Source organism: Pinus tabuliformis, chromosome 2_2, assembly GCF_031772625.1.
Source record: "Pinus tabuliformis cultivar Carrire ecotype Pingquan chromosome 2_2, CPIR1, whole genome shotgun sequence".
NCBI classification, from domain to species: Eukaryota; Viridiplantae; Streptophyta; class Pinopsida; order Pinales; family Pinaceae; genus Pinus; species Pinus tabuliformis.
In genome coordinates, this window is record NC_142300.1 from 74,888,521 (window position 1) to 75,465,236 (window position 576,716).

Consider the following 576,716-nt stretch of genomic DNA (forward strand, 5'->3'; position numbering starts at 1 on the left):
TTCCGAGCTCGATTGAAGGACTACTGAGAGTCCAGAATAATATTAAGGGATCAACCATATGGAGCTTAGCCTCAGAAAATATAGATCTGATAAGAACTCATAGCTTCTGGGAAACAAGGGGTCGAGACAAAGCAAAATTATGGGAAGAGGCATGGCAACAAAGAGAAAAACTCAACAAAAGCCCTGAGCTAGGAGTAATATGTTAGTATACCAATAACCTTGTAGACCAAACAATAAAAAACTTTTGGAGCTTGGACCCAAGAGAATACTGGAGAAAATGGAAACAAAAACGAGATTGGCGAGATGCTCCAGAAACCACGCAATGGGAGGTTATGAGAAAGAGATGGAAACCTGTAAAATTGCAACAGTGGAAGGGCTAGACATAATAAGATGTGGGTATAAAATCAAAGGCATATTTACGATTAAAGAGGGCTATCATCTACAAGCAACGCACCACCTATAACAAGGGACACAAATATCAGACAGAATTTGGCAAGACAAGTCATGGCCGAAAATCGCTTTCTTCATGTGGATATTTCGACATGGGCGAGCACTTACTTGGGACCAACTTCAGAAAAAAGGCCTGCAAGGACCCTCGATCTGCAGTATCTGTGTCGAACAAGCAGAAACAATGGAACACCTGACCAATGCCTGTAGATACAATGAAAACCTGTGGAGAAACCATGAACAACTCTTTGGAGTCGATGACATGAACCAACTTAGTTTGAAAGCAACAATGGACAATTGGCGGAAATAGCCTTACCAAAACCCATTCTGAGTCGTGCCTGGAGAATATCCTTAGGAGGCTTCATATTATGGGCAATATGGAAGGAAAGAAATAGAAGGATCTTCAAAGAAGAAAAAATATCAGAAGTAGAACGATGGAAAATGATACTCCATAACATAAGAGAAACGATCCTTGCCGAGAAATGGTATGCAGAGGACTGGGAAACAAATCCAAAGGAAGAACGAATAATGATGGGACTAAGCTGAAGCCAAGCATGATGAGCCCCACTGCGTAGAAACAACATCCCCCCCATTGTGAGACTGCGAACGACTTCACACGACCCCAGAAAGAATTCAATAAACTCAACTTCAATGGAGCGGCGAAAGGGAATTTGGGGGAAACATGGATTGGAGGAGTGTTTAGAGATGACAAAGGGAATATGATTCGTTTGTTTTCCATGGAATGTGGCATTGCAAGCAACAATGGAGCAGAGCTCCAGGCATTGAAGCAGGGATTGGAAATCGCAGTAAGGGAAAGGTTTCAGAGGCTAGAGGTGGAAGGAGACTCGAAGCTGGCAATAGACATGATGAAAAAACTCCAGCAAGGAACATCATGGGAGAAAATCAGCCAACGCTGGTGGATGGCAAGGCTTGTCTAAGAGGTTGGTAATCTAATTCAATAGATTGGCTACATTATCTCGACACATGTTTGCAGGATAGGAAACGTGGCAGTAGATAATCTTTCCAAGTGGGGGTGTGGGCAGGCAGGTAGAAACCTGGATATAAGGGGAGAAGAGTTAAGACAAATGGATGGGATGAGATGGCTAGAGGATATTCTAGGAAACAACAAGGAAAAGGGAGAAACCCCTTATCGGGGTGTGGCATGGAAGAAGGGGAGACGACAGATGAGGCGGGCTAGAGGGGATGGGAGGTAGCGACACCGGAAGCCAGCCACCTGGGCCCAAAGACAGATGGGGTATTGGGAGGTGGGAGGATGCGACGGCAGGCGGGGCAACACGCCGGACAAGGCAAGGCAGAGGGTGGCACTGAGATAGTACAGGTGTGGCCGAGGATGGAAGAGAGCGACGGAGGTTTGGAGTCAAGCAAGAGGGCGGGCAGACCAACAACGACAAGTGGCACGAAGTCAGAAGGAAACCCACGACAGGAGCAGCTGGTGGCATGAGTGAAGTAATGGAAGGTAGTAAAGGAAGGGTCAGGGGAACCTCATTATGAGGAAATCGAATGAAAGATTGGACGACAGGAAGAGGAAGAGGGCAAGTGGGGGCCAGATGGAAGTTAGGTGGGGAAGCTGGACAAAGAAACAAGAGGCAAAGGCAGACAAGAGAGAAGGTAGCTGCATGCAAAGGGAGAAGGAGAAAGAATGTGCAGCAGAAGGTGGTGGACACAGGCTGGAGGACGTTGAGAGGATAACGGGCTTCGTTGCAAAGCATTGGTATATTTTTTCGGTTTCCTTTCTCGCTTGCATTACAGAAATGAATGTTATAGAGGAAGTCAGGGAGTGGGCTGAGGGAAAGCAAGACTCAGAATGAGTCGAGCCTTGGGTTGTCTGGGATTCTAACCCGGTCGAATGGAGAGTCTATGCCTGGAACGCTGATGGAGGGAGGGGGCTCGGGAATTCTATAGTGTATCTCTGGGTAGATGGGATTCGAGGGAATGAGGCCCGATGGTATGACCATTGGGAAGTCCACAATGGAGAGTGTAGGAAGCCTACCGCTCTGGCCAGGTGGTACTTGAGGCATGGAAAGGAAGAAAGAATTAGTAAAGGCAGGGAGCCCGAAACCATTATGGCCAATTCAGTAATGCAGTGGCTAGCTCGGTTCGATCTGAGCCCAAACCTGGCTGATGGTTGCGGGCCTTATGGGATAACCAGGGGTAAAATTCGGGCGTGGGCACCTGAGTGGAGAGAGTCCTGGACTGAAACCTCAAACGCGAACCTGAATGCTGATAAGGAAACCCAAAATTGGGACTCTTGTAGATATGCAACTGCTGACCCGCATGGTCTTGTTGGCTGGGGAGGGAATAAGTAGAGCGGAGAGGAATCAAGAGGTATGGGGGAAACAGGGGAAGAAAGAGGGCAACCCCAAGTCTTCAGACCCAAAGAGAGTGGACAAGCCCGGGGTAAAGAAAGTTAAGACCATTCTGTGTAAAAAAAAATTGACTGATAAATAAATTTCTTTTGTTAATGTTTTAGGTACTAAAAAAAACAGGGTGTAGCACCGCCTGGAGGTCCGGATACTATATCGTGCTCCAGTAAGAAAGCTAGTTCTGGTGAACTACTCGGGAAAAGCAAAACAACGCAAGAACGAAGACAATATGGAAAAAGAAGGAAAAGAGGCGGGCAAAAGAGGAACCAGAGGAACAGGGAAGGCAGGGACAAGGACAAAGGTGGGGGAAGCAACCTCTAGCAGAGGTTCTAACAAAATAGGCAGAAAGAGTGGGAAGGAGCACGTGTAGACCCTCATAAATGCGTATATGGCTGACAATGCACCGGAGGTAAGAGATCAAATTGCAGAGTGGGAGAGGGAACTGAATGACAATATAACCAATCAGGATATAGAGACAAAAGAATGAGAAGCCATGGTGAAAGATTCGGGGAACACAAAAGGGGACACACGCTGTTTAGGAAAACAATCCAGCAATAGTGGGTTGTGAAGAACATAGTGCCCCGAGCAATGACATTATACAAGGAACAAAAGGAGCAGGAGGAGGCCTAGAAAAAAGAGGAAGCCCGAACAACGGAACCCAATATGAAGGATCTTCATAGATAAATTGTTGATGTCCGGATTCAAGTGTACAGAAACAATCTCGCACTGAATAGGATAGAGCAAATCTTACAGGACATGAAGAGGAGCGAAATATCGAGGTCTAGCATGAAAGCCCCATCCCTAGTGGACTCATCTGACAAATGAAACACGTCCTGAAACAGATTTTTGTTTTATGCCAGATAGCCTTTACTTTTTAAAGCTGAAATTTATAGTAGGTAGAACTGGAAATGTTGCTTGGATGGTGTTGAAAACTTTATTCAAAATTTGGACAACATTTAACGCAAACAGGTGGCCAACAGACCTGGTTTCCTGCGGGCAAGTTGAGGCCACCTGCAAATTTTGTTAAAAGCACTTCTATGGTTTGGAAATATTAATAGAGAAAGTACTACCATGCTTACAATATATATATATATATATAAAGAATTGATAGCTAGAGGAATTGATAACTAGATCAGTCTCGTACATGTGTGACACGGGGTTGGTTCTGATCACTACCACTATAATCCCTAGGTGAACCACATTGCCCGCAACACGTGGCCACAAGTAAACACGAGGAATTTGAACTTGGAATCTTGTGATACATAACACTTCATATTCACAACAATCCCCAATTAAGGTGCCTTGAGGTATGTAAATATTCATATATTATTTGAAATTATTTCTTTTTTTTTGCAAGTTGAGTTTCTTTCATTAAGAAAAAAGATTGCATCATTGTTCTCAGTTTTCACAAAAATATACCAGCCTTATTCTAACTAAATTTATTGCCTGGTATGTTAACTACCAAGATTCAATATAGATTGCATAACTCAACATACCGTATATCCAGAGGACCAACAAGATAACATAAACATATCAAACAGACAACCATTTATGATTCAAAAGATGTCACAGGAGCACAGTTGTTTGGCCTAGTACCTAGGGGTGTCAGAAACCTGAGTTCACACTGTATGTGCATTTCCACATGCCTTGTGCGAGCTTCGAGATGATCTAGGCTATCCTACATTCTCCATTGGCTCTGTTGAAGATAATTAAGGAAGGAAATGATTTCATTTATATCATCATGCTTCTCCTTGAGGACTTGATGTTTTTAGCTGCCAATGAAGAGTGATCGTATGCATGTACCGATTTCCTCCACCCTTGGTGTACTCAAAGTCTGGAGCCATTAAGAGACTTCTTCCAAAATCTCAAAATTTGAGATGGTCTGTCTGTTTCTACGAACATTTTTTTCAAGCCTTTGAATATCAACTTGAGTGCATGGAGGGATCACAACTAGTTAAACAATGATCGCTCCCTGGGCAAGAGCCTTAGCGCAACTTGCTAGACTAGCTATGCTCCCCAACACCTTGGCGGTAATGACCATGTTGATGAGGCATGATGAACCAAATAATCCACAACACCTTGTTAACCCCGAGAAGGCCACATATGCACTTCCCCTAAAACCTAAAGCATTCACCCTTCTTAAGCATACATAAAGAATTCTTGTAATTGCAGGGGTCTAGAACCTCCATGTTTCCCCAAAACCAGATGTTAGATACAAAAATCAAAACCCCTACAGTAGAATTGTAAAAAACAAGATCAATACTAACACACAAAAACCAACGCCATGAAAGAAGGGTGAATAGGTGAAAATGGTGATAGGGATCTTTTAAAAGCCAACCAACCAGGGCACCCATTGAATCTACTAGAGAAAGTATAAAAGAGCCCAATATCACCTAGAAACTAACAAAAACGAGATAACAAGACACACAGAGCCAAGAACGCAATGTTACCTTTGCAAGCGACCAAAACCAAAGCAAGATGCCTAACTGTAAACCAACTTTAAAACATTGAGCTAAAGGAACCCTTAAAACAAAATGAATTACATAATCAAGCTTTAAAACAATATTCATTTTATGATAACTAACCACTAAACGAGAATCATTTACAAACACAACCTAAAACGGTAAGATTCTGCCTTTAAAAAAAGGTACTAACAAAATAAACATTAGTAACCCTTCTCCACTCTATACTTTCCATTGCAAACTCCCTTAGAACTAGGCTGTTACCTTCAACGAGACTAGAATTTGGGCTTGCAAAGATACCATAAACATTCTCCTACGACCCATGCTCACGTAGAATTTGGGCTTGCAAAGATTCCATAAACATTCTCCTACGACCCATGCTCACGTTTATCCACATACATGGACGGTCAAAACATTTAAAAGATTAAGAATAGCAACCTCACATGAAGTGTGCCATTATGACAATGATAGTCTCCAAACGTATAGTGGCATGGAAGTCTTCCACCCCCTCCTTAATGGTAAAGTGTGCCATTATGACAATGATAGTCTCCACACGTATCGTGGCATGGAAGACTTCCACCCCCTCCTTAATGGTCTTGGGAGTGGCTGATCCCCCTCCCCCTCGTGTGTTCCCTATCGAGGTTATTTGAAATTAATTTATATTTAAAACAAAAATATTTATATATTATTTAAAATCAATATAATCAAAATAAATTATTAAAAATTCATACATCATTTAACATAAACTACTAATTTAGTCATGACCAATACTTCTTCTTAATTATTAAAAACAATTTATTACTTAAACATAAATATTTATTCCCAAGGCAAATTCAATGAGCATATTTACAAATAAAAGACGACTCACTGTCATTCAGACAATGCTACAGTGACATGTGCGAGGGAGGTTAGGGCAAGGGACAAGTACTAGAGTCTGACACAGCGTTTTAAATTTGTGGAAGTTGATTGTTCGATAGCTTCTTGCCGTGAATATGTCGAACTCTGAATCGTATGAGTCTAAATATTTGTCCCGAACACATACAGAAAAGTCGGAATTGTGATCCAATATTAGAAGCTTTTCACCATTATTTCGGATTCAGTGCTTAGAGTTCTTACATCTCCCTTACTTGTTGGGGTGATTTTTCTTTTTCTTCAAAAAAATTATGTTACCCAATATATCGTAATTCAATTGCTTACCCAATGTAGGGGTACGCCTCATCACTCTGTTTTGATTGTACTGGGGCTATAACGTTGATATAAAATTTTAATGCAGGTCTCATTCTGATCGATGAAAGAGTATCAATTTTTTCCCAATTGATGCATATGCACATCGAGAGCACGACGATGAAAGAGGGCGCAGTGCAGTGGGTGCAGGCTGTTCCAGCCGATTTCAACGGTGTACCTCCTCAACCCCGCAGGTGGACATGACAGTATCAGTATTGATTGGTTATTTGGCTAATTACTAGCACTTAAATATTTTTTCCAGACCAAACCCACTTTGCGCACTCTTTTGATTGAGTAGCATTAATTCATTTTTCAGGTCACTGACTGATAGGATACCAAGCGAACATTTTTCGTGTTTGGTATTCTGATAAGGTTGGAATTGTGTTGTTTGCAGTGGGCATACGGCTGTCAGAGTGGGCCGATCAATGGTAGTTGTGTTCGGAGGCCTTGTAGACAAAAAATTTCTCAGTGATATTGTAGTATTTGATACTGGTATGTATCTATGTATTTACGCCTTCTCGAGGAGTTGACACTAGACACGCATAAAGTTTCTGTTCTCTTTCCTTTTCGCCACTTCATATAATTAATGTAACTCCTTTGATTTTGCTCCTGCATTTACATTTACCTTACCCCGACGACTTATTAGCTGCATGGCTCATAAGTATTTGGCCTCTTATAAAATTGGTTCGAACCTCTCTGACAACTTAACTAATCTGCATTATTTCAATCTGTTCGGAGGACACTTCAGGAAACTACAGAAAATGATGAATATTGTTCACAATTTATGCTTATTGACATAACCCTCAGCAGGATGCTCTGCAAAGCCACTTCAACTTTAATCTGTGTTAAACTCAGAACTGCCTTTGCCCACGAAGAACCGGGCTTCGGTCAGCTAAAGAACTTGATTGATCGTGGCGCCCTTTAGCTTTGGGTACTTTGTCTTAGTCAAGACACTGACTTATGGGTATAACTATTGGGGGTTAATGTTCCAGTCTTGGTTAACAGGCTTACAAGTACATTGACCGTGGCTCTCTTTAGCTTTGGGTACTTTGTCTTAGCCAAGGTACTAACTTATGGCTATAATTAGTAGGTGTTAAGGTTCCAGTTTTGGTGAACAGGCTTACAAGTACAACTCATTCACAAAGGAAATATGCAGAGTTCAGTTTGTTTCCAACAGTAGGTTTTTTATTATTATCAAAAGCTAAGATTCACATTAAGTATTTGTTAAAATTGGCAACTAGGGCCAAACTCCACATGGGTCATCTTATTCATGGTAGCTGATATTTTTCTTGGATTCCTCTCTCTGAGAGGTGTAGGATTGATCTAGAGATCATTCAATTATGACATGTACAAATGAAGTTATGAATTTATTTTGATTATGGACAAATTGTCAAGGTCGGCCAGCGAACTTATGTAGGTTCGGAAGCCCAACAGTTACGTCTATTCATCCTCAACGTTTGCCTATAAATACACGATGACTCGTCCTCATTTGGACATCATTCATCTTCACACATCTCTCTCTCCTCATCTGATTGGGTACGGATTTCTGGTCAGCTTCTCTCTCCACATGTGCGAAGGAAAGGACAGTCATTTTCTGTTTTGGCTGTTGACCAACGTTGACTGAATTTCAGGAAGTGTTTTGACCAGTGTTGACCTGTTTGACTGCATTTTTGTGAGGGTTCTTTCTGTTTGGGCAGGCCGCATTTCTGGGCACAGAAATCGAGGCAATCCGTTGACTTTGACCAGCATTGACTGTGGCTAGGGCTGACTGTAGGTTGACTGTTTGGCCAGATTTTGACTGGGCTGAGTTCAGACTGTTTTGAGGGCTGATTCATCTTGCTGTTTGGAGGCCAAAGTTGACCGAATTGTTGAGGATCAAATCTGCCTTGTTGACTTCTCTAGTTATGGCTATTTTACTACTGTTATAAATTATCAGATTTGTAAATTGTACTATCTCTCTTTGCTAAAATATTGAAGACTATAAGAATAATTGATCAAGGGTTTCCCCACATTAGAGTTTGTCCCTGGTTGGTGCCACATCTTGTGTCTTCTTGTCTTGGCTTGTCTTCCACTGTTTATGTTTATGTTCTATCTGCATTTTACTATCATGTTGATGTGATTGTTAAACTGGATATTGATATTGGGCTAATAAAGAAATTGAAGTAAAATTTCTCTTAAGCATAGAACATACCATTGTTGCCTAAGATTAACATGGTATTAGAGCTGAGGTGAAGACAAAGCCAAAGCAAGAGTGAAAGAGCAATCACCAAAGACAGTTGGACAAGGACAAAAGGTTTAATGGGTTCCTCATCTTACTTCCCGGCTGAAGACAAGCTCCATGATAAATCTGACTATCATGGATGGAAGATGTCTTTTGATTTGACCTTGGAAGAAAAAGAAGTGATGAATTATGTGCAGGGTAAAATCCTTGAACCTCCTTCAAATGCACCGGTTGCTGCGAAGACCAAGTACAATAGGGCTGATGTCTAAGCGAAGAAGATTATCAGGGATTCCATTGACAAGCATTTGGTGGCCTATATCTCCGAATTGAAGACCTCCAAGGAGATCTACGACACGTTGGTTAGCATGTTCAAGGTTAGTAATGCTAATCAAATTCTATTTCTCAAGAATAAGTTGAAGGATTAAGTATTGGGGGTTTTCGTAGTGTATTATATTAGATATCATTTTTTGGGATTCAACTGCGTTAAGTAAGTCATTCATCTATGACCATTTCCATGAGAGGTAGCCGTAACTGACTAAATTCTCATGATTTTTGAATAATCCACTTAGCACTCATTGCATCGGGTGATGCTCACAGGGGTGAAGAAGTGGGATTGAAACTAGTGAAATAAATCACATAGCGTCAATCATCACTTCCGGGGCTTGCACCCGGTAACCAGGACTTCCCGGGAAGTCACCCATCTCAGATCGCCTCTGGCTCAAGCGCGCTTAACTGTGGAGTTTTCCCCACAATCAAGCCCACTTAGTTTGCTACCCCATTTGCAAAACCTTAGCAAGTATTGTGCCTCATGAACCATTCAAGTAGAGCTCCCTTCACTCTTTTGAATTAAGTATTGGGGGTTTTCGTAGTGCATTATATTAGATATCATTTTTTGGGATTCAACTGCGTTAAGTAAGTCATTCATCTATGACCATTTCCATGGGAGGTAGTCGTAACTGACTAATTTCTCATGATTTTTGAATAGTCCATTTAGCACTCATTGCATCGGGTGATGCTCACAGGGGTGAAGAAGTGGGATTGAAACTAGTTGAAAGATATTAAGAAGGGCAAGGACGAGGACATCCAATCCTATTTCTTGAGGATTACTGAGATCAAGAATGATTTACTCTCGATTGGCGAAGTCATTCCTGGTAGGGAACTTACTCTCACCACCCTTGGAGGACTCTCGCCTCAATTGTATGTATTTAGAACCACTATACTCAACAATGATCGAATCCCAGGGTTTGAAGAATTGATGTCGAGTTGCATTCAAGAAGAAACAATAATGGTGGAATAAGAAATGCCTTCTAATAGAAGCAAACCCCCTGCATTCTCCGCTCATGCCAAGAGGAAGAACAATGCAGGTTCAAAGAAGCAGAGTCAAGGAAGATCGAGATTCAAAAATAGAAGGAAGGAAAGATGATTTGTTTGCAATAAGTTTGGCCACTATGCAAGGGTGTGTCCAAATAGAAGGGACACATCGCATGATGATGATCACAATCATTCCAGGGGCAAATTCAACAACAATGATCAAACGAATGGCAGGTCCAATGGCAAAGGAAAAAGGAATGCGGGACATCAAGGAAATGGTTGACCCTCCAAGAAATCAAGGAACTCCAGGTATGAAGAATCCAATGTTGTTAACAATAAGCAAAAAGAGTACTATCTTATATCGGCTCTCTCCACTGCCTCTCCTCCGGACACTTTGGGAAATTGGTTGATTGATAGTGGTGCCTTAAGGCACTTCACCAGATACAAGGAAACCCTCTCTAATCTAATAGAAAAAGAGACAAACTTGGAGATCATCCTTGGAGACGATGCCACCTATTCCGTGAAGGGAGTAGGGAATGTTACCCTTCAATTGAATCAAGGTAACACTATTCATTTGCAAGAAGTACTATATGTACTCGATTTCAAGAAGAACCTGGTGTCCATTTCGGCAATGGAAGATAAAGGATTCAAGGTGGATTTTATCGATGGAAAGGTACGTGTTTGGAAAAGAAATTTTAAAGATGCTTTTGCTCTTGGGTTTAGGGTTGACACTTCGTATCAAGTTGAAGGAAGTCCATTGGGAGCCATGTCTTGCGACACATCTCTACAATTTGAATTATGGCACCGGAGGTTCGCCCATCTTCGTTAGAAGGCCCTACCCGATGTGAGACAGATGGTGACAGGTATGCCGAGTTTAAAGTAGAGCATGAAGATGTACGTCTGGGATGTGCCAAAGGAAAACTTACAAGGGGACCATTCCCCTCAAGCAATAGCAAGACCACAGACATATTGCAATTGATCCACTCCGACATATCTGGTATGATGCCCGTATCCTCTTTGGGAGGATACTTATATTATCTCACCTTTGTGGATGATTATTCTCGCAAGACCTGGATCTACTTCTTGAAGAAGAAGGATGAAGTGTTCACCTGGTTCCGACACTTCAAAGCCTTGATTGAAAACCAACTCGAGAAGAAAATCAAGATATTGAGGACTGATAATGGGACTGAATACGAATGCAATGAATTCCAAGATTATTGCACAAAAGCTGGCATTAAGAGGGAGACTACAACACCGTACACTCCTGAGCAGAATGGTGTGCCTGAAAGGAAGAATCGCTCTATTGTAGACGCTGTTCGTGCCATGCTTCATGATCAAGGCCTTCCAAAGTTTCTATGGGCTGAAGCTACAAATACCGCCGTGTATGTTCAAAACCGATGCCCTCATGAAGCATTGGACTCCAAGACTCCCGAAAAAATGTTCACTAGGAAGAAACCCGATGTCTCTCATTTTAGAATTTTTGGAAGCCCCATATATTTTCATGTGCCGAAAGAGAATAGAAGCAAATTGGGTGCATCTGGGAAGAAAGGAATTTTTGTGGGCTATAGTGAAAATTCTAAGGGATATAGAATTTATGTGGCTGGTCAAAAGGAAGTTGGGATAAGTCATGATGTCACCTTCGACGAAGATATGGCCCTCAGGGAGATCAACAACCTTCCTATCCTATGGAAGGACAAAGAAGCTGACATAGGAAATCAGGGTTAAAAAGAGGACGAAACGATGCATGATGTTGATGAACCTATGGATCCTATTAATCCTCCTCCTCATGAGCCTTCCTCCTCCAAGAGGAGACACTCATGGCTTAGGGAGACCCTCGAAGATGTCGAGAGACACATTGCACCAAGGGGGACTTTTCGTGAAAGCAAGACACCAAACAGGTATCAAGGATATTTGACCGCCATGAGCACTATCATTCAAAATGAGCTTTCATCATTCGAAGAAGCCGTGAAGCAACAAGTATGGAAGGATGCTATGAATGAAGAATACGAGTCAATTATGAAGAATGATGTCTGGGATGTGGTCCCTAGACCCCAGGACAAATTGGTTGTCACCTCCAAGTGGCTCTACAAAATCAAGCATCGAGCTGATGGAAGTGGAGAAAAGTTCAAGGCTCGCTTTGTTGCTCGAAGCTTCTCTCAAAAGGAAGGTGTAGATTACGATGAGATATTTGCACCTATTGCCCAATACACCACCATCCGCCCGATCATAGCCCTTGCTCCCTCACAAGGATGGAACCTTCATTAGATAGATGTCAAGACCACCTTCTTGCATGGTTCAATCAAAGAGGAAGTCTATGTGGAACAACCCGAGGGGTTTGAGGTTCATGATCGAGAATCTGATGTTTGCAGGTTGAAGAAAGCTCTCTATGGATTGAAGCAAGCACCCCGAGCTTGGTATGAGAGGATCAATAACTATTTGATGAAGCTGGGATTCACTAGAAGTGAAGCCGATCCGAAACTTTACTTTAAGGTTGAAAATGATAAACCTCTCATTCTGGTACTTTATGTGCACAACCTCTTTCTGACAGGTGTAGACCCTCTCAATCACAAATGTAGAAGGGAGTTGGCTTCTGAATTTGAGATGAAGGACCTAAGACCGATGCACTATTTCCTAGGGTTGGAGGTCTGGCAAAAGCCAAGTGAAATTTTCCTCTCTCAAGGAAAATATGTTGTGAAGATATTGGAAAGATTTGGGATGGTGGATTGCAAGCCTGTGACTACTTGGATGGAACTTAACTTTAAGAAGTTATGTGGTAGTGCTGCTGGACTTGAATTGGGCAATGCTTCTAATTATCATCAACTCATAGGAGCACTGATGTTCTTGGTGAACTCTCGTCCGCACATATGTTTTGCAGTTAACACATTGAGCCAATACATGGTTGAGCCTCATCATATACAATGGATTGTTGCCAATAATCTTCTTAGATATCTTCAGGGCACAATCACTCATGGATTGAGATACACTGCCAGAAATGTGAGGCTGCATGGTTATTCTGACGCTGATTGGGCTGGTAGTGTGGTGGATCGCAAGAGCACTTCTAGATGCTGTTTTTCTTTGGGTTCTGCTTCGATACCCTGGATGAGCAGGAAGTAGAAATTGGTTGCCTTGAGCACTGAAGAGGCCGAATACATAAGTGCTAGTATGGCCTCTTGTGAAGTTGTCTGGTTGAGGAAGCTCTTCATTGGGCTGTTTGGACATGTGCTGGATACCACATTTCCAGAGTGGGATTCGATTATCAGAGAATCCCATGTTTCATGATCGCTCCAAGCCTATAGATATCAGGTACCACTTTATTCGGGACATGGTACAACGAGGAGCAATAAGGCTCCATCACATTGGGACTGATGAGCAGGTTGCTGATATTCTGACAAAGCCCCTGGGGAAGGTCAAATTTTTGGCCTTCCGAGAATGACTTGGAGTCGTGGAGAGACCCTCTTATAAGGGTCCTGTATGAGATGGACATTGAGTTCTGAGAGCTCCGGGGGGCTTGTGGTACTTCTTGGAGTGGTGAGCTACCATATTGTGAGTGGTTCAACCTTCCCCTAGTGGTTTGCTATGTACAGGGTGAGTGGTTCAGCCATCCCCTGTGACACCCCTTGGCGACATTTAGGCAGGATGAGTGGTTCATCCTTCTCCTGTTGAGACATCCTAGCCATGCAATTTGGGACTCATGGGAAGTACCTCTCATCTGGCCAATGAGTAGGGAAATGAGGATAGGGACCATAGTACTACACATGGACGCATCGTGTACTACTGTACTCCCTATGCTAGGATCACTGATATTGATCTGGGATCAATGGGAACTGACTTCGGGTCAGTAAGAGTGGTACAAGATACTCTCTTTTGATTGGAACTGACTTTTGGTCAGTAAGAGTGGTATGAGACACTCTCTTTTGATTGGAACTGACTTTGGGTTAGTAGAGAATGGTATGATACATTCTTGTTCACTTCTTCTTCTTCATAGTTCAACAGAGCAGAGCAGTGCATTGATGGAAGAGATAGTATAGATCGGCAGATGGATTAGTAGATGGAGTTCTCCCTAGTTGAGAGGGAGTGTTAAAATTGGCAACTAAGGCCAAACTCCACATGGGTCATTTTATTTATGGTTGCTTATATTTTTCTTGGATTCCTCTCTCCGAGAGGTGTAGGATTGATCTAGAGATTATCTGATTTTGACATGTACAAATGAAGTTATGAATTTGTTTTGATTATGGACAAATTGTAGAGGTCAGCCAACAAACTTATGTAGGCTCAGAAGCCCAACAGTCACGTATATTCATCCTCAATGTTTGCCTATAAATACATGATGCCTCATCCTCATTTGGACATCATTCATCTTCACACATCTCTCTCTCCTGATCTGATTGGGTACGGATTTCTGGGCAGCTTCTCTCTCCACATGTGCGAAGGAAAGGACAGTCATTTTCTGTTTTGGGCGTTGACCAGCTTTCAGGAAATGTTTTGACCAGCGTTGACCTGTTTGATTGCATTTTTGTGAGGGTTATTTCTGTTTGGGCAGGCCGCATTTATGGGCACAAAAATCGAGGCAATCCGTTGACTTTGACCAGCGTTCACTGTGGCTAGGGCTGACCACAGGTTGACTGTTTGACCAGATTTTGAGTAGGCTGATTTTGGACTGTTTTGCGGGCTGATTCATCTTGCTGTTTGGAGGCCGTAGTTGACTAAAGTTGACCGAATTGTTGAGGGTCAAATCTGCCCTGTTGAGCAATGTTGACTTCTCTGGTTAGGGCTCTTTTACTGCTGTTATAAATTATCAGATTTGTAAATTGTAGTATCTTTCTCTGCTGAACTATTGAAGACTATAAGAAGAATTGATCAAGGGTTTCCCCACATTGGGGTTTGTCCCTGGCTGGTGCCACATCTTGTGTCCTCTTGTCTTGGCTTGTCTTCCACTGTTTATGTTTATGTTCTATTTGCGTTTTACTATCATGTTGATGTGATTGCTACACTGGATATTGATATTGGGCTAATAAAGAAATTGAAGTAAAATTTCTCTTAAGCATAGAACATACCGTTGTTGCCTAAAATTAATAGTATTGAATGCATTACGAAACATAAATACATTATGAAAGCAAAGTCCATGTTCTGTTAACCCATGACAAATGCAGATCAGGACCATTTCTTTCTTGAAGAGAGAGTTCCTCAGGTCCTCTAGCCAATTTCACTGCTTGAATTCTATTGGACATTCTACTATTCTGTGTCAGCCTTTTTGACCTTATCACTAGGTTTAATTGTTGTCAATATCTATACAAACATATGTGAATTTCATCGTTCCTTCCACCTTTTTCCTGTCCCACTCTCACATTTCACTATGACGACTTTGACACTCTATTACCTGCTAGTAGTCCATGACAAGCGATCCAGAGTAGATTCTTTAGTGGGCATGTCACATCATTAGTATCGGCTTGTTGAAGGGAGAACTATAGAGATGCACTAGTGCCCACCATAGTATTTTTGAATGATATCTGATGAGTCCAGTCTGCACGAGTTCATTTAGTGACATTTTGCAGGTAAGCAACTCTGTTTCCTGCCAATATCGAGCAATTATGGCACACCGATCAATGTTGGTGGACAATCAGCACCTTTCTACCTAAGTCCTTTCACTGTTTACATGAATGTTTTAAAAAGGTGGGAATCAGAGTTAGAACTGGCTGAGGGTCTGACTGGACTCAGATCAGAACTGGACTGGTTTATATTTTATGAACTCGTTTACTAAAAAATACATAAAATATGAAAATTTTAATGAAAAAATATATATACATGTGCATCAATGTAAATCCAATATTCCAGACCATTAGAGACTCTTGCTCAAATTGGATTCTTTGCTTAAGTGAATTTATCTCCCAATATGGACTCTATAGCTCATGCATGAGAATTTTATGTTAGTCAACAACATTTTAAAATAATCTTCTTAACTATTCATTGATTTGAGTCCGCGTGCTATAACCAAAACAAATTATGATTTTTTCCTCACCATTTGACTGTTACTGATTGAAGATGATGCTCTGGGGTTTTCAACTTCTGGGGCTGCTGCGGGGTCAAAGGGGCAACTGCCACATTTCATGCAATTCCCACTGATTCTCTACAGTATCAGTTAATCAATCCCCACTCCACAATAAATACACTGATGGTGATGGTAACACTTGGTTTCCCCGCCTCAGCTCGATGGAGGCCATTGCATATCTCCTTTGCTCTTAATCCCCTTCTTTTGCCTTTCAAAATGAGTAAAAGTCAGATTTTATATTTTGGAATTTCCACACACCCCAGCTTTGGTCCATGCCTAAGCTTGGAATATAAACAAACTGATGATGCCCAACAACTTTAAACAATTTTTCACAGTGGAATATAATAGCAGTGAAATCAATAGCAGTACACAAGATTTATCCCTAACATATTCCTAATCAGTCCATCAATAAGAAAATAATAGGGCTCCTGTACTAGGGATCATGGCCCTTTAAAGTTTACAATCCATGTACAAATATAATACAAAATACATGTCTGTCCTTTGACTGATACAACTAGGGCTGAGACCTCTTTAGGCTCTCATCTGCCCATAAAAACAAAGAATATACAATTGTACTTGCTGTTGGTGTCTTTGGCAATCAGTCCTCTTTTGTCCACAAGGTTTGCTCCTTTAGGCCTCTGTTTAGCTTTCCTGTAGCCTTGGCCAGCTCCCTGTTGATTTTACAAGACCTTCTAATCTGATAATTACTTCAAATGATTTCTTAATTTAATCCTTCTTGTGTTCACATTTATCATTAAGCAATTGCACAGAAGATCTCGACAATAGAAACAATAATGCCAGTAGGATCATAAAGAGACAGCCAAACATTAGACACAAATATTTGCCCTGGGAAAAACCTCTTCTAGAGAAAAACCCAGCAACCTTTTCCTCGAGAAATTATTCAGTTCAACAAGAGATACAATCTGCTCTTTTCCAATCAAAACAAAGTCAAACAGACCAGCAATAAAACCCAGGTCAAGCCTGGTCAAACAGAGATAAGTAGCCTCAGAAATTCGGTTAATATGACCTCAGAATTTGGTCAACAGTGCCTCAGAAAATTTCGGTTTGTCTTAGAGAAACTTCAATCTACCTTAGAAAACTTTGATCTTTCCTCAAAAGAAACTTAAGTTTGCTTCATATAACTTTGTTCTGCCACAGAAGACTCTTCTTTACTCGCACGTGTAAATAGGAGATTAGAAGTTGTGATCTGAAATTGCTTGCCAATGGAAGAGGTCGAATGGCCTTTATATAGTGGTTGGATTGCCTTCTTGTCAATCTGCGGATCCTTTTGCCCTCCAAACCAGCCCTACAGCACTCGACCTCCTTCTCCTTTTGGCAGCGGCTCCCTTAGCTAACCAGAACATAGAAACTCGGCCTCTTTCAGCTATTCTTTGCTGCTGCGGCTCTCCTTCTTTCTTAGATCTGCGGCTGGGTCACTTTAGCCTCCTCACACAAGAGAATTGTTCTTCACTCTCTTGCCTTCTAGCCTCTCCTTTGGCCTATACTTGTATCTTTCCATTAGGTGTCTTAGGAGCCCTCTTTGTCCTTCAAGAGACCCTACTTCACCACTCAACAATTAATTATAATATAAAATTACTTTCCTTGGGTTCCAAGCCTAGCACCAAGGGCTTGTGGGAGTACCTCCCAAGCTTCCCAATTTCAACATTATAGGTAACCTGTCACAGATCCAGCGTGGCCTGTCCCAGATTGGTTCAATATGGAGCTGGTACCCAAACCAGTTCTGAGGCCTGGGTTGGTGCCTTTGGAGGTCTGGGCAGCTGAACCGGCCAGTTCCAGCTCCGGTTCGGCTAGTTTTTAAAACACTGGTTTACAGATGCCAAAACCACATACCAGCTGACATCTGAAGGACCATACCAGGTTACACTGTGCAAGAGAGATATAGTACCATTTCTACACACCATTCAAGCTCCTATTTGATCAAGCCATGCCATATCATCTAAACCGTTTATCATACTGATTCCTTAAACTTACCATACTTTCTAACACCTCATTTAGACAACTTTTGTGTCAAAACAATATCCAGAGGGTCAATGGAATCAAGTCTACTAAATGATGGAAAAGGGATGCAACAGAGTGTCAGAGGATTATACACTAACAGACAGGACAGCTACATCAGCACTGATTGGGCACTATACAAATTTTAGTTGCAAGACACTAAAGAATATTCTGCAGCAGAGAATAGATACAACAGAACATTGCTGTTGGCAACAAAGAGTCGAGAATATAGATTAGTCAAGCGGATATTTTCTCATGCTTTTGTCATTCTATTTCTGTAGCAGGAGCTTTGCTTTCATGTTAGGACTTCCAATTCTGCTTTGCATATACATTTCCTGCACTAGCTACTACTTTGTTCTGTTGTAGCATAAAGAATAGGAGCAGAATTCAGTCGAGTTGGGCCCTTCTGTACATAAATTCAAGAGTCCAATTTGGCTGTGTTACCCCTCATTTTGCATGAGGTTTATTCTAGTGAATTTTTTCACTACTCTTTTGATTTTCATGACAAAGAGCTGTGGATGGTTAGGGTGTTCACTTGGTTGGATTGTTGATGTGATGGATGGCGATATGCTAGAGGTTTTGATGATGTATTGCTTTATATACTTGCTTATCATAGAGATAGCATTACACTTGATCCTGTGATGTTCTATTCTCCACTTCTTGCTAAATGATTGGATATGAGGATGTATGGATCTCTTGGTTGAATGCCATGGCACTTTTGGGCTAAGTGGACATTGCGTTGGTGTGATCATTTAGTTGGGTTTCCTTGTGATTTAGAGCACTTGAGATACAATCACTTGCTCACACATGGTTTTTTGCTTGGATGGGATGAACATGGGCATGGTTAGTGCTCCTTTTCTTCATTTCCCTAACTCTTATGGATGATATTCACAGGTGGATGGATGACTTGTAGCATGGAGTAACCTTGAGTGCTCCTATTCCTAGGTTGACATTTGGAGGCATGTGCACATTCATCATCACTTCATGCGTACTTTGATGAGGTCGTCCCTCTTCTTGATGAGTTGGTTGCTTTCTTGGTGATGTGGCACATGGTTCATGGAATATTTGACTTACTCTTCTTACCTCTTTACAGCTTCTTATGATTTATTGGTCAACACTTGCTCTCTTGGAGATTATTTTGCACACATGTTGAGCCATATTGTTGGATTAAAGGGGGGCTGCCCCTTTTCTTTTATGGAGATGATTGAGTGTTATTGGCATTCCACATATTGAGGTCTTGTACCATGGATCTCCTTGATTGATTTGAGGATGAGATCCACTTTAAATGGGTTTGCATATTTGATGCAACTTCTCACTTGGGAGATGCCACAAATCCCTTGATGAGATTCTTCATGGTTTAATGCCCTATTTTGAGGAGGCATCCATCTTGAAGGTTGTTTGAACTCGTAGTTGAAGATGTCCCATATTGGAGAAGATCTAGGAATTTTCAAACCCTAGTTCTAGGGTTGTATTACATATTTTGAGGGGGGCCTAACTTCCAGAGCAATTATCTTTCGGTAAATTGTCCAGATTTTTGCTAGATGAATGCCATGAGATGCATAATAGTTGTGGGATTTTGAAAATGTGGTCATAACTAAATTCTGGCAAAAACTGACATAGTTATGGTGCTTTTAAACTATGCCGTAGGAAAATTTTCTCTGCATTTTGACCACACATTGGAAGACAACCCCACATTTTTTGTTTGAGCGTTTTTTGGTTATTTGGGGAGTTCAATATTGATATATGTTCGTGGTAAAATGTGTCGTAGCTCTTGAGGCCACATGGCCCATATTTTCATGTGTCTATTGGAGGCCATCCACCCTTAGGAGCTTATATTCATTGCTAGTTGGGATGTTTCATGTTGGAGAGCTACACATCCACCTTAAAGGAGATCTAGGAGGGTTCCATTGCCAACTTTGAGCAGTGGCTTATGGATCTATCCACTTGGAAGCCTTTGGAGGCTAGATGTTGCACCTTTGACTCTTCTTCTTCCTTCTCTGATGGGGGCCTCCCACACTCTTGGGCATATGCTTGTTATAGACTTGTACATGTGGCCTTGACCACTTCATTATTTTATGTATTGTTGAATAATTAGCTGGAGGAAAGAATATTTACCCATCCTTAGGCTACATTTAGGGTTTCACATGAGATATTATTATTTTATTGTAAAGGAAGTTGAGCTCGACTCTATATAAAAAGTAACCCTTCCTCAATTTTTCTCATGGTTAGATTTTTGGACCTTCCCCTTCTTGGAGCTTAATTGACATATCTTTCTTGGGGTATATGTGATGTATAAGGGCTTTTTCTTTGTGGAATGTATAACTAGTTCATGTCAATTCACGAAGCTCTTCTCCCTTAGTTGATATTTGATACATAAAATTTGACTGTGGATTTTCAAGCCTTCTACAAAGGCAACATAATCAATCCATCGAAGGGTAAAGTCTACCATTGGGAAGGAAATCATTTTGGGGTAACTCCTCTCCTACTACCTTTGTTAGTTTGGTAGATATTTAATTCCTTGCTTTGCCTATCCTTTAGGAATCTTGACAAGGTTGTTAATCACCATTATTAAGATATCATTGAGTTTGTTAGTGAAGGTGCACCTTTTAGGACTCCTCCTTTGTAGGGTCATGGTCTTCATTTTCATCTTGATTAGATAGGACACTGTTGAGTCATTGACCCTAGTCTCCCCATTTTTATCCATAGGGAAGATAGCTCATTTTGAAGAAGTGTTTCATAAGCCCCCTTAGATTCCCCTTGACTCCTCTTGTTGGATTTGGCACTAATCTCTATTTCCTACCATCACCTCTTTTTATATCCTAAAATACTAGAAAACTGTTTTACAAAGGCTACTTCATTTCACTTTATGCCTCATTACTTAGTGTTAGTAATCCTGCTAGGATATGCCCTTGAAGCTAGAGGAGAGTTGACCTAAAGTTAAGACGATAGGTTACTTAGGTGACAATGGCGACTATCCTAGTAGTTCCCTTTTGGGTTGTGTGACGTGCCTTTTTTATCATCAAGCTCAATTTGGAAGGTAATAGGATGAATTCCCCCTCAATTTTGGTTTTGATTTGTGCAAAAAGCCATAGACGACAAAAATAATAACCTTTACCATTAAAATTTAAAGATAATAGTTATAAACTAAAATGCATATGTGTTCATGACATGAAAACCTCAAAATATTAGATAATTGAAAATTATAAGATGCACTATGAGTTCTCTCTCTTGTAGAGACCACTTTAGGTCATGTTCTCCAAGAAATTGTTGACATGTTTTTTTTCCCTTTAATAAAAAACAATTATCACTTGTATTAAAATTTTGCTGCTGCTATACTCTACATGGAGTTATTACAACAATGTTTAATATATATGAAACTAGTCCTTCAAAAAGGCCCAAAATTTCAAAATTGTTGCTTATCGGCTGAGCTATTCTTGTTTTCCTAGAGATATAACTACATAGCTGTTTGGTATAATGCCCAACATATTGAGCTAGTAAAATTAATTACTTTGCAATACATTTAAAAACCCAAACTTAGGTAAAGTCATGTCAACTGAGAGCTACCTGTTTGATACCAGTGCGAAGATTGAGTTCCAACTTTGCATCTCGCATCTCAATGTTGTCTTGTGCTTGTTGAATGGTCTCCTCATCTTTCACCACAACTCGAACCATGCCAATAAACTCTTTTGGATGGGTAACTAGGGAGTGTAAGGATTCTCTATATAGGTGAGAGATCCTATCTAGCCCTAGGACCAAGTCATAGAGCATATTACAATTTGCTTCCACCTTCTTAATTTACTTGCTTTTGACAAGCCCAAATCTTTGAAATCTCTGAATCCCTTTCCCTCTGGGCTGCAATTTGATTGGCCATTTGAGTGTTGAAGTGAGAAAGGGTGTCTTGAATATCTACTACATGGTATTCATTTCCCTGCTGGGCTCTTCACAAATCCAAAGTCTTACATAGGATGCAACGTCCATAATGATAATGCCCCCCCATTCTTTTCCAACACCAATATTTGAGTTTATATAACGCCAACCTAAATCAAATCCTTTTGCAAATTCAAACCAAATCATCGGAGGATAGCAAACCCAAACTAGAGATAGGCCACAGAGCGGAAGGAAATGAAGCCAAACAACACCAAGGATAACCAACCTCTCCAGACATAACAATGTCCAAAAACTCTAGGGACGATTCTAGTGGTGTTTGTGAATTACTCCAAAAGTCACCACCCTGCCTACTTTTGCCTATACCTTGATGGGAGCCGAAACCAAACAAAACTTCCTTGTGGTAATCCCACCGTCAACTCTCCATTCCATTTCCACAAGGTTGATAAGCTCTACCTCGAGCATGATTAAATGTAGAAGTACTGGAAGTTGGAAGGGATTTAATGCCCATCCTTTTGACATAAGATTGCTTCGCCACTTGTCTTCAATTTGCACATCCCTCATGCTGAAGGTGTATATTATAATTTTTATCCATTCATGGGTTATGACATATAATTGGAACCCCCATTTCTGCTCATCAATCCAACTTGTATTGAGACTGCTTCATTTGTCTTTTGATCTGCTAAAATGTTAAGGGTCCTTAGGGCATGAAATAATTCAATATTTTTGAAGCTCTTCACCAACCCCTGAACTCTATGGATGTGCCTACCTAGACAAATGTCTTGTGGGTTCAATTGGTTTCACAAATGTTGGTTTAAGATTGTGGAGTCACAACTACAGTAAGACATTTGATCCCTCTTGACATGAGAATTTTTAACCCCTAGAACAATGCCATCATCTCTTCTTGATTGTTGGTGGTTTCTCTGAGTCGTAAAGCAAAACTTATTTCATGATTTCCTTTGGGATTGAGTGATCCCCCTTGCACCTGTCACCTCTTGCATGTTTTTTCATATCAAGGAGGGTGTTCTCTATTGTGTTGAATTTCCACGACACTAGAGAATCTAGGTTAGGGTCTTATAATCTCTTACACTACCAACTGAAAGCTGGGTACTTACATCTCTTCTCTCTTATATGATGTTCCTTCTGACATTTCTTTAGATGGGCAAATTAGTGGTACTATTCTTCTGTAGTTATGCAATATGGTTGGGATATGCCTTCCGACTCTGCTCCATTGGATGAGCACACTATTGATATTATTTTAGTAGTTGAGAAATTTAGTGGCAACATTCTTTCAATAGATGGTAGTTAAATGATCACTTTCATTTAGGGAATCACTTTCATTTAGGGAAATTTAGTGGCAACATTCTTTCAATAGATGGTAGTTAAATGATCACTTTCATTTAGTGGCAACATTCTTTCTTAAAAAGTTGTTTTTTGGATGGGCATTTTAGTATTGTACTTTCTTAGATGATGAGCAATTTGATAGCAGTGTCCTTCCAATAGATTATTGGTCCACTTTTATTTTGTGTTGGGGCATCACAAACCCAATCTCTCTTCTTTCCACTATAGATGACTCTTCATTGAGTTAGGTATGCCCACTCACTTTTATCTTCCCTCTCTTGTATTTATGCTTTCTTACAACACTTTATCAAATGATAGGTGACAGATCATATTCCCCTAGATGATGAGTGTTTAGTGGTGGCATTTCTTTAGGAGTTGAGTAGGTCTATATTGATGATGGTTTGGTATTCTTAAATCTTTCCACATTTCTATTGCCCTTCTTTCGTCCAAGTCACCCAATAATCCATGCCCAAAATACCCAATGGAAAACAAGCATAAGCACTCGATTGCACAATGAAAAACATACCGTTTGGGTTGGATTTCGCACCTTCTAACATATGCTCTTGACAAATGGGTGAGGAAATATACAACTGATGCAGGGAACGGAGATAAAGTGGTACATCACATGGGCTATGGGTGGCTCTCAAGGGTTGTTGACTGAAGAAGATGACTAGGAAGAAAAGCTCTCCTAGGGGTCCCCACTTTCAGTGGGTAACATCTAGCTCCAACTGGAACATGAGCTCACTATAGAGCGCATGATCTATGAACTCGAATGGGGAGGTCATAAGAACTTGAACAATCTCCTAAGACATAGACTTGTGTCTTGCACACCACAAAACAACTATTGGAAGCATGTGCATTGGGCATACTTTATCGCCCATGTTTTTCATCAAAATAATAAATCCATACAGAAAAGTAAATCTATACTAAGATGCAAGTCTGATATAAATGCATTCTAATCTAACACGAGAACATGATATGATGATAGTAGCTATGAAAAATCAATATTCAATGCATCCTACTCTAATATGTACAACATGTGATGTCATGTATCCAGGAAAGGGGTGATGAGACTAGCTTTGACTGGTGAGGGCCAAAGTTTACCATCAAGATTAGCAATATAAAATATCCAACATCGACCTTACCATGGATTTTGATAGGCAGAGGATGATCACCTACCAAAACATTTCTCCAACTTGGGGCTCTTTCTTAGGTTTTGTTATCCATTGCTTTTTATGCTTTGATGCCTTTGAGGATGTCCTTTTTAGGAGACATACTTCTTGAGGAGGGGGGAGATCTATAGACTTAGTAGGCTTACCTAGGTGTCTAGTCTTTGGTTGTTGGTTGGGATATGGGAAGGGATCCAAGTCCTCTACATGAATAGGGAGTTCGGGTTCCCTATATAAGATGAATGGGGCTACATCAGGTTGGGGAATGGTAGCATAAGATAAGTCCATTTACAATTGACCACCTATAGATGCGCCCAAATTTCTAGATAACAACATGCCCCATACATCAGGGATATCAATCACAACCACATCCATTAACACAGATATATCTTTATTACGAGCTAGGGTAATATTTAAATCTTTGATGAGCCCATGCACAAATAGATCTAGAGTCAAAGCCATAAATATTCTTGTAAGGTCTAGTAATTTCTAATTCTAATTGATTCATAACTCTCAATGGCATAATGTTTGCAGCAACCCCAAAATTGAGCATACAATTATGGAGAAGAAGCTTGTTTATGCATAATGTTAACAAGAATTACTCATACTCGGGATTAGTCTTAAACATGTGGATATTTTGGAGCATAATAGGAGGATCTTCATCATCATCCAGAAGCTTGTTTATGCATAATGTTAACAAGAATTACTCATACTCGGGATTAGTCTTAAACACGTGGATATTTTGGAGCATAATAGGAGGATCTTCATCATCATCCAACCCTAAAGCTTTCTTGATCTGCTTTCTTTGAGTGGGAATCTTCGCTATCTCTTTTATATTAGCATCTCCTCCATTCTTTGCAGATGGAAGTTTTACTCTTGGATGGTTGAAGAGGTCAATATGAGATAGAATAATGTTGTGATCCACTTTAAGGACAATGTTCTTAGCTTCCTCCAAAGGGCATGTTCTTTATCCCTCAACACAGGTAAAATGCGCATCGACAACTTGGGTAAATTTTTCCAAAACAATATCAACGGATGGCTTAACTTTTAAGTCTATCGAGGATTTCACTATAATTCTTGTCAAATCTTTGAATATAATATTTCATAGTTTCACTTTCTATCTTATCAATTTGGAGAAACTTAGTAAGAGCCATGCCTCCATCAAGGTGATTAGCCCACCTTTTCTTGAAGACATCTTCAAATTGGTCAAAGTTAGCGATGCTTCTTGGGGGAAGGCGAGCATACCAATCCCTAACATTCCCTTCAAAAGTTAAAGCAAATAACATCATAACATCTTCTTCATCAAGATCAATGTCCTTAGGACAAATTGTCCAAATGAAATTGTCAACATGCTTTTTGGCATTCATAACACCACTTCCATCAAACTTAGGCAACTACTCATGATATTTTTCAAGCATTTGATATGGAGCAACAAGGGAATGCATCAAAGTTTAACGGTGTGATTGAAGTAACTTGCCACTTCTTAGCCCGAGGGTTTTTGTTATTGGCATTGTTGTTATTGTTATTGCTAGGACCAACATTCGCATTGACATTAGCATTAGTGTTATGATCCATATTGTTAAATATGTTTTTCCTAATAGGGGTTGGAGTATGCGCACCTCTTCTTGTGGCAACTCTTGTTCTTGGAGCTATGTTGTCTCTGTAGAATTCGTAATCAAGTAATTTAGGAGTTGTTAGAAGAGTATCTATCTTGTTGTTTAAGGAATCACCTTTCTAAATGATTCAATTTAGAGAAGGTAGACCTGCTTCCTCCCTGGCAACGACGCCAGGAATGTTACCACAAAATATGGTAGGCATTGGAGAAGGAAACCCTACAAGACTAATATCTAAACTAAGTGCTAACAATTGAAAAATGGCCCATTGTCACCACAACTAAGGGCCCCTTCTCTTTACGGACATTCACCGATGGGAGGAGTTCTAGTAAGATAGTCACCTTTAATAGATATTCTGGGGTTTAGGGTGCAAGGTGATGGATTAAGACCTCTCAAGGAAAGCATAAGATTATAATATATTGCTTCAAAAGGTGCTTCGCTCCCTATAAGAGACCTAGAAATGACTTGTGCAAGACCTAGGGTTTTGTGAATAATCGTGGATGAAAGTACCCCCGAGATCAAGGCAATGAGGAGAAAGGGCTTCTTATGATATACTTCACCAAGTACTAAGCTCATACAACCCTCAAAGAAGTCCCCAAGTTGAGGAAGAACTAGCTAGGGTTTCCCTCTTAGGGCAATGCCTAGGGCAAGAGATTTTATGGACAAAAACCAAGTGGATGCCCACCAAACTTTGGGATCAAGTAGTGAAGACCCTAGGAGTGATGTTTAGGGTCTTGGAATCCCTTCAAACTCCTCCTATGCAATTCGTTATAAGCCCTAAATAACTGTCCTACCTTAAGAGGACTGAAATTTAGGGAGAAATTATGGAGAGAAATTGAGTTTGACCACCAAGGACTTGGATTAGTGCCTTGTCCTTTGGGCATATGGAGTCTTAGGAAGCTTAAGATGAGTTAAATTGTCTCTAAGGAGGCTTAAAATTAATGCCCTAGGTACCAATTCTAAACATTTACCCACTTCAAGAGATAATGGAGTTTCATGGAGAGTTCAAATATTTCCCTCAAGTAGGAACTTTCATTACATGCCATACATTGAATAACATATGCAATACTTAACTAGAAAAGTGTTAAAATTGGCAACTAGGGCCAAACTCCATGTGGGTCATCTTATTTATGGCAACTGATATTTTTGTTGGATTCCTCTCATCGAGAAGTGTATGATTGATCTGAAGATTATCCGATTCTGACATGTATTCATGGAGATATGAATTTATTTGTGTTATGGGACAATTCGTCAAGGTAGGCCAGCAACCAAATTGCCCCCACTTGTGCTCAACGTTTTAGTATAAAAAGAGGTGGCTTGCTAGTCATTTGCACACACACTCTTCTTGTGATCTCTTCCTCTCCACTTGTCTTTGGGTTTTGGTGGGAGGAGAGATCCTAAGAGTCTACTAAGCCCTAATAAGAAGAAGCCCTAGCTCTATGCTGTCATGGAGGAGGCTTTAATGAAGCTACAATAATGCAGCAAGGAGAGATCTAATTGTAGGTCTAGGAGATACCCTATTCGCTGTCCTCAAAGGCTTCCTAACGCTGTCCTAAAGGATGGGATCCTAGCCGAAATAAGAAAGTCCTAATCACAGAGATCTGGCCACTGCTCTAACCCTAAACGCAGTCATGAAGGCAGAAAGCCCTAGCCATAGGTCTAAAGGGAGTTTATGCAGCAGAGGAGACCTGTCCACGCAACAAGAAGATGTCACCTAACCGCAGTCACTAGAAGCCTCTACGCTGCCCTAAAATGAAGGTTCTATGCAACGTAATGTAGGATCCTTTCACGCTGGGCAGAGGAGCCCTTATCTACCCCTAAATGCAGTCAAAAGGAAGACGGTTCACGCTGCCCTAACCACAGTCTTATGAGTCACAAACTGGTGCCCTAGATGTTGTCAATTCACAGTCCATGAAGGGAACTCAATCCATAGTTAAGGAGGACAGTTAGAAGGAATGTTAGAGGACTGTTAGAGACAGTTAAGTAGAGACCTTAACGCTGTCTCTATATACCCTAACGCTGCCCTAAACGCAGTCATGGTAAAGTCCTTAATGTTGTCCATAAGGAGATCCCTAACTCGTTGTTCTAGGCCGCAATTAACAAGGGGTTCATCTACAACAAAAGGAGGATGTACATACTGCACTGTAAGGAAAGGTGACTGTGCAGTTATAAGGTTGATTGGAAGACAATGTTGTCATGATGCTGTAGATGATAAGTGTGTTAAGGACTGTCTGGGCATATTGGTGATGAGCTTGATTTGAAGGGTTGCTACAACTAGCTGCTTTGCTAGGCTGCAAGCCATAACAAGCAGCTAAGTCTGTCCCATGACAGTATTGTGGTGTACAACACAATGACGATGAACAATATATTAAGATGCAGGACAATGAATGCAACATGGTGCAACATTATAGTACAACATGATGATGATGGGCATGGATGTATGGCAGCAGCTCGATGCATTGCAACAACTTGTTGATGATGGGTACATCATGATGATGAGGTACTGCTCAATGATGGAGCAGCATAGTGATGAGAGCAGCTTAGTGATTGGGTGCAACACAGTGTCAGGTGCAGCATGATGATTGGGTGCAACACAGTGAGGTGCAGCACAATGAGATGTAGGTTGGTGATGGAGTCACCTTGGAGGTTCAGCTGAAGCAGTATGCCTTCCCCTGAGATCAGATTAGCTACCTCATTATGTTATCTTCTTGGTGAAGATCTTTGCTCTTATCTTGTCAAGTCAAAGTGTTGACTTCTGAGGTATATGTACTGTCTCTCTCTCTGCTGAACTATTGAAGAATACATAAGAAGATTTGATCAAGGGTTTCCCCACATTGGGGTTTTTCCTTGGCTAGCGCCACATCTTGTGTCCTCTTGTCTTGGCTTGTCTTCTGCGATTTATGTTTATGTTCTATCTGCATTTTACTATCATGCTAAATGTGATTGCTAATCTGGAATTTATATTGAGCTAATATGGAAAATTGAAGTAAATTTGTTATCAGCATAGAACATACCTAAAATTAACAAAAAACCTTCCAAGATTAATTTTCAATAATTAGGGCACAATTAGCACATTCTAGAAGCAACACTTCCATACATTAAACAAATTGAAGAGAGAAATTCTATCAACATTAAGCACTTACAAGATGACATGCAATATATCCATCCAAGATCCAATAAATAGCTCCAACGACAGAATCGAACTAGCTCCAAATGTCAAAATGCATAAAAAATATTCTCCAATAGCCAAAGAAACAAGTGCGAGTTCTTCTCAAGAGATCGAATCCAAGTGTGATGATGATGAGTAGCTCAAATGAGCTCTCATCTATTTATACATGATCTATCAAGTCTAATTTTAGCCTAGAAGCCCCTCTTAGTTGTCAAATTGGGACAAAACTAATTGTGGCTACAAGCCAACCACATAGCCAATGAAAAATCATAAAGATAAACCCACAAGAGGGCCGAAATGCTGACGTCATCACTATGTGGGCCTCTTGAAGGCATGTGTTGAGTTCTCTGTGTGCCAAAGTGAGTCAAGAGGGCTCCATAAATCTAGTGTTTTAAAACTAGGCTGGTCTGAATCAGATTCGGCTTGGTTGACTGAGCCAGACTCCTGCCCAGGTCGACTAGGTAGAAAAACTGGTCTGATGGCCGGCCCATTACCGAATCGGCCAAGTCAGACATCGATTCGGCTGAGCTAGTCAGCGGGGAAAAATGCAGCAACTTGGACTTCAAACTCAAATATTTTTGGTTTTTTTTTTCTTGATGCCTCTACCCCTCTCCTAAGCCTATAAAAGTGGCCCGACCCCCTCACATTTACTCACAACTATCTCATTGCATTTGTGAGGAGTTTGTGAAGAGTTGGAGTTGGTTTTTGGAGCAGTAGTCAGGAGGAGCCATGGGGTTCCCCATCTGACTTTGATTTAGAGTTTGAGTTGGATGATCTTGCCTTGTTTAGCAGTAGTGACTAATGATGTTTTGTTGTAGAGGCCATTTAGAGTCTCCTTGGTTATGTGTTTTTGTTCTGATCTCTATATATTACATATATCAGACAGTGCACTGGGTGCCATTTTGATATAATAGATATATTCATGAGCATACTTTGATCATATGTTGTCTTCTCTCTATATTCTAATGCTTTGAGTTTGGAAACATGAACGAAAATCTTTAAAAATATGTTTTTCATAAAAAATAAATATTTAATGTATTTTTTACAATGACTGAGTCACTGAAATCAACTAGGCCGAGTCGATATCGAGTCGGAGTCGGAGTCGATCCTCGGCCGGTTCCTAATCCGAGTCGGAGTTTTAACACTATGCATAAATCATCTACTAGGGGTTGGCCCCTAAACATCCCCTAAACATCCATGCAAATCATCAAGTGAACCCCAGTTTTGTGTTTGGGGCACAAAATAGGTCTCGTGGGTCTCCTGGTGATAGGATAGCTTGAATCGGCTTCATCATTGAGGGCTCAGAGCATGGTGTTAGTCCTCCCACGTCTCAAAGGGTGAGACACACCTTATTTGGGCCTCGGATCAACTGCCAAACCATGTGTACATTACTAAGTTGGTTGGGGCATGTTGGTCCAAGTGCATCATCTTGTGAACAATATGGGGCAAGGTGCAGACTACTGTGGTGTTGTAGGTGCCCATGGAGTGAAGTAATGATGCTCCGCAAGTACAAGAATCCCATGGCTCTCAACACTTCACCCGAAGGGTGCACAACCCATGATGAAACTACCTGGCAATCACATATAATGTGCAGTGCTACATCCTCACCAACAGGTACAATAATTCATTACTGCATCTAAGTGAACCAAGCTTGTTAATCAAGGGCACGTTGAGATTTCATATTGGGCTCCTCTTCCAAATTTGGGGCTTTAATCTCGTAATAATGTTACCTCCCTAGGTAGGAGTGGTTAATAAACGGTCCTATTTGGTGTTCCCAACCCCCAAGGGGAAGACATGTTCCTGGTACATCCTTCAATTTATAGGTGGCATGTGAATGATGATGAAATGGATGGGAAAGAGGTGTCTCAAGGCCAAATTCCATGGGTACAAGGATAACGATGATGAGGGATATCCACATATTGAGTATATAAATGAAGAACAGAGCAATCGAGGATACATGAATTACCCTAGCCTTTGTTCTTCAACCCCTCTGTATTTTCCTTTTGCCTTTTATGAATAGCGTAAAGAAGTTATTATCCCCATAAGGTGGGATAGTTCATTGCAGGGGTTGGGATGTGCATGGGTTCCTTTATGATTAGAGGGGCACTCATGGGCCCTAGGAACCAGGGTGATGGCCATGATAAGGGGTAGAGCTCATGTTTGGCTTTTGTCCACGTGCTATATTAAATGTCCCAACCATCTTTTGCATTTTATAATATTCTTTTTCTTTTTGTTTCTTTCTTGTGGCCATGATATGCTTTTAACTTTCTTTTAGCTGCATCAACCTCTAGGGCAACATTTCTAGGCCCGACCCAGATATGTGGACAAGGGGAGGGGGTGTGCTAGTGCCTTGTGGACCCAATGGTCATGTGGAACCAGAGAAGGAAAATGAGGAAATAGGGCTTTGTGATGCGTGGAGGGGAGCAAAAAATGTGGAACAGGAAAACAAGACCACACTACTAAAATCGGGGTTTCCCAAGTAGTGCCCTTCCTAAAGCCATAGGCCAATAGGGGAGACTTCACGAGACTAGGATTGAGAATTAACCCCCATTTAAGGTGAGGGAACAAAAGCATGGTCAAGGCCCTTCCTTCTTCCAAGTCACCCAATAATCCATGCCCAAAATGCCCAATGAAAAACAAGGATAAGCACCCGATTGCACAATGAAAAACATACCTTTTGGGTTGGATTTACAACCTTCTAACATATGCTCTTGAAAAATGGGCAAGGAAACATACAACTGATGCAAGCAACGGAGATAAAGTGGCACATCACATTGGCTATGGGTGGCTAGGAAAAAAAGCTCTCCTAGGGGTCCCCATTTTCAGTGGGTAACAAGCCCCAAAGGGAATCTATAAAAAGGAGAGAGGAGATTCATTATGATCATCATGGATTGTTATTCTTTCTGATTTTGTGATGAGGCTCTTGGAGGGTTTTAAGACCCTTTTTCTCTTATTGGTTTCGGTGGTGAAAGATTCCACCATAGCCAATCCTCCAATCTTTTTGGCTATAGGATCGGAGGACATAATTTTTTGAGAAAACAAAAAGGGTTGGGACTTATCTATTTGTGGTAGCGAATTTCTGTTCTGGGCAGCGAAGTCTTCCGGAGACTGCAAACTGCTTTTCTATTGTAGCGAAGGTCCTCCTGGAGATAATAGATTGATTTTTTGTGGCAGTAAAGGTTTTTTGAGGCGACGAGGGTTGGGATCAATCCCACTGAGGCAACGAATCATATTGTCTGAGACAATGAAGTGGGGATCAATCCCTTTGAGGCAACGAACCATGTTTCTAAGATAAACAAGGTCTGGAACCTGGTTTTGAGGCAACAAAGGCTGGAAGAAGGGTAGCGACTGGTTGTCTGTGGTAGAAAAGGGTAGCAAGTTGTCGAAAACTGAATGCTAACCTTCAATGAGCTGATATAGGGTCATATTCAAGGGAGAAATCGGGGTGCCAATTGACTAGGAATTGAGGCAGTAGGGGCAGAATAACAATGTGGGGCAACAACAAAGTCTGTTGGTGGGAATTTCATGCTAGCAAGGGGCTAGCTACAGTTTGTGAGTTTGGAGATTATATTTGTGTTTTTCAGAACTGTGGATTTTGTAAGTCTGCTAATTACTTGTGTGAAATGGCCCTACTTATAATGTTGCTAGTGAAATCAACTGTTGTTTGAGTTCTTACTACATGATGTTCAATAATCATCAATGTTTAATAGATTGAAAAATACTGCAATGCTGTTATAAAATACAATTTTGTCATGTTCTTATTGAAACCCTAACCATAAGTTTCATCCCGTGGGTAATTTCTTTAAGTGGGATGTTACAGTGGTATCATAGTTATGCATCCTACCATCTTGTAAGCAAGCGATCTTTGGATGCTCCTGGAGGATAGGGAAAACGTTACAATAAGGAAAAATAAGGGTACCCACAATTCTGTCATGGCAGACAGAGAAGAGCAGCCACCATAAACATCTTGGGGGAGCTAGCAAGAGGGAAACAACATATAGCTTAACAAATGGCACAAGGGTAGCAACAAATGGCTCAAATGATGGCACAAGGGCAACAACGGATGGCCCACTTTTTTACCCAGCTTGTGGCAAATCTAAATAATGCAGGTAACAATGCTGCTAATGGATCTAATTGAGGTAGTAGGAGTTTGGCTGAAGGAAGCAACAACCATAATCCTGGTTCCTTTAACATCTCTGCATGAACTAACACAGGTGCAACTGTTAGAAGGAACCCTAGACCTCTAGTACCCTAATGTCTAGACAGTCAAGGAGCAGTAAACCAATGACCTACAAAACAAAATGAATATTTTTCAGAAAATTTCCGAGTATGTGTCACTAGTTGAAGATGTTGGAGCAGCCATGACCTTTATAGAGTTCAGTGATATTAAGTACCGAAATAGGCCCAGGGGCCAAGGATCATAAAGAGGAGGGTTTTATATGAACACTGCTAGATTTTGCTATATTATATTTATTACATGCAATTCCTACTTGAAGAACCATAAAATCATCAACATAAATTTACTTTTAAGCATTTTTCACATAAAACCCTAGCCCTAACCCTAGGTATCTAGGAAAAAAGAAAAAGGAGAAAGTTAATTAGCAAGATAGATGATCAACAAAATTATGATTAGTGCCTTGTCTTGAATAGTCTAAATGGAGTCTTCTAGGGCAAAATTCAATGAGAAAAACTTTAATAAAGGGGGGATGACTAGGGCATCCACTTTTTAAACCTAGCAGTTTTCCTCGCGAGGTGAGAATTTAAGTTTAAGGAATGCAAACTTATAGTTTCTTTAAAGGTTTCAAAGAGAACAATTTTGGATGCTATAAAGGAGCAAGATTTCAACATAGATTTAGCATTAAATCTTGGCACAAAATATAAACCCTACTATACAAATACTATATGCAAAGTATAGAAAACAGACATTAAACTTACAAAATTCTCCAATAGAAGCACTTTATTCGATCCCATGAAAACATCTCCATGCAAAGATCCATCTCCAAGAGAATTCACACCATAAAAAGATCACATTTCATTGCAAGTAGAAGAAACTAACTAATTCACACTCTTTGAAAGAGGAGAGTAAATGAATGTGTGATGGTGCAAAGTGAAATACGGTTGCCTCAATTTATGAGGCTTAACAACCCTCGTTTTCACTAATTTTACAATCAAAGCCCTAAAAAATGTTTGAGTGTTCAACAAATGTGAGGTCACACTCCAACCTCAATATAGCTCAAAAACATAACAATAAATGCCAAAAAGCCCACATGTGTGGGGGAGTTATGTCCTCCACTATGATGTCATCCTCCATTAAGGCTCAATATGCTACAAGAAAGTGACAAATGGGTGCTCCATACTCCAAGGAAAATCTCAAATATATGGATAATGCCTCCAAATCCATGACATCATCACCAATGTGCCCTACGTCACCCTTCTAAAGGGAAAAAAGGGGTGACTTGGCACCATCATCATCAAGCGTTGGGGTCTACTAGTGACATGCAAGCCCTCCCTTGCCATCTCAAGGATAACCATCATCATCTAAGCTCTGGAACAAGCAATGCCCTTCAAATAGTGTCAAAGCCAACCTAGGGGCATCTTGTTGGAAAATGTAACTAGGTTCAGTCTTCATTAATGTATTTAAGTCATCATGTAATGTACTTGTCAAAAGAATAAAGAAAATAATTTTTATTATTGTATCAATGACATATTAAAGCATGGGTTTCATGCTTGGGTCATTAGTATATTAGTTAAAGTTCCTATTGTGGACTCCTAGGATTAATATTGAGTCAATAGAGTCATTGTACATTTAAAGAGACCCTTCTTGGGCTTTGGAATCATGTAAAATGGTTTATTATTCAGTCAAGTATAATTTATGTAACCTCCATACCAAGTCGGCCTAAAGGAGATTGAGTCGGCCTAAGTGACATCAATTCGACCTCACTTGGAGCCTATAAATAGAAGGAGATCAAATTCATTTGGAGTATCTCATCTCAAGCAAGTTTGATATCTCTAGTGAAGATGGAAAAGTGCGAAGTGGGTCAAAGAAGTCTAAAGGAAGTGCAAGTTGGGTCAAAGAAGTCTAAAGGAAGTGCGAGTTGTGTCAAGTCTAAGGAGAACGAAGAAATCGAAGTTTTGGTGCTACTCTCTCTCTCGTTCATGCCCTAGTTTGGGAAATCGAAGTCTTCCAAGTGTTGTTGCTACTTGATGTCGTAAGTTGCTGCATAGTCGAAGTTGCTGGGGTGGAAGTGCTGTTGCAAAGGGGTCGAAGATCTGGAAGGGCTGAGTTGGTGTGGAGGGAAGGTTTGGTCTATGTCTAGGTTGAAGAGTCTCAAAGAATACTATTGAAGGAAGAGAATTTTTGAATGGGTTTTGCCCTCGAAGGGGGTTTTGCCCTAGCATAGTGCCTAAATCTTGTGTCTTGTGTTTTTGTGATCTTCACACACATATATGGTAATTGCTTGATGAAAGATAAGATAATAAAGAAGTAAAATAAGCCAACATAACTCACAAGTAATTATCAAGTAAGATGAATCAAACCCTAATCTACTTGCATTAATTTCTCAACACATCTTGGGTCCCTTTGGGTACATCATCAGTAAATCCAACTCCAATCCTTCAATGGTCCAACGTTTCCGTAGTTGGGGGTACTCTTGAGAGTCAAGTACCATGTGGAATCATCTCATATCTCAATGCTCATCTCTGGGAAGACAACACTACATCATCAACGTAAAAAATGCTCTTTGGAATGGGTACAATGCCTTATGGAGTGTTGTTGAATGGGATGAGGTTCAAATCTCAAAGAGTCTCTACTGATGTGATAACAACACCTGACAAAAACCCTCTCAAGATCAAGTGAAATCATCAATCTGTTGAAGTTGTAACTAGAGTCAGTCTTCATAATATAATTTTATCATTGATATATTTATCATATGTATATTTATTATATTTTTGTCAAAGCATGTTCTTCATGCTTAGAGTAAAAAAAAGTCAAATAAAATTTATTTGAGTCATGTTCCCTTTGGACATTTGTAAGAAAAAGAATTTGAATTTTATTTGTGAGTCGTAAGCCCATAAGATGACCAAGTTAGTCCTCCTTGGATAGGTTGGCCTGGTGGCACCAGTTCGACCGTCCTGGATAGCTATATATAAGAGACAACTCGATCTCTTCGAGAGCTCATTAATCCATCACACCAACAAGTATCTTTTGCACCTATACAACAAAGAACAAGGCCAAAGTCAAAGGAGAGAGAAGGCAGTCAAAGAAGAAAGTCGAAGTTTCTACCCTACTATAGCTCACACGTGAATTTTTCTGTGGAATAGGGCTGAAAATCTAAGGTAATTGTAGGGCCGAAGTTTGTTCTCTATTGTAGGGCTGAAATTCTGATTTTTACCAGGTTTGAAGAAGTTTGACAAACATTGACTTGTCTATTGCAGGGGACTTGGATGAGTGTTTGGCTTGGTATCCTTGTGGCAGTTTGGTCTTGGATATTTCTCATTTTGATTTGATTCTATAAGAGAAGGATTGTTGGGTTTTCCCCTTGTGGGTTTTGCCCTGGCCTTTGGCCTAATTTCTGGTGTCCTTTGTCTCATTATGATCTTTATGTTTTGAACATTTGTATAATTGTTTGATGAAGAAGACATAAGAAGTAATAAGAAGACATCTAATATTCACAAGTAATTATCAAGAAGATGAATCAAGCATTAAACTACACTACACTTGGTTTCTCAACATGGTATCAGAGCTAAGGTGAAGGAAGGAAGCTTGAAGATCACAAAATTGTTGGCACTCTTGATTGAAGACATATTTGTAGTAACTCTCTCTTCCAATGGCCAAGTACATGAAGGAAGGTCTCAAGGCTCTAAGGATTCTCCTTGAATCCATCAAAGGTTATATCACCAATTTTGTTTCAAAACTATCTAAGGAAGTCAAGGATGGAAGTCTCTACTCTGCTCTCACAGGTTCAATTGAAGATGACAACACATGGGTAATCGATAGTGGAGCTTCAAGGCACATGACAGGAGAACATGGACATCTCAACACTCTATCAAAAGGAAGCTCCTCTCACAAGGTCGAACTTGGAGACAAAAATAACTATCAAGTTAAAAGCAATGGATCTACCTCTATCGAGTTGGGATTTGGTGGGAACGTTCATCTCAACAACATCCTCTATGTTCCTAGGTTTGAAAAAGAATTTACTTTCTATTTCTTGTTTAGAAGATAAAGGAGACAAAATAGCATTTATTGATGGCAAGGTGGTTGTTTGGGCTAAGGGATCTAGTATAGATAGTGCTAAAATTATTGGGATTCGTGAGGGGAGGTTGTATAGACTTCTATCCTCCTCAAGCTTTAGTACACATTGACATCAATCCATGTGAATTATGGCATAGAAGATATGGCCATCTCCATTACAAGATATTGCCATCCTTGAGTCAAATGGTTACAAGTATGCCCCAATTGAAAGAAGAACATGGAGTTTGTAAAGGGTGTGCTCTTGGCAAAAATGTGAAGAAGCCATTCCCTAGTAGTGACTCAAGATCCAAGGAAATATTGGACCTAATCCACTCTGATGTTTGTGGCCCAATGTTTGAAAAATCACTTGGTGGTCATCTATACTATGTAACATTTATTGATGATTATTCTAGAAAGACTTGGATCTATTTCTTGAAGTCTAAAGATGAAGTATTCGACAAATTCCAAGAGTTCAAAGCCGAAGTTGAGAATATGATAGAAAAGAAGATCAAGACCTTGAGATCTGATAATGGAGGTGAATATACATCTAAAGAACTTGTAACGTTTTGCAAAGAAGCTGGGATTAAGAGGGTGCTAATAGTCCCCTATAATCCTCAACAAAATGGTGTCATTGAAAGAAAGAATCGATCCATCGAATAATGGGTAAGAGCCTTGATACATGATCAAGATCTTCCTAAATTCCTATGGGGGGAAGCCTCCATGACCACATTATACATTCAAAATAGAAGTCCTCACAGAATTCTTGGTGACATAACTTCAAAAGAAGCTTTCACCGGAAAGAAGCGTAATGTTGATCACCTCAGAATATTTGGATGTCCAGTCTACATTCATATTCCTAAGGACAAGAGAAAGAAGTTGGATCTTGTAGGTATGATAGGAATTTTCGTTGGCGACAACAACTCATCCAAAGCATATCGAATCTACATTAAGGAACAACGACGTATTGAAGTAAGCAAAGATATCACTTTTGATGAAAGCGTTGCATACAAGAAGTCCAAATATATCCCCATTGACTCTAATGAAGAAGGAGGAGTTATCTTTCCTAATGAAGATAGTCCAAGACAAACCAATTCTCCAGAACTCGTAGTCGATCATCATGAAGAACCGAAAGGACCAAGCGAACCTGTCATCATTCCAAGAAATAGAAAGAGAACAGCTTGGCTTAGAACAAATTTGCAAGAAGCTAAAGGACATACAACCCCAAGAAGAACATTCCGAGAAAGCAATAGACCCAAAAGGTACTCTGGTTATGTAGCATATATGACCAAACTTACCTTCTACTTATGAAAAGGTTGTTGAACATCAAGTATGGAAGAATGCAATGATGGAAGAATACCAATCAATAATGAAGAATGATGTTTGGGAAATTGTTCCTAGACCAAAAGATAAATCTGTTGTGACTTCCAAGTGGGTTTATAAGATTAAGCATGCAACTGATGGGAGCATTGACAAATACAAGGCAAGATTTATGGCTAGAGGATTCTCTCAACAAGAGGGAGTTGACTATGATGAAACCTTTGCTCCTACAACCAGATACACAACAATTAGGAGCCTCATCTCTATTGCAACTTCTATGGGATGGAACATACATCAAATGGACGTGAAGACAACTTTTCTTAATGGCACAATTGATGAAGAAGTTTACATTGAACAACCTCAAGGATTTGAAGTCCATGGAAAGGAATCCCATGTATGTAGATTAAATAAAGCTCAATATGGGTTGAAACAAGCCCCTAGAGCATGGTATGCCCAAATGGATGCTTATCTTATAAGGCTTGGTTTCGTCAAAAGTATTGTAGATACGAATCTCTACATCAAAGTAGTAAAGAATGAACTAGTGATCATATTGCTATATGTGGATGACCTATTAACATGTGTGGAGCATCTTATTCGTCAATGCAAGAAGGAACTAGCCACATAATTCAACATGAAGGATCTTGGACTAATGCACTATTACCTGGGTCTTGAAGTTTCGCAAAAAATTGTTGAAATTTTTCTTGGTCAAGGAAAATATGCGATCAAGATTCTACAAGAATTTGGGATGATGGATTGTAAACCTATGGCAACACCAATGATCACCAATTTGAAGAAGCTAAGAAGTTTAGATTCAAATCTTGTTGATCCATCATCATAACGGAAGCTAGTTGGTTCTCTGATGTATTTAGTGAATGTTGATTTGTGTAGCATCAGATGTGTTTTACAGTTCTAGCCACGAAACTTTGTGGAGAGGCTAGAATACATGTATTCTCCAAAACCCAAAAATCGTTTCTACAAATTCCACCTAGAGACGACTTAATTAAAATAATTATCTTTTTTTTTACTAGTTTTAAAGTCTAAAACGGAAATCTGGTTAATTAAAGGGTATTAATTAAGTCATGGTGAGAATCTTCTAGAAGAAGACATGGAATGATTTCTAGTTAATCTTAGTCATCGATTATATTTTAATCTTGGCCGTTGAAGCCTCAACGAGAGATTATAAGAAGAAATTCGATGGGGGTTGGAGAACATGCTTGAGGAGCAAGGAATTTGATATTGCTGGCAAATCGAACTCTAGAGTAGCAATTGTGTGTTGGCAGAGGTGATTCAGTAGTTTCGAAGCAGTGAGAGAGGGGCAGGGATAGTAAGGCTGGAATGTTAATTTTAGGTATGTTCTATGCTTAGAGCAATTTATTTCAATTTTCACAATCAGCTCAATATCTTTTCCAGATTAGCAATCACATCAGCATTAAAGTAAATTGCGGATAGAACATAAACATAGATCACAGAAGACAAGCCAAGACAAGAGGACACAAGATGTGGTGCTAGCCAGGGACAAACCCCAATGTGGGGAAACCCTTGATCAATTCTTCTTATATGTTCTTCAATAGTTCAGCAGAGAGAGAGAGATAGTACATATACAACAGAAGTCAACACTTTGACTTATCTAGATAAGAGCATAGATCATCTCTAAGAAGATGATACATGAGATCAGTTGAAGACATGCTGCTTCAACTGATTCTCCAAGGTGACTCCTTCACCTATCATTGTGCTGCATCTCATCATCATGCTGCACCTCACTGCACTGCACCCATCATTACAATGTTGGACCTCATGCTGTACACATCATACTGCTGCACCTTATGCTGCACTGCTGTCCCATGTGCCATACCGCTGTCCCACTGTTATGCTCCAACAAGCATCATAGCCAAGTTGTCCCAATGTGTTAGCAGCACCATGCTTGCCACCATGTACTTGCTGTTGCTGCTGTCCTATTGTGCCACTGCTGCACAATGTCATAGCTGTCCTAATCATTGTGCTGTCCCAACATGCTATTGTCCCAATATGTTGCTGTCCCATCATTGTGCTGTCCAATGAGTTAGCAGCACCATGTACCTTTGTTGCCATGTCACAGTTGCTGTCCCATCATTGTGCTGTCCAATGATTTTGCAACACCATGTACCTTCGCTACCATGTCACAGTTGCTGTCCCATCATTGTGTTGTCCAATGAGTTAGCAGCACCATGTACCTTTGCTGCCATGTCACAACTGTCGTCCCATCACAGCTTGCTATGCTTGCAATGTTGTCCAGCCATGCTTGCCAAGCTGTACATGCTTACACTGATTCTTCTAGCAACACTCTCATCATCAAATTATCCTCATACTTATACTTGAATGCTGTGCACTGTTGTAGTTCAACAACTCTGGTTAGGGCATCAATAGTACCCTAACAACCACCTCTAAACTCTGCCACAATCCTTGAAAAGAGTGCATCTTACCTCCCTTGAGAAGCTGCTGTCCATACAGCCCTTCACGCTGTCCCTTTGACCCTTTATACGGCGGCTAAGACCTTGCTGTCCACACAGCCTTTCACGCTGTCTAGGGCAGCCTACACGCTGTCCCTTTGGCCCTTCATGCTGCGACTAAGACCCTCTTGTTTGACTGCGGTTAGGGCTGGATTAGATTAGCGTTTAGGGCTGGATTAGACATTCATTTAGGGGTGGATTAGACCAACATTTAGGGCAGCCTTTAGATCTGCATTAGGGCAACCTTTAGTTTGCGTCTAGGGCTGCCTTCCATTTGCGTCTAGGGTTGCCTTCCATCTGCGTCTAGGTCAGCCCCTTTTCCTCCAATGTCTAGGGCTTCCACTCCTAGATTTCTCTTCCACTAAAACCTAAGACAAGTGGAGAGAAATCAAGCTAGAAGTGTGTGTGAGAAATGACTCTCAAGTCATCTCCTTTTATACTAAAACGTTGAGCACATGTGGGGTTTATTTGGTTGATGACCAACCTTGACGAATTGACTTGTAACACAAATAAATTCATAACTCCATGAATACTAATTGGAATCGGATGATCTTTAGATCAATCCTACACCTCTCGATGAGAGAGATCCAAGAAAAATATCAGCTGCCATAAATAAGATGACCCACATGGAGTTTGGCCCTAGTTGCCAATTTTAACATGGAAGGAAGTTTTTCCAGTTTGGTGAGTGCATAGCAGAGAGACATCGTACTCCATAGAGAGACAGACGTAGTGCAGAGAGGCAACACAAAGCTTCAGAGGGAGATCCATATTTGTAGAGGAGAAGTTGAGATTCAGAAGCAAGAGTCGGAGTGGGAGCCCGGAGGCCAGAAGATCGAGTTTCCAGAGCAGAAGCTGATCAGCAGAGTGAGAGATACGCTGGTCTGAGTTGGGTGACATAGATCTGCGTAGGGTGACACAGAGGTAGCAAGGAGCAACTCATCTTGAGCTAAGGTCAGTGTCGGATTACCGGTGGAAGTGAGATTTTTCTCACTAGACTTTTGTCAGTCATTTTCTTTGTATGGAAAGCTAGATTTGGGCTTTAATAGATTTGTACTTAGATTTACTACTGCATAATAATCAAACCCTCAGCTGTTGCACTGGTTGTCCTAAGTCGGGTTTTTCCAGGGACTTTAGTCCAAAAATAACTGTGTATATGTGTGTGTGCATGTATTCTTCCAACGTTTTTATTTCTTCTGCAATATTTATTTTGTGAAGGCTGCAGTGTATGTATTTCGATATTTGCCTTAGAAAACTGCAAGTAATTTGTTTAAAGTAATTTAACAAATAGGAGAAATGTCATCAGTTGCTGTAGTAGGAATCAGGTCTCCGATTTTTCACATGGTATCGGAGCACAGACCATAGGCCGGAGAGCTCAATAGCAGAACAGGAGAAGGAGGTTCGAATTTCTGTGTAGGCAAAAATTCAAAATCCCAAGGGCAGCGCAGTCTTTGGGCTAAGAGGGTCGAGTTTTGAGGAAAGGTCTATTTCTTTGAGTGAGTCGACAAAGAAATTATATTTTCCAGATCAAAGCTTACCAGAGGCAGAAGGGAGCAACAATATTTCCCTTGCAGAGTAGATCTTTAGTTGGGACGCAGATTTTTTAGCAGTTTTCTAGTGCAAATAGTGTCAGGAGGAAGGAAGAGCACACGCTGAGGGAATTCCTTCCTTAGGGGACTTCTAGCCAAGAAGTTCGAATTTTCCTAGCAGAGAAACAATAGTTGCGTGTTGAATTTCTCACTCCATAAGGGAGTGCGAATAGTTGGGCAGCAGCTGCGCAAAGGAGAAGAGGAGGAGTTCAACATTTTTCAAAGAGATGGCATCAACAGGGTTGAGAGATCAAAATTGTTTGGAGGGAGCCTCCAACTATTATGTGATTTGGAAGGCTAGAATTTCTTGCCTTTTAGATGAACACGATCTCAAGACTTATATCGATAGTGTAATAGCTGTACGTGCAGATGCAAAGCTGCTTAATAAGTATAAGAAGGAGATGGTGAAAGCAAAGAGACTGATTCTCGATGGGGTTGGAGATCACGTAGTTTCTCACATAGCTGGCAAAGATATTGCCCGACAGATATGGGAGGCACTTGCTACGCTGTACGAAGGATCTTCTGTGCAACGAAAGATGTATCTTGAGGAGAAGCTGAGATGCACAAGGATGCAAAAAGGGGAGCGTATAAACCCCTTCCATACTAGGCTTCAGGATGTCCAGGACCAACTGTCTTCAGTAGGGTCAGTGCTCCAACCTACATAATTGGTGTGGTTAGCTCTGAACAACGTTTTCAAAGAATGGCAAGTTTTCGTCTAGAGTATCTTGGGCAGAGAAAAACTGCCAGATTGGGATCGTATGTGTGCTGATCTGCAGTAGGAGGAGATGAGGCGAGATTTGGTGAAGAGCACCATCAGTGGTAGCAATAGCAGTAGTGGGACGAAGCAAGTAAAGGAAGAGGAGAATGCAGCCCTTGCATCACAAGGGCAACAGGAGCAACGCAGGAGGAAGGACGTTTCCAAGGTGAAATGCTTCAAATGTGGTGAGCTTGGCCACTACAACACTCAATGCTCAATGTCCTCTCAGAAAGAAGGACAAAGAGGAGAAGCAAGATCAGCGCGCTGCATCCGCAGAGATCGACAGGCTATCCTCTAGATTGGAGGAAGATTTTGCCATGATCACCGAAATACCTCTAAGAGTGAGGTGGGGTGATTTAGTTTTGTAGCACCAGAGAGCTATAGGATGGGCAAGATTCTTGAGGAGGTCCGCCTCATGAATTAATACCTTGCTATGGGAGCCCATAGTATGCAGTAGCAGGATGGACCAGTGGCAGTTGGTGCAGTCAAGTGCCAGAGTGACAGATGCAATAGCTAGTAGCGGTTAGATACTGAGCAGCGCAGAGCAGAGTTGGCAGTAGTGTAGGTGGCACAAAGCAAAGTCAGCGGTAGCACAGAGGCTTCAGCGACAGTGCAAAGTCTAGCAGTCAACGAGAGATTATAAGAAGAAATTTGATGGGGGTTGGAGAACACACTTGAGGAGCAAGGATTTCGATATTGCTGGGAAATCTAACTTCAAAGTAGCAGTTGTGTGTTGCTGCAGGTGATTTAGTAGTTTCGAAGCAGCGAGAGAGGGGTAGGGATAGTAAGCCCGGAAGGAAGTTTTTCCAGCCCGGGTGAGTGCATAACAGAGAGACAACGTACTCCACAGAGAGGTTGGCGCAGAGAGGCGACATAGAGCTTCAGAGGGAGATCTGTATTCGCTGAGGAGAAGTCGAGATTCCGAGGCAGGATCTGGAGTGGGAGCCCGAAGGCCAGAAGATCAAGCTTCCAGAGCAACGATTGATCAACATAGTGAGAGAGACGCTAGTCCGAGCTGGGTAACGTAGATCTACATAGGGTGACACAGAGGCAGCAAGGAGCAGCTCAACTTGGGCTAAGGTCAGTGTCGGATCACCAGTGGAAGTGAGATTTTTCTCACTAGACTTTTCTTAGTCATTTTCTCTGTGTGAAAAACTAGATTTGAGCTTCCATAGATTTGTACTTAAATTTACTACTGCATAATAATCAAACCCTCAGCTGCTGCACCAGTTTTCCCAAGTTGGGTTTTTTTGGGGACTTTAGTCCAAAAGTAATTGTGTATATGTGTGTGTGTCCATCTATTCTTCCAGTGTTTTTATTTCTTCCACAATATTTATTTTGTGAACACTGCAGTGTATGTATTTTGATATTTGCTGTAGAAAACTGCAAGTAATTTGTTTAAAATAATTTAACAAATAGGAGAAAGATCATTAGTTGCTACAGTAGGAATTGGGTCTCCGATTTTTCACAGTGAACACCCAACCAAATATATGCTTTGATGTGAATAGTCTAAGCCAGTTTCAGATGGAGCCTAGACATGATAATTGGATAACAACGAAGCACATCCTGAGATATATTTGTGGAACCATACATCATTGTTTGAGATATGTTGCAGGAAATGAGATTCGATTATTAGGTTATATTGATTATGATTGGGCAGGTAGTACCAATGATGGGAAAAGTACTACTGGTGGTTGTTTTTGTTTGGGATCCGCTATGGTTTCTTGGATGAGTAGAAAACAAGATTTAGTTGCACTAAGTACTGTTGAAGCTGAATATATGGCAGCTAGTGAAGTTAGTTGTGAAGTAGTTTGGCTCCGAAAATTGCTTGCTGATTTGTTTGAAGGGGTATTGGATTTGACCACAATATGTTGTGACAATCAAAGCTGCATAAAGTTATCAGAGAACCCAGTCTTTTGTTCGAGGTCAAAGCACATTATAAATAAGTATCACTACATTCGAAGCATGGTGCTGGATGGCGCTGTGAAGCTACAATATATCTCCACTAGCAAACAGGTAGCCAATGTATTGACAAAGTCCCTTCCTAAGGGAAAGCATGAGTATTTTCGAGACAACCTTGGGCTTGTGGATATCTCCTCCCAAATTGAGAGGGAGTGAGGATGGACACTTTTATTCTCCATGTGTCATGTATTATGCCTAGGACTAACAGCCGTAAGTCTAGTACATGAACACGGATAGGGAGAATGGTGGATTGGATAAGTATCAGGGACTAACATTCTTGAGATCTATACTGTGACTAGGACCTACATTTCCGCGTGTCAAGTATTGTAACAATGGATTAGGAATTAGTCTTGTGAGGACCTACTTTGGTGAACCTAGGTGGAGTATGTGCCTCGAGAGGCGGTGGTGTCTTATTGAATGCCTCCCGACATTGTGCTCTGATTTAGTGGAGAGATAGAGCTTTCTTGTCAAGGCCTTGGTATTTTGACAATGTTGGTTATGATGATGTTATCATCATTGATGCTTATGAATCCAGATCCTTTCTTATATAAATATTTCAACTTGAGAATATCCTGTTGAGTCATTATGAATACCAACCTAGTTAATAGGGAGTATTGAAGTTGTAAATAGAAATTTATTATTGATGTAAATATCATATTCAATTTATTATATTTTTGTCAAAGCATGTTCTTCATGCTTTGAGAGTCAAAAAGAGTCAAAAGGAATTTATTACAAGTCAAAAGAAAATTTATTTGAGTCATATCCCATTTGGACATTTGTAAGAAAAAGAATTTGAATTTTATCTGTGAGTCATAAGCCCACAAGATGACCAAGTCGACCCTCCTTGGACAAGTCAGCCTAGTGGCACCTATTTGACCCTCCTGGGCAATTATATATAAGAGACAACTTGATCTCTTGGAGAGCTCATTCATCCATCACGTCAACAAGTATCTTCTGCACCTATACAACAAAGAAGGCTAAAGTTAAAGGGGAGAGAAGGCAGTCAAAGAAGAAAGTCAAAGTTTCTACCCTACTGTAGTAGCTCACACGTGTGAAATTTTCTGTGGAACAAGGTTGAAAATCTGAGTTAGTTGCAGGGCTGAAATTTAGTTTTTTACCAGATTTGAAGAAGTTTGACCAACATTGACTTTGACTATTGTAGGGTACTTGGAGGAGGGTTTGACTTGGTATCTTTGTGGCAGTTTGGTCTTGGTCTTGGTCTTGGATATCTCTCATTTTGATCTGATTCTATAAGAGAAGGATTGTTGGGTTTCCCCTTGTGGGTTTTGCCCTGGCCTTTGGCCTAATTTCTGGTGTCCTTTGTCTCATTGTGATCTTTATGTTTTGAACATTTGTATAATTGCTTGATGAAGAAGACATAAGAAGTAATAAGAAGACATCTAACATTCACAAGTAATTATCAAGAAGAGGAATCAAGCATTAATTAAACCAGTGTTGATAATATCGGTATTGGGAAAATATCGACGAGGGTCCAGAAAATATCTTATCGGCAATATCGGCGAAAATATCGGCAAGCATAAAAAATGCATAATATATTCATTTTTTTTCTTCAGATTTTTAAACATATAAAGCAATAACAACATGAAATAAACACATTGGCACATAAATATGAAGAAAACACTGATATATATGATGTCAAATAGAAATGATATATCAAAGGCGATACCAAATCCTGCTGATCCCTGATAATTGCCCATTTAAGGACTCAAATGTGGAGAACCAATACAAAATAACATCACATATATAAAAGTATCTCATCACCATGAGTTACATGTAGCATAACAAATAAAACTAGCAGCTATCTATCTACTGCCCTCTCCCCCTTTTACGGGAAAACATGATGGGCTGTTTGCCAGGCCTACCCCTAGTAGTAGAAGGCCCTGACCCTGCCTATGCACCTAATGTCAAATAATGAGTGCTAGGTATGGAGCTATGCTATCCTATATCTATAGCAGATGGTGTTGATGCTGATGCTCCCGCAGTGTCCTCCTCCTCCTCCTCCTCCTCCTGCTCCTCCTCTAAGTGCTGCTGCTCCTCTGACTCCGAGTCCGCCTCTTGCTGCCCCTGCTCTAATGGATCATCTGCCACTGGCTCTAACCATAAAGGTGACTCCTCCAATATGGGCTTCTCTGACTCCACCCTCCACGGAGACAATACATCAATATTGTCTAAGGAAATGGCATCTGGATCCATTGGTGATTCTATTTGCCTCACTCGAAGTCGGATGTTGTAATGCACATACACCAAATCGTTGAGGCATGCGAACTCCAACCTGTAAGAGTGTCAAAAAAAGTAATGAGTCTTGACTCTTGACTCTTGACACTTGAAGGTCATAAACTAAAAATTAAAAATTACAATAAGTGTAATTGCTCAACTGAAGGCTTGAGTTCAAAGTTATACCTGTTGCGCTTTTTGGCATGTATTTTCTCAAATACACTCCAATTGCGCTCACACCCTGAAGAGCTACATGTTTGACTCAAGATTCATATAGCCAATTTTTGCAAATTTGGTGCCCTTGCACCATAGCTTCGCCACCAAATATCTACAACAAAATAATGAAATAAAAAATTCAAAAATTTAAAAGTTAAAACATAATTAAATTTAAAATTCTAATTTCTAATGAGTGATGACTTGTCACTTACGTGGCATGAAGAGGGTCCTTTCCCTAATGGCATCATCAAAGCCAAATAGGCCAACACAATCCTGATAAGACTGTATCTCGCGATTGATTTTGCTACGAAGCTCAGGATCAGGTACCATCCTCTGAATACAGGAATGGAACCCTTCCATCACCTCGCTATCAAAATCAAAGTTGCATTTGTATGAAAATGCGGGGTTGAAGAAGAGTGCTGCTGCATGAATGGGTCGATGAAGCATCCCTGTCCACCGAATATCGATTACATCCCATAACATCATCTGCCTATCAAGGCCAGCAGAACCGTTGTCTGCATAATAGGAACGAATGACCTCCTTGGCCCTATCCATGCCCTCATACAAATAAGGCATTGCAGGCTTCTCTCCATCCACCAATCTAAGAACCTTTACTATAGGTTCGCTAACTACACATGCTTCTTCTACTCCACGCCAAAATGTCTCAGAGTACACCTTTTTTGCAATGGCTTTCCCATCAGGTCTCTTGTTGTATCTACAATTACGCCAATCATCAGACATAAACATTTGCTTCAACTCGAACTGACATCGAAGCAAAGACTGAAGAGTAATAAAGGTTGTGGCAAAACGTGTGATGGCAGGACGCCACAACTCCTTGTTTCTAGTGAACCTCCTCATAAGGCTAAGAACAAAAGCATGGTTATAAATAAACTTGGGGATGCTCCTAGCCATATCAACTGCCTCCTTAATGAAGGAGAGTTTCCCCATATCCTCAAGCAACAAATCAAGACAATGCGCTGCACATGGAGTCCAGAACAATGTGGGATGCCTCTCCATAAGCATTCTGCTGGCAGACACATAATTAGCTGCATTGTCTGTTATGACTTGCACCACATTCTGCACACCAATCTCCCGAATGAACCCATCTAACAAGTCACATATTGTTTCTGCATCTTTGATATGTTCTGATGCATCCAACGATTTAATAAACATGGTACCTTTAGGACAATGTACCAAGAAATTTAGAAGGGTCCTACCCTTCCTATCTGTCCAACCATTAGACATCATTGTGCATCCAGTGACTTCCCATGTCTTTTTCAACTCCGCCAATCTAGAGTTGATGTCCTGTTTTTCTGCTTGAAGAATTGGCCCCCGCAACTCCTCATATGTGGCACTTTTTTACCCTGGGGCCACAACAGCAATAGCATCACACATTGGCTGCCAAAATGGATTGGTTTTTGTGATGCTGAGAGGTAAGTCGCTCCAAAAAATACACCTCCCCATGACTCTATCTGCTTCTTGCTTCTCCTTCTTTTTAACAAGCGATTTTATGCCATGTTGTGCTCCAGCTCCTGGTCGTGGAACAAAAACTGATGACCTCGCACTCACACTAGCAGTAGCATGTGATGGTGTGCCAGTTGTGGAGCCCCTCCCACTAGGGCCACTAGGCCCACTACCCTCAACACCAAAATTAGGAGAAGATATCCCGAAAGATCTACCTGCACGTTCAGCTTTGTTTCTTTCCACCTCTTCCTTCTTTTTGTCCTTTTCTTCAATTGCCTCAAGAGCTTTTTGTATAAGCTCCGGACTAGAAACTGTACAAACCCCAACATCATGTCCACTGAGTCTAGCAAGATGGTATTTCAGTCGTGTAATCCCACCTGTCATCTTGGTCCCACACAATTTGCATGTAAGATATGCATGATTTGTCCCACCATTAGGGCTTCCATACTCCCAAAATGGGTCCAAGGCTTTTGGCATATTTGTATTTTGTAGTGGGCTAACTCAGAAGGAAACCTAGAGCACCAAAAAAAAATTGGAATTAGTAACTTAATAAGTAATACAAAATTACAAATAAGTTAATAACCACATCATTTTACAAAACAGTTTTAACTTTTTTTGCTACATTATTTGCAAATTTGCAATTTTGCAATGGGCATGAAAAATTTAAAAAAGAGCAGACTTAAAAGTTAGGAGGGCAGTGAGCTTGTATCATGCAATAATTGCCACTTAAACCAAAGATGCCAAGCAATGAAAGAGCCTAACAATGCAAAATTGCAAATGATATGCCAAGGAAATGAGGAAATGAGGTGACTGTTAATTAATAATTAATTATTATACCACTGCTGTAGGTGCATTATTAGACCTCGGTATTCAACGGTTTCAACCTCCTAGCAGTGACCTCTTTTGTATTTGTATTACCTTGACAGTGATATGAACCTGATGATGACTTGTCACTTGACAATGATACAGGCCTGATATAGATGTGACACATCACAGTGAGCTTGACTCTCCTGACAACAATGATCCTCTAGGCTCTAAGTAACTTGATGATGATGTATGGCCATAACAGTGGCATGGAGAGTTTCTTAAGTTAATAGTTCCAATCTGATGTGAAATAGAAATGGATTTTCAATCTGTTTTAGTGAGATGAAAATCAGCGATTTACTTCAATTATTATTCAAAATGCACTTCAGCAAGAAGGTAAAAAAACTGTCATGTGAAGGAATTGTCTAACTGTTCTATTTTTTGGACCTATTTTGGTCATGATTTTACTGATTTTGGTCATATATGGATCAAAAAATTTGAACAGGTAAACTAGTTCATTACTTAATTATCCACTGTCCAGTATTTTCATTCCATTCTAATCTACTGTGAAGCTGTTTCTTTTTCTCTAGGAATAGGATAGCCTTCCCTTCCATCACCAATTGAAGAATCTTAACAGTGGTAATAATTTGAAATTTTGACACTAACAGTGATCTATGATGGCAGCAATGAAAACATAGTGACAAACCTTGATGACTTGTGCAATCTTTTGAAACAGATGTAGCAATTAATGTTTGGAACTTTGGAATATATGTTTGCTCTGAGCAGTGAGAATCACTATGTTTTGCAAAGAGTTTCAATGCATCTCTCTCCTACACAGTGCACACTATGGTGATAAATTTAAAACCTTTGCATTTTGAAATGGAAAACAAAAACCAAGCAAAATGATTGTAGGGAAGAATGAGATGTCTCACTGTTCTTGGCACTTGCAGCTTAGAGAAATCTTCGTTCTTGGTGGCAAATTGGCAATAATGGCTATGGATTCGTTCAAACCCTCCTTGGCAGCAACCACATTCCTTCTCCAGCGCTCAAAAAAACAAAATGACATGAAAAAAACCAAAAATCGAATTTTATAGGCCGCGCGGAAAGATTTCGCTGTCACCGGGCGATATTTTACGTCGTCGCGCGATATTTTCTGAAATATCGGCGATATATCGGAAATCGCGCGATATTTTCAAAACCATAAAATATCGCGATATTTGGTCGGCGATATATCGGCTCGCCGAAAATATCGCGATATTTCCGAATATCACCGATATCTCGGCGATATTATCAACACTGCATTAAACTACACTACACTTGGTTTTTCAACACAATCATTGGGGACAATAACCATAAATGCATCATAGTGGACCATACCTAATTTTAGGGGCACAAGAATACTACACACAAAACTCACCTTCAAATGTTTGATAGGGGTCCAACATCCTAAGTGTATAAATGTAAGGAGGGAACAATCATGGCGGCATCATGATCATCATCAGGGAATAAATGTAAGATGAAGCAATTTCTTGCTCATCAGGTTTGGGACATACAAGAGTTTCTTTCTTTTAATAAAGCATTAAATGCTTGAGGAACTAGGTGATGGCTAATGGGAGGGGGGATCTCATGTTAGGATTTTTCCCACACACTAAATAAATGTCCCAACCATCTTTTGCATTTTACGATTTTCTTTCATTGTCTTTCTTTTAGCTGCATCAACCTCCAAGGCTAAGTTTCCAAGTGCAGACTCAAGGATGTGGATGAAGGGTGCCAATTTTAATGACTAATGACCACTCACCCAAAGAATGGAGATGAATAAAGGGAAAGATGGAAAGTGGTAAGTATGGATTATCTTGGACACACTACTTCAATTAGTGCTTTTCTAGTAGTGCCCTTTCGAAAACCCTAAGGCCCAAAGGAGGTATCATTGGACTAGAGTCAGACTAACCTCCTAGGTGAAGTAAGGGAACAAGAATACAATTGAGATAGGTCATTTATCCAGCTCGCTCCTTAATCCATATCATTGTTGAAACCGAAACAGTCGAGCCAGACTGAGCCAGGGCCTGGTCGGGTCGGCTCGGTGGCCGAATCGGTTCGGTCGGCCGGGTTGTTATCAAGCCAGCTGAGTCTGTCATCGACTCGGTCAACTCGGTAACAACCCGGTCGACTCAGTGGGCACGACTGAAAATCGCTGTTTTGTTGTTGTGGATTTCAGGACCCCAAAGCCCATTCTTTTCTACCTTTGGGTTCTTTGGGGTCCATTTCCCTCTCCCAAACCCTATAAAAGCTACCCAACCCCTCTCATTTCCTCATAGCTATCTCATTGCATTTGAGTGAGAATATGTGAGGAGTTAGTGAAGAGTTGTGGAGTTTGTTTTTGGAGTAGCAGTGAGGAGTCCTGGGCAAGCATTGGTGCAGGAGTGAGGAGCTTCTTAGGCAGCCATTGGAGCAACATTGAGGAGTCGCTTTGTTGGAGCAACTTTGAGGAGGTAGTTTGTGCCTAGAGATATTTTTTTTTCACTTCTAAAATATGTTTTTGCTTATTTATTTTTTGTGCAAATCTGGAAATTGAAAAGAGTGTTTTTTGTAAAAGAAATGAACATTGAAGGAATGCTAATCTTTTTGTTTTCATTTTTAGAAATTTTCCTTTCATTTCCAAGTCAAAAAATGGCTCCTGGAGTGAAAGATGCTGCTTGGGCATATGCTTAAATGGTTGATAATCAAATGCATTGCAAATTTTGCCATAGAAAAATTAAGGAGGGTCCTGGGGGCATTAATAGGCTAAAACAATACTTGGCAAGGATTAGAGGCCAAATTACTCCATGTGAATCACCACAAATTGGGGAGATTAGGAAGGAGTTGTTAAATAGCTTTGAGAAGTTTCAGGAAGAAAAAGTTAGGCAAAAAGAAATAGAGGCTGAAATTGGGAGGAAGAGGAGTATACAAAAAATGATGGCTACCAACCCCCATTTTGATTTTGAGGGTTCTTCTTCTATCCCTTGTACTGATGCGTCCAACCCCTTCCGCTATGTTCCTCCCTCTTTGGAGTCTATTCAAGAAAAGGGTAAGGGTAAAATGAAAAATAAGGGTGATATGAATATCAAAAGTTATTTCACTGTCACACCCTCCTCTCCATCAGATGCACATGGTCCTGAAGCTAGTAGAAATTTGCAGCCCACTTTAGATGACCATTGGAAGAAAGAATTGAGGGAGACTGCTTGTGATTACATATCTAGATGGTGGTATGATGCTGATATCCCCTTCAATGCTTCCCGTTCACCATATTATGAGCCTATGTTTGATGCCATATTTGTTGCTGGAAAGGGCTTCAAAGGCCCTATTATGCATGAGTTAAGGGGGTATCATTTGCAGAAAGAAATTTCCTCCATTAATGAGTATTTGAAAGATTTCAAAAACTCATGGGCAAAAATAGGATGTACCATCATGTTAGATGGATGGACTGATCAAAGGAACCGTACCATCATAAACTTTCTTATCTTTTGCCCACAGGGAACCATGTTTCTAAAATCAGTGGATGCGTCTGATATGGTGAAAGATGGACAATTGTTGTTTTAGCTATTGGATGAGATTGTTGAGGAGGTGGGGGTGGCTAATGTTGTTCAAGTCATCACAGATAATGTCTCTAACTATGTTCATGCTGGTAAACTGTTAGAGGAAAAACACAAAACCATCTTTTGGACCCCATGTGTTGCACATTGCATAGACCTCATGCTTGAGGATATTGGCAAATTAGATTGGGTCAAGTACACTGTAGATCATGCCAAAAGCATAGCAAAATTTAGCTACAACCATTCATGGATTTTGAGCATGATGAGGAGACGCACAGGGGGCAGAGATATTATTAGGCCTGCCATCACTAGATTTGCAACTCATTTTTTGACATTGCAATCTATGCTTTCACAACATAGAAACTTGCAAAAGATGTTTTCCAGTGACGATTGGAATCAAAGCCAGTGGTATCTCAAACAAGAAGGCAAAGAATTGAAAAAGAAATTTAATGAAGAAATATTTTGGAGAAAGGCAGCAAAGATTGTGAAGGTTGCTGAGCCACTGGTTAAGGTGTTGCGGTTGGTTGATGGGGAAGATTGGCTATGGGCTTCATTTATGAGGCTATGGATCAAGCAAAAGAGCAAATAAAGAGGGCATTTAAGGATAGAGTGGCTAAGTATGGGCTCATTTGGGCAATCATTGATGAAATATGGAACAATCAACTCCATCGCCCTATACATGCAACTGGGTATTTTTTGAACCCACGGTATCATTATAAAGCTTTGGAGGCAGGAACTTTGAGTGGGGAGGTTAGAGATGGATTGATTGACTGCATTGATCGCATGATCCCATTGGAGTGTGATCAGCTGGAGATACACCGACAGGTCACAACCTTCAACAAAGCCATAGGTACCTTTGGGAAGAACCTAGCAAAGATTGCAAGGGAAGCAGATGAGCCAAGTAAACAAAAATTTCAATGTTCAAATTCTTAATACTTATTTGAAAGTTGGATATAATTTGTTGAAACTTGAGCTAACTCATTACACTACTATGTTTTTTGCAGCACAATCGTGGGAGGCTTTTGGTAGCCATTGTCCTCAATTGCAGAAGTTTGCATCTCGTATTTTGACTCAAACTTGTAGTGCTACTGGGTGTGAACGCAATTGGTCTGTCTTTGAGAGGATTCACACGAAGAAGAGAAACCGTTTGGATAAAAAATGGTTAAATGATCTAGCCTATGTCCAATACAACCTCTAGCTCAGATGCAACCAATTGTTGAACAAAAGACCTGATTCATATGCCATTGTGTTGGAAGATATTGATCCAAAATCAAATTGGGTAGTGGAGAGTCATCCAACAGAGTTTGATTCTGATGAGGATCTTGATTTGGATTTACAGGTGGAGGCATCACTCGAACATAATGTTCAGTTGAATGCAAATCCACTTGTACCAGCCTCAGGCCCAGCCCCAAGTCCTCTAGTTGCAGGCGCTTCCTCTGCTCAGCCACGACGAAAGCGCATATCTTGTCTATCTCAGCGTGCAGCTGTTGCACAGCCTGCTAGTGCTACCACTACTACAGTTGCAGTTGGAGATGATGTTGAGGAGGAGCCATGGGTTTCCCCGTCTGACTCTGATTCAAAGGTTGAGCCAAATGATGTTGGCTCCTCTAGCAGTAGCCAGTAGTACTGGTAAGTGGTGACTAGTGATGTTTCACAATTTACTTTTGTTGTAGCGGCCATTTAGAGCCTCCTTGGTTATGTGTTTTTGTTTTGATCTCTATATCATGTATGTATTGGACAGTGCAATGGGTGCCATTGATATAATGGATATATTCATGAGCCTACTTTGATCATATGTTGTCTTCTCTCTATATTCTAAAGCTTTGTGTTTGGAAACATGAATGAAAATCTTTAAAATTATGTTTTTTGTTTTAATAGAAAAATAAATATTTAATGCATTTTTTACAACAACCGAGTCATTGAAATCAAACCGGCCGAGTCAATATTGAGTTGGAGCCAACCCTCGACTGTTTCCGAACCGGAGTAAGAGTTTTAAAACATTGATCCATATTAGTATGCCCATAACATCAAGTGAAAGCAAATGATTGCAAAAATGGTTAAAGTACTTGTTGAGAGATGACCCACCTTCCTTCAAGGTGGTATGCCGGATGGGAGAGAAATCTGAATAGAGCAAGAAGTGGAGGATCCTGGCATCATTTTATGTGCTGATCATATAGGGTTGCTGGCTGGCTAACTATCCAAAGAGAAGAACAATTCTCTCCTATGGGTTACCCATTTTTCTGGTGGGTAGTAGGTCACAAAAGCACTTTGCTCACTCAAGCCAAGTGGCTCTCCTATTGAGTGTTTGAGCAGCGGTTTCGTCATCTCTAGTAGAAATTAGGGAATATTTCCTCTCAGTAGGGAGGAATTGATGAGGCTTAGTCTTGTGAATATGTGTTATGTTTGTACTTTAGAAGTTTATCTTTTCGATGTTTGCTGGAGTTTGTCTAGATGAATCACTCACCTATTTTATGGTATTTTATTGGTGATTTTATCAAATTTGATGAATCTCTGATAGTTGGGTACGCCTTTTATATAAACAATACAAATCAGAGCAAAACATATGTACAATTGTGGCAATCCCTTCTCATGAAATTAGGGCATTTCAAGAGCTTCATCAATTTGGTCTTCTACCAAATGGAATCCCAGAACATAGAAACTCACTGTTGCCACCAAAAATTGATGACCAACCAACTAATAATTTGATCATCACTGTAGTTTCTTGAAGATGTTATCATCTGTGAACTGCACCCCTAGATATTGTTGTGCTCCACCTTTTTGTCAAAGATTATTCAACATTTACAACCTCAAGTATGTTAATTCTATGTCGTTCAATTTTGTGTATCCTTTTGGGCCTTTGGGGGCAGAAAATGGTTATTTTGCAGTAGGTTGCTGTCACTAATGAAGATGAGGTTTATGTATAATACCCTCATAACCATCTTTTTTTAATATCCATGTTGGGAAATCTTTGACGTTTAAAATTCTCATCAAAACAATACCTCCAATTGAAAACCTTTTACTTTGTCATTGTTTGAACATTGGATAGTCAGATACAATTTGCTTACTTGTTCATTTGATCAGGCACTTTGGGCTTACAGTTCAAGTTGAGCTAGTTCTTACTTTTGGACCATATATATACTTTTGTTACTTTTAGTCTCATACAAGCTTTGGAATGTTTGTTGTTCCAAGGATCTTATAACATAAAATAATATTTAAGGTAACACGTAGTTCTTTTAGAATTTCTAAACAAGTCATCAATAATATATTCCTTCATTCATTGTAATCTTTGATTTCCCTTCAAGAGCTAGATAACTAATGTGGATAACTGGAAATTAATGGAATGTATGAATAGAAGCTTATCCATGCAAAACCAATTTATTGCACAGAGCTAGTTTGATCTGGCCTTTGGCCATTAAGTCTTCATCAACTTTGTAGCTGTTTCAATTGAAGTGTTTCGTTACATTGGTATCAGAACAACAACAACATCGCTGCCGAATGATTGCCTGTTCTATGGCCACAACTGCTTGTTTGCATGATTCCTAGCTTCCAGTTGACTTGTCTTGCCACAACAACGACTGTCGCAGCCAAAACCGAAGTCGTCCTATCCACCACAACGACCTTCTCTACCACCGCCGCTGGGCCATCACACACAGTTCCTTGTTTGCTCCCACCATCCACCACGCGTTTGGCCCTCATTCCACTAGACCTTTTTGCTGCCATTTTCTCCTATCACTCCGAGCCAGTGTAACAAATCGTAACCTTTGGTTATCTGCACAATCCACCTAGTCTTGCTTGCAGCCGCCTGACGTCCGCCCAAACACACAGCCGCTCCCTGCCGTTGCTAACTGACTCGTGCCCCGTGGTCAAATACCCCAAGGTTGCTCCTCGTTCCCCGACTCCATACATATCTTTTCTATAATTCTTGTTCCTTGACCAACAATCTTTTTCCTCTTTCAACCCAGGATCGACTTGTCCCCTCTGCGCCATCGTGTCTAGGGCCAAATTTGATTTAATTGATGAACAATTAAGTAAAGCTAAGTTATATAGTGTTCATTTTAGGTATGTTCTATGCTTAGAGCAATTTACTTCAATTTTTCATATTAGCCCAATGACAATATTCAGATTAGCAATCACATCAGCATTATAGTAAAGTGCAGATAGAACTCAAACATAAACATCAAAAGACAAGCCAAGACAAGAGGACACAAGATGTGGCACCAGCCATGGACAAACCCCAATGTGGGGAAACCCTTGATCAATTCTTCTTATATTCTTCAATAGTTCAACAGAGAGAGATAGTACAAATACATTTGAAGTCAATACTTGACTTGCCAAAACAGGAGATCAGACATTAGATATCTTCATCATGAAGATGACACAGTGAGGTTGCAGGTCTATTGACTAGGACTGAAAATATGCAGCAGATGATAGGCCTAGAACAGCTCAACTAATTACCCCAAAATACTGAGGCTTTCCTTCACTGAGATTCTCCTTCCTTCGCTGTGTTGACCACTACTGGTCAACTACCCATGCAGTACACCCCCCTTTTCTTTGCAAAAAGGGGCAGCACCTGATCAGCGTTTCCGTGCCATCCTGCAGTCATCAGCAGCTTGATCATTTTGATTGTAAACCCAGTCTGCATGTATGAATTGTAAATAATCTTAGCAGACATGAGTCGTGTATGTGTATTGCCTAGGTGGACCTAACTTTCTAGTGGTAATCTACGTCCCGGAAGGTTTTTTGTCTCACCGATCCATGGATCGGCAGAGTTTTCCTTCAAACCTGACCCCAAAGCCGGGATGGATTTTATCATTCGAATTTTAGGAGAATCCTAGTATGTTAATCTGCTAGATTATAGTTGTGTCGCAGAACTGGGTGAGTTGTGAGGGTCTATGTTAAAGGAGTTTTCTCCCTTAAGATGTAAATTGTAAAAGTCATGATGTAATGTGTCCTGAGGGTTGAAAATGTTTTAAATCCCCTCGTGAGTCCTAAGTCCTAGGTCCTAGGTGATGTTTCCGAAGGCTTAGTTCGATGATCCATTTAAAAAAATGAATAAAAATAATAAAATAAATAAAAATTAAAAAAATGAAATAATAAAAAATTTAAAAATTTAAAAAATTAAATAAATAAAAAATAATAAAATAATAAAATAAATAAAAATTAAAAAATGAAATAATAAAATAAATAATAAAAAATTAGAAAATTTAAAAAATTAAATAAATAAAAAATAATAAAAAATTAAAAAAATTTAAAAATTTAAAAAATTAAATAAAATAATAATATTTTAAGTGAATAAATCAACGGATGAGATCAAGAGATGTCTTGATCCTCATCAAAGGTCGAGATCATTTCTACATGGATCATTCGAACTAGCCGTTGGGATCATTTCCTTTATATAGGGTCTTAGGTGGTCATTTTAGAGGATTCGATCTGTGAGTCTGATACGGAAGAAGCTCTCTTGTAAATCTGTTTCTGGTTAATAAAAGAAGACTTTGGGGTCCATATCTTGCTGGTGTTACTCTCTTAAAATGCTGTGAGATTGTTTCATTTTCTGCATATGTTATTTTCAGCCGTTAATAATAGCTTTTTGTAGAGTATTGTGAGCACAGGTATCTTGTTCACTTGCTGGGGTTTGGGTGCTGTTAGGGTTTCTGAAGTAATGGCAGGTATCTCCATTACTTCCTGAGATCTAGCAGCATTTTTGCCCTCTTTATTGACAATTTTTTTGAGCTGTGCAGAAAACATCATTGAAGGAAATTTTGTGGGCGTTCGGGGAAGTTCTCGGCTGAACCAGCCAACTCCCGCAAGCATTTTGTGTTGAGCCCAGTTGGATTTGATCCTGGGTCTATCATTCGGTTTATTTTTTAAATTTGCATGAGAGATTTTCTGAAGTTCTTCACAGTGAAAATCTGAGAATCTTTATTTCTTTAAAATATTTCTGTGCTTATTGTTGAATCTGGCTATTAAGGGGCCAAATCTGTAAATTAATTAAGCTGTTCTAGGGTTTCAAGTTTTTACTTTATACAGTTTTCATTAGGGTTTTGTTTTCGTGTACAGGGTTTTCATCAAGATCAAGATTTTCAGGAGTTCGCGGCTGCCCAGATCATAGCAATCCTCTATTTAAAATCGTGGGTCTGATCAACATGGTCTTACATGGTTGTTGAAGGCTGCAAAGTGATATTCATCCACCATCGGAAGAGAGAGCAAGTTTTATAGTGTGGGGAAAACAACGCATCTCAGGCAGCCGACTAACAGCCTCAGCATTCTCCAAAACCGTAAAAAAAAAATCCGCCATTATAGACCCTTGAGCTCGAGTTTTGGCGTAATATTTCCGCCGTCACCTGTTACGTGATCGATTTGTGATAACTGTGTTATGCACCCTCGAGATTTCCAATTTATGCGCAGTTAAAGTCGCAGAGTTTTCTCCAATCGCCTCCGTCTGGTGCTCGCACACCTGCAAACTGGTCTCAAGAGTTAAACGTTAAATCCACATGTGTGGGCACTTCGCGTGGGAGTAACAGCTTCAGAAAATCGCCTCAAATCCGTTGACCTGTGGACATAAGCACGCAGCAGTGATCAAAGCCCTGATTCAGCATTTCGATGACCATCATACGTCTGAAATTGAAGTTGCAAAAACGCTGCCGTCCGGTTGAAGCAAAATCTGTGTATCAATGAAACAACGGTGATCTCAAAACCGATTTCAAGTTCTGACAGTCGAAACGTGGTCGGGATCTCCATTTGGTTCGCCATCAGAGTTCTGGAAAGGTTACGCAGGTGATATCTTAAGTCGTTTTCCTACTTTCCTAAAGACATATGCGTGGGTAAGAAAAATCGTTTTGCTGCTACGGGCCAGGTATTTTCTCAGCGGCGTAATTTTCAGTTTTTTTTCTTTAATGGCCAGGCTTTAGTTTCGTTTTAGTCTAGGGTTTAGTCTTAGTTTCGATTTTTACTTTAGATTTTTTATTGTATTTTAAATTTAATGTGAAGAGGGTTAAGCGTAGGTTAGCGTAGTTTTTATTTCATTAGGTTTAGATAAAAAAAAAAAAATAGTTTTGTTTTATATTTAATTAGTTTTTAGATTTAAGTTTGGTTAGATTTTAATTTCTTAATAAATCGTTTTCTTTGGTTTAGATTTAAATTTTATGAAAAATAAAAAATAAAAAGATTTATTTATAATTTTTTAGATTTAGTTTTATTTTTAAAATAGTCTAGTTTTAGATAAATTTTAGATTTCATTTTTTTTTAACTTTTGCTTTATAAAAAAAAAAAAAAAAATTTGAAAAAGTATAAAAAAAAAAAAAAAATTTTGTGGAAAATTTTCTTCGTCAGATCCAGTCATTTTCGGGATTTATCATCTTTCATGCTGAGATCTAAAATTTTCAAGTCGAGATGCGAATATGATATCTGGTTAATAATTCATGATTCTCGTGGTGGTTTAAGGCTTTCATCTTTTCAAAATTTTCAGTTGCTGGATATCGTTTTGGTCATTCTAAGAACATTGTGATTTAGCTGATGATAGATGATTGCTGTTCATGGTCCATATTTTTTATATCATTTAACAAGTAATCGTTTTAACCACAATCTCTTAAGGCACTGGTCTGCTAAATTAATCAAATCCATTAAGTGCTTTTTATATCGTATCTCGTGTCTCCCAACCAACTGGTCGACAGTTGGTCTCATCATCTCACAGGGACTACCCCCCTTAGCCGCGGGAGACAGGCTTAAACGGAGGGATCGGGGATCAGAGTGACAGCCCCCGGTCTGAGCGTTGTCGTGTCAATTCGCGCGACAACACGCTGCTTCACTGATCTTGACAAGGCTGCTCATCTTTCTGAACGCAACACTTAGAGACATTCAACTGTTGGCTATGGCTTGCAGCCTAGCCCAATGGTGGACTATAGCTTTAGTCCCTCCAGAGTCCAAACAATGATCCAAACAACCCTTAAGCAGTAGTCCCTAGCTCCTCCCTATTGCGGATACTTTTGCCCAGCATATCGAGTTCAAGAACAACTTGAACATACCCAAACAATACTGAAATGGCCACGCTGTCACCTACAACAATGTGGCATTATCCATTATGACAACGGCTAGGTGACTGCAGTTAGGTTGCGTGTAAGGCCTCCTTCTGGACTGCAACTAAGCCTTCTTATGACAGCTGTTAGGACTGCCTTTGACCATCCTCCTGTAGCTGCGTATTAGGGTCTAGATGCTGCGGAATAGGATCACTCTCTAGCTGTGAATTAGGGCTCAATAGTCTACGGATTTAGGCCACCTTAGGACAGTGTATAAGGGCCTCTTTGAACAGTGAATAAGGGTCACCCTTAACTGCGGATTGAAGCCTCTAAAGACAGTGGATCAAGGTCTCCTTTATGCTGTGTTTGAGGGTCTCTTGTGACAGCGAGTTAAGGTCCCTTCATGACCTGTAGCTAGGGCATTTAGGACAGCGTATGAGGGCTTATCCTTCAGCTGTGTATAGGCCTCCTTTACTGCGGCTAGGTCTCCCTCTAGGACAAAGAATTAGGGCCTCCTTTGATCTGCATTGAAGCTTCCTTAGATAGCATATCGGAAACCTTTTCTTAACAGTGTTTAGGGCTTACACTTCATTGCTAATTAGGCCTCCTCCTTGACTGCGGCTAGGGCACGATTAACTGTGGCTAGGGCACCTCCAAGACTGCAACTGTGTCTCCTCCTTTAGGACTGCGTGTAGGGTTATCCTTTAGACCTCAACTTCCACTAAAACCCAAACGAGTGGAGAGTAAGATCACAAGAGATGTGTGACAAAATGACTTCAATGCCTCTTCTATTTATAATAAAACGTTGAGGATGGGTTGGAGTAATTTGGTTGCTGGCCGACCTTGACGAATTGTCACATAACACAAATAAATTCATATCTCTATGAATACATGTTGGAATTGGATGATCTTTAGATCAATCCTACACCTCTCGACGAGAGGAATCCAAGAACAATATCAGCTGCCATAAATAAGTAGACCCACATGGAGTTTGGCCCTAGTTGCCAATTTTAACATAGAGTTATATAAAATAATATTAATATTATATATAAATAAAAACTTATTATTACTATATATATAAATAAGTCACAAGAAGGAAAAAAAAACATCTAATAAAGTCATGGTTATATATATGTAAGGGAGTTAAAAGAAGTTAAAGAGTTTAGAAAAAAAGAAGTCAAGAAAAAGCAAAAAGATGCATGCCACAAAGGACTGTGGATTCTTTTCAAAATGTCCTTTTTGTTTAGAAGGATATCCTAATTGTCTAGAGTCACTTAGAAATCAAAATGTCATATGCACAAAATGTTACAGAACTTTTGCTTTAGTCGAATATTTAAGTGATGCACAAAAACAATCGTTAGCAAATGGTACATAACAATTAATGACAACATGCAGATTTTAATAAGGAAATGAAGAAAACGGAATCCAAATTGCAAGTTCAACGCCCATCATCACTCCTACAAAACAATGTAATTCAGTGTACCGAGAACAGATGGAAGATCAAGAGAAAGACAAAATAGCCAACTTCGGCAAAATGAGAAAGTGTTACAACAAGAATATAAGGATCTTGCAGATATGCATGATAAGGAAGTAATGGAAAAGGATGAAGAAATTTCTCGCCTCAAGAACCACGTTGAAAAATTACTTGCACAAGTGAAGAAGACTAAAGTCACAAAGAAGAAACTCAAAAAACACCTATCATAACAAAAAGAAGAAAACTTATGTTTAAAGAACCTTAATAAAAATTTATTAGAACAAATCAAAAGTTTAAAACATGAAGAGAAGGATACTAAGAATAAAGTCAACAATTCAGAAAGTGAAGAACTTTTACGTCTAAGGAATCATAATCAAAACCTCCTTTCTCAAATAAAGAAGCTTAAAAGTGACAAGAAGTCGCTAAAAGGCAAATTAGAACAATTTACTCAAGAAGAAGTGTCGATGTCTCTAGTCGTAATAGTCCAAGTTGAAGTTAAAGGATCACAACTCAAGAAGAGGATAAATGAGTCGAAGTGAAGACATACTCAGTTGCAGTTCAAAAGATAGAAATTCCAAGTGATGATTTAGTAGACAACTTAACAATATTAGTGCTTGAAGAAAATCAAGAAATTGCCACACAAATGATAACGAAAAGTCAAACTAGAAGAACTCCTTATTGACATCCAAATCACAAAAACAAACATCTCAATCAGCCTGCGTATCTGTATCACTTAGAACATAAACAACAAACTTATGTTCCAAGGAATACTGAAGTTTATGCAATCCATTCCTATGATAACAATTCATCACAAGTTTCCAGTAACCACAAGATTCCACAAAAGATCAATTTAGGATGGTCAGATCCCTTCTCCGTGCAACAATTTTGTATATCACTTGAAGGATCTTATCATCTTGTATCAACGAAGATGACAGATCGAAGAATTCCAAAAGATGCAAATAGATTACAAAGACAAAGAACAGATGATACATCTAATCAACAATAAGCTTTGAGGACAAAACTTTTTGAAGAGGAAGGCAATGTTATGAAAAAAATATATATAAATAATATTTGTAATAATGGTTAATTAATTAGTGATTAATATAGAAGAGTCATGTCTCTAAGGACATGACCAATCATGAAAGGGTACCTGCCTAGGTATATATACAGGACCCTCAGTTGTAATCACATCATCTCACTGATATTCAAATATTATATATAAATTACTTGTCCTACAATGTATGTGTTTGTCTTTGAAGTATTCTGAATATTATAGAGTACGAACTTTGTTTGTTACATTGTTGGCCATAGAAAGTTCCTTTTGGTTATTTTAATAAAAGCAGTGGCTTGTATCTTATGCTTATTGACAAAGCTATATTCTTGGTTAATTGTTTGAATTAGGTATATAAATTTCTTGCTTGGTCTTACTTTGGCAATTTCTATGTATTTGCAGAAAACAATATATGGTTTAAGCCAGAGTGCACGGGAAATGAAAATGATGGACAGGTGGGTCCATGTCCACGCGCTTTCCATGTTGCGGTTGCTATAGACTGTCACATGTTTATTTTCAGTGGACGTTTTGGCCGCAAACGGTTTGTTTGCCTTTTCCTTTTCTACAATCCTAGCCTTGCTTTTTTCCCTTATGTTTTGTATCAGAATTTAGGTCTTTGCCACTTAAGATATCCATAAGCAGTCTACTAAAGATGTGATTGTGTTTACTTTCTTTTAACAAAAGATATATTTCATGCCTCTCCATGTCAGGCTGGGAGACTTTTGGATGCTGGATACTGGTGAGATTCAAGAATTTTATTTACTCTGGCAATAGAGGTTTTATATTCACTTTTTCTTTTATTATGTATGAAGGGGCATTGCATTGTTTTTTGTCTTTTTGGAAGTTATAATAATCCTTGAGAACACTTTTCTGACTAATGAACAGAATGTGTTAAGAGATTAACTTCTAGGTTGAGGAAAATTTGAAAATAGCACAACTTACTTCATCCATTTGTGTAGACATAATTTGTGACTAATGAACAGAATGTGTTAAGAGATTAACTTCTAGGTTAAGGAAAATTTGAAAATTTTACAACTCACTTCATCCATTTGTGTATACATAATGGCTGTTAAATATACTATTCCTTCATATGGTGTTGAAATGTGTGGATTAACTCCTGTGCCTTTGGTATCTTGGTCTGTCAAATAATTTGTTGCATATGCTCTGATTGATATTTTGCTACGTGTTGGACTTAGAAAGCAGACATTTGCAGTTGATGTGACATAATCCTCTGTTATTTCTAGATATCTGGCAGTGGACAGAATTATCAGGCTATGGGGATTTACCACCACCTCGTGACTTTGCTGCTGGTGCAGCTGTGGGTAACCGAAAGATTGTTATGTGGGTAACCATAATGTTTGTCATGTAGAATACTATGAGTAATTCATTTTACAACCTTAAGTTGTCATTGTGATTGAATATTGATTGCAATGTAGGCACGGAGGATGGGATGGCACGAAATGGCTTTCTGATGTTTATATTTTGGATACAAGTAAGTCTCCTTTTCTATGCCCATGAAATTCTCAGTTGTGCATTATAAAATCCTTACATGTTTTGTTTCCCTCTGTTGTATTCAATGGCACATCAAGGAAAGATAGTGGCCTTGGAGTGTTTCATAGTACATACATAGTACATACTACTCTTTACCTAACTGCGCTTGTTTGACAGATCTTTTTTGGATTGAACTAACTGGTTGGTAAAATTTATGGGCCAGCAGTGTCACTTGAATGGACACAGTTGCCTATTACAGGGTCATCACCACCACCTCGTTGTGGCCATACAGCTACTATGGTTGAGAAGCGCCTTCTCATCTTTGGTGGTAGAGGTGAGCAATGATGCCAATTTATAGCTCTTGTAAAAGGAAGTTGTGTGAATCATTATCATGGCTGAATTGCTAATGCATCTCCTCGAAGCATTTGAAGTAAATTCGTTATATCAAATGGTTCTTTAATACTTAAACATATTTAAATATGCAAGACAGCTGTTGCATTTTTTAGAGTCAATTTTCTGTGGCATACATGGATAGTTAAAACTTTCAAAATTGCTACCATTAGTGGATATAAATGGATAGCATGATTTCTTTAAATTGCCAACGTAGCAAAAGTTGGGAATGTAAGACTAGTACAAACTGCAGCTTTACACTTTGTGGGCATTTGTATATTTTAGTCATTTAGATTGGTTCAAGAAAAACTAGGAAACCATCTAGTATTGACCTATTATATTGGGTGAAAATTTGGATATTCACAAATATTTGAATATACTACTAAGAATGAGAAGTCATTTGCTTCCTTCATGGAGTATGAATTAGTTCCTAATATCCTACTGTATTATTTTTATGTTTCATTGTGACATAGTATAAATGAATTAGCAGGTCATTTTTGTGAGAATTTCCTGGAATTTAATTATAGTTTCCTTTTATTTGAGCTTAGTTCTGTCAAACAGAGCCTCTTTATAGTTCACTACTTTACACACGTAATGTCACTTTGCCCTTTTTTCCTTTTATTAGAGCCTGCTTGTGAGAATATGAAAATGGGTCATCTTTATGAAAAGGGCTTCAACATACCACTAGACCACAGCCCAATAGACTGTATTTCTTGTGGAAATTGCTTCATATATTATTTTAGAGAACCAATAAGTAAGGGTTCAAAAGGGTTATGTCATGCAAACAACACTATGAAAGTCCTAGTCCACAAAAGGTCAGCGATTATATGAGACTGAGCCCGCATAGGCAGGGACTGAATTTCATGTTGGTGTATTTGCAGGAGTAGAAACAATTCTTTCTTGAATCTCTGCAAATCCCCAAGGGAAGGAATGGGGAACCTCATTGAATGTAATATTACAGCAGTGTTTTCACATGAAGCTAATTGCAATCAAATGAACTGAAAACCAAATTAATTTGCAGCTGTCCCAGACCATCTATATGTCCCTTAGGAGAGCCACTTTACATGAGAACAGAGTACAAACAGAGAATACTCTTCACCCTAAACCAAGCCCAAAAGATCTGGGCAGGCTGATGTTTCCAAAATATATGTTTAACTGTCTCCTCCTTACTGCAAAATACACAGCTGTAGTTAGTAATGACAACCTTGTGCAATGTGCTCTTGACAGCCAATCCTTGATGAATCTGTTGAAATGTGTAGCTTGGGAGGTATTCCCATAATCCCTGGGGTACTGGGTTTGTGAGGAGTTGACCCACAAAAGTGGTTTGTGGGCAATGTACCCAAAGTTGTGGGCGCAAGACCAAGAGGAGAAATTAATAGTTTATTCATTGAATGCATGAGAGGCACCCTTGAAGGGCTAAGGGGCACCTAATGTTGAAGTTTCTAAGTTTACTTAGTTAGAAACCCTCCATGCACTTTATCTGATTTATTCCTACCTACTTGTTCTGTTACTTAACAAGTTATTTACAATGTAAATACTGAAAATAAACACCAGTGCATGCTCAACATATTACAGATCAACAACTGAAAGAAATAGAAACAATCACACCAAATGACACCGTTATTTTTGGACCAATGTCACCGGAAAAACCCAATGTGGGAAAACCGATGTAGCTATCTGAGGGTTTTTTTATTAAGCAATATCAAAGTACAATCTGGGTGCCGAAATTGGGCTACCCAATAGAGAATTTCCTTGGCAGTAATACCTCTTAGTTTCTGACAAATTTCCCGGTTGAAACCGCGGATAGTCCTTCCGGCAGCTCCTCAGCACCAATCTGCCCCAGAAACCCCAGGGTCAACCTTTTCTAGACTATGTGAGCTCCTCTCTGCCCAGCGCTGGCCTTGCGTCATCCCGGATGGGTCTGCGTCAGCTTTAGGAGGCCCTGCATTAGCCTTCTGGCCCTCTGCGTCAGCAACGCTGGCCTCTCTGAGGCTCTGCGCAACTCCTGACTACCTCTGCATGGCCCTGTGTGAGCTCTGTTTGCTACTGCGTCATTTTCCCCGGCTATTGCGCTGCTCTCCCGACATTATCTCTGCCTCTCTGTCTCTCTGTACTCAATGCCCCTTAGCTGCAACCCCCGATCACTAATTCTATCTCTCTTAGCAAACCCCTTTCTAGAGAATAGAATGACTGATACTTCGGTGTGTTCTCCAAGTGACCCTCAAGCCTCCTCTTATACTTTTCTCGTTGACATATCAACGATCGAGATTAAGTCCCTAATCAATGGCTAAGATTAGATCTGGCTTGATCCATGTCTTTTTGACCATTCTAACACAATTTCATATTTTTTTTTTTTTTTTTTTCTATGTTAAGACTAACCTAAGTACCCACGGGGGATTTGAACCGGTGACCTATCGCAAGGAGTGTCTTAACAAGGCACCCATTCACCGTCAATCCAAAGCCCCGTGGGCCTAACACAATTTCATATTAATTCACATTAATATTTTAATTTCCCTAAGTTTAGACTTAGGGACTCCATTAAAAATATTAATTATTTTAATATCTCCTGAATTATTTAGAATCTGCCCAAACCCTTTCTGGGTATTGGAGATCTCATGTTCCCCAACCTCTCCACCAAATTCGTGGCTAGAGCACATCCGATGCTACCCCAAATCAGCACTCCCTCTTAGCGAGGAGTGTGCTCTAGTAATACTCCTCACTGAGTATCACCTTGATCATTCGACATCGGTCCCTGTGTTGATGCTAGGCCCGCTGCCCATCATCCTCTACATTGCTGCATCCTGTACTGCTACCCATGGCTCTTCCACTGCCACTGCTGCATCTGTACAACAACTCCCTCTGCATCCGTGTTGCTGCTGGTCCTTTCTTCCAACATTGCATCGGCACTGCAACTCCTCTCATCATGCTGCCCACTGTTGCACTACAACTCAGTTACTGAGAAGTAAGTAACTGATCTCCCAACTCTGACCTCTCTGTTGGGCTAGAGACACTCGTTGATGTTGAAGCTCCCTCTACTGCTGACAAGTGCTCCCTCTTTGATCTCTGCGCTGCTGCAACAACTCCCTACATCTCGCACCATTGCACACGTTTCTGTGCCATCCTGCACTGGTGCAACACTCCCGTGCCTCTCACACTGCTGCAACCTGTTAGCCTCTCGGGACTCCTGCACTGTAGCTCTCTCTGCCGCTTCATCCGTATCCATCTCTACCCACATCAGCCAGTCTTGCTACTCCTCTTTGGGGCTCCCGTAGCAATGTCTAATCCAAGAGGCTGGGTACCTCGAGGATCCTGCTCCTCATCGCTTGTAGTCCTCCTGACTACAGCTCGATGTCTCCCCACTTCCGCTCAAGTGGTGCCTGTGCACTGATGGTACTGTCATCGTTTGTCAACACCTCCTTCTCTGCCCTTGCTGGCGCTACCTTAGTCTCAGAAGACTCTCCCCTACTCTTCTTCCTTGGACACTAGGTCGCATAATGACCCAGCTCCCCACAGTGGAATCACTTGATCTTGGAGAGATCCTTCTTCTTTCGCTTTTCCTACTTTCCCTCAGATGCTAGGGCAACATCGTCCTCCTCCTGCTTGACTTTGATCCCTTTGCTGCTGCTACCTGTATTCGACTGCCATCTGATCTCTTCCTGGTGAAGAGTCGCCCACATCTCATCCCAAGGTGGGAGTGTCCCTCTTCCCAGTATACTCTGGACAAATACCTCCCAGTCTTCTGAGACAACTTTCAGGGCTGTCCTCACCATCAACTCCTGATACGACGTGGCTTCTATAGCAGTAAACTGATCTCGGATCTCATTCAGTCCTTTGAGGAAGGTGTCAATCGGTTCTCCCTTCTTCTGATTCTCAAGTAACATTCTTCTCTGCACAGAAGTATGCTGGTACAATTTCTTGAGGGCCTTCCACATCTCATATGTCGTTTCCTTCTCGGCAACGTGTGGTACTACATGGTCCTTGACCTCGTCAAGGATGATGCTCTTGGCCCTTGCCATTGCCTCCTCGTACTTGTCGTTATCATTGGGGTTGACTGGGATAGATATAACCTTCAAGGCGATGTTCTTGACACGATTTCTGTCAAGTACGGATAAGATTCTGGCCTTCCAGATTGCGAAGTTCGACGCTCCGTCTAGTCTATCCTGGTCTCTTACTCCGTGTAGTGCCATGATGCTCTTCTACTTCCCTCCTTGAAGTTCTCTGTTCGACTCCTCCGAGTCTCTACTTCCCGTTTGGAAATTCTCTTCTGGACTCCCTCGGAGTCCCGATTTCCCTCCTGGAAATCCTTTTGCCGCTGTTGAGATGCCCCCTACTCTGATTGTCTTGTGCAACTGCACCACTGATCTGGGTTCCTCTGTGACCTGCAATCATGCTCTGATACCATGTTGAAGTTTCTAAGTTTACTTAGTTAGAAACCCTCCATGCACTTTATCTGATTTATTCCTACCTAGTTGTTCCGTTACTTAACAAGTTATTTACAATGTAAATACTGAAAATAAACACCACCGCATGCTCAACATTTTACAGATCAACAACTGAAAGAAACAGAAACAATCACACCAAATGACACCGTTATTTTTGGACCAATGTCCGTGGGAAAACTCAATGTGGGAAAATCGGTGCAGTATCTGAGGGTTTTCTTATTAAGCAATATCAGAGTACAATCTGGGTGTCGAAACTGGCCTACCCAACAGAGAATTTCCTTGGTAGTAATACCTCTAAGTTTCTGACAAATTTCCCCGCTGAAACCCCGTATAATCCTTTCGGCCACTCCTCAGCACCAATCTGCTCCAGAAACCCCAACGTCAGCCTTTTCTGGACTGTGTCAGCCCCTCTCTGCCGAGCGTTGGCCTTGCGTCACCCCAGATGGGTTTGCGTCAGCCTTAGGAGGCCCTGCGTTAGCCTTCTGGCCCTCTTTGTCAGCAACGTTGGCCTCTTTGAGGCTCTGCGCAGCTCCCGGCTACCTCAACCTGGCCCTGCGTGAGCTTTGGCTGCTACTGCATCACTCTCCTCGGCTACTACGCTGCTCTTCCGACACTATCTCTGCCTCTCTGTCTCTGTGCTCAATGCCCCTCAGCTGCAACTCCCGATCACTAATTCTATCTCTCTTAGCAAATCCCGCTCTAGAGAATAGAATGACTGATCACTCTGGTGTGTTCTTCAAGTGACCTTCAAGCCTCCTCTTATACTTTTCTCATTGACATATCAACGGCCGAGATTAGGTCCCTAATCAATGGCTAAGATTAGATCTGGCTTGATCCATTTCTTTTGGACCTTTCTAACACAATTTCATATTAATTCACATTAATATTTTAATTTCCCTAAGTCTAGACTTAGGGACTCTATTAAAAATATTAATTATTTTAATATCTCATGAACTATTTAGAATCTGCCCAAACCCTTTTTGGGTATTCGAGATCTCATGTGCCCCAACCTTCCACCAAATTTCGTGGCTAGAGCACATCCAATGCTACTACCCCAAATCAACACCTGAGTCTTCGATGGGGTGGTGAAAGCTGAATGAAATGGAATTTATTTCTAATAATAATGGCTTTTTGTGGTTTGGTTCAAGTCAGCTTGATCCATGAGATATGACCCTTGGTGGAGGATGATACCACCTGAGATCACTGTAAGTATAAGAGGATTCAAATTCATTTGTCACACACCACAAGTGCATTCATCAAAGAGAAGATAAATCTGAGATAATCACAGACCTAGAGGATCTGACCTAGAGAGGAGGATGAGTTTTGTCTTGTTTCTATGTTCTGGTACAGGTCAAAGGTTAGGAGCTGCTGGATGTGACTTTGGACGAAGTTCTGGGCATATGTTTAAGGGCAGATCTCTGTGACAGGCCGAGTTTGAATCCTGTTCCTTAGTTGAGGGCTGAGACCCCTGTAAGTAGGGCCATGAGGTCTAGACTCTAAATAGTACTGAAGTGAGGGACTCATGTCTTTAAGGAACAATGCATAGGTTTAAGGGCCTAGAAGGGAGGCTTGTGCAGGGTTTTGAGGATTGTTGTGGGCCAAAGTTAGGGCATCCCTGAGGCTGTTACAGGAGCTCTAAAGAGGGCTGAAAACCTCAGTATTTTCTGTGCACAGTACCGAGATTTTCAGGACTGTGTGGAGGGCCTTGAAAAGGTTGTGGTTGGGTCTTCTATGGTGATGATTGCAGAAGTGGTTGCCTAGAAGAAGTCTGTCCTATGTGGAGGTTTGGACAGCATTGTTGTGTGCTTGTGTAAAGTGAATTGGAGGAAACAAAATCACTATGTGTTGCTGAAGTTGACAGTGATTTTGTGTGTGAATATTCACTGTGTTGTAGCAGACTTTGAAAAGCCGTAACTACAGTGATTACAGGTGGTTAATCACTGTTGTGTGGACTGATTTGTGTAAGCCCTAAGTACATTCCCTTCGTGGAGCAGGTGGACAGTTAGTGGGCAGTTTGATTGAGTGTAAGTTCAGACCAAGATTACTTGGGAGCAGGAGCGGGAGCGACATTCTCAGAAGCTCCCGGTTTGGGAGCGATTTCAGGAGCGTTTTTTATATAATATACATTTTTTTATATTTTGATGCATATATGTCCACAAAAGCATGTAGAATGATGAACTAGATATAAAAAACATAGATTGAACCACATAACAACGATCATCTAGAAGTTATAATCTTAATCAGCCATGTCCACAAGTTAGTAACATAGTAACATACAACATATTGAGTCTCATGATTCATCAATCTTAAAATTTCAAGTTTTCAAAATTCAATATATAACATTTATCATCATTGATCACCAAAGTTGAACTTGTAAGCTAAGTGTAACCATTACAACAAATAATATCTAACATGAAATGAAATGTTATAAAATGAAAATGAAATGAAACAACTTTCAACTTTCACAAAGCATCATATTCATAATTCATTACTAATGAGCTATAATTGCCAACTTCAAACTTAAATTGTCATATATTGTTTAAAAAAAATATCATAATAAATATGAAAGAGTCAATAGTTATAAAAACTACTAGAAACTAGAGAAGGCAAGTAAATCTATTATCTACTGCTAATGCTTGGGCCTCTTGCCGCCATGAGAAATGTTTAATTCTCTAGTCTTGTTGGAAAATCAGGATCTTTGTCATTAATATCACCCTCTAAGCATTAATATCCAGAGGTATCTTTGTCATTACCTCTGGATCTGTATAGGGATCTTTGTCATTAATATCACCCTCTAAGCATTAACATAAGATAGAAAAAGTATAGCATGTCAGTCAAGATTTTGTTTGAGTGATGCGTACATTTTTAGGAGGGTCATGATAGAGGAGTTCGACAACCAATGTCACTAACATCAAGGTACATAGAGGGATTGGTGCTCTTGATTAAATACAAGTTCCATATCCTAATACATGACAAAATCCAATGGAAACATTGCAATCCCCCCAATCCTGAAATCCTAAAAAACTGATAAGTCTGCTGGATTTTGAATGAAATCCAAAATTCTACTTTCTCCATATGAAATCCAATGAAGTCGGAACCACTCTCAAACATCTTGAGTCATTTCATGGTAATGTTAAAAATTTAAGTAAACTCATAGTTGCGGGGGAGCGCCTCCTCCCCCCCCTCGATCCCGCTCCCAATCTGCGCTCCGGGCGGGAGCGACTCGGGAGCGGGTCGGGAGCGCGCTCCCTAAAAACAAATCGCTCCCTGCCTTTTTGGGAGCATTTTCGGGAGCGTTTTGCCTTTTTTTCAATTTTTTTTTTGCAATGATGTTCCAAATGCAATTTTTTTTCAAAGAAACAAATAAGTTTTTAGTGGGGCAGCTTAATGATCAAGTCTGTGGCCCTAGTATTGATATGCGATTCATGGTAATGTTTAAGTGACAGTCTCTTTAATCTTCATTTTCATCCTTTTACTTAAATTTTTAACATTACCATGAAATGACTCAGGATGTTTGAGAGTGGTTCCGACCTCATTAGATTTCATATGCAAAAAGTAGAATTTTAGATTTCATTCAAAATCCAACAGACTTATCAGTTTTTCAGGATTTCAGGATTGCATTTTTTCCATTGAATTTTGTCATGTGTTAAGGTATGGAACTCGTATTTAATCAAGAACACCAATCCCTCTATGTACCTTGATGTTAGTGACATTGGTTGTCGAACTCCTCTATCATGACCCTCCTAAAAATGTACGCATCACTCAAACAAAATGTTGGCTTGACATGCTATGCTTTTTCTATCTTATGTTAATGCTTAGAGGGTGGTATTAATGACAAAGATCCCTACACAGATACAAAGGTAATGACAAAGATACCTCTGGATATTAATGCTTAGAGGGTGATATTAATGATAAAGATCCTGATTTTCCAACAAGACTAAAAAATTAAACATTTCTCGTTGTGGCAAGAGGCCTAAGCATAAGCAATAGATAATAGATTTACTTGTCTTTTCTAGTTTCTAGTAGTTTTTATAACTATTGACTCTTTCATATTTATTATGATATTTTTTTAAACATTATATGACAATTTAAGTTTGAAGTTGGCAATTATAACTCAGTAGTAATGAATTATGAATATGATGGTTTATGAAAGTTGAAAGTTGTTTCATTTCATTTTATAACATTTCATTTCATGTTAGATATTATTTGTTGTAATGGTTACACTTAGCTTACAAGTACAACTTTGGTGATCAATGATGATAAATGTTATATATTGAATTTTGAAAGCTTGAAACTTTAAGATTGATGAATCATGACTCAATATGTTGTCTGTTACTAACTTGTGGACATGGTTGATAAAGATTATAACTTCTAGATGATTGTTGTTATATGGTTCAATCTATGTTTTTTTATATCTAATTCATCATTCTACATGTTTTTGTTGACATATATGTATCAAAATATAGAAATATAAAAAAATATATATATTATATAAAAAACGCTCCGGGATTCGCTCCCAAACCGGGAGCTTCTGAACATGTTGCTCCTGCACCCGTTTTTGCTCCCGCTCCCCGCTTTCGTTCCCGCTCCCAAGTAACACTGAGTAAACTTAACATTACGATGAATCACATGTCAATACTAGGGCCATAGGCTTGATCATTAGGCTGCCCCACTCAAAACTTATTTGTTTCTTTGAAAAGATATTGCATTTGGAATATTACTGCAAATTTTGTTTTGCAAAAAAGACTAAATGCTCTTGAAAAACCAAGGAGCGTTTTTTTTGCTGGGAGCACGCTCCCGAAATCGCTCTCGAAGACTTGGTCATTAGGCTGCCCCACTCAAAACTTATTTGTTTCTTTGAAAAAATATTGCATTTGGAATATTACTGCAAATTTTGTTTTGCAAAAAAGACTAAACGCTCCTGAAAAACCAAGGAGCGTTTTTTTTGCTGGGAGCACGCTCCGGAAATCGCTCCCTCTTTGGGAGCGCACTCCCGACTAGCTCCCCCACAACCTTGGTTTAGACTTTGGAGCAACAATTCCTTTGATAGAGGCAGATTGGTCAGTTGAAGATGCAAGCAATTCTGAAGTAGCAGAACTACTTGTGAGCAGCAGTAGAAGTGGCAAAGGACCTGCCAGGTGTTCAAGGTACGTGGACTGAAAGGGGTGGTGTGAACGTTCTTTTGGCAAGTAAGTCAAGTGTGTCTTGTTCAAGGGTATATCGAGTGTCATAAGTTGTTGAAATCAAGTCCTAGTTGTTCTTGTATCAGGGCTAATTGTAAGGGCTGTGATCGCTGGTATGGGAGCCCTATGTTTGAATTTTGTTGTATTAAAGTTGTAATCAATGTTGCGAACATCGACATTGGGATAAAATCAGCAAGGTTTTGGAAAACCAAAAAATCGTAAAAATAGAGAAAATATTGGTAAAAATTGGCAAACATCGGCAAAATCAAGGTACCATCAAAATATCGGTAAAAATTGGCAAACATCAACTAAGCCAAAAAATCGTGATTTCGAGATAAAATCGGGATGTTATTGAGATGTTCGCAACATTGGTTGTAATATATTAAGTTTTGGGTTGTGTAAATTTTTTGTCTACTACATTGATTTGACTGCTGTACATTTTACGCTGTGCAAAGTGCTTGTGTTGTGGCATTTCAGTGTGTTTGTGATCATGTTTTAGACATAGACCTGATGCTGAAGTGCCGAGGAAAAATCAGAAGAAGCAATAACCATCTCCAAATTTGACGATTAAAGGAGGCATGAGCCCTCCAAATGGATTGACTCCTCAGTGAACACTCCACTAGACCCCCAACACTCCTCCATTTATTTCATTAGAGACTTGTATTAGAGGAATGCCCCAACAATTCATAAATAATTTGTCTCACATATATAAATAGGCTTCCCACTTTGCCATTCCAATCCTTCCATACAATTATGTTCCCATGCATGTGCATTTTATATAAACAACTTTCTGGAATCATATGAGAAAGCCCATCTAGAACAACCTTGTCTGCATCAGAAAGCTTTTGAGCATGGTTAAGAGTTCTCCACACGTGCCATCGCTTATCGTGTTCTGATTATGTATGTTCTTCCAAAAAAACAATAATTTCTGAGCCAACCTGCATAAGTTTCAGAAAATCCAATCTGAGCCCCTGATAATTAGAAAGTTCTAATTGCTCAAGATGCTAGATCCCAAGCATCTTGGGGACTCTCACACTACCAACAAAGAAACCCATACTGTCTACCAAGCTGCCCACACTGTCTTAAGCGAACTGAACTTTGTATCTTTGCACTACCAAAAATGTGGCAGAGCTGAAAAGGGCATTTAATCCTTCCAGTATGCTGGGGCGGCTGAATTTGGTGATGCACACATGCAAGTGGGTGGTACAAGAAATGGTTTCTTTCTTATTATTACTCATTCTTTGTCATGCTATTGGCCATTGTCATTATGTTCCTATTAAATTCTCTCTATTTTTTGATTTTGTTAACATTTAAGAAAGCAAAGACCTTGTAAAGTATCAGACCATGGTGAGTAGATTCTTCACTTTAGAGTCTAACCTAACACTATAGATCACTAAAACTGAAATGTAATGTTGAATCATAGCCTATCTAGTTCCCATAGGCTATTGACAAGGACAATAAAGGGGTCACCATAATAACATAAATAATAATTAATAAAATGGGTCACCATAATAAGATAAATAAGGGTACCGAGTTTATCCCTTTCCGATGATATTGAATTCCATTGTCTACAGGAATTAGAATCTCTGTGGCATTTGATGGTCCAGCCGAGTCGTGAGAGTTGAGCTTCTACTATAGTTCAGTCACCACTCCATGCAAGGAATTGACTGATGTGAATGTCCATTGCTTGAAATTGAATTCACAAGGATCGAAGCCATCGACCTGCTGTAATTGAGTTTCAGAGTATCTATGAGGCCAGGTCGCATTCATTCGCAGCAGACTTATTAGGGTCGAATTCACTCTATATACAGTCATTATTTCGAGAAGTTATAAAAAGAGGTCGACTTATCATATCGCTGGGCCGAGTTGACTTTCCACCTGAGAGGGTCAAATCAATTGTGGTGAGCGTAAATTATTATCCACTCTGCCTGGTCATCAGTCTTGTGGCTGATCCGCAGGACTAATCAGAAGTGCAACTGATCTAGAGTAGTGTTGGGACCAGATTATTAAGGACGCATTATCCTCAGGAGAAAGATCGCGCTGACATTCGTGGAAAGTAATTTACCAAATTCCATCTGAGCAATTTTATGTAAAATTCCTCCAAAGAATTCCTAAAAAAAATATTGATTTTTGAGTAGCTTGGAAGGTACTACAAGCCCTAGGGTTTGGGGTTTGGAGGGTGAAGCGCCACAAGAGTCACTTGTGGGCTTGGAACCCAAGGTTGGGGTTTTTCAACCATCGATTTTTGGGCCAAAACCACGATGCATTTTCTGCATGTGATTGATGGAGATGATGGAGGATGATGAGAATCCAACGCAACAAGAATCTTTGAAATCCGAGCTGTAGAAGATGAGTTATGAATTTTTGAAGTTGACAATGAATTTTTTGGGCAGTCAAGTCATAAAAGCTTGAGTCAAATTGGTCCAAAAGACATGTCTCTTCATAAATTCGTTGAGCCCTTCTTTTAGTGTATAAATAGAAGGTGAGAGGATTCATTCTAGAACATCCAAGGTGCAACATAAGGCATCGTTGAGGCAAGAAAGCAACTCGTACTTGGAAGAAGGATATCCTCAGATTGGCCGCAGGCTAGGAGGCACTCAGCGAAGGAGGAAAAGGCTTGGTTTGAAGCCTTTACGTCACTGTTTTGAGGGTTGGACTATCGCACAACAGGGCTGCGAGGAGAGGGTTGTTTTGGAGGACGGTTTGGGTGTCTTTAGGTGTGGTTTTCCTATACTAAACAGGCCGCAACCCCTGGACTACTGTGTAGAGACCGCATGTCTATTTGTGACTGGGGCAGGGGGTTGAGAGGCTGTTTTGTGGGGCAGAATAAGCCGCAGGCCTTGAATCCTTACACAGGTGGCAACGTGGGCCTATAAAGGGCTGATTTGTGCCTAGAACAGTAGCAAGTGGACAGGGAAGAAGTGTGGAGGAAGGCCGTCGCTGGAGATGGAGCTGTGAGGGTGCTTTTGTAGGGCTGACGTGGAGTTACAGGAAGCCCTAACCAGATCACAGTGACTACATCAATTTAGCACCAGACCAGAGGTATGTTTAATATGATTTTTGCCTTGTGTTGGGTCAAGTGTTGATCAGTTTGGATCAGAGTTGTTGTAGCCTATGGGAGCCATGTGTTGAGGTTGACTTGGGTGGTTGGAAACCTCAACAAGGAGCAGACCTTACAGTGATCGGATTGGGTGCCATTGGACTAGTGGAGGGCAGCACGTTGGCGACCCAAAGTAGCCCTTGACGAGCTGTCCTAAAGGAAGTGTGATATTTGAAGTTTGGGTGAAGTTAATGAGCCTAATGTGCAGTAATTGATGGACTAGTGGACTGCTAGATTCGCAGATTGGAGCTCAAGTGTTGGACAACCTAGAAGAGCAGATTGGATCAGCCTGTGTTTATTGTAGCAGAGGTGACTTGCAGAAATGATATGTGGCAACCCTCCTGGAGACTCTATGTGTTGTCTCTTGATGGACTAAGGGGCAACTAAAGAGCAAAACAAAAGCGAAGGACCGACAAGACGAGATACGACATAGACACTGCAACGAGATTGTCGGTGTATCTTATATTCTTGTACTTGTGGATAATTGAGGGTCATTATCCCTTGTATGAGAGCCCTAGACTGTTGTATTATTTAGATGGTTTAATATAATGAAGATTGGGTTGTTGTACATATTTGTACAATATTTTGTAAAAAGTTGTCTATACTTGTGCATGTTTGATTTACTACTTTATACTGTTCTGCTGTGCAAAGTAGCTTTGTTGAGATTCTTGGTTTAGTAGCGTCAGAGATTCTAAGATTCTATCCTGGACCAACCTACAATGTGACCAACCTACAATGTCAACCTAGTTGGTCTCTGATATGAGGACAGGTTGGAGGGGTTGTCCAACTATAGTCCATGGAAGGAAAGGATCAAGTTGGTCTTGCAGGTCAAAAAGATTTGGGAGTTCGCCGAGAAAGCCATCAAGAAGCCAGCTGACTCAAAGGAGCTGGAAGTGTACGAGGATTTAGATATGAGGGCGAGATTGATCATCTTAGATGGTGTGAAGGATCCCCTAATACCTCATTTGTTCGGGAAACACTGCACATGAGACGTGGATGGCTCTTCAGAATTTGTTCCAGAATGAGAGCGAGAATTGGGTGCTGGTATTGGAGGATAAGTTGAAGTCTACTAAGATGATACAGGGTGAAGGATTGACTTCATATATGACAAGATTGTCTCAGGTCAAAGATGTGCTTGCTGCCATCGGTGTGACTATTTTAGATTCTGATATGGTGAGGATTGATTTCAAAGGGTTCACCGACTAATGGAAGCCATTTAGTTTATTTTGGTGTTAGAAGGGGCCCACGCCCTTCTTCACCCCTTGAGCTGGCCGAAAAAGGAAAAAAACAATTAATTTTGCCTTTCTACCACCTGAAATGTGGCCTGTAGCGACTGAAATGGGGCTAAAACGCTGCTGGCTGTACCGTATGACGTTTAAAAATCGCAAAACGCCGTATAATATGACCAACGACATTTAAGCTCCATTTCAAGGTTGTTTCGGGCTGTCCCCAGTACTGTTATGCCACCTTTTTAGGGGTTTCCTGCAACATAGCATATAAGTATACTGTCACATTGTATTGTATCACATATTTCGTCATCTGCCTTTTTTTTCCATGAAAAAAATCCATATATTTGATATTTCAAAGTGGAAAGCAAAATACACTTTGACTTAGCTTTTCAGCTCAGAGCATAATCATGACTATCATAAGTGTCTAAACTGTCAGAAACAACAAAAGTTGTCGAACTAAGCTCTGTCTAGATCTCATATTCATACAATTCATGTTATAGTTCATTCCAAACTAAATTCATCCAATATTAAATAGCAAAATGTGCAACTAAAAGATACTTTTTACTTCCCTTGAAACAAGACTCATTCATCAAACACAAAGACCTTAAGAAACCTTAAAGTGGGTTAGTAATAACAACATTTGAACAACTTTTGTCCCTTGTGTTTTTAACATGAAGTGAACCTTCCTCCAAAGTAAGTGTGAATGATGTGCGGGGAAGAAGTCTTGGGCCAAGTCACATGACACTAGGACACAAGACACACGGGACAGGTAGATATGAGTCTTCAACATGGGACATGTTAACCCCCAAAACATGTCATGAGGGTGTTATATCTATATATATATATATATCTTAAAAAGTTTACAAATTACAAATACATAAATGAAATATAGAAACAAAGGTACAAATTTTATAAAACATTTACAGAATATTAATACAACTAGTTACTGCATCATTATTGATAAAATACACAAAAAATTAGAGATTCAATACACATAAAATAGAGGTTTAGAAATTAGAACCTTACATTGTAATTTTTTCCTTAAATCATTTGATGTTGTCAAAATCAAAATGTATTACATAGATAGTGAATCACCAATACTATAGGTGGGAATGCTAATGGCAAATACAAAAAATGCTAGATACTAGAACCCATAGATGGAAGAATCTCATAGCTCGTCAATGGTATTCCATGTCTAAATCATCAAGATCATCACCGTTGCGACTACCCTTTCCTCCATCCTCCTCCTCTATATCCAATCCAAGATCCACATCTACTGGTTTGGAAGATGACCCCTCAAGAGAATCACCATCATCAAAATTGAATAGCTCTAGTACTTGTTCATTTTGATCCATGTTGGCTAATGCAAAGTTCACATTGTTGTCCAAACCTATATCATTAGGGAATACATCCGATATCTTTGTCTTTCCCTTCAACTGCTTACCCCTTAACCTATAAATAAGATAAATGTTGGAGTGTACATACACCATTGTCTTTGCTCTAGATTGTTGAACCCTAATGTTTTTCAAACTATGCTAATTCTACTATGTGCTCTAGTTCCTGTCACAATAAGATGACGAAGTAACTTGAGAGGGGAGCCTTATGGCTAATTGTTGTATAATAGTGCATGCCATCCCAGAGTTCCCCAACAACATAAGGCTTCTTAATCTCCTTGTCTCTAGGCACATTATAGCCTCCAAATCTCTTATTGCTACTAGAAATCTCTATGAAGCCCTCCTCCACCTCATCAAGGTAAATCTATACGATACCAGCCTAGGAAGCATTGGTGTTTGACAAGTTGGAACATTGCAAGGGTGTGTGTTGGACACACATTTGACACGTGTCTTGTTTTAGGACATGTGTCAAATATGTCTCCTAGTCTGTTATGTTCTCAACATGTAGGATACAAACACAACGGCCTTGGCAACTGTCTTGTTTCCTAGGTCCCGTAGAAGCTAGAGAAGACAAAATGATTAAATAGATCAATAATGTGGGAGTCAAGGGAGTAGAGAGTGTTCTTAAGTAACATGGCTTGGAGGCCATCCTCATTGTATTCCTTGCTATGGCTAATGACATTAAATATGTTCTTGATGTCGTCAAAGGAGAAAAGATGGTGCAAGGCAGGGGGCGAGGTGATATGGGTGGGGGTTTGAATAGGAAGTGAGTTGGTGTGAGAGAATGTCTCGGGGGCCCAAATCTAGTGGAAGAGATTTGGGGAAAGGTGTTTGCCAAAAGGTTTTAAGAGAGTGGCGTAGGGCTTCACAAAGCTTAAGTCTCCTCAAATTTAGGAAGGTTTATTTTTCCAAAAAAGAAGATGATGACAATATTTATGAAGGAGGTGGGGTCGTGTGTGAAGGAAAAACAAAGGCACTTGTGAAGAATCTTGCACTGCTCATTGAATCAATGGTTCATGGGGTAGAATCAAGAGCATCATCCCAACTAGCCATGGGGATAAGCTCTTATTTGAAATAGGGGGGAAGGAGGAGGGGTTGTGTGTGAAGGAAAAACAAAGGTTCTCATGAAGAATCTTGCATCGAGAGCATCATCCCAATGGACCATGCAGATAAGCTCATATTTGGCTAACACTGTTGCAAGGGAAAATAAGCATGGGAGGGAAAAATGCAGATGATGAAGGCAGGATGTGTAAGTATTGACTAGCTCTTGATTGAAGTGGATAATAGTACAAGGGGTGCTATAGAGGGAAGAGATGGAGCATAGGGAGATGTGGAGGGGATGTTGAGAGAGAAAGAGAGGAGGGCATAATCTGCAAGTGGAAAGGGGTATACAAAGAAGTGAAGAATGTGGGGAAGGAAATCTTGGTTGGTCAAGATATAATTGACCACAATGGTTCCCCCTCCATCAGGAAAACATGGGAAACTTCCCAAGTTAGGGAAGCAAGATAGATCATTTAGGAGCACCAAATCACGAGACTCACAAAGCTATGCAAGGTGCTACTTGTAAGTTGTGAGAGGCCTGTATCATTCGTTGAAAACTTGTGCAAACACATGGCGTTCATCGCAAACTCCTAAGGGAAAAGTGTATCCTTAGTCCTATTATGGATTATAATTTGCAAGGATTTGGTATGGGCATTGAACACCCCCCACCCTCCCCCCAAGAGGATAACCTCACTTAGAGTAGAATAATGTGGGATATTTGTTTACGTTATGATAAAGGGGTCCTCATCATAGTGCAAAATGTGAGGCGACTAGTGGAAAGTAGCAAATCATAATGTAGACATCTCAAGTGAAGGAGGGGTAGCTATGGACATTGACCTTGGCATGCTCATTTGAGGCAATCATAGAAACTTATCTTAGATGGAGTCATGGACGAGGCGTGCAACCATACCAAATCCTTGAACGCTGTTGGATTAACACATTCCTTTTCTGTAGGCCATAGACTAGTTATGGCCTCCAATGGTGTATGATGTTCACTCCAAACTCATGTAGATATTCGTGAGAAAGAGGAAGTCCCTAGTTCTAGTCACATCATGAAGTGTTCCTAGAGAGTTTTGGAAAGCTCCATTGCAGTTCCAATTTGCTATGGGAATGGTGTACCTTCCACCCCCACTTTGGCTTTGTGATCATTGGGATGGCCAATGTGTTATGCAGTTGACTTGCGAGAATAACAAAGTGCTAGAAATACAAAACAATATTGCCAGAAACAAACACAGAAATATCACATGAATTGAGACAAGCTGCAAATATATCTTATTATTCAGAAGCAGATTACAATGTTCACTTGCCTCTTCGAGGGGGCAACCTCCATCAGAGCAGAGCTCAATTACAATAAGACTCGATGATCTTCCCTTCCTATCTGCAATTATTTATAGCTTTATGACATCCAAAACCCTAACTACTAGTGGTCCCTTGCATAATATGGGTTAACCATTTTATTTATTAACTATGACCCGTTTATAACTAATTGTGGTCCCTTTTCTATAATGTGGGTCAACCACTTACTATTATTATTAATGCGGATAACCATTTACGGGCTTTATTGACTCAACTAACTAATTATGACTCTGATTAGGCCCCTTCAACTTATTACATAAATAAAGGGGTTAGGGTTAGACCCTAACATGCCCTCTCCCATCAAAAGAAGTCTTGTCCTGAAGGTTGCAACTACAGAAACTACTGAAGAATAGTGGCTGGTTCCCATGTCACATCTTCTGGAGAGGTGTCTTTCCACTTGATGAGGTCTTCCTTGATCGTGCAGCCACGAAGATGTCTTTTGTGAGTATCGAGGACTTGTTTAGGTTGGAGCCAAAGTGAGCCTTCCTCATCCAATTCTGGCAGACATGTTTGAACTCGGCAATCTTTCCCCACAACTTTCTTGAGGCAAGTTTCATAGAAGACTAGGTGGATTTTTGAAGTACTTGGCAGGGCCAGTTTGTAAGCGACTGCTCCTATATGCTGAAGTACCTGATAAAGGCCATACAATTTTGGTGCTAGTTTCTAGCAACCCTTTTCTTTGAGAGAGATCTGCTTATAAGGTTGGAGCCGCATGAACACCTGGTCACCTACTTGAAATGACCGCTTGGAACGATGTTGGTCGACCTGTTGCTTCATTCTATTCTGAGCTTGATGTAGATTATCTTTGAGATGAGCAATCATGGTGGCACGATTCTGTAGGAGCTGATCAACTGCCTGTACTTTGGAAGATCTGTGGATATAGGAAGATGGTGAAGGTGGGAGTTGGCCATACACTACCTCATATGGCGTCATCTTGGTGGTTTCATGATAGTTAGTATTATAGCACCATTCAGTGAAAGGCAACCATTGTACCCATTGACGCTGCTTGCTTGAAGTGAGGCACGGTAGATAGGTCTCCAAACATTTGTAGACTGCTTCTGTTTGACCATCAATTTGGCAATGATAAGCTGTACTTAGTTGGAGTTGTGTGCCCTATAACTTAAAAAGTTCCAGCCAAAATTTGTTGGTGAAAGTGGGGTCTCGATTAGACCCAATGGAAGTCGGCATGCCATGCAGTTTGAAGATTTGGTCCATGAAAACTTGAGCCACCAATGTTGGGGTGGATGGGTGTGGCAGCTCACAACAATGAGCATATTTGGAAAGTCTATCAACAATCACCATGATGATTGATTTGTTGCTTGAATCTGGGAGACTTGTAATGAAATCCATGGAAACATCTGTCCAAACAGAAGTAGGGAGTGGCAATGGTTGTAAGGTTCCTGGTAGCTTGGTTGTTTCCCCTTTGTTGTGCTGGCATACCTCGCATTCAACTACAAAAGTAAGAATGTCGTTCTTCATGCCGGTCCAAAAGAAAGAGCGATGTGCTCGTGCATAAGTCTTCTGAAAGCCTAAATGTCCTGCGACCGGAGAGGAGTGCAACTCTTCCAAGATGTGGGTTTTGAGGGTGGAGGTCGGGGATAGCACTACTCGATCCTTATAGCGAAGAAATTCATCCTTCCAAGAGTAGTCCTTTGAGGAATTAGGATTTGCTCTTAATCTATTAATGAGTTGGGATAGAGGGGTGGGAGAACCATTCATGACAAGCCTCTTCAATCCAATCTGGTATGGGTAGAGAAAGGGATAAAAGGGTTCCCTCATCCTCAAATTGGCGTGATAAGGCATCGACCACTACATTGTCACGCCCCTTCTTATAAATTATCTCATAATCATATCCCAACATTTTGCGAGCCATTTATTTTGTTGTGGCGATTATAGACACTGCTCGAGGAAATATTTTAGGCTATGATGGTCAATGTGGATTTGGAAACGACGCCCCAATAAGTATGGTCGCCACGTGTCTACTGCATGTAAGATGGGCATCATTTCTTTCTCATATGTAGATTGACCTAGATGCTTGCCATTGAGTTGTTGACTCGTGAAAGCCAATGGTCTACCTTCCTGCATTAATACTGCACCAATTCCCGTACCTGAAGCATCACATTCAATCACAAAAGGTTTTGTAAAGTCTGGTAGGGCCAATACTGGAGTGGAGCACATGCCCTGTTTGAGAGCCAAAAAGGCCTGTCGAGTTGCGTTAGTCAAAAAAAGATTTTTTTTCTTGAGAAGATTAGTGAGGGCCCTGGCAATGTGTCCATAATTGCGGACAAATTTGCGATAGTAGCCCATGAGACCCAAGAATCCCCTCAAACTCTTCAAGATTTTTGGTTGTGGCTAGCCTTGCGTTGCCTAAATCTTTTTCGGATCAACCCTCACTCCTTCACGACCTACAATGAGTCCCAAATACTCTACTGCTTCCATGCCAGAGGAACACTTGGATAATTTGACAAATAGTTTATGATCTTGGAGTAGTTGCGATACCTAGTCAACATGCTCAAGGTGAGTGTTCTATGTTATGTTGTAGATGAGAATGTCATCAAAAAAGACAAGGACGAATTTTCTGAGATACAGTTTCAAAAGGTGGTTCATGATGCTCTAAAAAGTGGATGGGGCATTACAAAGACCAAATGGCATGACTAGGAATTCATAATGGCCTTCATGAGTTCGGAAGGTTGTCTTGGGAATGTCAACTTCCTTCATTTGTATTTGGTGATAGCCTAAGCAGAGGTCCAACTTGGTAAAAAATTTGGCACCATGCAGTTCATCAAGCAGATCATCAACTACTAGGATAGGAAATTTGTCCTTTATGGTGAGCTTGTTAAGGGCCCTAAAGTTTGGACACATGCGCCATTCACTGGCTTTCTTTAGAACCATGACCACCGAAGATGAACAAGGGTTGGTGTTGGGACAAATAACACCGGCTTCAAGGAGTTCCTTAATGATTTTTTCAATTTCATTCTTTTGGGCAAAAGGATATCGATAGGGGCATACATTTAGCGGCTAGGTACTCAGGAGCAAAGGGATGCTATGATCATGTTCACCCCTAGAGGGTGGGAGCTTCTTAGGTTTGTTGAAGTCCCGTGAGTGGCGATCTAATACCTGTTGCATATTAGGATGAATGGGAGGAGGAGTGGATTCAATGGCATGAATGGCATTAAATTGTGCTATTATCCCATGATGGCCCTTTTTTAAAAGCTTCTCCATTCGATGCGAGCTGATGATAGTAGGAGCACCTTCCTGGAGTCCCTGCAATGTATGAGTTGGGTTGTTTAGCTTAAAGCTCATATCATAACTCCTAGAAGTCCATTGTATTAGGGCCCAACGTGTGGAGCCATTCAACACCAAGGACAATGTCACAACCACCCATTTCAATGGAAAACATGTGGGTTTTGAGGTGATAATCCCCCATTTGAAGCTTAATATTTTCACAGCGGCCTTCACATTTCATGGTGCCCCCATCAACGATGAGGACTCAGAAAGTCAATACCGCCCTGATAAAACAATGAACTGCTTTTGTACTCTCTTATGGACAAAGCAGCATCGGATTTTGAGAGTTTGGTGATAAGAAATGCCAACTAGGGCATGGACTGAGATAACCGACTCATATGGCGTAGTTGGAGTATTAGTGTCCAGGTCTGTTAGGGGTTCACCCTCTTCCTCCTTAGTCACTTCAGTGGATGGAGCTTCATCGACAGAGCTGTTTTCAGTAGCGTCAATTTGAAAGAATTTTGGTTCCTTGCATTTATGTCCCGGGGAGTATTTGTCATCACAATAGTAGCAGAGCCCTTGTTTGCTTCTTTTGGCCAACTGCCGACGACACTTTTTGAACCTTAAGTGTTTGGGTGGGACTCGTAGCCAGGGTGGGACGTGCCCGTGCAACAAAATTTGGACGATTGGATTGGGCATTTAAAGCGACTTCTACCTCTAAGGCCTTGTTGCATGCTTCCAACCAAGTAGTTGGGTGATGCATTCTGACATGGGCTTGGATAACTTCCTTTAAGCCACTGATGAAACATTCCAAGTAAAAGGCATCTCCTAGTCCTTTAGTCTGGATGGCCAATTGTTCAAAGGCTACAATGTAGTCCCATATTGTACCTATTTGCCTGAGCTTAGTGAGATGACCCAGAAAGTGAGATTCCTAATCAAAGCGGTCACAAATGGATTTTGAGAACATGTTCCAAGTTGGCCTCCCTGGATAGCATTTCTGATGCCACTGCCACCACTGCCATTGCTCTTGGTCCAAGTAAAGAGCTCCCACATGTAGTTTAGTTTCATCTTCCCAAATATTGTTAAGGTGGAAATATTGTTCCATTTGTGCCACCCATACTGCTGGGTTAGAGCCATCAAATTTGTACATGTCTAGCTTGGGTGTCCAGTGGCTCGAATATTGGTGACCTCCATGGAAATGAATGTGATGGCTGGATTCTCCTTCTACGTGGGCATCAACACTATGTTCTTCCCTTATGGGTTCACGAGACATCTTCAGGGTAGTCAATGCTTCTGTGATTTTGTTAATGGATGCCTGGAAGTTATCGAGTCTCTTCTCGAAAGCTTCAACTCTCTCTATTGCCTTCTCTGTAGCCATAACTTGAGACCTCGTACTGTACATACACTAGCCCTGGTCAAATTTGGAACTTACTTAAGAGTAGTAGGGTTGGAAAGAGGGCAAGCTCAAGAGTCTAGTGATGTGCATCACTTGAAGTCGCGTCGAGAAAAATTTGGGAGCACATGAAAATTGGGGGCTTATAGGTGAATGGTACCACAACGATTAGCTCGGCGCCGTGAATTTTATGAGCTAGGTCTCTTGCAAGCATCTTGAGATGACCCCAAACTTCTTTTTTTTGTTTATACTCTGAAAGGATTTTTACTCCCAGTTGATCAATATTGCGGTGGTAGAAATCTTGAATGCTTGATACTGCCAAATATCCTGCGAAAATCGTGCCTGGACTATCATAATCGAACTTGAAAGTTTTGGCACTACAAAATGTGCTGCGACAATTTGATTTGGACTATGGCGGCCAAAACCCTCACTGCACAAAGAGTGATCTATGCTGTGAAAACCCCAACTGCTGAATCTGATATGTACTGCGACGACAGAACCCCAACTGCTGGATATGATCTGTACAACGGTGGCCAAACCCCAACTGTTGGATATGATCTGTAGAGCGGTGACCGAACCCCAACTGTTGGATCTGATCTAGATGAAAAGGTAGGGGGTGATCTTCAAACAGCTTAGAGAACTATGGTCACAAAGGAGTGTCAGGTGCTATAGATCGCGATATACATAGGGGTCCAACATTAGTACTTGGTCCGATCTTTTAGAGCGCTAATTAAGGAGGATAGATCGTACCCCTAGCCGTACTACTTGACTACCCTATTGAACGTGTGAGTAATCTCCCCGAGTGCTCTTCTCAATGTACTGTTGTAGCAAGATGACCGACAACTTATCTAAGGTTATGTTTCAAGTTACCCTAAGGGGCTTCCGATATACCCAAGGGTACGTGGAAGTGCAGTCCCTACGCGGCTCTATCTAATGCGCTACTACTCAAAGGGATACCTATAGGGGTTACAAGGGAGTCCAACAAGCATGACCACCTCTTGTAGTTCTTGCGTGCATGCCTCCCTAAATTTGTAGGTTTATGCGCTCAACGATAGATCCCGTGGTTTAAAGATTGCATAACACGTTGGAGTGTTGGGGCTCCTCTACTTGGGATATTTTGAGGTTTTCATCCTAGAAGATATTGTGTGGAGAGAAGAAATACACCTCTTTGCCGAGGGTGTTCTTAGATGGTCTTTGGTGGTTTGTGAATGGAGAAGAAGGGTCAAATTTGTCTTGATCCAAGTTGTCTCAACATTGATAATCTTTAGGTCCAAGGTGTCATGAAGGAAAGTAGCAAGTGCCTATGTGTCTGATAAGGTCAATGTTGGAAGTCCATGTACTTAGAGGTTTATTCTTTTGTCTACCAAATGCATTCCTTTGTAAGTTTGGCTTGGAACAATTTTTTGTCTTTGGTAAATGGGGAGACCTTGCCCTTCTTCTAGATCATCTGTTCCCATGAGCTTAAGGTCTCTTACTGAATTTCTATTTCTTTTTTGAAAATATTATGTCGAGATCTCATTTCCTCTTGCCTGTTCTTATAGCTAAATTTTCGTTTCCTGTCTTAAAAGAGCTTGCTATGATGTCAATTCCTCTTGCCTGTTTTTCAGGTATGAAGTTTCTGCTTGCGATGTTGAAGGATCCTTAGGTGAGTTTGGTGAACGTTTTTCACTGTTTTAACTGTTGTAAATAGATGATTCAAATTGAGGTTCTCTGATTCCAAGTCCACACCTTGCTAGTGATATTTGTAACATGTTGCATTTGTAGAGTATATTTTGCTAGTATAGTTATTGTTGGTAAGACCAACCATCCAGCTGGAAGAGAATATCCTTCGATAGCTCTTTCTTCCAGGGTTGTATCCACACAAATGTGAACATAGGAAAATTGGCTCTCTTTGGGCATGGAAAAATGAATGAATTGCACTACACTTCTCCCAATCTCCTTTAGAGTGGATTTGTCCACAAGATTAAAGGGTAATGTTGGAGGTGAACCTAAGCAAGGGTGGCTATGATTTCTTCCACTAGTTTGAAGCCTAATGACTGTCTGTGACAATATAAATTGTTGCTGTCCATGAAATAGGTGCTGAAGTGGAAAATAAGATCCCTGCCTACTTTGAGGTGGAATATGAAGGAAAAAAATCCTCTCCCATCGGGAAAAAAGGATAATTGGCCTTGCATTTTCGATAGTGATTGGCTCAAAACCCACTGGTCAATAGCTATAGGACTAGGTCAAAAATCAGTAAACTTACCCACTAAAGCTGCATTGAGAGAATGTTGGCCCTCTGACGCACATAAGGGGATTTGAGAAACCAAAAAGAGGATTACTTTCAGATTTCTTTGCGAACTGGGTTGCTGGTTGGCATTTCTTTTATTCTTCTTGCTGGTTTCTAGTATCTACTACTTGTTGAAATTTGGTACCGGAGGACAGGTGGTTCCCTTAGGCTTTGATCTTTGGCCTAGGGAAAAGTGTCCAAAAGAATTTAATTTTTTCTACTAAAGTGACTTTATAATTTTTATAAAGTTAAATCTAATTTAAAAGTGACTTTAAGTGATAAAGTTATTAAAGTCTAATTTTAAAGCGAATTTTATAAAGTCAATGAAAAATTAGAAAGGAAAAGTGACTTTGGAAATAAATGACTAAGTGGGTCTTTAATATTTATTAAAGTGGGGTGAATTAAAAAATAGAAAGTGAGATTTAAATGAGCATTTAATCTCAGCCCTAGATCTCAATCTATTTCAGCAATTGGATTTAGGGATCACCCAAAAGTCATTTAGGGTTGGATTAAGGGAGGAAAGGAGAAAAAGATCAGTCATTCTTTCATGAGCAGATTGAGAAAGAGAGAGCAAGAGAGCAAGGGAGATTTTTGGACAAGGAGGAGAAGGAGGCAACAGCTTGGCACACATACTAAGGTAGCATTTAAGCAAATCCTTACAGCTGAATGAACAAGCAATAAAAGGCAGATTTTTGTTGAGCAAACAATAAAAGGCAGATTTGTTTTTGCACAGAAATCGAGGCAGTGGATTTTTTGCACAAAAATCGAGGTCTGTACAGTCTGTCTGTACAGCCCGTCCGTACAGCCCATACAATAGTCGTACAACAGGTTTCAGTGTTTTGTTTTGTTTGGAAATTTCCAGTGGGCTGTGAAGCTCAAAAATCGAGATAAGTTGTAAAATTTGTTTGCTGATTTTTTGCTGAATATTTCTCACTGTAAAAAGGCATTTTCCAGAAATAAAGAAGAGCTCTCGAACTGGTTTTCCCCAAGAGTTGTAGGGGGTTTTTCCAGGGTCACCTTGACCAGAAATCTCTGTGTTTAAATGTGTTTTAATGGCTGTTTGTAACTGCTGAATTTTATTTCTGCATTTTCAACATTTTGTAAAATTTCCAGAATTTGTGTTTTCAACAAAAAATTATTTTTTCAGTGTTAAATGTATGGATATGGGAATGGGCATTTAACTATATGGGAGAAATAAGGTGAAACTGAAAACCAGGGTGGGAAAACAGAAATTTCTACATGGTATCATAGCTTGAGTGCTGAAGTGCAGTTTGGGACAACAAGTAGGAAAAATTACAGCTGCTGATTTTTCACTCAGAAAATTCCCTCAAGCTGATTTTTCACAAACAACAGCTTTATCTTTACTACAACAATGCTATTTTTTCAGTTTAAGGACAACAAAATGTCATTGGAATTGACGGTGGAGGATAGGCTGGATGGGCATACAAATTACAGCGTTTGGAAGGAGAGAATGCAAAGTATCTTTGAGGAGGCGGAAGTCTGGGATATCATGGTGCATACCACACAAAACCCTGTTGTTGTGCCTACTGATGCTACTCAGTTGGCTGAGTATAATAAAAAGAACAACAAGGGTAAGAGGCTGATTCTAGACGGAGTCAAAGACCATTGCATTCCTCATGTGAGAGGAAAGAGCAATGCCCATGAGATGTGGACAACATTGTCCAATCTCTACCAGAGTACCAATGAGAACCGAAAAATGGTCCTGAAGGAGAAGTTGAAGAACATTAAGATGGGTAATGATAGTGCAGCTGGATATCTCACAAAGATTACTAATGTGAGAGATGAGTTGACAGCAATTAGAGAGGCCATTCCACCCACTGAGTTGGTGCGGATTGCTGTGAATGGCCTCCCTCGTCCATGGATGAACTTTGCTGATGGGGTTTGTGCACGTGAGACCCTTCCCACATGGGAGAGGTTTTGGGATGATTGCATTCAGACAGAGATCAGGAAAGGTCAGCTTGGGGCAGCCAAGCCAGTTGAGCAGGATGAGGATGTAGCACTGTTCGCAGGAGGCAAGAAAGGCAAAGGGAAGAAGCAGGCTTCCACAAGCAATGGTGGAGGCAAAGGCAAAGGTAAAGGTAAACAGGGTAACACACAAAAGGACTATTCCAAGGTGAAGTGTTGGAATTGTCAAAAGATGGGACACTATGCAGTTGTGTGTCCAGAGAAGAAGAAGAAGAAGGGGAAGGACCAGAGCTTGGCAGCTTCGACAAAGGTTGAGGACTTTGCAGGTCGTTTTGACCGGGAGTTTGCGTTCACTACGTGTGAGTCTTCGAGTGCAGGATCACCTGCCACACAGGTTCAGAGGGAGCATGCTTTTCCCTCGATTAGCGGAGCATCTTCGGGTATCTAGTATGTGGACAGTGGGGCTTCACGTCACATGACAGGAGTCCAGGAGTACTTCTTAGAGCTTTCAGAGAGTGGCACTGATATAGAGGTAGTACTCGGTGATGACAGAGTTGTTAGAGCAGTCGGTGTGGGGACACTGACATTTCAGAGGGAGTCCAAACCTCCCTTGAAGGTGTCAGATGTTCTTTATGTGCCAGGGATGAGGAAGAACCTCATATCTGTCTCAGCTTTGGAGGACAGAGGATATGAGGTACTGTTCAGGGGAGGACAGGTGTTGATGTATCCCAGGGGCACTCCAGCTGATTCAGCTAGAGTGATAGGTGTACGCCATGCAAAGGTGTACAAGTTTGCATTCTAGCCCCTTTTGGCATTGAGCAGTAGTACTGACAGCAGAGCTAGCAGTTCTGAGCTGTGTGAGATTTGGCAACGCAGGATGGGACATATTTATCATGGAGCCTTGAGGACCTTGCGGGAGATCACTACAGGTGGGCCAGATTTCAGTACTGATCACTTTGATACTTGCAAAGGATGTGCGATGGGCAAGTTTGCCAAATCCCCTTTTCCCAGCAGTGACAGCAGAGCGACTGGGATACTTGATTTGATTCATTCCGATGTGAGCGATCGGATGTCTCATGTTTCCTTGAGTGGATATGAGTACTATGTTTTATTCATTGATGATCACTCAAGGAGGACATGGATTTATTTCTTGAAGACCAAGAGTGAGGTCTTCAAGTGGTTTCAGGAGTTTAGAGCTCTTGTGGAGACACAGCCAGGTCGGAAGATCAAGTCCCTGAGGTCGGACAATGGGGGAAAGTACACCCTTGGAGAGTTTGTTGACTATTATGCGGAGGCAGGCATTAGGAGGGAGTTCACTGTTCCTTACAACCCCCAGCACAACAGGGTTGCGGAGAGGAAGAACAAATCCATCATAGGGGCTGCCAAAGCCATGTTACATGATCAGGGGTTGCCATTGTTGTTGTGGGCAGAGGCCTGCAACACAGCTGTTTACTTGCAGAACAGGAGTCCGCATCGTGCCTTGGGGCACATGACTCCGGAGGAGGCTTTCTCTGGGAAGAAGCTTGATATTGGTCATCTTCGTATCTTTGGGTGCATTACATACTCCTACATACCCAAGGAGAAGAGGACCAAACTAGAGCCCACCGCAAAGAGGGGTATCTTTGTGGGCTATAGTGAGACTTCAAAGGCCTTTCGGATTTACATTCCTGCACAGAGGAAAGTTGTTGTTAGGCGGGATGTGAAGTTCGAGGAGGACAGGGCCTTTAGGAGATCACGGGAGTTAGAGTATCTGGATCAGCCAGACCCTCAACAGCAGTTGCGTCAGTCGCAGGGATCAGGAGGATCTGGAGGTACATCTATGAGGATGTCAGGTCCGTCAGTGAGCAGTGGCTCGCCGAGCCAGAGGGGTGGTGCTCCGGGTAGCATACAGAGCAGTTCACTAGGGAGTCCACTAATGGACAGTTCACACGGTACCTCAGCTTCTACAGGTTCAGGTGCAGGCAGGAGGACAGCAGACAGACAGTCAGGAGTTCATGCCCTTGATGATGATGATGAGGAGGAGTTTCATTCTCCAGTGGGAGAAGTGCGCTCAGGGAAGAGGAAGCCCAAGTGGCTTCAGGACACCTTGAGAGATGCCACATCTGTTGCTGAGCCGAAGAGGCCAGTCAGAGAGAGTAGACCACCTGAGAGGTTTTGTAGCTATATGGCAATGGTTACCAGCATCCTTGACTCTGAGCCTTCTAGCTATGAGGAGGCAGCTAGCCAGCAAGTCTGTAGAGAGGCCATGCAGGAGGAGTATTCTTTTATCATGAAGAATGATGTTTGGGAGGTGGTGCCGAGGCCTGAGGGCAAATCCGTGGTTACTTCCAGATGGCTTTACAAGGTAAAGCATGCTGCAGATGGCAGCATTGAGAAATTCAAAGCGAGGTTTGTGGCTAGAGGGTTCTCCCAGGTAGAGGGAGTTGATTATGAGGAGACCTTCGCTTTGTGGCTCGATATACTTCGATCCGCTCCATTATATCGATAGCAGAAGAGATGGGTTCGAAGATCCACCAGATGGATGTGAATACTGCATTTCTCAATGGCTTCATACAAGAGGAGATGTACATTGAGCAGCCATAGGGCTTTGAGGTGCATGGGAAGGAGTCCCATGTGTGCAGACTGAAGAAGGCCCTTTATGGCCTGAAGCAAGCTCCCAGAGCTTGGTACTCTAGGATAGATACATATTTGCAGGGGATGGGTTTCACAAAGAGTGAGGCAGATCCGAACCTTTACTTTATTGTGATAGGTGAGGAGCCTCTCATTCTGGTGCTGTATGTGGATGACTTAGTCATTACAGGTGCAAAGAGACTCATAGAGCACTACAAGAGAGATCTTGCGACGGAGTTTGAGATGAAGGACATTGGCTTGATGCATTACTTTTTTGGGTTTGGAGGTGTGGCAGGAGGAGGGGCATTTCTTCCTGGGGCAGGGGAAGTATATTGTGGACATCCTTGGCAGATTCCACATGGAGGATTGTAGACCCATGACGACATCGATGATTACCAACTGGAAGAAGCTTCATGCTTCAGATTCCGAGTTGGTGGATCCCACATTGTACAAGCAGCTGATTGGTTCCTTGATGTATTTGGTCAACACTAGACCAGATATTTGTTTTGCAGTCAACACGATGAGTCAGTTTATGTGTGAGCCTAGGAAGGTTCACTGGGTGGCTACAAAACACATTTTGCGGTACTTGCAGGGGACAGTGGATTATGGTCTGGACTACAGGCAGGGGGATGGAGTGAGATTGGCAGGATACACTGATTCTGATTGGGTAGGTTGTGCTTCTGATAGGAAGAGCACTTCAGGGTGCTGTTTTGGGTTGGGTTCAGTAGTAGTGTCATGGTTCAGCCGGAAGCAGCAGTCAGTAGCATTGAGTTCAGCGGAAGCAGAGTATATGGCAGCCAGTCTAGCTAGTTGTGAGGCCATCTGGCTTTGCAAGATGTTGTTTGGCTTATTTGGTCAGCCGTTGAGACCTTCAGTGATTTATTGTGACAATCAGAGTTGCATTAAACTCACAGGGAATTCAGTATTTGATGACAGGTCAAAGCATATCGGGATCAAATATCATTTCATCAGAGACTATGTTCAGAAGGGCGTTGTGAAGCCTGAGCATATTCCCACTGATGAGCAGGTTGCAGATATTCTTACCAAAGCCTTACCATGGGGCAAGCATGACTACTTCAGAGACAAGATAGGTGTGGTGAGGAACACCTTCCTTGGTAAGAGGGAGTGTTGAAATTTGGTACCAGAGGACAGGTGGTTCCCTTAGGCTTTGATCTTTGGCCTAGGGAAAAGTGTTCAAAAGAATTTAATTTTTTCTCCTAAAGTGACTTTATAAGTTTTATAAAGTTAAATCTAATTTAAAAGTGACTTTAAGTGATAAAGTTACTAAAGTCTAATTTTAAAGTGACTTTTATAAAGTCAATGAAAAATTAGAAAGGAAAAGTGACTTTGGAAATAAATGACTAAGTGGGTCTTTATTAAAGTGGGGTGAATTAAAAAATAGAAAGTGAGATTTAAATGAGCATTTAATCTTAGCCCTAGATCTCAATCTATTCCAGCCATTGGATTTAGGGATCACCCAAAAGTCATTTAGGGTTGGATTAAGGGAGGAAAAGGAGAAAAAGATCAGTCATTCTTTCATGAGCAGATTGAGAGAGAGAGCAAGAGAGCAAGGGAGATTTTTGGACAAGGAGGAGAAGGAGGCAGCAACTTGGCACACATACCAAGGCAGCATTTAAGCAAATCCTTACAGCTGAATGAGCAAGCAGTAAAAGGCAGATTTTTGCTGAGCAAACAGTAAAAGGCAGATTTGTTTTTGCACAGAAATCGAGGCAGCTGATTTTCTGCACAAAAATCGAGGTCCATACAGCCTGTCCATATCGTCCGTACAACATGTCCGTACAACAGTCAATACAGTCCGTACAACAGTCGTACAATAGGTTTCAGTGTTTTGTTTTGCTGTTTGGAAATTTCCAGTGGGCTATGAGGCTTAGAAATCGAGATAAGTTTGTAAAATTTGTTTGCTGATTTTTTGCTAAATATTTCTCACAGTAAAAAGGCATTTTCCAGAAATAAAGAAGAGTTCTCGAACGGGTTTTTCCCAAGAGTTGTAGGGGGTTTTTCCAGGGTCACCTTGACCAAAAATCTCTGTGTTTAATGGCTGTTTGTAACTGCTGAATTTTATTTCTGCATTTTCAACATTTTGTAAAATTTTCAGAATTTGTGTTTTCAGCAAAAAAATATTTTTTCAGTGTTAAATGTATGGATATAGGAATGGGCATTTAACTATATGGGAGAAATAAGGTGAAAACCAAACTATAGAAGGCAACTTCTATGAATAGGGCCTTCTTGGAATCTGAGGGGGGAGAGGCATCTCCTGTGGCTCTCTATGAAGAGTGACGACCCATGATTTAGCTCTCATGTTGTTCAATACCAATGGATCATGCCTCTGCTCTACCTATGAACAAGACGTGTGTAATGCTCCTAAGTAGGAATATGAGTGATATTTAAACAAATAAATAGTGCAACAACATAAAATTAAAAACATGCATTAGACATCCGTGAAACGCTGTAAATCTGGGACTGCTGAGCCATATATTATAAAATCAGAGAGCTAGGTACAATATAAAATGGAATGGTGCACTTGGGCTTGTCCCAATAACAAGCTTGACAAAGCCCAGGTGAGAAATAACTGAGCTGAAGGCTGCCCAGTTGCTACACCACTCAACACTGCACTGTCCTAGTAAACAACTGCCTTGCTGGAATGTGCCCAAAAACTGCCCAAAAAATTATATCCTTTCAGCCCCGGACTCCTTGGACAAAACCCAAAAAAACCCAGAAGGGAATTTCTCTAATTTTGACTTTGGATTTTCGGCCTCCTTGGAGCCTCTCCCTAACTGCTGCTGCCAAATTCGACTTGCAGGATGGTTCTTGGCCAAGATGACTGCTCTCCCAAGCACCACGAAATTGCTGCTGGAGGTCTCTGCACAATCTCCCTGCCCAAAAATTCGTACTGCTAATACACCGGTCTAGCTGGTTGTAAAACCTAGCGAAAATGCCCTCAACCAATAGCCTCCTAAGCTCCCGGAACTCCCAACAAGTTGTGGACCTCCCTGCTGGCTCTAATTCCTCCTGCGTGTTTCTGGCTACCCAGGAAATACTCAGTCCCCTTCTCTGCATAGCTGGCTGAAGTGGGTGACTATGCTGAACTCTCTGAAATCCCTGTGGAACAACCTCCCTAGGGCGGGTGCGGATGGTCCTCCGAAGAAGAGGTTGAATCTCCCACTTGGAAGATTCGTGGCTAAACAACTGGTAGATTCGCTAAGCCGCAGAACGTACAAAGGTGTGTTTGTTTGCAAATGATCAAGATGCTCAAAAATGAGAGCTCCTTCTCCTTTTATCACCTTGGGCCCCCTTAGTCTCATGTGGGCCCCTCCATCTACTAATTCAATTGCAACCAAGCTCATCGAATGGCCAAGTTCGAATTAGTCATGTGGGTGGGCCCCATATTCCACGAGCTGCAAAAATAAAGTCGAATTCCCCTATAGTTCCTAAGTCTATGTGTGGGGTCCTCCTCATAAGCCAAAAATGATGCCAAAAATGTGTAGCTGCACCCCATGACTAATGTGTTTGAGAAGGGACATGACAACGCATCTCACAAAATGGAAACCTTTGGAATGGATCTTTACTGTGAAGTTTTCTTGAATTTCTATTGTGACTTGAGCTTTGGTTCATGCAGGAGGCAACTTGCATGGCAGCATCAAGGGCAAGAGCCCTACACGCACACAGTTTGAGCGATTCTCTAACATTTCTTAGTTTTGCAGGGAATGGAGTAAGAACCAGTATTGGGGATAGTCATATTGAGAAATTCTAAGGTTATGCTATTGGAGTGGAATATGATTTTAAGCCTGTTCGACCTATAAGTTATTAATGAACACTATTTATATTTACTAATTATTATGAAGTGTTGTGTTTATTAGAATAGTTGTGTCTCTTAGGTACTATATATATGATGGCGTTCTTGACTGCAGATCATCATCTCTTGCATCTTTAACATTTATTATTTAATTAATTTTCTCCTTTTGAAAATATGGACTTGTCCCTTTTCTTGTAAATACTTATGGCATCCTGTGACTACTGCAAGGTACATCACAAATGGTATACCGTATCAGAGCAAGTTTGAACTTTGCTGGCCTGTGGCCAGGTCTTTTTTGCTTGTTGCAATAAACTTTCCATGGCCCTTGGCCACAGATCTTCATGCTGATAAACACAATCTGTGTAAGATTGGAGGAGCTACCATCTTGGGGAAAATAATTAAATAGATATACCACACTATATAACATATATTTCTCACTGTTGCTTGGAATATATTGACTCATTGAAAATGACCACAGCTGCAGAATGTAGAACTTGCAGGACAAAAATTCCTAGAGGAATAAATCACCAGAAATTTGACAGCAGACCATGGAGATGCTGTTGAAAAAGAAATTTCTATAGCATACATGCTAAGCAAGCTCCATTTCCTCATGTTAGCGCTGATTTGCTATGGCCTCTCCAATACAACATCCTAAAATAACAATTCTATCGTGTAGCTATTGAGAGTGATTCGTACCTGTCAAGAGTACTTTTGGGGGTTTGTAATAGGTGCTGGAAAACAATATTTAGGCTGCCTTGGGAACTGCTTTCAGCAAAAAGATACCCATCTGCATGAGGATATTGCTGCAAAATATAATAAGCATTACCTTAGAGGAGCAGCAGAAGCATTGAGAGTTATGAAATAATTAATTTTAAAATTTAAATATCGGCTGCCCTACCAATACACTTGTGGAAACTACCTGTTGGAACAATTGCGCTGGAACATTGTGCTTTCAGGGAACAGCTTCTGATAGTTAGTAATGATTGCAAACATTAAAGTCAAACTCATTGTGACAGTCGGATAGGGAGTTCACACAGAAAAAGATTAGTGACAAAAGATAGTGATGGTAAAAATCGAAGTCCAAATTTTGTGCATTGAAAAAGAAGAAATAGATAAGGAATATATTCCATAGGTATTATATTGTAGTATAATGTCGATATTTTATGAATTTTCAGAAATGAAATGATTAGAAATTTTTAATTAACTTACCATGTTTATGGGATATCATGTAAAGTTGCTTTTTTGGGTAACTATTGACCTTTGAAATGGATAATAGTTTAATGAGAAGTTTGTTTGTAGTTTGTACTCTAATTTTGAATTCAAAGGTCCTTTAATTAGGATATAAATTATTGCCTTCAAGTTTTTATAGGCACGGATATGTTTTGATTCCGGGATACAAAATCTAGAGGAACTCCGCAAGCTAGTGTCTATCAGTTCTGTCTAATTCATTTGTTGTTTACTATAATTGACAGGAGGAGGTGGGCCAATTATGGGTGATTTATGGGCTCTAAAGGGTCTATTTGAAGAAGGTAATAGTTTTACACATCTAAATTATGCACTTTAATCTTTTTTTGCTTTTTATTTATTTATTTATTTATGGAAAATGCATCTTATATTTCAATAGTGAACAACAGAGACTACATCATACAATCAATAGGTGCCTAGGGATAGAGATGTGTGACAAGTGAACGTGTCCAATGGGTTTATGTATCCAAATTAATCAAATTCAAGGTTTTTAAGATTGAATCTAATCAATTGAAAAAGACTAAACCTAGGGTATGTGACTAAGGAATCATTCAAGACAACTAAATTGTTTTGCATGGGCACATTTGTTAATTTACTATTGAGCAGATGTGTGGATTAACATGATGAAGGGATAATTTGCCCGATATAATTTCATCATTGGATGAAAAGGTGTGAAAATCCCATTGTGTGCTCTACATTTCTTTTTCCAACAAAAATCTTGAAAATGCTGGGCTCTTTGCCACATTTCTGGATGGTCCCAAATGAAAAGCTATTGATGTTGATTACAGTGCTTGACCCGGATGGGACATCAAGTGAGCCATGAAATAGAGGCAGAGAGCATGTGGAATTGACCTGAGAGCTCGTACTTGAAGCTCAAAGATCTCAATCAGTTGAGCTAGCCCACCAATCTCATGTGCACTACAATTTGCTGAGAATTATAGCTCAGACAAGAACTTTCGCACAGGTTTAGAGTGAACGTGCGAAAAACAATACGAGATATTTTTGAAAAATAATTCCTTTTTGTTTTGTTTTAATTCACTTTAGTAAAAAGTGAAAGTTTTATATTTAACTAAGTCTAAAATTGTACCTCATGACTTAGATTAGGAGTAATGCTAAAAATAGATTCTAGTTGCACAGTTTGTACGATAGTGAACTGCTGTTTCTGGTTTCTCCAGTAGCTGTACCTTTCAAGCATCCTGTAGAAGCTCAAGTTCAGGGTGATTTTGGTAACTGCGCAGTGCTGTTTTATTGGGAAAAATGAGGAGGATTATATATATGTTTTTTGAAGGAATTAAAAATTGATTTGATGGATTAATTACCTGTGTGCACGCAAAATTTAATTTTATGCTTCCGCTACTTAATTTCTGCCTATTGTGTGATTGGTGCTATTGTCTGAAATTGAATTTCAGCATTAATTAATTTCTGCCATCTATTTGTTTGATTGAGATCATAAGGATATTAGTCACCTAGGGCATGGAATTTGCACATGGTATCAAAGCTTATTTTTTTGATTGAGATTCCCAAGGATTTGCAGTGGTAGATTAGCTATTGAAAAAATGGATCAGCAGTTAGAGAATTTCAAACTAATTTTCAGATTGGGGAGTCTGTGCACTAGATCTTAGAGATATCATCATTTAGTCTCAGGATTGAGAACAGATTGGATTGTGCCTCAAATTTCTTAGCATTGAAGGTGAAGGTTACAATCTTATTCAAAGAGAATGATCTTTGTGATATTGTCAAGGACGTTGTGACTCCACCTACTGATCCACAAGAATTGGTAACCCACAACAAGAAGGAAGTGAATGCTGAGTGGATGATCTTGGATTCCATAAAAGATCCAATGTTATCGGAACTGAACCGGTCATCAAATAGAAAAACCTTGTGGACTGGGAACCGGTCGGAACTGGAAAAAACTGGAAAAAAAACCGGTTTACCAAAAACACATAAAATATTCATATTTTAAAGAAAAAACAGATATGTTCATGTACATCCATATGAATCCAAACCATTTATACACAAGCATGCAAAATTTCTCATTTATATAGCAAGTAATAGTGCATATAACCAAAATAGCACTTAGTGCAAAACATCGCTGAACAAATAATGTTACAAACATCAAGAAGCAGGCTCTAAAAGGCCTTTATAGTCCAAAATAACATGCTAGATCATATTATTATACTACAACCTACAATACTACAAGTTACAACTATGGAAAATCAATGATCAAATCATCAATCATCATCCTCCTCATCCTCATCTGAAGAATGAGCAGCATCCAAGTCTGCAATGGGATTGTGGCTTGATTCCCCTGGCTTTGAAGCTGCTATTGGTGCTTCTGATATATCTGCGTCTGCATCCTGTGGAGGTGGGTCCAAGTCCAACCAACAAAGGTCTTCATTGTCAAATGCTGGTGCTTGACTCTCCACAACCCATTAGGATGTTGTATCAAAGTCGCCCAAGACAATGTTGCTTGTTTCAAGAGTTTTATTCAGCAATTGATTGCGCCTCAACCTAAGGTTGTACTGAACAAAAACCATGTTATTCAACCACTTTTGCTCCAAACAGTTCCTCTTCTTAGTGTGTATACGCTCAAACACACTCCAATTCCGCTCACACCCTGAAGCACTACATGTTTGGCTCAAAATTCAAAGTGCAAATTTTTGCAATCGAGGGCATTCACTACCAAATTGTTGTTACCAATATGCTGCAAAAAGAGTGGAAGGAAAAAAAGTACTAGCAAATGAATTTGAAAGTTGAAACTTAGACTCAAGAATTGCAACAATGCAAAATTCAAATTGAAATCGAATGAGTAAACTATTAATATAAGAATTTGCAAATTTTAACAGTTTTTACCTGGGGGACTCTTTGCTCTATTTCTTATTGCCATAAAAATTCCAAAGGTACGAAGGCTCTCACTAAAATTCAAGAGCTTGTTATGAATTTGATCTTGAGTCTTGGAATCTGGGACCATGTGTTATAATTGGCAACTAGGGCCAAACTCCATGTGGGTCATCTTATTAATGGAAGCTGATTTTTTCTTGGATCTCTCTCATAGAGAGGTGTAGGATTGATCTAAAGATCATCCGATTCTGATAAGTATTCATGGAGATATGAATTTATTTGTGTTATGGGACAATTCATCAAGGTCGACCAGCAACCAAATAAACCCCACTTGTGCTCAACGTTTTAGTATAAATAGAGGTGGCCTTCAATGTTGAAATTTGGTACCGGAGGACAGGTGGTTCCCTTAGGCTTTGATCTTTGGCCTAGGAAAAAGTGTCCAAAAGAATTTAATTTTTCTCCTAAAGTGACTTTATAATTTTATAAAGTTAAATCTAATTTAAAAGTGACTTTAAGTGATAAAGTTATTAAGTCTAATTTTAAAGTGACTTTTATAAAGTCAATGAAAAATTAGAAAGGAAAAGTGACTTTGGAAATAAATGACTAAGTGGGTCTTTATTAAAGTGGGGTGAATTAAAAAATAGAAAGTGAGATTTAAATGAGCATTTAATCTCAACCATTGATCTAAATCTATTTCAGCCATTGGATTTAGAGATCACCCAAAAGTCACTTGGATCACCCAAAAGTCACTTGGAGTTATATTAAAGGAGGAAAAGGAGGAAAAGGTCATTCATTCTTTCATGAGCAGATTGGGAGAAGGAGAGCAAGAGAGCAAGAGAGATTTCTGAGCGGAAGGAGAAGGAGACAGCAGCTTGGCACACATTCCAAGGCAGCAGTTGAGCAGATTTGTACAGCTGATTCAGCACATAGTGAAAGACAGATTTTTGCACAAACATCGAGGAGCAGTTTGCTGATTTTTCTGCACACAAAACGGAGGTCGTACAGCATTTATTGCTGTCCTGTTTGCTATAATTTCTAGATTGCTGTGAGGCATGGGAAAGGAGATAAGTTGTAAATTTGCTCGCTGATTTTTGCTGAATAATTCTCACTGTAAAAAGGCAATTTTCAGAAATAAAGAAGAGCTCTCAAACTGGTTTTCCCCAAGAGTTGTAGGGGGTTTTTCCAGGGTCAAGTTGACAAAAAATATCAGTGTTTTAATGTGTTTTAATGGCTGTTTTTGATTGCTGATTTTTAATTCTGCAATTTCCAGCATTCTGAAAATTTTCCAGAATTTGTGTTTTCAACAATATTTATTTTTTTCAGTCTGTTAAATGTATGGTTATGGGAATGGGCATTTAACTGCATGGGAGAAATAAGGAGAAACTGAAAACCGGGGTGGGAAAACAGAAATTTTTACATGGTATCGGAGCTTGAGTGCTGAAGGGCAGTTTGGGACAACAAAAGGAAAAATTACAGTTGCTGATTTTTCACTCAGAAAATTCCAGCAAGCTGATTTTTTCATAAACAACAGTTTTATCTTTACTATAGCAGTGCTATTTTTCAGTTTTAGGACAGCAGGATGTCATTGGGATTGAGGGTGGAGGATAGGCTGGATGGGCATATAAATTACAGCGTTTGGAAGGAGAGAATGCAAAGTATCTTTGAGGAGGCAGAAGTCTGGGATATCATGGTGCATACCGCACAGAACCCTGTTGTTGTGCCCACTGATGTTACTCAGTTGGCTGAGTATAAAAAGAAGAACAATAAGGGTAAGAGGCTGATTCTAGACGGAATCAAAGACCATTGCATTCCTCATGTGAGAGGAAAGAGCAATGCCCATGAGATGTGGACAGCATTGTCCAATCTCTACCAGAGTACCAATGAGAACCGGAAGATGGTCCTGAAGGAGAAGCTGAAGAACATTAAGATGGGGAATGATAGTGCAGCTGGATATCTCACAAAGATTACCAATGTGAGAGATGAGTTGGCAGCGATTGGAGAGGCCATTCCATCCACTGAGTTGGTGCGTATTGCAGTGAATGACCTCCCCCGTTCATGGTTGAACTTTGCTGATGGGGTTTGTGCACGTGAGACCCTTCCCACATGGGAGAGGTTTTGGGATGATTGTATTCAGACAGAGATCAGGAAAGGACAGCTTGGGGCAGCCAAGCCAGTTGAGCAGGATGAGGACGTAGCACTGGTGGCAGGAGGCAAGAAAGGCAAAGGGAAGAAGCAGGCTTCCACAAGCAGTGGTGGGGGCAAAGGCAAAGGTAAAGGTAAACAAGATAACTCACAGAAGGACTATTCCAAGGTGAAGTGTTGGAATTGTCAAAAGATGGGACACTATGCAGTTGTGTGTCCGGAGAAGAAGAAGAAGAAGGGGAAGAACCAGGACGTGGCAGCTTCAGCAGAGATTGAGGACTTTGCTGGTCGGTTTGACCGGGAGTTTGCGTTCACTACGTGTGAGCCCTCTAGTGCAGGATCACTTGCCACACAGGTTCAGAGGGAGCATGCTTTTCCTTCGATTAGCGGAGCATCTTCAGGTATCTGGTATGTGGACAGTGGGGCTTCACGTCACATGACAGGAGTCCGGGAGTACTTCTCAGAGCTTTCAGAGAGTGGCACTGATATTGAGGTAGTACTCGGTGATGACAGAGTTGTTAGAGCAGTCGGGGTGGGGACAGTGACATTTCAGAGGGAGTCCAAACCTCCCTTGAAGGTGTCAGAGGTTCTTTATGTGCCAGGGATGAGGAAGAACCTCATATCCGTCTCAGCTTTGGAGGACAGAGGATATGAGGTACTGTTCAGGGGAGGACAGGTGTTGATGTATCCCAGGGGCACTCCAGCTGATTCAGCTAGAGTGATAGGTGTATGCCATGCAAAGGTGTACAAGTTTGCATTTCAGCCCCTTTTGGCATTGAGCAGTAGTACCGACAGCAGAGCTAGCAGTTCTGAGCTGTGTGAGATTTGGCACCGCAGGATGGGACATATGTATCATGGAGCCTTGAGGACATTGCAGGAGATCACTACAGGTGTGCCAGATTTCAGTACTGATCACTTTGATACTTGCAGAGGTTGTGCGATGGGCAAGTTTGCCAAATCCCCTTTTCCCAGCAGTGACAGCAGAGCGACGGGGATACTTGATTTGATTCATTCCGATGTGAGCGGTCGGATGTCTCATGTTTCCTTGAGTGGATATGAGTACTATGTTTTATTCATTGATGATCACTCCAGGAGGACCTGGATTTATTTTTTGAAGACCAAGAGTGAGGTCTTCAAGCGGTTTCAGGAGTTCAGAGCTCTTGTGGAGACTCAGACAGGTCGAAAGATCAAGTCCTTGAGGTCGGACAATGGAGGAGAGTACACCCTTGGAGAGTTTGTTGACTATTGTGCGGAGGCAGGCATTAGGAGGGAGTTCACTGTTCCTTACAACCCCCAACAGAACGGGGTTGCAGAGAGGAAGAACATATCCATCATAGGGGCTGCCAAAGCCATGTTACATGATCAGGGGTTGCCATTGTTCTTGTGGGCAGAGGCATGCAACACAGCTGTTTACTTGCAGAACAGGAGTTCGCATCGTGCCTTGGGGCACATGACTCCGGAGGAGGCTTTCTCTGGGAAGAAGCCTGATATTGGTCATCTTCATATCTTTGGATGCATAACATACTCCTATATACCCAAGGAGAAGAGGACCAAACTAGAGCCCACCGCAGAGAAGGGTATCTTTGTGGGCTACAGTGAGACCTCAAAGGCCTTTCGGATTTACATTCCTGCACAGAGGAGAGTTGTTGTCAGACGGGATGTGAAGTTCGAGGAGGACAGGGCCTTTAGGAGGTCACGGGAGTTAGAGTATCTGGATCAGCCAGACCCTCAGCAGCAGTTGAGTCAGTCGCAGGGATCCAGTGGGCAGGGATCAGAAGGATCAGGAGGTACATCTATGAGGATGTCAGGTCCGTCAGTGAGCAGTGGCTCATTGAGCCAGAGGGGTGGTGCTCCGGGCAGCATGCAGAGCAGTTCACAGAGCAGTTCACTAGGGAGTCCACTAATGGACAGTTCACACGGTACCTCAGCTTCTACAGGTTCAGGTGCAGGCAGGAGGACAGCAGACAGACAGTCAGGAGTTCAGGCTACTGATGATGATGAGGAGGAGGAGTTTCATTCTCCGGTGGGAGAAGTGCGCTCAGGGAAGAGGAAGCCCAAGTGGTTTCAGGACACCTTGAGAGATGCCACATCTGTTGCTGAGCCGAAGAGGCCAGTCAGAGAAAGTAGACCACCTGAGAGGTTTTGTAGCTATATGGCGATGGTTACCAGCATCCTTGACTCTGAGCCTTCTAGTTATGAGGAGGCAGCTAGCCAGCAGGTCTGGAGAGAGGCCATGCAGGAGTATTCTTCTATCATGAAGAATGATGTTTGGGAGGTGGTGCCGAGGCCTGAGGGCAAATCCGTGGTTACTTCCAGATGGCTTTACAAGGTAAAGCATGCTGCAGATGGCAGCATTGAGAAATTCAAAGCGAGGTTTGTGGCTAGAGGGTTCTCCCAGGTAGAGGGAGTTGATTATGAGGAGACCTTCGCTCCCGTGGCTCGATATACTTCGATCCGCTCCATTATATCGATAGCAGCAGAGATGGGTTGGAAGATCCACCAGATGGATGTGAAGACCGCATTTCTCAATGGCTTCATACAGGAGGAGGTGTACATTGAGCAGCCACAGGGCTTTGAGGTGCATGGGAAGGAGTCCCATGTGTGCAGATTGAAGAAGGCCCTTTATGGCCTGAAGCAAGCTCCCAGAGCTTGGTACTCCAGGATAGATGCATACTTGCAGGGGATGGGTTTCACAAAGAGTGAGGCAGATCCGAACCTTTACTTTATTGTGATTGGTGAGGAGCCTCTCATTCTGGTGCTGTATGTGGATGACTTGATCATTACAGGTGCAGAGAGACTCATAGAGCACTGCAAGAGAGATCTTGCGGCGGAGTTTGAGATGAAGGACATCGGCTTGATGCATTACTTTTTGGGTTTGGAGGTGTGGCAGGAGGAGGGGCATTTCTTCCTGGGGCAGGGGAAGTATATTGTGGACATCCTTAGCAGATTCCACATGGAGGATTGTAGACCCATGTCGACACCGATGATCACCAACTGGAAGAAGCTTCATGCTTCGGATTCCGAGTTGGTGGATCCCACATTGTACAGGCAACTGATTGGTTCCTTGATGTATTTGGTCAACACTAGACCAGATATCTGTTTTGCAGTCAACACGATGAGTCAGTTTATGTGTGAGCCTAGGAAGGTTCACTGGGTGGCTGCAAAACACATTTTGCGGTACTTGCAGGGGACAGTGGATTATGGTCTGGACTACAGGCAGGGAGATGGAGTGAGATTGGCAGGATACACTGATTCTGATTGGGCAGGTTGTGCTTCTGATAGGAAGAGCACTTCAGGGTGTTGTTTTGGGTTGGGTTCAGTAGTAGTGTCATGGTTCAGCCGGAAGCAGCAGTCAGTAGCACTGAGTTCAGCGGAAGCAGAGTATATGGCAGCCAGTCTAGCTAGTTGTGAGGCTATCTGGCTTCGCAAGATGTTGTTTGGCTTATTTGGTCAGCCGTTGAGACCTTCAGTGATTTACTGTGATAATCAGAGTTGCATTAAACTCACGGAGAATCCAGTATTTCATGACAGGTCAAAGCATATCGGGATCAGATATCATTTCATCAGAGACTATGTTCAGAAGGGAGCTGTGAAGCTTGAGTATATTTCCACTGATGAGCAGGTTGCAGATATCCTTACCAAAGCCTTACCACGGGGCAAGCATGTCTACTTCAGAGACAAGATGGGTGTGGTGAGGAACACCTTCCTCGGTAAGAGGGAGTGTTGAAATTTGGTACCGGAGGACAGGTGGTTCCCTTAGGATTTGATCTTTGGCCTAAGGAAAAGTGTCCAAAAGAATTTAATTTTTCTCCTAAAGTGACTTTATAATTTTATAAAGTTAAATCTAATTTAAAAGTGACTTTAAGTGATAAAGTTATTAAGTCTAATTTTAAAGTGACTTTTATAAAGTCAATGAAAAATTAGAAAGGAAAAGTGACTTTGGAAATAAATGACTAAGTGGGTCTTTATTAAAGTGGGGTGAATTAAAAAATAGAAAGTGAGATTTAAATGAGCATTTAAATTTTAATCTCAACCATTGATCTAAATCTATTTCAGCCATTGGATTTAGAGATCACCCAAAAGTCACTTGGATCACCCAAAAGTCACTTGGAGTTATATTAAAGGAGGAAAAGGAGGAAAAGGTCATTCATTCTTTCATGAGCAGATTGGGAGAAGGAGAGCAAGAGAGCAAGAGAGATTTCTGAGCGGAAGGAGAAGGAGACAGCAGCTTGGCACACATTCCAAGGCAGCAGTTGAGCAGATTTGTACAGCTGATTCAGCACATAGTGAAAGACAGATTTTTGCACAAACATCGAGGAGCAGTTTGCTGATTTTTCTGCACACAAAACGGAGGTCGTACAGCATTTATTGCTGTCCTGTTTGCTGTAATTTCCAGATTGCTGTGAGGCATGGGAAAGGAGATAAGTTGTAAATTTGCTTGCTGATTTTTGCTGAATAATTCTCACTGTAAAAAGGCAATTTTCAGAAATAAAGAAGAGCTCTCAAACTGGTTTTCCCCAAGAGTTGTAGGGGGTTTTTCCAGGGTCAAGTTGACCAAAAATATCAGTGTTTTAATGTGTTTTAATGGCTGTTTTTGATTGCTGATTTTTAATTCTGCAATTTCCAGCATTCTGAAAATTTTCCAGAATTTTTGTTTTCAGCAATATTTATTTTTTTCAGTCTGTTAAATGTATGGTTATGGGAATGGGCATTTAACTACATGGGAGAAATAAGGAGAAACTGAAAACCGGGGTGGGAAAACAGAAATTTTTACATTCAAGTCATTTCAACACACTTGGGATCTCTTCCTCTCTACTTGTCTTTGGGTTTTAGTAGGAGGAGAGATCCTAAGGGATAACGCTGCCCTAATCGAGAGGGAAAAGGTCGGAACTGCCGGAATTGCCGGGAATAGCCGAATTTGCCGGGAATAGCCGGAATTGTCAGGAACTGCCGGGAATAGCCAGAATTGCCGGAATTGTTCGGACATGTCAGGAAAAGCCGACACTGCTGGGAACTGTCGGAACTGCTGGGAATTGTCGGAACTGCCAGAATTGCTGAAACTGCCGGGAATAGCCGGAATTGTCGGAGTAGCCGGAATTGTCAGGAAAAGCCGGCACTGCCGGGAACAGCCGGAATTGCGGGGAAAAGCCAGAACTGCCGGGAACTGTCGGGAAAAGCCGGAACTGCCGGGAATAGCCAGAATTGCCGAGAATAGCTGGAAAAGCCAGAACCGTCAGAATTGTTGGGAACTGCTGAGAATAGGCGGGATTGCCGGAACTGCCGAGAATAGGCGGAATTGTCGGAACTGCCGGGAACAACCGAAATTGCCGAAACAACCTGAGCATTTGTCTCCGAAGGAGAGCAGCATGCAAGGGACAACTAATTAACATTGGGACAATTGTATGGTACTTAGCAGCAAATACACCAAGCATGCAATGTTACAGATAACATGCAAGGAACATCTAGCATACAACAAGAAGCATGCAAAGGACAACAAGCATGCTAGCGACAACAAGCAAGCAAGATGCAACCAACACATAGGTCAGTATGGCAACATGGTGCAGCAATGGCACATAATGCAGTACAGTGATGGGTACAGTCATGATTAATGAAGCATGATGAGATGTAGCATAATGATGATGGGCGCAACATGGTGCAGCACGGTGAGGTGCAACATGATGACGAAATGCAGCACCACGATAGGTGAAGGAGTCACCTTGGAGAATCAGTTGAAGCAGCATGTCTTCAACTGATCTCATGTATCATCTTCTTAGAGATGATCTATGCTCTTATCTATATAAGTCAAAGTGTTGTCTTCCGTTGTAAACATACTATCTCTCTCTCTCTGCTGAACTATTGGAGAACATATAAGAAGAATTGATCAAGGGTTTCCCCACATTGGGGTTTGTCCCTGGCTAGCGCCACATTGTGTGTCCTCTTGTCTTGGCTTGTCTTCTGCAATTTATGTTTATGTTCTATATGCAGTTTACTTTAATGCTGATGAGATTGCTAATCTGGAAAAGATATTGAGCTAACTGTGAAAATTGAAATAAATTTCTCTAAGCATAGAACATACCTAAAATTAACATGGTATGAGAGCTGAGGTGAAGACAATGCCCAAGCAAGAGTGAAAGAGCAATCACCGAAGACAGTTGGGAAAGGACAAAAGGATCAGTGGATTCCTCATCCTTCTTCAAATTCGCCAAGGGTGAAGTCGAAGCAGAGAATATTATCAGAATAGTGCAGCAAAAGTTTTTGATGGCTTACCTAAAGATCACTTTATTGGGAAGTCTGGATCCAAGGGTGGAAGGAAAGGCAGATGCCTTGGTTGCAATAAGTTCGGCCATTATGCGAAGGAGTGTCTGAATGGCAGAGACATATCTCTTGATGAAGATAACAAGCATTCCAGGGACATCTTCAATGATCAAAGGAATGACAGGTAATGCAGGTCATCAAGGAAATGGCCGACTCTTCAAAGAAAGCAAGGAACCCCAAGTACGAAGAATCAAATGTTGTTTTTGATAAGATAAAGAAGTGTTATCTTGTATTGGCCCTCTCCTTCCGATTCTTTGGGAATCTGGCTTATTGATTGTAGTGCTTTAAGGCACTTCATCGGATAGAAGGGTGCACTCTCTAATTTGGTAGAGATGGAAACAATCGTGGGATTATACTTGGAGCCGATGCCACCTATCTCGGAAAGGGTGTAGGGAATGTTACCCCTCAATTGAATGAGGGTAACTCGATTCATTTACAGAAAATCTCTTTTATGTACCTGATCGCAAGAAGAACCTGGTGTCCATTTCAACAATGGAAGTCAAAGGTTACGAGGTGGCACTCATCGATGGAAAGGTATGTGTTTGAAAATAGAATTTTCAAAGATGTTTTTGAGTTCAGGTTGTATCAAGTTGCAGGAAGTCCACTGGGGACTGTGTTCATTGACACATAACACCGAAGGTCTGTGAGTCAGATGGTGACAGGGATGCCTGAATTCAAAAAGCGCATGAAAGTACATGTTTGAGATGTACCGAAGGAAAATCTTACAAGGGGACCATTCCCCTCATGTAGCAGGTCCACAGGTTTGGAACAACCCGAGGGGTTTGAGATTGATGATCAGGCATCTCACATATGCAAGTGGAAGAAAGCCCTCAATGGCGTGAAGCAAAACTCCCCGGGCGTAGTATGAGAGGATTGATAACTGTCAAATGAAGCTGAGATTCACTAAGAGTGAAGTTGATCTAAACCATTGTTTGAAGGTTGTGGATGATAGACCTCTCATACCAGCACCTTATGAGGATGAGACCTATTTCTGACAAGTGCAGACCCTCTCATTTGCAGAAGTAAGAGGGAGTTGGATTCTGGATGTGGAATGATAAACTGCAAGCCTGTGACTACCTTGAGGATCTTAACTTTCATAAGTTATATGGTAGTGATGTCGAACCAGATTTGGGAAATGCCTCTTAGTTTCATAAACTCATTTGTGTTGATGTTCTTGGTGAACTTCCGTCCAGATATATGTTTTGCAGTTAGCATGGTGAGCCCATATTTGGTTGAGCCTCATTGGATTGGTGCCAAGAATCTTCTGAGATATCTTCGGGGCACAATCTCTCATGGATTGAGATACACTGCCGGAAATATGAAACTGCATGATTATTCGAATGCTGACTGGGCAGGCAGTGTGGAGGATCACTAGAGCACTTCTCAGTGCTGGTTCTCTTTGGATTCTGCTTCGATATCATGGATGAGCAGGAAGCAGAAGTCGGTTGCTATAAGCACCATCGAGACCGAATACATAGCTACGAGTATGATCTCGTGTGAAGCTGCATGGTTGCAGAAGCTCTTAAGTGAGTTGTTTGTACACATGATGAATACCACTGTGATTCTCTGTGACAACCAGAGGGGGGATTCGATTATTGAGGAATCCCGTATTCGATGATTGCTCCAGCAGATAGACATCAGATGCTGCCTTATTTGGGATATGGTAAGTCGATGAGCAAGGAGGCTCAATTGCATTGAGATTGATGTACAGGTCGTAGACATTTTGTCAAAGCCCCGGGGAAAGGTCAAATCTGTGACTTTCCTGAACGACTTGGAGTCGTTGAGAGACCTTCTTATAAGGGTCCTGCATGTTACATGCATTGAGCTCTGGGAGCTCTAGGGGGCTTGGGGTACTTACTGGAGCAACATATGACCACAGGGCAACTCACCCTCCCCTGGTGGTGCACTATGTACAAGATGACAGGTTCAACCTTCCCCTGTGATACCCCGTGGCAACTGTGGGGCAGGATGATTCGTTCTCCTGTGGACAAGATGATTAGTTCTCCTGTCGAGGCATCCTACCCATGCAGTCTGGGACTCATGGGAAGTACCTCTCATCTGATCAATGAGCAGGGAAATGGGGTTAGGGACCATAGTAGTACAATGGATGGATGCATCGATGTATCTACCATACTCCCTATGCTAGGATGACCTCCATTAACCTGGGATCAGTATGAGTGGTTTGAGACACTCTCTTGTGATATTGATCTGGGATCAATAAAACTGAATTCGGGCCAGTAAGAGTGATGTGACACACTCTCTTCAGATGAAACTGACTTCGGGTCAGTAGAGAATGGTATGAGACATTCTCGATCAATTCTTCTTCTTCATGGTTCAGCAGAGCAGAGTAGAGCAAAGCAGAGCTCAGCAGAGCAGAGCAGTGCAGGGCACTGATGGCAGAGATAGTACAATCGGACATATGGATCAGCGGATGGAGTTCTCCCTAGTTGAGAGGGAGTGTTAAAATTGGCAACTAGGGCCAAACTCCATGTGGGTCATCTTATTAATGGAAGTTGATATTTTTCTTGGATCCCTCTCATCAAGAGGTGTAGGATTGATCTAAAGATCATCCGATTCCGATAAGTATTCATGGAGGTATGAATTTATTTGTGTTATGGGACAATTCATCAAGGTCGGCCAACAACCAAATATACCCCACTTGTGCTCAACGTTTTAGTATAAATAGAGGTGGCCTTCAAGTCATTTCAACACACTTGGAATCTCTTCCTCTCTACTTGTCTTTGGGTTTTAGTTGGAGGAGAGATCCTAAGGGATAACGCTGCCCTAATCCAGAGGGCAGAGGGCGAAACTGTCGGGAATAGCCGGAATTCTTAGAATTGTCAGGAATAGCTGGAAGCCGGAACTGCCGAGAATAGTCGGAATTGCCGAAGAAGCCAGAACATCCGGGAAAAGCGGGAATTGCCGGAACTGCCGGGAATTGCTGGAATTGCCGGAACTGCTGGGAAAAGCCTGCCGGGAAAAGTCGGAACTGCCGGGATTTTTCAGAACTATCAGAACTGTCAGAAACTACCGGGAATTGCTGGAATAGCCGGAACTGTCGGGAACTATCGGGAAAAGCTAGAACTGCCGGGAACTGTCGGGAAAAGCCGGAATCGCTGGAACTGCCGGGAACTACCAAAACTACCGGGAATAGCCGGAACTGCTGGAACTCTCAGAAAAGCCAGAACTGTCGGAATTGCCGGGAATAGCCGGAATTGCCGGAACTGCCGGGAACAGCCGAAATTGCTGAAATCGCCGGAACAGCCTGAGCATCTATCTCTGAAGGAGAGCAACATGCAAGGGACAACTAACTAACATTGGACAGTTGTATGGTACTTAGCAGCAAATACACCAACCATGCAATGTTACAGCTAGCATGCAAGGGACAACTAGCATACAACAACAATCATGCAAAGGACAACATGCATGCTAGGGACAACAAGCAAGCTAGGGACAACAAGCAAGCAAGATGCAACCAACACATAGGTCAGTATGGCAACATGGTGCAACAATGGCACATAATGCAGTACAGTGATGGGTACAATCATGATTAATGAAGCATGATGAGATGTAGCATAGTGATGATGGGTGCAGCATGGGGCAGCACGATGAGGTGCAGCATGATGACGAAATGCAGCACCACGATAGGTGAAGGAGTCACCTTGGAGGATCAGTTGAAGCAGCATGTCTTCAACTGATCTCATGTATCATCTTCTTAGAGATGATCTATGCTCTTATCTAGATAAGTCAAAGTGTTGACTTTCGTTGTAAACGTACTATCTCTCTTTCTCTTTGCTGAACTATTGAAGAACATATAAGAAGAATTGAACAAGGGTTTCCCCACATTGGGGTTTGTCCCTGGTTAGCACCACATCTTGTGTCCTCTTGTCTTGGGTTGTCTTCTGCGATTTATGTTTATGTTCTATCTGCAGTTTGCTTTAATGCTGATGAGATTGCTAATCTGGAAAAGATATTGAGCTAACTGTGAAAATTGAAATAAATTGCTCTAAGCAAAGAACATACCTAAAACTAACACCTTGCGTTCAATGCATTTATATAATCCCCCTAAAACCTTCCCATCAACCTCAAAATTTGTAGTGTAATGGTACCTTCAAAATTCAGAAAACAAAAACATATTCATCAAGTCAACAAAACTAAAAGCTAAAAGCTAAAACTTAAAACTTATAACTTATGAGCAATGAGAATTGAAATTCAAAATTACATACCTTAGATTTAAGTAGTAGCCGATTGCATGTAAAGGTCTATGGAGTTGTTTGTTCCATCTTTCATCAATGATTCTCCATAGAGGAATGTACTTTTGTCTTTTATCCCCATATGCTGCCTTTATTTGTTCCTTGGCCTGATCCATGGCCTCATAAACAAAACCCATAGCAGATTTATCACTATCCACCATCTGCAAAACTCTGACAAGAGGCTCACTAAATAGCACAATCTCCTCTGCCTTTGACCAAAATCTTTTGTCAAATACTTGGTCAACCATCTGTTTCCCTTCTGCCTTTTTGCTCCATTGAGATGAATTCCATTCATCACATGAAAACATCTTCCTCAAGTTTGCTTTTTGTTGAACAAGGGATTGCAACGAAAGGAAGTTGGTTGCAAATCGTGTGATGGCTGATTGAACAAGCTCTTTACCCCCTGTGTGCTTTCTCATAAGGTTCAAAACCCATGAGTGGTTGTAGATGTACCTGGTTATGGATTTTGCATCTTCCACACACTTCTTCACCCACTCAGTTTTGCCAATAATGGGCTGCACATGCACATGGAGACCACCAAATGGTGGGGTGTTTTTCCTCCAACATCTTTACCGTTGCAACATAGTTAGAGGCATTTTCTATGATAATTTGTACAACATTTTCAGCCCTTACTTCCAGAACTACTTCATCCAAAAGACGAAATAGAAATTGTGCATCCTTCACCTGATCAGATGCATCAATAGATTTGAGAAACATAGTACCTTTTGGACAAGCAATTAAGAAATTTAGTATGGTGCGAGATCTACCATCAGTCCATCCATCAGACATAATTGTGCACCCTGTTTTGGTCCATGATTGCTTGAACTCTATAAGGTACTCTTCTATTCTTTGGACCTCATTTTGTAAAAGTGGCCCCTTGATATCATGAAAGCTAGGGCCTTTGAAGCCTGCTCCACATGAAGCTATAACATCAATCATGGGCTGATAATATGCATAATTAGTAGCATTAAAAGGTATGTCTGCATCATACCACCATCTAGCAATGCATTCATATGCAACCTCCTTCTCTATTTTCTTCCATTTAGCATCAAGGGTTACTGTCCCCTTCAATTTTAAACCACTTGAACTACAAAGAAGGAGTCAATCCTGTTACACGTTGTTGCCTTCTTCGAGTTTAAACCACTTGAAATACCCTCTCCAACTTTAGCAGGGAAACTAGAGGAATCTTCAAAACTGGCGCATATTTTTCAAAATCAGGGTCACTAAACAGAGCATCGTCCTTTTGACTTTTGGCTATATCTTTTTTAAGTCTTTTGTTTTTCTCCTTCTCTTCATTGTAGGCTTCAATTAAACTTTGCATCTTTGCTTTGAGATCATTAGAAACATTTTCATAAGGTTCTACTTGCCCTCTCCAATGTGCTAGGTGTTCTTTGATTCTATGGATCCCCCCACCCTTAACTTTTTTCTCACAATAGTTGTAGACTTTTACCCTTGTTCATTTAAATGACAGTGAACCCAAGATGGATCATTCTTGTTTTTGGGGGCCATGGGGAAGAAAAGAAAAATCTGCATAGAAAACCCTATGGTTTTTAGAATTTTATGACATATTTTTTTTAGAGAAAAATAAAAGAGGAGTAGAAACAATGAAATACCTGGAGAAGATCTGTAAATTTTGAGAAGGGAAGAAGCTCCAATCAATCTGAAAATAATCTCTTCAATCGACTCGAAAATCTCCCTAAAAAATTTGCCAACATAATCTCTCAAAATAAGCTCGCATTACAACAATTGTTGAGAAAAAAAATAGAAGAAAATAACAACCACAATTTCTTTTTTCCAACAAAAAATTACAAATTTGAAATTCTAAATTCTGCATAAAAAACCGGGGTTTTAAAATTTTAAGGGAAGAAAAAGATAGATTTTTGAAGAAAAATAAAACATTAATGGTTGAAAAAAATACCTTGAATTTCCCTCTTAATTTGCTAAAGAAAATCAGCTCCAAAATCCTCAAAAATTAGCATTGGAGCAGCCCCTACAAATCTGCATAAAAACACTAGGGTTTTTAATTTTATGAGAAAAAATAGCTGATTTTTGGAGAAAAATAGAAGAAAAAAAGGGCAAAAATTTCCTTGATTTACCCTCTAAATATTTTGGAGAAAATCAGCTCCAAAATCAGCTATGTAGCAGCCCCAACAAAATAAAAAAAATTCTTCCACTAGCTGCAAAAACCACTGAAGAAAACCCAAAGATCTCTGGGAAAAAATAAATCTTTGAAGTAGCTCAAAAATCTTCCAACCCAACAGCTCTCCAAGACTCCAATCAGCTCTTCAAATCTGCAAAAAATCTCCCTTAGAACAACCCTGCAAAAAACTCTCCAAATTCTCCTCACCGAACTCAGCTCAAGAATTGCAAGAGACTCGAATGAATAGTGTGAGTAAAATAGAGGGGGTGGGGGTGTTTAAATAGCTTTAGGGGGAGGGGGGGGGCTAGACTAGGTTTAGAAAATAGGGAAAATAATTAAAAAAATGTTTTTTTTTACTGGCCTTGTCGCGCGACCATGGGCCCCGTAGACCGGCGGAATTTGTCATCGAACAGGTCCTTTAGGGGGGGGGGCTAGATTAGGTTTAGAAAATAGGAAAATAATTAAAAAACGATTTTTTATTGGCCTTTTCACATGATTGTGGGCCCCGCAAACTAGTGGAATTGGTCATCGAACCAGTCCGGAGCGAGCTGGTCATTTCTGGTTCGGAGGGCTGGTAATTTTTGGTTCGGAGGGCTGGTTCGAACGGGTTTTGCCCCCAAACTGGTCAGACCGACTGGTTTTGCTGGAACCGGTTCGGTTTCAATAACACTGGAAGGATCACCTGATCCCTTATGCATCCGAGTAGAAGATGGTGAAGGAGATGTTCAATGCCCTTGTTAGTCTTTTGCAGAGTTAGAATATAAATAGAAAGATGATATTGGGGAACAAACTCAAATCGATAGAGATGAATGATATTGTAGAACAAACTCAAATCGATAGAGATGAATGATGTTGTGGAACAAACTCAAATTGATAGAGATGACCAAGTCAGACATAATCATTAGTTACCTTATGAAGATCATATATATTTATGATTAGTTTGCAAGAATTGGTAGAAGGTTGAAGGTGCAAAGCTAGTGAACATGGCATTGAATTGATTCCCTGCATCATGGGAACCATTTGTTAAAGGTATTTGTGCTCGGGAAAACCTTCTTGACTTGGAGAGGGTTTGGATGACTATATCTAGGAGGAGACTTGGATGGAATCAAAGGCCATAAGAAGGGTGGTGATGAGAGAACCTAGCTCTATTTGGTTAGTGAAATAAGGTTAGAGATAAAGGATCGAACAAGGGTAAGGGAAAGAGTGAGGAGTCAATCTCATAGCTAGGAAAGGACTTGAGGAGTCAACAATCGAATCCCAATTCGACAACCTGTAAATTTTTGTGTTTGCTCTACTCACACAAATGCCATACCATACACTATTAAATTGACAGGAAAATCCATGGCATAATGTCATTCTTGTATATAACTAACGCTTGTTGTCAAGTGGCCCAATAGCGGCTTTATGTATGTGACCGATACTAATTCATATGTTTACATCTCTCACATCCAATCACCGGGGCTAAATATCTTTACCACATATGCAACCACTAACTCAACATTCATTCAAACTCAAACGTCATTCCTTGTGGTCGTCTTTTCACGACCTATCTTTTGGCACAATGAACATGTCAACAAACTTTAGGACTCATGACTGTAAACCTCCAGACTTGGGAAGAACTATGTGGCTACAGAGCACCTATAAATTATGAGACTTAGAAATTTGACTACAAACCTCATTCACGAATTTTCCTAGTCAATTCTTGATCTAACAATGCATCTACATGATTTTTTGACGACTTTTAGTCGATTTACAACCTAGTTCACTAGTCAATTCATTATGCACATGTCCATCGAGTGTGGCACAACCGTAGTCGGATAAACTTTAGCCTGTCAAAAATCCTTTAATGGATCCATCGCACAACAATCACCACTTTGATCTCTGCACATTTGATGCTTCAACATGGACTATTCACTTCGATTGTTTAGGCACAATCATCTTGAATTCACGCACTCACTCTTGAATTCACGCACTCAATTGATTATTAAATTAGAGATATCACAAAAGCCCCTCACGACCAACAAACTTGGCTCTGTGTCATATTCTCAAATGTGTTGATCGATTCGTCCATGTTAATTCAACTCCCACGGAGCTCAACCAATTGCACTGGTTCATTCAATCACGATCTGTGCTAGAACAAATAAGAAACCAGAAAGGTTTTGCTCGGATCACTGGATCACCACAAACACATGCACTATATTCATCCCACTATACATTATATTTGTTTTCTTTCCACAGCCTCAAAATTCACGTGAACGGATGATGAAAGAGACATGTATTTTGAGGGCTCATTTATGTTTTATTTATACTTTTGTAATGGAGTCAAAGGGAGGTCCAAAAAGGAGGGGTCGACTTGCCCAAATTACAAGTTAATTTTCTAATAATACTCCTACTAATTTAAACTCTTTTTCAAATGGTAAATCCTTTATTTACCAATGACTTTATGATGAGAAAATGTCTCCTTGTGAGGCCAAAATGGTCAACATAATTTATCCAATATTTGTTAAATATTAATCCAAATTTTGACCAATAATAAGGCTGCCTTTCATCATTCATTTGGGTACCATAACCACACATTTGGTGCTTCATCTTTGATAATGCATATCTCCTCAACAGTGAGGAGTTATGTGGCATGCCACCTACCATTGGAAACGACATAACAAGAACTACACAATGATGATGGTCTTGCTTGAAGATTGACTATTATTTCCATTCAATTTTCTCATCAAATGTGCGGCATCATGACCACACCACAGGAGATTCTAAACTTTTGGGCTTCCTTCTCTTCTGAGGCTTCTTGTCCATTGGAACTTCCAATTAGTGCAATCCACTAATGCATATTAAAAGCGTTCAAAGACCAATATTAACATCAATGACAACGCCATTTATCAATCTCCCCCTTTGTCATTGATGGCAACACACATGCTCCCCCTGCGATTACTGCTCCCCCTGTCCCCATGCTTTTGATTGTGAAAATTCTTTTGAAATGCAGCAATTGGAATTAATTCTTCTAACTGATAAATTATGCAGTTTATTTTGTTATGGAAAAATAACAAATTAATCACATTGCAATTTCTTCATAATAAAAAAGCTACGGAAATAAACTGGAAATTGAGAAAATGCTAGCAGACACACAAAAATATGACAATTATTTTTGGACAAATAAATTGGTGCAACAAATGAGGGTTTTATTATTATGCAACAGCAAAATTATTTGAGTCCAAATTTGGATGATCAACTGGAAAATATCCAACAAAATATGCTACCAAAATATTTGGAGGAATTTCCTCGCTTTGCCACAATAGGTCAACCTCCTTCTGGCCTGCTTGCATTGCTTGTTTGGCTGCTCGCACTGCTAGAAATGGGAAAGTCGTACGACCTTTGAAACTCCTCCAACTGGGTCGTCTAGCCTTCCTCTATCACTGAAAACAAGTCACTTTGCCTTCCGGGTGATCTCTCGACCTCTGACAACTGAAACGACTCTCTTCTGACACTTTCGCTGGGGTTTCTGGCTTACTCGTTCTTCTTCGATGACTTTACTGCAAATAATTCTGTCTCCTAGCTACAACTGCTTTGCTGCTGAGAATCATTGTTGGAAATGTCTCTGCTACTCCCTCAATACTCCTTATCTGGGTCAAACCTTCTTCTTGCACTGAATCATGCACGTGATAGCTCGATTTGCCCAAGGAACTCGCTCTCCTAGCTTTCGTTGGCTCTCACAGATGTGATTCGATGCGTCTTACTCCAACCCCACCGATCTCCTCTGATAATCTCCAATTGGATCACCAACATCCATGATTGAGTCCTTATCGATGATTGAGATCATTTCTAAGTCCGTCCATGTGAGTTTCTATAGAAATCTCACCTTTCTCAATTAATTGATGTTAATTAATCATTTTTCCTAAGTTAGACTTAGGAAAAGTCTAATTACTAATTAATGAACTTAATTGAGCTGCTTTTAGGTGGATTTTCCAAAAATGATTTTTGGGCTTTGGAGTCCTAGTGTTTCTTAGCCTTTGACCAAAGTCGAGACTAGAACACCATCCGATACTACAAAAACTAACATTGATCTCCCTCTCCTGATTTCTCTCTCCCTTTGACATCAATGGCAAAAGGTAACTCTCACTGACGAAGTATCTCTCTTTGTCTTCATGCTATATTGGTTACTCCCCTTGATAGATTCTCTCCCCCTGTGTTGGTATGCCTCGCACAACATTCCATTCTGAGTTTTCCTGTCAATATGCTTCAACAAGTCCTTCTGCAATTCTTTCTGATTTCGATCTTGAAGTGCCAAAAACAAGTCCATGACTCTGCTTATCAAATGATGCTCAACTGAACACAATGCTGATTAATCTATCAATAATGTTGATCACACCTAACATCAACCATGGAGAGTTTGCCATTCCTAATCAAACTACTTGAAAGATAGATCTTCAATTTGTAGTCACTGCTACATAAACTCCCCCTTTTTAACATACAGAATACTGGGAGTCTCAAGCTGGATTGTTCATAATGATATATGAATGTGCTTTGTTGTAGGATCATTCTAAGCCTTGACATCTTCCTTGGTACATGTAGATTCATCACGTTCTTGCAACTTTACAAATTCTATGAGCATTACCTCTGGGATTTCTTCATTCACCTGATTTTCTTGCTTTTGTTTTCTTCTCCAAACCTTCTTGTATCCGATCTCCGTATTTTCCTTCATAGAAGATGCCATCATGTATCTACAATCACAAGCTATGTGTCCATAGCTATGGCATTTGTAACATTCAATGTTGAACTTGAATGATGGAGTAATTGACATATACTTTCTGCTGAAGAAGCCATTTGGATATTTGCCTTGTGATGTTGCAAACCTACTTCTAGGGTTTTGATAATGATCTTGATAATCATCCCTGTCATAAGCTTTGTAATCCCTAGCCTTATGCCCAAAGTTAGTACATGAAAAACAATACCCAAAAAATATACGTGTACCTAGATGAGATGTCTTGCCTTGATGATCTTCTGAATACATTCTTTCTTTGAGGAGGATTAGTCCTTTGTTGTTCCTTGTATTTGATTACCTCAACATTAGCAACATTTTCAATCTTCTTTTGTTATTCACTTCGATTTGGCCTTTGAAGGATCTTGCTTTCAGACTTTTCTTCAATTTATCTTTGAGGGGGCTTGGAACTTGTGCCTTCATTGCATGGAGATTCACTTGCTTCTTTTGCCTATATATTTAAGCGAGCAATTTCATGATCCTTTTCTCTAATGACATGATTCTTCTTTTCAACATAAGACATTTGCAAAATAAGCTCCTATTTCTTTTGAGTAACATCTGCCTCATACTCCAAAACAATTTCCTTCAGCTGGCTTGTTAAGATTTTGTCTCTCTTTTTTGCTTCCTCCACTTCAAGTTTGAGGAGGGCAACTTCTTCTGTTGCTTTGTTAAAATCCTGCATCTATACCTTTTGCTATTCATTTTCATTTCTGACCCTGTTTATTTATGCTAGAACTGCATAAGTTCCTTTTGCTTTTGAATAACCTCAATGTCAAGTATTTGATTTTGCTTCCGTGTTTTGTTAAGATTACTTAAGGTGCTAGTCAATTCTCTCTCCATGTCCACTTTAGCTTCTTCTTCTTCATCGCCTCTAGGAACTTTGATCTAAGTATCATCATCATCTTCATCTAGATTTGCATGCTTCTTTAAGTAGATATTTTGAAGCTTCTCCTAAAGATGTTTGGCTGATGAGCTTTGAGCTACATTGGATTTAACAAAATCTAGGAAAGCACTTAGAATGTTGTTCATTTACCTCCTTGATTCGTCGGTAGATGTGTTTCCAAAAAAAAAATTAAATACCATACATCATATCCAAGAGCTCCCAAATAGGCTTCCATTCTATCTTTCCAAAATTCATAGCTTGTTTCATTGAACAGAGGAACTAGACCAACCTGTATCTCTTCATCAGTTGTAATAGGTCCAAAAACTAGTGCAATATCGAAGACTTCCTTTGATCGTTTGGATGTGTTGTAGTATCCTAGGGAAATTTTTGCCCTATTGTTCCTTAAGTGACTAAGGTTTCAACAAAATTCTCTTTTTTCCTTGTTCAAAAGATGACACAAAAAATTCAAACAATATAGTCTTTAGTAAAAATAGTACTACTCTTGAACAATACAATAAAATATGCAATATAATGTTGTAATAAACCCAACATTACCAATATTGTCTAGATTCAATTAATCCAGCATAATCCAAACAATTCCAGGCTAATCCCAAATTCCACAGAGTTTAAACAACTATATTCTAACCAAAATCCAAATTATTCTAATATGTAGACTTGGAAAAAACCCTTTTGTGAGTTCTTTTTGGAAAGAATACATGAGTAGCCATAGGGTGTGTGATTCATACTTCGTTTCTTCCTTCGACTTCCTTTAGAAATTCTTTCAAATCCTGCTTCAATGTCTTGAATTGTCTCAGGGAAATTCTTGGGTCTGCTAAAATACTAAATCATTCCTCCGCATTACCTTAGATGGACCCTTTGAACTTTTTTATAGGAGCACGAATTTCCTTGGAAACTCGTACTTGTTCAGAACACAAGTAGTCCCTCGAGAAGCATTAGAGAGGGTTTTGAATTCTACTGAAATTTTCCTCTGTTTGATTCTTAGGGAGTTCGGATGGACACAGGATGATTTCACTCAGCCTCAGGGTCTCGTTTTTCAAAGAATTTGACAATTTGTTTGTCTTCAAAAGATACCTTGGTCTGCCTCAGATTTTTGTGTTTCTGCCTCAGGAGGAACTTGCATGGATTCAACCTTAGAGAGTTTGATCTGATTCAGGAATTCAATTCTATTTTTGCCTCAGAACAACTCGTATAGCTTGAGGAGAATTCAGATGCCTTGCCTCAACCTCTCCACCAAAACCTTGCTATTCTTTAGATAGATAAATTTCCTTGCTTGCTAGAACATAATAGAAAAGATAAAAATAGATTTACTAACTAGGGTGGAATCTTTCACCACCGAAATTAGTAGGGAGAAAACAGGTCTTAAAACCCTTAGAGCCACAACTTAAGAAAATAGATGTATTAGATCCAATTCGATGATGTCCATTTGATCTCAACTCTTCTCTATTTATAGATTTTTCCATGGGCTCCCAAATGTGAGGAGTTGTGAATGAAACCCTCAATTTTGAGTCTTTTTGCGCCAGCCAATCCAACTTTTGCATAATGTTATCCCAACAATGGAAAAATTGGGTTTTTATCCCTTTATCAAGACTATAGCCTAAGGGGCTAGTCTTCTAGAAGTATTTTATTTTATTATTTTATTATTATTCTAGAAGTTCCCCCTTGATTTCATCTAAGTCACTTTTGGCCTTTTTCCTTCAATTAATCACTTTCCCCTTCTTTTAGTTATTTTTGGGTCTTTTTGCCCCAGCCAATCCAAATTTTGCACAATGTTACCCCAACATTGGAAAAATTGGATTTTTATCCCTTTATCAAGACTATAGCCTACGGGTCTAGTCTTCTAGAAGTATTTTATTTTATTATTATTCTAGAAGTTCCCCCTTGATTTCATTTAAGTCACTTTTGGCCTTTTTCCTTCAATTAATCACTTTCCCCTTCTTTTATTTAATTGACTAATTAAAGTCTCTTTTAATCCAGGAAAATGGTAAATCGTCCACCATACTTCCTCTGGCCGCTAAAATTCACTTCTCATCATCCCATCCTGTAGATCTTCTCGTTCTGATTCCAACGAGCTATTACATTAAGGTGTTCCATCAAATAACTCCCCCGAAATGCCACCTTAAGCGTAATTAATTTAGGTCTAATAATAACCCCATTTTATGGGAATTATTAGAATGCAGCGAAACCAAAAGCAAGTTGTGCCTTGATGATGGAATAGGCCAAGCGAACGTCTTCGGACCCCATAAAACTTCTCAAAACCTCTCCAGAACCTCTGATGACGTAATCCTGCTCCTGCGACTTAGCCATCACATACTCTAGAAATCCATCCTAGCTGTTTTACAGAGGAAACTGAAAATGGGGACATTACAATTCCTCCTGCCCCAAGATTGCTTGCCCTCAAGCAACGCATATCTGTCCACTGTAAAGGTATCTGCACACTGATACCAGGATCCCATACAAACCATTAAGTCACATCATGCCTCTGTGCTAGACAAAAACGAATGGATATCTCGATACCTGGATCCCAAACAAGCCATTGGCAAAATCCACCATCAATGGATCCACCTCGATCCCAAAGCCACCATGGCCAACCATCATCACCCATAACCCCATGGCTCTCACTGTGCTCTATCTCTGGCCATAGATGTTGCTCCACCAATAGAATACCAACTCATCACTTCTCTCCAATCCAACCCCTGGCATAGACAAAGGGCAATCCCACTATGCTGATGCTAGGCTAGTGCAACTGGAATGCTAATGAATTGTTGGACTACATCCCACTGCCAACTGGAGCATGTAGTATCCCCCATGTCTTAGTCATGACCATAACTAAGAATATCGCCCCATCAATAGGATACCAACTCATTATCTCTCGCCAATCCATCCTATGGGAAGGATCAGATGCATGGGCACCTGTATATGGAACAAGTCCACTATGCTGCACCATGCTTAACTCATGCAACTTTCCCCGGTCAATCAACAAGATCCATCTAGAAAATCCTACCCCTCCCTATATAATATACCAAAGTGGGAAAACTATGTTGCAAGCCCTGTCTGTGTACTCCTGGAGAGGGCTACTATCTAGAAGTACTACAACTTTGTGGGTTATCTCTTCATATATCTGCACCTCATCAATGGGTGTGATTATATTTTTACCTAAATTTCTCGGAAAATTGCTTAAAAGTTTTTACCATAAATTTCTCCAAGCAATTGCAAAACATGCACCATGAAATTATGACAAAAACAAAATAGATTTGCAATGTGAAAACCAAAAATGCTACAAACTCATATGAAAAACTCAGCTTTATTTGATTACTGAATTTAGGATTACATGGACATAATTGAGATGAATAAACTGGCCTCTAAAAATAATTTGTCCCAATGCTAACTGGCCTCCAAATCTGAATGCAGAATCAAAGTGCACCTGTGAATTCTAGATGAATTCACTAAGTGATGAGGTGGGTTTTCATCCAATCTCACCAAATCACCCAAGGGTTTTCGTCTTGGGGCTACTGATGCAGAGAACTCGGTTCTCCTACCCTCAACAAAGACAAATGCACAAATCCAAGATGTCCTAAATGATCTCCTTCTCCTTTTAAAGGTTTAATAGATAGATCTCCAATCTTCTAGAAGTATTTTATTTTATTATTATTCTGGAAGTTCCTCCTTGACTTCATCTGAGTCACATTTGGCCTTTTGCCTTCAATTAATCACTTTCCCCTTCTTTTATTTAATTGACTAATTAAAGTCACTTTTAATTCGGAAAAATGGTAAATTGTCCACGATACTTTTTATGGTCGCCGGAAGTCACTTCTCATCATCCCATCCTGTAGATCTTCTTGTTCTGATTCCAGTGAGCTATTATACTAAGGTGTTCCATCAAATAATTCCCCCTAAATGCCACCTTAAGCGTAGTTAATTAAGTTCGGTTCAATAATAACCCCATTTTATGGGAATTATCAAAATGTAGTGAAACCAAAAGCAAGTTGTGAGGAAATTCCCCTAATGATGGAATAGGCCAAGCGAATGTCTTCAGACCCCATAAAACTCCTCAAAGCCCCTCTGGGACCTCAGATGACGTTATCCTGCTCCCGTGACTTGGCCATCACGTACTCTGGAAATCCATCCTCGCTATAGAGGAAACTGAAAATGGGGACATTACAAGTTCTCCCTCCCCAATATTGCTTGCCCTCAAGCAATGCATATTTGTCCACTGTAGAGGCATCTACACGTTGATACCAGGATCCCATGCAAACCACTAAATCACATGGTGCCTCTGCGCTAGACAAGAATGAATGGATCCCTTGATACCTGGATCCCAAACAAGCCATTGACTCAATCCACCATCAATGGATCCACTTGGATCACAAAGCCACCATGGCCAATCATCATCAACCATACCCCATGGCGCTAGCTATGCTTTGTCTCTGGCCATAGGTGCTGCTCCACCAATAGAATACCAACTCATCACTTATCTCCAATCCAACCCCTAGTATAGACCAAGGTCAATCCTACTATGTTGATGCTGGGCTAGTGCAAGTGGAATGTTGATGAACTGTTGGCCTACATCCCACTGCCAACTAGACCATTTAGTATCCCTCATGTCTAAGGGCCCCTCCTGTACTATGCCCTTGACTAAGAATATTGCCCCATCAATAGGATACCAGCACATTATCTTTTGCCAATCCATCCTGTGGGAAGGATCAGATGCATGGGCACTCGTAAATGGAACAAGTCCACTATGTTGCACCATGCTCAACTCATGCAACTCTACCCCGCCAATCAACAAGATCCATCAAGAAAACCTTGCCCCTCTCTATATAATGGACCAAAGTGGGAAAACCGTGTTGCAAGCCTTGTCTATGTACTCCGAGAGAGGGTTTCTGTTTGAAAGTACTACAAATCTGTGAGCTACCTCTTCATCGATTTGCACCTCATCGATGGGTGAATCGAAAGATGGATTCTTAACCACCTCCACCATGTCTCCAACTTGAGCCTTCAACTGGCTCTCCAAAAATGGCTCATCATGTACACTGTGCATACCATCCTCGTCTGACTCATGTTCCTCTATGTGCTCTCCATGCTAAATCATCAGTCGCTCATCTTGTGAGTCTGCTGCTCGGTCTTCTTTACTCATTGGGACAATCTGCTGCTCTCCATACTCTTCCATCAAACATGGATGCATGTCTGGGTTGCTGTCAACATCTCCATATGATTGCTCATGGACATCAGAGGTACCTTCGTGAAAACCAATGGACTCAACTATAAAAGAAGAATCCACATCCGAAATGTCAAAAGGAATCTCCTCCTGATCTACCTCTGTCATCTCCTCTGCATCACTCAAGCATGAGTGGTTAGGCCCCTAAGGTCCCTTGTAGATGAAGCAAATACCTTTCCTCCTCATTTTATTTTTGTTGCATGTTTGAGCCTTTTCATCTTGTTCTTCACATCCAATTCGCATCCTCGTCAACTCCTCCTTGGTCAACTTCCTTCTGAACAATTTTAAATTTTTCTTAACCAACCTTTCAGCGAGTTCATAAGCAACAAGTGAGACAAATTGTTCCTCCCTCCAAATGGCCAACAACCTGGACTGCAACATCTTGTATATGCCATCATGGTTACCCATAACTCCAGGCATGATTTCTAAGATCTTGAGCCTCTTCGCAATGGTAAGACCAAAGGTGTTATGTAGATCCTAAAGATTCTCTTCTATTAGCTGTAAAACTTTCCCCATAATGTCATCATTATAAGGAAGCACAGGTGAAGTTGTTCTAATAATCTCACTGAGAACAGAGGCTATTATAAGCCTGACCCCTTCACAAGCGTGCTCTATGAATCTTGGCCGAATCAAGGCAAGCATTGTTGGTTTGAGTGCCCAATTTAGAACCCTCAAATCTGATTGGCTTTCCTTAGAAAGGTGTGAATCCAACTCCTCCAGATTAAGGAAAGTTTTTGTAGTCATGTTTAGGTTCTTCAAATCTGACCCAAGTGCAAAAAGCCAATTCCCTTGCTCCATCCTTTTTTGTAAATCCCTTATTTACTCCAACTGTATGATATCATGAACCCCTTTCGAAAAGGGTTTGTTGTTTGGTTTTGCTCTTTGATCCAAAGAAGCATTGTAGCCCTTGTTGAGAAATGTAACTAGTTTCAGTTTTCATAATTGTTGTACTCCTTTCAATATATATTCCATGTAACAAACAAGAAAAAGAAGAAAGAAAAATTTGTTATTAAAGCATGGGTTTCATGCTCATTATTGATGGTCTTCTAGGTAAAAGAATGTTCTTCGTGCTTCTAGGATTTGTTAGGTCTTAGTATTTATTGTCATGAGTCAATGGAATCAACATCATGTTTATAAAACGCTTCCGGGCAATTTGTAATTGTAAAAAGAATTATTTTTGAGTCTAGAAAGCCCTGGAATCTACAAGAGTACAAGTCAGTCTAAAGGAGGGAATTCGATCCCTTGAGAAAGCTACACAAAGAGCAATTTGACTTCATTTGGAGACACACTCACTCACAAATTTGATCTACAAGAAAGAGTTCGATTTATAGCTGGGAAGCTGGGAAAAGAGAGCAAAGGACAAGGAGAAAGAAGGAAGACGACATTTCTTGGTTTTTGGGCTTTATCTCTCTCACATGTGCTAAATTCTAGGGTTTCTGTGTTGCAGAAAGACGTTGAAGTTACAGGTCTGAGTTGCAATAGGACGAAATGTAACATCTTGTAATCGGGAGGAAGGAAATTCTGTCAAGACTTCGCTGACCTTAGGAAGAGTTGTCTTGCTCTTGGAAGGTCTCAGGAGGAAGCTAAATTAGGGTTTCTTCAAGAGTTGCAAGGCCGAAATTGCAGGGTCGAAGTTGCAGGTCGAGTAGCAGTATTGTAGCTCATAGATCGAAGTTGCAGTGTGTGGCAATTTGGTGTAGATTCAAAGAGTTGAGGAAAGGACCGACTTACTACTGTGAGAAGGACTTGGCCTAGGGTTTGGGTCTTTGTATCTCATTTAATGTAGATTCTAAGAAGAGAAGAGTTTCCGAATTTTCCCCTTGGAGGAGTTTTGCCCTTGCTGAGAGCCTATATCTATGTCCTCTATTGTTGTTTCTGTTCTTGATATTGTTTGATGAAAAGATCTAACTAAAAGAACAAGAAGAAGATAATTAAGATTCACAAGCAAGTATCAAGGTTAAAGAAAATAAGATTAATAAGTTTCCCCTTTACATTTTCTAACATGGTAACAGAGCTAAGGTGAACAAAAAAGGCAACTGGAAGGACACTAGAAAGAATTACTGATCAAAATATAGGAAGCTCTCAAAGCTTGAAAGAAGAAGACTACAAGGAAAATTGTCTCTTGAAGGGATTTGGTTAAAGGCTCGTTGGTAGAAGACCCTTCTAATCTAGGGTTTCTACATTGAAGAAGATCAAGACTACATCAATCTCGCAAGGAGGGTGTTGATCTCACAAAAGAAAGTCTATTTGCAAGGCATCAATCTTGGAAGCTATCGGTGGAGGAATCCTAGGGAACATCTTTCAAGGAAATCATCAAGAACTATCCAAAGGTCTTGAAGACATCGTCAAGGAAAATCATGATCTCAAGTAAGTAACATATTATTACACTATGTCTGAATCTTCAAGTCATATGTGTTCTTTCTGCAAGGAGAGCAATAAGCTCATTGGGGCTTCGAACTATCTAGCATGGAAGAAAATAATTGACTTAATACTCACAAAACAAGAAGTAATGGGATATGTTACTAGAGAAATTACTGAACCTAAGAAAGATAAGACACGAGAATTAGCAAAGTACAAGAAAGGAGAAGTAAGAGCTTAAAAGATCATAGTTGAATCAATCAAAGATTCTCTTGTTCCATTCATTGCAAATTTAAAAACTTCCAAGGCTATGTATGACAAGCTAGTGAACTTGTACTCAGTAAGTACAACAGGACAAAAGATGTCATTGAGGAACAAATTGTATAGAATGAAGAAGTCAAAGGATGAGGATGTGGCATCCTTTCTCATGGGAGTCTCTCAACTAAGAGACCACTGCAAGGACTTGGGGAACCTATTACTGATTTAGAAGTAACCATCTATGTACAAAATGCATTGCCACTAGAATGGACCAGCTTTGCTACAAGCATCTACTGCAAGAAGGATTCAACTCCCTTTGAAGAGTTGTGGGCGCGGTGCATATTGGAAGAATCAAGGATCAAGGTCAAGGATGATATTGGATCAGATGAGCAATCTCAAGCCTTTCAAACTCGAGTCCAGAAGCTAAAGAAGGGGAAGTTTGGTAAGTCCAAGAAGAAAGATATGTCCAAAGTGCAATGTTTTGGATGAAATGAATTTGGACACTTTAAGAGGGACTGTCCAAACAAGTAGAACAATAAGAGAAAGGAAAGGAGTGAAGCTTATGTAGTTGAAGTAGTGGGAGAGCCTGAGAAGAAGGCAAAGAAGGAAGAAATGAAGGATCTTTACTAATAAAGAAGGTTCATTGACTGTCAATTCCCTTGAGAAAATTAATCTTTCTTTTAGAATAGTATGTTTTTTGCATGACATCATAGAAAGAAGCATGTGATAGTAGCATGCCTAGAATATACATGATTAAGTTGCTTTGTAGAAATCATCTAGATAGATGGATAGATAGACCATTTTGCATATTGATCATCCAAATATTGTCTAACATTATGTTAGAAGATTGTCATCCTGCTTAGTTGAATCATCATGATTAAGGAAAGACCATCATTTTGGAAGGTCTTTGGGAAAATCATCATGACAAGGTTAGTAGACATTCCATGTAATGTGGAATCATCACTGGTAAAGGGATGAAGGAATGCAATGGGTCAGTATATAGGCTCTTTGTGAGATATATGAATAGCTAGATGATTAGATGAAAGCATAGGAATCCACGCTGGATATAAACCTTTGGATAAGATTCATGTGAATAAAATCTTGTTAAGGAAATTTGGTCATAAAATATGCTTGGGTATATGGATATATGATGCTTAGGATTTGACTTACTTAAGGATGTATAAAATATTTAAGACTTCATCTAAAATATGTAAAAATGGTTAACATCCAGTATAATCTCTGGAAGAAAAGCTGTAACTTGGTAATCAAGTTCGATCCTTGGGCATTCTGATGCATGAAGGAAGTTTCAATTGGAGATGTTCGACAAGGATGTTGGTGAGAAGGTCAACATGATGAGGTAAGTCCGATTTTCATTATTGTTGGTTATTTGGTTAACATATTACTTTGCTACTTGGTAGAATGTTGCAGGGATATATGATGGCAGTTGATGTAAGTTCAATTGTATGGATGGAAGATATTGAGGGAAGCTCGATATCTAGTACCTGGCAGCTATGAAGTCAAGATGTGGACATCTTGATTAAAAGGTAGCAATGCAAGAAGATAGCTTAAAGGTCAAAGAAAGATCACTTTCAAGAAGTTATGATTAGCTTGAAGTTTGGGAAGGCTCAATGTCAAGGAAGAAAGTGATGAGCAAGAAGATTGGCCTGAAACCTATCACAAGATTGAAGAGAGAAGGTGGCTCCATGATACCTTAAAAGAAAGCTCGATAATGAAAAGGAAAGAGGGAGCCGAACAACTATGAAGAATTGGTAGCTAATACTCTTATGAAGACAAGCTGTAAGGCTTGTGATGATGACTTCCCAAATAGAAAGGAAGTCTATTTCTCCTCTGATTTTGAGGGGGAGTAAAGGAGTCTCCTTGTAGGAGGAAGGTTCTATTCTCAAGATTAAGGGAGAATAGGGATGTCCTCTCTGGTTGAGAGGGAGTGATGTTGGAGATCACATGTGCCTTCTCCTCTTCAGGTGATGAAGAGAGAATGGTGGAGGATTGGATAAACATCTGTGGTCTCCTTGAGGATATAACATCCAAGAAAGGAAAGGAACCGACACTATTTGAGGATGAGACAAGCATCCAAGAGAGGAGTGGTGGAAGAGGACCAATATTCTTTGAGGGCTCAAGATTGGAGATCCAAGATAATATTAGTCCTAAAAGGATATACCTTGTAGACATTTGGATGGGGTGTGTACCTTGTAGAGTTAGTGCGATATCACATGAAAGGCCTCCCAGCATAATGCTCTTGATTAAAGTAGAGCTTGTCCAGTTAGGCCTCAAAGACAATGCTAGTCATAATAATGATGCTTATAGTATGGCTTATCAATCCGACTCTTCTCGAGAACTCTTCAGTTTGAGATATGATGTTGTACTAGAAGTACAATTATGAATACCTCCCTAGTTAAGAGGGAGTGTTGAGAAATGTAACTTGTTTCGGTTTTCATAATTGTTGTACTCATTTCAATATGTACCCTATGTAACAATTAAGAAAAAGAAGAAAGATTTTTTTATTATTAAAGCATGGGTTTCTTGCTCATTATTGATGGTCTTCTAGGTAAAAGCATGTTCTTTGTGCTTCTAGGGTTTGTTAGTTCTTAGTATTTATTGGCATGAGTCAATGGAGTCAACATCATGTTTATAAGATGCTTCCGGGCAATTTGTAATTGTGAAAATAATTATTTTTGAGTCTAGAAAGTCCTAGAATCTCCAAGAGTACAAGTCGGCCTTGGGATCATCAAGTCGGCCTAAAGGAGGGAATTCGACCCCTTGAGAAGGCTATATAAAGAGCAGTTTGACTTCATTTGGAGACACACTCACTCACAAGTTCGATCTATAAGAAAGAGTTCGATCTGTAGCTGAGAAACTGAGAAAAGAGAGCGAAGGATAAGGAGAAAGATACGAAATTTCTTGGTTTTTGGGCTTTATCTCACACATGCAAAATTCTAGGGTTTTTGGGTTGTAGAAAGAGGCCGAGGTTGCAGGACCGAGTTGCAGTAGGACAAAATGCAACATCTTGTAGCTGGGAGGAAGGAAACTCTTTATAGACCTCGCTGACCTTAGGAAGAGCTGTCTTGCTCTTGGAAGGTCCTAAGAGGAAGCTAAATTAGGGTTTCTTCAGGAGCTGCAAGGCCGAAATTGCAGGGTCAAAGTTACAGGTCGGTAGCAGTGTTGTAGCTAGCAGATTGAAGTTGCAGTGTGTGGGAGTTTGGTGAATATTCAAGAAGGACTTGAGGAAAGGATCGACTTGGTATTGGGAGAAGGGCTTGGTCTAAGTAGATTCTAAGAAGAGAAGATTTCTGGGTTTTCTCCTTGGAGATTTTTGCCCTAACTGAGAGCCTATATCTGTGTCCTCTATTGTTGTTTCTGTTCTTGATTTTGTGTGATGAAAAGATCTAACTAAAAGAACAAGAATAAGATAATTATGATTCACACGCAAGTATCAAGGTTAAAGAAAATAAGATTAATAAGCTGCCACTCTACATTTTCTAACAACCCCAAGCACCAATTGCAAGTGATTTCTCGAATTGTTGCTAGAACCATCTTCTTTCGAAGTCGTGAAAGGTGTTTATGAGGTTTTCTAAGGTCTTCTCAATTCCCAACATTTAGTAGAAAGGTTTACAATTTTGTACAAAATCAAATTGATTCAAGACTTTGACCCATGAAAATCTCACATACCCTCTGACTATCAACTTTACTAGTAATACACTCTAATCATCAATCTCCTCACTAAAGACAATATAGGATAGTTGGCTATATGCCTTCTATTATACTGGTGACAATAATTCATACTCAAGATCTCACAATAACAACAATACATAAGATAAATTCTAACATAAAGAAGTGACAAGACCTTGGCAACATATAACTCAACAACTATACTCTGTCCTTAACCATAGAAGACACTAGCAACAATGCACATACACAAATTTACTGACCCTACTGGTTGAACTGTATACACATTAAGACTCAACACCTTACAACACACAACAATACTTTGCTTTTTAGTGGCACTATCATACCTATAACCCTAGTAGCAAAATTTATCACACTCATTTGCTTTGACTCAAACTACTGTCATTTCCTTAAGCACACAATAAACATTGACCTTTCATTCAATATTGCATTACATGGTTTTCACAGCTATACAAGGTACAAGGAAAAACACTGGTCAACTATATGGAACACAACAACCATATCACTGTCCAAAGCACACTTCCTTTTTGTCATTTACACTAGCTATGTCTCTCATCCATAATAACTCAGAAAACAAATGGTTCTAGAACCAAATCGCACACCATCATACTGCCATGATCTTTGGTTACATTGCTCCAACTTATGCACACTTGACCTCTGAAAATGTTCAGCCTGACTGATGATCACAAACTTGGTATTGGGAATGACTTCCTCCTCCAGTAATGAAATCGCTCCCTTGGCAAATTACTCTAGGCCTCGAAGGAATACGATCTTGGTAATGAGAATCTTGCTACAAGAAATAGACCCAACTGTTGGCAATTGTCCTCGACCTCGACTACAATTTGTCTTCACAACACAGTAAATTTTGCCCTTTTGGAATGTGCTCAACAAGATTTGTCTTTGCCTTCAAACCTGAATCATTGGATCAAATTTTAACGCACAAAATTGACAACGTTCCCCAATTGCTTCCTGTAATGTAGCAGTGGCCTATAGCAATGTTGCATGTGCCCACATAGTCAACTACAGATATGGACTGCCCTGTAAACAATTGCGCCTTGCGGATTTGGCTACCTCAGGAATTGTAGCTTTTGTAAACTCAAGAAACTTTGCCCAGTGAGATATCGATGCCGATTCTTGCCTTCATGAACTCCGACCAAATTATTACACAGACAGCCATTACATACGCAATTACATTGCTCATGCGTACAGGGGAATACACTGGTTCAAATTGCTCTGCTACATGAGATACACAAAGGCTCATACATCAATGGAAAATCACTCACGATCTACGTCTAACTCAAATAATGACCACTTCATACTGGCGATACACACATTTTCCTAGCAAGGGATACACACTATACCTCCCATTGTGACCCACAACACACTACAAATTGCACACTCTGTTATCAATCAATGACTACGCATATATAATGTTGATCTCGGCCCTTCACGATCTGCTTTGTAGAATGGCGGTTTTGCCTTACAATTGGAACTTGATCTAGTAAATATGAAATGTCTCAGCCCCTTAATATTACTGCGACTAGCCAAAGCAAGCCAATGCTCTGAGACTTTGCTGTTGGAAGCGACTTCTTGGTCTTGGTTGGTATTTGATCAGACTACTGGGCATACCACGACCACACACAATTACATTCCTCATGCGCTCATCTAATCGCTCTGCTGCATAGTGTCATTACTAAACACTTAGCGTTGACTTTCAATACAGAGTCAAAATGCATGGTTACTATTCCTCCATATGTTTTCAAATCATACTCTTAATGTGCAGGTATCACCCAGCTCGCACTTTACACCAAGGTGCACCAATATGGTCATATGCACCAGATCACACCGGTATAACAGATTTAATCGAATCTTTGCCATAGACCCTCTGGACCACGTGTTGTTTAAACCACTTAACACACATATATAGTTAATATAGAATTTAGACTTCTGTGATCCATAATATGTTTGTGAGAATAATTTCGGCAAAATCACATAAAAAATCATTTGTCGACGCGTTTCGAACCAACTAGTGTGGTTCATCGTCAGGACAAGTTGAAGATCCAATCTGAGCGATAAGTTAAATAGGGACAGCAGGCCAATCCAATAGCTATATTTTACTGAGTAACGGATAAACAGGACCTCTAACGGCTAGGTTTGATCAAGGCCCCAGGGGAAGGATCAAGGTATTTTATTATTATTATTTTATTATTTTTAATTTTTTATTTAATTTTTTAATTTTAATTTTAATTTTATTATTTTTTATTTTTTTTAAATTAAATTATTTATATTGTTAGTAATATTATTCATATAAATTAACAGAATAAATATAGCAATTATAACGAACTTAATCTTATGGTAAATCTCAAATTTCCAAGTGTCCATTGTCTAATAAAGATATTAAAAATATTATTATTAAATATGCATTATTTCTAAAAAGTAAGATTTAAATTTAGAATATAATTGAAATTAAGAAAATTAATAATAATAATTTATTTATTTATTTTTAATAGATAATATCAATATTATTAATACTAATAGTAAATAATATTAATATTATTAATTTATTAATACTAATATTACTATTATGATAAAGTAATAATAATATAAACTGATATCAAATTACTAATATGATATAGTAATAATAGTATTATTATTATTATTATTACTAACTTTTAGCTAATAATCCTCACTTATAATCTGAATAATTTTATTAAAAGACTAATATTATTACTAGGGCCACATTTTTGTATTAATTATAATTGTTAATGTTATAACCTTTATTATAAGGTTAATTTCCTTTTCTGGGAAAACTGGCTGAGGGTGAAAAATTCATTTATTATTAATTATATTAACGAGTAATACAATCTAAGGATGGAAATTTATCTTAAAGATTAGAAAGCTTGGCGAATCTTACTAATCCATAATTTGCAAACTATAAAATGCTTGGTGATATTTTAGTAAAAATATTCAAACTTCTAATGGTTTTATATAGTCTCTATAAAGTTTTGGCGATTTTTAAGGTAAAATATTTTTTTCTTATAAAATTTGGGCGAATCTTTTTTAGGGAAAAATGGGAATTGGTGAAGCTTTTTTGGAAAAAGCATGGAAAATTAGCCCATCAACTAATATTAGCCCCTAAAATTTTCCCTGATATATACTAGTCCTATATTACTCCATGTGCGTACAACACTTTCCAGAATTTTACTTTGCTTTCTCTGGAGACACAATGTTCAAACTTCAGATTGCTCCAATCAACAGGCTGCTATGAATTTTATCCATGAAAATAGGCCCATAAAATTCAAATCAGCTCTCCAATGTCTGTGTGATTCCATGTACTACGCTGATCTGGGTATATATGGCTTCAAAATGCGCCTCGTCTTTCAATGATAATAAATTGGGCCCGAAAATTAAATGTAATTTCTGCTTTTACAAAGGACTGATTCGACCTTCCAGGATTTGTTGAGATTTGGCCTTGTGATGGTGGTTATGCTTGGCTCCAATTAAAGAGAGCTCTCGACCCTCTAGGATAATTGCTTCTCGGCCCTAATTACAACACTCGATTTGGCAAAAGAAAAGGACCTTGCCTCTACTGATAATGAATTTTGATCCTTGAAGAACCCTGATCTTCAAAATTTAACCTGCAAATGAAAATAATAAGCCAACTAGTGTGGCTATAGAGAACCACCGAAATTGAGGAAATTCTAGCTTGGGTGATTATGGGAGATCATATGCATTGATACCACAACTGGCCAAGACCATAATCTAATACCACTGTAACATCCCCTATTATATTTTTGCTTAAATTTCTTGGAAAATTGCTTAAATTTTTTTACCATAAATTTCTCTAGGCAATTGCAGAATAGGCACCATGAAATCACTACAGAAACAAAATAGATTGCAATGTGAAAACCAGAAATGCTGCAAACTCATAAGAAAAACTTAGCTTTATTTGATTACTGAATATAAGATTACATAGACATAACTGAGATGAATAAACTGGCCTCCAAAAATAATCTGCCCCAATGCTAACCGACCTCCAAAATTAACTGTAGAATCAATAAGTGCACCTGTGAATTCTGGATGAATTCACCAAGGGATGGGGTGGGTTTTCCTCCACTCTTACCAAATCACCCAAGGGTTTCCATCTTGGGGCTACTGAAGCAGAGAATTCGGTTCTCCCACCCTCAACAAAGATAAATGCACAAATCCAAGATGTCCCGAATGATCTTCTCCTCCTTTTAGAGACACGATAGATAGATCTCCAATATTTTAGAAATATTTTATTATTATTCTAAAAGCTCCCCCTTGACTTCATCTAAGTCACTTTTGGCCTTTTTCCTTCAATTAATCACTTTACCCTTCTTTTATTTAATTGACTAATTAAAGTCACTTTTAATTCGGGAAAATGGTAAATCAACCACCATACTTTTTGTACCCGCTGGAAATCACTTCTCATCATCCCATCTTGTAGATCGATTCCAATGAGCTATTACACGAAGATGTTCCATCAAATATTCCCCTTGGGATGCCACCTTAAGCATAATTAATTTAGGTTCAATATTAACCTCGTTTTACAAGAATTATCAGAATGCTACGGAACAAAAAGCAAGTTGTGTGGAACTGGCCCTGATGATGGAATACGCTAAGCAGACACCGTCGGACCCCATAAAACACCTCAAAATCCACCCCCCGCCACAAGATCTTTGATGATGTAATCCTGCTCCTGTGAATTAGCCATCACATACTCTGGAAATCCATCCTTGCTGTTCTATAGAGGAAACTGAAAATGGGGACATTACGCCCTCAATTTCCTTTCTCATACTGCCATGATCGTTTTCGTGATTTGCTCCAGTTGTCCTTCTTTGACCAAAGGGGGGAGTTCGATGGAGGTAGTGACTTGCTCGCTGTTGTCGCCCAAAGTATACACCTAAGGCACAACGCTCAGAGTAAGGGCTATCACCTGATCCCTACTCACTCCGTTTAAGCTCTCTCCTAGGCAAGCTAAAGGGGGTAGTCGCTAAAGGATGAAACCTAAGGAAGTCTTGTTGAAACAACAAGTTGTAGGAGATCTCTCGAGATAACTTGATTTTAGGATTAATTTGCAAATAAGATTAATTATTGAGTAATATGAATGATAGAATCAATTAGATTAATGCAACACTAAATGAGATAGGAAGGAGGGAGACCAGTGCCTTAATAACAATGCTCAAAATATGGATTAAAGAGTACTTGCAAAGGAATGATATCAAGCTACAAGATTGGTAATGCTGCAAGGAAATGTTAGTACAAGAAATCAATAGATTATCAACGATTACAATTATGAGCAATAAATGATGAACTTACAAGAGAGATATAACTTGTATTTCAAGTAAGAATGATATCAAATAGATTACAAGCTTGAAAATAACAAGTGCAACAATTGTAAAACTTGCGAGTATAAAATGAGCTCACAAGTGCAATTATAGATAACCAATGATGAAATGCAAAGGATGAGATTCAAGATCTATCTATGTGAGATGCACGATCTTAGTTACTTTTATTTAAATGCCTAATCTGAGGTGGAGGCCTTCTCCTCATTTATTTTGAAACGTGTCTTAGACAAGGTTGTAGAAAAAACTGCTGGGGAAGGAGCCTAAGGCCTCATTAACGATACCTACCCAGGACTTCTAACGACCCAAGTGCCTCCGTTCCTACAAGGGATTTCCCACAAGAGAACTGTAAGGTCACTTGTTTTAAGTTTTTAACCATTGCCAAAGGGTCATGTTCCTTAAACTGAATAATGGAGAAGGTTGTCCCATGTCTCTATCAACCAAGCTTATGCTTAGGTTTTAGGATGCAATCTAGTTCTAGGATGCAAATGCAAATGCTCCAATGAGATTCAGTGACAATGATGCTTCAATAAGAAGACAAAGAGCCAATTTACTTATGATTGAGATACACTTATGAGCACAAGATGATTAGCTTACAATAATGATCAACGAAGTAAATGTTGCCCAATGGAACAATGCAATTAGATTAGATGTTGGGTAATATCTCAAATGTCTTTAATAATGAGCGCTTCTTGAGATATCTTTACTTATCTTTAGACATGTGAAACAAGCAAAGATATTATAATGAAAGTATATATCAAAGATGGAAAATGAGATTGCTAAACTAGATTAGAGAGAGGGACTACTTAAATCTCAGATTGCAAATTTTAAACCAAAACCAGAATAATTCCAAAATGCACTAGATCAAATAGTCAATGAATGCAATTAAAAGATGAGATCTAAACTAGCACTGCAAGTCCAAAGTTAGTAAACAAATCTAGGACTGATGCAGTAATGAGAGATAGATCTGAACTGACAGATGCAAAAGAAAGAAAGAGGTTGGCAGTCCCAAGAAACTCTGCTACAACAGATCCCTGCAATCACTGAATATGCAACCTGGAAATATAGATCTGAACTTTGAAGCTTTAACTCTGGAAATTCCCAATGAAAAGTCTCTGCTAGAACAGTCCTAAAATATTTATGGAACTTTTCACTTTGCTGATTTATTAGACGGAGTTTTAGAAACCCTCGTACTGGAGGTAAAATGCCAAGAAAGATGCCGCTTTTCTGGGTGAGAGGATGCAACAGGCCAGCTATCTACCATGAATTTAGACTTCAAAGGTGCTCATCCAACCTTTCTAGGGCAGTTCGCCTTCAAAAAGAATATTCACATCACCAAAAGCTCATGGCCTAGATGGAGGATGGCCTCCTAGACCCTGCGACCAGCCCAGAAATTTAATTAAAGTTTTATTTAAAATTTATCATAGTTTTTTGTGGTGATTACTTGATGGTTCAGGGCTTAAAACACTTCAAAGAATTCGGTTTCTCTATAGCAGATAAGTTTTTTGCACCAGCTGAAGAGGAAGCTCCTCTAGGAGCCTTCGACCTTGAGAGAAAAGGCCTAATACCTCTGCGGCTTCCTTCAGATTTTCTGCAAATGAAAACAAGCCACTGGAAATCACTTTTGTGCTAAAAATTTCTTAGAAAACCCTTTCAAAATTCTATGCAAACAAATCAGGGTTATTGAGTAAAATAAATGGCAAAAATTGGAGGCTTTTGAGAGATCAGATTCAATGCCAAAAATGTGTGAAGAAACCCTCCAAGAAAAATCGTTGAAACACCTTCAAGGACAAGGATTAGAAAAGAAAACTTATGGCAATAAATTCATGCCCTAAAGGGCCTGCTGCCTGAAAGAGGTAAGAGATGTCTGCAGGCCTCCACAAAGGGTCTCAAAAATGATCGAACGTGACAAAAGATATGCTCAAACCGTAGCGGATGCCATGAATAAACCCTCTAAGTCTAGCGGCTGGCCAAAAATTGAGATCTGAAGCAAATAAATAGCTAAAACTCCAAGCGGATCATTAGAAAAAGGCTTGTAAAATTTTTATGAGGCTAAATCCTTGAGGAAATTTCAGTCTTGAGGCAAACCAGCTCTCAATATCCTAGCGGCCTTCAGAAAAAAATGCTAGATGACTCAATAAAATTCTCGCTATCCTCCCAAGCCATAGCCGTGTAGACTAGGAGGCTAATCTTCCCTTGAAAAAAAAATCGATCTCCTTTGATACTTGATGGGATCAAGCCTGCAATCAAATGTTTTCAAGTAGATCTAACCTCAAATTTTGAAACCCTTATTCAGATCTGCAAAGAAAGACTTGGAAACCCCACAATATATACAAATGGATGAAATACATACAATGTTAGAGTGAAATATATACAAGATATATTACGAATTAATAATGAAAAGGATAGAAAAATTATTTACAAATATTGATAAGTAATTTACAAGTCTAATCTATGGGTATGAGGACACCTCTGCCCATAGATCAGATAATATAGCTCTAGAAATAGCAGATAGATCATTTAAAGTGCAATAGAAAAAATAGTTCATGAATAAATAGATATAGATGGAGCATTAGCCAAGAAAACTTGCAAGAAATTATTCATTAGATAAGTCTTGGAAAATCAATCAAGTAGGCTCTTCAGATCTTATGTCGTGGGAGTTCGCTGGTCGAACCGAAGACTTCCCCTCACGCCCAAGATTTGAGTATGAAATAGATCTCTACACACTTAAGATTTGTTGAAGAATCAAGGGCAATTAGGTGTAGTGTGATTCTTCTTGACTTGATAACAATTTATGGCGTCTTTTTACTTTTTCTTGTTAGCTTAATCTTCTTCTTCTTCTTAGTAATGCATGTGTGTGTACTTCATCAAATTGCCACCAAAAACAAAAGAACAAGAACACAAGATGTTGGCTTTTTGCTAGGGCCAAAACCTCTCTTCTCTTGAGAGGAAAACCCTTCGGTAAGTTTTCTCTTATTGAAGCCTCTTATTGATCAATGCCAAACCCTAGACCCTTGACAAGAATATCCTCCAAGCACAAGTCAAGTCCTTCCTCCTTTTTGCACTTTGTTTCCCGACACTTCCTTCATTCGGCACTTCGTCCTCCTTCCAACTGTTGTTAGATCTTGTTGCACTTGCTCTAGAAGAGATACCTTGAATGAGACTCTTTCCTTATGATGATCCCTTCTCTCTCTTCACCAACCAACGAACTTGTATGACTGTAATGGGAGGGCTGTTATAATAGAAGAGACAACCTCCTTCTCTTCGCACGTGTGATTGTAATAGGCTTTAGAACATCCCTATTACCTTCACTTTTATTCCTTGCTTCTTCGCTTGAGTGGGAGACCCTTTAGGCCTATGTTCTTAGCCCAAATGATGAAGTTTGTGTGACTGTGATACAGGGATGCTATGACAGCAGAGAGACCCTCTCCTTCTTTGCATCTGTGACTGTCTTTTAGCCCTAGAACAGACTTCCAAGGCTTGGTACTCCTTCCTCCTCCTTCACTGCACTTGGAGACCCTTTCTTCATCCTTCTTTTACCCTTTTCTTGACTTCCTACCTTCGTTGATTTCAGAGGTGATTGCTCGATGTTATGATGGAGTGGACAACCTCGATATATAGAGGATTGTCCCTCCTTTAGGCCGACTTGAAGGCTGACTTGTCTTATTTAATTCAGATTGCTTCTTTTGATGGTGCCACATGCTTGGAGGAGACTTGACTTTGCTTAGAGGGATATTCTTAGACTCTTATACAAACATATACATAGTGCAACATGCCCTTAAGGTCTTCAACATTTTCTTTTGACTATTTGACTCACCTATTCTACTTTAACATGTGCTAAACCTATTTCAATGAGCAATTAACTCATTGACATATATTATAAAAATACTATTTCTTTTCTTGAATAAATACAAATATCAAAAGTACATTTATGAAGACCGAACCTAGTTAGATTCCCTTCAACACTCCCTCTTAACTAGGGAGGTATTCATACAACATTACAAGGTGTTTGGCTATGTTTCAATCTTGAAGAATTCACATAAGAGAAACCGGATTGGCAATCCATCTGTTATAGCATCATAGTAACCAACATTGTTTCCTCAGCAAGGCCTTGAATGACAACTCTATCTCTCAATAGATCATAGCACAATGTTGGCGATGCCAATGACTTATAGACACCTTAGTCATTGTCTCTCAAGGTAATACCCACCCAGGTGTTCATTGAGTATGACCTTCTAGGACTATTCTTGTCTTGGGTTCACAACCCTCAAAGAGTATCGATCCTCTTGCTTACTCTTGTCTTGGATTTCCTACACATCCTCAAAAAGTATTGGATGCTAGATGATTACCCAATCCTCCCATTATTTCTTCCCAAGTGAAGACAAGAATGTTGTGTCTATCACTTCCTCTCAATTGAGGAAGACATGCCCAAGTATCCTCTAACAAGGTACTTGTCCAAGTTCCTTTGTAACTGGGAACTTGTTATAACTCCCTCTTAGCTAGGGACTTGCCCATTCATCAACAACTTCTTCTTCATGGGTCCTCCAGCTGCTTGATCTGCTTCCTTCCTTTGATGTCATGAAGTCTTTGTTTGAACTTCTTCTTGGTAGGGCACCATCCATCGATCACTTTCCTTCCTGGTTTGTCATGTCATTGCTTCCTTCGTGGAAAGTGGTGTTCTTGTCATATATCAGGTTCTCTTGTCATCTGGTTATTCCTTGTCATCTTGTCTATGCTTCAGACTAGTCTTCACATGGATGCTTCTTTGTACTTGCTTGTTCCCATGCTTTGATCTAGTAGCCCTTCATGAATTCATCTTGATATTGCTTCAACATAAATGGTGCTTTTGCTAGATGGCTTCTTCATCATGACATCTTCGTAGAGTGGAATCAGTTATCTGCACCTTTCATATCTCCAAGGCCTTCATAGGTGTCAAGGGTCGTTCGATCTTTTCCTTTCTTAGTCAAAGTTGTCCTACCTTCTTTCGGGAGATGTCTTCAATGGATCTTTGTCAGATAGTGATTCTTTATGATCATGGTGTTCTTCACATGCTTGATCTCTTTCTTCACTTGCTTCTTCTTGGATAGATTGGTCAACCACCTTATGCTCCTTGTGGGAGCACTTCTTCATTGCTTACTTCTAGTGCTAGTCAACATTTCTTCTTCACTTGCTTCTTAGTCAACAATCTTATGCTCCTTATGTGAGTATTCCCTTTTGTTGACCTTCATTGCGTTGTAGTACATGCCTTCGAGCATGTCAATGGTGAAAGAGATTCTTTCCTACTTGATCATATCATCGAACTATTCCCATGACTCAATATTATACATATAAGAACATGACTAAACTTTGATGCATACATACCTCATATTGATTCTCCTTTGATCATCTTAGCTTCATTTGGTTGTCCTTAGTGTGGCCCTTCTTGCTTCATCTTAGCTTGCCTGCATATCATCCTTTTCTTGAATCCCATGAATGAGATTCCCAATGAGACATCTGCTTTTGTTTATGAATCTTCTTTTGAAGATTCCATCATAGGATCTTGAAGACCCTTACCCTGCAAATGTTTCTTTCGCTTTGATGATGGAGGTCTTCTAAGATTCTTAATCATGATCAATTTTCTTTTATTGTGGATGAGGTCCTATTCTAGGTATGCTCCTTCTACATGAATATCTTGAGCTATATCTACCATGCTCCTATATTCTAGAAGATATTTCTAACCATGCATTTTGTTCTCATTGATAAATGCTCCTTCTACATGAGTATTTTAAACTCTATGTACATCATGCTTCTAGATTCTAGAAGATGTTTCTAGCCATGCCATTTTATTCTATTCCTACATGCTCCTATACTACTCAAAACTTTGAAAGAAGACTTTAAATAAAGAGTTTGACTTAGTCATAGTAGAGATCCGAAGGATCTTCCTTCTTTTGGTTCTATTCTTCTTCTTTCACCTCTTGAGTCATGTGAGTTTCTTCCCTTTTTCTTTTGTTGTTGTTTCCCTTCTTTAGTTTAGGAAAATTCCTTTTGTAGTGTCCATATTCTTGGCATCCATAGCATTGGATTTTGGACATATCTTTGTTGTTTGTTCTTCGTGGACCAAATTTGCCAAATTTTCCCTTTCTCTTGGCCATGGTAGCAAATGCTTGCTCTTTTGATCCCACATCTTCCTTTGCTTTAACTCTTGTTTCCTCTATCTTGCATAGAGACCACATTTCACTTAGTGGGGTGGCTTCCTTCTTTTGCATATATGCTTGATGTGAAGTTGTCCCAATCCTCAGGTAGAGCATTGAGTACTACAGTTGTCATTTCCCTGTCAGACATAACTTCCTCTAGCTCTTGAAGTTGATCCCTCATCTTAGAGATCTCCATGAAGTAGGGAGCTATTCCTTCCTTGATATCTTCATTTTGTATAATTCATTTCGAAGAGATATCACTTCTCCAGTTGTGCTTACTGAGAATAACTCTACTAGTTTATCATAGATTCCTTTTGTTGTTTGAAGTTTGGAGACATAAGGAATGAGAGAGTCTTTCATGGATTCTATTAGAATCCTTTGAGCTCGTCTCATCCTTATCGTACTTGGCTAAGGCTTGTGTTTGTTCCTTGGCAGGGATAGTGATATTCCCTTTGATGTGTTCTAGAAGTTCATTCTCCTTGAGAAGTAAACCAGTCCTCTTCTTCCATGCAAGAAAGTTATTGGTACTTACCAATTTGTTGCTTTCCTTGCAAAAAGACATTGATCTATATTCAGAAGGGGACATATACTTACTTGATATATTTTGAGATGTAGTGGACTTTCTTTCTCCTTAAAGACTTGATGGCTGGCCTTCTTTAGATCTTGATGTTCTTCAAGTTGCTTTCTCCAAGTGGACTTGCTTGATGACTTGTAGCTTGTCGTAGGTCCTTCCTTGATTTACTCTTCTTGTAGGTTCCTTTATGTAAGGCTCTTCTTCTTGCTTTGTAGTCTTTCTCGATGAATGATAGATGGTAGACCTTCTTGTCCTTGAAGTGATTAAGACTTCTTGGCTAGATGCTTCGAATTTTGTAGATGTCCTTCCTTGATAGTGTTCTTGAGATGCCCTTTCCTTGATGTGTTACCTTAGCTCCGATTCCATGTTGAAAAATCAAGGGCAATTAGTTGTAGTGTGATTCTTCTTGACTTGATAACAATTTGTGGAGTCTTTTTACTTCTTCTTGTTAGCTTAATCTTCTTCTTCTTCTTATTAATGCATGTGTGTGTACTTCATCAAACTGCTACCAAAAAGAAAAGAACAAGAACACAAGATGTTGGCTCTCTGCTAGGGCCAAAACCTTTCTTCTCTTGATAGGAAAACCCTTTGGTAAGTTTTCTCTTATTGAAGCTTCTTATTGATCAATGCCAAACCCTAGACCCTTGACAAGAATATCCTCCAAGCACAAGTCAAGTCCTTCCTCCTTTCTGCACTTTGTTTCCCGACGCTTCTTCCAGCACTTCGTTTCTCGACACTTTGTCTTCCTTCTAACTGTTGTTAGATCTTGTTGCACTCGCTCTAGAAGAGATACCTTGGATGAGACTCTTTACTTATGATGATCCCTTCTCTCTCTTCACCAACCAACGAACTTGTATGACTGTAATGGGAGGGCTGTTATAACAGCAAATACAACCTCCTTCTCTTTGCACGTGTGGCTGTAATAGGCTTTAGAACAACCCTATTACCTTCGCTCTCCTTCCTTGCTTCTTTGCTTGAGTGGGAGACCCTTTAGGCCTATGTTCTTAGCCCAAATGATGAAGTTTGTGTGACTGTGATAGAGGGATGCTATGACCCTCTCCTTCGCACTTGTGACTGTCTTTTAGCCCCGGAACATACTTCCAAGGCTCGATACTCCTTCCTCCTTCGCTGCTCTTGGAGACCCTTTCTTCATCCTTCTTTTACCCTTTTCTCGGCTTCCTACCTTCGCTTTCAGAGGTGATTGCTCGATGTTATGATGGAGTGGACAACCTCTATATATAGAGGACTATCCCTCCTTTAGGCCGACTTGAAGGCCGACTTGTAGATTGCAGGGCGACATGTCTTATTTAATTCAGATTGCTTCTTTTGATGGTGCCACATGCTTGGAGGAGACTTGACTTTGCTTGGAGGGATATTCTTGGACTCTTATACAAACATATACATGGTGCAACATGCCCTTAAGGTCTTCAACATTTTCTTTTGACTATTTGACTCACCTATTATACTTTAACATGTGGTAGACGGAGACCTATTTCAATGAGCAAGAAACTCATTTACATATATTATAAAAATAATATTTCTTTTCCTGAATAAATACAAATATCAAAAGTACATTTATGAAGACCGAACCTAGTTACATTTCCTTCAACAAGATCAAGTTGTTAGATCAATAGAGATTAGATAACAAAATAATTCTCAAGCACTAGAGATACCTGCTAGGTCAATTGAATTAAAATGCTTCTCTAAAACCAGTAACTAATGCGAGATACCTGTGCAAATAGTTACTCCACAAATGGCTAATGAAATAACAACTCTTTAAAATTTATTCAATAGAGCATTAAGAATAGTATCCAGAAAAATTTACCATAAGATATAGGAGAGAAACACCACCATCATGGAAGCCCAAAGACTTTCGCTTTATTATTCCAAAAAAAATAAAAAATAATGTATTACAGAGAGAGAGCTTCCAGAGCCAATTACACCATCCAAAGATGTTTACAATGAGGAGCCTTAGGCTCAATTTATAGAAAATGAGAGATCTAGATCCCCCTCCAAGTGGAAAACTGCTAGGTCCAAGGAAGTGCATAAATTTGACTTGATCCCAGAGAATAACGGCTAGTTGAAGCTCGCTCCATGCCAAAATTTAATCCTGTCCCTTGATCTAGAAGAAGAAATTGGAATTTGTTAAAGAAGATTTTGATCCCAATCGATTTTCCTTGAGAAATTATTTTTTTTGGTCCAAGGAATTTTTTTGTGGGATTTTTCCGTCTTGGAAATGAGTCCTTCAAATTTAATCTTGCTCAGGAAAGTCAATATTCTCCAAAAATTTGTTTTTCTAGTTGGAGAGAATTTTCTCTCATTTTAAATTTTTTGACCATTTTCTAGCTAATGTATTGCCAATTTTTTCCCGCAAAAAGAAAATAAAAATAATTTGAGGGGATAGACATTATTTTAGCCCTCATAAAGTGTTTGAATAGAAAGTTGAAGTGTAGAGTTTCTAATTATGAGTACTCTACCCCCTAAGCTATTACATTTTACAATTTATATCAAAATAATTATTAAAATTCCGACCAGTGGGAAACTTTAATAATTAAAATTAGACACATAGACTTAACCAAATTGTGCAAGACTTTAGACATGTTATAGTGTGATAGTTTACATTGACTCAATACACTATGACTCATTTAAAATATCACCATCGAGCCCCACTCTAGCTTTGAGGTATATTTGGGAGAAAAACTCTGCCAATTATAGGGGTTTATAAAACACGAATAATTGGCAAAGGGTAAAAAACTCTGTAGAGTGAAACTCTTTGCTGGAAATCTTAAGCTTACCTAGGTATTTTACACGGCTTTATAAACATACTAGAATCATTTTTACAATGGCCACACAAGGATGCAAAATTTGGATTACAATTTTGACAAAAATGCTGAAGAATAATGATGATATCTGGCTGCTTGACTGCTGTAATGTGAAGGAATGCTTTGAAAAAATGTATGCTGCTATAGGGTAGTTGACACAGAGTGGTCAACACTACCGATAGCCTTCTTGAGGCATGATACATGGAAGACATTATGAATTATGCTTTCATTTGGTAGTTCTAATTCACACCCCACTTTGGCAACTTTATGGGGAACTTTGTAAGGTCCATAAAACCTTGGCTTCACCTTTTTTGCATCGCTTTTCTTGAGTGTAGATTGTCTATATGGCTGCAATCTCAAGAAAACGATGTCTCCTACCTCAAAGCCACGTTTTGTTCGGTGTTGATCTGCGTACATCTTTTGCTGGTTTTGAGCGACCTGAATGTTTTCTTTGTGTGTCTTGAGAATATCTTGGCTTTCTTGTATCAAATATTTAGCTAATGGGGCTTTGCTATCTCCGAAGACATTGTCGATAAAGGACGGAGTGTCATAACCGTACAATGCTCTGAAAGGTGTCATCCCAATAGACAAATGATAAGTGGTGTTGTAACAAAGCTCCCCAATGTATAGCCATATGATCCATGCTTTCTGTTGACCAGTCACCTAGTTATGTAAGTATCCCTCAATCTATTTAATCCTGATCTCTTGTGTGGCCATCTGTTTGTGGATGATAGCTAGTGCTTGGCGTTAATTCTGTACCCACTAGCTTGAAGAGTTTATGCCAAAATGCTCCCATAAATCTGTTGTCTCGATCGCCAACTATATCTTTAGGCGGCCCATGGACTCTTAAAACTTCTTTGAAGAACAATTCTGCTACCTGTTTCGCTGAGTAATTAGATGGAATTGCAAAGAAGTGTGCAAAATTTGTTAATTCGTCAACAACTGTATACATGCAATCTTTGCCTTGTGCTTTGGGTAGTCCTATAAAGAAGTCCATTGAGATGCTTTCCCATTTTTGCTTTGGAATTGGTAAAGGTTGGAGTAAACCTACTGGCTACGTGTGCTCGACCTTATTTTGTTGACATGTCATGCATTCCTTAACATATTTTAATACCTCATCTTTGAGATCCTTCGATGAAAACCGCTCCCTAATCTATCAATAAGTTTTGAAGAAATCTTGATGTCCAATTGATGGTATGTCATGTGTAGCCTTCAAGATTACCAAAAATCTTGTCTTTATAGAAACTAACGTCATTGGTTATCTTGTATGAGTCCATTCGTCAGTGCAAATGAAAACTTGTTTTTGAGCATTCTATTAAGTGGTGAGACTTCCAATATTCGGTGCTCTACATGAAGGAACATGTCACTTGTTTTTGAGCATTCTATTAAGTGGTGAGACTTCCAATATTCGGTGCTCTACATGAAGGAACATGTCACTTGTTTTTTAGAGAGTGCATTGACCACAATGTTCTTTTTACCCTTTACGTATGCAATATCGAAACTTATTGAGCCTCAAACTTATGAAGGTATTCTTCCCTAATATGCCCTATTACTTCATTTGGTGCTTTACATGGCTTTACATGGTCTTTTATCCCAGCCAAGTATGGTATCAACCTATAAATATACACACCTTCAATAGATTTTTTGGCAATATTTGCAAGTCATTTTGCCATCAAACAATGAACCCATGTAGTATCCTTGGCTTTTGGAGGCATGGTGGCTATTACTCAACCCAAACTCTTTGTTGTTCCACTACTCCAACAAAAACTTAACACTCTCCAAGTTGACAATGAAGTTTAAAAAAATCCAAATGAGATATGTGAGGCAAATGAGAGGGGAGACAACCTTTTAAATGCTTGGAGGGGTTGCCTTTGGAGGGATACAACCCCTAGTTTCCGTCAAAACCGCTCCAAAACACTTAAAATCCATTTGTGCGGGGTTCGTGATTGGCTTGGCAATAAACCGATCGGTTTATGATGGAACCAACCGATTTATGGAAGAACTGATTGGTTCTATCATAAACCAACCAGTTTATGTCCAGTTAAAGGAAACCCTAGCCCATAAGCATGGAAAAACCAAATTTTCAACTGCTTAGGTCCCTCCAGGTAATGAACCGGTCGATTTGAATGGTTTACGGTTCAAACCGATTGATTTTGATTACTTGGTCTGCAACATATGTTGTGAAAATTTCATCTATCACAACAACTGGACATTATTTTCCTATTTGTTAATTTATTTAACAATTTATTTGCAGTTTGCTACGATAAATACCAAATAATTCGCACTGTGATTTCCACAAACAAATACTGCGAAAGAAAAATAGTGTTGGAATTTGAGAAAATCTAGCGCACACATAAAAATATGACACCGTTATTTTTGGACAAATGTCCTCCGAAAAACCCCACTTGGGAAAACTGGTGCAGTAGTTGAGGGTTTTATTATTATGTAGTAGTGAGAAATTCCAAGTACAATAATCTGGATGCTGAAATTTGGCTATCCTGCAGAGAAAATACTGGCAAAAATATCTAGAGGGAATTTACCCTCACTCCGGGAAATTTCGGCACTGGATTTCCTTTGAAAAGAAAGTCGTCCAACTGGGCCTGCGCAGGCTCTTCGTCAACCTGATGCTACCTGCTGCAACTGTTGCCTGAACTGAACTGACTACTAGTCTAGCTGTTCTGCCTGCTGCTGACTAAGAAAACATCTCTCCGACACTCTAGAACCTCTGCTCGGCCTCTGGAACTGAAACGTCTTCCTTCGCAGCAAATCAATCTGCCTTCTTAAGGCTTGGCGTTGCCTCTGCGCAACCTCTTGGAGAAATATTGGCCTCTCTGCAAATGCACTCACTGGATCTGGAAAACTTCCTCCAACCTCACTGTCTCTGCCCCTCACTGACTCTGCTTCCTCACTGAAGCTCGAACTCTCCGACAACTGACTGCTGCTACTCTAGAAAATCGAATTCTCCAAGTGTCTCTTGTATATTCTCCAAGTGCCTATCGACTTCTTCTTATAATCCTTTTTTGGAGCACCAACGACCAAGATTAAAACTTAATCAAGGGCTAGGATCATCTTGAAGTCAATCCGTGTGAGTTTCTAGAGTATTCTCACCTTAACTTAATTAATTATGATTAATTAACCAGTTTTCCTAAGTTTAGACTTAGGAAACATTAAAATATAGGTTAATAATGTATTAAGTCATCTCTAGTTGGAATTTCTGGAATTGATTTCTAGGTTTTGGAGATCTCATTTATTCTAGTCTCTCCACCATGTTCTGTGACTAGAACACGTCTGATGCTACAAAAAATAACACTCCCTCATAGCGAGGACTGTGTTCTTGTGTTGCTTTCCCTACCACAACACTCTCTCTCTCTCTCTGTATCATCTCCTATCACACTACTAATGTCTGGCCATTGCTGCCCACCAACCACTGCGCAACTCTGATGCTGCATCTGTACTGCCGCTAATACTGCCATGCTGCTGCCAACCCAACATCTACACTGCAACTCCCTCTCATCTGTTGCTGCTGCAACTGCAAGTACTGCAACTGAGAAGCATCCAAAATACTGAATCATTTGTGTTCAGTATGATGCCTCTGTCTCTTGAGTCCTGACTGCTACTAGCCTTTGCATTAGTCACTAAAGAATCTGTGCTACTGCTAACTCTGCACTGAGCCACCTACTATGTTGTCAACATTGTTCTGCACTCTTAGGCATCTGACTGCTACTAGTCTGCAACTGTCACTCTGGTACTGATTGCATCAACTGCCACTGATCCATCCTGCTACTGAATACTGTGGGTCCCCATAGCCAGGTAATGATCCATGAGGTGGAATCTTCAAGGACCCTGCCTGTCTCTGTAGCTCTCTAGGGCTACAACACCACATCAACCCACCTCGCTCTTGGAGGTATATCGGCGAAGATAGCAATCTCTTCCTCTAGCTTAGAGGAATGCTTGTCTATTTCCACAAATGCTGCTTGTTGGTCCTGCTTCTCCTACTTTTCCTTCTTCCTGAGAGGACACTGAGTACTGTAGTGGTCAAACTCGCCACCCCTGTAGCACGTGACCTTTGTTGGGTCCTTCTTCTTCTTCTTCTGCTCCCCCTGTCCCTGACTGGGACCCTTAGATGCGAGGGTCACATTCTCCTCCTCCTTCGCACCCTTCGATACACTGCTACTGTTGCCATTGATGGAGCTCTTAAGCAAAGCTCGCCTCGTTTCCTCTTGTTGCAAATCAACCCACACCTTGTCCCATCTAGGTAGAGTGTTTTTGCCCAATATACTTTGGACAAAGACTTGCCAATCCTTTGAGACACTATTTAGTGCCAATTGTACTAGCTCTGATGGTTGAGGTGTTGCCCCAACAGCTGCAAGCTGATCTCAGACCTCTTGAATCCTGGTGAGGAAGGGATCTATGCCTTCTCCCTTCTGCATCTTGATGCATCTGAGCTTTTCTTCCAGGAACATCTTTCGTTGCTCGGAAGAACTCTGATATAGTGTGGAGAGAGCTACCCACATTTCTCTGGTTGTACCTTTGTCTGCCAAATGTGAGACTATATGATCTCAAACTCCATCCAAGATCAACTGCTTCGCCCTTGCCATCTCCTTCCTGTATTCTTTGAGCTGATCTGCATCCTGGGGAACTGCCACCACATTATCTATGTAGGCTTTCAGGCCATATTCATATAGAAGGAAGGACATCCTAGCCTTCCAGATGACGTAGTTGGAAGCTCCATCCAACCTATCCTGATCTTTAAGCCCTGCTGTGGCCATATATGGATCTGTCGAAAACTCCCTCTTTCCCTGCGTTTGGCTGCTCGTTCTGCTATATGCACTCCCTTCTGGAGTGAGAAAATCTACACTCAGCTACTGCCAATCTGCTGCTGGAAAATCGAACTTCTGAGACTCAAAGTTTCCTGAGAGAAAATTTCCCTCTGTGTGTGCTTTTCTCTTCCACCCAACACTGATTCTATTGCTGCAAAAACCTCTGTGTCCAACCAAGGAATCTGCTCAGCAAAAATCTAAGCTGTTGCTGCACCCTCTAACTATTGGATTCACCATCTTGGGTAACTCGACTTTTCTGCCAACCTGCAATTGAAAATCGAATTGCTGCCCCAACAATTCGGCTTGCCTGTCAGTGGACTGCACAACCTCTAGGAATTTCAACCTGCTGTTCCCACTGAACCACAAAATTCCCTTCTCCGCTTCTGAGCTTCCTGGCTGATCACTCACGCTTTGATACCATGTGAAAATTTCATCTATCACAACGACTGGAGATTATTTTCCTAAATGTTAATTTATTTAACAATTTATTTGTAGTTTGCTACGACAAATACCAAATAATTCACATTGTGATTTTCACAAACAAATACCGTGAAAGAAAAATAGTCCTGGAATTTGAGAAAATCTAGCGCACATAAAAATATGACACCGTTATCTTTGGACAAATGTCCCCAGAGAAACACAACTTGGGAAAATTGGTGCAACAACTGAGGGTTTTATTATTATGTAGTAGTGATAAATTCTATGTACAATAATCTAGATGTTGAAATATGGCTATCCCACAGAGAAAATGCTGGCAAAAATATGTAGAGGGAATTTACCATTACTCTGGGCAATTCTGACATTGGATTGACTCTGAAAATAAAGCCGTCCAACTGGGCCTGCGCAGGCTATGCATCAACTTGATGCTACTTGTTGCAACTGCTGCCCGACCTAACTGCTAGCCTAGCCATCGTGCTCGCTGCTGACTAGGAAAATGTCTCTCCGACACTCTAGAATCTCTGCCCAACCTCTGGAACTGAAAACGTCTTCCTTCCCAGCAAATCGAACTGCCTTCTTGAGGCTTTGTGTTGCCTTTGCGCAACCTTTTGGAGAAATCTTGGCCTCTCTGCAAATGCATTCACTGGATCTGGAAAACTTCCTCTAGCCTCACTGTACATGCCCCTCTTTGACTCTGCATCCTCAATGAAGCTCAAACTCTTCAGCAACTGACTGCCGCTACTTTGGAAAATTGAATTCTCCAAGTGTCTCTTGTATATTTTCCAAGTGGCCATCGAATTCTCCTTATAATCCTTTGTTGGAGCACCAACGACCAAGATTAAAACTTAATCAAGGGATAGGATCATGTTGAAGTCAATTCGTGTGAGTTTCTAGACTATTCTCACCTTGACTTAATTAATTCTGATTAATTAACTAGTTTTCCTAAGTTTAGACTTAGGAAACATTAAAAAATAGGTTAATAATCTAATTAAGTCATCTCTAGGTGGAATTTTCAGAAATGATTTCTAGGTTTTGGAGATCTCATGTGTTCTAACCTCTCCACCATGTTCCATGACTAGAACACATCTGATGCTACAAAAAATAACATTACGCTACGTCTCCATGCCTAAATATGGCCTCCAATCTTTTGGCGGAATGACTTGAGCGCTGCCATTAGAAGTGGCTCTCAATACTACTTTACTGCCATTGGGTGCTTTAAATTACATCTCCATTGCTTGGTAGTGCATAGTGAACTTTCCCATTGAGTATAACCATTGAACTCCCAACATTACATTGATATCTGCAAGATCATTTACATAAAAATCACTAGTGAAAGTGTAATTACCAAGTATTATGCTCAAATGAAGTTAGTGAATTTTAACCCACTTATGATGAGTATTACCAATCTAATGGCTTGCTAATGTAAGTTAGTGAATTTTAACCCACTTATGATGAGTTATTTAATGTTATATAAAATCTGAAAACTACTTATGACAAAAGAGAAACAAGAGTGAAATCAATGAGCTATCAATGTGAGGGTGTGTGCCAAATGGAAAGTGATGTTAAACTTATCACTTCCTTTTAATGCAAACAATGAGGAGATAATTATGTCACTTAGGTAAACAAGATCATTAGGTTACGTGCTTTATTAGATGTGAAAATGGAAACTATGAAGCTTGAGAAACTTACACAACAATGTTAGATCTCTTAAAGCTGTAGAAGCAATATTGCAAGCAGAGGCTTGATTAATGATATCTCCCCTTGCCTACTCTAGAGACCAGTTTCAAAATATTTAAGAGGAAGGTTACATTTAGAATAGACATATAATTAAAAGTAACCAAGATTCTTGCATCACACCTAGGTCTTAGGATTTGCATAGCATATAAGTTAGTGAAGCATCCAAGCAACGATTGTTCATCTGGTTACTTGGCATTTAATTGGTAATAAGCAAAAAGTCGACTCCATAAGGCACTGGTCTCACACTCAAATCTGATCTAATCTTTAAGTCTCGCTGAAATTAACCAAGTAACTAGGCCATTCAATCGTGTCTCCAAGATTCGTTGGTTGCCAACTTGTCCTTCATATTCACATTTCCATAGGGACTATCCTCCATAGTTTGTTGTTGGGGGACAACTAGAACAAAGAGGTCGGGATTAGAGTGACAATCCTTGACCTGAGTCATTGTCCCAGTCCCTGTACAATCCGAGCGTCAAGTTCAATGCCTTGGTGCAAGCTATGAAGAATGGGAAACAATATCTCTAGGGGAAGGAGACTTCATTCACACCAATCATCAACCTTTGTGATAGTTGTAGGTTCCAGAAAAAGTTCTTCAAGAAGAAATAACTACAAATGGATGGGATTCTTTTAGTGGTTTAACCTCATTATAAAATATAAGAGAGGAACCACCTGCTATCAAGACATCTGACACCAAAAATTCTAGATTTGGGCACTCTTATGCACATGGAACTTGTTACAACTTTTATTGTATGAGGTCCCCCCTTTTGATTTTCATCACATTGGTGGAGATTTACTATTGGTACTCTTGGAACATTGGAAATCTGACAAACTTGGGGGATACATCTTCATGGAGCCCCTTCTCTTCATTACAACTGATCATTTGATGGAGAACTTTGGTTGGTGGAGTTTCACTTCTCCTTCGTTGGATGATGATTGTGCTTGTTGGTTGGTGCTCTTTTGACATGTTGTTACCATGTTGATCACCCCTTGGTTTTACTTTTGATGGATGTGGAGCATACTATCTCTTTATGGTGGTCTTTTATAATGCTTATCTTATGTATGGATGAGGGTGATAGCCCCCCAAAGGGGTTAGATGTCGATGGTTAGGAGATATACGTTTCATATTTGTTGAAGTTTCCTCGTGATCTGTAAATTGTTGTAGATATTCCATTGGACAATTTATCGCAATAGATTTGATAAAGATGTATTGAACTCTGAAATCTATACTATGAGGGTTAATTTTTCCTTAGATTTTCGGGATTATTAAGTCACTGTTTATTGTGTATGAATGCAAAATATAAATGTGCAGAAAATAAAGAAAAAATGGAACAATCACTCACAAAACCACAATGACACAAGTTATGATCTGGGAAACCCTTTCGGGAGAAAACCCAATTGGTGGGTGAGGCTTCTCTGCTCTCTCTTTCTTTGAATGGAAATGGTTGCAAGTACAAAGAAGTGAGACCTATGGCCCATGGGTTGTTATAGGACACAAACCCTCACTGTTTTCTCTCTCTCTATCCAATCTAAGCTACTTTGCTCAACTATATAACAAAATGTACTAGAATAGAATGGAACCCCTTTTACTCCTAGTGGTTCGATTACAACACAACTCAATAGCCAACTAGGGGTTAAATTTGACCCATTCAACCCTCAATACTAGTTACAACTTAATCGTTCTAGAGTCTTTTTCATGGTGGCCATGTGGCTAGCTCATTTTCCATGAGTAACAAGGGTTGATGTGGCATCTCTCGAATTATGGTGGTTAATTTCGACAGATCAACTTTTGGCAGGCACAATATTCTCATATGAGCTCCAATTGAGGTGATTCTTGCGCCATTGGAAAGATATCCGTGTGTAGATTATGGAATCTACGTCCATACTATGGTTGAGACCACAAAGTGGTCATTTAAGGTGTCAAAATGGCTCCTAAAGTTTTTCACCCTACAACTGAATCCTTTAAATTTTCGACTATAAAAGCATTGAGATGGATGAGAAATAATGGATTGATCCAATCTAGATTACCAAGTGACTTTTGCATGATGATGTGGTATTATTTGGTATCACTAGGAGGGGTGTTTTACATGATCCTTATATGTTGGATGTGTGACGGTAGAGTCGCTCGATTGTTGAATGGGTTATCCTTTCCTATTATGCTCCTTTCCCTTATGATGTTGCTATGGTGGGTTGATTGTATTGCCTTTGTGGGATTTTCGTAGGTGATTTAACTTTATAGTCAGATTTGCTAAAGATCGCCAGGGGGGAATGTGCTAAACGATGTTCATTGTTAATAACATTGTTAATAGCCTCATTGATATGTTATTTCCCATGTTTGAGTTAGAGGGGGTTTTTACATTATGATTTGATGGTGACCGGACCTTTTCCTAAGGTTAGATAATAATTTTGATGTAATACTCCCTTAGTGGCGATGCACTTTATGTTGGACCTTTTGTTGTTATAATGGAGGGGTTTTTCCAGGGAGAATATCTTTTATTTACATGGTCTAACACTTTGTTAAAGTGTATTCCTCATTAGCGCACATGTTCATGGTGATTTAATTTATGGGTGACTAATTGGGATGACTATGGTTATCTTTGAGCATGAACCTATGTGCATACAGGTTGAGGTTGATTTATCTATTAAAGGGGTAAATTAATCTAATTTATCCAAATTAAGATTAAGAGCTTGGATACCCTATTTTATATGCTTCCTTTTCACACTTGGAGAGGCTTTTTGGACTTAGTTGAAGCTTTCTAGTGGTGCGCCTCGCTTCTTGGGCATAATTTTAGAAGCATGTATTATTTTATTGGTTTCTTAAAGAGGTTGGCACACTTTAGGGTGCATTCTTTTGGGTAGCATGGTCACCTTTATAACATGTCATATGAAGGACTATTTTATTGAAGAGTTCTAACCGCCTTGGCAGATTCTCCAAGGGTGCACTTCACTTGGAGAATATTTTATGTTTTCTTGGGTGGTTGAGGTAGTTACATGACACATTTTTCTAGGGCCCACCACTTCTAGGTGCTCTCTCATCTTTATAACATGGATATTTTAGCTACCTTTGGCATTTTTTATTGATATTTCTAGCAGAAACAGAGTAGAACAATTTTCTTCAACAATAACTACTTCCAATGATTTATTAGCATCATATCACATTCAATATCATCAAGCAATTATACATAAGAAAATTCCAACCATTGATCACAATAGAGCAGTAGAAATAACAATTAGACAGTGAGACAAGAGACACAGAAAATTAGGCCTGCGGCCAGGGCAAAACCCACAAAGGAAAAACCCAAAAATCTTTCTTTATGAGAGAGAGTCAATGTTCATCAATCCATTTAGAAACAAAACATCAAAATAGCAACCAACACAAGACCTCCCACAAGTGCTAGGCTATCAAGACATCCCTTCTTCTGCAATTCAAACCTCCTCTTCTTCCCTCTATCTTCGATGGAATAGAGATAAACAAGAGATCATGCAATGCCCAAATGAGAGGGAGAGATCCCATATATATAGTCTTCAAAGGGGGTCGAATAGGAGCCTCCAAGAGGGCCAGGCCGACTTGATCAAGGGGGCCGACTTGACACTTATGGGGGCATAAATTCAAAACATTACATTTTCCTTTTTTTTTTTGACGAAAATACCAACCATTGCTACTAAATTCCAACACTCCCTCTTAGCCAGGGAGGTACTTTTCATTCTCTCTCAAGATCAATCTCCCTAACCAATCCATTGGTCTCTTAGAAACAACCCAAGGGAGAGATCAATGTACAAGTTTCTCTCTCTCTTAAGATCAATCACATCGACTAGTCCATAGGTCTCTCATCAATGACCCAAGGGAGAGATCAAATGTACAACTCTCATCATAAGGAAATATGCATAACATCAAACACATCCCATTAATCAATATCGTTCATGAGGCCAAACTCTCCAACCATAAGAAATGGTTTCTTAGTCAAGCACAATGACCCAAGAGAGTACATAGGGTCCATCTCCCTGACTGTAAATAAGGTCTCTCGGTCCACAACCCAAGGGAGGAGTCCCTATCTCAATATCAATCTCCCCGAGTATATAGTCTCTCATTCCACAACCCAAGGGAGAGAATTCATCCTTCCTGACCAAACTCATTGGTCTCTCAGTCAACGACCCAAGGAAGGGAACTCAAGATCAATCTCCTCGACTAATCCATTGGTCTCTCGGTAACTACCTAAGGGAGAGATAAAAAAATTAGTGTCCTTGACCAAACTGATCAGTCTCTTAGTTATCGTGATCTAACGGATCACTTCATGCCTCAGATCGAAGCTCCTCTACTAAATTCAATGGCCTCTTAGTCAACTGACGTAAGGGAGTGACAATCTTCCTAACCATAATCTATGGCCTCTTAGCTACAGCCCAAGGAAGATTCTCATGATGCTATCAATCAATTTTCCCTCTCCAAGAGGGATTCTCAGCCATTCCAAGCTTCTCACATAAGCGAACATCAACAATAGAAAAATATACCATGGTCGATTTCAACACTTGATCAAACGATCCCACAAACAACTATAGGCTGAACAACCATCTATTTTTTCAACTTTAGCCGTGAAATAGATGTCTTCATTCATGATATTATAGCAAAGCATCATCCATAAGTGCTCTTTCCATTTTTCAGTGCATTTAGCCCAAGCAGAATATGCAATAGATAGTTCAACGAGCCAATCATAGGATTAACCAAGTCAACAACATAGCCTTGTAGCTTCTTCAAATTTTCCATCATGGAGATGTCCATGGACTCGTAGTCATTATGCTAAATTGTAGCAAGGATTTCACCAGGCTCATGCCATACTATCTTCCTTAAAAAAACAACTCCTCTTACACTGGACACAGAAGTCCTTAGCTCTTGTCAGAAACATATCATCAACACATAAGAAAAAAATCACTTCAACATATTCAGATCAATGTCACTCTTCAAAACCTTTAGCCCAATGTTGCATTAATTGTTATTGGGACAATATCAGCGCGAGGAAAAAAAATCGTAATTATCGGGAAATAATCAGAAATAATTGGGAAAAAATCGTTTGGTACAAAAATATTCATTTTTTTCAATTGTTTTAATATCTAAACCATCTACAACATAAAATAAATACATTGACACATAAATATGATAAAAGAACTAATATATAAGATGTTTAATATCATTTCTAGTGCTAAAATCACACATAACATTGAATCATGTCCTGAATAGTAAGTCCTGACTCCTGAGTCCCAACTCAGCCTCAAAATATTAACAAAAAATATAATAATGTATCTCATCATGTCATAATGTCATATACAATAAAATGAAGAAAATAACTAAAGTCTAATCCTATTGATTTCCTCTGCCCCCCTTGCGAGAAAATGCCACAGCTTTCCCTTTCCCTCTAGATGTAGATGCTGGTGTTGGTGGAGTTGGCAGTGGAGTCTGCTATGCTCTAGAAGCTGAAGAACTAGAAGTAGGAGCTATAGGAGGTAGACCACATCCTCTACTGGTGGCAGGGGTAGCCCAGGCAGGTGGTGTCACCTGGAAACATTACAATCTCCCAATCCTGAAATCCTGAAAAACTGGTAAGTCTGCTGGATTTTGAATGAAATCTAAAATTCTACTTTCTCCATATGAAATCCAATGAGGCCGGAACCACTCTCAAACATCCTGAGTCATTTCATGGTAATGTTAAAAATTTAAGTAAAAGGATTTTACTTTAAGAATTTAACATTACCATGAATAGCATATCAATACTAGGGCCTAGACTTGATCATTAAGCTGCCCCACTCAAAAATTATTTGTTTCTTTCAAAAAAAATTGCATTTCGAACATTTAGCATCCTTTATAAAACCTCGCTGCCCCGACTGCCCACGATAATCTCTGATTTTATCGCGATTTTTTGGAAACAATCACGATAATTTGAAAAACTCTCAATAATTTCCAAAAATTGGGCAAAAGAAAAATATCGGCTATAATTTTGAATAAAACTCGCGCTATTTTCGTTCTGCTGAAAAACTCGCGATAAAACGATAAAATCGCGATAATATCGCGATTTTCACAACACTGCTTTAGCCATCTTCATCTTGGAAGCCACATAGATCAAAAACATGCTTCAATCAGATTGATCTTGTTTGTTGTCTTTGAGTCCAGAGCTTCATCCAATACGAGTCTTCTTGTCACTTTGTTCTTGCATCAGTTGCCACAACCTTGGCAGTCTTCACAATGTTCCTGCAATCCTCACTTGGAGGCCATGGAAGAACAAATACAACCAAACAAAATACACAAGGACAAGAAGAATATCAACAATAGTAATAATTTAAAGAAATATATAAGATACTTGTCTTTTGAGAACATGTCAGCCCCCTTTTAATCTTAGCCTTCTTGCATCCAACCTGCAAATCAACGCCATCACCAAAATGCCATTTCTTCCAGGAGCCAGGGTTTCGTCTTTCAAGCAAAAGCAACCAATTCATAAGCCCTAGGCTTTCTTCTGCAACCCTTTTTGTCTAGATAGGGTTAACAATTGTTTAGATAGGGATCAAATATCAGAACCCTAGGATGTCCTTTACATGTCATCATCCAAACAAGGATGTCCAAGAACCTCTGCTTCCTCATACTCATTGTAGTAGAAACAATATCCTCATTTCAATGTGAAGGTAATGGCTTCATCACCCAAACATAGAAAATGCAAGATATAAGTTCAATCAAAACTTCAATGTCTTTTATCATAGTACAACAAATGATTTATTATCTTCAGATTCTGCTTCAACAATTTGACAGTTTTGGATTCATGAACCAAGATAATCTTGTTTCAACAATTTTTCATCATCATCACTCATAAAAGGTAACTCAGTATCTGTTTCAAAACAGGTTGACAGTGATGCCTTTCTTTCTTCCTTTCGCGTTTGAGTATTCATGAAATAGACACCAACAATTGTTTGCCAGGCAGGGTTTATGACATATCATGTGCAAGACAACATTTTATAAAGGGGTTTATGACATATCATGTGCAAGGCAACATTTTATAAAGGGAGGTATATACTCAATACTAGAACCTTATATCTTAGGCATTTATGCAGACCTTCACGTGGCCTTCTTTAGTTTCTGTCACATCCATTCATCCTAACAGCTCCCACAATTCTTTGTTAACTATCATTGTCCCAATCTTTAATAACATGAATTCTATTCGATTCTCTAAGTACCTCTCCTTTTAATGCTTTCTCAAGTCAAGACACAAATAATATAATGCAGATCAATCAAGTCGACCTTTTTGCAATGAATGTCGTCATTCTTTTATGTATAGATTCTAGAACAATGCTCTGAGAGATTTGGTATAACGAGATCTTTGAATCCTCCATATAATTTTACAAAAAGTAGGATCAAGGTCAACTCTCATAGAGATCTGTAGCTCAAAATTCATACTGTGCTTTAGGGATTTACCTCAGAAATCAAGTCTTCCAAGAGGACTGAAGTCCGTCCTCTGTCTCAGCTTACAAGGCTTCGCATCATGCCTCAGAATGTGAGCCTCAGACTTCGCATGGTTCCTCAGAACTTCGGTCTTGACTACTTACAAGCTCAGACTTGTTTCCTCAAACCTGGCCTTCTGAGGCTCCTACATCCTGAAGTACTTTGGACCTTTGAGGATGGAGGCATCAAAACCTTGACCCTCCTAGTAGGGCTAAATAAGATTTTCTTTATGCAAGCTCGGATTGCTATCACCATAATTCAGACTCTAGCTTCAGACTTCAACACAGAGAGCTGATATGCCATAACTCATAACATCATTGGCTCAGATCACTTCACAACAATGTAGTCATCTTTTATGAAACTCAGGTCACCTATAGACCTCGAACCTCTGATATGGTTCTACTGGAGCTGTCATTTTGTGAGAGGAAATACCTCTATTGTCATTCGCTGATAACACACACACATGCACACACACACACACACACACACATATATTGTGTTAGAGACATATTTCAGATGCCTAGGATGCTATGATATTGGACTTGTCATTGTTCTATTGAGGTTTGGGCTTGATTACTAACACAAAGTCTATAGGCTTCTCAGAGATGTAGCTCAGACTTAACATAATTCCAAAGAGGTAAACTCCTGCTGTATAATTTGGATTTCCCTCAAAGTGTCTCATATTTGATCATTCAATGGGATGACGGAGCTCAGACCTGATAAGGCAGGAGGAGGCTTGGGATTGAACTTTACAACACAGATACAACAATACCACTTTAACTCGGATGCCATAAAGATGTAAATCGAATTATTCCACAGAGATTACACAGTTCAGGTGCCTTATGTCAAGGAGCTCGGACACATATCCTAACACAGAGATGGATCTTAACTTGAGGACCTTTGGACTTTTAGCACAAACTTTGGAATTCTTTTCCAGACTTCGGATAACAACCACAAACTTCCTCTACAGACTTTGGATCACAGAGGATATGTCAGATCTTCTTTTAAACTGCTCTTTAATTCATAACTCTAATACCATGTTGATATTTCTAGCAGAAACAGACTAGAACATTTTCCTTCAACGATAACTACTTCCAGTGATTTATTTGCATCATATAACATTCAATGTCAAGCAGTGATACATTAGAAAATTTCAAACATTGATCACAATAGAGCAGTAGAAATAACAATGAGACAATGAGACGAGACATAGAGAATTAGGGTTGTGGCCAGGGAAAAACCCATAAATCTTTCCTTATGAGAGAGAGTCAATGTTCATTAATTTATCCAGAAACAAAACATCAAAATAACAGCTAACCAGTACAAGGCGTCCCACAAAAGTGCCAAGGCATCAAAACCTCCTCGTCTTCCTTATATCCTCGCTGGAACATAGATACACAAGAGATCATGCGATGCCCAAATGAGAGGGAGAACTCTCTGTTGACAATTGGCAGCTCAAGGATGAATTTCCTTATCTAAAATCTCATTTTTGACAATTCTGGAGTGACTTTTTAAAAATAGAAAGTTGTGTCTAGCATCTCAAACATTGCTTTCAAAAAATAGTAAATCACCTTGCATCAATTGGTAATCAAGTATAGTTGATGGAAAATCACTTATCATTAATCAATCCTAATAGTTCAATCTTGACTTAATTATCAATATTATTATTATTGTTACTATTATGATTTATCTTTAATGATACTATTATATTACTATTAAAAGGAAATTCATGTCTCTTAATCATGGCACTCAATCATGTCATATGTAACTCCCCTCAATTATGTGAAAATTCCTAGATCTAACAATGTCAGGAATCCTACTGCAACCAGCTGAATTTACTTCTTCTAGATTGTAAATAACCTTACACACTTATTTCAAATTTCTTCATGAAATATCGAAGCAAATTATTGAAGCAACCTATAACAATTTAATTATGATTCCGAAGCATAGAAGCTGGGCAAGGAAAATAGAAACACATATGACACAATTAGTTTTGGACAGAAAGTCCTCGGAAAAACCAATGCAGGAAAACTGGTGCAGTAGCTCTGAGGGTTTTATTATTATGCAGGAAAAAATCTGAGTACAATTCAAGGATGTTGAACTAGCAATCTGATATAGAGAGAATACTAAACAAAAGACTAGTGAAATGATCTCACCTTGTCATTGGAGAATCAGTGACTTATCCTGCTGCTCTAGACTCTGGAGGCTCTGTGTCACCCTCTGCGTGGCCTCTTGTCATGTCCCTTCTCAAACACATTTGTAACAGGGTGCTGCTACACAATTTTGCACAATTTTGGCTAAGGAAGAGAACCCGTAATTTTTGACTTAGGGACTTAGAAGGCAATTCAAATTTTTTTGGTTGCTAGTGGAATGTGGGGGCCACCCACATGGGAGTTCGAATTGGCCCATTCAAATAGCATGGAGGGAAAGTCGAATAGGTGGATGGAGGGGCCCACATGAGGCTAGGGAGGCCCAAGGAGTTAAAAGGAGGGAACAACTCTCATTTTGAATTCATTCTTACACCTTGCAATCAAAATTACTTCACTGTTCGCTCTGTTGTTTAGTTGAGTCAACCGACTGTTTAGCCGCGAATCTCTCAAGCGAGAGATTTAACCTCTAATTCGGGGTCTATCCGTGCCCGCCCTAGAGAGGCAGTTCCATAAGTATTTCAAAAGTTCCGGGAGTGTGTTACAACACTACCATTCAACCACAACAGGGAGTGCGTATTTCTGGCTAGTTGGAGAATATGCAGGGGGAGTTTGGAGCTATCAATTATCAAGCATTTGCCGGGAGAGTTAGAGGATTGGGAGAGTAGCAAAGGGCTAGCCTTTCTTGCGAGTTTGGAGCCAGCAAAGCCAGCATCCCAGTAGTTCGATTTACAGTTACCTGGGTCTGCGCAGAGCCATCACTAGGGTCATGTGGGAGTTGGAGGAGGGAATTGTAGAGTTGGAGCTAGCTGGGAGAAGTAGGAGATCACTTGGAGGGCCATTTGAAGAGGATTGCTAGAGTTGGGAGAACAAAGATTGATAGTATCAGTCACAACAACAAAATTCGAAATTGAAGGAGGGCCAAGCTGTGAAGGGTCAATTTTTGAAGGTTGGAACTAACAGAAACCCTTTCTGGGTTTTTATGGGTTTTGGGCCAGGATCACACTTATAATTTTATAGAATTTTCTGGACAGATCTAAGGGGTCAAACAGGGGTCCCAACTCAGCTAGCAACTAGAGGAGCTAAGGGGAATTTGGGCCAAAATTTGGAGTTCAGCCTTTGGCCAATTCCTTCGTGGGTTTTTTTGGGTTTAGGCCAAGGAGCAAGGAGTTGAAATCTCATAATTTTCTAAGCACGGGAAGCAGTGATTCCAACCCTTCGAAGTCAACAGACAAAGCCGTTTTCTGGGGCAACGCAGTTCAGTTTGGTGCAACAGTCGTAACAACTTTCAGTTCAACATCTTCTCACCTGGATTTTGTCACGCTTGTCCATTGAGACAAGTCCAAGTGCACCATTCTATTTTACTATTGTATTTGCTCCTGAAGAAGTAATAAAATGGCTCAACAATCTTCTATTTCCAGTGTTTCCATGGGTGCTTAATGTGTATTTCATTTTTTTGATTGCTGGATTATTTGCATGCTTTGTATATCACTTATATTCCTGTTTAGGAACATTACACCTCTGTGCAATTTCTGTGTCACCCCTCCTGGGTATTACGCTGCCTCTCTTCCAGATCCTCTACTGGCTGGGAAATTGACCTTCTGCCTCCCAGAATCACAACCTGGCTTTTGACAACTGAATTTCAACTTCCCTCAGCAGGAACTTGACTTCCCCTCAAGGACAACGCTACCTTTGCATCAGCACTGCATGGGCCAGCGTCAACCTTCCTCTGGACATCTTTCTGTTCTCCCTATGCCTCGTACTCTACGAAAATTCCTTCTCTCGGATTCTCACTGCCCCTCTGCTGTAAGATCTCCTCAATCGATTTTCCTCCTAAGAACTTCTGACTTCAGAAAATCAATTTTCTCAGTCTCTCTTTGACCCTCAAGCCCCTTATATCTTCCTATTGGACAACCAACGACCTAGATTAAATCATAATCAAAGACTCATATCGTTTTGGCTTGATCCATGGCTTTTTTTAGAAGTTTTACCCTTGATTAGATTAATACCCATTAATATTTTATTTTTCCAAAGTTTAGGATTAGGAACCCCATTAAAAATATTAATTATTTTAATAAAATCACTTATGGGTGGAATTTCCCAAAACGATTTCTGTGTTCTTTGGAATACTTGTGCTCAAGCCTCCCTGCAAAATTTGAGGCTTAGACCACATCCGATGCTACCCCAAATCAACACTCCCTCTTAGCGAGGAATGTGCTCTAGCAATACACTGCCTCTCTGCATACTGCTCTGACTCTGAAGCATCGTCTTTGCGTTGCTGCTGTTTGACCTGTTGTCCACTAACTGCTGCGCTGCTGCTGCTGTTGCTGTTGCTGTACTGTTGCCTTTAACACTGCCACTGTCAATGCTACATCTGTACTGCAGCTCCCTTTGCATCCTTGCTATTGCTGGTCCTTCCTCCCAACACTGCATCCTCACTGCAACTGAGTTGTTGAGAGAAGCAACTGAAAATACCTAAAACTGGACAAGTATCTAGTGGATACTTCTCGGTGTTGAAATCTTGACTGCTGCTAGTCCCATGTTGCCTCTGAGGCCACTGTGGTGCTTAAGCTCTGCACTGTGCCTCCTCGCACTACTGCCTCCCTGCTCTGCACTGCTCAGTCTCTGGCTCTCCTAGCCACTGCATCTGTCGAATCAACACTCCATGGCACCAACTGAAACTCCACCATCTCGCTAGTCCTGATCATGGGCTCCCGTAGCAAGGTGACGATCCAAGAGGTGCGCTCCTTTAGGATCCTGCCCATCTGTAGCTATATCGAACTACAATTCTATATCAGCCCACCTCCCTCCTGGAGTTCTCTTGACTGTCATGGTGAACTCTTACTCCTGTTCAATCTTTGCGGCTGGAACCTTGGGATCATGTTTCTCATCCTTGCCCTTTTTCTTCAAAGGACATTGGGATGCATAGTGGCCCATCTCGCCACATCTGAAGCTCTTCACTTTGGAGATGTCTTTCTTTCGCCTCTATTGCCCTTGTTGTCCCTTCGATGCAAGGGCTGCATTATCCTCTTCCTCCACTTTGGTCTTCGCACACTGCTGCTGCTGCTCCCGACAAGTTTAACCTTGAGCAGGTCTCTCCTCAGCTCTTCTTGTTTCAGAGTTGCCCACATCTTGTCCCAATTTGGCAATGCTGCTCTGCCCAGGATACTCTGGACCAAGATCTGCCAATCATCTAAGATGGAATTTAGAGCCAGCCTCACTAACTCTGAGTCCTGAGGTGTATGTACTACGTCCCGCAGTTGACAGCTCATCACAGGTCTCCTTCAATTTCGTGAGGAACGTATCCACACGTTCTCCATTTTTGCATGTGAGCAGATCTCAACATTTGCTCTAAGTACATCTTCCGTTGCTCGGAAGATCCCTGATACAATGTGGCCAAGGCATCCCACATGTCCTTAGCGGTTCTTTAATGTTCCTAAGTGGTAATATGAGTGATATTCTAAACAAATAAACAGTGCAACAACATAAAATTAAAAACATTCATTATACATCCATGGAAACACTGTAAATCTGGAACTTCTGAGCCATATATTATAAAATCTGAGAGCATAGGTACAATATAAAATGGAGTGGTGCAACTGGGATGGTCTTAAGGACAAGCTGGACCAAACCCAGGTGATGGAATAGCTGAGCTAAAGGCTGCCTAGTTGCTGCACCACTCTGCACTGCGCTGTTCCAGTGAAACTGCCATCCCGCTGAACTTCGACCCGCTGGAATGTACCCAAAATCTTCCTAGAAAATTATGTCCTTTCAGCCTTAGACTCCTTGGACAAAACACAGGAAAACCCGGAAGGTATTTTCTCTGGTTTTGACTTTGGATTTTCGGCTTCCTTGGAGCCTCTCCCCAGCTGCTACTGCCAAATTCGACTTGCTAGGAAACAACCTGCAAATCCCTCTGAAAATACCCCTCGAACGCTGGGTTCACCTATATTGACTAACTCCTTGCTCCCTGGATGACCCTTGGCTCGGATGACTGCTCTCCCAGCACCACGAGTTTGCTGCTATAGAGGCCTCTGTGCAACACCTCTATCTAGAACTTCGACTGACTACTGCGCTGGTCTAGCTGGCCACTACTCTAGCAAAATTTCCTTTTCTATGCTACCTCCTCCACTCTCGACTCTCCCAACAAGCTGTGAATCCCCCTTGCTAATTTTCAACTCCTCCTGCATGTTCTTTGGCTACCCAGGAATACGTAGTTTCCTCCCTGCGCTGATGGTTGAAGTGTGTGACTGTACCAAACTCCCTGAAAACTCCTGTGTAACAACCTCCGTAGGGCGGGCATGGATGGTCCCCTGAAGAAGAGGTTGAATCTCCGGCATGAGAGATTTGTGGCTAAATAACTGGTAGACTCGCTAAGCAGCAGAGCGCACAAAAGGGTGTTGTTTGCAAATGTTCAAGATGCTGCAAAATGAGAGCTCCTTACCCTTTTATCACCTTGGGTCCCCTTAGCCTCTTGTGGGTCCCTCCTTCCACTAATTCGATTCCCTCCAACGCATGCCTTGGCCAAGTTCGAATTATTCATGTGGGTGGCCCCCACATTCCATTCACTGTCAGAAATAAAGTCGAATTGCCTAGAGTTCCTAAGTTCTGCGTGTGGGGTCCTCCACCTAAACCAAAAATGATGCCAAGATTTTGTAGTTGCAGGCCGTGACTAATCTATTTGAGAAGCGACATGATAGTCCTCCCCTCCCAAATGTTGCTTGCCCTCAAATAACCTCAAATTCGGGTGCTCTAGTATGTGCTCAACTTCCCAGGTGGCATCCTCATCCAGCAAGTTCTTCCACCATACCAAGAAGTCCCCGATGGTCGTGCTCCTACGTCTCCTCTCCCTGCTTTCCAGAATGGCCTTAGTTCCAACACCAAATGGCCCTCATCATCCAATGGGGGTAGATCAGCTACTGTGGTCACCTGTTGTCCCAACACCTTCTTCAGGCATGAGACATGAAATACGTTATGGATTCTACTCCCCGGAGGCAACTCTAGCTCATAAGCCACCTCCCCAACCCGCCTAGTCACCTGGTAGGGCCCATAGAAGCGTGGCTGTAGCTTCTCGGCCCCCTTCTGTTTCAGCGTAGACTGTCTGTAAGGCTGCAATCGGAGGTATACTAAGTCCCCCTCCTCAAAGTGCCTCTCTATCCTGTGCCGATCTGCATATAGTTTTTGCTGATTTTGCATTGTTGCTAGATTATCCTTGAGAGCTTTGAGGATATCTTGACTCTCTTGGACCTAGTCTTTGGCCTTTGGGGCCCGTCTTTCTCCGAAAATAGCATCAACAAAAGTTAGTGCATCATAACCATAGAGGGCACGGAAAGGAGTCATACCGATAGACATGTGGCGTGTGGTGTTGTAGTAGAACCCGCCCAAGTGCAACAACCAATCCACGTCCTCTGCTGACTTGTCACATAATTCCTCAGGTACCCCTCCAACCACTGGTTGACCCTCTTCGTCTAGCCGTCCGTTTGAGGGTGATAACTGGTGCTAGGAGTGAGCTCCGTCCCAACCAACCTGAAGAGCTCCTGCCAAAAGCCACCCATAAATCTACTGTCTCTGTCGCTCACAATGTTCTTGGGGAGCCCATGTAGCCTAAAAACCTCCTGGAAGAACAACTCGACAACCTGTGCAGCCGTGTATCTAGTGGGGATGGCGAAGAAGTGGGCAAATTTGGTCAACCTGTCGACCACTACATATATGCAATCCTTCCCCTGTACTGTGGGGAGCCCAGTGATGAAATCCATCGAAATACTTTGCCATTTCCCCTCCAGTATGGGAAGTGGCTGTAGTACCCCTGCAGGGTGAGTGAACTCCCCCTTATTCCATTGGAAGGCTTCACACTCCCTTACGTGCTGCAGCACGTCCTCCTTGATGCCTTTCCTGTTGAAATTTCTAAGTCTAACCTGTTAGAAAGTTTTCTTGTACTATCTGGTTTATTTCTCCTACTTGTTTAATTACTTAACAAGTTATTTACTATGTAAATACTGAAAATAAACACAAGTACAGTATCAACATCTACAAATCATCAACTGAAAGAAAGCAAGCACACAAGTGACACTGTTATTTTTGGACCAATGTCCCTGGAAAAACCCAATGGGCAAAAACCGGTGCAACTATTCAGAGGGTTATATTATTATGCCGTTTATCTGAGTACATTTGGGTGCCTAAACCGGCTCACTCGATAGAGAAAAATTATACGACAGCAATACCTCTATATCCGGAAACAGGTATTCAAAAAACCTGTCCCACGAAACACTCTCAGGCACAACTGAAGCTCAGCGCTAGCCCTTCTGGACTCTGTGTCAGCCTCCTGATGACCTGCGTCAGCCCCAGGGCTCTTTGCATCAGCGCTCTGAGGCATTGCGCAACGTCTGGGAGCCTCTGCGTCACTCCCTCTGCCCTTTGCGTGGATGACGCAGTCTCTCTGGGCTCTGCGCTGCCTCTGTTGGGCTCTGCGTAGCCTGGATTGACTGCTGCTCTGGCTCTCTCCGCTTCTGTGCTGGTCTCCCAGTATTGTCCCTGCCTCTCTGCCTCGTACTCACTGCCCCTCGCTGCTGATCACTGATTCAACTTTGCTTAGCAACCCTGCTCTAGCAAAATGAATGACTGATCACTCTAGTGTGTTCTGCAACTGACCCTCAAGCCTCCTCTTATACTTTTCTTTTTGGTCCATCAACGACCGAGATTAAATCTCTAACCAACGGCTAAGATTAGATTTGGCTTGATCCATGACTTTTGGATCCTTCTAACCCAGTTTTATATTAATATCCATTAATATTTTATTTTTCTAAGTTTAGACTTAGGAACTCCATTAAAAATATTAATTATTTTAATATCTCCCAAACTGGTTATAATCTGCCCAAACCATTTCTGGGTCTTGGAGATCTCATGTGCTTTAGCCTCTCCACCAATTTTCATAGCTAGAGCACGTCCAATGCTACCCCAAATCAACACTCCCTCTTAGTGAGGACTGTGCTCTAGTAATACTCCTCGCTGAGCATCACCCTGATTATCTCGCATCAGTCCCGGTGCTGTTGCTAGGCCTTCCCACCCAACATCCTCTGCACTGCTGCATCCTGTGCTACTGCCCATGGCCCTACCACTGCCACTGCTGCGTCCATACGACAACTCCCTCTGCATCCGTGCTGTTGCTGGTCCATCTTCCCAACACTTCATCCCCTCTCATCATGCTGCATCGTGCTACTGCATACTGCTACTGCACTGCAACTCAGTTACTGAGAAGTAAGTAACTGATCCACCCAACTCTGACATCCTTGTTAGGCTAGAGACACTCCCGATGGTGAAGCTCCCTTTGTCGCTAACAAGTGCTCCCTTTACTGACTTCTGCATGAACTCCCTGCATCTTGCACCATTGCACACCTCTCTGTGCCATCTTGCACTGGTGCAACACTCTCGTGCCTCTTGCACTGTTGCAACCTGCTAGCCTCGCGTTGTCCGGGGATTCCTGCACTGTAGCACTCTCTGTCGCTTCATCCGCATCGGTGTCTACCTGCATTCGCTAGTACTACTACTCCTCTTTGGGGCTCTTGTAGCAAGGTATAATCCAAGAGGTTGGGTACCTCAAGGATCCTGCCCCTTATCGCCTGTAGTTCATTTGACTACAGCTCGATGCCTCGCCACTTCTTCTCAAGTGGCACATGAGCACTCATGGCACAATCGTCTTCCTCCTCGACTTCCTTCTCCGCCTTTGCAGGCACTGCCTTCGAGTTCGAAGCCTCTCCCTTACTCTTCTTCCTAAGACATTGGTTCGCAAAATGACACAGTTCCCCACAATGGAAGCACTTGACCTTGGAGAGGTCCTTATTCTTCCTCTTCTCCTACTTTCCCGCTGATGCTAGAGCCGTATCCTCTTCTTCCTCCTTCTTGATCCTAACCCCCTTTTCTGCTACTCCCCGCCTTGTTCAGTCGTCTGATCTGTTCTTGTTGAAGAGCCGCCCACAGTTCTTCCCAATTTGGAAGACTCGTCCTGCCTAGTATGCTCTGGACAAATACCTCCCAATCCTCGGAAACTGCATTCAGTGCGATCTTCACCATCAATTCCTCATCTGGTGTGGCTCCTATGGAAGTTAGTTGGTCACGGATCTCCTTTAAGTGACCGAGGAAGACATCTATCTGCTCTCCCTTCTGCATCTGGTATGCCCTTTTAGCTGATTCTCCAAGAGCATCTTCCTCTGCACAGAAGTATGCTGGTACAATGTCTTCAAGGCATCCCACATGTCCTTTGCCATTTCCTTCTCGGCAATATGTGGTACCACATGATCCTTGACCCCATCAAGGATGATGCACTTAGCCTTAGCTGTTGCCTCCTCGTACCTTTCATTAGCTACCGGGTCAACTGGGATAACTATCACTCTTGAGACGAAGCATTTGAGGCGATGTCTGTCTAGAATGGACAAGATCTTGGCCTTCCAGACCACAAAGTTGGACGCTTCGTCCAGCCAATCCTGATATCTCAGCCCATTCACGGCCATCTTGCTGCTCTTATTTTGACTCCTCTGAGTCTCTTTACTTCCCTCCTGGAAGTCCTTTGTTCGACTCATGCTAAGTCTCTCAACTTCCCGTCTGGAAGTTCTTGGTTCGACTCCCTCTGAGTCTTGATTTCCCTTCTGGAAATCCCTCTGCCAACTTCATGTTGCCCCACTCTGATTGTCTGTGCAACTGCACCACTGATCCAGATTCCTTGGCTAGAAATCCGCCTCGGCAACAACTCCCTCTACCTTGGTCTTTCCCTGTTAGGTACTGTTCTAACCACAGTACCCAACCAACGTTGTTCTGCAAACTACCCACAACCTCCTATGTCCCAGCAACTCAAGGATTGAGCCACTTGGCTCTGTGCAATCCTGGCACCGGCAAATCAGCTCCCCCAGCCAACTGCGTCAACCCTCCTGGCCTCTGCGTGACCCTGATTCTGCCTCCCTTAGTCTCCGCGCTGCCTTTCTCTGGCCCAGAATGATGACACAGTCCCTCTGCGTCACTCCTTCCTCTGTCGCCTTCTGCAAGGATCAACTCTGTCACTCGGGACAGCTGAATCTACTGCAAATGCTCTGCTCAACTGATGCCTTCAATTTTCCTGTGATATGCAACCACGCTTTGATACCATGTTGAAATTTCTAAGTCTAACCTGTTAGAAATTTTTCTTGTACTATCTGGTTTATTTCTCCTACTTGTTTGATTACTTAGCAAGTTATTTACCATGTAAATACTGAAAATAAACACAAGTACAATATCAACATTTACATATCATCAACTGAAAGAAAGTAAGCACACAAGTGACACTGTTATTTTTGGACCAATGTCCCTGGAAAAAGCTAATGCGGGAAAACCGGTGCAACTATTCAGAGGGTTATATTATTATGCAGTTTATCTGAGTGCAACTGGGTGCCTAAATTGGCTCACCCGACATAGAAAAATATACGACAACAATACCTCTATATCCGGAAACAGGTATTCAGAAAACCTGCCCCACGGAACCCTCTCCGGCACAACTGAAGCTCAGCGCTGGCTCTTCTGGCCTCTGCATCAGCCCTAGGACTCTCTGCGCCAGCCCTTTGAGGCACTGCGCAGCCTCTGGGAGCCTCTGCGTCACTTCCTCTGCCCTCTGCATGGATGACGCAGTCTCTCTGGGCTCTGCATTGCCTCTTCTGGGCACTGCGTAGCTTGGACTGACTGCTGCTCTGGCTCTCTCCGCTTCTGTGTTGGTCTCCCAGTATTGTCCCTGCCTCTCTGCCTCGTACTCACTGCCCCTCGCTGCTGATCACTGATTCAACTTTGCTTAGCAACCCTGCTCTAGCAAAATGAATTATTGATCTCTCTGGTGTGTTCTCCAACTGACCCTCAAGCCTCCTCTTATACGTTTCTCGTTGGTCCATCGACGACCGAGATTAAATCTCTAATCAATGGCTAAGATTAGATTTGGCTTGATCCATGACTTTTGGAACCTTCTAACCCAATTTTATATTAATACCCATTAATATTTTATTTTTCCTAAGCTTAGACTTAGGAACTCCATTAAAAATATTAATTATTTTAATATCTTCCAAACTGGTTAGAATCTGCCCAAACCATTTCTCGGTCTTGGAGATCTCATGTGCTTTAACCTCTCCACCAATTTTCATGGCTAGAGCACATCCGATGCTACTCCAAATCAACATTTCTACGTGAACCTCTCCTAAACAACCATGTAAGTCTTCCGGAACCCCAGGTGTCCGGACAATGGTGAATCGTGAGCTGCCTGGAGTACCCTCTCCCTCAACTGTGAGTTGAGCACCAAGTAAATGCCCCCCTTGTAATAGATGACGTCATCCATCACACGATAACGCTCATTTGCATGTGCCCCCTCCAACACCTCGCATAACTTTTTGTCCGTGGAGTACTCTACCAACAACTGAGCCTTCCAATCCTAGCAGATGCTCATAAGAGATAACCCAACCGCCTTTTGGATAGAGCATCGACCACTACATTGTGCTTGCCCCGCACATACTCAATATCAAAGTCATAGGCCTGCACCTTGTTGACCCATCTCTACTGCCTGTCATTGAGGCCCTGCTGCCCCATGAAATGTCGAAGATTGTTGTGGTTAGTCTTCACTCGGAATCGGTTTCCCACCAAGTATTGGTGGAACTTGGCCAATGCATGCATAATGGCTAATATCTCCTTGTCATATATGGAATATGATAGCTCATGCGGTACGAGCTCCGACTCTCGAAAAGTATGGGGTGCCCCTCTTGTGACAATACGGCTCCAACTCTTATCCTTGATGCATCACACTCCACTGTGAATGGCTGGGAAAAATCCGGGAATGGCAAAATAGGGCAACTGCTCATCACCTCCTTGAGGTGATCGAAGGCGCCCTGTGCTCCCTCAGTCCATGCGAAGGCCCCTTACTTGGTCAAGTTGATCAAGGGTGCTGCCAGCTGTGAGAACCCTTTGACAAATTTCGTGTAGTAAGTGCAAATGCCCAAGAAGCCTCTCAGCGTAGTCACGTCTCGAGGTACTGGCCAATCCCGGATGGCCCGGATGTTCTGCTTATGAACCTTCACCCTGTCTGCTCCAATGATATGCCCGAGATAAAGCATCTCTGTCAATCCAAACTTTCACTTGGAGAGTTTGGCATAAAACTGCTGCTCCTCCATAATGCACAGTACCTCCCCCAAGTGTTGGAGGTGCTCCTCCCATGTCTGGCTATAGATCAGGATGTCATAAAAAATTACTAGCACAAACCTCCTCAGCTGCCCCCGAAAGATATGGTTCATGCAAGATTGAAATGTGGCGGGAGCGTTGGTCATCCCAAATGACATGACCAGAAACTCAAAGTGCCCATAGTGGCACCAGAATGCTGTCTTTGGGATGTGCTGATACCGAACTCTGATCTGGTGGTACCCCGAATGCGGATCGATCTTAGAGAAGTACTTGGCTCCTCTAAGCTCATCCATTAGCTCATCAATGCGGGGAATGGGGTACTGGTTCTTGAGAGTCTTCCTGTTAAGGGCTCTGTAGTTGATAAACATCTTGAGGGTCCCATCCTTCTTCTTCACTAGCGCTACGGAAGAAGCGAAAGGACTAGAACTAGTCTTGATGTGGCCCAATGCAAGCAGCTCTTGAATAACCTTCTCTATCTCATCCTTATAGGCTTTGGGGTGCCTATAAGGAGTAGTGATGATTGCCTGTATACCCGACTCCAGCTCAATGGTGTGCTCAAACCATCTTTCTGGTGGCTGCCCTGGTGGAATGTCCCCAAACACTACTGCGTACCTGTCCAGTAGAGCCTGTATGTCTGCGGGTGGTGACTCTGCTTGTCCCCCAACTTTTGAGATCCTCAACTCGACTGCCCATGCATGCAATGTCCCCATGTCGAAGATCTGCCTCCATCCTGTGGGCTGAAACTGTTTGAGGCGGATAAGATTGCATGCCAATCAAGACCACCAGTTTGCCATCTGGCCCCATGAACTCCATCTATCTCAAGTTTCCTCCAATCTGTCGTGACTCGCCCAAGGGAATACAACCACTGGACACCCATGACCACGTTGGTGTCTGACACATCGACCACAAAGAAGTGGTCCATCATCAAGTAGTTTCCGATAACTATTGTCAAGGAGGGTACGTATTTGGTACACTAGATGGTACGGTCACCTGGCACTAGGATGGAGAACCCCCTCAAACTCTACTGTGGTGAGGCCCCTCCTGTGGATCAACTGTGCATCTATGAAGTTGTGGGTAGCCCCACTATCCACTAGCACCGACACCTCAGTCCCTGTACTGTACCTCTGATCTTGAGTGTCAAAAACTTAGGAATCCTGCATAGAGAAGCAAGGACTCCCCCTGATGAGGCAAGAGATGCCCCTCCCTGTGGAGGTGGTGGTAGTGGTGGCCCTCTGTCCTCCGAACTCTATCCATCTGTCCCACCACAATCTTGCTGCACCTCTTTCTCCTGGTCATTGTCAGAAAAGACCTCAATGTAATGTGCTCTACCCGCTGTGCATCTATGGCCTGGTGTCCAGGGCTCTCTGCATATGAAGCATAGCTTCCTCCTCCGGAGGTCCTTCCGTGTCTCCTCATATAGCTGCCTGCTCCCCTGTGTGGTCCTCGATGGTGGGGGTCTAGTCTCATGCCCCTTTTGTGGGAAAGGGGTCCGTGCAGGAAATGGTGCTTTGGTCTTGGGGATGGCCCCCTGCAAATCTCTGGCACACACCATATCTTGGTGCAACATGGAGGGTCTGCATGAATTCACCAGTCCACGTAGAGGCTCAAGCAAGCCCTCAATGAAGGTGTATATCCTCCTGGTCTTAGACATATCCAGGGCCATCACAGACACACGCAGAAAATTAGAAAAGTACTGCTCTAGGTTGCCTGTTTGGCGTAGTTGTGTCAGCTTCATGAAATATGCCTCCGGACCCCTCTGATCAAATCGCTCCACCACCCTCCTGGTGAAGTCCTCATAAGAAATTATCCAGGCATGCCCCAAAGTGGTTAGGCCGTGAAACCACTAGTCATGGGCTTCCCCCTCCAAGTGCAGCGCTGCCATCTTAATGGCTTCCTGCTCCGTGATCTGGTTGAGTTGAAAGTATGTGTCCATATTTTCAACCCAAGCCCTGACTGTGCACTTGGAAGTGCCATCAAATGTAGGTAAGTACATCCTCGCTATAGTTCTCTGCAACTCATAGTTTTGGGTCCCATGTCCTCCGTACCCCTTGTTCCTCTCACTCTGAAGGAGAGGGCTTCTTTGAAATCTTCATCCATCGCGTGCCACTTTCTGAAGTAGTCCCTCACCTGGGGAGTGTCTTCCTCCCTTGCTGGTTTGATTTGTGCTATTGGCACGAAAGAGGGTAGTGAATCCCTATTGGGCACATTCACTGAAGGGCACTGTGCTGCTAGTGGGTGATCAAAAGGTTGAGAAGCCCCGGAAGTTTCTCCACACAGAAACCCTCTAGGTGTGGCTCTGTCTCTGTTCTGTGATTTGATCTCCTCCAGCATATCTTTCTGTCCCTTGGCCAAGTCACTCAAAGCCCTCAAGAGGCTATCGAAAGCCATCTCTTCCCTGCTCTTGGGCTCTGTCATTTCTTCCTCTTCAGCCACTGCTTTCCCTTTTTCCTCCGCATCTGGTGTAATTTCCAGCTCCCTTTCTTTGCTACTGTGCCTCTGCCACTGACAAGTGATGTTCTCCTGGTCTTCTCCTCTCATAGGGAACCAACCCCACAACTGAGCCAAGAACTAGGCTCTGATACCACTGTAATGTTCCGAAGTGGTAATACGAGTGATATTCTAGACAAATAAACAGTGCAACAACATAAAATTAAAAACATGCATTATACATCCATGGAAACACTGTAAATCTGGAACCGCTGAGCCATATATTATAAAATCTGAGAGCATAGGTACAATATAAAATGGAGTGGTGCACCTGGGCTTGTCTCAAGGACAAGCTGGACCAAACCCTGGTGATGGAATCGCTGAGCTGAAGGCTGCCTAGTTGCTGCACCACACTGCACTGTGCTGTTCCAGTAAAACTACCGTCCTGCTAAACTTCGCCCTGCTGGAATGTGCCCAAAAACTGCCCAAAAAACTATGTCCTTTCAGCTTTAGACTCCTTGGAAAAAATGCAGAAAAACCCAGAAGGATATTTCTCTGGTTTTGACTTTGGATTTTCGGCTTCCTTGGAGCCTCTCCTCAGCGGCTACAGCCAAATTCGACTTTCAGGGAACAACCTACAAATCCCTCTAAAAATACCCCTCGAACATTGGGTTCACCTGTATTGACTAACTCCTTGCTCCCTGGATGACCCTTGGCTCGGATGACTACTCTCCCAGCACCATGAGCTTGCTGCTACAGAGGCCTCTGTGCAGCACCTCTGTCCAGAACTTCGACTGACTATTGCGCTAGTCTAGCTGGCTGCTACTCCAACAACATTGCCTTTTCTATGCTACCTCCTCAACTCCCGGCTCTCCCAGCGAGCTGTTAATCCCTTTGTTGATCTATTCCCGGATCTCCCATCAAGCTGTGAATCCCCCTTGCTGATTTCCAACTCCTCCTGCGTGTTCTCTCGCTGCCCAAGAATATGCAATTTCCTCTCTACGCTGATGGCTAAAGTGTGTGACTATACCAGACTCCCTAAAAACTCTTGTGTAACAGCCTCCCTAGGGCGGGCACGGATGGTCCCCCAAAGAAGAGGTTGAATCTCTCGCTTGAGATATTCGTGGCTAAACAGCCGATAAACTTGCTAAGCAGCAGAGCATACAAAAGGGTGTTTGTTTGCAATTGTTTAAGATGCTGCAAAATGAGAGCTCCTTCCCCTTTTATCGCCTTGGGTCCCCTTCGCTTCTTGTGGGTCCCTCCTTCCACTAATTCAATTCCCTCCAACGCATGACTTGGCCAAGTTCGAATTATTCATGTGGGTCGCCCCCACATTCCACTAGCTGCTAGAAATAAATTTGAATTTCCTATAGTTCCTAAGTTCTGCGTGTGGGGTCCTCCACGTAAACCAAAAATGATGCCAAAATTGTGTAGTTGCACCCCGTGACTAATATATTTGAGAAGGGGCACGACAGGTTCCTTTGCTTGCAATGTGGCACACCACGTGATCAATGACTCCATCCAGGATCATCTTCTTTACCTTAGCCATCTCAGCTCTGTACTTCGTCAGTGGATCTGCATCCGATGGGACAACTACCACATTATCAACATAAGTCTTGAGGGCATGCTCATCTAGAAGGAAGGTCATTCTAGCCTTCCAGATGGCATAGTTGGAAGCCCCGTCCAACCTGTCCTTATCCCTTAAGCCATTGGTTTCCATCTTCTTCGAAAACTGTTGAACAACTCCCTCTTTCTCCCTTTGCGTAGCTCCTAGGTTGACTTACGCACTCCTTGATGGAGCTGGTAAGCTGTTGCTCCTCTGCTGCTCAACAATTGAGAAACGCTGATTTCCTTGACAAGAAATCATTGAGGAAGTATTCCCTCACTATACTCTTCTTCTTTCTTTTGATGTCTTTCATCCCGACAAAACTGCCCACTAAAAAATCTGCACCGCACCAACTGCTCCTTACGCTGAGGCTCAACGCTGCTCCCTTTGCCACGTCAAAATTCGAACTGGAAGCTCTTTCTCTCCGTCAACTCACTCGGAGAGAGACTACGTCGATATATATATATATATATATATATATATATATATATATATATATATATTAGCCTCACTACTTGGGCATTGTGAAGGAAGAATTCAAACTTGAGAGAGAGAGATGGAGAGACTTGAAGAAGATTGTGAGAGACTTGGAGACTAAGAACAGGACTTGGTGAGCCAAGGTTGATTCAATGTTTCAATGTTGATTCAGTTGAAGGGAAGGTTGATCCAGTGTTTGCATCTGTTGCTGCTACCAGTGATCTTTATGCTACAACTTGTTCAAATTTGGGTGAACTTACTCATTCTATTCATCTCTCATTGTACTCTGTATCTCTGCTGAACAATTGATATCTAATAGAAGAAGAATTTGGTTGGGTTTTCTCCTTGTGGGTTTTATCCTGGTCATTGGACCTAAATTCTTTGTGTTTCATTTCTGTTCTTGGCTATCTTCTATTGTTAATTTGACTTATGTTCTATCTACAATTGCTCAACTAGTATTGCGGTAGAATGAAGTTTTTGAAATAAGTAATTGTTACAGCATAGATCTTCAGAATTTTAGCACTCCCATATTAATAGTCTTTAAAGGGGGTCGAATAGGAGCCTCTAAGGGTGCCAGACCGACTTGATCAAGGGGGCCGACTTGAAACTTGTGGGACCATAAATTCAAAACATTAAATTTTCTTTTTGTTTATTGATGAAAATACCGACTATGGCTACTCAATTCCAACTAGAGTTGCGGGGGAGCCCCCCCTGAACTCGCTCTCGAAGTGCACTCTGCTTAGGAGCGACCTCGAGAGCATGCTACCTTAAAAAAAATTCGCTCCCTATTTTTTCGGGAGCGAAATAGGGAGCGATTGGAGAGCATTTGCTCCTTGACCGCTCCTGTTCATTCTTGGAGCGGATTTTTTCAGGAGGGAGCAGTGATGGAGTGATTGTTCCCAGTTGCTCCCGCCTTAAAAAATTCGCTCCCCGTGGGCGAAATTGGCGGGTTGTGCTTACGGGAAAGGGAGGGAGGGGAAGGGCCAAAAGAAATATAAGGCCCACCTCCTCTCCCATTATTTATCCATTTGCATATTGAGAGAGCAAGAGAGGGCTTTTGGACTTGGAGCTTGAGTTGTCGAGGAAGATTGAGAGAATGATTGAGAGGATTGCTTGGGAGCTTGAGGAGCTTGCAAGGGAGATTGGAGCTTGGGATTGAAGGCCAAAGAGATAGGATCTTGACTCTAATCTAGCATTTGTGTTTTTTATATGTTCATTGTTAAAGGAAAATGTTCTCTTCTCTCTTTCCCATTGCCATTCCTCCATTTTACTGGAGGCAAGAAATGTTGATTTGGGGTAGCATCCAATGTGCTCTAACCATGAAAATTGGTGGAGAGGCTAAAGAACATGAGATCTCCAAGACCTAGAAATGGTTTGGAGAGAATCTAACCGGTTTGGGAGATATTAAAATAATAATATTTTTAATGGAGTTCCTAAGTCTAAACTTAAGAAAAATAAAATATTAATGGGTATTAATACAAAACTGGGATAGAAGGTTCCAAAATTCATGGATCAAGCCAAATCTAATCTTAGCCATTGATTAGAGATTTAATCTCGGCTGTTGAAGGACCAATAGGAAAAGTATAAGAAGTGGCTTGAGGGTCAGTTGGAGAACACCCTAAGGGAGACCAGTCAGTTTGATTTTTGGAGTGGGGTTAGCTGAGAAATTTGAACTAGTGGTTTGGATAGTAGCAGGAGGTAGCAAGTACGGAACAGAGAGTCGGGAACAACACCAGGGGAACAACACAGAGGTTGGAGAGGCAGACGCAGAGCCTTTGAGGCAAATGCAGAGGTTGCAGACTGCGCAGTCACTGGAGGGCCTGCGTGGGTGACGCAGAGAGGCCCAGTGTTGACGCAGAGAGGTAGGGGCTGACACAGAGGGTCTGGGAGCTACGCAGAGGTCAGCCAGGCTGATGCTGGGACTAGGGGAAGTGCTGAAGAATTTTCTCTTTGTTGGGTAAGCCAGTTTGGCACCCAGTTGTATTGAAGAATTGCTGAATAATAAAATCCTCCCTTGCTGCACCGGTTTTCCCACATTGGGTTTTTCCGAGAACTGATTGTTCAAAATATTTGTGTTGATGTGTTAAATCTTGCGCATGTGTTTGTTTCTGTATTATGATGTGATATCTGCAACAGAATTTATTTTAATGTTTATTGAAGGATTTTCATAAATAACTTATCAGGAAATAAGTAGGTAAAGTAAATCAGTTGTTGCAGTGATAGAATTTTCGCAAGAAACAATAACTCCACCAAAGTTCAAAGAATCAAAACTTCAAACATCACGACTATATGGCTTGGCATTCTCTTGATATTGGTTCCTTTATTTTGTTATTATGCTGTTGGAGAGTAGAAGGGGGCTTGATCATGATGAAGATGATGAAGAAGTGGGTAGTGGTGGATTTGAAAACCCTTGAGAGGAGTACCTTGGTGAGGAGGAAGAGGAGAGTGGAGATGATGAGGGCACAAAAACGAAAGCAAACCAAACCCCATTATGGAAATATGTTTCTAGGCCCGAAGCAGGGAAAGGGGGTGGAACCACTAAATTTACATGCCTCCATTGCAAAAACACTTACACAAGTTCATACACCCGTGCCAAAAAGTAGCTTTATGGGAAAATGCCATAGGATGGAGGTAAACAAGTAGGAACCAAAACTTGTGTAAATGTGACAACACAGCGAAGAGACAAATACATAAGGGAAGAGGAGGAAGCCCAATATAAATCTAAAAGATCAAAGGGTGACTTTGAACATGATAGCCCACAATCACATAGACAAAGAACTCCATCAACATCCTCCCATGGTAGTGGATATGGAGGCATAGGAACAGACATCCCTTTAAGGCGTAGAACCATATCAGATTTCCTTGACGAAGGGTGTAGGAATGTTGTGGATTAAAAAATTTACCGGTTTCTCTATGCATGTGGAATACCTTTCAATGTTCTTTGCTGACCTTATTGGCATGAAATGGTTTTCACCATTAATGATGCCCCCAAAGGATATAAGAGCCCTGGGTATGACAGGGCTAGAACCGTGGGACTAGATCATGAAAAAACAAAAATAGCACATGCTTTGGGTAAAATGACAAATTCTTGGAATGAGCATGGGGTATCCATTGTTTCTGATGGATGGACAAATGTAAAAGGCAAGCCATTGATAAGTGTTCTTGCTGTGTCTACTAGTGGTACAATTTTCCTTTCAACATATGATTCCTCAGAAAAGTTCAAGACCAGCATCAACATTGCAGAACCATTACTTCAAACAATTGAAAGTATCGGCCCATACATGTCATCCAAGTCATCACTGATAATGCTTCTAATTGTAAGGCATTGGGAGCAATTATTGAGGATAAATACCCCAACATATTTTGGTCTGGGTGTTTGGTTCACACAAGGAACCTTTTGATGCATGATATTATTAAGAACAAACACCCTAAACACAAATGGATTGGTGATTTGTATAGGAGAGGAAAGAGAATGATAAAATTTATTACCAGTCATAGCAATACCCATGGGATTTTCCGCAGTCACTCAAGTTTGGATCCGTTGAAGATTGCGAAGACTAGATTTTCTAGCTATTACCTCACCTTCAGGCGCCTTTTGAAGGTAAGAGAGTCATTGGCTAGCATGGTATCAAGTCAACACTGGCAGGTATTAAAGGACATGGCTCCAACGACAACTGACAAGCAAGATTTTGAAGAGGTGGAGAACAACACTATTGATGGTTTGTTTTGGGCATGTGTGAGGGAAGTTTTGCAATTCACCAAGCCCATTTATAACATGATTCGTTTTGTAGATACAGGTGCACCAGTGACTGGGAAGGTGTATGAGCAGATGGATAACATGTTGGGGCAAATAAAAGATATTGTTCAAGAAAAGATCCCAACTTGTATGATATTATTCACGAATTTGTGTGTGCATGGTGGAATAAACTTAATGTTCCACTACATGCCTTGGCATATATCCTTATCCCAAAATACTACTCTCTAGCTTGGTTGGGCAAACCTGCACCTGTTGGTGGGGTTAGGGACAAACCCCATACATATGCAGAGGTACAAGAGGGATATATGAAAGCATTAGACAAGTTGGTCCCTGACAAGGAGGATTGTGCTAATCTGCGTCTTGAATTAGGTAGATACTTCGCTAGCACTAGAGTGTTTGGTTCTTTGCATGCATTGGAAGATAGAGACATATTTGATGCTATCACATGATGGGACGCATATGGCGGGTAGGGACTTCTGCAAAAATGGCAAAAAAGGTGCTCTGACAGGTTGTAAATACTTATTCTACAGAGAGGTGTTGGAGCACCTACAGCTTCATCCATAACGTGAGAAGAAAGAGACTCAATGAAAACCTGGCAGAAAGCTTGGTTTATGTGCACTACAACTTGAGGTTGTTGAGTCATTATGTTGATCGGGCTCATGAGGATACATCATATACAACTTGGGACAACAACCCAGAGGAAGATAATTTGGAGGATGGTGCTCTGCATCTAGAAGAATTGCAAACAAAACTTTTGAAAGATGATGATGAAGCAACGCTAGCCATGCCACCCCCACCATCCAATAGCGATGCTCGAGTTCCAACATCTTTGCCTTTGTTGCAACCACCTCCATTTACATCCTCACGTGGAGGGCATGTGGCTTTTGGTTATGGTCGTCTGACTATGTGGGAGGAGACTCCCAGTACTAGTAGACCACCGCGACCTTCTTAGAGATTAGACATTTCTCATGGCGGCAAGAGGAAGTAGTAAATAATAGATTTACTTGTATTTTCTAGTTTCTAGTAGTTTTTATAATTGTCGACTCTTTCATATTTATTATGATCTTTTTTGTAAACAATATATGACAATTGAAATTTGAAGTTTGAAGTTGGAAATTATAACTCATTGGTAATGAATTATGAATATGATGCTTCGTGAAAGTTGAAAGTTGAAACATTTCATTTCATGTTAGATATTCTTTGTTATAGTTTGGTTACTTGGTAATGGTAATGGTTACAAGTACAACTTTAGTGATCAATGATGATAAATGTTATATATTGAATTTTGAAAGCTTGAAACTTTAAGATTGATGAATCATGAGACTCGATATGTTGTATGTTACTAACTTGTGGACGTGGTTGATGAAGATTATAACTTCTAGATGATTGATGTTATATGGTTCAATCCATGTTTTTATGCTTTTTATATCTAATTCATCATTCTACATGCTTTTGTTGACATATATGCATCAAAATATATAAAAATATATATTATATAAAAATTTGCTCCCAAACCGGGAGCTTTTGAAAATGTCGCTCCCTACTTCCGCTCCCACTCCCCGTTTCCGCTCCCGCTCCCAAGTAACCCTAATTCCAACACTTTTAACCATCATTGGAGAGCGCCCTAACCTATTTAACTTGGCAAGTTATTTGGGGTGGTTATGGAGGTTGTTAGTGGGAGGCATGTGGCACATGAGGAGGGTCACACATGTGACTTGGCATGCTCTTGTACTTGGTGTCCTTTATTCTTGGAGATTATTCTTGAAGGTTGCAAATGTGGAAGAATGTTTCTTCTTGTTATTTTTGGATATTCTTGGAGGGCGCACTTGTGGATATGCTTTTTGCTATTCTTAGAGATATATATTTTATTATTTCATGATGTTTTGGCATGGTCAAAACCCTGGTTTGCCCTTATCTCCATGGATTTCCTTTGTCAAGATGTTCCACTTGCTATTTCGGTTTTTCGACTACATCTCTACTTGTCGAATGCTTCATTCACTTGGCACATTCATCCATGGAATTAGGTACCTTGGAATTCACAAGCGTGAAGTGGTTAACATTCATGGAGTGCGCATTCCATGTGGACACTTGGCATTTGACTTGGTTTGATGCCTATTGTTGGTGGTGCACCCACTTAATGAGCATTGTTTGGTGTATAATAATACTATTTTTGGATGAGGGCAAATTGCCTTGGAGAAGCTAATTTCAACATGATGGAGGATGGGCAACCATGGATTTAGGAGAGATCTAATTACTTTGTTATTGAATTATTTGTTGGACTTGTCATGGAGTTAGTTGGAAAATAATATATTTTATTTATTAGAGAAGAGACTCTATATAAAGACGAGCTCTCTCTCCACTGCGATGGTGGAGGATTTGGAGATTGAGGAGCTCTCCCCTTGGGCTATATTGTACATCATTTTGACAAATTTAATGGAGAATTTGAGGTATATTTTCATTTGATGCGAGGCTTTATTATGCATTATATTTTGTGTGTTGATTTTATAATAGGAAACCATTGTAGCATGTTGTGATCACCTTTAAAATAAACCATGCTTTATTTTTGGTAGAGTAATGTGAGGTTTCAACCATCTTATTCATGTTGTGAATATGTTAGCCTACAATATAATGACTCCAATTTTGTTAGATTAACATAACCACACATTCATGACAAATGCTCAATTACGGCTCCTATATAATTCCAAGGTAGTTTTTTTGTTGATACGAGCAATATGCATCAATACTAGTCTCCTCGTGCGACGACCGAGTGTTTGCTACAATGGGATGCTATCCCCTCCACTTGGTTTCAAATCCCACGGGGGAAATCTTTGGCCTGTTGTGATAAGGCTCAAGGAGTAGGCTCCCTCACCCTCATGGAATCTTGGCCCTTGCGAAGTCAGAAATTCCTGGTATATCTGGCTTACGGGATTTGGGGTATACTCTTGTTGTTATAGTGGCAGCTGCTAGGTTTGATCCTGCGCCTTGCCCAGATTACTCCAACGAGTTACTGATTCACCATGGTAAAAAAAATCATATTGATCAATATTATAGCCTAACCATAAGTAGTCATTGTACGGTTGAGTAAAGCCTTAGTGCATTTGCAGTGCTAGTAGCATATTAAAGATCTGTTGCAACAAACTATCCATTGGAATATCAAATGGATTTTACAGATCATTGAGACCTGCTTGTGAAAGTGATTGCTTCATGTAGTTTGTATTGTCTGTGAATTACAGTGCTGTCCCCAGAAGACAATGTTGTCCAGCCTAGAATTTTTAGAAAGGTTGAAAACATTTTTCGTGCAAATGTTTTTCTTTGAGGCATAATCTGAATGCTGTTCTTTTTTTTAATGTAATGGAGGTTTATGTTGTTGGTGAAAATGGGGTGCTATTAATTGTTTCACTGGGGTTCAAGTCTCCTCAGCAACATTTTTTCCTCTTGTGGGTTGCTTGTGGTTGTTCTTTTGGTTGGGGCCATGGGCAAGTCTTCTTTGACTTTGGAAAAATACATTCCCCCACTCATGTTATCATAGCCTATTAATTGTAATACTCTCAGATTTGTTTTTTTGGGGGGTGGAGTGCAAAATTGTTACATCAGGATAAAGAGAAACTAGTAAAAACTGTAAAACCGTGCGTGATCTTGGTGAGATTTTGTTGTTGCTTCAAGCAGCAATAAAAGAGTTTTGGTAAGGAGTAAGAGTTAAAAGGCTTTTTTTTCCTGTAAAAAGTCTAATCTTAGGAGGAGATAAACCTTCATAACTTTCTAAACTGGATGAATTGCGATGCAGTGATTGATGGCTGCAAGTGATTTGAAATTGAGGTCTTCAAGTTCATTACTTCTGAGCCCTTTAAAATTGTGTTTCTGCTCTGGTAAGACAAGCTAGTGCCAGAATGACATTCAAAACCTGAAAAATATTCTTCTCAAAAATATGTCAGGCTTGGTGGTTGTATGAACCTGTATGGTAAGATGAAAATAACACTTGCTGTACTGAAACATTTCCAAGCACATCACTGTTTTCTTTCAGAGTCATTTCGATGAAATTTATTATCATCAACTATGGCCCTGAAATTCCAGATAAGCAAACTAGCTGACTCCAATTATTAACTGATTTACTTGTTCTTTAATGCCATGTTTATGTCATGAGAGCTGGCTTTAGTCACCTATTTAGCAGGTAATTTGGGTCTAGATCTTAGATTCATAGTTTGATTTATGGAATCTTGGATTTGGTGTCAGCATTATTGTTGGTAATATTTTATATTTAAATGATATCTAGTATATAATATTTAATATCAAAGAAAATTTATTTTCTTTATTGCAGGTACTGCAAGTCTAGAGCTGTTTTTATCACTCTTGGTTTTTTATTAAAATAATCTCAATGTATGTATTGTGAAAGGAAGAGAACGAGTCTCCAGCATGGACCCAACTGAAGCTTCCTGGCCAAGCACCTGCAGCTCGCTGTGGTCATACCATTACCTATGGAGGTACTCAGGTATTGGGAAGATGGAATTCTGGGTTTTGTAAGGTGATAATTGTAAAATATTGTTTGAAAGGGTTATTGTTTGTGTTTAGAGCAAAGTTCGTATACAAAGTAGAATATTCAAAATATTTGAAATATAAGAATGTCCATCATGGGACAAATAATATATTTATATAAAAATGTTTGAATATAAGTGATATGAGATATATGAGATGTGGGATTGTTACAACTGAGGGTCCCATATATATACTAGGTGGGTACCCTTTCATGAATGGTCATGTCTTTTGAGACATACCTCTTCAGTATATTAATCACTGTTAACTATTTAATTATTAATTATTTACATTCATAACATTACCTTCCCCTCTAGAAAAGCTCTGTCCTCAAAGCATATTAATGAAAAGGCTTGATCTCTTTTTTTTGTCTTAAATCTCTTCTTGTCTCGGAACTGTCATCTTTGATACAAGAGGAAATGAACTTCCGATTGTGGTATAAAATTGTCATACTGTGAAATTATCTAACCATCCAAAATCAATCTTCTGCGGAATCTTGTGATTATTGGAAACTTGAGATGAATTGTTATCATAAGACTGGATTATGGTGACATCGATGTTCTTGGGGATATTGTCACCTAAGATGTACACCTAATCATGGGAAAAGTTTCCCACCCCACAAGGTAAATCTTTATGGTGCAACACTCAGAGTAGGGGCTGTCATCTATTCCCTACTCATTTCGTTTAAACTCTCTCCTAGGCAAGCTAAGGGGGGTAGTTCCTAAAAGATGGAAAACTTGTTGAAACAACAAGTCTAGGAGATTGAAGTGTAAAACTTCCGGATAACAGAAATATATATAAAAATACTTTATTAATAAATGAATAGACAGATGATGATTGTTTTACAGTGGGCTGCCTGGCTTATATACCGCCATGGGCACCCTTTAGGAAAGGGCATGATCTTATGATCGTGCCCTTTCATCTAACTAAACCTAAAATTAAACAATAACCTAAAATTAACTAATTTTTTTACATAACATTGCCTTCCTCTCGAAAGAATGCTTTGTCCTCAAAGCATGCGCAACGACGGATGTTGATGACAAAATGCTTCATTCTCCCAAGAACGTCTTCTTTGGGAAGTCCTTCCACTTGAGCAGATATTCCAAGATAATCAATGTCACATACTGTAAAAGGTTTTGGATTAATCTCTCAATTTCCGTTTTTTGGAGATGTGGATATCGGTATGGCTTGATGTTGACAAGGTCTGATCTTGCTTTAACTTATGTTCTACGCTCAATTTCCCTACTAGGCGGCATCTTCATAGGTAGGTCTTGAATCACTAGTGATTCTTCTCTGGTCATATTTGTAGATAACATTTCTAATTGGTGACATTGTATTGCATAAGCAGGTGCTCTTCTTCGACTCAGCTTCATCATCTGAGATGATGATACAACATGATTTTCTGGTGCTTGGAATCCATGTAGTTTGTACTTCTGACCTCCCCATTTGAATTTTATAAATTGTACTTGATGGTTGGCTGCATAAGTACCTAAAGTTCGTAGCCATTGGATACCTAAGACTACATCTACTCCTCCTAACGGTACTGTGAAAAACGGAGACTCTAAACTGAAGTCTTGAATTTGCAATTTAACCTTATGACATTTTCCCACCTTTTCAATCTTCTTACCGTTAGCTATCATCACTTTCATGTTTGGTAAGGGAAATGAAAATATATTGAGTCTCTTTGCCATGGTTGCATCTAGAAAATTGTGTGTGCTTCCAGAGTCGACGAGAACCACTATGTTGTTCTTCTTTATGTGTCCTTTTAACTTTAAAGTCTGAGGTTGTGATATACCTGTCATAGCTGATAATGATACTTGTGGAATACTTCCATCATCTAGTTCTGGTGAGAATTCTGGGGCGTCTTCTGTGTCTTCTACGTCATAATCTTCACTGTTTGAATCATTGGTTGCTTCACAATTATATAAGTTCTTTGGTTCTTTTCCTTTAACACATCTATGTTTGGGGTCCCACTTCTCACCACAGCGTTTACATTTACCTTCTTTTATCCTTTGCATTTCCACATTAGATTTTTCATCTTCACGACGATGTGGTGGAACATATCTTGTATTATTTGAGTCCACATACTGGGGTATCCTTCGTCTTGCATAAGCTTTTTCCGCTGTTGACCAAAATATTGGTTCGGATTTCTTTTCGGCTGTTTTTGCCTTTCGTCTTGCTTCTTCTATAGATGTAATATCATGCATCTCAAGTTCTGCTTGTAAATGGGTTTTGAGTCCCGAGATGTATGACTGAATTAGACGAGATTCTGATAACCTAGGTACTCGTGTTACTAAGGTCTCCCATTCTTGAGTGTATTCATCGACACTTCCTTTTTGTCGTAGTTTGATGAGTTTTGAAAAGAACTCTTCTTCCTTTACACCTTGGAATCTTTTGAAGAATGCATCGTTAAATTTCCTCCAGCTAATGACATGTGTTGTCTTTTTCCACCACATATACTAGTTATATGCTTCTCCCTCCATTTTCATGGATGCATGTCTGAGCTTTTCGTCATCGTCAGTGATGTCATATATTTCAAAGTATTCTTCTGCTTTATTTATCCATGCAACATTGTTTTTTTCGTTTCCATCGAATTTAGGCATCTCGACCTTTGCCCTTCGCTGGTATGTTGCCACTGGTTGAGCGAAAAAAGGGTGTTGATTGGTAAAGTTATCCCAGAGTTGCTTGTTTGTAAAGATTGTGTTACTTGCTTCTTGGTGGGGTGTCGCTGATTTTTTTGGGGATTCAACCTTGTCATGAGAGTCTGTGGACTTAGTTGAATCCGACGAGACGTGTTCTTGATTCTCTTCACCTTCTTTCAGTAGTTGTTCGGGCGTACAATTCGACCTTTTACACAGAACTTTTAGCATTGTTAAGACCTCTTTGAATTTTACTTCTGTTTGGACATGTTGACTTTCCATTTTTATCTCTATTCGATTTGTCGTATCTTCAAGATTTTTGATTTTGTCCGCTTGCTCTCCCAGCTTGCTCTCGACTTCATTTAATCTTTTACTGACCTCGTCGTGGTTGTTATTTATCCTTTGCTCTACATCCAACAACCTTTTTTGGAAATCCGCCATTGTCATTGTCGACATTGAGCGGGTTTGCGGAGGTGTGTATTTATTTGCCAGCTAATATATTTTTCCTTCCCTTCTTTTTTTTATTTTTAAATAATTAAATTAAATTAATTAAATTAATATTTTTTTTTTTAAATTAAATTAAATTAATATTTTTTTTTAATTATAAATTATAATAATTATAATTTATAATTATTAATTATTATATATATATATATATAAAATTTAAAGTTATAAATTATATAACTTTTAATTAAATTATATATATAATATATATAATTAAAATATAATATATATATAACCAAATCACGTTATAATTATAATATATATATATAATATATAATATATAACTATATAATATAGTTTATTATAACTATATATATAACGAAAAGGTAATATTGAACTTTACCGCTATTTAATGTAATGAAACGCTGTTTAATTGAAACCACAGGCACGTTCTGTGACTTTTCAAACCCCTTCTTCGAGCGGACAGGAATAATAACCGTAGAAAAGGAAATGGGAACCTCAGTGCTTATATAGTTATATACCCAACGTAATCCAATAAATGATGTGTCCCTCAGACGGTTGAATAATACACCACGTCAAAGAACATTGCACCAGCGTTGACCGAGGCAAGATATTGATCGAAGATAATTGGCACTGTGTGGAAGTGTGTTAACTACGATAGTGTGGATTGTCGGAAGGGACAACAGACTGAGAGTCCGGGTACACAACAATTGGGTGCAAAAGACGTTGTCAGGACAGGGATGGAACGAGACAGGGCTTGTTGACAGTGGTTGACAGTGGTGGAGCGATGGATTACAATGGAAATGGATTACGCAGCAATGGATTGGGTGCAGACACGTCGGCGGGGATAGGGATGGACGAGACCTAGAGGTGTGTTGACAACGGCAAAGCGATGGATTACAGACAAGTGAAAATGCAGCAGACTGCACAGTGGAAAACACAATGCGATGAGACAATGGGATGCACAGTGGGAGTAACTATGTGCGGAAAAGTAGTGAGGCTTTTCAGAGGCCCTAGGTGCTCTGATACCAGATGAAGTGTAAAACTTCCGGATAACAGAAATATATATAAAAATACTTTATTAATAAATGAATAGACAGATGATGATTGTTTTACAGTGGGCTGCCTGGCTTATATACCGCCATGGGCACCCTTTAGGAAAGGGCATGATCTTATGATCGTGCCCTTTCATCTAACTAAACCTAAAATTAAACAATAACCTAAAATTAACTAATTTTTTTACATAACAGAGATCTACGGTCAAAACAATTATTATTAATGTAACTCGACTAATTAGAGCAAGTGTAAATATCTATGAGCAATGTGAAGGATAGATTTGATTAAGATCAATATGGCAAACACAAGATGTAAAGGATGATAGACCAGTGCCTTATAAACAATGCTCAAATACAAATCAAGGTACTTGCAAAAGTAGATTGATATTTTAAGTCACAATAACAACAATGCTGGAAGACAAATGCTAGTATAAGATGAGAGAATATCGAAATATGAGCAGAAATTATGGTTTGCAAAAATGAAAGAAATTTGTACTTCAGTTCAAGAGAAAGGATTGAATAAGATATGACAATGACAGTATAGAGCAGTAATGAAATATTGCAAGTGAAATAAAATGTTCACATTTAACAATATGCTCAAACAAGAGAAATTTAGACAAATGAATGCAAAACTAAGCTATGTGATATGCAAGATCTTGGTAAATTTTAATTAAAATGCATAATCTAAGTTGAAGGCCTTCTCCTCAATTGCTAGAAACTAGTCTTAAACAAGTTTGTAGAAAAAATTCTGGGGAAGGACGCTAAGACCTCATTAATGATACCTACCCAGGACTTCTAACGACCCAAGTGCCTCCGTTCCTACAAGGGATTGCCTACAAGAGAACTGCAAGTTCACCCGTTTTAACTATTGAGTAAGGGTGTAGCTCTTAGATTGAATGCTGGAGAAGGTTTGCCTAACTTTCTATTTGACCAAGCTTATGCTTGGAGGTAGGTTATAAGGATACAGGATCTAAAATCTAAGATGCAAATACAAGATGCACTGTTTCAATGAGATACATTGATGTCAAGATGCTTCAAAAGGAAATAATATACCAATATGAAATAAACACTTATAGCACAAGATTATGACAATAAACAATGAAGCGATATCGAGATACTCAATGAAACAAGAGCTAAGATGATAATTATACTTATATGAGTTAGGAAACACTCCACAATGCCTTTAAAATATTTATTTCAGATGATCTTCACTTAGTTTAGACAAGGAAATAAGTGAAAACTATATGATGTAAACACAACTTAAAGATGGTTGATGAGATTGCTAACAAGAAATATGATTTTTTTTTTAGATTATTAATAGCAATTGAAACAAGACGAGATATTTCAAATGCAATTTATATCAAAGCTAGTTAGATGATGCAAAATGTTAAATCTAGGACTAATTAACAAGTGCAAGAGATGAGATATGGGTTAGTAAGAGATTTAAATTAGTGAGTTAGCAAGTTAGTCAATTCTCCTTTTTAAATAAGGAGAAAAATGATACGAAGGGGTCAAAGTCCCAAGCTCCATCAAGAAAAAGGATTAGTTTTATTAATGAGATTACAATGGAAGATGCCTTCTAGACAAAGGAGAAGGGCTCTTCTTCAAGGAGCTTCACAACATAAGATGATAACTTTACAAAACAAAGGATCTCCTCAAGAAACAAATGGATCCACTTGAGATGGCTCAAAATTCTCCAAGGATCAGAGTTCAAGTGCCCTCGACCTTCCAATAGAATGATAGCAGAATGATGGCTCCTCGACCTTCCAACAAAATGATAGCAGAATGATGGCTCTTGGTTTAGGGAGCTAAATATTCAAAATTGGTTCGATCCAATGGCTCACAAGTATGATGAATCTCTACTACAAGGGAGGCTTGACTCTTTAGTGATAGACCTTCCTGCAAACCAAAAGATTAGACCCTACAAATCCCTTGCACTAGTGATAAAAAATGCTGACGGCCAGAGAGGAAATAAGCCTCCATTTGCTCACAACTGTCTCCCAAAACTTGATTTAGAATTTTAATTAAATTGTTAAAATTTGTTAAGGGAAATTTGATTAATGTTCAGGGCTTGAAGCCTCCTAAAAAAATTGCAAAATGACTAGACCACTTTAGAACCTAGAGGCCTCCCACACTAGGTGAACGTGAAGCTCTTTGGGCTCATGACAATGAAAGAATAGGCCTTCCAGGAAGCCCTTTCTCGGTCATAGAAAAAAACACAAGGGTTAGATCAATGAAATCTCCACAAAATCAAATCGTAAACCCTCATAAAATTAACTCAACCTCTGCAAAATAGACAAGGGTCAATTAGCAATTGATGCAAATAATTCCTAGTCTCCATAAGCCTGCAACCACAATTTTAAAACTTAGAATCAGATTCAGAACTGGCTGAGGGTCGACTCCGACTCTGACTTCGACTCGGTATCAACTCGGCCTAGTTGATTTCAGTGACTCGGTCGTTGTAAAAAATACATTATATATATGTATTTTTTTTATAATCTGAAAAAAAACATATTTTTAAAGATTTTCATTCATGTTTCCAAACTCGAAGCATTAGAATATAGAGCAAAGACAACATATGATCAAAGTATGCTCATGAATATATCTATTATATCAAAATGGCACCGAGTACACTGTCCAATACATGTAATATATAAAGATTTGAACAAAATCACATAACCAAGGAGGCTCTAAATGGCCTCTACAACAAATCATGACTAGTCACTACTGCTAAACAAGGCAAGATCATTTGGCTCAGACTCTGAATCAAAGTTAGACGGGGAAACCCATGGCTTCTCCTCACTACTACTCCAAAAATCAACTCCAACTCTTCACAAACTCCTCACAAATGCTCACAAAAATTCAATAAGATAGTTGTGAGAAAATGTGAGGGGGTTGGGTCACTTTTATAGGCTTGAGAGATAGGTAGAGGGATTAAGAAAAAAAATAAAAAATTGAGTTTGAAGTCCGAGTTGTTCCCTCGTGGACTAGCTCGGTCAGTTTAAGACCAGCTTGGCTGAACCGACTGGTCCGTTACCGAACCAGCCAAATCAGTGTCCAACTCAGTCGATTCAGTGATGGACTGATCGTTGGACCAATTTTTCTACCTAGACGACCTGGGCAGGGGTTTGGCTCGGTCTACCAGGTTGAATCAGATTCATATCGACCTAGTTTTAAAGCACTGCCTGCAACTTAGAAGATATATATTATAGCCTCAAGAACCATTGCAACTAAGCTTGAAATTATGGCAAATGGATCAAGTTTTTCACCTGAAAAATTGTCTTTAAAGGATTTTGTCAAAACCTTCTCAAATAGGCTCAGATCCTCCTACAACACAAAGATTAGTGGTACAATACGAAAACTGTGAAACTTTCTGACCATAAATTCTAATGTTGCAGCAACTGATTTATTTTACCTACTTATTTTCGATAAGTTATTTACGAAATCCCTTCTATAAATATTAAAATAAATTCTACTGCAGATATCACGCCATTATACACAAATACATGCACAAGAATCAAACACATCAACACAGTTTTTTTTGGGCAATTGTTCCCGGAAATTCCCAATGCAGGAAAATCGGTGCAGCAGTTGAGGGTTTTATTAATCTTCAACAACAATTGCTTTTACAAAAATATTTTTGCATAGACATTGGGAGAAAACACCCGAAACTTTTCTATGAGACTTTCTAACACCTTGGAGGACTTCCTTTCCCAACTGTGTCATCCTGCTTGGCTCTACGTTGCTCCGTCCTTCACTGCGTCATCCACTACATCCCTTATCTGCGTCTCCCTCTGCGCTGTCTCTCAGAGCCCCTACATCACCCTTTCTGAACTTCCTGACTACTACTAGTCACTCCCTCTTCCTCCACCCCGCTACTCGCCCTCTGAAATTGATTTTCCTTCCTCTCTGAGAAAATCGATTTTCCTTGGGATACTGAATATCTACCGGTGTATCTCCAAATGATCCTCGAGTCTTCTCTTATACTTTTCCTGTTGATGAATCAATGACCGAGATTAAGTCCCTAATCAATGGCTAAGATTAAAATAGACTTGATCCTCGTCTCTTAGAAGCTTCTCATCCTTATCTTTATTAATACCCATTAATATTTTTATTTTCCTAAGTTTAGACTTAGGAACCCATTAAAAATATTAATTATTTTAATAACTCCTCATCCGGATGGAATTTCCCAAAACGATTTCTGGGTCTTGGAGATCTCATGTGCTTTAGCCTCTCCACCAATTTTCATGGCTAGAGCACATCCGATGCTACCCCAAATCAACACTCCCTCTTAGCGAGGAATGTGCTCTAGTAATGCTCCACCACTGAACATCACCCTGATCATCCGGCACCGGTACCTGTGCTGATGCTTGGCCTGCTACCCAACATCCTCTACACTGTTGCCTCCTGTACTGCTGCCCATGGCTCTGCCACTACCACTGCTACATCTGTACTGCAGCTCCTTCTGCATCTGTGCTGCTGTTGGTCCTTCCTCCCAACACTGCAACTCTTTCTCAAATGCTACATCACGCTGCACATAGCACTGCAACACCTGACACTTATCCATTTTTGCTACTGAAATGGATTCTTTACCATCCCCATCTTCTCCCTGAAATAAACGAACTTTGTTCTTCCAAGGGCCTTAGTAAGGATGTCTGCCACCTGTTCTCCTGTAGGAGTGTAGCTCAACTGTACAACTCCTCGTTGGACACAGTCTCTGACAAAGTGACACCGAATATCAATGTGCTTTGACTGATCATGAAATACTGGATTCTCAGAGAGCTTGATGCAACTCTGATTATCACACATGATCTTGGTCGCCTCCATCTTTCTTCTGAATAGGTTCACAAGCAATTTTCTAAGCCATATGGCTTCGCACGAAGCTGTGCTAGCGGCCATATATTCTGCTTCAGCTGAGCTTAGAGCTACGGATTTCTGTTTCCTATTGCACCAGGAGGTCATCCCTGATCCAATGTTGAAATAGTACCCAAAGGTACTTTTCCGATCTACTGAACTTCCAGCCCAATCTGCATCAGTAAACCCACTCAGTCTGATATCATTACTTCTGGTGTATAAGAGTCCATACTCGATTGTTCCTTGTATATATCTGAGAACATGTTTGTCTGCTGCCCAATGCGCCCTCTTTGGTTCCACCATGAATTGACTGAGGGTGTTGACATCGTAACGAATGTCTGGCCTGGTATTGACTAGATACATTAGGGACCCTATGAGCTGCCTATATAAGGTGGGATCAACATCCTTGTCTTCTGATGTATCAATTTTCTTCCAGTTGGTGATCATTGGAGTAGCCATAGACCTATAGTCTTGCATCCTGAATCTTTTCAGGATTTCTGTAGCATATCTCCCTTGTCCAAGGAAGATCTCACCCAGTGTTACTTGGGAGCGGGAGCGAAAGCAGGGAGCGGGAGCGAAAATGGGTGCGGGAGCGACGCTTTCAAAAGCTCCCGGTTTGGGAGCAAATCCCAGAGCGTTTTTTATATAATATATATATTTTGATACATATATGTCAACAAAAAAATGTAGAATGATGAATTAGATATAAAAAACATAAAAAACCATAGATTGAACCATATAACAACAATCATCTAGAAGTTATAATCTTCATCAACCATGTCTAGAAGTTAGTAACATAGTAACATACAACATATTGAGTCATGATTCATCAATCTTATAGTTTCAAGCTTTCAAAATTCAACATATAACATTTATTATCATTGATCACCAAAGTTGTACTTGTAAGCTAAGTGTAACCATTACAACAAATAATATCTAACATCAAATGAAATGTTATAAAATGAAATCAAATGAAACAACTTTCAACTTTCATGAAGCATCATATTCATAATTCATTATTACTAAGTTATAATTGCCAACTTCAAAATTAAATTGTCATATATTGTTTAAAAAAATATCATAATAAATATGAAAGAGTCAATAGTTATAAAAACTACTAGAAACTAGAAAAGACAAGTAAATCTATTATCTATTGCTTATGCTTGGGCCTCTTGCCACAACGAGAAACGTCTAATTTTTTAGTCTTATTGGAAAATCAGGATCTTTATCATTAATATCACCCTCTAAGCATTAATATCCAGAGGTATCTTTGTCATTATCTTTGTATCTGTATAGGGATCTTTGTCATTAATATCACCCTCTAAGCATTAACATAAGATAGAAAAAGCATAGCATGTCAAGTCAAGATTTTGTTTGAGTGATGCGTACATTTTTAGGCGGGTCATGATAGAGGAGTTCGACAACCAATGTCACTAACATCAAGGTACATAGAGGGATTGGTGCTCTTGATTAAATACGAGTTCCATATCCTAATACATGACAAAATTCAATGGAAACAATGCAATCCTGAAATCCTAAAAAACTGATAAGTCTGCTGGATTTTGAATGAAATCTAAAATTCTACTTTTTGCATATGAAATCCAATGAAGTCGGAACCACTCTCAAACATCTTGAGTCATTTCATGGTAATGTTAAAAATTTAAGTAAAAGGATGAAAATGAAGATTAAAGAGAATGTCGCTTTTACTTTAAGAATTTAACATTGCCATGAATCGCATATCAATGCTAGGGCCATAGACTTGATCATTAAGCTGCCCCACTAAAAACTTATTTGTTTCTTTGAAAAACAATTGCATTTGGAACATCATTGCAAAAAAAAATTTGCAAAAAAGGCAAAACGCTCTCGAAAACGCTCCCGAAAAGGCTGGGAGCGATTTTTTTTAGGGAGCGCACTCCCGACCCGCTCCCGAGTCGCTCCCGCCCGGAGCGCGGATTGGGAGCGGGATCGAGGGGGGGGAGGCGCACCCCGCAACTATGCTGATTCTCACCCTTCTGCTGCCAAACTTCCAACCCCAGGAAATAATGCATCTATCCCAAATCCTTCATGTCGATTTCTGTGGCTAGATTCTTCTTGCAATCATCAATGAGCCTGGATGATCTTGTCAGGAAGAGATTGTCCACATATAATACTAGGACTACAGGCTCATTCTCTACAATCAGATAGTAGAGATTTGGATCTGCATCAGTCCTGACGAACTCCATCTTTTGCAGGTAGCCATCAATTCGACAATACCATGCTCTAGGTGCCTGTTTGAGCCCATATAAGGCTTTCTTCAGTCTACATACATGTGATTTCTTCTCATGTGTTTCAAAGCCTTTTGGTTGTTCAATGTATCCTTCCTCTTCTATCACTCTGTTCAAGAATGTCATTTTGACATCCATATGATGAATCTCCCACCTCATCTGTGCTGCAAGAGATATCACGGTTCTAATTGATGTATACCTGGCTACTGGGGCGAGGTCTCTTCATAGTCTATTCCTTCCTTCTGAGCATACCCCTTAGCCACAAACCTGGCTTTGTATTTTTCCACACTGCCGTCTGCAGCGTATTTGATCTTGTAGATCCATCTCGAACCTACCATTAATATGTTCTGAGGCCTAGGCACTACTTCCCAGACAGCATTCACCATTATAGAGTTGTATTCCTCCACCATTGCATCCATCCAAACTTGATGTAAAGCGACCTCCTGAAAACTGGAAGGTTCCCCAACTTGAGCTACTAAGGCCTGATATCTATCTTGCTTTTTGCGCTCCATTTTATTGTTCTTGGGTGCATCAATGAAATCTTCTGCATCCTGTAGAATTTGTCGGAGTTCCCTGCTCGTTCTTCCTCTGGTAGTAGGTGCATCTGTTAGCTCTTCCTCTTCCTGTGATTCCTCCTGTTCTGGAGGAGAATTCCTGGTACTGGCTTCCGCTGGTTGAAGAGGTTTGACCAACGACTCATCTTTTGACTGCTCCTCGGAAGGCATTTCTCGAGATTTTCTGAAGGCCTTGTCTTCCATGAACTTCACATCTCACCGAACTACTACCTTCTTGCTCCCTGGAAGATAGATTCTATATGCCTTAGCATTCTTGCTATATCCCACAAGATATCCTTTCTCTGTAGTCTGATCTAACTTCTTCCTCTTCTCCTCGGGTATACATCAATATGCTAAACTCCCAAATATCCTGAAATGAATGACTTCAGGTGTCTTCTGGGTGAAGACTTGCTCTGGAGTAATCTTTCCCAATGCCCTATGATGAGTTCTGTTCTGGACATAGACTGTTGTGTTGCATTCTTCCGCCCGCAAGAATTTTGGCATATTTTGATCATACATCATAGCCCTAGTTGCTTCCACGATAGCCCTGTTCTTTCTTTCCGCTACTCCATTCTGCTCCAGATTGTAAGGAGCTGCCCACTCTCTTCTGATGCCCTCCCTAGCGCAAAAATCGGTGAAGTCCTTGTCGACATACTCTCCACCATTGTCTGAGTGCAACACTTTTATTTTCTTTCCTTTCAGATTCTCCACTAGAGCTTTGAATTCTTTGAATTGACAGAAAACATCATCCTTGGTTTTCAGAAAATAGATCCAAGTATTCTTGGAATGGTCATCGATGAAGGTGATGAAGTATTTGGCACCAGTAAGAGATTTTGTGGACATCGGTCCGCAGATATCTGAGTGTATTAATCCTAGTACACTCTTGGCCCTATTTTTACTTCTAGGAAACGTTGCTTTGGCAAACTTGCCTAGAGCATACCCTTTGCATACATCATCTTGTTCTGTACTAAGATCTAGAACTCCTGTTACAGTTTTCCTGAGAATTCTCAGAGCCCCATGGTGCAAATGTTCCATCCTTCTGTGCCATAGTTCATTCAAATCCTTGTCTCCATTACTGCTTATTAGTGTCATTAGTGATTCCAGTTGCAACCTGTACAACCTATTACTTGTGATTTCGATCTGCACCTTCTTTTTGCAACTCGGGTGTTTGACATATACTGTCTCCTTAATGAAGAAAATGTCATAGCCCTTGCTTTGAAGTTGAGAGACGGAAAGTAAGTTCATCCCCAGTCCTGGCACCTGCAGCACATTGGTAGCTCGAAACCACTTTTGTATTTTTGTTTGAAAAACTATAGTACCCTTCCCTACTGGAGTACATTTTGCCTTATTCCCCATGATGATCTGAAAATTCATTCTTTATACCTACCCATGATGATGCAGAGCGAAGCCAACATAGAGAAATCGAAATTTCTATCTCTTATGCAATCTTCTGAAAATCTGCACGAGTCACCAGATGTGGATGCCTCTACATCATGATCTTGACCCATAATTGATTTTCCCTTCCTGTCTCTGAATCTTTCTTGCTCTGATACCATGTGAAAATTTCTGAACAAAAATTCTAATGTTGCAGAAACTGATTTATTTTACCTACTTATTTTCGATAAGTTATTTACAAAATCGCTCCAGTAAATATTAAAATAAATTCTACTGCAAATATCACGCCATTATACAGAAACAAATATATGCACAAGAATCAAATACATCAACATAGTTATTTTTGGACAATTGTCTCCAGAAAAACCCAATGTGGGAAAACCAATGTAGCAGAGGAGGGTTTTATTAATCTTCAGCAACAATCTCTTTTACAGAAAGATTTTTACATAGACATTGGAAGAAAACACCAGAAACTTTTCTTTGAGGCTTTTTGACACCATGGAGGACTTCCTTTCCCAACTGCGTCAGCCCTGCGTCATCTTTCTTGGCTCTGCGCTGCTCTGTCCTTCACTGCGTTATCCACTATGTCCTTGATCTGCGTCTCCCTCTGCACTGTCTCGCAGACGCCCTGTGTCACCCTTTGTGAACTTCCTGACTGCTGCTAGTCACCCCATCTTCCTCCACCCTGCTACTCTCCCTTTGAAATTGATTTTCCTTCCTCTATGAGAAAATCGATTTTCCTTTGGATACTGAGTATCTGCTGGTGTATCTCCAAAGGACCCTCAAGTCTTCTCTTATACTTTTTCTGTTGATGAATCAACAGCCGAGATTAAGTCCCTAATCAACAATTAAGATTAAAATAGACTTGATTCTCGTCTCTTAAAAGCTTCTCATCCTTATCTTTATTAATACCCATTAATATTTTTATTTTCCTAAGTTTAGACTTAGGAACCTATTAAAACTATTAATTATTTTAATAACTCTTCATCCAGATGGAATTTCCCAAAACGATTTCTGGGCCTTGGAGATCTCATGTGCTTTAGCCTCTCCACCAATTTTCATGGCTAGAGCACATCCGATGCTACCCCAAATCAACAAAAACAAGTGAAATTACTTAAACCCTTGCGGTTATGATAAAACACCCTCAATAGTCTTTTAAAACCCTTTAATCAAATCAATGTGACTTACTTGAAAATTATTTAAAACCCTTAAAGAAATTTTATGTTAATGGATCAAGGGTTTGGAGCAATGTTGCACGAAGCGGGAGCGAAGCGGAAGCGCGAAGCGGAAGCGCGGAGCGCGGAAGCGTCATTTTCCAAAAATCTAGGGAGCGAAGCGTCCGCGGAAGCGTCTGCTATATATATATATTTTTTTATATTTTTTTGCATTTATACTCAAAACAAACATCCCAAATACCAAATTAATTGTAGAAGACATGAAAACATGCATATTTTTGCATAAATCAAGATAGATATGGCATCCATGATTCCATTGTAGTTACTAGTATGTACAACAATCATCTATATTCTAGCTATTACAAACATACATCAAATTTTGAAGCATATTATAAAACATAAAACATTTAAGCATATTATAAAACATAAAACATAGAGCATATTATGATTTATCTAGCAAGTGAGCAACTGTCAACATTTGTCATGTCCAAAATTCAAATAATAATGTTTACAAAATATGTCACTTGGTCACCGCCAAGCCAAAAAGGTTCAAAATTCAAATTCACAAGTCTACAAGTCTAATGAGTAATCTATGACAAAAAGAAGTAGATTGTGAATATATCTACTAATCTCTCCTCCTTCCACCACGAATAGAACGTGATGGCGGGCCTCCACGTGGTGGCAATGAAGAAGATGGTCCCTGTGTAAGTCGTGGCACTGGAACTGATGAAGAAGAACCTCCTCTAGTAGAAACCAAGGGACCAGATGGGGGTGGGGGTGGTGGCATATCAACACCCGTGTCATCATCCTAGAATCGCTCAAAAAATTCATGCAAAAAAAAAACACTAGTTAACAAAAAAATTAAAAACATGAATTCTTTATAAGGGAAAATTGGAAAATTCATACCACAATGGACATACCTGGATAAGAGAATCCTCTAATTGCTCTAGTCGCAACACTCCATCCTCCAAATTGGGCTCCTCTGGATTCTTGTCCCAAGTCAACAAGTCTTTATTAGACTTTGCATCTTCACAGTAATGGGACAACAATCGCAAGTTGTAATGAACATAAACCAAGCTCTCTGCCCGGTCTAAATTCAACCTGTTCCTTTTAACACTGTGGATGAAAGAATAAGAGCTCCAACACCTCTCTGCAGAAGAAGTGTTTACCACCTGTGATAGCACCCGCAATGCCAAACTCTGTAGAAGTGGAGTAGGCCCTCCATGCATGTTCCACCACTCAAGAGCAGAAAAATTCTCTCGATCTTGAATTGCATGCATGCTCGAAAATGGACCAGTGCTGCTCGTATAGTTGCTCACGTGTCTCCGTACCAATGCAGCCTCCTCCTCATCAGGGATTAATCTACTCAATGCAGCCATATATTTTTCGTGAACCTCTTTATCTTGGTGTGGTCTTCTCCTGACTCCCCCCCCAGGTGCTGGTTTTGAAAGCCATGATGGATGATAGTATTTAGGTGTCAAAACATATGCTAATGCATGCAATGGAACATTTAGGCTATCCCATCGTTTTACCACCTCTTCACGAATATAATTGTACAAGGTGGTATCTCTAGGCTCAACAATGTCTTTAATCTGCCCCAACATGCTATCCATTTGCTCATACACCTCCCCAATTACTGGTCGATCTGAATCTGCAAACTTGATCATGTAATAAATTGGTTTGGTGAATTGCAAAACATATTTAACCTGTGACCAAAAGTAACTGTCAAGAACAATGTCCTTGACTTCATTAGCACCATCTGTGTCATTGTTAATTTCATCCCATGTTTCAGCACACACCAGATTAGTTAAAGCTTGTCTCACCCTCACTAGCCGCCTAAAGGTGAGGTAATAACTAGCAAATCTTGTCTTTGCAATTTTAAGCAATTGCAACTTGGAGTAAGTGCCATAGAAGTAGTTTACCCTTGTATGCCCTGTGATGAATTTAATGAGCTGCTTCCCTTTCCTGTAAACCTCAGCAATCCACCCACAATCTTTGTGTTTCACAATATCATGCATCAAAAGGTTCAATGTGTGAACCAGGCACCCAGACCAAAAGATGTGTGGATGAGTACGCTCAATAATTTTTCCTGCTAACTTACAATTTGCTGCATTATCTGTGATCACTTGAATCACATTATTCGGACCAACATCTTTGATTGATTTCAATAGGAGATCTGCAATGTTTTGTGCAGTTGCACTGATGGAGGAGGAGTCATGAGATGCAATAAATACTGCACCACTAGAAGAAACACCAAGAACATTTATCAAATGTTGGTTTCTAATATTTGTCCACCCATCTGATACAATGGATACCCCATAATCCACCCACTCATGTGTAAAACGTGTCAAAGCTCTTTGAACCTTAGCTTTTTCTCTTTCTAATAACACTGTTCTAGCTTTCTCATAGTTGGGGGCCTTGTATCCTTTTGGGGCTTCATTGATGGCCTTTACCATGTCATGCCAATAGGGAGAGCGAAGCACATTGAATGGTACACCGCAAGCACAAAGAAAACGGACTATCTTTCCATCCACATCATCCCTCCCAGTAACATTAAGGAAATCCCCTATTGTTTTTCTACCTCCAGAGGTTGCAAAAGTACCATGAGGAGATGGGCAACTACCAAATTTAGAGGTTGCACTTGATTCAGAATGAGTTTTTTGTTTCTTGTTTTTTCCTTGTGCAGCCATCTCTAATTTGATGTATTTTTGTCTTTGTTCACTTGAAATGTTTGGGCAAATGGTTACCCCCACGGAACCCTTTCTTTCATCACTGTCTAGCACCCCACAAAGATGCCTCCTCAGACGGGTATATGAACCCGTATATGGTTTTCCTCCATGACAACCATGAGGGCACATCCATTTGTAAGATCCACCACCCTTTCCCCCTTCAAGTTTGGTCACAAAGGTCCACAAGGGATTTGATGTACCTTTCCCATCTTGTGCTTCAGTGTCCTCTTCAAGTTCATCCCCTTCCTCTTCAAACCCTTCCTCCTCATCATACATTGGGTCACTACTATTAGGACCAAGTTCATCCCCTTCCTCTTCCCCTCTATTCCTCACCCTTGCCATCATTAAAACCAAGAGTGGAATGATACATAGAAGCCAAAAGAACACCATCTTGGAATATGGATATAGGTGGTGGACAACCTGTAAATAAAGGAGCAAGTAGAAACAATGGGAAAGAGTAGGAGAGGGAGGAGAAAAATACAATTTTTTTTTCAAAAAAACAAGGGAGTTTGGGGTTTGAACTTACCTCTTTAGCTCTTGTAGATGAAGTCCTCCAAGCTCTTGCTCCAAGCTCCTCCTCCTTCTCCTAGCTCCTCCTTCTTCACTCCTCCAAGCTCTCCTCTCTTCTCCTCTCCTTTCCTCTCTTCTCTTCTCCTCTCCTCTCTTCTCTTCTCCAACTCTCATAAACTCAAAGTGAGAAAATGAGAAGAGAATGGGGGCTTTATTCTTTTCTAAAGTCACCCTAGACTCACCCTAAACCAACCTAACCCACCCCCTCATGCTAGTTAAGACTCAAGTTAAAACAAATTAAAAAAAAATCAAGTTAAAAAAATGATGCCGCGGGTTGCTTCCGGAATCGCCTGGGAACCGTGCGGGTGGCGTGCGGTTCCGGGCCGGAAGCTTGGCGCCACCCCGTGCCCGAACCGCCCTCGGATCCGCGGTTCCGGGGTGGCCGCAACCTATATGGCAGGAACCGCGTATAAAAGACGGAACCGCGCCCCCTCCTCCTCAGAATCGCGATTCCCAAATGGATTCCGGGACGGTTCGCTCCGAACCGCGGTTCCGGGTTTGGATCCTCCGGGGGGGGGGCGATTCCTGCAACACTGGTTTGGAGGCTTGAAAAGGCCTGTGCACTCTCTAAAATAAACTTCCTAAGGCCCAAAATTCAAAAAAAAAATTGTTAACCAGGGCTGCAAAGGAGGAGGAGGATTTAGCCCTTGAAAATTTCTTCATTTATCCTCTTGTGAGGCTAGATCCACTTGCAAATAATCCATTAAAGAGATCTATCTTCTAGCCTTTGGATCTGCAATCAAACGTTAAGAGAAAAACTCAACAAAAATTTATATACAAAAATCAATTACAAAATATACAATTGCAAGATCTATCCACAAAATTTATTTGCAATATTTACAATGGACTAGATCAAGGGGAATATGAGCTCAACTCCATTCCCTTGTCTAGTGAACAATAGCTCTAAATAGTAGATCTATGAAATTTGTAGCACAATTAATAAAGAATAATCATATTTTCCTTTAGATTAATGGAAAAGAAACTCCCTTCAAAGATGTTCTTATGATGAACCTTTGAGAGTCCCACTATGGGTTTTTAGTTGCTATGTGCCAAGGAGATGGAGATCCAAACAGGAATTACTCCAAATGCTCGATATCTGATCACACCAAGATTTTCTACACAAAAACGAAAGATTTTGTTAGTTTCTATAGGGATTAGATGACACAGAGAGAAGGAGCTCTAGTGATTCAAACGAGAATCCACTAGATCTACCCAATCAACAATGTTTCCCCAATCCAAATAGAGGTGGAAAACAAGCAACCATTAAATACAATAGGCTAATGAGAATAACAAATTTAAACTTTGTAGAAATTGAAGCACAAATCATTAGAACACTATTATTATAACAAGCTGAAGATTACACCATAGCTTTTCCCCAAAGACTTTTGCTTTTATTAATTAGAGAAAATATTATAGAGCTTCCAGAGCCAATTACACCATACAAAGATATTTACAATAAGGAACCTTAGGCTCAATTTATAAAAAATGAGAGATCTAGATCCCTATCCAAGTGGAAAACAACTAGGTTCAATGAAGTGCACACATTTGACTTGATCCCGGAGAATAACAACTACAGGAAAAATGATCCATGCCAAAATTTAATCCTAAACCTTGATCTGGAAGAAAAAAATCGAATTTGTTGATGAGGTATTTAATCTCGGCCCATTTTTTTTTTTTCAAAATTTTCTCCTTGAAAAATCCTCCTTCAATTAACCAACTTGGTCCAAGAATTCAATTTTCCTTAAAAAAAATTGATTTTTTACTTGATGAAGGGTCACAAAATATTTTATTTAATTTTTCCTTCTCGAAATTCCCTCATTCAATTTAACCACTTGGACCAAAAATATCGATTTTCCTTGAGAAATTATTTTTCTGGCCCAACAAGTTTTTTGTGGGATTTTTTTGCTTTGAAAATGAGTCCTTCAAATTTAATATTCTCGAGAAAGTCAATATTCTCCAAAAAAATCATTTTTCCACATTGAGAGAATTTCTATTTTCTCTCTTTTGATTTTTCTGACCTCTGGTTAATTATTTAGCCATCTTTTGTCAAGAAAGGAAAATAATTTGAGGGGATAGACATAATTCAACCCTCACAAATGGTCTAAATACAAAGTTGAGGTGTAGAAGTTCTAATTAAGAGTACTCATACCCCCATGAACTTCTATAGAGATTACATTTTACAATTTACATCAAAATAATTATTAAAATCCCTAACAGTTGGAGATTTTAATAATTAAAATTAGACACTGTTGTAGCGGCTACAACCACCCTCCAAAATTTTGGCTTGCATGCAAATTTCAGAGCTTACCTTAAGGTCCTGCGATCGATTATCCTTGGTCGTTTGATTGGTAAGATGATGATTTCAGTCTCCCCTCCTTGATCTTAAGAGTTGTCCGTGTTCTCATCTGCGTGCAACATGTGTCATATTTGGGCACATGGGTTGTTGTTTGTCGTGCAAAGGGGATGTTGTCTTGCTTCAAGGGAATTGTGTGCATATGAGTGGTTGTCATCACATAGACATGTTTCACACTCACCTCATGCACTCATGTCATAAAGGTTGTTGCATCAAGCAAAGTATGTCTTATGTATTCTGGATGGTCTACGTTGTGTCACTAAGTGTCTGTGTGCGATCACAGTCGAGTCCTATCAATGTTTGCATATGTTTCATTGATCTCACACTTAACCATTTTCCCAAGCAACCTAGCCTCATCCAGCTTCCCGGAACTATGCGCTTTGTTTCTGCAACCATCAATCTTCCTCCCTTGCCTACTGAAACCCCACAGTGTGTAGAGACACCAACCTCCCCTGCCTGTTGAAACCCTGTAGCCCGTAGAGGCCCTAGCTAGCACTGCTCTCCAGAAATGACAGAGCAGTCCAGCTACACAACACTCAGAAATTGCGCAGAGGTGTCCTCCCAGGATCCCTGTCCCACAACAGTGCTTTGAACCTCAAAACTGCGCAGTGTTGTCCAAGTTTTCTTGTCAGTCTTGCATGCAGAAATTGCGTAGACGAGCCTCCCAGGGCCTCATTCCGACAACAGTCACTGTTTGCTGAAATTGCGAAGATCTACCTCTCAGTGACTACAGGAAAAGATGACATGTTGAAATCGCTTCCAAGGAGCTGAGGAGAAGGACCAAGGAGCTGAGTAATGGAATAGATCAGGACCACATGCAAACTCCATCAGATGCATGATCATCTTGAGGGTAAGTATGGTAAGTACGGAACATATTTCGAAGTACACTTCTTAGTTGAGTTTGCAGGACTGCTTGTCATTTTCATATCACCCTGTCCTCAGTAACATGCATGTGCGCAAACACGAAAAGTCATCTTATGTGTTTCTTCTACATGTCTTGCTTCTTTTTCACTTGTTCGACCAACTGTCGTCTTCCGCATGTTGATTGCTATGTCATGCTTGCAAACTCGTTCTGGTGATGTTTGTGGTTGTGTTTGAGTTGTGTGCACTTTGTAAACATTTATCACACTCACACACGATGTTGTATACACTGTCGCACAAGCGTCGTTGCGGTCATTCAACGATCTATCATAAGTGTCACACTTGTCGCTCGCACCGTCGGTCAGTCACACTAAGTATATGTTGTCTTGATGGTTTGAGGTTTCTTTTCGTCGAGTCATGTTGAGTGTGTGTTCGCAAGGTCGTGTATGCACAAGTTCAGTCGCTCACACACTTAGTCATTTTGCTGAAATTCTGACGACCGGATCACCCTCCAACAGCTGGACCTTCGCTGAGCTGCATTGCGTAGTTTCAGCCCTTAGTGAACATGTACTGCTACCCAGAATTACACAGAGCTTGAGGCTGTCTCCCAGGCAGCCTGCACTATGCAATCCTGAAATTGACTAGATCGACTGTCATCCAGAACAACGCAGAAGTTCCTTAGCAAGCCATCTCAATCTGCGCTGCTTGCAAGCAAATCAACCAACCCTCCTGCTGGTCAACTGGAGAGTTTGACCGGGCAGTCAGCCCGGGACTCACTCCCCTCAAAAATTGCGCAAAAGATGCAGACCTTGCCCGCTCCGTTGACTAAGAAAATTGCGCAGGTAGGTCAAACAGACACTAGTGCCCGTCCCTGTCTCCTCCAGAAATTGCGTATTTTTTCTGCCAGCCAGACAGTCGACCCACTGCTCACCCAACAAACTACGCAGATTTCATGAGCAAGACCCTCAGCTGCTCGGCATCCCGCTCAACTTAGAAATTGCGCAGACAGTAGGTCAACCTCCCAACAATTGTGCAGTTTTTGTCTCTAGCGATCGCACAGCCCGCTGCCAGCTCCCTTTAGGAATTGTGTAGTTTTGGCTGCCAAGCCTCTTAATGCTGTCCTGCTTGTGTTGGTCACCTCCCTGGACATTAGACAAAACCATTCATGTAAACTTGTTATAACGACTATCGCACTCTTGCGGACTGCCCCGTTGGGTGTTGAATGTGCTACTCCCTTTGTATGTTGTGACTGCTGCATCTGTGTATTGCTCTTCCGGAAGCTGTGCATGTCTTGTTGTGTTGTGTGTCTCTAACAGAGTCGGGACTTCCTCCCTTCCGACTAGAGACTCACTCCCACCCTCTCTCTCTGCTGTGAAAGAACCTTGACACAAGTAACACTAGCACTCACTAGGCACGCGAACCTCGTTGTTCGAAGACAAACCAGACCACTCTCATATGTTGACAAGCAAGAGCTAAGGCATATCTTTAAGATAATGGCAACCGGGCCATTATCCCGGATAGGACTCCTACAACAAACAGTGTGAGGTCTAGTTGGGACTTCATACCGGGGAGATCCCTTGATGTTGGCAGGTCCAACACCGTCAACGGACACTTAGACTTTACCAAATTCTGCAAGACTTTAGACATGATCTAGCATGATAATTTACATCAACTCTATACATTAGGACTCACCTAAGACATCAAGATGCCGGCTAAGGACCATCTTGGATATTTTTTTTTTCTCCTAGGATATCACCCACAAAATGGTAGGTAACATCTAGCTCCAACTGGGATGTGATCTCTCGAAGAAGGGGATGAAGCTACTCGAACAAGAGGTCGCGAGAACTCCAACAATCTCTCGGTTACTGTAGACATGTTACTTGCACATATAATAGATGAAGAAGATGGGGCAGCATGCTTTCGCGACGTCTCATGATAGCACATATTTAGTTTTAGGCCATAAAATGAACAAAAAAATAAAATATGCAAATTTTAATTTAGATGCATTTAATTTACCATGAGAAATATCATATGATGTTAGTTCTAATGTGAAAATCAACATGCAACGCATCCTACCCTAACATACATATAGTAAGGTCAGTACTAAGTGTAATCATAAAGCCAGTGCAACCAAGATATCATCATAGCACTATACATATGCGTGCCAGTATGATTACTCATGAAGCAAAACCCAAGGCGAATGTAGACATAATCACATGGAGGGTGAAGTGGGTGAGAAATGGGAAAACATGATCTCCATTCGATGTAAAAGGAAGCCCTACGAGAAGGGGGTAAGGTCAGTCTAGAAGTGCGGGGCTTTCCCTCTAAGTACACAATGATGGAATGAAAGATCACTCTTAAGAACTCCTTATCACAATCATTGCTTGTAATATTATGCTTTGTAGATGCCACAAGGTCGTGATGAGAAGGGAACGAAGGGTGAGGGATAGGAGGAGTGCAACAAATAGGTCTCCCATGGTGATGGTGACATTGGGGAGGGGAGGTCGCAGAGTGATCATAATCCTGAGGATGAGTCAAAGGGGATAAAGTATATTCAATGAAGGGTTCTTCCTTGACAACATATTTAGAAAGGGGAAAAGGGGCATGGTCACTCACTTGAGGAAGATTCAAGGTGATGAACAAGAGGGAAAGACAAATGGGAGGGTCAAGTGTCATATTCAACAGGTTTTCCTTCCCCATAATCTAAAAGCTCAAGTGATTTGAATACATAATTATAAGGTGGATAGATAGGGGCCTCATTGTTTTCCTCATTGTAAGCATCAAAGATTGGGCTTTCAGCAGAAGGAGAGTCAATCAATTCCCACTGTCCTCCTTCAAGGGAAAATAATAATTCTCCTTCCTAATGGTATTGATGGATATGTCATTGCAAGTAATTCCCGGGAAAAAGGATAAACCAATCTCAATCTCATCTTCTTTGTCAGTATCGTAAATGGGAACACAATCAAATTGAGGCGCAACAATCTCCCATTCTCCTTTTCAATGCGGAAATAATCTCCAGTGTCATCTTCCAAGGAGCTCATGGGATCACCTTCCTGAAGGCTCTCAAAAGGAGAATCGTCAGGAGTGATACCCTTGAGAAAGGTAAGGTCTCTCTCGGCCTTACTTTCCATAACCTCATTCTCCTCACGCATGTGCTCTCAAAATCATCCTATTCATCTTGCGACTCCAACGAGGACCCATCTTCCTACTCATCACTGAAATTCTCAAAGTCATCTTCATCTTGGTTGGTCGACAAGCGGGCCTCTCTTCTTCTCTCTTCTCTTGAAGAACAATGGCTAAGGTATTCGTTACATGATTTTGGTGATATGCCTCTAGGAAGAGAGTATAAGTAGGATTCTCTTTATATTCACATTTAATCTTATGAAGCTTCACCTCTTCATCATATAAATGGGAGAAAACTTCATTAGAATTATATTCCCTCACAACCTCCCTGCATGACCTACTATATTCATCCATTCTTTCTTGCATGATTTGGAGGCTTCAACGATCCAACTCTTCATCATTAGAGGTGTTGCTCTTATCATCGCCATAGTCTTCTAATTCTATAACTGACATTTTCTCATCATCCTCACCCACACTTGAGCTTTCTTCAATGTCATCCAATTTATTTCCTATAGTGGGACTTTGCGGTTGACTATGAAATTTATCATTGATTAGATCAGTCAAAATATTTAGAGCATAGGTTAGGCGAGCAAGGTCAAAGAGGTGACTAGGATCCCCCTTATACGAATCCCTCATTACGTTGAGTTGCACTTGTTGTGATCTATAAAACCTGAGCATGAGTTCCATCTCCATACATTCCAATACATTTTGATAAGATTTTGCATATTTATTCCCATTCTTTTGCAGTTCTTGAATGTCTTGGTTAGTGAGTTTTGCAAATTTAGGACCAAGATCATTCTTTGTTTTACTATAGTCCATTTTCTATGATCTTGCATATTAGGATTGAAATGAGTCTCTAGGGTGAATTAAAGTGCCTTGTAGATGCTTGCTTTGTTGAAGAATCTAGGGCAAGTGGGATTAATGTGATTCTTCTAGACTTGATAACAATTTGTGAAGTGCTTTTGAAATTTATCTTAGCTTGATCTTCTTCTTCTTATTAGTGTGTGTGTTTGCTTCATCAAACTGCTATCAAAATAAAGAGACAAGAACACAAGATGTTTGGCTTTCTGCTAGGGCCAAAACCTCTCCCTCTTGGAGAGAAAACCCTCACATAATTCTTCTAATAGAGATTCCAATTGACGAACACCAAGACCTAGACCCTTGACCTGTTAAGCCATTCCAAGACCAAGACACCAATCCTCTTCTTCGTCATCGCTGAGATCATTATCATTACTACTGCTTCATCAAGGTTATCTTCACTGAGATATTTATTATAATAGTGAAATCATTACTACACCTCCATTGTCATATCTTCGCTGAGGTCTTCACTGCTTTTCACTGAGATTATTTCTACACCTTTAATGACATCATCAATATAACAAAGAGATCTCGATGTTTAGATATGTATATATCTTTGACAATTGCACAAAGATCTTTTCATGATTATTACCTTGTAACTGAGACCAAGATCATGACTACATCTAAATCATGCCAGAGCGTGTTACTGTGAGATCTGTTTATCATTCATATGCCAAGACAGAGTATGCCAAGAGTGTGATACTATGGAATCACATCTGTGTTGAGACAGAGATTATCATCGCAAATATAGTGAGCGTAATCCTTCCTTGCACCGAGATCTAAATATGCTTCACTGAGAGACTGTGGATGCCTAACCGAGAGACTGTGGTTCTGTGTAGACTTCATCGAGAGACAGTGTATACTTCTTCACCAAGAGACTGCGGTTCTGTGTATACTTCACCTTCGCTTTTCCTCTTCCGAGATCATCTGAAGTACTGTGCTTGACATGTCACTCCATGCATTATACATATGGGTCATTGTTGACATCCATTAGGCCGACATGTGAGCCATAAGTCATGCCGACTTATCAAGGAGATCACTGTGTTTTCATTTAGCCGACTTGCAGTGCTTGTTAATTCATTTTGCTTGCTGCCTTCTTCAAGGAGATGGTGCTTGTCTTGGAGGGCTTTGATCTAGACACTAGGTTGACTCTTTTACATTACATATAAGCTCAAGAAGAGCATGACATTGACTCTTTGACTTTCCTAAGAAATGAGCAAGAAACTCATTCTTATAATTCACAAAAAAAAATATTTCTTTTTCTTGACAAGTACAAAGATCAAAATTACATTTGTAAATTCCGAACTTAGTTACACTTTCTTCAACACTCCCTCTTAACTAGGGAGGTATTTACAATGGTACTTGGTTGTTCTCAATTTGAAGAATTTCTCATAAGAAGAATCAGATTGGTAATCCCATTTGTATAGCATCATATCAATCAACATTGTCATAGTGCAAGGCCTTGACTAACAGCTCTGTCTATCCACGAGACCATGAACTACACTGCTGGAAAGACCAATGATTTATAGATACCTTCATCATTGTCTCTCAAGGTACATACCCACCCGGGTGTTCATTGAGTATGACCTTCTAGGACTATTCGTCTTGGGTTCCCAACCCTCAAAGAATATCGGTCCTCTTGCCTACTCTTGTCTTGGATGCCCTACACATCCTCAAAGAGTATCAAATGCCAGATGATTACCCAATCCTCTGATTCTTTCTTCCCAAGTAAAGACAAGAATGTTGTGTCTATCATGTGTCTACATTTCCATTCATGACCTTTATCTAGACTTGCGGTTGTTAGTCCTGGTTTAGTGCATGACACATGTAATGGAAAAACACAATTGTCACTCCTTTGTAATCAGGGGTGATCTTAATTCAAACTCCCTCTTGATCAGGGACTTGTTAGAGCTCCCTCTTAGTTAGGGACTCTTATATATATCAACATCTTTTTTCTTTTTGGGTCCTTTAGCTGCTTGATCAACTTATCTCCTTGATGTCATAAAATTCAGTTGAGCTTCTTTCTTGTAGGGCATCAACCATCGATCACTTTCCTTCTTGGTTCGTAATGTCATTCCTTTCTTTATGGAAAGTGGCCTTCTTGATACATATCTGGAACCTTTGTCACATAGCTACTTCTTTCACATCATGCTTCTTTCAGGATTTTCCATCCACCACATGAATGCTAGTTGTACTTGTGCTTACAACTCTTGTTCTAGTAGCCCTGCATGCACTCTAGAACCTTCATCACATAGCTACTTCTTTCCCATCATGCTTCTTTTAGGAATTTCCATCCACCACATGAATGCTAGTTGTACTTGTGCTTACAACTCTTGTTCTAGTAGCCTTGCATGCACTCGTCCAGATGTTATTCAAGAAATCAAAACATAACATTAAATCAAATCGTACCTTACTAGATGGCTCTTCATCTTGACATCTTCCTGTAGGTATCAACATCCTGCATTCATGTTGACACATCTCTCAAAGATATCCACTGTCAAGGGTTTCCATCTTTTTCAGACTTTCATCAGAGTATTCATATCCTTCTAGGAGATTTCTTGGTCAAATCTTCTTGGTCTATTGGATGTTGATTGCCTTCATCATGGTTGCATATCTCACGATCAATTCCTTCCTCACTCATTCCATTCCACGAGCTTTCAATCAGAGTTTCTTAACTATAGTCAACCACCTCATACTTCATATGAGGATATATTATGTTGATTTTATCTTAGTGTGACTTTATGCCTTCCTACATCCTTTCAGAGGAGGAGATCCTTTTTCTCTTGATCATGCTTCTTAAGATAGAAGCAATGATCCATGTTACCTGCAACCATATGACATGACATTATAATATTAAACATAATCATACATACCTTATTTTACCTTCAAGTCATCGAGGCTTCTTCCAACAACTTCCTTGATTGAAAAGATCTTCAATCCCTTGATTTACTTCATGTCATATCATCTCATGGATTCCATATGTTGGAGTTCTTGTTGAAACACTTGCTTCCTCTCTAGATTTGTGAACCCTACGATGAGGATTCCTTTAGAGAATTTTGAGGATCTTGTATATCCCCAACTGGAAGATGTTTCCTTTTTGACTTGATGTATGATGAGCCTTAGATGACTCCTTTTCTTTCCTTCAATGTCCACTAAGTTTCCCAAGAGCTATATATCCTACTTGTTGTCTGCCATGGATTTTTGTTCTTCATGATCTTAATGGAGATGTTACGAGCTCTTGTTTCTAATGCTTCCAAGATGCCATGAACCATCTTATTATCATTGTCATATCTTATAACACAAGACTTAGGAGCTTATGATAGGACCCTTTTGTGAGGGATACTATCTTGCTCCTAGGAGAGATTTGTTACTCCCTCTTTCCTTGGCCCTTTTCTTCAGCTTCCTGCATCTTTCAGTGATATGAGCTTCCAAAATTTTTCTATACTATTGAACAGTGTTGCGGGGGAGCATCCCCCCCGAACCCGCTCTCAATCCGCACTCCCAGAAAAAAAATTTGTGCTCCCTGCCAAAATAGGGAGCGACTTCGGGAGCGTCGCTCCGGGAGAGAAAAATAAAGCCCAGGAGCGATCAGGGAGCAATCGCTCCCGATCGCTCCTGGGCTTTATTTTTCGCTCCCGGAGCAATGTGCGTTGCCGCCGGGAGTGAAAGTCGCGGAAAAAAAATCTGGACGTAAAAAAATATTTGTTTTAATTTTTTTTTTTGTTATATAAGGGCTTGGAGGGCTTTTGTAAGTCATTGTGACTTGAGAGAGTTGGAGGAGAGCCAAGGAGCTTGTGCCAAGGAGTGAGGAGGAGCGAGGAGCGAGCGCCGAGGAGCAAGGAGCAAGCCTGCAAGGAGGTTAGTAACTTAGTAATTTAGTAGGTTAGTAACTTAGTAACTTATTTCTAGAATGATGAATCTAAATAAATAAAATTAATAAATAGTAAATACATTTTTAATTTTCTCATTCCCATTCCCATTAAATTTTGCAGATTCAAAACTACAAATTTCAAACATCATGGACTTGGTTATATTTCTTGGCATTTTCTTCTTCTTGGTCCCTTTTCTGGTTATTATGGTGCTGGAGAGTAGGAAAAGGAGGGGTCAAAATGAAGAGGGGGATGAAGAAGGGGGACAAAGTGGATTTGATGAAAACCCCGGTGAGGAGGAGCTGGAGGAGGGTGAACTTGACTCTCAAAAAACTAAACAAGACCAAACCCATTGTGGAAATATGTTAACAGGCCTGAAGCAGGGAAAGGGGGTGGAACCACTAAATTACATTGCCCCCATTGCAACAATAATTACACAGGTTCATACACCCGTGCTAGAAAACACCTCTACGGGAAATGACCATGGGATGGAGATAAACAAATAGGAATCAAAAGTTGTGCAGCTGTGTCAACAACAGATAGAGCTAAATACCAGTGTTGATAATATCGCCGAGATATCAGTGATATTAGGAAATATTGCGATATTTTCGGCGAGCCGGCGAGCCGATATATCGCCGACCAAATATCGCGATATTTTATGGTTTTGAAAATATTGCGCGATTTCCGATATATCGCCGATGTTTCGGAAAATATCGCGCGACAACGTAAAATATCGCCCGGTGATAGCGAAATCTTTCCGCGAGGCCTATAAAATTTGATTTTTGGTTTTTTTCATGTCATTTTGTTTTTCTGAGCGCTGGAGAAGGAATGTGGTTGCTGCTAAGGAGGGTTTGAATGAATCCATAGCCATTATTGCCAATTTTCCACCAAGAACGAAGATTTATCTAAGCTGCAAGTGCCAAGAATAGTGAGGCATCTCATTCTTCCCTACAATCATTTTGCTTGGTTTTTGTTTTCCATTTCAAAATGCAAGGGTTTTAAATTTATCACCATAGTGTGCACTGTGTAGGAGAGAGATGCATTGAAACTCTTTGCAAAACATAGTGATTCTCACTGCTCAGAACAAACATATATTCAAAAGTTCCAAACATTAATTGCTACATCTGTTTCAAAAGATTGCACAAGTCATCAAGGTTTGTCACTATGTTTTCATTGCTGCCATCATAGATCACTTTTAGTGTCAAAATTTTAAATTATTACCACTGTTAAGATTCTTCAATTGGTGATGGAAGGGAAGGCTATCCTATTCCTAGAGAAAAAGAAACAGCTTCACAGTAGATTAGAATGGAATGAAAATACTGGACAATGGATAATTAAGTAATGAACTAGTTTACCTGTTCAAATTTTTTGATCCATATATGACCAAAATCAGTAAAATCATGACCAAAATAGGTCCAAAAAATAGAACAGTTAGACAATTCCTTCACATGACAGTTTTTTTACCTTCTTGTTGAGGTGCATTTTGAATAATAATTGAAGTAAATGGCTGATCTTCATCTCACTAAAACAGATTGAAAATCCATTTCTATTTCACATCAGATTGGAACTATTAACTTAAGAAACTCTCCATGCCACTATTATGGCCATACATCATCATCGAGTTACTTAGAGCCTAGAGGATCATTGTTGTCAGGAGAGTCAAGCTCATTGTGATGTGTCACATCTATATCAGGCCTGTATCATTGTCAAGTGACAAGCCATCATTAGGTTCATATCACTGTCAAGGTAATACAAATACAAAAGAGGTCACTGCTAGGAGGCTGAAACCGTTGAATACCGAGGTCTAATAATGCACCTACAGCAGTGGTATAATAATTAGTTATTAATTAAGTAACAGTCACCTCATTTCCTCATTTCCTTGGCATATCATTTGCAATTTTGCATTCACCTCATTTCCTTGGCATATCATTTGCAATTTTGCATTGCTAGGCTCTTTCATTGCTTGGCATCTTTGGTTAAAGTGGCAATTATTGCATGATACAAGCTCACTGTCCTCTTAACTTTTAAGTCTGCTCTTTTTAAAATTTTTCATGCCCATTGCAAAATTGCAAATTTGCAAATAATGTAGCAAAAAAAGTTAAAATTGTTTTGTAAAATGATGTGGTTATTAACTTATTTGTAATTTTGTATTACTTATTAAGTTACTAATTCCAAATTATTTTTGGTGCTCTAGGTTTCCTTTTGAGTTAGCCCACTACAAAATACAAATATGCCAAAAGCTTTGGACCCATTTTGGGAGTATGGGAGCCCTGATGGTGGGACAAATCGTGCATATCTTACATGCAAATTGTGTGGGACCAAGATGACAGGTGGGATTACACGACTGAAATACCATCTTGCTAGACTCAGTGGACATGATGTTGGGGTTTGTACAGTTTCTAGTCCGGAGCTTATACAAAAAGCTCTTGAGGCAATTGAAGAAAAGGACAAAAAGAAGGAAGAGGCGGAAAGAAACAAAGCTGAACGTGCAGGTAGATCTTTCGGGATATCTTCTCCTGATTTTGGTGTTGAGGGTAGTGGGCCTAGTGGCCCTAGTGGGAGGGGCTCCACAACTGGCACACCATCACATGCTACTGCTAGTGTGAGTGCGAGGTCATCATTTTTTGTTCCACGAACAGGAGCTGGAGCACAACCTGGCATAAAATCGCTTGTTAAAAAGAAGGAGAAGCAAGAAGCAGATAAAGTCATGGGGAGGTGTATTTTTTGGAGCGACTTACCTCTCAGCATCACAAAAACCAATGCATTTTGGCAGCCAATGTGTGATGCTATTGCTGTTGTGGGCCTAGGGTACAAAAGTGCCACATATGAGGAGTTGCGGGGACCAATTCTTCAAGCATAAAAACAGGACATCAACTCTAGATTGGCGGAGTTGAAAAAGACATGGGAAGTCACTGGATGCACAGTGATGTCTGATGGTTGGACAGATAGGAAGGGTAGGACCCTTCTAAATTTCTTGGTACATTGTCCTAAAGGTACCATGTTTATTAAATCGTTGGATGCATCAGAACATATCAAAGATGCAACAACGGTATGTGAGTTGTTAGATGGGTTCATTCGGGAGATTGGTGTGCAGAATGTGGTGCAAGTCATAACAGACAATGCAGCTAATTATGTGTCTGCCGGCAGAATGCTTATGGAGAGGCATCCCACATTGTTTTGGACTCATGTGCAGCGCATTGTCTGATTTGTTGCTTGAGGATATGGGGAAACTCTCCTTCATCAATGAGGCAGTTGATATGGCTAGGAGCATCCCCAAGTTTATTTATAACCATGCTTTTGTTCTTAGCCTTATGAGGAGGTTCACTAGAAACAAGGAGTTTCGGCGTCCTGCCATCACACGTTTTGCCACAACCTTTATTACTGTTTAGTCTTTGCTTCGATGTCAATTCGAGTTGAAGCAAATGTTTGTGTCTGATGATTGGCGTAATTGTAGATACAACAGGAGACCTGATGGGAAAGCCATTGCAAAAATGGTGTACTCTGAGACATTTTGGCGTGGAGTAGAAGAAGCATGTGTAGTTAGCGAACCTATAGTAAAGGTTCTTAGATTGGTGGATGGAGAGAAGCCTGCAATGCCTTATTTTTATGAGGGCATGGGTAGGCCAAGGAGGCCATTCGTTCCTATTATGTAGACAAGGGTTCTGTTGGCCTTGATAGGCAGATGATGTTATGGGATGTGATCGATAGTCGGTGGACAGGGATGCTTCATCGACCCATTCATGCAGCAGCACTCTTCCTCAACCCCGCATTTTCATACAAATGCAACTTTGATTTTGATGGCAAGGTAATGGAAGGGCTCTATTCTTGTATTCAGAGGATGGTACCTGATCCTGAGCTTCGTAGCAAAATCAATCGCAAGACACAGTCTTATCGGGATTGTGTTGGCCTATTTGGCTTTGATGATGCCATTAGGGAAAGGACCCTCTTCATGCCATGTAAGTGACAAGTCATCACTCATTAGGAATTAGAATTTTAAATTTAATTATGTTTTAACTTTTAACTTTTTGAATTTTTTATTTCATTATTTTGTTGTAGATATTTGGTGGCGAAGCTATGGTGCAAGGGCACCAAATTTGCAAAAATTGGCTATACGAATCTTGAGTCAAACATGTAGCTCTTCAGGGTGTGAGCACAATTGGAGTGTATTTGAGAAAATACACGCCAAAAAGCGCAACAGGTATAACTTTGAACTCAAGCCTTCAGTTGAGCAATTACACTTATTGTAATTTTTAATTTTTAATTTATGACCTTCAAGTGTCAAGAGTCAAGATTCAAGACTCATTACTTTTTTTGACACTCTTACAGGTTGGAGTTCGCACGCCTCAACGATTTGGTGTATGTGCATTACAACATCTGACTTCGAGTGAGGCAAATAGAATCACCAATGGATCCAGATGCCATTTCCTTAGACAATATTGATGTATTGTCTCCATGGAGGGTGGAGTCAGAGGAGCCCATATTGGAGGAGTCACCTTTATGGTTAGAGCCAGTGGCAGATGATCCATTAGAGCAGGGGCAGCAAGAGGCGGACTCAGAGTCAGAGGAGTAGTAGCACTTAGAGGAGGAGGAGGAGGAGGAGGAGGAGGAGGAGGAGGACACTGCGGGAGCATCAACATCAACACCATCTGCTATAGATATAGGAGAGCATAGCTCCATACCTAGCACTCATTATTTGACATTAGGTGCACAGGCAGGGTCAAGGCCTTCTACTACTAGGGGCAGGCCTGGCAAACAGCCCATCATGTTTTCCCGTAAAAGGGGGAGAGGGCAGTAGATAGATAGCTGCTAGTTTTATTTGTTATGCTACATGTAACTCATGATGATGAGATACTTTTATATATGTGATGTTATTTTGTATTGGTTCTCCACATTTGAGTCCTTGAATGGACAATTGTCAGGGATCAGCAGGGTTTGGTATCGCCTTTGATATATCATTTCTATTTGACATCATATATATCAGTGTTTTCTTCATATTTATGTGCCAATGTGTTTATTTCATGTTGTTATTGCTTTATATGTTTAAAAATCTGAAAAAAATGAATATATTATGCATTTTTTATGCTTGCCGATATTTGCCGATATTTTGCCGATATTTTCGCCGATATTGCCGATAAGATATTTTCTGGACCCTCGCCGATATTTTCCCGATACTGATATTATCAACACTGCTAAATACACAAGGGAAGAGGAGGAAGCCCAATACAAATCTAAAAAATCAAGGGGTTTCTTTTAACCAAGCTCACAATCACAAGCACAAAGAACTCCTTCAACATCCTCCCAAGGCATTGGACATGGAGGCATAGGGTCACCAACTCTAAGGTGTAGAACCATATCAAATTTCCTTGATGAGGGGTGTAGGAATGATGTGGATTCAAAAGTTTATAGGTTTCTCTATGCATGTGGGATACCATTCAATGTTCTTCACTCACCTTATTGGCACGAAATGGTTTCTGCCATAAATGATGCCCCTAAACGATACAAGAGCCCTGGGTATGACAAGGCAAGAACCGTTGGACTTGATCATGAAAAAGCAAAAATATCTCATTCTTTGAATAGAATGACAAGTTCTTGGATTGACCATGGGGTGTCCATTGTATCTGATGGATGGACAAATGTAAAAAGCAAGCCATTGATAAGAGTTCTTGCTATGTCTGTTAGTGGTGCCATCTTTCTAAATGCATATGATTACTCAGAGAAGTTCAAGACCGGCATCAACATTGCAGAAGCATTACTTGAAACAATTGACCATATTGGGCCATACAATGTCATCCAAGTCATCACTGATAATGCTTCTAATTGTAACGCAGTGGGAGCAATTATTGAGGATAAATACCCCAAAATATTTTGGTCTGGGTGTTTGGTTCACACATTGAACCTTTTGATGCATGATGTTGTTAAGAACAAAAATGAACAATACAAATGGATTGGTGATTTGTACAAGAAAGGCAAACAAATGATAAAATTTATTACAAATCATAGCAATACCCATGGCCTTTTCCGCAGTCATTCAAGATTGGAGTTGTTGAAGATTGCGAGGACTAGATTTGGTAGCTATTACCTCACCTTCAGGCGCCTTTTGAAGGTAAGAGAGTCATTGGCTAGCATGGTATCAAGTCCACACTGGCAGGTATTAAAGGAAAGAGCTACAAGTGCAGCTGACAGGCGAGGTTTTGAACTGGTGGAGGAGGTCTCTCTTGATGGTATGTTTTGGTCAAGTGTGAGGCAAGTATTGGATTTCACCAAGCCCATTTATCACATGATTCGGTTTGCAGATACAGATAAACCAGTGATTGGTGAGGTGTATGAGCAGATGGATACCATGTTGGGGCAAATAAAAGATATTGCTCATAACAATGATCCCGACTTGTACAAACTGATTCACGATTGTGTGTGTGTATGGTGGAATAAACCTAATCTTCCACTACATTGCTTGGCGTATATCCTTACGCCAAAATACTACTCTACATCTTGGTTGGGCCACCCTGCACCAGGGGGTGGGGTTAGGACCAAACCCCATATAGATGAAGAGGTAACTAGAGGATATTTGGATGGATTAGAAAAGTTGATACTTGACAGAGAGGAATGTGCAGCGGTGCACCTTGAAATAGGCGGATACTTCAGTGGCACTGGTTCACTGGTTTGTTTGGTACCTTCCATGCAATGGAAGATAGAGACAGATTTGATTCTCTCACATGGTGGGAATCATATGGCGGCTAGGGAATTTTGCCAAAATTGGCAAAAAAAGTTCTATCACAGGTTGTAAATACTTCTTCTGCAGAGAGTTGTTGGAGCACCTATAGCTTCAGACATAATGTGAAAAGAAACAAACTCAATGAAAACCGGGCAGAAAGCTTGGTTTATGTGCACTACAACTTGAGGTTGTTGAGTCATTACTGTGATTGGGCTTATGAGGATCCAACATATAAAATTTGGGACAACCACCTAGAGGATGACAATTTGGAGGATGGCACTATACATCTTGAAGAACTAGAAGAGGAACTTATAAGGGATGAAGATGAAGCAGCTGCAGCAGCCATGCCACCTCCACCATCCAGCAGTAGTGCTCAAGTTCTGAGTCTTGTTCCTTTGCTGTCGCCACCTCCATCTACACCCTCACGTGGAGGGCATGTGCCTTCTAGTTCTGGTCGTCGGTCTGTGCGGGAGACTCCTAGAACACCACCACGACCTGCTCATACAGTAGACTCTCGTGGCAAGGGCCACATGTAGTAGTAGATAATAGATTTATAATTTACTTATCTTTTCTAGTTTCTATTAGTTTTCATAACTGTTAAGTCTTGAGTCCTTGACTCTTGACTCTTTCATATCATAATGATATTTTTTGTAAACAATATATGACTGTGACAATGAAAGTTTGAAGTTTGAAGTTGGCAATTATAACTCATTGGTAATGATTGTGAATTATGAATATGATGCTTCCTGAAAGACTAAAGTTGTTTCATTTCATTTCATGTTAACAGTTAGAACCTAGAAATATCTAAGATATTATTTCTTGTAATGGTTAAACTTAGCTTACAAGTACAACTTTGGTGATCAATGATGATAAATGTTATATATTGAATTTTCAATTTTGAAAGGTTGAAGTTGAAACTTTAAGATTGAATTTGATGAATCATAATTCACGAGACTCAATATGTTGCAGTTGTAATATGTATGTTACTAACTTGTGGACGAGGTTGATGAAGATTATAACTTCTAGATGATTGATGTGATATGGCTCAATGATCAATCTATGTTTTTTAATGTTTTTTATATCTAATTCATCATTCTACATGTTTTTGTTGACATATATGTATATAATATATATAAATATATATATAAATATATATATATATAAAATTGCTCCGGGATTCGCTCCCAAACCAGGAGCTTCTGAAAATGTCACTTTCGCACCCGTTTTCGCTCCCGCACCCCGCTTTTGCTTCCTCTCCCCGCTTTCACTCCCGCTTCCAAGTAACACTGCTATTGAATCTTAACTACACTTATTTTTGTCTTTGCTTGAGCACCAACCTTGCCTTTCCTTTCTGCACAGGGTTGAATTCTTTTATCCTTTAATACTATAGACCGCAACTTGTCTTTCTATATCTAGCATAGAGACCACAAATTGCCGGGTGAGGCAACCTTCTTTGTTTATTGATATTTGTTGCCTCGCTCATCAATGATGACTACCTTCTTATCATCTTTCCTAGATCTGCATGAAGTTATTCCTTCATTCTTTGATACCTTTACTATTGTATAGATCTAAGTGACCTTATCTAATTTAATTTCCGAGGGTATACCTAGCATTTTATATATCTCTCTTTATGTCTCCTCTTTTGCTATCTAGGTATGAGAGGACTTTTGAGTGATATCATATGAATTCTATGAATCTCTTGATGGATTCAAACAATACTTGACCTTCATAGACCTTTTCATAGATATCAATGATTTCTCTTTTCTATGAGGATTATGACAATCCTCCTTATTCTATGCAAGGACTTTCAATTATCTAACCGATTTATAAATCTCCTTGCAATCATGAAATCATTTAACCAAATCTGATTATAAAATTGAAAGATACTTACTTGGTGTGTGAAGAGGAGATCTGCAGCTTGATGCTTCTTTTGCTTGTGCTGCCCATCATTAGTATCCTTTCATCACGACTTCCTTGGAGGCCTTCTAGCACCATGACATCAGTGGTCTAATATCACCGAGACTGCTCCATGACCTTCCTAATTCATTTTAAGGTATTTTCTGATTTGAGCACCATGCTATTGAGATCATAATCATAGACAGACTTCGAGACTGTGACAAGTATATTGATATGGCACTGCACAGTGATGTCTATGTGCATTTCATAGAGAGGTAATGTATAGAGAGCCCAAACTTGTCAATGAATGACATAACTAAACTATGGGTGGCACTGTATAGATAGATTGTCTCATCACTGAAATTGCCTTGATGTAATAACTACACTGCTACAGTGATGCAATCATGGATTGTGAGAGGTATTCCTTGGATTAATTCTGCAATATATATATACTTGAGACTATCTTTTATGCATGGAGAAAGTTCAGTGATCGAGAAGTGAGGATCACTGATATACTCCATCAAAATGAGCATGAGTTGAGTGCATGACTGTAATTACTAAAGTTGGTACTTTGTAGACTTGCTTGTTTTATACTTGCTCCTTTAATCCTTTTAACTTGCTTTGATGTCCTTGAAGACAGATCCTTGTATGTCTCTTTTGCAACCCTTCATTTGACTTCAACACCTTAGCTCTGATACCATGTTGAAGAATCTAGGGAAAGTGGGATTAATGTGATTCTTCTAGACTTGATAACAATTTGTGAAGTGCTTTTGCAATTTATCTTAGCTTGATCTTCTTCTTATTATTAGTGTGTGTTTGCTTCATCAAACTACTATCAAGACAAAGAGACAAGAACACAAGTTGTTTGGCTTTCTGCCAGGGCCAAAACCTCTCCCTCTTGGAGAGGAAAACCCACACATAATTCTTCTTATAGAGATTCCAATTGACGAACACCAAGACCTGGACCCTTGACCTGCTAAGCCATTCCAAGACCAAGACACCAATCCTCTTCTTCGTCATTGCTGAGATCATCATCATTACTACTGCTTCCTCAAGGTTATCTTCACTAAGATATTTATTATAATAGCGAAATCATTACTACACCTCCATTGTCATATCTTCACTGAGGTCTTCCCTGCTTTTCACTGAGATTATTTCTATAGCTTTAATGACATCGTCACTATAACAAAGAGATCTCGATATTGAGATATGTATATATCTTTGACAACTGCACAAAGATCTTTTCATGATCAATACCTTGTAACTGAGACCGAGATCATGACTTCATCTAAATCGTGCCAAAGCGTGTTACTGTGAGATTTGTTTATCATTCATATGCCTAGACAAAGTATACCAAGAGTGTGATACTATGGAATCACATCTGTGTTGAGACAGAGATTATCATCGCAAATATAGTGAGCATAATCCTTCCTTTCACAGAGATCTAAATATGCCTCACTGACCGTGGATGCCTAATCAAGAGACTGTGGTTCTGTGTAGACTTTACCAAGAGACAGTGTATACTTCTTCACCAAGAGATTGCGGTTCTGTGTATACTTCACCTTCGCTTTTCCTCTTCCGAGATTATCCAAAGTACTGTGCTTGACATGTCACTCCATGCGTTATACATATGGGGCATTGTTGACATGCATTAGGCCGACATGTGACCCATAAGTCAGGCCGACTTATCAAGGAGATCACTGTGTTTTTATTTAGTCGGCTTGCAATGCTTGTTATTTCCTTTTGCTTGCTGCCTTCTTCAAGGAGATGGTGCTTGTCTTGGAGGGCTTTGATCTAGACACTAGTTTGACTCTTTTACATTACCTATAAGCTCAAGAAGAGCATGACATTGACTCTTTGACTTTCCTAAGAAATGAGCAAGAAACTCATTCTTATAATTCACAAAAAGTAATATTTTTTTTCTTGACAAGTACAAAGATCAAAATTACATTTGTAAATTCCGAACCTAGTTACAATTTCTTAACCAAGCATTAACTTTAAATCTTAATTAAGAACTAGTGCTTCGTTCTTCCAATGGGGTCGCCAATAATGATATGTCAGTATGTCATATGGGGAACAAAACACACGTCTCGTGTCCTCAACAACGACACCAAAATGTTACTGCTCAAACTAGCAGGGGGCATAAGAGGGGTTCCTAAAGGGGAACTACTATATCAAAGGGCAACAATGGAGGCTTAGCCCACTGTCACCTCAGCGAAGACTCCCTACTCTTTACGAACTTTCACCAATGGGAGGAGACTCAGTATATAGGTCACTTGTGAAGGATGAATCAACTAATGGATATGGAGTGACCCTTATAATCCTTTTTCTAGAAGGGGTTTTAAGAATAGAGCTTTCTTGCTTATCAAGTAAGGTACGAAGATTTCTAGAAAAAGGAGGTGAGGACTTGAGGGTTAGGTTTAGAGGAATATGACTTATGAAGGAGTTTCCCAATCCTAAAATCCTTATTGAACTTGACTTCCTAAATAGTTCCTGAAGATTTGACTTTTCAAAGGTGCGGGACCCCATGGGACCAAGTAGACCAGCCTAGGTTAAGGGGCAAGAATTTAGCAACCAATGATGTTCTTAACCCAGACAAGGAGGGGGAAAGGATCAAAGCAAGAATTTTCACTTAAAGGTGTCAAATTGATCCTATGACGCAGTAGCCCTGGGGATGCCAGGGCAAAGTTCGATCTTAGAGCTAGCGCTTGGGTGATCTCACAACTCCACTGTCGAAATGGCTTCAAAATTGGAGGTGGTCTTGAGGACACACTAATGCATGAGAGGCTAGGAGATCAAACATTTTTGAGAGCTACTTTTTTGGGAAAGTGATGCCCTAGGTGACCCAACTTGGCTAGACCTAGAAGAAAGTGAAAAAGAGTTGATTTTTGAGTGACCACCTCTTGGTAGATAAATATGAATGAGGACCTTGTTTCTTGGTCAAGGAGGCCTTAACACTACCTCGCTTGTCTTCTAGGGCAAAGGGAAGCAACCTTACAACTTTATACTTCGACTTGCAAAAGGTGATGGCTTATCAAGATGAATTCAGTGATAGAATTATTCCTGGGAAATTTCATTCAAAATTACATGGCCCATGCATTGAGCGATGCTATATAGAGACAAAATTCCACAATTTAAGCAGTAAATGCATGCAATAATTAGACCTAAAAATAACGAAATTCCCAATCCAATGTATATGAAAAAGTAAAAATAAGAATAACATTAAAAGCATATACTTACATGTAACAGAACATATCCAACCATCAACAATTTGACAATAGAGAAGCTCCAAGATAGGATAAACCAAATCCAAACATCAAAATTCATCCATGCTCTAATTCATCCTCAAAGAAGAAGTGCGAAATTCTCAAGAGAGAGAAGAGGTCCAATCCAAAGTGATGATGAGAAAATCAACCCATCTCACTAGTATTTATACAATAATTAGGAGTTCGAATTAGTCTGTTAGGCCTACATAAACCCCAAAAATAAAATAATGTGCTAATAACCTAACTTTTGGGGACAAGCCCACCAAACTAGCTCATAAATGAAATAATAAGCCTCTTAAGAGGTCAAATTATAAAGAATATATGTCGTAGGGCCCTCCAAGAGGCCTCATGAGGTCCATAGGTTCCATAATGAAGAATAGGACCCTCAAAGTGATGGACAAGGGATTGGCCACTCGTTCTCCAAACAATAAACTTGTGGTGCTCCCAGTGGGTGTGGGGGCACAATAATAACCTCATGGGTCTCCAAATGAGTCGAAGATGCCTGTAGATCATTTGTAAGGGCTCCAATGATGGTGTAGGTGATGCCACATCATCCTACAAGTCCTGGTTTAGCTGCCAATCGTATGGTACATCTATGGGGTTGGCTGGGCAAAGGTGAACTAGGTGCATCTTCATCGTCCAATAGATGAATCTCAAGCAATCTATGAACGTCTCTGGGGATCCATGGAGTGTTGTCTACTGCTGTGGGGGCCCATGGCTCTCAACACACACCCTACATGTGCCAATGTAGCCCTCTCGAGGGTTAGGACCCCGTCTAGGGAAACCAAATCCAATATGGAGACCACTTAAAATCTTGCATAAGATCCAATGCGTCTGCTAGCCTTCCAGTACAATAAGTCATCAAGGAAATTGAGTAAAAGAGCTTACAACCCATGGACTGCAAGTGGAGACTTCATAATGGCCCGCCCTTCCATAATGGGCTTTGGCATATGCTAATGTCTCCAAATTCCGAATGGGGTTAACCAAGTATCCTATTAGGTGGTTTCTACTGCTAAAGGGTATAATATGCTCAAGGTACATCCTTCAAAAGGTTGTGGTATGTTATAAAGAGGTGAGTGGAGAAGGGGATGAGAAGGGGCAACCTTCGACCACATGCTAGGATACAAGGGTAGTTAATAAAAGGGAAGCCCACACTTGGGTATATAATGTATAGGAGGGAGCAATCATGGTACATGAGGTGCCCCAACCTTGATTTTTTCACCCTTCTTTATATGCCTTTTGCCTTTTCATGATTTTTCATGAATTAACTACTCGGGGCTCAAGGGGTAACAACATGATGTGTGAGATGTAGTAGTGGATACCCCCTTTTAAGGTAGGGTGGTTCGTTGCCCACCAGGGGTTGGGACAATCATGGGTTCCTATATGATGAAGGAGGTTCATATAACCTGTAGGAACCAAGGCGACGACTATGATGATGTGGTAGAGCTCATGTATTGGCTTTTGCCCACGTGCTAAATGTGTTTGTTTCGACCATCTTTTGCATTTTGTGGTGCATTTCCTATTGAATGTGGCCAATTATGCTTTTACTTTTCTTTTTAGCTGCATCAACCTCCGGGGCATCATTACAAGCCTGACCCAAGGTTTAGGGTTTAGGGGAGAGCTAACCCTATGTGAACCCAGTGGAGGAATGTAGACCCAGGTGGGAGAAATGATGAATGGGGTAATAATGAGCGGAAAGGGGATAATATATGCGGATGAGGGAGCTGGACCATGCAACCAAAATCAGGGTTTCCTGTGAAATACCATATCTAAAGCCAAATGGTCAGTAAAAGAGATCCCACGAGACTACAATCCAAGGTTAATATCCAAAAGGTTCCTAGGGGACAAAAGAACAAACCTAGCCCATTCTTTCTTTCGAATCCACCCATTAATCCATGCCCAGAAGTGTCTATGATAAGCAAACTACAATACTCAATTACCAAATGACAAAGCATATGTTTAAGTTTGGGATGCCCACCTTCAAACATATGATCATAGCAGATGGGCGAGGGACCACATGGCTGGCTCAGGTGGTGGAGAAATGGCATAATGGGCTAGTTGGTGGCTGTAAGGGGCTGCCGGCTGAGGACCATCTTGGAGAAATTTATTTTTTTCCTAGGGATATCACCCACAAAATGGTGGGTAACATCTAGCTCCCACTGGGACGTTATCTCTCGAGGAAATGGATGAAGCTACTCGAACAGGAGGTCACGAGAACCCCAATATTCTCTTAGTTACCGTAGACCTGTTACCTGCACATATAATAGATGAAGAAGACAGGGCAACATGCTTTCATGATTTCTCATGATCGCACATGCTTAATGTTAGGCCATAAAATGAACAAAAAATAAAATATGCAAATTTTAATTTAGTTGCATCTAATCTACCATGAGAAATATCATATGATGTTAGTTATAATGTGAAAATTAGCATGCAATGCATCCTACCCTAACATACATATAGTAAGGTCAATTCTAAGTGTAATCATAAAGCGAGTGCAACCAACATATCATCATATCACTATACATATGCGTGCCGATATGATTACTCATGAAACAAAACCCAAGGCGAATGCAAACATAATCACATGGAGGGTGAGGTGGGTGGGTGGTGGGAAAATACAATCTCCATTCGATGTAAAAGGAAGCCCTACGAGACGGGCGATAGGTCAATCTAGAAGTGCGGGGCTTTCCCTCTAAGTACATAATGATGGAATGAAAGATCGCTCTCAAGAACTGCATATCACAATCATTACTTGTAATATTATGCTTTGTAGATGCCACAAGGTCATGATGAGAAGGGAACAAAGGTTGAGAGATAGGAGGAGTGCAACAAATAGGCCTCCCATGGTGATGGTCAGATTGGGGAGGGGAGGTCGCAGAGTGATCATAATCCTGAGGATGAGTCAAATGGGATAAAGTATATTCAATGAAGGGTTCTTCCTTGACACCATAGTCAAAAAGGGGAAAAGGGGCATGGTCACTCGAGATCATACCAAAAGGTACGAGGTACTCACTTGAGGAAGACTCAAGGCGATGAGTAAGAGGGAAAGGCAAAGGAGAGGGTCAAGTGTCATATTCAACAGGTTTTCCTTCACCATAATCTAAAGGTTCAAGTGATTTGAATACATAATTATAAGGTGGGTAGGTAGGGGCCTCATTGCTTTCCTCAATGTAAGCATCAAAGATTGTGCTTTCATTAAAAGGAGAATCAATCACTTCCAACTGTCTTCCTTCATGCAAGGGAAAATAATAATTCTCCTTCCCAAGGGTATCGATGGATATGTCATCGCAAGTAATGCCTGGGAAAAAGGAAAAACCAATCTCAATCTCATCTTCTTTGTCAGTATCATAAATGGGAGCACAATCAAATTGAGGCCCAACAATCTCCCATTTCTCCTTTTCAATGCGGAAATAATCTCTAATGTCATCTTCAAAGGAGCTCATGGGATCAGCTTCCTCAAGGTCTTCAAAGGGAGAGTCATCAGGAGTGATACCCTTGAGAAAGGTAAGGTCAGTCTCGGCATTACTTTCCATAGCCCTATTCTCCTTAACACATGTGCTCTCAAAATCATCTTGTCCATGTTGCGGCCCCAACGAGGACTCATCTTCCTGCTCATCACGGAGGTCCTCAAGGTCATCTTCATCTTGGTTGGTTGACAAACACGACCTATCTTCTTCTCTCTTCTCTTGAAGAACAATGGCTAAGGTATTTGTTACATGATTTTGGTAATATGCCTTTAGGAGGAGAACATTAGTAGGGTTCTCTTTATATTCACATTTCTTCTTATGAAGCTTCTCCTCTTCATCATATAAACGAGAGAAAACTTCATTAGAATTATATTCCCCCACTACCTCCCTGTATGACCTACTATATTCCTCCATTCTTATAGGATCCAACTCTTTATCATCAAAGTAGGTGTTCCTCTTCTCATCACCACAGTCTTCCAATTCTATAATTGAGAGCCTTAAAATATTTAAAGCGACCGAAGACCTCATCTTTGGTCTTCAAGAAGTAGATCCAGGTTTTCCTGGAATGGTTATCAATAAAGGTGATGGAGTGTTTGGCACCACTGAGAGCTCTAGTGGACATCGGGCCACAAATATCTGAATGTATAAGTCCTAACACGCCATCTGCTCTGTTGTCACTTCTTGGCAATGCTGCCTTAGCATACTTCCCAAGTACGCATCGCCTGCGCACATCATCATATTCTGTGCCAAGTTTTGGAACCCCTGTAACTGTTTCCTTGAGCATCTGGAGTGCTCAATGGTGTAGATGTCCCATTCTCCTATGCCATAACTCATTTAGATCCTTCCCACTGCTGTTTTCACTACCTATTAGTGCCATTGGGGAGTCGACCTGGAACCTGTACAATCTGTTGCTTCAGACTCCCATATGTCTTACCTTCTTCCAACTTGAGTGTTTAATAAATACTCTCTTCCCTACGAAGTGGATATCATATCCTTTATCCTGTAGCTCGGATACTTAAATCAGGTTCATACCCAATCTTGGCACATGCAGTGCACTTGTAGCACTGGTGCTTGCTCTTGACTCCCTCTGAAAATCGATGGTACCTCTCCCTACTGGAGTACACTTAGTTCTGTTTCCCATCGTAATCTGGAAGTCCATCTGCTCCTCCTTGTAGCTAGAGAAATATTCTCTAACCCTTGTCATATGAGCTGACGCTCCACTGTCTATATACCAGACACCCTGTGAAGCCGAGCCTGATAAGCAAGCAAACTCATCCTCCAATCTGGAAGATAAATCTGAAGCTACTTGAATATCAAATCGATCCATGGCCAAACTGTGTGCTATAACTCTTCCCCTCCCGACATTGATTCTGCTTCTGCACCCTGTAGCAAAACCCTTTGCATCCAACCAGGAATTTTTTCATCGAAAATCTGAGCTGTCGCTACTCCCTCTGCCTACTAGAATCACTGATCTGGGAAATTCAAACTTTTTTTATCTCCTGCAATGAAAAACCGAACTTCCCCAAGCAACTCAGCCTGCATGGCAATGGACTGTGCTACCTCAAGAATTTCGTTTTGCTGCTCGTCCTGAGTAGCGAAATTCTTTCCTTTCGCCTAAACTGTCCACTGATCATTTATCCTCTGATACCATGTGAAAATATCATCTATTGCAACAACTGTAAATTATTCTCCTAACAGTAAATTAAATTGTGCAGTTTATCTGCTACGACAAACAATGAATAAAATCGCAATTGCAATTTTCACCCTAAAAACACTGCGGAAATTAAAATATTGGAAACTGAGAAATTTTTGGACAATTGTCCTCGGAAAAACCTAATGTGGGAAAACCGGTGCAACAAATGAGGGTTTTATGATTATTCTTCAACAGCGATTCTGAGTACAATAATTTAGATGCTCTACTGACAATCCAATATGAGGAAAATTCTGGCAAAATTATTGTGAGAATTTTCTCTCACCCCACAGCTAATTTCTGCCACCGGAACTGCCTCCCCACCCACACGCTAAGCCTTCTGCATCACCGTCTGCGTAGTGCTTGCACAGAACCTATGGGGAATTTGACCTTCCTATCACTGCCTCTTCCCGGGATTGGAATACTTCCACTTGGAATGCTGCTACTCCCTTTGCCACCTGCTACTCACCCTGTAGCTATATCTTCCCTACTGAACCTCTGCCCCTGAGAAAATCGAATTGCCTGGGCAACTGAGTATCTGCACTGGTGTATCCTCCATCACCACATTGATCTTTTCTTATATCTTCTTGTTGGGACTCCAACGACCAAGATTAAATCTTAAGTCAATGGCTCAAATCTTTTCTAGATCGATTCGTGTGAGTTTCTAGATGATTCTCACCTTATCTCAATTAATACTGATTAATTAACCATATTCCCTAAGTTTATAATTAGGAGATATTTAAAAATCGGCTAATAATCTAATTGAGACATTGCTAGGTGGAATTTCCAGAAATGATTTTCGGGTTTTGGAGATCTCATGTATTTTAGCCTCTCCACTAAATTTCGTGGCTAGAGCACATCCGATGCTACAAAAACTAACACATAACCCATAAATCATTTCTGGAAATTCTACCTAGAGACAACTCAATTAAATTAATTGTTCGATAATTGAAACTGCCTAAGTGTAACTTAGGGAAATTGATTAATTAATGAGAATTAATTGAGAAAGGTGAGGATTCTCTAGAAACTCACATGGATTGACTCAGAGATGATCTTAGTTGTTGATGAAGACTTAATCATGGCCATTGGTGAGCCAACGAGAGATTACGGGAGGAGGTCGATGGGGTTGGAGATAGATGGATGAGAGAGAAGCCAATAGTGCGAGTTCCATGGCAGATCGAGCTCTCCAGCTTCAAGAGGTTGAGCAAGAGAAGAGAGTTCGAGCCAGAAGGGATGCAGAGGGGAAGATAGAGTGATTCCAGAGGAAGTTTCCAGTTCCGGAGAGTCAGGAGAGGAGGCCGAGTTATTTCTCTAGGAGGCTGTGCAAGGAACTGCGCAGTAGCCTCAAGAGGGCAGCTCGATTTGGCTGAGCAGGAGAAGGATTCAATTGTTGGAGGCCGAAATAATTTTCCAGAGGGCAGGAGAATTCTTTCCAGAGCAACAGCAATTAGTTAGAGGCAAATTCGTGGCAGATCTGGGCAAAGCATGTGAGTGACTGCTCATGGCTTGCACGCAAGCTGCACAGAAGGGTCTGAGTTAGCCAGTTCAAGTGGCCAAACTGAGCCAGGATTGCTTGTGGAGGAGGATAAATTTCTCTCAGTTGATTTTGCTAGTATTTCTCTGAGATTGTATTGCTAGTTTGGGCATCCATAGATTGTACTCAGAATTTCACAACTGCACAATAATAAAACCCTCATCTGCTCCACCGGTTTTCCTGCATTGGGTTTTTTTGGGGACAAATGTCCAAAAATAACTGTTTCAATTTTTTATGCGTGTGCATCTATATTTCTCAGTTTCAGTTTATTTAAGCAACTTTTTTATTTGTGAAGAATTGCAGTGTGATTAATTCATTATTTTTCTGTAACAAAATAAACTGCATAATTTATCAGTTGGATTAATTCCAGTTGCTGCAATTTAAGGAAAATTTCACATCCTGAAATAATTAGCCAAAGGCTGATTTGAAACCATGGTTCCATAGGCACAAGGAGTAGTGATGCCACCAGTTAATAGTCTTGGATCTGCTGCCAATAGTTCCTGCAATAAAAATCTGTAAATGGAACCCAAATCTTGGGCACATTGATTAATGGATAAGATCTCTGGAAAAGGTCTACAGAACATTCTAAACAACCTCAAACAAAGTGCCTTTCTTAACCCAACAATGACACCATTGGAAAGTTGAAACAACTCCAAAACCACTTGATTTAGAGATTCTTTCATCTGCCAAATTCTGATCCCAAAGTATACTAACATGAACAGCTAGGAAAAAAAATTCTAACTAGTAGTGAAATATTTCATATGTGCTTACCCCCTAGCACCTTGACCATGACCTTGCCCAGGCTGATAGTCCTTGTGGTAATAGTCTCAAAGAAGAAGAGCTTTGTTAGGATGTCCCAAAAGCGTGAATGGAAATATTGGCATGCTGGCATGGCAAGGGATGCATACCCCTTACTAAGTCAGCACTTGGGAACAAGCCTCAAATTGAAATTGGAGCTTGTGAACTGAACCCCCAAATTTGTGTAAGTTGTAGTGATCTCAACCTCAGCTTGAAAATAGAATTGGAAATTCTCTACAAATTTCTTGGAGATATTAAACATCATGACTGTAGTCTTCGTAAGGTTTGCCACCATCCACTTAAGATAACAAAAGCTAGAATGTAAATCCATTTATCTCCGAAGGCCCTTGGGTAAGGAGGCAAAGAGGACCATATCATTTGTGAAAAAGATAATTACAATCTGGCCATGTTGTAGAGTGCTGACATCATCATCTTGAATATTCTCTTTGAGATACCGTTTTGGTTTCCTGATGTAGATCCCAGATTGTTGGGTCCCTATAATACTAGTGATTACCCCATTACTATTGTAGTTATACCCCTTATTTATATTGTTGTGCCCCTATTACCCCCATATTATTATTTCTGTGCCCCATAGAATCCCTCTATTGTTATTTTTGTGGCTTTATATTATTATTGTTAGGTCGGCTGGATTATATTGTGACTCCTTAGAGTCCTATATATAGAAAGGAGGTTTTGTCATTTGTATCATCCAAGAATTGTTCATTTATGTAATGTAAAGGAGGTTGCCCCCTCGAAGAGGCTGAATTCTAAGCCGTTGATCTATCTTTTCTATCTTTTCTTGAGCTGGTTTCATAACATTTGGTATCAGAGCTTTGGATTCTAGGGTTTCGCTACTCCAAACAGGTCATCGTGGCATTTTCGCTATGACTTTTTTTCTGTGACGTTTCAGAAGTCGCAAAAAAAACCCATTTGAGAAGAATTGGCGCTGAACCTTGGGTCCGAATTTCAGAGCTTTTCGCGCGATATTTTTGGAGATATGATCTGAGGAAGTTGGTCTTTTTGCAGACTCCTGAATTACATTCAAAACAGGTGACCTGGGGAAAATCGTCATAACTTTCTCTCTGAGGATCGGATTGAAATTTCGTAAAAAGGTACAGAAAGAGGACGGACTGTAGTTTCTTGTGGGTGTTTTTTAGATCCAAAGGTTGAAACAGTGACTCGCGGCACGTCGTACAAGTTAGCTCTACTGAACTAGTCTATAATCAAGTCACTGTGGGAGATTTCGCATAACTCTTCCTTGGAGAATCCAATTTGGGTCAGACTTGTGGCATTGGAAAGAGGACACAGAGAGCTACTACAGGTCACAAGTTCATAACTAGATGACTGGAAAGTACAGAGATACATCAGAGGCAATATCGAGCTCCTACAAAGTGAAAAAAGGTGTGTAGATTTTTTTAAATTTTTGCTTAAGCGTGGTTTGAAAATTTATTTTGAAGGAATTCAAAGGGCATAGTAGAGCATTATTATCGGTAACTGATGCTCCGAGGAAAGAAAATGCAAACACCTAGTAAGGAACCTGAAAGCTCTAGCATGACTCATGAAGAAGAGGAAGAAATGCTACATGATATATCAAAATTACAAGAACAAGTGCAACAAATGTCACGCTCACAAAAGTTAACAGATGCTAAGATAAATGGCGTGGAAGCTAAGATAAATGGCGTGGAAGCTAAGATGAATGGCATGGAAGCTAAGATGGACAATTTGAAGATAGATTTGGACACAAATTTGAAGACAGGCATGGCAGATTTGAAGACAGATTTGACTAATTTTCTACAAGAAATACTTACTAATGGTGAAAAGGTAGTAAAGGAAACTCATGATGAGAACAAAAGAAATGTTAATCATGATTCCATAGACGCTAATGTTGGATCGAAGAATCACCACATTCCAAAAATCGATATGAGGAAGTTTGATGGCAAGGATCCCGCCACATGGATATTACAGATGGAGCAATTCTTCGATCTCAATAATGTGCAAAACACACAAAAGGTACGTATGGCAACTTTATATTTGGAACCAAATCAGTTTGTATGGTATCAATGGCTTTGTTCTCGTAAACAATTTATCACTTGGGCAATTTTTACGGAAGAATTGATAGCACATTATGAGGATACAAAAAGCAACACTTTTTTTAGCCAATTGATAAGTCTCAAACAAAAGGGTTCAATAATGGAGCACATTGAGGAGTTCCAAAAATTGAACATAAGGGTAAAAGATATTCCAGAGGAGCATAGGATTGATGTGTTCATAGGGTCTTTAAAGGATAATATCCAACATGATGTGCGCCTTTGGGAACCTGATTCATTAGAGAAGGCATTCAGGTTAGCAAGAAAAATGGAAATCAAAATTATGGCAACTAGGAAGCATACCATTCACAACTATAAAGATGGAAGTGTTGTTGCCCATAGTCTTCCACAACCTACAAGGTTGACACCACAACAATTGGAAGAAAAAAGAGCAAAAGGGCTTTGTTACAATTGTGATAGCAAATACACAAAAGGTCATAAGTGTGCTGAGAAGAAATTATTCTACATAGATTGTGAAGAGGAAGAAGAAAAGGAGCAAGAAAGGTCAAAAGAAGAGAATATATTCCAGGAACAAAGCCTAGATGAAGAACAAATAAATCCGACCATATCTTGTAATGCATTGGCGGGAATTACCACTCCTCAAACCATCAAGATAGAAGGACAAATCAAGAAGAAAAAGGTAATAGTGTTGATTGATTCAGGAAGCACCCACAATTTTATTCATTGTAGGGTAGCAAAAGAATTGAATTGCTTCCTATATCCAGCACCAGAGTGTCAAGTGATGATTGCAAATGGAGGAACAATAAATTGTTCTGGAAAGTGCCATAATATCAAGCTATCCATGGGAGAATATGTATTGACTAGCCCAATGCTTTCCATTCCAATGGGAGGTGCTGATGTTGTACTAGGAGTCCAATGGCTACAATCCTTGGGTACAATAGCTTTTAATTTTCAAGAACTTTTCATGAAATTTTCTGTGGAAGGAAAGGAAGTTGAATTAAGGGGTATTGCAGGGAAACCAGGAAAGATAATCAGCTCTAATGGCATGACAAAGCTTCTAAAAAAGGAGCAAAGAGGTGTAATTGCACAATTATGTTTGCTAGATGTTTCCACATTGGAATCATCTATTTCTCCAGATCTCCAAAAAAAGGAGCAAAGAGGTGTAATTGCACAATTATGTTCGCTAGATGTTTCCACATTGGAATCATCTATTTCTCTAGATCTCCAAAAAGTCCTGGACAATCATTCCAAGGTATTTGAGGCTCCCAAAGGTCTCCCACCTATGCGTGATCATGATCATGCTATTCATCTGATTCCAGGAAGTGTTCCTCCAAACATCAGGCCGTACAGATATCCATATGTCCAAAAAAGTGAAATTGAACGTATGGTTGCAGAAATGCTAGAGGCTGGTATAATTCAACCGAGTCAAAGTTCTTTCTCAGCTCCAGTAGTATTGGTGCACAAGAAGGATGGATCATGGCGCATGTGTCCAGATTATAGGGAGCTCAACAAGCTCACTATTAAAGATAAGTTCCCCATTCCTGTCATTGATGAATTACTGGATGAATTGCATGGATCAATTTACTTCACCAAGTTGGATCTTCGTTCGGGATATCATCAAATCAGAATGAAGATTGAAGACATTTCGAAAACGGCATTTAGAACTCATGAGGGTCATTATGAATTTTTGGTCATGCCTTTTGGCCTTACCAATGCACCTTCAACATTTCAAGGTTTGATGAATTCAATTTTCAAACCATTCCTTAGAAAATTTGTGTTGGTATTTTTTGATGATATACTAATCTACAGCAAGTCTTGGAAGGATCATGTTGAACATGTTGACAAGGTGCTACAACTATTGGAGGAGAAACAATTATATGCAAAAAGATCCAAATGTTTCTTTGGAGTCCAGGAGGTGGAATATTTGGGTCATATTGTATCTCATGAAGGAGTTAAGGTAGACCCTAGCAAAATTAAAGCCATTAAGGAATGGAAAATCCCCACATCCATAAAGCATCTGCGAGGATTTCTTGGGTTGACAGGGTATTATCGCAAGTTCGTTAAGAATTATGGGAGAATAGCAGCACCTCTAACAACATTATTGAAGAAAGATTCATTTTCATGGACTCCGGAAGCAACAAAGGCCTTTAAACATCTTAAAGAGGCAATGTGCCAAGCACCGGTCTTAGCTACACCGGACTTCACAAAAACCTTTATTGTGGAATGTGATGCTTCAGGAAATGGAATTGGTGCTGTTCTAATGCAAGATGAAAGACCCATTGCTTTTGAAAGTCGTCCAATCAAGGGAAAGTTTTTAAGCAAAGCTATTTATGAGAAGGAAATGTTGGCAATACTCCATGCACTTAAGAAATGGCGACCCTACCTAATGGGAAGACACTTCAAGGTAAAAACGGATCATGATAGCTTTAAATACTTTTTAGAACAAAGATTATCCTCTGAAGAGCAACAAAAGTGGGTCACAAAGATGTTGGGTTATGACTTTGAAATCATCTACAAAAAAGGGAAGCAAAATGTGGTGGCAGATGCACTCTCAAGAAAGGATGAGGATATGGAAGCATTGTTGTGTGCCATTTCTATTATCCAACCAGATTGGATAAACGAAGCAAAGGAGGAATGGAAGAATGACGAAGAAGTGTGGGCACTTATTCGAAAGCTACAACAAGATTCCAGTACTTCTGATACATTTAGCTGGCAAAATGATTCGTTATGGTACAAAGATCGCTTATACCTCTGTAAGAATTCCCAGCTAAAACAAAAGATTCTTATGGAATTGCACACTTCTCCCTTAGGAGGGCACTCAGGATTTTTAAAAACTTACCACAGGGTTAAGAAGGAATTTTTTTGGGATGGCCTTAAATCAGATATTCAAAAGTTTGTGGCGGAATGTTTGGTTTGCCAACAAAATAAAGTTGAAACAATTAAGACACCGGGTCTATTACAACCTTTATCCATTCCAAGCCAACGTTGGGAGGAGGTTTCAATGGATTTTATCACAGGTTTACCCAAGTCTGAGGGAAAGAGTGTCATCATGGTGGTAGTTGACAGACTTACCAAGTATGCACACTTTTGTGCATTATCACATCCATTTAAAGCCAATACAGTTTCTACTGCATTTATGGAAACAGTTCAAAAGCTACATGGAAACCCAAAGATTATTGTAAGTGACAGAGATCCCATTTTCACTGGAAATTTTTGGACATAATTATTTTCTTGTCTGGGTACTCAGTTAGCTCATAGCTCATCTTATCATCCTCAATCTGATGGGCAAACTGAGATAGTAAACAAATGTTTGGAAGGATATCTTCGTTGCTTTGTATCTGATAAACAGACACAATGGGTCAAATGGTTGCCTCTGGCTAAATGGTGGTATAACACTTCCTTCCATACAGCAACAAAAATGACCCCATTTATGGCACTTTATGGGTACCAACCACCATCAATCACATCATATTTAAGAGAAAATTCTAAGGTTCAAGCAGTGGAACATCACATCGAACATCAACAACAAGTCCTCCAACTCTTAAAGGATAACCTCGTGTTGGCACAAAATAGAATGAAACAACAGGCAGATCAACATCGCAGTGAAAGAAGTTTTGATGTAGGTGATTGGGTATTCCTGCGGCTACAACCATATAAGCAAATGTCCCTAAAGCAAGCTAAGAAGGATAATAAATTATCACCAAAGTATTATGGTCCGTACAAGGTGTTGGAAAAGATTGGTACTATGGCATACAAATTGGAGCTTCCTGCAGCTTCTCGATTTCACCCAGTTTTCCATGTTTCATGTTTAAAGAAGGTTATAGGCGACAAGCTCCCAGTTCAAACAATATTGCCAGAACTTGACGAGGAAGGAAAAATTATATTGGAACCGGAAGCAGTCATAGAAACAAGAACTCGACAGCTACGAAATCGATCAATTTTAGAGTATCTTATCAAGTGGAAGAACTTATCCGCTGAAGATTCCACATGGGAGGATGAGAATTTTATGCAGAATTATCCAGAACTACTCAAGCGTTGAGGAGAACACTTTTTTGAAGGAGAGGGGCATGTTGGGTCCCTATAATACTAGTGGTTACCCCATTACTATTGTATATATACCCCTTATTTATATTGTTGTGCCCCTATTACCCCCATATTATTATTTCTGTGCCCCATAGAATCCCTCTATTGTTATTTTCGTGGCTTTATATTATTATTGTTAGGTCGGCTGGATTATATTGTGACTCCTTAGACTCCTATATATAGAAAGGAGGTTTTGTCATTTGTATCATCCAAGAATTGTTCATTTATGTAATGTAAAGGAGGTTGCCCCCTCGAAGAGGCTGAATTCTAAGGCGTTGATCTATCTTTTCTATGTTTTCTTGAGCTGGTTTCATAACACAGATAGTGTAGATGATAGGGGCAACGTTGCTTGATCCCATTTCAGAAAGGCCATTTACCTCCAGTCTAAAACTCAAATCAGCTTGTGCTTTAAACTGCATTAACCTATAATTTCCAAAAGTTTGCCTCAAAATCCTTGACACTTGTGGATTAGATTCCAAATATACTACCTTCCAAATGAAGGCTTAAAACCTGATAATCAGATTTCTCAAAATGTGGATTAGATCCATTTCTTGTGTAATTGTGTTATTCTTATGCTAACCAACTTTCTGTAATAAAATGGGGGTCAATAATTAGCGTTCTCTTTTGCAATTTCTGTAACTACTACTGTATTGCAGACATAGAAGGAACTTGTAATTATGCTATTGCAGGATCCTGTAGTGTGAAAGCTAATATTATCTTGGATATGTTAATCCTTAGTGAATTCTCCTCTATAAGACTGTTCATAGTTGCGGGGGAGCGCCTCCCCTCTTCGATCCTGCTCCCAATCTGCGCTCCGGGCGGGAGCGACTTGGGAGTGGGTCAGGAGTGCGCTCCCGAAATCGCTCCCGAAAAGGGAGAGATTTTGGGAGCGTGCTCCCTAAAAAAAAAATCGCTCCCTGCCTTTTTGGGAGCGTTTTGCCTTTTTTGCAAATTTTTTTTGCAATGATGTTGCAAATGCAATTGTTTTTCAAAGAAACAAATAAGTTTTTAGTGGGGCAACTTAATGATCAAGTCTATGGCCCTAGTGTTGATATGCGATTCATGGTAATGTTAAATTCTTAAAGTAAAAGGATGAATCCTTTTACTTAAATTTTTAACATTACCATGAAATGACTCAGGATGTTTGAGAGTGGTTCCGACCTCATTGGATTTCATATGCAAAAAGTAGAATTTTAGATTTCATTCAAAATCCAGCAGACTTATCAGTTTTTTAGGATTTCAGGATTGCATTGTTTCCATTGAATTTTGTCATGTATTAGGGTATGGAACTCGTATTTAATCAAGAGCACCAATCCCTCTATGTACCTTGATGTTAGTGACATTGGTTGTCAAACTCCTCTATCATGACCCTCATAAAAATGTACGCATCACTCAAACAAAATCTTGACTTGACATGTTATGCTTTTTCTATCTTATGTTAATGCTTAGAGGGTGATATTAATGACAAAGATCCCTATACAGATACAGATGTAATGACAAAGATACCTCTGGATATTAATGCTTAGAGGGTGATATTAATGATAAAGATCTTGATTTTCCAACAAGACTAAAAAATTAGAAATTTCTCGTTGTGGCAAGAGGCCCAAGCATAAGCAATAGATAATAGATTTACTTGTCTTTTCTAGTTTCTAGTAGTTGTTATAACTATTGACTCTTTCATATTTATTATGATATTTTTTTAAACAATATATGACAATTTAAGCTTGAAGTTGGCAATTATAACTCAGTAGTAATGAATTATGAATATGATGTTTCATGAAAGTTGAAAGTTGTTTCATTTCATTTTATAACATTTCATTTCATGTTAGATATTATTTGTTGTAATGGTTACACTTAGCTTACAAGTACAACTTTGGTGATCAATGATGATAAATGTTATATATTGAATTTTGAAAGCTTGAAGCTTTAAGATTGATGAATCATGACTCAATATCTTGTATGTTACTATGTTAATAACTTGTGGACATGGTTGATGAAGATTATAATTTCTAGACGATTGTTTTGTTGTAATGGTTACACTTAGCTTACAAGTACAACTTTGGTGATCAATGATGATAAATGTTATATATTGAATTTTGAAAGCTTGAAGCTTTAAGATTGATGAATCATGACTCAATATGTTGTATGTTACTATGTTACTAACTTGTGGACATGGTTGATGAAGATTATAACTTCTAGATGATTGTTGTTATATGGTTCAATCTATTTTTTTTATTTATTTTTAATGTTTTTTATATCTAATTCATCATTCTACATGTTTTTGTTGACATATATGTATAATATATATATATATATATATATATATATATATATATATATATATAAAACGCTCTGGGATTCGCTCCCAAACCGGGAGCTTTTGAAAATGTCGCTCCCGCACCCGTTTTCGCTCCCACTCCCCGCTTTCACTCCCGCTCCCAAGTAACACTGAGACTGTTGCTTTCTTATAAGTTAATTTGTTTTATATCAGAGTTTTGAGTGTGTGTGTGTGTAGTGGGAAGAGTATATCAGATTGTAATATATTAGTATTGTGATTTCCCTTTCCATAAGTTTGGTTGTAATTCACAGATTTTCATGTAATAAATTATTCTAAAACCTTTTTATCTTCTAATTAATCACACAATGCAAAGGATACTTCAAAGTGTGCAAATAGAAGGTAACAAAAATTCTGAATGCAGCATTAATTCTGTTTTGTCACCTGATTATAATTGTAGCTCTACTTTCCATACAGCTCTTAGTATTTGGTGGCCATGGAACGGCTGGATGGCTGACACGTTATGATGTTTATTACAATGATTGCATCATTCTGGACAGAGGTAAATGTTGCAGCATATAGATTTCAAATATTTCTGGATTGTTAAGGGCATCGTAGCTTGAAATGGAGGACGTTTCTGTATATGTTATGACATTATTCATTTTGTATATTTATTCAATCCATGAAGACAGTATTTTTGTGTTGTTAGAAATAGTCAGGAAAGATGTATTCCTTTGAGATGCTTAAGATTTATGAGAGTCAAAATGGTCCAGTTTGTAGTTGTACTCAAGCTTATTCAAGAGTTTTTTTGAAACATTGAGCAATATAATTCTTCCTTTTCCATCGTTTAATGTTTAATGCAAGCTATTTTTCTTGTTTTGCTGTGTTCATTTTATTTGCCTAATGCTATGATTCATCCTGCATTCTTTGGTTCATGGCTTTCTGGAAAAAATGGAAATAGAAATGCAAATATCTTGGATTTCAGTTTTATGTTAATGCAAATGTGATTTATTGAATGCATCTTTTATTGGTTATTGGTGGAAACTTCTTCACTTTTATAGTGTTTTCCTGCTTGGGATCATTGGTACTGAACTCAACTTTGGATGTGATTCGTTCTGGCCAAGGACTTGACAAAGACTCAGCAGCATGACAAGTATAAAATATAGATTTTCAAGAAAAATAAATTTATTTTTACACTATACATGAAAGATCACATTCAATATAATGCATTTGCATTGAATGAAATTTAGAAAACCAATTGATAAAACATAGCTAATACTGAAGATGGTCAAAAATCAATTATCAAGAATGGTTCATATCATCACCCATCTGTCATGAATGTCAAATATCAAGAGTCAAGACTCAAAACCCTAGTTTTGAAAAGTGGTATATTTGATGCCCTAATGGCAGGTGAAAGAGTCAAGGAATCAAATTTCTATCTAGATGGTGTACATTGCGGCCATTAATTTTTTGTTTTTTTCTTAATGTCTCTACCCCTCTCCCAAGCCTATAAAAGTGACCCAACCCCCTCACATTTACTCACAACTATCTCATTGCATTTGTGTGGGCATTTGTGAGGAGTTTGTGAAGAGTTGTAGTTGGTTTTTAGAGCAGTAGTGAGGAGGAGCCATGGGTTTCCCTGTCTGACTTTGATTCAAAGTCTGAGCCAGATTATCTTGCCTTGTTTAGCAGTAGTGACTAGTGATGTCTTGTTGTAGAGGCCATTTAGAGCCTCCTTGGTTATGTGTTTTTGTTCTGATCTCTATATATTACATGTATTGGAGAATGCACTGGGTGCCATTTTGATATAATAGATATATTCATGAGCATACTTTGATAATATGGTCTCTTCTTTCTATATTTTAATGTTTTGAGTTTGGAAACATGAATGAAAATCTTTAAAAATATGTTTTTTTCATAAAAAATAAATATTTAATGTATTTTTTACAACGATCTAGTCATTGAGATCAACTAGGCTGAGTCGATACGGAGTCGGAGTCGGAGTCAACCTTGGCCAGTTCCGAATCCGAGTTGGAGTTTTAAAACTATGCTTCAAACCCTTGTAGTAGCATAGATAGTATCCTTTTGATGCTGCTGTTGTAGACTTGTTAGCACGAATTTCTGCAATCTAAAAAGACGAAATAACTTCACAAATCTGCAGTGGAATTTAGTGTTTTATTTAGGAAAACCTGCCCGATGTGTCACCAGAAAATCTGCTCTTTGGGTTGGGGATTGCCAACTTCATGGGGGTGTCCCTAACTGTTCATGTACTGCAATTACTCCTGAAATCTACACATAAAATTCATATGACAGCACACAATATATTCTCTGGCATGTGATTAAACAGCTGAAGGGGTTATGAAAATAGTTTTGAATTTGTTTGGTGGAAATTTTTGATTACTCAGTATAAAAATGATGAGAAGAAAAGGAGAAGAAAACTCTTAAAAATTATATATCTTATCAGGGTACAAGGCTAAACTGACATTGTTATGAATGATTATTATCATTTACATTTTTTTACATTATTTCCTATATATTTATTCATAACAGAGATCCGATACATTGCACCAAGAAACAACAAAATACCAATAAACTTCAAGAGCCAAAAAGAAGCATAGTCATGACTCATGTTTTATTCTGCATTAGCCAAAAGGTTGATTGCACCGTAGAGACAGAGTATAGAACTGGTACAATGATGATCCCTGCACAAAGTATAGAAGCCTGAATAGAATAGAAGAGAATGAGAGAGAGATATATGCTCTTGTTGAAGAAAATCCAAGCATCACAAGAGAAACCTCCTCCTTTTATCAAAACTGAGGTTGAATTTGCCATGCAATGAGCCAATGCACATTGATTAGTTGAGTCTAGTCTCACCTTCATGCACTTTGTTGAACTGAAGACATTGTTGGCTAACTAGATGATAGATTGAGCTGAGTGCATGATCCAAGTGGAGATATCATTAGTCAGACTGACTATGGACTAAAGTCTTGTGGCAATATGCTTTGGTTAACTTGCTATGCATATTAGTGAATTGAGGAGAGAGTAGAGGGAGAATAGTCACGTGCTTTGTTGACTAGGAGAGTTTTCGAGTGAAGTAAAACATGCAAACTAGACCAGTGGAGACTTTCACCCCATGTGCTTTAGTTAACTAATGGTGATAATGTACTACATGTGCATGAGCTAAGTGAAGAAACCTTTTGTCTAACTGATGATGAAGTGGAGAGAGAATGCATGCACTTTAGTCAAGTGAAGATACTCCGAGTTTAATTGTTGACAAATTGATGTGAAGTGTTGAAGTGAACAAGTTCCTTCTTCAAAATAATTACTCCAAAAGACTTGGAATATAAAGATATCCACAAAGATACAAATATTATATTAAATGTATGAATAAGAATGATTTTACAACGAGTACGAGAGGCTTGTTTATATACCAAGCAGGTGTCTCTTCATGGAGAGTCATGTCTCATTTAGACATGTCTCTTCAACCTAATTACTAATTAACTAATCATTATTTATGATTATTATCATTTACATTATTTTACATTATTCCCTATATATTTATTCATGAATCATAACATTGCCTTCCTCCTCAGAAAGTTTTGTCCTCAAAGCTTGTTAATGAAAAAGGATGATCTCTTTTTCGGCTTCGAATGTCTTTCCATCTTGGAACTATCATCTTTGTCGATACATGTTGATATGATCCTCTAAGTGACAAACAAAACTGTTGCACTAAGAAAGGATCAGAGCATCGTAGATTAGTCTTCTGTATAATATTTTGATCACTGGAATTTTGAAACGACTTGTCATCATAGGGATGGATTAAGGTTACATCACTATTCTCTGGAACATCAGTTTGTTGTTTTTGTTTTGAATGGTCCTGATATGTAACTTGATTGAGTTGTCTACTTTCGTGATTCAGATGTCGATATGGAACTTTTTTGGTTTGACTTTCCCTTATTGGGTGTGTGGCAATTTTTTGATTTTCTTTTGGCGAAGATGTTGTTGAATTGGTTACGGAACATTCACTTGGGATGTTCATTGTCTGAACTGCAACATCTAAGTTTGTATTTTCTTCAACTTGCTTGTCTTCTTTCTGAGTTGTGACATTCACTGGATCGGTATCTGTTGTTTTTTCGTCAACTTGAATTCCTACATTTGATGCTTCCTTTTCGATAAGTTGTTGTACCTTGTTTTCTAATGACTTCTTATCCTTCTTAATTTTCTTAATTTGCATAAGTAATTTTTCAATATGGGCTTTAAGCCGAGAAACTTCCTCATTTTTGTCAGTAGTGATCTTGCCAACTTCTCCTTGCATATTTTGTAGAACTTTTTTACCTTCTTGAAAAATTACTTTTGAAATACCTTGTAAGTCATCTGGTGTTACTGAATTTGGCTTCAATGTAACATCTTGAAATGTTGTTTTTTTCTTTTTGTATGAAAATGTCAAAAACTTATTTTTCATATTCAGGATGAAGGAGCCTAGGGTTTCCATCCATGGGGATCCCAGAATAATGTCACTTGGGTCAGTCCATAGGGATTGAACTGAGAATTGCGATATAAATGTATAATTGCCAATGTTTAACTGTAAATCAGCTATTTCGTACTGTTTATTTTTCAAATAGTCTAATTTTTCGATTATATTTGACTCCGAAACTACTAATTGGTTTGCGATTTTAGGCGTTATATAATTTTATCTTCGGCAGGAGAGATAGCAATAGTGACATCTTTTCCTGTGAGAGTTCCTTTAATTTTAAATAGTATTTTAGCATAACCGATTAAGGTTTTTGGAAATCTTCCTTCTTTTATCTTTGATTTAAACTCCATTTTGTGTTGATATTTTTACGTCAATAATATGTCAACTTGAGCTTTTAAAAATATCCCTTTATTACCTTTTCACCCTCTTTTTTATTTTTGCTTATATATATATATATATAATTTTTTTAATTCTTTCTTTCCTTTTTTTAATATAATTTTGTTTATATATATATATATATTTAATAAATCCTTTGTATTTGGGTATATATATATATATTTTACATATTAAATGAATTTATTAAAACTGTATTAAAGTTTTTATAATATAGTTTCAAAAAAAGGACAAACGCATAAAACAAAATGCATGATTTTTGCATAAATGCTTTTGAGTGGGTTCCCGGACAGTCACGATGTTTCATAGGGTTGACCACGTCGATTAAAGTGGATGGATGAACAGGGACATGTGAACGAGGATGTGGGTCGGTTGCTGCGGGGTGGTCTGCTAGCAGCAAAGTGTAGCAGTGTGCAACATCGAAGGAGTAGTGGTAGATGGCGGGTGTAGGGAGGATGTGGACTAGTGCAGATGAATTTGTCGTGGGGTAAGAGGTGGACGCAGATGTAGCAGGCGGTGGTCGGACAGTGTGATGGTGGCACAAGGGCTGTTGACTGTGGGTACAGGGGCTATCTAATGCGGTTGAAGACGTTGTTGAATGCAGTATGTTTGTGGTTGACGGGTGGCTATAGTGCGGTGGCCCAACGAAAATGGTTGTGGAAGAACGTGGACGTCAGGCGTGTTGGTGTTCGGACGCAGGGAATGTAGATGGGGAGGGTAGGGCAAGAGAGAAGGGCCGGAAATGTGACGGAGATTACAGTTAAGGCTTTTGGTGCAAGATAGTGCTGACGTTTTTTGCATTTTTTTTTTCTTTTTTCTTTTTTAGTCCCTCGAATTATTATTGTTATTTTCTTTTAAAACTTGGCAGCGACTTTATTTTTTTTTTCTCAACTATTGAAATGCAAATAACCAAGGCCTGTTGTTAAAATTGGAAACTAGGGCCAAACTCCATGTGGGTCACCTTATTCATGGTTGATAATATTTTTCCTAGATTCCTCTCGTTGAGAGGTGTAGGATTGATCTAAAGATCATCCGATTCCGATAAGTATTTATGGAGATATGAATTTATTTTGATTATTGACAAACTATCAAAGTCAGCCAACAACTTATGTAGGCTCAGACGCCCAATGGACACATCTATTCACCTTCAGCGTTTGGATATAAATACAGGATGACTCCTCCTCATTTGGTCACTCACTTCTCATCATATCTCTCTCTCTCTTGCGCAAGAAAAGAGTCTCTTCTCTCTCTTGCACAGAAAGGCTCTCTCTCTCACCTGAGCCGAAACAGGTCATTCAAAGTCTTGCACTGGTGCACGACGAAGTCTTGGACTGGTGCATGGTGAAGTCTTGGATTGATGTGCGGCGAAGTCTTGGACTGGTGCATGATGAAGTCTTGGACTGATGCGCGGCGAAGTCTTGGACTGGTGCACGGCGAAGTCTTGGAATGATGCGCGATGAAGTCTTGGACTGGTGCACGACGAAGTCTTTGACTAGTGCACAGTGAATGACTCACCGGTGGAGACTTGATGAATTTGATCTAGGGTTTGCTGCTGCTGATATAAATCAGATCTTTGTACTATTTCTCTTTGCTGAATTATTGAAGATAAAAGAAGATTTGATCAAAGGGTTTTCCCATATTGGGGTTTGTCCCTGGCTAGCCGCCACATCTTGTGTCTCTTGTCTTGGCTTGTTTTCTGTTGATCGTTTAAATGTTCTATCTACACTTTACTTAATGTACATGTGATTGCTAATCTGTGGATATAATAAGGAAGATAAGTAAACTGCTCTAAGCCTAGAACATACCATAATTTAACATGGTATCAGCGCTGAGTTGAAGACAAAGCCCAAGCAAGAGCAAGAGCAATCACCAAAGAGAAGGTTGGCAAGGCTATCTAAAAGAAATCATGGAGTCCTCAACACACTTCCCTGCTGAAGACAAACTCCGTGAGAAGTCTGACTATCACGGATGGAAGATGTCTCTTGATCTAACATTAGAAGAACAGGAAGTGTTGGACCATGTGAGAGGCGGAATTGTTGAGCCTCCATCAAATGCATTTGCTGTTGCTAGGAACAAATGGACCAAGGGAGAAGTCAAAGCAAAGAAGATCATTCGGGACTCTATCGACAAACACTTGGTGGCCTATGTTTCTGAGCTGAACACCTCCAAGGAAATCTGTGATAGACTGGTGAGTTTATTTAAAGTTAATGATGCAAATCAAGCCTTGTTTCTTAGAAATAAGCTGAAGGAAATTAAGAAGGGCAAAGTTGAGATTATGCAAGCATATTTCTTAAGAATCATCGAGATCAAGATCGATCTCCTATCTATTAGGGAAGTAATTCCTGGCAGGGAAATGACACTCACCACTCTTGGAGGACTACCTTCTGATGCATTCAAGAAGAAACAAGGATGGAAGGGTAAGAAATACCCATACTTAAAGGTCATCCCTCTTCCTTTTCTTCTCATACTAAAAGGAGAAACAATTCCGGGGCTAAATTCAAAGGAAAGGCTGGACCAAAGGGTGGAAGAAAAGGACGATGTTACAATTGCAATAAAACGGGTCACTATGCAAGGGAGTGCCCTGATAAAAGGGACTCACACCGTGACAATGATCAAAATCCCTCTCAAATCAATCAAAGGAATGGCAAGTCAAATGGCAGAGGTAAAAGAAGTGCCGGAAATCAAAGAAGAGGACAACCATTCAAGAAGGCAAGAAATTCCAGGTAGGAATCTAACACTGTTGACAATAAGAAAGATGAATATTATCTACCAGCTGCTCTAACTACTACTGCTCCCTCGGACTCGCTGGGAAATTGGCTTATTGATAGTGGTGCCTCAAGGCACTTCACTGGTTACAAAGAAGCTCTCTATAATCTGGTAGAGAAAGAAACCAACCTAGAAATTGTTCTTGGAGACAATTCAAAATATCCCGTGAAAGGTGTAGGAAATGTCACTCTTCAAATCAGGGTAATACCATCCACTTACAAGATGTATTATATGTACCTGATCTCAAAAAGAACCTGGTGTCCATTTCGGCAATGGAAGACAAAGGCTACAAGGTGGCTTTCAGCGATGGCAAGGTAAGTGTATGGAAAAAGAACTTTAAAGATGCTTTTACTCTTGGGTTTTGAGTTGATTCATTATATTAGGTCGGAGGAAGTCCGTTCGGTGTCATGACTTGTGACACATCTCTTCAGTCCAAATTATGGCATCGGAGGTTTGCTCACCTTCATTATAAAGCTCTATCTGATGTAAGAAAAATGGTAACTGGGATGCCCGAGTTCAGATTAGAGCAAGAAGGTGTATGTCCAGGATGTGCCGAAGGGAAGCTCAAAAGGGGACCTTTACCCTCAAGCCAAAGCAAGACCTCCGATATATAGCAGTTGGTTCACTCAGACATATCCGGTATGATGCTTGTGAACTCTTTGGGAGAATATTTATATTACCTCACTTCTACTGATGATTATTCTCGCAAGACTTGGATATATTTCTTGAAAAAGAAGGATGAAGTGTTCTCTTGGTTTCGACACTTCAAAGCCTTGATCGAGAATTAAACCGAAAAGTAGATCAAGATCCTAAGGACTGATAATGGGACTGAATATGCATCCAATAAGTTTCATGACTTTTACAAAGAGGCTGGCATTAAGAGGGAGACCACTACACCCTATACTCCTGAGCAGAATGGTGTGGCGGAAAGGAAGAACCGTATGATTGTGGAAGCTGTCTGTGCTATGCTCCATGATCAAAGACTTCCAAAGTTTCTATGGGCCGAAGCTGTGAACACCGCTGTATATGTACAAAACTGATGCCGTCATCAAGCATTGGGTTCCAAAACTCCTAAAGAAATGTTCACCGGTAAGAAACCTGACGTATCTCATTTTAGAATTTTTGGAAGCCCGGTATATTTTCATGTGTCGAAAGAGAAAAGGAATAATTTGGGTGCATTTGGAAAGAAAGGAATCTTTGTGGGTTATAGTGAAAATACTAAGGGCTATAGAATCTATGTAGCTGGTCAAAGGGAAGTCGAGATTAGTCATGATGTCACCTTTGACGAAGATATGGCCCTTAGCAAGGTGGACAATCTTGCTACTTTGAGGAGCACTCAAGAAGCTGACACCAAGGAACCAAAAGAAAAAAAAGAGGAGACAATGCCTGATGTGGAAGAACCCATGGATCCTATTGATCCTCCTTCGCCTGAGCCCTCCTCGTCAAGGAAGAGGCCTTCATGGCTGAGGGGGACACTTGATGATGCTGAAGGACACACAACACCCCGAGGAACCTTCCGTGAAGGTAAGAAACCCGATAGGTATCAGGGATACCTGACCATCATGAGCACGATCATCCAAAATGAGCCTTCATCATTCACAGATGTCGTCAAGCATCAAGTATGGAAGGATGCTATGACCGAAGAATATGAGTCTATTATGAAGAACAATGTCTGGGATGTAGTCCCCAGACCCTAGGACAAGGCAGTTGTCACTTCAAAATGGCTTTACAAGATAAAGCATGCAGTTGATGGAAGTGCGGAAAAGTATAAGGCTCATTTTGTCGCTCGTGGCTTCTCCCAGAAGGAAGGTATAGACTATGACGAGATATTTGCACCTGTTGCCCGATATACCACCATCCGCTCGATCATAGCCCTTGCTGCTTCGCAAGGATGGAACCTACATCAGATGGATGTCAAGGCTGAGTTCTTACATGGTTCGATCAAAGAAGAGGTCTCTGTGGAGCAACCCGAAGGATTTGAGATTCATGATTGAGAATCTCATGTGTGCAGGTTGAAGAAGACCCTCTATGGGCTAAAGCAATTACCCCGAGCATGGTATGAGAGGATCGATAGCTACTTGATGAAGCTGGGTTTCACTAGGAGTGAAGCCGACCCCAACCTTTACTTTAAGGTTATAGATGACAAGCCTCTCATACTGGTGCTATATGTTGACGACCTCTTTCTAATAGGTGCAGACCCTCTCATTCTCGAATGTAAGAGGGAGCTGGCTTCTGAGTTCGAGATGAAAGACCTAGGACTTATGCACTATTTCCTGGACAAGAAGTCTGGCAGAAACCAGGGGAGATTTTCCTATCTCAAGGAAAATATGTGGTGAAGATATTGGAGAGATTCAGCATGGTGGACTACAAGCCTGTAACCACCCCAATGCAGTTTGACTTCAAGAATTTAAGCGGTAGTGTTGCTGGACCTGTTTTACGAAATACCACCGAGTATTGTCAACTCGTCGGAGCATTGATGTTCCTAGTGAACTCCTGTCTAGATATATGCTTTGCAGTCAACATGTTGAGTCAACACATGGTTGAACCTCACCACATACATTGGATTGGTGCCAGGATCTGCTAAGATATCTTCATGGCACAATTACTTATGGGTTAAGATACACTGCCAGAAATGTGAGACTACTTGGATACTCTGATGCTGATTGGGCAGGCAATGTGGTGGACTGTAAGAGCACTTCTGGGTGCTGTTTCTCCTTGGAATTTGCTTTGATATCTTGGATGAGCAGGAAGCAAAAGTCTGTGGCTTTGAGCACCATCGAGGCAGCGTACATTGCTGTTAGCATGGCCTCCTGTGAGGTAGTCTGGTTACGAAAGCTCTTCAGTGAGCTGTTTGGATTTACATTGGATACCACCGTGATCCTATGTGACAACCAGAGCGGGATTCGTTTATCAGAGAATCCCATATTCCATGATTGCTCCAAGCATATCGATATCAGGTACCATTATATTCGCAACATGGTGCAACAGGGAGCTATAACGCTCCAACATATCGGTACAGATGAATAGGTCGCCGACATTTTGACAAAGCCCCTAGGAAAGGTCAAATTTCTGACTTTCCGAGAACGACTTGGATTCGTTCAGAGACCCTCTTTTAAGGGTCAAGTATGATGTACTGAGCTCTGGCAGCTCCAGGGAGGCACGGGGTACTTCTTGGAGCAACATATGACCACAGGGTAACTCACCATCCCCTGTTGGTGCACTTTGTACAGGGTAAAAGGTTCAACCTTCCCCTAACACCCCGTGGCGACTTTGGAACAGGATGACTAGTTCTCCAGTGGGCCAGGATGATTCGTTCTCCTGTAGGCTAGGATGATTAGTTCTTCGTGGCATCCACTGGACAGGATGATTCGTTCTCCTGTGGATAGGATGATTAGTTCTCCTGTCGAGGCATCCTACCCATTCAGTCTGGGACTCATGGGAAGTACCTCTCATCTGATCAATGAGCAGGGAAATGAGGATAGGGACCATAGTAGTTCTATCGATGGATGCATCATAGTATCTACTGTACTCCCTATGCTAGGATGACCTCCATTGATCTGGGATCAATGATACTCGTCTGGGACCAGTGAGAGTGGTACACCCTCTGAAACTGACTTCGGGTCAGTAGAGGATTGGTCTGGGACCAGTGAAAGTGGTACACACTCCAGACTGACTTCGGGCCAGTGGAGGATGGTATGAGACATCCTCGATCACTAATTCTTCATAGTTCGAGCAGAGCAGAGCAGAACAAAGCAGAGCAGAGCAGAACAAAGCAGAGCAGAGCAGAGCAGCGCAACGGTTAAGCTGTACAAGGCAGTGCATTTGATGGATGAATGGTAGCGACGGTCAGACGAATTGTTGATGGAGTTCTCCCTAGTTGAGAGGGAGTGTTAAAATTGGCAACTAGGGCCAAACTCCATGTGGGTCACCTTATTCATGGCTGATAATATTTTTCCTAGATTCCTCTCGTCGAGAGGTGTAGGATTGATCTAAATATCATTCGATTCCGATAATTATTTATGGAGATATGAATTTATTTTGATTATTGACAAACTATCAAAGTCGGCCAACAGCTTATGTAGGCTCAGATGCCCAACAGACACATCTATTCACCTTCAACGTTTGGATATAAATACAGGATGACTCCTCCTCATTTGGTCACTCACTTTTCATCATATCTCTCTCTCTCATGCGCAAGAAAAGAGTCTCTTCTATCTCCTACGCAAAAAGGCTCTCTCTCACCCGAGCCGAAAGAGGTCGTTCAAAGTCTTGGACTCGTGCACAGCAAAGTCTTGCACTGATGCGCGGCGAAGTCTTGGACTAGTGCACGACGAAGTCTTGGACTGATGCGCGGTGAAGTCTCGGACTGGTGCACGACGAAGTCTTGAACTGATGCGCGGCAAAGTCTTGGACTGGTGCACGGTGAATGACTCACCGGTGGAGACTTGACGAATTTGATCTAGGGTTTGCTGCTGTTGATATAAATCAGATCTTTGTACTATTTCTCTCTGCTGAATTATTGAAGATAAAAGAAGATTTGATCAAAGGGTTTCCCCATATTAGGGTTTGTCCCTGGCTAGCTGCCACATCTTGTGTCTCTTGTCTTGGCTTGTTTTCTGTTGATTGTTTAAATGTTCTATCTGCTCTTTACTTAATGTACATGTGATTGCTAATCTGTGGATATAATAAGAAAGATAATTAAACTGCTCTAAGCCTAGAACATACCATAACTTAACAACTGTGGAATGGCTGATTACTTGCTTGTCGGATGTTGTTTGTACGATGAACATGGTAGGTGTGGCAGGGACTTACAGGTACATTGTGGTTGTTTTATGCCCCTTTTTTTAATATTATATCTATATATATATATACTTATTTTTTCAACTTTTTTTTAAAATAATATATTTTCGTTTTCTTCCATTTTTTTTTTCAACTTCTAATTTTTATATATATTTTTTTGAATTTAATATTTTTTTTCTCTTCTTTTATGGCCAAGGCGCGACGATGGAGAAACTCCAATTTGTGTAGCGAATGCTTCAGTCACGACGACAACAAGGTTGGTGAATTTGATGGTCAAAGACCTGGATCGGAGTACACAACTCTATGCAGCAGTGGGGTGGCCAGAGGATCGACTACTCTGATACCAAATGAAGTGAACAAGTTCTTTCTTCATATTAATTACTCCAGAAGACTTGGAATATAAAGATATCCATGAGGATACAAATATTATATTAAATGTATGAATAAGAATGATTTTACAATGAGAACGAGAGGCTTGCTTATACACCAAGCAAGTGTTTCTTCATGGAGTGTCATGTCTCATTTAGACACGCGTCTTCAACCTAATTACTAATTAACTAATCATTATTTATGATTATTATTATTTACATTATTTTACATTATTTCCTATATATTTATTCATAACAAGTGCCTTTTCTCGGGTCAATTGAACAAGGTGTCATAGTTAACTAATCCATGCATCTAGTTAACTCAAATTAACTACCTTGTTTAGTCATGCATGCATGCAATCTAGTTAACTTCAAGAAAGCACCAACTCACACCTAAATCCATGCATGCGTTCCAGCCGTCTTCAATCAACTGATGGGAGCACTCTAGTTAACTCTAAGACAGTGCTAGTCCTATCCATGTGCACTAATCCACATGCATGCACCCTAATGTTGCCACTTGTCATTCTCATAAACTACGAGGTGTTACCTTGCATGCATGTCACTCTAAGAACATGTTATCTCATCAAAACAAGCTGTCGCGTGTCACCCTTGCATAGCTACTGCTAAGAATAGAAAATTTCCACATGTCCATGAAATTATACACATTGGACTCAATTTTCAGTGAGGAGTTAAAATGTCGGATTATAATTGACATGCAAGCCCATATGAAAAGTAGTAATGTCTCGCATGTTGCCCAAAAATAGCTCATAAGAATCGTGAGATTGCAAGAATTTCAAATATATCATCTTTGACATGCAAGTTTATGAATTGGAGTTGTTGAAGAATGTACCATGCATGTCATCTGAAAATTTCATTTGAATCCCGAGCTCATGAATACTCCAAATATATAATCAATACTGCCATGCGGACCTCCGAACTCTGTCTCCTAAAATATATGAGTACTGGAAAAAATAGTAACTCTCACCGATCTGATGAAATCTTGTATAGTCTCTCTGAAAGCCAACTCTGAACTTGGACCATCTCACTGAATCATCCTGCATCTGAACTTTGTGTGAACCAACCTCTGACTCAATGAGAATTGTCCCTTGAATCATACTTTGAACACCATCTCGATGAAATGAGTTGGCCTTTAACTCTCTAGTTTGCTAAGAAGCAAATTTGGAGGTTAAGAAGACTATGACTATGAAACCCTTTTATAATCTAAAGTGAAGATGAGTAAAAATGAAAAAAAAAAGACTCTCAAATCTACTTTTATAGATCCACTGGTGAGCTGACTTAGAAATGTATTGGTGAGTCTTGCAAAATAATGCTAGTTTGGACAGAGTTTGAGTTGACTCATCGAGTAAATGCCTGTAGGGCAAGTTTTAATTGAGTCAACCTAGGTTTTGACTTGACTCATGTATGCTGGCAAGTCATTTAGATTTGGTGAGTATAGCAGACTCGATCGAGTTCGGTAGCTATGCTTGGGATAACTTACTTGTACACCAACATTTATGTCATTTTGTTTCTCTTGGTCTCATATTTCTTTTTCATTTCATTGCATCTTATATTTGAGGGATCCTTTGGACTCCCTCTTTGTTAAATTTGGCAACTAGGGCCAAACTTCACCTTGGACAACTCGTATGAAGCAGTTGGTATTTTTATTGGATTCCTCTCTTCGAGAGGTGTAGGATTGTTCTAAAGATCATCTCATTCTGACATGTACAAATGGAATTATGAATTTATTTTGTTTATGGACAAATCCTCAAGGTCGGCCAACAAACTAATGTAGGCTCAGAAGCCCAACAATCACAACTATTCATCCTCAATGTTTTCATATAAATACAAGGTGCCTCCTGCTCATTTAGACACTTAAATCACTCACGTATCTCTCTCTCCTTCATTGATTGGGTACGGATTTCTGAGGCAACTCTCCATACGTGCGAAGAAGGGCAGTTCTGTTCATGCATTGACTAGCGTTGTCCGAAGTTGCAGGAAGGGTTTTTGACCAACGTTGACTTGTTTGACTACGGTTTTGTGAGGGTTATCTCTATTTGGGCAGGCCACATTTTTGGGCATAGAAAATGAGGCAGACTGTACTGTTTGACTAGCATTGACTGCAGAAGGGATTGACAACAGTGTTGACATTTGTTGACCAGGTTTGATTGGATATTTTCAGACTGTTTTTGGGCTGATTTGATTTGCTATTGGAAGTCGAGTTGACCAAGTTTGACTGCGCTGTTTTGGAGGTCAACTTCTGCCCTATTGACCAGTGTTGACTTTTTGGTTAGGGTTTCTGTAGCTGCTGTTTGTTGGGACAGATTTCATTGTGATTGGGCAAGTGAATATTGCATATTGTACTCTCTCTCTGCTGAACTTTTGAAGAATAATTAGAAGAATTGATCAAAGGGTTTCCCCACATTGGGGTTTGTCCCTGGCTGGCACCATATCTTGTGTCCGCTTGTCTTGGCTTGTCTTCTACTATTATTGTTTATGGTCTATCTGCATTTTACTGTCATGTTGATGTGATTGCTAATCTGGATATTGATATTGGGCTAGTAAGAAAATTGAAGTAAAATTGCTCTTAAGCATAGAACATAACATTGTTGTGTAAAATTAACATGGTATCAGAGCTGAGGTGAAGACAAAGCCCAAGAAAGAGTGAAAAGAGCAATCACTGAGATCCTTTGATCAAGGACAAGATTCAATGGCCTCCACATCCTACTTCAAGTGATGATAAGCTTCATGATAAGTCTGATTATGATGCATGGAAGATGTCTCTTGATTTGACTTTAGAAGACCAAGATGTTATGGACTATGTGTAGGGAAATATTTCAGAACCTGCTTCTAATGCATCGATTGCTGCTAAGACAAAGTACGAGAAGGGTGAAGTCAAAGCGAAGAAGATCATCAGGGATTCTATTCATAAGCATTTAGTTGCTTACATCTCCGATTTGAACACATCAAAGGAGATATATGGCAGGTTGGTTGGCATGTTCAAATCTAGCAATGCAAACCAAATTCTCTTTCTCAAAAACAAGCTGAAGGATATAAAGAAGGGAAGAGGTGAAGACATTCAATCCTACTTCATGAGCATTACTGTGATCGAAAATGATCTTCTTTCGATTGGAGAAGCTATTGCTGATAGGGAGCTTACTCTCATTACCCTTGGAAGACTCCCTCGTGAATGGTACGTGTTCAACACCACTATTCTTAACAACGACAGTATTCCAAGTTTTGAAGAATTGCTGACTAGATGTTCTCAAGAAGAAATAAGGATGATGTAACTAGATATGCCTTCAAATAGGAATGATCCTACGACATTCTCTGCTCATGCTAAATAGAAGAATAATGCAAGTTTAAAGAAGCAATGTCAAGGAAGGTCGGGTTTCAAAAATGGATGGAAGGGAAGATGCTTCATTTTGCAACAAGTTTGGCCACTATGCTAGGGAGTGTCCTAATAGAAGGGATACACCTCATGATGATGCCAACCACAACAACAACAATTTTAGGGGCAACGAAAATCAAAAGAATGGCAGATGTTCTCAAGAAGAAATAAGGATGATGGAACTAGATATGCCTTCAAAATCCACTGAAGAATTGTTGACTAGATGTTCTCAAGAAGAAATAAGGATGATGGAACTAGATATGCCTTCAAATAGGAATGATCCTACTGCATTCTCTGCTCATGCTAAATAGAAGAACAATGCAGGTTCAAAAAAGCAATGTCAAGGAAGGTCAGGTTTCAAAAATGGATGGAAGGGAAGATGCTTCATTTTGCAACAAGTTTGGCCACTATGCTAGGGAGTGTCCTAATAGAAGGGATACACCTCATGATGATGCCAACCACAACAACAACAATTTAAGGGGCAACGACAATCAAAAGAATGGCAGATTCAACAACCGAGAAAAAAGGAATGCTCCCACTCCTTATCAAGGAAATGGTTGCCCTCTCAAGAGATCAAGAAACACTAGGTATGATGAATCTAATGTTGTTGATAACTAGCAAAAAGAATTTATCTTATTTCTGCCCTCTCTACTGCATCTCCTCCGAACACTTTGGGAAATTGGTTGATTGATAGTGGTGCCTCAAGGCACTTCACTGGGTATAAGGAAGCTCTTTCAAATCTGATTGAAAAGGATACAAATTTGGAAATTATCCTTGGAGACAATGCCACCTCTCCTGTGAAGGGAGTTGGGAATGTTACTCTTCTATTGAATCAAGGTAACACCATTCATTTACATGAAGTACTATATGTACCCGATCTAAAGAAGACCCTGGCATCTATCTTGGCAATGGAGGACAAAGGATTTAAGGTGGCATTCATTGATGGAAAGGTACGTGTGTGGAATAAAAATTTCAAAGATGCATTTACACTTGGATTCAGGGTTGATAGTCTATATCAAGTTGGAGGAAGTCCATTGGGAGCTGTGTCTTGCGACACATCACTTCAATTCAAATTATGGCACCGAAGGTTTTCTCATCTACATTATAAGGTTCTACCCGATTTGAGGAAGATGGTGACAAGTATGCCCAAATTTAAAGTAGAGCATGAAGGTGTTTGTTAGGGGTGTGCCGAAGGAAAGCATACAAAGGGACCATTCCCTTCAAGTGATAGCAAGACTACAGACATATTGCAATTGGTTCATTCTGATCTATCTGGTATGATGCCTGTGAACTCATTGGGAGGATACTTATATTATGCTATTTTTATGGATGATTTCTCTCGCAAGACTTGGATATATTTCTTGAAGAAGAAGGACGAAGTATTCTCATGGTTCCATTCTTTAAAAGCTTTGGTTGAAAATCAAACCGGGAAGAAGATCAAAATATTGAGGACCAATAGTGGAACCGAATATGAATCAAATAAGTTCAATAATTATTGTAGAGAAGCTGGCATTAAGAGGGAGACCACTATCGCATATACTCTTGAGAAAAATGGTGTTGATGAAAGGAAGAATTGTTCTATCGTAGAAGCCACTCGTGCCATGCTTCATGATCAAAGCCTTCCAAAGTTCTCATGGGTCGAAGCTGCAAACACTGCCATGTATGTTCAAAATAGATGCCTTCATCAAATGTTTTGTAATATCCCTTACCAGAGATATCCCTCAAATATAAGCAAACTCCAACCAGAGAAATAACAATAGTGCAACATACAACAATGTATACATAGAAAATAAGCAGATATTCGAGAAATGCAGAGAGAAATGCTAAGCCATTTTATTATACTGCGTAATGGAAAGAGTAGAAGAGGTGATCAAAAGGATATCACCTCGACTTGCATAAGGCAAGTGAAGAAATACACTCAGAATGGTAAGGAAATGGCCTCTCTCTGAACTGCGTCCAAACTGCCAGAGAACTACTGTGCTGCTGCTACTGCTGAAATCAAATGAGGATTTGGGGCTGTTCCCCTCCTCAGAAAATACTGAAACTCTGGAATTAGCCTCTGCTCAATAAACCCAGAAAAGCCCAGAAAGCTTTTCTACAATTGCTGACCCCCGAAAATCACCCTCTTGGGGATCTACTCAATCCCTCAAGGCTCTGCGCTGCTCCTGAAGAGAAACCTCCAGAACTCTGCCCCAAACTCTGCCAAGATCCTCCAATATGCAAGGGCTGATCCCTTACTCAATCTCCCAGCTCAAATCCTCCACAAAACCCAATCCAGAGCTCCTACCCAAAATAACTGCGTCCTCCCCTCTCAAGATTGCGCAGTCATCAAAATACTCAGCTCCTCCTGCAAAATACTGATGGAACTGCCTTGCCCGAGCAGGCACTCGAAGTCCCCCGGGGCTAAGGGTGAGATCTCCGAATAGAGACACTCGATGCACTAAACAGTGCTGCAGACAGGCGAAACAGTCAGCGTGCTCTAAGTCGAAGTGACTAGCCCAAATGCAACATAATCGAATGATCAAAATGAGAGGCTCCTCTCTCCTTTATAGCGTTGGCCTCTCTCAAAACCCTAAGGCCCACCTCCTCCAACGTAGCCTCTCTTTTGCCACGTGTTCCTTCTCCATCTACGCTTTCCCTCCAAGTGTCTGCGTGGACCCCTTCTCTACATGATCCTTGGGCCCCCTTGGCTCCCCTTTTATGTTACAACGTTGTGCTACTAGGGAGTGACTTTATTCATAAAGTGAGTTATGTCCCCCTTCCTCACTTTTTTATTTAAAACTAACTATAGAAGGCAAAATTGAGCAAAATCGAATATTCCAATTAGCCATGGCTAATTAGGAATATTACAGTCTCCCCCGGCAAAATGTTGCTTGTCCTCAAGCAACTGAAGTGATGGATGCTGCAAAATTTTCTCACTCTCCCAAGTGGCATCCTCATCTGGTAAATTCTTCCACCTCACCAAGAATTCCCGGACCGTCCTGCTCCGTAACTGCCTCCCCTTGGTATCAATAATAGCCTCTGGCTGCAACACCAAATGCCCCTCATCATCCGTGGGTGGTAGCTCATCTGTCAATGTCACCTGCTGCCCCAATGCCTTCTTCAGGTATGATACATGAAAAACGTTATGAATCTTGCTGCCTTGGGGCAGCTCCAATTCATACGCAACTTGTCTAATCCTGCGTATCACCCTGTATGGCCCATAAAAGTGGGGCTTGAGCTTATCTACTCCCTTCTGCTTCAGTGACGACTGTCGGTATGGCTGTAATCGTAGGTAGACCAAGTCCCCTACCTCAAATTGTCTCTCCACCTGACCCCTATCAGCTTACAGCTTCTGCTGGTTCTGCGCTGTAGCCATATTATCCTTGAGAGCTTGGAGGATATCCTGACTCTCTTGGATCCAAATCTTGGCTCTCGGAGCTTTGCTAGCACCCAACATCACGTCATCAAAAGATAAAGGATGATATCCATACAAAGCATAAAATGGTGACATACCAATGGACATGTGATGTGTAGTGTTGTAGCAGTACTCCCCCAGATGCAGCCACTTCAGCCATGCTCGCTGCTGCCCATTGACATAGTTACGCAAGTAGCCCTCTAGCCACTTGTTAACTCTCTCCGTTTGCCCGTCCGTCTGTGGGTGATAACTGGTACTCGGTGTCAACTCCGTCCCCACCAACCGGAAAAGCTCCTGCCAAAACCTGCCCATGAAACTGTTGTCCCTGTCACTGATGATGGTCTTAGGAAGACCATGTAGCCTGAAGACCTCTCTGAAGAATAGCTCGGCCACCTGCGCTGCTGTGTAGTGTGCGGATATGGCGAAAAAATGTGCGTACTTTGTCAGTCGATTAACGACGACAAAGATACAATCCTTGCCCTGCACCATGGGCAACCCTGTGATGAAGTCCATCGAAATACTCTCCCATTTCCCCTCCGGAATGGGAAGAGGCTGTAACAATACTGCGGGATGGCTCATCTCCCCCTTGTTCCTCTAGCAAACCTTGCTCCCGGATATGCTGGAGTACGTCCTCCTTGAGGCCCTTCCATGAGAACCTCTCTCTAATGGCTCTGTAGGTTATGGTAAACCCCTGATGGCTGGCCAATGGTGAATATGTGATGCCTGAAGTATCTTCTTCTTGAGCTGAGATCCCTCAGTCAAGAAGATCCAGTCCCTATAGTAGATTATCTGATTGATCACCCTGTACCTGTCATCCGCCACCTGCCCATCCAGGATCTCACATGCAAATCTGTCCTTGGAGTACTCTACTAAGAGTCGAGCCCCTTAGTCTGTGTCCAAGCTCATAAGAGACAACGTGGCTGGTCTACGTGAAAGGGCATCTGCTACCACATTGTTCTTACCCTTGACATAATGTCAAAGTCATACGCTTGGATCTTACTGATCCACTTTTGCTGCCTCTCCTGTAGCTGTTTCTGCTCCATAAAGAACCTGAGGCTGATGTGATCAGTCCTCACCTTGAACTTGTTACCCACTAAATACTGCTGAAATTTGGCCAATGCATGCATAATGGCCAGCATCTCCTTGTCGTATATAGAATACAACCTCTCATGCAGAAGGAGCTTCCAACTCTCAAAGGCTATAGGGTGACCCCCCTGCATCAACACTGCGCCGATCCCCTCTCTCGACACATCACACTCCAAAACAAATGGCTGCGAAAAATCTGGCAATACAAGCACTGGACAACTGCTCATAACCTCCTTGAGCCTGTCAAAGGCTCACTGCGCTGTATCTGACCAACTGAATGCCCCCTTCCTTGTCAGATCTGTTAGGGGTGCAACAAGCTGTGAGAAACTCTTAACGAACTTCTGGTAGTAAGTACAAATGCCAGTGAATCCCCGAAGTTCTGTCACGTTCCTCGGCTCTGACCAATCTTTGATGGCCCTGATCTTCTCCTCGTGGGCTCACACTCGGTCCACCCCTATGATGTGTCCCAAGTACAACATCTCCGTCAACCCAAACTCACACTTGGAGAGCTTGGCATAGAACTGCTGCTCCTCCAAGATGCACAACACTATCTGAATGTGCTGGAGATGCTCCTCCCAAGTCCTCCGGTAAATGAGAATGTCATCAAAGAACACCAACACAAACTTCCTTAAGTGACTGTGGAAGATGTGGTTCATGCAGGACTGGAATGTAGCTGGGGCGTTGGTTAGCCCGAAGGGCATCACCAAAAACTCAAAGTGCCCATAGTGACACCTGAAGGCGGTCTTGGGAATGTCCTGCTCCCTCACGCAAATCTGATGGTACCCAGATCTCAAATCAATCTTTGAGAAGAACCGTGCTCCTCTCAACTCATCCATCAACTCATCGATCCTAGGTATGGGGTACTTGTTCTTCAGGGTCTTCTTGTTCAGGGCCCTGTAGTCAATGGACATCCTTAATGTGCTGTCCTTATTCTTCACCAACACCATGGAAGAAGCAAAAGGACTTTGCTCGGCCGAATGTGCCCAAGATGCCTATAGGGGGTAGTAATCACTGCCTGTATGCCCTGCTCAAGCTCAATGGTGTGCTCAAACCCCCAGTCCGGTGGTTGTCCCAGCGGAATCTCCCCAAACACTGTGGCATACTGGTCAAGGATGGACTGTATCTCTGGGTGCACCATCTGCCCTGTAGTCTCTGCCTCTGATGCACGCAACTCCACTGCCAACTCTACATGTCCCTTCTGGAAGACTGCCTCCATTCGATGAGCCGAAACAGTTTGAGGCAGATATGTGTGTTGTCCCTGTATCTTCTCATGCCTCCCTGTCTTCTCATCATCCCACTCCATCTCTAGGGCCTTCCAATCTGTCGTGACCTTCACTAGAGTGATAAGCCACTGAACACCCAGTATCATGTTGGTGTCTGGAATATTGACCACGAAAAAGTGGTCAGTCAGTGTGTAGGTGCCCATCGTCATTAATAACTCTGGAACATAATGAGTACACACCATGGTCTGATCTCCTGGGACCAAATATGAAAAGTCATCGAAGCTCTCTGTCTGTATACCTCTCCGCTCAACCATTTGTGCATTGATGAGGTTGTGGGTTGCCCCACTGTCAGCCAAAACTGATACTCGCTGGCCACGTACTGTCCCCCGTACGCACAGTGTCAGATACTTGGGAACTCCTCGCAATGCTGCAAGGGCCCCTCTGGTAGATGCAAAGGCTGCACCATCGCTGCTGGTGGTGGAAGTGGCAAAGGATCCTATGCAGCATGACTATCTCCTACCTCCACATCATCCTCCTCATCCTCTTCCCCGCTTCTCTCGGAGAAGACCTCAATAAAATGTGCTTTGCCAGCAGCACATCTATGTCCCGGTGCCCACGGCTCCTGACCGGTAAAGCACAACCGCTTCTTCTTTAACTCCCTCCTAGCATCATCATCAATTTGTGCTCGTCCTGGATTCCCCTTTGGAGGCGGAATCCTCACATCCTTCCCCTTAGGCTGGAAAGCCTGTCTCTGGGGGTAAGGTGTCCGAGTCCTGGGTAAGGCATCCTGTAAGTTCGGGTCTTGCTAATAGCATCTTGGAGTGTGGCTGGTCTAGTGGATCTGACTAGACCCTGAAGTGGCTCTGCTAACCCTTCAACAAACATGTAGATCCTTCGTGCCGCAGATAGATCTGGCACCATCACTGAAATCCTCATGAAGTCTGCAATGTAAGTCTCTGGGTTCCCGGTCTGCTTGAGCCTCGTCAGCTCAACAAAGTGCTGTTCCGGATCCCTTCGGTCAAACCTCTCCATCAGTTTGTTGGTGAACTCGACATATGTCGTCACTGTGGAGTGTCCGAGTGTAACCAACCCATGGAACCACCAGCCTTGGGCCTCACCATCCAAATGTAATGTTGCCACCTTGATGGCCTTTGTCTTCGACATCTGGTTAAGCTGGAAATAGATGTCCAACTTCTCCACCCAAGACTTTGCCGGACTGTTTGATGAGCCATCAAACGTAGGCAAGTGAAATCTACAAGCTGTGCGGTGCGTGTCTCCATCATGATAATGCCCGTATCCTCTGTGATGGTCGCGGGGTCTACTATCCCGCTGGAGCTGAACAAAGTCTCTGAATGAGAGAGCATCCTTGAACTCCTGCCCATAGGCCTGGTACCCCGCAAAATAATCGCCCATATGACTGGGCTCTGCCTCCTGCTATGCTCCGGCCCTCGTGTCTGCTCCTAGGAAAGTGGGCATGGTAGAGCGTATAGGGGCATGTGAGGTCACCCGCTAAGGAGTATCACGCTGAGTGGCACCCTGCTCTGGAAAATGGTGAGATGCACCCGATCCCTCTCCAACCTGGAAAACCCGTGGGCTCTCACGTTGTCTAGCCTTCATTGCCGTGAATCTCTGCCCCATCACCTCGATCTGCCTCGACAGATTTTGCACTGATTTGAGGAGCATGTCTGCAAATTTCTTCCCGTTATCATCTGCCATCGGATTCTGCTCCTCCTGTTCTGTGTTCACCACAGGCTCCTCCTGTTCTGTGTTCACCACAGGCTCCTCCTGTTCTGTGTCCACCACCAGAATACAGTCTCCCTCTCCGTAGGTGTTCTCCAACCTATGCTCAATATCTTTGTATTTCCTACCTCTGTAACAGATGTAGGGCTTCTCCCTTGGTGTCATAGACTGCTAGGTCCACAGGCTGAGCCAGATCTATGCTCTGATACCACTGTAATATCCCTTACCAGAGATATCCCTCAAATACAAGCAAACTCCAACCATAGAAATAACAATAGTGCAACATACAACAATGTATACATAGAAAATAAGTAGATACTCGAGAAATGCAGAGAGAAATGCTAAGCCATTTTATTATACTGAGTAATGGAAAGAGTACAAGAGGTGATCAGAAGGATAACACCTCGACTTGCACAAGGCAAGTGAAGAAATACACTCATAATGGTAAGGAAATGGCCTCTCTCTGAACTGTGTCCAAACCGCCGGAGAACTGCGGTGCTGCTGCTACTTCTGAAATCAAATGAGGATTTGGGGCTGTTCCCCTCCTCAGAAAATATTGAAACTCTGGAATCCGCCTCTGCTCAGTAAACCCAGAAAAGCCCGGAAAGCTTTTCTAAAGTTGCTAACCCCCGAAAATCACCCTCGTGGGGATCTACTCAATCCCTCAAGGCTCTGCGCTGATCTTGAAGAGAAACCTCCAAAACTTTGCCCGAAACTCTGCCAAGATCCTCCAATTTGCAAGGGCTGATCCCTTGCTCAATCTCCCAGCTCAAATCCGGAGTTCCTACCCAAAAGAATTGCGTCCTCCCCTCTCAAGACTGTGCAATCATCAAAATACTCAGCTCCTCCTCAACTCTAGAAATCGCTCCTCCTGCAAAATACTGATGGAACTACCTTGCCTGAGCAGGCACTCGAAGTCCCCCGGGGCTAAGGGTGAGATCTCCGAATGGAGACACTCGTTGCACTAAACAGTGCTGCAGACAGGCTAAACAGCCAGCGTGCTCTAAGTCGAAGTGACTAGCTCAAATGCAACATAATCGAATGATCAAAATGAGAGGCTCCTCTCTCCTTTATAGCGTTGGCCTCTCTCAAAGCCCTAAGGCCCACCTCCTCCAACATAGCCTCTCTCTTGCCACGTGTTCCTTCTCCATTTGCGCAGTCCCTCCAAATGTTTGCGTGGGCCCCTTCTCTACATGGTCCTTGGGCCCCCTTGGCTCCCCTTTTAAGTCACAACGTTGTGCTACTAGGGAGTGACTTTATTCATAAAGTGAGTTATGTCCCCCTTCCTGACTTTTTTATTTATAACTAACTATAGAAGGAAAAATTGAGCAAAATCAAATATTCCAATTAGCCATGGCTAATTAGGAATATTACACATTTGACTACAAAACTCCGGAAGAAGTTTTCACCGGTAAGAAACCTGATGTTTGTCACTTTAGAATTTTTGGTAGCCCTGTATATTTTCATGTGCTGAAAGAAAAGAGAAGCAAATTGGATGCTTTTGGGAAGAAAGGAACATTTGTGGGGTACAATGAAACTTCTAAGGCGTATAGAATCTATGTTCCTGCTCAAAGAGAAGTGGAGATAAGTCATGATGTCACCTTCGATGAGGATGTTGCCCTTGGGAAGATTAGTAACCTTCCTATTTCAAGGAAGGACAAAGAAGCAGATTCAGGAAAGCTGGGAGAATTACATGATGAGCTGATGCCTGATGCTGAAGGTCTAATGGATCCAATTGATCCACCCCCTCATGAGCCCTCCTCCTCAAAAAGGAGACCCTCATGGCTTAGGGAAACTCTTGAAGATGTCGAGAGACATGTTGCACCAAGGGGGACATTTCGTGAAAGTAAGAAGCCGAATAGGTACAAAGGGTACTTAACTTCCATGAGCACCATTGTTCAATCTGAGCTTGCACATTCGAAGAAGCTGTGAATCACCAAGTTTGGAAGGATGCTATGGACGAAGAGTTTGTGTCGATTATGAAGAATGATGTTTGGGATGTGGTCCCTAGACCCAAGGACAAATTTGTTGTCACCTCGAAATGGCTCTACAAGATCAAGCATGGAGCTGATGGAAGTGCTGAAAAGTTCAAGGCTAGATTTGTTGCTCGAGGCTTCTCTCAAAAGGAAGGTGTGGACTACGATGAGATATTTGCACCTGTTGCTCGATATACCACCATCCTTTCGATTATAGCCCTTGCGCCTCACAAGGATGGAATCTACATCAGATGGATGTCGAGACCGCTTTCTTACATGGTTCAATTAAGGAGGAAGTCTATGTAGAACAACCTGAGGGGTTCGAAGTTCAAGATCGTCAAACACATGTATGCAGGTTGAAGGAATCCCTCTATGGGTTGAAGTGAGCTCCTCGAGCTTGGTATGAGAGGATCAACAACCATCTGATGACGCTGGGATTTACAAGAAGTGAAGCTGATCCAACATTTAGTTTAAGGTTGAGAATGATAGACCTCTCATCTTGGAAATTTATGTGGACGATCTCTTTTTGACGGGTGCAGACCCTCTTATTCATCAATGTAAGAGGGAGTTGGCATCCGAATTCGAGATGAATGACCTAGGATTGATGCATTACTACCTAGGGTTGGAGGTCTGGCAAAATTCAGATGAGATTTTCCTTTCTCAAGGAAAATACATCATGAAGCTACTTTAAAGATTTGGGATGGTGGACTGCAAGTCCGTGACTACTCTGATGGAACTTAACTTCAAGAAGTTATGCGGAAGTGCTGCTGGGCCCGATTTGGGAAATCCTTTTGAGTATCGTCAACTCGTGGGGCCATGATGTTCTTGGTGAACTCCAATTTGGACATATGTTTTATAGTGAATACATTGAGTCAGTTTATGGTTGAGCCTCATCACATACACTGGATTGCTGCCAAGAATCTCTTGAGTATCTCTGGGGCACAATCTCTTATGGACTGAGATACACTGCCGGGAATGTGAGGCTCCATGGTTAGTTTGATGCAGACTGGGTTGGCAGTGTGGTGGATCGCATTAGCACATCTGGATGTTGCTTCTCTCTAGGTTCTGCTTCGATATCATGGATGAGTAGGAAGCAAAAGTCGGTTGCCTTGAGCACTGTGAGGCTGAATACATTGTTGCTAGTATGGCCTCCTGTGAAGTTGTTTGGTTGAGGAAGCTCTTTAGTGAGCTGTTAGGACATGGGTTGGATACCACCGTGATCTATTGCGACAACCAAAGTGGGATTCGTCTGTCTGAGAATCCCGTGTTTCATGACCACTCCAAGCATATTGATATCAGGTACCACTTTATCCGAGATATGGTACAATGGGGAGCAATAAGGCTCCATCATATTGGGAATGATGATCAGGTCGCTGATATTCTTACGAAGTCCTTGGGGAGGGTCAAATTCTTAACCTTCCATGAACGACTTCGAGTCGTGGAGAGAACCTCTTATGAGGGTCCCGTATGAAATGGATGTTGATCTTTGGGAGCTCCGGGGGGCTTGGGGTACTTCTTGGAGTGATGAGCGACCATAGGGTGAGTGGTTCACCTTCCCCTATTAGTGCGCGATGTATAGGGTGAGTGGTTCACCTTCCCCTGTGATGCCCCATGTTGAGATATGCATAGGATGAGTGGTTCACCTTCTCCTATGGCATATGAGCAGAATGAGTGGTTCACCTTCTCCTGTCGGCACATCCTATCCATGCAGTTTGGGACTCATGGGAAGTACCTCTCATCTGGCAAATGAGCAGGGAAGTGAGGATAGGGACCATAGTACTATTGATGGATGCATCGTGTACTATAGTACTCTCTATGCTAGGATGTTTGATATTGATCTGGGATCAATGGAGACTGACTTTGAGTAAGTGGAGAGTAGTATGACACACTCTCGATTATTGGAGACTGGCTTCGAGTCAGTGGAGAATGGTATGATAAATTCTCAATCATTTCTTCTTTCTTCATGGTTTAGTAGAGCAGAGCCAGGGATGGTACAAATTGTCAGGCAAGTTAAGTTCTCCCTACTTGAGAGGGAGTGTTAAATTTGGCAACTAGGGCCAAACTTCACCTTGGATAGCTCATATGAAGCAGCTGATATTTTTATTGGATTCCTCTCTCCGAGGTGTAAGATTGATCTAAAGATCATTTCATTATGACATGTACAAATGGAATTATGAATTTATTTTGTTTATGGACAAATTGTCAAGGTTGGCCAACAAACTAATGTAGGCTCAGAAGCCCAACAATCACGTCTTCTCATCCTCAATGTTTTCATATAAATACAAGGTGCCTCCTCCTCATTTAGACACTTCACTCACTCACATATCTCTTTTTCCTTCATTGATTGGGTACGGATTTCTGAGGCAACTCTCCACACATGCAAAGAAGGGCAGTTTTGTTCCTGCATTGACCAACGTTGACCGAAGTTGCAAAAAGGGTTTTTGAGCAGCGTTGACCAACACCGTTGACCTGTTTGACTATGGTTTTGTGAGGGTTATCTCTATTTGGGAAAGCTGCATTTTTGGGCACAGAAAACTAGGTAGACTGTACTGTTTGACCAACATTGACTGCAGAAGGGTTTGATTGCAGTGTTGACTTTCGTTGACCAGGTTTGACTGGATATTTTCACATTGTTTTTGGGCTGATTTGCTTTGCTGTTGGGGGCCAAGTTTATCAAGTTTGACTGAGCTGTTTTGGAGGTCAACTTCTGCCCTGTTGACCAGCGTTGACTTTCTGGTTAGGGCTTTTTGTAGCTGCTGTTTGTTGGGACAAAGTTCACTGTGATTGGGCAAGTGAATATTGCATATTGTACTCTCTCTCCCTCTGCTGAACTTTTGAAGAATACTAAGAATTGATCAAAGGGTTTCCCCACATTGGGGTTTGCCCCAAGGTGGTGCCATATCTTGTGTCCTCTTGTCTTGGCATGTCTTCTATTGTTATCGTTTATGTTCTATTTGCATTTTACTGTCATGTTGATGTGGTTGCTAATCTGGATATTGGTATTGGGCTGGTAAGAAAATTGAATTAAAATTGCTCTTAAGCATAGCACATACCATTGTTATCTAAAATTAACACTCTTTTCTTGGCTATTATTGTTGGTTTTATTCTTGAGTCATTTTGACCTATTTTGATTTTTCAGTGGACATTATTTTTCCCTTCTTCCTTTCCTTTAGTGAACTTAGCAATGTTACTTTGTATCTATGTTGCATGAAACTTCAAGGAACCCGACGTTTTGGGACATACCCGTACCTGAAACTCCGAAACTCGGTCGAAACTCGACCATCATGTAATCTCATCTATGAGAGCTAATATAGACTTGGTTTTCCTAATAAATTGTCATCTATGTGTCTTATTCCCTTTTTCTTGCAAGATAATGTGTTTTTCACTTATTCTTAAATTTCTTTTTATATACATGAACATACATGATGTTCGAGTCAACATTTTGGCTGACGTTTCCTTTTTTGGGAGGTGACGTTTCTAAACGTACCCGTTTCGGAAACTTGGAAATGTTTCAGTGCTTCATGCAATTTAGCTTTGTATCAACACTTTTGTACCATACAATGCCATAACTAAGTTCAATTATTTGATAGACATCAATAAATTATGTGCCTATTTGTTTATTATATTCTTATCTAGTTTGCATTTGCAATAATTGTTTATCATTGGACTGTAGTTTTGCATTACAAATTAAAAAACCTTGAAGTTGAACATATGAGACATAAAATGCTTTAGCTATGCCATATACCAAACAAGGTTGTTCTTTCAAGTGCTGAATTTTTTTAATGCAAAGCACTGTTTTAATAATTTACAAGTTAAAGAACAATGCAGACCACTATGTATAGTATTTATAGAAATAGGCATTAAGAGGATCCAATAATTTGACACGTTTGAATATTTTTGTTCATTATTTTCTATCAATCATCAAGTGTCTAGTTAATTAGATCTCTACCTTCAAGTAGCTATGGTCATGCTTTCCTTAAGCTATATGTTGGGAAAATGGGTGGTTGGTAGCCAACAATTATGTTAAATATACCATGCTAGTAGCTGTTATTGCCCGCGACCATACTTTTAAAAATTGGAACCAATTTTTGAACCAACCACCTATCAAACGGGGTTCGAACCATAACTGAATTGAACGGGATTCAATGAACTGATTTCTAAATGATACATAAAATAATTAATTTTTAATGAAAAAATATTTTTAAGATTCCAAACCATTTGAGATAAAATTTGCAAAGTTTTCTCATCTATATACCATGTAAGAGTGAATATATCAAAATGGCACTAGGTGCAATAAATATCGGCAACAAAATACGTAATCAATGAGCCTCTGAATGACCTTTAGAGTCCAAAAAACATGCTACAAGCTACTGGGCCACTGGGCTTCTACAAATCACTGATAAACATAATCACTCATCTAACTTGTCAACACTACTGGAAATGGGATCACCAACAAAAGCTACATAACGTCATTTGGCTTGATCTTCAGACTTTAGACTCCTTAGAGACATTTGCAGCCTTAGTAATAGTAGTAGTACTAGGCCTAGTAGAAGCATGAGTTGACAAAGCTGCACGACTGGTGCTTGCATCTTCCATGCTTGGTGCTTCGTTTCCTTCAACTCCTAGTCTAACTACTGGATCTGCACTGGGATCACCCGCCAACCTCCATGACATTAATATTAAAATCAGGATCTAACTTTGGTGGTTGAGTCTCTTCAACATGTTACCCACCAAAAAGTGGGTAATCCCTAGGAGGAAACTTTTCTCCTCTTTGGATAGCTAGCAGCCCTATATGATCAAGACATAACATGATGCCAGGATTCTCCATTTCTTTCTCCAGTTAGATTTCTCTTTCCCATCTAACATTTCTTCTTGAAGGAAGGTTGGTCATCCGTCAACATGTACTTTAACCATTTTGCAATCATGTGTTTTCACTTAATTTTATGGGCATGCTAATATGGATCAAGGGGCAAACTAGATCATTGAATGATCTTGACTATATTTTTGTTCCCTCACTTCACCTGGGAGGTTAGTCTGATTCTATTCGAGTGGGACCTCCTTTGAGGCCTTATGGTTCTAGGAAGTGCACTACTAGGGAGGCTCTAATTTGTTGAAAAATCAAGGGGATAACCAGATGAGGGTGATTTCTCTTACTTTGATAATTGCTTGTGATGTTATTTTACTTAACTTGATGTACTTGTAATTAACTTATACTTTCACTTGATTATTATTGTGTTATTTTCATCAAACAACTACCAAACTATGAAGATCAATGAGACAAGAGGGCACAAAATGTAGGCTGCTAGCCAGGGCCAAAACCTCTCCTCTCGAGAGGAAAACCCACAAGAATTCTTCTTTTATAGAAAGTTCAAATGACAAATTCCAAGACCTAGGATACTTAACAAAGATCCCTCCAAGACCAAGTCAAACCTCTTCTTGATGAACTAACTTCTCACAAAGTCAACCCAAGCCAAACTTGCATCCCAACATCTGCAACCTCTCCTTCGACCACAATTTTGGACGTGCAATTTGTGATTGTGATTCTCTGCCTCCTTGCAGAAACCCTAGCTCGCACGTGTGGTAGGAATATGGTGGAATAGGTCTCTTTTCACTTTCGCTTGGTGAGCTTCCTCTTCGTTGAAATTCATCCTGCAAACTTAATCTTTTTCACACCTGATTTCGACCTTTAAGATGACTGCAATTTTCGATCTTGCTGCTGCAACAAATGACCTAGTTTTCTCACACGTGTGAAGGATTTATGGCCTCAAAACTCAAATTTCGGTTTCTCCTTTTGTCTCCTTGATTCTCCTTCTTTTTCACTCCTTATAGGTCAAGCTTCTATATATATAGGCTTCTTGTGAGGTTGAACAACCCTTTCATGAAATCTACTTGTCACTTTGTAGGCCGACTTGTTGCAACTAGGCTGACATGATCTTGGAGGGTCTTACATAAATTTTCTTTACATGATACATTATGTTCAATGGGGCCTTTCATATATGACATTGACTCTATTGATTTGACTCTATGATAAACCCTAGAAGCACTAAATGGGTGCTTGACCTACAAACAAAATTGGCCTTGAGCATGAAACCCATGCTAAATAATAATAATAATAATAATAATTTTCTCTTTTTACAAGATACAAGAATCAAGAGTACATTTAATATTTATGAAGACTGAACCTAGTTACATACTTCAACACTGCCTATTAACTAGGGAGGTATTCATAATACATACAAGGTACTTGGACATTCTCATACTAAAGAATTCTCATAAGAAGAGTTGGATTGGTAAGACATCTCGTAACTTATATTTTCAACTTATATCAATGCATCGCATCATATCAACCAACATTGTCACATAGCAAGGCCTTGACTAACAACTCTATCTCTCCACAAGATTAGAGCACAATGCCGGTGAGACAAATGAGTTTATAGACACCTTCATCATTGTCTCTCAAGGCACATACCCCATCCAAATGTTCGCTAGGTATGTCCTTCTAGGACCATTCCTGCCTTGGATTAACACATCCTCAAATAATTTCTTCTTTGACTACTCTTACCTATTGGATGCCCTACCTTATTCTCAAAGAGTATTTGTATTAGTCTCAAATGCTTACCCAATCCTCCATTCTTTCTTCATAACATGAAGACAAGAATGATGTGTCTATCTCTCCCTCTTAATTAGGGAGCATCTACTCCTTCCTGTAAATGGAATATACCCAAGCTCCCTCTTAACTAGGGACTTGTTTCCAACAACAACTATCTGCTCTTTGGTGGAGATCATGGTACTATCAGTTGCTCGTACGGCTCCTCCTTTCTGCATCATGTCATAGATGAACTTCAACTTCTTCATCATGGAGCCTTCTTCTTCCAGAACTTCTTCGTAGGGTATCGACCATCTTCTCCATCACTTCCCTTCAACGAAACATAGTGTTGAACCAATAATCATGTCATCCTTCTCTTCATCCAGAAGTAACCTTCTAGTCCACATCTGGCTATCTTTCATACAACTATTTTTTTTGGATCTTCCATCTAATTTTAGTTGTAAATGAACTTCTACAACCCTCTTTCGGTAGCCCTATTACAACCTAACCAGACGCTTTCTCAAAAATTAAAATGAACATTAAATCAAATTTATCTCTTTATGATGGCCTTTCGTGATGCCATCAACTTCTTGCAACATCAACATCCTTTCGCGTATCGTATGAATCCATCTCCAAGACATACATTACCGAGGTTCTCCTATTCCAGCATATATATTGGGATCTTCATACCTTTCTCCATGGAGATGTCATGTCTAATCCTTCATGTCATCAAATGTTTATCACTTTTCTTTTTGTGACTATAGCTACATCTTTCACGAACTCTTCTTTCTCCGTCTTCGCATAAGGCTTCCTCAAGATCTTCTATACATAGTTCCTTTATCATAGGAAACACAGTTGCCAACCACCTCATATTCTTCATGAGGTCATGTTATGTTGATTTCATCTTGTCAATAGGTAGAAGAGTTCAAGGTACATTGTATTTATACCTTCATGTATCATCCATAAGGAAGAGTCCCTTCTTCAATCATGCTCATGAGATAGAGCATTCAACCATTCTATCCACAACTATAGGATGACATGACTTTATCTATCTATTACCAGATATATACATACCTCTTATTCATGTGGTCATCTAGACTTCCATCGAGCAACTTCTAGTTCTTTCCTTGCTTGAAGATGAAAAATACTTAAACTAACTTGACATGTTGCACATCTTTGTCATTATACCATCATCCTACTAAACTGTGGATCACACAAAAGGTGGCATGTGGATCACTTATGTGACACTTGATTTTTCTAAGTAGAGGTGAATCTTTTAACAAAGATCCTAATGGAGGATCTTGATGATCCTCATTCTGCAAATTTTTCTTTCTAATGATGATGAAATGAGAGTGAGACAAACTTTTATCTTCCTATTTTGCTAGATGACTTTTTTCCCACCATAAAGTTGCTTATTTCGGTTGTCCTTCTATGCTTCCAATGAAGATGACATGAGCTACCGCCCTTTCATCAAGTACTATGACTGCTTCAACCATATAGACTTCTACTTTGACTATCTTTCCATGGCTCTATGATGATGTCATCTCAATCTTTGCTATAATGCATCCTATCATACTTGTGATGCTTTCTATCATAACTTTATCTTCTATAAACTGAAAGAAACTAAGTATACAATGTTATCTTAGTCATAGTAGAGGTCTTTTACTTCCTCCTTCTTTGACTTCTTCTTTTTAGGTTCTTTGTTAAAATTGGCAACCAGGGAAAAACTTCATGTGGGTCATCTTATTCATGGCTAATAATATTTTTATTAGATTCCTCTTGTCGAGAGGTGTAGGATTGATATAAAGATCATCCAATTCCGATAAGTATTCATGGAGATATGAATTTATTTTGATTATGGAATTATTATCAAGCCGACCTACAACTCATGTAGGCTCAGAAGCCCAACAGTTGCATCTATTCACCCACCAACGTTGTGTATAAATATAAGAGGACTTTTCCTCATTTAGACTCACTCATCTCATCACATCTCTCTCTCTCTACTGCGCAGATATGAGTCTTTTCTCTACTGCGCTGAAATGGGTCTCTCTCTCTCACACATGTGAAGCTGGAAACTGCTGAAACTGAAGCTGCAACTGCAGAAGTAAAGATTGACTTGCGTGGCCTAGAAGATCTCCTCTTTGGAACTGCGCTGTAGGTTCATCTGAACCTCCTTTGAAAGCCGCAACTTTTGGTGGTGGAATGAAGTCAATCCGACGAACGGTTTGCAAGATATCGACTGCCCTAGTTTGAAGCTGGAAACTGCTGAAACTGACGCTGCAACTGCAAAAGTAAAGATTGACTTGCGTGGCCTAGAAGATCTCCTCATCTGAACTGCGCTGTAGGTTCATCTGAACCTCCTTTGAAAGCCGAAACTTTTGGTGGTGGAATGAAGTCAATCCGACAGTCAGTTTGTGAGATATGGTCTGCCCTAGTTTGATAATGAAGCCGCTAATGCTGATGCTACTGATCTAGGGTTTGCTACTGCTGATATGAATCAGATTTATTGTACTATTTCTCTCTGCTGAATTATTGAAGATAAAAGAAGATTTGATCAAAGGGTTTCCCCACACATTGTGGGGTTTGTCCCTGGCTAGCCGCCACATCTTGTGTCTCTTGTCTTGGCTTGTTTTCTGTCGATCGTTTAATGTTCTATCTGCACTTTACTTTATGTACATGTGATTGCTAATTGGTGGAATATAATAAGAAAATGAAGTAAACTGTTATAAGCATAGAACATACCATAACTTAACATGGTATCAGAGCTGAGGTGAAGACAAAGCCCGAGCAAGAGCAAGAGCAATCATTGAAGAGAAGATTGGCAAGGCTATCCTAAAAGAACTATGGGGTCCTCAACACTCTTTCTTGCCGAAGACAAGCTCCATGAGAAAGCTGACTATCACGGATGGAAGATGTCTATCGATCTAACCCTTGAAGATCAAGGAGTGCTGGACCATGTAAGAGGCAATATTGTTGAGCCTTCATCAAATGCATCTGTTGCTGCCTGGAACAAATGGAAAAATGGAGAAGTCAAAACAAAGAAGATCATCCGGGACTCTATCGACAAGCGCTTGGTGGCCTACATCTCTGATCTAGACACCTCCAAGGAAATCTACGACAGACTGGTGAGTTTATTTAAAGTTAATGATGCAAATCAAGTTTTGTTTCTGAGAAATAAGTTGAGGGAAATCAAGAAGGGTAAAGATGAAAGTATGCAAGCATACTTCTTAAGAATCACTGAGATCAAGAACGATCTCCTATCTATTGGGGAAACCATTACTGACAGAGAAATGGCACTCACAACTCTCGGAGGATTACCATCTGAATGGTATGTGTTCAGGACTACTCTTCTGAACAATAATGTAATTCCTAGTTTCGAGGAATTAATGGCTAGATGCATTCAAGAACAAACAAGGGTAGAAGAGCAGGAAATGCCCTTGCCTACAAGTCCTCCTGCTGCTTTTTCCTCTCATGCTAAGAAAAGGAATAATTCTGGGTCTAAATCGAAAAGAAAGGCTGGATTTAAGGGTGGAAGAAAAGGACGATGTTTCATTTGCAATAAAGCAGGTCACTATGCAAGGGAATGCCCTGATAGAGAGGACTCTCACCGTGACGATGATCAAAATCCCTCTCATGGTAATCGAAGGAATGGAAAATTCAACTTCAAAGGAAAAAGGAATGCGAGAAATCAAGGAAGAGGGCAACCATTCAAGAAGGCTAGAAATTCCAGGTATGAATCTAACATTGTTGACGATAAGCAGGCTGAATATTATCTACCAGCTGCTCTATCTACCTCCGCTCCTTCGGACTCAATGGGAATTTGGCTCATTGATAGTGGTGCCTCAAGACACTTCACTGGTTACAAAGAAGTACTCTATAATCTGGTAGAGAAAGAAACTAACCTAGAAATTGTCCTTGGAGATGACATGAAATACCCAGTGAAAGGTGTAGGCAATGTTTCTCTTAAACTGAATCAAGGTAATACGATTCACTTACAAGATGTATTATATGTACCTGATCTCAAAAAGAACCTGGTATCCGTCTCGGCAATGGAAGACAAAGGCTATAAGGTAACCTTCAGCGATGGCAAGGTATGTATATGGAAAAATAATGTTAAAGATGCCTTTACTCTTGGGTTTAGTATTGATTCATTATATCAGGTCGATGGAAGTCTGCTAGGTGTCATGTCTTATGACACATCTCTTCAGTCCGAACTTTGGCATTAGAGGTTTTCGCCCCTTCATTATAAAGCTATACTCGGTGTAAGACAAATGGTGATAGGGATGCCTGAACTCTGAATAGAGAATGAAGGTGTATGTCCAGGATGTGCTGAAGGAAAGCTCAAAAGGGGACCATTCCCCTCAAGTCAAAGCAAGACCTTTGATATATTACAATTGGTTCACTCAGGCATACCTGAGGTTGGCATTAAGAGGGAGACTACTACACCACATACTCCTGAGCAGAATGGTGTGGTGGGAAGGAAGAACCGCACGATGATGGAAGCCGTCTGGGCCATGCTACATGATCAAAGACTTCTGATGTTTCTATGGGTTGAAACTACAATCACTGTCGTATATGTACAAAATTGATGCCCTCATCAAGCATTGGGTTCCAAGCAGTGTTGCAGGAAGCGCCCCCCCCGGATCCTAGGCCGGAATCGCGTCCCGTACGGAAGCGTTCCGGAAGCGCCAAAGGAAGCGCGATTCCATTTTTTCCGAAGCGCGATTCCGCATTTTTTGAGCGATTCCTGGTTTTTGAGAAGCGTTGCCCCCGAAGCGCGCTTCGGGCCTCCGGAAGCGCCACGCTTCGGGCCCGGAAGCGCACGCTTCGGAGCGCTTCCGAAAAATCCGCGCAGGCAAGGAATGACACTTCAATTTTTTTTAATTTTTTTTAAAAGTTAACTTAACTTGCAATGAGGGGGTGGGTTAGGGTGAGTTTAGGGTGAGTTTAGGTGAGGAATGAAAAGCATAAAGCTCCCATTCATTCCTCATTTTCTCACTTTGAGTTTATGAGAGTTGGAGAAGAGAAGAGAGGAGAGGAGAAGAGAAGAGAGGAAAGGAGAGGAGAAGAGAGGAGAGCTTGGAGGAGTGAAGAAGGAGGAGCTAGGAGAAGGAGGAGGAGCTTGGAGCAAGAGCTTGGAGGACTTCATCTACAAGAGCTAAAGAGGTAAGTTCAAACCCCAAACTCCCTTGTTTTTTTGAAAAAAAAATTGTATTTTTCTCCTCCCTCTCCTACTCTTTCCCATTGTTTCTACTTGCTCCTTTATTTACAGGTTGTCCACCACCTATATCCATATTCCAAGATGGTGTTCTTTTGGCTTCTTTGTATCATTCCACTCTTGGTTTTAATGATGGCAAGGGTGAGGAATAGAAGGGAAGAGGAAGGGGATGAACTTGGTCCTAATAGTAGTGACCCAATGTATGATGAGGAGGAAGGGTTTGAAGAGGAAGGGGATGAACTTGAAGGGGACACTGAAGCACAAGATGGGAAAGGTACATCAACACCCTTGTGGAACTATGTGACCAAACTTGATGGGGGAAAGGGTGGTGGATCTTACAAATTTGTGTGCCCTCATGGTTGTCATGGAGGAAAACCATATTGTGGTTCATATACTCGTCTGAGGAGGCATCTTTGTGGGGTGCTGGACAGTGATGAAAAAAAGGGTTCTGTGGGGGTACAAATTTGCCCAAACATTTCAACTGAAGAAAGAAGAAAATACATCCAAATAGAGATGGCTGCACAACAAAAAAACAAGAAACAAAAAACTCATTCTGAATCAAGTGCAACCTCTAAATTTGGTAGTTGCCCATCTCCTCATGGTACTTCTGCAACCTCTGGAGGTAGAAGAACAATAGGGGATTTCCTTAATGTTGCTGGGAGGGATGATGTGGATGGAAAGATAGTCCGTTTTCTTTGTGCTTGCGGTGTACCATTCAATGTGCTTCGCTCTCCCTATTGGCATGACATGGTAAAGGCCATCAATGAAGCCCCAAAAGGATACAAGGCCGCCAACTATGAGAAAGCTAGAACAGTGTTATTAGAAAGAGAAAAAGCTAAGGTTCAAAGAGCTTTGACACGTTTTACACATGAGTGGGTGGATTCTGGGGTATCCATTATATCAGATGGGTGGACAAATATTAGAAACCAACATTTGATAAATGTTCTTGGTGTTTCTTCTAGTGGTGCAGTATTTATTGCATGTCATGACTCCTCCTCCATCAGTGCAACTGCACAAAACATTGCAGATCTCCTATTGAAATCAATCAAAGATGTTGGTCCGAATAATGTGGTTCAAGTGATCACAGATAATGCAACAAATTGTAAGGCAGCAGGAAAAATTATTGAGCGTACTCATCCACACATCTTTTGGTCTGGGTGCCTGGTTCACACATTGAACCTTTTGATGCATGATATTGTGAAACACAAAGATTGTGGGTGGATTGCTGAGGTTTACAGGAAAGGGAAGCAGCTCATTAAATTCATCACAGGGCATACAAGGGTAAACTACTTCTATGGCACTTACTCCAAGTTGCAATTGCTTAAAATTGCAAAGACAAGATTTGCTAGTTATTACCTCACCTTTAGGCGGCTAGTGAGGGTGAGACAAGCTTTAACTAATCTGGTGTGTGCTGAAACATGGGATGAAATTAACACTGACACAGATGGTGCTAATGCAGTCAAGGACACTGTTCTTGACAGTTACTTTTGGTCATAGGTTAAATATGTTTTGCAATTCACCAAACCAATTTATTACATGATCAAGTTTGCAGATTCAGATCGACCAGTAATTGGGGAGGTGTATGAGCAAATGGATAGCATGTTGGGGCAGATTAAAGACATTGTTGAGCCTAGAGATACCACCTTGTACAATTATATTCGTGTAGAGGTGCAAAACCGATGGGAAATGCTAAATATTCCATTGCATGCATTAGCATATGTTTTGACACCTAAATACTATCATCCATCATGGCTTTCAACACCAACACCTGGGGGGGGAAGCAGGAAAAAACCACACCAAGATAGAGAGGTTCACGAAAAATATATGGCTGCATTGAGTAAATTAATCCCTGATGAGGAGGAGGCTGCATTGGTACGGAGACAGGTGAGCAACTATACGCTCAACACTGGTCCATTTGGGAGCATGCATGCAATTCAAGATTGAGAGACTTTTTCTGCTCTTGAGTGGTGGAACATGCATGGAGGGGGTACTCCACTTCTACAGAGTTTGGCATTGCGGGTGCTATCACAGGTGGTAAACACTTCTTCTGCAAAGAGGTGTTGGAGCTCTTATTCTTTCATCCACAGTGTTAAAAGGAACAGGTTGAATTTAGACCGGGCAGAGAGCTTGGTTTATGTTCATTACAACTTGCGATTGTTGTCCCATTACTGTGAAGATGCAAAGTCTAATAAAGACTTGTTGATTTGGGACAGGAATCCAGAGGAGCCCAATTTGGAGGATGGAGTGTTGCGACTAGAGCAATTAGAGGATGCTCTTATCCAGGTATGTCCATTGTGGTATGAATTTTCCAATTTTCCCTTATAAAGCATTTCTCTAATTCATGTTTTTAATTTTTTTGTTAACCAGTGTTTTTTTTTTTGCATGAATTTTTTGAGCGATTCTAGGATGATGATGACCGTGTTGATATGCCACCACCCCCACCCTCATCTGGTCCCTTGGTTCCTAGGTTCCATGGTTCAACACCAACAGCAGGGGGTTCTTCTTCATCAGTTTCAGTGCCACGACTTACACAGGGACCATCTTCTTCATTGCCACCACGTGGAGGCCCGCCATCACGTTCTATTCGTGGTGGAAGGAGGAGAGATTAGTAGATATATTCACAATCTACTACTTTTTGTCATAGATTACTCATTAGACTTGTAGACTTGTGAATTTGAATTTTGAACCTTTTTGGCTTGGCGGTGACCAAGTGACATATTTTGTAAACATTATTATTTGAATTTTGGACATGACAAATGTTGACAGTTGCTCACTTGCTAGATAAATCATAATATGCTCTATGTTTTATGTTTTATAATATGCTTAAATGTTTTATGTTTTATAATATGCTTAAAAATTTGATGTATGTTTGTAATAGCTAGAATATAGATGATTGTTGTACATACTAGTAACTACAATGGAATCATGGATGCCATATCTATCTTGATTTATGCAAAAATATGCATGTTTTCATGTCTTCTACAATTAATTTGGTATTTGGGATGTTTGTTTTGAGTATAAATGCAAAAAAATATAAAAAAATATATATATATAGCAGACGCTTCCGCGGACGCTTCGCTTCCTAGATTTTTGGAAAATGACGCTTCCGCGCTCCCGCTTCCGCTTCCGCGCTCCCGCTTCCGCTTCCGCTTCCGCGCTTCCGCTTCGCTCCCGCTTCGTGCAACATTGGTTCCAAGACTCCTAAAGAAAAGTTCACCGCAAGGTGAACAATCTTTCGACTTTGAGGAGCTATCAAGAAGCCAACACCAGGGAACCGAAAGAAAAGGATGATGAATCAATGCCTGATGTAGAAAAACCCATGGATCTGATAGATTCTCATCCTCATGAGCCTTCCTCTTCTAGGAAGAGGCCTTCATGGCTTAGGGGGATACTTGATGATGCTAAAGGACATGCTGCACCCTGAGGAACCTTCCGTCAAAGTAAGAAACTTAATAGGTATCAAGGATACCTGACCATCATGAGCACGATCATACAAAATGAGCCTTCGTCATTCTCAGATGCCGTCAAGCATCAAGTATGGAAGGATGCTATGACCGTAGAATATGAGTCTATTATGGAGAATGATGTCTGGGAAGTAGTTCCCAAACCCTGGACAAGACAATTGTTACTTCAAAATGGCTTTACAAGATAAAGCATGCAGCAGATGGAAGCACGGAAAAGTATAAGGCTGGTTTTGTTGCTCGAGGTTTCTCCCAAAAGGAAGGTATAGACTATGATGAGATATTTGCACCTGTTGCCAGATATACGACCATCCGCTCGATCATAGCCCTTGCCGCTTCACAAGGATGGAACCTACATCAGATGGAAGTCAAGACTGCGTTCTTGCATGGCTCGATCAAAGAAGAGGTCTGCATGGAGCAACCCGAAGGATTTGAGATTTATGATCGAAAATCTCATGTATGCAGGTTGAAGAAAGCTCTCTATGGGCTGAAGCAAGCACCCCGAGCATGGTATGAGAGGATCGATAGCTACTTGATGAAGCTGGGATTCACTAGGAGTGAAGCCGATCCTAACCTTTACTTTAAGGTTGAAGATGACAAGCCTCTCATACTGGTATTGTATGTAGATGACCTCTTTCTAACAGATGCAGACCCTCTCATTCACAAATGTAAGAGGGAGCTGGCCTCTGAATTTGAAATGAAAGACCTAGGACTGATGCACTACTTCCTCGGACTTGAAGTATGGCAGAAGCCAAGGGAAATTTTCCTATCTCAAGGGAAATATGTGGTAAAGATATTGGAAAGATTTGGTATGATGGACTGCAAGCCTGTGACTACCTCGAGGATCTTAACTTTTAGAAGTTATATGGTAGTGATGTCGGACCAGATTTGAGAAATGCCTCTGAGTTTCATAAACATATTTCACATTGATGTTCTTGGTGAACCTCCGTCTGAACATAATTTTTGCAGTTAGCATTGTGAGCTCATATTTGGTTGAGCCTCACTGGATTGATGCCAGGAATCTTCTGAGATGTCTTCAAGACACAATCTCTCATAGATTAAGATACACTGCCGGAGATGTGAGACTACTTGGATATACTGATGTTGATTGGGCAGGCAGTGTGGTGGACCGTAAGAGCACTTCCGGGTGCTGTTTCACCTTGGGATCTGCTTCGATATCCTGGATGAGCAGGAAGCAGAAGTCGGTGACTTTGAGCACCGCTGAAGCAGGATATACTATTGCTAGCATGACCTCGTGTGAGGCAGTCTGGTTGCGAAAGCTCTTCAGTGAGCTGTTTGGATACCATTGTGATTCTCTATAACAACCAGAGGTGGGATTCGATTATTGAGGAATCCCGTATTCGTCGATTGCTCCAGCAGATAGACATCATCTGGGATATGGTAAGTTGATGAGCAAGGAGGCTCCATCGCATTAAGATGATGTACAGGTTGATACACCTTGTCAAAGCCCTGAGGAAAGATCTAATTTGTGATTTTCCCAAACGACTTGGAGTCATCAAGAAACCCTTGTACAAGGGTCCTACATGTTGCATACATTGAGCTCTGGGAGCTCTGAGGGCTTGTGGTTCTTACTGGAGCAACATACGACCACAGGGTGACTCACCCTCCCCTGGTGGTGCGCACTGGAACAAGATGATTCGCTCTCTTGTGGAACAAGATGATTCGCTCTCTTGTGGGACAAGATGATTCGCTCTCTTGTGGAACAGGATGATTCGCTCTCGTGTGTAGCATGATGATTAGTTCTCCTGTGAGGCCTGGATTGATGTGTTCTCCATGGCGATTGTAGCAGGATTGATGTGTTCTCCTGTGAGGCCTGGATTGATGTGTTCTCCATGGCGATTGTAGCAGGATTGATGTGTTCTCCTGTGAGGACAGGATTGATTAGTTCTCCTGTCGAGGCATCCTACCCATGCAGTCTGGGACTCATGGGAAGTACCTCTCATCTGATCAATGAGCAGGGAAATGAAGTTAGGGACCATAGTAGTACCGATGGACACATTGTTGTAGCTACCGTACTCCCTACGCTAGGATGACCTCCATTGATCTGGGATCAATGATACTGGTCTGGGACCAGTGGTAGGAGTTGTACCATACTATGACGCTGACTTCGGGTCGGTTGAGACTGGTCTGGGATCAGTGGTACATACTGTGAGACTGACTTTGAGTCAGTGGAGGATGATATTGGTCTGGGACCATTGGAGTTGTACTCACTATGACGCTGACTTTGGGTTGGTTGAGACTGGTCTGGGACCAGTAGTACATACTCTGAGACTGACTTTGAGTCAGTATGATACATCCTCGATCATTTCTTCTTCTTCATAATTCAGACAAAAGCAGAGTAGAACAGAACAATGCAAGAGCAGAGCAGAACAGAACAAAACAGTACAGATCAGTGCAGGGCAGAACAAGACAAAGCAGAACAGGCAAAATAGAGCAGAGCAGGGTAAGGGTCAGGTTGTACAAGGCAGTGCATTTGATGGATGAATAGTAACGACTGATAGACAGATTGCAGATGAAGTTCTCCATGGTTGAGAGGGAGTGTTAAAATTGGCAACCAGGGCAAAACTTCATGTGGGTCATCTTATTCATGGCTAAAGATCATCTAATTCCGATAAGTATTCATGGAGATATGAATTTATTTTGATTATGGAATTATTATCAAGCCGACCTACAACTCATGTAGGCTCAGAAGCCCAACAGTCGCATCTGTTCACCCACCAACGTTGTGTATAAATATAAGAGGACTTTTCCTCATTTAGACTCACTCATCTCATCACATCTCTCTCTCTACTGCGCAGATATGAGTCTCTTCTCTACTGTGCTGAAATGGGTCTCTCTCTCTCACACATGTGAAGCCGGAAACTGCTGAAACTGAAGCTGCAACTGCAGAAGTAAAGATTGACTTGCGTGGCCTAGAAGATCTCCTCTCTGGAACTGCGCTGTAGGTTCATCTGAACCTCCTTTGAAAGCCGCAACTTTTGGTGGTGGAATGAAGTCAATCCGACGAACGGTTTGCAAGATATCGAATGCCCTAGTTTGAAGCCGGAAACTGCTGAAACTGAAGCTGCAACTGCAGAAGTAAAGATTGACTTGCGTGGCCTAGAAGATCTCCTCATCTGAACTGCGCTGTAGGTTCATTTGAACCTCCTTTGAAAGCCGAAACTTTTGGTGGTGGAATGAAGTCAATCCGACTGTCGGTTTGTGAGATATGGTCTGCCCTAGTTTGATAATGAAGCCGCTAATGCTGATGCTACTGATCTAGGGTTTGCTACTGCTGATATGAATCAGATTTATTGTACTATTTCTCTCTGCTGAATTATTGAAGATAAAAGAAGATTTGATCAAAGGGTTTCCCCACACATTGTGGGGTTTGTCCCTGGCTAGCCGCCACATCTTGTGTCTCTTGTCTTGGCTTGTTTTCTGTCGATCGTTTAATGTTCTATCTGCAATTTACTTTATGTACATGTGATTGCTAATCGGTGGAATATAATAAGAAAAAGAAGTAAACTGTTATAAGCATAGAACATACCATAACTTAACATTCTTCAACTTCTTCGGTGACATGGGCTTCATTCCTTTCTCTTCTTGTTGTCCTTCTTGAGTTTAGGACAATTCCTTTTGAAACGCCCATACTCATTACATTCACAACATTGAATCTTAGACATATTGATTTTCTTTTGAAACTTCTTTTGAGGCTCAAACTTTCCAAATTTCCCTTTCCTCCTAGCCATTGCTGCATATGCTTGGGTTTGTTCACTTGCTCCAACGTCGTTCTTGTTGAAGAATGTAACTAGTGTCGGTCTTCATAATTGTTTTTGAGTCATGATGTAATGTATTTGTCAAAAGAAAGAAAAAGAAATTTTATTGACTTATTAAAGCATGGGTTTCATGCTTGGGTCAATTGTTTTTAGGTCAAAGCTTCCATTGAAGGCTTCTAGGGTTTATGTCAAGTGTCCTTGTCCATGTCATAATGGAAAAAACCCTTCTTGAGCTTCTATTGTCAAGAAATAAATTTATTTTATTATATTTCAGGTCTTCTAGGACTCCTCCAACGAGTCAGCCTAACTAAGAGGCAGAAACACCTATATAGAGGCAAGTCGAAATTTCAGAAGAAAAAGATAGTCGAATTTTAGAAGTATAGGCAGATTGAGAAGTGCAGGCAGACCGAGAAGTGTAGGTAGACTAAAAAGTGTAGGGAGACCAAGAAGTGCAAGCAGGTTCGAAATTCTGAAAAGGATGGGGCTGAAATTTCTGGGTTGTTGTTGTGCTATAACTGCTAAACAAAATAAGAATATTGAAAGCTGTTGTATGATCTTGGAAGGGTGGCTTGATGGAAGAGGAAGGTCTGTTGGTCTAAGGTCTTGATCTATCTCATTTTGAATCTATTGAAGGAAGATTTTTTCATTGGGTTTTCCCCTATATAGGGGTTTTAGACCTCCCTGAGTGCCTACATCTGGTGTCCTTGATCTTTGTGTTTTGGTTTTGGTAAATGCTTGATGAACAAAGATAATGAGAACATAAGAAAGTTAATAAGAATATAAAGACATCATAAGTAATTATCAACATAAAGAAAATCTTTCTTCCTTTCCAATTTTGTAGCAGTTCTTCGCCTTTAATCTTGTTTCTTCAATCTTGCATAATGATCATAGATCATTGAATGGGGTAGTTTCCTTCTTTCCATAGACACTTGATACAAACATGATTTCATAATTCCTAGTCACGACCATAACTTCTAAAATCTCAAGCTTCTTCCCAAAGGTAGAGCCTGTACTGCTGTCCAAGTCCTAGAAAGTGTCTACTATCAGTCTGAAAACTCTCCTCATAACATCATCATTGTTAGGAGCTATAGGGGCAGTTAGTCTCATGATGTTACTGAGACAAGATGCAACTGGAAGTCTAACCCCTTCACAAGGTTCTTCCAAGAACTTGTGTTGTATGAGAGCAAGCATAGCTGGTTTTAGAGCCCAAATCAGTTTCTTCCCTTCTAACTAGCTTACTTTGGAACACAGTGCATCCAACTCATCTAGTTTTAAAAGGACTTTCCATGTGACCCTTATGTGTTTTAAATCTGTCCCCATTGCAAAGATTTTGTGTCCTACTTCCTGCCCCTTCTGTACATCTTTTGGCAGTTCTTGGTGGAGAAGGGTGTGGATCCCTTTTGAGAATGGTTTGCTGTTCTGTGTGGTTTTTTGGTCCAGATTGCAGTCCATTGATGTTCTATTCTGTTGATTTAAAAGGTGTTCTAGGTACTCCATCATTCAATAGCAACATGACATCAACATTCAATCAAGCTAGTCAAACCTTAGAAACTCAACTATCGTACTCTCACACAACTCAGAACGTTGGCCCGAACACAATCTGTAATAGCACATAGACTCTCACTCAAATGTACAAATCTGTAATAACACATAGACTCACTCAAATGTACAAGGCTTGGCCCCAATGACAGTAGTGTACAGACATGTGGTATTAATGTATCTCTGCAATCTAGCATATAAATCCTCATTGACAACTCTCACCAACATATATTTGACATGCCTTGGATGGAAACAATCATACAGTCAGAAAATTACACAGACCACTGTTTGTGCCAATGAAAATGATTGATTTCAGACTAATAAATGACACGAGGTCTGAACATTCAATAAAACCTGATTTTGAATTGATTGCTTGTCGACTGGTGTCTGGAATTCTTCTGAGGTTTTCCCCAACAATTTGACTCTCCCAACTCTGCCAATAAAATTATGTCCAATCTTACTCCAATGATGATGCTCGGCTTCCAAGGAACAGTCGGCTATAACACTGGAAGTTTTGCTTCAGCAAGGGAAGCTTCAATTTGTCAATTCTGCTCCAAGAGTACAACCATAAACATCAGTCCCTTTCTCCAGTAATATATCAACTCATCCTAGTGCAATTTCAATAACCCTGCACTCCTTCATTTCAGAATTATCTATTTATTTTTTTGGTCTCTGTGGCTCTGATCCTTATGCTAACTTGACACAGTGATCAAAATTTTCCACAACACTCACTTACCCTCTAGAAATTTCTGAGTTGTGTGGCCAACTTCAGTGTGTAGTTTTACCAAACAGTTTGATACACTTGCTGTAGGCGTAGCCTTAATGATTTGTTTCAAATGACACATACAGAGATTTTGGTAACACAGAGAAGCCTCAAACTGTACCAACTTTATCTATGAACTCAAAATAATACATCCACAGTGAACTCCATTTGACATGATAATGCTTTCATGTGATAAATACTGATTTTATAAGTGCCCAGAAACACAGATAATGCTTCTGCCACTTTATTATTGCATTCATCAAAGATTGAAAATAGCAGTGGCAATGATTAGAGGAACCTGGTATACGGCAGCAGGATTGTCTTCAGTATTTGTGGCTCCTTCCAGTGTGACTGTTAGCAACTAAGTCACAGGACACGTCCCTCAGGGTCTCGTGTCCCTTATTTCACGTGTCGGACACGAAAACCACCCTAAAACGTGTCGAAATTGTTTTTCTTCGTGTCCTCCAATCGAGACACGTGTTTTGGACGTGTCGAAAACGTGCCCTAACGTTTTTGGTTCTTAGGACACGTGTCCCATGAAAAGTGACATTTAAAACCTGCAACATGGTTTATTTTTGGGTTTTTTTTGTCACTGTATGCCACCGAAGTTGAATTCGCTCGTTGTTGGAATCCAATTTGTTGTGCAGTGTGAGGAATTCCATCAGATTCGACGCAATGCTCACAACTTCACATCGACTTGGACCTGGAGATGTAGGAGACGAGCGTTTGCATGCTTTGCTGAGAGTTTGGAGCACTTAAATTTCTTGTAACTTGTGTTATAGCCTACGGAATTTAACTTAATTATACATGAGTGACCACATATAAATCATGTGTTGAAATAAAAATCCTAGCTCCCAGTCATGTGCTCATTGCTCACTACACCTTCGAGGTCTAAAGGAAGGGAAAGGTCGATTAACGCTCTCGTCAACAATGAAGTTTGAACACATATAAATTTATAGTTCATAAACTACCTTATGTGAAGTTTGATCATGATCAAACTTGTTTGAAGTTAATAACAAAAATTATAACATGAATAATGAACATTGAACTGTGAACATCATTGATGTAGTAAATTACTAAATTGTGAATAGTGTATACTAAATACTAAATAGATATCATCATGATTCACATCTATATGGGTCAAGCACTATATTTCAGTATTTTTTAATATATATATATATATATATATATAAAATGTGTCCCGTGTCCTGTTTCTGTGGTCGCTGCATCTCGTGTCGAATACTTGTATTTACGTGTCATGTGACTTAGGTTAGCAATGTATTTCCCAGGTGACTGCGCCCGCTTCACTGTGTAATAACCAACAAATGTAGCCTTCCAATGGACACCAAATACGTGCAGCCAGCAGAGGAATCCATAGCCCTTGTAGTGAAAGGGAAGTCGAGTCCTCTAAATTTCATTGGTGCCTCCCTGCAAATAAATGATGGGTTCTTCACAAAAAAATGTCGTCCTGCATTCCCAATTCTTTGCATAGAATGGATCGACCATGATTTTATTTCTTTTTTTCTGGCGGGTGGGTTCCAACTTGTCAATATGCTCAGATACGTTCAGGGCCAAACAATGTCTGCATGCACAACATGTACATTCAATTATTTCAATCGGCCTCTCCCCCGTCTTCAAATAAATGCAAGCTTCCTATCGTTTCTGGACCACACTCTGAGTTCACTTGCGATTGCATTAGTCAACTGTCAAGGCACACAAACATTTTTGTATCCAATTGTCAATAGCACATATGTCACTCGGTTCCGTGGGAAAAACAATTTTCCGCTGGTGAATAACAAAGAGAATGCGGCTAGCTCCTTCAACGAGTTTGGTGAGATAATTGGAATCGACTGCTGGGGAATTCTTATGTGCAATAATGCTTACTCCAATAGAGGCACTTCAACCAACCTGCTCCCAGGTATACGAGCTCATACTGGCTTGATCTAGCGAGAGGAGACGAACTCTAACCCGATCCAATAACAACTCAGCTCCCAGGGGCTGGTATAAGCGATGCCAACTTGGCCAAGATGGTAGTGGCGTATTCGACGGATCTCCACTTCTCTCTCCTCTTATTCGTGAGGTAGATGTGTCATGGACTTCTTCCTTGCGTCACAAAGAAATCGATTTTACAGTGCTCACCCAGTGCTTCGCATTCAGCCAGCTCGTCCTTCAGAGAATTCGTCCCACGACCCTTGATTTTTTTTTAAAATTTAGTATGGCCTCTATAAAGAAAGCACTCGACCCTCTTCAAAATATTGGACAGCTTTAAGAAGAATTAGTACTCACAGGTTCTGGAATTTTAATTCTTGGCCTGGGCTTCGAAATTCAATTTTAGAGCAACCCCTCTAAACAATTTACTCCCTTTTGATTAAAGTAATATTTCAAGGCCCCCATTTTCAAATAATGTGCCAGGACTTCATAAAATAATTCGGTCATCTAAATAATCTTGGCTCCACAAAATAATTTGATCCAAGAGTTAATATCCATGCGACAATTTCACTGGAATTTTGGTGCACATTCCATTAGGAATTTTGTCGAGCTCCTTAAACAATTCCTCATTTTGCTACATGAATTGAGTTTTTGACTTCTCCAAAAAGAACCCTCCAACAATAATGGTTGCAGCTGGAAACTGGGAAAATCTTTAGGCTAAGCCCAGACCAAGGCTCTGATACCATTGTAATGTCCCAAACGGGTTAGTTTGCTAATTTTACAGAAATCTAGCTTAATAAAAAATTATTCATAAAATAACCATTCAATTAACAAAAGATTTCCATGTAAATTATAACCGATAGAATGCATGCAATTCCAAAACACGATAAGCAGAAAATAATCTCAGCTTTATTATAATATAACTGGGGTTTACATGCTAATATAATAGAATAGATGAGATGCGAACCTGGCCTCAAGAATTTGCTTCCATGCTGTGCTGACCCTCCAAAAATTGAACTGAAATCAATCACTATGCCTGTGAATTATGGATGAATCCACCAAGGAGATGAGGTGGGTTTTCATCACTCTCACCAAAATCACTCAAGGGTTTTCATCTTGGGGCTACCAATGAAGAGTAGAGAACCAGATTCTCAACCTCTCATACAAGAAGAAATGTCAAATCCAAAATATCCTCTAATGGCCTCCTCCTCCTCTTTTTATAGATCTAATGGACCCTTCTAGAAGCTCCTATTTTATTATTATTTTAATCATTGAGCACATTTCCCTTAATTAAAATATTCTTTTTAATGTGGGAAAATGGTAAATTGGCCACCATGCCTCCTCAAGCCACCAAAAATCACTCTTAGCCATCTCGTCTTGTAGATTTTCTCGTTATGCTTCCAACGAGCTATTACACTAAGGTGTTCTGCCAAGTATTCCTCCTAAAATGCCAGATTAAGCGTAATTAATTGAGTTAGGCACATTAATAACTCAATTTTTTGAAAGTTGTCAGAATGCAACGGAACGAAAGACAAACTGTGCGGATGATGGGATATACCAAACGAATGCCATCAGATCTCATAAAAACTCCTCAAAACCCCACCAAAAACCCCTGGGCCCGCCGATGACACAAACCTGCACTTGTGACCTGTCTACGCCCAACTCTGAAGGTCCATCCTAACCTTGCCATAAGGAACACCAGGAAAAGGAACATTACACTTCATAGAGAGGGTGGTCATGGATGACAAGCATTGGATGTGCGAGATCCTTGTCATGTGTTGACAAGTGGATCCCCCCAAGCAATGATGAACCTTGGATGTGCGAGATCCTTGTCATGTGTTGACAAGTGGATCCCTCCAAGCTGTGAATCGTGATAAGTCTTAGATGTGCGAGATCCTTGTCATGTGTTGACAAGTGGATCCCCCCAAGCAGTGATGAGCCTTAGATGTGCGAGATCCTTGTCATGTGTTGGCAAGTGGACCCGCCAAGCAGAGATGAGACTTGGTTGTGTGAGATCCTTGTCATGTGTTGACAAGTGGAGCCCCCCCAAGAAGAGATGAGACTTGGTTGTGCGAGATCCTTGTTAAGTGGGTTATGCCCCCAAGCAGAAATGTGACTTGGTTGTGCGAGATCCTTGACAAGTGGGTTATCCCACCAAGCATAGATGTGTCTTGGTTGTGCGAGATCCTTGACAAGTGGTTTATACCCCTAAGCAGAGATGAGACTTAGTTGTTCGAGATCCTTGTCGAGTGGGTTATCCCTCCAAGCAGAGATGATACTTGGTTGTGCGAGATCCTTGTCATATGTTGGCAAGTGGCAAGCCCCCCAAGTGTATAGGGTGGTAGCTGGAGCTCCCCTATGACGATTCTTCTTTGTTAGAGTGAGACATCATTGTTCCTGATGATACGGAGCAGAGATGAGCAAAGAAAGAAAGGATATTTTGTTGTAGAAAGAAATTCCTCCCTAGTTGAGAGGGAATGTTGAAAATTTGGCAGCTTAGGGGATGAATTTCTAAAAATAAAAAGTCTAAAAATAGAAAGTTTGAAAATAGAAAGTCTCAAGTATGACTTTCGAACAATAGTAAATCACCTTGCATCGATTGGTAATCAAATATTGTTGATGGAAAATCCATTCTGATCGCCAATCAATCCTAATAGTTCAATTTCGACTTAATCATCAATATTATCATTAATATTATTATTCTTATGATACTATTATATTATTATTAAAAAGAAATTCAAGTTACTCAACCATGGCTCTCAATAATGTTCTCCTACACTGATTATTGGCTTGGCATATTCCTCTTACACTCTCATTAATGCTCTTACACTTTCTTACACTTTCTTACACTCATTAATGCACGTCAAAAAAGATTCTCTTACACTCTCTTACACTCAATAAAAACCTGTCATAAAAGATTCCTCTTACACACTCTTTAATGTATATGTTACACTCTCTCTTAAAAACATAAGTTACAAAGGCATGCGTACCTCCTTAATGGCATGAGTTACATTTTCTAAATGGGCATATGTTACTCTCCCGCTTGGCATGTGAGTTACTTGGAGAGTAAGAGCAGAACTTGGTGAGCCATGGTTGATTCAGTGATTCAGGGTTTTAGTGTTGATTCAGTTGAAGGGAAGGTTGATTCAGTGTGTGCATCTGCTGCTGCTACCATTGATCTTCATGCTACATCTTGTTCATATTTGGGTGAACTTATTCTCTTGATCTCTCATTGTACTCTGTATCTCTGCTAAACATTTGATTTCTAATAGAAGAAGAATCTAGTTGGGTTTTCCCCTTGTGGGTTTTGCTATGGTCATTGGAACTAAGTTCTCTGAGTCTACTTGTGTTCTTGGCTGTCTTCTATTTTGCATATGGTCTATACGATGTAGGTTCTATCTACAATTGCTTAATTAATATTGCAGAAGAAAGAAAGTTTTGGAATAAGTAATTGTTGTAGCATAGAACGTCAAAATTTCAACATAGGTCTTTATGCCCTCTTTGTTGATGTCCCCAATCTTCAATCAACTAGGCTCCGACCTGTTTGGTGCCAAGCTCTAACTTGGTCTTTATGAGGTTCCAACCTCTAGGGCTCCAACCTTATCTTCCATAAGACTCCAACCTTGTCTTTATGAGGCTCCGACCCTCTCCACTTGCACAGGCTCCAACCCAATCTTCTTGAGGACTCCTATCCTCTAGGGCTCCAACCCTCTGTTACAACTCTTTAAGACAAGTACAATGGTTCTTCAAGGCTTCCTCAATACGTTCTGCAACAAATCTTGACAATCTTCAATACCGCTTTCAATCAATCTTCAAGAATCCTTTTTTTTCATCAATGACAACTTTATTATTCTCAGAAGGTGTCGCCACAACTCTTCATGTCGCCCAAACAATTTTCTTCAAGGTCACTTCATGAGGGCCTCCAATAATGCTTCGAAACTTCAACCCTACCTGAATTAGGGTTTTCTCCAACATGGCAACAACTGCACAATAGGTTCTTTTCAACAGATAATCTTCAAAGATACTATAACAATGTCTCCAAAAACTCTTTACAGGTTTAGGTTTAAAAGGTCTTCCAATTATTCACCAAATAATTTGCAATTCATCCAATACAAGTCTGCAACAAATATACAGTTTTCAATTGCGTCACAAGTCCTTGTCTGGTATTCTCCTCAAATCTGAACCTTCAAAATCTTTAAGCCTTAGATCTTTCACAGTTCTAAACCTTCACTGTTTAGGTCCGAGCTTCTTCTTGTCACAGATTCCTTGGACTAAAATCTATTCTGCTCCAAAAATCAAGGTTATTCTTCCACTGGTCCAAAACAAAATGATCACCACAGGTCTCCAATAAGTATAACTACAGGTTTGAGTGATTTCCACAGGTTTACAACTCTAAACTTCTAGGAAGGAATCAACAATAAAAAAGTCTGAACTAATAACAAATGTTCCCCCCAATTCCAATAACACTTCTTCAGCAATAAGTCAGCTCCCTAATCCATATCCTGGGCACAACTCATAGGGATGTATGATGTCAATAGACTCAACCAATAACTGAAATAAACCCTATCTAATACTCCAGTGCAATAAGGCAACTCAGCCCCCAATTTGAGGCTTCAAGAGATATCGTACATATTTGCAATAAAGACTTCAAAAATATTACCCAGGTCTTCAACTCGCAAAGCAATCACCAAAACAAAATTCCAGAGATATGTCACATTCCAGAGTTTCACTAGCTAGTGCATAGGATTGGAGTGTGTCATTGATCCACAAGTTTTTAAAAAAAATATCCTGCCACAAGTCCGCAGGTAGATCCAAATCTTCACAATTCATAGAATATTTATCACTGTTTTGTAACAAATTACCTTCTACAGGTCCGCACAACTATCATCTACAGGTCCACACAGGTATTTTCTGCAGGTCCGCGAGATATAAGATGTCAGCACCAATTTTAGAATTGCTACACGTTAGTACGCCTCAATTCTCTTGACCTCTCTTCTATTGTGCTTCCGTTTCATCAATAAACGGACATCGAATTTTCTTCTACATATGTGAAGGATCTCTTTGTTCCTTAGTTTTGTTTTTGTCTCCGTGCTTTCAAACAAATGTTCTTTAACATGTATTTATATTCATTTTCATGTCACGTATGTGGTGGAGCCGACTAGTCTAGACTCTAGAGTTATAAAAACTTTAATATGTTGTTGAATATGTTCTTGCATATGTTCCTCCTTTTATTAATCATGTATTGATGCATGTCGTGGTTTCATCTATACGCTTTTCAGCATTATGAAAAAACTTTTAATATGTTTCTTTTGTTTTTTTGTTTTGTTTTTTGTATTCATGCATGGTTTCATATATATGCTATTCAACATTATAAAAGCTTTTATTATGTTTTTGTATTCTTACATGGTTTCACATATATATTATACACTAGGTCATTAATTCTCATTTTAGGGATAAAAGTTAGGTTTTAAATTTAGCAATGCATTTAGGACTTGGGGCTTGTTTGAACATATAATTCTAGGGTTTTATTAATGTATTTAGCTTTTTTTTATGTTAGGGCATCATCACGAACAAACATTCCTAGGGTTAGGGTTTCAATAGACTAGGGTTTCATTCGAGGGTTTGCTAGCCAACTTTTATTCATGCAATAACAAGGGTGTCATCTAGATCTAGGGTTTAGGGTTTCATCATGTTGACATCAGTTAGGGTTTTGCCATCTTCATCAATGCTCATATTGACATCAATGACAACTTTGACCAACACATACAACTAAAGATTCCAGAGTAATGACTAATGTGACCTCAAGTCTCTTTCCATCTCCGAAAACTAGGGTTTCATCCTCTCCTCTGATGACTTGTGTGGAGCTGGTGCTCTAGACCACAAGTTGCCCACCAACAATGCAACATACAGATTTGGAGGCCCCAAGATCGGATGCCCTTTGCTCTACACATGCACACACAGCTCTGCCTAAGTAGCCAGGTCCCCATTAAGAGCTTCTTCACTGGGGTCTTGGATGCTAAGAGTGTGAGATTTCCTCATTGCCATTGTTCCTCGAGGTTCATGCTAATACAACATAGCAATACCAATCCCCATCACTCGCTTGTTGTTATCAATTGACAGAACATTAGTCATTTCATAGTGGTTGAGGACATTGAGGTGGAGGCAAGGTTGCACGAAACGGGGAAACGGGTACGAGTTTCCGAAACGGGAAGCGATACGAAACGCGACCTCCCCAAATTTTGGAAACGGGGAAACGCGAATATATATATATATATATATATATATATATATATATATTAGGAATTTACGAAATATGTGCAATCATAAAGCATACATGATACATTCTAATTTATTACATTATGATAAAATTGTCAATTGTCAATGCATAGAATAAGTATCTAAATTTACATCACATTTATTCATGAATAATCACATAATGAAAATAGAAATATCCAAAATCAGCCACGAGAAATTTCTAATTTTTTGTCTCGTGGTTGATTGGGAGTCTCCTCCTACATAGTCGAATGACCTTAGTGCTCTTGATTAAATACAAGTTTCATACCCTAGTACCCTACATTCTCTTGATTATTGGGAGTCTCCCCTGCATAGAGGGCTTTGTTCTCTCGATTAAATACAAGTTCCATACCCTAGTACATGATAAAATCCAATGGAAACATTGAAATCCCCCCAATCCTGAAATCCTGAAAAACAGATAAGTCTGCTGGATTTTGAGTAAGATCTAAAATTCTACTTTCTCCATATGAAATCCAATGACGGCGAAACCACTCTCAAACATCCTGAGTCATTTCATGGTAATGTTAAAAATTTAAGTAAAAGGATGAAAATGAAAAATGAAGGAGAATATCACTTTTACTTTAAGAATTTAACATTACCATGAACTGCATATCAACACTAGGGCAAACAAATGTAAGAGATCTACATTAGAAAAAAAAAAATTAAAAAAAAAATGTTTTTTTGGGGGAAACGTGGCCCGTATGGCCTGGAAACGCGTTTCCGGCCGTACGGCCACGTTTCCATTTCGGGAAACGTGGTCGTACGGCCAGAAACGCGTTTCCAGGCCGTACGGTACGGGGAAACGCGTTTCGTTTCGTTTCCCCTGGCGAAACGCCCCCTAGGGCCACGTTTCCTGCAACTTAGGGTGGAGGATACCCTTCCTCATTGTTCCCCCTTCTCTCTCTTGGCAGCCAGCTTCAGCTAGTTTTGACATCCACCCTTGCCACAACCACATTGCCTTGATCAAGCTTCTATCACTCTACTCTGTACTTTAGCAGGATCTGTTGAACAGTCGTCCATAAATGCTACATGATCTGTGATTGGCTGGCAATAAACACTCAAATAGCACACTCATTCCACAGGTCAGCTTGTTGGTCTCAAAATAGTTTAAAACAATATTGCTTCTAAATTAGTAGCTGGAATTTTTACATTAAATTTTAATATCTTACATGACCTATTCTTTCAGTGAATGTTATGGCATTTGTCCTTCTATTTGTAGTTCTTTAAAATTTTAGCTTGGACAAAGTAGTTTTTTCTAGTTTCTATTCAATGATTCATTATTGCCTAACCATTCTACAGATTTTCAACTTGAAATTTTCATGTTTGTCTTATGCCTGTTCATGGTATGTAAAAGATGTATGTGGGCAGTTTGGGTCTTACTTGTATACAAAATAATGACTTGTTTCAAAAATCAGTGCAAGCTATTAGCCACACTCGAGTGATGTATAATTCTTGATAAAACTTTGCTACTGTATGGGTGAGTTTAAGAGAAACTGTAAATTTCTTCAATGATGTAAGAAACATATCTGAGCCCATACTTTCCTTCATTGTGCTAATAATAGAAACATCATGAATACTTTGATTTTTAAGGCAAAAGTAGTCATTCAAGGTGGCAAGGGCATGTGCCATTTTATTTTGTTTCTTCTGTTTTACATTCAGATTTCTTGTTGCTAATTCATCAGTGCCATGTATGATACAGCATCAGTGCAGTGGAAGCGCCTAGCTGTCAGTAATGAACCTCCACCAGCTCGGGCATATCATTCAATGACACGCATTGCTTCACGCTTTTTGTTGTTTGGGGGTTATGATGGAAAATCCACTTTTGGTGATATTTGGTGGCTCGTACCTGAAGGTTTCTCTCATTTCCTTTTCATACGTTGTGCTTATTTAAGGAGAACAATGGACAATTGAATCAGAGAGCTTCTATGTGTTTACCATTTCCATTTTCTCTGCAAGCTTCTTACACAAGGTGGAGAATTTGTATTCGAACATGTCTCAGATACTTATAAAAGTTGTATTTCTATCATATTATTTAGAAATTCACAGGACGATTATATTAGATAATGAGCTGGTGTGGCCATACTTTATTACTTTCCCCGATGTTATAGTATACACTTATTGCTTATGTTACACTGAGTTTCTTCCATGGATGGGGAGGGGAGGAAGATGGGACGAAGGGCAGCTGTAGGGCACCCTTTCCAATTTCCATGGGATGGGGGGATGAGGCTGCAATATATATATGAAAAATAGCAAGAGATAAAAGAATATTGGGAACTAAATATGTAAATTCCTGAATCAATGAACATGTTAAATAATACATGTTTTAGCAAACTTGTAAAATTATCAGCAGGAATCCTCTGCTGTTCTTATGCATTGCTGATATTTCATGTTATTTGATTGAACTTTTCTAGCAATTCTGAGAGCTTAATTTTTTCCTCTGCTGTTTTTATGCATTGCTGATATTGCACGTCATTCCATTGAACTTTTCTATCAATTCTGAGAGCTTAATTTTTATTGAAATATATCATCCATCCTTAGAGTTTAATTATCCTATTTTTTAGGTGTAGTGAAGAATAGATGCTGTGGGAGTATATTTCCTTTGGATAAGAGTGGATCTGAATACAGTTATAGTAGGGATTGGATATTCTATTTTTGGATCTATTTTATATTACCTATATAGATTTCTTACATCCACGTTAACCATTTAAATGTGCTATCTTGATTTTCTAGGAATTATCTGTACTAATTCTGTTTGAGGTGGCCACATTCATTGTTAAAACTTAATACCTCCAGTTCATTATTATATCAGATTGTAATGTTCCTAATTAGGAAAAACAGTGATAAACAAAGCACTAGCTGACATACATACACAAAATTCAGAAATATAAATAAACACCTATATTATCACCAAAAAGCATCATCCAGCTGAGCCATTTTATTATATTTTTGGAGCAATAGTACAGTGGGTACAGAAGAAGTGTACCTAGGCTTGCCTCAAAGGCAAGCTAGACAAGACTCAGGTTGGAGAATACAACGCCCAAATGATAGAATGAACTGCCCCAAAAATGCCTTGTCCAAGAGGAATTGCAGAGTCTGCTGGGAATGAACTGCTGAAAAACCCATCTCTGGTGCTCAGAAAATTCTGCAAAATTGGCCCCAACCTCGTCTCAATAAACCAACCCAAACCCATAAAAGGTTTGGCCTAGTTCCGACCTCCCAAAATTGACCCCAAATACCACGTCCTCCTCAAACTGGCTAGAAAATACGGTCTGGCTTGAAATTCACTGAAGCAGCTCTCCAAATACTCCAAAAATGCTGAATTATACTCGGATGATTTCATCAAACTCCTGGTACAACCGAGCTCCCAAACTCCTTTTCTCAATCTTCAGCAGAGACAAGCAAAACGACTTTATCAGAGGCAGGTTGGAGACTTGACGTTATAGGATTTGCGTAGAGCAGCGCAGAGGGTCTAGGAGGCCGAGTTTTTTGAAGGAAGTTGTGCCGGGATTGCTTGTGGAAGAAGGGTAATTCCCTTAAAATAATTTTGCCCAAATTTTCTCGCTGTTTCGATTACTAGTTGGGCATTCATAGATTGTATTCAGATTTCAATGCTGCTTAATAATATAAACCCTCAGCTGTTGCACCAGTTTTCCCATATTGGGCTTTTTTGGGGACAGTTGTCCAAAAATAACTGTCATTTTTATTGTGTGCTAGTATTTTCTCAGTTTCCAAGGCTATTATTTCCGCAATATTTTATTTGTGAAGGTTGTAGTGGATTTATTTGATATTTGCCATAGCAGATAAATTGTTAAAATAATTAACAATTGGAAAAATAAATTCCAATTGTGGAATTCTCACATGGTTAACCCCCTTTTTGAGCTTGGAGACACTTGCACTTGCCAAAGCCCACTATGGAAAGGCATGCCACCATGAAGTGTCCCATTGATCACATAACTTGTAAGCATTATTAATTGATTATTCTAATGATTTTTTGTATTGGAAGGCAATGAGACGCATTGAATCTTTTGCATGATTGCAGGCGGGTCTTCATTTAGGGCTTGGTCTCCCTATACGGGGTCCTAGCTCTTCAGAGGGCCACATTCGCACTTATAGAGTGAGCATTGAGAGCCATGGGTCTCCACCATAGCAGATATTACTTCATATCCTCAAAAATGTTCATTGATTGCTCATGTTCCACCTTTTGGATGAGGATGATGCACCTGGTCCACCATGCCCAACTGACTCCACAATTGCACAATACACTTGACAAATGTTCCAGGATGCCTCTCGATGCGAATGGAGGGTTTATGTCATCATTCCAACCCTTAAAAATGGATTACATGCATATTTGATCCATTTGGAGACCCATGAGGTTGTCCTTATGCCCCCACACGCACTTGGGAGCACCATAGGTTCTTGATTGGATAACAAGGGGCCAACCCCTTGTCCACTATGTTTGGAGTCCTTTTCTTCATCATGGCACCCCTTCAACCTCATCAGGCCTCCTCAAAGGCCCAACGACGTCATTTTGTTGATCATTTGACCCTCTTGAGAGGCTTATCTTTACATTATTTAGCTATTTGGTGGGTTTGTCACCAAAATTTTGTTATTATGCACATTATTTTATTTTAGGGGCTAAATTAGGCCTAACTAGCTAAATCAAATTCATTAGGAAGTGTATAAATAGAAGTGTGATGGAATCATTTGATCATCATCACTTGGATTGGATCATTCTCTCTTGTAAGATTTTCGCTATTCTTTTTGAAAGACGAAATTGGATGGATGGATGAATTTTGATGTTTAGATCTCTTCATTTTTTTCATGGAGCTTCTATGTTGGCGTATGATGATGATTGGATATACTTTTTCTCACATGCAAGTGCTCTTTTAATGCTAATTTGTCATTTTTCTTATGTCACATGCATGTTGTTGGGGAATTTCACTATACTAGGCTGAAATTTGTTGCTTTTCTTGTGTAAAATAGTGGAAATTTGTCTTCTTATAGCGTTGGATCATGTCATGGGCCATGTTTGAATAGGTGAATGTTCCTAGAGATATTTTGTTGAAATTTTAACTTGATAAGTCATCACATATTTCATATTGAAGTATAAAGACCTTGAAGCAATTGTCCCATGCCCTAATTCACATGCGAAATTGGTTCTAGAGGCCTCCTTGACCAAGTGAAATCATCCCAAGCATTGGTATTATCTTGACTCCATTTCTCCCAAAGGATTGGACATTGGTGCTCCATAGGTGATCACCAAAAAGCATAATCTTTATCACCTCCCTCTCTTTCTTCTAAGCCTAGCCTCCATAGGGGACCCAGGGCATCACATTTCTCACAAGTTACCCAAAAAAAAAAAATCAATCCCCTAGCCTCTACTGCACTGTTGTGTCTCCTAGGAGCCCTCCAAGTTTGAAGCCATTCTGACGGTGGGATCTCAAGATATTTCAAGCCCTATCTCCAAGATTTTTTCTTGCCCTTTAAGTCCCTTGGCTAGTGACCTCATTGGGATCATTGTATTAAGATTGTTGAAAATTCTTCCTTTGATCCCTTTCTTCCCCTCAATTAGGTCAGACATACCCTTGATTGATCAACTCCACCCCCTTAACCTAATTTTGGGACCTAGGTCCACTTGGTCTCATGTGGTTCCACAACCTTTTGAAGATAATTTCACAAAGACCACTTGGAATCCAAATTTTCACAAGGATCTCTAGGACTAGGTCCCTCGTTTGCAAGTGTTATTTTTAAACCCTAGCCCTTGAAATCCCCTTGGCCCTTCTTAGAGAGCCTTACACCTTGCTTCTCAAGCAAGCAACCCACAAAATTTAGTCTTTCTTTTAAATAGGCCCTTAGGAATCACTCTTTATCCCTTCATTGACTTATTCATCTAGTGATTCTCTTCATACTAGGTCTCCTCCCATCGATGAAAGTCTGTAAAGAGCAAGGAGCTTTATTTGAGGTGATGGTGGGCTATCACTCCATTGTTTCCCTTGACCTAGTAGTTGTCCCTTTAGGATCCCCTCCTAGGACCCTTGCTAGTTTAAGCGGTAACATCTTTGGTGCCATTGTCAGGGAGGAAGCAAGCTTACCTCCCTAGTGGATCATTGAGGAATTGATTCATTGACGACATTTCTAATATACCTCTGGCGACTCCATTCATTGTCCAATCCCCTAGTTTACTTGAAAGTGACAATATTCCTCCTTTAACTAGGGCCGCTGCAAGAAGGGGAGAACAAACTCCATCACCTGATAGAACACCCTTCTCCCTGAATTTGAAAAGATCAGTGGTCCTACCTCAAAGATGGCAACTAATTCCAACGCTGACTCAAAACAAGACCAACCCATAATGACCAAAAGTGAAAGGCGTTTGGTTAGTGTCTTTGCCCCTTTGAAGTTGAGTGATGTCCCCAAGCCATTACCTGGAAAATGCAATAAGTGGTTGCTCAAATTCATTGGCGGTGCTACCATAAGTGTCCATGACATTGTTGAAGAGTTCTATTGGAACATGTCTCCTAGGATGATTTTTGATGAGGATAGGCTTATGATGCTTTTTGCTTTGTCCCTTGAAGGACAAGGAAGAGAATGGTACCTTAGCCTTCCCCCAGCATGCATAGATGACTCTGACCAATTTGAGGACATGTTCATGAAAAGATGGTCATGCAATGCACAAGGAACCTTTAACATTGAAAAGTTTTATCAAATAACTAGGGGAAGGGAAGATATCCTAGAATTCATTCAATAATTTGATAAGGTAGTTAGGGATATCCTCGACCATTTGAAGCCCTCCGATGTTAACATTCGTGACAAACTCATCAAAGCTGTGGGTTGCCACCTGACCTACGCATTAAGGGACAAGAAACCTTCCACATTAACTGAGGCTAAAGACATAACAATGGAAGTTGAAGAAAACTTACGAATCTCTAGAATGGACATTAATGACCACCCTAAGGCCAAAGCTGAGGTCAAAAAGGATAGATCCAAATATCAACATGAAGAAACCCTTCTGGCCATCCTCAAAAAGATGGAAAAGCTTAGCGAAGAAGTGAACTCACGTGACAGACTCTCCATGAACAAAATCACTACCTTGGAAAGGGCCCAAAAATCTTACTACATCCCTAAAGGAAAGCCCTTTCCTAAAAAACAAAATGAAGAAGAGAAGCCAAGCTCATCTCAAGTCCCAAACACTTTGGCTCTGACTAATGCAATTGGGCATGATTCATCTTTTGAGGATGACCAAAGTGAAAAGGGTGAGAGTGATGATGAAGAGGTAGATGAGCAGGCTAAACTTGTAGAATCCGATGTCTTGAACATTTTGTTAGTAGGTTCATACACTCACCCTCCCATTAATGAGGTCACCTTAAAAAAGGAAGAGGAGGAGCCCATTCTTAATGCTATGATAGTGGAAGATTCAAAGGGGTTCAATATTCATGAAAGGACAATAATAAGGACCCTGCAACCTCTAAGGAACCCAACAAAGATGACTAAATTCCCAAGCAAGTCTCTCCTAAGGAACCTCTCTCTAAAGATCCTCACAAAAAGGATCCCCAAACGAAAGCCAATAAAAAAACAAGATCCTCCAAGGAAAGAAAACACCAAGAAGAAGGAAAAGGGCAAAGAGGTTGGACTTAACATTGACATACATATTACTATAGGGAAAATAACATACCTATTCCTTTGAAAGAGATTGCGAAACTTCTAAAGCAACAACAACAAATTAAGAAATCCCTAGGTTTTGAAGAGGAAGAATTACTTGAAGAGTTGCAAAACATTCACCTTCCCGATCTAAACCCTGGATATGAGCCATTCATGCTTACTTTAACCATCAATGACCTCCTATTGCATAATTGTATGTTAGACTTAGGGGCTTGCGCAAACATCATGCCCTTAAAAGTCATGAAGCAATCCGGTCTTAGCATCACTCGGCCATTTAAGAAGTTATGTGGTTTTAACTCCAAGCCTGTGGAGGTGGAAGGTCTCATAAAAGACCTTAAGGTTTCTTTGGCTATGAACCCTGATATATCCTTGCTTATGGATGTTGTGGTCATAGATATCCCTGACATGTGGGGTATGCTCCTATCTAGGAAGTGGGGAGCCACCATTGGAGGTCATCTTCAAATGGACTTGGCATATGCCACTATCTCGTAATTTGATGGTACCCCCTTCTCATGTGGTTAAGCTAGGACCAATCCCATACTATAAGACAAATGAGATCGAGAAGCCTTCTCCCATTCTCCCTTCACAAGAAGTCTGTATTCTCAAACGACTGAATCACAAAGCAAAAAGGTGGAAGCCTAAAAAATAATACAAGGTCAGGGACTTGGTCTTGGTTGATAAAGACCCAATGCCCTGTCAAGATCCACACGAAATTTGGGGAGGACTATTATTACATTGCTAAACTCAACGACGAACTTTGGCCACAGACGATCAAGTTAAGTTGTATCACCTCTTTCCTTGACACTTGACATTGTACCATATGCATGTTAGAGTAGGATGCATTGCATGCTGATTTTCCCATTAGAGTTGACATCATATGATATTTCTCATGGTAGAGTAGTTGCATTTAGATTAAATTCGTATACTATTTATTTTGCTATTGATTTTATGCTCTAATACTAAGCATGGGTGATCACAAGACACCACAACAACATGTTGCCCTGTGTGCTTGGCCTTTGATATGTGCAGGTAGTAGGTCTACGGTAACCAAGAGATTGTTTGTGTTCTCATGACCTCCCATTCGAGTGGCTTTGCGCACTGTTCTGAGAGCTCATGTCCCAGTTGGAGTCAGATGTTACCCACCACTTGTGGGTAGTGTATATGGGATATTTTTTTTCTCCTAGATGGTCCTTAGTCAGCAACCAATAACCCCTTCCAGCCCCCAGATAACTCAATGTGCCATTTTCTTTGCCACCTGAACCAGCCATGTGATCCCTTGCCCATCTGTTATGAATGCATGTTTGAAGGTGGGCCTCCTGACCCCGAAGGTATGACCTTTCATTGGTATAGTTGAGTAATTTTCCTTACTTGTCATGGGCACTTTGGGTTATGAATTAGTGGGGGGATTCAGCGAAAAGAATGGGTTAGGTTTGTATTCTTAGCTCCATTGCCCGATTTTGTGGTTACATTTATATCCTAGTCCCATGGGATCTCCTTTATTGGCCATTAGCTTCAGGGTTGGCACTACATGGGAAATATCGATTTTGGTTGCGTGGTCCTGCTTCTCGACACTACCTACATTACTCCCTTTCCACTCATTTGAGCCCCATTCATCTCTTTTCTCATCCGGGTCCACATGTGTCCACTGGGTCCACATAGGGTTATCCTCCCCGTCCCCTTGTCCACACCTTGGGTTGGGGCTGGAACGATGCCCCTGAGGTTGACGTAGCTAAAAAGAAAAGAAAATGCATAATTTTGCCACTCTCAACAGAAAATGTACCACAAAATGCAAAAGATGGCCAGGACATACAAATTTAGCATGTGGGCAAAAGCTGAACATGAGCTCTACCCTTTATTCATGAACATCTCCCTGGTTCCTATAGGCCCTAGATGAGCACCCTCCATAATAAAGGAATCCATGATTGTCCCAACCCCTGGTGGGTGATGAACTGCCCCACCTAAAAGGGGGTATCCACTGCTACATATTACACATCATGCTCTCCATTCCCTGGAGCCCCAAGTAGTTATGAAGAAAAATCAATCAAAGGAAAATGACATATGAGGAAGGGTGGAAACACAAAGGCCGGGGTAACTTATATACCACGATTTCCTCCCTCCTACACTCATATACATTGGTGTGTATTATAGCTACCCAATGTACCTTGACATGTGGTTTGGATGATTCCCCTTATCCCCACTCCATTCCATCATTATATCATTTTCTACCTACCTCTTAAAGGATGTACTATGGACATGCCACCCCCTTTATAGGTTGAAACCACCTAATAGGGTCCTTGGTTAACCCCCTCTTTGAGCTTGGAGACACTTGTACTCGCCGAAGCCCACTATAGAAGGGCATGCCACCATGAAGTGCCACATTGATCACATAACTTGTAAGCATTATTACTTGATTATTTTAATGATTTGTTGTATTAGAAGGCAAGGGGATGCATGGATCTTATGTAGGATTGCAAGTGGGTCTTCATTTAGTGCTTGGTGTACCTATATGGGGTCCTAACTCTCCAAAGGGCCGCATTCACTCTTGTAGGGTGAACGTTGAGAGTCATGGGTCTCCACCATAGTAGATATTACTTCATGGATCCCCACAATGTTCATTGATTGCTTGTGTTCCACCTTTTGGATGAGGATGATGCACCTGGTCCACTATGCCCAACCGGCTCCATAGTTGCACCATACACTTGGCAGATGTTCCAGGATGCCTCTCGATTCAATTGGAGGGTTTATGTCATCACTCCAGCCCTTACAGATGGTTTACAGGCATATTTGATCCATTTGGAGACCCATGAGGTTGTCCTTGTGCCCCCACACCCACTTGGGAGCACCACAGGTTCTTGATTGGATAATTATTGACCAACCCCTTGTCCACTATGTTTGGAGCCATTTTCTTCACCATGGCCTTGGACGTTATCAGGCCTCCTCAAAGGCCCAACAACATCACTTTGTTGATCATGCCTCAAGAAGGCAGTGAGTCAATAGGTTACTTCTTTAGTTGAGCTACCCCCTTTGGATGAGGAGGGTCAGTTAGTATTGATTCCAGAAGTTATAATGGATGAATGGGAGAGGAGATTGAGGGGCAGGATGTTCTCAGAAAACCTTATTAGGTGGAAGGATTTCCCCGAGGAGGATGCCATGTGGCATGGGGAACAGATTTTGTAGCACCTGAATCTGCAGTTTCTTGAGGACAAGCAATGTTGGGAAGGGGGGACTGTAATGTCCTCTTCGAACTAATTGCCCAAGGAAGAACGTAGTAGCCAATCTAACCCCGTAGGCAATAGTAATTTCAAAAGGGGGAATTATTATTTAATGTTACTTAGGTAACATTAGATAATAAAAATTAAATTGGGGAAAATAGAGGGAAACCTGCAAGTCGCTCAAATTTGAATTTAGAACATAAATGCGCCAAAGAGAAACTATATAAGGAAGGGAGGAGAGTCATTATGACCATTATGGATTGCTTTTCTTGTTGATTTTGAGTTGATTTCTCTTGGAGTGTTCTATGGCCCTTGTCTCTGATTGGTTTTGGTGGTGAAAGATTTCACCCTAGCCAATCTTTCCATCTTCTCTTGCTATAGGTGACTGAATTCTGGCTGGAGTCTATCTTTGTGAGGTAGCAAGAGGATGTGATCTATCTTTCTGAGGAAGCGACTGGCCAAGAAGTTATCTTTGTGAGGCAATGAGTGGTTGGAACCTAGTTTCCTGAGGTAGCGAAGGCTGGTAAAGTGTAGCAGATTAGATTGTCTGAGGAAGTGAAGGGCAACACACTGTTTGAGGCAATAGGGGGGCTAGTTTCTAGGCTCCTGCAACAACAAACTGAGATAAGTTTAAGTTCAAGGTAGCGAGTGGCCTAAGGGGCCATGCTTTGGAGACAGTGAGGATATAAGGGTGAATTCAGGGTGTTGACTGCCTAAGCACTGAGGCAGCAAGGGCTAAATAACGGTGCAGGATAGCAACAACGCTGACTGGTGTGATTTTGTAGCAGCAAGGCCAAGATATGCTGACTGACTGATTGTTATTTACTTGTTTCATTGGCCCAACTTTATATTGATTGCTTGTGGAATCAACTGTTGCTTGAGCCCTTCATTATACTACTTATTTATTCAATAAAAGATTAACACTGTTTTATAGATTAATGAGTGCTGCAAGACTGTTTTGAAATACACCACGACAATTGCTCAGGGTGGGGGCTATCACTCTAATCCCTGCCCACTTCGTTCTAGTTGTCTCCCAACAATAGGCTATGGGGGGTAGTCCCTATGGAATGAGGCGAAGGAAAGCAAGTTGAGAACAAACTTGTTTGGGAAACACAAATGAGTGGCCTAGCTACTCGGTTAAATTTAGCAATATTTATGATTAAATCATATTTTAAATATGAGATTAGTGCCTTATGGGGTCACAATTCTTGCTTAATTGTAAATTAATGCCAAGTAACCGGATGGGCACCCGCTGTTAAATTGGCAACTAGGGCCAAACTCCATGTGGGTCGGCTTATTTGTGGCAGCTAATATTTTTATTGGATCCCTCTCGTCGAGAGGTATAGGATTGATCCAAAGATCATCCGATTCCGATAAGTATTTATGGAGATATGAATTTATTTTGTTTATGTAATTATTATCAAGCCGACCAGCTCTTATGTAGGCTCTAGAAGCCCAACCGACGTGTCTATTCATCATCCTCGTTGTGGTATAAATAGATGAGGATTTGATATCATTTACACACTCACTCTCTCGTGATCTCTCTTCATCCTGTTTTGGGCTTGATGGAGAAGAGATCTAAAAGGAGTGCCCTAATATCTATGCTGCTCTAATGAAGATGAAATGCTGGACATCTAGATGCAAGCCCTATAGATGCAGTCATAGAGGATCCTTATACGTTGAATAAAGATGACCGTAATAAGCTCTAACCGTAGTGATAAAAGGAGGCACAACCGCAGTTGAAATGGAGCCATCCTAACATAGCACTGAGACCTTATACGCTATTCTCTGAACATGGATTACACGCATAACACGATGCCCTAACCTCAGCCGCAGTCAAAGGTGGGAGATGAACCACAGTAAGATGCAACAATACGCAGTCATGGGAAAATGCTCTACACGCAGTTCAACGATGATACGCTGGTCATGGGAAAATACATTAGACGCTGTTCATAAAAGACTATACGTTGATACATTGGAAACCCTCTACACTTCACGCAGTTCATAAAAGATCCTACGTAGCTATCAAGAGCCAAAGTCATATATGGAACGCAGTCTATACACGCACAGCTGGAGCACTCAGCCGCTGTCCACATGGTAGCCGCATTGATATATTGACACGTTGTAACCACAGTCATATATGGAACGCAATACACGCACAGCTGGATCAAGAGCCGTAGTCAAAAGCTACAGGCAGATATAAACGCAGTTCATGTCATGTCTTGACACGCTGTTCAGAAGCTACAGCGAGATATGAGGGTATCTGGAATGAAGTATTAGGTGCAGTCACACTCGGATAACTGAAGCGTATAGGTAATCTCAGCATTGCAGTATTGGGTTAATCTCGCATGAATAAGAGCAGTGTTTCGGATGGAGATAGAACAGTAAGACAATCATGCCACAAAATTGATCTCAGTATTACAAGAAAGAATATTCGGACCTGTTGCTTAATAGTCTTGTGTCTCGATGCTATACACTCAATGGAAGCATAGATATGGTCCTAATCTCATGTTAGATAATCTCATCATAATAAGACTGCATGCTAAATAGATAAGACGACATGAGGATACATGAGAGGAGCATTATAGTCATTGAGGTGCAGATCCATGATGATTGAGAATAGCTCAATAATTTCTGGAAGCAACACTACATAATGAATGTGTAGCATGATAGAATCATGCAATAGCACAACACATGGGCTGCATGATGTATGAAGTCATGGAAAATATGATGTGTGGATAGCACAGTGATCATGAGCAGCATGATGATATAGCATGATGGTGCTACACGGTCAAGTGCAACAAATGGACGAGATGCAGAACGATGATAGGTGAAGGAGTCACCTTGGAGTATCAGTTGAAGCAGAATGTCTTCAACTGATATCATCGTTATAGGAGATGATCTATGCTCAGATCTAGATAAGTCAAAGTGTTGACTTCTGTTGCAAATGTACTATCTCTCTCTCTCTCTCTCTCTCTCTCTCTCTCTCTTTCTCTGCTGAACTCTGAAGATAAAAGAAGATTTGATCATAGGGTTTCCCCACACATTGTGGGGTTTGTCCCTGGCTTGCGCCACATCCTGTGTCCTCTTGTCTTGGCTTGTCTTCTGCGATTTATATTTATGTGCTATCTGCAGTTTACTCTATGCTGATGTGATTGCTAATATGGAAAAGAAATTAATAAATTGCTCTAGCATAGAACATACCTAAAATTAACATGGGATCAGAGCTGAGGTGAAGACAATGTCCAAGCAAGAGTGAAAGAGCAATCACCGAAGACAGTTGGGACAAGACAAAAGGATCAGTGGGTTCCTCATAATTCACCTAGGGTGAAGTCAAAGCAGAGAATGTTATCAGAATGGCGCAGCGGAACATTCTGATGGTCCATCTTAAGATCACTTCATTGGGAAGTTCGGATCTAAGGGTGGAAGGAAAGGCGGATGCCTTGTTGAAATAAGTTTGGCCGTTATGCGAAGGAGTGTCCGAATGGCAAAGACACATCTCTTGATGAAGATAACAATCATTCTTGGGACATCTTCAATGATCAAAAGAATGACTGGTAATGCAGGTCATCAAGGAAATGGTCGACTCTTCCACGAAAGCAAGGAACCCCAAAATCTCTTTTATGTACCTGATCGAACCTGATGTCCATCTCGGAAATGGAAGTCAAAGGTTACAGGGTGGCACTTATCGATGGAAAGGTACGTGTTTGAAAATAGATCTTTTAAAGATGTTTTTGAGTTCAGGGTTGTATCAAGTTGCAGGAAGTCCACTGGGGACCATGTCCATTGACTCAGCACCGGAGGTCTGTGAGTCAGATGGTGACTAGGATGCCTGAATTCAAAAAGAAGCATGAAGGTACATGTCTGAAATGTACCGAAAGAAAAAATTATAAGGGGACTATTCCCCTCATGCAGCAGGTTCACAGGTTTAGAACAACACGAGGAGTTTGAGAATCATGATCAAGGAATCTCATGTATACAGGTGGAAGAAAGCCCTCCATGGCTTGAAGAAAAACACCTCGGGCATAGTATGAGAGGATTGATAGCTGTCTAATGCAGCTGAGATTCACTAGGAGTGAAACTGATCCAAACCATTACTCGAAGGTTGTGGATGATAAACCTCTCGTACCAGCACCTATGTCTGACAGGTGCAGACCCTCTCATTTATCGGAGACAGAGGGAGTTGGATTCTGAATGTGGGAAGATAAGCTGCAAGCTTGTGACTGCCTCGAGGATCTTAACTTTCAGAAGTTATATGGTAATGATGTCGGACCAGATTTGGGAAATGCCTCTGAGTTTCATAAACTCATTTGCGTTGATGTTCTTGGAGAACCTTCGTCCGAACATCTATGTTGCAGTTAGCATGGGGAGCTCATATTTGGTTGAGCCTCACTAGATCGGTGCCAAGAATCTTCTAAGATATCTTCAGGGCATAATCTCTCATGAATTGAGATACACTGCCGGAAATATGAAACCACATGATTATTCGAATGATGAGTGGGCAGGCAGTATGGAGGATCACTAGAGCACTTCTCAGTGCTGTTTCTCTTTGGAATCTACCTCGATATCCTGGATGAGCAGGAAGCAGAAGTCGGTGACTCTGAGCACCACCAAGGCAGAATACATTGCTGATAGTATGGCCTTCTGTGAGGCAGTCTGGTTGCTGAAGCTCTTCAGTGAGATGTTTATACACATGATGAATACCACTGTGATTCTCTGTGACAACCAGAGATGGGATTCGATTATTGAGGAATCCCGTATTTGACAGTTGCTCCAGCAGATAGACTTCAAATACTGCCTTATTTGGGATATGGTAAGTCGATGATTAAGGAGGCTCCATCGCATTGAGATGATGTACATGACAGAGCCCTGAGGAAAGATCAAATTTGTGATTTTCCCGAACGACTTGGAGTCGTCGAGAGACCTTTGTAAAAGGGTCCTGCATGTTGCATACATTGAGCTCTGGGAGCTTTGGGGGGCTTGCAGTTCTATTGGAGCAACATACGACCACAGGGTGACTCACCCTCCCCTGGTGGTGTGCATTGGAACAAGATGATTCGCTCTCTTGTGGGACAAGATGATTCGCTCTCTTGTGTAGCAGGATGATTAGTTCTCCTGTGAGGCCTGGATTGATGTGTTCTCCATGGCGATTGTAGCAGGATTGATGTGTTCTCCTGTGGGGACAGGATTAATTAAGTTCTCCTGTCGAGGCATCCTACCCATGCAGTCTGGGACTCATGGGAAGTACCTCTCATTTGATCAATGAGTAGGGAAATGAAGTTAGGGACCATAGTAGTACCAATGGACGCATCGTTGTATCTACCGTACTCCCTACGCTAGGATGTCCTCCATTGATCTGGGATCAATGATACTGGTCTAGGACCAGTGGTAGGAGTTGTACATACTATGACGTTGACTTCGGGTCGGCTGAGACTAGTCTGGGACCAGTGGTACATACTCCGAGACTGACTTCGTGTCAGTGCAGGACTGGTCTGGGACCAGTGAGAGTCGTACATACTATGACGCTGACTTTGGGTCGGTTGAGACTGGTTTGGGACCAGTAGTACACTCTTTGAGCCTGCGATACTGGTCTGGGACCGGTGGTAGGAGTTGTACATACTATGACGCTGACTTCGGGTCGGCTGAGACTGGTCTGGGACCAATGGTACATACTCCGAGATTGACTTCGTGTCAGTGCAGTACTGGTCTAGGACCAGTGGGAGTGGTACATTCTATGACGCTGACTTCGGGTCCGCTGAGACTAGTCTGGGACCAGTGGTACACTCTCTGATACTGCGATACTGGTCTGGGACTAGTAGTAGGAGTGGTACCTACTATGACGCTGACTTTTGGTCGGTTGAGACTGGTCTGGGACCAGTGGTACGCACGCTGAGTCTGACTTTGGGTTAGTGGAGAATGGTATGAGACATTCTCGATCAATTCTTCTTCTTCATAGTTCAACAGAGCTGAGCAGAGCAGAGCTAGCAGAGCCAGCAGCGCTGAGTAGAGCAGAGCTAGCAGAGCTGAGTAGAGCTAGCAGAGCTGAGTAGAGCTAGCAGAGCCAGCAGCGCTGAGCAGAGCAGAGCTAGCAGAGCCAGCAGAGCAGAGCGAGCAGAGCAGAGCAGAGCCAGCAAAGCTGAGTAAAGCCAGCAGAGCTGAGCAAAGCCAGCAGAGCTGAGCAGAGTAGAGCAGAGCCAGCAAAGCTGAGCAGAGTTGGGCAGAACAGTGCAGGGCATTGATGGTAGAGATAGTATAGTCGGAATTATGGATCAATGGATGGAGTTCTCCCTAGTTGAGAGGGAGTGTTAAATTGGCAACTAGGGCCAAACTCCATGTGGGTCGGCTTATTTATGGCAGCTGATATTTTTATTGGATCCCTCTCGTCGAGAGGTATAGGATTGATCCAAAGATCATCCGATTCCGATAAGTATTTATGGAGATATGAATTTATTTTGTTTATGTAATTATTATCAAGCTGACCAGCTCTTATGTAGGCTCTAGAAGCCCAATCGACGTGTCTATTCATCATCCTCGTTGTGGTATAAATAGATGAGGATTTGATATCATTTACACACTCACTCTCTCGTGATCTCTCTTCATCCTGTTTTGGGTTTGATGGAGAAGAGATCTAAAAGGAGTGCCCTAATATCTATGCTGCTCTAATGAAGATGAAATGCTGGACATCTAGATGCAGGCCCTATAGATGCAGTCACAGAGGATCCTTATACGCTGAATAAAGATGACCGTAATAAGCTCTAACCGTAGTGATAAAAGGAGGCACAGCCGTAGTTGAAATGGAGCCATCCTAACATAGCGCTGAGACCTTATACGCTATTCTCTGAACATGGATTACACGCATAACACGATGCCCTAACCTCAACCACAGTCAAAGGTGGAAGATGAACCACAGTAAGCTACAACAATACGCAGTCATGGGAAAATTCTCTACACGCAGTTCAACGATGATACGCTGGTCATGGGAAAATACATTAGACGCTGTTCATAAAAGACTATACGTTGATACACTGGAAACCATCTACACTTCACGCAGTTCATAAAAGATCCTACGTAGCTATCAAGAGCCAAAGTCATATATGGAACGCAGTCTATACACGCACAGCTGGAGCACTCAGCCGCTGTCCACATGGTAGACGCATTGATATATTGACACGTTGTAACCACAGTCATATATGGAACGCAATACACGCACAACTGGATCAAGAGCCGCAGTCAAAAGCTACAACCAGATATAGACACAGTTCATGTCATGTCTTGACACGCTGTTCAGAAGCTACAGCGAGATATGAGGGTGTCCGAAATGAAGTATTAGGTGCAGTCACACTCGGATAACTGAAGCGTATAGGTAATCTCAGTATTCTAGTATTGGGTTAATCTCGCATGAATAAGAGCAGTCTTTCGGATGGAGATAGAACAGTAAGACAGTCATGCCACAAAATTGATCTCAGTATTACAACAAAGAATATTCGGACCTGTTGCTTAATAGTCTTGTGTCTCGATGCTATACACTCAATGGAAGCATAGATATGGTCCTAATCTCATGTTAGATAATCTCATCATAATAAGACTGCATGCTAAATATATAAGACAGCATGAGGATACATGAGAGCAACATTATAGTCATTGAGGTGCAGATCCATGATGATTGAGAATAGCTCAACAATTTCTGGAAGCAGCACTACATAATGAATGGGCAGCATGATAGAATCATGCAACAACACAACACATGGGCTGCATGATGTATGAAGTCATGGAAAATATGATGTGTGGATAGCACAGTGATCATGAGTAGCATGATGATACAACATGATGGTGCTACACGGTCAGGTGCAACAAATGGACGAGATGCAGAACGATGATAGGTGAAGGAGTCACCTTGGAGGATCAGTTGAAGCAGAATGTCTTCAACTGATAACATCGTTATAGGAGATGATCTATGCTCAGATCTAGATAAGTCAAAGTGTTGACTTCTGTTGCAAATGTACTATCTCTCTCTCTCTCTCTCTCTCTCTCTTTCTCTGCTGAACTCTGAAGATAAAAGAAGATTTGATCAAAGGGGTTCCCCACACATTGTGGGGTTTGTCCCTGGCTTGCGCCACATCCTGTGTCCTCTTGTCTTGGCTTGTCTTTTGTGATTTATATTTATGTTCTATCTGCAGTTTACTCTATGCTGATGTGATTGCTAATATGGAAAAGAAATTAATAAATTGCTCTAGCATAGAACATACCTAAAATTAACATCGTGGAATCAACTGTTGCTTGAGCCCTTCATTATACTACTTATTTATTCAATAAAAGATTAACACTGTTTTATAGATTAATGAGTGCTGCAAGACTATTTTGAAATACACCACGACAATCGCTCAGGGTGGGGGCTATCACTCTAATCCCGACCCAATTCGTTCTAGCTGTCTCCCAACAACAGGCTATGGGGGGTAGTCCCTATGGAATGAGGCGAAGGAAAGCAAGTTGAGAACGAACTTGTTTGGGAGACACAAGTGAGTGGCCTAGCTACTCGGTTAAATTTAGCAATATTTATGATTAAATCATATTTTAAATATGAGATTAGTGCCTTATGGGGTCACAATTCTTGCTTAATTGTAAATTAATGCCAAGTAACCAGATGGGCACCCGTTGTTTAAATGATTGACTAACCTATATGATGTGCAAATCCTAGGATCAATGTGTGATGTAATGATCTTGTTTATTTTTAATTATATTCCTAGTTTAAGTGGAACTTCTCCCTTAGTTGTTTTGAGAAAAAGTCTTCAAAGTAGGTTGTGAAATGGAAGCCAACGGGAAATAGGTAGCAGCCTGATTAATGATATGTCCCCTGTGTTCCACCCACCCAGTGCTTCCGGTACTGCAGATACTGTGGCTCTGACGACTGCAAGGTCATTGTGTTAACAACTAAGAAGGGTTGAATCCCTTGAGCTAATTGGAAAATGGATGCCCTAAGAGTCTATCAACCTAGCTTATGCTAGGAGGTAAGTTCTTAATGCAGGCTAGATCCTAGAATGCTTATGCAAGATAGATTGAGTGAAGTCTTCTTGAGTTAAGATTGTTTATGTTGTTTAAGTACTTAGAGTGAATTATCTTATAGCCAGAGTACTTAACAATGATTAGATAACAATCTTAAGACAAGACAAGTGCTTAAAGATACAAGTGCCAATATTCAACAATATTCCACAAGATGTTTAGAACAGAGGTCTAATTCAACACAGGTTGCTTGAGATATGCCAATAAGCAATGTTGAAATGCTTACTTAGAATGATAACCAATTATACTTAAGATGCCAAATATGTCATGTCCCCATTTTAATTCTTCGTCATAGTACAACTAGGGTGGATTTCTAAGACAGGGGATGGCCAGGTCAATGGAGCAGGTTTATGTCATCAGGGGTCTCGATGGAGTTTTGAAGAGTTTTTATCAGTGTTGTTAAAATCGTGATAAAATCGCGATTTTTTCGGAAAATCGCGATTTTTTCGGAAAATCGCGATTTTTTCCCCTTCCCGCTTAAATCGCGATTTGTATACCAAAAAATCGCGGCTTTTTTTTATACCGATTTTTTCGGAAAAAATCGCGTTTTTTTGAAAAAAATCGCGATTTTTTCGAAAAAATCGCGATTTTTATGGAAAAAATCGCAGATGGTCGGGGCAGCGGGCTTTTAATAGGCAAAAAACGATTTTTTTTATCTCATTATGTTGTCTGCGCGCGGAGGAGGAGGAGAAGAGGTGAGGGAGAGGAGCTGAAGGGTTTCCGTCGAATTTGGGAGCGAATCCAAGTGGTTTTAACTTTTTGGAGAAATCCAAGACAAGATCACCAATTTGTCCATAAAAAAGGTATGTAGATTAATTTTTTTTTGTTTTGCTTCTATAAAAACTTTGTTTTACATTGTTTTTAAAGAATTTTTTGTAATTTTTCATTGATTTGGGATGGGTAATTTGTTATGACTATGAGAACCAATTTTTTATTTTTATTTTCTCATTTTTTTTAAACATTGTTTATTTTTTTTGAATTTTCATTGTTTTTTGGCATTTGCCATTGGCATTTGGTTGGGTAACTTGGGTTTGGAAATTGGGATTTTGGAAATAATTAACTTGTAATTTTGTAAATGCTAAATTGTAATTTGTATAATGTAATCCTAAATTCCTATTTCCTAATCCTTATTTTTCCATAGGTTTGCAAATTCAAAATTCAAAAACAAACATGCCAAGGAAATTGGATCCTTTCTGGGAATATGGTGAACCTAAAACTCCGAATGATAGACAAAACTTGTATTGCAAGTTGTGTGGAAAGGAGATATTCGGGGGGGTGTACAGGTTGAAGTTCCACCTTGCACAAATCCCTGGACATGATGTGGGGCCCTGTCTAAATACAACTGCTGAAATTATCCAAAGAGCCATGAGAGCATTGGGAGAATTAGAGCACACTAGAGAGGCCAAAGAAGAACTCAAAAGGCAACTAAAAAGGTCAGCTGAAGGAAGTGGGCCAAGTGGCACTGGTTCTACTGCAGCGTCAGTCAATCCGGTAGCTGCATCATCATATTTTGTTCCTCGAACCACACCTGGTTCACAACCAACTATCGGTTCAATGCTAAAAAGAACTGAAAAAGAACAAGCTGACAGGTTGATGACAAAATTTCTCCTCTGGAGTGATATTCCTTTCAGCATTATAAGGAATAATCCATTTTTCCAACCTACTGTTGATGCTATTGCCAGTGTTGGCCCGGGGTACAAAATCCCTTCTCTTCATGATTTCAGAGGCCGGCTTCTTCAAGATGAAAAGCGTGACTGCACCCAAAGATTGGAGGATTTTAGGGCATCATGGGCACAAACAGGATGCACTGTTATGTCAGATGGTTGGACTGACCAAAAGGGGAGAACCCTTATAAACTTCTTGGTTAGTTGTCCCAAGGGGACTATGTTTATCAAATCTATTGATGCAACTCATCAAATCAAAGATGCAAGAACTTTATGTGATTTGCTGGATGTGTTTATTTTGGAGGTGGGTGCCGAAAATGTTGTCCAAGTCATAACGGACAATGCTGCAAATTATGTTGCTGCTGGTAGAATGCTTATGGACAGGCATCCTACTTTATTTTGGACACCTTGTGCTGCCCATTGTATTGATTTGATGTTAGAGGACATAGGGAAAATTCCCTTTGTCAAAGAGATTGTTGACTCATCAAAAAGCATCACAAAATTTATTTACAATCACACATCTGTGCTTAGCTTGATGAGAAAATGCACCAACAACAAAGAGTTGGTGCGCCCCGCCATTACACGGTTTGCGACGAGTTTCATATCTCTTCAATCCCTCTTGAATTCTATGTGGGATTTGAAGAGAATGTTTCTTTCAGAGGAGTGGCGTGCTTCGTCAATGAGCCGCAAACCAGAAGGAGAGGCCGTGTGCAGACTAGTTTCATACCAGGAAGACTTCTGGGTGGGAGTGCAGGAGGTGTGCGCTGTTACTGAACCTTTGGTAAAGGTTCTTCGGTTGGTTGATGGTGAGAAGCCCGCAATGGGCTATTTGTATGAAGCCATGGACAGGGCCAAAGAAGCCATTCGGTCCTACTATGATGATAAGGGAGATGATGGGTTTCAGAGACAACTCCTTCTATGGGAAGTCATTGATGAGCGATGGAACAACACACTCCATCGTCCCATTCATGCTGCTGGGCTTTTCCTGAACCCTGCATTTTCTTATGCATGTGGGTTTGATTTTGATGTTGAGGTCGTGGAAGGATTATTAACCTGTGTCCAGAAGATGGTGAGATCTCCAGAAGAACGTATAGAGATCTCTAGACAAATTGAGACATATAAGATGTCAGGTGGCACATTTGGCTTTGAGATGGCTGTCACTGATAGGACGATTAAAATGCCAGGTATTTTTTAGTTTGTACTTTGTAACTTTGTTTCAAATTTCATTGTCTCTTCAAATTCCATTTTTTTCTTATGTTTATTTAAAATTTTATTTGTAATTTTGTTGTAGACGCATGGTGGAAGATGTATGGTGTCAGAGTACCCCTTTTGCAAAAGCTTGCCGTACGCATCCTCAGCCAAACATGCAGCTCCTCGGGATGTGAGCGCAATTGGAGTGTATTTGAAAAAATACACAACAAGAAACGCAATAGGTTAACACTTAAACATTTAAAATATTGCAAATTTCCAAATAAATTTTTGAATTCATTAAAGTTTTAAACAATATTTTTTTTATAATATTAATTATTAATTATTATTTCATGAACTTTGTACAGGTTGGAGTCCCATAGACTTAATGACATGGTCTATGTCTACTACAATCTTCGATTGTGGGTGAGACAACTAGAGAAGACACCTGATACGGAAGCCATCTCATTGGATGGGATTGACACCACTGCTGAATGGAGGGTTGAGACCGAGAGGCCTCTCATGGATCCCACTGATGATTGGTTAGTGCAGGATGAGGGGGAGGAGGAGGGGGAGGAGGAGGAGCAGGAGGAGCAGGAGCAGGAGCAGGAGGAGGAGCAGGTGGAGGAGGAGGAGCAGGAGGAGGAGGTGACACCGCCTACCCGGGCTACCACTACCACCAGTAGAGGACGTGGTCTCCGTCTACCTCAGCCTCCTGTAGCTGCTACTACTAGTTCTTCAGCTTCTAGAGCACGTCAGACTCCACTGCCATTTCCACCAGCACAGGCACCAGCTTCTACATCTAGAGGGAAAGAGAAAGTTGTGCCATTTTCTCGCAAGAGGGGCAGAGGAAATCAATAGGATTAGACTTTCATTTTATTGTATATGACATTATGACATGATGAGATACATTATCATATTTTTTGTTGATATTTTGAGGCTGAGTTGGGACTCAGGACTTACTATTCAGGACATGATTCAATGTTATGTGTGACTTTAGCGCTAGAAATGATATTAAACATCTTATATATTAGTTTTTTTATCATATTTATGTGTCAATGTATTTATTTTATGTTGTAGATGGTTTAGATATTAAAAAAATTGAAAAAAAATGAAAAAAAATGAATATTTTTGTGCCAAACGCTTTTTTCCCGCTTTTTTCCGCTTTTTTCCCGCTTTTGTCGATTTTTTCCGCTTTTTTCCCGGCGCCGATTAAATCCCGATCGCGCTTTTAACAACATTGGTTTTTATGGGATTTGATGGCATTCACTTGACATATTCCATCATTAGCATAGTTTGCCTTTCGTTTCGTTGCATTCCGACATCTTTCAAAAATCAACGTTATTATTGGGCATAACTTAATGAATTATGCTCGAGGTGGCATTCTGGGGAGATTAATTGATGGAGCACATCAGTGTAATAGCTCATTGGAACCGAAACAAGAAGATCTACATGATGGGACTTTTGTATGGGAGTTTTAGTGACCTGAGGAGACATGGTGGCCAATTTACGCTTTTCCTGCATTAAAAAGAATATTTCAATTAAAATAAAAGAGGGAAAAGTGTTCCATGATTAAAATAATAATAAAATAGAAGATCCTAGAGGAGTCCATCAAATCTATAAAAGAGGAGGAGGAGGCCATTGGATGACATCTTGGTTTTGATATCGTTTCTTGTATATGAGGTTGAGAACATGGTTCTCTACTCCATTGGTAGCCCCAGGACGAAAACCCTCAGGTGATTTAGAGAGATTGGGCGAGCACCCATCTCCCCTTCGTGGATTCATTCAGAATCCACAGGTGTATAGATTGTTTTTTTGTTTCAGTTTGGAGACCGGAGGGTCATTCCCAGCTATTGTATTAACATTTATCTATATATAATAAAGATGGATTTTGGTTGCTGCATATCTCATTGTTTCTCATGTTGTGATTTTTAATGAAATTTTATGCAATTTGTGAGTTTATGGTTTCAGTCAAATTTTTGGTGTTTGGGTTTCCATGGCAATTTCCTATTAAGTGCTAGATAATTTGATTTGAAGGGTTTGTTCCAAATTTCCTTGGTTTGGGACATTACAGTGGTATCAGAGCCTTGGTCTTGGCTCAGCCTGAGGGTTTGTTGCAGAAGATCAGGGTTGCATATCAAGTATTTAGGCCAAGTGTTTAGTCCGATCTGCCGGTTGAGGTTGCATTGTGTTGGTGTTTTATTTATGGCTAAATTTATTTACCTGGAATGCTGAATCATTGCCAAGTCGAATTTTTGGTTTTAAAGGGCCAACACCAAAATTCAACTGAGTGCTAATTTTTTTTTTCAGTTCCATTGCCCTCTTAATAATCATTCAACAACCTATTAAAATGTAAGATATTATTGGATATTATTGGAGCTGTCTATTTTTGAAGTACGTTAAGAGGACATAATTTTGTTTGGCCAAACTTTAGAGTTGTCACAAGTAAACCATACAACGGGGTTGAAAGCTAGCCGAATTATAATTTTTTTTGTGAATGTCGTAAAAGTATGAATAGTGGGGCCAAGTTGAATTATGTTATTAAAAAAAGGAAGGGCCAACTTCTATACTTTGAAAAAATCGTGGGGGTGAATTAAAAACCGAAATTTTTGCCAAATGTTTATTCCATGAGATTGCAAATTCAATGTGGCGGAGACCATCGAACTTACTGGAGGCGAGGGAGCCAAAGTTGAATTGAGCCAGAGAAGGATTTTATGCGTTGAGATGAAATTCGTTATTCTTCCAGCAAGTAGTCATTTGGCATATGTGGAGGCCGCAACAAATTATTATTGGCCACAATCATTTCTAGTAGAGCGCACAGGTGTGGAGAGCCCTAGCGAGTTACCAAAGATTTGAGGCCACAATTTTCTTCTACATTCATGGTCTGTCGTTTGACTGCAGCGTCATGAAGGACAACCGTTTGGTAGATATCGCCAATCGTGACACCCCACGAAATATTGACCACAACAATTGAAGGATTGCAGGAAAGGAGCTGAATCGACTAGGATATCAGAGAGCACGAAATCACATCTGGTGTCTGCAGCGTGTCAAGCGTTGGTGTTTGATCAGATCACATAGAATGCTTCCAAGCATAGGAGCCAAGTTTGGAACTTTGGCCAAAGTTGTTTCTTGAAGAGCAAGTGGTGAGCCCGAATTGTTATTGCATTGGCAGTGGACCAAAAATTTGGTGCATACCCAACGATCCATGAAGGATGAAATCCCTATGCACCAACAATAATCGTGGAGCCGCATAGTTGCAAGGACCGAATACTGGAAGGAAGAGTATTAAATCAAGCTGCAAGAATTTGTTGGAGTAGATTACTATTCCAGAGAAAGGATTGAGCCACCATTCACATCCTTGTCTACATGAGAGACCCGAACCACTGCAATTCCATTGGACTAAAAATCCCATCAACAGCGGATAATCAATTGAAAGGGCTAAATCTCCAGTTCTGAGTTAGCCATGAGTTCTGAAAGGGACAGTAAGGGAGTTGAGCACCTCTCTGAGATTACTTGTGGACCGTGCTTTCATTCTTAAGGCTGATATGAGTTGAAGTAGAAGCATCTGCTGGTGGGTATTCCCTTGAAGGTCCAACATCATCATCAATTCTGGGCCTATAGAAGCCATAATTATATTGTTGAACTAGGATGGATACTTCTTTCTGGAAGCTGAGCATATACCAGTTGAGGAGTTGCGTACCCCCGCCAGTAAGGCCGAGAGGCATAACACAGTTGGATGAGCATGGCAACAACCTAAGCAATCTGAGTCCTTTCTATCGCTGGGTGGTTGTGTGAGAAGTCTCAAAGTCATCATTCTTGAAGTGAGGATGCGCTGCTGATATTCTTTTTAAGTGGTACGTGTTGAAAGGAAAAAGGACTACTGCTGAATGAAGAAGGGCACGCTGTAGAAATCTGAGCCTTCAGACTTCATTGAGTGCTAGGACGTGCTATAACTGAATGCATATTGCAGTATGCTCCCTTATTTAATGGCTGCCTCTAAATACTAGGTTCTTAACTTTTATTTGGTTCACTGTATGCTTAAATATGAAGAGACTGTTTGTAGGTTATATCATCATGAATTAGCTATGTATTAATTTCTGAGTTGTCACAAAAGGGTATTTATGTGTTTGGGGAAGTTTGTTGATTCATGTTAGTCATTGTCCAGAAATTAAAATTTACAGTAGAATTGTTTGTCAGTTTAAGTTGTTAGTGTCCTGTGTCTATTAGTAAGAAAAAAGAGAGGTTGTTGTTGAACAGATCTTGTATTACAAGAGAAGGGGGGGGATCATATTGTGGGGAGTCCAAAAAGTGTCGTGAGCTGAGAGTGTCTATCTCGTTGTCAGTATTTACCCCCTACTTATATGCTTTGTCTTGAGTCAAATACTGCTATTATAATTGCCAATGAATGTCTTGAGGGGTGAGCAGAATCGATTGCTAGAATATATCTGTGTTTTTACATGCTGATGTAGTAGCCTTTTATTGTCATGTTTATTGTTGATTCATTGTAGCTAAAACCACTACTATTTCCATATATGTTGTTGAACAATGGAGTTGTTAAGACACCTCATAAACCAACATAACAGTACAACAATTGCTGCCTTAAACCAAATTGCTTCTATGGACCAAAAACCTAAGCAGAAAAACAAACCTTTCTCAGGAGGGGTCTATGCCATTCTTCCAAAAGGACAACCAAAGGATCTGCAGAAATATCATGAATTGGGACCCAAGATTTTTGCTCTTGGGACACATTTGAAGCACATGAGGGTCACATGGAAGGTTCTTTTCAAACTTGATGAATTAGATGCACTCTTTTCCAAAGTGAGCCAGTTATATGGGATGAGACTAATTTGGGCTCTAAAACTTGCTATGCTTGCTCTCATACAACACAAGTTCTTGGAGGAACCTTGTGAAAGGGTTAGACTCCCAGTTACATCCTGTCTCAGTCACATCATGAGACTAACCACCATTAGAGCTCCTTACAATGATGATGTTATGGGGAGAGTTTTCAAGCTGATAGTGGATACTTTTCAGGACTTGGACAACAGTGGAGGTCCTACTTTTGGGAAGAAGCTTGAGATTTTAGAAATTATGGCTGTAACTAGGACTTATGAAGTCATGTTTGATCTAGATTGTAATGGTTTGATCTTGTAGATGTTCCAATGTTTCTTCAGCATTAGGAAACACCATCCTCACAGAGTCACAACACACATGCAGTCCATCTTGTCCTCATGTATGAGAGGCCGTGATGCCATTTGTCGGGTGTTGCAGTCTTGATTGTTGTCTGTTTGGAGGAGAGAGCAATTGGTCTCACCTGTCGCTTATGGTCTAGCTGAGAGGTTAGTTGAGCAAAACATTGGGCTACTCAGGAGACAGTTGACTAGGGAGGAGCAACTCAGGTTTAGGGGCTTATGCAACAAGAATGAGATGAGGAGGAAGGGACTTTGCTTCATCTGCAAAGGACCTTGGGAACCTGACCACTTATGTTGGAGTGACACTGAGGAATGACAACAGTAGAGCAGGGAAATATTCTTTATGTCTGTTAGGATGAGGACTCTTCGTCGGATGAGTCCATGGGTTCATATGATGATACCTTAGAGGAGCACGAGCAGTCATATGGAGTTGATCACAGTAGCCTAGATATGCATCCATGTGTGGTAGAAGTATGAGGAGCAACTGATTGTTCTCATGTGGGAAAGAGATCAGGGAGCAGATACGCGACTAATGATTAGCATAGAGAACACATAGAGGGGCTCGAGTCATGGCGAGTCATTAACATCAGGCCAGATTCATGTGATGAGCAGTCCGTGGGTCCTAGGAGAGCCATTCAGGATAGTGTGTCACCAATGATGAGTCAACATGAGCAACATATGAGGGAGCATGAGTCAGCTGAGGAGGATGAGGCGTGCAGTATGAATGATGAGCCTTTTCGAGAGAGCCATCTGGAGGTTCATATTGAACCCGTGATGATGGAGGATGAGCAGCCACCCGTGGGGTCAGTCGTTGATGAGGAGTAGACAAATGTAGAGACAGCTGACAAGGTGACGATGTTCGCTGACACTTGTCCTCAGGAGATGCTGGATTATGACATGATAGTTTGGCATGAGATTGGTGGATCAGAAGAGCGTGGAGTTTCCTATCAGGCGAGGGAGAGGGCAGTGCATCCATCTTTGGGTCGACCCATTGATGAAGTGCAAATAGGGGTAGTGGCAGCTAGCCAAGATGCAACATTTTTAGGTAGCAACCCTCTTTAGGAGTACATAGACAGGGCTTGTAGCACAGTTTGGCTACTTGTACCCATTACGGGGAGAGAGGCAAGACTTTCTCGATGGATATTGCTAACCAACAGGATAGGGCAACATGAGTTGAGCATGGACCAACATCATCATAGTAGACTTGTTCCTTACACAGGAGTTCATGACTTAGATTGGTGGGGGATCATGAGTTGGTATCCTATTGGTGGATTATCATTAGTAGTCGGGAGCAGTGTACTGCATGAGCCCTTAGAGGTGGGGGATGTTACCTGCTCCAGTCGACAGCAAGATGTGGGTTGGTCACTCATCAGTATCTTAGTGAAACATCCATATGGTGAGACTGACCTTGGGGTATGCCAAGGATTGGATTGGAGAGAGGTGATGAGCTGGTACACAGTTGGTAGGGAAACATTCATAGCCGGAGCTACAACACAGCAGGAGCCATGTAGCATTAACGCTCCTTCTTGGTGGCATTGGGATCCAGGTGGATCTACTGGCAGCAGGTTGAGTCAGAGATGGACATGGGATCCAGGTATTGGAGGATCCAGTCATGTTTCGATAGCTTGGAGACATGACGTGGACTAGTGGTTCGTATGGGATCTGGGCATTGGGTCTCAGTGGCATTGGGCCACCAGATTGGTCCACAGATTTGGATTGCTTGAGGGCAAGCAATCTTGGGGTGGGAGGACTGTCATGTCCCCATTTTTATTCTTCTTCATAGTACAACCAGGGTGGATTTCCAGGACAAGGGATGACCAGGTCAGTGGAGCAGGTTTATGTCATCAGGGGTCCTGATGGAGTTTTGAGGAGTTTTTATGGGATTTGATGGCATTCGCTTGGCATATTCCATCATCAACACAATTTGTTTTTCATTCCGTTGCATTCCGACAACTTTCAAAAATCAACATTATTATTGGGCATAACTTAATTAATTATGCTCGAAGTGGCATTTTGGGGAGGTTAATTGATGGAGCACATCCGTGTAATAGCTCGTTGGAATGGGAACGAGAAGATCTACATGATGGGACTTTTGGATGGGAGTTTTAGTGACCTGAGGAGACATGGTGGCCAATTTACCCTTTTCCCGCATTAAAAAGAATATTTTAATTAAAATAAAAGAGGGAAAAGTGCTCCATGATTAAAATAATAATAAAATAGAAGATCCTATAGGGGTCCATCAGATCTGTAAAAGAGGAGCAGGAGGCCATTGGAGGACATCTTGGTTTTGATATTGTTTCTTGTATATGAGGTTGAGAACATGGTTCTCTACTCCATTGGTAGCCCAGGACGAAAACTCTTGGGTGATTTAGAGAGATTGGATGAACACCCTTCTCCCCTTGGTGGATTCATTCAGAATCCACAGGTGTAGAGGTTGTTTTTCTGTTTCAGTTTAGAGACTAGAGGGTCATTCCCAGCGATTGTATTGGCATCTATCTATATATAATAAAGCTGGATTTTGGTTGCTTCATATCTCATTGTTTCTCATGTTGTGATTTTTAATGAAATTTTATGCAATTTGTGAGTTTATGGTTTCAGTCAAATTTCTGGTGTTTGGGTTTCCATGGCAATTTCCTATTAAGTGCTAGATAATTTGATTTGAAGGGTTTGTTCCAAATTTCCTTGGTTTGGGACATTACAAAAGACTTAAGATAAACAACCAAGATATCAAAGCTTCTTAAGATTATGATTTTTGACTTAGAGCAATTATCTAATGATTTCTTAACAATGCCTTAATTAGATATCAAACACAATGATGCCAATTAGATCTCAATGCTCAAACAACTTAGACCATGAATGAGATTAGAGAGTCAAACTTGGATGTTAAGTGTGTTAAGTGCCAAGTTAGCAAATTATCAAGATAAGAAAGTGTTAAATTCCAAAGTTTACCATAACATTTCAACACTTATTAATTTTATGACAACTGTAGTGAGATCACTTTAACATGAAAGTTGCCAAAAACTTATGAGGTAGAAAATTTCCCATTTTTTATCCAATGTAAATTTACAATTTTTCAGACCTCTTAGGATGTTATATGTGATTGTTATGACCAATGTTGAAAATATCGGTATCGGAAAAATATTGGCGAGGGTCCAGAAAATATCTTATTGGGCAATATCGGCGAAAATATCAGCAAATATCGTCAAGCATAAAAAATGCATAATATATATATATATATATATATATATATTATTTATTTTTTTTATTTATTTTTTTCCCACTGGAAAAATCATAATCTTTCATTGATTGGAAAAATTACATGTTGTAGATGCATTTTGCATATGCTATATGTTCTTCCACCACACATGTGGGTAGCTGTAGTTTCTATTACTGTCTATCAAAAAGCAAAAATCATCTCGCAGGATGTTCTATATTGTCATATATACATATTGCCACGCAGGGCTATCAGTTATAATATTTATCAGCTATATACAAAATTGTTCAAAAAATATCTGTTCATATCAGTTTTTCATGGGCTGGCTGCCCTATGATACTGTGCATCTATGTATGGGCGGTGGCAGTACTGATATGCATTTGTACCTCGCTGCTCCTGTATCATCCACTCGCCTCTGGGAAGTGTCGTAGCCTCCTTGGATAGTTGGTCGGCACTGTTGTTGTGTTCCCTGTAGATATGATTGCAAGTGATGTCATTAAACTGTTCCTTCAGTAATTTAATTTCATCCAATATGCTGCTGAGTGTGTGTGAATGACAAGCAGAATTATTATTGAACCAATCTATGACAATCTTTGAATCCCCATATATGTTTAAGTGCAAGCAATTGTGGCTCAATGCAAAATGAAGAAGATGACGGAGGGTGATGAGCTCAGCGAAGTTGTTAGAACCAGCTCCCAAACCCAGCTTTGCTTTATAGAAATGCTGTTCGTTTATGTAGAGGAGAAAGCCCCCTCCACATCCCTGCTGTTGGGCAACACCATCGAAATAAGCCCATGGGCTGTTGTGATTGATTTGTGGAGGGTCACAGGGTCGGCGGACCTTTGGCTGCGGTGGCTCAGGAGTTTCATTGTAGGCTGATATGATCTTAGCAATTAGATGCAGCCAATGAACCGGTTTATCCTCGAAAGTCAAACGGTTTCGGGCCAGCCAGAGGTACCAACAGGTGATGATGGGCAAGCTTTGCAGTTTTGAGTTCCTGTGCTGATGGAACCATGTCTCCCAAGTTTGATTTATATCAACACCCTCCCATTTACCGGTGTATTGTATATCAGTGGAAATTGCTTGCCAAATGTGCGACAGAACAGAGCATTGAAGAAATAAGTGCGTGCGCGATTCGGCTGACTGTTTACATAGGATGCACCAAGACGGTCCATGGGCCGCACGTCTCATGAGGTATTCCCCCGTGGGAACTACACCCTTAAGGATGCACCAAAAGAATAGCTTTTGCCTGGGTGGGGATGTTAGTTTCCAAATGGAGTTCCACCAGAAAGATAATAAATCCGGGACCTTATGTGAAATCAGAGATAGGTACCCAGTTTTAGGGGTGTAAATGCCGTGCTCCGAAGGATACCAAATAAGCTCATCAGGTCCCTGCTTGATTCTAATGTGCGATTCAGATAAGGCACTGATATAAGACAGCCAATCTTGGTGCCAAAGAGGTGGGATGTTGATCTGATCTACAGTTTTCCATCGCTGTTCGAAAATGGTGGTGCGCTGTGGATCATCTATATAAGTGATCCCTTGTGAGTGCAGGTACCGGATGAGGGCTTCAGGCAATATATGCCTGCCTCCGCTTCCATTCCAAGGATCCAGGCCGATTCTGGCCTGTGTGCCATCATTGATTTTCCATATCAAGTTATCTCTGATAAGAGGTATAGCATGAAGTAGTGCTTTCCAAACTGATGATATTCCTGCTTTAGGCCAGGTCGGGAGACGGATCCAATCCATTAAATGAAGGGGCCAAATATATTTGTGGTATACCATATGAGTCCATAGGTTGTCTCCAGTGATTAAGGTCCATCCCATCTTTGCTGCCAGAGCCTGTGCGAAGGAAGGGAGATCTTTGAGCCCCCAGCCACCCCATTTCTTTGGAATGGCAATCCTCTTCCATCCAATCCATGCAAAAATGCGTTTCTCTTTTGCCCCATTCCATAAGTACCTATTGCAGGTTTGCTGTAATCTGGTCAGGATGCTGCGCGGGATCCAGGCCAAAGCCATCCAGAAGACCGGGGTAGCTTCCAAGACAGATTTAATCAGGACAAGTCTACCTGCTCGAGAGAGGTATCGATGGCTCCAGATATTGAGTCTCTTCTCCAATTTAGCAACTAGCCAGATCCAGTCCGCTATTTTTGGGCTAATAGGCTTGATCCAATATCCCAAGTATTTAAGGCCCTGATCTAGGGGGTGAATGCTGTAAGGAAAAAGCTGAAGTGCCAGTTGAGATTCATGGACAGTGGTTCTGGATAGGATAATAGATGATTTTGAATGGTTGGCCAGCATCCCAGTGGCGGATGAGAAGAGGGAGATAATATTTGAGAAAGAACGGGAGTCCCGGATACTACCATCAAGGAAGATCATAACGTCATCCACAAATAAAAGGTGGGTGAGGTAACAGTCCTCTGTTATCTTGAGACCACAAATATCTCCATTTCTCTTGGCTGAGGCAATAAGACGACTGAGGCCATCCATGACAATGAGGAAGAGAAGGGGAGACAGAGGGCACCCCTGTCTGAGGCCACGTTCAGAGTGGAAGAACTGGGATGCAGATCCATTAATCAGCACACTGAAGGAGGGAGTGGTAATGCAAGCCATGATCCAAGTGATAAATCGGTGAGGGAAGCCCAAATGAATAAGGAGCATTTTGATATAGAGCCAGCTGACCCGATCAAATGCTTTAGCTAGGTCAATTTTTAAGATGATGGCTTTATGGTGTTTAGACCAGATAGAGTGGAAAGCCTCATGAGCAACCCCAATAGCTTCATGAATCTGGCGGTGTTCCAGGAAGGCAAATTGTTGAGGGGCGATGTGGCGAGACAGAATGGGGCGAGTGCGGTTTGCAATGATTTTTGAGATGATCTTATAGAGTACATTACAGAGTGAGATGGGGCGATATTCATCAAAAGAGGAGGGAGAGTCAGTTTTAGGGATCAAAGCAATGAAAGTGGAGTTGATAGCATTATACAGGGATCCCATCATCCTACATTCCTCTAGTACCCGAAGAAGGTCCTGATTGATCGTCTCATAAAATGCAATGTAGAATTCGATGGTCCATCCATCCGGCCCCGGGTTACGCTCCTTAAACCATTTAATGGTGGATTCCAGTGTTTTTTTTTTTTTTTTTTTTCTCAGATTTTAAACATATAAAGCAATAACAACACGAACTAAACACATTGGCACATAAATATGAAGAAGGCACTGATATATATGATGTCAAATAGAAATGATACATCAAACTTCAAAGGCGATACCAAATCCTGCTGATCCTTGATAATTGTCCAATCAAGGACTCAAACAAAATAACATCACATATATAAAAATTTAAAAGTATTTCATCATCATGAGTTATAAACTTATATGTAGCAAAAGTTGCAAAACAAATAAAACTAGCAGCTATTTATCTGAGACCATTGGCCTCTCCCTAGCAGCTTTCTTGTTGTCTTGTTCAGCAATTGCTTCACGAGCATTTTGTATAACCTCTGCACTAGAAACCATACAAGGCATTACATCTGCATCATGTGCAGAGAGTCTAGCCAGATGGTATTTCAATCATGTAACCCCTCCTGACATCTTGGTCCCACACAATTTGCATGATATATATGCCTGATTTGCCCCATCAACAGCTTCCCCATACTCCCAAAATGGGTCCAAGGCTTTTGGCATATTTGACATTTGTAGTGAACTAATTCAAACCTAGGGCACAAAAAAAACAAAAAATTGGCATTAAACCCCCCAACTCAAAAAATAATAAGTAATAACCACCTCATTTAAAAAAAATTACTACATTATTTGCATTTTGCAATGTGAATGAAAAATGGCAATAAGAGGGTGCATAAGAAAGTTGAAAAAAAAATGAAGCTTCTTGTCCAAATATGGAGAAAACGCTTGCATTGGTTCATGGGCATGAAAATCATAGCAAATGGAAAAAAACAAAGAAACAAAATGTTGGTAGGCAAAGAGGCAAGCAGGCATAACCCTAAATCTATGAAAAAATCATTAGCATAGGGGTTGAAGAACATACATGTTAATGGAAGAAATGAAGTTTGTCTTACTATTCTTCAATCTTTGATCCACAAAAAAATCTTAGTTGGTGGTGATAATCGTTGTTTGATCCTCAAGCCCTCCTTGACAACCACCACAAAACTCTTCCCCTTCCTTCTCCAACACTCAGAAACAAAAATGAAGAAAAAAACGATTTTTCCTTTTTCTAGCCACGACAAAACACGCCCGGCAATATTTTATATCGTCTCGCGATACTTTGTTGAGATAACGCCGATATCTCGGAAATATCGCGATATTTTCGGGAGCTAAAAATATCGCGATATTTCCTGCGAGCCAAAATATCGCGATATTTTCGATATTCGGTGATATATCGTCGATATTATCTTCACTGGTTATGACAACAGTAAGAAAGTTATAACAACAGTGAGGAAAACACCTTAGATTCAATGGATAACAAGCCAATAGTGATTAACAATGATCAGTGAAATGCCCAACAACTTGCCAAAGGAAAATATGAGCTTTAAGCCACTTTAAGATGCAATATTCAAGGCTAGATCAGATCTGATATATCTTATAACAACAATAAACGAATCAGTAGATCAACAAGTTAATGATGCTAAAACCAATGCCCAATATGCCAAAAAATAGGAAAAATTTACCCAAACTTAAAAATCATTTTTTTGAGCCCTCTTTAGGTGTGTGATCCAGAAATTGTAGATCTGATTCAGTGACTTTTGCAGAAAATTCCAGCAAGCAAATATTTAGATCTGGACTAAATCCTAGATGCCCAAGTGGCCAAAGCTTAGAAAAATTAAGATTTTGCAATTTTGAGTGATTTTGATCAATTCAAATGTGATTTTAGGGCTATTATATCACCGTTATCACTGCTGTAATAAAACATAGGCAAAATGAGTGTTTAGAGAGCAAACCCTAGGCCCAAGGCCTTGAAGATGAACTTGCCCAAGTTGGTCAAAATTTCTCCAATGATCTTGTACCTGAAAACACAAGTTGTAGAACAAATTTCTCTTGTAAAACCACCAAGGAATTATTCTTGAAAATTTAAGTGATGCAACTAGTGCAAAATAAGTCAAGGAGGGTCAACACTAAGCCTAAAAGGACTAGTGTTTAGGGAAGAGGAGGCTAGGAGGGCAGATCAGGGGTAATTGAGGCAGGAAAAGGCCAAAAAGGGGCAATGTTGGAGGGAGAAAGACTCAAAAGGCTAGATGGCTAGGGTTTAGGGTAGATAAAGGCTTAAAAAGCCCACGACCAACCCAAGGGGCATAAAAGGGGGGCGAAGGCCCTTAGAGGCTACGACCTGCCTCGAAGAGGCCGAAAAAGATGATGCAAGGGGGAAAAAGGGTGATGCAGGGGCCATAGAGGAGGCTGGATCTAGGTCTGGGAAGGTTTAAAACTGAAACCCTTGCTTCAAATTATTTTTCTCCTCCGGACCTTAATTTTGCTGCAAATTTGTCAATGGTTGGTCTTGCAAAAAAATATTCTAGAGACTAGATCTTGCCCTCAAGGGCCTAGATCTAGCTCTACTTCATCCTTTTCTCTTGACTTCAATAGATTTTCCCTGCAAAAATGAAAGTAAAACACCTAAACCCCAAATATCTACAAAATCTTGAAATCCCAAAACCCTAATTAGCAAAAATTATTTACAAAATTATTTTAAAAATATACAAATAAACAAGGATTTTGAATATTTTTTTGAGAAATAATTTTTTTGTAGTTATTTTCTTTGATAAATGGCTAAAAATGCTTTAGAAACCCCATGCACACTAATAGCCTTAGCAAAAATTTAATCCACCACATAATTATTCAGGATCCAAGCGAAATTGATCCTTTCCCACAGTTTGTGAATTTGGAGACCAAGGATTGAAGTACGTGCAAACACTATGTATTTATCCCAAAATAATCATTTATTAGCACAACATAGGGAAGTCCGTAGTTGGTACATTCCACAAATCAATGAACATGGACACCTCGAGTTGCACCCCAAAGTCTTTATTATGATATAAAAAATAGTTCGCAGTGGGACAATAGTTTACACAAATGCTTTAGCAACAATTTCTTAGCCAAAAATCAGATGGCCATGAAGAAATTTCATCCCCCACTATGGTTATCAATTTTCCTTATCAGTCCATGAATTTAGTTTTAAATCCAAGCATGATAAAAATTCTAAAATCTGGAAATGACAAATTTTTTCTGAAAACACAAATTTAGAGATTTCACAACTGCTGAAATTGTAGAAATAAAACACAACAAAATTATGACAGTCACACAGAAAATAACACAGTGATTTTTGGTCAATGTGACCCTGGAGAAACCCCCTGCAACTCTTGGGGAAAACCAGTTTGAGAACTCTTTTTTATTTCTGAAAATGCTTTTATAGAGAAACTGAAATACACAATAAAAATTCCAGCAACCACAAATTACAACTTATCTCGATTTCCGTGCTTGAACTCCACCTCGAAAATCGTGCCAATCAGCAAACAACCAAAACATAATTTTTTACAGCAATAAAACAACATTAAATGCTATACGACCAGCCTCAAAAAATGTGCCCAAAACATGTTGTCCCCCTTGATTTCTGTGCCTTTCTCCTACTGTACAGTTTTTCCTTGGGCTGCGTGCCAATAAATGCTGTTTCCTAGATTTGCTGAAATGTCTTCTTGTTGCCCTCCTTCACTTCCTCACTGCTAAGAAATTTTCTCCTTGCTCTCCCTTCTTTTTCTCTCAAATGGTCATGAAAGAATTAATGATCTTTTCCTCCTCTTTTCCTTTTATTCTCTAAATGACCTTTTGGGTTACCCTGAGATCTAATGGCTGAGATTCATTTAGATCTAGGGATGAGAATAAATGTGCATTTAGTTCTCACTTTCTATTTTTTAACTTATCCACTTAAATAAAGATCCACTTAACCTTTTATTTCCATAGTCACCTTTTCACTTTCTAATTCTTCATTGAGTTTAATAAAGTCACCTTTAAATTAGAATGCAACTTTACCACTTATAAAGTCACTTTAGGAGAAAAGTACAAATAAATTTGGACACTTTTCCCTAGGCCAAATATCAAAGCCTGAGGGAACCACTTGTCCTCTGCTACTCAAATTTTAACACTCCCTCCTACCGAGGAAAGTGTTCCGACCACTCCCATCTTTTTTCTGAGGTAGACATGCTTGCCCCGTGGTAAGGCTTTGGTGAAAATGTCCACTACCTGCTCATTTGTGGAAATGTACTCAAGCTTGACAACTCCCTTTTGGACATAGTCTCTAATGAAGTGATACTTGATCTCAATATGCTTTGACCAGTCATGAAAAACTGGATTCTCCATGAGTTTTATGCAACTTTGATTATCACAGTAAATTACTGAAGGTCTCAATGCCTAACCAAATAGACCAAACAACATCTTGCGAAGCCATATGGCCTCACAACTAGTCAAACTAGCAGCCATATACTTTGGCGCAGCTGAAGTCAATGCAACTGACTGTTGTTTTCGGGTGATGCACGACACAACTGCCGAAACCAACCCAAAAAAACACCCAGAAGTACTCTTCCTATCTGAAGCAAAATCTGTCCAATTTGGATCCGTGTACCCTGCCAGTCTCACTCCATCACCCTGTCTATAATCCAGACCAAAATCCATAGTCCCATGCAAGTAATGAAGAATGTATTTTGTAGCCACCCAGTGCACTCTTCTGGGCTCACACATGAATTGACTCATAGTGTTAACTACAAAACATTTATTTGGTCGAATGTTGACCAAATACATCAAACAACCAATCAACTATTTGTATAGAGTAGGATCCACCAACTCGGAATCAAAAGTGTGAAGCTTCTTCCAGTTAGTGATCATAGGTGTAGACATGGGTTTGCAGTCCTCCATATGAAATCTGCTAAAAATATCCACAATGCACTTCCCTTGTCCTAGGAAGAAATGCCTCTCCTCGTGCCACACCTCCAATCCTAGAAAATAATGCATCAAGTCGATATCCTTCATCTCAAACTCTGAAGCAAGATCTCTCTTGCAGCCCTCAATGAGTCTCTCTACACGAGTGATGATAAAGTCATCAATATACAACACCAGAATGAGAGGCTCCTCACCCACCACAATGAAGTATAGGTTCGGATCAACCTCACTCTTTATGAAACCCAACTGCTGCAAGTATGTATCAATCTTAGAGTACCAAGCTCTAGGAGCTTTGCTTTAGGCCATAGAGTGCTTTTTTCAATCTGCATACATGGGACTCCTTCCCATGCACCTCAAAGCCCTGTGGCTGCTCAATATAAACCTCCTCCTGAATGAAGCCATTGAGAAATGCGGTCTTCTCATCCATCTGGTGGATCTTCCAACCCATCTCTATTGCAATCAATATAATGGAGTGAATAGATGTATACCGAGCTATGGGAGCGAAGGTCTCCTCATAGTCAACTCCCTCTACTTGTGAGAACCCTCTCGCCACAAATTGAGCTTTGAACTTCTCGATGCTGCCATCTGCAGCATGCTTTATCTTGTAGAGTCATCTGGAAGTAACAATTGATTTTCCTTTAGGCTTCGGAACTGCCTCCCAAACATCGTTCTTCATAATAGAAGAATACTCCTCCATCATGGCCTCTCTCTAGATCTGCTGGTTGGTTGCCTCCTCATAACTAGAAGGCTTAGAGTCAACAATGCTTGTTACCAATGCCATGTAACTACATAACCGCTCAGGTGGTTTACTTTCTCTAACCTGTCTCTTTGGTCCAACAACTGATGTGGCCTCGTGCAAGGTATCTTGAAGCCACTTGGGCTTCCTCTTCCCTGAGCATACTTCTCCCACCGGAGTGAAAAAATCCTCATCATCATTAGAAGCCTGAACACTTGAAGGCCTGCCAATTGACCTCATGCCTGAATTTGTGCCTGTAGATGCTGAAGTACCATGCGAACTGTCCATTAGTGGACTACCCTATGAACTGCTCTGCGGACTACCTTGCATACTGCCTGAAGAACCACCCAACTGACTCTGAGAGCCACTGCTCACTGATGGACCTGACACTGTAATCGATGTACCCCCTGATCCCTGACCACTGGATCCCTGTGACTGACTCAGTTGCTCCTGAGGGTCTGGTGACTCTGGATACTCTAACTCCTGTGACCTCCTGAATGCTCTCTCCTCCTCGAACTTCACATCCCGCCTGACGACCACATTCCTTTGCACATGAATATAAATCTGATAAGCTTTCGAGGTCTCTCTATAACCCACAAAGACGCCCTTGTCTGCAGTGGTCTCTAGCTTGGTCTTGTTCTCCTTGGGGACATAGGAATATGTAAGGCACCCAAAGATACGAAAGTGCCCAACATCATTCTTCTTCCCACAAAAAGCCTCCTCCGGAGTCACATTCCCCATGGCACAATGCAGACTCCTATTCTGCAAGTACACAACAGTGTTGCAGGCCTTTGCCCACAAAAATAAAGGTAACCCCTCATCATGAAGCATGGCTTTGGCAACCCCTGCAATGGATCTGTTCTTCCTCTCTGCAACCCCATTCTGCTTGGGGTAATAAGGAACTATGAACTCCCTTCTAATGCCTGTCTCAGCACAAAAATGAAAAATCAACAAACTCACCAAGGGTATACTTCCCTCCATTGTCCGACCTGAGGACCTTGATCTTCCTACCTATCTGGGTCTCCGCAAGAGCTTTGAACTCTTGAAACTGCTTGAAGACCTCACTCTTGGTCTTCAAGAAATAAATCCAAGTCTTCCAAGAGTGGTCATCAATGAATAAAACATAGTACTCATAGCCACTCAAGGATACATGAGACATCCGACCACTCACATCGGTATGAATCAAGTCAAGGATCCTGGCCGCTCTGCTGTCACTGCTGGGAAAATGGGATCTGTCAAATTTCCCCATAGCACATCCTCTGCATACATCAAGGTGATTAGAACTGAAATCTGGCACATCAGTGGTGATATCTCGCAATGTACTCAAGGCCCCATGATACATGTGCCCCATCCTGCGTGCCAAATCTCACACAACTCTGAACTGCTAGATCTATTGTCGGTCCTATCTCGGGTGCTGCTACTTAATGCCATCAGGGGCTGGAATGAGAACTTGTACACCTTGGCATGGCACACACCAATCTCTCTAGCTGAAGAAGTTGGAGTTCCCCTAGGATATATAAGCACTTGCCCTCTCCTGAACAACACATCATACCCTCTGTCCTCAAGTGCTGAGACGGATATCAGGTTCTTCTTCATTCCAGGCACATATAGAACATCTGACACTTTCAAGGGAGGTTTGGGTCCCCTATCAAATGTTAATGTCTCCACACCGATTGCTCTAACAATGCTGTCATCACCAAGTACTACCTCCATATCAGTATCACCCTCTAAAAGCTCTGAGAAGTACTCTCTGACTCCTGTCATGTGGCGGGAAGTATCACTGTCAACATACCAAATGCTAGAAGATGCTCTGCTAGTAGCGGGGAATGCACACTCCCTTTGAACCTGTATGGCAGGTGATCCTGCACTAGTGGCCTCAGAAGCTATAAATCCAAACTCCCGATCAAATCTCTCTGAGAAGCTCTCTATCTCTGTAGAAGTTGCCATGGGTTTGTATTTCCCTTTCTTGTTCTTCTTCTCTGGACACACAACAACATAGTGTCCCAACTTTTGACAATTCCAACATTTGACTTTGGAATAGTCCTTCTACTTGTTCTGCTGCTTGCCTTTACCTTTGCTTTTGCCTCCACTGTTGGAAGCTTGCTTTTTTGCTCTGCCCTTCTTGCCTCTTGCTAACAATGCTACATTGTCATCCTCCTCCACCTGTTTGGCTACCCCAAGATGGTTCTTTCTGATCTCATTCTGAATGCAATCATCCCACAACCTCTCCCAATCGGGAAGGTTTTCCCATGCAACAATGCCATCTAAAAAATTCTGCAAAGTCTTGGGAAGACAATTCAAAGCAATTCTCACCAACTTAGTGGGTGCAATGATCTCACCTACGACTGCCAACTCATCTCTCACTGAAGTGATCTTTGTGAGGTATGCTGTAGCATTGTCAGTATTAGCCATTTTAATGGCCTTCAGTTTCTCCTTTAGGACCATTTTTCTATTTCCATTTGAGCTCTGGTAAAGACTGGTCAAGGCTGCCCGAATCTCATGTGCATAAGTCTTTCCTCTCACATGAGGAATGACATGGTATTTGATTCCTTCCAGAATCAATCTTTTTGCCTTAGAGTTCTTTTTGTTAAACTCAACCAACTGTATATGGTCAGCAGGTACTACTACTGGGTTCTGTGTGGTATTTACCATAATGCCCCAGACTTTTGTTTCCTCAAAGATGTTCTGGATTCTCTCATTCCATGCACTGTAGTTGTTCTGCCCATCCAACCTATCTTCAACTCTCAAACCCAAAGACATGTTTCACTGTCCTACCAAATTGAAATTTTCAAATCTGTGGTAAAGGTTTCTGTTTTCTGTGTAAAAATCAGCTTGCTGTAATTTTCACTTTGCTGTCCCAAACTGCACTTTTTAGCCAACCAAGCTCTGATACCATGAAGAAATTTCAACCCCCACTCCGGTTATCAGTTTTCCTTATCACTCCATGCATTTAGTTTTAAATCCAAGCATGATAAAAATTACTAAAATTTGGAAATGACAATTTTTTTTCTGAAAACACAAATTTAGAGATTTCACAACTGCTGAAATTGCATAAATAAAACACAACAAAATTATGACAACCACACACAAAAAATAACATAGTGATTTTTGGTTAATGTGACCCTGGAAAAACCACCTACAACTCTTGGGGAAAACCAGTTTGAGAGCTCTTCTTTATTTCTGAAAATGCTTTTACAGAGACTGAAATACACAGTAAAAATTCCAGCAACCACAAATTACAACTTATCTCGATTTCCGTGCTTGAACTCCACCTTAGAAATCGTGCCAATCAGCAAATAGCCAAAACTAAAACAGTGCGAAAACACGCATATGGATTTTAAGGAATGAATTGATTTACAATGAGCAATGAAGCTCAATAAATAATACAACTGTATTTACAGAAACATCAAGTTTCTACTAAGAAAATAGAAACAAGTAGTTTCTACTAAAAAAATAGAAACAACAAGTTTCTAATAAGAAACTACTAATAAGATCACAGATGAGCATTGTTGACCACTACGTGTCAACTTCCCAGCAGTACACCCCCTTTTCTTCGCAAAAAGGGATAGCGCTTGATCAACATGTCCGTGCGATTCGACAGCCATCGACAACTTGATCAATTTATGTTGTAAACCCAGTCTGCATATTTAATTGTAAATAATCTTAGCAGAGTTGAGTCATGTATGTAAATTGTCTAGGTGGACCTAATTTTCTAGTGATAATCTACGTTCCAGAAGGTTTTTTGTCTCACCGATCTATGATCGGCAGAGTTTTCCTTCAGCCTAACCCCAAAGATGGAATGGATTTTGTCATTAGAATCTTAGGAGAATCCTAGTGTGTTAATCTGCTAGATTATAGTTGTGTCACAGAACTGGGTGATTTATGAGGGTCTATGTCAAATGGGTTCTCCCCCTTGAGATGTAAAGTTGTAAAAGTCATGATGTAAAGTGTCTTGAGGGTTAGAAAATGTTTTTAATCCCCTCATAAGTCCTAAGTCCTAGGTCCTAGGTGATTTTTCCAAAGGCTAAGTTCGAGGATCCATTTAAAAATAAATTAAAAAAATTAAAAAAATAAATAAATAAAAAAAATAAATAAATAAATAAATAAAAATAAAAAATAAAAAATAAAAAATAAAAAAAATAATAAAGTAAAAAACTTAAAAATTAATAAAATAATAATATTTTGAGTAAATAAATGCAGAATTTCAATTTTTTAATGCATTAAAAATTCGACGAATGAGATTAAGAGATATCTTGATCCTCATCGACGGTTGAGATCATTTTGACATGGATCACTCGAACTAGCTGTTGGGGATGTTTCCTTTGATTAGGGTGCTATGGGTCATTTGAGATAGAGATTAGATCTGTGAGTCTTGTGCTGAAGAAGCTCTCTTGTAGTCATTTTTTTGTGCAAAAAAGAAAGACTTTGGGGTTAAAAATCTTGTTGGTGTTACTCTTCTGAAAATACTGTAAGATTGTTTTATTTTTCTGCATAATTTTATTTTCAGCGATTGATGATAGCTTAATGAAGATTGATCTAGGCACATGTATCTTGTCTGATCTTTGTGGTTTGAATGATAGTTTAGATTCTGAAATATAGTGGCAGGTATCTCCATTTGATCTGGTTTTCACTATTGTTTTTTCCCTCTATGTTAATGGTTGATTTTAAGCTGTGTAGGAAATTCTTTTTTTTTTTTTTTTTTTTTCAGATTACCGGGCATTAGGGGAAGTTCTCGGCTGAACCAGCCAACTCCCGGATTGTGTTTTCTGAAAGAGCCCAGCTAGTTTTTGATCCCGAGCTTATCATTTGAATTTTTTTATGAATGCATGCAGGATTTTCTGAAGTATCTCACATTAAAATTAAATTCTGAAAATATAACTGTGGATTATTGACAAATCTGGCTGCTAAAGAGCCTTAGATCTGTAAATATTGTAAATTCGTAGCTGGTTTGAAGGGTCAAATTTTGTTTTATGCATATATTATAGGGTTTCATGTACTTCTGCAGGTTACAGGTGACACAGAGCAGAGAAATCCAGATATAATTTTCGAGGAGAAGTTTCATAGGTTTCTGGGCTACCTTCTATGCGTATTATCTCCACACTGTTCCCCATTCCACAATCGAGGTTACCCCAAACTGCTCATTGCCCACCAGCGTGTTTTTTTTTCTGTTCCAAAGTCTGCCGCTTGCCTGTTCACGCATATCTACCTACTCTATCTCTGCGCTCGCTGCTCTTCAACGCAGCTCCAACCTCCACATGCCCAGCCGCTTGTAATTTTCCCTGCACCTATGCATACTTACCATGAAAATTCGATTTGCTGTAATACGTTAAGGGAAAGCATTATAAATCGATCCATGCGGCTATGCCTTTCACTGCGTAACACCTCCGTTTATCCAAAATCCTGCAGTCAAAAATCGTGGGTCTGATCAGCACATAAATCATCATGGTTTACATGGTTGCTGGAAGCCGCAAACCCACAAACGATATTCATTCCGCCATCGAAGAGCATTTTGCTGATTGAATCCTGTGATCGCTTTTTTCTTTTGCGGGCCGGGTGAATTTTCGTGAGGCGTTTCACGTGAGGCTTTTCTCTGCCTGCGTAAGAAGAGTCGTTTTCGGCTTTTAACGTGACTGCAATGCGTATGCGGTATGGTAAGTTTAGTGCTTAGCGTAGTTTAGATTAGATTTCCATTTTTCCTTTTTAGCTTTGATTTATTTTGAGTTAAAAAAAAAAGTAAAATTCATAAATCATCAAAATCGTTTGTTTTAATTTAAGTTTCACCCCTTTTTAGGTTTAGACGTAGTTTCTTTTAGTTTAAGTTTAAATTAGAATAGATTTTTTGATTTCAATAGTTTTGTTTTAGTTTAGGAATTAAATTTTTTAATTTAGCTTAGTTTAATAATTTAAATTTTATTATTTGTTAAGCTTTAGATTTATTTTAAATAGTTTTAACTTTTTTAGATTTTATTAATTAAAAATCATAAAAGCAAAAAAAAAAAAAAAAGATTTTCTTTTCTTTTAGTTTAGATTTTAATATTTAGATTTTTTTTAATTCAAAGTTTCTTTTAGTCTTTAGTTTTCATTTGAAAAACGTAAAAATATTATGGAAATATTCAGTCTTGGCTCAGGGATTTATCACGTTTTATCTTTTCTGCCGAGGCTAAAATTTTGATGTGGGAATTAATGTTTATCATGCTTAAATGTTCATTCAAAGATTAACTATATGAATGTAATCTCTGGCTAGCATCTTACGTGATTGTTTGAAGCACTTTATCTTTCGAAATTTTAATCGCTGGAGTATCTTCAAACCATTAAGCATTTATTGATTATCTCGTATCTGGTAAAAGTTAAGCTTTTATGATAAATGATTGCTTTACATGGTTTATATTTCTGCAGCATCTGATAATTAATCGTTTAAACATTAAATCCACAAGGCACTGGTCCATTAAATTAATAAAATCAATTGAGTGCTGGTTTCCTTTCGTGTCTCCCAAACCAACTTGATTCACAGTGGGTCAATCATTTTCCCATAGGGTCTACCCCCCTTAGCCGCGGGAGACAGGCTTAAACGGAGAGATCCGGGATCAAAGTGACAGCCCCTGGTCTGAGCGTTGTCGTGACAATCTGTGCGACAATAAGCATTAAACACTAAAATAGCATTATTCTAATACCCTCCCTTAATGCTCAATCTATTTACAACACCTATAGACCGTCTGAATTTTACAAACTTATCAGGACCAAGGGGCTTGGTGAAGATGTCTACTGGCTACTCCATTGTGGGAACATACAGTGACTGAATGGATCCATCTTCAACAAGCTGTCGAATGTAGTGACAATGGGTTTCCACATGCTTTGTTCGTTCATGGAAGGCTGGATTCTTGGCAAGTTTGAGCACTCCCTGATTATCACAGAACAAAGGAGTAGGACCTGCCTGGGAAACATGCATATCTGCAAGCATATGTCGAAGCCAAACTGCCTCACAAGATGCCTTAACTGCTCCCCGATACTCTGCTTTTGTCGAGGAGAGAGCCACTGCTTGCTGCTTCTTACTAGTCCATGTGCCAACACCGGATCCTAGACTAAACACATGCCCAGCTGTCGACTTACTGTCATCAACCGAACTGGCCCAGCCGGAATCTGTGTAACCACTGAGTGTAGGATCTGAACTTCGAGTGTACAGAAGTCCATAATCAAGAGTGCCACGCACATAATGTAGCACACACTTCGCTGCTATCCAATGATCAGCCTTAGGAGCTGACATGAAGCGTGAAATGTATCTCACTGCAAAACTGATATCAGGTCTAGTGGTAGTAAGGTAGATGAGGCTGCCCACTAATTACCTGAATAAAGTTTCATCCACAAGTGGTGAGGATGACTGAGCTGAAAGTTTGAGCCCTGGTTCCATAGATGTCGTGGCAGGTTTGCAATCCTGCATTCTGAACCTGTCCACAAGATTTCTGGCATATTTGGACTGAGAGAGAAAGATGTTGTTCTCAGTCTGCCAGACTTCAACCCCCAAACAGTAATGAAGAAGTTCCAAATCTGTCATATCAAAAGTGCTGCACAAATATTGTTTGATCCCGTGGATCAAATGTGCTGAACTGCCAGTAATGATAAGGTCATCCACATAGACAACCACAAAAAAATATCATCACCAGTATGTTTGATATACAAGTTTGCATCAGATGGACTTCGCTGAAAACCATGATCTGTTATGTACTTATCAATTTTCATGTACCAAGCCCGAGGGGCTTGTTTCAGACCATAGAGTGCCTTGACTAATCTACAGACTTTCTGTTCTTGACCAGCAATCTTGAATCCTGGAGGTTGCATCATGTAGACTTCTTCCTGTAAGTCATCATTCAGAAAAGCACTCTTTACATCCATTTGATGGACTTTCCAACTGAACTGAGCGGCTAAGGCAAGGACAAGCCGTATGGTACTCATCTTGGTTGTAGGAGCAAAGGTCTCCTCATAGTCTATGCCTTCCTTCTGTGAGAACCCTCGAGCAACAAGACGAGCCTTATACTTGTCGAGGGTTCCGTCAGCTTTGTATTTCACTTTATACACCCATTTGTAGCTAATAGGCTTCTTCCCTGTAGGAAGATCAGAAAGGGTCCAAGTGTGATTCTTCTGAAGACTTTAGAATTCAACTTCCATAGCCTGTTCTCACTCAGGTATACCCTTAGCCTCTGAATAGGTTTGAGGCTCAAAAACACTGTGTAAGTTAGCCAAAAGAGCAAAATTTACTGGAGATTGTTGTTTGCTCTTATTTCTGGAAGTTCTACCTTCAAGGAGCTCATTATTCCGGAGATCACCAATAGTTTTAGCCCACCATTTAGGTTGGAGAGTAGAAGAACCAATATCAGGAGTAGGTGGAGGAGGCTCAGGGACAACAGGAGCAGCAAGAGGAGGATTATTTTCTGGAAGAAGCTCAAGTAGTCCATCATCAAATAATGATGCTACATCATCCGTCCCACCAGGTGGACCTAACGAAAGAACACTGTGAGGCCGATCCTCAGAACACTGCTCAGAAGGAGGAGACTGAAAGAACCCTCTGTCTTCATCAAATACTACGTCCCAACTGAAGCTAAGATGACCAGTGTCTATATCTATCAGCCTATAGGCCTTGTGGTGATCACTGTACCCTATCATCATGAGTTTTTGGCTTTTGGAATCCAACTTAGAGCGCTTAGCAGCTGGAATCCAAACATATGCAACCGAGCCAAACACTTTGAGGTGACTGATCTTAGGCTTACGGCTAGACCAAACCTCTTCTGGAGTCTTCCCCTTAATAGCCTGAGTAGATGATCGGTTAAGAAGAGAGACAACAGTAAACACTGCTTCAGCCCAAAATTTGTTTGGAACACTCCTATGTTGTAACATGGAACGAGCCATTTCAACAACCGTACAGTTGCGATGTTTGACAACACTGTTCTGCTGAAGAGTGTAGGGTGTAGTTAACTGACGTTTGATGCCATGGGTATCACAGAAGTTGGAGAAAGCAGAAGAACAAAATCCCCCCCCCGTTATCTGTCCTAAGAGTTATGATATTATAGCCAGACTCCTTTTCAGCTAAGGACTTAAACTTCTGAAATATACTAAATACATCAGATTTATGTTTTAGAAAGTACACCCACATCTTTCTACTGAAATCATCTACAATAAGCAAAAAATATTTGCAACCAGTAACTGAAGATGTATTCATAGGTCCACAAATATCAGCATGAATTAACTGGAGTACCTTAGATGCGTGCCAAGATTCTCCATCCTTGAATGAAGACCGATGTTGCTTGCCAGCTTGACAGGCGCCACACACTCCCAACTGTTGAATCTAAATATCAGGTAACCCTGGCACAAGTCCCTCCCAAGATAGTTGAGAGAGATACTAAATGTTTAGATGCCCATATTTCTGATGCCATAGAGTGCTAATGGGAGAAACACGAGCTGCTAGAGTCACTTCTGGAGAATCACTAGTGTCAAGAAGCCTGTATAGGCCATGATCTTCTAGGCCAACAACAACCGTAAGACAAGTTTCCCTGTCAATAATGGAGCACTTGTGTGCACTGAACACCACATCGAGCTGAGGAGAGTTCCTCATAATCTGGCTGACAGACAATAGATTAATTTCCATACCAGGAACATAGTACACATTCAGGAAGATGAGTGTGCGCCCACCAGACTGGATCTGAACTGTACCTTTGCCAACCACTGTGTACTCCTCACCTCCAACGAATACCACGGAATCACTGAAAGATGAGAAGTCAGTAAACCAGTCACGCTTGTGAGAGAAATGACATGATGCACCAGAGTCAGTGTACCAGGCAGAAGACGGGGCATGATCTGGGGACCTCTTAGCCATAAAGGCGTAAAACGCGATTCTTTCTGCTCAGAATGTTTTGCGACATTCACTTGTCGATGAGACCCTCCCTGCCTCTTCTGTTCAGAAGCAATCCTCTGTTTGCAATCTTTCTTCACGTGGCCGAACTTGTGATAATAATTACACTGCACATTTTTCTTCTTAGCAGAATCAGAACGCTGAGAAGAACCTTTCTGCTGAAAGGACTGAGAGGCCTGATATTTGGCAGTAAAAGCATTTCCTGAGGAGGCTGATGAAGCACCGCTACCAAACTGCTATTTCCAACGATCCTGTTGCAGGAGTTTGGTGCATAATGCCGGAAACTTCAGATCAACATTAGTGGAGGTAATGTTGAGTGTTTCTATGAAGTGCTCATAAGGTTTTGGTAGACTTTTCAGAGTGATGACTACCATAACTTCTTCCTCCATGGTCTGACCAATGGCTTTGCGCTGATCTTGAATGTCTTTAATCTTGTTAAGATGTTCTTGTAAAGACATTCGTTCGTCCATCACAATGGAGAACAACTGATTCTTTAGAAAGAAAGCTCTGCTCTTGTCGGATGTCTCGTGCAATTCCTTCAAATGTTGCTAGATTTCGGCAGCTGTCTTGTCGGAAGGAATCTATGGTAACTGATCATCAGTCACAGAGAGTTTGAGAAGCATAACAACCTCTCGATTTTGATCATCAAACTTATCTTGATCTGCACCAGGTGTACCAGGACTGATTTCTTTGCCCAAAATGAGCTGGTCAAGATGCCTATATTCAAAAATGGTCAACATTCTCTGTTTCCAGATGTTATAATTGTTGCCATTAAAGTGCTGATTGCCTTCCAACATCAGATTGGTTATCGAGGGCATCTGCATGTTTCCTAAGACACGGAAAACAACAAAGGAGTCTGGCACGGATTTCAATGCAGATGTTGGCTGATCTGGACAAAATCTCATAGGCGCTGGAAACAAAATTCAAATTTACTGACTTAAAAATCGAGGTATGGAAAACGATGCACCCAGAAAATTCTGATGACTACTCAGTTGAGATATCACAAAATCCACATAAAATATATAATCGGAAATTTTTTTTGACAAATGAAACAGATAAAATACCTTGGTCGAAAAAAATGAGCCACGAAAAAATCATCGACGGATTCTTGAGCTGGAGCCACCGGAATTAGAATTTCGGTTTTGTTCTTCAATTGTATATCTCCTACGCTTTGCCTTACTGTCCAGCCTTAGCTTCGGTTCTAGTACAACATTAACAAAACTCACAGCATAGATCGTGGCTCTGACCTGATAATTCTCATCTCGGGCTTCGAATAAAACTTTTATAACGAACTTATAGCGGGCTTCTCGTTAAAGCCAGTCCAAGAAGACAATTCTCTATTACATTCAAGCCTTTTATCGGCTTAAAGATTGAGTCCTGTTCAATAAACCCTGGAAACTGTGAAAGCTCAGCCGAATATGAAATGAGTCCTGGACATTGCTTTTAGCCGGATCTTTACAAAGGACATCACAAATTCTATGCTCTGATCTCTAATTTAATCTCCAATAAGGATTTGCTCACAAGGCCCGCAAAATGCAATTTCAAGGATTCAATTCCGATCTGCAACAATGCACATCAAACCCTATGGTATTCGCTCCAAATTGAGCAAAAGACAACTAATGTTGGCTCCGAAAAAATTCACAGTGTCCAGGATTACTAGTGAAGATGCCTGTCACATCGGATCTGACGATAAAACAACAGTGCCACCGCAGATTGAAGAACGAAATGGCAATCTGAGCAGAAGGTCCAAGCTCAAAACGATATTTAAAGGCTCAAATTGAAGTCGTCGAGCTCCTCCGTTGATCTGCAGCAACCTCGGAGTCGGATTGTGATGGGGCCCTTGGATCGTGCAGGTCGTGGTGAGGAACCACGCGGCGTGCCTGCTGGGGAAGATCCTAACTTCGAAGGTCCCTGCGGACCAGTGGAATATCGTCCACCTGATAGACAGAAAGTGCCTGCTTCAACCCCGCTTATCGCAGAAAAGAAAAAAACGCCGGTGCGGAAGACCACGGCAGAGTAGAGGGCGTTCGGAGCCACAGAAAGGCATATCGGTGGCTGAGAAAAAAAATTCGGGATGAAGTCATAGTGGGACAGGGTGAAATTGAGATTTTTCAAACAATCAAAAATTTCGAAAAAAAATAACTTAGCTCTGATACCATAAAACAATGCGAAAACACACATATGGATTTCAAGGAATGAATTAATTTACAATGAGAAATGAAGCTCAATAAATAATACAACTGTATTTACAGAAACAACAAGTTTCTACTAAGAAAATAGAAACAACAAGTTTCTACTAAAAAAATAGAAACAACAAGTTTTTAATAAGAAACTGCTAATAAGATCACAGATGAGCATTAAACACTAAAATAGCATTATTCTAATAAAAACGTAAATTTTTACAACAATAAAACAACATTAAATGTTGTACGGATAGCCTCGAAAAATGTGCCCAAAACTTGTTGCCCCCCTTCCTCAATTTCTGTGCCTTTTTTTCCTGCTGTACAATTTTTCCTTGGGATGCGTGCCAATAAATGCTGCTGCCCAGATTTGCTGAAATGTCTTCTTGCTGCTCTCCTTCACTTCCACACTGCTTAAAAATTTTCTCCTTGCTCTCCCTTCTCTTTCTCTCAAATGCTCATGAAAGAATTAATGATCTTTTCCTTTTCTCTTCTCCTTTTATTTTCTAAATGACCTTTTAGGTTACGCTAAGATCTAATGGCTGAGATTCATTTAGATCTAGGGATGAGAATAAATGTGCATTTAATTCTCACTTTCTATTTTTTAACTCACCCACTTAAATGAAGACCCACTTAGCCTTTTATTTCCATAGTCACTTTTTCACTTTCTAATTCTTCATTGAGTTTAATAAAGTCACCTTTAAATTAGAATGTAATTTTACCACTTATAAAGTCACTTTTGAATTAGAATGTAACTTTACCACTTATAAAGTCACTTTTAAATTAGAATGTAACTTTGTCACTTATAAAGCCACTTTAGGAGAAAACTACAAATAAATTTGGACACTTTTCCCTAGGGCAAAGATCAAAGCCTTACGGAACCACTTGTCCTCGAGTATCCAAATTTTAACAGGTCAGAGACTCAAATGACTCTCTAATTTATAGATAAATCCTCCAATTGAAAAATAATGGCTAGTTTCCTTGATCCTTGTCAAAATAATCTTGGCCATCGAAAATTATTTTATCATCTTTTAATCTTAGCCATTGAATTTTTATTTTTGAGGAAATTTCAAATTTATCATTTAATTCTATTTTAATTAGTTCAAAATTAATTATTTTGAGCTAGTTTCCTAAAAAATTTGACTTTGATTTAACCGATAAGGCCCAAGGGTCCAATTTTTTTTGAAATATCCAATATTTTCTTGGTGGAGTACCTCAAAAAATTAATTCTTTTAAAACCCACGAATTTTTCACATGGAGAATTTAATTTTCCTAAGATATTTTAATTTGACTCTAATTAATTAAATTTCCGGCTTAGGATTTTAATTTAATTTTGCCAGAAAATTTAATTAATTGACATATGAGGGGATTGATTTTTTTTTTCTCCCTTTAATATTTTAACCATGGTGTCTAAGTATGAGGGACCATACATCAAAATATTTTTTACAATTCAATCCTCGAAGGGGGATACCCATTTGGCTTAGACCCTCAAAATACGTACCCAATCTTCACACAATATGATCTAGTAGACCAAACAATTTGTAATAAAATAAATTAGCCAATTAGCTTAAATTATTCCCAAATCACTTTTACATAAGACTCGATTAGAACACTAAGACTCACCTAAGACTTTGATGAAGAATTCTACCCTAGCTTTAGGGTGAGGTTGGAGGGAAAAACACTGCCGACCATCTGTGTTTAGAAACACAAATGACTTAGTGAGACGAAAAACTTTCTCGGATGAAACTCTCGCCAAAATAATAGACTTACCTAGGTCGCTACATACATTCATGGTCTTACTAGCATCATTTACATTACATAGTTTGCATAATAGGTTTACAATGACACATGAACTACTGATAAATGATCTGATCCCGTTGAAAAAGTTGGTACTTCCACTTCCTTGGAACTTTGAAAAAATGAGTGAACACATCCCAAGGGTAATCTCTCTAAATGGGATAGTACAATCTGTAAGTACTAGTGGGTAGTTACTCCATTGTTACACTTTATTATATTTTGTTGTAATTTAGGTTAAGGTTGGCCTAGCCCCTCCTCCTTGGGCCTAGCACCCACATCCATCATTTGTACAATCATCACATTCAAGCGTGTTTAATCATTCTTTTTCCTAAGGGAACTTACACCAATTTACTCTACTTATGTTGTGCTCTCTTGGATTCCTTTGTGGTGCTGCTAATTGCAGCTTGTTTATTGGTTTAGGGTTTGTTAGAAAATTCCCTGTAGATCCTCTACCTCATGATTTTTAAAATCTTGAGTTTCAGAGTTTTACGATCTTTAGTTTAAGAACAAATCTATAAGAATTAAATCAGATGATTAAAGAGTGGCAAAGAATGGGCATAATAATCAGTTTATCATTGTTGCATAAATTTACTTTTAAGCAAACCCTGCATTGTTTTCAAAGTCGCAGATTACATTTATTTTCCATTCCCTTCCGTTTAAAATGGTCAAACTTCAAGTATATAGCTTTTGCGTATCCTAATTTTTCTGTTTGTTTGTGCCTTTGCTTTCTACAAATACAGGGATGGCCTCTGAAACTGAAAATATATTTTCTATTCAAGATTAATCCATACATTGAAATGATATCTTTTGTTTTGGGAATGTCTTTCAACTAGAAACAATATCTGGTTATTATGGTACTGTTTCTGCCAGTGTGCACATTATTTATTTCCTTGATGCTTGAAAGTATAGTACTAAAGTTCATCAGTTGTATCTGATGATGACTTCAATTGTGTTTTTTTCATATTTGTGGAATCTCTATTGTGCAGATGACCCAATGGCAAAACGTGCACTTCTGTCTCCAAGGAGCCGCCTATCTGCCATAGAGGCAACTGTACAGACTCAAGATTCAGCATCAGTTGATGTCAAGGTGAGGCTTAACAATTTTAAGCGGTAGGTGTTGAGAGTAAATATTTGATAATGCAGGAAGTTTTAATTAGGAGAATTAGGATATAGTGTAATAAAATATAATGTAATGTTAAGTTATGAATTGAGTTGATTAGAAAGTTAGTTAGGTGTTGGGAGTTATGAGTTGGGAGTTATGTAACCTACTCATAATGTATGTCTTCTGGCTTGTAATAAGACATTTCATATTGGAATAATATCAATCAAGCATCTCTCTCATATTTGCATATCATGACTCTGTGATTATGTATGTGTATATTTTTGACCTGGTATCAGAACCTTGTATTTAAATTTTAGAGAGCTGTGACACAAAGTGAAGGCTGAAGCAAAGTCGAGGAACTGTGGTCTCATAAGACTGAGTGAAGCCAGAGATCAAGGTACAGGTTGCTTAGATCATGGGTAGTGCCATAAAGCATAGCATAGGCATGCAAGGGAAAATATAAGTATTTGAATTTAATATTAAAGTCATATTAATAAATTAAATTGTTCACAAAGTTTTATAACTTAGTTTTCTTAAGTTCTCACTTAACTATGAATTGAAAATCTGTGGAGAGAGACGATGTGTAGTCACATGAATCCCAATGAATGGAGGCTCTGTGAGAAGGGCATAGGCATGCGAGAGGTGATTTTTTATAGGGGTGTTTTTCTGTAGGTGGGAGCTCCAAATTATTTTGCAGGGATAGATATCCAATTAATTCAAGATAGGAAAGTTCCTACCATACCATATAACTCACATGTACAATACTATATTATATAGAGTGTTATATTAATGAAAGAAATTAACAATGGGGGAAACATATGATATGGTTGAGAAAACATAGTTATCTCTAATTAATATTTATATCTCCGAGTCTCAAAATAAAAGGTGAGGGTACCATTCCATGTGACAAAGAGTTTCATTCCGTGGTGGAAGCAAGGGAAAGGGTATCACCATTAAAAGGAATGTAGAAGGAATCCAATATGGATTCATGAAAATGAAAAGTATTTTGCAAGGGTTTCACCAAAAAATGACCAGCCACAAATATCAATACCCCCAATATATCTAGAATGTCCAGCACATGATTGGTTTATGTGGGTTGATAATAAGACTAGAGAACTAACTTTAAACTGGGAAATGATTCTTATGTACTCTTTTTAAAGTTTCCCAGATATCAAAAGGCATGAACTAACATAGATAAATATCACAGAGGTATTTAATAAGTTAGCAATGACACTAATGATCTAGGATGCATTTGAGACATTTATTTTCAATGATGTTGACGATGAATTTAGAGTTCAATCCATTATTCCTGTTAGCACTAACTTCTACACCCTGTAAATTGATCTAAACATTAAAAATCAGCAGTAAAAATCAGTGAACATTTGGAAAATCTGCCCAAAGTGTCACGAGCAAATTTCACTCTGCATTTAGGCTGGTGCTTGCCAACCTCAGGGGTGTGTCCTTGACTCAGTCTTTGTTCCAACTTCCTGCTGGTCTAACCAGAAAATCTGCAACAAATCATAGAAAAAAATAGTAAGAGAGTGTCTGTTTGACAAGCAAGTTAGTGGCCAAACAAATGTGTAAAAAATTGTAAATATAATGCGTGGAATGGTTCTTTGCAAATCAGCGTTTAATATAAAGAATGGAATAAGAGGAAAATATATTTAATTAGCAAATTGCCAAAATACGTATCTGAAATTACTCTTAAATTTTAATATATGTTAGTTTTTGTAGCATCAGACAGGTGTTCTAGTCTCGACTTTGGTTAGAGAGGCTAAGCAATACAAGATCTCCAAAACCCAGAAAAGGTTTTGGAAGAAAACACCTAAAAACAACTCAATTAAATTAGTTGATTGATAATTAAAAATGCCCAAGTATAACTTAGGGAAATCAATTAATTAAAAGGAATTAATTGAGAAAAGTGAGAATGCTCTCGAAACTCACATGGATTGATTTTGAGATGATCTTAGCCGTTGATGTGGATCTAATCATGGTAGTTTGTTCACCAACGAGAGATTATAAGAGTAGGACGCTGGGATGGAGATAGATACATCGAGCTAGTGGGTGATCTAGGTGTTAAAATTTGGGTACCAGAGGACAAGTGGTTCCCTAAGGCTTTGATCTTTGGCCTAGGGAAAAGTGTCCATTTTTTTTTTTTTTTTTTACTTTTCTCCTAAAGTGACTTTATAAGTGGTAAAGTCAATTTAATTTAAAAGTGATTTCATAAGTGGTAAAGTCAATTTAATTTAAAAGTGGTAAAGTTACATACTAATTTAAAGGTGACTTTATTAAAGTCAATAAAGAATTAGAAAGTGAAAAAGTGACTATGGAAATAAAAGGCTAAGTGAGTCTTTATTTAAGTGGGTGAGTTAAAAAATAGAAAGTGAGAATAAAATGCACATTTATTCTCATCCCTAGAACTAAATGAATTTCAGCCGTTAGATCTTAGGGTAACCCAAAAGGTCATTTAGAGAATAAAACGAGAAGAGAAGAGGAAAAGATCAATTCGTTCTTTCATGAGCATTTGAGAGAAAGAAAAGAGAGAGCAAGGAGAAAATTTCTGAGCAGTGAGGAAGTGAAGGAGAGCAGCAAGAATACATTTCAGCAAATCTGGACAACAACATTTATTGGCACGCATTCCAAGGAAAAACTGTACAATAGGAGAAAAGCACAAAAATTGAGGAAGAGGGACAACAGAAGGGCATGAATTTCGAGGCAATCGCACTGCTGAAATCTGTATAGTCCGTACAACATTTAATGTTGTTTTATTGCTAGAAAATTTTCTATTTTGGTTGTTTGTTGATTGGCATGATTTTCGAGGTGGAGTTCAAGCATGAAAATCAAGATAAGTTGTAATTTGTGGTTGCTAAAATTTTTACTGTGTATTTTAGTTTCTCTGTAAAAACATTTTTAGAAATAAAGAAGAGCTCTCAAACTGGTTCTCCCTGAGAGTTGTAGGGGGTTTTTCCAGGGTCAAATTGACAAAAAATCATTGTGTTATTTTGTATGTGTGGTTTTCATAATTTCGTTGTGTTTTATTTCTGCAATTTCAACGGTTGTGAAATCTCTAAATTTGTGTTTTTTCAGAAAATATTGTCATTTTCAGATTTTAGAATTTTTTTATCATGCTTGGATTTAAAATTAAATTCATGGCGTGATAAGGAAAACTGATAGTCGGAGTGGTGGTTGAAATTTTTTCATGGTATCAGAGCTTGGTTGGCTGAAAAAGTGCAGTTTGGGACGACAAAGTGAAAATTACAGCAAACTGATTTTTACACAGAAAACAGAAAACCTTTACCACAGATTTGAAAATTTTAGTTTGGTAGGACAGTGAAACATGTCTTTAGATTTGAGAGTTGAAGACAGGTTGGATGGGAAAAACAACTACAGTGCATGGAAGGAGAGAATCCAGAGCATCTTTGAGGAAGCAAAAGTCTGGGGCATTATGGTAAATACCACACAGAACCCAGTAGTAGTACCTGCTGACCCTGTACAATTGGCAGAGTTTAACAAAAAGAATGCTAAGGTAAAAAGATTAATTCTGGAAGGAATCAAAGATCATGTCATTCCTCATTTGAGAGGAAAAACTTATGCACATGAGACGTGGACAACTTTGACCAATCTTTACCAGAGCTCAAATGAAAACAGAAAAATGGTCTTAAAGGAGAAACTGATGGCCATTAAAATGGCTATGACTGACAGTGCTACAACATACCTCACAAAGATCACTTCAGTGAAAGATGAGTGGGCAACCGTAGGTGAGATCATTGCACCCACTGAGTTGGTGAGGATTGCTTTGAATGGTCTTCCCAAGACTTGGGAGAATTTTGTGGATGGCATTGTTGCATGGGAAAACCTTCTCGATTAGGAGAGGTTGTGGTTTGATTGCATTCAGAATGCGATCAGAAAGAACCATCTTGGGGTAGCCAAACAGGTGGAGGAGGATGACAATGTGGCATTGTTAGCAAGCAGCAAGAAGGGCAGAGCAAAGAAGCAAGCTTCCAACAGTGGAGGCAAAGGCAAAGGTAAAGGCAAGCAGTAGAACAAGGAGAAGGACTATTCCAAAGTCAAATGTCGAAATTGTCAAAAGTTGGGACACTATGTTGTTGTGTGTCTAGAGAAGAAGAACAAGAAAGGGAACGACAAACCTTTGGCAACGTCTGCCGAGATAGAGAGCTTCTTAGAGAGATTTGATCAGGAGTTTGGGTTCATAGCTTGTGAGGCCACCAGTGCAGGATCACTTGCCATACAGGTCCAAAGGGAGTGTGCATTCCCCGCTACTAGCAGAGCATCTTCTAGCATTTGGTATGTTGACAATGGCGCTTCTCGCCACATGACAGGAATCAGAGAGTACTTCTCAGAGCTTTCAGAGGGTGATATTGATATGGAGGTAGTACTTGGTGATGACAACATTGTTAGAGCAGTTGATGTGGGGAGATTGACATTTGATAGGGGACCCAAACCTCCCTTGAAAGTGTCAGATGCAATGTGGAAAAAGTCGAAGTCGGGATTAATTCGGCAAGGGTCCAAAAGTTGAAAAACTCGGCAAAGTCGGGAGTTTTTCGAAAAAGTCGGCAAAATTAAAAAAATACAAAAATATTCATTTTTAAAAAAATCCGGACTTTTTCAATAAAATCCCGATTTTTTCAATAAAATCCCGATTTTTTCAAAGAAAAAAAAATCATTAAAGAAACTACCACGATTTTTTGGAAAAAGTCCCGATTTAATCCCGACTTTTTCGATTTAATCCCAATTTTTTCGTTTCTTAAAAAGTCGGCAAAAAATCGGCCGATTTAATCCTTTTCTTGAAAAAATCGCGTTTTGGGGAATAAATCCCGATTTTATCGGGACTTTTTCCACACTGGTCAGATGTTCTATATGTGCCTGGAATGAAGAAGAACTTGATATCCGTCCAAGCACTTGAGGACAGAGGGTATGATGTGTTGTTCAGGAGAGGGCAGGTGCTTATATATCCTAGGGGAACTCTAGCTTCTTCAGCTAGAGAGATTGGTGTGCGCCATGCCAAGGTGTACAAGTTCTCATTCCAACCCCTGATGGCATTGAGTAGCAGCACTCAAGATAGGTCCGACAACAGATCTAGCAGTTCAGAGTTGTGTGAGATTTGGCACCGTAGGATGGGGCACATGTATCATTGGGCCTTGAGTACATTGCAGGAGATCACCACTGGTGTGCCAGATTTCAGTTTTGATCACCTTGATGTATGCAGAGGATGTGCTATGGGGAAGTTTGCCAGATCACCTTTCTCAGCTATGACAGCAGAGCGACTGGGATCCTTAACTTTATTCATACCGATGTGAGTGGTTGAATGTCTCATGTATCCTTGAGTGGCTATGAGTACTATGTTTTATTCATTGATGACCATTCCCAGAAGACCTGGATTTATTTCTTGAAGACTAAGAGTGAGGCCTTCAAGTGGTTTCAAGAGTTCAAAGCTCTTGTGGAGACCCAGATAGGTAGGAAGATCAAGGTCCTCAGGTCAGACAATGGACGGGAGTATACCCTTGGTGAGTTTGTTGATTTTTGTGCTGAGGTAGGCATTAGGAGGGCGTTTCACAGTGCCTTGCTACCCCCAAAAGAATCGGGTTGCAGAGAGGAAGAACAGATCCATTGCAGGGGCTACAAAAGCCATGCTTCATGATTAGGGATTACCTTTATTTTTGTGGGTAGAGGCCTGCAACACTGATGTGTACTTGCAGAACAGGAGTCCACATCTTGCCTTGGGGAATGTGACTCCAGAGGAGGCGTTTTCTGGGAAGAAGCTTGACGTTGGGCACTTTCGTATCTTTGGGTGCCTTACATATTCCTATGTCCCCCAGGAGAACAGGACCAAGCTAGAGCCCACTGTAGACAAGGACATCTTTGTGGGTTATAGCGAGACCTCGAAAGCTTATTGGATTTATATTCCTGCGCAGAGGAAATTGGTTGTTAGGCTGGATGTGAAGTTCGAGGAGGAGAGAGCTTTCAAGAGGTCATGGGAGTTAGAGTATCCATAGTCATCAGACCCTCAGGAGCAGCTGAGTCAGTCACAGAGATCCAGTGGTCAGGGATCAAGAGGTACATCGATTACAGTGTCAGGTCCGTTAGTGAGCAGTGGCTCTCAGAGTCTGGTGGTTGGTTCTTCGGGCAACATGCAGGGCAGTCCGTAGAGTAGTTCATAGGGTAGTCCACTAATGGACAATTCGCACGGTACTTCAGCATCTACAGGCATAGATTCAGGCATGAGGTCAGTTGGCAGGCCTTCAAGATTTCAGGCTTCTGATGATGATGAGGATTCTTTCACTCCGGTGGGAGAAATATGCTTAAGGAAGAGGAAGCCCAAGTGGCTTCAAGATACCTTGCGCGAGGCCACATCAATTGCTAGGCCAAAGAGACAGGTTAGAGAGACTAAACCACCTGAGCGATTTTGTAGTTACATTGCATTGGTAACAAGCATTGTTGACTCCAAGCCTTCTAGTTATGAGGAGGCAGCCTGCCAGCACCTCTGGAGAGAGGCCATGATGGAGGAGTATTCTTCTATTATGAAGAACGATGTTTGGGAGGTAGTGCCGAGGCCTGAAGGTAAATCAATTGTACTTCCAGATGGCTCTTCAAGATAAAGCATGTTGCAGATGGCAGCATCGAGAAGTTGGAGGCTCGATTTGTGGCGAGAGGGTTCTCACAAGAAGAGGGAGTTGACTGTGAGGAGACCTTCTCTCTCGTAGCTCAAGATACATCTATTCGCTCCATTATATCAATTGCAGCAGAGATGGGTTGGAAGATCCACCAGATGGATGTGAAGACCACATTTCTCAATGGCTTCATTCATGAGGAGGTTTATATTGAGCAGCTGCAGGGCTTTGAGGTGCATGGGAAGGAGTCCCATGTATGTAGATTGAAAAAGACACTCTATGGCCTGAAGCAAGCTCCCATTGCTTGGTACTTGTAGCAGTTGGGTTTCACAAAGAATAAGGTTGATCCGAACCTATACTTCATTGTGGTGGGTGAGGAGCCCTCATTCTGGTGTTGTATGTTGATGACTTGATCATCACTGGTGCAAAGAGACTCATTGAGGGCTACAAGAGAGATCTTGCTTCTGAGTTTGAGATGAAGGATATTGGCTTGATGCATTATTTTCTGGGATTGGTGGTGTGGCAGGAGGAGGGGCATTTCTTCCTGGGACAAGGGAAGTACATTGTGGATATTCTTAGTAGATTTCACATGGAGGATTGCAAACCCATGTTTACACCTATGATCACTAATTGGAAGAAGCTTCACGCTTCTGATTCCAAGTTGGTAGATCCTACTCTATACATACATCTGATTGGTTGTTTGATGTATTTGGTCAACACTCGACCAGATATATGTTTTGCAGTTAACACTATGAGTCAGTTCATGTGTGAGAACAGGAGAGTGCACTGGGTGGCTGCAAAACACATTCTTCGTTACTTGCAGGAGACTATGGATTTGGGTCTGGATTATAGACAGGGTGATGGAGTGAGACTGGCAGGGTACACTGATTCAGATTGGGCAGGTTGTGCTTTTGATAGGAAGAGTACTTTTGGGTGTTGTTTTGGGTTGGGTTCGGCAGTTGTGTCGTGGATGAGCCAGAAACAACAGTTAGTTGCATTGAGTTCAGCTGAGGCAGAGTATATGGCTGCTAGTTTGGCTAATTGTGAGGCCATATGGCTTCGCAAAATGTTGTTTGGCCTATTTGATCAAGCATTGAGACCTTCAGTAATTTACTGTGATAATTAGAGTTGCATTAAACTCACGGAGAATCCAGTTTTTCATGACGGGTCAAAGCATATTGAGATCAAGTATCACTTCATTAGAGACTATGTCCAAAAGGGCGCTGTCAAGCTTGAGTACATTTCCACAAATGAGCAGGCAGTGGACATTTTCACCAAAGCCTTACCACGGGGCAAGCATGACTACTTTAGAAACAAGATGGGAGTGGTGAGGAACACTTTCCTCAGTAAGAGGGAGTGTTAAAATTTGGGTACCAGAGGACAAGTGGTTCCTTAAGGCTTTGATCTTTGGCCTAGGGAAAAATGTTCAAATTTATTTTTAACTTTTCTCCTAAAGTGACTTTATAAGTGGTAAAACCTATTTAATTTGAAAGTGACTTTATAAGTGGTAAAGTTACATTCTAATTTAAAGGTGACTTTATTAAAGTCAATGAAAAATTAGAAAGTGAAAAAGTGACTATGGAAATAAAAAGCTAAGTGGGTCTTTATTTAAGTGGGTGAGTTAAAAAATAGAAAGTGAGAATTAAATGCACATTTGTTTTCATCCCTAGATTTAAATGTCTCAGCCATTAGAACTTAGGGTAACGCAAAAGGTCATTTAGAGAATAAAAGGAGAAGAGAAGAGGAAAAGATCAATTCATTCTTTCATGAGCATTTGAGAGAAAGAGAAGAGAGAGCAAGGAGACAATTTCTAAGCAGTGAGGAAGTGAAGCAAAGCAGCAATAATACAGTTTAGTAAATCTGGACAACAACATTTATTGGCACGCATCCCAAGGCAAAACTGTACAATAGGAGAAAGGGAAAGAAAACGAGAAAGAGAGATAGCAGCAAGGGCATGAATTTCGAGGCAGTCGTAGCGCTGAAATCTGTACGGTTCGTACAACAAATTCTAGGCACATTTTCAAGGTAGGTTGTACAACATTTAACGCTGTTTTATTGCTGGAAAATTTTCTATTTTGGTTGTTTGCTGATTGGCACAATTTTCGAGGCAGAGTTCAAGCACGAAAATTGAGATAAATTGTAATTGTGGTTGCTGGAATTTTTACTATGTATTTCAGTTTCTCTGTAAAAGCATTTTCAGAAATAAGGAAGAGCTCTCAATCTGGTTTTCCCCAAGAGTTGTAGGGAGTTTTTTAGGGTCACATTGACAAAAAATTACTGTGTTATTTTTTGTGTGGCTGTCATAATTTTGCTGTGTTTTATTTCTGCAATTTCAACATTTGTGAAATCTCTAAATTTGTGTCTAGAAAATATTGTCATTTCCAGATTTTAGAATATTTTATCATGCTTAGATTTAAAACTAAATTCATGGAGTGATAAAGAAAAATAATAACCGGAGTGGGGATTGAAATTTTTTCACTCGGTAGATCTAGGCAGTTTGATTCAGCCATAGGAGAGGTCGATTCAGTTACTAGAGGCTGGAATAATTTTCTAGAGGGCTGGAGAATTACTTCCAGAGGCAGCAACAGGCAAGTTGTCTGATCCAGTGGTAGGTCCTGGCAGTGTGAGTTACAGGTTGTGTAGAGGTATATCGGGGCTAGTTTCGATGGTTAGTTTGTTGCAGGATTGCTTGTGGAGAAGGGAAAAATTGCCTTAATAATTTTGCCAGTGATTCATTTAGAGAGGATTGTCATTTTGGCATCCAGATTGTACTCATAATTTCTTTGTTGTATAATAATAATAAAACACTCATTTGTTGCACAGGTTTTCCCACATTGGGTTTTTCCGGGGACATTTGTCCAAAACTAACAGTGTCAATTTTATTGTGTGTGCTCTATTTTCTCAGTTCTCATTTTTTTATTTTCCATAGTAATTTTATGGGGAAGAAATTGCAGTGTGATTTATTCTTTATTTTGTTGTAACAAAATAAACTTCATATTTAATTAGTTAGAATAATAAATTCCAGTTGCTGTTTTTTCAAGGAATTTTCACATAGTATCAAAGCGGTGTTGAAGACAGATCATGAGCTCAAAAGTGAGAGAGAATTTTTGCAACTTCACAGGCAGTCTTCGAGCAAAAATCCTGAGTCTACGCAGAGGTCCTAAAGGCAGTGCAAAGTGTTGGGCAGAAGGGTTCAATTTCTAGTTGCAGGTGCAGGAAAAGTTCAAATTGTTAGAAAATCAGAAAGGCAGAAAGATTTTCTTATATAGATAATTACTTGTGATACTTTTATCTTTATGTTCTTATTTTATTTTTTAGTTCATCAAGCAATTACCAAAACAATAACACAAGGACAACAGATGTAGGCAGATAGCCAGGGAAAAACCCCTATCTAGGGGAAAACTCGGTCAACAATTCTTCCTTCAATAGTTTCTTGAGATAGTCCAAGACTCTTGACCTAGATAAATACTTCCTCCACATCAAGTCAGCCCTGAATCCTTCTTGCAGATGATAACCCTTCAAAAGCAACTTCGACCTAGCAGTATCAACATGCAGTAGCAGCTTTGATCCAGTGGTTGTAGCAGCAACAACTTCGACTAGGCAAAGAAAAACTTCGATCTCCTTTGATACTCAGAATAGAGAGAGAGAGATGGCCCAAAATTTCGATCTTGGTGTCTTCTATCTTCCTCCAAAAACTCGCACTCCTTTCCAGCCCTTTTCCAACTTTGCACTTCCCAGCTTCCAACTTTAGGATAATGAACTTTGTGAGAGAGAATGAATTGCTCCAAATGAATTTGATTTGCCTTGTATATATAGCCTTCCAATGAGGTCGAATTACCCTTCTTGAGGCCGACTTGGTGTGGAAAAGACTATATTCATTTTTGACTCAAAAATAATTCTTTTTACATGATTCGAAACCAAGAAGGGTCTCTTTTAATGGACAATGACTCTAGTGACTCAGAATAAATCCTAGAAGTCTTCAATGGGGACTTTGACCTAAAACAAGATGACCCAAGCATGAAATATATGCTTTAATAATAATAATAATAATATTTTCTTCATTCTTTTGATAAGTACATTTCATTTTGACTCAAATACATTTATGAAGACCAAACCTAGTTACATATTTCAACACTCCCTCTTAACTAGGGAGGTATTCACAAGTACAAAGAAGATCTCAGAACACATGAACCATGAAAAATTTAGGCATTGCAATGCCATGGGCTAGATTCCTAACCAGGGAAATCTATCCAAGGTCATCCAATAGCTTAGGCACCGCAATTCCATGGACTGGATTCCTGACCAAGAAAATTTATCCAGGTGGGACTAAGATGGACTAAAGCTTTCAACCTGTCTAGGTACCATTAGGCTTACTTGCTAACCATCAACCCAGGGATCTAGGTGCATATTCGAGGTCAGATCTCTATGACCAACGCCACCCTCCCTACTTCTAGAACTAGACATCAACACAAAGTGCCAACCAAATGTCCTCCTAGGCAATGTGTCTTATACGCAAAGCCTCAACACTCCCGATTATTTCAATTGGTAACAAATCCTCCCCAATCAAATAGATTGGTAACAAATCTCTCTCGTGTAACCTGCATGCTATCAAACCTCAGAGAGATTTACCTGTACGAACACAACCCCGATCAGTGACAAACTTTCAAATGTACATAAGTAAACACAAATCTTTGGGGTCTTCCAAACAACTAGATGTTGCTTCTCAATTTATCACTGTAGGACTTTCAAACGAATCTTGACAAAAGATTCCTTAATCATACATCTTCTTTTCCTAGTTCACATACATAGATCCAACTTTTCTTATTTCAACAGTCCTTCAAAATTCCTTCTCCAATTTTCTTCTTTCAAGGTGTTCAATATGGCTATTATATGCCCTCCCTCTCAACTTAGGGAGATTCCTTTCATCCAAGCTCCCTCTTAACTTAGGGAGATTTCTTTTATTCAAGCTCCCACTTAACTTAGGGAGCTTTACTTCTTTTCTACGACATTGGATAATCCTTCATGGCTTCGATCTATTTATCAGAGTTATCATGACCATCATCATTCCCATAACTTTTTCCGTCATGCTTATCATATCTATGAGCATCCTCACCATCTTGAAGATTATGCACTTGCACAACTTAGATAGCAAGTACGACCAAATATATAGAAGCATGAAGTTAACCATGTCAATGTTGATTTCTAGTAGCATTGGATGTGGTCTAAGCCTCAAATTTTGCAGGGAGGACAGGACATGTATTTCAGAATACCCAGAAATCGTTTTGGGAAATTCCAACCATAGACAATTTTATTAAAATAATTTATTATTTTTAATGAGTGCCTAAGCCTAAACTTAGGAAATTAAAATAATTAAGGGGTATTAATTAAACTGGGGGTGAAACTTCTAGAAGAAGATGAGGATCAAGTCGAAATGATTTGAGCTATTGATTAGAATCTAATTTGGGCTGTTGATTACTCAACTGGAAGATTATAAGAAGAGGCTTGATGGGCATTTGGAAAGCACATTGAGTGACAGATCAGAGATCGATTTTCTGAAGAGAGCAGTGCAACAGTTGTCAGAGAAGGTGATCGAGGAGATTTCTTGCAGTGAGGGGTAGGGATAGTTTTCTGGTTGGAGAGTTTCCTGAGTGCAACAGGCCCTCCCTAGTCTCTCAATGTGAGAGCATTCTCATTTGGGCTCCGAAATAGTTGTTTCACATCAAGGTGTGTCAAGGCTAGCCTAGGGGCATGTTGGGTCCAGTTGTGTCATCCTGAAAAATCATCAAATATTGGCCAACTGTGATTCATTGTGACAATTATAGTCGCATTAAACTATCTGAGAATACATTGTTTCATGATTGGTCCAGACTCCAAACATATAGTGATCACAAACCACTTCATGAGAGACATGGTCCATAGAGGTGTTGTGAGATTGCAATATATATCCTTAAAGGAGTAGGTAACAAATATTCTCACCAAGCCTCTAGCGAAGGGGAAGTTTGTATTTTATAGAGACAAGCTGGGGGTGGTGGGAATTCCTTGCTAGGAAGGAGTGTTGAAGTTTTTGTAGCTTCGAAAGGTTTTGTAGATTGGCTTGTTGTCTTAGCATGCAGAAGATATTTGATTACCTCTTTAGGTGCTTGCTTGGTGGAGTAAGTGATATTATGATTTTTTCCTAGGGTTAACTTAGAAAAATACAATAATTAATTTAATTAATTATTGTGGACTATGTTAGTGTCAATCAGTTCAGCCGGTCACTAGTGATCAAATATGCTTTTACAAGGTGTTGTTAGGGTGTCAAGTCAAATTTTTGTCATTTCAGTGAATCTTCAAATAAAAATTTGGTCACTGGCTGTTGTGTCTAGGTCACTGCTACTCCCTTCACTTACTCATGGTATTCATCACTCATCATGGTCATTGTCTTCTTCGAGGTCTCATATCTTCATTTAAATGTCTTGGGTCATGAAATGGTTGAATTCCTCGTTTTAGGTCATGGTCTAGGGTTTCACTCCATGTGTCATCATGATACCATATGTCAAAACAAAAACATGTCCATCATGTGATTCAATGGGTAAAGGGAGTTAGTAGCTTAGGGAAAGCAAAATAAAGGTAAAGGTAATGTTTTATTTCAAATAAAACACTCTGCGGTACACTACCTCGTTTCATCATTTCTCATATGGACATTTTTGCTTCAAAATATGTTTATGACCAAATGGAGAATAATTTTACAAAAGTGAAAGAGGTTTTTGTCAATTATAGTCCAAGGAACAAAACCCTCCTTCAATTTATGCACAAGTGTTATGATTTGAGAGAAATGCCCAAACTACACTTGCTATAGGAGAGTTGATAACTTCTAGACATTTTGACTTCAAGACAGTTTTTCAGGAATTTGGAGCAGGTGTTGGCAGTGCTTAAGGACTCTATTGTGTAGCAGACATCATAATCTTTCCAACCATACCACTTTTAGCCCAAAAATCCTGCAGGAAGGCATTAAAAAATGCTCTGCTAGTTGGCGCTGCGCTTTTGTCAGAAGCACGCTGTGTTTTTGGAGTGACTTTGGAAAAAACAAATTTTCTCCTTGCTGGAGTGTCCAAATTACATTCTTGATGAGTCCATCTTGTAGCAGACTTCAAGAGCTTTCCAACGAGCTATCAAGTTCGCAATTTGGAGTAGTTTAAGGCCTCTAAAAGCGGGTTGCAAGTTTGCAGTGCGTTTTTGGAGGTGGCGCTACGTTTCTGGCAGAGGCACTGCGCTTCTGTGAACTGCACTGCGCACAGGGCAGAGTATCCCAAAACTCATAGAAAATCACCCAAATTCAAAATTTAAGCTCGCATTCTAGTTTCTTCATGCTCTAAGCCTCATAAGAAGTAAGTACACTCATTTCACTCCCTCTTTTCCTTTGGCAAAACAAACAAAATGATGGTGAGTTTAGTCCTCTAGGGTTTGTATGAGTTTCATGTTTTAAAGCTTGAAAATGATCAGCTGGAGCTTTGAAACCCTAAAATCACTATCCCTATACCTTTGTTTGCATGCAAATCATCATCCCATCCACCAACAAACCATTTCCCTTCAGTTCACTTCACCTCCCTACAAACCCTAGCCCTAATCTATCAAATTGGGTAGTTTCCCTAGCTAGGACTGTGTTTAAATTTTCTAGCTCATCTCCCTCATTCATTTCCCTCCATTTAAATTCCTAAGGATTTCTAAAACCCCTGTCCATCTCCCAAAATTTCCCTACTCCCATCTCCTTTCCCTAAATCCCTCATTTCACCATTTCAATCACTTTTCATTGTTTTTCCCTTCACCTATCATCAAGGGTTTCAAAATGGAAGGAGACTCTTTACCATCAGAGAAAAGAAGACATCATAAAGAGGGGGAGATTCTGAGGTATAAGCCCACAAGTTGCAATGAAATCAATTATTCACCATTCATAAGACAATGCTTTGAAGATGTCAACTGCCTAGGGTTTTGTCAAAGAGTGGGAGAGGTAGGTTTTCATGAGCAGCTCACTGATTTGATTGCCATCAATCTGAAAGGAGAAAAGGCCACCGTTGTAGGGATTGATTTCACATTCTCAGTTGATCCCATCTCCCTTGCCACAGAGATACCAAATCATGGGGAGTATTGGTTCAAAGGCATGAAACTAGACCTAGAAGAGAACAAAAGCCACCAATGGAAGAATTGACCTTTGAGGAGAGGATTTCCATGGAAATAAATGAAGATAGGGAATTTTGGCTTGACAAGATCAATTTCCACCTTGAGAAGCTCCTTGACAAGTTTAAAAGGGATAACAAGTTGCAAAGGAAGATGACCATCCATTATTACACAAGGAATTAGGTTGCTAAGGTCAGAATCAAGCAGTTGAAGGCCAAACTCAAAGAAAACCCTAAAAAGAAAAAATGAGAAAGACAACTTGGAGATGCTTGCTAAAGCATCCATGATAGCATAATACACCTCATTTGGCACTTCTGGACCAATTTTGGGAGTTTTCTGAGCATTTTTTGTTTTTGGTGAAATTTGGTGCAAATTCAGAAAATACACTAGTTACAGAAACACAACACCTTGGTGCTGCGCTTTTTCCTCAGAGCTCCAAATTACAAGTGGCTTGCATTTCTAGAAGCTGATGGCCTCCTCTCAAAACCCATTTCATCAGATTTCTTAGACAAGGCTCAGATTTTGAGAAAAAGGAGAAAAAGGGGTTAAAAATCAACATTATACCACTCTTTTTGACAAGCGCTGCGCTTTTGGAGACACCTTGGGAGAATCAGTTTTTGAAGGCCTTCCCATGGGTCATTTTCAAAAATTCAAGATGTTCTGGAAACTATACAGGCAAGGCTAGATTATTGTTTTCTCAAATTTCAAATTTAACTTCAGAAAGACACCTAAAAGTGGCCTCAAAGTTGGCACTGCGCTTCTGCAATTTTAAGAGTTTTTAATTAAAAATTCCACTGTGTAATTTCTCAGATTTCTTGTTTGACGTGGTCAAAGATAACTTGATGTTGTAAATACAGTAGTTCGAAGTCTAGATGATGTAGTCATGAATAAATTAGCATGATAGGTTGTTTTAATGGTTAATTAGGCCGCATAAATGAAGCAAAACTCAAATCAAAGTCTAAGACAACAATTTGTTTTTGACCTTCTCACTCTCACTTGTTGGTTGAGAGATTCTTGGAAACTGTTCCACAACTTAGGGATTCGACCGCTGAAGGTGGGGAAGCTGTTTGTTTGAGTCTATATGTATCATTTCTCATTGAGAGAGAAGGGTTGGACTTCAGAGGAGAGCACTTGTATCTTATGCTTTCATATAGTTAATCAAGGAGCAGTTGCAACTATTTTTCAGGAATACATGTGCAGTGAGTTTGTGATGTTGTTTTCTTTCTATATCATTTTCCTATGAATGAATCCATCTCTCTTAACATGCTTTGCTTTCCTCAGTGATTTTCCTTACAGTTATATAGGCAAAAATTTTTATATTCAAAGCTCTGTTTATGTGGAAAATCATGTCTGTGTATTTCTTCTTCTAGATTAATGAATTCATGGTAACATGCTCATTATGACCTTCTAAGCTTTTCAGACCCTACACTACATTGACCAAACTCTTAAATCCATCACAAGACATTGCTATCTTGCTCCTCTTTATGCTTGCTACTGCAAACCTCTAAGACCTTAACCTAATTGCTTTTTCTCATCCCTAGTCCAACAACCCAAAACCATAAATTTTCAAAATCTCATCTAAAACTATTATATCAGCCTAAAATCCATTTGTCTTCTAGTCATTGGCAGTGAAATCCTTAGAGAGATCCCTATATGGTTTAGCAGGGCTAGCTGCTGAACTGCAAGTGGTTTGAAGTTACCTCTTTCGATCTCCTCCTCAACCTGGGACATTGTAGAGGATAACAGACTATTAGGCCAAAATTCTAAGGATAAATAATACAATTGTTTAAGTGACTTAGAATAATCTCAACTATTGATCTCAAGTGAAGCTTAGGATTTAATCCTAGCCATTGATCTCTTAGAAGATTAGGGTTCAGGGTTTTAGCTTAATGAAATTATAAAATAAGCCTAAGGGAGAGGTCAAGTCACAACACACAATTGTGGAGGAAGCGATTTTCTCTAGAGCAAGAGGCTGAACTAGACTAAAGAGAAGTGAGGAGAAGTGCAACAGGGAATTTCAAGAGAAATTCAAGGAGTTCAAGTTCAAGAAAGAGGGAGGCCAAGTTGCTGAAGAGGAGGGTTGAGTTGTGGAGGAGGTTGAGTTATCCAAGGAGGCTGATTTCTCTAGTGCGCAGGGGTCATATGAGACAGTGAGAAAGGGAGGATGATTTGTTGGTGAGACAAGTTAATTTTTTGGGGGCCAATTTGCTTTAGGTGGTTCAATTTCCAAAGGCCAAATTCTTTGTGGCTGATTTTGCCAGCGGGGTCAAGTTTCCAAGTACCTAGTAACTATGATTTCTATGTATTCTTTGTGGGTCTAGGCCTAGATTTTCTTGAGAAATGTAATGAAGGAAAATTGTGTTGGGTGTATTTTTTTTTGGTGTGATTGATGTCTTCATTTTTATTTCCGCTAGATCTTTTAAGTTAATATACCACTATATTTATTTTTCGGAAAATTCAGGAATATTTGAGATATATATTTTCTGGGTTTTTAAATAAAGTGTTGAAGTAAAACAGATTAGATCTGGTATGAGAGTAATTAACAAATTTTTGGATTTTCTTTTGGCCAAGTTGTATTGAGAACATGTTTACATTGATCTATGCAATATTCTTTAGAGGCGACTTCATTGACATTTAATGTTGTTGAGTGACTCAAGCTCTATGGTTCGTTCATCTCTAAGTGATATTTTGCACTGCTTGTGAGATTGGCATGAAGAATGTTGGCCATGGGCAAAGAGGTTTGCATACATAAGAGAAATGATCCGTGCAAGAAATAAAAATAGGTATGCTAGTGGCACAATAAGATGGGTGTTTCCAACCGTATATAGTACGATCACCTTTATGAGGCTAATACAACAAGTGTTCCTTTAACGTGCTTAAATAGATATAACCTCCATGAATGCCCAAATACCAACCTATGACATAAGCATGCCCATCAAGGCAGGGAGTTGCCTCTCATGACGGGGTAGTGAGCGAAGCAATAAAACAAAGCACCATGGAGATGAACTAAGAAGACCGGTCATGACTGTCCACTTCGGGGGAACTGGGACACACTTTTACACTTCATCCTACATGGCTTTATGGGGCCATAGATTGGATAGATTTGGGCCAAACTCGAATTAAACTCATGCACTCGTATAAGACCCGTGGGTTTGGCATAAGACCCGCATCAGACCCCTTTCAAACCTGTCGAACCTCAGATTGCGATTTTTATTTTCTTTTCTTTTTTGGAAATGAGGTGGAGGAAAAGGGAAATTGGAGGCAAGAAAATGCTTTATAAGCACCTCTCTCCCTTTCATTTGTCATTCACTTGTCATTTGAGTGTTTGGCTCATTGCTATGAGTGTTGAGTGAGTCCATTGCACAATGAAGGAGCTCTTGGAGGAGGCTAAAGGAGGCTTCATCAGATTAGACCCAACTTCAGGTAGGCTTCATGAAGCTTGTTTGAATTTTTTGCATGTAATTTTTTTTAAATCTTTTGTATTCAATTTTTTTTTTTTTTGGTTTTCAATTTTTTTTTAATTTGCAAATACACCTGCCTCACAATTGCTTCAACCTTCTGATGTTAGCACTAGTTCCACGAGGGCTTATTGTATGCGTAGTCATCCATGAGTGATGAGACTCAAGATTGTTATGAGACAATCATTTATCATTTATGACATATGTATTTGAATTTTGAATTCGCTGACATTTATTATTTTAATTATGGAATCATGAGTCCTTTTCTTATTCAATATCTAAATGTTTTGCTTACAAAAATCAAATATGTTATGTTGTACTTTTATAGATATGAGATGATGTTATGAATTATTGCATATATTGTCGTTTTTATAAGTATTGGAATTGTCATTAGTCTATTTTTTGTGCTTAAAATCTGCCATATTTTAAGTTTTTTTTTTTTGTATTTTGACGAGTCTTATATGGGTCATTCCCGAGTCTTATACTAGTTGATGAGGCAATAGCCATACGAGTCTTATACGAGTACAAGTCATGCAACATTGCTCCAAACCCTAGGCTAGAGGGTTGTGGAGGAATTGGCTTCATAAGGTCATTTGTGGGCTAAGAACCTAAGCTTGGGATTTTGTGCCCAAAGAAGTGGGGCCAAAACCATGAGGAGATTTGATGACTTGGGACATGGAGATGAAAGAGCACCCTTAAAGGAGCAAGGGGCAACTTCAAGCACCATGAGATGCCTTGTAAAAATGAAGAAATTAAATTTTTATGTGTTTATATAGGTAAAAAGACTAGAAGATTCAAATTGGCCTTAATTAAAGGACCCTCTTGGAAGGGCTAGCCATCGACCCTAAGAAGCATTTAAATAAGAGGAAGTTGGAGGATCATTTCCTCATCCAACAAGAGCAATTATTCTCTCAAGAAAGACTTTGCATGCCTTAGGTAGCTAAGTAGATCAAGAGCTGAAGAAAGGATGTGTTTTTTTCTTTGGTTTGGGCTTGTTTTGGCACAGGGAAAATAGGAAGAGAAGCCGAGTTGTGAGAGCTAACAACTAGACATGCAACTGAGTTTATGTAGCTCTGATCTGAAGTGGAAAGAAGTCTCATAGGGCCGAGTTGTTATCCTATAATTATCTCTGTTCCTTAGGTGAAAACAGGGTTGAAAATCTGAAAGTGTTCCTATGCGAGGACCAAGTCATAACAGGGCTGTTGTGTAATATCCTTAAGGAAAATTAACAGTGATAAACAAAGCATGCATAGCAAAAATACCCACAAAAATTTCACACAAATTAAACACCAAGAAATACGCCAAAAACTGCGCTAAATGGAGCCATTTTATTATAAATAGATGGGGTACAATAGAAACTCGGAATGCATGCACTTGGGCTTGCCCAAGACAAGATAGCAAAACCCAAGTGATGAAATCAGCTGCTCCAACTGCTAGGTAGTTTCCCCCACAATAGCTCTGCGCTGGCTCTTCAGAAACTGCACTGCTGGCTGCAAGGAATGGCTGATTTGACCCTCTTCTGGTGCTTAGAAAAATTTGGGAAATTAACCCCAAACTCCTCTCCAATAAACCACCAAATCCCTGAAAGGGTTTGGACTACTTCCGACCCCTGAAATTACCCCCAATTTCAACGTACTCTCTAATTGATTGGTAATTTCGTCCCACCTAAAGAATCACCTGATTCAACCCTCGAAAATGCTACAAAATGCCAAGGTTTGACCCCCTCCGAAAACCTTACCAAATCCCTAGCTTAAATCTGCTCCTAATGGTCACCCCCTAGCTCCCACATGTGCCCAAAAAAGTTGTCTGCGTAGGCCTACACAGTCACCCAGATGGTTTCTTTTCTCTAGCAAGACTCCTCACGTATTTGGCTCATCTCTCCCTCAAAAACTCCAGCAAATAGTGTGGCAAGACTCCTCTGGAAACCTCGGCCAAACTTCTGCTCTACGTCAGCCTCTCCAAGCAATTCATACTCCCCAACTACACCCTAGAAACTGCCATGAAACCACGACAAAATAACCTGAAACTAATGTTGAAGAGGCTCAAAAGGAAATCGACCTCCCTCCTTGGGCTAGCACTCGAAGTCCACCGAAGCAAGGGATGAGAAACTCACTTGGGAATCTCGGTTGCAGACTTGGCCAAACTACTCATGTGTGCTACGTGCACGTAAATGTTAAATTGCCAAAAAGCCCCTATCGTTGCCATCCTTCTCCTATTTATAATTTCTCCTTGTCTCCTCTTGTGGGTCCCTCCATCTAATATTTCGTCTCCCTCACCTTAGCAATTCGACCTTTCTCCATGGGGGGTGCATATTTCATGAGGGGGTGGCCCCCACATTCCACTAACCAAGTGATATCGACCCCCTTCTCCTAATTATTATCTTCAAAATTTCGTGGGTACCCCACAATAGCCAAAAATGCAAAAATGGTGAATCTTCTCTAGAAAAAATTATTTTGGGAGGGGATATGATTGTCCTCCCCTCCCAAATTTTGCTTGTCCCTAAACAACTGCAACTTTGGATGTTGAAGTATGTGCTCATCCTCCCAAGTAGCATCGCCATCTGGTAAGTTCCTGCAGCGTACCAGATATTATTTGATAGTTCTGCTCCTCAACCTCCTCTCTCTAGTTTCCAAGATGGCCTCTGGTTCCAGCACTAAGTGCCCCTTATCATCAAGCCGGGGTAATTCTATTGCAGTTGTCACATGTTGTTCCAACACCTTCTTGAGGCATGAGACATGGAAAACATTATGGACCTTGCTTCCGGGTGGAAGCTCCAACTTGTAAGTCACCTCTGCAATCCCTTGGGCCACTTTGTAAGGCCCATAAGAGCGTGGCTATAGCTTTTCGGCCCCCTTCTGCTTCAACATTGACATACTGTATGGCTGGAGGCGTGAAAAAACTAAGTCTCCCACCTTAAAGTGCCTCTCAACCCTGTGCTTGTCTGCATATATCTTCTGTTGATTTTGGGTGGTCTGCAAGTTTTCTTTGAGCGCCTTAAGGATGTTTTGGCTCTCTTGAATCTAGTCTTTGGCCCTTGGGGCCTTGTTGTCTCCAAAAAAAAAGGTTAGCAAAAGATAAAGCATCATACCCGTATAAAGCACGAAAAGACGACATACTAATGGACATGTGGTAGGTGGTGTTGTAGCAATTCTCCCCCAAGTGTAACCACCTCATCCAAGCCTGTTGTTGCCCTGTCACGTAGTTCCGCAGGTACCCTTCTAACCATATTTGTTGACTATCTTAGTCTGGCCGTCTGACTGTGGGTGGTAACTGGTGCTAGGAGTGAGCTTAGTTCCCACCAATTTGAAAAGTTCTTGCCAAAACGCCTCCATTAAATGGATGTGCTTGTCACTAATTATGCTCTTGGGAAGACCATGCAGACATAAGAACTCTATGAAGAACAACTCCGCAAGTTACGAAGCAGAGTACCAGGAGGGGTAGCAAAGAAATGTGCGTACTTTGTCACCCTGTTGTCCACCACGTAAATACAGTCACAAACTTGCACCATGGGAATCCATGTGATGAAATCCATGGAGATACTCTTCCACTTCCCCTTTCAGAATGGGAAGCGGCTATGGTAACCTAGTTGGCTAGGTTAGCTCCCCCTTGTTCCTTTGATAGGTCTCACACTCTTGAACATGCCTCAACACGCCCCCCTTAAGTCCTTTCCATGTGAAACGCTCCCTGACCGTCCTTTAAATCTTCAGGAGCACCTGATGTCCTGACAAGGGTGAATCATGGGTTGCCTGGAGAATTCTCTTCCTCAACTGTCAACTTGGTACCAAGAATATGCGCCCCTTGTAGTAAATGACATCTATTATCACCCGGTAGTGCTCATCCCCATGAGTTCCCTCCAAGATCTCACACGCCTGTTGATCCTTGGAGTACTCCACCAAAAGTCGTGCTTTCCAATCATGGCAGATGTTCATGAGGGAAAGTGTCGCGGGCCTCCTAGATAATGCATCCGCTACCACATTATGCTTGCCCTTGACGTACTCTATGTCGAAATCGTAAGCCTAGATCATGCTGACCCACTTCTATTGTCTATCATTGAGGCCTTTCTGCCCCAGAAAATGGCAAAGATTGTTGTGATCAGTCTTCACTCTAAACTTGTTGCCCACCAAGTATTGCCGGAATTTGGCCAATGCATGCATGATGGCCAACATCTGCTTGTCGTAAATCTAGTACAGTCTCTCCCGTGGAAGGAGCTTTTGACTCTCAAAAGGAATGGGATGACGACTCTGTGACAATACTGCGCCCACTCCTTCACCTAATGCATCACACTCCAAGGTGAACAACTGGGTAAAGTCAGGGAGTGCCAATACTGGGCAACTACTCATCACCTCTTTGAGTTGCTCAAATGCTGCTTGTGCCTTGTCTGTGCATGCAAATGCCCCTTGGTCAAATCGGTGAGGGGAGTTGCCAATTGAGAAGCCGTTCACGAACTTCTTGTAATAAGTGCTTATGCCCACAAATCCCCTCAGCTTGGTCAAATTCCGAAGCACTGACCAATCTCGAATGGCTCGAATATTCTCCTTATGCAACCTCACACCATCCTCCCCAGTGATGTGCCCCAAATAGAGCATCTCTGTTAGTCCATAATCACACTTGGACAACTTAGCATAGAATTGATGCCCCTCCAAAATCTTGATCACCTTGTTCAGATGTTGCAAGTGCTCCTGCCATGTCCTACTATAGATCAATATATCATCAAAGAAGACCAAGACATAACGCCTCAGGTGCCACCGAAATACATGGTTCATGCAGGACTAGAATGTGGCTGGCGCGTTGGCTAGCCCAAAGGGCATCACCAAAAAATCAAAATGGCAATAATGGCAGCGAAATGTTGTCTTGGGAATGTTCTGCTCATGCACCCTGATCTGGTCATACGCCGAACGCAAGCCTATCTTTCAGAAGTACTTAGCTCTTATAAGTTGATCCATCAACTTGTTGATCTAGGGAATGGGGTAGCGGTTCTTCAACATTTTCTTATTGAGAGCTCGGTAGTCAATACACATCCTCAACGTGCCATCCTTCTTCTTCACTAGAACAACTGATGAAGCGAAAGGGCTAGAACTGGGCCTAATATGCCCCAATGCCAACAACTCTTGAATGGCCCTCTCGATCTCATCCTGATAAGCCTTGGGATGTTGGTATGGAGTCGTAATTACCACTTGTACTCCTGGTTCGAGCTCAATAGTGTGCTCAAACCCCCTGTTAGTTGGCCATCTCGGTGGTATGTCTCCAAATACTGTTGGGTACCTATCTAAAATAGCCTGTACATCTGGGTGTGGTGGTTGGGGGTTACCCCCTGCATCAAATATCCTTAGCTCCACTGCCCACTCTATATCACCATGTCTCAAATCGAGCTTCATCTTGTGTGTTGACTTTGTCTATGGGGGGTATGAGTGTATGCCTCTCGATAAGACCATCTTTGTGTCAAGCCCCATAAACTCCATCTCCAAATTTTTCCAATTAGTAGTAACACGCCCAAGTGAGTACAACCACTGCACACCAAGCACCACGTTGGTGTCAGGAACATCAACCACAAAGAAGTGGTCCGTCATAGAGTAGTTCCCCATCACTACTATCATCCCAGGGACGTATTTGGTGCACTGCATAGTACAGTCTCTTGGTACCAAAACCGAGAACCCCTCGAAGACTTCATGCGTATGCCCTTCCTCTCCACCATCTGGGCATCTACGAAATTGTGGGTAGCCCCACTGTCCACTAGTATTGAAACACGTTGCCCATGCATTGTGCCCCTGATCCTCAAGGTGAGGTACTTCGGCACTCCCTGAAGTGAAGCGATGACCCCTGTTACTGACAAGAAAGGGGCTCCCCCTTGTGGGTTGGAGGGCCTTTACCTCCTCCTCCCTCCATAGGTGGACCATCATCTCTGACATCTATCTCTTGCTCCACATCATCCTTCGGTTCATTGTCAGAAAAAACCTCTATGAAGTGGGCCTTGCCCTTAGTACATCGATGCCATGGTGCCCACGATTCCTGGGAAGTGAAACATAACTTCCTTCGACAGAGGTCCCTCCTAGCCTCGTCATCCAACTGTCCATGCTTTGGGTGTCTCTCTATGGTGGGGCGCTAGTGTCTCTCCCTCTCGCTTGAAACACAGGTCTAGGGGTTATCTGCGTTCTGGTCCTTGGCAGAGCATCCTGCAAATCCCGGGCTCCACCCATTGCGTCCTGCAAAGTGGTGGGCGTATTGGACCTCACCAAGCCCCTCAGTGGCTCTGCTAGCCCCTCCACAAACATGTAGACCCTCCTAGCCTCCGATAAATCTAGCACCATCACTGACCCCCTCAGAAACTCAGAGATATAGGCCTCAACATTTCTAGTCTGCTTGAGCTCTGTCAACTCTCCAAAGTTCTCCTCCGGGTCTCTCCTCTCAAAACTCTCCAATACCCTCCGAGTGAAATCCTTATAGGCCATAACTCCTTCATGTCCCATCGTGGTCAACCCATTGAACCACCAATCATGGGCTTCCCCTTCTTAGTGCAACGTGGCAATTTTGATTGCCTCCACCTCTGTCATCTGGTTGAGCTAGAAGTAGACATCTAGCTTCTCAACCCATGCCCTGGCTGAGCTCTTAGGTGAGCCATAAAAAATCGAGAGGAATAACCTCCCCATAGTGCACTGTAAATCAATGCCATGTGTGTAGCCTCCTCCACTCTGTCTCCTGCTCCTATTGTTTCCCTTAACCTGACAGAAGTCCTTGAAGGTGACGGTTTCTTTGAAATGAGGCCCATAAGACTGATACTCTACAAAATAGTCCGCCATGGGTGTCTCCTCTGCCCTTGTGACCCTCCAACACTTGATGCTAGAAATGTGGGGACGGTTGACGTGGGTGGTGTGTTAGAAACAAGAGGTATGTTGGATGGATTTGCTACATGGTGGTGCAAAGTACTTGAGCCTTCACCCAGATGAATTTCTCCCCGAATCCCCTTGCCCTTGTTGTTGCTGCAGTTTTGTTGCCTCAGTTCATCAATGCCCCTAGACAAATCGTTGATGGCCTTCAAAAGATGTTGAGCAAACTCCTCTTCTTTACTCATCTTATCTCCCTCATTATCCCCCATGTTTGGCCTCTCAACCTTCGGCTCAACGGTTACAGGAGCAGGAGTAATTTGTAGCTGCCTTTGTATGTTTCTATACCTTTGCTTCTTGTAAGTGATATTCTGCTTATCCTCTGGCGTCATAGACTAATAACTGCTCCCACAGGCTGAGCCAAGACTATGCGCTCTGATGCCACTGTAATATCCCTAAGGAAAATTAACAGTGATAAACAAAGCATGCATAGGAAAAATAGCCACAAAATTTCACACAATCTAAACACCAGGAAATACACCAAAAATTGTGCTGAACTGAGCCATTTTATTATAAATAGATGGGGTACAATAGAAGCTCAGAATGTATGCATCTGGTCTTGCCCAAGTCATGAAATAAACTACTCCAATTGCTAGGTAGTTGCCCCCACAATAGCTCTGTGTTGACCCTTCAAAAATTGCATTGTTGGCTGCAAGGAATGGCTAATTTGGCCCTCTTCTGGTGCTCATAAAATTTCGGGAAATTAACCCTAGCCTCCTCTCCATTAACCCACCAAAACCTAGAGAGGGTTTGGCCTACTTTCAACCCCCGAAATTGACCCCAATTTCAGCATACTCTCCAACTGACTGGTAATTTCGGCCCACCTGAAGAATCAACAGATTTAGCCCTCCAAAATGCTGCAAAATACCAAGGCTTGACCCCTTTGGAAACCTCATCAAATCCCCAACTCAAATCTGCCCCAATGGTCAATCTCGTAGCTCCCATGTGTGCCCAAAAAGCTCCCCGCGCAAGGCCATGCAGTCACCCAGATGGCTACTTTGCTCCAACAACACACCTCCCAGATTTTGCTGATCACTCCCTCAAAAACTCTAGCAAATAGTGTGGCAAGACTCCCCCAGAAACCTCAGCAAATAGTAGAGATTCAGATCCGCGTTACTCTTGACAAACCCCATCTTTTGCAAGTAGCCATCTATTCGACCATACCACACTCTTGGTGCCTACTTCAGCCCATACAAGGCTTTCTTCAATCTGGATACATGAGACTTCTTCTCATGAGTTTCAAAGTCCTCTGGTTGTTCAATGTATACTTCTTCTTCTATTACCCCGTTCAGAAATGCTGTCTTGATATCCATCTGATGGATATCCCATCCCATCTGGGCTACAAGAGATATCACAGTCCTAATAGATGTATACCTAGCTACTGGGGCAAAGGTTTCCTCATAGTCAATCCCTTCCTTTTGAGCATACCCCTTAGCCACAAACTTGGCCTTGTATTTTTCAATACTGTCGTCCGCAGCATATTTGATCTTGTAGATCCATCTTGAACCTACCATAGATCTGTCTTGAGGCCTTGACACCACCTCTCAAACATTGTTTACCATTATGGAGTTATATTCCTCCACCATCGCATCTAGCCAGGCCTGATGCTGAGCTACCTCCTTGAAGCTGGCAGGCTCTCCATCTTGAGCTACTAATGCCTGATACCTATCTGGCTGTTTTCGCTCCCTTTTACTCTTCCTTGGCTCTCCGACGAAGTTCTCTGCATCACGCAGAATATGACGAAGTTCCCTGCTGGTTCTTCCTTGCCAACAGGTGCTTCTGTTTGCTCATCTTCCTCATCCTGAGAATCTTCCTGATCTGAGGAAGGATTTTTCACTTCCGTTGGTTGAAGAGGCATGACCAACGGATCCTCTTTCGACTGCTCCTTGGAAGGCATTTCACGAGATCTTCTGAAAGCTCTGTCCGCCATGAACTTCACATTTCGTCGTACTACTACCTTCTTGCTCCCTGGAAGATAGATCCTGTATGCCTTAGCGTTCTCGCTATATCCTGCAAGATACCCCTTTTTTGCAGTCTGATCCAGCTTCTTCCTCTTTTCTTCGGGTATGCGACAATATGCCAAACTCCCAAATATCCTGAAATGACTGACTTCAGGTGTCTTCCCAGTGAAGACTTTCTCTGGAGTAATCTTGCCTAATGCCCGATGAGGAGTCCTGTTCTGAACGTAGACAACTGTGTTGCATGCTTCTGCCCACAGGAATTTTGGCATATCCTGATCATACAGCATGGCCCTAGTTGCTTCTACAATAGTCCTATTTTTCCTTTCTGCCACCTCATTTTGCTCCGGATTATAGGGAGTTGTCCACTCTCTTTTGATGCCCTCCTTAGCGCAATAATCAGTGAAGTCCTTATCGACATATTCTCCACCATTATCTGAGCGCAAGACTTTGATTTTCTTACCTGTCAGATTCTCCACTAGAGCCTTGAACTCCTTGAATCAACAGAAAACCTCATCCTTGGTTTTCAAAAAATAGATCCAATTTTTCCTCGAGTGGTCATCAATGAAGGTAAGGAAATACGTGGCACTGCTGAGAACTTTGGCAGACATAGGTCCGCAGATATCTGAGTGTATCAATCCTAGTACACTCTTGGCCCTGTGGTTGCTCCTAGGAAATGCCGCCTTAGCATATTTTCCTAGAGCGCATCCCCTGCATACATCATCTCGTTCCGTACTCAGATCTAGAACTCCTGTTATAGTGCTCCTAAGAATTCTCAGAGCTCCATGGTGCAAGTGACCCATCCTTCTGTGCCATAGTTCATTCAAGTCTTTGTCCCCATGACTGCCTATTAGTGCCATTGGAGATTCTAGTTGTAATCTGTACAATCGATTACTTTTGATCCCGATCTGCACTTTCTTTTTCTAGCTCGGGTGTTTGACGTATACCTTTTCCTTGATGAAGTAGACGTCATAGCCCTTGCCTTGTAGTTGTGACACAGAAAGTAAGTTCATCCCCAATCCTGGCACATGCAGCACATTTGTGGCATGGAACCGCTCTCTTGATTCTGTCTGAAAAAACTATGGTACCTTTTCCTACTAGAGTACACTTTGCTGAAAGTTCATCTTCTCTTCTCAATATTCTGAGAAACACTCTTTGATTCCCGTCATATGCCACGAGGCTCCACTGTCTATATACCATACTTCTGATGATGCAACACTAGTCATGCACGCCACTTCTTCCAACCTGGAAGCCAACATAGAGAAATCGAAATCTCTCTCTTATGCAATCTTCTGAAAATCTGTGTGAGTCCCCTGAGGTGGATGCCTCTGCATTGTGGTCTCGACCCATAACTGATTTTCCCTTTTTGTCTCTGATTACTTGCTCTGATACCATGTGAAAATTCGATCATTGCAGCAACTAATTTACTTTTCCTACTTATTTCATCATAAGTTATTCATGAAACTACTTCAACAAACATTAAAATAGATACTGTTGCAAATATCACATCGTAATGCAGAAACAAAAATATGCACACATTGACACAGTTATTTTGGACTAATGTCCCTGGTAAAACCCGCTGTGGGAAAACCGATGCAGCAAGGGAGGATTTTATTATTCAGCAATTTTCTTGTATAACAGGGTGCCAAACTGGCTTACCCACAGATAGACAAACTTCCAGCACTTTCCTAAACCCAACGTAGGCCCTACTGACCTCTGCTATAGCCTGAAACCCTTTGTGTCAGCCTAAAACCCTTTGCGTTAGCCTATTGAGGTTCTGCGCAGCTTCTCTATGGTTCTGCGTCACTCCTGTAGCCTCTGCGTGGATGACGCAGGCCCTTCTGGCTTTGCACAGTCTCTGCTACCTCTGCATGGTTTCCTCTTGGTTCTGCATCTGCCTCTTCTGTGCTGATCTCCCATCTCTTTGTTTCGTACTTGCTGCCCCCTGACTGCTCTCTAGACCACTGGTTCAATTTCTCAGCAAACCCCACTCCAGAAATTGAACTAACTGGTCTCCCTCAGTATGTTCTCCAAGTGTCCCTCAAGCCTCCTCTTATACTTTTTCTGTTGACATCTCAACGGTCGAGATTAAGTCCCTAATCAACGACTAAGATTAGATCTAGCTTGATCCATGTCTCTTGGACCATTCTAACACAGATTCATATTAATATACATTAATATTTTATTTTCCCTAAGTTTAAACTTAGGGACTCCATTAAGCGTATTAATTATTTAATATCTCCTGATCTATTTAGAATCTGCCCAAACCCTTTCTGCGTATTGGAGATCTCATATGCCCCAACCTCCACCAAATTTCGTGGCTAGAGCACATCCAATGCTACCCCAAATCAACAATTAGCACTTTTAAATCTTTTCAGAGCATTAGTTAATCTTCAATTTTTATTAATGTTTATGCAGTAATAACAGTAAATAAAAGAACATAGTAGACACAAGACTAGCTGGAAAACTCCCTCAGAGTCAAAAACCACCAAATGCTTTTCTAATAAATTCTTTAATCTTCGGCCCCAACTAAAATGAAAGCAACAAATTCCTAGAATTTTAGAAAAGCATTCTTCTCCAACTCCCACTGGAAGGACGCCCCAATGCCATGGTTTCTTCAATAGTCTATTGAATGGATGCCCCAAAATCCTAGACCAACCTACCACCCTGAAGTGTTCACAGGCTCCAAGCTGTAGGCGACTTCATGCACTAACCTAGCACTTCCCTGCCACCCTATAATGACTGAAATGAGATAAGAGTGTGGATACCCCATATATTTTCAGGCTTTGCCCCATACTTCTTTTCAATCAAGGACACTGCTGAAGGAAGTCTGGATGACATAAAGGAAAATGAGATCTTACATTCAATATTGTAGAGTCATGTCATATGGTTGCAGGTAAACATGGATAAATGCTTTATCTCGAGAGCATGATCAAAAGAAAGGATCTCCTCCTTTGAAAGGATGCGGGAAAGCATGGGTCACACATTGTCTAGATGAAATCAACATAATATGTCCTCATATGAAATATGAGGTGGTTGATCGTGATTGGAGGAACTCTGATTAAAATTTCCTGGTAGGAAAATGTGTGAAGAAAGAAGGAAAGAGATCGTGGAATGTGCAACCATGAAGAAGGCAATCAACATCCAAGGACTAAGATATTTGACTAGGATATCTCCATGAAAGATATGAGGACTCTGATGAATTCTGAAAAAGAAAGAGACCCTTGATAGTATATATCTTTGGGAGATGTGTCAATATGTATGTCAGATGTTGATGCATGATGAAGGGCCATCACAAAGGTAACTTTGATTTAAAGTTCATTCCTTTATTTTTGAATGATATCTGGATGGGCTTGTGCAGGGCTACCAAGGGAAGATCTATGGATATCTTCCACCCATGATGTCCATGTAGTAGGATGAAAGATCCTTAAGGAAACATGACATGAAGAAGGCAGCATGGCATGAAGGAAGGCCAGATAGGAACTAATGGATCACTTTTCTATGAAAGGTATAAAGACACGACTGGCTCATGGATGAAAGTGATGGATGGTCTATGCCCTACAATGGAGTCCCAAAACATGAAGACTCTTGAATAAATATGTTCATGACATCATGAGGAGGAGTTCTTCAAGTAGTTGGTTGTCCCATCATCTCCACCTGAGGAGTTGTTGTAGGTCCCTAATTAAGAGGGAGCCTGGAAACAAGTTTCTTACTTGGTAGAAACTTGGAAGCAAAATTCCTAAGCCAAGAGGGAGCTTAGTTACATTCCTTTTGTAGGAATGAGTACATCCCTTAATTGGAATAGATATATCCTCCCTAATTAAGAGGGAGAGATAGACACATCATTCTTGTCTTCACTTGGGAAGACAGAATGGAGGATTGGATAAACATCTGGCATCCGATGCTCTTTGAGGATGAGTTAGGGCATCCAAGATAAGAGTAGTCATAAAGGAATGCTATTCTTTAAGGACCGCGAATCCAAGATAAGAATAGTTCTGGTGGAACACACCCTGAGAACCTGGGTGAGGTACGTTCAGAGAGAGACAATGATGATGGTGTCTAAACATCATTGGTCTCACCAACATTGAGCTCAAATCTTGTGGAGAGATAGAGTTGTTAGTCAAGGCCTTGCTATGTGACAATGCTGGTTGATATGATGCTAAACATATGGGTTACCAATCTGACTCTTCTTATGAGAATTCTTCAGATTGAGAATGACCAAGTACCATTATGAATACCTCCCTAGTTAAGAGTGAGTGTTGAAAAGTGTAACTAGGTTCGGTCTTCACAATGACATGTGTAATTGTGATTTTATGTAATAGATGCAAAGAAGAAAAACAAAATTATTATTGTAATGCTTGTCTCATGGGTTTCATGAGCAAGGAATTTTATTTTTAGGTAAGGCTCCCATTTAGAGCCATTAGGATTGGTCATAAAGTCAAACTAAGTCAATGTCATGTATGAAGGACCCTTCTTGGGCATGTTACTTTTTCGTATGAGTCATTAAAAGGATAAGAAAGCACTCCAAGACCAAGCAAAAGCATCTCCTTCAAGCCGACTACAAAATGAAATAATAAAGATACTCCAAATGACATCTCGGCCCGGGAAACTGTTAAGTTGTCTTATTTACTTTGGCAAACCACTATAAATAGGCAGCTTGACCTCATTTCAGAAGCAAGCAATCCGGTCAAGAACAACTTTGCAACAAGAAGTGCGAAGATCACCTGGGAAGGAACCTCATCATCAACGAAGAGAGAAAAAGGAAGAGCGAAGTCTTTAGCATCATTTTCGGATCTATTTTGGGTCACTTTGGTATGACACATGCAAAGAAGAGGAGGATCATTTGCTACAGAAGAAGCCGAGAAAAATTACAGTCCTCTTGGGTACCAAACTTGGAGAAGGGCAAGTCAAAAGAGAAGCCAAGTTTAGCTAGAAGGAGACTCTATCCTAAGCGAAGGAATCAAGGGCATTTTCTAGAAGGTGACACTTTCCAAGAAGCTACAACTAGGGCTTCTAAAGTAGGGGCGAAGATTTTAGACCTAAATCAAGGGGCCAAATTTTGAAGTGTAGTCGAGAAGGAGGAAGAAGCAAAGGTTTGACTATCGTTGACTCAAAGGAACTTGTCAAGGAAGCTTTGTGTCATGGTCTTGGAGACGCAATTAGGTCAAGGGTCTTGGTCTTGGTGTTCGTCAATTGAAGTCTCTATAAGAAGAAGAATTCATTTGAGTTTTCTTCTCAATTGGGAAAGGTTTTGTCCCTAGCTGATAGCCTAAATTGTGTGTCTCTTGTCTCTTTATTGTTTATGCTTTAGTAGTTGTTTGATGAAAAAGAACACAATAATAATCTAACGAAAGAGAAGACCCTAATCTATTTTAGTAAAACGCATTCACAAGCAATTATCGATAATAGAGAAATCACGTAATCTTGATGCCCCAGATTTCTCAACAGTTTGCAAACATAGACTAGCCCATCTCTATAGATGTTTGAGAGGTGGGATTCCATCTTTCACTCCATGAAGATCATTATTATACAAAATGAGTGCCATAAGTATTGAACATTAGTAGAGATCATATTAGCCATGATATGAGGTATTCTTATCACTAGGTGAGATAAGAGTTGTACACCTTTGCATTGCTTGGCTCCCTTGGTGAATCCTAAGTACCACTATAATGATTGGCTCGATGGTGGACCTTCATGTAGATAACCTCCTCACATGGACATGTTGATTTGATAGGGGGAGGAAGGAGTCATTTGAGAATGATATATAAAGATAGAGCATCCTTTGATGAGGTGGAGGGGCGCTTCATATTGTTTTCCATCGGCGCTTACAGATTTTGAGGCTATGATGTGCTCAAAGACAAAGGGGTCAAGAATCCTTATGCTTTGTGGGGAACTCATGTGGCAGTCTGCTCTATTGTACAACAATTAGCCATGAGGTTGCTCTCATGGGTTACTTCATCCTCTTGATACGAGAGGAGTTGGAGCATATAAGGGAATTTGTACACTTTGAAGAAAAGTAGGCTTGAGCAGTCTAGAGTAGAGAGAATGGTGTATGTGCGCTAAGATCTCCATCTTATTTATAATAGAGGGAGGAGTGGTTGAAGGGAAAGTCGAAGATGTGGAACATATTTCTTGATGATATGATTTTGGACAACGGTGTTGAGTTGGCATTAGCCAACTTGGATCTTAATGAACCAATGCTAGAGATGGTCACTTTCGAGGATGGTGGTCGTCTCGAGGGGTTATCCTTCAGACCAATTGATGCAGATATTGGATGTGATATAGGGGAGGAGGTGAAGGAGTAGGATGGAGGAGATGCGTGGCAGTGGTGATTATTTTGATGATTCTGACAAGTATCATGATTACTAACAGTGACCATCCATGATATTTTTCCATCTACTATTCTATTACCCTATTTTATATTTGCCTTTGGTATTCCCACCTATAGTATCATTGACTTAGTATCTATGTAATACGTTTTTATTTTGATGACATCAAATGACTTAATGATAAAACTGCTGCTTATGGTTCTTAACTTCTATTTTATTATGTGTGTATTGAATATTCTAATTTCTTGTGGGTTTGATCATCATTGATGTAGTAAGCAGTTGTATGATTCAATATTTTGTAAATGTTTTAGTTTCTAAAAAGTTTGGAACTTTATGTCTATATTTCATTTTTGTATTTGTAATTTATATTGTTCTTAATATGTGTGTGTGTGTGTCCTCATCTCATGTGACTTAGTTATTACCATAATCTTTTACTAAAACATTGTTAGAAGCTTCATTGTGATCCTCCAAACTAGTTTCTCAGATCTTATTCTTGAACTCTTAGAATATGATCTGCACACCAAGTGGAAAATATATTGGAATATCTCATGTAAATATGTGATAAACATGAACAATACTTATATCCTTAACACACTACAGTTGACTTGGGTGAAATTGTAAATTTTATAGCTTAAGCAGGTGACATGGGTGTGTGCTAGATCCCAGCCCAAGGTTATAATGTAATTTTGTACTTAATTGAATCCAGCACAGCCATGATCTACTGCAACTCAAATAGATGACACATATTTAAAATAAGAAAATAAATAGTCTGAGGTAAACTGCTATCTCTCCCTCGAAAGAAAACAGTTATGCAATGAAGTACTTGCTTAAGTGTATTACAAATTGCATGTCATGTGGTATTGCATAATTTTTTCTCTGACAAAAAATATGGGAAACTATTGCCAATAATCAGGAAACTAAGCAAGAACATTTCACTCCTGTTGGAGAAATGCGGATGAGACTTGGACTTCCTGCTATGGCTGCTTCTACTGCTGAACTTAATATTGTAGACGAATCAAGTGACACAGAACTTTTGGCGTTAGCTTCAACATTAGTGTCCAGAGACGGTGACAAGAGTACTGAAAGAAGTATTCTCATTCAAGTATGGGTCAAGGACTTTGTAACAAGTTTCTGTTATTAGCAAATACATATATTTTCACATTTGAACACTTCAAATATGTTATTTGAAATACATGTAAATGCAAGTCATAAACCATGAAAGCAATGCATGTTGATACAGGCACTGCGGGAATACTGGAACAATTCAACTGCTATATCAATAAGATTATGTGAGCTGGGCCCTTTGCTTCGTGATTATCACCGTCTGATTTGTCAGTTGCAAAGGTAATTTGAAAATTTCCTACTGTGCTACTCCTAGAGCCTGCATTTACATAACAGGTTGCAAGCTGAATTAATACCTTGAATGTTTCTATAGGGTCATCAGAGAATTTTGGAAAATGCAACTATTTGCATTTACGTCCTTTCCTTTCTATAGCGATCTTTATGTCCTGAAAGTTATTGATTTGATTTGATACTGTTACGGGGGTGAAGGTTCCTCATTTTTCTTGTTTGTCTTTATTAATCTCTATATCCTTCAAATAACCTCACTTTTATTTCCATGTACTGAGATACAATATTGAGGTCTCTTCATTGGATCTGCTAGACATACGTCTGAATTAGCAGCTGAGTTTTTCTTAGATTTTCTACTTTCAGTCAGGAAACTTGTTCTATCGAACCATAATGAAGATGATTGAATGTTTATCATGTAATTGCATCAGCCATAGTTCACTGGAACCAGTGGGGTTTCACCATGAATCTAGCAATTCAGCAATGCAGATGCACCGATTTTATCATCTGAAGAATGCTAATCAGGTACATTTCTTAACATTAAATTCCTACGAAGGGAGTACCTAGGCTGGATTTTGTTTGGATTTCATGTTGTATCTTAGGAATTCCATGTATTTGTGACTTTTCTTCTGTCATTTAGATGTGATTACTTTTTCGTTGTCAGAACATTTTTTTAAAACCATTCTAGTTAAAAGGCAGGAAACTCCATCCTCTTAAATATTTTCATCCTCTATGTAGGTTAATTCAATCAATTACAGTTCAGCTTTGAGATGGTGACCTATCATTCTTAGCTTTGTATTTGTGTGAATAATATTGAACAGCTCAACATATGGCCAGTTGATAAAATAAAAAAAGTTCAGTACAATTTGATGGCTTAAAACAGTTAAATGCTAACTAAATAATCTATTATGATTGTACTGTGCCATTTGGCTTGCACCTAGTAAGTTCTGAACACCTTAGTCTCTATTAGAGTTAGAATAGTCATGGAGAATAATAAAGGAACTTAATGACTGTTCTAGTGTTGCATTAATGACATAAAGCACAATTAAAAGTCTTTTAGTGTTTATACATCTAGGGTTTATGTCATTCTTTCATTATAAAGAGACAATTTCTCTCTCCGTATGATATCCATAAAGTATATCTCCATTTCATGTTCTCTCTCATGTTTTTGCTCCACTTCTTTGCATGTTTGGTTTTTGAACACCTAGGGACTGGTGGATTAATGACAGACTGATTAATTGCCTTTTGATACACACCGAGAAACTGAAAACACTAGGAAAAGATAGGTTTGATTTTCTAGTTTAAACCCAATTCGTATTTACTAGTTTAAAATCAAATCCAATTTGTATTTTTTTATTTTAAATCCATATTTTATGGAAGAGAAGTTAGGTTTTGGTTTTCTGGTTTAAAAGACTATCTCAATTCAGTTTCTTGATTTAAAGCCAGCTTATAAAGACTTCATATTTTTTTCTTTCATTTAAAGTTAGATTTGCTTGTCTGGGTTAAATCGAGATTCTCAAAAGAATTTGGTTTAGAGGAGAACTGAAATTTTCTTCAAGCAACGACTACTACTCACAATGCTGAAGGATGTACACCCTATATGGACGCCTATAGCACTCAGCCAGTGGCTGTACAAACTGCAAATGAAGTTGCCTCACATATTCCAAAGAGAAATTGTGATTGTACAGATTCCAGAAGTCAAGCAGTAAAATTGACAGGGTGTCAAGTTGTATGGGAACTCAATGGTAGGATCCTACCCTAACCCCCTTAGATATTTGATTAATGTATGAGGCCACCTTCATTGGATAAGGCCCATTAATAATTAGTTAATTGTCATTGATTCTAAAGAGGGTTCCTTTTATTAATAAGCCCCGAATTAGTTGGTCGGTCCTCATTATAAGGGGCTCATAGGTAGTTAAGATTATAGCCACTAGAGCACGCCTTGAATAGGAAAAATGACCATGTCACCTTCACATTGTTCATGACCTGACACAACTGTGACATAATTCCTGATCATCCTGTTATATTTGTAACATATTCTTGGATGGAGAGTCATTTGCTAGTACACTAATCCCTTGCAGCTGCAATCCAGCCAACGACTACACATAGCCATAATCTAGACAGTGACCATAACTTGTGTGTAGACTTTTCCTTTAGGCAGAAACTAATACCTTGCAACCCTAATCTAGCCCGTGACGAGCTGCAACCGTAATCTATTCATAACCCAACGGCAGCAAGGTTCAAGGTTTTTTGAAGGTGATTGCAGGGTGTCTTAAATAGGGTGGTTTGAAGGGTTAGACGCGAGGGTTAGTAGTACCATGGAGTAAGGAATGGAGGAAACCCCATAGTGACCATTGGAGGGAACCCTCGGCAATCAAGATAGCAGATAGGGGCTACATAGCCCAATTGATATCATCATCAAGCGGGACATTTCATATTGGATTTCTCAGATCATAAACTTCCTAGGGAGGGTAGAATTTCTTGAAAATGAAAACGAACAGCTCCATGCAACGGTAATAGACCTCAAGCAACTGGTTTCTGAAATTAAAACACATGAAAAATTGCATTTACAGAAACCAGTTGAGGATTTCCCCACACTCCAAAAGGAAATTAAAAATCTATAGGAGATGAAATCACAGCAGGCCATCTTTAAACAAGAGACAGAATTGCAGCAGCAAAGACTTATTTTAGGTTTGGAGTAGTCGGGAAAAGGGAGCAACCTCCCCCATTCATGATGGTTGAAAGGTTGGTAAAGGAAAAATTGAGCAAGGAATGCCTCGGCCAAGCCGGGAGTTCAATCTTAGAGTACATGGACTCTCACCTGCCATGGCCCCTTCAAGTTCCTTACAACTAAGTACCTCATTCCTTCATGACACCTTGGATCTAAAGGGCCTCACCCTTGAGCATATATGGATGGGCCCCAACTCCACACCTTTCCTCTGTTTTTGGGCACCCGCAGTCTAAATTGGAGCCCTCTGGGCTAAGAGGATGACTTCACTCCTGCCCACACAAAAAATCTTCCTTGATTTGGACCTCACGAAATCCCAATAGGTGGAACTCAAATTTTCTAGAAAGCACGTCACAGATACGCGAAAAGAAGGGAAGTGGGCAGTTATTTGTGATCTCCTGGCCATCATCCATGATTCGGCCCTGTTACCCACCACCTGTTGTTAGTATGCATAGGAGAATATTTTTCTCCTAGATGCTCCTTAGTTGGCAGCCAACAGCCCCTTGCATCCCCCATATAGCTTGATGTGCCATTTTCTCAGCCACTTGAGCCAACCATGTGGTCCTTCACCTATCTGCTATGAATGTATGTTTGAAGGTGGGCCTCCCGACCCCAAAGGTATGGCCTTTCATTGGCATAGTTGAGTAATTTTTCTTACTTTCCATGGGCACTTTTGGGTATGGATTGGTGGGGAGATGCAACCTAAAGAGTGGGTTAGGTCTGTGTTCCTATCTCCATTGCCCGATTTCGTGGTTACCCTTGTATCCTAGTCCCATGGGATCTCCTTTATTGACCATTAAAATTAGGGCTGGCACTACATGGGAAATCCTGATTTTGGTTGCATGGTCCTGCTTCCCGATACCACCTTCGTTGTTCCCCTTCCACTCATTTTAGCCCCATTCATCTCTTTTCGCATCTGGGTCCACATGTGTCCACTGGGTCCACATAGGGTTAGCCTCCCCCTCCCCTTGTCCACACCTTGGGTTGGGCTTGGAACGATGCCCCGAAGGTTGATGTTGCTAAAAATAAAATAAAAAGCATAATTTGGCCACTCTCAACAGGAAATGTACCACAAAATGCAAAAGATGGTTAGGAAACATAAATTTAGCACGTGGGCAAAATCCAAACATGAGCTCCACACCTTATCCATGACCATCATCCGATTCCTATGGGCCCTAGATGAGCCCCCTCCATCATTAAGGAACCCATGATTATCCCAACCCCTAGTGGGTGATGAACTACCCCATCTCAAGGGGGCATCCACTGCTACATATTACACATCATGCTCTCCATCCCCTGGAGCCCCGAGCAATTATGAAGAAAAATCAATCAAAGGCGAAAGGCATATGAAGAAGGGTGAAAAAACAAAGGTTGGGGTAACTCATGTACCGCGATTTCCATCCTCCTACACTTATATACCCAGGTGTGGGCTTCCCTTATTATAGATACCTTTGCACCTTGACATGTGGTCAGGATGATTCCCTTGATCCCCTCTCCATTCCATTATTGTATCACTTGCCACATACCACTTGAGGGATGTACCATGGACATATCACCCATTTTAGAGGTTGAAACCACCTAATAGGGTCCTTGTTTAACCCCCTTATTGAGCTTGGAGACACTTGTATATGCCAAAGCCGACTATGGAAGGGCATGCCACCATGAAGTGCCCCATTGATCCCATGACTTGTAAGCATTATTACTTGATTATTTTAATGATTTATTGTATTAGAAGGAAATGGGGTGCATTGGATGTTATGCAGGATTGTAGGTGGGTCTTCATTTGGGGTTTTGTCTCCCTATACGGGGTCGTAGCCCTCTAGAGAACCACATTGGCACTTGTAGGGTGAGCGTTGAGAGTCATGGGCCTCCACCATAGCAAATATTACTTCATGGATCCCCAATGATGTTCATTGATTGCTCGTGTTTCACCTTTTGGATGAGGATGATGCACTTGGTCCACCATGCCCAACTGACTCCACAGTTGCACCATACACTTGGCAAATGTTCCAGGATGCCTCCCGTTGCAGAGGGAGGGCTTATGTCATTACTCCAGCCCTTACAGATGGTCTACAGGCATATTTGATCCATTTGGAGACCCATGAGGATGTCCTTGTGCCCCCACACCCACTTGGGAGCACCACAAGTTCTTATTAGAAAACAAGGGTCCAACCCCTTGTCCACTATGTTTGGAGTCAATTTCTACATCATGGCACCCCTTAGACTTCATCAGGCCTCCTCAAAGGCCCAACGACTCACTTTGTTGATCATTCGACCCTCTTGAGAGGCTTATCTTTACATTATTGAGCTATTTGGTGGGCTTCTCACCAAACATTTTGCTATTATGCACATTATTTTATTTTAGGGGCTAAATTAGGCCTAATTAGCTAAATCAAATTCATTAGGAAGTGTATAAATACAAGTGTGATGAATCATTTTGATCATCATCACTTGGATTTGATCTTTCTCTCTTGTGAGATTTTCGTTATTCTTCTTGGAGGACGAAGTTACATCAATGGGTGAATTTTGATGTTTGGATCTCCTCATTTTTTGTCTTAGAACTTCACTATTGGCGTATAATGATGATTGGATATACTCTTTCTTACATGTAAGTACTCTTTTATTGCTATTTTGTTATGTTCTTTTGTCACATGCATGTTGCTGGGGATTTTCGCTATACTAGGATGAACTTTACTAGTTTTCTTATGCGAAATTTGTCTTTTTATAGCATTGCATCATGTCATGGGCCATGTATGAATGAGTGAATATTCCTAGAGATATCTTGTCGAAGTTTTATCTTGATAAGTCATCATATATTGCAAATCAAAGTGTAAAGACCTTGAAGCAATTGTTCACATGCCCTAATTGCCATGCGAAATTGTTCTAGAGGCCTCCTTGACTAAGTGAATCCATCCCGAGAATTGGAATCTCCTTGAATCCATCTCTCCCAAAGGATTAGGCACTGATCCTCCACTGGTGATCACTCTAAAGCATATCTTTCTCACCTTCTCCCTTTCTTTCTAGGCCTAGCCCCAATAGGTGACCTAGGGCATCAAATTTCTCACGATTCACCCACTCAAAAAATTCATCTCCTGCCCTCTAATGCATTATTGTGTCTCCTAGAAGCGCTATAAATTTGAAGCAATTCCGACAGTGGGATCTTGAGATATTCCAAGCCCTAGCTCCGAGATCGATTCTTTCCCTTGGTTTCCCTTGGCTAGTGACCTCATTGGGATCATTGCATCAAAATTAGTGAAAATTTCCCCTTTGATCCCCTTCTCCCCCTCAATTAGGTCAAGAATACCCTTGATTGATCAAGTCCACCCCCTTGACCTAATTCTGGGTCCACTTGGCCCAGTGTGGTCCCATAACTTACTAAAGATAATTTCACAAAGAACATTTGGAAGCCAAGTTTTCACAAAGGTTTCTAGGACTAGGTCCCTCCTTTACAAGTCTTATTTTAAAACCCTATCCCTTGAAATCCCCTTGGCTCTTCTTATAGAGCCTTACATCCTGCTTCTCAAGCAAGTAAACCATGCAATTGAGTCTCTATTGCGAATAGGCCTTAGGGATCACTCTTTATCTCTTCATTGATTCATCCATTTAGTGATTCCTTTCATACTGGGTCTCCTCCCATCGGTGAATGTCTGTAAAGAGCATAGAGCCGTAGTTGAGGTGACAGTGGGCTATCGCTCCATTGTTGCCCTTGACCTAGTAGTTGACCTTTTAGGATCCCTTCCTAAGACCCCTACTAGTTTGAGTGGTAACAGGCCCCTTTAGTCCATTTAGTGATTCCTTTCATACTGGGTCTCCTCCCATCGGTGAATGTCTGTAAAGAGCATAGAGCCGTAGTTGAGGTGACAGTGGGCTATCGCTCCATTGTTGCCCTTGACCTAGTAGTTGACCTTTTAGGATCCCTTGCTAAGACCCCTACTAGTTTGAGTGGTAACAGGCCCCTTTAGGGTACTCCCGCCCTTGGGCCAATGATGGTCTTGTTCAGCTAGGGTGTATGATAAGGGAGGCTAGCCCACCATCTCCATTAGTTGTTGGAATTGTAATGATGCATTTTGGTCTTCACCAGGCACACTTCGTGATTTGGTCTGGTCCCACGAGCTCCTTTGTCACAAAGAGGCACACCATCCGGATTGGATGCCACACTTGATCCATGGGTACCATTGGGCATGGTCATGTCGACAAGAGACTAGATCTAACATTGTTATAGGGTCTAGGGGGTTGCAAGTCATATATGGGGCTTCCTTTATCATTAGATTAACATGCCAAATTTTCGTGGATCCAACACCATCAGAACAACCCCCTTCTCTGAGACAAGTACATTGCAGTTTGCTACTTCCCCTAGCCTCGTAGTTCTTTGCAATGCATAGTGAGTTAGAGGGAGACCCTTTCCTTGATCTCTATGTAGACATCTCCCACTACTCCACTCTTGGGGATACCATTCTTGTCGACGACTTCAATGCTTGTAGGCCCTGCACCAAAGAACTACGAGCACCTCGTCACGACAAAACCAAGGATACACTTTGCCTCCAGGAGTTAGAGCCAGAGTCTGTGGGTCTTCATAGCAGTTCATAGGACAGGTGTGGTCCCTTCACATTTTATAGGCTCTATAACATGACACATCCTTACCCCCCTAAACCCCTTGTCATGTAGTTCACATGGCAGACATGGCATGTGCATGACACATCTTTGACATGAGTTTGGCTTGTGTCCTATTCATAGGACATGAGTCAAACTTGTGTTGGAGATGAGCCCTAGTCGTGTCACGATTTTCAAATACATGTTTGACAAAAAAACAACATGCAACTTCTTAAAATTGATTGTTTGCCTCATTCTCAAAAGTTTTATGTTAAATTTTCTACAAGAAGTATAGTAGAAACAATTTTCTGCCAAATAGTTATTTCCTAATGATCTTCAACCAATATTTTACACCACTACTATCATTGAATAATTACATTTCATAAAATCTCAACAATAAATATCATAGATAGACAACCATGCACAATAGAGACAATAATTTTACCCTGGGAAACCCAACTTTGGGAGAAAACCCATCAACTTTTCTTTAGGAGAAATTATTCTTTGGCAAGGTTTACAAATCAACAATTTGTTTAGAAAATTGTGCCAATAATCTAAGTTCAAATACCAATCAACCCTGGTCAAATCTATAACAAGTAAATGCTCGTCAGACTTGTTGATTTGGGGTAGCATCGAATGTGCTCTAGCCATGAAAATTGGTGGAGAGGCTAAAGCACATGAGATCTTCAAGCCCCAGAAATGGCTTGGGCAGATTCTAACCAGTTTGGGAGATATTAAAATAATTAATATTTTTAATGGAGTTTCTAAGTCTAAACTTAGGAAAAATAAAATATTAATGGGTATTAATATAAAACTGGGTTAGAAGGTTCCAAAAGTCATGGATCAAACGAAATCTAATCTTAGCCATTGATTAGAGATTTAATCTCGGTCGTTGATGGACCAACGAGAAAAGTATAAGAGGAGGCTTAAGGGTCAGTTGGAGAATACACTAGAGTGATCAGTCATTCATTTTGCTAGAGCGGGGTTGCTAAACAAAGTTGAATCAGTGATCAACAACGAGGGGCAGTGAGTACGAGGCAGAGAGGCAGGGACAATACTGGGAGACCAACACAGAAGCAGAGAGAGCTAGAGCAGCAACCAGTCCAGGCTACGCAGAGCCCAGCAGAGACAGCGCAAAGCCCAGAGAGACTGCGTCATCCATGCAAAGGGTAGAGGGAGTGACGCAGAGGCTCCCAGAGGTTGTGCAGTGCCTCAGAGGGCTGATGCAAAGAGTCCTGGGGCTGACGCAGGTCAGCAGGAGGCTGACGCAAAGGCCAGAAGGGCTAGCGCTGAGCTTCAGTTGTGCCGGAGAGGGTTTCGTGGGACAGGTTTTCTGAATACCTGTTTCCGGATATAGAGGTATTGCTGTCGTATATTTTTCTTTGTCGGGTGAGCTGGTTTAGGCACCCAGTTGTACTCAAATAAATTGCATAATAATATAATCCTCTGAATAGATGCACCGGTTTTCCCGCATTGGGTTTTTCCGGGGACATTGGTCCAAAAGTAATGGTGTCACTTGTGTACTTGCTTTCTTTTAGTTGATGAGCTATATATTTTGATACTGTACTTGTGTTTATGTTCAGTATTTGCATGGTAAATAACTAGTTAAGTAATTAAACAAGTAGGAGAAATAAACCAAATAGTACAAGAAAAATTGCTAATAGGATAGACTTAGAAATTTCAACATGGTATCAGAGCGTGGTTGCAGATTACAGGAAAAATGAAGGCATGAGCCGAGCAGAGCATTTGAAGCAGATCCATCTGTCCCAACTGACAAAGCTGATCCGTGCAGAAGGCGACAGAGGAAGGAATCCGATGCTACCCCAAATCAACACTCCCTCTTAGCGAGGACAGTGCTCTAGTAATACTCCACACTAAGCATCACCTTGATTATTTGGCATCGATGCCATGCTGATGCTAGGCCTCCCCGCCCAACATCCTTTGCACTGCTGCATCTATACGACAACTCCCTCTGCATCTTTGCTGCTACTCGTCCATCATCCCAACAGTGCATGTGCACTGCATCCCCCTCTCATCATGCTGCATCGTGCTACTACATACTGCTACTGCACTGCAACTCGGTTACTGAGAAGTAAGTAACTGATCCATCCAACTTCTGACATCCTTGTCAGGCTAGAAACACTCCCGATGCCGAAACTCCCTTCGCCGCTAACAAGTGCTCCCTTTATTGATGTTTGCGTTGCTGCAACAACTCCGTGCATCTTGAACTGTTGCACACCTCTTTGTGCCATCCTGCACTGGTGCAACACTCCCGTGCCTCTCGCACTGTTGCAGCCTATTAGCCTCACGTCGTCCCGAGACTCTTGCACTGTAGCACTCTCTGTCGCTTCATCTGCATCCGTCTCTACCAAGATCCGCCAGTGCTGCTACTCCTCTTCGGGGCTCCCGTAGCAAGGTATAATCCAAGAGGTTGGGTACCTCAAGGATCCTAAGTGGCACATGAGCACTCATGGCACAATCGTCCTCCTCCTCGACTTCTTTCTCCGCCTTTGCAGGCGCTGCCTTCGAGTCCAAAGTGTTGAAATTTGGTACCGGAGGACAGGTGGTTCCCTTAGGCTTTGATCTTTGGCCTAGGGAAAAGTGTCCAAAAGAATTTAATTTTTCTCCTAAAGTGACTTTATAATTTTATAAAGTTAAATCTAATTTAAAAGTGACTTTAAGTGATAAAGTTACTAAGTCTAATTTTAAAGTAACTTTTATAAAGTAAATGAAAAATTAGAAAGGAAAAGTGACTTTGGAAATAAATGACTAAGTGGGTCTTTATTAAAGTGGGGTGAATTAAAAAATAGAAAGTGAGATTTAAATGAGCATTTAATCTCAGCCATTGATCTAAATCTATTTCAGCCATTGGATTTAGAGATCACCCAAAAGTCACTTGGATCACCCAAAAGTCACTTGGAGTTATATTAAAGGAGGAAAAGGTCATTTCATTCTTTCATGAGCAGATTGGGAGAAGGAGAGCAAGAGAGCAAGAGAGATTTCTGAGCAGGGAGGAGAAGGAGACAGCAGCTTGGCACACATTCCAAGGCAGCAGTTGAGCAGATTTGTACAGCTGATTCAGCACATAGTGAAAGACAAATTTTTGCACAAAAATCGAGGAGCAATTTGCTGATTTTTCTGCACACAAACAGAGGCCGTACAGCATTTATTGCTGTCCTGTTTGCTGTAATTTCCAAATTGCTGTGAGGCACGGAAAATGAGATAAGTTGTAAATTTGCTTGCTGATTTTTTGTTGAATAATTCTCACTGTAAAAAGGCAATTTTCAGAAATAAAGAAGAGCTCTCAAACTGGTTTTCCCCAAGAGTTGTAGGGGGTTTTTCCAGGGTCAAGTTGACCAAAAATATCAGTGTTTTAATGTGTTTTAATGGCTGTTTTTGATTGCTGATTTTTAATTCTGCAATTTCCAGCATTTTGAAAAATTTCCAGAATTTGTGTTTTCAGCAATATTTATTTTTTTCAGTCTGTTAAATGTATGGTTATGGGAATGGGCATTTAGCTACATGGGAGAAATAAGGAGAAACTGAAAACCGGGGTGGGAAAACAGAAATTTTTACATGGTATCAGAGCTTGAGTGCTGAAGGGCAGTTTGGGACAGCGAAAGGAAAAATTACAGTTGCTGATTTTTCACTCAGAAAATTCCAGCGAGCTGATTTTTTCATAAACAGCAGTTTTATCTTTACTACAGCAGTGCTATTTTTCAGTTTTAGGACAGCAGGATGTCATTGGGATTGAGGGTGGAGGATAGGCTGGATGGGCATATAAATTACAGCGTTTGGAAGGAGAGAATGCAGAGTATCTTTGAGGAGGCAGAAGTCTGGGATATCATGGTGCATACCGCACAGAACCCTGTTGTTGTGTCCACTGATGTTACTCAGTTGGCTGAGTATAAAAAGAAGAACAATAAGGGTAAGAGGCTGATCCTAGACGGAATCAAAGACCATTGCATTCCTCATGTGAGAGGAAAGAGCAATGCCCATGAGATGTGGACAGCATTGTCCAATCTCTACCAGAGTACCAATGAGAACCGGAAGATGGTCCTGAAGGAGAAGCTGAAGAACATTAAGATGGGGAATGATAGTGCAGCTGGATATCTCACAAAGATTACTAATATGAGAGATGAGTTGGCAGCGATTGGAGAGGCCATTCCATCCACTGAGTTGGTGCGAATTGCAGTGAATGGCCTCCCCCGTTCATGGTTGAACTTTGCTGATGGGGTTTGTGCACGTGAGACCCTTCCCACATGGGAGAGGTTTTGGGATGATTGTATTCAGACAGAGATCAGGAAAGGACAGCTTGGGGCAGCCAAGCCAGTTGAGCAGGATGAGGATGTAGCACTGGTGGGAGGAGGCAAGAAAGGCAAAGGGAAGAAGCAGGCTTCCACAAGCGGTGGTGGGGGCAAAGGCAAAGGTAAAGGTAAACAGGGGAACACACAGAAGGACTATTCCAAGGTGAAGTGTTGGAATTGTCAAAAGATGGGACACTATGCAGTTGTGTGTCCGGAGAAGAAGAAGAAGAAGGGGAAGAACCAGGACGTGGCAGCTTCAGCAGAGATTGAGGACTTTGCAGGTCGTTTTGACCGGGAGTTTGCGTTCACTACGTGTGAGTCCTCTAGTGCAGGATCACCTGCCACACAGGTTCAGAGGGAGCATGCTTTTCCCTCGATTAGCGGAGCATCTTCAGGTATCTGGTATGTGGACAGTGGGGCTTCACGTCATATGACAGGAGTCCGTGAGTACTTCTCAGAGCTTTCAGAGAGTGGCATTGATATTGAGGTAGTACTCGGTGATGACAGAGTTGTTAGAGCAGTCGGGGTGGGGACAGTGACATTTCAGAGGGAGTCCAAACCTCCCTTGAAGGTGTCAGAGGTTCTTTATGTGCCAGGGATGAGGAAGAACCTCATATCCGTCTCAGCTTTGGAGGACAGAGGATATGAGGTACTGTTCAAGGGAGGACAGGTGTTGATGTATCCCAGGGGCACTCCAGCTGATTCAGCTAGAGTGATAGGTGTACGCCATGCAAAGGTGTACAAGTTTGCATTCCAACCCCTTTTGGCATTGAGCAGTAGTACCGACAGCAGAGCTAGCAGTTCTGAGCTGTGTGAGATTTGGCACCGCAGGATGTGACATATGTATCATGGAGCCTTGAGGACATTGCGGGAGATCACTACAGGTGTGCCAGATTTCAGTACTGATCACTTTGATACTTGCAGAGGTTGTGCGATGGGCAAGTTTGCCAAATCCCCTTTTCCCAGCAGTGACAGCAGAGCGACGGGGATTCTTGATTTGATTCATTCCGATGTGAGCGGTCGGATGTCTCATGTTTCCTTGAGTGGATATGAGTACTATGTGTTATTCATTGATGATCACTCCAGGAGGACCTGGATTTATTTTTTGAAGACCAAGAGTGAGGTCTTCAAGCGGTTTCAGGAGTTCAGAGCTCTTGTGGAGACTCAGACAGGTTGAAAGATCAAGTCCTTGAGGTCGGACAATGGAGGAGAGTACACCCTTGGAGAGTTTGTTAACTATTGTGCAGAGGCAGGCATTAGGAGGGAGTTCACTGTTCCTTATAACCCCTAGCAGAACGGGGTTGCGGAGAGGAAGAACAGATCCATCATAGGGGCTGCCAAAGCCATGTTACATGATCAGGGGTTGCCATTGTTCTTGTGGGCAGAGGCCTGCAACACAGCTGTTTACTTGCAGAACGAGAGTCCGCATCGTGCCTTGGGGCACATGACTCTGGAGGAGGCTTTCTCTGGGAAGAAGCCTGATATTGGTCATCTTCATATCTTTGGATGCATTACATACTCCTATATACCCAAGGAGAAGAGGACCAAACTAGAGCCCACCGCAGAGAAGGGTATCTTTGTGGGCTACAGTGAGACCTCAAAGGCCTTTCGGATTTACATCCCTGCACAGAGGAGAGTTGTTGTCAGACGGGATGTGAAGTTCGAGGAGGACAGGGCCTTTAGGAGGTCACGGGAGTTAGAGTATCTGGATCAGCCAGACCCTCAGCAGCAGTTGAGTCAGTCGCAGGGATCCAGTGGGCAAGGATCAGGAGGATCCGGAGGTACATCCATGAGGATGTCAGGTCCATCAGTGAGCAGTGGCTCGCCGAGCCAGAGGGGTGGTGCTCCGGGCAACATGCAGAGCAGTTCACAGAGCAGTTCACTAGGGAGTCCATTGATGGACAGTTCACACGGTACCTCAGCTTCTACAGGTTCAGGTGCAGGCAGGAGGACAGCAGACAGACAGTCAGGAGTTCAGGCTAGTGATGATGATGAGGAGGAGGAGTTTCATTCTCCAGTGGGAGAAGTGCGCTCAGGGAAGAGGAAGCCCAAGTGGCTTCAGGACACCTTGAGAGATGCCACATCTGTTGCTAAGCCGAAGAGGCCGGTCAGAGAGAGTAGACCACCTGAGAGGTTTTGTAGCTATATGGCGATGGTTACCAGCATCCTTGACTCTGAGCCTTCTAGCTATGAGGAGGCAGCTAGCCAGCAGGTCTGGAGAGAGGCCATGCAGGAGGAGTATTCTTCTATCATGAAGAATGATGTTTGGGAGGTGGTGCCGAGGCCTGAGGGCAAATCCGTGGTTACTTCCAGATGGCTTTACAAGGTAAAGCATGCTGCAGATGGCAGCATTGAGAAATTCAAAGCGAGGTTTGTGGCTAGAGGGTTCTCCCAGGTAGAGGGAGTTGATTATGAGGAGACCTTCGCTCCCGTGGCTCGATATACTTCGATCCGCTCCATTATATCGATAGCAGCAGAGATGGGTTGGAAGATCCACCAGATGGATGTGAAGACCGCATTTCTCAATGGCTTCATACAGGAGGAGGTGTACATTGAGCAGCCATAGGGCTTTGAGGTGCATGGGAAGGAGTCCCATGTGTGCAGATTGAAGAAGGCCCTTTATGGCCTGAAGCAAGCTCCCAGAGCTTGGTACTCCAGGATAGATACATACTTGCAGGGGATGGGTTTCACAAAGAGTGAGGCAGATCCGAACCTTTACTTTATTGTGATTGGTGAGGAGCCTCTCATTCTGGTGCTGTATGTGGATGACTTGATCATTACAGGTGCAGAGAAACTCATAGAGCACTACAAGAGAGATCTTGCGGCAGAGTTTGAGATGAAGGACATCGGCTTGATGCATTACTTTTTGGGTTTGGAGGTGTGGCAGGAGGAGGGGCATTTCTTCCTGGGGCAGGGGAAGTATATTGTGGACATCCTTAGCAGATTCCACATGGAGGATTGTAGACCCATGTCGACACTGATGATCACCAACTGGAAGAAGCTTCATGCTTCGGATTCCGAGTTGGTGGATCCCACATTGTACAGGCAGCTGATTGGTTCCTTGATGTATTTGGTCAACACTAGACCAGATATCTGTTTTGCAGTCAACACGATGAGTCAGTTTATGTGTGAGCCTAGGAAGGTTCACTGGGTGGCTGCAAAACACATTTTGCGGTACTTGCAGGGGACAGTGGATTATGGTCTGGACTACAGGCAGGGAGATGGAGTGAGATTGGCAGGATACACTGATTCTGATTGGGCAGGTTGTGCTTCTGATAGGAAGAGCACTTCAGGGTGTTGTTTTGGGTTGGGTTCAGCAGTAGTGTCATGGTTCAGCCGAAAGCAGCAGTCAGTAACACTGAGTTCAGCGGAAGCAGAGTATATGGCAGCCAGTCTAGCTAGTTGTGAGGCCATCTGGCTTCGCAAGATGTTGTTTGGCTTATTTGGTCAGCCGTTGAGACCTTCAGTGATTTACTGTGATAATCAGAGTTGCATTAAACTCACGGAGAATCCAGTATTTCATGACAGGTCAAAGCATATCGGGATCAGATATCATTTCATCAGAGACTATGTTCAGAAGGGAATTGTGAAACTTGAGTATATTTCCATTGATGAGCAGGTTGCAGATATTCTTACCAAAGCCTTACCACAGGGCAAGCATGTCTACTTCAGAGACAAGATGGATGTGGTGAGGAACACCTTCCTCGGTAAGAGGGAGTGTTGAAATTTGGTACCGGAGGACAGGTGGTTCCCTTAGGCTTTGATCTTTGGCCTAGGGAAAAGTGTCCAAAAGAATTTAATTTTTCTCCTAAAGTGACTTTATAATTTTATAAAGTTAAATCTAATTTAAAAGTGACTTTAAGTGATAAAGTTACTACGTCTAATTTTAAAGTAACTTTTATAAAGTAAATGAAAAATTAGAAAGGAAAAGTGAGTTTGGAAATAAATGACTAAGTGGGTCTTTATTAAAGTGGGGTGAATTAAAAAATAGAAAGTGAGATTTAAATGAGCATTTAATCTCAGCCATTGATCTAAATCTATTTCAGCCATTGGATTTAGAGATCACCCAAAAGTCACTTGGATCACCCAAAAGTAACTTGGAGTTATATTAAAGGAGGAAAAGGAGGAAAAGATCATTTCATTCTTTCATGAGCAGATTGGGAGAAAGAGAGCAAGAGAGATTTCTGAGCAGGGAGGAGAAGGAGACAGCAGCTTGGCACACATTCCAAGGCAGCAGTTGAGCAGATTTGTACAGCTGATTCAGCACATAGTGAAAGGCAGATTTTTGCACAAAAATCGAGGAGCAGTTTGCTGATTTTTCTGCACACAAACGGAGGCCGTACAGCATTTATTGCTGTCCTGTTTGCTGTAATTTCCAGATTGCTGTGAGGCACGGAAAAGGAGATAAGTTGTAAATTTTCTTGCTGATTTTTTGCTGAATAATTCTCACTGTAAAAAGGCAATTTTCAGAAATAAAGAAGAGCTCTCAAACTGGTTTTCCCCAAGAGTTGTAGGGGGTTTTTCCAGGGTCAAGTTGACCAAAAATATCAGTGTTTTAATGTGTTTTAATGGCTGTTTTTGATTGCTGATTTTTAATTCTGCAATTTCCAGCATTCTGAAAAATTTCCAGAATTTGTGTTTTCAGCAATATTTATTTTTTTCAGTCCGTTAAATGTATGGTTATGGGAATGGGCATTTAACTACATGGGAGAAATAAGGAGAAACTGAAAACCGGAGTGGGAAAACAGAAATTTTTACACAAAGCCTCTCCCTTACTCTTCTTCCTAGGACATTGGTTCGCAAAATGACCTAGTTCCCCACAATGGAAGCACTTGACCTTGGAGAGGTCCTTCTTCTTCCTCTTCTCCTGCTTTACCGCAGATGCGAGAGCCACATCCTCTTCTTCCTCCTCCTTGATCCTGACCCCTTTTCCGCCTCTCCCTTTTACATTTGGTATGCCCTTAGCTGATTCTCCAGGAGCATCTTCCTCTGCACGGAAGAATGCTGGTACAATGTCTTCAAGGCATCCCACATCTCTGTCATTTCCTTCTCGACAATATGTGGTACCACATGATCCTTGACCCCATAAAGGGTGATGCACTTAGCGTCTGCCATTGCCTCCTCGTACCTTTCATTAGCTATCGAGTCAACTAGGATAGCTATCAATCTCTTGACGAAGCCCTTGAGGCGATGTCTGTCTAGAATGGACAAGATCTTGGCCTTCCAGACTACAAAGTTGGACGCTTTGTCCAGCCTATCCTGATCTCTGAGCCCATTCACGGCCATCTCGCTGCTCTTCTTTCGACTCCTCCGAGTCTCTCAACTTCCCTCCTGGGAGTCCTCTATTCGACTCTTGCTGAGTCTCTCAACTTCCTGTTTGGAAGTTCTCCATTTGACTCCCTTTGAGTCTCGATTTCCCTTCTGGAAATCGCTCTGCCAACGTCAAGTTGCCCCACTCCAATCGTGTGTGCAACTACACCACTGATCCAGATTCCTTGGCTAGAAATCTGCCTTGGCAACAACTCCCTCCACCTTGGTCTTGCCCTATTAGTTACTTTCTTGACCATAGTACCCTGCCTGCTTTACTTTGCAAATTACCCACAAGCTCCTATACCCCAACAACTGAAGGATTGAGCCACTTGGCTCTGTGCAATCCCAACATCAACAAATCAACCCCCCTAGCCAACTGCATCAGCCCTCCTTAACTCTGCGTGGCTCTGCATGAGCCTGATTCTGCCTCCCTTAGCCTTTGCGCTACCTTTCTCCGGCCCACAATGATGACACAGTCCCTCTGCATCACTCCTTCCTCTATCGCCTTCTGCAAGGATTAGCTCTGTCACTCGAGACAGCTGAATCTGCTGCAAATGCTCTCTTCGGATGATGCCTTCAGTTTTCTTGTGATCTGCAACCACGCTTTGATACCATGTTGGACTTTCTAAGTTTAACCCATTAGAAATTCTTCCTGTACTATCTGATTTATTTATTCCTACTTGTTTAATTACTTAACAAGTTATTTACCATGTAAATATTGAAAATAAACACAAGTACAGTATTAACATCTACAGATCAGCGACTGAAAGAAAACAAGCACACAAGTGACACCATTATTTTTGGACCAATGTCCCCGGAAAAACCCAATGCAAGAAAACCAATGTAGCAATTCAAAGGGTTATATTATTATGCAGTTTATCAAAGTACAACTGGGTACCTAAACCGGCTCGCCCGACAGAGAAAAATATACAGCAACAATACCTCTATATCTGGAAATAGGTATTCAAAAAACCTATCCCACGAAACCATCTCCGTCACAATTGAAGCTCCACAACGGCCCTTCTGGCCACTGCATCAGCCCTCTGAGGCACTGCGCAGCCTTTGGAGGCTTCTACGTCACTCCCTCTGCCCTTTGCGAGGATGACGCAGTCTCTTTGGGCTTTGTGTACCCTGGACTGGCTGCTGCTCTGGCTTTCTCCGCTTCTCTGTTGGTCTCCCGATATTGTCCCTACCTCTCTACCTCGTACTCGTCGTTGATCACTGATTCAACTTTGCTTAGCAACCCCGCTCTAGCAAAATGAATGATTGATCACTCTAGTGTGTTCTCCAATTGACCCTCAAGCCTCTTCTTATACTTTTCTTGTTGTTCCATCAATGGCCGAGATTAACCTCTAATCAACGACTAAGATTAGATTTGGATTGATCTCATGTGGTTCTCTCCACCAATTTTCATGGCTAGAGCATATCCGATGCCACCCCAAATCAACACTCCCTCTTAGCGAGGGTTGTGCTCTAGTAATACTCCACATTAAGGAGCACCTGATTATCTGGCATTGGTACCTGTGCTGATGCTAGGCCTCCCTGCCCAACATCCTCTGCACTGCTGCATCCGTATGGCAGCTCCCTCTGTAGCCGTCTTGCTGCTGGTCCATCCTCCCAACAATGCATCTGCACTACATCCCCCTCTCATCATGATGCATCATGCTATTGCACTGCAACTCAGTTATTGAGAAGTAAGTAACTGATCCATCCAACTTCTAACATCCTTGTCAGGCTAAAAACACTCCCGATGCTAAAGCTCCCTCTGTCGCTAACAAGTGCTCCCTCTACTGACCTATATGTTGCTGCAACAACTCCCTATATCTCACACCGTTGCACACCTCTCTGTGCCATCCTGCACTGGTGCAACACTCTCGTGCCTCTTGCACTATTGCAGCCTTCTAGCCTCGCGCTGTCCCGGGACTCTTGCACTATAGCACTCTCTGTCGCTTCATCCGCATCCGTTTCTACCGACATCCGCCAATCCTACTACTCCTCTTTGGGGCTCCCATAGCAAGGTATAATCCAAGAGGTTGGGTACCTCAAGGATCCTGCCCCTCGTCGCTTGTAGTCCTCCTGACTACAACTTGATGTCTCCCCACTTCTTCTTAAGTGGCACATGAGCACTCATGGCACAATCGTCCTCCTCAACTTCTTTCTCTGCCTTTGCAGGCGCTGCCTTTGAGTCTAAAGCTTCTCCCTTACTCTTCTTCCTAGGACACTGGTTCGCAAAATGACCCAGTTCCCCACAATGGAAGCACTTGACCTTGGAGAGGCCCTTCTTCTTCCTCTTCTCCTGCTTTCCTGCAGATGCTAGAGTTGCATCCTCTTCTTCCTCCTTGATCCTGACCCCTTTTACGCTACTCCCCATCTTGGTTAGCTGTCTGATCTCTTCTTGACGAAGAGCTGCCCACAGTTCTTCCCAATCTGGAAGACTCGTCTTACCCAGTATGCTTTGGACAAATACCTCCCAATCCTCAGAAACTATGTTTAGTGCGGTCCTCACCATCAATTCCTCATCCAGTGTGGCGCCTATGGAAGTTAGCTGGTCATGGATCTCTTTCAAGCAACCGAGGAAGACGTTTATATGCTCTCCCTTTTGCATTTGGTATGCCCTTAGCTGATTCTCCAGGAGCATATTCCTCTGCACGAAGCACTTGACCTTGGAGAGGTCCTTCTTCCTCTTCTCCTGCCTTCCCGTAGATGCTAGAGCCGCATCCTCTTCTTCCTTTTTGATCCTGACCCCTTTTACGCTACTCCCCACCTTGGTCAATCGTCTAATCCCTTCTTAACGAAGAGCCGCCCACAGTTCTTCCCAATCTAGAAGACTCGTCCTGCCCAATATGCTCTGGACAAATACCTCCCAATCCTCAGAAATTGCGTTCAGTGTGGTCCTCACCATCAATTCCTCATCTGGCGTGGCCCTTATGGAAGTTCTCTGGTCACAGATCTCCTTCAAGCAACCGAGGAAGACATCTATCTGCTCTCCCTTTTGCATCTGGTATGCCCTTAGCTGATTCTCCAGGAGCATCTTCCTTTGCATAGAAGTATGCTGGTACAATGTCTTCAAGGCATCCCACATCTCCTTTATCGTTTCCTTCTCGGCAATATGTGGTACCACATGATCCTTGACCCCATCAAGGATGATGCACTTAGCCTCTGCCATTGCCTCCTCGTACCTTTCATTAGCTACTAGGCCAACTGGGACAACTATCACTCTCGTGACGAAGCCCTTGAGGCGATGTCTGTCTAGAATGCACAAGATCCTAGCCTTCCAAACCACAAAGTTGGACGCTCCTTCCAGCCAATCCTGATCTCTCAGCCCATTCACGGCCATCTCGCTGCTCTTATTTTGACTCCTTCGAGTCTCTCTACTTCCCTCCTGGAAGTCCTCTATTCGACACCTATGGAGTCTCTCAACTTCCCGTTTGGAAGTTCTCAGTTCGACTCCCTCTGAGTCTTGATTTCCCTTCTGGAAATCCCGCTACCAACATCAAATTGCCCCACTCCAATCGTATGTGCAACTGCACCACTGGTCCAGTTTCCTTAGCTAGAAATCTGCCTCGGCAGCAACTCCCTCCACCTTGGTCTTGCCCTGTTAGGTACTGTTCTGACCACAGTACCCCACCAACTTCGCTCTGCAAATTACCCACAGCCTCCTATACCCCAGCAACTGAAGGATTGAGCCACTTGGCTCTGTGCAATACCGGCACTGGCAAATCAGCTCCCCCAGCCAATTGCGTCAACCCTCCTGACCTCTACGTGAGCCTAATTCTACCTCCCTTAGCCTATGCGTTGCCTTTCTCTGGCCCACAATGATGATGCAGTCCCTCTGCGTCACTCCTTCCTCTGTCGCCTTCTGCAAGGATCAGCTTTGTCACTCGGGAACGCTGAATCTGTTGCAACTGCTCTGCTCGGCTGATGCCTTCAGTTTTCCTATGATCTGCAACCACGCTCTGATACCATGTTGGAACTTATAAGTTTAACCCATTAGAAATTATTCCTGTACTATCTGATTTATTTATTCCTACTTGTTTAATTACTTAACAAGTTATTTACCATGTAAATACTGAAAATAAACACTAGTATAGTACCAACATCTATAGACCAGCAACTGAAATAAAACAAGGACACAAGTGACACCGTTATTTTTGGACCAATGTCCCCGGAAAAACCCAATGCAGGAAAATCGGTGAAGCTATTCAGAGGGTTATCTTATTATGCAGTTTATCAAAGTACAACTGGGTGCCTAAACCGGCTCACCCGACAAAGAAAAATATACGGCAGCAATACCTCTATATCCAAAAACAGGTATTCAGAAAACCTGTCTCAAGAAACCCTCTCTGACACAACTGAAGCTCAGCGTTGGCCCCTCTGTCCACTGTGTCAGCCCCAGGACACTGCGTCAACCCTCTGAGGCACTACGCAACCTCTGGAGGCTTCTGTGTCACTCCCTCTGCCCTTTGCGTGGATGATGCAGTCTCTTTGGGCTCTGCGTAGCCTTAATTAACTGTTGCTCTGGCTCTCTCCCCTTCTCTGCTAGTCTCCCAATATTGTCCGTGCCTCTCTGCCTCATACTCACTGCCCGTCGTTGCTGATCACTGATTCAACTTTACTTAGCAACCCCACTCTAGCAAAATGAATGACTGATCACTCTGGTGTGTTCTTCAATTGACCCTCAAGCCTCTTCTACTCTTCCTGTTGGTCCATCAACGGCCGAGATTAAATCTCTAATCAATGACTAAGATTAGATTTGGCTTGATCCATGACATTTGGAACCTTATAACCCAGTTTTATATTAATAGCCATTAATATTTTATTTTTCCTAAGTTTAGACTTAGGAACTCCATTAAAAATATTAATTATTTTAATATCTCCCAAACTGGTTAGAATCTGTCCAACCCATTTCTGGGTCTTGGAGATCTCATGTGTTGTAGCCTCTCTACCAATTTTCTTGGCTAGAGCATATCCGATGCTCTAGCCTCGCGCTGTCCCAGGACTCCTGCACTGTAGCACTCTGTGCTCTAGCCTCGCATTGTCTCGGGACTCCTGCACTGTAGCACTCTATGCTCTAGCCTCGCGTTGTCCCGGGAGTCTTGCACTGTAGCACTCTCTGTAGCTTCACCTGCATCCATCTCTACCGACATCCGCCAGTCCTGCTACTCCTCTTTGGGGCTCTCGTAGCAAGGTATAATCCAAGAGGTTGGGTACCTCAAGGATCCTGCCCCTCGTTGCCTGTAATCCTCCTAACTACAACTTGATGTCTCCCCACTTCTTCTCAAGTGCCACATGAGCACTCATGGCACAATCGTCCTCCTCCTCGACTTCTTTCTCTGCCTTTGCAGGCGCTGCCTTTGAGTCCAAAGCCTCTCCCTTACTCTTCTTCCTAGGACAGTGGTTCGCAAAAATGACCCAGTTCCCCACAATGGAAGCACTTGACCTTGGTGAGGTCCTTCTTCTTCCTCTTCTCCTGCTTTCCTGCAGATGCTAGAGCCACATCCTCTTCTTCCTCCTTGATCCTAACCCCTTTTACGCTACTCCCCATCTTGGTTAGCCGTCTGATCTCTTCTTGATAAAGAACCGTCCACAGTTCTTCCCAATCTGTAAGACTCGTCTTGACCAGTATGCTTTGGACAAATACCTCCCAATCCTCGGAAACTACGTTTAATGCGAGCCTCACCACAATTCCTCATCCGCCATGGCGCCTATGGAAGTTAGCTGGTCACGGATCTCCTTCAAGCGACCGAGGAAGACATCTATTTACTCTCCCTTTTGCATCTGGTATGCCCTTAGCTGATTCTCCAGGAGCATCTTCCTCTGCACGGAAGCACTTGACCTTGGAGAGGTCCTTCTTCTTCCTCTTCTCCTGCTTTCCCATAGATGCTAGAGTCGCATCCTCTTCTTCCTCCTTGATCTTGACCCCTTTTACGCTACTCCCAACCTTGGTCAATCGTCTGACCCCTTCTTGACGAAGAGCTGCCCATAGTTCTTCCAATCTAGAAGACTCGTCCTGCCCAATATGCTCTGGACAAATACCTCCCAATCCTCGGAAACTGCGTTTAGTGTGCTCCTCACCATCAATTCCTCATCTGGCGTGGCCATTATGGAAGTTCGCTGGTCACGGATCTCCTTCAAGCGACCGAGGAAGACATCTATCTGCTCTCCCTTTTGCATCTGATATGCCCTTAGCTGATTCTCCAGGAGCATCTTCCTTTGCACAGAAGTATGTTGGTATAATGTCTTCAAGGCATCCCACATCTCTTTTACCGTTTCCTTCTCGGCAATATGTGCTACCACATGATCCTTGACCCCATCAAGGATGATACACTTAGCCTCCGCCATTGCCTCCTTGTACCTTTCATTAGCTACCAAGCCAACTGGGACAGCGATCACTCTCGTGACGAAGCCCTTGAGGCGATGTCTGTCTAGAATGGATAAGATCTTGGCCTTCCAAACCACAAAGTTGGACGCTCCATCCAGCTGATCATGATCTCTCAGCCCATTCACGACCATCTCGCTGCTCTTATTTCGACTCCTTCGAGTCTCTCTACTTCCCTCCTGGAAGTCCTCTATTCGACCCATGTTGAGTCTCTCAACTTCCCGTTTGGAAGTTCTCAGTTCGACTCCCTCTGAGTCTCGATTTCCCTTCTGGAAATCCCGTTGCCAACATCAAGTTGCCCCACTCCAATCGTCTATGCAACTGCACCACTAGTCCGGATTCCTTGGCTAGAAATCTACCTCGGCAGCAACTCCTTCCACCTTGGTCTTGCCCTGTTAAGTACTGTTCTGACCACAGTTCCCCACGAGCTTCGCTCTGCAAATTACCCACAGCCTCCTATACCCCGATAACTGAAGGATTGAGCCACTTGGCTCTGTGCAATACTGGCACTGGCAAATCAGCTCCGCTAGCCAACTGCGTTAGCCCTCTTGACCTCTGCGTGAGCCTGATTCTGCCTCCCTTAGCCTCTGCGCTGCCTCTCTCTGGCCCATAATGATGATGCAGTCCCTCTGCATCACTCCTTCCTTTGTCACCTTCTGCAAGGATCAGCTTTGTCACTCTGGACAACTGAATCTATTGCAAATGCTCTGCTTCGCTGATGCCTTCAGTTTTCCTGTGATTTGCAACCACGCTCTGATACCATGTTGGAATTTCTATGTTTAACCCATTAGAAATTCTTCTTGTACTATCTAATTTATTTATTCCTACTTGTTTAATTACTTAACAAGTTATTTACCATGTAAATACTGAAAATAAACACAAGTACAATATCAATATCTACAGATCAACAACTGAAATAAAACAAGCACACAAGTGACACCATTATTTTTGGACCAATATTCCCGGAAAATCCCAATGCATGAACACCGGTGAAGCTATTCAGAGGGTTATATTATTATGCAGTTTAGCGGAGTACAATTGGGTGCCTAAACCAGCTCACCCGACAGAGAAAAATATACGACAGCAATACCTCTATATCCAAAAACAGGTATTCAGAAAACTTATCCCACAAAACCCTCTCCGACACAACTAAAGCTCAGTGTTGGCATGTCTGGCCATTGCGTCAGCCCTCTGAGGTACTACGCAACCTCTAGAGGCTTTTGTGTCACTCCCTCTGCCCTTTGCGTGGATGACACAGTCTCTCTGGGCTCTGCACTGCCTCTGCTGGGCTCTGTGTAGCCTTCACTGACTGTTGCTCTGGCTCTCTCCGCTTCTCTACTGGTCTCCCAGTATTGTCCCTGCCTCTTTGTCTCATACTCACTACCCCTCGTTGCTGATCCCTGATTCAACTTTACTTAGCAGCCCCACTCTAGCAAAATGAATCACTGATCACTCTGGTGTGTTCTCCAATTGACCCTCAAGCCTCTTCTTCTACTTTTCTTGTTGGTCCATCAACAACCGAGATTAAATCTCTAATCAACGACTAAGATTTGATTTGGCTTGATCCATGACTTTTGGAACCTTCTAACCCAGTTTTATATTAATAGCCATTAATATTTTATTTTTCCTAAGTTTAGACTTAGGAACTCCATTAAAAATATTAATTATTTTAATATCTCCCAAACCGGTTAGAATCTTTCCAAACCATTTTTGGGTCTTGGAGATCTCATGTGCTTTAGCCTCTCCACCAATTTTCGTGGCTAGAGCACATCCGATGCTACCCCAAATCAACACAAATGGGGGGTATATATAGCCAATGGTGAAACTAACCCTTGTGACTATTTGACTTCTTTCATGGCTGTTCGACTTACATGGCTCTTTAACTTCATCCGTGGGTCTCTTGGACTTCCACGTTACATTACGTTGATTACATAGTTATGACCCAAAGTAGTGATGTGGCCGAGGTGACTCATGACACCACTCGACATGACGCTGCATGTATGCACATGCTGGTTGTTTTGTTCGTGTCGAGATGCTATGCTACTGAGTGATAAGCGTGCTCGTGGTGCACCATAGCTTCACCTCCGCATGGCAAAGTGTGCAGAGTCTTCAATGGTCTTGGTGTTCGCTTGATGGTTCATGCATGTGCATGTGTCCCCTTCGCTTGCTACTTGATATGCTTTGTGTGTTCGTCTAACCACGAGCATGTCTTCTAGCATGCGCTCCTTGTTCATCCCATTCGTCGTCGTGCCATGTCTAATCTATGTACCTGTCTCTACAATCATTGATGACGAGATGACATCAAATCCAGAAATCTCCTAGTCTACCATGATGCATCATCTTTCGCTTTTGGGTGCAGGTGACCGAGAGATAGGACAAGGCTCTGAAACTGAGCAGAGCACATTTCAGGCCATGATGCAAGGCTCTGGGGCATTGTTAGGAAAAACTGCGCAGAGGTCACTGAGAGGCTGGGTTGAGCAGTCCGGGATAGTAGTGGCATCTACGGGATCTGGCTCAACTGGGAGGCAGAACTGCATAATTTTTCTGCGGAAGGTAGTGAGGGCAACAGGAGGCACTAGCAATGAAAATCGCGCAGATTTCCAGAGGAGGCCGGGAGCGGGCTGTGGGAGCTTGCTAGCCAAAAGTGCGCAGATCTGGGAGGTAGTCATGCAGGACATGTCTGCGCAGTTTCCTGGTTGAGCGGGGTGCTGGGTAACAGGTGGATTGATTGAGAAAACTGCACAATTTTCAGGAGGAGTGGCAAGCAAGCCAGCAGGGGGACTGACTGACAAAACTATGCAATTTCTAGAGATAGTACAGTGACAGGCAGCGGGTGCTTGTCCCTCTTGTCTATGCAATTTCTTCAGGCAGTGCAAGCAGGCAAGCTGACATCTTCTGTGCAATTTTGAGGATGAGTGCAGCCCTGGGTCATTGCCCAAGTCAAATTCTCCAGTTGACCAGCGATAGGCTTGATGGATAGGCTTGCGGGAAGTGCAGACTGAGATGACTTCTTCGGCAACTTCTGCGCTGTTCTAGGTGACAGTCAGCCGGGTTGACTCCAGAATTGCACTGTGTAGACTGCTTGGAGAGCAACTTCAAGCTCTGCACAGTTTTGGGCAACAGTGCTTGGTCACTGAGGGCTGAGACTGCTCAGTGGAGGTCCGGCTGATGGAGAGGGTGGTCCGTTCGATAGACTTTTCGGAAAAATGTCTAAGTGTGTGAGCGAGTGAACTCGTGTATAAATGGCCTTGCGAACACACACTCAACATGACTCAACAAGACACCTGAAACCAACAAGTCAATCTATCTCAGTGCGACTGTGTAACGGTGAAAGTGACAAGTGCAACACTCGAGATAGACCTTGAATGACCGTGACAACACTTGCGCGACATTATTTTCAACTTCATGTGTGCGTGCGATAGATGTTTACATAGCGAACACAATTCATACCCACAAAGACAAACTTTCAACATCACCAGAACAAGGTTGCAAGCATGACATGGCAATCGATATGCCGAAGACGACAGTTGGTCAAACAAGCGAAAAGGAAGCAAGACATGTAGAGGAAATGCATGAAATGACTTTTGTGTTTGCACACATGCATGTTACTGAAGACATGATGACATGACACTGACAAACAATCTTGCAAACTCAACTAAGAGGTGTACTTCGAATGGTGTTCTTTACTTATCATACTTACCCTCGAGATGATCATGCATTTGACGAAGTTTGCATGTGGTTCTGATCTTTTTCCATCACTCGGTCTCTTGATCCTTCTCCTCAACTCCTTGGGAATGATCTCAGCATGTGACCTTTTCTTGTAGTCTTTGAGGGATAGATCAACGCAGTTTCAATGGACAGTGACTGCTGTCGTGATGAAGCCTTGGGAAGCCTATCTACGCAGTGTCTGAATGCAAGACAGATAGGGTAGGTTAGACAACACTGTGCAGTTTTGAGGCACAGGACTACTACGGGATGGGGGTCATGGGAGGACACCTCTGTGCAATTTCTGAGTGCAGTGAAGCTGGACTGCTCTGCGCATTTCTGGAGAGCAGTGCTGGCTGGGCAGCGGGAGGAAACCACTGTGCAATTTTGGATGTCAAGGGATGTTGGGGTGTCTGTGCACTGCGGAGTTCCAACAGGCAAGGGGGGAAGCTTGATGGTTGCATAAGCAAAGTGCACAATTCTGAGAGGCTGGATGAGGCTAAGTTGCTTGGGAAATTGGCTAAGTGTGAGATCAGTGAAACATATGTAAACATTAATAGACTTGATTGTGATCACACACAAGCACTTAGTGATGCAACATAGACCATCTAGAATGTATGAAACATACTCTACTTGATGCAACAACCTTTGTGACAAGAATGCATGAAGTGAGTGTGAAACATGTCTATTTGATGATAACAACTCATACGCACACGATTCCCTTGAAGCAAAACAATATTCCCTCTACATATCAAACAACAATCCCTAGGCCCACAGATAACACATGCTGCATAAAGATGAGAACATGAACAACTCTTAAAATCAAGGAGGGGAAGCTTGAGATCATCAACTTACCAACAAGTGACCAAGGATGATTGATTGCAGGATCCAAGGTAGGCTCCAAAATTTGCATGCGAGCCAAAATTTTGGAGGGTGGTTGTAGCTGGTACAATAGTTAGTCATGGTATAGCATGTAATGAATGTTCCTAATGATGAAATGTTATTTTTCTTCATGAAACTCCATATTCTAATAGTAGGTAATTGTTGAAAGGTGGTAGCTAGGGCATCATCTTTTAACCTGCTTGAGAACCATTTTGGCTTATCTAACACATCTAAGACTCCATTAGACCAAGGGAGAAGGCAATGGCCTAAGTTGTTTTGTGATCAACTCCTTTTTTCTCCATCTTTTCTCAAAATATTGATCCTCTTCTCCTAGGATGACTAGCTAGGGCATCAAGTGAAATCTATTAAAGAGAGAATTTTCGGATTCTATGAGGACAAGACTCTCCTTTGAGGTCTTGCATAGTGGATCTCCAAGTTTGGTAGACTTCTCATGGTTATTCGTCCATAAGTTCTTGAGCCCTAGGTGTGCCTTAGAAGGGAAACCTAGCTTATATTCCTTGGTTTGAGAGCTTCCTTGAGGTTTATATGAGCATAGTATTCAGTGGAATAAATCATAAGAAACCCTTTCTCTTCCCTTGCCTTGATCTAGTGAAAACCTTGGAAGGAACTCTTCCCATGATTTTTCGTAAAACCCTAGTTCTAGCACAAGTCTTTCTTAGGTGTGTCAATGAGAGCGAAGAGCATTTTATAAGCGTTAAATCATCACATAGGGCTTCATTGCGAGGTCCCACCTCATCTTCGATAGTCTTGACCTTAGGAATCCTAGTTCTTGATCTCTTCATCTTAAAGCTTTTCAAAGAGAGCATGTTAGCTTCCTTGAAGCATTGAGCCATTGTTGTGTCTCTCCTTGAATGGGCTTAGTGGAATCACTTCATACCTAAGTCATTGATCTATCCATCCTAAGTGATTCCCTTCCTATCAGGACTCTTCCCATCGATGAAAGTCCTTAAAGAGTAGGGGTGTCATGTCCCTATTCAAACACATTAGTAACAGGCTGTTGCTACACAATTTTGCACATTTTTGAGTAAGGAAGAGGGCCCCACATGTTCGACTTAGGGACTTAGGGGCCAAATCAAATTTATTTAGCTGCTAGTGGAATGTGGGGTCCACCCACATAGGAGTTCAAATTAGCCATTCGATATGCTTGGAGGGAAAATCGAATGGGTGGATGGAGGGGCCCACATAAGGCTAAGGGGGCCCAAGGGGTTATAAAGAGAAATCAACTCTCATTTTGTTTTCTTCTTGATCATTTGCAGACAAACACACTTTTGTACGCTCTACTTCTTAGCGAGTCTACCGATTGTTTGGCCATGAATCTTCCAAGCGGGAGATTCAACCTCTTCTTCGGGGACCATCCGTGCCTGCCCTAGGGAGGCTATTCCACAAGGATTTTAGAGAGTTCAACACAGTCACACTCTTCAGCTAGCAACGCAGAGCAGGGCACTGCATATTTCCTGGGTAGCCAGAAACACACAGGGGGAGTTAGAGCTAACAGTGAGGTAGCATATGTTCCACCCCTAGGCTCACACTTGGGGAGGTGACTGAGAGGGAGTTGTATGGTGCTTTTCCAGCTCGACAACATGAGACATTAGGTGAGCATGAGGTGCGAGGGATGGTAGACCTTGTTGGCAGGATGATGCCTAGGCTTCTAGTAGGACCAGGGCACATCCATCAGGAGTTGGGATAGAAGATCTCGCTGTGTGATTTGGCAAGTGCGGAGCAGTTGGTTATTCGCAACATGGGTTCTTGATGCTCGATGCCTACCTATTGGATACCTACAGAAGTCACAGACAGGGCACGGAGGAGTCTCAAAAACTAGCAGCATATCACAACGACGGGCAGAGAGGATTGGGGGTTGTGGACCTCTAATATGGTTATGGGATCCAGTGGATTGGTGGGATACTCCACTCCTCAGTGAGCATGGGCAGGATAACATGCAAATTGATTCATTCACAGGCAGACACATGGAGAATCACCGAACCCCTCACCATAGAGCAAGGTAGATTGTTGCTCAAGATTGGGGCCAACCATGGAGGGATAGGCGCTGACACTATTCGGTCACTTTGGCAGGTTGGGCCTAACCTCGATCATCGCATAGATTGTGGCCGAGGCCTATGCGAGAGGAGGCTCTGGTACGAGCATGTTAGAGAATTAGTGATGACCAAGGTGTCGTGGGGTCAGCAGGACAGTTTCTTGTTGCGTTGGCCATGGGACCCTAGCGTCATAGTACTTAGCAATTCAGATACCCATAGGGGTGAGCTGGTTTCTATAGGGGATGGTCATCAAGATTCTCCATCGGGTTTCATTGATTCGCTAAGGGTGTCTAAGGGTGTGGGAGACTTCATCAACATGGCAGGATGGCCAGCAAGAGGATTTCAAGAGGAGCTCCTGCAGGAGAGGCTTCATCCGCATAGGGATTGAGTTGTATCTTCAAGGGCCCACATTCAGAGTGCATGGGGTGGACTATTCGATAGAGCAGCTTCATGAGGATTTGGGTAGAGTTTTACATCGTCAGGATGCTCTACTTATTGGTGATAGACACAGGGGTTTTAATGCTCGTATTTGGCAGGATAGTGAGTGGAGAAAGGGGGACTTCACGTTAATCAGGTTGGCTTGGGATCCTAGTATCGAGTGACTCCTTCACTATAGGATAGTACAACGATCAGGGACAATCTAATGGCACATTTGGGACCTTGGTGAAGTTTGCAGTAATAGTGGAGGTCCACAGTCAGAGAGGGTGTTTGTTCAGGCATTGCTTGAGGACAAGCGATGTTTGGTGCATTGGAAGAACTTGCTAGGTGAGGATGCCACCTCGGAGGGTGAGCATATTTTGGAGTACCCAGCTTTGAGGTTGCTTGAGGGCAAGCAACATTTGGGAGGGGAGGACTGTCATGTTCCTTCTCAAACACATTAGTAACAGGGTGCTACTATACAATTTTGCACATTTTTTACTAAGGAAGAGGGCCCCACACTTTTGACTTAGGGACTTCGGGGCCAAATCGACTTTATTTAGTTGCTAGTGGAATGTGGCGGCCATCCACATAGGAGTTCAAATTAGCCATTCGATATGCTTGAAGGGAAAATCGAATGGGTGGATGGAGGGGCCCACATGAGGCTAAGGGGGCCCAAGGAGTTGTAAAAATAGATCAACTCTCATTTTGTTTTCATCTTGATCATTGGCAAACAAACACACATTTGTACACTCTTCTACTTAGTGAGTCTACCGGTTGTTTAGCCACGAATCTTCCAAGCGGGAGATTCAACCTCTTCTTCGGGGGACCATCTGTGCCCGCCCTAGGGAGCCTATTCCATAGGGATTTTAGAGAGTTCAACACAGTCACTCTCTTCAGCCAGCAAGGCAGAGCAGGGGACTGTGTATTTCTTGGGTAGCCAGAAACACACAGGGGGAGTTAGAGCCAGCAGTGAGGACCATAGCTTGTTGGGAGTTACGGGAGCTAGGAAGGCTATTCATTTAGGCCATTTTCGTTGGGTTTTGCAGCCAACTAGACCGGGGTATCAACAGTACAAATTTCTGGGCAGAGGGATTGCGCAGAGGGCTCTGGCAGCAAATTTGTGGTGCTTGGGAGAGCAGTCATCTTGGCCAAGAATCATCCGAGGAGCAAGGAGTCAGTTAGCATAGGTGAATCCAGCATTCTAGTGGTGTTTTTAGAGGGATTTGCAGGCTGTTTCCTGCAAGTCGAATTTGGTAGCAGCAGCTGGGGAGAGGCTCCAAGGAGGCCGAAAATCCAAAGTCAAAACCAGAGAAATTCCCTTCTGGGTTTTTTTTGGGTTTTGTCCAAGGAGTCCGAGGCTGAAAGGATATAATTTTCTAGGTAGTTTTTGGGCACATTCCAGTAGGTCGAAGTTTAGCAAGGCAGTAGTTTACTGGGACAACACAGTGCAGAGTGGTGTAGCAACTGGACAGCCTTCAAATAAGCTATTTCATTACCTAAGTTTTGTCAAGCTTGTCCTTGAGACAAGCCTAGGTGCACCATTCCATTTTATATTGTACCTAGCGCTCAGATTTTATAATATATTGCTCAGCAGTTCCAGATTTACAGTGTTTTCATGGATGCCTAATGCATGTTTTTAATTTTATGTTGCTGCAATATTTATTTGTTTAAATATCACTCATATTCTTACTTAGGAACATTACAAGGGGACCTTGACTGAGATGACAGTGGGTCATTGTCCCATTGTTGTCACTTAGTCTAGTAGTTGTCCCTTAGGTTTCCCTTCCATAGGGCCTTGCTAAATTGTGTCTGAACATTTTTGGCGCCATTGCTGGGGAGGAAGCAAGTCTACTTTTATGAAGTACTTACCTTCTTACCTAATGATAAGATATATCTTTTTTGGTGACTTTGTTGGAAGAATGAAGCCCTTGTTCTTCATTGAACCTCGAATTCAATGCGTGTAGGGTGGAGCAAGCATCTCTCAATGCATCTTAAATCCCCCCTAGTGAGTCCTAGTTTGCATGTTATGCGAAACTCAAGGCAATGGTTCCTTGGGGTTTGAATAAGATATTCCCTACCTTGGATGTCCAAGAAATTCCTAGATATCCAAATCAGTGGGATGCAAATTGTAGGAAAAATACCCCCAAATTCAATGGAGATCCTTCTTCAGTCGTGGATCATGTTGTCAAGTTCCTCAAGTACACTTCTAAAATCAACATGGTTCATGAAGATGCTCTCATGTGGCTTTTCATTGATTCCCTTGGGGAAGATTAGAGGGATTGGCTTAAACGATGTAGACCAAAGAATATCCCTTCCATTAGGGTTCTTGCTGAAGAATTCCTAAAGTATTGGGGACCAAGCGGTCATGTTGAGGATGTTCTGCAAAGCTTGACTATTTGTCTCCAAGAAGAGAGCCTCCTCTGTCACATGAAGAAGTTGAAGAACACCATCAACAAGAGTACTTTCTTGATTATTAGGACGAAAGCATTAGTCAAGATATTGAGGGTGATTTTGAGAAGAAGCATGATAAGGATCCTGAGGAAGATGGCTCTTCGTAGATTGAAGTTGAGAATAGCCCTTCCCTTTTCAAGGATGTTATCTATGATAATGCGCCTCGGGAAGACCTTGAAATGGTTGATCCCATTGATCCCCTGCAACTTGACATTTCCGAGTTCTTGCATGTAGAGGAAGGGAAATGGGATGTTAGTGGCCATTCCTTCAACAAGAATCCAATTTATGATACTAATGATTATGTTGATAGGAACCTTGCCTTGCCTTATAGTCCATGTCATCAAGAGGAGATGATCTTTGATATTTTTGGCCATCCTTTGACCGCAGTCTTGTGAACAATGAGCCTATGTTGGTTGCATCTTTTCAATATGATCCTTGTAATGAACGACCTAGTTGTAATCCTCCATGCCAACCATTCCCTCATCACTCTTATCGTATCCCTAAGGACACAATGAAATGTTGCATCACAAAGGAGGTTTTTGAGGAGTGCTTGAGCTTAATGTTCACTTCTCTATATTCAAACTTGTGGGAATGATCCGATTGTGCATGCATGATTCTCCTCTTTCCCTTGCGCCCATGGTTTCTTTTCATAAAATAGGGTCATCTTATTTTGCCACCTCCCACCCTTGAGATCTTGCATATGATTATTCTTATACCTGTTCTTGGATTTATCTCATGATTGATCATAAGGATAAGAAGAATGATATTAATCTAATAATATACCGGTTACATTGGTTGTATGACTATACTTAGCACTTGCATGATATGACAGGCATGGTAGAGTGGGATGCATTGCATATTGATTTTGCATAGCTACCCTCATCATATCATGTTCTCATGGTAGATTATATTACATTTAGATTAGACTTGCATCTTAGTATATTACTTTTGTTTGTATTATTTTATTATTTGATGAAAACATGGGCGATAAAAGTACGCCCAGGACACATGCTTCCAACATAGTTTGTGATGTGCAGGATAAAGGTCTGCGGTCCTAGAGGATTGTTGGTGTTCTCATGACCTCCCTGTTTGAGTACATTGATCATGCACTCTACAAAGAGCTCATGTCCAAGTTGGAGCCAAATGTTACCTACCAAAAGTGGGTGGCCCCGTAAGGGACATTTTCTTCTAGATATCTTTTCAGTTGACAGCCAACAATGCCTACCACCCACCAATGTAGTTGATACATTGTGCCATTTGATCTCTGCTCCTTGCATCAGTGATATGTCCCCTCGCCCATCTGTCAAGAGCATATGTTGAAAGGTGGGCAATCCAACCCAAAAGGTATGTTTTTCATTGTGCAATCGAGCGCTTATGCTTGTTTTTCCTTCAATATCTTGGGCATGGATTATTGGGTGACTTGGAAGAAGGAAGGGCTTTGATCGTGGTTTTTTTCCCTCACCTTAAATAGGGAGTTAATCCTCAATCCTAGTCTCGTGGAATCTCCCCTATTAACCTTTGGGTTTAGGAATGGCACTACTTGAGAAACCACGATTTTGGTGGTGTGGTCCAGTTTTCTCGTTCCACATTTTTCACTCCCCTCTACACATTACAAGGCATATTCCATAATTTTCCTTCTATGGGTCCACATGACTACTGGGTCCACAAGGCACTAGCACACCCTCGCCCCTTGTCCACATGTCTGGGTCGAGCGTGGAAATGTTGCCCCGAAGGTTGATGCAACGAAAATTAAATTAAAAGCATTTCATGACCACATGCAAGAAATGAAAGAAAAATAATAATATAAGATGCAAAAGATGGTCGAGACATTTAATATATCACATGGGCAAAAGCCAAACATGAGCTCTACCCTAAAAGTATTTTTGGGAGTTGCATGCCCTTTTGCATCTTGAAAAGTCTCAGCAATATTTCTTGGTAAATCCACAATCTTTGTTGGCTCTGCTAACTCCTCCAAATAGTCTGAAGGATGAACATTTGGAATAGATGGACTTGTACCTACATCCTTCGGATGCTCCTGCTCACTATCAATCTCCATATGGGACTCGCACGAGTTGATATTGTTATATGCCATTGCCTAGGCTAGATGTGTTAGTGATCTGTAAAGTCCTCCCTCTTGAACACCTATCACTCTTGTTGAGTCTAAGCTCGAGCCCTTAGGCCATACAAGAACCTGACCATCTACAAATGTAACTTTGTAACCTCCATCCTACATTAATGAGATAGAGAATAGGTTCTTCTTCAATCCTAGTACAAACAATACATCTCTCATGTGTAGTAAATCTTCAGACTCTAGATGAAGTGATGTTGATCTGATTCCTTCCACTACATACATGACATTATCTCCAAGTTCCACCTGCCACTTTGAATCCTCCTCTGTCACTTCAGTGAGAGAATCTCAAAAACCAGTCATGTACCTAAAAGCACCACTGCCTACCAATCAAACATCACTATTATTGGTAATGGTGCCTAAAAGAGTGGAGGCAAAGAAACATTCCTCTGACTTTTTTTTAGGTGGATGCTCATCATTATCATCATCAACATTGGTTGTTGATGCATGTTGTTTTCCCTTCCTTTTCCTCTTAGGACACTGAGATGCATAGTGTCCAAAATCATGAATATTGAAGTACTTGATCTTTGACATATCCTTCTTTTGTTGATTTGAAACTGGAGCAAGTCTTCTACTTGTATTCTTCTTATCAAACTTCCCAAACTTTCTTTTTCCTTTTCCTTTCCTTTCATGAGCTGCAAGAACTTGAGCTTTTTCATCTTGTGGCTCTGCAAATTGTTCTTGGAAAATAGTTTGGCCTCCTCTTGGACACAATCAGTCCATAGCTTATCAAACTTGGGCAGATTTTCTCGTGCACAAATTCCCTGAACAAATGGATCCCATGAGGAAGGAAATCCATTGAGAGTCACTGTAACAAACTCTGTATAATCAATGTTATCTCCAATGGCTTTAAGTTCATCTCTCAATTGAGATAGTCTCATAAGATAAGAAACAATAGAATTTGATGTAGACATCATAACACTTCGAAGTTGATGCCTCAAGGTTAGCTTCCTGCTAGTGTTGCTACTTGTATAATCCCACCAAAGCACCATACACTTCTTTAGTAGTCTTCAAACCAACAACATGAGGAATCAAGTGATCCTTTATGAAATCTATCAAGATTCTCTTAGCCTAGGCTTTCTCCTCAACTCCCTCTCGCTCTAGAATGACTTTCTCCACATGATCCTGAAGCTCATTTTCTTCCAAGATAAGAAGTACCTTGGTCTTCCAAGATATGAAATTGTTGGCACCCTCCAATCTATCTTCAACTTTGAGACTTGGTGCCATTTTGACAAGAGATCCAAAAATCAATAAAGTTGTTGAATACTTGGTCTCTAACGCTGACTTCAATGGTTGATCCTTCAACAAAGCTCTGATACCATATTGAATTTTTTACAAGTATAGTAGAAACAATTTTCTGCTAGATAATTATTCCCTAATGATCTTCAACCAGTATTTTATATCACTACTATCATTGAATAATTACACTTCGGAAAATCTTAACAATAAATGTAGCAAAAATAGTAAAGATCCTAGAAAGGCAACCATGCACAATAGAGACAATAATTTTACCCTAGGAAACCCAACCTTGGGAGAAAACCCAACAACTTTTCTTTAAGAGAAATTATTCTTCAGCAAGGTTTACAAATCAACAATTATCTAGAAATTTGTGCCAATAATCCAAGTCTAAATACTGGTCAAACCTAGTCAAATATTCAACAAGTCAACGCTGATCAAACCAGCCAAAATATACGAATTTCAACATTGGTCAACTCGCCCTGGTCAAATAGGCATGCAAGTAATTTCAGTGTTGTGGTCAAACTCGAACTTACGGTTAACTGCGGTCAGAGAACCTATGGTCTGCGATCAACCTTGCAGTCAAACAACCTCTGGTCTGTTAACCTTGTGATCAAACAACCTCTAGTTTGCGGTCAAACAATCCTATGATTTGCAGTCAATGCCCAATAAAAAATTTGTTCAAACAAAGATTTAGAAGCTCAGTCAACGACCAGTCAACTCGGTCAAATAGATCCTTCTCCACACGTGCGACTATCCAAGAATGCTAATGAGAGAGAAGAGAACTTGCTCTTCATTGGTAGAGAAAATGAGACATCGCATCCTCTATTTATACTTGTGGAAATGGGTGTGACACCCCAAGGAACATGTCCCTTCACCTTCCTAGGTCAATTTGTCACTCCAAAAAATATATTTTATTTTAATTATTCTAGGTTGACTTGGGGACCCCCTTTTTCCATGTGGGAATACCTCTCGATGCTACAAAAAATCAACATTTTAGTCATAGGTTTGGAGCTCTTAGAGGTTTTGGAGTGCAGCTAAGGGCGATTAGGTAGTGTTAGAAGGGATTCCAAGTGCAAGGAAGTGGATTTGTCCAAGCCCTACCAATGTTTTGTAATTAATGGTAATGTTAAATTCTTAAAGTAAAAGGTTTACTCAAATTTTCAACGTTACCATTAATTGTTTCAGGATGTTTGAGTGTGGTTCCAACGTCATTGGATTTCATATGGAGAAAGTAGAATTTTAGATCCCACTCAAAATCCAATAGACTTAACAGTTTTCAGGATTTCAGGATTTGGGGGATTGCAACATTTCCATGCAATTTTGACATTTATGACTAGCATTTAATCAAGAGCACTGAGCCCTCTATATACCTCGATGTGGTGGCAGTGATTGTTGAACTCCTTTGTCATGACCCTAGTAAAAATGTACCCATCATTCAAACAAAATCTTGATTTGACATTTTAAGCTTTTTCTATCTTATTTAAATGCCTAGTGGGTGATATTGATGATGAGGATCCCAATTTAGGCAATGATTTTGATGATATGTAGTTACTAATTATAGCATGATATTTTTTGGACTCTAGAGGCCATTTAAAGTCTCTTTGTTGATATATTTTTGGTTCAGAGAGTTTGGTTAAGAGATGGATTGCACTTAATGTTATTTTGGTTATATGCATTATTTGTATGATTGAATTTCTATCATCATCATGTAAAACTGTAAAATGTTTTACATTAGAACCACAAAGGTGGATGAAGGAGAGAGCAGTGGAAGTGATGTTGGTTTTGATGATGATATGGGGGACTACTTACAATCATGAGTTATGAGATTCTCCCATCTTGTTTATGATTCTAGTATCTACCCTGTTTTGTATTTGCCATTGGCATTCCCACCTATAGTGGCAATGACCTAATGAGTCAATATTTATGTAATATGTTTTGATTTTGATGACTTAATGAGAAAATTGATAGTTTATGGCTTTAATCTTGTGCTTGTCAATTTATCATCATTGAAGTAATATTAGTTATATGTATGATTGAATTTGTATCATCATAATGTAAATGTTTTAATTTCTAAATTGTATCTTTTTCCTATGTGTCCTCTTCTGGGATCGCCATGTCATGTGTCAAATACTTGTATTTTTGTGTCCTCCTTGTCCCATGCTATCGTGTCACGTGACATAGGTTATAGGAGGCACATCTTACAGTTGGGTGAATCCCATGGTTTATTGATTCTGAATAGGCTCCCTTGTTTTCTAGGTTGAGAAGCTTTTACTTGCTTCCCTTGTGTGACAGGGGGGAGCAGGGGAGGAAGGCGGCAGTGGGCGGCAGTGTGGTTGACGATGTTTAATCCAACCAGGGCCTTTTTTCCATATATTTAACACCTGCCCAATTTCTTGGCTCCCTTTGCAGACCACTCCCATCCCCTTTCCCCCACCCCGCCACACTCCTGCGCCACCTTTCTCTTTGATAGAGATTATGTTGCATCTTATACCACCCGCTTTAAAGCGTTTCTCCCCCTCATTTCCACTTTAGGTCATGTTACTCTTGTCGCCTACACCCACCTACAGGGTAGTGAGAAAAGCCTTCAACCCCGCAAGGTGTGGTTGGTGGCAAGGAACTCTGAGAAGGGGTTGTCACACTGTTCCTGACTCTCTCTGTCTAAGCTATCTCCTAGGTTAGCTAGGGGGGTGGTCCCTAATGAAAAGTTAAGTTAAAAGTGATATGAGGTTCTAGGAGAGTGTTATAGTGAAAATGGATTACTTTTAATGATCTATGAGCAAAATATGATATGAGCAATAATAATGAAAATCATTAACATGAGGAAACTGTAAAACCAGTGCCTTATAAAGAATTTGCTCAACAAAATAAAAAATACATTTGCTCAAAGTAAAGATGGAATGCTTCTAATAGTGAAAGAAAAGTAATCCTGAAATGCAAACAAAATATGTTAGCACAAGATATTTGTAAGATATAAAATCAATTCATGAATCAAAATATCTCTTGCCAAAACTCAACAATTAGAAAATTTACTTTGAAAAAAGTAAAATAGGAGATGCCAAAAACTAAATCATGATGTCAATATCGAATTAGACTTGAGCATAGAATGAAAGCACTTATTAGTTATTACCAATTTGAAAAACCGCAATACTTGCTTTGAAATGTTTCTTGAAATAAACTTTGCGATATAGCAACTCAAAACATCAAGAGACAAGTAAAGTAAATGTGATGGAAAGTGCTCTTGGTTATTTTTATTAACTACCTCTACAACAAGATTGCAATTGAACTCTTCAATACTCAGACCTCGCTCTCGCCCTCGCCTAAAGATTTGGGTCTCACAGTGAGGAGTCCATAGAGAAGTAAAGGGTCCCTAAGATGTTTACTTCAACCAATTTATGTTGGAGGTAAAATTTTAGTGAAGCTTGGGGCTTTCCTCCTCTAAAATGCCTAGATGAAGTGCAAATTGTGTTAATTCCCCAACTAAAATAATGCTACATGCAAATGTTTCAAAGAGAAATAAGATAGTTGCAAAACTTAAGAAACTAGAATGTAAATGAGCTCATATGTGTTTGCACCATTAAATGGAAAATAGGCAAGTAAAATGGAATAGATTGCTTTAAGTTGCAATTGTTTTAAATAAATGATAATGCTCCAATAGTTTCCATGACATATGGCATAATTTGACCAAGTAATAAAGCATGTACTTGAAGAAATTATGAAACAATTAAAACTTGCCAAAGTATGAAGTATTTAAACATGAGATAAGATTTGCTCAAGTTTACAAGTTTGAAACTTATGCATGTGAGAATTTAAATACAAGATTAAGAAAAATTGCATGTGGAGTGAAATGTGTTAACTTTATACATGCACAAAATGAAATTAAGTGCTAGAAAGATAAGAAAAACTAAAAGAAAAATTAGTCCACACACAAAAATCCCTCCTCTAATTGAGAAAGGGGGATGCCATGGGAAAAATCTCAGGTTCCCTCAAACAAATATTTTATCTTTTATTAGCGCTTGAAATGAATAGAAATGCCTCTAAGAGAGCTTTCCACAATATGAGAGAGATACTTACAAAGACAAGAATTTAACAAAGCTAGACTCTCTCCAAAAAAAAAAATAACAAGAAGCTTGAAGATGGAAAAACTCTCCAAAAGATATTTTCAAGGCTCAAAAGGCCCATGACCTAGATGAGTTTGCAGCCCTCCCTCAAATGCTTATGGCCTACCTAGAAATCAATCATTGAATGGTGTGAGGGGGTCCTGCATACACACAAGTGAGTAGTTTCCCAATGTTTCTCTTCAACCTCCTTGTTGCCCAATGCTCAACCCTATGGACTACAAAACAAAACCAATTTCTAGTGTGAAACTAGGAAAAAAACAAAACAAAACTACAATTTAATATACAAAATACTAGCTAAGGTAATGGGAGTGAATCCCCATACTTGTCTAGCTTTGGAAATGACTCTTGAATAGTAGATATAACTTTGAAAGAGCTAGAATCAAAGAAGTATTTTAAATTTAAATGGATGATCAAGTAGCTATAGAGTAAAAAAACTCCCTCTTGCTCTTCGTTGGATGGAAGACTTGGAGTGAAAAAATGGTTGAGTCTTGAATCGCTTTGACTCTAGGAATGAGTTGATCTAATTGAGATTTTTCTGTAAAGCGTTGAAATTTTTAACAGGATATAACTATTCAAAATATAAAAATTTATCTGAGTACCTACCTGATGTTGAGTATCTACCTGGCTAAAGATGCTTCTGATTTTCTCCAGTTCCCGCAGCCAGATGCTTCTGATTTGCTCCAGTTCCTGCTCCCGTTACCAAAAGACCAAAAACGTCCCAGCCTAACTGGGTACAACCTAGGTACTCAGTCCAGAATGCTTCTCAATTGATGCAAACTGTTCCCCCGTGCCCAAAAACTTCAGAAATAAACAAGGCTTAGTCCTTACTGTTTGTAATCTCTTGTTACAAATTTTCCTCCTCTCAACTGTGCCTTCCCAAAGCAGCGCAGAAGATTTTCTTCCCCCCTTTGAAACCATTCTTTCTCCCTTAAATAGTAGAGGTCCCTTCACCTCTACGCATTCATTCACCGTCTTTATAAAAGAATATTATTTTCTGTTAAACGGTGGTTGCCTCATCATGCTTCTTGCATTTAATTGAATCAGATGACTTTACAACAGTGAAACAGGAATCGGCAAAATCGCGATTCGAACTCGGCTCGGCCATGAAACGATCTAAACTGAATCTTTGCGAGTCAAATCACGTTGACCGAGTTTGACTCGTGGTCAATGCGAGTTTGACTCACGAGTATGGCGATTATCCCGACTCTGCATTTTTTTTGCGAGTCCCGCCAGTTTTGTGTTTAGGTTTATCGGGTTTTGGGTTTCGGATTGTGGCGTAACGCTAACGCGTTTATAACTTTATCGGTTAGCTGTTTCAATGTTTCATAGTCCCGAGTCCACAGAGTCCTTAGTCAACACTGCCGCAGAGCTGCATTTGACGCCGCAGAGCCGAATTGCTGAGATATTCATATACCTGCGTGAGCCTTCAGCCTTGAGGTAACCTGCGTGAACGGTGACGTATTCGGTATTCCTTTTAACTTTATATAAAATGATCATATGATGTCTGAGATATAGATGTGAATCGTGATACTGTGATGCGATACAGCAGAGAAGAACAGAGATGCTAATGCGGCAATGCCATATATATAACTGTGATGTCATACTCGAGTGCCTAGTCGGCTAGTCCATCGACTCCATCCATACATATAACTGCAATGGCATACAACAGTAATGCCTGCACTGTCACATGTATAAAATTTAAATATAGCACTGTCACATGTATATAACAACCTTAACGCAGTGACATTGTGATTTTGACTCTATATGCACTTTACTGTTGTTCCTTGTTGGAGCTTTAAAAATTACTGGCTGTCAATCAGTATCAGCACTTTTCGCACTTGTTTATGTACTCAACCATGCACATTTCAGTGTTGATGTCTGCATTTAAGAGTTGCTTCCACCAACAGTTCTTCACGAGATGCTGCTGATCATGACATTGTAACTTCCCAGCAGTTCAAAACATAATATCATAATTCATTCACTTAAAGATTTATCACTTTTACATAGCAACAACATTGTATGGCTCTTAGATTTTATTTCATTCACGACATTTCTATCTGTTGGGTTCAATAATTGTCTTATCAAAAATTTTAGTTATCGTCATCGGTTGATAATACTAATAAACTTAACATATAGAGTCTAGAAGTATGACCGAGTGGTAGATTTGTTAAAACATGAAAGGAGACTTAGCATAGTTTTGAAGTTGTTGATTAAAATTTAATATGGCTAAAACATCAATGTTCCCCATTTAATTTTTAATGTGCTTTAGGATGTAAAATTATAAGTGACCATGAACTGTGACGGGCGTGAGAATGCATTGAGAAAAGCTCTTTCAAAATTCAAACGTCATATATACAGAAACAATTATTTACCCCGAGAGTGATATCCAAGAATTTTGAACTTCAAAGTTCATACACAGTTTTTATTTGCCTCAGTGTTTCACTTAGGAGTCGAGAAAATCTTTCTGGAAATATTAATAAGCAAAGTTACAAACATAACATGACGATGCAAGGAAGTCATAAAGGATAAAAGTTTTCGAAAAAAGTGAAGAAAGTAGGAAAGCATGCAAGGATGACCTAAAGGCTAAAATACTCATAAGTGTTGAGAATCTGAGATTCACAAGTGTTTTCAAGAGAATCAAACAAAACCAAAACCAACCCAAATTCTGCAAAGAAGAAAGAGTTAAACAACAGTAGGGCAGCCAAAAGAGGTGCAACCCTACAGAGAAAAATAAACCCCAACACAAGTACACTAGAGAGAGAAATAATCCAAGCACAACATAGATCAAAGTTATAGACTTGACAGTGATTTGACACATATATTTGATACATGGCAGAGATCTAAGTGATCTTGCAGCAATCTTCATATGCATAGATGACAGATGATGGCACTTTCTTGGTGTGCTTTTGTGCCAATTTTTAGAGCTATGTTGTGCTCCATTGAATAAAACCAGGGTTCTACATGTTTTCTGGTTTTATTGAAAGGCAACATTTCTATATGTTTACAACTTTACTGACATCTGTCTCCATTTAATTTTTTAAATTTCTAGCATATTTTAAATTTTTGGATCATTTTTAAATTTGATTTTTTGTTGTCTTTCGTAGGAGCCACAAATTAAATAGAAGCCATGACTCCAAATTTTAATAGAAGCCACAAATTAAACACAAGTTCAAAGCAACAACAATGCCGAGAGAGATGGACTTTGCTTGGGCTTATTGTGACAAGATTCTCGGAAAATCCAAGCTCCTTTGTAAATTTTGCAAAAAGGAATGTAGTGGAGGCATTTATAGATTCAAGTTCCACCTTGCACAAATACCTGGCCATGATATAGGTCTTTGCGACAAGGTTGACGATAATGTCAAATACCAAGCAACCTTGGCCTTTGAGATGTTAGACCGGCATAATGCCAAGAAAGCAAAGCAAAACACTGAAATAGGAACTCTTGGAGTTGATAATCATAGTTTTTCTACCACTAGCCCCATGTCACCTCACTCTGTTGAATCCTCAATGTCGTTCCCACATTTTCCACACATGCCTCCAAGGCCAAGTCAAACTCAAATCCATACAAGTCCTTCTACTCCTTCCTTCAACACTGGAGGTGGAAACATAAGCACTTTTTTGCTCCCCACACAAAACCCGGTTCCCAACCTACCTTGGATGCCACTGGTTGGAAAAAAAATATCCATAGTCAGGCAAGGAAGGCCATTGTTAACTTTTGGTACTATTCTGACATACCTTGCCACTGTGCCCGAAGTCCTTATTGGCAAGCTATGATTGATGCAATTGCTATTGCAGGTCCAGGTTTCAAAGCCCCTACATCAGAGAGTTTTAGGATAGATATGTTGTTAGAGAGTGTTGAAGATGTCATGCTTGTGCTCGCTGAGTTTCGTTCATCATGGGTAGAAACAGGGTGCACCATCATGAGTGATGGATGGACAGATCAGAGGAATAGAACTTTAATAAATTTCCTTGTATCTTGTCCCGCAGGCACAATGTTTCTCAAACCAGTGGATGCTTCAGACAAGGTTAACACTGCCCAACTTATCTGTGAAATGATGGAGGAAGTCATTCAAGAAGTGGGAGAAGAACATGTTGTACAAATTGTCACCGATAATGTAGCTAATTATATGGCTGTTGGTAGACTTTTTGAGATTAGGCACCCCACTATTTTTTGGACCTCTTGTGCTCCCCATTGCATAGATTTAATGCTTGAGGACATTGGTAAGCTTCATTGGATACATGAGGTTGTGGAGAAGGCAAAATCCATAACCAAATACCTGTACAACCACACTATTGTCCTAAACACTATGAGAATATGCACTGAAGGTAAATAAATTGTTTGACCTGCAGTGACTAGATTTGCAACAAATTTCATATCTTTGCAATCTGTGGTTGAGCAAAAGATAAATTTGAAGAGGATGTTCTTGGGACCGAAGTGGATGGGATCTAAACATTCCAAGACCCTTGAAGGCATCGAAATTTCTGCACTTGTGTTTAATGATGGTTTCTGGAAAGATGCCGAAGAGATTATTGTTGTGACGGAGTCCCTTGTTAGAGTTCTCAGGTACTTCAAGTCTTTTAACTTTTTCATTTTTTAAATTTCATTTCAAGCTTCTTTTTATTTACAATGTTTCATATTTCTTTAAATTTGAATGCTTGAACTTTCAGGATGGTTGATGGTGACAAACCCGCTATGGGTTACATTTATGAGGCGATGGATCTCGCAAAGGAGGCCATCAAAAGAAGATATGGGGATGATGAGACAAAGTATATGCCTCTTTGGGACATTATAGATGCACGTTGGGATAGGCAATTGCATTCCCCCTTACATGCTGCTGGTTACTTCTTAAACCCACAATATTTTTATGATAAGAGCAAATTTAATGAGGATGGGGAGGTTGGCAGAGGACTTATGACATGCGTGGAAAGGTGCTTCCCTGATCCAGAACAACAAAGTCGTGTCTTTTCCCAACTAAAAGATTATAGGGCACCATCTAAATTGTTTGCCTATACCAGTGCTATAAGACAAAGGTCTAAGATGTTGCCAGGTACCCAGCTTGAAGGCTTCATCAATTCATTAAATTTGTTTAAACTTTATTTTGTATGTTAAATGTTTTATTAAATTTTCTTTTCTTTTTAAGTTTTTACTATTTACTAATTTAGTACTTCTACTCACAAACCCTTACCACTTGCTAGGTCTTTGGTGGCAAAACTTTGGTAGTGATACGCCAGATTTGAAGAGATTTGCCATTCGAATCTTAAACCAAGCATGCAGTGCTTCAGGTTGTGAACGCAACTGGAGCATGTTTGAGAAAATACATTCTAAGAAGCGCAACCGATTGACACAAAAACGCTTGAATGACCTTGTATTTGTCCATTACAATCTACGACTTCGCAACAAACAAATACAAGGTGAGATTCAAGAGCTTGAATTTGAAGGTTTCATAATCTAGTTCGTACTTTAAAGTTCAAACTTCAAACTTCAAAGTGAAACTTTAATTCACATTTCAATGTCTCATGATAATGACAGGTATGGATCATTCACTAATCGACCTTGCAGAGATAGATTTGCACGCTACAAATGCGGTAGACTGGGTTCAATTAGATGAGCCTCCTCTTTTAAGCCTTCATGACTTGGAGAACTTTGAGAGTCAAGCAAGCGAAGGAGTGGAAGGAATTGCTTCTAGTTCTCACTCTTAAGAGTCTTAGACTCTTAGTTGCTGATTTTTTCTGATTAGTATGCAGTTTTTTGTAAACTTTTAGAAGCATATGCTTCTAAGGACTCAAGACTCAGTGCTTTGGATCATGTTTGGACTCATAACATATATGAGATACTTATTTATTCATGATATTTTGGACATCTATTGATATTATGCATTGTTTGGACATGCCTTTACCCAATATTAATGAAAAATGGTTTTTTTAATTCAATATATGTGTATATTTTTATTTAATGAATTCAACGATTTTTTGCCGATCCGATTAAAACTCTTCGCTCTTTTACCTTGCCGATTTATTGTCGATTCCGAGTCTGGTAACATTGCTTTACAACATAGGGTGGAATCACTTTTAACTATGACGGTTGGTGTTTTGATTTACTAAAATAATATATAGCCATAACGATTTAAATATTATTTTATTTTTATAACATATCAGGTTTAATAATAAAGTTTTATGGATTTAGTTTATTTAATATATATTTTGGGTTATATACGAGTTGGTAAACCTATAAACTCAACATTTTCACTATATTTCTTACTAAACGTATATTCATTCTATTTACTAGAATTAGGTATTTAATTAACACTTTTGATAATTAATTCATTTATCTTATATTTAAACATTCTTCAAAAGTAGTTGATATATATACTAGTGCAATGTATATGATGCATGCATATGTAGCTATCATATGCATACCTCACATGCATGCTAATATTGCTAAGCTGCTCGTGATTCAAGATAGGGTGTTACATACACCCCTCTTTTAGAAAACTTCGTGACGAAGTTAAGGATTTATAGAGTATATCAATAATTCTTTTAGAGTATGTATGGATTGTGTTTTTTGATTGAATTTTTCATTTATAATTGTGAGGACACTTTAAAATTTGTGATTTGAACATTGATAGATTTATAATTTTAATAGTTAAGCCTGACCTTGACCAGACTCCCAAGCTATTCTAGAATCATTGTATCCTTCCTAATCTCTTCCTCTTCCATTCTATCTGTCCTCTACTAGAGTGTGCCATGGCATCATCTATACTGACTAACCATTCATAGGCTCTCAAGAGTATCAACGTCGATTATATCAACATGATTGCCTAGTAGGCATCTGGCAGTCATCATCACACATCTAGGGGAGCGTGATTCGCACAGTCCTCCCATGACTCCAAGTTTTGGAGGATAAACGGTGGGTAATACCTCCACCCCTCCTAGTGGAACCAGGGTCAACACCCTATCATGGAATCTCTTTGAGCCTTAATTGTTCTAAAGTTTTTGGGCACGGGGAAATAGTTTGCATCAATTGAGAAGCATTCTGGACTGAGTACCTAGGTTGTGCCTAGTTAGGTTGGGAGGTTTTTGGTCTTTTGGTAACAGGAGCGGGAACTGGAGCAAATCAAGAGCATTTGGCTGTGGGACTAGAGCAAATCCGAAGCATCTTTAGCCAGGTAGGTACTCAGATAAATTCTTATATTTTGAATAGTTATATCTTGTTTAGAGAGGTTAGAACATAACATAAACGTATATGTGCCGAAAATATGGGCATATCTAACCTTTTGACCAAACCATCCAACTAAGTTTTATCCAATTCGCGTATTGTTACCAAGATTCGCATGCTAAATATGTGCCAAGGAAAGGCATACCCAAGTAAGCACAAAGATCAAATTATCTATTCAACTAGGCATATCAAACCTGAACTCTAATGCCTATTAACTATGCAACTTCAAATGGCAATGAGAACCAATTTTACAATTACTTCAATCTGAAATTATGATGCATTACTCAGTACACGACTTCAATTGTCTTCCATCTTGTGATGGTCTTTCAAATGCTCTACAACTTTCATTTAATTAACATTGTTAGGATATAAATACCAATATGAAACTTGTTATAAAATCTAAATCATAAATTATGTTATGAATTAAGATACCTATAATTTTGTTTCATTTATGCATATCGATATGATTGATGCTACGTTGCACGAAATGAGGAAACGGGTACGAGTTTCCAAAACGAGAACCGATACGGAACGCGACCTCCCCAAATTTTGGAAATGGGGAAACGCGAATATATATATATATATATATATATATATATATATATATATATATATATATATATATATATATTAGGACATTTAAGAAATATGTGCAATCATAAAGCATATATGATACATTCTAATTTATTACATTATGATAAAATTGTCAATTGTTAATGCATAAACTATAAGTCTCTAAATTTACATCACATTTACTCATGAATGATCACATAATGAAAATAGAAATATCCAAAATCAGCCACGAGAAATTTCTAATTTCTTGTCTCGTGCTTGATTGGGAGTCTCCTACATAGTCGAACGACCTTAGTGCTCTTGATTAAATACAAGTTTCATACCCTAGTACCCTACATGCTCTTCATTATTGGGAGTCTCCCCTGCATAGAGGGCTTGGTTCTCTTGATTAAATACAAGTTTCATACCCTAGTACATGATAAAATCCAATGGAAACATTGCAATCCCCCCAATCCTGAAATCCTGAAAAACAGATAAGTCTGCTGGATTTTGAGTGAGATCTAAAATTCTACTTTCACCATATGAAATCCAATGAGGGCGAAACCACTCTCAAACATCTTGAGTCATTTCATGGTAATGTTAAAAATTTAAATAAAAGGATGAAAATGAAAAATAAAGGAGAATATCATTTTTACATTAAGAATTTAACATTATCATGAACTGTATATCAACACTAGGGCAAAAGTTCACTTTTATAACTTTAAACAGGCATCTAAAAGCAACTAAAAGTCACTAGGATAACCTAAAAATAAATTAGAAAACAAATTAAAAAAATAAAAAAAACACAAGTAAAACGCTGAAACATGATTCGTACGGCCCTGAAACGCGTTTGAGGGCCGTACCATACGCGTTTTAGCGTTTCGTACCCATTTTCGTACAGAAACGCCCCCTTGCCCTACATTTCTTGCAACATGGGATTGATGAGATAGAAATAAAAGAATGATTACATTTTAATATGAAAGCTAATAACATGAGTAGGATATGGCCAATTATGTTATACTGTAGATAACATGTATGAATTATACATAAACTGTTTATTTTGAATATATTGATGCATATTTTATAATGTATGGACAAGTGTTATGTTACAGATAACATCGTTACCAAGATGACCATGTGATGACAAAAACTTTAGAATAATTAAGGCTCAAAGAGATTCCATGATAGGGTGTTGACCCTGGTCCAACTAGGAGGGGTGGAGGTATTACCCACCGTTTATCCTCCAAAACCTGGAGTCATGGGAGGACTGTGCGAATCATGCTCCCCTAGACGTGTGATGATGACTGCCAAATGCCTACTGGACAATCAGGTTGATATAATCGACGTTGATACCCTTGAAAGCCTATGAATGGTTAGTCAGTATAGTTGATGCCATGGCACACTCTAGTAGAGGACGGATAGGATGGAAGCAAAAGAGATTAGGAAGGATAGGATGATTCTGGAATAGCTTGGGAGTCTAGTCAAGGTCAGGCTTAACTATTAAAATTATAAACCTATTACCCACTGTTTATCCTCCAGAACCTAGAGTCATGGGAGGACTGTGCGAATCACGCTCCCCTAGACGTGTGATGATGACTGTCAGATGCCTAATAGGCAATCAGGTTGATATAATCGACGCTGATACCCTTGAGAGCCTATGAATAGTTAGTTAGTATAGCTGATGCCATGGCACACTCTAGTAGAGGACGGATAGTATGGAAGTGGAAGAGATTAGTAAGGATAGGATGATTCTAAAATAGCTTGGGAGTCTGGTCAGGGTCAGGCTTAACTATTAAAATTATAAACCTATCAATGTTCAAATCACAAATTTTAAAGTGTCCTCACAATTATAAATGAAAAATTCAATCACAAAACACAATCCTTACATACCCTAAAAGAATTATTGATATACTCTATAAACCCTTAACTTCGGGACGAAATTTTCTAAAGGAGGGGTGTATGTAACAACCTATCTCGAATCATGAGCAACTTAGCAATATTTGCATGCATGTGAGGTATGCATATGATAGCTACATATGCATGCATCATATACATTGCACTAGTATATATATCAACTACTTATGAAGAATGTCTAAATATAAGATAAATGAATTAATTATCAAAAATGTTAATGAAATACCTAATTCTAGTAAGTAGAATGAATATACATTTTGGGTTATATACGATTTGGTAAACCTATAAACCCAAAATATATATTCATTCTATTTACTAGAATTAGGTATTTAATTAACGCTTTTGATAATTAATTCATTTATCTTATATTTAGACATTCTTCATAAGTAGTTGATATATATACTAGTGCAATGTATATGATGCATGCATATGTAGCTATCATATGCATACCTCACATGCATGCTAATATTGCTAAGCTGCTCGTGATTCGAGATAGGTTGTTACATTTTCCCATTTCCAGCACAATACACAAGATCTTTCCTACACACTTGAACAAGTATTAGTTTATAAAAAGATTATAGCAATATAATAAATAAGATAAACCAAACATTCCTCTTAAAATGAATTGGCAAGCTTATTCCTATAATACTACTCTAAATCAATTATATGTGCAAGATAGATCGCACACATCAATTCAAGCAGGATGACAAATATAAACTAATATCAATTCAATATGCAAAAGAAATTAAACACAATAGCAATAGCATGAAAAGACATCACTTGTCTTGGTGTCACCATGAACTCCTCCAAGAGAAATCGAATTCTCTATGTGGCACTATAGTAAACTGAAATGTGAACCAAGACAAGTAGTTGACTCAAGTCCAAAACCAAACTTTATCCATGTGATGCCACCACTGTAGATGGTCCCCTCAAGATGAACTCGAATCCCAAACTAAAGTGTTGTGTGTAGATGAAGTGGAGTGTAAGTGAGACAAACTCCCATGAAATTCTCCACAAAAATCCAGTCAATATTCCTCTGTGCATTAACTCCTCCAGGAAATTCGATTTTTCCACATGTGCAAGTGTTGCATTAACTTTGGGAAATTTGATTTCTTTGAGATAACGGTGTATTTATGATGCAATATGCTCAGTGATCATCCACATGTCCTTTGACTCAATCTTTTGACTTGGGATAATTTCCAAGTCATTTCCATGTCATTCTATCACATGGAATAATTTATTTCTCTCTATTTTATTTAATTCTAGCCCAAATAATTGCGAGGTAGGTGAAAATCTGTCTACCTATCTGCCTTCCTTATTCCTCAATCCCTCCCGCTTTTCCTTCACTGCAATCTACTCACTCAACTCTAGCCCCGCTGCCTTGCTCTCCTGCCTTGCTTGACCATCATTAGGTCGTCATGCAATGAACAACCAATTTTGGTTACATTTTCCATTAAACATAGAAAAAGTGGGTTGTTGGAGTCTAAAACACATTATTAAACCCTCAAAGTGTGTCATAGTATAAAATTGAGGGTGAGAGGTGTAATTTTTATTTCTCATACCTCATACAACTTCTTCTGTAGACAACAGTTATTACATTTCAATTACAATTTTTATTTCAATTTCCGCACTGCGGAAAATCTAAAAAATTAAATAATGATTACCTAGACCTAACCAAATTCCACGATTTTGTTTTTTGTGATCTAGTATGGTAATATACATAGACTCTAGACACTAAGATGCATTAGGGGCTCAACCTTCAAACTCTCACCCCGGCTTTGAGGTAAATTTGAGTGAAAAAACCTAGAAAATTATTCGCCGCTAAAAAAGAAGGAATAATTAACCAAGTAAAGAAAACAATCCAAGGTGTACTCGCTTGTTGATAGAGTCCCTAACACCCTAGGCCTTTTACAGACTGAAAACTCGTCATTACTAGCATCACTTATTACAATTCCCCGTAGGGTGTGGAATCTGGGTACAAGAAGAGATGATGAAAAATAGAGGTAGAGTTTAAAAACTCTGGTAGTCGAAGATATCTTATGGTACAAGTGTCCCTTGGTACATCCTTGAGCATGGAGTCTTCATATAATCATCAGGTGCTACTCTAGTGGTCAACAGGTCATTAGACACCACCATAGCCAAATATGAGATAGTTTCCTTGATCCTCATGGAAGTAGCCCTTGACTACTACCGCCCACTATACTCATTATCACACCCATAAGCCTACTCTTGGCTCTTTCTCGATGAACCACTGTTTTGATGATGAATGCAAATCCCTCCACAAACAACTCTAACTCATCCTCACTGACGACCCATCTTCCTCCCCTGACCTCTGCAAAACATATCAAAATGTCCTTCACTATAAAAACAAACATTTCTCTTGTGGAGAAGACTAAAACTTTGTGATGTCCTCTAACACTCCCTGAAAGCCTTTTTGTATGCCCCTTTTCCTCGATCCCATACTATGATGCCTAACATCGACTCCCAGACCATGTTCTCCCACACTGCATCCCTTTAAAGTATTCCTTGACAACCTCGTACCTACGCCTTCTCCCCCCACTGCTTGCCACCTTTTCTCTGAGTGGGACATTAGGAGAGTACATAGAGCTACGTGTATGAACAAAGCAGCTGATGAGGAAGGGCTTCAAACCAAATTCCTCAAGAAGGGTGTCCAGTGCCTTGAGTCCCATATTGCCAGTATATTTTATCATGTGGTATGTTCAGGCTTCCCGCACTCCTGTATAAACATATTATTCATCTGATCCACAGATCAGGGAGCAGTATTGATCCAAAGAACTACCAAAGTATCTTGGTGGGCCCTGCATTCTTCAATCTCTATGCCATAGTATTATCGATGTGGTGTTTTGATAAGCTAGAGAGTCGCCATGTTGGGGCTAAAGGACAAGCAGACTTCCCTCCCAATTGCCTGAAGATTGATCACATCTTCACACTCTGCACCATTATTGAGGAGGCTTGTCATCACTCTTTAAGGGTCTAGAGTTGTTTTGTAGACTTCCAGAAGGCATTTGACACAATCCTGACAGAGGCATTATTCCAACTACTTAACAACATTAGCATGTTAGAGACCTTATTGAAAGCCATCATGAGACTATATGAGTTAATTGTGGGATGCTTCAGAATGGCACATAGCCTTTCAGACCTCATCCAAAGTACCCTCCAGGTGAAACATGACCCTCTTTGGGAGTTATATTGATGAGCTAGAGTCTTACCTTCAGGAGCATATATATGAGGGGGATGGCTATCTTCTACATCATGTGTTTATCTCCCTACTCCTATTCGTTGATGACTTGGTCTTGTTGGTTTCTACTCCCAAGGGCTTATAAGGACAGTTCGACGCATTGCCCAGTTTTTGTGACCTCTAACAATTGATGGTCAGCTTGGGTACAACCAAGGTCTTGATCTTCAATGCAAAGAAGAGCACTCTTATAGACTTACATTTCTACTACTAAGGGGTAGAGATTGAGATCACCACAACTTACGCTTACTTTTGAGTACAATGCATGTGGCCTCATTTTAGTTTGTGGTAGGAACTCTAGCCTTGGCTTAGTAAATGGTATGGTTGTTTGGTACTCATTGAGAGATTGTTTCCAGGGATTGTTTTAGGATATCTCATGGAGGTGATTATCAGACCCACAGTTCTCTATGGCTCTGAGATTCGTGGATTGAGCTTGTTGCAAGCGGAATGGGCTAGATTAGAGGGCATACAAACCTTGCTTCTCAGGCGCATCATCCGATGTAAGTAGATGGTTCCACAACCCATCATTCAGGCAGAGTTCAGACTCCATGGTTTCTACCTCAAGGTAATTTTCGCTCGGTTTCTTTCCTCCATAGAGCTTGATCTCTCAAAGATTACAATGGGGTGACAGAGGTATCCCTATCTTATACATTGCTCCTGAGAGGCTCTCACTTCGGATCCTTCTATAGGTCTACTGTGAGGTTGTTAATTTTAGGTATGTTCTATGCTTAGAGAAATTTATTTACATTTTCACAGTTAGCTCAATCTCTTTTCCAAATTAGTAATCACATCAGCATAATAGTAAATTGCAGGTAGAACATAAACATAAATGGCAAAAGACAAGCCAATACAAGAGGACACAAGATGTGGCGCTAGCCAGGGACAAACCCCAATGTGGGGAAACCCTTGATCAATTCTTCTTATATATTCTTCAATAGTTCAGTAGAGAGAGAGAAAGAGAGAGAGATAGTACATATACAACAGAAGTCAACACTTTGACTTATCTAAATAAGAGCATAGATCATCTCTAAGAAGATGATACATGAGGTAGCTGAACTCAGTTGAAGACATGCGACTTCAACTGATTCTCCAAGGTGACTCCATCACCATGCTGCACCTGTTCATCACGCCGCACCTCACTGTGTTGCACCATGTTGCACCCTGTTGACCACTACGTGTCAACTTCCCATAGCAGTACACCCCCTTTTCTTCGCAAAAGGGATAGCGCTTGATTGACGTATCCGTGCCATTCGACAGTCATCGTCGACTTGATCAATTTATGTTGTAAACCCAGTCTGCATGTGTGAATTGTAAGTAATCTTAGCAGAGTTGAGTCATGTATGTAAATTGCCTAGGTGGACCTAATTTTCTAGTGATAATCTACGTTCCGGAAGGTTTTTTGTCTCACCGATCCATGATCGGCAGAGTTTTCCTTCAGCCTAACCCCAAAGCCAGAATGAATTTTGTCATTAGAATCTTAGAGGAATCCTAGTGTGTTGATCCGCTAGATTATATTTGGTCGCAGAACTGGGTGGTCTATGAGGGCTTATGTCAAATGGGTTTTCCCCTATGAAATGTAAAATTGTAAAAGTCATGATGTAAAGTGTCTTGATGGTTAGAAAATGTTTTAATCCCCTCATAAGTCCTAGGTCCTAGGTCCTAGGTGATTTTTCCAAAGGCTAAGTTCGAGGATCCAAAACTTTAAAAAAAAATATTAAAAATTAATTTTTTTTTGAAAAAGCTTAATAAAAAATTGAAAATTTCATTTTTGGCGATTTTTGCAGTGTTTATGTTCCATTTCTCTATAGCTAAATGCACTTAAATGTTTAGTTAAAGTTAGCTATGTGAGAGTGGTAACTGATCAGCATTTAAATTTTATGATCATTTAAAGCATTTAATTTTTCTTTAAGTTTAATTGCTGGATCACCGTTAAAGCATTGTGAATTTACTGGATATCTTGCATCACTCGGGTTATTTGATGATAAATGATTGCTCTACATGGTTTATATTTCTGCAACATTTAGTAAATAATCATTTAATCATTAACTCCATAAGGCACTGGTCTATTAACTTAATAAAATCAAATAAGTGCTTGTTTTCCCTCGTGTCTCCCAACCCAACTGGTCCCCAGTTGGTCATTCATTTATCCCATAGGGTCTACCCCCCTTAGCCGCAGGAGACGGGCTTAAACGGAGAGATTGGGGATCAGGGTGACAGCCCCCGGTCTGAGCGTTGTCGTGACAATCTGTGCGACAACATTTTTTGGCGCCGTTGCCGAGGATACTTTATTCTCGGTGTTTCAACGACTTTTCATCATTCATCGTTCATCTTTCTATCATTTGTTTGAGCCGGCAACGACAACATTTTTTGGCGCCGTTACCGCGAACAAAGTTTTTTCTGTCCTTGGTTTGTTTGACATCCATCCTCTCATTTCTCATCATTCTTTCATTTTTCTCATCTCTCATTTGAGCTAGCAGATTCAATATTTTTGGGCATCATTTTGATCTTATCTTTCGTCATTTCTTGTCTGAGTGGCGACTCCATTTCTTTTTATCTATTTTTCCTAGACAAGAAGCCTCTCTCATATCAGCTTGTTTGTTGCTTTTCGGATCCTAGAATTAGATTCATTGTTCAAGTGGCGACTCCACTTATTTCATCTCTTGATTTTCTTGGGCAGAGATCTCTTTCTATCATCCATTTGGTCCCTCGTTATTCGTCATGGATTATTTGTTATAAGCCATGTCATTTTACTGATGATCTCCATGATATTCCGGAAGTGGCCATTTCTAAATTACCTTTGTTCTCAAGTGGTGATTTAGTCACTGTTAAAAGACATCTAGGCTTGTTTACTCGTATAATGATCATATATTGTAGACCCCCTCAGTATAATCATGAAGATGTCAAAATGCGTCTCTTTGTCCTTTCTTTAGAGGGTGATGCTTTGAATTGGTTTAATAATTGGCCTGAAGATTCTTTCACTTCTTTACAAGACATTGTCAATGCTTTTAAAGATAGATATGGTTATCCAGATAGCTCGCCTTGTGCCCCTAAAATTGTGCAGCAGAATGAAAGTAATCTTATAAAAGGTCCAGCTGTCGGTGAAAGATTCCAAGACAATTCTTCATATCAGAATGTGCAATCCACCTGTACCATTGCAGATCAAATTCATGATAGTGGAAAAGCAGGGACAAATGACAATGAAAAGGAAGATCAAAAGCAAATTATACAAGAACTAATGTTGCTGGTAAAAAATATGGAGATCAATCAAACTAATTACGTCAATGATGTGAGAACTTTATGCACCCACCTGGAAAAACGTAATAGGGAGATGGAGATCATGCAAAATCAGCATACTAAGGAAATTGAGGCCATGAAGATTAATCATGACACAGAAATTAGTTTTATGCAAAGTAAGATGTCAGGCTTAGAGGAAAATATGACGACCATGAAAGCTAATCATGATAGGGAAATAAACACTATGCAAAACAAGTTATTAACTATGGATGAAGAAATGACTATCATGACGTTCGATCATAATAATTAGTGAGCTACCATGCAAGAAAATCATAAGGAAGAGATAAATTCTATGCAGCATTGTTTGATGACCATAAAGGAAAAGAACGATAAAGTAATAAAAGATATGGAAGAAGACCATGCCAGGGAAATCAGTGCTATAAAGGTTGAACACTCTAGTCAAATAGATGCCATTAAAATACAGGGTCAGAAATTTCAACAATGGTCAGAGGATGAAAGAAACCAGGGAACGTCAATAGATCAAGAGCCGCCTTATCTGTTACAGCAAGCTCCATCATACTATGAGGTCCCTTGTTCCATTGAAAAGTGGATAATTGAAGATGACCTGGATAAAAGGGAAATTAATAATAAGATTGATGCTCACACGGTTAATCCACCAGTCATAGAAGATCAAGTTATAACTCATGGCACCTATGAGATTGGTCCATCATCCTTGACAGGGCAGATGCAGAATGAAGAAAGTCATGTCACGCATATCTTACATACTTCATCTGGGAGCTTTGAAGCAGAAAGTTCCATGTCATCAGTGATACAGCCTGCCACAAAGAAAAAGTGCAAGAGAAAGAAAATGAGAAGAAGATTTGATGCATCAGACGGCCGCGAGCAGCTTGATTTTCGGATAGGGAAAAGTCCTACCATATGTAGAATTGAACATGGTACATCCGACAAGCAGCCAACAGATTTGCCTGAAAGCAAACAAATGCTTAGTATACACTATATTGAACACATCTGATGCCATGGGGCATCCTTTGTATTGTATTTCTAACCCTACTCCTTGTCATTTCAACATTTCATTTCTGTTTTAGGATTAGATTTACTTTTCCAGATAGTTAATAAATGAAGAGCTTATATCTTTCATGTGCTTAATGTTATATGATGATTTTTGGATGGACGCTACTTATGTTTTATTGTGTATTGCGTGGATGCAGATTCTGGATTCTCACATTCCTGCAGTGCAGCAACGTGTCCCCAAGTGGAGCCAGATGTTGACCACTACGTGTCAACTTCCCATAGCAGTACACCTCCTTTTCTTCGCAAAAAGGATAACGCTTGATTGACGTATCCGTGCCATTCGACAGTCATCGTCAACTTGATCAATTTATGTTGTAAACCCAATCTGCATGTGTGAATTGTAAATAATCTTAGTAGAGTTGAGTCATGTATGTAAATTGCCTAGGTGGACCTAATTTTCTAGTGATAATCTACGTTCCGGAAGGTCTTTTGTCTCACCGATCCATGATTGGCAGAGTTTTCCTTCAGCCTAACCCCAAAGCCGGAATGAATTTTGTCATTAGTATCTTAGAGGAATCCTAGTGTGTTGATCTGCTAGATTATATTTGGTCGCAGAACTGGGTGGTCTATGAGGGTCTATGTCAAATGGGTTTTCCCCTTTGAGATGTAAAATTGTAAAAGTCATGATGTAAAGTGTCTTGAGGGTTAGAAAATGTTTTAATCCCCTCATAAGTCCTAGGTCCTAGGTCTTAGGTGATTTTTCCAAAGGCTAAGTTCGAGGATCCAAAACGAAAAATTAAAAAAAAAAAAAAAAAAAAAAAATTTAATTAATTAAAAAATAGATAAAAATAATAATAAAATTTAAAAATTTAAAAAATAATAAAAAAATTAAATTAAAAAAATTAAAAAATAATAAAATAATAATAAGTCAAATTTTTGAGTAAATAAATGCAGAATTTTAATTTTTTAATATATTAAAATGCATTTAAAAATTCGACGGATGAGATTAAAAGATATCTTGATCCTCATCGACGGTCGAGATCACTTTGACATGGATCACTCGAACTAGATGTTGGGTTTTTTCCTTTAAATAGGGTGCTAGGGGTCATTTGAGATCAGATTAGATCTGAGAGTCTGGTGCTAAAGAAAGCTCTCTTGTAGTCATTTTTGTGCAATAAAGAAAGACTTCGGAATTGAAATCTTGCTGGTGTTACTCTTCTGGAAATGTTGTAAGATGTTTTATTTTTCTGCATAATTTTATTTTCAGCTATTGATTTTAGCTTGATGAAGATTGATTCAGGCACAGGTATCTTGTCTGATCTCTGGGGTTTGAATGATAGTTTAGATTCTGAAATATAATGGCAAGTATCTCCATTTGATCTGGATTTCACTATTGTTTTCTCTCTCTATGTTAATGGTTGATTTTAAGCTATGCAGGAAATCTTAGTTTTGAGTTTACCGGGCGTTAGGGGAAGTTCTCGGCTGAACCAACCAACTCCCGGATTGTGTTTTCTGAAAGAGCCCAACCAGTTTTAATCCCGGGCTTATCATCTGAAATTTTTTATGAATGCATGCAGGGTTTTCTGAAGTATCTCCCATTAAGTTTAAAATTCTGAAAATATTATTGTGGATTATTGACAAATCTCGCTACTTAGAGTCATTAATCAGTAAATACTGTAATTATTTAGCTGATTTAGGGTTTTCAGTTTTGTTTCCTGCACATATTATTTTTGGGTGTTCCGTTTTTTGCCATTACAGGTTGCAAGTACAGATCTTAAAAAAAATTCGGGGTTTTTAAGGCGATTTGGAGCAGAAAAGATTTAAAATTTCAGTCAAGTTTCTGGACTACGGTTCTGCTACCTACGTTTTCATTTTTCATTGTTGCCGAAGGTATCATTGCTGTTATGGAGAAATTTTCCGAAATTTTTTTTTGGCATCCTTTGCTAGCCTTCCTTTGCACGCAAGTTTTTCTGCTAGCCATTCCCACGATCCACGCATTTTTGTACGCTGGTAAAGGATTCCCTCTACCATCACATTCCATTCTTCAAACGCTGTCCTCTGCTCCCTTATCCCTCCTTCAGCGCCGCTCTCATCTGTGCAATCCATTATTCCCATATAAATCCTGCGTGAAAGCCTTCCAGCTTGCCCATCCTGCATCGAAAACCTCACATCTGCAAACGCATAGGAAACTACTCACGGTTCTTCCTCATCGTCCAGTCCATCCTACAAAGCAAACCTTCACTCATCCTCACGCAGTCTTTTTCTCTCTGCATGCTGTCCTGCCCTGCAAGCTCCTCTGGGAGCTCTCTGGCAGCTCTACGCTGCCTCAAACCTGTGCAGACATCATTGCAGCCAGCTCCATAACCTGTGTGTTTTCCCTTGCTGCCGTCCTCTCCCACGCGATTTCCTTCTCCGCTGACCTGCACACGCAACAGCCAAAACTAAAGGAAGATTTGATATGCGTAAGTTTTTCTCCATATGCGTAGGCAGAATTCGATTTTCAGTTTAACGATTTTAGGTTTGAATTATAAGTTTTAGTTTCATATAATAAAGAAATAAAATGCATTGTTTAGTTTGTTTCCTTTTTTTTCTTTTTAGATTTTGATTATAGTTTAGCTTAGGGATTGATTTTAGAATTAGATTTTCTTTAAAGTTTAGTTTTATTTCATAAAAAATAATAAAATTAAAAAAAATCAAAAAGATTTTATGGTTTTGTTTTCTGAGTTAAGGTTTAGTTCTTTTAGAGTTAGTTTTAGTTTTAGATTGGTTTAGTTTTGTTCAAATTTTGACTTTAAAAATAACAAAATAAATAAATATATTCAAAAAAATAAATAAATAAATAAATTTTTATAGAAAGTCCCAAAAAATTATAAAAGTTTTAATCATTAGTTTTGTTTTAGAGTTTTGTATAGTTACGTTTACATTAATTTTGTGTTTTTTTTTTTTTTTTTTATGAATCAAAAAATCATAAAAACTAAAAAAATATAAAAAAATAAAAATCATAAATGTTTGAAAAAATAAAAAGATTTTTGATTTGTTCAAATTCAGTTTAACTTCTGAATTTTTTAAGTTTTATTTAGTTTAGGACTTAGTTTTTTTTAGAGTTAGATATTTTTCTTTGTTCATTTTTTGTTTCATATATATATATAAAATCAAAAGGCTCCTTTTAAAATTTTAGATTAGATATTAGATTTAATTTAGTTTTATTGCATTTTTAGTTAAAAAAAAAAAAAAATGTTTTGAAAAAGCTTAATAAAAAAATTGAAAATTTCATTTTTGGCAATTTTTGCAGTGTTTATGTTCCATTTCTCTATAGCTAAATGCACTTAAATGTTTAGTTAAAGTTAGCTATGTGAGAGTCGTAACTGATCAGCATTTAAATTTTATGATCATTTAAAGCATTTAATTTTTCTTTAAGTTTAATTGCTGGATCACCGTTAAAGCATTGTGAATTTACTGGATATCTTGCATCGCTCGGGTTATTTGATGATAAATGATTGCTCTACATGGTTTATATTTCTGCAACATTTAGTAAATAATCATTTAATCATTAACTCTATAAGGCACTGGTCTATTAACTTAATAAAATCAAATAAGTGCTTGTTTCCCTCGTGTCTCCCAACCGAACTGGTCCCCAGTTGGTCATTCATTTATCCCATAGGTTCTACCCCCCTTAGCCGCGGGAGACAGGCTTAAACAGAGAGATCGAGGATCAGGGTGACAGCCCCCGGTCTGAGTGTTGTCGTGACAATCTGTGCGACAACACACCCATCATCGTTATGCTGCATCTCATCATGCTTCACCAATCATGATTGTACCCATCACTATATTGTTGCACTATGTTGAGCTCTTCATTGCACTATGCTGCACCCAAATGCATGTTGCAATACCTCATCATCCTATTGTTGCAATACCTCATCATCTTGTTGTTGTATGCATTCTCGTTGTTGCTATATGCCCATCATTACCATGCTATCCCATTGCTGCTCCAATGTCTAGCAACACTAATCTACACCATGCTGCACCATCTTACGCTGCACTGTACATCATGCTATGCTGCTCCAAGTCTGTATAGGATGAGGGCTGACTGCGTCAAAACTTTGACCCAACACACTACACAACTGCTGTTGCAATCCTGTTGTACTATTGTTCCTGGTTAGGGCATGTGCACGCTGCAACAATCCTTATCAACCCACACAAACACCGTCCAAATAACTGCGACCTAGTCAAGGTAAAGTGTTGCCTCCATATGCTGCTGTTATGGGCACATGACAGCCTCTCAAGCCTACACGCAGCCCTGTTTTGGAGTGGCTAGGCCTACGGCCTACCACAGATCTCTACGGCACCCTAACAACCCTCCAAAACAGTCATACCTTACCTCTTTCTGCCCTCACAGACCTGCATGTTCCCTTCTTCAAACTCGTCTTGGCTGTAGCATAGAACAAACCTCCACGCAGTCACCAAGAGGCTCCAATAGCCCTAAGACGCCCACGTTGTTGTACCTTCTTTGCTGGTTAGGGCATCCTTTAGACAACGAGTTAGGGAGCCTCTTTACTGCGGTTAAGGTATCTCTTTTCCAACGTCTAAGGGTTGTCTCGAACAACGTATAGATTAGGGCATCTAGGGTATGATAAGATTGCATTTAGGGACAGTTGTTAGGCCTCCTTCACTATGTTAGATCTCCCTTTGAACTGCGACCAAACCTTCACAAGACTTGTGGCTAGGGCATCCTTCTTTTACTACGAATAGGGTCTCTTTCTAGACCTGCATTTAGGGCTTCCTCCTCTTATACTTCTCTTCCACTAAAACCCAAAACAAGTGGAGAGAAATCAAGAGTGAAGTGTGTGCGCAAGTGACTATCAAGTCACCTCCTTTTATACTAAAACGTTGAGCACACATGGGGGTTATTTGGTTGCTGGCCAACCTTTGATGAATTGTCACATAACACGAATAAATTCATATCTCCATGAATACTTATCGGAATCGGATGATCTTTAGATCAATCCTACACCTCTTGATGGCAGGGAGCCAAGAAAAATATCAGCTGCCATAAATAAGATGAACCACATGGATTTTGGCCCTAGTTGCCAAGTTTGGCCCTAGTGGCCAATTTTAACACTCCCTCTCAACTAGGGAGAACTCCATCTGCTGATCCATCTGCCGATCCATCTGCCAGATTGTACTATCTCTGCCATCAGTACCCTGCACTGCTCTGCTGAACCATGAATAAGAAGAATTGATCGAGAATGTCTCGTACCATTCTCTATTGACCCAAAGTCAATCCCATATGAAGAGAGTGTGTCATACCACTCTTACTGATCCCAGATCAGTGCCAAAAGAGAGTGAGTTATGTCTCTCTTACTGACCCGAAGTCAGTTTCATTGATCCCAGAGCAATATCAAAAGAGTGTCTCAAACCACTCATACTTATCCCATATTAGTTCCAAAAGAGAGTGAGCTATATCACTCTTACCGACCCGAAGTTAGTTCCAATTGATCCCAGATCAATGTCAAAAGAGAGTGTCTCAAACCACTCGTACTGATCCCAGATCAGTTCTAAGAGAGAGTGAGCTATATCACTCTTACTGACCCGAAGTCAGTTCCAATTGATCCCAGTTCAATGTCGGTCATCCTAGCATAGGGAGTATGGTAAATACATGATGCGTCCTTCGGTACTACTATGGTCCATAACCCCATTTCCCTACTCATTGGCCAAATGAGAGGTACTTCCCATGAGTCCTAGACTGCATGAGTAGGATGCCTCGGCAGGAGAACCACTCATCCTGCCCACAAGTCGCCATGGGGTATCACAGGGGAAGGTTGAACCATTCACCCTGTACACAGTGCACCACTAGGGGGGGTGAGTCTCCCTGTGGTCGCTTGTTGCTCCAAGAATTACCCCAAGCCCCCTGGAGCTCCCAAAGCTCAATGCATGCATCATACACGATCCTCATAAGAGGGTCTCTCAACGACTCCAAGTCGTTCTCGAAAGTCACAAATTTGACCTTTCCCCGGGGCTTCGACAAAATCTCTGCAACCTGCACATCAGTCCCAATGCGATGGAGCCTTCTTGCTCATCGATGTACGATATCCCAGATAAAGTGGTACCTGATGTCAATATGCTTGGAGTGATCATAACACACGGGATTCCTCAATAGTCGAATGCCCCTTGTCACAGAAGATCACGGTGGTATCCATCATGTGTCAAATAGCTCACTAAAGAGCTTCCTCAACCAGGCAGTTTCACACGAGGTCATACTCGTAGCTATGTATTCAGTCTCAACAGTGCTTATAGCAGCCGACTTATGCTTCCTACTCATCACAATATTGAAGCAGAACCCAAAGAGAACTAGCACTCAGAAGTGCTCTTGCGATCCTCCACACTGCTTGCCCAGTTAGCATTCAAATAGTCATGCAGCTTCATATTTCCTGCAGTGTATCTCAATCCATGAGAGATTGTGCCCCAAAGATATCTCAAAAGATTCTTGGCACCAATCCAATGAGGCTCAACCATATATGAGCTCAACATGCGAACTACAAACATATATCCGGACGGGAGTTCACCAGGAACATCAATGCTAGAATGAGTTTATGAAACTCAAAGGCATTTCCCAAATCAGGTCCAGCATCCTTACCACATAACTTTTGAAAGTTAAGATCCATTGAGGTAGTCACAAGCTTGCAGTTCACCATTCCAAATCTGGAATCCAACTCCTTCTTACTTTTGCAAATGAGAGGGTTTGCACCTGTTAAAAGAGGTTGTCCTCATAAGGTGCCAGTATGAGAGATCTATCATCCACAACCTATGGTTTGGATCGGCTTCACTCCTAGTGGATCTCAACTTCATTAGACAGCTATCAATCCTCTCATATCAAGCTTGAGATGTTTTGCGTCATGCCATAGAGGGCTTTCTTCCACCTGCATACATGAGATTCCCGATCATGAATCTCAAACTCCTCAGGTTGTTCCAATCCTGTGGACCTGCTACATGAGGGGAATGGTCCCCTTGTAAGATTTTCCTTTGGTACATCTTAGACATGTACCTTCATGCTCTTCTTGAATTCAGGCATCCCTATCACCATCTGATTCACATCGGGTGGGGCCCCATGATAAGCAGACCTCCGCTGCTATAGATGAGATGTGTCAACTGACATGGTCCCCAATGGACCATCCTACAACTTGATACAAATTGCCAATCTTGAACTCAAGGAGAAAAGCGTCTTTGAAAATTCTATTTTCAAACACGTACCTTTCCATTGATGAATGCCACCATGAAACCTTTGACTTCCATTGCCGAAAAGGACACTAGGTTCTTCTTGCGATCAAGTACATAAAGAGATTCTATAAATGAATCGAGTTATCCTCATTCAATTGAGGGGTAACATTCCCTACACCCTTTCCGGTATAGGTGGCATTGACTCCAAGTATAATCCCATGATTGTTTCCATCTCTACCAAATTAGAGAGTGCGCCCTTCTATCTGATGACGTGCCTTGAAGCACTACAATAGTACAATCAATAAGCCAGATTCCCAAAGAGTTTGGAGGAGAGGACCAATATAATATAATGCTCTTTATCTTATCAAAAACAACATTTGATTCTTCATACATGGGGATCCTTGCTTTCTTTGAAGAGCTGGCCATTCCCTTGATGTCCTGCATTACCTGTGATTCCTCCGATCATTGAAGATGGCCCTAGAATGATTGTTTATCATCATCAAGTGATGTGTCCCTACCATTCGGACACCCCTTTGCATAATGGTTGAACTTATTAAAAACAAGGCATCTGCCTTTCTTTCCACCCTTAGATCCATACTTCCCATTGAAGTGATCTTTAGGTAGGCCATCAAAAGCTTCCGCTGCGTCATTCTGATAATATTTTCTGCTTCGAATTCACCCTTGGTGAATTTGAAGAGGGATGAGGAATCCATTGAGCCTTTTGTCCTTTCCCAAGGGCCAACTGTCTTTGGTGATTTCTCTTTCACTCTTGCTTGGACTTTGTCTTCACCTCAACTCTGATACCATGTTAATTTTAGGTATGTTCTATGCTTAGAGCAATTTATTTACATTTTCACAGTTAGCTCAATATCTTTTCCAGATTAGCAATCACATCAACATAATAGTATATTGCAGATAGAACATAAACATAAATCGCCGAAGACAAGCCAAGACAAGAGGACACAAGATGTGGCACTAGCTAGGGACAAACCCCAATGTGGGAAACCCTTGATCAATTCTTCTTATATGTTTTTCAATAGTTCAGCAAAGAGAGAGAGAGATAGTACATATACAACAGAAGTCAAAACTTTGACTTATCTAAATAAGAGCATAGATCGTCTCTAAGAAGATGATACATAAGGTAGCTGAACTCAGTTAAAGACATGATGCTTCAACCGATTCTCCAAGGTGACTCCATTACCATGTTGTACCTATCATTGTGTTGCACCTCATCATCATGTTGCACCTCACTGTGTTGCACCATGTTGCACCCATCATCACTATGCCGCATCTCATCATGCTTCACCAATCATGACTGTACCCATCATTGTACTGTTGCACTATGTTGAGCTCTTCATTGCACTATGTTGCACCCAAATGCATGCTGCAATACCTCATCATCCTAATTCTGCAATACCTCATCATCCTACTACTATATGCATTCTCGCTACTGCTATATGCCCATCATTACCATGCTATCCCATTGTTGCCTCAATGTCCAGCAACACTGATCTACACCATGCTGCACTGTACATCATGCTATGTTGCTCCAAGTTTGTATAGGATGAGGGTTGACTGCGTCAAAACTTTGACCCAACACACTACACAATCATTGTTGCAATATTGTTGTACTGTTGTTCCTGGTTAGGGCATGTGCACGCTGCAACAATCCTTGTCAACCCACACAAACAGCCTCCAAATAACTGCGGCCTAGTCAAGGTAAAGTGTTGCCTCCATATGTTGTTGTTTTGGGCACATGGCAGCCTCTCATGCCTACACGCAACCTTGTTTTGGAGTGGCTAGGCCTGTGGCCTACCACAGATCTCTACGGCACCCTAACAACCCTCCAAAATAGTCATATCTTACCTCTTTCTTCCCTCACAATCCTGCATGCTCCCTTCTTCAAACTCGGCTTGGCTGTAGCATAGAACAACCCTCCACACAATCACCAAGAGGCTCCAACAGCCCTAAAACACTCACGTTGTCCCTACCGTCTTTATTGGTTAGGGCATCCTTTAGACAGCGAGTTAAGGAGCCTCTTTACTGTGGTTAGGGTATCTCTTTTCCAGCGTCTAAGGGTTGTCTCGAACAATGTATAGATTAGGGCATCTAGGGTATGATAAGACTACGTTTAGGGACAGTTGTTAGGCCTCCTTCACTGTGTTAGATCTCCCTTTGAACTGCGGCCAAACCTTCACAAGACCTACGACTAAGGCATCCTTCTTTTACTGCGAATAGGGTCTCCTTATAGACTTGCATTTAGGGCTTCCTCCTCTTAGACTTCTCTTCCACTAAAACCCAAAACAAGTGGAGAGAAATCAAGAGTGAAGTGTGTGCACAAATGACTATCAAGTCACCTCCTTTTATACTAAAACGTTGAGCACACATGTGGGTTATTTGGTTGCTAGCCGACCTTGACGAATTATCCCATAACACAAATAAATTCATATCTCCATGAATACTTATTGGAATCAGATGATCTTCAGATCAATCCTACAACTCTCGATGAGAGGGATCCAAGAAAAATATCAGCTGCCATAAATAAGATGACCCACATGGAGTTTGGCCCTAGTTGCCAATTTCAACAGAGGTTGGTTCTCAAAAGTGTCTCGGCTTCTTCAATCAGTTACTCTCTCTCCAGAGTACCTTACACGTTAAGATCTTGCCTTGTTGCATTGTGCCATCTCTTACCTACAAGAAAGGCACTGAACCAGGCTGTTAGAGAGGATATCTACACTTACAGATTATACATTCAGGTCACTTGGACCTCTCCCCCAATGGGCTTGGGCTCAAAGATGTCCTTCTACTTAGAGCAATTTCTAGAGTTGCAATATGGCATTGTTGCGTACCCCCCACATACACATTGACATTAGATGCACTTACTCAAGATTCCTTTGGAATATCTCCGGGTTGGCTCCCATCGACTCAAGACAGAGTCAAATCACCATATACGACAATCTGAGAGGATTTGCCAGGTGTGCCACCTTCGAGAACCAAAGACATAAATGCACCTCATCTTTTGGTGTCCCCTATATTATGGGATCTGAGGACGTTATCATTGCCTTCATAGGGACTAAGGAGGCTCCCTCTCTATTTTCTTTTGATACCAGGAGCAAAGATACTTATCGCACTTCATCAGGGGGATTTTCAACCATAGATCTCTTCTTTTGCATGTCATGCACCAGTTTGGGAGGACTAGGCTGATTATCTCATACTTTCCAATTGATGTTCCGTATCAGGGCAACAAACAACAGGCAAAGTCCTAGAATGCACTTGCCAGTAGAATGGTGAGACCTCGAGTTTCTCCTTAACCTCCCCCTCTGGGAGTCCACCCATTCTCATTGAGGAAATATTAATGTGTTGGTCCATACATTAGGCTAGACATTCTTAGAGCATCAGAGAGATCAACTCCATACGGCTACAGAGTAGAGCACCTCATGTCAGACAGACTACCTTCTAGGTCCAAAGGAGCAACCAAAGATTCATTTAAAGCTTCCTTCTTTCGACCTCGAATTCTAGGACTATTCCTCGCTTGTACATCTCCCCCAAGGATCATACAACCAAGCTCTCCAAGGGGTTTAGGACTTCAATAGCAAGCCAGTGACCACTTTAACACCCATGCCCTTGGCCATTAGACTCAAGAAACTCATGTAATGTTTTGTATCACTGTCTCTTTGTTATAGTTTTATGCTCTTATGTTTTGATGATATTCTTATGTAGGTTTCTTTCTTTCTTTGTATTATTTTTAGCACTTTCTTGGAGATGCACTTGTACTCCCACATTGTATTCACACAAGTACTCTTCACTCCCATTGACCTACTTTTGTGGTCACTTATCAGACATTAATATGATTATCTTATCTATCTATGGATAACTACATATAGAGTAGAAGGTTATGTAATGTTTTGTGAAGTATTTTCATTGTATTTTGAACATTGCTCTTGGAGGTTTCTATTGAAGTTGTAACTAGTGTCGGCCTTCATAATGTAATGTAAATCTATCTATTTATTATCTTCATTATTATATTTTATATTGGTCAAAGCATGTTCTTCATGCTTATAGACTCAAAGTCAAAAAGAATTTATTATGATCCAAAGAAAAATGTATTTGAGTCATGTCCCATTTGGACATTTGTAAGAAAAAGATAAATGATTTTTATGTTGAGTCATTAGTCCACAAAATGTCAAGTCGTCCCTCCTTGGAACAAGTCAGCCTAGCCCTCCAGAGTGGAACCCATTCGACCCTCTTGGAAAACTATATATAGGAGGTAGTTCAACTCATTTTGGAGATCATCCATTAACACAACAAGAAGTACATCTGAACCATACGTTTTCTTTTCCATGTTAGTATGCTTGCTTTTCCTCTTTATAACTAACCTCAAAATTTTCAAATTCATCCAACTTATTAAGAAAGCGAATCCCCTGTTTTTCATCATCAAAAACCTACCAATGCTCCATATTGTCAGGTACGGAAGGTCTAAAATTAAACTCCATTTTAATCTTATACTTCAACAATTCATCAGATAACTACAAAGTAGATGTTGCTACAACAAGCTCATCAACCAAGTTATTATTTTCTCTAGGGATAGCTTCCAGATCAAGAGCATCAAAACGTTCCATAGTATCGCATACAACATTTCGATAGTTCCTTAATCTTTGGTTTTTACATGTAAACTTATTCTTAATTTGCATGATAACCAAATCAGAATCTCCCTTGATAGTAAGCAATTTAGCCTTCAAATCTTTTGCCAATTCAAGACCCAACAATAGAGCTTCATACTTGGCAACATTGTTGGTTGCTCCAAACTCCAATCTATAGGCAAATTTGAAAATGTGACTAAAGGGAGACTTTAATACGATTCCAGCACCTTTACCATGCCTAGAAGTTGCACCATCGAAATACATATACCATACATTATTCTTTAAATCTCCCATCTTCTAATCAACCTTAACCTCTAGGGGAATTATAGTGTTAGACGGAATGGCATAATTCTCGAGGTTAGGTTGTTCCTTTATTATTTCATTATTGGGACTCTTAGGATCTTCAACATGGAATCTACTCTCAAGCTCTCTGTTAAGTCTAACAAATCGATCACCTCTAGGAGAAGGAATCATACCATATGACCAATTCATCTGAATACTCCCGCCTAGATCAGAGGCACATTTCCTAAACAACAACACGCCCCAAGCATCAGGAACATCAACTACAACTATGTCCATTACAATCATTATGTCAGGGTAAACTAATAAATGAACTTTTAAATCCTTAATCAACCCATGAACTTCAATATTCTTAGAATCCATGGCAAAATGTTGTAGTAAGGTCTAGAAATTCTTAAGTTAAGCTGCTCCATGACTGTCTTGGTCATAACACAAGCTGAGGCACCAGAATCCAACATGCAATTATACAATCTATAACCATTAACTAGCAAAGTAATAAAAAATGGTTGATGATCTTTGTTATCTGAATCCATACTCTGCAAATAGATGGTGGCATCTTGATAGACAGTCTCAGGAACCTTCTGTTGAGAAACATTCACACAAGGAGCTTCAATGGCTTTTAATAACTTAGCCTTTTGGGAAGGAATCTTCAATATCTCGGTGACGGGAACCCAAATTTTTGGATTATTAAACCAACTCCCAAATCAGCATCCAATCCAGAGCTTGAACCAGGGTTAAAACTTCAAGGGGAAAATTGATTTCCACTTTGATCCTTATCCCTTATTTGATAAGTGAAACCCTTATCTTTTGCAATTTCCAAGACTTGATCTAGAAAAGGCTTTTCACCAAATAATTCCACCATCAAATCCTTTTCATGATCAAAATTATTTATACTAAAGGAAGATGTGGAAGGCTTGACCTCTTGACTATTTTCCTTAACTTCCATCCAATCTTCCATAGATAATGAAAACTCCTTGCCAACCACATTTATTTGATTACTTGTCCCAAACATCCCACTATCCATTATTCTCTTAATAGTGGGGCAAGTAGCTTCTTCATGAAGAGCATCACAGGCCCTACAATACGGAGGAGTTTCATCCACGATATTAGCAGATGCAAGAGGATTTGGAGGTCTATGCTCATTAGAGGTCTATACTTAATTCCTAAAACTAGATTGTAAAAAAGCTATTTTGACCAAAACATGAAAAATAAATAAGTAATGTTATATCTTGAAGTCACATGATTTGATTTCAAATGTCAAGGACATCAGAATGAAATGCCATTTTGAATTAACATGTGGATGATATACAACAAAATGGCATGTTAATGTCTAATTGACACTATGTTAATTTTAGGTATGTTCTATGCTAGAGCAATTTATTTAAATTCTTTTCCGGATTAGCAATCACATCAGCTTAAAGTAAACTATAAATAGAACATAAATATAAATCGCAGAAGACAAGCCAAGACAAGAGGACACAAGATGTGGCTCCAGCCAGGGACAAACCCCACAATGTGGGGAAACCCTTGATCAATTCTTCTTTTGTGTTCTTCAAAGTTCAGCAGAGAAAGTGAGAGAGATAGTACATTTACAATAGAAGTCAATCACTTTGACTTTTGATATCAGCATGAGATAAGTTGAAGACATATTGCTTCAACTGATTCTCTAAGGTGACTCGTTCACCTATCATAGTGCTGCATCTTGTCTATTTGCTGCACATTACCGTGTGACACCTTGATGTACTGTCACATGTGTTGAACGTTGATGACTGAACTGCTCTCATCTTCATGCTGCTCATCATGATACATCTTCCATGGTCTTATTCATCATCAAGCTGCCCATGCTCATGATCTCATTCATCATTATGTTGCCCATGCTCATATCATCATGCATCATTATGCTGCCCATGCTCATATCATCATGCTGCTTATTATGTTGCCCATGATCTCATACATCATGCTGCCTTCCTTCGGAGATAGATGCTCCGGCTGTTTCGGCAGTTCCCGGTAGTTCCAGCTTTTCCAGCAATTCCGGCTTTTCCGGCAGTTCTAACAGTTCCGGCATTTCCGGCTTTTCTGGCTTTTCCGGCTTTTCCGACGTTTCTAGCTTTTCCGGCTTTTCTGGCTTTTCTAGATTTTCCGGCTTTTCCGTCTGTTCCGGCTATTCTGGTTTTTCTGGCTTTTCCAACTTTTCTGGCTATTCTGGTTTTTCCGTCTTTCCCGGCTTTTCCAGCTTTTCTGGCAGTTCCGGCTTTTCCGACTTTTCCGACTTTTCCTTAGGATCTCTCCTCCTACTAAAACCCAAAGACAAGTAGAGAGAGGAAGAAATCCAAGTGTGTGTAGAAATGACTTGAAGTCCTCTTCTATTTATACTAAAACGTAGAGGTTGAATAGACATCACTGTTGGGCTTCTGAGCGTACATAAGTTGCTGGCCGACTTAACAATTTGTCCATAACATAAATAAATTCATAACTTCATAAATACTTATCGAAATCGGATGATCTTTAGATCAATCCTACACCTCTCAATGAGAGGGATCCAATAAAAATATCAGCTACCATAAATAATATGACCCTCATGGAGTTTGGCCCTAGTTACCAATTTTAACACTCCCTCTCAACTAGGGAGAACTCCATCCGTTGATCCATATGTCCAACTGTACTATATCTGCCATTAGTGCCCTGCACTGCTCTGCTCAGCTCTACTTTGCTCAGCTCTACTGGCTCAGCTCTGCTGGCTCTACTCAGCTCTACTCAGCTCTGCTGGCTCTGTTGGCTCTGCTAGCTCTGCTTAGCTCTGTTGGCTCTACTTTGCTCAACTTAGCTCTGCTGAACCATGAAGAAGAAGAATTGATCGAGAATGTGTCATACCATTCTCCATTAATCCGAAGTCAGTCTCAGAGTGTGTACCACTGGTCCCAGACCAGTCCTCAACCGACCCGAAGTCAGTGTCATAGTAGGTACAACTCCTACCACTTGTTCCAGACCAGTACTCCACTGACTCGAAGTCAGTCTCAGAGTATGTACCACTGGTCCCAGACCAGTCCTCAACCGACCCGAAGTCAGTGTCATAGTAGGTACAACTCCTACCGCTGGTCCCAAACCAGTACTCATTGATCCCAGATCAATGAAGGTCATCCTAGCATAGGGAGTACAGTAGATACAGCGATGCGTCCATCGGTACTACTATGGTCCCTATCCTCATTTCCCTACTTATTGATCAGACGAGAGATGCTTCCCATGAGTCCCAAACTGCATGGGTAGGATGCCTCGACAGGAGAACTTAATCAATCCTGTCCTCACAGGAGAACTAATCATCCTGCTACACAATCGCCATGGAGAACACATCATCCAGGCCTCACAGGAGAACTAATCATCCTGCTACACAATCGTCATGGAGAACACATCATCCAGACCTCACAGGAGAATTAATCATCCTGCTACACAATCGTCATGGAGAACACATCATCCAGACCTCACAGGAGAATTAATCATCCTGCTACACAGGAGAGTGAATCATCCTGTTCACAGGAGAGCGAATCATCCTGTCCCACAAGAGAGCAAATCATCTTGTCCCACAAGAGAGCGAATCATCCTGTCCACAAGAGAGCAAATCATCTTGTCCCACAAGAGAGCGAATCATCCTGTCCACAGGAGAGCGAATCATCCTGTCCCAGTGCACACCACCAGGGGAGGGTGAGTCACCCTGTGGTCGTATGTTGCTCCAGTAAGAACCGCAAGCCCCCAGAGCTCCCAGAGCTCAATGTATGCAACATGCAGGACCCTTTTACAAGGGTCTCTCGACGACTCCAAGTCGTTCGAGAAAATCACAAATTTGATCTTTCCCCAGGGCTCTGACAAAGTGTAGCAACTTGTACATCATCTCAGTGCGATGGAGCCTCCTTGCTCATCGACTTACCATATCCCAGATAAGGCAGTATCTAATGTCTATCTGCTGGAGCAATCATTGAATACGGGATTCCTCAATAATCGAATCCCACCTCTGGTTGTCACAAAGAATAATAGCGGTATTCATCATGTGTACTCACTGAAGAGTTTCCACAACCAAGCAACTTCATACGAGGTCATACTCGTAGTTATGTATCAGGTCTCGACGGTACTTATAACAACCGATTTCTGCTTCCTGCTCATCCATGATATCGAAGCAGAATCCAAAGCACTAAGAAGTGCTCTAGTGATCCTCCACAACTGCTTGCCCAGTCAGCATTCGAATAATCAGGCAGTTTTCATATTTCCGGCAGTGTATCTCAATCCATGAGAGATTGTGCCCCGAAGATATCTCAGAGGATTCTTGGCACCAATCCAGTGAGGCTCAACCAAATATGAGCTCACCATGCTAACTGCAAAACATATATCCGGACGGAAGTTCACCAAGAACATCAACGTGATTGAGTTTATGAAACTCAGAGGCATTTCCCAAATCTGGTCCGACATCACTACCATATAACTTGTGAAAGTTAATATCCTCGAGGTAGTCACAGGCTTGCAGGTTATCATTCCACATTCGAAATCCAACTCCCTCTTAGTTCTACAAATGAGAAGGTTTGCAACTGTCAAAAATAGGTCGTCCTTATGAGGTGCTAGTATGAGAGGTCTATCATCCACAACCTTCAGGTAATGGTTTGGATTGGTTTCACTCCTAGTGAATCTCAGCTTCATCAAATAGCTATCAATCCTCTCATACTACGCCCGAGGTGTTTTGCTTCAAGCCATAGAGTGCTTTCTTCCCCCTGTATACATGAGATTCCCATTCATGAATCTCAAACTCCACGAGTTGTTCCAAACCTGTGGACCTGCTACATGAGGGGAATGGTCCCCTTGTAAGATTTTCCTTCAGTACATCTCAGACATGTACCTTCATGCTCTTTTTGAATTCAGGAATCCCGGTCACCATCTGACTCACAGACCTCCGGTGCTGAGTCAATGGACATGGTCCCTAGTGGACTTGACACAACCCTGAACTCTAAAACATCTTGAAAAAAATCTATTTTCAAACACGTACCTTTCCATCGATGAGTGCCACCTTGAAACCTTAAAATTCCATTTCCGAGATGGACACCAGGTTCTTCTTGCGATCAAGTACATAAAAGAGATTCTAGGGTTCCTTGCTTTCTTTGAAGAGTTGACCATTTCCTTGATGACCTACATTACTTATCATTCCTCTGATCATTGAAGATGTCCCTGGAATGATTGTTATCTTCATCAAGAGATGTGTCTCTTCTATTCGGACACTCCTTTGTATGATGGCTAAACTTATTGCAACCAAGGCATCTGCCTTTCCTTCCACCCTTAGATCTGAGCTTCCCAATGAAGTGATCTTCCGTTGTGCCATTTTGATAATATTCTCTGCTTCCACTTCACCCTTAGCGAACTTAGAAGAGAGTTGTGGAACTCATTGATCCTTTTGTCTTGTCCCTATTGTCTTTGGTGATTGCTCTTTCACTCTTGCTTGGGCACTGTCTTCACCTCAGCCCTGTTACTATGTGAATTTTAGGTATGTTCTATGCTAGAACAATTTATTTAAATTCTTTTCCAGATTAGCAATCACATCAGCATAAAGTAAACTGCAGATAGAACATAAATATAAATCGCATAAGACAAGCCAAGACAAGAGGACACAAAATGTGGCGCCAGCCAGGGACAAACTCCACAATGTGGGGAACCCTTGATCAATTCTTCTTTTATGTTTTTCAAAGTTCAACAGAGAAAGTGAGAGAGATAGTACATTTACAATAGAAGTCAATCACTTTGACTTTTGATATCGGCATGAGATCAGTGGAAGACATATTGCTTCAATTGATTCTCTAAGGTGACTCGCTCACCTATCATAGTGCTACATCTCGTCTATTTGCTACATATTACCGTGTGACACTTTGTTGTACTGTCACATGTGTTGAACCTTGATGACTGAACTGCTCTCATCTTCATGATGATCATCATGCTGCATCTTCCATGGTCTTATTCATCATCAAGTTGCCCATGCTCATGATCTCATTCATCATTATGCTGCCCATGCTCATATCATCATGCATCATTATGTTGCCCATGCTAATATCATCATGTTGCTTATCATGCTGCCCATGATCTCATACATCATGTTGCCTTCCTTCGGAGACAGATGCTCCGACTGTTTCGGCAGTTCTCGGTAGTTCCGGCGTTTCTGGCAATTCCAGCTTTTCCGGCAGTTCGGACAGTTCCAACATTTCCAGCTTTTTCGGTTTTTCTAGCTTTTCCCGCAATTCTGGTTTTTCCGGAAGTTCCAGCTTTTTCGGCTTTTCCGGCAGTTCCAGATTTTCCGGCTTTTCCGGCTTTTCTGACTTTTCCGGCAGTTCCAACTTCTCCGGCTTTTCCGGCTTCTCCTGCTTTTCCAACGTTTCCTTAGGATCTCTCCTCCTACTAAAACCCAAAGACAATTAGAGAGAGGAAGAGATCCAAGTGTGTAGAAATGACTTGAAGTCCTCTTCTATTTATACTAAAACGTAGAGGTTGAATAGACATGACTGTTGGGCTTCTGAGCGTATATATGTTGTTGGCCAACTTAACAATTTGTCCATAACATAAATAAATTCATAACTTCATAAATACTTATCAAAATCGGATGATCTTTAGATCAGTCCTACACCTCTCAATGAGAGGGATCCAATAAAAATATCAGCTACCATAAATAATATGACCCACATGGAGTTTGGCCCTAGTTGCCAATTTTAACACACTAATCTGAGCATCTATAGATATCTTTTAATAATAAAAGTGATTAACCTATACATGTAGGATATAGCATATACTAAGAAATAAGACTACACATCCAATGTCCTACTCCTAGGAATATAATATAGCCCTTCCATCCACCAACCCCACCACACTTCCAACTGTAATCAACCATTCCCCAATTCTATGTGGATAACATTAGGTTCAAATTAGTTTCCCTCAATAATTGCCTAGAGATTTCAGCCAATTATGCATACCTACACCTGATCCCCTTAGTCAATTCGAACCCTCCAGTTTTTATCTTCCAGCAAAAGCTATATGCATTTCCTTAGGTTGTAATGGCATTTATTTGCTATGGATTCAAGCTCCCAAGTACAGGATTAGTCTGCATCCATCATAATGGGATATCTTTGGGAACCAGAACATAAGAATAACCAATCATTGTTTGAACAATCCATGAATTTTCTTGGTCCTCTTGATTTCACAAGACACATTTTTATACTTGTCAACAACTTTATAAGGGATTGTAAAACAGGTCTCTTTTAATTTAGTAAAGGGCTTGTTAAGGTGAAGGACCCAATAGTAGATTTTTAGTGTAGGGATATCATTTAATTTACCATTCCATTAACCGTAAAATATGGCCAGAAAGAAGCTGCTCATATTTGTGGTGTCGACTCTTTAAATATATATTATGATCATGTCATGGTCAAATTGGTTTGTCCTTTACAAAAATTGCTTGTTCTCTCTATGAATTCAAATGTTTCCTGCCCATTTTCCATTGGGAAATTTCAGATGAGCCATACCACTTTGTATATCAAAGCATGGCTAGGAGGACTACCGTTATGCATGTGGCTTAGTTTTTGAGTAAGAATTTGCATTTTATAATCACAAGGCCAACTTGTTCTTATTTATACATGCTCTCTTTTGCAGTTGCGGATGAGTGATATCCCAGATCTTTTGAGCGAGTATAAACAACTACTATACTTGTCATCAGTAACCACTTCAACAGAGCCTGAGCAAGGTTTTGACATGGGTCTATTGTGAATCAGGAAGAGAGAACAGATTTAAACTTTAATTGAACTTCTGAAAAATGATGCTAACATTGCATGTATTTTTTGTAGGGAATCATATTCAATTATTAGGTGATTGCTATAAATTCGTGTCGCAAATTTCAGTGACATAATAGGACTAGTAGAAAATGCATTGTTGCGTTTTTGACACGAGGGATGCACTAAAATATCATGAAGAATGATATATTATGTAATATGAAGAACTACAAGGAGTGCTTTAGTAAACAAAGAGTGGAGTATTGATCTAGAATTGTCACGTTTTAGAAACTACGGAGGGCCAGATGGCACTCCCTGTATTTAGAGTTCGAAGTTTGTTCAAGAAACCAGGTAAAGTATAATCCTTGTGTGTTTCCTTATCCTTCGATACAAATATATGAAAGTGAATATTTTTTACGCACAATGGCTGGATTGAAATAATATTAAGTGAATAATATTATTGTTGAATATTCTTTATGTTACTGTAAGACCAGTTTCAAACTTTAAAATGAATGTTATGCTAACGACACATTTCATAATGTTGGCAATCCTTAATTTATTGTGGTTCTCATGTATCTATCTTTATCTTGAACAAGAATTGGCTCTCGTTCACAGTTTCCCTAATAGTTTGATATATTGCTCTATTTCCCTATGCCGCAACTAGGATCGAATGTACACTCCATTTTTTATTTTGATTGTAAACAAAGTTTTAGTTAATTGGTAATCCCATCTCCAACATTCATGCATCATATAATGATGCAACTATGGTTCACTAATGCATTGTGCAAGGTTGATTAACAGTTCCCAGTGTGTCATGATCATCGTATTTTCTTTAGTAGTTCAAATGGTTGAAACACAAGAATGCAAGATAATAATGTTCTTCTCATGAGCCAGATAAATAAAAAACGAATGGAATTGAAAGGGTGAAGAGGCAAAATCTGATTGTATAGGGCTTAACCCTAGTTGATTGCAATGGTGGCTAGGATTTTTGAAGCCCCCCTCACCTCTTTCAACCTTAATCTCTATGGGACAATTTTTGGCATAATTAACAAAATGGCTTTATAATGTACATCAATGTATTAGTCCATTACAAAACAGCATCATCAAAAGCAGCAACAACAATAATTACCAAAGTCCATAACCTTTCACGCATATCATCAATGAATAATATATACTATCATGAGAGGTTTTGTAAATCATCACATTCATCATTTCAATTATATATTTTACCATGTTCTTTCCCTTTTGAAATTTGGATGGGATGCTTTTATACTTATTAAATAAGTGTTCTCATAGTAGTGAATTATTGTTGCTTCTAGGCAACGCTTCATTGACTATGTTTGAGACTCATTGGCTTATGGCCATATTTTTCCTATTTGGTTGTGGCATGAAACCAACTTGGCTTTTCACCAAATTTCTTTTTGTAAATATATATATATATATATATATATATAAAATAAACATCCCATTGAAAACAATTAAGAAGCAACATCTCGATATTGAGAAAATGCAAAAGCAAGGAAATATTGTGGAATCGTCATAAGAAAAATATGATGGAGGAATAGGGCCCTCTTTCATAACAGCAAGGAAAATTATAGCTCTGTTTATGAATCCATTCTCTCCCAATACTACCCCTGCCATTCCTCCATTATTCTCCAGAGATTTGGAAAGATGATGGCAAAAAATACGGATCCCATGGGCGTTCCTCGTGCTTATTTTGATGGGGCGGCTCAAAATGGTTGTTGTGCATGTGGTGTCTTTATTATCCCATTGGAGGACCAACATATCGACATTTTTTGGCATGGTGGTAAAGGGTCAAATAACAAAGCAGAGGCAATGGCATTCGCTGGTCTCTTAATGATTTTGTGACTATCTAAACATCCAGGATTTGGAAATATTTGGTGATTCAAAGGTTATAATTGACCATGTAAAGTCTAATCACTTCATAAAAAATCACAACCTTTCGGGATGGTTGAGCATAATAGACTTTATCTGGAAATATCGATCGATAGAGCAAAAAACAAAGTAGTTGATTCTCTATCAAAAGAAGGTCTCGCTTCACAAAACAAATTTTGGAAGATGAGCATATCAGTGGGGGATGAATTGCACCATATCCAGGGTTTCATTCTGCCGGGTACTTAATCCACTCTCACCTCTCCTCTATTCTGGTATGTATCAAGTACCCCATTTTTTTTCCTATTCTGCGTAGCACTTGATGTTTTCTGATCCTGCTTAATTTTGCTGATCCATATAATGCCTCCATTTTATCCTGCACATTTTAGATGAGGCTCTGTAGTCATGGGCTCTGATATTGTTTCTTCTTTGTATTGGTTTGGTTGCCTTATCCGGCTTTACTATATGGTTATCATAATTGCCACATGTTGTACTATTTTTTTCTCTTAATGAATGAATAGTAATCTAGCTTTTTTCGTACTGAAAAAAAAATATATATATATATATATATATATATATATAAATAAATAAAAATAAAAAATAAATAAAAAAATATGTTTATAGACCCCAAATCGTTGAGAAGCTTGGAAGCATCAGTGAAGTTTTGGGTCATAAAATCATTTGTTAAGAAAGAATAGGACATTGATTATCAAATAATGGTATCTTATACATTGTCATTAATTTTTTCAATAAAAAATGAGTGGCCAACAAATACATTTAAGGTTGCAAATTAGTAGATAGATAAAAAAATAAAATAGAATATATATTATGAGGCCATCTCTTTAGGTGTATATATGGAACATAATGCATAAATGACTCTATCCCATCATGAAGTCTACAAATGTAATTGCATAAATAAGTTTTGAGCCACTAAAAAGCTAGTTAAAGGATGACATCTTAGATTGATTTGTTGTTGTGGAGAAAACCATGGGAAAAAGGGAATGTTGCCATGGCATGCAATGAATGAATTCACTGGAAAAATAATGAATTCGTTATGTTTCACTTGGTGTGTAATATAGTTTCACCAATCAAAGGGAGACAAGGTTCTATTTGTGAGTTTGTTTGTCGAGAACCGAGCAAAACCTTTCCTTGCTGGAAATTCCATTCATCTAACAATCTACTAAGGAATCAAGAATCCATTTGATGAGTTGTTTTATGTTGACATAACATTCAATCAACTGCTTAAGGGAATTAAAGATTAAGACTAGTATATGATGAATGAAGGAAAATGCACTGTATTCCCTATAATATGAAAAAAAACATTGGTTATATATATATATATATATATAAAGTTGAAGTTGAAATTGGAGATCAAACACAATATATGAAAACTTTGTAAAAAGGCATATTCAATGAGCTCTAGATAAATTCACAACCTGAATTTGGAGAAATATACCAATAATTATGAGTAGGAACTTTAGATTTTGTGTGCTAAGTTATTATCAAGGTGCAAGCAATGTTGACATTTTTTTTATGAAGATGGAAAAAAAAAAAAAAAGGATTCCAATATTGAAAAAGTAAGATTTATTTTGATCTATTACTAAAATAAAAGTCAATATTCATGGTAAATTCATTCTTATAATTATTCACCTAGAAGAAAGTGACAATTACAACAATGTTGAGTTGGCCAATTAGCTACAAATCTCTCTATCAAATATATGGGAAGTGCTACTTTTTAACAAAAATGTTATGAACTAAAATTTTACAATTGTCAATTGATGATTTTGTGTCCAAATTCAACTTTGGAGTGTACCTTGGGCATGAAAACATTAGTATCATTTTCGGGTTTTCATGGTTGAAAGCAATGGTTGCTTTCACATTGGACCTGGAAAATAAATATATGATATTTTACCATAATAAAGTCATGGCTTTGTAAGACTTCACATTGAAGTTGTCCCTAGAAGTTCCCTTGTTATTGGAAATATAATTCACATTGAATATGATCCTTCAAAATGATCAAAATTGTGACCAGTGATATGGGAACTATGGGAAAATGCTGACAAAGTTTTAGCTAATAAAGATGATGAAATTTATTTCCTTAGAAATCATAATTAAATCTTTTTCGTAGGTACCAAGAAGTTAAAAAATAAGGAAATCATAAGAGAAAATCAAGAAACAGCTCGTTGATAAAGAAGCATTAACATGTCCTATAGAATTATCAACACATGTAGAGAAAAATGAAAATTGTAGATAGAGAAAAAGCTAAGAATTTTGAGTGGGAAATTGTGTTGTTAAAAATGAAAATTTGTCTATCATCAAAGAAATCAAGTCATCCATCGACAAGACAATACTTATATATCTAGTTAAAGATCCATTTTTCAATGCTAATGAAATTGTATCTTAACCTAAAGGGACCAACAAATCAGTAAATAGTAAAATATCAATTTTCAATATATTGAAGAGTTCAATTATTAGGCCCTATCATCACTTTAATTACAAGACTTGTCACAAACAAAAATCAACATACCAATATCAATTGATGAAAAACTCAATGAATTCTCTTAGATATCAAGATGTTAATGTAACTTGTTTCCAAATCTATATAGAGAAGTGCAATAAAAAAAAGTCTTGATAGAATATCTCATGACGCAATATCGAAGAGGATCAACTTAGGGTGGATTAACCTTGCTTTAATGCAACATTTTTGTTTCAGTTCTTGGAGATCTAAGCATTTGTTTCTCCAACCCTCACAACAATAACAAAGAAATTCCAAGTTGAAGTGAAGACATCTCCTTCTCTTAACTATGATTTTTTTGTGGACAAAACATTCTTTAAGTGGGAGGGGGAGGCAGGGAGTTGGGGGAAGAAGTATAATGTACATAAATATAGTAATCCTTTACATAATAATAATAATAATAAGTCTCTATGATGTGGGTGTTTTTTCATTAGCCAAAATTGTTTTTTGGGTTTTGGATGTGCTAATGGAGGCTATATGAACAATGTGCTCTTTTTTGTATGAAGGCATACACATTTTTTCATTTAATAGATTTTAAGTGAAATTTTAATTCAAAAAAAAATCATTGAAGTTCGTATCTTTTCACTCTCGCTACCAACTTACAATACTTGTATTGTCACAAGAGGTCTTTTAAATCATCACATTCATTATCAGAAATATATATAAACATACTATATGGATTTCTTTCCCATTTCTTATTTTGACTAGACATTTTATGGTTATTGAACAAGTTTGTTCTTAACATACTTCAACCTTCTCCTTGGTATTCTTCAACGAGACCCTAACTCTAGCTAATTTCATAGGCTCACAAATTTTCCTGGATCACTCTCCCTAGAGTTGATTCTAGGGAGTGAAAGTGGTGTGTTGTAGTACATGCACATTACCTACCCTTACCTACCCTACATTTCCTACCCTTTCAAGTAAATTTCTATTTTTATCCCTTACTATTTATAGTATGACTATTTTTAGTGGGGACGCCATGTAAGATGACATGTGGTAGTGACTGAGCATTGACTAGGCAGTGAAATGGATTTTTCTTCTCGAGTAATGTGTACTTCCTATTTTTTAGTGACCCTATCCACACATTTGCACTTCCTTCCAATTTTGGGGGACAACCTTATCCATAACCATATCCACTCATCCCTTAAATCTAGGGAACCTTATCCTTCAACTTTCAGCATTACGTTTGGAGTTTTTCTTCACCAATTGAGTTAGAACTGTATGAGTGAGTTATATCTTTAGTTATTACTTAATTTGAGATCATTTTATCTTTAGTCAACTCTATTATTGACCCTAACTCTATTTTGTACCCTACAACTCCATTTTTGGCCTAATTAATTAGATTTGAGGAAGAGATGCTTTTATACTGGTTGTGCATGCACAAGGAACCACATTTAGTGTGCATTACTTCTCTCTATGAGAAGCTTAATTTTATTCAATTCAAGCAATATCCATCCAATGAATTTGAATTGGTTCTTTAATTACTTAGTCTATTTGAGTGTTAATTTATTATATTTTCTCTCTTTCTGTGTTACAATAACTAGTGTGATATTTTATCACAACTAGATCTTGTGATTCTGCTAAAAATATAATATGGTATCAGAGCATTAATGAGTTTGTGAGAATCACATTTCATAATATTGCAAGTCAATGAGTTTTACACCAACAAAAGATGATGGATTAGTTCAATGTAGTGGCATTCTTCATTCAATTACTTTGACTTGAGGTCAAAGATCCTATTGCTACTACACAATAAAGACCTACATTTTCAGCTTGATGTTTGTAACACTCCCAAGGAGGTATGGATCAAGTTGGAGGGTCTGTTTTGCAAGTTGGGTGAGTTGAGAGGGCATCATTTGGAGAATGAGCCCATAGATTTGAGCCCAAGCAAATTTGATACCCTATAGGAATTCTACGATGAGTTCCAGACTTTGCTTTAGCAATAAAATCTTTTGGCATCAATAGAAAGAAAGAGCAATTGCTTCTTTTATTTATTTCAAAGATAGGACCAAAGTATTGAATACTTATTTCTCCTTTCCACAATGTTAAATCCTTCATGGGTAAATATTAGAAGATTCCTTCTTTGAATAGTTTCATGGAATCATTGATTCAAGAGAAAAACAAGCTAATTTAGACGGGGGATTTAAAGTCATCCAAAGCCCATGTGCTTATAGTGTAGGAAACTAGTAATAAAAAATTAGAAAAGTGAGGGTAAAATGGAACCAAAGAAAAAGAAAGAAGGAAAACAAAATCCCAGTGAGTAAAGTTTGATTTCCAAGGGAAAAAAGTACAAGATGTTGGAAATATTATTGTTATTGATGTCAAAGACAAAGGGAGACTACTTATGCCCAAGATGAATATTGGAAAATGAAGATTGTTGGAAATATTGTTCTTAGACTTTTTGATGCCCCAATTGGAAACCTTATCTTTGAAGGCATTTTTAATCTGCTTACCTAGTTCAAACGGGAGCATAGGAAATATTATTCTAAGACATTTCCAACATTATGATACTCCTTGTTTGGTAATTTAATTTAGCTTAAATTACTTCATAAATTATTGAGCAAGACTTGTACACTGATGAAGTGTATGTGCACCAGTTGTGCTAGGATTCCTTATTAGGTGACTAAATTTTCAAATTGAATTAGGATGTTTTCATGCACATGTTTTATTTAAGAAATTGTCAATCTTGCAAGTAAGGAAATATCACACTGACATAAATAAAGCTAAACTGAAGTGCGGAAGTAAATAACAAAATCAAATCTAAATTATCTTTACACTTGTAGACAAGAAAGCTAATCTAAAATTGCATAAATAAATATCACATCAACAAATCTAGATCTACTCCTCACCGACGGAAATGAAAATAAATCCTAAGTGCAGAAATAAAATATCGCACTAGAAAATCTAAATCACACTGATAGAGCCTTGAAATAAAGTATACTTCTAATTGCAATTCAAAATTAAATTATTCTATTCTTCAACATGTGCATAATAGATCCCTTTTAGTCAATTTTCTTCATCCTTCACATAAAGAAATGATTAGATTTATGAAAGAAATATTCATCAAACTCTGTTACAAAATTTGTCCTCACTGTCACAAGCATTCGCTGAAAATCAAAACTGAAAGATTAACTATGATAACTTAATGCTATGAAAGATTGGCTATGATAATTTAATGCTACCAAAATGAAATATTAACTAGAAATGAAATGAAACCTTTCAGCTTCCAGGGGGGCTTCCTGTGAGTGTATGCAACGATCAATCAAAGATTAAACACGCATTTAAACGCACGACACAGTGGAATAACAAGCTCGCTTTAACATAAGATAACATGAAATAGCGATTATTCATGATTTTCTATCGGAGAATAAAATCATGAGGAAAAATACCAGCTTCATCCTTACCATCGATCTCCTCGCTCGCCTGATTTGTCTTTGGCTCCTTTTCCGCAAGGTTGACTTCCACGTTGACCTGCTCATACAACTTCCCTATCACCTTGTTGGATCATGGAAATAGGTGGATATTGTTATGTCGGTTGTCAGCTACCTTTCCATACATTTTGTTCCTCAACATATGTTTCAGAACCTACAGATTCTTCAAGTAAGGTGCAGAATCGATCATTCGCTGCAGAATTGATGCAATTTGATAGCTTATGCAAATATTGAATCAAATAATAAGGAAACAATGAAACTATGAATAAAAGACTATTAAGTACCTTCTTTTGCTAATAACCTTGTAAGATGACACCTTATTGAGATTATTATGGTCAAAAAGGGAGAGAATGGAGTGAATGGTGTTTAAGGAAGGTGGCAAAAAGGAACAATTTTGGTCTTCAACATTCCCCCACATAAAATATATTGCATGTCCTCATGCACAAAATTTGAAAATTTTGTGACCCACTCTGTCACTAAGCTATCTCTAAAGCTTGAGCAAGAACATCTAGATTAGTATTCTCTATTTTTCTGGTTCTTCATTAAAATCCTGCAGTGCAAACTCCTGATTTTACTCTTCAAAAGTTTATTTTTAGCCTTTAACTTCTTGTTCTCTTGTACCAATGGAAAAGATGTAGGAGAATATTATCGTTTTCTAGTCCTTTGAATGTCATTGTGTACCTTCATTGCTTCATCCTGCTTCAAAAACATGTTTAACACTTCTAGTTCATAAATTTCATGTTTAAGAACATTTTCAATTTTAGATTCTTCTGGAGGGTTGAAACGAACTTCTTCACTCATAATTTATTCATGATTTGAGGATAAATCAACAACTTTTCCTTGGGCCTTCTGTTCAAGAGATTCTATATAGTCATAAATTTCTTATTGAACAAGGTCAATTTATAGGGTCTTTTTGTTGGACTTGCAATTGGTGATGGTATTTTCTTTGTTTCTTCTTATAAATCAATAAAAAATGGAGACTGTTTAATGGACGATTTCATAATTCATGCACTTGTTCATGATGGTTTTTCAGCAGTGAGAGCACGCTTTCTTTTGGTAATTTTTTCTTGCATTGTTCCTTCTTTAGATGGACCTTCATGTGTATTGGCGGATTTGTTCTTTCTAAGACTCTCTAAAACATTTGCAAGAGGGCTTTCATCATCATAATATTTTTGTGTATGCTCATCTTGTGGTATTTCTTGTGCAGGTACTTCATTTTGAAGTTTAGGGTTTGAGGGAAATTTCCTGTGGCTTCTTCTTATTTTGGAACTGGGTTCATCTTTCTCAGCTTCTTTAAAATGATTTCGGACCAGAAAATCCTCCCAATTATCCCCTTTACTCCTCAAATGAGCTTCAATTAAAATTTTTACTAACCCGTGATGATATAGAGCATTGTCAATAGACTGTATTTTCCTTTGAATGTTATCAGCCATTTTTCTTTAACTATAGAGCAAGAAATATGGAAAATTGATTATGTTTCCATCAATAAAATGCATCACTAACTGAGCATGATAGAAGAACATATTCCAAAACCTACCCTCACATGTTATAAACTTTTGAATCATTAACAATAAGTTTCTACATTTACTTTTAAAAGTTGTTACTAGAATTCCTTTCTTCAAAATGGAGATGTTCATACGTGGGCTTTTAAGGAAGATTTCCCAATCTTTCTCTTTGATTTTCCGGTTTTTAAACCAACTTTCTTCGTTTCTTGGTAATCTTGTAGCTTCCGCCATAAACGAATTTGTCAAAACCAACCTGATGTCTCCAATTTTTGCTTCTATCCCATCATAGGCCTGAGAAAATGAATTTGTGATCTCCTTGTCATGCCCATCAAAGTTTTCAAAGAACTGTAACCATCGTACCTGTTGCAATTACTGCTTCACATGTGGATAGCCTTCAAGAAACTTGGTCCCATTTTGCTCAAAACGCACAATAACTCCCATGTTGAGGAAGTTCCAGGCCCTAATTTCCATCTTTGACAGGATTATGGAGTTTTGGTGGCTATAGCAAGGACGAGATTTAGGTAACAGTTGAGATATTTTCGCTAGAAAAATGAAACAAAGCCGAAGGAAGTGGGATATAATGCGAAGAAAATAGGATAGTGTATGGAAGAAATGAGATGATATACAGAGGAAGTGGAGTAAATTTGAATGATGGAAAGGTTTAATGACTTATTCAAATCTTATAACAAGACATGATTATCATAAATTGAAGATTGGATCGTAAGAACCAATGTCATGTCATGACAAGGATAATGATTATGTGAAATGGTGGAAACAATGGTTATCTATAAATAATCATCTATTTATATCATAACTCAATGTTTTTCCTTTATTATTGAACTAATATTTACATACCTTTCATTTTGCCTTCCTAATTTGTTTTATTTGTAGGTTGCTCATGTTGCTTTGGCTATGATCTCCATTCAGGTTGCATTGGCAATGATTTTCATTTGCTTTGGTTGTAATATGTCAAGTCAGCTGCGAATTTCATGAGCGCTGCAAATTATTGACATTTTTGTAGCTGTCTTATTTCTCCAAAAGAGGAATAAAAGATATGGGACAAGAATAGGGAAATTAAAAGAAAATATACACTGCCAAGAATTCTTGGTTTTCAACTTAGATTTTCTATATAAACATGCCAACAATGTTGGTTTTCATGTTTATATATATATATTCTTGAAAAAGAAACTAAAACACTAAGTTGGAGAGGAAGAAGAATCTTCCTTGACCAACTTCATATCAAGATTATCTTGCAGATTTCTTATGAACTCTTCCTTTGTCAATGTTTTATGAGATATTCATAATCTATGACCATTTACAAGGAAAGTTACTTTTTATTCATTAATGGTTTTAATTCTGACTGCTCCATTATCAAAAACAGTTTCAATCTCATAAGGACCAAGCCAATGAGTTTGAAATTTTCCTTGAAAATCTTTAAATTGAGAATAAAAAAGCAATACCCAATCACTCGGTTGGAACTTTCTATCTTTGATAAACTTATAGTGCCTCCAGATCTTTGTTGTTGAACTATGTTGGTTCTGTGAATAACATATTGTCATATCTCATCAAGTTCATTCAATTGCTACATTCATTGTTTTTGGGTTTTTGATAGATCAAGGCCCAATTTGACTGTTGTTTTAAAGGTCTTTATTTGGAACTCAATAGGAAATAAGACTTGCTTCCCATAAACAAGTTCATAAGGAATATGCCTTGTTGTGTTTTTCCATATAGTACAATATGCCCATAAAGCTTCTAGAAGCTTTTCTGCCCAATCCCTTCTATGTAGATGTATAGTCTTGGTAAGAATTGCTTCAAGTACTTTATTAGTAGCTTCAACTTGTCTGTTTGCTTGTGGATGATATGGAGTGGACTTCCGATGTTTGATTTTTTGTTCCTCCATTATCTTTTGCTCCAACTTGGATGTAAATTGAGTACCTTGATCTGTCACAATTTCCCTTGGGACACCAAAATGAGTGAAAATAACCTCAAAAAGAAATGAACCTACAACATTTCAGTAGCAAAAAGAAGTACTTTAGCTTCTACCCATTTTGTGACATAATTTGTATAGACAAGAATGTACCTTTTTTGCCTTGATGGTGGATTGATTGGACCAACAAAATCCAGAGCCCACTTTTCAAATGGTTCAATAAGTACCCAAGGTTGTATAGGCATCTCATCTAAAGGAACATGCTTTCCCATTCTCTGACAACTATCACATCCCTTAACATATTCTTTGGCATATTTAAAAAGAGAAGGCCAATAATATCCAAAGAGAAGGATTTTATAGGCAGTCATTTTATCAGCAAAGTGTCCTCCACATGGTTCATCATGACAAGACTTTAATATTTTTGTTACTTTATCTTCTCTGACACATCTTCGAATGATTAAGTCAAACCTTGTTTTGTACAATTCTCCGTTTATCCATGAATAAGATGCACTAGTTTGAATAAGTTTCCTTTTCTCCCGAGGAGATAAATATGAAGGTAACTTTTATGTCGCCAAATAGTTAGAAATATCTCCAAACCAAGGAGATTTAATAGATACTGCAAAAAAATATTCATCGGGAAAATTATCTTTTACGGGAACTTCCTTTTTATCATTTTGGATTCTAGATAGAAAATCAACAACTGTATTCTCCTTTCCAAGCCTAACCAAAATAGTAATATTGAATTCTTGTAATAAAAATAACCATCTTGTAACTCTGTCATTAGTAATTGATTTATTCATTAAATATCTAATTGTAGAGTGATCTGTATGAACACATGTTTCATAACCAGTGATATAATGTCGAAACTTATTAATGACATATACAACATCTAAAAACTCATTTTTTTATAGTATAATTCAACTCTACAGGAGTCAAATTTTTACTTGTGTAATAAATTGCATAAGGAGTCAAATATATTTGTCCTGATACAACCGCTAAAGTTGTATCTGAAGCATCGGTTGAAATATGAAAAGGAAGACTCCAATTTGATCCTCTTAAGATGGGTGCTTCAGAAATATTTTCTTTCAATGTTTCAAAAGCTTTTTGGCAATCATAATTCCAAATGAATTCATAGTGTTTTGTAAGTAATTTGAAAAGTGGAGAGGCTATCTGTTGTTGTTCTGTATTTTTTATGTTGAGAGAGTAAACACATAGGACAACATCAAAACCACTTTGGAAGTTGGGATCTATCACTGCCAGCTTCAAAGAGGGATCTCTCTATAAAATTTAGCTATGTTTTATGTGAATTTTAGTCTAGTTCTTACTGTACTGATTGTTTTTTATTTGGATTTCTTGATTGACTAAATTGTTATAATTCAATTGGGCTATGGAGTCTAAAGATTAACTGGATCTGCATCAAACTTTGAAGGAGTTTCATAGGGCAAGATAGGTTTCACTAGTTGGATCTTTCATAATTTAAATGGATTATGAAACAGAAGAAACGTAAGATTTAGTAGAAACTAAGGAGCAATGAAAAATTCCTTAATTTGACTTCATCAAAAAACATATAAATTACTAACAGCCAGAATAGGGTGCTCTGTATAGCATATCCTATTCATCACAGTTTATGTTAAGTAATTAAGATTTACATAAATAACAGAGAAAGGAAACAATGATCAAACATATAAACTGAAGAAAAACATCACCATTTCGTACACCACATGAATCCTGTGAAAATGTCCTTGTATTATTGATGCTTCCAGCAACTTGGAAATTACAATCCGCAGAGGAAATTATACTCAAAACTCAACCCTTAATACTTCAAACTATGAAGTATTTATAAAAATAATTACAAAATAATTACAAAATCGATGTCTCAATAGTGTATTATTAGCATTATCCTAAACAATAAAAATGATCTTTTGCAGAATGATAGGCAAGGTGGACAACTACGTGAAGAGGTGTCTTTGTTTTGGTCGATTTAGTTGACGAATTAGCCTTAAAACTGTGTTGCATTGGCTATTGTGCTGGCTAATAATTCTTACTGTATCTAAGTTACCTTTTAATCTAGTAAATCACATAGTTCCTCCCACCTTTTTTGATCTAGAATGGTTAACTTAATTACCCTTCGGTAGATCTCATCAACCTTAGTATACATTGAAAAAATTAGTTTACTGTGAAGACATGTTTCACCTCATTCTGGATAAAGAAGCCATTTGCCATAGTCTCTAAGAAGGCTCTTGTTGTCATGCTATCTTTTATACCACTGAATTTGATACTGCTTCTAGCCAATTTCTTCGTCTTCAAAACATAATCTTCCTGAGTAATAAGTTTATCATTAATCACATATATGTTGGGCAATCCTTTCTGAATTAATGCTTCAATCATGTTGGAAAACTTGTTCGCTTCCAGCTCTAGTGTTTCACATCTCTCCTCTAATTGATCAATGACATTTCTTTTAGTCAAAACTTTCTTGACTTCCAAGATGGTGGCAGTGTTGTCACTAATTCCTGACTCTTCAAGTTCATATTTATTGTTTGAATTCAAGAATTTGATGATATTGGAGGCTTCTGTATGCATATCTCCCATCTTTTCCCATACCTGAACAATGGTTTTAGTGGCCTTTTGCATCAATTCTTTCTGTTCAAACATGATTTGGATACATGGCCAAATATCTTTCATAGAGTCCAGAATACCCATCCAAATGGCTTCCTTGGCTTGGGCCAAGGTTTGACCAATTGATGTATCCTTCTCCACCTTTTGTAACCTCTCTAGCAGCCTTTGTGACTTCTGGACTTAAACTAGATGAGAAGCTTCAATTATGGATTTTTGTTCTTGCAAAGCTTTGATCTACCCATTCAACTTATTAATTTCTTATCACTTGATTGATATATTTTCCAATGTCTTTTTCACCTGTTTAGCACTTGTAGTTTGAGTTGAAGAAGTTGATGTAGTTGTTGTTCCTATAGTTGGGATTTGAGTGATGGGTATGGCATCTAGGGGCACTATGGCTACTCTTTAAGTATGCTCTTTCTCTTTGATCATTTTCTCCATTTTTGCCTCCATCTGTCTGATCTGAATATTCTGCTTTATGATTAGCTTCATCATGTCAGCCTTTTGTGTCTCATTTTCTTCAATATCTTTAGCCAAGGGATTCTCTATGGCTAGTAGTTTTAGCTACTTTCTCAATGCTGCAATGTCAATATTTTTCTTCTTGATGATCTCCTTTGCAAAATTAATATCTTTAGGATCATATCCTATCTTGACTATCAAATCTTCCAAAGATTTGACCTTATTGTCCTTCGCTAAAGAAGATACATTTCCCATTTTTAACTGGGACAGAATATTTGCATATGAAACCTACAGCTTACAAAATGACATGGTTTTGTTAGTTAAGGTATAGGAAATCATCTCACCAATTTGTTTATGCATCTCTATTTGATCAATGGGATGAATATCTTTGGTGCTGAATTAAAATGATGTGCTCTTATAATCTGTTGGTGTCTTTGGATGTGGAATTTTGGCCTCAAGGAAAACCATCTGCATTTTTCCTTGCTCTGTATCAAAAACTGATAATAATCTGCTTTGTGAACTAGAAGTCTTCTTCCAAAACTTATTGTAGGTGTTGTTCTTAAAAATTTCATTCTTAGGTTTGATCTCTCGGTACCTATCAAAAACACTTTTTTCCTTTTCTCCTTGGACATCTTGCGAAGATAGCTCTATTTCTTTTTTACCATGTGAAATTGAAGTTCTATTAGGAGAAGAAACAAACTTGTTGCTTGTAGGTGGTGATTCTCCAATTATAATGGAAACTTGGTCTTCTATCTCCTTTTTTGTATCTATCCTAGGAGTGATATTTTCTCTTTTCCTTTAACTGATTCTGCAATCTTTGGCCTCACTACCTGTTGTTGATGATTATCCCTCCTCTCTTTTTCTTGTACTTGTTTTCTCCTGAGAAGTGGGAGTCTCTAAATTTGAATTAGAAAACAATTGTGTTGATCATTGGTTGTCATTGATGTCAACCCAAGCAGCACTAGGGTCTACCCCGATCTTGCAAGGGAATTTTGACTTGACAAATCATATTATTTTGCATCAAATATCTTCTCGATGGATTCTACTCGTTGATATGTTTCCGTTGATATATGGTATGCCTCCGAGTTCTTCACGGTTTGAGAGTTATTTGCGTTTGAAATTAGTAACCTGAGTTAGTGGACTAAAACCTTATGGGGTTGTCGCATGGCACTCATAATTGGTTGTGGTCATTGAACATTAAATAATTAATAATATTTTTTTGCTACTAAAATCTCTCCAATGTTCACTTGTTGAGGACCCTCTCAACTCAAGACATTCATATAAATAATGACCTTCATATCCTCCTCTAGTAGGATTTTGTGGCTTAAAATAGGTCATCGTGGAAGTTTTGCTATAACTTTTTTATGCGAAGCTTCAGAAGCTGAAATTAAAACCCATTTGAGCCAAAATATTGATGCACCTTGTGACCGAATGTCAGATCTTGGTTCGATATATTTTCGGACATATGATCTGCAGAAGTTAGGGTTTTTGTAGGCTCCCAAATTCCATGTCAAACAGGTGACGTTCAGAAAATCGTCATAACGTTCTCTCTAAGCATTGGATTCAAATTTCGTGAATTTTCACATAAATAGGACGGATTGTAGTTTCTTGAGTAGCATTTTCAGGGTCGAAGGTCGCAATAGTGACACGTGGAACTTCGTACAAGTTTGATCTACTGAACTAGGCTATAATCAAGTCATCGTGGGAGATTGGGCATAACTCTTTCTTGAAGAATCCAATCTTGATCAAACCTATGGAGTTGCAAAGAGGACTCATAGGGCTACCACAAGACGCAATTTCAGACACTGGAGATCCTAAATTACATATATACAACAGATTCAATATAAAGGTCCTACAAGGAAAGAAAAAGCATGCATTCAAGGATCACTGCAATAAGGAACACACATCAACAGTCAAGGGACAACTTTTGGATATAGTCTTGCATAGAGTTCAGGCCTATATCAAGAGAGGGATTCTTTGTCTACTGCTGCAACAAGTCAACAAAAAAAGTGACAAGAACATTTCAGGTACGCATTGTAATTTTAATTTATATTTATTCATTATTATGCACTTACATGTGTTTTGCAGGCAAAGGTAAGTTGAAGGGTATTTTGTTTTGTTTTGGGATTGGTTTCGCCCTGAAAATTTTGCATGTAGGTAGAAGAAGATTCAAGTACAAATTCAAACAAGAATTCAAGAGCAGAAGTATCAAATCAAAGGAAGCATTGCAGTGGGACATCCTTTGAAGACATGACATCCATCTGTATATTGTAAAGAAGTGTCATGGCCAAGAGTCATCATTGTAAAGTTGTAAAAGAGTCATTTGTAAAAGTGTCATTATTGTAAAAGAGTCAATCTTCCTAGAGTCGAAAAGTCATTATTGGGAGGTATAAGAGTCTTTGTTGGGATGATGTCATGGTTGGGTTGCAGGTCATAGTGTGATTGGGTGTTTGGTCAAAATCATTGTAAATCATATTGTATAGTGGATCATTGTCCCTGGTACGTGAGTCCACACTTTTGTATTTAATTTTTGTCTTTATAGGGTGGTAGGGTGGTGCTAGGCAGGTGAATGAAGTCGCCTATAGGTTGGGGCCTGTGAACACTTCAAGGTGGTAGGGTGGTGATAGGGTGAGTTGTGGCTTGCTAGGGTGTTGGGGCATCAATTAAGTTGATTACTGAAGAAACCAGGGCATTGGGGCGTCCTTCCAGTGGGAGTTGGAGAATAATTCTTTTCTAGAATTCTAGGAAGTTGTTGCTTTCATTTCAGTTGGGACTGAAAATTAAAGAATTTATTAGAAAGCGTTCGGTGGTTTTTGACCTGGAGGGGGTTTTCCACCTAAAATTCTTGTGCCTACTAGGTTCTTTTATTTACTGTTATCACTACATAAACAATAATAATAACTGAATATTAACTAATGCTCTGAAAATATTTAAAAGTGCTAATTGCTAAGGAATACTGATTCCCCCACCCCCCCAAGTATTTCCAATAATTGGTATCAGTGCTTGGTTCCTTCAGTAGCAACTTAACCGCTGGAAGTCAATTTTTAGAGCATAGAGATGGGAAAGTCAAAGAAGATGGTTACAAGGATTTCAAAGGAAGGTACAGGTACAACAAAATCTGAAGAAAGTGAGTATTGTGTACCAACCCTGATTTTGATGCAGATAAATATTGGATACGGGAATCCAAGATGGAAGTACATTTGCAGGCACATGGAGTATGGAAATTAATTGTTTCTGGAGACACATCTACCGACGAAGGTACAATTCAAAGGCCATGAATGTAATTTTGAATGTTTTGCCAAATTCTGTGAAAACAAAAGTTGGTCAATGTTCAACAGCTAAAGCTATTTGGGAAAAGCTTCATAATATCTATTCAACAAAGAAATTAGGTCAAGATGTTATTGAAAATTTGGTTCCTACTAATTATGATGAAGAAATGGGAGAAATGAGTAAAAAAGAGTTTCAAAATTAAGTGATCAAGGTGATAAAGGAACTCAAAATTCAAAAGGAAAAGACAAGACTTTTGGAAGCAGAATTGAAGGCATAAAAATAACTCATCAAAGAAATAAAGAGTCTGAGAAGATGATTAGTAGTCTTAGAACTCAATTGGAAGAAATCAAGAATACAACAACATGAGACCTCAAGAAAGAAGTCCAATAGAAGCAACAAGAACTCGACACAACACTTGCAGAGATTACCAGGATCACACAACAGACGCAGGAAGCAAAAATTGAAAGGAAGGAATCTGATCAAAGATACATATTCGTTGTTGACCAAAAGAAAAAGGAATTAGAAACATCTTCAGTAGAAATAAGCAGGCTTGGGATTGAAAATGAGAAGTAGAAGGAACAGATACAGGTTCTCAATAGAGAAGTAGAGAAGACCACTCTTCTCAAGCTACAGGTTGATGAGGCAGAAAAAAGAAGGAAGATCTTGAAAAGATGGTTTCAAGAAGATCTTGTTCAAAAGCAAGAAGAACTTGATGCAACCCGTGATGAGATAAACAAACTCAAGGGATCGCAAAAAGAACACTTACAAGATAAGACAGATGAAGAAGAAAAAATGAAGGCAATTAAAGATGGTAAAGCTCCAATTGATGAAGGTACAAGCTCCACCTCTTCGCGGGATGATACTAAGAAGGAAGTTGATCAAAGTGAAAAGCCAAATAAGAATGTTGCAACTCCAAAGAACAAGACCAAAGGAATCAAGAACAAAGGACCACAACAAACTACAACACCACCTCCAAAGAAGAATGAAAAATCTTCTAGGTATGTTTGTTTATTTAATGGTTATTTCCTTTTATGTGCTAACTATGGACATATGGCTATGGTTTGTGAATTTTTTGATAGGTACAATCATTATCTACAAAACCCTAGAAGCAAGTTTGCAAGATCACAAGATAGTTTCCATGATGTTTTTTTCAGAAGAGAATACGTGCTAGATGGGCCAAACATTGAATGTTTCAAATGCCATAACTATGGCCATAGTGCTCGCGGTTGCAGATATCAGATGGAATCACCTATGTACAAGATCAAATGCTTCAAGTGTCATAACTATGGGCACATGGCTCAAGATTGCAGGAATACGAAAGTCTCGAAAAGGAAATAGGTACAGGAAGACAAAGCAGATAACAAGGTTTCAACAGTTATGCTTTCAAGATTTGTAAAAGAAAAAGGTCATGAGGAATTAGCAGTTTCTTCAGATAATGACTCAAGTCAGGATGGCCCATTAGGTGACTTACTATTTTGAACAATCTAGCTTGTCGACTCCTTAACGTTTGTAGAGTAGGAGTCTATGTAGCAGTATATGGCACATGTCTACGATTGACAAGAAGGTAGTTTGAACAAGATAGCAGTTTCATTACAAGTTCAAGGAGAGAAAATCAGTTAAAGGATTATAGGTTACGAGGAACAAGGCAAGATTAGTCTGCAATGGATATGCACAGGTTGAAGGAATTGATTTTGAAGAAACATTTGCTCCCGTTTCCAGAATGGAAGCTATCAGGATATTTCTCACTTATGCTTGCTTGAGAAAAATCAAGGTCTACCAAGTGGATGTTAAGTTAGCTTTTCTAAATGGTGAATTGGAGGAAGAAGTTTAAATTGAACAACCCGAAGTTTTTCTACTCTCTTACAAAGAAGACTATGTCTTCATATTAAAGAAGGCACTATATGGTCTCAAGAAAGCTCCTAGGGCTTGGTATGATCGTCTTGATAGGTATCTACATCAACAAGGATTCAAGAAAGGAAGCGATGACATCAATTTCTATGTGAAAGCGGATCAAGATAACCTAACGATTATCAAGGTATATGTGGATGATATAATCTTTGGAAGCAATGATGACAGATTAAGTAAAGACTTTGCCACAAAAATGCAAAGTGAGTTTGAAATGTCTATGCTTGGCGAGCTGACATACTTTTTGGGGCTTCATATTTCTCAGCAGGATAAATGAATATTCATATATCAAACCAAGTACATCAAGGAAATGCTCAAAAAATTCCAGATGGAAGATTGCAAGCCAATCCTTACCCCCATGATAACAGGTTGCAAGTTAAGCTTAGAAGATTCGTCAAAGGATGTGGACCAAAGGTTGTATAGATCCATGATTGGTAGTCTCCTATATGTGACAGCCTCCCGGCCTGATGTGATGCAGGCAGTTGGATAAGTAGCAAGATTCCAAGCAGCACCAAAAGAATCTCATATTATTGTCGTCAAAAGAATTCTTCAATATCTTAAGGGCACAGCGGAATATGGTCTATGGTATCCCAAAGGAAATGATCTAGTTATCCAAGCTTATACAGATGCAGATTGGGCAGGAAGTGTTGATTATTGTAAGAGTACCAATGGAGCAACATTCTATCTAGGTGGTTGTCTTGTTTCATGGTTAAGTAAAAATCAGTCTTCAATCTTGTTATCCACAGCAGAAGCAGAATATATTGTGGCAGCGACTTGTTGTACACAAGTTATCTAGATGCAACAAACTTTGCAAGATCTTCAAGTCAAGTTTGATGAGCCTATTCCCATATTTTGCGATGACACCAGTGCCATCAATATCTCCAAGAATCTTGTGATGCATTCCAAAACTAAGCACATTCTGATTAAATATCATTTCATTAGAGATCAGGTCACCGAAAGGAATATCAAGCTTGAATATGTTGGCACAACGGAAAATATTGCTGACATATTTACTAAACCATTATCCCATGAAGCATTTGAGTATCTTCGCCAAAAGCTTGGGATTCTCCCAGGTTTTAGTTAGACTCTTTCTCTTATATACTCGGGTAGAAAGGGGGAGTGGAGGTGTGTACAGGTCCACAGGATGGTTGTTTGTCAGGGGGAGTTACCCTTTTCCATTGCTGACAAAGGGGGATATAAGGCAGTAGGAATATATGTCATGATCGCAGGGGGAGTACTTGTGTTGACATCAATTCCAGAGGGGGAGATTTTTAATTATTGGTTGTCATTGATGTCAACCCAAGCAGCACCAGGGGCTACCCCGATATTGCCAGGGAATTTTGACTTGAAAACTCATATTATTTTGTTTCAAATATCATCACGATGGATTCTAATCATCGAGATGTTTCCATTGATATATGTTACACCTCCCAATTCTTCACGGTTTGAGAGTTATTTGATTTTGAAGTTAGTAACCCCAATTAGTGGGCTAAAACCCTATGGGGTTGTGGCATGGCACTCATAATTGGTTGTGGTCATTGAATAGTCAACAATTAATAATAGTTTTTTGCTCATAAAATCCCTCCAATGTTCACTTGTTGAGGATCCTCTCAACTCAAGACATTCATATAAATAATGACCCTCATATCCTCTAGTAGGGATTTTGTGGCTACAAAACTGAAATATTAACTAGAAATGAAATGAAACCTTTCAGCTCCCACAGGGCCCTCCTGTGAGTGTATGCAACGATCAATCAAATATTAAACACGCATTTAAACACACAACACAGTGGAATAACAGGCTCCCTTTAACTGCAAAGAGTGTTTCAAATAATAACCAATCTATGTGTCATCGTCGTGCCGAGAGGCAGGTTTATAACCTCCTTTGTTAAATTGTTTGGAGATTTCTAAGTCTATCCTACTTGAAAGAAGCTCTAAAAGTAACATAAGGTAACATGAAATAGCAATTATTCATGATTTTTTACTGGAGAAGCAAACCATGAGGAAAAATACCAGCTTCATCCTTATCATCAATCTCCTCGCTCGCTTGATTCGTCTTTGGCTCCTTTTCCACTGGGTTGACTTCCACGTTGACCTACTCATATGACATCCCTATCACCTTGTTGAATCATTAACAATAAGTTTCTCCGTTTACTTTTAAAATTTGTTACTAGAATTCCTTTCTTAAAAATGGATATGTCCATACCTGGGTTTTCAAGGAAGATTTCCTAATCTTTCTCGTTGATTTTCTGGTTTTTAAACCAACTTTCTCTGTTTCTTGGTAATCATGTAACTTCCGCCATAAACAAATCTGTGAAAACTAACCTGATGTCTCCAATTTCTGCTTCTATCCCATCATAGGCCCGAGAAAATGACTTTGTGACCTCCTTGTCATGCCCATCAAACTTTTCAAAGTACTGTAACCATTGTACCTGCTATAATTACTGCTTCACCTGTGGATAGGCTTCAAGAAACTTGGTCCCATTTTTCTCAGAACACACAACAACTCCCATGTTGAGGAAGTTTCAGTCCTTAATTTCCCTTTTTGACAGTTTTATGGAGTTTGGTAGAAGTAGCAAGGATGAGATGCAGGTAACAGTTGAGATATTTTCGCCAGAAAAATGAAACAGAGCCGAAGGAAGTGGGATATAATGTGAAGGAAATGGGATAATGTACGGAAGAAATGAGATGATATACGGAGGAAGTGGAGTAAATTTGAATGATGGAAAGGTTTAATGACATTCAAATCTTATAACAAGACATGATTATCATAAATTGTAGATTGGATCATAAGAACCATTGTCATGTCATGACAAGGATAATGATTATGTGAAATGGCGGAAACAATGGGTATTTACAAATAATCATCTATTTATATCATAACCCAATGTTTTTCCTTTATTATATAACTAATATTTACATACCTTTCATTTTGCCTTACTAATTTTTTTGTAGGTTACTTAGGTTGCTTTGGCTATGATCTCCATTCAGGTTGCTTTGGCAATGATCTTCACTTGCTTTGGTTGTAATCTGTCAAGTCAGCTACGGATTTAATGAGAGCTGCAAATTATTGACAATTTTTTAGCTGTCTTATTTATGTAAAAGAGGAATAAAAGAAATGGGACACAAATAGGGAAATGAAAAGAAAATCTGCGCTGCCAAGAATTATTGGTTTTCAACTTAGATTTTCTATATAAACATGCCAACAATGTTGGTTTTCATATATATATATATATATATATATATATATATATATATATATATATATATATATATATATATATATAGATATATATATATATATATGTTTTTCTTGAAAAAGAAAGTAAAAGACTAAGTTGGAGAGGAAGAAAAATCTTCCTTGACCAACTTCAAATCAAGATTATCTTGCAGATTTCTTATGAACTCTTCCTTTGCCAATGTTTTATGAGATATTCGTAATCTATGACCATTTACAAGGAAAGTTACTTTTTATTCATTAATGGTTTTAATTCTGACTGCTCCATTATCAAAAACAATTTCAATCTCATAAGGACCAAGCCAATGAGTTTGAAATTTTCCTTGAAAATCTTTAAATTTAGAATAAAAAAGCAATACCCAATCACTCGGTTGGAACTTTCTATCTTTGATAAACTTATAGTGCCATCCGGATCTTTGTTGTTGAACTATGTTGGTTCTGTGAATAACATATTGTCATATCTCATCAAGTTCATTCAATTGCTCCATTCATTGTTTTTGGGTTTTTGATAGATCAAGGCCCAATTTGATTGTTGTTTTAAATGTCTTTATTTGGAACTCAATAGGAAATAAGACTTGCTTCCCATAAACAAGTTCATAAGGAATATGCCTTGTTGTGTTTCTCCATATAGTATGATATGCCCATAAAGCTTCTAGAAGATTTTCTGCCTAATCCCTTCTATGTAGATGTACAGTCTTGGTAAGAATTGCTTCAAGTACTTTATTAGTAGCTTCAACTTGTCTGTTTGCTTGTGGATGATATGAAGTGGACTTCCGATGTTTGATTTTGTATTCCTCCGTTATCTTTTGCTCCAACTTGGATGTAAAATGAATACCTTGATCTGTCACAGTTAACCTTGGGACACCAAAAGGAGTGAAAATAACTTCAAAAAGAAATGAAACTACAACATTTTCAGTAGCAAAAAGAAGTACTTTAGCTTCTACCCACTTTGTGACATAATTTGTATAGACAAGAATGTACCCTTTTTGCCTTGATGGTGGATTGATTGGACCAACAAAATCCAGAGCCCACTTTTCAAATGGTTCAATAAGTACCTGAGTTTGTAGAGGCATCTCATCTGAAGGAACATGCTTTCCCATTCTCTGACAACTATCACATACCTTAACATGTTCATTGACATCTTTAAAAAGAGAAGGCCAATAATATTCTAAGACAAGGATTTTATAGGAAGTCCTTTTATCAGCAAAGTGTCCTCTACATGGTTCATCATGAAAAGCCTTTAATATTTTTGGTACTTCATCTTCTCTGAAACATCTTCGAATGATTAAGTCAAACCCTGTTTTGTACAATTCTCCATTTATCCATGAATAAGATGCACTAGTTTGAATAAATTTCCTTTTCTCCCAAGGAGATAAATATGAAGGTAACTTTTTTGTGGCCAAATGGTTATAAATATCTCCAAACCAAGGAGATTTAATAGATACTGCAAAAATATATTCATCGGGAAAATTATCTTTTACAACAACATCCTTTTTATCGTTTTGGATTCTAGATAGAAAATCAACAACTGTATTCTCCTTTCCAAGCCTAACTAAAATAGTAATATTGAATTCTTGTAATAAAAATAACCATCTTGTAACTCTGCCATTAGTAATTGAGTTATTCATTAAATATCTAATTGCAGAGTGATTTGTATGAAAACAAGTTTCATAAATAGTGATATAATGTCGAAACTTATTAATGACATGTACAACATCTAAAAACTCTATTTCTATTACAGTATAATTCAACTCTGCAGGAGTCAAATTTTTACTTGTGTAATAAATTGCATAAGGAGTCAAATATTTTTTTCCCCATACAACTCTCAAAGTTGTATCTGAAGCATCAATTGAAATATGAAAAGGAAGACTCCAATTTAATCCTCTTAAGATGGGTGCTTCAGAAATATTTTATTTCAATGTTTCAAAAGCTTCTTGGCAATCATAATTCCAAATGAGTTCATAGTCTTTTATAAGTAGTTTGAAAAGTGGAGAGGTTATCTGTTGTCGTTCTGTATTTTTGATGTTGAGGGAGTAAACACATAAGACAACATCAAAACCACTTTGGAAGCTAGGATCTATCACTGCCAGCTTCAGAGAGGGATCTCTCTGTAAAATTTATTTGGATTTCTTGATTGATTAAATTGTTATAATTCCACTGGGCTATGGATTCTAAATATTAATTGGATCTACATCAAACTTTGAAGGAGTTTCACAGGGAAAGATAGGTTGCACTAGTTGGATATTTTAGAATTTAGATGGATTATGAAACAGAAGAAACGTAAGATTTAGTAGAAACTAAGGAGAAATGAAGAATTATATAATTTGAATTCAGGAGAAAACATATAAATTACTAACAACCAGAATAGGGTGCTCTGTATAGCATATCCTATTCATCACGGTTTCTGTTAAGTAATTAATTTTTCCAGAAATAATAGAGAAAGGAAACAATGATTAAACATATAAACTGAAGAAAAACATCACCATTTCGTACACCACATGAATCCTGTGAAAATGTCCTTGTATTATTGATGTTTCCAGCAACTCGGAAATTACAATTCGCAAAGGAAATTATACTCAAAACTCAACCCTTAATACTTCAAATTGTGAAGCATTTATAAAAATATTTACAAAATAATTACAAAATCGATGTCTCAACCGACAGTGTATTATTAGCATTATCCTAAACAATAAAAATGACCTTTTGCAGAATGATAGGAAAGTTGGACAACTGCGTGAAGAGGTGGCTCTATTTTGGTGGATTCGGTTGATGAATTAGCCTAAAACTATGTTGCACTGACTATTGTGTTGGCTGATGTGTTGGCTGATAATTCTTACTGCATTCGAGTTACCTTTTAATCCAATAAATCACATAGTTACTCCCACCTTTTTTCATCTGGAATGGTTAACTTAATTACCCTTCGGTAAATCTCATAAACCTCAGTATACTTTGCAAAATTTGGCTTTACTGTGAAGACATGTTTCACCTCATTCTGGATAAAGAAGCAATTTTCCATAGTCTCTAAGAATGCTCTTGTTGTCATGTTTTCTTTTATACCATTGAATTTGATACTGCTTATGGGCACTTCCTTCATCTTCAGAACATAATCTTCTTGAGTAATCGGTTTATCATGAATCACATATATGTTGGGCAATCCTTTCTGAATTAATGCTTCAATCCTGTTGGAAAACATGTTCGCTCCTAGCTCTAGCGTTTCACATCTCTCCTCCAATTTATCAATGATATTTATTCTAGTCAAAACCTTCTTGACTTCCATGATGGCGACAGTCCTGTCACTAATTCCTAACTCTTCAAGTTCATATTTATTGTTTGAATTCAATAATTTGATGATATTGGAGGCTTTTGTAGGCATATCTCCCAACTTTTCCCTTACCTGAACAGTGGTTTTAGTGGCCTTTTGCATCAATTCTTTCTGTTCAAAAATGATTTGGATACATCGCCAAATCTCATTCATAGAGTCCAAAATACCCATCCAAATGGTTTCCTTGGCTAGGGCCAAGGCTTGACCAATTGATGTATCCTTCTCTACCTTTTGTAACCTCTTTAGCAGCGTTTGTGACTTGTGCACTGCAACTAGATGAGAAGCTTCAATTCTGGATTTTTGTTCTTACAAAGCTTTGATCTTCCCATTCAACTTATTAATTTCTTCTCACTTGATTGACATATTTTCTAGTGTCTTTGTCACCTATTTATCACTTGTAGTTTGAGTTGAAGAAGTTGTTGCAGTTGTTGTTCCTGTAGTTGGGATTTGAGTGATGGGTATGGCATCCAGGGGGACTATGGTTACTCTTTGACTCTTCTCTTTCTCTTTGATCATTTTCTCCATTTTTGCCTCCATCTTTCTGATCTGAATATTCTGCTCTATGATTAGCTTCATCATGTCAGCCTTTTATGCTCATTTTCTTCAATATCTTTAGCCAAGGGATCCTCTGTGGCTGGAAGTTTTAGCTACTTTCTCAATGCTGCAATGTCAAGATTTTTCTTCTTGATGATCTCATCTGCAACATTAATATCTTTAAGATCATATACTATCTTGACTACCAAATCTTCCAAATATTTGATCCTATTTCCCTTCACTAAAGAAGATACCTTTTCCATTTTTTAATTGGGAGTGAATATTTGCTTATGAAACCTGCAGCTTAGACAATAACATGGTTGTATTAATTAAGGTAGAGGAAATCATCTCGCCAATTTGTTTATGCATCTCCATTTGATCAATGGGATGAATATCTTTGGTGTTGAATTCAAATGATGTGCTCTTGTAATTTGTTGTGTCTTTGGATGTGGAATTTGGGCCTCAAGGAAGGCCATCTGCATTTTTCCCTACTCTGTATCAAAAACTGATAATAATATGCTTTGTGAACTGGAAGTCTGCTTCCAAAACTGATTGTAGGTGTTGTTCTTAACAATTTCATTCTTAAGTTAGATCTCTCGGTCCCTGTCAAAAACACTCTTTTCCTTTTCTCCTTGGACATCTTGCGAAGATAGGCATGTTTCTTTTTCCCCATGTGAAATTGAAGGTCTAGTAGGAGGAGCAACAAACTTTCTATTTGTAGGTGGTGATTCTCTAATTATAATGGCAACTTGGTCTTCTACCTCCTTTATTGCATCTGTCCTAAGAGTGATTTTTGAACTTTTCCTATAACTGATTCTGAAATATTTGGCCTCACTACCTATTGTTGATGATGATCCCTCCTCTCTTTTTCTTTTACTTGTTTTCTCCTAAGGAGTGGGAGTCTGTAAATTTGAAGTAGAAAACAATTGTGTTGATTAGTTGTTGTCATTGATGTCAACCCAAGTAGCACCAGGGGCTACCCCGATCTTGCAAGGGAATTTTGACTTGACAACTCATATTATTTTGCATCAAAGATTTCTCTATGGATTCTACTCATCGAGATGTTTCCGTTGATATATGGTATGCCTCCCAGTTCTTCACGGATTGAGAGTTATTTGCGTTTGATATTAGTAACCCCAGTTAGTGGGCCAAAACCCGATGGGGTTGTGGCATGGCACTCATAATTGGTTGTGGTCATTGAATAGTCAATAATTAATATAAAAAAAAAAAAAAAAATGCTCCTAAAATCCCTCCAAAGTTCACTTGTTGAGGACCCTCTCAACTCAAGACATTCATATAAATAATGACCCTCATATCCTCCTCTGGTAGGGATTTTGTGGCTTAAAATAGGTCATCGTGGTATTTTTGCTATAACTTTTTTCCTGCGAAGCTTCAGAAGCTGAAATTAAAACCCATGTGAACCTAAATCTTGATGAACCTCATGAACAAATGTCAGATCTTAGTTCGCTACATTTTCGGAGATATGATCTGAGGAAGTTAGGTTTTTTGCAGGCTCCCGAATTCCATTTCAAATAGGCGACATTGGGAAAATCGTCATAAATTTCTCTCTAAGCATTGGATTAAAATTTCGTAAAGAGTAACAGAAATCGGACAGACTATAGTTTGTTGAGTAGGATTTTCAAGGCCGAAGATCGCAACAGTGACAAGTGGAACTTCGTACAAGTTCACTCTACTGAACGAGGCTATAATCAGGTCATCGTGGGATATTGGGCATAACTCTTTCTTGAAGAATCCAATCTTGATTAGACCTATGGGGTTACAAATAGGACTCAGAGGGCTACCGTAGGATGAAACTTCAGACACTAGAGATTCTAAATTGCATAGATACAACAAATTCAATATCGAGCTCCTACAAGGCAAGAAAAATCATGCATTCAAGGATCACTGCAGTAAGGACCACACATCAACAATCAAGGGAAAGCTTTTGGATATAGTCTTGCATAGAGTCTAGGGCTATATCAAGAGAGGGAGTATTTTCTACTACTGCAATAAGTCAACAACAAAAGTGACAAGAACATTTCTGGTACACATTGTAATTTTAATTTGTATTTATTCATTATTATGCACTTACATGTGTTTTGCAGGGAAAGGTAAGTTGAAGTGTATTTTGTTTTGTTTTGGGATTGGTTTCGTGGGGAAAATTTTGCATGTAGGTAGAAGAATATTCAAGTAAAACTTCAAGCAAGAATTCGAGAGCATAAGTATCAAATCAAAGGAAGCATTGCAGTGGGACATCCTTTGAAGACATGACAGTCATCTGTATATTGTGAAGAAGTGCCAAGGAAAATAGTCATCATTGTAAAGTTGTAAAAGAGCCATTTGTAAAGTGTCATCATTGGAAGAGTCATTATTGTAAGAGAGTCAATCTGCCTAGAGTCAAAAATGCATTATTGGGAGGAATAGGAGTCTCTATTGGGATGATGACATGGTTTGGTTGCAGGTCATAGTGTGATTTGGTATTTGGTCAAAATCATTGTAAATCATATTGTATCGTGGATCATTGTCCCTGGTACGAGAGTCCAAACTTTTGTATTTAATTTTTGTCTTTATAGGGTGGTGCTAGGCAGGTGAATGAAGTCGCCTATAGGTTGGGGCCTATGAACACTTCAGGGTGGTAGGGTGGTGCTAGGGTGAGTTTTGGCTCGCTAGGGTGTTGGGGCATCCATTTAGTTGATTATTTAAGAAACTAGGGCGTTGGGGCATCCTTCCAGTGGGAGCTAGAGAAGAATGCTTTTCCAGAATTCTAGGAAGTTGTCGCTTTCATTTCAGTTGGGGCTGAAGATTAAAGAATTTATTAGAAAAGTGTTCGGTGTTTTTTGACCCGGAGGGGGCTTTCCACCTAAAACTCTTGTGCCTACTGTGTTCTTTTATTTATTGTTATTACTGCATAAACATTAATAATAATAGAAGATTAACTAATTTTATAAAAAGATTTAAAAGTGCTAATTTCTAAGGAATATTGATTCAACCACCCCCCCCCCCCCCCCACCCCCTCTCAGTATTTACAATAATTGATATCAGAGCTTGGTTCCTTCAGTAACAACTTAGCCGGTGGAAGTCAATTTTCAGAGCATAGAGATGGGAAAGTCAAAGAAGAAGGCTACAAGGATTTCAAAGGAAGGTACAGGTACAACAAAATCTAAAGAAAATGAGTATTGTGTACCAACCCCTGATTTTGAGGCAGATTAATACTGGATATGGGAATCCAAGATTGAAGTAAATTTGCAGGCACATGGAGTATTGGAATCAATTATTTCTGGAGACACATCTACCGACGAAGCTAAAAGGTACAATTCAAAGGCCATGAATGTAATTTTGAATGTTTTTCCAAATTCTATGAAAACAAAAGTTGGTCAATGTTCAACAGTTAAAGCTATTTGGGAAAAGCTTCATAATCTCTATTCAACAAAGCAATCAAGTCAAGATTTTATTGAAAATTCGGATCCTTTTGATTATAATGAAGAAATGGGAGAAATGAGTAAAACAGAGTTTCAAAATCAAGTGATCGAGGTGATAAAGGAACTCAAAAGTCAAAAGGAAAATACAAGACTTTTGGAAGCAGAATTGAAGACATCAAAAGAACTCATCAAAGAAATTAAGAGTCTGAGAAGATGATTAGTAGTATTAGAACTCAATTGGAAGAAATCAAGAATACAACGACACAAGACCTCAAGAGAGAAGTCCAACAGAAGCAACAAGAACTCGACACAGCGTTTGCAGAGATTAGCAGGATCACACAACAGATGTGGGAAGCAAAATTGAAATGAAGGAATTTGATCAAAGATACATATCTGTTTTTAACTAAAACAAAAAGGAATTAGAAACATATTCAATAGAAATAAGCAGGCTCGGGATTGAAAATGAGAAGTAGAAGGAACATATACAGGTTCTCAACAGAGAAGTAGAGAAGACCACTCTTCTCAAGCTACAGGTTGAGGAGGTAGAAAAAAGAAGGAAGATATTGAAAATATCGTTTTCAAGAAGATTTTGCTTAAAAGAAAGAAGAACTTGATGCAACCCATGATGAGATCAACAAACTCAAGGGATCGCAAAAAGAACACTTACAAGATAAGACAGATGAAGAAGAAAAAATGAAGGCAATTAAAGATGGTAAAGCTCCAGTTGATGAAGGTACAAGCTCCACATCTTCGCAGGATGATTCTAAGAAGGAAGTTGATCAAAGTGAAAAGCCAAATAAGAATGTTGCAACTCCAAAGAACAAGACCAAAGCAATCAAGAACAAAGGACTACAACACTGCCTCTAAAGAAGAACGGAAAATATTCTAGGTATGTTCGTTTATTTAATGGTTATTTCCTTTTATGTGCTAACTATGGACATATGGCTAGGGATTGTGAAGTTTTTGTCAGGTACAATCATTATCTGCAAAACCCTAGAAGCAAGTTTGCAGGATCACGAGACAGGTTCCACGATGATTTTGTTAGAAGAGAATATGTGTTAGATGGGCCAAACATTGAATGTTCAAATGCCATAACTATGGCCATAGTGCTCACGGTTGCATATATCAAATGGAATTACCTATGGACAACATTGAATGCTTCAAGTGTCATAACTATAGGAACATGGCCCAAGATTGCAGGAATAAGAAGGTCTAGAAAAGGAAACAGGTACAGGAAGACAAAGCAGATAACAAGGTTTCAACAGTTATGCTTTCAGGATTTGTAAAAGAAAAAGGTCACAAGGAATTAGCAGTTGCTTCAGATAATGACTCAAGTCAAGATGGCCCGTTAGGTGACTCACTATTTTGAACAATCTGGCTCGTTGACTCCTTAATGTTTGTAGAGGAGGAGTCTATGCAGCAGTATATGGCACAAGTCTACCATTGACAGGAAGGTAGCTTGAACAAGATAGCAATTTTATTACAGGTTCATGGAGAGAAAAACAGTTGAAGGATTACAGGTTACCAGGAACAAGGCAAGATTAGTCTACAAAGGATATGCATAGGTTGAAGGAATCGATTTTGAAGAAACATTTTCTTCCATTGCTAGAATGGAAGCTATTAGGATGTTTCTCACTTATGCTTGCTCGAGAAAAATCAAGGTCTACCAAATGGATGTTAAGTTAGCTTTTCTAAATGGTGAATTGGGGAAAGAAGTTTACATTGAACAAGCAGAAGGTTTTCTGCTCTCTGACAAAGAAGACTATGTCTGCAGATTAAAGAAGGCACTATATGGTCTCAAGCAAGCTCTTAGGGCTTTGTATGATCGTCTTGATAGGTATCTAAATCAACAAGGATTCAAGAAAGGAAGCGCTAACATCAATCTCTATGTGAAATTGGATCAAGATAACCTATCGGTTATCGAGGTATATATGGATGAGACAATATTTGGAAGCAATGAAGACAGATTAAGTAAAGACTTTGCCACAAAAATGCAAAGTGAGTTTGAAATGTCTATGCTTGGCGAGCTAACAAACTTTTTTGGGCTTCAGATTTCTCTGCAGGATAAAGGAATATTCATATATCAAATAAAGTACATCAAGGCAATGCTCAGAAAATTCCAGATGGAAGATTGCAAGCCAGTCCTTACCCCCATGATAACAGGTTGCAAGTTAAGCTTAGAAGATTCGTCAAAGGATGTGGACCAAAGGTTGTATAGATCCATGATTGGTAGTCTCCTATATGTGAAAGCCTCCCGACCTGATGTGATGCAGGTAGTTGGACAAGTAACAAGATTCCAAGAAGCACCAAAAGAATCTCATATTATTTCCGTCAAAATAATTCTTCGATATCTTAAGGGCACAGTGGAATATGGTCTATGGTATCCCAAAGGAAATGATTTGGTTATCCAAGCTTATACAAATGCAGATTGGGCAGGAAGTGTTGATGATCGTAAGAGTACCAGTGGAGAAACATTTTATCTAGGTGGTTGTTTTGTTTCATGATTAAGTAAAACACAATCTTCAATCTTGTTATCCAAAGCAGAAGCAAAATATATCATGGCGGCAACTTGTTGTACACAAGTTCTCTAGATGAAGAAAACTTTGCAAGATCTTCAAGTCAAGTTTGATGAGCCTATTCCCATATTTTGCAATAACACCGGCACCATTAGTATCTCCAAGAATCGTGTGATGCATTCCAAAACGAAGCACATTCCGATTAAATATCATTTCGTTAGAGAGCAAGTTGCCGAAAGGAATATCAAGCTTGAATATGTTGACACAAAGGAACAAATTGCTGACATCTTTACCAAACCATTACATCGTGAATCATTTGAGTATCTTCACCAAAAGCTTAGGATTCTCCCAAGTTTTCATTAGACTCTTTCTCTTATCTACTCAAGTAGAAAGGGGGAGTGGAGGTGTGTACAGGTCCGTAGGATGACTGTTTGTCGGGGGGAGTTACCCTTTGCCATTGATGACAAATGGGGAGAGAAGGTAGTAGGAAGAGGTGTGATAATTGCAGGGGGAGTACTTGTGTTGCCATCAATGGCAAAGGGGGAGATTGTTGATCAGTGGTTTTCATTGATGTCAACCCAAGCAACACTAGGGGTTACCCTGAAATTTCATGGGAATTTTGACTTGAAAACTCATATTATTTTGTGTCAAATATCTTTTGGATGGATTCTACTCATCGAGATGTTTCTGTTGATATATGGTACGCCTCCCATTTCTTCACGGTTTGAGAGTTATTTGCGTTTGAAGTTAGTAACCCTAGTTAGTGGGCCAAAACCCTATGGGGTTGTGGCATGGCACTCATAATTGGTTGTTGTCATTGAATAGTCAATAATTAATAATATTTTTTTGCTCCTAAAGTCCCTCCAACTTTCACTTGTTGAGGATGCTCTCAACTCAAGATATTCATATAAATAATGACCCTCATATCCTCCTCTAGTAGGGATTTTTTGGCTTAAAACAGGTCATCATGGAATTTTCGCTATAACGTTTGTTCTGTGAAGCTTTACAAGCTGAGTGTAAAACCCATTTAAGCCAAAATCGTGATGAACCTTGTGACCGAATTGCAGATCTTGGTGTACTATATTTTCAGAGATATGATCTGAGGAATTTAGGGTTTTGGCAGGCTCCTGAATTCCATGTCAAATCGGTGATTTTGGGAAAATCATCATAACTTTCTCTCTCGACATTGGATTCCAATTTTGTAAATAGTCACAGAAAGAGGACGGACTATAGTGTGTTAAGTAGCATTTTCAGGGCCCAAGGTCACAACAGTGACACGTGAAACTTCATACAAGTTCTCTCTACTAAACCAGGCTATAATCAGGTCATCGTGGGAGATTGGTCATAAGTTATAACTCTTTCTTGAAGAATCCAATCTTGATCAAACCTATGGGGTTACAAAGAGGACTCAGAGGGCTACCATAGGACAAAAGTTCAGACACTGAAGATCAAAAATTACATAGATACGACAAATTCAATATTGATGCATACTGGAGATCCTAAATCAAGGTCTACCAAATGGATGTTAAGTTAGCTTTTCTAAATGGTGAATAGGAGGAAGAAGTTTACATTGAACAACCCTAAGGTTTTCTACTCTCTAAAAAAAAAATACTGTGTCTGCATATTAAAGAAGGCACTATATGGTCTCAAGCAAGCTTCTAGGGCTTGGTATGATCATCTTGATAGGTATCTACATCAATAAGGATTCAAGAAAGGAAGTGCTGACATCAATCTCTATGTAAAAATGGATTAAGATAACCTAACAATTATCGAGGTATATGTGGATGATATATTATTTGGAAGCAATGATGACAGATTAAGTAAAGACATTGCCACAAAAATGCAAAGTGAGTTTGAAATGTCTATGCTTGGCGAGCTGACATACTTTTTGGGGCTTCAAATTTCTTAGTGGGATAAAGGAATATTCATATATCAAACCAAGTACATCAAGGAAATGCTAAAAAAATTCCAAATGGAAGATTGCAAGCCAGTCCTTACCCCCATGATAACAGGTTGAAAGTTAAGCTTATAAGATTCATCAAAGGATGTGGACCAAAGGTTGTGTAGATCCATGATTGGTAGTCTCCTATATGTGACAGCCTCCGGGCCTGATGTGATGTAGGCAATTGGACAAGTAGCAAGATTCCAAGTAGCACCAAAAGAATCTCATATTATTGACGTCAAAAGAATTCTTTGATACCTTAAGGACACATCGGAATATGGTCTATGGTATCCCAAAGGAAATGATTTGGTTATCCAAGCTTATACAGATGCAGATTGGGCAGGAAGTGTTGATGATCGTACGAGTACCAGTGGAGCAGCATTCTATCTATGTGGTTGTCTTATTTCATGGTTAAGTAAAAATAGTCTTCAATCTCATTATCCATAGCAGAAGCAGAATATATCGCGGTAGCAGCTTGTTGTACACAAGTTCTCTGGATGAAGTAAACTTTGTAAGATCTTCAAGTCAATTTTGATGAGCCTATTCCCATCTTTTGCGATAACACCAGCGCCACCGGTATCTCCAATAATCCTGTGATGCATTCCAAGATGAAGCACATTCCGATTAAATATCATTTCGTTAGAGAGAAGGTCACCAAAAGGAATATCAAGCTTGAATATGTTGACACAAAGGAAAAAATTGCTAACATATTTACCAAACCATTACCTCGTGAAGCATTTGAGTATCTTCGCCAGAATCTTAGCATTCTCCCAAGATTTCATTAGACTCTTTCTCTTATCTACTCAAGTAGAAAGGGGGAGTGGAGGTGTGTACAGGTCTGCAAGATGGTTGTTTGTTAGGGGGAGTTACCCTTTTCCATTAATGACAAAGGGGGAGAGAAGGTAGTACGAATAGGTGTCATGATTGCAGGGGGGGTACTTGTGTTGCCATCAATTCCAAAGGGGGAGATTGTTGATCAGTGGTTGTCATTGATGTCAACCCAAGCAGCATCAGGGGCTACCTCGATCTTTCAAGGGAATTTTGGCTTCACAACTCATATTATTTTGTGTCAAAGATCTTCTTGATGGATTCTATGCATCGGTATGTTTCCGTTGATATATGGTATGCCTCCCAGTTCTTCACGGTTTGAGAGTTATTTGCGTTTGAAGTTAGTAACCCCAGTTAGCAGGCTAAAACCCTATGGGGTTGTGGCGTGGCACTCATAATTGGTTGTGGTCATTGAATAGTCAATAATAAATAATATTTTTTTGCTCATAAAATCCCTCCAACGTTCACTTATTGAGGACCCTCTCAACTCAAGACATTCATATAAATAATGACCCTCATATCCTCCTCTAGTAGGGATTTTGTGGCTTAAAACAGGTTATCGTGGAATGAACCTCGTGACCGAATTTCAGATCTTGGTTCGCTATATTTTTGGAGATATGATCTGAGGAAGTTAGGGTTTTTGCAGGCTCCCGAATTCCATGTCAAATAGGTGACATTGGGAAAATCGTCATAACTTTTGCTCTGGGCATTGGATTCAAATTTCATAAATAGTCGCAGAAAGAGGAAGGAATGTAGTTTTTTGAGTAGAATTTTCAGGGCCTAAGGTCGCAACAATTACACATGGAACTTCATACAAGTTCACTCTACGGAACCAGGTTATAATCAGGTCATCGTGGACGATTGGGCATAACTCTTTCTTGAAGAATCCGATATTGATCAGACCTGTGGGGTTGCAAAGAGGACTTAGAGGGCTACCAGAGGATGAAATGTTAGACACTAGAGATATGCAATTACTTATATACAACAGATTCAATATAGAGCTCCTACAAGGCAATAAAAAACATGCATTCAAGGATCACTAAATTAAGGACCACACATCAACAATCAAGGGACAACTTTTGGATATAGTCTTGCATAGAGTCCATGCCTATATCAAGAATGGGAGTCTTTGTCTACTTCTGCAACAAGTCAACAAAAAAAGTGACAAGAACATTTCAGGTACACATTGTAATTTGTATTTGTATTTATTCATTATTATGCACTTACATGTGTTTTATAGGAAAAGGTAAGTTGAAGGGTATTTTGTTTGTTTTGGGATTAGTTTCACTAGGAAATTTTTTCATGCAGGTAGAAGAAGATTCAAGTACAACTTCAAGCAAGAATTCAAGAGCAGAAGTATCAAATCAAAGGAAGCATTATAGCGGGACATCCTTTGAAGACATGACAACCATCCGTATATTGTGAAGAAGTGTCAAGGCCAAGAGTCATCATTGTAAAGTTGTAAAAGAGTCATTTTTAAAAGTGTCATCATTGGAAGAGTCACTATTATAAAAGAGTCAATCTGCCTCGAGTCGAAAAGGAATTATTGGGAGGTATAGGAGTCTCTTTTGGGATGATGTCATGGTTGGGTTGCAGGTCATAGTGTGATTGGCTGTTTGGTAAAAATCATTGTAAATCATACTGTAACATGGATCATTGTCCCTAGTACAGAAGTCCACACTTTTGTTTTTAATTTTTGTCTTTATAGGGTGGTAGGGTGGTGCTAGGCAGGTGAATGAAGTCGCCTACAGGTTAGGGCCTGTGAACACTTCAGGGTGGTAGGGTGGTGCTGGGGCAAGTTGTGGCTCGCTAGGGTGTTGGGGCATCCATTCAGTTGATTAATGAAGAAACCAGAGCGTTGGGGCGTCCTTCTAGTGGGAGCTGGAGAAGAATGCTTTTCTAGAATTCTAGGAAGTTGTTGCTTTCATTTCAGTTGGGGCTGAAGATTAAAGAATCTATTAGAAAAGTGTTCGGTGGTTTTTGACCCGGAGGGGGTATTCCACCTAAAATTTTTGTGCGTACTGTGTTATTTTATTTACTGTTATTACTGCATAAACATTAATAATAATTTAAGATTAAATAATGCTCTGAAATGATTTAAAAGTGATAATTGCTAAGGAATGATGATTCACCCCCCCCCCCCTCAGTATTTCCAATAATTTATATCAGAGCTTGTTTCCTTCAGTAACAGCTTAACCACTGGAAGTCAATTTTTAGAGCATAGAGATGGGAAAGTCAAAGAAGCATGTTACAAGGATTTCAAAGGAAGGTACAAGTACAAAAAAATATTAAGAAAGTGAGTATTGTGTACCAACCCCTAATTTTGATGCAGATAAATACAGGATATGGGAATCCAGGATGGAAGTACATTTGCAGGCACATGGAATATGGGAATCAATTGTTTCTGGAGACACATCTACCGATGAAGCTAAAAGGTACAATTCAAAGGCCATGAATTTCAACAGCTATTTGGGGAAAGCTTCCTAATCTCTATTCAAAAAAGCAATCAGTTCAAGAAGTTATTGAAAATTCGGATCCTTCTAATTATGATGAAGAAATGGGAGAAATGATTGAAATAGAGTTTCAAAATAAAGTGATCAAGGTGATAAAGAAACTCAAAATTCAAAAGGAAAAGACAAGACTTTTGGAAGCAGAATTGAAGACATCAAAAGAACTCATCAAAGAAAATGAAGAGTCTGAGAAGATGATTAGTAGTCTTATAACTCAATTGGAAGAAATCGAGAATATAGCGACATGAGACCTCAAGAGAGAAGTCCAATAGAAGAAACAAGAACTCGGCAAAGCGTTTGCAGAGATTAGCAGGATCGCACAACAGATGCAGGAAGCAAAAATTGAGAGGAAGGAATCTCATCAAAGATACATATCCACTGTTGACCAAAAGAAAAAGTAATTAGAAACATCTTCAGTAGGAATAAGCAAGCTCAGGATTGAAAATGAGAAGTAGAAGGAACAGATACAGGTTCTCAACAAAGAAGTAGAGAAGACCACTCTTCTCAAGCTATAGGTTGAGGAGGCAGAAAAAGAAGGAAGATCTTGAAAAGATGGTTTCAAGAAGATCTTCTTCAAAATCAAGAAGAACTTGATGCAAACTATGATGAGATCAACAAACTGAAGGAATCGCAAAAATAACTCTTACAATATAAGATAGATGAAAAAGAAAAAATGAAGGCAATTAAAGATGGTAAATCTCCAATTGATGAAGGTACAAGCTCCACATCTTCAAAGGATGATTCTAAGAAGGAAGTTGATCAAAGTGAAAATCCAAAGAAGAATGTTGCAACTCCAAAGAACAAGACCAAATAAATCAAGAACAAAGGACCACAACAAAATACAACACCGCCTCCAAAGAAGAATGAAAAATCTTCTAGGTATGTTCGTTTATTTATTAGTTATTTCTTTTTATGTGCTAACTATGGACATATGGCTAGGGATTGTGAATTTTTTTACGGGTACAATCATTATCTGCAAAACCCTAGAAGCAAGTTTACAGGATCATGAGACAGGTTCCATGATGATTTTGTCAAAAGAGAATACGTGCTAGATGGGCCAAACATTGAATGTTTCAAATGCCATAACTATGGCCATAGTGCAGGCCGTTCCAGATATTAGATGGAATCACCTATGGACAACATTGAATTCTTCAAGTGTCATAACTATGGGCACATGGCTCGAGATTGCATGAATAAGAAGGTATGGAAAAGGAAACAGGTACAGGAAGACAAATCAGATAACAAGGTTTCAACAGGTATGCTTTCAGGATTTGCAAAAGCAAAAGGTCATGAGGAATTAGCAGTTTCTTCGGGATAATGACTCAAATCAAGATGGCCCATTAGGTGACTCACTATTTTTAACAATCTGGCATGTTGACTCCTTAATGTTTGTAGAGGAGGATTTTATGCAGCAATATATGGCACAAGTCTACTATTGACAGGAAGGTAGTTTGAACAAGATAGCAGTTTCATTACAGTTTCAGTGAGAGAAAAACAGTTGAAGGATTACAGGTTACCAGAAACAAGGAAAGATTAGTCTGCAAAGGATTTGCACATGTTGAAGGAATCGATTTTGAAGAAACATTTTCTCCCGTTGCCAGAATGGAAGCTATCAGGATGTTTCATGCTTATGTTTGCTCGAGAAAATTCAAGGTCTGCCAAATGGATGTTAAGATAGCTTTTCTAAATGGTGAATTGGAGGAATAAGTTTACATTGAACAACCCAAAGGTTTTCTGCTCTCTGACAAAGAAGACTATGTATGCAGATTAAAGAAGGCACTATATGGTCTCTAGCAAGCTCCTAGGGCTTGGTATGATCGTCTTCATATGTATCTACATCAACATGGATTCAAGAAAGGAAGCACTAACATTAATATCTATGTGAAAGTGGATCAAGATAACCTAACGATTATCGAGGCATATGTGATGATATAATCTTTGGAAGCAATGATGACAGATTACATAAAGACTTTGCCACAAAAATGCAAAGGGAGTTTGAAATGTCAATGCTTGGCGAGCTGACATACTTTTTGGGGGTTCATATTTCTCAGCAGGATAAAGGAATATTCATATATCAAACCAAGTACATCAAGGAAATGCTCAAAAAATTCCAGATGGAAGATTGCAAGCCAGTCCTTACCCCCATGATAACAGGGTGCAAGTTAAGATTAGAAGATTCATCAAAGGATGTGGACCCAAGGTTGTATAGATCCATTATTGGTAGTCTCCTATATGTGACAACGTCCCGACCTGATGTGATGCAGGCAGTTGGACAAGTAGCAGGATTCCAAGCAGCACCAAAAGAATCTTATATTATTTTTGTCAAAAGAATTCTTCGATATCTTAAGGGCACTGTAGAATATGGTATATTGTATCCTGAAGGAAATGATCTGGTTGTCCAAGCTTATACAGATGCAAATTGGGCAGGAAGTGTTGACGATCGTAAGAGTACTAGTGGAGTAGCATTCTATCTAGGTGGTTGTATTGTTTCATGGTTAAATAAAAATCATTCTTCAATCTCGTTATCCATAGCATAAGCAGAATATATAGCGGAATCAGCTTGTTGTACACAAGTTCTCTGGTTGAATCAAACTTTGCAAGATCTTCAAGTCAAGTTTGATGAGCCTATTCCCATATTTTGCGATAACACCAGCGCCATCAGTATCTCCAAGAATCTTGTGATGCATTCCAAAACAAAGCACATTCTGATTAAATATCATTTCATTAGGGAGCAGGTCACCGAAAGGAATATCAATCTTGAATATGTTGGCACAAAGGAACAAATTCCTGACATCTTTACCAAACCATTACCTCATGAAGAATTTGAGTATCTTCACCAAAAGCTTGGGATTCTCCCAAGTTTTCATTAGACTCTTTCTCTTATCTACTCGAATAGATAGGGGGAGTGGAGGTGTGTACAGGTCCGCAGGATGGCTGTTTTTCAGGGGGAGTTACCCTTTGCCATTGATGACAAAGGGGGAGAGAAGGCAGTAGGAAGAGGTGTCATGATCGCAGGGGGAGCAATTTTGTTGCCATCAATGCCAAAGGGGGAGATTTTTTATCAGTGGTTGTCATTGATGTCAATACAAGCAACACCAAGCGCTACCCTAATCTTCCAAGGGAATTTTGACTTGATAACTCATATTATTTTGCATCAAATATCTTCTTGATGGATTCTACTCATAGAGGTGTTTCCTTTGATATATGGTACGCCTCCCAGTTCTTCACGGTTTGAGAGTTATTTGCGTTTGAAGTTAGTAACCCTAATTAGTGGGCTAAAACCCTATGAGGTTGTGGCATGGCACTCATAATTGGTTGTGGTCACTGAATAGTCAATAATTAATAATATTTATTTTCTCCTAAAATCCCTCCAAGATTCACTTGTTGAGGACCCTCTCAACTCAAGACATTCATATAAATAATGACCCTCATTTCCTCCTCTAGTAGGGATTTTGTGGCTTAAAACAGGTCATCGTGGATTGTTCGCTATCACTTTTCTTTTGTGAAGATTCGCAAGATGAAATTAAAACTCATTTGAGCCGAAATTGTGATTCACCGCATGACCTAATTTCAAATCTTGATTCACTATATTTTCGGCGATATGATCTAAGGAAGTTATGGTTTTTGTGATGTTAAGTTATGGTATGTTCTATGATTATAACAATTTACTTCTTTTTCTTATTATATTCCACTGATTAGCAATCACATGTACATAAAGTAAAGTGCAGATAGAACATTAAATGATCGACAGAAAACAAGCCAAGGCAAGAGACACAAGATGTGGCGGCTAGCCAGGGACAAACCCCACAATGTGTGGGGAAACCCTTTGATCAAATCTTATTTTATCTTCAATAATTCAGCAGAGAGAAATAGTACAATAAATTCGATTTATATCAGCAGTAGCAAACCCTAGATCAGCAACATCAGCATTAGCGGCTTCATCATCAAAATAGGGCAGACGATATCTCACAAACCGACCGTCGGATCAGCTTGATTCCACCACCAAAAGTTGTGGCTTCCAGAGGAGGTTCAGATGAACCTACAATGCAGTTCAGATAAGGATATATTCTATTCCACCCAGTTCAATCTTTACTTCTGTAGTTGCAGCTTCAGTTTCGGCAGTTTCCGGCTTCAAACTAGGGTTGTCGATATCTTGCAAGCCGTCCATCGGATTGACTTCATTCCACCACCAAAAGTTATGGCTTTCAGAGGAGATCCAAATGGACCTACAGTGTAGTTCTAAGGAGGAGATATGATGGTCAACGCTGGTCAAACTTTGGATCTGCAGTCGCAGCTTCAAGTTCAACAACTTTTGGTTTCACATGTGTGAGAGAGAGACCCTTTTCTGCGCAGTAGAGAAGAGACTCATTTCTGCACAGTAGAGAGAGAGAGAGATGTGATGAGATGAGTGAGTCCAAATGAGGAAAATTCCTTCTATATTTATACACAATGTTGGTGTTTGAATAGATGCGACTGTTGGGCTTCTGAGCCTACATGAGTTGTAGGTCGGCTTGATAATAATTCCATAATCAAAATAAATTCATATCTCCATGAATACTTATCGGAATCGGATGATCTTTATATCAATCCTACACCTCTCGATGAGAGGAATCTAATAAAAATATTATCAGCCATGAATAAGATGACCCACATGAATTTTTGCCCTAGTTGCAAATTTTAACGCTCCCTCTCAACTAGGGAGAACTTCATCTGCAATCTGTCTATCGATCGTTACTATTCATCCATCAAATGCACTGCCCTGTACAGCCTGTCCCTTGCCCTTCTCTGCTCTATTCTTCCTGTTTTGCTTTGTCTTATTCTGCCCTGTACTGATCTGTATTGTTTAGCTCTGTTCTACTCTGCTCTTGCATTGTTCTGTTCTTCTCTGCTTTTGTCTGAATTATGAAGAAGAAGAAATGATCAAGGATGTATCATACTGAATCAAAGTCAATCTCAGAGAATGTACCACTGGTCCAAGACCAGTCTCAACCAACCCGAAGTCAGCATCATAGTGAGTACAACTCCACTGGTCCCACACTAGTATCATCCTCTACTGACTCAAAGTCAGTCTCAGAGTGCGTACCACTGGTCCCAGACCAGTCTCAACCGACCCGAAGTCAGCTTCATAGTAAGTACCACTCCTACCACTAGTCCCAGACCAGTATCGCAGTCTCAGAGAGTGTACCACTGGTCCCAGACCAGTCTCAATCGACCCGAAGTTAGCGTCATAGTATGTACCATTCTCACTGGTCCTAGACCAGTACTGCACTGACAGGAAGTCAGTCTCGGAGTATGTACCACTGGTCCTAGACCAGTCTCAACTGACCCGAAGTCAGTGTCATAGTATGGTACAACTCCTACCACTAGTCCCAGACCAGTATCATTGATCCCAGATCAATGGAGGTCATCCTAGCGTAGGGAGTATGGTAGATATTGTTGGGTGTGGAGCCTGATTATCTTCTATATTCAAAGGTATCGCCACATAGGACCCCAGTTCGAAATAGGGGTGGCAACGCCGCTCGTAAAATATTCGTTGCAGGGGGGGTCTGGGGGGGGCGGCTGCGACCTTTGGGAGCCCCCCCCTGGCGGGGGGTTTCGAGGGCAGCGCCCCCGAAGCTGAAAATAGCTGTAAAATTGCCTTGTAAAAGTATAGTAATTTCTAGTCAATCTGGGCCGTTCATTAGGCGGATGATCTGACGGTAGAACTTATGTTTAGTTTAGGGTTTTTTGCCCTAGAAGGCAACCCCTCTCTTTGTATGAGGGTATTGTATTTGAGGCTGTGTGATAGATGTGTATTCTGTGAGCGAGAAACAGAGAGGTGAGACTGTGAGAGAAAACAGAGGATATTACAGCGGATTTGTTGTAGGTTGTGTCTCTTCATTTTGCTGGATAATAGAAAGGAAGGACTGGCTTTTCGGGGTGGACGTATCCCAAACTGGGTGAACCATGTATATCTGTGTCTCTCTTGTTTTGTGTGTTTTCTGTGTTTATATTTCTGCAATATTTTATGTGTTCCATTGCTCCGTAATATATATTTTTCTAACAACTAGTATCAGAGCCGAAGGTCTATTTGGCTGATAAACTCGCAGGAAAGAAGGGTTCCTGGTTCGAGTGGGAGCAATGGCGGAAGATGGTAAGTTTAGGGTCGAGAAATTTAACGACCAAAACTTCTCGCTGTGGAAGATGCAGATGGAAGATTATCTATTTCAGAAAGATCTATACCTACCATTGGGCGGAAAAAAAAAAGATGACGACGGGTATGAAAGACAAAGAATGGAACCTTCTTGATAGAAAGGCACTCGGAACAATACGGTTGTGCCTTGCTGCGTCAGTCGCCTTCAACATTTCGAAGGAAACCACGATAGAGGGTTTGATGCAGACGTTGTCGAAACTGTATGAAAAACCCTCGGCCTCAAACAAGGTATTTCTTATGAAATGGTTATTTAATATGAATATGTCGGAAGGTGGATCTGTTGCAAACCATTTAAATGATTTTAATACAGTTACAAGTCAGTTAAGTTCATTACCAGAAAGTTGGAATGGTTTGGTAATGGCCATTAGTAACTCTGTTTCCAGATCTAGTACTTTAAAGTTTGATGATGTTGTCGGTGCTATCCTTAGCGAGGAAATGCGACGGAAAAGCTCCGGTGAGACATCGGGAAATGCTTTGAGTGCAGAGTCTAGAGGAAGAAAAATGGAAAGAGGAAAGAGCTCAGGATATCGCAGTAAATCAAGGAAAGGCAGATCCAAGTCCAGATCGGGGATAGTGTGCTGGAAATGTGGAAAGAAAGGACACCTAAAGAAAGACTGTAGATCTCGGAAGGGAAAAGAAGGAGATGCACAGCAAGAAAACAATCATGAAGCAAATGTGACAGGTGAGGTGTTACAAGATGCTTTGATTCTTTCTTTCGAAAATATTACTGATTCCTGGGTGGTAGATTCAGGGGATTCATTCCATGCCACACCTGATAAGAAATACTTTCATGACTATGTTCAAGGAGATTTTTGACAAGTTCGTCTGGGTGATGATAAACCCTGTAAAATCGTTGGAATGGGTAAGGTTCTTGTAAAACAACAGAATGGAAACCAATGGCTATTAAAGGACGTAAGGCATGTTCCAGATCTAAAGAAAAATCTGATTTCAACAGGTCAGTTAGGCGGTGAAGGTTGTGTGACAACTTTCACAGATAAAGTTTGGAAGGTCACTAAAGGAGCCCTAGTAATAGCAAAAGGCGAAAAGGTTGGTACATTGTATTTATGCAATGGTATTTCTAACTCTGTTAATGCTTTAACTTCCAAAGGAGCAGATGCAGCATTATGGCATCATAGGCTCGGACACATGAGTGAAAAGGGGATGAAGATTCTTCACTCATGGAATTTGTTGCCGGGTTTGAAGAATGTTGATTTCGACTTCTGTGAGAACTGCATTATGGAAAACAGAAGAGAGTCAGATTTCTTAGAGTTGGGAAAGAAAAGAAGAACGAAAAATTAGAGCTTGTGCATACAGACGTATGGGGACCTGCTCAGGTATCATCTCTCGGTGGCTCTCATTATTATGTTACTTTTATTGATGATGCAACTAGAAAAACTTGGATTTATTGTATTAAGAATAAATCTGTTGTATTTGATACTTTCAAGAAATGGAAATCTTTGGTTGAGATTGAGACAAGAAAGAAATTGAAGTGTCTTAGATCAGACAATGGAGGTATTGCAGCAAAGACTTTGATAGGTACTGTTCAGAGCATGGAATTCGCAGAGAGAAGACAGTTCCAAGAACACCACAAGAAAATGGTGTGTCAGAAAGGATGAACAGAACAATCATGGAGCGTGCAAGGTGCATGAGATTGCATGCAGGATTGCCTTTACAGTTTTGGGCAGATACTGTAGATACTGTTGTTTATCTAATAAACAGAGGGCCTTCAAGTTCCTTGGATGGTGGTGTTCCAGAGGAAGCATGGACAGGTAAAAAGGTAAACTACTCTATTTTAAAGCTTTTTGGTTGTGAGGCCTTTGTCCATATTGATAAAGAAAATAGAACAAAGCTTGAGGCAAAGTCAAAGAAATGTACCTTTATTGGATATGGTGTTAATGATTTTGGTTATCGCTTATATGATTACGAAAATCACAAAATCATTAGGAGCAGAGATGTAATATTCAATGAAAAGGTCTTGTATAAGAATCAGTTGCAGGAAAAGAAACAGGAAAAGGAAAACAAGGAATACGCAGTTCTTGATGAAATCACTGAAAAAGTAAAGGTGCCTGAAAATAATAATAATCAACAACCACAACAACAACAACCACCACAACAACAACAGGCGCCCCAAACACCTGAAAGTGGTGTTAGAAGATCTACCAGGATAAGTAGACCCCCTGAACAATACTCTCCTTCATTATATTATTTATTGTTGACTGATTCCGGTGAACCCGAATGTTATGAAGAAGCAATGCAGGTTGAAAGCAGGAAGAAGTGGGAGGTAGCCATGGAAGAAGAGATGGACTCCTTAATGCATAACCAGACTTGGGATTTAGTCAGGTTGCCTGTAGGAAAAACTGCATTGAAGAATAAATGGGTTTACAGGTTGAAGGAAGAAGATGGAGGAAAACGGAGATATAAAGCTAGACTTGTGGTGAAGGGGTTTGCACAGAAGAAAGGTATTGATTTTGATGAAATATTTTCTCCTGTTGTTAAAATGACTTCAATCAGAACTATTTTAAGTCTTGTAGCAGCTGAAGATTTGCATCTTGAGCAGTTAGATGTAAAGACAGCCTTTCTCCATGGGGATTTGGAGGAAGAGATATATATGCAGAAGCCACAAGGATATGAGGTGAAAGGGAAGGAGAAACTAGTGTGCAGGTTGAAGAAGAGCTTGTATGGCTTAAAACAGGCTCCAAGGCAGTGGTATCTAAAATTTGACAAGTTTATGTCTGAACAAGGTTATACTAGATGTCACTCTGATCATTGTGTTTATTTGAAAAAGCAAAGTGATGGCAGCTATATTATATTGTTATTGTATGTAGATGACATGCTTGTTGCAGGATCTAACATGCAGGAAATAAATGTGCTCAAAAGAAAATTGGCAAATTCATTTGCAATGAAGGATTTGGGAGCTGCAAAACAAATCCTTGGTATGAGAATAACTAGAGACAGAAAAAATCGTAAATTAACATTGTCTCAGAATGAGTACATACAAAAGGTGTTGAAAAGATTTAACATGCACAATGCAAAACCAGTTAGTACACCTTTTCCTAGCCATTTCAAACTTAGCAAGGAAATGTTCCCAAAGACCCAAGAAGACATGGATTATATGTCTAAAGTTCCATATGCATCAGCAGTTGGAAGCTTAATGTATTCAATGGTCTGCACAAGGCCTGATATTGCACATGCAGTGGGAGTTGTAAGCAGGTACATGAACAATCCAGGAAAGGAACATTGGATGGCAGTGAAATGGATTCTCAGATATTTGAAAGGTACCACAAATCAAGCATTATGCTTTGGTGGTTCAAACATCTGCCTACAAGGATATGTTGATGCAGATATGGCAGGTGACAGAGATAACAGGAGGAGCACTACAGGATATGTATTTACTGTTGGAGGAACAACTGTCAGTTGGGTTTCAAAAATCCAAAGTGGTGTTGCACTTTCAACAACAGAAGCAGAGTATGTTGCTGCTACAGAGGCTAGTAAAGAAATGATTTGGTTATAAAGGTTTATGGGTGAATTGGGTAAGGAGCATGATATGGGCACGTTATACAGTGATAGCGAAAGTGCCATTCATCTTGCAAAGAACTCAGCATTTCATTCCAGGACTAAACACATACAGCTCAAGTACCATTTCATACGATCAGTGTTGGAAGATGGAGAGTTGAAGCTGGAAAAGATACACACTAGCCAGAATCCTGCAGATATGCTAACAAAAGTTGTAACCAGGGAGAAACTGAGAATATGCTCAGTTTCAGTTGGTCTTCAAGGATGACGATGAAGATGAGAAACAACCAGGTCCAAAGAGGAGTCATTGTCCAGAAAATGAAGCAGCAGTGGAGTTAATACGATCAGTCTCCAAGTGGGAGATTGTTGGGTGTGGAGCCTGATTATCTTCTATATTCAAAGGTATCGCCACATAGGACCCCAATTTGAAATAGGGGTGGCAACGCCGCCTGTAAAATATTCGCTGCAGGGGGGGTCCAAGGGGGGGCGGCTGCGACCTTTGGGAGCCCCCTCCCCCTTGGCAGGGGGTTTTGGGGGCAGCGCCCCCGAAGCTAAAAACAACTGTAAAATTGCCTTGTAAAAGTATAGTAATTTCTAGTCAATCTGGGTCGTTCATTAGGCGGATGATCTGACGGTAGAACTTATGTTTAGTTTAGGGTTTTTTGCCCTAGAAGGCAACCCCTCTCTTTGTATGAGGGTATTGTATTTGAGGCTGTGTGATAGATGTGTTTCTGTGAGCGAGAAACAGAGAGGTGAGACTGTGAGAGAAAACAGAGGATATTACAACGAATTTGTTGTAGGTTGTGTCTCTTCATTTTGCTGGATAATAGAAAGGAAGGACTGGCTGTTCGGGGTGGACGTAGCCCAAACTGGGTGAACCACATATATTTGTGTCTCTCTTGTTTTGTGCGTTTTCTGTGTTTATATTTCTGCAATATTTTATGTGTTCCATTGCTCCGTAATATATATTTTTCTAACAGATATAATGATGCTTCCATCGGTACTACTATGGTCCTTAACTTCATTTTCTTGCTCATTGATCAGATGAGAGGTACTTCCCATGAGTCCCAGACTGCATGGGTAGGATGCCTCGACAAGAGAACTAATCAATCCTGTCCTCGCAGGAGAACACATCAATCCTGCTATAGTCGCCATGGATCCAGGCCACCATGGAGAACAAATCAATCCAAGCCTCACAAGAGAACACATCAATCCTACTACAATTTCCATGGAGAACACATCAATCCAGGCCTCACAGGAGAACTAATCATCTTGCTACACAGGAGAGCGAATCATCCTGTTCCACAAGAGAGCGAATCATCTTGTCCCACAAGAAAGCGAATCATCTTGTTCCAGTGTGCACCACCAGGGGAGGGTGAGTCACCTTGTGGTCGTATGTTGCTCCAGTAAGAATCGCAAGCTCTTAGAGCTCCCAGAGCTCAATGTATGCAACATGCAGGACCCTTGTACAAGGGTTTCTTGACGACTCCAAGTCATTTGGGAAAATCACAGATTAGATCTTTCCTCAGGGCTTTGACAAGGTGTTTTGACCTGTACATCATCTTAATGCGATGGAGCCTCCTTGCTCATCGACTTACCATATCCCAGATGATGTCTATCTGCTGGAGCAATCGACGAATACGGGATTCCTCAATAATCGAATCCCACCTCTGGTTGTTACATATAATCAAAGTGGTATCCAATGTAAATCCAAACAGCTCATTGAAGAGCTTTCTCAACCAGGCAGCTTCATACGAGATCATACTCGTAGATATGTATTCGGTCTCGGCGGTGCTTATGGAAACCAACTTCTGCTTCCTGCTCATTCGTTATATCGAAACAGAATCCAAAGAGAAACAACACTAAAAAGTGTTCCAGTGATCCTCCACACCACCTGCCTAATCAACATTCGAATAATCATGTAGTCTCATATTTCCGGCAATGTATCTCAATCCATGAGAGATTGTGTCCTGAAGACATCTCAGAAGATTCTTGGCACCAATCTAGTGAGGCTCAAGCAAATATGAGCTCACAATGCTAACTGCAAAACATATGTTCAGATGGAGGTTCATCAAGAACATCAATGCAAATGAGTTTTTGAAACTCAAAGGCATTTCCCAAATCTGGTCTGACATCACTACCATATAACTTTTGAAAGTTAAGATCCTCGAGGTAGTCACAGGCTTGCAATCCACCATACCAAATCTTTTCAGAATCTTCACCACATATTTTCCTTGAGATAGGAAAATTTCCCTTGGCTTATACCACACTTCAAGTCCTTGGTTCTTCATTTCAAATTCAGAAGCCAACTCCCTCTTACATTTGTGAATGAGAGGGTACGCACCTATTAGAAAGAGGTCATCCACATACAACACCAGTATGAGAGGCTTGTCATCTTCATCCTTAAGTAAAGGTTAGGATCGGCTTCACTCCTAGTGAGTCCCAGCTTCATCAAGTAGCTATCGATCCTCTCATACCATGCTCGGGGTGCTTGCTTCAGCCCATAGAGAGCCTTCTTCATACATGATATTTTCAATCATAAATCTCAAATCCTTCGGGTTGCTCCACATAGACCTCTTCTTTGATTGAATCGTGCAAGAACATAGTCTTGACATCCATCTGATGTAGGTTCCATCCTTGTGAAGCCACAAGGCCTATGATCAAGCGGATGGTCATATATCTGGAAACATGTGCAAATATCACATCATAGTCTATACCTTCCTTCTGGGAGAAACCACGAGCAACAAAACGAGCCTTATACTATTTCGTACTTCCATCTGCTGCAGCTTTATCTTGTAAAGCCATTTTGAAGTAACAATTGTCTTGTCTTGGGGTCTGGGAACTACTTCCCAAACATCATTCTCCATAATGGTCATAGCATCCTTCCATACTTGATGCTTGACGGCATCTGAGAATGATGAAGGCTCATTTTGTATGATTGTGCTCATACTGGTCAAGTATCCCTGATACCTGTTAGGTTTCTTACTTTCATGAAAGGTTCCTCGGGGTGTAGCATGTCCTTCAACATCATCAAGTAGCCCCCTAAGCCATGAAGGCCTCTTCCTAGAAGAGGAAGGCTCATGTGGAGGAGGATCAATCGGATCCATGGGTTCTTCTACATCAGGCATTGATTCATCATCCTTTTCTTTCGGTTCCCTGGTGTCGGCTTCTTGAGAGCTCCTCAAAGTCGGAAGATTGTTCACCTTGCTGAGAGCCATATCTTCGTCAAAGGTGACATCATGACTAATTATGACTTCCCTTTGACCAGCTACATACATTCTATAGCCTTTAGTATTTTCACCATAGCCCACGAAAATTCCCTTCTTTCCAGATGCACCCAATTTATTTCTTTTCTCTTTCGGCACATGAAAATATACAGGGCTTCCAAAAATTATAAAATGAGAAACATCAGGTTTCTTCCTGGTGAACTTTCCTTCAGGAGTCTTGGAACCCAATGCTTGATGAGGGCACCGATTTTGTACATATACGACAGTGTTTGCAGCTTCAGCCCAAGAAACTTCGAAAGTCTTTGATCATGTAGCATGGCCCAGACAACTTCCATAATTATGTGGTTCTTCCTTTCTACCACACCATTCTATTTAGGAGTATATGGTGTAGTAGTCTCCCTCTTGATGCCAGCCTCTTTACAAAAATCATGGAACTCATTAGATTCATATTTAGTCCCATTATCAGTTCTTAAGATCTTGATCTTCTTTTCGGTTTGATTCTCGATTAGGGCTTTGAAGTGTCGAAACCAAGAGAACACTTCATCCTTCTTTTTCAAGAAGTATATCCAGGTCTTTCGAGAATAGTCATCAATAAAAGTGAGATAATATGAATATCCTCCCAAGGAGTTCATAGGCATCATACCAGATATGTTTGAGTGAACTAGTTGTAATATATCAGAGGTCTTGCTTTGACTTGAAGGGAATGGTCCCCTTTTGAGCTTTCCTTCGGCACATCTTGGACAGACACCTTCTTTCTCTACTTGGAATTTCGGCATCCCTATTACCACCTGTCTTACATCGGGTAGAGCTTTGTAATGAAGGTGGGCAAACCTCCGATGCCAAAGTTCGAACTGAAGAGTTGTGTCACAAGACATGACACCTAGCGAACTTCCACCAACCTGATATAAAGAATCAACTTGAAACCCAAGAGTGAAAGCATCTTTAACATTATTTTTCCATATACATACCTTGCCATCGTTGAAGGTTACCTTGTAGCCTTTGTCTTCCATTGCCGAGATGGACACCGAGTTCTTTTTGAGGTCAAGTGCATTTAATACATCCTGGAATTTCTATCCTTCTTGAATGGTTGTCCTCTTCCTTGATTTCCAACATTCCTTTTACCTTTGCTATCAGATGGATTTTGATCATTGTCTCGGTGTGAGTCCTTTCTATCAGGGCACTCCCTTGCATAGTGACATGCTTTATCGCAGATGTAACATCTTTCTTTTCTTCCACCCTTATATCCAACCTTTCTTTTCAATTTAGACCTAGAATTATTTATTTTCTTAGCATGAGAAGAAAAAACAACAGGAGGACCTTTAGGCAAGGGAATTTATTGCTCTTCTACCCTTGTTTCTTCTTGAATGCATCTAGCCATTAATTCCTTGAAATTAGGAATTACATTATTGTTCAGAAGAGTAGTCTTGAACACATACCATTCGGATGGTAATTCTCCAAGAGTTGTGAGTGCCATTTCTCTGTCAGTAATAGTCTCCCCAATAGATAGGAGGTCGTTCTTGATCTCGGTGATTCTTAAGAAGTATGCTTGGATACTCTCATCTTTACCCTTCTTGATTTCCCTCAACTTATTTCTAAGAAACAAAACTTGATTTGCATCATTAACTTTAAATAAACTCACTAGTCTATCGTAGATTTCCTTGGAGGTGTCTAGATCAGAGATGTAGGCCACCAAGCGCTTGTCGATAGAGTCCTGGATGATCTTCTTCACTTTAATTTCTCCATTCTTCCATTTATTCCTGGCAGCAGGAGGTGCATTTGATGGAGGCTCAACAATATTGCCTCTCACATGATCCAACACTCCTTGATCCTCAAGGGTTAGATCGATAGACATCTTCCATCCGTGATAGTCAGCTTTCTCATGGAGCTTGTCTTCAGTAGGAAAGAGTGTTGAGGACCCCAACGTTCTTTTAGGATAGCTTTGCCAATCTTCTCTTTGGTAATTGCTCTTGCTCTTGCTTGGGCTTTGTCTTCACCTCAGCTCTGATACCATGTTAAGTTATGGTATGTTATATGTTTATAACAGTTTACTTCTTTTTGTTATTATATTCCATAGATTAGCAATCACATGTACATAAAGTAAAGTGCAGATAGAACATTAAACGATCGACAGAAAACAAGCCAGGACAAGAGACACAAGATGTGGCGGCTAGCCAGGGACAAACCCCACAGTGTGTGGGGAAACCATTTGATCAAATCTTCTTTTATCTTCAATAATTCAGTAGAGAGAAATAGTACAATAAATTTGATTTATATCAGCAGTAGCAAACCCTAGATCAACAACATCAGCATTAGTGGCTTCATCATCAAACTAGGGTAGACGATATCTCACAAACTGACCGTCGGATCGGCTTGATTCCACCACCAAAAGTTGAGGCTTCCAGAGGAGGTTCAGATGAACCTACAATGCAGTTCAGATGAGGAGATCTTCTGGTCCACGCAGGTCAATCTTTACTTTTGCGGTTGCAGCTTCAGTTTCGGCAGTTTCCGGCTTCAAACTAGGGCAGTCGATATCTTGCAAACTGTCCATCGGATTGACTTCATTCCACCACCAAAAGTTGCGGCTTTCAAAGGATATCCACATGGACCTACAATGCAATTCTAAGGAGGAGATATGATGGTCAAAGCTGGTCAAACTTTGGATCTGCAGTTGCAGCTTCAAGTTCAACAACTTCTAGCTTCACATGTGTGAGAGAGAGACCCTTTTCTGCGCAGTAGAGAAGAGACTCATTTCTGCGCAGTAGAGAGAGAGAGATGTGATGAGATGAGTGAGTCCAAATGAGGAAAAGTCCTCCTATATTTATACACAACGTTGGTCTTTGAATAGATGTGACTGTTGGGCTTCTGAGCCTACATGAGTTGTATAGGTCAGCATGATAATAATTCCATAATCAAAATAAATTCATATATTTATGAATACTTATCAAAATCGGATGATCTTTATATCAATCCTACACCTCTCGACGAGAGGAATCTAATAAAAGTATTATCAGCCATGAATAAGATGACCCACATGAAGTTTTACCCTAGTCTCCAATTTTAACATGCAGGCTCCCAAATTCCATGTCAAACAGGTGACATTGGGAAAATTAGCATAACTTTCTCTCTGAGCATTGGATTCAAATTTCGTAAATAGTCATAGAAATAGGACAGAATGTAGTTTGTTGATTAGCGTTGTTAAGGCCAAAGGTTACAACAGTGATACGAGGAACTTCGTATAATTTTGCTCTACTTAACTAGGATATAATCAGATCATGGTGGGAGATTGGGCATAACTCTTTCTTGAAGAATAAAATCTTGATCAGACCTGTGTGGTTGCAAAGAGGACTCAGCGGGCTACCACAGGACAAAATTTCAGACACTGGAGATCCTAAATTACATATATACAACAGATTCAATATCGAGGTCCTACAAGGCAAGAAAAAGCATGCATTCAAGGATCACTGCAGTAAGGACCACACATCAACAGTAAATGGACAACTTTTGGATATAGTCTAGCATAGAGTCTAGGCCTATATCAAGAAAGGGAGTCTTTGTCTACTGCTACAACAAGTCAATAACAAAAGTGACAAGAACATTTCAGGTACGCATTGTAATTTTAATTTGTATTTATTCATTATTATGCACTTACATGTGTTTTACAGGTAAAGGTAAGTTGAGGGGTATTTTTTTTTTGTTTTGGGATTCGTTTCACCTGGAAAAATTTGCATGTAGGTAGAATAAGATTCAAGTACAACTTCAAGCAAGAATTCAAGAGCAGAAATATCAAATCAAAGGAAGCATTTCAGCGAGACATCAGTTGAAGACATGATAACCATCCATATATTGTGAAGAAGTGTCAAGGCCAAGAGTCATCATTGTAAAGTTGTAAAAGAGTCATTTGTAAAAGTGTCATCATTGGAAGAGTCATTATTGTAAAAGAGTCAATCTGTCTCGAGTCGAAAATGCATTATTGGGAGGTATAGGAGTCTCTGTTGGGATGATGTCATGGTTGGGTTGCAGGTCATAGTGTGATTGGGTGTTTGGTCAAAATCAGTGTAAATCATATTGTATCGTGGATCATTGTCCCTGGTACCGAAGTCCACACTTTTGTATTTAATTTTTGTCTTTATAGGGTGGTAGGGTGGTGTTAGGCAGGTGAATGAAGTCGCCTACAAGTTGGGGCCTGTGAACACTTCAGGGTGGTAGGGTGGTGCTAGGGTGAGTTGTGGCTCGCTAGGGTGTTTGGGCATCCATTCAGTTGATTACTGAAGAAACCGGGGCGTTAGGGCGTCCTTCCAGTGGGAGCTGGAGAAGAATGCTTTCCTAGAATTCTAGGAAGTTGTTGCTTTCATTTCAGTTGGGGCTGAAGATTAAAGAAATTATTAGAAAAGCATTCAATGGTTTTTGACCTGGAGGGGGTTTTCCACCTAAAATTCTTGTGCCTATTGTGTTCTTTTATTTACTGTAATTACTGCATAAACATTAGTAATAATTGAAGATTAACTAATGCTTTGAAAAGATTTAAAAGTGCTAATTGCTAAGGAATATTGATTTATACCCCCCCCCTTAGAATTTCCAATAATTAATTTCAGAGCTTGGTACCTTTAGTAACAGCTTAACCACTGGAAGTCAATTTTCAAAGCATAGAGATGGGAAAGTCAAAGAAGAAGGTTACAAGGATGTCAAAGGAAGGTACATGTACAACAAAATCTGAAGAAAGTGAGCATTGTGTACCAACCCCTGATTTTGGTCAACAACAGATATGTATCTTTGATCAAATTCCCAAGAATCCAAGCTCTGATACCAAATGTTATGAAACCAACTCACAGAAAGATAGAAAATATAGATCAATGACATAAAAATCAGCCTCTTGGATGGGGAAACCTCCTTTATATTACACAAATGAACAATTATTGGAAGATACAAATGACAAGACCTCCTTTCTATATATAGGAGTCTAAGGGGTCACAATAAAATCAGAGCCTACATAACAATAATATTGTAGGGGCACAAAAATAACAATAATGGGCTTCTATGGTGCATAATAATTACAACATGGGGACTGTATGGGCACAATAATATAATAAGGGGGTTGCACTAATAAAAATAAGGGGTTACACTAGTATTATAGGGACCTAACAAAATTTAAGGTGGGACTTCAACTCTCCACCCAACCATAGGCCAATTGTATCATAGTATTTCTTATAGTTGTGCACCCCCAAGTCAGATCCATGATCTGAGGGATTTCAGTGAGACTCACTTGTAATAATGCTCAACTCTAAGAGTATGAGATCACTTTTTCAGGTTTTGTATCAGTAGTATCCTCAAGGAAAGAATTGTAAGAACCTATAGCTCATGGTCTGGGTGGTTTATTAGCTCACTTGACAAGCACTAAGTGGTTTTTCATCCCTCTCGGCAAGCACTTAGTAGTTTATTAGCCCTTTCAACAAGCACCCTTGTGAATTGCTACCCTACCTAATGGTTTATTAGCCATACAACAAACACCCATCACCCAACAATCTCCTTTGGTACTTCCACTGATCCTTCTAAGCTTGGACACAAAAAATCCACAACTTCAATCCATCAACCTCAATAGGCTTTCTTCAATGCTCAAAATTAATGCTTTTGCACTACAAAGCTCATCCTCTCTTCAACCTTCTCTCATGTTGTGTATGTCTTGTCCATACTCTCACATGTTGTTGGTTTAGCATTCCAATGTTCGAAACATGAATTATGTTTTGCTTGCATCCCTCTCTTTTTCTTCGGGATCTTTGTTCCCCCTAGGGACTATTTTCTTCCCCTCCCCTTCACATCATGGAAGTGGGGAATGTGGGAATCTCTTCTATCCATCATTGCGAGGCAACTATTAGGTGCTTCCAACCAACACCACTCACTATTTTCCCCTAGATCATGGATCTATCACCCCACTCTTTGAGCCAACCAAAATATTAAAATTTATTTACAACCATAGTCCTTAAAATTACAAAATCAAGGGTTAACGCATCGGTGTTACAATCACCTTAAACTTGGTGATGAATAGAAGCACCTTAAACTTGGATAAGTTACATTACTCTTGGTGGAATCATTTGAGCGAATCCATGCACATCAAAACACTTTATGGCCTTTGATCTAAGTTCACTCTATGACACAAGTGATGAAATGGCATTGTTTGTCAACTCTATATGTGCATGGAGTCTTTTATCTTAAATTGTGAGGGCATGATAGCGCTTGTTTGAATCTCTCCTTACAGACTCAATGTTACCCTGTCATACTTATTCTTGTGGGCTCATCTATGTTCTCTTTACCCATGAAATTTTGTTGCTTGTGTTGCTTTACAATCTAACTATTGAGCAATCTGCATGTAGGTTACTTAGTTGCAGTGTTATGGACAAGGAAAATATTTGATGTGGCTATCAGTAACTCATTCAAAAGAGGAATTAAATTAAACAAATTTGATAGAAAACTAAGTATAAGAAAATGGTGTACTTAACCAAATATTGATCCCACTTTAATTCCAACAAATACATATCAATACAGATAAAAAAATAGACTCATATCACCACTATCTACTCAATCGACAATAGATGAATTATTGAATTTCTTGGTCTAAGTCCTTATCTCTTTGATTCATTTTCATCATGTAAGGCCTTATTTCCCCAATCAATTTTCAGATCACACCTTGATCTTCACGAATGATTAACTGGAGAACTTGTGCTCTACTTCATCGATCTTGTACCTCTTAACTTTCAAAGAAATCTACCATTATTACACCAATTTGTAAAAAATCTTGTTTACCTCTGTGAGTTTACCTAATGGAGTTCCCTCTTCAAACTTGATCTAAGCATTCTCCCATACATCTTCCATCGATGGGTGGATAGCAGTACCATTGAACAGACTTCATCATTTTCATTAGTGGCGGTATCATTGACTATATGAAAGAATCAATAGATTGAACGAAAACACATTTAAAATAATAGTCGCAGATGTGTGGAGAATATCGCATGGTCTTTAAGGTAAGTGTTTGCTTGGAGAAGCTGAAATCCTTCAAAAACCATGGTTAACGCCATTCTAAAACTTTGTCACCAAAACATTAGAATACCAATGAGCTAACCAAACCTGGATATAAACTAACCACACCACCAATCTGTAAAAAATTGAAAAACCTTGCTATGATACCATGTTAAGAATTGGAAAGAGTGAGACATGACAAGAAAGTGGCAGAAAATTCCTAAAGCTCTTGCCTTATGTTGTATATACATCAATGGTTATTTTATATCTTCTTGATCTCACTGACAACTCATTAGTGGATCATTTAACACCTCATCAAGATAAAGATTACAAATAATGGTATCAGACTTTGTGATTGTTTAGGGACTCACAATCTAACACTTTCACTAGTAAACTTCCCTTTACATGAAAATTCAAAGTGAGATCAAGGGTACAACTTTTCCCACCAATAGTTAGGATATTCAACATAAATAGTTGCACACGAAAGAAAATGAGTGTGACTTGCACATATAGTGCATAACACCTCGAGAGGTTGTATGATCATGTATTGATAATTAAATTTAGATGTTATAGGACGGAATCATTCTTGCTGCAAATCTGAACCCGACCACTTTGATTTCCATAACTTCTTATCCTAACATTGAGGTTCTTGATTCAAGAGCCACTCACCATATGAATTCATCATCCCATACTTTCTAATACTTTGATACTTGTACTCAACCACCTATTTTGATTGGAGATGATTCTTCTATTGAGGTTTTCAGAGAAGGAAGGTAGATCTTGATTGTGGGAGTTTTCAAAATGTTCTTTATGTTCCTAATTTATCCATATACCATATTACACACTTAAGTTCATGGAAATGAGTTGAGTTCACATCAACTACAATAATGATTTTCAACATGGTACATGGTTCTTGAATACTAGTTAGAAAGGTTGAACACCATTCCAATAGTGTATTTCTTTTCTTACTTTATTCCAAAATCAAATTTTGTTTCTCTTCTTACCCATGAAATGAGGAGAGCGGGTTGTGTCATAAGAGTTCTGGACATCTAAATTATATGTATTTGGATTAGTTGAGTAAAGAAGGAATGGTTGAAGGTTCACCTAACACATCATACATATATAGAATTTATTAGGGCCACATTTTTGGCAAGCATTATGAGGAGAAGTTTGACAGAGGAATCACATGCAGAGCTACTACACTTCTAGAGTTGGTGCATAGTGACATTATGGGTCCTTTCCCTCACCTAGCCATGAGCAAAGAAAGGTATGTAAACACATTTACTAATGATTGGTCAATATATACCTGAGTGTAATTTATAAAGGTTAAAAATGAAGTATTTGAATACCTTAAGGATTTCAAGCAATTTGTAGAGAACCAAATAGGGAAAATGATAAAAAAGTTTTGTACAAATAATGGAGGGGAGTATGTAAATAAATATTTTGAGATATTTGTTTAGAAGCATGTATAGAACTGTAACTTATAGTAGCATACACTCACATCAAAATGGAGTAGTGAAGGGCAAGAATAGGACATTGAAATATTTGGGAAACAATATGCTACAAGCTATAGAACTACCTCCAAAGTTATGGGTTGAAACCATAAATTATGAATCCTACATCCAAAATAAAATTCTTTATAAAATAGTAAAGGGAATTACTCCTATGAAGCATTGGTATGGAAGAAATGAAATGTAACTCACTTCAAAAATTTTGGTTCCTAAGCATAGGCTAGAAACCCTTCTACTAGGAGGAAGACTATGGAACCTTAGAATAAGGAGTGTATATTATGGGATATTAAGAGGGAATGAAGGGATACAAATTGTTATATTCAACTATATATACATTTTTCATGCAATGGAGTGTCAAATTTGAAGAATGTCCCTTGCAACCACCTTATGAGTAGTTTTATTCATCATCTCCACTACTTCTTGTCATAGATCTCAAATAGACATCTTTGAATCAGACTTTGGAATTTCATATTTCTAATTAGTAGCATGATATTGCACATCTAAATCATAAACCACAATGGGTACAATAGAAACTTTAGAAAGTTGGTGAACTAGTGGTTAATTCACCAATCCATGGAGAATTAAAACACAGTTTGTGGACCTTTTACTACCATGAAGCCTTTATTTCCTATTCATGATTATATTTTCCTTGGATTACACCCTCATACTTAAGTATAGTCTGAGGGTAACCACTTTTTAGATATGATGATCCAAAACTACTTAGATTAAACCTATATTTTTATATAGTTATGATTTTCTATATCATAATTGTAGATTTAGAAAAAAAAAATTATTCCTTAGAATTAAAATTAGGAAATTTGTTAATATTTTATTTATAATTTAAATGGACACTTATCATATGTGATAAGTTTCCCATAACCAATTTAGTTGGGTACATAAACTTATTTAGGGTCATTTTTCTTTTCATGAGAGAGTATTGACAAATTGTTGTAAGCTCTTGCTTTTTTATGCATTTTTTTTTCTTTGCTTAATAAAAAATAGTGTTTGAGGACACTTGTTATAGCTGTAGTATCAAAGCTACAGTGAGAAAATTGGTGTAAAGAGGAAAAGAGAAGACTACAACATTGTAAGCTCTTGAAAAACTCCATTAGATTGATTAATGATTATATGGTATGGTGATTGTTTATTTTTTAATAAAAAGATAATGATTATTTTTTTTTTCAGTTTTTGCTAAAAAAAAAATCTATTCCTACATTCCAAATTTTAGATATAAAAACTTAAAAATATTCCTTTATTATTTCATGAATTAGCACTTTAAAATAACACATTTGTAGTTTCTCTCATTTCAATTGTGCTTCAAAGCCCCTCAAATAACTGTGATTTGAGGATTTATCTCGCTTGTAACAACTTCAAAGGGACACAACACTACAAGGAAGAAAGTTGGCATTATTAATTTATCCCTCAATTTTGAGCTGTGTAACAAACAATAACAATTAAGGCATTTCCCTAAGTGAACTATATGTTAGAGACTACAGGCATATGCGGGGTTCTCATCCTTGTTAATTCACTAGATGATATACGTTCTCCTTAGTAGACAACAAATACTCCAGTTTGTCCAAATAAAATTCCAGTTATGAATCCGATCCAATTCCATCTCGGATTTTCAAACGTTGAAGTTCAGCGAAAAATATTTTTTCTCCACGTATATCGGCCATAGTATCCAAGGAAGGAATCTTTGGCCTTTGACTTATTGTTTCGATACTTGGCGGTACTAACCTACCATAGATGGCTGGCCAGTTGATGTAGAGTGAATGGCTCAAGTGTGCAGAAGACACGGTTGACCATTTTTAGTGCAGTTTTGAAAGGGAAACAAAATCAGTTTTTTTATTTTTCTAATAAACAAAGTGTTAAGTACTCTCTCTATAAAGAAAGAACTAAAATTATTTTAATGTTTATGAGGTTAAAGATAGTCTATGGGACAGAATATTTTTTCATCTAGTTGATGTATTCAACTTTTTTGAATGAAGCCTCACAATAAATGCTGTCAGCGTCTCGACAAATCTTTCACTAAATAGATTATCCCAAAAGCTAACTGCCAGAATATCTGCATAACTTTTCCTATTGTCTTTAAAAACCTCGCAAATCTGGTCACCAAATCAATTTTTTGATTTTTTTAACGCCCTCTTCCATACATACTTTTGATCAAACAAATTTGGAATACATGTAAAGAAAATATTAAGAGCTCTTTTTTTTTATATTAAAAGAAAAAAACGTGTCATGCATAACACAAATCTATGCACAAAGTTTCAAAATATATTTTTCACCTTTAAGTTACATAAAATAGTTAAAATTTAATAGAGATTTGGAATTTTTTTTAACCCAAAGTGTAACTCTATGTTATTTTATAATAAGTTTTGGAGTGATGAGAAGTTTGACATGCTTTGCTGAATTTTCGAATGATTTGTTGAATTTTCGATACTTGGCGGTACTAACCTACCATAGATGGTTGGCTAGTTGATGTAGAGTGAATGGCTCAAGTGTGCAGAAGACACGGTTGACAATTCTCATTGCAGTTTTGAAAGGCACACAAAATCCGTTTCTTGGTTTTTCTAACAAACAATGTTGTTATGTATGGTCTCCATAAAGAAATAAATAAATAAATAAACTTATTTTAACGTTCATGAGGTTAAAGATAGTCTATATGACATATTGCTTTTTCAATTATTTGATGTATTCGACCATTTTCGAATGAAGCCTTACAATAAATGCTCCCAGCTTCTCGACAAGTCCCTCGCTAATTATCCCAAGCGCTAACTGCCAGAATATCTGCATAACTTTACCAGTTGTCTTTGAAGACCTCACAAAGCTAGTCACCAAATTAATTTCTTGATTTTTTTAACGGCCTCTTCCATACATACTTTTCATCAAAATAATTGGGATACATGTAAAGAAAAAATTAAGAGCTCTCTTCTTTTTATATTAAAAGAAAAACAATGTGACATGCATAACACAAACCTATGCACAGAGTTTCAAAATATCTTTTTTCACATTTAAGTAACCTAAAATAGTTAAAAGTTAATATAAATTTGGAAGCTTTTTTTAACATAAAAGTGTAACTCTATGTTATTTTATAGTAAGTTTTGGAGTGATGAGAAGTTTGACATGATTTGTTGAAAACAATATATTAGTATAAATTGAAGTAAAGTCTACTTCAAAGAGTGTGTGTAATTAAAATTGAGGTAATGGAAGTAATTTATTACTTTAAAGGAAAAGAGTATGGTTTGAAAGTCAAAATTGGAAAATTTCAAGAAGTGAAATTATAATTAAACTTTTTATTAGAGTCAAGCACAAAGTTTAATCAATTTTTTTCAAGTGACTATTCGAGGGTTAAGACCAAGCCTCGATAGTAATTTTCCTCAACATATAAAGCATGCACGATGTCAAAGCATGTTAATTGTTTTCAAGTGAGAAATTTGAAGGTTCAAAGAACTACAAAATATGGAAACATCATGTGGAATGTGCACGATGTCAAAGCATGTTAATTGTTTTCAAGTGAGAAATTTGAAGGTTCAAAGAACTACAAAATATGGAAACATCATGTGGAATGTATTATAATCTATAATGAGTTATGGAAATATATTTCCATTAATGGTGTAAAACTTAATAAACCCATTGACGTTGATCCTCTAGTTAAGTGGGAACTCAAAGATGAAAAAACTTTTGCATTAATAAACTCATATGTAAATGAAGAAATGCATGTTTATGAGAATGCATCAGATGCTTGGATTGCATGGAAGGCTTTCATAGATCTCTTTGATACACAACCCAGAACAAAACGGGTGGATCTTCAATTAAAGTTGCTTCAACAAAAATTGTTTGAAGGAGGAGATGTACTGGAATATATTTCCAAATGTAAAAGAACAAGACAATAAATCGTGCTAAATCATGATTTACTCCTATATAAGACAATTTGACAGAAGCAATCTTAACTGTAGGATTTTCGTCCTCTACTAAACACTTCTTGGATACTTTGCAATTAAAAGGAAAATTGTAAAATACATCATTTGATCAGTTAAGTGACATGTTACCTCAATATGATAAAATGTTTAGGAAAAATAAATAAGTAGGTGAAGATGTCTTATTTACAGGTACAAGCTCAAGTAAGTCATCAACTGAAGGTTTAAGAGGAAGAGGAACTTAGGTGAATAATAGAGGACGAGGAAATCAAAATTAGTGGTCTTATAAAGGATGAGGTTGAGGGCATAGTCAAGTAAGAAGAAAGTTGTCATGGAAGAGAAAAAAATCAAGGAAGGAAACAATCAAGAAAGAGGAAGTAATCAAGGAAGAGGAAGAAGTAATTTTCAACTAGGGTCAATCAATTTTAAATAAATCAATCAAAGAAACCTTATAATCTTAATCAATAATATGGAAGAGGTTGATACTTAAATCAAGTTATCCATAGACGGTGCAACACAATTGGTCATTATGTGGAAATTGTCTAACTCCAAATGATAAGCTCTCAAAGTTCAAGAAACACTCAACTTCAGCTCAATATGCAAATGATTAAGAGGATGATCATTCTAAATATATATTCACATTTATTCAAAACACATAATTAAGTTCTTTGTTAGTCTCAAATTTCTCTTTTAAGAGTGAGTATGAAGATACTAGATACTAGATACATGATCCACTCAACACATGACCTTCAGAAAAGAACATCAAATTATCAAGGAAGATGGATTAGTGAAAATCAACTCCACCAAACAAAATTTCAAAAAAAGCATGACAAGTTATGACTGTGGTAGAATTCTAAGGCTGAAAAGAAAAGCCATTCCTACGAAGCAAGATTTTACAGGAGCAATAAGTTCAGGTATTTTACCCATCAGATAATGGCATGTATGCTATGGGTATTTAAACTTTGACAATATCTCTCCACTACAAAAATAGGGTATGGTTAGAGGATTACCTACTTTTAGAAAGGATAATGCAAGGTGTGAAGCTTGCATTTATGGGAAAGAAAATTGAGAGACATTTCCTATAGGATCATGGAAAGCAAACAAGTGCCTGTAATTTATTCACATTGACATTTATGGCCCTCTAGAAAATTCTATTGGAGGTGTTAGCACTTGAAATTTCACCTCAGGCTGAGAAAGGCAAACCTCAAAGCTACATCAAACCATTCAGCCTCGTAGCTAGCCCTACGGGGCAGGAGAAGGCTCTCTCCGGTCAATCTTGGTAGATATTTCAATAGGATGAGATGACCAACAAGGTAACACTGATATTAGGCTAGTAAACTGATTATAAGGGTTGATTTTGGGGGTTTTTGGTGGCAAATTGAGGAGCTGCAATTTAGGGTGCGGGGATTGGACACAGTTTCTGCAGGGGGGTCTTTGGGGCGAGGTAGGAGCCTGTATTGATGTCTTTAGCTGAAGTGGATGATTAGGAAGAAAGATAAGAAGGCTAAAGAGAGCAAACAATGAATTTGAATTCTCTTTAGACAGTAGAAAACATAGAAATTAAACAAATTTAAAAGCAGAGCATGGCAAGCATGAATTCTAACTTTATCACTTCATTTGTTTAATATGCAGCAGTATAGAAAGGAAATGAATCACATAACAAAGCTTACAATAACATGAAGAAACACACCATCAACACATGAGTCCACAAGAATCCCAAAGATGACTGCAAAACCCTGGTCTTCCTTAGCCAAAAATTGCAGAGATACAAGTGATAATACAATGATAGCTTCTCCCTCAAGAGTCCAACCTTCCAACCTCTGAAAATGATTAAGAAAATACATAATATAGGCAAGCCAACCTCTTCCCTTGCCTCTAGGGGTCGAGCTCATCCTTCTAGGAGCTGTTTCAACTAATTCTAAACTGAGCACTAAAATCTAGGTAGTCAAAACAACTTGTCTCTATAAACTTGGAAACCAGTTCATACATTCAATTTTTACCATTTACATAAATGAATCTTCTAGAAGTGTTAAACAAGAGTAAAAGTATCTAAAAAGTGTCACAATTACATCCAAGAGGACCATCATTAACCTCAAAAAGTAAAAAAGAATCAAATCTGCGTTTTCTGGGCTGAACAAGTCAATTCTGGCAAAATCTGCTCAACGGGTCGCGCCCCCCTGCTCAACGGGTCGCGCACATTGGGAGCTCTGTTTGAGGCACTTGCCGGTGTTAGAATTGGGTGCAGGATAGCTCGTTGGAAAGGTCTTTGAGTCTACTTTCTAACCCAACTGGAATTTTTGAATTTGGAGTTCATTTGCCCAGTCAAAACTCAATTCTCCCAAGACTGCTTTCTGCAACTCAAAAAAGTGGCAGAAAGTCAAATTTTGCATGTATTTTGACCTTCTGGAGGCCCAAAACCCCATAAAAACTCAAGTCCATCCATGGGCATATGTAACTTTGCATAAAAAATCGGGAAATGCTGAGTTTTTGTGAAAAGGAGCTGCCATGACAAAGGGTCTCACCGGGGGTGAGACCCGTTGAGGAGCCAAAACCTGTAAATTACCAAAAAATGCCAAAATTACCCAAAATTCTCAAAATTTTTTGGGATTTGAGCTGTGGCTAGGCTATTGAGTGCCATGATCTTTGAGTGAAGCCTCAGCCAAGATATGGAGGGGATCGGGCCTCTTTCTCCTTTTTTGTGCCTTGGCCAAACTCCTTGGATCCGGCGATTGTAATTTTGGCATTTCTCTAAAACCATGACACCTGTGCAAAAAGTGAAGGAGGTTTTTCTTCTTTGGCATGTTATGGACAAAAACCTCTCTCAGTTTTCCAAAATTCATCTTTTATTGCTCTAAAACATCATTTGAGTGCAACTTGTCCCGATGTGTGAAACAAGGGATTTTGTCGAAATGGAGCGAAATGAAGGGCATAGGGGGCTTCTAAATTCTTGGGTAAATTTTTGGGAGTGGGGAGGGATGTTAGGAAGCAGGGGAAAGTGGAATCTCAGAGATTGAGTGAGGGGAAGGGGTCGAAAAGGGCAAAACACAGGCCAAACCTAGAAAATTGCCAGGTTGTAGCTAGAAACTAGGGTTTGTGCAAAAATGAGGAATTTGGCGGATCTAAGGGATGGGAAGTGTTTGATAAGGTACCTTAAGGATAGGGGAAGGTGTATGAACATCAGGAAACAAGTTTTGTCGGCGATTTGACCATCCAAGAGAAATTGGCTTTCAAAACCCTAGGAGAGGGAAATGACCTTGCCAAGGCACAACTGAAGCATGAACAAGGTGTAAAATGACTCATTAGACAATGACATGACAATGAAAACCATATGAATGATGATAGACTCAGCTGAATGGTGACATGGACCAACATTTTGACAACTTTAGAAGGAGTTAAGGCAAACCCTAGACCTAATGCCTAGTGACCAAATTTTGCTTGAAAACTCTTTGAAATGACAAAATTTGACCTTGACACTCTAAGACCACTTTGTAAGAGCATATTTGATCACTGGAGGAAGGCTGCAAAGACTGACACTAACATTGGCTCTAATGGGGATGGTAGCTCCTTGGAGGTGCCAAGAACCTTAGACATCTGGGAGAGCAGACCAGTGCTTGCAACCATTGGGCGATGGAGTCATTATTTACACATTTGACACATTTATTGAATGAAAACTTGACTGAAAACTGACTGAAACTTAACTGAAGCTTGACTCAAACCGACTCAATGGCAAACTGAAATATCTTGAAAAAAACTCACTCAATAGACCAAACACAAATGACTCATGACTGACTTAACTAAAACAAGAGAAGGGCAGCAGTCCATCAAGATGTGAAATCATGATGACAACCACCGGTGTTTCTTACAAGACTATATACATCAAACTATATCAAAATGCCAATGCAACCAATCAAGCAGATGCCTTCTTGATTGATTCTCCTGATTAGATCTTCTGGTCAACAATACAAACCTATCACTGGGCATCCAAAAACATAGTTGACCATTTTCTCCTTCATCACTGAATACTGCAATAAACACTATCACTGTTGACTGCAACAGGGCTGCCATTGGATCTTGAAAAACATGAAGTTTTGCCATTGCCACCTCGTGCTGAAAGATCAAGGTGTCCTTTGTTACAAATTCTAATATGCCTTCATCATGTGCTTCAGTAAAAGTATGTTCATGGGCTTCAAAAAATTCTGAACAAGTAGATGAGCAGATCTCCTCTTGAAAAAGCATTTCAGCACATGAAACATATGAAGAATCTGAAAGGTAATCCTGTATGCTATGATCTTCGGTAGTCAGATAATATGGTAGGTGATCTTCAAATGATATGACAGCCGGATTATCATCTTTGTGAAGGAAAACATTATCTATTTGCTGATCTACAAGACAGTCATCTTTTTCAACAGAGGAAGAAGCTTCCCCAACACTTTCCTGACTATGTGTGCATTGCAAATCTGCTGTAGCTTGACCTTTCAAAAGCTGATCTATCTCCTCTTCAGACAAAGGAGATAAGACTTTCTGTTTCCCTTTGCTCAAACAAGTCTTGTCTTCTTGAAATAACATTTCAAAACATGAAAAATCTGAATGACAGTCCTGATCTTCTGAAACTTGGAAACATTGTTGATCATCTTCATATGACATGGCAATCAAACTATCCAAATTATGATTGAAAGAAGAGTTTTCACTTACTTGAACAAAGATCTCATCTTGATGTTCATGAGCTGGCTGAATTACCTCCTCATGCAGGCTCTGTTCTGATGGCATAAGGACATTTGGATCAAGAACTTTGTCCATGATCTCAACAACAAAACTCTCCTTTTCAGGATTCGGCACAAGGTATTCTTGGTCACCATGATCTGAATTTTGATCTGAAATAGCTGAGTTGACTGCATTACATTCTAAAATTGAATCTTGGCTATCTTGCACGTTGTCTTCTTCTGTAGGCAGATCTGAAACAAGCTCTTCTCTTTCATCAATTACAGCCATATGGCCATCTTCAACCTGCTGATCTTGACAAGTATCCTCTAAGATTTCTATGTGCTGCTGAAACGGCTTTTCATACAGGGCTTCCATGATCTCTTCATCCATGAAATTATCATCTTCATAAAACTTCTCAAGGCTTTCAATAAAACTATAAGCATGCTTGCAATAGTCTTGAACTAAATTCAATGATGGATAAGAGTCCTTATATCTTTCAATGAACATAGCATGAAAATCCTTTAAACAGTAAATACAAGCAGGTGGCAAACTTTCATACCATGATTGGGCTTTACCTTCCAGAGTGGCCAAGAATATCTTCATCAAGCAATCTTCAGGAAAATCCACCTTCAACTTGCGAATATGCATGTGAAATCTAACTAGATGTAAAGCAGCATCCTTCTTACCATCATCATTAAATGTAGGCAGATTCCTTGACCAATCTACCTTTGGAATTTTATTTGGAAAACCTGGAATGTGATCTCGGCTCAAGGGAGCATATCTTCTTGCGATCTGATCCATCTTGAAAATCTCAAAACTACTGATCTCTCTGCAGTGAAGTCACCATGAAGCATTGATCTCTGGATTTTTTCAGTGAAGGAGTCGCTAGTGAATGATTTCAGCCTTGTCAGTGTCTGATCGTTGTACACTATCAACAATCAGATCTGAACTTGATACATGTACTGGGGTAAAATGCAATCGAAGTGTTGTATTCACAAGCTCACGGAGATTGACTGAAGCAGCATTTATCTACTAACGCTGATGTAAAACAAGAGCGTTTTCGAAGGCTACCTGGCGTAACTTCAGGCTCCGTCTAAGACTTATGAAATAACACGTCAATGAGCAAAGGATTAGATGTTCTCCCCAGTATGGTCGCCAGTATGTTAGCACTTGAAATTTCACCTCAGGCTGAGAAAGGCAAACCTCAAAGCTACATCAAACCATTCAGCCTCGTAGCTAGCCCTACGGGGCAGGAGAAGGCTCTCTCCGGTCAATCTCGGTAGATATTTCAATAGGATGAGATGACCAACAAGGTAACACTGATATTAGGCTAGTAAACTGATTATAAGGGTTGATTTTGGGGGTTTTTGGTGGCAAATTGAGGAGCTGCAATTTAGGGTGCGGGGATTGGGCACAGTTTCTGCAGGGGGGTCTTTGGGGCGAGGTAGGAGCCTGTATTGATGTCTTTAGCTGAAGTGGATGATTAGGAAGAAAGATAAGAAGGCTAAAGAGAGCAAACAATGAATTTGAATTCTCTTTAGACAGTAGAAAACATAGAAATTAAACAAATTTAAAAGCAGAGCATGGCAAGCATGAATTCTAACTTTATCACTTCATTTGTTTAATATGCAGCAGTATAGAAAGGAAATGAATCACATAACAAAGCTTACAATAACATGAAGAAACACACCATCAACACATGAGTCCACAAGAATCCCAAAGATGAATGCAAAACTCTGGTCTTCCTTAGCCAAAAATTGCAGAGATACAAGTGATAATACAATGATAGCTTCTCCCTCAAGAGTCCAACCTTCCAACCTCTGAAAATGATTAAGAAAATACATAATATAGGCAAGCCAACCTCTTCCCTTGCCTCTAGGGGTTGAGCTCATCCTTCTAGGAGCTGTTTCAACTAATTCTAAACTGAGCACTAAAATCTAGGCAGTCCAAACAACTTGCCTCTATAAACTTGGAAACCAGTTCATACATTCAATTTTTACCCTTTACATAAATGAATCTTCTAGAAGTGTTAAACAAGAGTAAAAGTATCTAAAAAGTGTCACAATTACATCCAAGAGGACCATCATTAACCTCAAAAAGTAAAAAAGAATCAAATCTGCGTTTTCTGGGCTGAACAAGTCAATTCTGGCAAAATCTGCTCAACGGGTCGCGCCCCCTGCTCAACGGGTCGCGCACATTGGGAGCTCTGTTTGAGGCACTTGCCGGTGTTAGAATTGGGTGCAGGATAGCTCGTTGGAAAGGTCTTTGAGTCTACTTTCTAACCCAACTGGAATTTTTGAATTTGGAGTTCATTTGTCTAGTCAAAACTCAATTCTCCCAAGACTGCTTTCTGCAACTCAAAAAAGTGGCAGAAAGTCAAATTTTGCATGTATTTTGACCTTCTGGAGGCCCAAAACCCCATAAAAACTCAAGTCCATCCATGGGCATATGTAACTTTTCATAAAAAATCGGGAAATGCTGAGTTTTTGTGAAAAGGAGCTGCCATGACAAAGGGTCTCACCGGGGGTGAGACCCGTTGAGGAGCCAAAACCTGTAAATTACCAAAAAATGCCAAAATTACCCAAAATTCTCAAAATTTTTTGGGATTTGAGCTGTGGCTAGGCTATTGAGTGCCATGATCTTTGAGTGAAGCCTCAGCCAAGATATGGAGGGGATCGGGCCTCTTTCTCCTTTTTTGTGCCTTGGCCAAACTCCTTGGATCCGGCGATTGTAATTTTGACATTTCTCTAAAACCATGACACCTGTGCAAAAAGTGAAGGAGGTTTTTCTTCTTTGGCATGTTATGGACAAAAACCTCTCTCAGTTTTCCAAAATTCATCTTTTATTGCTCTGAAACATCATTTGAGTGCAACTTGTCTCGATGTGTGAAACAAGGGATTTTGTCGAAATGGAGCGAAATGAAGGGCATAGGGGGCTTCTAAATTCTTGGGTAAATTTTTGGGAGTGGGGAGGGATGTTAGGAAGCAGGGGAAAGTGGAATCTCAGAGATTGAGTGAGGGGAAGGAGTCGAAAAGGGCAAAACACAGGCCAAACCTAGAAAATTGCCAGGTTGTAGCTAGAAACTAGGGTTTGTGCAAAAATGAGGAATTTGGCGGATCTAAGGGATGGGAAGTGTTTGATAAGGTACCTTAAGGATAGGGGAAGGTGTATGAACATCAGGAAACAAGTTTTGTCGGCGATTTGACCATCCAAGAGAAATTGGCTTTCAAAACCCTAGGAGAGGGAAATGACCTTGCCAAGGCACAACTGAAGCATGAACAAGGTGTAAAATGACTCATTAGACAATGACATGACAATGAAAACCATATGAATGATGATAGACTCAGCTGAATGGTGACATGGACCAACATTTTGACAACTTTAGAAGGAGTTAAGGCAAACCCTAGACCTAATGCCTAGTGACCAAATTTTGCTTGAAAACTCTTTGAAATGACAAAATTTGACCTTGACACTCTAAGACCACTTTGTAAGAGCATATTTGATCACTGGAGGAAGGCTGAAAAGACTGACACTAACATTGGCTCCAATGGGGATGGTAGCTCCTTGGAGGTGCCAAGAACCTTAGACATCTGGGAGAGCAGACCAGTGCTTGCAACCATTGGGCGATGGAGTCATTATTTACACCTTTGACACAAAACTTTGACACATTTATTGAATGAAAACTTGACTGAAAACTGACTGAAACTTAACTGAAGCTTGACTCAAACCGACTCAATGGCAAACTGAAATATCTTGAAAAAAACTCACTCAATAGACCAAACACAAATGACTCATGACTGACTTAACTAAAACAAGAGAAGGGCAGCAGTCCATCAAGATGTGAAATCATGATGACAACCACCGGTGTTTCTTACAAGACTATATACATCAAACTATATCAAAATGCCAATGCAACCAATCAAGCAGATGCCTTCTTGATTGATTCTCCTGATTAGATCTTCTGGTCAACAATACAAACCTATCACTGGGCATCCAAAAACATAGTTGACCATTTTCTCCTTCATCACTGAATACTGCAAGAAACACTATCACTATTGACTGCAACAGGGTTGCCATTGGATCTTGAAAAACATGAAGTTTTGCCATTGCCACCTCGTGCTGAAAGATCAAGGTGTCCTTTGTTACAAATTCTAATATGCCTTCATCATGTGCTTCAGTAAAAGTATGTTCATGGGCTTCAAAAAATTCTGAACAAGTAGATGAGCAGATCTCCTCTTGAAAAAGCATTTCAGCACATGAAACATATGAAGAATCTGAAAGGTAATCCTGTATGCTATGATCTTCGGTAGTCAGATAATATGGTAGGTGATCTTCAAATGATATGACAGCCGGATTATCATCTTTGTGAAGGAAAACATTATCTATTTGCTGATCTACAAGACAGTCATCTTTTTCAACAGAGGAAGAAGCTTCCCCAACACTTTCCTGACTATGTGTGCATTGCAAATCTGTTGTAGCTTGACCTTTCAAAAGCTGATCTATCTCCTCTTCAGACAAAGGAGATAAGACTTTCTGTTTCCCTTTGCTCAAACAAGTCTTGTCTTCTTGAAATAACATTTCAAAACATGAAAAATCTGAATGACAGTCCTGATCTTCTGAAACTTGGAAACATTGTTGATCATCTTCATATGACATGGCAATCAAACTATCCAAATTATGATTGAAAGAAGAGTTTTCACTTACTTGAACAAAGATCTCATCTTGATGTTCATGAGCTGGCTGAATTACCTCCTCATGCAGGCTCTGTTCTGATGGCATAAGGACATTTGGATCAAGAACTTTGTCCATGATCTCAACAACAAAACTCTCCTTTTCAGGATTCGGCACAAGGTATTCTTGGTCACCATGATCTGAATTTTGATCTGAAATAGCTGAGTTGACTGCATTACATTCTAAAATTGAATCTTGGCTATCTTGCACGCTGTCTTCTTCTGTAGGCAGATCTGAAACAAGCTCTTCTCTTTCATCAATTACAGCCATATGGCCATCTTCAACCTGCTGATCTTGACAAGTATCCTCTAAGATTTCTATGTGCTGCTGAAACGGCTTTTCATACAGGGCTTCCATGATCTCTTCATCCATGAAATTATCATCTTCATAAAACTTCTCAAGGCTTTCAATAAAACTATAGGCATGCTTGCAACAGTCTTGAACTAAATTCAATGATGGATAAGAGTCCTTATATCTTTCAATGAACATAGCATGAAAATCCTTTAAATAGTAAATACAAGCAGGTGGCAAACTTTCATACCATGATTGGGCTTTACCTTCCAGAGTGGCCAAGAATATCTTCATCAAGCAATCTTCAGGAAAATCCACCTTCAACTTGCGAATATGCATGTGAAATCTAACTAGATGTAAAGCAGCATCCTTCTTACCATCATCATTAAATGTAGGCAGATTCCTTGACCAATCTACCTTTGGAATTTTATTTGGAAAACCTGGAATGTGATCTCGGCTCAAGGGAGCATATCTTCTTGCGATCCGATCCATCTTGAAAATCTCAAAACTACTGATCTCTCTGCAGTGAAGTCACCATGAAGCATTGATCTCTGGATTTTTTCAGTGAAGGAGTCGCTAGTGAATGATTTCAGCCTTGTCAGTGTCTGATCGTTGTACACTATCAACAATCAGATCTGAACTTGATACATGTACTGGGGTAAAATGCAATCGAAGTGCTGTATTCACAAGCTCACGGAGATTGACTGAAGCAGCATTTATCTACTAACGCTGATGTAAAACAAGAGCGTTTTCGAAGGCTACCTGGCGTAACTTCAGGCTCCGTCTAAGACTTATGAAATAACACGTCAATGAGCAAAGGATTAGATGTTCTCCCTAGTATGGTCGCCAGTATGTTAGCACTTGAAATTTCACCTCAGGCTGAGAAAGGCAAACCTCAAAGCTACATCAAACCATTCAGCCTCGTAGCTAGCCCTATGGGGCAGGAGAAGGCTCTCTCCGGTCAATCTCGGTAGATATTTCAATAGGATGAGATGACCAACAAGGTAACACTGATATTAGGCTAGTAAACTGATTATAAGGGTTGATTTTGGGGGTTTTTGGTGGCAAATTGAGGAGCTGCAATTTAGGGTGCGGGGATTGGACACAGTTTCTTCAGGGGGGTCTTTGGGGCGAGGTAGGAGCCTGTATTGATGTCTTTAGCTGAAGTGGATGATTAGGAAGAAAGATAAGAAGGCTAAAGAGAGCAAACAATGAATTTGAATTCTCTTTAGACAGTAGAAAACATATAAATTAAACAAATTTAAAAGCAGAGCATGGCAAGCATGAATTCTAACTTTATCACTTCATTTGTTTAATATGCAGCAGTATAGAAAGGAAATGAATCACATAACAAAGCTTACAATAACATGAAGAAACACACCATCAACACATGAGTCCACAAGAATCCCAAAGATGAATGCAAAACTCTGGTCCTCCTTAGCCAAAAATTGCAGAGATACAAGTGATAATACAATGATAGCTTCTCCCTCAAGAGTCCAACCTTCCAACCTCTGAAAATGATTAAGAAAATACATAATATAGGCAAGCCAACCTCTTCCCTTGCCTCTAGGGGTTGAGCTCATCCTTCTAGGAGCTGTTTCAACTAATTCTAAACTGAGCACTAAAATCTAGGCAGTCAAAACAACTTGCCTCTATAAACTTGGAAACCAGTTCATACATTCAATTTTTACCCTTTACATAAATGAATCTTCTAGAAGTGTTAAACAAGAGTAAAAGTATCTAAAAAGTGTCACAATTACATCCAAGAGGACCATCATTAACCTCAAAAAGTAAAAAAGAATCAAATCTGCGTTTTCTGGGCTGAACAAGTCAATTCTGGCAAAATCTGCTCAACGGGTCGCGCCCCCTGCTCAACGGGTCGCGCACATTGGGAGCTCTGTTTGAGGCACTTGCAGGTGTCAAAATTGGGTGCAGGATAGCTCGTTGGAAAGGTCTTTGAGTCTACTTTATAACCCAACTGGAATTTTTGAATTTGGAGTTCATTTTCCCAGTCAAAACTCAATTCTCCCAAGACTGCTTTCTGCAACTCAAAAAAGTGGCAGAAAGTCAAATTTTGCATGTATTTTGACCTTCTGGAGGCCCAAAACCCCATAAAAACTCAAGTCCATCCATGGGCATATGTAACTTTGCATAACAAATCGGGAAATGCTGAGTTTTTGTGAAAAGGAGCTGCCATGACAAAGGGTCTCACCGGGGGTGAGACCCGTTGAGGAGCCAAAACCTGTAAATTACCAAAAAATGCCAAAATTACCCAAAATTCTCAAAAAAAATTTGGATTTGAGCTGTGGCTAGGCTATTGAGTGCCATGATCTTTGAGTGAAGCCTCAGCCAAGATATGGAGGGGATCGGGCCTCTTTCTCCTTTTTTGTGCCTTGGCCAAACTCCTTGGATCCGACGATTGTAATTTTGGCATTTCTCTAAAACCATGACACCTGTGCAAAAAGTGAAGGAGGTTTTTCTTCTTTGGCATGTTATGGACAAAAACCTCTCTCAGTTTTCCAAAATTCATCTTTTATTGCTCTGAAACATCATTTGAGTGCAACTTGTCCCGATGTGTGAAACAAGGGATTTTGTCGAAATGGAGCGAAATGAAGGGCATAGGGGGCTTCTAAATTCTTGGGGAAATTTTTGGGAGTGGGGAGGGATGTTAGGAAGCAGGGGAAAGTGGAATCTCAGAGATTGAGTGAGGGGAAGGAGTCAAAAAGGGAAAAACACAGGCCAAACCTAGAAAATTGTCAGGTTGTAGCTAGAAACTAGGGTTTGTGCAAAAATGAGGAATTTGGCGGATCTAAGGGATGGGAAGTGTTTGATAAGGTACCTTAAGGATAGGGGAAGGTGTATGAACATCAGGAAACAAGTTTTGTCGGTGATTTGACCATCCAAGAGAAATTGGCTTTCAAAACCCTAGGAGAGGGAAATGACCTTGCCAAGGCACAACTGAAGCATGAACAAGGTGTAAAATGACTCATTAGACAATGACATGACAATGAAAACCATATGAATGATGATAGACTCAGCTGAATGGTGACATGGACCAACATTTTGACAACTTTAGAAGGAGTTAAGGCAAACCCTAGACCTAATGCCTAGTGACCAAATTTTGCTTGAAAACTCTTTGAAATGACAAAATTTGACCTTGACACTCTAAGACCACTTTGTAAGAGCATATTTGATCACTGGAGGAAGGCTGAAAAGACTGACACTAACAGGAGGATGTAAATATTTTTTACTCTTTATTGATGATTTTAGTCAAATGACTTTGGTGTATTTCTTGAAGGAAAACTAAAAAAAATTGAATATTTTAAGTCTTTTCGTCATTTGGTTGAATAAAAACACCAAATAAAATATAGAAACATTAAGCACTGGTAATGGAAGAGAATTCACTTCAAATGAATTCCAAATTTATTTTAGAGATAAGGGTATCAAAAGGAAATTTACAAATTCTTATACTCCATAATAGAATGGAGTGATAGAAAAGATATGGAAAAACTTTGTTAGGAATGGCAAGATCAATGTTAACTTTTAAAGGCTTAAGTGCTTCCTATTGGGTTGAAGCAACACATATTGTAGTTTACTTGAGAAATTAATCCCATACTTCTTTTTTGGATATCATCACAACATATGAAGCATGGTATGGTTTCAAACCAAAAGTTAAGAAACTACGAGTTTTTGGTTCAATGTGTTACGCTTTAGTTCCTAAGGAAAAGAGAGTTAAGCTAGAATCTAGAGGTATAAAGTGTATGATGATTGGATATTCCAAAGAGAAGAAGACATATCATAGTTAATATATGGAAAATTTATTTTTATCATATATGTCATTTGAAAAAAAAACAAAAAGCATAAGTGTAGCAAAAATTGAAGTCATTCCTAAAAAGTTGGAAAAACAAGTAGATAAGGAGAAAAACATGATGCAAAATCAACCAAGTATAGAACAATGGTTTGAAATACATTTGAATGTACTAGAAAAGAATAATCATGATGATTCTTCATCAAAGAGTTCTCTTCGTTCTTCAGGAAATGAAACTTCAGAAGATTCTGAAGTAGTGGTGTACCTTTTCTCTATTCATGTTGTAACTCAAGGAAGGTATTGATACAACTTGAGCTCTACATACCAACTTGAGACCTACTCAATAGGGAATCATTAATTCAATGCTACTCCCTTGATATGTCAAACCACAATGCCAATTGCATGATATTTTTATTCCTCATAAACGAGTTGTTCAAGGGAAAAAGGTCTTCTCATTTATAAAGATTGAATATGTGTCGTTGAGTTATGAGTATCCATCGATTGCAGTTTTTAACCAGCTAGACACCTACTAAGAAAGAACCAAAAAAGAGTGTGCTATTGAAGTGCATGAGGGAAGTAGTGGAAGCATGCCAATCATTTGGGTAACCTTGTAACTCGCTTTATAGGATAGGAGCATTAATAGGATATGATTTTCAAATACCATTCCATTTATGGGTGATAAAAAATGGGAATAGAAACAATTTTCACCTACAAATTTCCTCTTTTATAACCTAAATAATGCCTTTGTGAATTTTTGCATGCTTTTCTAGTAAGGATTTCATTACCTGACCAATTTGCATGGAAAACAAATTAGAATCTATTTGGATCCCTTGATCCAATTCCCATCACCCTTGATCCTTGATTGACTTAGTCCAACTATGGGCTCAAGAGATTTGAAACAAGCAATAATAAAAGAATGATTTTCAATCCGTGATGGCCCAAAGATTGAATGAATTTCAAAACCACTTCATTCTAGGACAAAGTGTGTTTCATAACAAGTTAGCCTTAAAAGTGATAACACCATTGAAGAAAATGTTAAAGCAAAGTCATCAGCACAAATAACCCTTAACTTAGAATTGATAATGACTATAATTAATCGGTTCTATGGGATCACGTTTTGGTCATGGATCTTGTAGTATTCCCTTGATTAATACTTAAGCCAACATACTTTCAAGCTATACACCTAGACCTCCAATCCCAATTTTAATAGTTCACTTAAGGAAGATAATTTGGATGTATGGATTTAGACCTTAAAGCCTTACTTCTAGACTTTCCAAATAATATTGATGACAAAAAAAATCATGGTTGTTGAAGTTTTGAGTGATTTTGCTCTTACATGGTGATAATCATGTTTATATAGTGGCAATTTCCAATCAAACGCCTATTATAGTCTATGCTTCAAAATTGAAATTTTAAAGTGGTTTCATTCTCTTGGGTACGCAATGTGTTAATTTTCTATTGTTCTATGCTATTACAAAGATGATCCCTACTAGCCCAGACCGGGTCTAGCAACAATCAAACAATGCTATCACGCAAGTTCCTAATTGCAAATTAAAGGTGGATGATGAGAATCTACTTGGATTCCAACGCTAATATTCGTAGGAGAGACGTCGCTCTCGTTCCTTTGCTTCGGCCGGTCACTATCCCCACAATCTCCGTGATTGGACACCTGCACATGCAAAGAACAACACAAATACAAGCATAAAATCCAATAGATGCAATTATATATTAGTCAGAAAAGGTATAACTCAACATCAATCATTACAAAGGACAATGAGAGTGGAACCATAATGATAGTCATCTATTATTGATAAACAACAAAGAAGAATACAACCATAGTTCTGACGTCAAATCCTCCTTTGGCTGGGTGATCAGCTACACAAGTCTTGCAAAGCTTGTTGGGATGGGAAACAAGCCTCTCTCTCCTTGGTGACAAGAATCTCCTCACTTAGATTTGGCCTTATGGATGCAAAGAAGGCTCTTGCAACTTCAATCTCTTGAACCCCTGGAATTCTTACTATCACTAGTACTCTGCTGGAACTAGCTTGCTCAAGGCAAAAGAACAAGCTTTTATAGATAGAGGGGAAGGAGATAGGATCAACCACAATATTCATGGGATTGGCTTTATCACTTAGAAGCTTCCATGAAAGGTGGAGAACTACTTCCCTTCTATGGAGATTCGAAGCCAAACTGACCCAACTCAATATAGATCCAGTTCATGAGTGGGTTAGGAAGAACCTTCGCACGTTGGTTTGTTAAAAACTTTACCCAACTGGGTTAGCGCAAGTGCGACTCTGAGACAGAGCGCCAACTGGCGCGCCCTCTTTGGAGGATTTCCCTCATTGGCGCGAGTGATACACAGTGGAACCGCGCCAATGGAAAAAGGGCTATTTTTATGGGTATTTTGCAGAAGGTGTCTTTAGGGCATATGAAGTACATACTCAAGGGGATACAATGCAAGTGTTTTCAGGTTATGTCACTTCTCACAGGTCCCGAAATGAGTCTTCCAGCGTGCGGGAGAGGGGTAACAGGGACGGTGACAAACGGTGACAAATTACTGTGTAACAGATGCCCCCTAAAGCATGAGGCCCGAGAGAGAGAGAGGGGTGAAATGCTTTACAAGAACATGTGTAACTGAAAACACCACCGCCGGAGAACCTGCATAAAGAAGTACAACTGATATCTCAAGTACATGATATATGTGGTATGGGCGCAGCCATCCATAACAGAGCACACAAGAATCTAGATCCAAGGTATGGGCACAGCCATCCAGTGAGGATCGATAAATAGACTCAGGCATGGTCGCAGCCATCCAGTGAATGAGTCATGTAATGATCATAATAAGCCACAAATCACAGCCTGGATTCCAACAAACAAAATCCAAGGATTTGCGCTCCATCTCGACCCGAACAGAGTACAAGTTCAGGCATGCGAATACATGAGTTGGAGTCGAACATGCATGAACATCGTCTGATTACCAGCCAATAGTGAAAACTGTTAACAGACGCGAGAGGTACCACCAATAATGACAATGGCCCTCAAGGTACTATAGGTACAATCTACGGCGTGCGAATGAGTGAGCTGGTGTCGAACACCCGTAGAATTATTTGATCGGAGGCCAATGATGAAAACCTCTCGTCGAACATGAAGAACCTACCATTGAGGCATGCAGGCTCCAAGGCACCAAAAGCGAGTCTCTAGATCAGCTTCCTGGATAATGAGCTGAAGTCGACAGGAAGTGACCTTGATCGAAGGTGGGCCATAGTGTTTCCCACATCATCGACACGAGACAGAGGAGGAATGTTATGAATCAGGATTACGTGAGGTATCAGAGGGAGGTTATTATTCTGCAGAGGTCAACTTCTCTCGAACATATTGGCGGCACGACAGTGGACTTGGCAGTATTTGACATCAAATGAGCAGAGGTCATGGTGACAAGGCAATGAGTAGATGAGAGGTCAAATAGGATCACCCAAACCCACGGAGGCAAGTGTAAAAACAAGATGAGATGTCCCCACCCAGACACGAATGCAGACAGGTGCCATTTTCAAGAGCGACATACTGCCGACACGACAATAATTGTGGTTCCATTTTCCCCACCATTGCTGGCGACTACCCCGGTTATTTTTATCAACAAGCTTGACGGGGATAGCATATGCTTGTGAGCGTCATTTCGACGGAATCCGATGTCATTAGGTTTTAACGAGTCTGACAAAGGAAGAACTCATCGTCTTTTCATGTTTAGAGAGTTTGAAAAGACAGCAGAAAAGTAAACTCTAGGGGGGCTCCTTTTTCGTAAAGTTGTGTCTCTCGAGCCCGAAAAAGTATAAAACAATGCTCGAAAGAACCGCCCTATCATTACGATCGAGGAGTACTTTTCATGAATAGTGATTCCGACCTGAATAAGTAAAAAAGCGATCGAAACCACGTCGCTTCGTAACCATTAACGAACCTGAAATGACAAGGGTCCGACGATATTTTCGTCTTTACACGGTCGGAAAAGGGTTTAAAGAAGACCGCCTCTTATTTACGTTTAACGAGTCAAGAGGAATAACTCGGCAATCTTTTCATATTTAGATGGTCAGAAAAGAGCTAAAAGTAGACCTCCATTTTTATTCTCTTTAACGAGTCAAAAAGGGAAAATACTCGGCAATCTTTTCATATTTTACGAGTCAGAAAAGATCTTAAAGGCGACTCGTCCTAGAGGAACGAGTGGTATAAAGGGTAGCAACTGGTTCCGGCAATGGTGGAACTGCTCAAAACATGTAATGGTTAAGAGGCTGGCTAATAAAACCACTCATCGCTGCGGTTCCTCAGGGAAGGAAAAACAACCAAGTGAGAGCATATGATCGGCCAAAGAGATGGTGGCGATGGAATGAAACAACCAAGGCTCATCTAGCAGAATTTAGCGGATAACAACGGCAATCACGAGGTGTAAATCGAGTATGGGTTCATTTTTACACAAGCTTGAACCATGGAGAACTCTGCTTGGATTCGGTTTCATGTTTACACAAGCTTGAAACGAAAAACTATGCTTGTTATAAGCTCGCATGCCCCCAGCATAATGACGCAAAACGAGGTACATGCCCCCCAAGCTTCATTGCATTCAACACAGTGGATGGAATGAAGGTTCACTTTCGAGATCTTGGAAAGACTCGACTTGGATTTTACGAGATCTTAATCAAAGACTCGATTTGGAAAAGGAGGAGTTGTTTAATTTTTTAATGAGGTTGATGCGGTAAAAGAACTATCCTCATAACCCTTGTTTCATTTTTTAATGAGGTCGCCACAAGATCAAAACTATCCTCGGAACATGTTGTTTCATTTTTTAACGAGGTCGCCACAAGACCAAAACTATCCTCGGCCAGATCCAGTTTCATTTTTAAGGAGCTTGACACAGGAAAGGAACTATGCTCCGACCAGACCCAATTTCATTGTTTAAGGAGCTTGACATAGGAAAGGAACTATGCTCCGACCGAACTTCATCATAATGAATAGAAAGTCGTGGCTTCCAAGATTGCCACTCCCGGTGGAAGGGAAACATCTTGGAAGTCAGGGACCAATGCCCCCAGGACACTATGCACGATGGCGGCATCACTGGATCCAGGCATGGGATAGGTGGCCACGTAGTTGATCTGTGGTGGGGTAGATGCAACTGGTGGATGAAAACTAGGAGGGGACGACAACGGCGCAGGAGGCATCGAGGGACTAACGAATGACACTTGATCGATAGTCACAATTCTTCCATCGTGCGGACACGGAAAAGCGAAGAAACGAGGGTCCCCATGGCGTAAACATAGTTGCGACCAAGGAGAAGACTAAAGTCCAAAACACCTTGGGTAACCAAGACATCTATATAGACGGTTTTGCCTCCCAAAGTAATAGGGAACTTCGGGAGAACTCCTAGAGATGGACAGGCTCCTCCGTCGAAGGCCAACAGATTCTGAGTGACTGGCCCAAGCTGCGGGGAACCTAAAGCTTGCCAAGTAGTGTACGGTATAAGACTGACAGACGCCCCTTCATCCAAAACAGTGCCAGGTACTGCCTTAGCACAGGCATGTACTGTGATCTGGAAAGGCATATGGGATGGAAGGCGACCGGCGATCAGGAGATTCCAATCAAAGGAAGCGACCAGACTACTTGGTGGAGGAATCGTATGATTGCCCCCATGTGCTAAAGGAACTGAAGGAGAACCTTCGGGAGCAGCTGGGTTAGGAGAGTCATTTCGGGACTCAGGAGAATCTGAAGAGACGAGAAGAACATGGGCGTGATGCTCTTCCGAAACAGAGTGATCGACGGGTGGTGAACTCGAGTCGACACTCTTTCCGACCAATGGTTGGTCTAGAACAGGCTGGGCACAGCCAGGTTCGGGAAGAGGAGGCTGGACAAGAGAAGAATATGAATCAATCTCTTTGTCAGCAGGGGAACGATCTACAGCTGTAGAGAGACGTTGATAACCAACGGGAAGTTGGGGTGAAGGAGCTGTAAGACTTTCCAAGACAACGGAGGCTTTATCCATGAGTGGACAAAGGTGAAGGGGATGATTGCCTTCACAAAGTCTACAGGGGATTCGAATCTTCCCTTTTCCCTTACCATTCCCAACTGATAAGGTAGCATCGTCGTGAGCTTCAGAGGATGATGAGGGGCGGGCCAGATCGCGAGACCATACTTCTAGTACCCTGGGAATGCCAGGACAATCGCGAAGAAGATGGTCCTCCTTGCATAATCGACAAGGAAACTTGACCTTCCGCGGAGGAGCGGAAGGGGGCCCGACTTCAGGTGTACTCGAGGTGGTAGCTGCACTTTTAGCCTCTCCCTTAGGAGCCTTCTTCTTCTTCGTCTTCTTCTTCTTAGCCACCTGGTTACTCGAATCGAGACTTTCACCAGGTGAAGTGGAAGATGAGGATGTAGAAGTGGGCGTAGAAGGGGAGAGATCCACCTTAGAATCAACATGATGTTGTTCAGGTGGAGGGATGGGTTGACTAGACGGTGAGACGGCAGGGACCAAAGAGGTTGAGAACAACCAAACCGGCAACCCAATAGTTAACCCTGGGAGGGACAACGTTGCCATATAAGGAGCACCAACATTTCCAAAAGGAGCGAAATGACCAGGGTTCCTGTCAGAGGGGATCCTTGGGTTGGTGAACCCTGGAAAAGTTGCCATCGAGAACGAAAAGAAGCCTAATCAAGCTAACGCAAACAAGATCTAACCAAGTAATGTTAATCGCGGCCAAATCAATTTTAAGACGCAAGGACACAACTTGACCTTTTCATGTTTTAAGAGTCGAGAAAAGGACAAAAAGGTGACTCTAGTCGCCTTTGAATGTTTTGTGAGCCCAAAGTGACAAACTGCTCAAGTGAGCCTTTTCTTTTAAGGAGTCTGAAAAGGATCAAAAGTGACTACTCTGGAGAGACTAGGCAAAGGGTTTACCAAACAAATCCATAAAACTGCATATACACCTTGGCAGTCATATGAAAACCAAGGACTTCTCGTACGGCAGTCAATCTTCCCGAATGCTGTGTTCGGTACGTTACAGCTTGTAAGGCGGCAGACACGGCTTCTTGTGGATAAAGGATGATAACCTAGTGGGGTCTCCCCTATATACGCGACGGTACGTGGGAGCTCAAGTCCGTGCTAGACCACTATCGAGTCACAAAAGGAGGAATCACCCAACCTTAAGTGAAACAAAAGTGACTAGGTTTAACGACGCCGGAGCACGTCTCTAGCCTAGACCTCTAAACAATGAGCGTTATGTTCCAATGCGTTTTTAAGTTCATTCAGTTCATTTTACAGTTGATCTTTGATTAGGTTTCGATTTCTAGGTCCTACCGTATGCAATCTCTCACAATTCCCTAAATGCAAACTATATGCCAAAAAGTATCATTTTGTTCGATGAACACTAACTACGAGAGAGTTGAGAACTTTTCAATCAAACAAAACGACCATAAACAATCAAGAACCACTCTAATGCAGCTAATGGCAATACACGAAACTTTTCTTTAAAGTCACTAATCAATGAAAAGCTCTAATTTCCATTAACTAATTCAATGCAAAAGAGACTGTTCGTTTTCTTTTCAATGGCAAAGTGCACTAAACAAATTTTGAGAGATAATAACACCGAGTAAAAGAGACAAATTTCACTCACAATCAAGTCCCCAAAACACCAAGGTAGTCCTTCAAACCAAAAAGAAAACACAAAGACCTCTATGAGCTATGTGATCTAAGCCCAAACGAAGCCAAGCGAAATCCAAGCGAAAAGAAGAGAATCACTCGAATAACACAATAAAAAGTTTAACAATCACTGAACAAGTGCAAGAGAGTAACCAAAAAGTTGACTGGACCAACAAAAGATCAAAACTTCGACACGCAAAGCCACTAGATGTCCTAGGGCTAAAACGTGAAATTGATAGAAAATGGCAAACACCCAAAGTATGAAAATGTAATCTATGCACACTTTTCATTCATATCCTGAAAATGAGAATGCTAATTGTGCAAGTGTGATCTATGCAAGAGAATTCTCAAACACACGATGATTCTAATGTAATCTAAGAACCAATCAAGTGCAAATCAAGAAAAACGGGTGTGAGTTCCAAAGATCATAAACTAAAAACACTCAAAGGCGATTAACACTCATACACAATTTAGCCCCCCCCCCCCCCACCGGCGAATGAGGGGGAAATTTTTTTGCAAAAACAAAAGCAAAAAGATGCAAAATTGTGAAAAGACTGAGACAAACCTTCAGGTAATGACCAAAGGAAATCAAATTAATAATTTGCCAAAAAAAACTCAAAACCAGTCAAACAAGACTCTGACACACTCAAGTGATTGAAAAAGGTGTAGCTAGACACAAAACCCAAGATTGGAAGGCTGCAAACAAGCAAACTGGAAAAGTTCACAGGCCTGGCGCGACTGTCAGGCGGAAAACTAGCGCCAATTGAGGATTGACGCAGGCTGTACACTGGCAAGTGGCGCCAATTGGCGCGACTGTCATGCAAAAAAGAGTGCCAATCAAGTTTGCTAGCTTAAAAATAAAAACAAGCAGTCCAAGGCTTGGTCGATAGTATCCAGACAGACCAGGCAGCAAGAGACAACAGAGCATCCAATCCAGAAAGCTATCTAAGCAATCAAATGAGAGGACCAAAGAGACAAGACTCCCCAGCGGAGTCGCCAATTTGTTGTGGAGGTAAATCCTCTCTGCGGACAGAGACGATCCCTACTAGCCCAGACCGGGTCTAGCAACAATCAAACAATGCTATCACGCAAGTTCCTAATTACAAATTAAAGGTGGATGATGAGAACCTACTTGGATTCCAACGCTAATATTCGTAGGAGAGACGTCGCTCTCGTTCCTTTGCTTCGGCTGGTCACGATCCCCACAATCTCCGTGATTAGACACCTGCACATGCAAAGAACAACACAAATACAAGCATAAAATCCAATAGATGCAATTATATATCAGTCAGAAAAGGTATAACTCAACATCAATCATTACAAAGGACAATGAGAGTGGAACCATAATGATAGTCATCTATTATTGATAAACAACAAAGAAGAATACAACCATAGTTCTGACGTCAAATCCTCCTTTGGCTGGGTGATCAGCTACACAAGTCTTACAAAGCTTGTTGGGATGGGAAACAAGCCTCTCTCTCCTTGGTGACAAGAATCTCCTCACTTAGATTTGGCCTTATGGATGCAAATAAGGCTCTTGCAACTTCAATCTCTTGAACCCCTGGAATTCTTACTATCACTAGTACTCTGCTGGAACTAGCTTGCTCAAGGCAAAAGAACAAGATTTTATAGATAGAGGGGAAGGAGATAGGATCAACCACAATATTCATGGGATTGGCTTTATCACTTAGAAGCTTCCATGAAAGGTGGAGAACTACTTCCCACGTTGGTTTGTTAAAAACTTTACCCAACTGGGTTGGCGCGAGTGCGACTCTGAGACAGAGCGCCAACTGGCGCGCCCTCTTTGGAGGATTTCCCTCATTGGCGCGAGTGATACACAATGGAACCGCGCCAATGGAAAAAGGGCTATTTTTATGGGTATTTTGCAGAAGGTGTCTTCAGGGCATATGAAGTATGTTAGTGTCAGTCTTTCTAGCCTTCCTCCAGAGATCAAATGTGCTCTTACAAAGTGATTTTGAAGTGTCAAGGTCAAATTTTGTCATTTCAGTGAGTCTTCAAGCAAAATTTGGTCACTAGGCATTAGGTCTAGGGTTTGTTTTCACTCCTTTTAAAGTTGTCAAAATGTCGGTCCATGTCATTATTCAGCTGAGTCTATCATCATTCATAGGGTTTTCATTATCATGTCAGTGTCTAATGAGTCATTGTACACCTTGTTCATGCTTCAGTTGCGCCTAGGTAAGGTCATTTCCCTCTCCTAGGGTTTTGAAGGCAATTTCTCTTGGACAGTCAAATCATCGGCAAAACTTGTATCCAGATGTTCATACACCTTCCCCTATCCTTCATATACCTTATCAAATGCTTCCCATCACTGAGATTCCCCAAAATCCTCATTTTTGCACAAACCCTAGTTTCTAGCTACAACCTGGCAATTTTCTAGGTTTGGCCTGTGTTTTGCCCTTTTGGACCCCTTCCCCTCGCTCAATCTCTGAGATTCCACTTTCCCCTGCTTCCTAACATCCCTCCCCACTCCCAAAAATTTCCCCAAGAATTTAGAAGCCCCCTGTCCCCTTCATTTCAACAAAATTCCTTATTTCACATATCGGGGAAAGTTTCACTCAAATGATGTTTCAGAGCAATCAAAGATGAATTTTGCAAAACTGAGAGAGGTTTTTGTCCACAACATGCCAAAGAAGAAAAACCTCCTTCACTTTTTGCACAGGTGTCATGGTTTTAGAGAAATGTCAAAATTACAATCGCCGGATCCAAGGAGGTTGGCCAAGGCACTAAAACGACGGAAAATGCCCGATCCACTCCAAATTTTGGCCAAAGCCTCTTTGACTGAGCATGGTACTTTATTGGGGACTCCCAGCCCAAATTTCAAGAAATTTGGAGAAAATTTTGTCATTTGTGAATTTTTTGTGCCATTTACAGGTTTTCTCCATTAACGGGTCTCACCCCCCGCGCGACCCTTCATCCCAGCAACTCCATTTTGCAAAAACTCAGCATTTCCAGATTTTTCATGAGAAGTTACATATGCTCATCAATGGACTTGAGATTTTATGAATTTTTGGGCCTCTAGAAAGTCAAAAAAGGAGCAAAAAATGACTTTCTGCCACATTTTTGAGTTGCAGAAAGCAGTCTTGGGAGATTGCAATTTTGGAGGGGCAAATGACCACCAAATTCAGAAATTTCAGTTGGGTTGGAAAGTAGACTCACATACCTTTCCAACAAGCCTACTCTTGCTAAATTTGGCCACCTGCAAGTGCCCCAAAAGTGGCTCCAAAGGCGCGCGACCCGTCAGGCAGGGGCGCGCGACTCGTCAGGCAGAATTTTCCAAAAATGCACTGTACAGCCCAGAAAACGCAGATTTGACTCAGTTTGACTTTTTGGGGTGAATGATGATTCTCTTTGATGTAATTATGGTACTTTTTAGACACTTTTACTCTTATGTAACATTTCTAGAAGATTCATTCATGAAAAGGGTAAATATTAAATGAATGAATTGGTTTCCAAGTTTATAGAGGCAAGTTGTTTTGACTGCCTAGTTTGTAGTGCTTAGTTTAGAAGTGGTTGAAACAGCTCCTAGAATAGTGAGCTCGACCCATGGAGGCAGGGAAAGAGGTTAGATCATCTATATTATGTACTTTCTTGCTCATTTTCATGGTTGGACTCTTGAGGGATAAGCTTTCATTGTATTATTCACTGTATCTCTGCAATTTTCGGCTAAGGAAGACCAGGGTTTTGCAGTCCTCTTTGGGATTCTTGTGGACTCATGTGTTGATGGTGTGTTTCTCAATGTACTTGTAAGCTTTGTTATGTGATTCATTTCCTTTATTTTACTTCTGCACATTAAACAAATGAAGTGTTAAAGTAAGAATTCATGCCTGCCATGCTCTGCTTTTAAGTTTGTTTAATTTCAATGTTTTCTTCTGTCTAAAGAGAATTCAAAGTTATTGTTTGCTCTCTTTAGCTCTTCATCTTTCATTCCCGACCATCCACCTCAGTTAAAGGCATCAACACTGTCTCCTACCTCGCCCCAAAGAACCCCCTGCAGAAACTGTGTCCAATCCCCGCACCCGAAATTGCCCTCTCCTCAATTTGCCACCAAAAACCCAAAAAACCCCAAATCAAACTCTTTGATCAGTTTACTAGCCTAATATCAGTGTTACCTTATTGGTCATCTCATCTATTGAAGATTTTACGAGACAGACCGGAGAGAGCCTTCTCCTGCCCCGTAGGGCTAGCTACGAGGCTAAATGGTTTGATGTTGCCTTGAGGTTTACCTTTCTCAGCCTGAGGTGAAATTTCAAGCGCTAACATACTGGCGACCATACTGGGGAGAACAAATGGTTTGCTTGTTGTTGTCATTTGTTTTATAAGCTACAGACGGAGCCTGAAGTTATGCCAGGTAGCCTTCGAAACGCTTTTGCTTTGCATTAGCGAAAGTAGATAAACGCTACTTCAGTCAATCTCTGGTCTAGCTTGTAAACGTGACATCTAACTTGTTAATTACCCCAGTACATGTATCAAGTTCATATCTGATTGTTGATAGTGGACAACGATCAGACACTGACAAGGCTGAAATCATTCACTGGCGACTCCTTCACTGAAAACTCTAGAGATCAATGCTTCATGGTGACTTCACTGCAGAGAGATCAGTAGCTGTGAGCTTTTCAAGATGGACCGAATTACAAGAAGATATGCTCCCTTGAGCCGAGATCACATTCCAGGTTTTCCGAATAAAATTCCAAAGGTAGATTGGTCAAGGAATCTGCCTATATTTAATGATGATGGTAAGAAGGATGCTGCTTTACATCTAGTTAGATTTCATATGCATATTCGCAAGTTGAAGGTGGATTTTCCTGAAGATTGCTTGATGAAGATATTCTTGGCCACTCTGGAAGGTAAAGCCCAATCATGGTATGAAAGTTTGCCGCCTGCTTGTATTTACTGTTTAAAGGATTTTCATGCTTGTTCATTGAAAGATATCAAGCATCTTATCCATCATTAAATTTGGTTCATGACTGTTGCAAGCATGCTTATAGTTTTATTGAAAGCCTTGAGAAATATTATGAAGATGATAATTTTATGGATGTTGAGATTATGGAGGCTCTGTATGAGAATCCATTTCAGCAGCACACAGAAATCTTAGAGGATACTTGTCAAGATCAGCAGGCTGAAGATTTCCATATGGTTGAAAATGAGGAAAGAGCAAATGTTGTTTCAGATATGTCCATAGAAGAAGACAGCATGCAGGTAACGCAGGAAAGTAATGTTCCAATCTCAGAAAGTGATGATGATAAATCAGATCGGGAGATAAACTGTGATGAGGCAAAATATGTTGTTCCGGATCTCATAAAAGAGAGTTGTATTGTCGCGGCTGCCTCAAATGAAGAAAATGGAGTAGCAGACCTAAATGCTCTCATCTCACCAGCACTAGATCTTCATGAGGAGGTCATTCAGTCAGCTCATGAACAGCAAGGTGAGATCTTTGTGCAAGTAAGTGATGAATCTCCTTTCAATAACTCAGTAATAAATGATAGTTTGAGTGCCCTATCATATGAAGATAATTACTGTTTAAGCAGAAGAGAACAAAAGGCATTGTCTCCTTTGTCTGAAGAGGAGATAGATCAGCTTTTGAAAGGCCTTGTTACAGCCCAAGCTACAGCAGATTTGCAGTGCACACATAGTCAGGAAAGTGTTGGGAAAAGTTCTTCTTCTGTTGAAGAAAATGATTGTCTTGTAGATCAGCAAACAGATAATGTTTTCCTTCACAAAGATAATCCGGCTGTCATATCATTTGAAGGTGACCCACCATATTGTCAAACTATAGAAGATCAAAGCATACAGGATTACCTTTCAGATTCTTCATATGTTTCATGTGCTGAAATGCCTTTCCAAGAAGAGATCTGCCCATCCATTTGTTCGGAGTTTTTTGAAGCTTATGAGCATACTTTTACCGAAGCACATGATGAAGGCAGATCAAAATTTGAAGCAAAAGACACCTTGTTCTTTCAGCAGGAGGTGGTAGTGGCAAATCTTCATGTTTTCCAGGATCCAATGGCAGATTTGTTACAGTCAGCAGTGAAAGTGATTATTGTTGTGTTCAGTGATGCAGGAGATCATGGTCAGCTATGTTTTTGGATGCCCAGTTACCAGTATCTATTGTTGATCATGAGATCTGATTGGGAGAATCAATCAAGAAGGCATCTGCTTGATTGGTTGCATTGGCATTTTGATATAGTTTGATGTATATTGTCTTGTAAGAAACAAGGTGGCTGTCATCATGATTTCAAATCGTGATGGACTGCTGCCCTTCAATAAGCTTTGTAAGTTCTTGTTTTAGTTAAGTCAGTGATGAGTCATTTGTGTTTGGTCTGTTGAGTGAGTTTTTCAAGTTATTTCAGTTTGCCATCGAGTCGGTTTGAGTCAAGTTTCAGTTAAGTTTCAATCAGTTTTCAGTCAAGTTTTCATTCAATAAATGTCTCAAAGTTTTATGACGTTTGCCGAAATAATGGACTCCATTGCCCAATGGTTGAAAGAACTGGTCTGCTCTCCTAGAGGTCTGAGGTTCTTGGCACCTCCAAGGAGCTACCATCCCCATTGGAGCCAATGTTAGTGTCAGTCTTTCTAGCCTTCCTCCAGTGATCAAATGTGCTCTTACAAAGTGATTTTGAAGTGTCAAGGTCAAATTTTGTCATTTCAGTGAGTCTTCAAGCAAAATTTGGTCACTAGGCATTAGGTCTAGGGTTTGTTTTCACTCCTTTTAAAGTTGTCAAAATGTCGGTCCACGTCATTATTCAGCTGAGTCTATCATCATTCATAGGGTTGTCATTATCATGTCAGTGTCTAATGAGTCATTGTACACCTTGTTCATGCTTCAGTTGCGCCTAGGTAAGGTCATTTCCCTCTCCTAGGGTTTTGAAGGCAATTTCTCTTGGACAGTCAAATCATCGGCAAAACTTGTATCCAGATGTTCATACACCTTCCCCTATCCTTCGTATACCTTATCAAATGCTTCCCATCACTGAGATTCCCCAAAATCCTCATTTTTGCACAAACCCTAGTTTCTAGCTACAACCTGGCAATTTTCTAGGTTTGGCCTGTGTTTTGCCCTTTTGGACCCCTTCCCCTCGCTCAATCTCTGAGATTCCACTTTCCCCTGCTTCCTAACATCCCTCCCCACTCCCAAAAATTTCCCCAAGAATTTAGAAGCCCCCTGTCCCCTTCATTTCAACAAAATTCCTTATTTCACATATCGGGGAAAGTTTCACTCAAATGATGTTTCAGAGCAATCAAAGATGAATTTTGCAAAACTGAGAGAGGTTTTTGTCCACAACATGCCAAAGAAGAAAAACCTCCTTCACTTTTTGCACAGGTGTCATGGTTTTAGAGAAATGTCAAAATTACAATCGCCGGATCCAAGGAGGTTGGCCAAGGCACTAAAACGACGGAAAAGGCCCGATCCACTCCAAATTTTGGCCAAAGCCTCTTTGACTGAGCATGGTACTTTATTGGGGACTCCCAGCCCAAATTTCAAGAAATTTGGAGAAAATTTTGTCATTTGTGAATTTTTTGTGCCATTTACAGGTTTTCTCCATTAACGGGTCTCACCCCCCGCGCGACCCTTCATCCCGGCAACTCCATTTTGCAAAAACTCAGCATTTCCAGATTTTTCATGAGAAGTTACATATGCTCATCAATGGACTTGAGATTTTATGAATTTTTGGGCCTCTAGAAAGTCAAAAAAGGAGCAAAAAATGACTTTCTGCCACATTTTTGAGTTGCAGAAAGCAGTCTTGGGAGATTGCAATTTTGGAGGGGCAAATGACCACCAAATTCAGAAATTTCAGTTGGGTTGGAAAGTAGACTCACATACCTTTCCAACAAGCCTACTCTTGCTAAATTTGGCCACCTGCAAGTGCCCCAAAAGTGGCTCCAAAGGCGCGCGACCCGTCAGGCAGAATTTTCCAAAAATGCACTGTACAGCCCAGAAAACGTAGATTTGACTCAGTTTGACTTTTTGGGGTGAATGATGATTCTCTTTGATGTAATTATGGTACTTTTTAGACACTTTTACTCTTATGTAACATTTCTAGAAGATTCATTCATGAAAAGGGTAAATATTAAATGAATGAATTGGTTTCCAAGTTTATAGAGGCAAGTTGTTTTGACTGCCTAGTTTGTAGTGCTTAGTTTAGAAGTGGTTGAAACAGCTCCTAGGATAGTGAGCTCGACCCATGGAGGTAGGGAAAGATGTTAGATCATCTATATTATGTACTTTCTTGCTCATTTTCATGGTTGGACTTTCATTGTATTATTCACTGTATCTCTGCAATTTTTGGCTAAGGAAGACCAGGGTTTTGCAGTCCTCTTTGGGATTCTTGTGGACTCATGTGTTGATGGTGTTTTTCTCAATGTACTTGTAAGCTTTGTTATGTGATTCATTTCCTTTCTTTTACTTCTGCACATTAAACAAATGAAGTTTTAAAGTAAGAATTCATGCCTGCCATGCTCTGCTTTTAAGTTTGTTTAATTTCAATGTTTTCTTCTGTCTAAAGAGAATTCAAAGTTATTGTTTGCTCTCTTTAGCTCTTCATCTTTCATTCCCGACCATCCACCTCAGTTAAAGGCATCAACACTGTCTCCTACCTCGCCCCAAAGAACCCCCTGCAGAAACTGTGTCCAATCCCCGCACCCGAAATTGCCCTCTCCTCAATTTGCCACCAAAAACCCAAAAAACCCCAAATCAAACTCTTTGATCAGTTTACTAGCCTAATATCAGTGTTACCTTATTGGTCATCTCATCTATTGAAGATTTTACGAGACAGACCAGAGAGAGCCTTCTCCTGCCCCGTAGGGCTAGCTACGAGGCTAAATGGTTTGATGTTGCCTTGAGGTTTACCTTTCTCAGCCTGAGGTGAAATTTCAAGCACTAACAAAGTACATACTCAAGGGGATACAATGCAAGTGTTTTCAGGTTATGTCACTTCTCACAGGTCCCGGAATGAGTCTTCTAGCGTGCGGGAGAGGGGTAACAGGGACGGTGACAAACGGTGACAAATTACTGTGTAACAAGTCCAATTCTTATATTCAATTAGAAATAGTTAAACATTATTTAATCTTTCAATGATCAATAACAATTGTAGATAAAACAGTAAACGTAATAAACAATAAGAGACACCAAGGTTGGTCAAAGACTAGGGAAAAACCCCACAAGAGGGAAAACCCTTTCAAATTCTTCTTCTTATTAGATTGTCATAAAATGTTAAGCAAATAGGGAGTAGAATGTTCCAATTTCACCACTCACATAACTATCTAGTAAAACCAACCAAACCATATCCAAGAGATGAGCCCAATAAGACTGATCAAAATCAAAGTTCCCAAGCTTGTGGTCAATGGTCAAAATATGAGGTCAAATTTCAACAATACCCTAGGTAACAACTGCAGGGAGAACCTTATCCAACGAGTGAATACAGTCGAGAATTCCCTATTCCAACCCTGCGGCTCCAGATCAAAGTTCCCTTTTCACACGTGTGAGCTCAAACCCTATAATTTCGGAGCAGTACAAACCAAATTCGCGAACCAATATCAGAACTATGCAAGGCAATCCAAAGAATACAAAAGAAGAAGATGCTTGATTTTGATGTCTCAATGAGGTTCACTTGACTTGTATTTATATGCTTCCAAGGGTGCCCAATTTCTCTTTAAGGTCGATCTGTACTTTTATGCACATGTGGGTTTCCATATTAAAAATACATTTTTGCTTAACCAAATTAAATTCTTCCAAGGGTTAGGAGGGATATTTCTTGATAAGGAAGGTTTTCCAAAGGAGGGAATTTGTCACCGAGCTACCAAATTAACACTCCCTCTCAGCTAGGAAGAAATTACCAACTGTAACATGTGTCCCATCTCAAATATCAAATCAAATGTCATCCCTTCTTATCATCAATCATATGTTGAACACTCTCAAATCTATAAGAAGAAGAATTTGACATCAAAGAGGAGCTCAAGCTACTACCCTCTATCCAGTAATCGTCACATAGGATTTCCAACTCAACCTACATCATAGAGGAACACAACTCAACCCACTATCCAAGGACAATAGGCATGATATGACTTACCATGGAAGGTAAGGATCAAAACTATCCTATTGTTTGTTAATCTTCCCATTAGGACCCTCAAGAATCAAGTGGTAGAACATTTGCATCTACTACCTTGGGATGAGACACACAATTACCCTACAAGGTAAGGATCAGACATTCCCAAGTCATCTTCTCAACCCATTGGCCATATGGGGAGGAACAATCCCAACAAGCACAACTTGTGGGTAGGGTGCACATTGGGGTATACTCGACAAAGGGAGATACACACTTACCGAGAGGTAAGGATCAGGCACACCTTGATATGAAAATAAGGGAGATACATACTTACTATGAGGTAAGGATCAGACACACCTATTGTCCATGAGTTCTCTCAACCCCAAGAGCTCTTCGGCTCAATTCCTCACCCTGGTAGATCAAATAGGGAGGAAGATCATTTCTCAATGTCCTCGATCAGCTGAGACCCTTACCTAGGAGGGTCACATCCATCAGCCCAAGCTACCCTCTAAAGACCAAGAACTCCCTTTAGGAAAAATCTTGGTGACTATGTCTGCAATCTGCTCATCAGTCAAAATATTACAAAGTCTCACAACTCCTCTTTGCACCATGTCAAGTATGTAAAGATATATGATCTCAATGTGCTTGGACTTGTCATGAAACATAGGATTCTCTCAAATAAGATCCCACTCTTGTTGTTGCAATATATCACTGTCGTATATAGGACCTGCCCAAAAAACTCACCAAAGAGCTTCCTCAACCAAAATACCTCACAGTAGCCATGCTAGTAATAATATACTCTGCCTCTTATATGCTCAAAGCCACAAACTTTTGTTTCTTTCTCATCCAAGATATCATGGCAGATCCGAAGGTAAAGTAACACCCAATGTAACACCCTCCTCCCACATCTACCCAAGAACCCGACCAGCTGGGGTAAACATGCGATGAGAGGCCACTTGATATGATTTGACCTCCTAAGCCACACTAAGGAAGTGGAACTGACGGAAACACACCATACATACATTCAACATCATCTTCAGGACCCTCAAGAACCAATCCAATACTTTAGATAGCTTTCCTTGGTTCCCACTAAAATTTTGGACAACTTAAGAAAAACAATAAAACAAAGTGGACCCCTAATAGCCAGTATTAAAGAAAATACTTGTTTAAGACCTTGACTTGACCCCTACTAGCCATTACAGGCATTTCTTCAAACATATCACGAATATGTAATCTGCATGTGTAAATAACAGTTCTCAGCATAGGGGTCTCATACTTAGCTAAGAATCGCTAAGAACATTGATGCCTCAATACATCAACTGCCATACCATCCATTAGGTCATAAATACATTGATCATTCAATTACAAGTAAAAACATGATGAAAGCCATACATGGATGCTATCATAAAACACATACATAACCAACATAATAGCAACAAAAATACTCATGAAAGTATAGCCATATAGACCACATATAATCCATCAAAATGTTCATAGAAATAAAAGGAGAAGTAACATTTCATTAATGATGAAAAATCCAAACCTGGAATGGGACTTCCACGTTCCACCCTACCGTAGAATGGCTGAGCCAAATCTCTCTTCATCCATTCACCCCCATGCCATACTCCAAGCATGAATGTGGGATCTCATAGAACACATAAATCAAAACTCATCCAGGGCTTCCAGAGGCCATCCACCTCAACCCATAAAACAATGATTCCACCTCACGGTCAGACATCACAAAACCATCATCAGATTGGTTTCCATCCAAACCTTCCAAGGCTTCTAGAGCGTTTATTCCAACCAAGGCTTCCAGGACTAGTAATTCAACCCACAGTTGTCGCTGAGCTTCCAGAGTGTTTGTCCAACCAAGGCTTCCAGGACTAGTAATTCAACCAACCAAGGGATTCCAGATCATTTTTCAAACCAAGGCTTCCGGGACTAGTAACTCAATCTAAGTTGTTACAGGGCTTCCAGAGCGTTTGTCCAACCAGGGATTCCAAGAACTAATAACTCAACCCAAGCTAAGGAAACATGAGAACCAATCAAAAACAAATAATGAAAGTAAACCCACAATCACCATGGCTATCCAGGAAATGGTAAGGCTAGGCAGTCCACTACCAATCCAGGAAATCCTCCATGATAATGGCAGACCATGACCAAGAATACGCATGCATATGAAATGCATGCCAAAAATAGTGAAGAAAACATACATGCAACTCGATGCCTGAAAGAAAATCTGATGTAGTTGTTGATATCGATGCCCTCTTGTGATTTCCTTCTCTTCCTTTGCTTTCTTGCACCAAGAATCCAAGTATGACACACCCACAAAGAGTGTTGAAAATAGTAACAAGAAATGCTATAAATAACATTTCGCGATACATTCCAATTTTAGTTAGTCCCTGAACAAAATTGAGAATTAAAATTCAAATTTGATCTTAGCAGCTGTTTGAAAAATAGTTAATTAATTCATCTTGAGTTAATTAGTTGGAGAAAATTAAACATGAAGTCTATGTGAAGACATGCAACAGTTATCCCTTTGATTAAGAAAGTTATCCGTTAATTAAGGAGATCAGGATGAGTTGTACTTTGAGTTGTAATTAGTTAGCTCAATTAACTGAGTTAAGTCCAGTTATATTAGTTCCAACAGTTTGTGGAACTGACTGTGAGTTCAGTTAGTTAATGCATGCATGCATGTAACTAATGTACTTCAGATAACTGAGTATTCTCTCATAAATAACTCATGCATATCAGTTCAGTCAGAGACCCAGTTGATATCAGAGGAAGGGACAGTGTACTATCAGTTGGAGGAATTTTCCTATATAGGAAACTCATCCATGCAGAAGGAATTATCTCCTTCAGGATTGCGCAGTTATTTTAGAGGTCAGTGTTGTGTGTGAGAGGATTATTCACACAAGTTGCAGCTGGAGGACCCAGGAGAAACTACGCAAGGAAATAGGAGGCTTGGAGGACTGAAGGAAGGCATATGTGTTGTCTATTATGTCTATGAGCAGCAGTGAGGGATTGTACTGAAAGCTGGATAGCTTGTGAGCTAAAGCTTTGTGTAATTCTGAGATATTTCCACTTGTATGATAATACAGATAGCGGGGTTTTTAGCTGAGGCTTTCCCCAGAGTATTCTTCTGTGTTCCATGTGTATTGATTCTTCTTCTTCGTTATATGTGTTCCGCTTGATCTTGCTCAAATTGATTAAGCTTCCGCAAAGTTTGATTCTAGAAGTAGATTAAAGTATTTTGCTTTAGTTACATTACATAATCAGTTTTAATCTACGGTGAAATTTCTACATGCTCCAAGAAAACTCTAAGTCTCTAAGAGTATGTGAGAGAGAGAGCGAGAGAGAATAATGAGAGATCTCCAAAATTGAACTGACAAAAGGTTACCAATTGATCCTCAGAAGCATTTTTATAAATGAGGCCTATATTTTCTTCATTTTTCGTTATTTTCCTTCATTTTCCTCCTCAAATGCAACTTGTGAGCTTTCACCTCCATTTTCTCCTAATTTCCATGATTTTCATAAATAAATGTGCCAAAAATGTCATTTTTCCTTTCTAAAGCCTTATCCATTGCCTTTGCCATTTTCCTTAGCCATAAACAATCACAAGTGATCCCCACCACTAGGATGTTTCCCAACATTCAACTTGGAATAAGTGTGCCTCAACCATGGTTATTATTTTTCCTTTATTTACTTTTATTACATCGAATTTTCACTAGGGCTGTTACAAAACCTTCCCCCTTAGGGGAACACCATCCTTAGTGTTCAACAACACCTATAACCACAAAACTGTTGTAATAAAAATATATTGTCGATGGAGATTTATAACTATGATCAATGCAATATTTACAATGATCAACCTGCTGAGAAGAAAACCAACATGAAACATAAAAACATAACATCATCATGATATGACACCCATACAACCTATTGGATCTTTACAACATAGCTCATGGTGGTATTTATATCCATATACATATGTACATAAACTATCATCATCAAAACATATACCACAAACCACACCAAAACACCAAGCCAAAAAAATTATTTGCCTCAACTAGCAAAGAAGGAAGGATACATAGCCCGCATCTAATCCGGCATCTCCCATTTAGCTTCATCGAGCCCAAAGTTCTTCAACTGCACCTTAACATGATCGGTTTCGGAGCATGAGCACCTTTCTCTGCAATATACATTGAGGCTCCAACTAGAATTCTCCATCTGGTTCCACCTGCAATACAGACCAATCAATCACATGATCAACATATTTAACATACTTCTTAAGCAATGACACATGGAAAACATCATGGACTTTCACTATCGGAGGAAGCGCTAGTCGATAGGCTACTAACCCAATCCTCTCAATGATACTGAAGGGTCCACAAAACCATGGTGCCAGCTTGACACATGATCCAATCCGCAAGGATCTCTTCTTTGGTTTGATGCGCAAGTACACTTGTTCCCCAACCTGGAAATCCTTGAACAACCTGTTTTGATCTGCACAGATTTTCTGCCTATCCTGTGTTGCCTTTAGATTTTTATTTATAACATGCATTTATTGTTCCATGTTTGCCAACATATCTAGTCCAATCAATACCCTATTAACTGTATCACTCCAACTGATGGGAGTGTTATAATTCTGTCCATACAATGCCTAAAAAAGACTCATTCTTAATGATTCATGATACCCATTGTTGTATGCGAACTCTACCAATGGAAGGCACTCTTCCCACTTTCGTTGTTGATGCATCACATACATCCTCAACATGTCCTCCAATATCCTATTGACCCTCTCTGTCTTTCCATCTGTCTGCAGATGATAAGTCGTATTGAAGGCCAACTCTGTGCCCAAACCTGCAAATAACTCCTTCCAAAACTTGGAAGTGAACTTCACATCCATGTCTGACACAATATTCTTCAGAACACCATGCAATCTAACCACATATCGGATGAATACCTGTGCTACATCACTAGTTGAAAATATAGACTTCACCTGAATGAAATGTGCAACCTTCTTCAACCTGTCCATAATAACCATGATGGAATCATGTTGTCTCACTCTCTTCAGAAAACCTGTAATGAAGTCCATGGAAGTGACTTCCCATTTCCACTCTGGGATCGCAATCGGCTGTAGTAGTCCACCTGGATGCTTACATTCTTCTTTCACACGTTGACAATAAAAAAACCTAACCACGAACTTTACTATATCCCTCTTCAAATTTGGCCAATAGTAAAATATCTTCACTTCTGTCAGTGTCTTCTGATAACTTGGGTGACCTGAATAAGGTTTCGCATGAAACTTCCTGAAGATCATCTTCTTGAGCTCATTGTTGTCTAACGATGTACCCGCTAGTTTTAGACCTCTCAACACTATCCGTGGCTCCCTCAGGTCTGTGAAAGACCCGATTGACCCTAAGGACATGAAGGGCGTCTATGTCATTCCCTGTTCCTGTGGGACCCCTTATATTGGTGAGACTGGTCGCTCTATCAATCAACGGAATAGTGAGCATTCGACTGACTTGAGACATGGTAGGACCAAGTCCTCCGCCCTGGCTGAACATGCGGGGAAGACTATGCATCATATATGTATAGAGGAGGCTCAAGTCATTGCCAAAGTTGCGCAGTTTCACCATCGCATATTTAGAGAGGCCCTGGAGATTGAAAAAAGGCCGAATAATCTTAATAGGGATGATGGCTGGAAGATTAGCAGCTGTTGGGTCCTAGCCTTGTCTTCCTAGCCTCCTCATTTCCCTTGTTTTTAGTCTTAGGGTTTCCGTCTTCCTCCTCCTTATGTTTCGTTTTTGGCGGATTAGTCCTAGTGAGTTTCAGGGTATTAACCTTGTCCCGCTTATGATACTATGGGATATATTATTATTGGATTAGATTCTTTAGGTTCATTTATTTGGATTAAATATGCTTCCTTTACTAATGTCTAAAAAACCCCTTTTGAACCTTATAGTAATATTATATTTACCTAATGACATAATTAACTTTAATAATGGAATAACAGATTATTGAGTATATATTGAGTATTAATAAATATAAATCAGTAATTTAAATATTAAAGGAGACCTGGTTTACCAAATGACCATTAGGCTTAAAAGATAATTAGATAGTAGTATAAATAGATATATATATGATATAACAATAATATTGGTTAATCTAGTATTAATAAACATGAACATTACTTTATTCTAATAATAATAATATTTATTAAGAATTCTATTTGTTTGTTTTTATTAATATTGGAATTATGAATTTTTAAATAAATATGGATTTATTAATAAACATATATTATTATTTTGGAATGGCCATTATACTTAAATAATAAGTAATAAAATGGTAACATTTATTTATATTTAAATATTATTAGAATAATAACAATTATAGATTATTATACTTAAATAATAAACATGGATATTATATTATCCAATGATTTTAATCTTAAGATATAATTAACAAATTTACCGGTTTTAGCTATTTAGAGGTTTGAATTACAACTATTTATATGGTTCTACTAGTATATAGGTTTGAATTACAGCTATATATTAATAAACATATTATTCTCGATTGACCATTATATTTTAATTAATAAATAATAAAATGGTTTATTTTTACCTAAGATAACAAAATTCTAAGAGTGACAATTATTTATACTTAAATAATATTAGAATAATAATAATTATAGATTATTTAACAAACATATGACCATTATATTTAAATAATAAACATGGATATTATATTCAATACTCATATTATTAAATGATCTTAAATATAATTAACAAATTTACCTGTTTTAGCTATTTATAGAAATATTAATAATTGAATTAATGGTTTGACCAAGATCATTAGGTCAAATTAGCCGTTGGAATATAGCCGTTGGAGTCTCTGCACACTCTATTTAATCAGCTAAACCGGATTGGTTCTTCAACTTGTCCTGACGATGAACCACACTGGTTGGTTCGAAACGCGTCGACAAAAGATTGGTTATGTGATTTTGCCGAAGATTATCTAAACAATGTTATGGATCACAGAAGTCTAAATTCCTTAATGTATATCCTATCTCTGAACCTAACCAATCCATCTGTTGTGAGGCAATAATCCACATCTTGTGCACCTGCACCTGTACCTATACTTATACTTATACCATCACCTATACCTGTACCTGTACCATCACATGTACATGTACCTATACCTGTACTCTGTTGTAACATATGCACAATATCCATATATCTGACATCCTGTTGACCTACCCCCAAGATTCTATCTTGTAGATCTGTCCCATAGGAGCTCATAACTACTAAATGATTTACCTATGTCCATCTGCTAGGAGCATCTCCCACACTGTTCTCTTTACCTTTGATATACTTGATCTCAAAATCAAACTCACTGATTGTAGCCAACCATGGAGCCTGGCTACCATTCAAATTCAGTTGGTCAAATAAATATCGCAAACCACTGCGATCACTCATCAATGTGAACCTCATGCCCATATGATAGTGTCTCCACATCTTCAATGCATGTATAATCGTTGCCAGCTAAATATCATGCATGGGATAGTTTTATTCGTGCTCATTCAACTTTCGCGACTCATAGCATACCACATGTTTATCTTGCATAAGGACTCCACCAATTCCTCTCTTGCAAGCGTTTGTGCATACTACAAACTCTTTGTCTGGATCTGCAATCTTTAGCACTGGTGCATGTGTCAACAACTGCTTGAGTTTCTCAAAACTAGCCTCGCACTCCTTTTTCCATTCGAACATCTTACCTTTCCCCTGCAATGATGTGATAGAATAAGCAATCTATGATAAGTTCCTGGCGAACCTCCTATAGTAGCCTTCCAAACCCATGAAAGATCTCACCTCATCCACATTCTTAGGAGCTACCCATTCCATGATGGCTCTTATCTTTTCTGGATCTACTGCAATGCCTTCCTTGGTGACAACATGTCCCAAGTAGCATACCTTATTTTGAAAGAAACTACACTTGTTAAGCTTAGCATACAATTGATGCTCTCTCAACAACCTCAACATCGCTACTAAATGTTCGGCATGTTCTTCCTCATTTTTATAATATACCAGTATATCATCAATGAACACAATAACAAACTTATCCAAATATGGATGCAACACTATTCATCAAGCACATAAATGTAGCTAGAGCATTAGTTAAGCCAAATGGAACAACAACAAACTTTTAATGCCCATACCTGGTCCTGAACGCAGTCTTGTAAATGTCCTCCTCTTTGATGCGTACCTGATGATATTCGAATCTCAAGTCGATCTTAGAGAACACTGTTGCTCCCTTCAGCTGATCAAACAAGTTGCCAATCCTCAACAATGGATACATGTTCTTGATGGTTACTTTGTTCAACTTCTTGTAGTCAATGCATAATCTGAGAGTACCATCTTTCTTCTTTACAAACAATACCGATGCACCCTAATGTGATACAGTTGGCCTAATGTACCCCTTGTCCAACATTTCCTTTAGGTGCAACTTTAACTCAACTAACTCAGATGTGCTCATCCTGTAAGGTACTTTTGATGCTGGAGCTACCCCTGGCACTAACTCAATAGAAAATTCTACCTCCCTGTGAGGTGGCAACTCTGTAATGTCCTCAAGAAATACATCCTTGAACTGCTATAAAACTGGGTACCTTCTCAACACATTTGCATCTTCAACTTCCTTACCCTTATCACTAGAAATGTGCACTGCAAATAGCTTACACCCTTTCTTGTGACTACACTTTTCTTGCATAGTTGTCACCATCCTAACTGATGTAGCTTTCTTCTTACCCTATAAGACTCTTGGTTCTCCATTTTCATCAACACACTCAATGGCTTTGTCATAACAGTCTACCTTGGTTCTATGAAGATACAACCAATCCATGCCTAATAACATATTGTATGATCCCAACGGTAATACATTCAAATGTGGTGCAGTAAGCATACTATTCAAATCAGATTAACTAGATCTTACCCAATGATGAACTCGCTTTTTTGTACCCGTAGCCAACTACACTAACCAAGACTCTGCATGCAATTCCTTACTAAAGCCACACTAATCCACCAAGTCAGGACTAACATAGCTATAATTAGATCCAGGGTCAATCAAAATAGAAATAACTTGATCACAAAGCTTACCGTCCATCTCAATGATAGATGCCTGATGATCTGCCTGTTTGTTATCCAATGTTGCATAGATATGTGAAATACTCTAACCAACATCCCCAACACTATATATCTGAGGTCTACCACCCTAATTCTGTGAACAATATCTCCTATGATGATCCTTTCCACAAATCCAACACTCTATAGGCTTCTAGACTGTCTCCTTATCCTGTTCTCCTAATCGGAATCCTTATGCTCTATCTGATGCATTGAACTTCTTAGGTGGTGCAACATTCTCCTTGTTACATGTATCCTAAGGCCTTTCTCGCTTTCTATCCCATTTTCCTTTGTTCTTTGCATTACCTCTCCAATCTGGCTTAGTCTCGGTTCTACACTTTGATTGTTCATAGCAATGCCTTAGCTTCCGAATGGCCTCCTACAATGATCTAGGCTCATCGAACTCAATCTTTTCTTTAAATGCAACTGATATCCCACTAATGAACCCCTGAATCTTGGCCTTTTCCTCTATGAAATAAGACACATGCCTCAACAACTCCAAGAATCTGCTAGTGTACTCATCATCTATCATGGAACCCATCTTTAGCTCATAAAATTCTTTCACCCTGTCATCAAAGTATCTCTCTGACAAATACTTCTTCTTGAATAGCTGCTCAAACTCACTCCAAGTGAAATCCTCCTCATGGATGCATTTGACATTCTTCACATCTTCCCACCAAATGTCTGCTTTACCTTTGAGACTGAATGTAGCCACTCTAGCTTTCATGTTCTCTGAATAGTCATGCAATCTGAATAATTTCCTCATGCCAAGAAATCATGCCTTTGCATCCTGTTGTTTCTTCATCTCTCCGTCAAATATTGACGGCTTTGTTTTCTTAAACTCAATCAGCAAATATCCCATATCACTCCTCTTGTAAGGATGATAACGATAACAATAAGAACTAGAATAATACATGTGTCTAATCCCTCTCCTATCCGGAGTGTCCAACAATATTCCATCTCTAATTATGTCATCTCTATCTGACCTGTGACCAACATGTGACTGACTACCATATGCCCCATTAGTTCTATCCTCCTACTCATAGCTAATCCGACATGGTCCTTGTCGCTGCAAATATAACAAACTCTGAAGTATCATTGCATTTACCTTTGCTTGTTTCTCCTGTGCCTACATGATTATGTCATTATCTGCCTTACAACTCCTTATTTATTCCTTTAAGCTTCTCAGTGTAACTTCCAAATTGGAAGAGTTTTGAACACCATACTTCTCTTTGGATTCATAGGGAGAGTCTTTCTATTCAACCATCTTGCTAGCCATTTGATATTACTTCCTGCAAGGTATATCATGTAAACTAAACCAAATCACAATAAACCAACGTACCTTAGCATAGCTCAGGGAGGATACCTTATCTGCAAGATCAACAAATCAGTGTGATACATGTATAACATAATCACGACAATATATAGAAACTTAATACATAAGCATATGACCATGCAATCGTCATTCTAGATAGAGTCCAATCATCAATGCATGACCTTAACAACAACACACACCACAACCTCATGCATGACAATAACCACTACATCATTGTACTCTTGACCACATGCAAACATGAACATGCATAAGCAATACGTAACCAACTACACATATGCATAAGCACATATGATCAAGCATGAGCGAATGATACTTGAAATCAAACCTGCAAGAATGATACATGCGAACAAGCATACAAGAATGTAACCGAACATGCAAGAATGTAACCAAGCATACTACAATGATACATGTAGGCAACATAAATTGACATGTAACCAGTCATATACTCACAACGATGCATTCCACAATAACAACCTCAAATTTCACATGACGACATCACTACAACCATGAAAAACATCATGAAAATTCAACAAGCACATGGAATGCAAGGGTGAGAGACACACATGCAATTGACATGATTGCATGACCAACACATAGCCCATCCAGTCTGAGGGGTGAACCATGCTCTGATACCACTTTGTAACACCCTCCTCCCACATCTATCCAAGCAACTGGCCAACCGGGGTAAACATGCGACGAGAGGCCACTATGATATGATTCGACCTCCTAAGTCGCGTTAAGGAAGTGGTATCAATGGAAACACACCATACATACATTCAAAATCAGCTTGAAGACCCTCAGGAACCAATCCAATACTTTAGACAACTTTCCCTTGGGTCCCACTAAACTTTTGGACAACTTAAGCCTCAGTTTCTCTCATGTTATAGGCATGACAGTGTCTGGAAACCCAAATTCGCTCTCACAGGATTGTCTACTAGTGAACGAAGTCTAAATTTGTCAGTGCTATGTTAGTGACTTCGAGATTTGAGCCACTTTTTCAGGCCCAGAGCCCAAGTCATTGCCCAGAATTAAACCATCTCTTCATAGCAGTAAAACAACATGGAAATGACAGTATTAAAAAAAATACTTTGTTGGAAAAACTGAGAGCGGGGGTGAATCAGTATTTCTTTTTCTGTTGTTCTTGTTGTTACCAAAAGCACACACACACACACACATATATATATATATGAAACACAGAAATAGATAGTTGGAATTAATGCTTTTATTAACACAAAAAAGTGCAATGAAATAAATACAATGTATATATATATATATATATATATATAACTGGTTGCAATTAGCTGCCAAGCTCCAACTTGGACTTCAGTGAGGCTCCAACCTCCAGAGCACCAACTCTATCTTGCAATAGCTCTGCACTTAGAAGCACTAACTCCCAAGGATTTCAATCTTGTTTAGTTCATAGGCTCCAACCCAAACCTGGTATCAACTGTTTTGCTACAGTTTTCTGCACCCAACCCTGCTGAGCTTCTGTCTTTCTCCAGTTCTCCTGCTTCTCTGGTCTCTCCTGCCTCTTGCCTATTCTTTGGCTTCCTCTCTTATAGATTATGCATTCATCAACAATACTCTCCTTGTTTTTCTATTTTTATGTGTTTCATACACCTCTAACTAATCTTTTCACTTTCCACTGCCTCTTTGGCTTCCCCCTTCATCGTTGCAGATTCCTCTACCTCACTTGATTTTTCGGCTTCCCTCCTCGGTCGTTGTGGCTTCCTCTACTCTTGCTTTCCATTCCGCTTCCTTAATTTACGATCACCAAGTGTTAAAACTGTAACACAGGCCTGTTTTTTCAATGATAACAGGCATCCACCGAGACTATTCCGCTTAACTGACATGCCACATCCTATCGCAATTGTAATCGGCTTGATTTGAGCCTTCTGAGCTATCGTTCAGGCTTCTTGAACCATTGGAATAGTTATCATAAGCCTTTCGGCCTAAAACACCTCGTGCTAGATAAATTTGTAATTACACAGAGAATATGAGAAAAAGATAGTAAAAAAGACCAAAGGGCGG

General features: G+C 40.0%; 1 protein-coding gene across 2 annotated transcripts; it reads left to right on the forward strand.

Moving 5' to 3' along the window:
* Nucleotides 1-6,146: 6,146 nt before the first annotated feature.
* On the forward strand, nt 6,147-470,181 carry LOC149191513 (Galactose oxidase/kelch repeat superfamily protein). 2 transcript variants are annotated; one of them, XM_089404308.1, is made up of 18 exons: nt 6,147-6,302; nt 6,567-6,711; nt 6,912-7,009; nt 64,854-64,992; nt 65,162-65,190; nt 65,696-65,792; nt 65,888-65,943; nt 66,169-66,276; nt 100,787-100,843; nt 190,840-190,931; nt 247,986-248,070; nt 304,388-304,540; nt 357,398-357,498; nt 391,833-392,021; nt 392,160-392,263; nt 392,698-392,791; nt 469,596-469,686; nt 469,787-470,181. In XM_089404308.1, the coding sequence occupies exons 2-18, from the start codon at nt 6,611-6,613 to the stop codon at nt 469,846-469,848; spliced, it is 1,656 nt and encodes a 551-aa protein (XP_089260434.1). In that variant the 5' UTR covers nt 6,147-6,302; nt 6,567-6,610; the 3' UTR covers nt 469,849-470,181. The 2 variants fall into 2 exon arrangements, with proteins under 2 accessions (XP_089260434.1, XP_089260433.1); XM_089404307.1 differs by having other exon boundaries at nt 6,148-6,428.
* The last annotated feature ends 106,535 nt before the right edge of the window (nt 470,182-576,716 follow it).

Excerpts from the sequence above, each read along its gene's own strand:
- LOC149191513 (XM_089404308.1), top strand. The coding sequence starts at position 6,611 with ATGCATATGCACATCGAGAGCACGACGATGAAAGAGGGCGCAGTGCAG. Across the intron at positions 6,712-6,911 it reads GTACCTCCTCAACCCCGCAG|TGGGCATACGGCTGTCAGAG; the intron begins GTGGACATGACA and ends TGTTGTTTGCAG. Across the intron at positions 66,277-100,786 it reads TCTCATCTTTGGTGGTAGAG|GAGGAGGTGGGCCAATTATG; the intron begins GTGAGCAATGAT and ends TATAATTGACAG.